The sequence below is a fragment of the Emydura macquarii genome, unplaced genomic scaffold, assembly GCF_026122565.2.
Source record: "Emydura macquarii macquarii isolate MOO-44397 ecotype Brisbane River unplaced genomic scaffold, CSIRO-AGI_Emac_v2 contig_1045, whole genome shotgun sequence".
NCBI classification, from domain to species: Eukaryota; Metazoa; Chordata; order Testudines; family Chelidae; genus Emydura; species Emydura macquarii.
Window position 1 is genome coordinate 4980841 of NW_027131182.1, and position 576716 is coordinate 5557556.

A 576716-nucleotide genomic window follows, 5' to 3' on the forward strand; every position below is an offset into this window, starting at 1 on the left:
TCCTTAGGGTATGTCTACACTTAACACACAACAACAGCACAGCCACTGTAGCGCTTCAGTGTAGATGTATATCCATACTACTAAATATGGAAAGGAGTGAAGTTGCCACTGTTTCTGCCTCTGTATTAGCCAGGGCCACTGCCTCTGGGTATCTGGTAGCAAAGTCAACTACAATATACTCCCCCTGCCATTTTTGGAGGCCTTAGGAAATGGACCAATAATGTCCATGGCAACTTAATGAAATGCTTTTCCACTTACAGGCAATGGTTGCAGTGGGGCTTTTCAGAGACTATTATAATATTTTTCTGTTTTTGGCACAAGTCACAGGACTTTCAGTATTCCTTTTTGTGGAGGTTTATACCAGACCAGTAAAAAATGTCCTTTTTACTCCTATATGTCCAGCAAATGGACAGTCATGGGCTATATGTAGTAATGCTGCCCTGTCCTTTTTGGGCACTAGGAATTGTTTGTCAGGATCCCAGGGGCTCTTGTTCTTTTCCATTGGGGTTTCCCTAAATATTTTACCCTCTTTCATAAAAACCTCCCCCTATTATCCTTTACAGAGGTATTGCTTTGAACTGCTTCTCTAATGCTCTCTGGGGAAGAGTCTATGTCCTGATCCTTAACAAAGCCTGCTTGCCTCTGGCTGAGTTGGAAGGATGCTACAGTGAGAGGAGCTGACACCTCTTCACTCCCCTGTGGGAATATCCCCCTGCACTGCAATGCAGGAAAATTATCTTTTCCTGTTCCCTCTGTCTCATTTTCCCTTGGGTCAGGTAAAGGGGTGCTTTTATTATACTCTATCTACCTTATTGAATTGGGGTGTTTATTCATACATTTAGCACAGTCACAACTATTTGTAAATATAGAAGAGTTCCTATAGTGTGGGTGTTGAAACTGTGCACATTGGTAGAGCCCTATGCGGATACACAAATGTGGATCTGCATCCACCCCAATCAGCTTATTTCTGACCACCATCCACAGTTTAATCAACCACATCCGCAACTCTGGGGCCCTCATTCAGCTGTTTGGAGGCTAGCCCTGCTGCAGCCTCCTCTGCTGATCAGCTGTTTGGGGGCCAAACCCTCCAGGCAGCTGCCCAACAGCTGATTGGCAGCTAGCAGGGAAGCCCTGATGAAGAGTTGATTGGCAGCCCTCAGGGGAGCCCCGTGGAACAGCTGATTGGCTGCCAGCACCAATGCCCATCTCAAAGGCAGGGAAGCAGCCTCAAACGCTATGAGTTGCAGACAGCTGCTTTGCCGCCTTTGAGATCTGTATCCGATCTACCATCCGCAAAAAAAAAAATTCATGGATATAAAGCGGATATCTGCTGATTTGCAGGGCATACCGCGACATGAGCGCGGCACTCCAGGGGGCGCAGGAGCCGACCCGCAGGGGGTTGCTAGGGGCAGAAAAGCTTCCGGAGGCTCGTGCACGGGGCGCGCACTCACCTATGTTGGAATGCATATGAGCAATCACTCGAAGAGAGAACTGGAGATTCTTAAATAATCCAATCCCTCTAATCTATGTCTACAACCCTGGCTTCCACCCACCTACTTACTTCTTGCAGGGTGACCCCACTAGTCCTTCTGGTTCCAAATCCATCTCCCAGATTTCTTAATTACCAGTCAATCGGACTTTCCCCCTCTGGTTCGACACTTCCAGAGGAGTGAAAACTGTTCCCAGTTATCAGTTCATTTTCACACATGCATATTCCACACAACAGAGACAAGGCTGGGATAAAAATAAACAAAAAGAAAACACATACAAGTTATACAATAAGCAGCAAAAAGAGGCAATCTCAGGCTTTACACTTCTATATTAACTTGTATAGAAAAGGGAATTTAGCTATCTATTACCTCTGAACAGTTTCCCAGCATGCACTCTGTCCTAGAGGGGATCCAGTGTTCCACGGACAGCTCACTGCTTAGATGCTGGCCCATAATTTCTGGATAACCTTCACTTTAAAACCCTTCCCTTTTAACAGTTGTTTTTTTTCTCTCTCAAACCGTGGTAATTCATGGTTATGTGTGTGAGACTCCCTTCCACTCCTTAGTTTTCCAAGACTGGTGTTTTCTTAGGCTATGTCTACACTTAAACTGCTATAGCTTCATAGTGCAGTTGTACCGTTGTAGTGCTTCAGTGTAGACATTCACTACAGCAACAGCATGGGTTCTCTCATGGCTGTAGTTAGGTGGTAGCTAGGTTGATGGAAAAATTCTGCAGTCTATGGTGGGCGGCTTCCCAGGCTCCTGGCTGGGACCTGGGGGGGCAGCCTACAGGGAGCCTGGGAGCTCCCATCAGGGACCTGAGAGACGGGGCTCTCAGTTCCCCCCACACTGCCCTTTAGGTCAGTGGAAGTGCTCCTGGTGAGGACCCACTCCAGCCACCCAAGGAGGGCTGTGTGGACATGAGCCACCATGGTAATTACAGCGATGGCTGTAAGTCGATCTATGTTATGTTGACTTACTTTTTTATGTGTAGACAAGGCCTAGGACGATAATATTATTACACCACAAGTCCCATCTGAATGATAATATTCCATTTTGATCTCTGAGTGAATAGAATACAGTAATGAAGCATTATAAGACAGGAATCAGATTTAGTGCTTACAAGCTAAATTAGATCACATTGTTAAACTTCTAACAAGATACAGGTAAAAACAGACATATACACTTAACATCTACCCTTGATTTCTGTCACTGCAAATAAATGAGTTAATGATTGTTGGTTTAGTACATCTCTTTGAAATTCACATACAAATAGATTGTCTTGATTACATTTCAGTGCCTCTTGTTAAGTTATTACGGGTCATATCGAACTTGACCACTCTATCAGTATCACAAGGGACTGTGAAGTTTTCACACCCTTGAGCGATGTAGCTGGGTTGACCTTACCTTTTTAGTGTAGACGGAGGGTGCTTGGGGCTCCCCCAAAAGGGGGGTGTTTTGGTATAACTCCCATCCCGTGCAGGCCCCTAAGAGTTGTGCTGGGCAGTAACACAGCCCTGGAGCCCCTCTGGGCGTGGCAGGGCTCAACAAGCAGCCGTGCTGAGCTACAAAGCAGTCCCGAAGCAAAGATCACTGCAGAGCAGCACTGCAGTCCCAAAGCCCCTCTGGGCGTGTTAGGGACCACACTGCAATGACAAGCAGTACAGCAGTCCTTCTGGCAGGCTGTAGGGGTGAGTCTCGCTCCTCTGTCTATTGTCTCCCTTTTCCCCCCTGAGGCCTTGCTGGGCTTTTAAGCCCCGCTTCCTGCCAGGGAGTGTGCAGCATGCATGATGGGGAGGGGCCTTTCTGGCCACTGAGGAAGCTGAGAGTTCCTCCCCTGGTGGGACGGGCTGGTACTCCCTATCACACCTGGCCTTACAGAGACAAGTTAGGTAGGTAATATCTTTTATTAGACCAACTTCACTGGTGAAAGAGACAAGCTTTCTAGCTACACAGAGCTCTTCTTCAGGTCTGGGAAAGGTACTCAGGGCAAGTTTATACTTAAAATATTTCATTGGCGCAACTGCAGTGCTTTAATGAAGACACTAAACTGATGAGAGAGCTCTCCCTTCAGCTTAATTAACCACCTTCCCAAGAGGTGGTAGCTATGTCTTCTCCCATCAACATAGTGCTGTTTACATGCGTGATTAGGTAGGTATAACTAGGTTGCTTAGGGTTGTGAATTTTTCACACCCTTGAGTGACATACCAGTATAGGTTAGTAGCGTAGACCATACCTCAGCACATCAAAGCTAAATACAAGGTGGAATAGATTGTTCAGCATAAGTAATTCTCATGTTGTAAGAGACCGTTCAAGGTGAAGTAGCCATTTAACACCTCTGCAGTCGTAGGAAAAAAAGGGGGGGATTAGTGATTGCATTTATGGCTTCTTACAACAATCTTTATTAAGCCTATGATTTTTAGTATCTAACAAAGTTATAAATTTAAGCTCCTTGTCTTGTCTTGAAGGTGTTGTGCAGGTTTCCTCTGAGAAAGAGGAATGAGAGGCTAAATATGGAGTGATGGTTTGTGAAAAGTGTTTGTCCACAGCGATACTCTGTTTTTGTCTTTTATCGTTTTTCTGAGAGGTCATTAGTGATTGTTTGGTTTCACCCACATAGTTGCTATATGAGCATGATGTGCAGTGGGGATGAGGTACATCACATGTTGTGAAAGGATCCATGGGGTTTTCTTTTCAGTTTCAATGTCTTTTCATTAACTTTAGGCCTTGTCTACACTAGAAAGTGTTGTCAACATAAGTTACACTGATGATCAAAAAGCACTATAATTACAATGCGTGTGCCTGTCCACACACCACTCATGTTGCTGAAGCACAACCACAGTTGGTGCATAGCATCCACTGTGAGAGAGCAGTGCATTGTGGGCAGCTATCCCACTGTGCAGTTTGCCACCTTGCGCCGCTAAGAATTGTGGGATGAAGATAGGCGCCTAATACCTTTGAAAATCTGGTCCTAAGTCCATACACACATACTGTAGTTGGGACACCTTATGTCACTATAGAAGAGGGGAAAAAAAAGTATTGACTCCCATTGGGCCGGATCCTATCCATAGTCTCCTTTAGTGTGAAGGGTTCTATATGAAGAACCATCACTGTGGTTCTATGGGTTTTAGGTCTTGGCCAAGAGATAGATCCTGGTTTGTGACTCCATAGAACAATGGCCATGTCCCTGTTCCTGTGACTGGGAAGTGCAAGGGTGGCAGCTGCTATTATAGCCTATTGGCTGCCAAGACAGCTGTGCAGCATCTGTTTGCAGATTGGACAGGATGTTTTCCTCCCAACTCTTGCAAAGAGACCCTGTGTAAAGCATGTTTCTTTGTTTTCTGCAACAATTTGGAGGCTGGATCAGACTAGGATTTGGGCCTAGTGGCAAATTATTGCTCCAAATCTGAATATAGGATGACAGTTTTAGCAAGAATGATTCAGAACATGGGGACAAATGAGGATTTTGTTTAACTCCTTTACCTCAAATGGCCTGAATAATTTTTTAAGAATAAGGGAACCTCAGTTTTCAATTCAAAATATTAATCTTTCAGCTGGTCAAGTACTTTGCCAGTATAGTTCAGAGTCCCATTTTCACATGATAAGATGGCAAAGATCTACCTTTTCTTGCGCTCCTTTCAGGAAGGATTTTTGTCTGATAAACTGAGTAATTCGCTATTTGAAAAGCAAATACAATAATCTGGCAAGTACAAAGATTAGGTAAACAGTGTCACTTGTACAGTGATACCCCTCCCAAGGGTTTCCTGCTTTAAAGGTCCAAAGTTGATGATTACATTGTTATCAGCGACATCCTTAAGCCTAATAAGAGTGCTAGTTTGCTGTACTAATGCTTATTTTTCCTGAGGAATATTTATAGAATTTTAGTAGGGAAGAGGTGGGTTTACTACTTACTGCAGTTTAACAGACATTCTTAAAAGAGGCCATTGTAAGCTCTGCTTTCCAGATACTGAAGTTAGTAGTGAAATGGCTCTTGGAAACTGTCAGGGGCTTCACAAGTGAGGATATTGGTGCAAAATATGCAGGTGTGTATTTCCATGTGTTCTAGCTAAGTCTGGAAATTGTTTTCAGTTGTCATGGCTCAGTGTTCCTGAAGTTCTAATAATGGATCATATTTTAATATGCAGATAGTCTCCGACACTCTCTCATGCATGAGCCCAGCACACCCCTACAGCAGCCACGTCAATTGGTTATATAGGAGTCTTATCTGGAAAGTACAGATGTTTTCCATCTGTCTGTAGACTAACGTGTTTTGTCCCTTTGAAAAAAATTTCCTTTTACTCATCATTTCATCTCTCTCTCGTTGGTTCAGTTTCTGTCAGGGAGAAGTGACAGCCATGTTTGATTAGGTACTCTTTCAGGGGTCGACAACCTTAAACGGCCGTGCCCAATCTTCTCCCCCGCCCCTCTCCCCGTGCCAGCAGCAGTGACCTTGGCAAGCATGGAGCAGTGCGGCTCTGGCCAGGGTGCAACGTACCACTCAAAGTCTACACGCATGCCACTTTTGACACGCGTGCCGCAGATTGCTGACCCCTTGAACCATCTGCAAAGCTCCACAGACCACAGTTTGAGAACCTCTGATCTAGTCCCTCCCCCCTTCACTTCACGTAGTCTACCCAGTATTGTTAAATTTGCTGTTACCCATGCATACAGAGTAATTCCGGCTGGGAATGCATTTTTCTTTCTTAATTATACTAAGCCAAATTCTGCTCACACCTACACTTATGCTATCTAATTGGGCCTACCACCACAAATAATAGAAATAACTGAGTGCACAAATGGCTCAATGTTACCTTTCCAGCCAAATTTCTGATAGGAACAATGGTCTGAAGAGAAGAGTAAGGCTGAGTTTTGCAGTGAAAAGTGCAAGGCTGAGAGTCATGAGCCTGGGTTCTATTCCCAGCACTGACGTGAGTGTCTTGGGCAAGTCACTTAATCTCTGTGCTTCGTTTTCTCCCTTTGTTAAAGATGATGATACTTACTTTACAGGGAGGTACTGAGGCTTGGTTCCAGGCAGTTCCAAACGTATGCTTTAGTAGTGTAAAGTAATCAAACCCTATTGAAGTCACTTCCATTAATTTCATTGGGCTTTGGATCAGACCCCTTAGATGCCCATAATCAGAAGTAGAAGTTTTCAGATTGATCATTTTAATGTTTGTAAAGTACTTTGAGATTAAGGGGGAAGCCATTGTTGAAATGCAAAATAATACTACGTTCTCAGTTTTGTTCAAAAAGTCACAATTTAATTTATTCAAAAGTATTTATTTCACAAATTTTTATCCACAGCTGAATATTACAATAACTGTTACAAGCATTTTCCTATAAACAAAGGTGTAGTTTACAGATTTGTTCAAAATGGAAAAATATTTTATCAGCAATAGTATTTCGTCTACACTGTCAGGGTTCACCCCTGAATATCATTCAAACTCCTTCAGAGCAGCTGCACCTTCTGCTTGTTAAGGTACTGAGACTTCACACAAAAAAATAGGAATTGGACTGTTATAGCACATTTTTGATAGTTTGAAAGTATTTTCTAGCATTTGCATTTTTTAAAGAATTCTATACTCTTGATGGGACAAATATTTTCCAAATTGTTTCACTTTAACATGTCCTTCAATATAATTTCAGACATAAAAGAATGTTCAGTTATGATTGTACTATATGTAATTCAATAAGATTGGAAGAGAAGGTTTATGGTGATTCATGCAGTATACTTTAATTATGTTGGCACATTTAGGAAACAGTAATTCTGCAACACTGTCTGCAGCAATATCAGTCTGAGAAGAATGAGTAAGTTTACATAATCAGGTAAAAGAGGCTGAGTGGCAAAGAAAATGTGACCTAATATTACAAGTGCTTTATCGTTGTCACTTAAATCTTGCAATTCACACTTGGGCTGTACAAATTGAGGGTGAAATCTTATGAACACTTACACGTGTGAGTAATTTTACTCATGTGATCAGTCAGATTGGGTTTGATTCTCCACTATCATTATTGGTCTTACAGCTAACAGTGTGGAGAATGGCATCTATTGATTACTCAAAGATATTTATGGGCAATGTCTGCAGGAGCTAGGTATGCAATCTTGCTCACGAGAGAAATTCTCACTTGTGATTAGTCCATAGCATCAGTGAAGTAATTGAGTGAGCAAGGATGTGAGCAAGGATTTTTTTTTCCATGGGTAAGGATTGCACAAATCAGTCTGGAGATTTGATGGCTGATGTTCTTTTCCCCAAGCTCCTAGTGTAAATTTACAGTAGACCTGAAAGATCAGCAGGAGCGACTAAAAAAAATGCAATTGAAAAGAAACTGAAGCCAGTTTCAAACTAAAATAAAACTTTTGGAAGTTATGTCCTGGATGTTGTGGAAGTGTCTCAAACACACGAACTACACAGCACAGAATGTATGCATGAAGTCGAGTGTATTGTTATATTCAGTGTTGATTATTTTTATATTACATATAGTATACATTTCCTTGGAGATTAGAGGCCTAGTCCCAATAATACCCTTAGAAATACAATGCATGGAAAAACGATGTGATGAGCTTCAAAACATTTTTACAAACCTTCTCAGTGTAATGTAATGCTTTATAGGTGAACTTATAAATAAACAGACTTTATGATATGACATTAAAAGTTTCCTCACCGTTTAACACCCCTTTTTCAGAGAAACATTAAGAAGTCACAGTTACCTTAGTAACAGCGAAAGGCACACAATGGGAAAGTGCTCAACTTAGTCATCAATATTAAACACATCTGGAAAGCAAACAGTTTTCTAAAAGCTATGCCTTACATTGAACTTTTTTTGTTTTGTTTAAAGTACATTGCAGATTTTTGAGGAAAAAAGGTCTTTTGAGTGTGGCCATACAACTGAATTAACTTTTAAAAAAACAAAAAAAAAACAACCCCCAGGTATTTCAAAAATTGCTAACAGAAAAGATCATGGATATTAAAGATATTTACTACAGAACCCTTTTCCAAATGCAGCTTAGTGGATAAGTTAAATTATTATATATCAAAACATTAAATACTCAGTTCCTATCTATTTTAATACTAATGGTTTGTAAGAGATATTTTACAATACATATAAATTAAGTTCCTTACAGCTCCCAATGAAATACCATTATCCCTTTGAAGAACATTAACTACACTTTACACCTGTGATTAGTAACAAGATCATTGTGGAAGAGGATTCTGCAGCTCCCTTTAATTTAGTCTGATTGATAAGCATTAAGTTCAGTGAATCCCTTGGGAGTCGTTTAGTGAATAATTCACAACATGAGAAAGAGGTAGAGACCTGAAGAGCCTGAGAGGAAATTGCTGGCAATAAGATGTGTTGTGAAGATAGCATCTGTATAAACATCTCACCAAGACTAAATTTTGCTTTAGATTATTTTTGTTTAATGTAAAGATGAATTCACTCCAGGAGAAACAAAGGATTTAATCGCAAAATAAAATGCAGTGAAAACAAATGCTTTGAAGAAACATTGTAGAGGAAGAGGTAGCTATAATAAAAATACTACTTTCGACAGGCATTTGACACTGAGAAGAGCAAGGAAGTGGGTCTACAGCCCGCAACATGGTAGTGTGATTCCTACTGTATATGGGAGGAAAATGAAGACATTACTGAATACATACAGTAGATGCAAATGGAGTGTAATTGGAGGTAGTGCTGGTACTGTACAGGCAATATATGTTCTGCTTTTCTCTATGGGTACAGGTTCTAGAAAAAGGTGCCTCCTCCATTGTGAATTGGCTTAATTATATCCTTCACTGGTAACAGCTATGCTAAACCATAGTCTAGTTTGAGCACATGTACTTTTACAGTAGACATAGTCCAATATAATTCTTAATAGCACTCATTTCTTGTTTAAAATTTGCTTTTGATAGCAATATACATATACAGTACAGTACATACAGGGGTATTATAGTATGTATATACATAATGTTTAAATCAAGACACACTCTTTGTCTAAAAGGTGACCATAGTATTTTGGTTTTGGGGTGCAATGTATATCTAAGAGATTCTGTTCTTGTGTTCTGGATAACTGGATACCCAATCATAAATTTGCTATTGGAATATGATTTACAGAGCTAAAACTAGTCTGAAAAATGGAGATAGGTTTTTCTAAACAGCACTTTGTCGTCATGGAACTGCTGAGACACTATAAGACCCATAGCAGTAAATGCAAAGAAATTAAGATTTTTCTTAGGCAAGACCATTATGGAGGGGCAAAGGCCTAAATGTTCATGATTCCCAAAAGACTGGTGGGCCTTTGCAAGTGGCAAATGTCCCTGTTGCATTTTGCAAACTGGAAAGTTAGAACTGTAAGTGTTGCAACCTTAAAGTTGCAAAGTCATAATTTGCAGACATGCCCCATCACAAATTAACACATTGCTGCTATGTGGCATTGTCTATTTTACATGCCATTTGCTTCTAGCAAAGATAGCATTTCCTCTGACTACTGAAAATTAAATAGATTCTAGCAAGTACAGTATTGAGAATGATCAATTAATGCTTTGGGAGTAGCAGACCCATTTAAATTCCTGAATAGTGCAGAAGAGGGAAATTTTTATATAAAGGATTTAAAAAAGAATCCTCTTGGGTTACAATTTAAATGGTTCTGTCTGATAACTTGTATTTGACAGTTTTTATTCATTGTTCTGATGGAATTTAAGATTATTGTTCACTTCTATGTACAGTTAATAAGTGCTAGGATATTTGAGTTAGTCATTCAGTTTCTTACCCATTCTCTTTTCCTTTAAAACACTGAAAGAAACAAGTTGTTAGTATTCCTCTTGTTACCTTAGGCCCTGAAGCTGCACCACTGGTCAATAGGAGTATTGCTAATTAATTTAATGCGTAAAATTCTGAACATGTTGAAGTCAATTGGAGTTTTTCCACTGACTTAATTAGGGCTAGGATTTTACCCAGTGTGAACCGGATCAGGAACTTCATTTAACTGGGTTGGATTTACATGAGTTATCCACATGCATGAAAGTTGCCATAACTTATAAAATGGTGTAGGTACAAATTTATTACATGGATTCTGCTACTTGCCCATGGAAACAGCTACTGCCCTTCATAATTATGTAAGGTATTAAAAACCTTTGTCTTTACTTTTCTTTGTCTTTACTGGAGAGGGCAGTACCTTAACTCCTAAAAGCATCGGGTAAAGCCAGGAGTGGGTCTTGGGATGAAAGTTTCCAATACTGTAGTGGGAAGAGACACTATAGCTAGCCCCTTGCCTCCTGGATTGCACCAGAAAGATTTGTGGCCATCACGACCAATTTTGGGGGTGGGAGAAAGTTCAAATGGCCAGCCGTAGGCACCTCTCTACAGCATGCACAGAGATAATGGCTCATCATATGAAGTTTGGAGAACAACAGTGACTTTCAAGAAGCCAGAATTCCTGACAAATAAAATCCACCTGGGTGAAAACAAGCAGTTTTCAGTCTGTCATTTTAACCTGTGTGATGAACACTTATTTGCACATTTTGCAACTTACATTCCTGAACTGATAATTGTGATACAGTGACTAGCAAGAAGAAGAAATTGTATCTGCATAGAGATGCATTAATATGTACAAACCACCTTATCAATGTCATCATTTGTCTGAAGACAGTGTTTTGACTTTGATTTTTATCTGTAGTTTCTTCACAGCCATTTAAGACCAAAATAGCCATCTCCCACTTTCCACTGTGTGCTGTTCATGGCTGTTAGAGACTCTGCTGTAGTCTTTGCACTACTTCAGCATGAAATCAAGCAGTAAAAAACCCCTATGTTTCAAGTTTTCTTATTCTGAATTGCAAGTTAAAAAAAAATCACATACAAGATCAGTTTCTTATTATAATATAAAGTTTAGCACTAACTGATTACTGTGTATTGGTTGTTCCACAATCTTGTTTGGTCCACATTTAAAAAGATTTGCTTGAATTCTCTGAGGAAGGGGGGACCGGTTTGAATACATTTTCTTCAGACTTCATGGAGAAATTCCAAGTTGAGAGAAGCAGGGATGTGAATAGAGTCCATGGTTAGGGAGGATGGGTTGAATGGAAACAAAACTGGGAACATATATTTGTAGTCTAGCAGCAGCTGTGGAGAGTCATTTCGCTCCTGCAAATGTGCCTATGAGGTTTGTGCGGAAAAATAAAAGGTTAGTGGTTTTTTCATATTGATTGTTGCTTTTTTATTTGCATTTGCAACACTTAACACAATAAAAAATCTGAAGAGAGACAGTGTGCGCAGGATCCAAGGATACAGGAAAAAATGTCTTCCAGTTTCATCCCAAAGGGGAAAACTTATTTCCTGAGTACAACATGCTGGACAAATACAAAAAATGAAATGGTCCCTGCTTCAATCAACTTCAATCAATATGAAACTAGGAATATAAAATCTCGAACATTATTAAAAATCTCTCTCTCCATAAGTCTTCTATGAATATTGTGTGTAACTGGGGCCTGACCAAATGGAATTTCTGAATGATGTAGGTACAGAGAGATGACTGAAACTAACCAGCACTTTTTATGATTAAGGGAGAGGGAATGAAGACACCCCAAAATAATTGAAATGTTATGAACAGGTGCCAGGCATAACATTCTGGCCAGTCAAAAGAGCACGGGCAGAAATATGTTCCCTAGTCTAGTTTGTCCACAGCCTCACTAGCAGGTCCCCAAGAGGACCATTCCCATGTCGGGAATTGTGTGGCAGGGGTATTGAATGTATGATCCTGTATACAGCCCTTACGGAAGCTCCCGCTTTGCCAGTATATTTTTGTGCTTCTTGCGGGATAATTATGCCACTTCCCCTACAATGGCCAGATTTTGCCCCATTAGCTTTTCTGTCATCAGAAGTCAGCATTGGCAATACAGAATTTTGTTATCCACCCAGCATTTCTTTCCTGATAATTCCTCCCACTTTCTCTTGCAGCAATTTTCCTTCAAGCGATGAACAGACCTTCCCCCAGAGATGCAGCCGTGATGCTGTATAAGTAGCCAGGAACTTGGCTTCAGAGCAACAAGTTGTAATTTCCCACCTAATGATGGAAAGTGCTGCTCACTCAGCTGAAGGAGTGAGAGACTGGACCTGGACACTGAATATGACACTCTTGTGTAGCAGCACTTACTACCAACAACATGCTTTTGTCCAATACATCACCAGGAAGAATGTTAGAGTATTTAACATTGGCTACTATTTTCCTGCTTCCTCTTTTTGACATTCAAGATGTCATGGCACTCTTCAGAAGAGCAGGGAATTTTCCACAGTCACCTGGCAAAAATTTTCCCACTTTCCCACAAATGCACAGCATGCAGGGGGGCAGATGATTGCTATCTTCCCAACTTAGAAATGACTGCATTTCAGTGATGTCTTACATTTCTGAATTCTACTAGCCTTACTTACAGAACTAGTCCCATTGATATAATAAACACTTGAATGCTCAGATACTGTACCGATAAGTAGAACTGGTCAGTTTTGGTGGGGAGGGAGGGAATAGTAAACCAAAACATTGCAGATTTGATATGAAATTGCTGAACAGTTTCAGCCAAAATCTTTGTTTTCATGACTGAGGTGCTATTCACAAAACAGCTGGATGATGAGATAGTAGAAATGCCTGTCTTGTAAATTTTCGCCCACTGCACTCACCTGAGATATGGAATAGGAGCCAGGCTCAGTTGCCTCCTCTATCTGATCTGGAGAATGGATTTAAAATTTAAACTCTCCGACCCTGCAGGAAAGTTCCCTTACAGAGCTCTGTGCTACTGCATAGTCTGAAGTGGGTCTTTCTCAGTCTCTGCTGCTGAAGTGGTTCCACTTTGTATAAATAGTTAGTCATTGGGTCAAAGAGAATGACTGTTTAACTAGGTGGTTAGGGCACTCTTCTGCAATGAGGGACACCTAAATTCAAAATCACTTCTCTGTATCAGGATTAGGAGGGAACTGAACATCTCTCCCCCACATCCCAGGAGAGTGCCCTAACCATTAGGATAACGCTTGTAAGGGAGGTGGCATCAAAACCACGACTTCATCCTTTTCATGACATCTGGAAACAAAATGTTTCATTCAACCCAAAACAAACTTTTTCAATTCACCAAACTTTTTCAGACTTTCTAAATTCGATCTGACCCAAATGTATTTGTTTGCTTTTTTGGAACTGCCAGTGAAATGATAAATAATAATTCACACAGCTCTACTGATAAGTGCCATGTAAGTACCTACATAGAAGTGAACAGAGTTCAGGTTATAATTTATTAAATGAACTGGGATCCTTTATAATGAAGGGTTCTACATGCATGTAGAAAATTATTACTCATTCTTATCATTACTGTATATTAAAGCAGAATAAAAATGCTTTCTGGCTTTGATGGAGGTTCCTGCTATCTTTTAAGATCATAAAATATGTAAATTTGAAAGAAAGCGAAGCTGAAGGTGTCTTATATCATACATTGCTTTAAGCATAATTTCCTTCTGTTCTTTTGCAACTGCACACTGCGAAACATGTAATTTATTAGAAATAAATTGTGAGGTAAACTGAACTCAAAATTCAGTTTTGGATAATACCATTTTTATAGCATATCTGAATAGAAAATGGAAATCCTATCAATGAAAGCAGTATGAAGGGGCAAGAGCAGCTATTTTATGTACATGTGTTATTTTACCCAAAAAATTAAGACTAAAAAATGAGTTCCATATTGCAGCTGTCACTTATAATATTTTTCTTGTTTCCTGTTGAGGATTTCTATAAAATAACCCAATCTTGTCTTTGTTTTACAATAAAAATAAAGTGTGACTGAATTTGAATAACTATGTCATGCCCTGTTATGTACATGTACAACTAATATGAAACCAATTAAAATAAAATACCAAAATTAAACAACAACAAAAACCTGCTGAGTAATTCTAAGGATTAGATACCGGTTATCCCAGTTCTAGCTGTCTATTAAATGTGAAGTTACTTTGTGTGTCTTGAATCTATGTTAATTTAACTTCACATTTGTATACCGTCTAGCCTTTTGTGGTCAGGAACAATCCCATGGCACAAAGGTAGAAGTGCCAACTGGCTATCCTGGCCAGTTCTGATTAGGCAGCATATATTTACCCCTCGTGAACTGCCTCTTGTTATTTCAGTTAGCTATGATATGCTTCACTTCCCCTTTTAAACTGTTATGTGAGCTTCCTGTGCTAAACAGCGTTGAAAGACTGACACATCCCTCCCCAGAGATGGCCGCATGTTGGTGGTGGTGTGTGTATATGGTAATGCTGACAGTGTCTCTAATAATAAGAGAACTTCTGATTACAAGCACTGACCCTTCATAATCACGTGTTAAAAGCATAGAGAGAAGTGAGATGGAACGTTAATGCTAAATCAATACCACTTTCTCTTTGGATTTTCACACTTGGTCTCCGTTTTACATAAGAACATAAGAATTTTCACTGCTGGTATTTATCTCCATTTTATTTAACTTACCTGAATGTTTCGTATGAAGGTTACCGTCACGCGTTCTTCAAACTCATTAACTGGAGTATAGAGATTTAGGATTTTTACAATCTGTTGGAAACAAAACAACAGAGTTTTAGATGGTCAACAGCAGCTGAACTTCTCCATGGCATGATGCGCTGCTATCTGCTTTCTTGATGTCACTTTTGTAGAATTTTGCACCCGTCTCCATGTAGGAGACAGCTAAGGAGTGTAAACTGAGGAACGCCAGGGTGCTTCTTCATATCATTAGAGAAAGTTGTGGACTAACCAGCTTAATTTAGTGTAAATACTCAGAATCTCAAGAAAGCTGAACAGAATTGAATGAAGACTTGTAGAAAATAGGAGATGTGAACAGGCAGAACATAAAACTGCTTCTTTGAATGTCATTAAAGCACCTGTGGGCGAGCATGACCTAATGGCGCACGCATATTTCTGAATTTCTTGTAATCCCTGGTTCCCTTCCTGGTGCATGTTATGTCCTCACATATCTGTCAAGTCCATCTTTTAGAACAGCGCTTGTCAGCTGGTGGGTTGCAACCTACAGGTGGGTTTGTGAGGGGGACACCTGTAAGGCTGCACCTCCTAGGGTGAGAAAAGCCTGTAGGCATTAGGATTCAGGAAGACTGGACAGGCAACTTGCTCCCTCCCTCCATCCTCCTGCTTTCACTTTGGCTGCACCCTTTCTTGTTTTAGCCCAGTCCTGCTGCAGCTCCTGATCCATGACCCCCAACCCCCTTGCCCACCCACCTATTCCACTCAGCTTCTGTGGAGGACAAGTGTTGATTCAAAACGCTGTACACAGACAGTGGTGGAGGGAGAATTAGATCCCCCAACATCACCCCCCTCACTTCCCCCCTTTGTCAGATAAAAGGATGTACAATTGAATATTGAAAATTAGGGACCTGCTTGTGCTCCACTGAAGTAGTATACAGGAGTTTTGCCATTGATTTAAATGGAAGCCTGATCAGATCCAGTGGGCAACTGGTACATTAAACCAGCTGTTCTAAACAGTTTGTAACCTGAAAAATCTACTCACAAATTCTTATGTTAAGCATAATTTTTTAGGATTGAGTGGGCCCTGATAAGAAGCTGCTTGTGGATGTTGGGTTCATGGCACACAAAGCCTGAGAACCACTGATTTATACCTTAAGCACCTCAGGACCCTGGCTTTCATGGTCTACCGAAGCCCCTAGCAAAAACAGTGGCACTGTGAAAAGATCTATATAATAAGAGTCCAGCATTGTGACTCTGAACATATGAGTCAGTGCAAACCGTTACAAGCATGGCTGAGAATTCCTTTTGTTCAGAATATTGCCAGGCTGAATCATCCCTGGGATTCAGTCGGTTACAGTCCAATTTTCACGTTCTCAGCCATTTCGACTTTACAAATGACACCCATGATCCAGCAAGGCATGGATTCATGCTATGGCATGAGTCCTAGACCATTGTGACATCAGAGGTAATTCAACCAATTGCCATCCTTATTCTACAGCTAGTTTGCATACAATTGTTTCATTGGTTGTACGAGGGAGATTGCTCAGATGATGGATTACTTGACTGAATTGCCACACTTGTATGACAGCACAGGCTTTCAGCTACTAGGACTGAAAAACAATGACATCGTCTGAAAGAGCTCAGCTATAAACATCAGTCCCTGAAAGAATATTCTATATTGTAGCGTGCATCTCAACCTCTACACACTACAGTGAGAGAGACTGGCCTATACACTGAAGGGATGATGTGGGAGATCTCACCTTTTCTCTCTTCCGTTTTGTAATGAGTGCCCCAAAGGCATGGATTTCTGCTCTACTCCTCTTCCCTTCCCATTAAATACACTTCTTTGTAAGGTTCTTGTGAAATTTGGTCCAAAAGAAACACAGAGCTTTTATTCTGGAGGCCTGTAGTACCTACTGGCAAATGGTTTGTTCATTATCTGCCAAAGGCAAAGCTGGAGGGCAGCCCACCGGTCAACAGTAAATCAATTCTGAGGCATGACTGCTAGAGATTTATTACATGAGACAGCCCCACTTGTCAAAATAGCTGGATGGCTTTTTAGTTTCACAGAATACCTATTGCATTTAAAAGAAGAATCAGTGACTATTCAGCAGCACTGTTAGTTACGAGGACTAACCCACAAGTGTTTTCTCCCATAACAATGGCCTGGGTTGCGCATGTTCCTCAAGCTGGCAGAATGGCCCTATCTAAAGCTGGAAGAGGAATAGGTGGCATCACCATCCAGGGAAGTTACAGTTGGGCCTTCCAGCCACTACCAAAGGAGGAAGAGGAATCTGAAGTGGAAGGAGCTGACTAAGGCTACATCTACAATGACAGTGGTAAAGTCGCCACCATCATTTCGACTTATCTGGATCGACTAAGCGGTCAGTGTAGACCTGCTCAGTTGATCCAGAAGTCGAGGTACTAAAACCACCTCCTCAAGTGGCGTACTGCTGCGTCAACGGGAACGCGGTTCCCATGGGCGCACTACAGAGAAGACGGCGTGCAGAAGAGAAGCACAGAAGTCGACAGGAGTTACGCAAGTTCTTTGCATAACTCCGGTCGACTGCCACCGAGGTAAGTGTAGATCAAGCCTAAGATGTGTGCATCACCCACAGCTGACTAACCTGATCCTGCCCTGCACATGGCAATGGTATCCATTCATAGCAAATGTAGAGATTACCTGTCAGGAGAGTTAGAGGGGCTGGGCAGCTGGTTTCTTGGCAGTGTTCCCACATCATAGGCCTCAGTAGCAGCAGGGAGGGCAGGATGTGACTAGGAACTTACTCACAAAGGATATGTCCCACACACCGTGTGACATTCAGGAATATCATGTCCTAAAGCATCCTTACTGCTGTAATGGATGGGAAAGAATTCACACCTGTTTCATAGCAAACATGTCCACCAGTCCCTTACCTGCTGCGTAGTGAGGGATGTACATAAGGAGCAGATAGCCTCAGCATCTTCTGAGGTTTTCTTTTTCAGCTGCAGCAGTTGTGCTGCTTGGATCAACGGCTCCATTGTCTCTACTGCTCCACTCTGTTGCAAATTCTTCCCACGCAACCATTCCTCCAGCTGGCTTATGTTATACCTACACCCACACAAGTAAGATGACAGCTGAATGTTTCCTTCTCAGGGCTCATTTACTAGTTCAAGAAACAGTGCATTGCTGGAACGAGTGGAGTTTTTGATTCAGATATGTGACAGAATCATAGAAGATCAGGGTCGGAAGGGACCTCAGGAGGTCATCTGGTCTAACCCACTGCTAAAAGCAGGACCAACCCCAACTAAATCATCCCAGCCAGAGCTTTGTCAAGCTGCGCCTTAAAAATCTCTAAGGATGGGTATTCCACCACCTCCCTAGGTAACCCATTCCAGTGCTTCACCACCCTCCTAGATTAAGTGGTCTTGATAACCAGCACAACTCCTGGACTCCACAAACCACAGAAGAAAATTTACAAGTTATGGGCTAGATTGTATTTAGCTGTATAGAGGGGGCTCGATGTTTAACAGTATTTAGGTGGTTGGTGTGATTGTGAAAAGTGCCTAAAAGCAAGTTAGTCAGAATTGTTAGGCACAATCCTCTTCTTTCAGATCTTGACATGCAAGCAAAATATCATTAGGTGTTTGTTTTTAAATCACCAATTTTTACCGCAAAAGGCAGTTGGATAGGTTTGTGCCAGGGCAGGTAAATTTTCATTGCTATTTTGTAAGATTGCACTAAATACCCTCTGGAATTCCGATAATCACAGCAAATAAAATATCTGTTAAGATAGATACTAGGCACCTGGGCCCTGATTCTGTAATCATATTCACGTGGACAGATCTTTGAGCCTACGTGGAGCCCTTCTGAAGTCAACAGAGATATGCCCAGGCTAGGTCTGTCTGCATGAACCTAACAGCCTTAAGTACTACTATGGTGGGCACGTTCGAAATGTCTGCGATACTGTACGGATAGTCAGGCACTGCAATGAGCATTTAAATGAGAAACAAAAAGCAAACAGTCTACACGGTTATTATGCAATTGGAATTCACTTTAAATTCTGCTTCTTCTTGCTTTTATTCTTGGACTTTTGTGGTTTCTGAGGCATTTCCTGTTTTATTTCACATATCTTTGCGGGTCCCATACAATTCCCTCCTTATTTCTGCTGGAATATTTAGTTTACTACCTTCCCCAAAATACAAAATTAACCAGTTGCCTGAATAGAAGCAGGTGCTTTCACACCACTGTCTCAGCTAGTGTCCTACCTGAGCTGCATACCAGTGCTCCACGAACAGACATCTTTCCTCAGCAGGAGGTTGTTCAGTGTTACTGCATTGATCATGTAGAAGAGCTGCTTGCAGACTTGCTGAATGATCTCCGGGTCCAGGCCCTGGTCACACATGACACTGTGAAATGTATTCATTTGGCGAATGACTGCGTCTAAGCTGTAAGAGTTGTCACCATCTACCATGCTGGATGATCGTTTCCTGTAACCCATTGGCTTCATGCCGGACAGGCTCTGGATGCTCTCGTTTTCCAACATTGCAGACACTGGGGGGGAAAATTTCAGAAAGGAATGGGGATAAAGCCTACATTTCCCTGTAAACCACCAGGTGCGATTTCTCACATTACCTGTGATCTGTGGTTAATTGTATGTGGTTGGTAATGTGCTGCATTCTACAAAACAATAAAATAATATGGCCTAATGGCATGAGGAAATGACTGGGATCCAGGAATTTAGTTTCTAATCCCAGCTCTGCCACAGATTCCGTCTGTGGCATGGGGAGAGTCACTAACCTTTCTGACATCTGAAAATGGGGTTAGCTGTACTTACTGTACTTATCTCAGTGGTGTACTTCAGTTGGGAAGATTAATTTGTTAATAGCTATAAAGTACTTAGAAGATGAAAAGTCCTATATATTAATGTTAAGGAGAAGAACTCAGTTAACATACTGTGAAAATTACAAATACCTCTGCACAGACCTATAATAAATTGTCCCTATAGTCCCAATCTGCAGCCTTAATAAAGTCTACATTTAAAGTGATTAAGTGGCTTGGGAAATATGAGAAAAGATTAAAAGTAGTAAACCTGTATAAGTTGGCTAAGTAATGATTACTGAAGGAATATAAACATTTTCTACAAAGGAGCAAAATGGTATGAGCAAACTGAGATAGTATGAGTGGTGTGATAACAGTTTTAAAAGAACATAGGATAAACATTTCCTAACAGTGAAATATACTGGACTATGGACTTGTCTCCCAAGGGAAGTGGTGGAAACCTCATAGCTAGAGTATATTGTTGAAGGGAGCAATCCTTCATCGGCAGGAAGATGGACACAGTGACAAAGGTGTTCTCTCTCTCATTATTCTAATGCACCCTTCTTCTAAAGGAGAATAGGGTTTTTTTGCAGACTTCACTTCTCTCATGATTGAGTTTTTTTTGTCCTACTATTGCACACAAACTTCATATCCATGTCAGTGCCTGGAATGGAGGACTGTGGGCTTAGAGGCAACAACGTCACAGCTCCACTTCTTGGCACTACCAGCTCCCAAAAAGGAGGCAGGATATAGACAATTCCATCACTGGAAAAAAAAATCCCATTGACTTTCTCTTCAGTTCAAGCATTGTCTCATTCATGAACTTTATAAATAAAGCCACCAACCATGATGGCCTGCCACAGGGATTATTTCTTGAACTGCATCTGTTTTATGCCACCACAGGCTTTCCTTTGGTGGGGAGAAGTGTTGCTAACGCTGGACAAAGGTGTGATATACACCAGCAGATAATATAAATACCCCAAACATACCTGTCATTGGTTGCAACATGCCTTCTGCTATCTTAAAGAGCTGTTGATAGATCTGAATGGAGAGGTCACTTAATACCTGCCGGTACTCCGTGAGGTCAAAGTTCTTAAGACAGTGATCATTCTGCTTAGCAGTATTTTTTGTCATAAAACCCTAAAAACAAACAAACAAAAAAAAAGAGAGACCAAACTCTCCTGTTCTATTATTCCATCTAACAACAGTCCATTGACATCACTACATAGAGGTCTGTAAAAGTAAAAGAGTGTAATGTTTCTAAGTACATTACCTACTGTGGTTTTTGGACTTCACAGTTGAAGAAAAGATCAAGACTCATAAATCACTTATGATTATTCAATAGCTTATTCCTAAGTTATTAGAATTTTTTAAAATGAAATATCATTAAGTAATCAGCTTCATTTTAATTCCTATTAATTAAAAGATAAAGCATGTTTTCCATTGAATTGAAAATGACTGTTTCAGTTTCCTGTTAAACACTAGGCTACCCATTTGTTATATCAATGAGCACATACTGGTTCAAAGCTACCAGGAGCCAGATATTTTAAATCTCCAGGTTAAAACTTCTTTGCAAGAACTGAAACATTTGCATGATGATAAAATATTTGACCTCTTGGTTAACTTACAAGTCATATGCTAAAAATGATTTTTGCAGGTTTCCCTCAAAGTTTTCAGCTCTGCTTTTAACAACAACTTGAGACTTCTTTAATTGCATACTTTCCCTGCATTTCCACCTAAGGTGCTGATTCTGCAACTGGATTCTGTAGCATGGAGCCCTGCACTCCTGTAGCATCAGTGGGGCATCTGCATAGGCTCAGGGGATCATGATGGCAGATATAAAGGCAGCATGGCCTACGTTTGAAATTAGCATGCTTGATTTTAATGCTTGATTTATACAGTAGTTTTGCCAAGCTAATGTTACAATTCTGGGAACAGGGATTCTTGTTATACGCAGTATTGCTACAGAAACAGCAGAGGGCACAAACCACTATTATTGGCCCATAAAATTCCTTTCATACTATATAAAAATTATTAGCTATCCAGTTGTGATCTCCCACAGTAGAATCTACAGAATATTGACATTGATTCCAATGAAACGTTGGGCCTAAATACATATTCTTGCCTCTATCTTTTGAAGTGTGGACTGCTGGCTATATTTAACAGAAGTTGAGAGTAAATTAGAAGGAAACTACACAAAGCTGTCTGTTCAAAATTTTGTACCGTAGCACATGGCTGTATATACAGTAGTGTCAAAATCCCATTGGGCCGGTGCTATATAAACAGAGATAAGTACCATATAAACATTTTTTTTATATTATCAGAGCTGTGATAATCTGATTTGGTCACAGATGATCAAAGCTGATCAATACTAAACTGAACAAGTGTGAAAACTATATGGAGAAGACTGGTATAAGAGATTACCTCCTCCCTGAAGGAACTTTACATTATGATTAATTGTTTTTGATCTCATACACCTCAGAAGTTCAGAACTAATTGAGCACAACTTGGCAAAAAGCAATAACTTTCAGAAAAAAAAAGATTTAAAACAATTTTTCTCTGTTTAAAAATCATTTTAACGAAGGGCCCAATCCTGCAAACAGACTGCATTGAAATCAAAAGGAGGGCTCTCAGAATTGGACCTAAGGGAAGATTTTTTTCCAATAAAAAAACATGCTAGCATCCTACTTATGAGTTTGACCTTTGAACATTTCTAGAACTAAAGGGAAAAGTTATTTCATTAAACTAATGGCCTGATGTTCCACTGAAATCAGTTTTACACCAGTATTCCTCTATGAACTTCACAGGAGCCACTCCTGAGTTACACCAGTGTCAGTGAGCAGAGACTCAGACCCTTGTCAGAAACTCTCAAAACCTTTTACCATTTCAACATGATTATTGATAGCTTATAACGTCATAGCTTGACCCAAGCTGGGGGCACCTGGAGATGAGCACTTAAGTGGAATGAACAAGAGATTTCAAAACTGGGTGAACATTTTTCTGTTCTTTACATAAACGTCTCACCGTATCCCCGCTGTACTGCTTTAGGCAATGTAAGAGGCGACAGGTGTTAGCCAACCAAAATGATGTCATCTGAAAGTCATCATTGTGTTTCTGTGAAGAGCAAAATTAACACGTGAGATTCCTCTTTGGAATATGAAGCTGGTCTATTTGAACAGAGTGGTTTTAAATTTTCCAGAGATACAAAGCTATAACACTGTGTATACCACATGCAATGGCATGTTATTTTCATTCCTGCATGAGATCTCGGATAACCTCATTATCATGGCTGCCACTAAATTCTGCTCTTAATTACAACAGTGTATATCCAGAGTAATTCCATGTAAGTCACTGAAATTGCTCTGAATTTGCAACAGTGCAGCGCCACTACTGAGAGATGTGGCAAGTGAGTATAAGTTTGATCTGTATCACTACTGTATTATATCTGCTGTGCCCTAGGTCCCCACTCTGAGCGCGAGCAGTCTGTTTAACAAAGAGCTTTCTTAACCTACAGATGAAGCTGAGAGGCACAGCTGTGTGGCCTAGTGGACTGAACACAAGCACAGCCACCAATAGTTTTGAATTCCAATCCTACTTTGACAATGACTCACTGCCTGGCCATAGGCAAGTCACAACCTCTCTGTGCCTCTGGTTTCCCATGCATAAATTGGATATACAACCACCTCCCTTAGGAGGAAGCTGAAATAGCTGTAATGTTAGTACAGCAATTTGGAAAAGCACAACAGAAGTACTGAGCATAATTAATAATTCATTTTTTTGTAATTCTTTACTGTACTGCAACGACACCCTGGAAGATTCTTTAGCTAAGAACTGAAGGTTAATTAGGTTAGTTAGGATGAGATGACCCTGCTTTTGTTGGATCTCTGATGATTCATCCCACTGCAGAAATTTCATTCTTTGTTTTTGCTTGAAATGAAGCAGCGCCTCGTTGAAAGTGATTGGGATAAATGGTCAAAAATCAGAGTCTATTTTGTTCTGGAGTGTCACAGACATTAAAGCTATATGGGACCAGCACATTAAGTTGTAGCACAGGTACATGAAAAAGCCAGCCTCTCCCGTTCTCATTTCAGGCAATTTTAAGATTTTTAAGAAGGAAAGCAAAGCAATGAGTTAGCAGTCAGGAAGCCAAAAGAGAAACTAGTAGCAGAATTAGTTGTATTCTATGAATGGTTCACTCACTGAGCTTCTGTCCTTACTGACTACTAAATGGACCTCTCCATCTGTAGACAATTAATTTGCATCTAACTCTTTGATGATTTTTAAAACCCACATGTACTAGGACAATTTTACTATCTATATTTAATTGACTTTAAAAGAAAATCCCAAAGTAAAACAAACAGCAATAATCAATCATAGTACCATAATGTCAATATTATACTCAGGGTAAGAGTTTGTTGAATATTTGCATGATTACCATTTGAATCTAAAAACGAGTCATCTTACCACACACTTCACCTCATAACTTCAAAGTTATATCAGATGCAACTTCAGAGCTGATTTTAATACAAAGGAGACATACCTTTAATACTTTCTTAATGCCGTTTATGGTGGAGGTGAGTAAGGAGTGCACTTTGAGGTCGTCATTGATGTAGTCTGCATGCCTGATGCACATGTAGAGGATGTAAGCAGGAAGACATGGCACTGTGGCAGAAACGGTCTGTGGTTTGAGGTCTAGAAGTGGAAAAAAAAAAAAAGTTTTCTTACAAACTAATTTTTGTTAGCTGAGCAGGAGAATCAGAAACACTAGAGATGTGTCCAAACGAACATCCCACACATCTGGGAAAGATCAGGTCTGAATTTTGCAATGTAAGTTCAGGAATTTCTCAGAGATGAACTTCTCGGAAATGCTTCATACAAGCTGCCCTGCTACCATATACCGAAACAATCCAGAAATATTATTTACTAAATCTACTCTTCATCAACATGCTGAATCAGGATAGCGCATGGTGGAAGCTACTAAATATTTAATGTAAAAGCATGAGATTTCCTGAACAAGAGGAATTTTTAAAATAACTGCTGTGATCTGGTAGCATTCTTCATTTACTTTTACGAGAGGTTTCATTATTCTCAGCTGTGATAACAGAAATCATAAGCACTAATGCACAGTGAGGCAAGTGTGACAAAAACCTGAATATTGAATGGTGGGGCATGTGCCAGCAGTGGTTCCAACCAAAGTCTTCAGCATAAGTAGTGCTCAAGAAGCTGCATAACTGCAGAGACCTCAGAATGGCTAACATGACAAAATGTTTCTGTTCCACAGGCCTACAAGAAGCTGAAGGTCTGTACTGGAATATCACTTTTCCACATCTACCCATCATGGTGTAAGGTTGACAATTATTGCCCATTTTAGCGTTTTCAATGCATTGTCATCCTTGGGTAAGAATTATATCTAAGAACAACAAAAGAACAAGACAAACTGGAGGTGAATTTATCACTGGTATAACTCCATTGATGTTATTGAATTTCCTATGAAGGCATGAATTCTGTCCATACAGTTTTAGAATACTAAGTAAACAGCACTGAATTTAAAAGCACAATACTAAGTGGGAAAGGAAAACATGAGGATGGCTGCTAATATGAGACAGTTGAATAAAGGAGGTTCTTGATCTGATCTGATCTGATCAAAACTCTCACTACTTTTGTTTATCATCCTCTCTTTTGGGGCTCAGAGCTGCAAGGGACTTTGGACCCTCACAGTTACAGACTAACATATAGTGCTGGGATTAACCTAGAAATAGGTCCAAGATTTCTTGGTTGGAGGAATCAAGTCACATGTCGAAGATGCTAGTTACTATTTGTTGGAAGACTAACAGAAGCATGGCTAATTACCAGTCCCTCAGGGTTTGCTGGGCAATTTGAAAAGACTATTACCCAACACAGAAATAAACCTGATTTAAAAACAAAACAAAAAAACCCTCCAAACCCGTTGTTTTTATAAAATTCTTGAAATAGTTTTAGAGATGCTCCCACAGCCCATTCTCAAATACAATGGAACTCTTCATAAGTGAGGAGCAGCATTTATGTGCTGTCAAACACATTTCTAATATGCTACTATTAACATGGTACCAAAAGTACTAGATGTATGAAAACATAGGGCACAGAGCTGAACAGGTTCAAACAGGGGCAACCAACTCCAAGACACCAGATTTACTTCAATGATTTGGAGAAAAATATCCTCTCTTCTGGAACAATCACTTGGCTTTGAGTCTTTATTATATCCCTAGTTTTGCATTCATAAAATGAAAGTCACAGATGCCCATTTACAAATTACATTGAGAAACTTCAAATTTGTAAATTCAAAGTGGAAGGAACCTCCCTACATCCTTACCTTCTCCCTATCCCCAACTGCTTACAAGGAACCATGCTCACATAAAACCAGTAGTTCCCAGCCTTTTTGGCTCAGGGGCCACAGACATCATTTTTACAACCCTGAAGGGCCACCAATCTCCACCAGCAGCCCTCCTCCCCTTGCAGCCAGACAGAAAGAGTTCAGCAAGGAGGCTGCCTCTTCGCTGATCTCCCGTCCTCTGGCTGCAGCAGGGAAACCACACGTGTCCTGTAGCCCCATGCACGCCACCTGGGTCCCTGGGCAGTGGCTCCTTTCTGCAGCCAGGGGGACGGAAATCAGTGTTCCCCTCCCTCTGGCTTCAGCAGGGACCCCAGCACCTAGGGACCCAGGTGGAGCATTTTGCTCTGCTCTCTGCTACAGCCAGGGGAAGGGGTGTGTTGATCTTCTGTCCCCTTGGCTGCAGCAAGAAGCCTGCACCAGTTTTGTAGCCCCATGGCAACGCGCTCCACCTGAGTCCTTAGGTGGCGGCTCCTTTCTGCAGCCAGCGGGCGGGGAGTGATGGGCCACTTTGAAAGACCCCGCGGGCCACTTTTGGCCCCGGGCCACAGGTTGCAAGCCAGTTAATAAAACTATTTTATATTGGTATCTTATGTTGGTAAGCTATTAATGTAAAATATAAAACCAAGCGAGGACTCAAGGTTGGTTTATTTGCTGCGTAACCTGCCATATATCTGTGCATGTCAGAAATAACTGCTCATTTACCCTAACAAGATACTAAATGAATGAAATGTTCCAGCACTTCTTTTCCAGGAATGATCAGAGAATCAAGTACAAGATCCCTTTACTATTAACCTGTCAACAAATTTTTAAGTCTGAAAAAGCAAGTTATAATCAGTAAAGCACGATTCACTCTTTTCTTTGCAATTATGGACTTCAGACAATTTAACCTAAGGAAAAAAGTCAGAGCTAGCTGAGAATTTATGCCCTGTCAGGGGGTGGCCAAACTGTGGCTCGTGAACCGCATGTGGCTCTTTTATAGTTAAAGTGCAGCTTGCGGAGCCCTCTATGGCCCCCCATTCTTCACCTACCAGACTAGGGTGGGGATCTCGGAGCTTCTACCCTGTGGCAGGGTGGTGGACTAGAGGATTCTGCCCAGTGGGAAAGGGAATCTTGGTGGGTCAGGAAGTTTGGCCACCCTGTGTCTATTTAATAAAGCACATAAGCACATGCTTAACTTGAAACACAAGTTTAAGTCCATTCTTATTCAGCAAAGCACTTAAGCGCATTTTTAAATAGTTTGCTGAATCAAGGTCTTAGCTAGCTATCTGAGTAATACATGCAATTAATACACTCAATTTAGGGAGATTTTACAAATATCAAACTATGTTAAACCTTGAAAAAGAGCGAACAAACTCACTCAAATGGTTAAATACACACACACAAATTCTGGAGTGATACAAAAAGGAATTGCGTTAGTATTTCATGTTTCAATGGTTTAGAAAGAAATGGGAGATGGAAGTGGAAGGAGAGGCAAGTGAGATCCTAACCTGTAATGAGATTTCGAATGAGAAGTGGCTCATCTTCCTTGTAATATTCCAACATTCCCTGGAAATCTTTCTCCTTCCTTGGGACAGTGGCTTGCCTGGTAAGCTCTTGTCGCCTCCTCTCTGTCTGTGCTGTAGCTTGGGTCGCTGTGACGAGAAAAAGGCAACTCTGAAGACAGCTGAATGAATCACCGAGTACAGTATAGTACTTCCATGATAACTATGCATTATGGGTCTGATCCAAAGTCTGTTGAAATCCTTTGAGTCTTTGACTTTAATGGGCTTTGGATCAGGCCTGTGTAAACGTGTGATATGAGTCTGTTATAACATCTACTGTTTTAGATAGACAGATAAAGGACCAGAGCTTTAGCTCCTTATTTAGACAGAACTCTCACTGACAAAGTAAAGGGTGAAAGATTAGACCTAAAAAAACCTACAAACATTAGTTCCTTTAATAAATGTAAGATTCACTGGACAGTATTTAGAAGATGATGATCCTCCTGGAATCTTATGAACGTATTACTATTACTAACAAAAGCCAGGCTTTGGGAAAATATGCATAAGCAACATATCTTGTGGCAGAATGCAAAGCAAAATTAAAAACTACTATGGCATGCTGTTGAGTATTGTACCTACATAACATTTTAATCAAATGGAAAATTATGAAGGCCTAATGCAAGTAAGCTAGTAAATATCAGTCTGATGCATGTCAATGACAGTGACAAAAGCCATCTGCACCAGCTGTGTTACTGTGAAATTCCCAATTTATTCCGTTTAATTTCACTTAATGTCTAGTTTTCTGAAACCAGTTAATCAAATCAGAGCACCATAGTTTATCACTGTATCATGTGAAGATAAAGAGTTTCTATGCCATATAGATATCATGTCCCCAAATTATCTTCCCATCAAGCAAAATCCCTATAGCAGCCACAGACCAGAATTACATAACAGTAGTTGGAGTTTCCTTCTAAAACACTATGTGGGCCACAATGAAGATTGCAATAAAAGAGCAAGGGCCGCTTAGAGTCATTAAAAGGACTGTTTCAAAACCCACGGTGTGTACCAAATATCAGGTAGATGCCTTCTAGTAAGAGCTGGACATCCATTCTCACCTCAATTCTGTGGATGATGTACCAAGTTTAAGATGACCCACATCAACAAATTAAGGGAGGTGGCTAGTCTGTGGATCTTTGAAGGAGATTGACCATAAAGGAAAGATTTCAACATCATAATGGTAACTCACACTAAGGTTCAAGGGTGTCCTAAGCATGGCCTGGGGGAAAAGGGGTGAGAGGAGGGATAAAAACTTGGGACTCAATTCTGTTCTTTCACACCAGTTCAGATCTCAGTCCACTGAACTCAATGAGTTCACCCATATGTAAGCTGGAGTGATGAACAGAATTTAGCCCATGGAGCTGAAGTATAAGTTCTTGTGCACATCCATCTGAAGAGCAAAGCATACATTTCACATGCATCTGGCGGCTGGCATCTGGTCCTGAATACCCATTGATGGACCTATCCTCCATGAATTTATCTAGTTCTTTTTTGAACCCTGTTATAGTCTTGGCCTTCATGACATCCTCTGGCAAGGAGTTCCACAGGTTGATTGTGCATTGTGTGAAGCAATCTTTCCTTTTGTTTGTTTTAAACCTGCTGCCTATTAATTTAATTTAATTGGGTGACCCCCTAGGTTTCTGTGTTATGAGAAGGAGTAAATAAAATTGCCTTTTTTACTTTCTCCACACCAATCATGATTTTATAAACCTCGATCATATCCCTCCTCCCCTTAGTCATCTCTTTTCCAAGCTGAGAAGTCCCAGTCTTATTAATTTCTCCTCATATGGAAGCTTTTCCATACCCCTATTCATTTTAGTTGCCCTTTTCTGTACTTTTTCAAATTCCAATATATCTTTTTTGAGATGGGGCAACCAAATCTGCACACAGTATTCAAGATATGGGCGTACCACTGAGTTATAAAGAGGCAATATGATATTTTCTGTCTTCTTATCTATCCCTTTCCTAATGATTCCCAACATTCAGTTAGCTTTTTTGATTGCCACTGCACATTAAGTGGATGTTTTCAGAGAACTATCCACAATGACTCCAAGATCTCTTTCCTGAGTGGTAACTGCTAAGTTAGACCCTATCATTTTATATGTATAGTTGGGATTATGTTTTCCAATGTGCATTACTTTGCATTTATCAACACTGAATTTCATCCACCATTTCGTTGCACAGTCATCCAGTTTTGTGAGATCTCTTTGTAACTCTTCACAGTGTAACTATCTTGAGTAGACTAACTATCTTGATAGTTTTGTATCATCTGCACACTGTTTCTATAGGAGAGACCTGACAGGCATGTATTGGAAGTGGGAGGAAAAGCTTCAGAAAATGGCAAGTCCATAGTGTGTCCATGGGGCAGCTACACGCTTCTCTGTGGTGTTGGAGGTGGAGACAAAGTCAGAGATCAAAACCCAGAGACCTAGACTGAGCTCAGAGTAATAGAATTCAATTTCCACAGAGAAGGTAACAAAACCAGAATTACCGTCAAAAGCCTGGACCTTCTTCATGTAAATCTTTAGCTGTTTCTTCAACTTCTTCTCATTCTTTTCTAGTAAATCTTTAGCTGTTTCTTCAACTTCTTCTCATTCTTTTCTAGTTTTTCTAGTATCTCTTTGAGATCCTGAAAATTAGGAAAAAGGGTATTTAAAAAAAATATCCCACTGACTAATTAGGACCCAGCCCTCTTGGATATAAAGAGGCTGAGAAGTACATAGATGCTGTATTCAAGCATGTCAAAAGGTGTGTGCACACGCAACACTCTTCAAAGCTTCCCAGAGAGTGATTTACTTCTCACCATTGATAGACATTTGTACAATGATCAGGATCCCTGAAAACGTGCAGCACTTCAGGGTCTATTTCTGCAGCACAGACAAGAAAACATCTGCCTTTCAGACTTGTCCCGTCCATTGCCATCTGCAGAATTCCTCTGGCCAGGAATCTCACAGTAACTAGTGCTTGGAAGGACAATGTCAGAATGGCACCTGTACATCTCTAGCTGCAGAAAGTTGTTTTATTTGGAAGTACTGAAAGATTTAAAATATTAGCTCATCTATGCACATCCATTGTTTTAAAGAACCATACACTGATTTGTCTTTGCAGAGGCCATTTCAGTCAGTGTCAGACCAATCAGTCAAGTAACCTGAGCTCTTTCATTTCATGTACAAGTAGAACAAGCATGCTGTCAAGTTTCTCCTGCATATGGTGAGAAAGAGAGGGAGAAAGTGGCAGCTTTTAAGCAGTTTCCTACATGATGTTATTCTGAAGAACAAGTCATTCTTCTCTCCCTAGCAGTGACCTTCTGATCCAGAATTTATGGAGTTAGGGCCTGATTCTGTGATCTCCTGAGCTCTCTCAATTCCCACTGCATCTAGTGGGAACTAAGAATGCTCAGCACCTTGCATGCTCAGGCCCGCAATGACTGCTTTTTAGAAAGGCTTTTAAAATAATTCTGCCGTGGTATTTAAAGTATGATTCTCCTCTGAATAGTGACTCCATAAAAATGGTATCAGAGAGTCCCATGTTCATTGCCTTTCAGTGACTCCCATGTGAAACCTACTCAGTTTACAGTAAACAGATGGGTTTTTCCTAAGGCTTGGGCTACATACATTTTTTGTGCTGGTATAATTATCTCAGTTAGAGTGTATGCAATTATTTTGGTTAAAAAACATCACAATGGTACAATCCCTAGTCTGGATGCAGTTATACATCATAGAATCATAGAAGATTAGGGTTGGAAGGGACCTCAGGAGGTCATCTAGTCCAACCCCCTGTTCAAAGCAGTGTCAGTAGAAAGGCGCTTTATCGCTGATTCCCCTTCCCATATAGGATTAGCTGTAATGACATACACACCTTTATACCAATATGACTGCATCCACACGAGCAGGGCTGTACTGTTTCAGCTGTACTAGTATAGTTAGAGCAGTACATCTTTTGTGTGTAGACAAGCTCTAATTAACAGGCCTGCAAACTTACCCTAGGACCTGAGAATCATGCTGAGTCCTTCCTGCCTCATATACCATTGCCATAAATAAAGGGTTTGCAGGCCAAATTACGCCTTCAGTTACACCTATGCTGCCTCTCAGGCAGCAAACAGGTCAGAAGTTCACCCTACAACTGGAACTTGGTTATCAATTTTTTTTTTTTATGATTGGTGAGTGAGGCAAGAATCCAGCTCCCTCTCCTAAAGACGTGCTGATTCTGTGGTGGCAGCAGGAGTTAAAGAGCTGTGAAACTAATCTTTGTGACTGAAATGAGCATATAGGATTGTGAACACACAAAGGGCGCAGAAGTACTTAGTAAGGAGATGTCTAGTCACATTTCAGACTGAGTAGATCTGCACTTTAAGTGCTTTATGGAGAAGAGACCCCTCTACCTCTGACTCTTCTTCCTGAACTCTGCATTGTGCTGACTTGGGGCATGTCTACACTACAAAATTAAGCTGACCTAAGTTACATCGACGTACAGCAACCGCAGTAATTAAATCGCTTTTGTCCATACTATGAGCCTTGTTTCGGCGGTGCACCCCTCACCAGGAGCGCTTGCACCAACTGAACGGTCAGGGTGGGGCACTGTGGGACGCCTTCTGAAAAGCAGCAATAGTCAATGTAAGCGACGCAGTGTCTACACTGACACTGCATCGACCTAGCCTCTTGCAGGGTGAAGTTGGTGTAGTGGGCGAATTACATCGGTGAGAGCTACATTTTAGTGTAGACACTTACAGAGTTAGGTGATGTAAGCTGCCTTATGTGGACCTAACTCTGTAGTGTGGACCAGGCCTTTGGCTTTGTTATTCTACATCCTATCTCCCCATACTGTCAGTCATCCCCTCCCTTTGATGGCTAGGTAAACTGTTGTTCACTGCTAAATGACTGATAGGCTCATGGTGGAGGGTTAGGATGGGATGTTTTGTTTTCAAGGAACAAAGCATAGATGCTATAGATAAATTATTTGGTAAATAATGGGCTGGATCCTGCTCCCATTCCAGTCAATGGCAAAAGTTCCACTGACTTCAATGGGACAGGATAAGGACCAAGTTTTTCTCTTATCTCTGGATTTCCTGCTGCTACCGTCATTGCAGGCAAGAGACATGCCTCTGCCAAGGGATTAATAGTGAACACATAGCACAACCAGCAAGAGGTTTTTGTTTTGCTGCATGTTGTACTTTTTCCTAACACAGAGGATTAAGAATTATAAAGAATGTGTTAACAGTTGCCCCCAAATTGGTCTCCTGGGGGGTCTCCTCTCTGAATGATAGCTGAACATCGGTTGAAGAGGAAATCATTCTTCAACCTGTCTACATGTTCACATAAATAAGCCCAGGTTCCCTGGTCCTGACTCCTCCTGGAAGCATTATATGGTAGGTAATGATTTACAGTTTATCACCTCAGGGCTTTATTTCCTGGCTGCCATTCATATTTAAATGATTCTGACATGTCTGTTTGAACATGATAAAGTTCTCCAAACAGATGTTCCTGAGAGAGGCAGCAGCATCTACCCACCCACACAGACTCAGAAAATGCCAATGCTTATAAACCAGGCTACAATTTTGGCATACAGATCTTTAGTAAATTTCACAGCACAGGTGTGGAAAAGAAGGAAAGATCACGGAAAGGTCACCAAATAATTTAGTTTTTGCTACATCAGCATACACAACAACAACAATACTGTGGGAGTGGCTGAAAAGCGAGGCACTGTGGTGGAAAGAAGAGTTGGCAAGCATGTCCACTGTGCACACACCCTGCAGCTGCAGCTCCTATCTCATGGGGCAGAGCCCAACTCCCTGCTCTGGGTGTTGCAACCTGGCACATAGGGGCACAGTGCCTCTCATGTATGGCCCATCCACCCCTCCATAGACGGAGATGGCAGGGTGAATGGGCCAAACCAGAATGCACCAGGTCACAATGCCATTCAGTTTGGGGAGCTAATTACATGCGTTTTTACAGCCATTTCTTAAGATTTCACGGACTTGATACAAATTCATGATTTCTGTGGCCACAGTGATCTCCGTGACAAAACTGTAGCCCTACTTACAAATAATTTTAATAGGTTCAGAGGTTTAAGGCCAGAACAGATAACTACGATCATCCAGTTTGATTTCCTGCATAATCCAGACCATAAAATTTCAACCAGTAATTTCTGCTAGTGGAGGGAATGATTCTTCCCTACTATAAATATTAAAGCGTGTAGGGCCAGACTGTGGCCTTAAGCCATTTTGCTTATGTCTAGGGCAGTGTTTCTCAACCTGGGGGTTTAGAGGGGTCGCAAGTGCAGAGCTGGTATTGGGGGTGGCAAGAAAGGCAATTGCCTGGAGCCACAGGGGCACCATGAAACTAAGTTACATGCCTCAGCCCCGTGGGGGTGGGACTCAGGCTTCAGGGGTACAGTAGTTTGGAAAGGTTAAGAACCACTGGTCTAGGGAAAGGCACAAAGTCACTGGGGTACATCACAAAATATGGCCTTTTACAGCAGGCAACATGAATGCTCCTACTCACCATCTCAGCCTTATAAAAACAATGGGTCAATGTTTTACAACAATTGCCCACTGCAGCAATGCTGGGACACCACTAGAAGAACTTGGGACCACGAGTGCAGAATACTGCATTTTGCTTATGTGAAGAAGAGCTCTGCTGGCTGATTGTGTGTTCATACATAAAGGTGGGTGTGATGGGAGTATTTCCCATCTTACCCCTATCAACCACTGATCTGTTTTTACAACATAGGTCATGAAGGATAGTGGTTTTACATAGTCTCTTACCAGATTTTCATTAGTGAGACGTGTGATTTCTTGCTGGATGCCAAATTCCACCTGGGTCTCTGGTGATAGCTGTAGGGTCTGGAAAAACGCATGTTGCTGTTTCTCCATCTCTTCTCTCAGGGCTTCCATCTGGGTTTTTAGAGTTTCCACCTCCTCTTCATGCTCTCTCCTCTGATCCTGAAGCTGGGCTTCCAGGAGCCTGATAAGAGGAATAATGAAAGGACCATTATGATAATCTATTCTGATCTCCTGTATGACATAGGCTACAGTACCCCAATAATTTCTGCATCAAGCCCATGACTTCTCTTTGACTCCTCTTTTAGAAAGAGAGCCAGTCTTGGGTTAGATGCAAATGATGCGGAATCCATCATTTCTCCAGTATGCAGAGTTCTGATCAGCAAAGGAACTATAGGAGTAAGCTTTACATTATTGTTATTTTGGTCTATTATTTGCTGTACTGGACACTAAAATGTTTAGGGGACATATACACATTCACAATATTATGATGATTATTATTGGTGACCTGGCCTCATGGTTAGAGCATTGGACTGGTAGCTAGGAACATCAAAATTCTAATCCTGCTCTGACAGTGGGTCATTGCAAAATGGGGTAATACTTAAAATGTAGCAGTAACATAAAACTTGCAACTTCAAAGCACTTTGGTACCCAGTAATTATCACAACTTCCTTGTGATGTTATTACCAACAACGATCCTTGTATAGGCCTCATCTTCTACTTTGGTCAAGAATCCATTGGTCCTGGAGTCCTTTGATAGCATGAATGTCTCACATTTCTTAGTGATCATGTAACAGAACTGGCTTTATTTTAGAGGCTAGAGCACAGACATCAGGATTCCTGGGTGTAATTCTCAGCTCTGCCTGTGTTTTATCTGGGCAAGTATTTGCTCTTCTCTCAGTTTACCACTGGGTAAAGTGGACATAGTACCTCTCAAGAAGGTTGCGGGGTTTAATTAATTAGTGTTTGCAAAGTGCTTCTGAGGGGAAAGGTACTATAAAAGTGAAAAGTATTATTCTTTAAAAAAAGTAAAAATTGCCTTATTTCTGTGATCACATTATAAAGTGGATTAAATTTACATTGCCACTTTCCAGATTACAGATGCAGGGCATTAAAACCATTAAAACCAGGCATTTCGTAAGACAGATGTACACACATGGCAACTGCTCCTGGGCTCAGCCATCTTCTAAGCATGAGTCCAGGTATCAGGAGTACAAAAACTGTATGTAACACAAGGTGCTCATTTTGGGTTGAGCACCATGGGTTGCATTCTCTGTTGCTGGAAACTTTAAAAGTCATGGAAATGCACAGAAACAAAAGCAATGGAAACTAGTCCTGCTTTTGAATAATGTATGGATTTGACTTTTCTGCTTAGCAAAAATACATCTATCCTGCATTTAATCTGCATTTAAGGAAACTGTGTATTAAGGAAAGTCTGGGTATCCTGGAACAGATTTTTCACGGCTGACCCCATGAGGAAGCTTTGGCAATGGGAAAATGCTATAAAGGTATGTGTAGTTTTGTGGGGAAGGCTCATTTTGACCCAAAGGCCCTGATCCAGCACTCACTGAAGTTAACTGAGGGACTCCCTTGACTTCAGTGGGTACTGAATCAAGCTCTCAATGTACTACATGAAGTTATACTTCTCCTACAAGCCAATGGTAAGGTGTTTGGTTACTGCACTGTACCCCATCTGCTAAGAAACCAAATATCTAAAGATACTTTATAATAACTAGAAAAAACCCCAGCAAAGTATGAATTAGTTAAAATGTAAGCCTAGATTTAAACAATCCCTAGTGATACTGGGTGTTTTGATTTTTGGATTGCCAATCCAAGAACCTTAAAGCAGCCTGATTTTCAGACAGTGGATGCTAAGCAGTTTCAGGAAATCAGGCTCCTTTAAGATGGCTCCAGCTTTGCACCCAGACACTGATATGCCCCAAACCACTAGTCACTTCTGAAAATGGAGGCTTAGCTTTATAACCCTTTATAATGGAAAACAACACACCAACGCAGATATGGCAGAAAGATTGCAAGAAAGTTCTATTTTACCTTTTAATTTTTTTATTCTTTGCTAAGCCATATTGAAGAATTACAAGTTAAATAAACCCCTCAGAGAGTGCATCAAAGGAAAATTGAAACTGTGGCTTGGGCGGGGTGTCTTTAATCACAAAAGGAGAAGAATTCCACGTGGATGCACAGCATGTAGCTCTGCGTGGCGATAAATTAAAGTACAAACTGTACTTTCAGTAAAATGGACCAACATGAACCATTTTTGTGCATTTCTCTCCTCTTTTCCTCCCACACACCTTCTTTATCCACATGGAAGAATGATTCATCACATAAAGGTCACTGCCCTCCTGAGTGTATCTGCACTGTTGGGTGTACTGATAAACAATGTTTGGCAAAGGTAATTTATATTTAAGGGTACCAATTATAGTGTACCAAATGGAAATCTCCCCCTTAGTCCTTTTAAGTATTCCAATAGGATCAAAACAAGATTAAAAATACCAGGGAAGTGGTTCTAGGAAGATTTAATGGTTTGAATAAGGGACTGAGTTAGGAAGTCCAAAACCTTAGCTCTGCCTCTGCCACTGACTTCCTGTGTTAGTCTTCAGCAAGGTACTTAAGCACATGCCTGACTTCTGTCACGTAAGTCATCCCACTAAAGTAAATGGAACTATGCTTGTGCTCAAATTCAGACATGAGCTTATGTACTTTCCTGAATCAGGGCCTTAATTAGGGCTGATCAAAAAGGTTTTCTATCTAAATTGTGCTTCAACAGAAAACTGGGTTTTCACCAAGACAAAGTTTTTTTTGTGCGCAAAGCGTCTGCTTTCCATGGAAAATTTTGTCTTTTTGATTTTCAGATAAAAACTTCAGTTTTTCAGCAGAGTCCAACACCACACACACACTCTCTCTCTCTCACTTGTATCTGTCAGATGGAGATAATAATGAACCTCACCTCATGGACTTATGGTCAGGAGTTAATATTGTGTTGGGGTTGAAAGGTGCAAAGACACTGTGCTAAAAAGTACAAGTATTTTCATTATGCAGCTTCATATGGGGTAAGGTTAAAGATGAACCAAACACACAAACAAATACAGTCCTCTTGTATTTGCTGTTCTGAGTGTAGATAGCCAATCATCGCAGTCATATTTTTCTCAGAAGAGCTGCTGGCCTCCCTCTGATTGCTCTAAAATTGACACCACTAGAAACTACATTTCAATAAATATTACTATTACTTTCCCCCTGATAGTACTTTTCATCAGATGATCGCACTTCACAAACACTGATGAATGGAGAGGCTCACAAAACCTCTCTGTGAGGCATGTAAGTATTATCCTCTTTGTATTACAGAAGGATAAATTGACATGGTACAAAGATTAACATCTAATTATCAGAAGTTCTGAGCACTCTAAATAGTATCAGAATTTGGAATAGGATATTGGGAGTTGGGACTCCTGGATTGTACCCTTTATTCATCCTCCCAAAAGTTGATTATCTTGGAGAGGTTATTACAGAAGCACTTTCTTGCCCGGGGGGGGGAGGGGGGAGAGAGAGGCACTGAAATTGCAGGAATCACCTACAGTGTGTCCCTCTGATATATTCATCCATAAATCAGGAGTGCACTGGAATGAGCGTCAGAGGTAATCAGCAAGCAGTAATAATTCTCCTTCCGGCACATTTCTAGACATTGGATTAAGTGGAAAGGAGTAATCCAGGTGAATTTGAGATGCAAAGAGGACAAAGAAAATAGTGCATTTAAAAGGGACTCAGCATCCTTTCTTGCATGTTCATGAACAGATAAGAGAAGAGAGCACTTTAATACACTTTTGAATGAGGAGAATTTGCATCTTAGTACAGTCAGAGCTAAAAGGACTATAATTAGACACCTGGGGCGAAACCCTGACTCCATGTAATTCACTGGGAATGATGTCATTGACTTCAGTGGAGCCAGGAGCTCATTCATGAAATACCCTTGTTTCTCCCCACCAAATATAAGTATCGCTAAAGCATATAAGGCCTAATCCAAAAAGGTGCTAAGCACTTGCAGCACCCAGGAATATGTTAGGGTTTCCCAGCCTGATCCTCTGGGGATCAGGTTCATAGATACAGTGTTAGCCTGCTACATAGTGATATATTCTTGCAGTGATGTTGCATCCCAACCCAAACTGCAGTTGGTTGCTGTATTACTGGAGATGGGCATGAGTGCTAAGGTTTTGTTCAGGATCACAATTTCCTGAAAGCTTCGAAAGGTTCCATCTCCCCCCACCCCCAAAGTTACGGGGTTTCAGCTTGGGCTAGCCCTATCTCCAATTCCTATTGTGGAGGACAGTGAGGCAGAGAGAGTACATATGAGTATATGAAAGAGACAGGGGAAAGGAAAGAGAAAGAAGAAAAAAAAAAAGCATTTGACCTGGCAACTTGCTTTAGACCCTGATAGGCCAAGCCGAGCTCTCCATCTTCATTGAGATAGCCCCAGTCCTCAGTCTTGCTAGAAATAAAGGGCAGAGAAAAGGGAAACAAGAGGACAGGAAAGAAAGGCAAAAGGTCAATTGCAACAAAGTGGGGGGAAAGTAAGGAGTCCCCCAACTGTTTAAAAAAGAAAGAACACACTGTCATTAAACTGTCTTTCCTGTGGCATCACTACACCCCATTCTCTATTTCGTAGTCAGAATCCTCCTTCTACCCGTGTAGTATCACAGCCAAGGATGGTTTTGAATATTATTCAGTGGTTGTGCCCTCTTCCATGGTCATGCATCAGTCGCCATCATACTCTGCACTCCTACAGCCCTATCATGGAGGGACCCACAGTTGCCAGTTCACATCGTTTTATCCCACGTTGTGTGATATTTGCAGTTTTACCTCCAGCCCCAGCTTTTGGAGAATCTTAGCTTGTGTTTTTATAAGTGGTTAGCCTACATGGAGAAACACTTGAAAGTTTGAGCCAAATGTACTCAAAAGGCTCAAAAACCAGAAGGCAAATTAAAAGAAGCCAACATTTGTTATCTATTAAAATCTCATGATGGGGGGGCATAACACACCATTTTTTAGTGTTTGGGGTTGGCAATACTGAGATCTCAAAGTGACTTACTAAGGTAAGTAAGCAATATCATCCCTTTTAATGCAGATGGGGAAACTGAGGTACAGAAAAGTGAAGTGACTTGTCCAAATTCACAGACTGAGACAGAGGCAGAGCCAGGAGTAAAACCACCGTCTTCTGACTCCCATACCTGTGTTCAAGCCACTAAACAGTGTTGCCTGTCATGGTATCAACCCTGGTGGTGACAATCACTGTACAACTCAGAGAGGTGAGAACTGTAAAAAGGATAATCTAGTGTCACACAAACATAGAAATTGAGAAGGAGAGTGTGGTAGTTTGCCAAATCCTATATATTTCTAATTTGGATAACTGGGGCTGTCGCTCTCTATGGCAAAGATTTTATTGATTCCTTTTCCTGATGGGCATGGATATGATAGATCTGGAAGCAAAAGGGAGAGGAAAATAATGTCAGATAAACAGTGGAATTATAGAGTTAGGAAAGACTGAAGTGGGACAGAGAGAAAAAGCACAAGTACTGCTGACCAGCTGAGCCACTGCACACTGCTCCTTCAGCAGTGCCCAAAGAGGCAATACTATGCCCAGCTCTCCTACCTGAGGGGGGCGGGTAAGGAAGGTTATTTGTTTTCATAGCAAATGTCCTGGGAAGAAAAGGGAAAACACAATGGAAGGTAAAAACAATCCAAGGAAAGTAATCAGCTGTGGTTTATTGCTAGCCTTTGTCATATCTGGCTTTTGACGCCATTCCACATGACATTCTCATAAGCAAACTATTGAAATGTGGCTTAGATGAAATTACTGGAGGACTGCAGAAGGGCAAGCACAGTACTTATCTTTAAAAAGGGGAACAAAGAGGACCCCAGGAATTACAGCCCAATCAGCCTAACTTTGATACCTGGAAAGATACTGGAACATATTAAACAATCAGATCATAAGCACATAGATGATAATAGATTATAAGGAATTCCTTCCTTTGAGAGGGTTACTGGCCTAGTCGATGGTGGGAAAGCAGTAGACATGATATATCTTGATTTTAGTAAACCTCATCACAATCCTACATGACATTCTCATCGGTAAATGGGGAAATGTGATCTAGATGAAATTACTTTTAGGAGAGTCCACAACTGATTGAAATACTGTACTTAGTAGTTATCAGTAGTTTGCTGCCAAACTGGGAGGGTGTATTTGGGGGGCAAGGGTCAGATACTACCACATGGGTCAGATACTAATCAATATTTTCCTTAAAATCTTGGATAATGGAGTGGCGAGTATGCTTATAAAATTTGCAGATGACACCAAGCTGGGAGGGGATGCAGAGCTAAAGTTTGGAGGACGGGATTAGAATTCAAAAGGACCCTGACAAATTGGAAATTGTGATCTGACTGCAACGAGATGAAAATCAGTAAAGACAAATACAAAATCCTTCACTCAGGAAGGAAAAAATCAAATGCTCCACTACATTTGTGCTGCTGAAAACGATCTGGAGGTTATAGTACATCACAAATTGAATGAGTCAACAGTGTGATGCAGTTGTAAAAACGGCTAATATCTTCCTGGGGTGCATTAACAGTAGTGTCATCTGTAAGATACAGGATACAGGTAACTGTCCCACTCAACTGCGCCCTGGTGATGCCTCACCTGGAGTAGTGTGTCCAGTTTTGGGCACCACACCCTTTAAAAAAAAATGTGGCTAACTTGAAAAGTGTCCAGAGCAGGGAAATAGAATTGAAACAAAGGTTTAGAAAACGTGACCTGTGAGGAAAGGTTAAAAAGCTGGGCATGTGTAGTCTTGAAAAAAAAGACTGAGTGGGGACCTGATAATCTTCAAATATGTGAAGGGCCATTATAAAGAGGATGGTGAGCAATTGTTCTCTCTGTCCACTGAAGGTAGGGCAAGAAGCAATGGGTTTAATCTGCAGGAAGGGAGATTTATGTTAGATATTAGGAAAAACATTTTAACTATAAGGGTTAGTTAAGCGCTGGAACAGGCTTCCAAGGGAGATTGTGGAATCCCCATCATTGAAAGTTTTTAAGAAGAGGTTGGACAAACATCTACCAGGGATGGTTTGCTTGGTCCTGCCTCAGTGCAAGGGGCTGGACTTGATGACTTCTCATGGTTCTTTCCAGCCCCACATTTCTATGATTCACTAACACGCCCTGAAGGTGTGCATGCACACATACTCTAAGTGTCTTCTGTTATATGCATATTAGTTACAGATTTCTTAGGCCTTGTGGTCTTGATTTATCCCCTCACTCACACGAGTTTCACAGTGGTGTAATTATTAACTTCAGTGGAGTTACTCTTGATTTACACCAGTATAAGACTTTGATCCTCTTCCCACAGGAGTCTGGCCTATTACATCAGGGGGAGAAGGGTTACGCCTGTTGTGAGGTTATAATTAGGTCCTGTGTTTCATCAAAGAACAAACAGTTAGTTCACGCTGGTAAACAGCAGCAACGGAAAATGCCCAAGACACTGGTTGTTCACCTTTCTCTGTCTGTACAGGGAAAACATATTGGCTCAGCTGCATTTTTGTTAGTTTACTAATATTGGTCTAAGCTGCAGATCAGAGCAGTAAAAAAATCTAGTCTCTTGGAGCACTGTCTGCTTTGGTGCGATGCCAGCCAGAACCAAAGAAACTTACTACTACTGCAATCGCTTATGTTTTTAGGCCATATCCCTCAATGGGAGTAAATCTACACAGCTGCATTGAGATGAATGGAGCTATGCTGACTTCCTTTAGCAGGTGATCTGGCCCTCTGAATTGGAGAACCTAATCAGTTTCACTTTACTCTTCTGCCCCTTGCGGGCAGTGAAGTTGAAGGGGATCACAAACTCTAAAGCGACATTTCCCATATCTTTTGAAATCTTTAATCTAGTCCGCTTCATTTTCTATCAGCCAGACATTAGACAAAACTGAAGAGAGAACGCCAAGAAAGGGAAGAGAGGCCCAAAGAGCAAGGGGAACAACAATCATAATGAGAGAACACAATACAGATCAAAGGGTAGGGGAGCAGAGGAAATGACTGTGAGAACACTGAAAGCACATTGGAAAGTGTGTTCACTACCACCAAATTAAAAGAATTTTTCCCCAGTGAAAGCGGTTGTATTTTTATTGGAACCTCCCGAAGATCAGTCTTGATCTTTTTTAAAGCACAGTGCAGATATGACCCAACTTTCAGATTTGTTGCACATCCAAATCAATACCTCCACTGGCAAAGCACCGGGAATGGTGTCAGATACATCATTCCCGCTGGTTCTACTGGGCAAAGAGCAGGACTAAATTCTAGTCCCAACTCTAGACCTGGGTTGTAGTTGCAGCTATTGCCACTAGCTCACTGTGTGACCTTGGGCAGTCAACCCTCCATGCCTCAATGTCTCCATTTCTAATATGGGGGACAGTAATTACCCAGCCCTGCACACCTCTTAGATCTTCAAATGAAAAGTGCAATATAAACAAAAAAGATTTTGTCTCCACTAGAAAAGGTTTGCCACCTAGTGGAGATACAGTTTATATTGGCAAAAGAGTTCTTTTACTTAAACCAGTTTCCTGAACAGAATATATTGTACTGGCAAAAGGCTGTTTTGCAGTATAACTGTGCCTACACTGAGGCTTTTGTCGAAATACGTATTTTGGTTATGGGTGCAATTTTTCACACCCCTAACTGACGCAGCTATGCTGACAAGACATGGAAATATAGACCAGGTCTCAATTCTTTCCGATTGTCCAATACATTAGAAATTACTGGTTTTCTGCATGAGATTTCCCCCTTTCTTTAAGTGAAGAAAGCAAGTAGGTGGGACTGTGATTAACTAAACTGGAGCAGGTAAAGACCAGATTGTCCTGTTATGGTGTTTTACATTCTCCCCACTCTTACTTTAAAGGTGTCTTTTTTTCAAATCTGCTGAGATAGAATCAAAGACTCTGAAGTTAGGAAAGGATTATTTAATCTTCCCCCCTCTCTCTACTTATACAGGATTGCTCTCCACAAAATATATTCTTCTCTGCTTTGTTCAGTCTAATTTTAAACAACTCAGTTAATAGCACTTCCACCACTTCTACAGTCTGATAGCTCTCACTATTAGGAACACTCTCGATAACCTAGTTTTCCTTTGCTCAATCTCATCCCTTCTGTGCTCACTTATACCATACAAAACAATTTACCTCCCATCTTTGCACTTACATTCTACCAATTCCTCTACTCCATTATAACAGCCCCTCTTAATCACTAAGACAAGCTTTATGTGCCAAATTCTTTCAATCTCTAAAGCCCCTAAATCTTTTTTGTTAACTTTCTCTATGTTCCCTCTAATTCATCCATATCATTCTGGATAAAAAGGTGCCCATAAAAATCTTGTCTCACTAGTGTTGTAAAAGTTACGCATTAATAGTCTTTTTTTTAATTATTGAAAAAAGAAATCAGTTTTAATGATGAAATGAAAGGAACTTGTCTAACTTTAATGAAGTGTCTGGACATTTTACAAATGAATAAAATGAGATGTTTAATCTGGCCTGGACACATTTGTTATAACCTGATTCATGTCACTTCAGTTCCAAGATGAATATGAAGGTCTTGTGTTTTGGTTTTGTTTAAACAAAAAGAAAATAAAATTCATTTGACAGTTTGACTTTCAAAGAAAAGTGAGCCACTAAAGATATACATTCTGTGCTTTATAAAAAGCTGTAGCAGGAGCCACTCACTTGCAAGGAAAAGCCCTACCATTTAACTGAAAGTGATTTCCTTTCTGTAGGTAACTGTCAAAAGGGACGGCAGGGAAGAGAGCCAGATGTGCCACTCCCAAATGGAAACCACACACAAAGTGTGGTTCTATTCTGCAAAGTGACCCTGTAAAAATGGCATCACGGAGTCCCTTGGTTATCTTCTCTTAATGATTTCCAGATCAATTGTGCTCAGTTTACAAGAAAAATGATTTTTTTTTGACAGCTCTCTACATTCAGCCTTGGATATGACAGTCAAGTGCCTCAATTGCACAGCAGTCATCTAATACATCTGAGCGGAATCAGGTTTCTTGCTGATGAAGCAAGCATATATTAGTAAATAACCTAGCCTGACTTTCAGCACCAGCTTGAATTTGGAAAGATGGCCGAAAAAAATCCAAGTTTGGTTTTTTTTTAAACTTCTGAATTGAACAATTTGAGCTGGAGTCACTGAGAGAACATGCAATCCCAAGATGCCATTTTTACAGATTCACTCTTCAAAGGAGAAACACACGTTAAATCTCTGTGCACATAGAAAATATACCCTTAAAATTGGTGGAGAGCATTAAAATCTATTTATTTCCTTTTAGCCAAGTTGATAAGCCTTAACACAATTACATGAGTACATGACTGTTGACCTGCCACCCCAGTTTACGAGGTATTTCTTGCTGTTGCAATAGCAGTATAGAAGGGTACAAGGCGCAAGAAAGTGAATGTCTACAAAATGCATATTACCATGAATGCTCTTCCACCTCACAGCTAATTCACAATGCTAATGTTTGAGCTCTGAAAATTAAGCACAAGTTAGATACACTGGATAGTGTTCAGAGTTGTTTTTATGTGCTCTGCTTTCAAGCCATACATAGTCAACCTGTGGAAAAATATCAGGACTTCTTCAGGCCTACAGCATATATTTTTCAAACTTGGGTGCCCATAGTTAAGTTTTCTCAATCCATATTTAGGTGCTTAGATAAAAGTGGCTTGATTTTCACTCTCAGATCTATCATCTTCACTGGGAGCCCAGGTCTTCAGCACTGCTAAGCATAGATACCTTTATTTAAGTGCCTAAATATGCATTTAGGACCTTAACTGTGGGCATCTATTAATTTGAAAATTTTGGTCTATATTGTCTTACTGTGGTTTCTTCCAGAGGTGGAGTGGCTAGCTGAGTTATATGGGGAAAGTATATTTGATTGACTTGGGTCAGTTTGCTGTTTTAAGTACTGTTTTGTTATCATTCATGGGGTCAGAGGCTCAGCACTGGGATGTGCATTTAAATACTGATAAATAAATTAATGATTGTCTTCACTGTTTATTATTATTTGCACACTACTAACAGGAGAATTCTGACTGGATGGTGATTTTTCCAAGTTGATCTTCTTGCAAGACAAAAATCCCTCTCTTCCTCCTGTTTTTATTTTTTGCCCATATTAAAATGCATTGTGGTCAATAATGAAATCAACTCAAAGGGGTGCCATTATCTTAAGAGCAAACCACTTTGGGAATGATAGGCAATAAGCATTTAGTCTGGATTCATCAATATGGTATTGACTCAAAACAACTGAGGGTTCCTTCACCCAAAAGTTCAGATTGATTCATTAAAAAAAAAAAAAAAAAAAAAAAAAATCGATAGGACCACTCTTCTTTAATTAATCAGATTGGTTAGTTAATGTTTACCCCACACTCATTTTCCAAAGTGCTATGTAAGCATTGTTATTTTTCCTGAAAAAAATCTAAAAGGAATTTTGAAACATCAAACTTCCAAACCTTAGTTCAGCTCCAACTAGGACCATTTTCAGTGTGTTGATGAAAGGTGCCATACCAACTCCACTAAGCAGTGAAGTTCTCTTCTTGTCCAAATGGTGTATTTAGATAGTTATAATTTGTTTTCTGTGTACTGCACTTTTAAATGGAGAGACATTTGCCTCCCAGATTTTGAATTCTGATGAGAGTGGCTAAGAGGAGATAGACATATTTTGTGCTCTTCTGGAGCTGTTACTTTTGTTCTCTCTTGTTTGGTTGTTCTCTTCACATAAAATAAAGGCCATTCTATCTGGAAATATAAAGCTGATTTTTATAAAATGGGAAACCATAACACTCCATGGAACAGATATATCATGAAGTTGGGAGTGGTGATGTGAAATCAGCTCATCTACCCCACCTGAATGATTCTAGCCTGATGTGGAGGAACCATTCCTGGGAAAAAGCGTTAAATCCATTCTCTCTTTCACCTGTCTGCATGTACTACCAATGGAGCACTAACAGGGCCATGGAAACCTGGCCCTTTGAAGCTTAACATTTATTTTACATAGCTCACTGAAGAGTTATTATACAATAATTCTCAGTTCACTATTGACTTGAGCCAGATTCAGATTACTGACAATCAGACTCTGAGCCATCTGGTCTCCTATAAAAAATATTCTGTAAAGAAACAGTTTAGTATGTGCCCCAGATCCTCCAAAGTCAAAGTGTCCCAAAAACAGGCCCAAAATTAAGCCAAATGGAGAACTACAATCATTTACCTCATTTTACTTACGGTTATTCAAAGGAGCAGAAAGTAAGCTTTAAACTAATCCAATACTTTGACCTGTTAGGGCCTTTAGCCCTCAATGTCTGCTGAATAAAAATTAAGACATTTGGCATCTTCTAAGAGGCTATTTAAGTTATGAACTAAAAGTTCCCTTCAGCTGAGGGTCAGGAAGGGCACTTAAAAAGTGGATTGGAGGAAGAGAAGAGGACTGCAACAAATGCAGGCTGCCCTTGCCTAATTTTCTGTTTACATTATCCTATATTTAAAGTGACCTCCGCAGACAGTGGAGGAATGTGGGACATGCCAGGGAGGTGGCTGAGCCCGCCTTTGTCCTGGGTGTGGGGAGATCTGCACATAGAGGGCCCACTCTGGGTGTAAACATCAGGGGGACGTCCAGTGCCATGGTAGGTGTTACAGAAATGCCCATGGCCATACTGATTCTGGAGAAAATGTGGACAAGATGAATAAAAGTGATACTTGGTCAGTAACGGTCAGAATACACTAGTGTTTATATGAAAGGTACCTTGCTTATGTGCAGTGGGCATTAATCTTTCTGACCTCAAAGCTTTGATATCAGTCCTTACTTTTGGTCCAGTATCACATTATCCTGTTGCCTGCTAGCACAATCAGCATCTCAATAGAACACAAAGGGGGAATCCTAAAAGCTAGATGAGGCTGGAGGGATCTCTAAGAAGAAGAAATGCATTTGCAGGACAGCACCCAACTTGAACATTCAGAGAATCCTTAGCGGTGGGTCTGAGACTCAAAGTTTGGATCTGAATGTTCCTAATAGTCCTGGGGTGTTCCAGCCTAGAGTTTTGGTTCAGTCCCCTCTTTGGAACACGCATTGGGTGTGAGCTGAAGTAGAACTGTACTATGCTGCTATATGAAGTAACTGAATACAGGTTATGATTGCTCTGATTTATGGAAAGACTCCCATTGACTACAATTGCTCTGGATCCAGGCGTAAATGAACTATAGCAAGCTCCGCATTCTGAGTCAGGAGAGCTTTGAGGGATTCAAGCTGTAAAACTGTATCTTGCTTTAGGGCATGCCTACACCTGAAAATGATTTCAGGTTATGGTAGGGTGTAAGTAAGCACAATAACTATTCCAGAACAAGACTGTCTACATAGGAAGAAGCTTTTGTGAGCCTCAGAGGAAGTGAGCTGAGGCTCACGAAAGCTTATGCCTACTGAAATTAAATTTGTTAGTCTTTAAAGTGCTACAAAACTCACGTTGTTTTTGCTGTATACAGACTAACATGGCTACCCCCTGGAACTCTTCTACGTAGGAAGACATTCTAGAATAGTTCAGTTAATTTCCCTTTGTAGACAAGCCCCTTCTATACATTTCGGCCCCAATTACACTTCTCATCTCTGATACCAACACTACCCTCTCATTTAGGAAGAAAGTTAGTTCTCCCTATTCACACTGCCCCTAGTTAACTGATAAGTCACAGCAACATTTGCCAGATCTGAAGCAGTACTTCAGATACCAGGCCTGATCCTGCAAGGTGATGCGTTCCTCCTCTGAGGGTATGTCCACTCTTAAAATGCTACAGCTGCACCGCTGTGGTGCTTCATTGAAGACACCCCCTACACCGACGGGAAGGGCTCTTCAGTTAGCATACATACTCCACCTCTCCAAGAAGCAGTAGCTGGGCTGACAGGAGAATTCTCCTGTTGACCTAGTACTGTGTGCACCGGGGCTTAGGTTGGTTTAACTGAGTCGCTCAGGGATATGGATTTTTCACATCCTTGAGTGATGCAGTTATACCGATCTAATTTCCTAATCAGACCAGGTCTCGCTACAGTAACAGGAGGGGTTCTTCTGTCGCTGTAGTTAATCCACCTCTCCAATAGGTGGTAGCTAGATTGATGGAAGGATTCTTCTGTCAACATACCACTGCCTGCACCAGGAGTCAAGTTGGCATGGCTGTGTCTCTCGGGGCTTGGGGTTTCTCACACCTGAGAGATGTAGCTACGCTGATGTAAGTTCCCAGTGTGGACCAGCCTTGACATGCTGAGTGTCCTCAACTCCCTGTGATGCAGACAGGAGTTGAGGTCACTTGGTACTTCAAAGGACCAGGCCCATGTACCCCCTACACTCACTACAAAGCTTGATGCTTCTGATGGACACATTCATGAGTGTATGTAGCGTAATTGTAGCTGTGTCGGTCCCCACCCTGTCTCACTAATGAGTGCAACCTTTTAACAGGTCATGAAATGCAGGTTTTCCTCCCCCCTTAATAACATTTTAGCTGCAAAGTACTGGGATCTGACAAGGAGATTTTAGTTTCATTATAGTGACTTGTGGGTTATGGAGACTGTAGTTAGGGAATGAGACATCTGAAAGGGTGGAGACGCTTTTTTTTTTGGTGCCAAATGTATTCCACTGCAGCACTGGTTCAGTTCCCCAGTTGTAATAAAAGCTGGGAATGCCTGTGTAGAAAGATCTCCAAAGGTGTGTCTACATTGCAATGAAACACCCATAGCTGGTCTGTGTCAGTGGGCTTGGCAGGCTTTGGAGGTGTTTAATTACTGTGTAGACATTCGGGCTGGGGCTGCAGCGCGAGCTCTGGGACCCTCTCCCAGCATGGGGTCCCAGAGCCCAGGCTCCAGCCCCAGTCCAAATGTCTACACCACAAATAAACAGCCCCATAGCCCGAGCCCAAGTCAGCTGACATGGGTAGGCATGAGTGTTTAATTGCAGTATAAACATATCCCAGATGACCACCAGAGCTTTAAGCACTAACCTTGATCAGGGCACAACACAGTGCTTAAAATGCAGACCACTGCATGCACCTTCTCGGCACAGTCCTCCCACCATTGCTCCTGCTAGTGAAGCACAAGCCACGATAAAATATTTTCTGGTGTAGACAAGACTTGAAAGTGCACAGACACACACAATGCAAGCTCTGAGCCAAATCACATCACTGGATAAAGAACCTAATGCATCTGACTCAAAGCAAGATACATCAGGCCCACCAGGATCTCTGCTGCAGCAACTACCTGCTCTTGGTTCATGCCCTATAGACATTTAAATGGATTGATGAAAGTGAAAAGTGATCTGTTGGGTGTATGATTGAAAGCAATACACCATATCCTGTCCCCAACTTATTAAAATACATACCTATAGAGGCAGACTGTGAAAGGAGATATAATGGGTGTGCCCACAAAAACATATGTATCCACTGCACCCAATATTTTCACCCCCAAACGGGTCTTTGTGTACACAGTCACCACGTATAAAGCCCTGGGGACATCCTCTCTACATTTCTTATGTTTTTGTAACCACCAAAGGAGAGACTGTATCCAAAAGTTACAGACCCCAGTGCATGCTGGGACAGGAATTTGGGAGTTTCATGATCCTGTGTTAATACCCATGTAGTGCAGACATACTCCAGGAAGCTGACTGACTATGAATCTGCACACATAATTGATTTAATAGCCATTTGCAGACATCACTGCATTTTGTGCAGCTGTTTCTTTCTGCACTTTCTTTTGCTGTAGAGCCTTTATAAAATTAAGTCTTTTTTAGACATCAAAATCATGGACCATATTTCCCAAGATTGTATTTAAAATTAAAAACACCCAAACTCTATTTCCTCTCAAGTTTATAGAGGTGTTAATAAAACCTGAACTTAATCATTGGTCATCCCAGCCTGGGTTCCAAAGAGCTTTCATCAGCCAGAGCTTACACACTGGGTAAGTACACTATCTCATTAGATACCATTAGTCAAACTCTGCAACAGTTAGATCTCCTGAATATACTGGGTAAATGAAAATATCTCATGGGGAAAAAAAAACCCTCTATTCCTTCCAGATAACCAGGTAGACACAAGCAAATATTCAATTTCCTTGCAGTAAAATAAACAATTACTTCCCTTATTAACCTGTCTCTTTACAAGATATTATCTCTGTATTTTATGTACTCCTGAATAGTTGCACGAAGGAAATTTCTCAATAACAGTATACATTCTTTATTATTATTATAATGAAGGAAGACACAAATTCAGAGTATGAACTATCGCGATAGAAAATCTATATTCAAAGAGGATTCGTGGCTCAAAGTTTAGATGCAAAAATAGCAAATAATGTGGGTGATGCCAGAAATTACATAGATGTATATATTAGCTCATTTCACTGGAACAGATGTTTTGCCTCTAGGGAAATGGGATAGGAATTCTCCTACCTGACTTCTCAGCATGACATGAAGAGTTTTCTGAAACTAGTAACTCATAATTCTGCTCTAAAATATAAGCTGTATATTCTCTTCTTGCTGCTATATCAGGGCTGGATTTAAGATTTTTGTATTTAAAATCTCTCAGTCTTTCAACATCTGATTTATGGAAGCCCATAAAGTGCACTGCCGTGATTCTGCAGTGTGGAAACTCATGCAGTAGGGGAAGCTTGGTTTAGATGGGCATTTATTTTTCTCTCTCCAACCTCTGGTTGTTCCCATTGCCCACTGCTTCTCCTCCTTCAGTGAGGACAGTGGGAATTCTGGATCCCAATCCTATGATCCTACTCCTAACTTCACAGCTATTTTTCTCTATAACAGGCCCAAACCAGAAACGGAAAGCCAACAGCGCCCCACCATCCAGATCTTACTTCAGATCTGAATCTAAACTTTGTGGCCCAAGCCCACCTCTGCGGAAAGGATGTTGTAAAGACCAATTAAAACACACTTACCGGTTTGTCTGACATACCCCATGGTAGGCCTCAATTGCATCCTCTGGATCGACATGCTTGTCGCTGTTTGGCCAACTGGTATATGTGTTGATGTTCGATTCCTAAAGTTCACATGCAAAACAACAACATGAAATAACTTGGGTCTCATTAAAGTCTTTCAAACTCTGGATGTAAAGAGCATCTTTAACGGCCTTTGCTGGAGGATACCCTTTCTAGCCTATTGCCTTATGCAGACGAGGGAGGAATCTGGGAGGGGTCATGCAGATGAGAGTGGGCCTTAGTAAAGGGGGGGAGGGGCACGCTGTCGGTCTGCAGAGGAGATAGTTTAGGATACCTTGAGAAAATGTAGTGGAAATTTAAAATTCTTAGCCAAATGCCAGCAAGGGTTTTTTGTTTTTGTTTTTTAAATACATAACAGACTCCTTTTAAACAGCAGCAAGAAAAACCCCTCAAATAAATTACATGGGTCAAGTTCCGCTCTCGATTATCCAGGTGTAAATGGAGTTACTCTTGCTTTACACCCATGTGCACAAGAATAGAATCTGGCCTAAAACATTTTTTCCTGTCATCGTCCCCCTTCCAGATGTTACACTATCAGATAACCATCTACTGATACTTTTGCTTTGGTAAATTGTAGGCATCATCTTTCATGAAATCAGACCAGGTAATGAATACTCAGTGACAGGAGAAGAAAGGAAAGGAACAAGATTTCCCCTCTCAATTACCATATTTTTGCCAGTTTCTTTTTGCTGGGCTGACTTTATAATCTGTGTCCTTAGAATAAGCACCTCCTCTTTCCGCACTTCCAGTTCCTCATTGGCTGATTTAAGCTGATTTAATAAGAGGATATAACTGTCCTGGAGATCATCGGATGAGTTGTTTTGGGTTGCCCGGTCTACTATAGCTTTCCTGAGCTCATTCAGTTCATTTTTCAGTTTCTTGTTCTCTGATTCCAATTCTTGTCTCTATAAAATACCAAACATTGTCTATTTCATCCAAAGTGTCCAGCACATTTGTACAACTGACTCATTTATTTCTGTTATGCTTTTAATGTAACAATTACCGATGAACACAGCTGAATGATCAACTAGTGCCTGATATCAGGATTGCTACCAGTCCAGCCATGTGCATTTCAAAAACTATTTTTGCCGCCTCCCTTACCTCAAGTTGTCTCTGATTACAGTCTGGTACCCTTTGTGATTTACCAGTAACCACTACTGTATAATTGACATCCATGGGAACCAGTTAGAACTCTCCCATTTTGCTTGACCAAAGCTTAAAATGTCTTTGGATTTAAAGGGAGTTGCATGAGTAAATGAGGGAAGAACAGATCCCACAAAGTATAATTTCCAACCTGCATGAATATGAAGAATTTCCTCTATGAGAAATCTGAACACAAAATTCAGATATTTCTGCCTTCTCTTGCCTTTTCTTTTTAATTAAGAAATCTGCACCTGAATGCTGGTGATCAAAGTGCCAGGGATAAATGTGAATATTCTGAAAAGCCAGCCTCAGGGGAAAACATTTTCTATCCAAAGTTATGAGCTATAGTTTGGGGTAAAGTCCTCTATTAAATTTTATCTCTCTTTTAAAGAGAGACTGCAATTTCCCTCACCTCCAACAATACCACCTGTCACACTGGTTAGATTGGGGGGGGGAGCATTTGTCATATTCGTTAACATCAGTGTGTCAAAATCATAATAATTCACGCAAGATATGCCATGTCAGCTACTGTTAGAAAGGATGTAATGTGCTGAGTAAGATGACAATACTTATGTTCATGTGTTATATCTGTAATGGAACTTATGGACATATTTGATGTACCTCTGTTTCAAACTATGCTGTGTAAGACACACCTCAGATAGGATGGCGGCAGGACGATAGCCTGATTAATGGCCCATTAAGACAGTCACAGATGCAAGGGGCCCAGGAAGAAACTAAAGGCACACCTGAAGAGTTACCAGGATTGGTCCATGTGAGACTGGACTCCATTTTGGGTCTTGTGACTGTCCGCAGGCCGCATGGCCAGGGACAGAGAGTATATAAGACCAAACCACAGAAACCATTTAGTCTTCTATCCTGAGCTTCAGACACCTACCTACCTCTGGATCAAGTCATCTGCAACTGAAGCTGTGTAACAAAGGACTGAGACCCATCCAAGTACTGGATGTATACCAGAGGAGACTATACAAGCCTGCAACTCCATATTTCTTCTAGAAACCTGATGTATATGGACTTTCAATCATTTGTATGTATCTGATTTGCTTTGACCCTTTAACATTTCTCTTATGGTTTATTTCTTTCTTTTTACAATAAACCTTTAGTTTTAGTTACTAAAGGATTGGTTGGCAGCGTGGTATTTTAGGTAAGATCCAAACTCATATTGATCTGGTACTGTGGCTGACCCTTTGGGGTCAGAGGGAACCTTTGTAGTAAAGAGCATAGAGTTTAAACAACTGATCTCTTTACTGGACCTAGTGCTGATTTGGGAGCCAGAAGCTGAAATGCAGTAAAGGGGGCTGCGTGTATTTGTATACTGGCGTCTGTGGGGATTCAGAAGCACAGTTTGTAGCTGGTTGGGAAGCCTGACTTTCGTGCTGGGAGAATCTGCTCTCCTTTTACAGCCTGCCCTTACCTTGGCATTATCAGGTGGCCGCCCTGGGCACAGGATGGGTCACACCACCCACTTGAAACCAACCAAAAAAACAAAACAGATTCCCCCACTCCCAAGTTTGATGTGCTCGTTATGCACAGTTGCAAGATTCCACCTACGGTGGGAAAACACTCTATTTACACTGCTGCTTCACCATTTTAAATCTCCAGCTGAGTGAGTTACAGCTCTTTGAAGGCACAGAAGAACCTATTAGTCTAATTTGTAGGAGTTGCCTCCACTGTGCTGTTTGCATTTTTCTTCTCTGACTGCTCATCAGTGCACAGCATTTAACAGACAGGGTCATTAATTCACACATTTTACACCTTGAATAATGAGGTGTGTGCCTTTGTTGTACCTATTTTTGCTGAGATGATCACAACACTTAATTTATTTTTGCTAGGCAGGATGGGGATGGGGAAATAGAGGATTAAACTGCAGTTTAACCCGTTTACTAAAGCATCTATTTGCCAAGCTAAGAACCCTCGGAATTAGAAATCCACTAGAGACAGCATTGTCCATTGGTTACAGCAGTAGACTTGTGAGTCAGGACTCTTAGGTTCTAATCTCTACTTTAAGCTTACTCACCATGTGAACGCAGGCAAGTATCTTAACTTCTCTGTGCCTCAGTTTCCTCAGCTGTAAAATTATGTGCATCCCAAGTGACCCCAGTCACGACTAGGTTCCTATCATGCTAGGTTCAAATGCATAGTAGGAAACAATTCCTTCCCTAGAGAGCGCACAATTGAGTTTAAGACAAGGTGCAACAACTGGAATAGGGTGAAAAGAAACACCTCCTTACGTAAACTAGCTTATGTGCCTGATTAGCATAAAATGAGAGAAATATCTACTAGCTACTTCACACTTATCCACCTCCTTTGCTAAGGATAGTACCATAAACATGCTGCAGTGACAGTGCACTGTTTTCAACTTGAAAAAAAATTAATCATCTTGATCTTGCTTTGTAATAGTATGAGCCACAGTTTCTATTCCTTTCCAGTCCTATCAATGTGTGCTTGTATTCACTGCCTGGAGTTCACCTTGAAGCCCTTTTCTCTTTCTTTCTCTCTTGTTCATACAAGCATGAGCTGCCAGCAATGGCTGTATATTAACAGCAGATAAATCAGCTGCTGTGACAACTTTTCGGACCTGATCCAGAGCCCACTGAAGCTGGTGGAGAGACTCCCACAGACACCTCTTTATTCTAGCAAAATAAAAGGCATAAGGAGATCTGATGATTAGAAGCTGAAGCTAGACAAATTCAGATTAGAAGTAAAGTGCACATTTTTAATAGTGAAGATAATTAACCATCAGAACAATTTATCTAGTGATGTGGCTTCTCCATCTCTCCAAGTACAAGTCAAGACTGGGTATCTTTCTCAAAAAATACTCTAGCTCAGACAGAAGTTATGAGCTTGATGCAGGAATTGTTGGGTGAGGGTTTTGGCTGTGTTATGCAGGAGATCAGGCCACGTAATCCTAACTGGCCCATCTGTCCTTAAAATCTATGCAACTATGAACCTGTTATGTCAGTGGTATGTGGGTCAGTCTCTCATATAATAATTTCTATTGTATGTTGGTAAATGCTTGTTTTATGAGTATACATCTGAGAAAGTCAGCTTATTTTGTATGATTTTCTCAGACGTTTTACAAACATTAAGTAACTAATCCATTTGGTGTCTGAACAGACTGCATACTCTTAGCTGAACCAGTGCTATTGTTAGCGGAACACCATCAGGTGCTTTATACCAGGAGTTGATAAAAATAGAGTTGGATCCTGCAATCCATCCATGTGAGTCCCACTGACTTCAGTGGGAGCTCAGAGCGTGAAGGATTTGCAGGAAGAAAGGGCTCTTGAAGAATGCGTGAAATTTACTTTTGTTCAATAAATTCTGTTTCCAATAGGTCTTTCAAAAGTTATAAGGAAAAAAATCTGTACAGAAAGTGAAGGGGTTAATGGATTTGATTTAAATTGGTTAAGGAGAGATTGTTTGGAAACATTTTCACATTTTGCAGAGGGGTTGAATGGGTTTGGGTGTATTTACATGAATGCTAGTTGCATACCACCACTGAGCAATGCCCAGAGAAACTGCTTGTTGATATTAAAACAAATGAAGAATTCCTCTAGCAGCTGCTGGTTACAGCAGGGAATATCGAATGCTGGCCAGGGTCAGTACTTTGAGTCCTTCACTATTACAAGTTGACACAATTAACAACTGGCTCCTTTTGCCTATTTCTGCTCCTGCTCAGAGGTGAATTAAGGGCAGAAAACAGGGTTGGCCCAAACACCACTCAAAACAGCTATCTCCTTGGAAAAGTAGGATTATTTACCAGAGAGAGTTCCTGTTTTCCTTTAATTCACATCGGTCTCTCCCATGCACCTCCAGAGGTTACATGTGCCAAAGATGCTTTGGTCAAGAATAAAAACTGGGATTCCCACACCCATTTCCACCCTACAAGTAATCAGACTGAGCACTGACGGTAAGAGCAAGGTTCAGATGTGTTAGAAAGATGCATAGCTACATTCAAGTTGACTCATTACTTAATGTGTTAGAATTTCTATAGTTTTCTTTCCTAAAGGTTAGTTTTTGAACTGTAAATATGTGCTTGTAAGAGGTGATTTTTGATTTATAAAATGTAACTAAAGAGCAGTGGCCTTTAAACATATGAATTTTGATGTAAATAACATTACCTCCAGAACTACATTGTTCGCAGTACTTAAAACGAAGCAGCAGGAAAGCCTAAGATTGAGTAAGGACGTGTGAGAGACAGAGAAGTTGTCTAAATTACGCATGTGTAGTAACCAGCAGTTTGGGAAGAAAGGCCATATACAGGGAAAAGGTCTCTCTTTCATGTTATCTTTCCATTTCCTTCTTGGTTTACCATAACTACTTTACACATCCAGTGGGTGATCCAGCTTATACATATTGTTCCTCCTGAGTGGTTTCAGGCACAGTATGATCTTCAAGATGACATGAAAATCTCTTTAGATACAAGCAGTACATGTGATTTGAAAAACATCTCTCCTGCCTTTTCTTTCTCTTCTGCATTAATGCCATTGTTGGCGGAACAGTGAGCAGCTTCTAAGACTATTTAGAATTACTACTTCTACCAATAGGTTCAAAGAGCTTTATTAAATTACTTTCGACGTTATGAAAGAGCTGAGGAAACTGAGGCGCAGAGTGGCAAAGTGACTTGTCCACAGTAGCAGAGAGAGTTAGTATCAGAATTTGGGATTAGAATTCAGAGGGAACAGGCTCCTCGATTTGCACTCAAGCAACCTCTGAAGAGACTTAGATGCTTGAGAATCCACCAAAACTACAAATTTGAAACTGTGGGATCCCTCTCTCACATGACAGGAAGCCCTTCCTCCCAACTACATATTCTGATAAAACTATGGATCCATTCAAAGGATTACACTGAGAGATAGAAAACATCCTTTGAATGACTCAATTCTTGCATCAGAACGTGCAATAGGAGCAGGCATTTCTGACCTCTATGTACTGCAGATGCGAACCTGGTACCACACCTAACTGAATAAGTAAAAATAACCCCAAGCCTCTAGAAAGGCATGTCAATAGCAGTCAGGTAAGGTCCAAGCCTGTACAAGTCCTGGAATCCGAAACAGAAGCTAGCACTGGTGGTGGCCAATAATCTGTCCTCTCTTCTATTTCTTATATTTGATAAAAAAAAAAAGAGAAATCCTAAAATGCTCTGTTTAAGTTTTGAGACCCTGACAAGTTCAAGGTACAAAAACATCCCAGCTAATTAAATAGAGGGAAATTATGCACCGTGTTCTGCTAAGAGCACAAAATCACCCCAAGAACTTCTCAGTGCTTCCATTCCTAGTCCAGTTTCCTGGACAGAAGAAGAAATCTAGAAGATTGATAAGTGCCTTTTTATTTTCCCAGTCATGGCGAAGTGGCATTCCGCACATCTGAATCTCTACAGGAAAGTACATGATCAACCCTATGTTTGCTCCATTTTATTTCACCCTGCTGTCTTGCCATCACAATGCCTTGTAGCACATGTTCTGTCAGTGTCTGTACCAAACTCCTTATAAATCTGTTTATTACACAGCATGCATGCCCACTATAAATATGCATTATTTCAATTTGCATTGTGAATCTATCAGATTTTTCTAGGGGTAAGTGCAATAAAACAAAAATAATAATTATCTAAGTTAATATGTTCAAAACACCCTCTGTGGCACACTAGGACTCTGCCCGCTCAACCCCCACATGCTTCAGAAAGAGGCTGAGAGTGAAATTCAGCTCCGTGCAAAGGACCTGCACAAATCCTCTGCATCCTAAGCCTTCAAAATAGACCTTACGTAGGGTTCCCAGGTGTCCAGTCAAAAAGAGAACGTGGCAGTGTCCGGTCAGCAGTGGCAAAGTTCGGTTACCACATGCGGAGGGGAGGCGCTGGGTCATCAACCCACGCCAGGCAGGGGCATAATTTGGGGTGGGGGGCCATTTCGCCTCCGCTGCCCCCCCGATTTCTGTGAATGTGGAGCAGAGCAAGCTCTGCTCAATCTGTGGGGCGGGCTCTGTCCTTCCCACACTGCGCTGATTCACTCAGCCCATTGCCTCTTAGGTCCTAGCGCCCATCATCAGCGCCCTCTTGTGTGTGTGCTGGGTCCTGTTTCCGTACAATGGTGAGTGCCCATGGGGGGCAGGATAAGGGGGTGGGGAGTGGGAGGAAGAGGCAATAGCAAGATGAAGGGGATGAGATAGATTAAGAGGAATGAAGGGGATGGGGGAATGGAGCAGGGGGAGACGGAGGGGGATTTGGGCACGGGACAGTTGGGAGAGAAAAGGATAGAGGCAGGGAAGAGAAGGGAGATGGGGGAAAGGGCAGGGGAAGAGAAGGGAAGTAGGGTTGCCACCCATCTGGGTTTTACCTGGACAGTCTGATTTTGGCTTCTGTAGGGTTGCCAGGTGTCCGGTTTTCAGGAACTGGCACTCTAAATGGCACCTGAATCAAAAGTCCATTTACCATGCAGGCAAAAGTAGGCGCCAGGTCATTAATCCGTGTCAGCTCCTGCTCAACTGGGGCTGCCTCCTTGAGACAATCCAGCGAGCAGGGTGGGAGGAGCGATGGGGAGGGGCCTTGGAGGGGAAGAGGCGGAGCAGGGGCAGGGCCTCTAGGGAAGAGGTGGGGCAGGGGCAGGCCTTGGGAGAAGAGGCGGGACAGGGAGCGGAGCCTCAGGGGTCTGGTCACCAGCATTTAGAAAGGTGGCAACCCTACTTAGGACTTGTGCTGGCTCTTTGCACAGGACTGAATTTACCCAAGTGAACAGACAGGCCTTGTAACATGCCTGAAGATCAACAAATTCAGGCTCTGTTGATGTGAGAGAAAAAGCTAATTCCAGAGTCAGGTCTCTTCCACTGACAACAAACTACACCTATACAAATAACTCTGTCAATAAATCTAGAGACAGTCAAGTTTAAGAAACCCTTCTGATATCAGGAATGAAACCGTCTTTAAATTACACAAGACCTGAACTATAAAGGGCTTTACAGGGTAAAAAAAAAAAAATAATCAACATCGTGCATTGGACCTGGTGGCGAATTAGATGCTAGTGTGAACTCCGGATCACAGGATTGATGTGATCCCTATATGAAATATTACTGAGTAAATAGTGAGCAACAGCATTCTGCACCAGCTTGTTTCCTAGTTTTCTTCTCTGCTGCAGCCCTGTCCAGTTAAAGTGCACTGCAATAATCCAATCCGGAGGTGACCAAATCATGGATAAAGGCTGCAAGAATGTATGCAAGAGGAACGATCATAATCTCTTTAATAAGTGAAAATGAAAAAAAAAAAAAACTCTTGGCTATTGCTGCTATATAGACATCCAGAAACAATCTAGTACCTAACAAGATTGCAAACCTCAAACAGGGAGATATCACCAGTGCCATTTCCTCTGGTTCTCTCTGTCAGTCACCAGCATGACTTCAATCTCATCCACACTGAACCCTCAACCAGACAGCTGCTATCCGTGTCACAATTTCAGCCAGATATTGGGAAAACTGAGTGACTGAGTTGTCAGTCTGACAACACAGATGCAGAGCGGTGTGCCAACAACATACTGATGAATCTGAAACCCAAACTTCTCACTGTTTCCCCTAGCTGTCTCACATTCATCGAACAAAGTGGAGAGAAAAGCTCACAGGATGAGTGAACAGTGGTCCAATGCTACCCTCTGGCTCTACAAGAGACAGAAAAGAATGAAGGCACTCATGTACCACTGCTAACTAACTCTGCCAGGGTCTGCAAATGGGTCAATGAAAGCTCAAAATCAAGGTTATCGAAGGCTGCTGTCAGATCTAAAAAGAAATAGCCCAGACACTGGATCTATGTCCATCAGTAGAAGGAGATGATCAACTAATGAAACCAGCACAATCCCTGTGTCCTACCAAGGGCAAATCTCAGGGTGCAAAGGGTTAGCAGAATACACTGGACTCTAAAAGGTTCCATAGCTGCCTTGTTGCAACCTTCTGAATAATCTTCCCAGCGGAAAGTGACTGGGCAATAACTGTCAAGAAACATGTGATTTATGAACTGGATAGCATAGGACCTAGTAGTGCAGGGTTTAGGAGGACAGGAGAATGGAAAGCACTGTGGTTCTTCCTTACTTTAGTTGGGTTATACAAGTCTGTTTGCCAGAAAATGTTACGGTTATTTCCCCACTTTAGGTTAGCTGTCTGGGAATGTTTGCAAGACAAAAAGTCTCCCCTCCCCTGCTTTATTTTAAATGAGGAGGAGTGAGAAAGAGACACACCTTCAGAGGAGGTGGATACTAAAAATATAGTCCAGGGATTGATTCTGAATGAAACCAGTTTGCCAGTGATGTAATAATGCTAGTCTTTTTTCCATGCTGTGTTGTTGTAGCTGTGTTGGTCCCAGGATATTAGAGACACAAGGTGGGTGAGATAATATCTTTTATTGGACCAACTTTTCATGGTGAAAGAGACAAGCTGTCAAGATTACACTGAAGAGCAGCTCTATGGCACTCAAAAGCTTGTCTCTGTTGCCTACAGAAGTTGGTCCAGTAAAAGATATTACCTCACCCACCTTATCTCTCTAATCTTTTTTCCACTCTTTCTGATATCTGAAAGCGAAATTCCTCCAAGAGATGCACATTAACGATTTATGCAGAGGTTCCAGACACCTCAGGCATTAATCAGAAGTCTAAAAAGGCAAAATCTCCATAATACTAAGACATTTTAAACCTCTTAATGGGCATAAAGGAAAAGTACATCAAATTATGAAATTCTCTTGCAGGAGACTATAAATATTTGAGAAATAAATTAACGGGGGAAAAAACACTAGAGAAGAGAGAAAGAGCATAGCTCTGTTACAACATGGAACCAGCTGCCAAGGGGATGTGCTAGGAGAGTAGCACTCAGAACTAGCTACCAGTAATGCTTTCATTGCAAACTGAGCCTTTTTTAGGCAGAAAAGATGTGTGCTACAAGCAAAGTTGGATAAAATGCCAGTGACCTATATTTTTGTTTCTCCAGCTCCTTTAATTTGGAGCTGGTTGCTCCCAGGATGGCCCGCCTATGGGAATAGCAAGTACTTTTGCTGCTGGAGTTTATGCTTCCTGTCACAATTTTGTATAAAACTGTTGCTTCTTGCTTTTAGCAGGAACTGTAGCCCTTTTTAGACAGAAATGTCACCAATGCGTTAACTGACTGAGATGTTATAAACCTTGACAATGCAGTGCAGAAAAGTTAGACACCAATTATGACTTCATAAAATGGAACGAATGTTTGCTAGTCTTAGGTCAATTCTCAAACTATGGTTCAGAGAATCAGTAGTCCAAGGACTCCTTCCTTATTGGTCTGCACAATACAACATATAAAGAAGCAACAAGCAGGTGATTAGGATGTTGGGAGAGTAGGTGGGTCCAGGAGAGGATTTCTTTTTAAATTAACAGATCCACAGAATGAAAACTTAGAGAACCATTTTCTTAGGTAAAAGTTGCTCCATACAGTTGCAAGCTTAAACTCACATTTCCATATTGCATAAAGGAAAACCACTGTGTGTTTAGTATCTTGAAGAGCAGCTACTGCACAACATCAATACCAAAACAAAGTTCTGAGGAGCTGCATTTTATTCAGAAGTTTGTTTGCCACCCATTTTAGAATAAAACCTTAAGAAAATATTTTGAATTTTTGAAACTAGTGTTACTATCTATTCATACAAACAAAATTGCATTAAAAGAAAGCTATTAAGTTTACAATGGGAAGAAATTCTAAAGTTAGAAATTACCAGAATTAAAGTTGCCCACTGAAACTTGTGCTTGGGTTAAAAATGACAGGAGTCTGCAACCTCATGTTAGTTTTGTGACCCAAAAACAATGTGAAAGATTGACACAGCTTGAATCTGCAAGGTTTGTCCACTCCTAGTTGCAACTTTATTTTGTGATAATAGTTCAAGTGACTTAAAACTCTTGTCGGTGTATTTAACCAACAGGAAGAACTCCAGGGCAGGGATTTGAGGTCCCTGTCATACTTCCATCTTGAACTTTCCAGAGATACTAATAAAGCACAGTAGGTATCTACTGACAACACTCTGTGTCCAGTGAGTGTAACCAAAGCCTTATTACTTTAGACACTGAACATTGGGCTGGATAAAGCACCAGAGAATGATACTGTAGGCAGTTGTGTTTATAGAGGGGATAGCCAGTGGATCTTTTCCATCTCTAATTTCCGATTCTCTGCTTGAACCTGGGGAGATGATGCAAATTGTGCAAATCGGTACTACGCTGTCTCTATGACTTGGCGTGTGACCTTTTATACTTGGTTAATAAATATTTTCTCGGATCTCCTGAGAGCCTTTCCATGTTTGTTCCAGGAGCTAGGGAGAAGTGAAGGAGTCAAAATTAAATTTCTGTACTAAAAGAAGAATTTGTTTTGACACATCTCCCGCAAGCATGAACTAGCTGAGCAGGGTAAGCCAAGGAAGAGTTGTACTGAAAACAAGTTTGCATGACAGTCAATACATGCATAAGTACTGCAACACTAACATAGTCACACAAGAGCAAGAAGATACAAATCTGCTCTACAGGGTCACCCTGAAATCCTTGAGGCTCTGGAGCTTCGAGTCCGTTTGCTCTGAAAACAGCTCTCAGCCTTCAAATGGCAAGTTTTGGATGGTTTGTTGGACTTCTGGGGGGAGGCCCGACATCTGCAACCATGAGTTCTTTCTCATGGCAATCGCCAATGACATTGTCCATATGGCTGAATCCGCCACATCTAGGACAGCCTGTAGAGAAGTCCTTGCTGTAGCCTTGCCCTCTTCAATGATTGCCACAAACTCTGTGTAGAGTCAGCTGGGAGCAACACCTTGAATTTTGACATAGTATCCCAGGAGTTAAAATTGTAGTTGCTCAATATCACTTACTGGTTAGCGATGCGAAGCTGGAGCCCTCCGGTGGAGCAGACCTACCTACTGAATAGGTCCAGCTTCTTTGAGTCCTTTGACTTATAGTATCTTGGTGGTGGCTTGGGTTGTCTTTATTAGGGGCAGAGATACCCGGGAAGGGCCCTCTGGTGCCAGGATATCTACCATAGTGTTACCTGACAGTTCTGTGTTCTTGGGGAACCAGGGCACAAAACCCCCGACTCTCTCTGGCTCATCTGAATCGCCCCCTAGTCCCTGCTTGAACCAGAAACCAAAGCCTGCTTGAACCGGAAACCAAAGACATCTCAATATGAAAGGCAGTGGAAGAAGATTAAGACAATGCCCCTTGCCTCATCTACATCAAAGATGTAAAAAGGAGGCATCTCAATTAGCACATCGAATGGAGAACAGAAGCCTCATCTACATCGAAGATGGAACATGCACTGAACTCTGGGATTGGTAAAGCAGGGACCGCACTGAACTCTGGGACTGGCAAAGCAGGGATGCACTGCATGATGGGAGATCTCTGCTCTTGATGTAAATGAACTCACATCTATACACATACAGCTCTACAGTTATCAGACCATTCTAGTTACTGATATGCAAAACACTGAATCCTGGTTGCATTGTGAGCTCTCTCAAGGAACATTGTCCATAGCCACGAATGATTAACTCCTTTTGTCCAGCATAAAGAAAACCACTCTGGGATACTTCCTTGAGACATTGTTTACCCATAAACAAACCTGGTGCCTACAAAAACCCCTACCCAAGTTCAAACTTTTGTTCTGATGCCTGGATCCAAATTCTACATCAGTTCCACTGGAACTTCCCCTCTTCCTGACTGATCGTATTGGGGACTCTGCCTGTCTCAAGAGCTCCAGACCCTAAGCTGACCAGCCTGTCTCCTGGGAACCTCTGAGCTGCACGGAGTGGTGAAACCCCCCCTCCCCCCATTTCCTCTTCCCCCAACACTCTCTCTCAGTCCAGGTATAACTTTCTACTTTTGTAATCAAACCTGGGATAGCTTTCTCCAAAACCCCAACTGTAATTGTGTAGTATTATAAGGATTTGATTGTTTCTCTCTCCTTGTATGGTATTACTATTAGTATCATAAGTTTTATATACCTAGCAATAAAATAACTGTTATAACCAAGCTGGTTGCCACTCTCTCTCTCTCTCGCTCTCTCTCTCTCCAAACTTTATATTACTCCTTTGTGTTCTTGGCTTCCCTATCTTGCTCTGCAGCCACGCTTCTTTTACCTAAGCCAAAGATCCCAGGAGTGCCCAAAAAGCCTATGGGGTTTGCTCATCAAGGGGGTTACTGCTAGAACAGTTGTAAAGGGGCATATAAAGGAGGCAGCTGAGAAATGCTGCTTTGCCTAGCCTGATGGAGTCCAGGGACAAATAAGGGGAGCAGCTGAAAAGTGGTGTTTGGACCTTGCCCACTCAAGAAGTGTGCTCTATTCTGGTGCGTTACAAAGGGGCATATAAGGGTGGCCGCAGAAAGTGCTGTGTCACCCAGCCTGATGAGCTCAGGGACATATAAGGGATCAGCTGAGAGTGCTGATAGCCCGGTCCGCTCAGACACACTCGGTTAATCTGGAATGTGTGTGTGTGTGTGTGTGTGTGTGTGTGTGTGTGTGTGTGTGTGTATCTGTGGGGGGTTTATTTGAATCTGAGGCTGGAGGAACCCAGCCCTGAAAACCTTAGGTCCTTCAGGGTAACTCCATTGGGAGGGGACTTGTAGCCATATGAACACACAAGTAACACAAGCAATACATTAATAGACTCACACCCCTAGAATCACCCCTCCCCGCAGGAAGGTAACCCTAATAAATGAGTATACCTCAAGGTGACAGGCAAATCTGGTAACAATAGAGTCCTTTGATTTCCGCACCTCCTCTGCTTGGAGTCTCAGGTTTTTGGACATCCCTCTCAGCAGTTCTTGGTGATCCCTATTGTCCACTGGAGGCAGTCCTGTGGATTTCCCTGCCAATGCTTCATCAGGGGAGGACAATGACGAACCCTAAGGAAGCCCCAGGTCTTCTTGACCAACTGGTATACAGGATTCTTCCTGTGCCAGGTCACCAGCCTTGGTGCAAAGGTCCACCGCAGTGCCAGTGTCCATCTTGTAGTCCTCACTCGGCTCAGCGCCGAAATTGGCACCTGCCTCGGTGCCGCGAGGTGATAAATGGACCTTTGGTGGCCGAGGAGGCCTTGCTTGAGAGGCAACTGAATAGGAGAGCCTGGACGTGGACATCTGGGCCTGGTGGTATGCCCACGGAATCCAAAAGGGCCATCGCACAGGCATCTGCCACTGTGCTGGCCAAGGTCCCATGAAGGGGGCTCGTCCCACCTCCTGCCGATAGCGGTGGCCCTGTAACAAGTGCTGGTTATGCCTGAAGGTGTAGAACTCTGCCTCTGAGCCGGAAGGATGCGAGTTGGAGCGCAGGGACCACGGTGGTACCGAGTGGGATGATGCCAGGGAGCAATGCTGGGGGAATGGTAACTAGTGCTGCATCATGGCAGGCTTGCCTTTAGACAGAACTGCACTTCTCTGCGGTGCCAGAAGTCTTGGGTCCTGCTCCTCCACTCTGGCTGAGGACTGCTGTGCTGTCATGGCTAACAGGTCTCTAGCCACCTCAAAGGTGTCCGGGATGGAAGGAGCATGTAGCTCTATCGCTCTACCTTACGGGTGAGTCCATCAGTACTAGACTTAACGGTGCCCTCTGTGGGACCGAAGTCAACAGTACTGGCCCCAGTAGGGAAGGTGTCTCATCGTGGGACACACGTTTATCACCATTCCCCACAGTCTTTGTTGTAGGCGAGCGCCCTCTGTCTGTTTTTTTTTTTCTCTTATGAGACACGGAAGAGTGGGATTGGTGCCGGGGAATGCCGGTGCCGTGGTTCCTTCAGTGCGAGTACTTCTTCTGTGCCATAGCCTCTCTAAGAGAGGCCACTGCATCCATCACTGAGGTATTGGGTGCCAAGTCCGATTGGCCTGAATGAGGGCAGAGAGCTGCCTCTATAAGGAGGTGCTTCTGTCTAATGCTCCTATCTTTTTTTGTCCGAGGATGAAAGCTTCTACAGATCTTGCACGGGTCTGCTTGATGGGTCTCTCCCAGACACTTGAAGCAGGATTCGTGGAGATTGCCTCTGGGCATAGGATTATGGCAGGTCTCGCATGGCTTAAATCCTTGGGACTGAGGCATGCCCCAGTTCCTGGGACCTAATGCTGGTTGAGGGAGTGGGGGGCAAACGGAAGTTTATCTATCTACTAACTATAATCTAATCTAATCTATTGATAGGATCAACGGCTGTTGCCACTAGAGGAAAGCTTGCTGACACAAGAGAAGGCAAGAGCTCCAAAAGCCATCACAGGCGGTAAGAAGGAACTGAAGAGGCGGCGGGTCAGCAGAGCCCTATATAGAGCCACAGAGGTGCCACTCCAGGGGGTACCTGCATCGACCTGACAGGTACCGCTAGGGGAAAAACAGTCCGACGACCGTGCACGCAGCGTGCACACACCTACTTGGAATCAACATGAGCAAGCACTTGAAGAACAACATAAGTTTTGCCTGAAAAAGGCGACCAGACAGCTTGTACAATGGACTCGGATTAACCATCCATCATACAAAACATCTTCACTCTCCTATTACACAGCAAGGACAAAAAGCACTGGTGTCACTCTCCAGTGTAAAGAAGTGCTCTCATTTCTTGCCAGGTTTACTTAATGCATCCTGAGAGCTAAACAAAGAAAAATGTCATCACCATTACAGAAAAGCATTGTGATTCACATGAAAATAGTCGCTTAGATATCAACACAAATGTTCACTACACTGCACTCTCCTGCACAACTTCCACGTGCAAGTTGTAAGCAAAGCTTGATAGCCTTATCTTAGTCTGTATCTGCTAGGGAGAGAACTAGAGCAGGAGGATTGTAGGTGGGTAGGTCAGGATTCGGTGGTGGGGAACAGGCAAGACGATGCTGTAGCTGGGAGAGTCACAGGGAGACTGGGCTAGACCAAAGTTGCTGATGAAGCCCGACTTTGCAGCTGGGTGCAACACTACCAAAGTAATATGTGCCTTAGAAATATGAGAGAGATTGATGCAGAGCTGGGGGGGTAGGTGTGTGGAGTCAGACTGCAGCTGCTGACTGGGGAAGGAGAGACCTTTGTGGATTCACAATTGCTGCTGATCAAGTTACCTCAAAAGCAGTATATTGGTGCATCATGGTACACCCGAAGATCTTCTGATGTGTAAGAGGGGAGCCATGCTGGGAGGCATGTAGGGACAGGAAGGCCCTCCCACCCTTTCCTCTTAACCATGCCTGCATTTGCCACTCAGCTTTGACATAGATAAATCAGCGGCACAGCAGCTGATACATGCCAGTGAGGAAGTATTGCCTAGGAACATCTGCCATCACACTGACTGCTGAAAGCCACAAGTAGTACAGAGTGTAGAGAGCAAGCTGCAGAGTGCCTTCCAACTGCCACTCAATATCGGTCTTTACCGGGCAGAATGAGTTAAGAGAGGCTTTGGTTTATTACCAATGTCAGATGGATTTACTTAGGTTGTTGGAGCCATTCAAAAGGTTATTAGCATTGAACACAAGAAAATAATCTCTTTACCTTCAGACTGTTGTATGCTAGATCTGTATCAGGGTCTGAATCCATTTCATTCTTCATTTCAATTGCCTACATGGATTAAAAGACAAACAGATATTTGACATCTGGATAGAGAAACTGATAAAAAAAGGCTCATTTCCAATTCAGGCAATCAGACTGTCTGCAGTTCTGGGTCACCTCCTATATTTGTTGTTAGCTGGTGTTAAAGTGCCACCAAAGAAAGCAGCTACCTTAAATTGTGTATTGTAAATAGGTAAAGATCAAGGAGGAATGTAATAGGTAAAAATGTACAGGGAAAAAGAAAAAGTGTAAACATCCTTCCTTTCCCCCACCCCAAGACTATTCAGACTAAGACCTTGTCTACACTAGAACTTGTGTATAATTTATTTGTGAATAAGCCACACCCCTGAGCGACATAAATCACACTGACCTAAGCACTGATGTAGACAGCGCTATGTCGGCGGGAGAGCCTCCCATGAGAGACGGAGTAGTTAAGCCAAAGGGAGAACTCTCGTCACCAGAAGCACCACAGCAGCGCAGCTACATCAGTGCAGGGCTTCTAGCGTAGATGTTGCCCCCACGCCATAGGGCTGGGATCTGTACTGGTTTGTGTCTGAAGGATCAGCCCATTTTTGGGTGCTACAATAATATCAAAATAGGTTTAAAAAAATTAAATGATGGAATTTAAATTTGATCCTGGCAACTTCCCCAACTTCTTTTGGAGCTTTTCCCAAAAAACCATTAAATGAGGCGGTACTGAAATCCATTGCATTATGTAAGTCTTGTTGTAAGTAAAGTCTTGTTGTAAGTAAAGTCTTATAGTTCAGAGACTGGGTTTCGGTCATTTATGAAACCAAAACCACATTTTACAGCAAGAATGATGGTTTAGTTTCATTTCCCCACGTGGCTCTGCCAGACAGCCCAACACATCAGGGTCTAAAATACGACACATGGCTTGAAGCAAACAAATGTTATGTTTAAACTTACAATACATTAGAAAATACCATGCACATAAAGCCTAATGTTATTTCCTTTAATTCATCTCACGGTCGACTGAAGGTGATGGAACAGCTGTACATTACTGTAGAACAGGTCTCAACTCTGTAGTGCTCAGACTATCAACTTCCACTCTCCTGCCTTTCCACCGAGGGATGAGTTAGCACTGAAATGCAATTTCTTACAGACGCGCTTGCTCACTGTTCTGTGATTAACACGTAACTAAACCCACAGGACCAAGTCTCAGAGTCTGGGTCAACAGATTTGGGCTCGCGCTGCAAGGCTAAAAATAGTAGTGTAGACATTCAGGCTCGGACTGGAGCCTGGACTCGGAGCCCCTCCCCCCTCTCCAGGTTTCAGAACCTGGGCTCCAGTCTGAACTCAAGCACCTACAATGCTGTTTTTAGCCCTCAGCCCAAGCCCTGAGAGTCAACTGATCCAAGCTCTGAGATTCAGCATCACAGGTATTTCTTTGCAGTGTAAACATACCTATATCTATGATACAAAGATTCAGGTGATCATGAGTTTATTTTTTTAATTACTCACTCTCCTCCCATCCCAGAACAGCCAGAGTTGCTCATCCAGGGGAGTAGGCCCCGATAATCTTTAACTCTTTGAAATGGACAAGGAGCACCTGCCCTGATGGTCCAAGTGCAACGAACAGGTGGGCAGATGTAGAGTGAAGCTGCTACCAACCACAATACACTTGGACATTAACTTTCAAAGAGCCTAATAAAGGAGTAAAAGCTAAGGTCTGTCAGGTGGGTTGGCTGCTTTTAGGTTCTTTAATGGATCAACTTGAGATGCCAGCTGCTGAAAGGACATGGGACTTAAAACTGCTGTAAGGTTCCCTATAACCACTACCTAGCTAACTCACTCTCGGTCCTGACCAAAGTGCAAGCAGGTCAGTAGTGCCAGGACATTCTTGATTTTCTCTTTTCTCCTCCTTTCCTATCTTCATTCTCATGTAAGGGCAAACTATAGATTGCTTGCAACTACAACCAAAAACAGGGCAATCAACTCCCAGAAATGAAATCATCAGTGAACTCCTTGCACCAAACTCATCACTGAAACACTAAATGTCTTTGTGCACTGAGCCAGTTTGATGGCGGAAATGCCCAAATCCCACTGGGATCACTGAGATCTGCAATTCTTGGACATTTTATTCCATGAATGGATGGGGCTGGCTTAATCTTGGTCAAAACATGGGCTGAAAGGAAGATACAAGAGAAGCCCCATTTTCCTATACCTGTCGCACTATGCATGCATTATAGATATCTGAGAGGCAACACAAGCTTCTAGAGACTGGGACATAACATGTAACAATATTGATAGCCAGAAATGTCATTCTGCTGGTTGTTTTCCAGAGAGGATGAGGGACTTTGAATATATTTCAAAGCCAAACATTTCCATCAAGGACCAAGTACACCATTGGCTGAGCTTTCTACTTCTGTAGTGCTACTACGGAATTAAAATTTTAATGCAAAGAGCAGCATCAAAGAACAGGCAACGCTGACAGAAATGCTATTTTTGACTTTCCTTCTTCTGCTGGGCAGTGAGGAACAGTGACAGCTCAGCTCAAATCACATCAATTCCAAACTGAAAATGGATCTGGAATTATTCATGCCCCAGAGCAGAACTGTGTCTGTTGAGGGTTGAACCTTGACAAGGATACTAATCTTAGAAATCTAATTAGAAATGGACAAAATTATGAATGATTCAGAACCAGGTCTAGCTTGAATGAACCCAGTAAAAGTTTATGAGAACTTTTTAGGAGGGGAAAAGGTTCAGGGTTTTGGCACATTTGTAGTTAACTCCTTAAGAGACACAGGTCAGCTTCAGAAAGATTTTAAAATATGAAGGGAGCAATGTATGACCTATTAGCACGAACCAGGGTCTTTAAATCTCATTCTCTGTCAATGAATGGAGATTATTTGTTAGAAGCAGTTGCGCATCTCCTCTGATGCATTCCTCCAGTCACCAGATGGAACAATCTTATTGAAGTTCAATAGGAATATTTGGCTGAAGCGAGTTGGAGATTATTGATGGCACATGAGTTGACTTTAGCACTGCTTTTATAAATGCGCACATGAATCTTCTGCTTAAGAGAAACAACAAATAGATACCTGAAAAACATGCATTAAAACAGATAAAAAAAAAATCTGATTTGTGAAACCAAGAACAGTAATAAAAAACAGTTACTAACCTTTCATAAATGTTGTTCCTTGAGATGTGTTGCTCATGTCCATTCCATGTTAGGTGTGTGCACACCCATGTGTGCAGCTACCAGAGATTTTTGCCTTAGTCGTACCCATAGGACCAGCTCTGGTGCTCTCTGAAGCCCTGCACTCATGCGGCGGTATATGAGGCGCTGCGAGCCTTGCACCCCCTCAGTTCCTTCTTGCCGTCAACTCCGATGGCAGGACGGAGGGTGGGTCATCCAATGGACATAAGCAACACATCTCGAAGAACAGTTACAAAAGGTTAGAAACCCCTGAATAAGATCCTGCTGTTTATTTCATGAGTATAACAAAAGATAATGCCGTGAATAGATAATGGCGTTGGTCCACCACGAACCAGAGGAATCTCCTGTGACCAGGGAAAACAGATGTAGAAGAAAGCATCTCTTAAGTCGATGCTGGTGTACCAGTCCTCTGGATCCAAAAAGGGATGATGGAGGCTAGGGAGACCATGTGGAACTTCAGCCTCTTGAGCTATCTGTTGAGGTGATGCAGATCCAGGATAGGTCTGAGGCCTCCCTTGGCCTTTGGGATAAGAAAGTAATGGGAATAAAACCCCTTTTCCCTCATGTCTTGAGGGACTTCCTCCACGGCCTTCACCCACAGGAGAGTTTCCACCTCCTGGACGAGGAGTTGCTCGTTAGTTGGGTTCCTGAAGAGGGACAGGGAAGGAGAGGGACAGGTGAGAACTGCAGGGTGTAGCCATTTGATATGGTGTTGAAGACTGATGTCTAATGTAACAAACAGTGTTACAACAGTGGGGGGGACACTGGTAGGGCCATGAGGTCCCTGGCCACTTGAAAGGCCTCCGGTGTCGAAGACATGACTGGGTGGAGGGGCACTCCCGGGAGTCGGAAGCAGTTCCCTCAGCGGGCTTGAAGCCCTTGGCAGGGAAGCTAGCTCCTGCCGCTCCAACGCAGGCAACTGGCCCCCAAAAGGTCCTTTTGCCAGACCACACCTTCTTATTCTTTTTGGCGAGGGGGAACGACCTCTGTCCATAAGCTGTATCTTCTGTCATTTTTTCGTACAGGTGAAGACGAACAGTGTTAAGGAGGGCCCGGTGACAGTGGTGTGCTCTGCACCGACGCTGAAATACTTGGCACCAAGTCCGAGCGGGAGAGTTCTGAGGCCGGTTTGAGTGCTGCCTCCATCAACAGGACTTTCAGGTGAATGTCCCTGTCTTCTTTTAGTTCATGGTCTGAAGTCCATTCAGATCTTGCCCTTGTCCCTTCCGTGCATGTCCCCTAAACACTTCCAACAACTATTGTGGGGATCCTTAAGCGGGAAGTGCTTGTGGCAGAAAGAACATGGCTTGAAACCTGGCAAACAGGGCAAGCCTCATCCCAAGGTGGCCATCCCTAATGGGGCCACTAAATCTAACCATCTAACTATTAACTATATGCAAGAAGCTATATTACAACAATCACCAATCATTACAAAACACTTGTGATCATAAGAAAGAGAGTGAGTTCCAGTAACTGTCACGGGTGGAAAGAAGGAACTGAGGGGCCACAAGGCCAGTGGCACCTCATGTACTAGCACGAGTGTGAGACTCTAGAGGGCACCAGAGCCAGCCCTACGGATATCACAAAGGCAAAAAATCTCTGGTAGCCATGCACATCGGCATGCACACATAGAATCATAGAAGATTAGGGTTGGAAGGGACCTCAGGAGGTCATCTAGTCCAACCCCCTACTCAAAGCAGGACCAACCCCAACTAAACCATCCCATCCAGGGCTTTGTCAAGCCGCACCTTAAAACCCTCTAAGGATGGAGGTTCCACCACTTCCCTAGGTAACCCAATCCAGGGCTTCACCATCCTCCTAGTGAAAAAGCTTTTCCTAATATCCAACCTAGACCTCACCCACTGCAACTTGAGACCACTGTTCCTTGTTCTGTCATCTACTACCATTGACAACAGCCTAGATCCATCCTCCCTGGAACCCCCTTTCAGGTAGTTAAAGGCTGCTATCAAATCCCCACTCATTCTTCTCTTTTGCAGACTAAACAAGCCTAGTTCCCTCAGCCTCTCCTCATAAGTCTTGTGCTCCAGCCCCCTAATCATTTTTGTTGCCCTCCGCTGGACTCTCTCCAACTTGTCCACATCCTTTCTCTAGTGGGGGGCCCAAAACGAGACACAATACTTCAAATGTGCACCAGTGCCGAATAGAGGGGAACAATCACTTCCCTCAAACTGCCGGCAATGCTCCTATTAATGCAGCCCAATATGCCATTAACCTTCTTGGCAATAAGGGCACACTGTTGACTCATATCCAGCTTCTTGTCCACTGTAACCCCGAGGTCCTTTTCTGCAGAACTACTGCCTAGTCAGTCGGTCCCCAGTCTGTAGCAATGCATGAAATTCTTCTGTCCTAAGTACAGGACTCGGCACTTGTCCTTGTTGAACCGCATCAGATCTTTTTTGGCCCTATCCTCCAATTTTTCCAGGTCACACTCTATCCTATCCCTACTCTCCAGGGTATCTACCACTCCCACCATCTTAGTGTCATCTGCAAACTTTCTGAGAGCAATCCACCCCATCCTCCAGCTCATTAATGAAGATGTTGAACAAAACTGGCCCCAGCACCGATCCCTGGGGCACTCCGCTTGTTACCAGTTGCCAACTAGACATCAAGCCATTGATCATTACCTGGTGAGCTCGATGATCTAGTCAGCTTTCTATTCATCTTATAGTCCATTCATCCAAACCATACTTCTTTAACTTGCTGATAAGAATACTGTGGGAGACCGTAACAAAAGCTTTGCTAAAGTCAAAGTATATCACGTCCACCGCTTTCCCCACATCCACAGAATCAGTCATTTCATCATAGAAGGCAATCAAGTTTGTCAGGCATGACTTGCCCTTGGTAAATCCATGCTGACTGTTCCAGATCACCTTCCTCTCTTCCAAGTGCCTCAAAATGAATTCCTTGAGGACCTGGCTCCATTATTTTTCCAGGGACTGAAGTGAGACTAACCAGTCTGTAGTTCCCTGGATTCTCTTCTTCCCTTTTTTTTGAAGATGGGCACTATATTTGCCTTTTTCTAATCATCCGGAACCTCCCCCAATTGCCACGAGTTTTCAAAGATAATGGCCAATGGCTCTGCAATCACATGAGCCACACACCTAACATGGGATCGATATGAACAAGCACTCGAAGAAGAACTAGGCATTTCATATTCAGCTGGTGTTGCTGAACACAGTGTATTGTACTATGCAACTGTGTACTGTATGCAGCTATATAATGTACTGTTATTTATAGTATATATTATCTTCTCATAGGAAGAACCACTATAATGCAAACTAAAAATACCACCTAGCATAATGAGCTGTGAAATATCCAATTCAGGAGATCTTAGAGAGGTTACTGCTATCAAAGAAAGGGAAAATATGCAGGTTGCCTTTAAAATTTGACTTATATTAATAGTTATCACAGCGGTATTTATGAAAGCACAACTATTTTCTATTCTCATCAGAAGGACAAACTCTCTGATACCACTGTGTGGATTAGTACTTGTGCTAAATGACCTTTTAGCTGACTATACTAAGAAGGCCCAAAATATAGGAAGATATTTAGTTTTGTAAAGCAATTCAGACATTCTGCACAGTGATGTTGGAGGAATAAACTCTGCTAGTAACTATAACTCTACTGGTATTTTGCAATTTATTATCTGAGTCCTGTTAATAATTAAGACTGACCTAGCTAAGTCTCTCAGGGCTATGAAAAATTTCATGCCCCACGCTCGGTAGTTAGGTGGACCTAACCTCCTGTGTAGATGCGGCTAGGCTGACAGAAGAATTCTTCCACTGACCTAACTATCACACCTCTTGGAGAGATGGATTAAACTATATCCATGGAAAATCCCCTGCTGTCGATGTAGGAAGCATCTATACTATATCACTACAGCGGCACAGCTGCACTATTGTAGCTGTGTCACTGTAGTGGCTATAGTGTAGACATGCCCTAAGGGCTGGCAATGGCTGTAATGCTATATAACTGTTATTAGACTCAGTCTTGAAAACATGGAGATATAAAATACACAGTTTGGGCCACAGGTCTGTCTAATGTCTGTAGAATGCATACCATGCTTGAGGGTATTATGGTCAACATTTCCCCACTTTCATTCCTGAAGTTCAAATCCTAAATCCACATACAGGTACATAAATAAATAGGCTGGTTTCTAAAGGTGTTGCGTATTGAAACCAACAGGCATGAATGACACTTAGCACTTTGAAAATTACGTCACTTACTTATGTGTCTTAAAATATATTTAGCTGCCTGGCTCCAGGTATCCATGTTTGAAAATGGTGGCCCATGTTAGTAACAAGAACAGAGAGTTATAATCTCATGTTTGTAAGACTCATGTATGAATAGACAGTGCCTTGATCTGCCTTCTGCTATTCAGGCTGAATTTTCACTTGCTGGTCTCAGATATTAAAACCAAATTCACAGCTAAAATTTCCCATAGGGTTAGTAAACAGAATCAATGGTATCTTGGATTCACTACACCGCAGGCCAACAGTCATGGTAGGGCCAACTGTCCCTATGGTGGGATAAATCATTCAAACATTGATTTTACATTTCATTGATTTCAAAGCCATTGTTCAGATGGAGGGGGTGGCAATAAAATAAAACAGCATTTTTACTCCTGGCTGAATAGCAGTGATGTATGTATTTACAGAGAATGAATTACTTTGCTGGGTAGACTTTATATTCAGTAAGGAAATGGATGTATCCAAAAGTACAGGGAGCCACCTGTTCTAGGAGACCTAATGGCTCAGCTAGCAGAATTGTCTGAGCCATGGGGAGGCTCTTGCCTCTGGATATTTTTTTTTACTTTGAACCTCTGAATTATACTCTGATTAGAGTAAACTTTGAGGAAGGAACTTTCCTCCTTTTTGCTCAGAGTGGCATTGACACTGGATACGAGCCCTTTTTTAGCTGGAGTGAGGAGATTACGTTCAAGGAAGCTTATAACTACGCAGTAAAAATTCTGTTTATTTATTCAGATGCATTCCAATTTCTCCAAGATTGATAATATTTTTTAACCTCTTAGCTCCTACATACGATCTCATGGAAATGCAAGGCTGAGATGGATCATGAGCTGGGGATATGTGCCTGAGTGGTCTAAACATTGTGTTCTGAACAGGAAGGATGGTCCATTGGTTCAGGTGTTAGCCTGGGACTTGGGGAGCTGGATTCATTTCCCTGCCTCACTAAAGACTTCCTGTGTGACCTTGAGCAAGTCACTTAGTCTCTCCGTGCCTCAGCTCTTCATCTGTAAAATGGGGATACTACTTCACTTCTTCACTGAGGTGTTGTGTGGATGAATACATTAGAGATTGTGTGGCTCTCAGGTACTATGATAATAGTGCCATATAAGTATCTATGACATCTATATGACAGACAGGTATTCTAAATTCTTTGAATTTTTAGAATCACTCGTTTCCATTCCGGCAGGATTAATTCATCTCTTTACCTGCTGAGATAGATAAACTGAGTGCCATGCTTCACTGTGTGAGGACGTATCTGTTGGATGATATCTTAAACTGTGCATGGACAATAAAAGTATTTTCAAAAGAACAGGGATTGCCCAGGTGCTGTTAGCTAAACATTTCACCTTGTTCACTGTTGTAATTGATGTTGTGCAACTGTAATCTACATAGATGTTGCCTTCCCTCGTGGAAGGGATGTTGGCCTCCCTTCCTTTTTGGCCTCCATCCTCCACCTCAGAAGAGGCTGCCTTTCTGTGCTGCTATACGTGGCTATTACTTTGAGGTCCTTTATGATAAAATCAGATATATAGCATCCAATATTGTGACTGTGAATTATACATGTTAGGGTTGGAAAGGATAATTTGGTCATCCAGTACATCTTCCTGTAAGAGGACTGTACATATACATCTTCCCATCAATGCAGTCACTCTTAACTCAAATGCTTCTAATGAGTTTGTTGTAACCACCTCATCAGGCAAAACCATGCTGCTGCCTGATTGTCCTTAAGTGTCAGAAAGGTTTTTCTCTATATTTCAATGATCTATTTGGCCTTTTTAACTGAAGGCCATTGTGCCCAAATCTTAAATCACACACTGCATACCAAAACACACTGAAGGAAATTTAATATGAAATTTAATATTAAGATGAGTGAAAGGGCATCTTTTACCTGGGATTTTTTGCTTTCTTTTTCCTTTTTCTCCAGCTGAGTTTGCAGTTTCTTCCTCTCCTGTTCAAGCTCCCTCACTCGCTTTTGTAGCTTCAGGAAGAGAGTCATATCCATGGCTGCTTTATCCAAACCAACATCCTACATGGAGGAGAGAGAAAGTAATTTAGCATCCCAAAGCATTAGTGACCAGAGTAGGAGCAATAACTTATTTTGTGTTTCATTGGCAACTTCAAAAAGTTTAAAAAATTGTTTTGGGTCTGACCAAAACTAAAAATTTCAAAACTTTTGGCAAATCGAAAAGTCAAAACAAAATTTTAGTTTGGGGCCAAACAAAAATCTTAACAAAATGAAACTTTTTTTTTTTAAATTAAACATTTTAAAAAAATTATAAATGAAAAATTTATTTTCGAACCAAAAAAAATAAAAGCATTTAATTTTTTTCCCCAGAAAATTTGTATGCCTACTGCCTCCAAAATGAAGTTTTGCAAAACTGACACGTATTTGCAAAAAACATTTGGGTGTCACTGAATCTTCATTTTTCTATGGAAAAAATTTTGGTTAAAAAATTTCACCCAGCTCTAGTGGTGAGTGCTCCACTCAATAACAGTACATGGGCTATATACTCCTCTATACATTCACATCACCATCAAATATTTAACACAAGAATTTTATGAAGTTTCCACATTTTGAAAGACCAATATTAATATTTAAGTCACACATTATATTAAGTTTCCAGTCATAAATAGGTAATACAGGATTAATGAATGATTAAAAGGCATTTTAACAGATTAATCAATTATCATCTAGTTCACTGAGTCAATACATTGCTTATAGCCATGGCTTATAGCCATCTATTAAATTCTCTACTGACTGGCTTAAAATCATCAATGAGACATACTAGTGTAGGTCACAGGCTTAAAACATCCATTAATTATTTATGAACCCTTCATATGTTACTTGTAAATGGAGCTTTAATACTGAGGTGTGACCAACACTAAGGTTTTGGTATTGTGTAGAGGCCCCAATCCATTGCATTTGCATAGTGGAGGCTTTCATTGACAGTTCTCCAAAGGCTTAACAGATATTAAAAAGCCTCACCGACAGACAGGAGAGGTAGGTAAGGGAGATAGGGAAGATGGGCATAGAGTGGCAAAGTGACTTGCTCAAAGTCATGGACTAGAAAATGGTACCCTAAGCATCCCAGGCCTTTATTCTAGCAGACTGTATTTTACATTCCATCTTAAATATGAAGTGCACTGTTACGTAATTGGCCTATGCCTCTGTTACCAGAGAGTAAGCAAAATATACTCCCCCCCAATAATTCTTCACTTCCTTGATAAGGTCAGATAATTATCTAGGACATTTCTTCTGTTCATTATGGAGGATGTATTGGCTGGCAAGTATTTGTAAAAAACAAACCAAGAAAACTGTTCGTTAGAGAGTTTATAATGTAATTTGGTATCCCTTGGAATGAAAGATGCTATAGGAGTGTAATATTACAATCAGCATTATTAATAGTCAGTCATAATAACGTTTTGCATGTGTTTCCTTAGGTATTTACCAGGATGCACACTACACATCAATTCATTATGTTTAAGCAGGGCCTGACCCTGCACTGAGTTCTTAGTTGTGCTCAGTGGAGGATCTGGGCCTTAAGATTTCCCTCTCATACAATTAACAAGAATCATTCATTGGATGAAAACAGAGCAATTCTCACTTGTCACATTTCATACTCAAAACTGTACTCTTCTCTATGGGCTCCATTTAGAGTAAGTCACACATCAATTATTCTCTCTTGACTAGCCAGAACCATACATAGCCCATCTAACTTATGGTACCTCCACTTGTTGTATTGCATCCTCTGTGTCTCCTATCTCAGATGTAGAGATTGATGGATAATTGGAATCAGACTCTAGACTGCTCTGGTTAGATGGGTTCCTTCTGTGTCCTGGGGTCTGCTGTCCAAAAAAAGATCATAGAGTGATTTAGTAGAAAAGACAGTACTAAGGATTATATAAACTATGTTTTCGGGACATGGACCTTATCTATTAGGTGTTTGGTAAATCATCATGTACAGTTACAGCACTTTCTACTTAAATAATGTATTCATAATATTCATTGAGTCAAAGCACTATGTCCAGGACTATACAAAACACAGAGGGAGAGAGAGTTTCTTCCCCAAAGCTCACATACAAAAGGAGCTAGACAAAGACAATGCAGATACATAATGAATCTGTTGGTCAAAAGAAAGATTCTTCATGAAGTGGTTTGGTTTAAAGAAAATATTTTTCACTATTAAGATTACTGTGGTAAGAGGGTCTACCTTTTGCTTGTAGTTGGGCTTTGTTTACTGGTTCTTGTGCACTAATACAATATTATTGCTGGTGCTCACATTACCCCATGGGGATGTTCAATCAAAATATAGTTTAAAATAACAAAACACAAACCCAACTTTATTCATACAAAACAAACAGAACAACCATAACCAACAAATTAAAAAATGTCTACACACCAGACATCAATTTTCTCTTTTTTTTGGCAGCCATTTTACTGCATATGATTTGTGAAGTTTGAACACATCTGGGTTTTAAGCCTATTTGTCACAACATCCTTATGGATTTCTTTTAAATGTTCAGCCTTTGAACTGGTTGACAGCATCACTTAATAGCTAATCATCAATAAGGCTATTGGGAAAACTCTAGCAAGGCTTAATCTAAAACTTAGACTTTTATGTTTATGAAGCCACAATGATTTTCTTAGAATTGAACAACACAGAGTATGTGTCGCTGAAATAGAGAAAAGATGAACAGCAAGGCAAAAATCTGTTTATGAGGAATCTGTAAATTCTTGACCAAGAGGATAGAAGAGGCCGTGTAATTCCCAAAGAAGTTGCCGTCGGTATAATTTCAATGCACAACTTCCCCCTCAGAAACATCAACACAAACGAGTTCTATAATAGCATTGTTGTCATCGAATGACCTCAGCTGTATTTTCCAACTACCAATAATACACACAGGAAATCAGAGAGCAGGGGTAATGTAAAAAACCTCTTCCATTACCTTTGTAATAGTCATCTCATCCCTCAAATTGTCATATCTCTGCTCCAGCCTTGAACACTCTTTTACCAGGTTCTGATAACGAGATCTCTCCTCTTCCAGCTCCTTCTTCAACAGGAGATTTTCCTTGACAGTGTTTTGGGCAAATTCATCTTTAAAAGAGATATACTGAACTGTGATACTCAGTTTTGAATTGATTTCTTATAGGCAACTGCAACATGATTTATAGTTGAACAAAATGCTCTCTGCTAAGTGGCTTTTTTGCAATCTTGCACTAATATTCAGTGACTATACTGTAACAAATCTGTGGCCAGCTAGGAATTTAATGGTTGTCACTACAGTGCACAGAACAGCTATTTGGAACTTCATGGATGCAGTTAGAATAGATCTTTAATACTCCTGCTCCAAAAGCAGAGGTCTCTATCATTTGAGTAAAGGATAAACTCCTTTAGCTATTAGAAATACGACTTCTATGATGCACAAATGAGCAGTCTGATTCAACCCAGTACCGGGCAGTGAAGCATATACATACTAGCCATGCCATGTTACTGTCAGGAAATGCCTCATTTACACATCTTGGATGTCAAGTGGGAAATCTATGTAATCAAACCATGATTGGTGACGACAAAGAGGTAACGAGACTAGAGATGATTGATGAGAAAGAAAGAACCCTACATAAATACAGAGCTCTGGGAGTGCAGGATTACGCTATACAAAGCTGTCTTTGCTATTCCATACATTTAAAAAAATCTCTACAGTGATCTTCACTGGCTGCTTCCCATAAGGCATGTTGAATGAACACAAGCACCACTTGCAGAATTGTGTATGTACTTCCAAAAACATTAATCCTTTCCTACTGCATAGAATACTATGGGCATTTTAAAATAGTTCATTTTTATACGTCAATTTATTAATTTGCAAGAACTCTTTTCTGAAACAAATTTCTCTCCCTCCCCCTGTTATTTGAAGGAGAAAAAAATAAAACTGGCAACAGCCAAAATTACCATTTATTTTTATATAGCCAAACATTAAATTAGCATTTAAATAAAAAACAACTAAACTAACTTTTCTCAAGATTTTACATAGTGGAAACATTCACTTGTAGACAGAGAACATTTGTGGCAAGTTTCCCTTTGGAAGGGATTATGGACCTGCTCCTGAAATCAATGGCAGAAGTCTCATTGGACTTCAATGGTGTTGGATAGAGCCTTATATCAAAAACAAGAAGCCTACATTGGAAAAGAGATGGACTGGGTAACCTAACAGAACTTTCCATTTCTACACTATTCATCAGAAAAGAAGGGCGGGATTTTGCGAAGTGCTCAGTGTAAGTCTGCCTCTTCTACTGAAGGCAATAGGCGTGTTCTGATTTACTGCAATGGGAGCTGACCTAAGACTTTCAGCAATTCTTTTTTTTTAATTTTGAAATTTCATCTAAATTTGAAAAACGTCAACCAGCCCTAATGTTTCTAATATTAATGTTACCTCAACACTAAGTGCAGCCATGCTAGCAGAGTTCTATGAGTTCTAGGTTCAAATTTCGGTCTGCTCTAAAGAGGGGACAACATTTTCACATATGGATGTGTCTGAAGTTAAATATTGACCAAGTAGTTCAGGCGCCCAAATAAGTGTATTGATTTTCAAGAGTGCTGAGCACCCAGCAACTCCCATCTACTTCAACAGGAGTTTCTAGGTGTGCATCACTTGAAAACTGAGTGTCTTGTTTAGGTGCCTAAATAGGAACCTCAAAGCTTAATTTTTGAAAATCTAAGTCCTTGGATTGCTGGCAATCCATCAGGACTGAAGTGCCTGGGCAGAGGTCCATTGGGAAGCTTCCACAGAAAGCCTGGCATGCACCATGCCTAATTCTAGCTAGTGCCTGCCAAAAGGCACTAAAAAATTCATCTCCAATGAAGCCAATATATTTTGCTACTTTTGCTTTTTATCCCCTTTATATTGCACCTGGTTATTACAATGAGATTAATGTAATAGATTAATTATATATATCTGCCTCCTATGGCTGTGTATGATACACTTTCTTGGTTGTTTCCTCTGTAGTTCTCTCACACAATCTAAATCTCTGCTTTAAAAAATCATTCCATTCTGTCACATTCAAGACACCCTTTGTCATTGTCCAAATATTACTGTTTGAACATCTCTGCTTCTAAGCTCCCATCTGTCAGCATTAAAGGGTTGTTTCCCCCATCAGAGTCATCCTAATGAAATTCTGAGATGTAATTAATGAAAAAACCCTTTAGGTACTATATTCCATGTTTAATCCCTCACTGATTAAATCAGATTTCTGTCCTGTCATCCCCTGGCAGTACAGAAAGAATAGAACTGTTTGAACAACAACAAACATTGTCAAAGAAATAAAGAATACTGGAAGATTAGCACATTTCAGTTTATGAGCCATTACTGGGGCACATGGGAAAAACTAGTTTTAAGAAAAAATCTTTAATCCCCAGTTTATTGCAAGTGTTATGAAACCATAAACCTTTCTTCTTACCTTCAGATTGACACAGGATTCTGTTGTTAAGATCCTCTTTTTCCTGTTTCAAAAGAGCATTCTCATCTTCTAGGTCTGATACGCGCTAAGGAAGAAACAAGGCAAAGTAAAAGACTAGCTCAAGGTCAGGCTCTCTTCATGGGGATTAAGTTTCACTTGCCTTTTTTTTTTTGGTTGGTTGGCTTTTTGGATTTTTTTGTTTTCCTTTAAACTAAACCGGTTTTTCCACCCTCGCCATTTTGGAGCTATTCTCATTGCATCAAGAGCATGAGTGGTAAAAAAAGATATTAACTGCAACTGAAGGGTGTTTATTTTCAAAGTGAATTGTCCCATGTGCTCAAGTGTTTACTGAAAAACCTCTTAATGCAATAAAGATCGAGTTGGCAAAATGTATCCATTTCATTGAATAGGAACACAATACATACTATTCACAGGGTTCCAACACTTGATTATATCATCCAAATACTGAGAAGCCCATGCTCATAATTAAGTAGATCTATACTTCTCTTTAAAATTACAACACTGACTTTGATACAATATTCTACAGAGGCTCCTCCTATACAGTAACAATTACATAGCAGAATCAAAACATCAGACAAACAGGCATCTGCCAGGTATAGATTTCTATGGCAGCGCAAATGCCAGTTGCAGATGTTACAATTACAGACTTGGAGTATGAAAGAAAACAGCACAATAATATGCTGAGGACATTTGAGGAGAGAAAGTACCAATGCTGCAGTTGTGAAAGGGTTCAGAACAGTGAAGAGGAACAGAGGAGAAAAAGTACACTATTATTCTGAATATTCTAAAAAAATGAAAAAAAGTGATGTACAATATATATAAAACCAGAATGCTAGGCAGTTTTGGATACCCAACTGTCCAAGAAGAGGTGTTACCAGTTATAAGAGCATTTCAGCACACCTACCAATTAACAGAGAATTTAGAGGCAAAATAAAGAGAAAGAAAATGTTCTCAGACAGAAAAGACTACACAGAAGATCATTTAAATATTCCAGATGATGTGTTTGTCTAGGACTAGGTCATTACATTGTGCTTATCACCATGGTATCTAAGTGCCTTACAAACAAAATATGACATATTTCAAACTTTTTTAATTCTGAAATGTTATGTTTATACCCACTGATTGAATTTTATATTAAGATTATAAGCACTGTGGGCTGTAAGAACTGTTTTACTCTATTTTCACAGCACCTAGCACAATAGGTGCCAATCCTGAGCAGGGCCCCTAGATATTACCCTAATACAAAGAGGTAATAAATCAGTAATAATTCATCCTCCTCCTCCTCAAATAGTGGTAATTGACAAATAGTTGATGACTGCACTGACTGAGCACTGAGAACCCCTATTAAACGTGGCAGTTATAAAAAATGCTATTTAAAACATGAGACAAAGTAAAGCTAGATGATCTGTAGGACACGACCACCATTCCTGGAGTCAAACTAGCAGCATTACTCTACCTACTAAATCTATTTGTCATTGGTAATATTTAATATATTCAATAGTATTATTATTTTAGACAAGTCAAAACATCAAAACATTACATTAAGAAATGTGATGTATTGCTCTATTTAAGTTGAACACTTCTACTGCTGACAGGGAGGAGAAGAAAACATCACACAGAATTCCAATATATATGTTATTCTCAAGGTCTACACAGTTGTAGCTCATAGTATGACCATCATAACTTAGAAAATAGCTGCACAGAACATATGAGGATTTTGAGCTGCCTAAGAAAACCAGCTTCATACTATAGCATAATGAAGGTTTTTTCACTGTCTAAGAAAGAATAATGACACAACCCTGTTAAAACTGATGTATCTATAGTGGCAGCCTAATTTATTTCTTCATACTGCATTCCTCAGTTTTCTGGAAAGGCAGAATAAACTGGGTATTTTATAGAAAAAAATAAATATGGTTTACCACAATTATTAGTGGAAGTAAAAGCTTAGAGAACATTCTAATATAATCAGAACTCAACCTACTTCACACCATTTTGTTCAACTATAACTTTAAAATTTGTATAGTGATCTATTCACAAGCTATCACTGAAATTGCTATCCACATACAGCTATCTGCTAATTCCATGTGCACAATAGGTTTGCATCATGGATACTGCTGCAGACTACAGAGAGATACAGAGACGAAGTAAAGCCTTTTTCTATATGATGCAGAATTACTGATTGTCTGAGCTGGGCCAATACATGATTATGCTGTACCAGAAGATGAACTTTAGTTTTATGTATTTAAAATATTTTATTTGAAATCTTTGGATGTATAAAAGGGAATATCATCTAGCAGTAGAGAGATTATTTTACCTTTGTATTTGGCAATGGTGTGACTGCTGCTGGAACAGTGTGTCCAGTTCTGGTGCCCACAATTCAAGAAGGGTGTTTGATGATAAATTGGAAAGGTTCAGAGAAGAGCCATGAGAATGATTAAAGGATTAGATAACATGCCTTACAGAGGTAGACTGAAGGAGCTCAGACTATTTATCTTAACAAAGACAAGGTTAAAGGGTGACTTGATCAGTCTGTAAGTACCTAAATGGGGAACTGGAATTTGTTAATAGAGGAGTATTCAGTCTAGCAGACAAAGGTGTAAAAAGATCCATCAGCTGGAAGTTGAAACATGAATTAGTTCAAACAGGATTAATTCAGGGAAGATGTATGGCCTGTGTTGCGCAGGAGATCAGAGTAGATTACACAAACTCTATTATTCTATGAATTTATGAAAAACTAAATATTTCCACTCAGGGGTGTAGCCAGAACTGATTTTTTTGACAGGGCCTGTAGTTGACACGGGTGGGCCGGCCACAAAACAAGCGTTTCCCGAACTTCCAACTTCAGGTCACAGGACCAGAAGCAAGAAGTTCGGGGAGCAACCGGCCGAGAAACTAAACTGCCCGACACTCCAGTTGCCAAGGGAGCTTAAGCAGAGCGTCGGCAGCAGATTGGGTGTGCCTGCTTTCAAAGTGGATGGGCCATGGCCTCCTATAGCTACGCCACTGTTTCCACTTTGAGAACTGGAGCATGTTTTAGTTTCAACTATACATTTATATGGGAAACTAGTACCCAGTGCCAGACTTGACAAAAGACTCTAATTTATGCTACAGAGCTGATTGTGTGGTAGAGACCTACATTACATACCTTTAAAGCTAACTGAGTAAAAAATATTTCCCAAATGTTAAAGTACAGTGTGTCTATGAAAGTAACTCACAAACACTGGGAATGGAAAATAAAAATTTTGCAGTCTTGGGCCCAACTTCAGTTAGAGAAAGAAAAGTATAGTATATAGATGAGCTACCACAACAGAAACATACTTAGCCAGAAGCTATCTTTTATCCTTGATAAACACTAAATGAAAGCTCTTTTATATCAGACCTAATGGGTCTTTGATTATTGCTTTCTTGTTTCCATATGAAAGAGAAACGGGAACTTAGCAACATTCACGTTTCAGAGAAATGTGATGAGAACAGAAAGGTCCATTTAATGTAGGTGCAGATAAATAGAGCATGTTATACAGCAGCAATGCTGCAGAAATTCATTCTCCAGTTGGAAGTCTCTGCCTACAACACATTTCCTTTTGGGCCAGATTTCAAGAGATCTCAGCTCCCCTTTAGGCACCTAAGTGAAGTGTCTGGATTTTTTGAAGTACTCAGCAACCAGCAGCTCCTGTTGAGAACGGTCTATTTTACTTATTTGCATGGTGGGGGCTGCTGGGTCCTGAGTAGTTTTGAAGATCTGGTCCTTATTTGGGAGCTGTTTTGAAATCTGGCCCCAGGTGCAGGTACTGAGCACTTTTGAGAGGCTGCCCCTTTAGGGTGGAAAAAGATATTAGGATTGTCCTAAAAATCTTTTCTTACAGCTCACCAAACAACTCTGTTGCGTATCTGTTGAAATCTATAAAGAACTGTTTCTCAGTATCCATATCAGAAAAAGGAAAAGGAGATGCTGATCCGATAAATGAGAACTACCCTAAAACTACGAAGATGGCAGAGAAAAAGCTGAAAGAGCAAGACTTAAGAACAAATTTTGCAGTTAAAATGGACTTGGTCATGTCAGTAGCTGTCACAAGTCCAAGAAAGCAAAGGACACTGTCAACTCGATCTAACTGGAAAAAAAATGTTCAAGTGATTTTTGTGCTAAATTCTAAAGAGAACGCATTCCTGCCATGACCACCATGGTGACACATGAGTGCACACACAGTGCACATTGCTATACTAGCTGTGAGAAAATTCCCAATAATTGTTCTCTCTAGAGCCATCTATGGTGACTATATTACACACTCCTCAAATCACTACAGAGCTCTAAAAGGAACTAGAAGCAATGACCCAATTGCTGGAAGGGAGCGGGAGAGGCCATCATTTGTCAACAACTATCAAAGCCCTACTTTACTAACAAATAAATAATACTTTACACCCCTAGAGAGCCTTCCATTCCAGGATCTCAAAGTGCTTCAGAGACATGAAGGTTCATGACACCCTTGTGTGGTAGGGAAATATTAGGGCTGGTCAAAAATCTTCAGTCAAAAATTTTTGCAATGGAAAACTGAGTTTTCAACTAAAAGAGAACTTTTGTAGTATGTCTACTTTCCCCTAAAATGTTTAGTTTTTCTGTTGGGAAAAAAAACAAAAATGAAAAATTTTGGCGGTAACCCTGTATTTTTCCAGTTTTTGCTAGTTTTCAGCTGACAATTTTCATGTGGTATTTAGAGCCCTCCAGTTTACCTACTTTAAAATTCACTAACTCTAGCCATTTCTGCTGCACTCCTGGTAAACGATTGCTGAAATCTTGCATTTCACCACAAATTTTTCTGGCTGGACAGCTCTTCAGTAAAAAGGCCCAGACAACAGAATAAAAAACTCTCTACTTTCCCTTTGGCAGGGAACTGGAGAAAGCAACTGGAAGCTGATTTTCAATGTGAGAGAAAGTGGTGTCGGATATAGTATATACACTGCTTGGCACTGAAGGAAGCAGGGACCACATTTTGAAACTGAACTATTCATTACATGGGTAAGTACCTAATATTTCTGCTGCTGTTGGCATTTATATAACAAGGGAAGGCAACCCCTATGTTTTTGTACCTTCCAAGTGCCTTCCCTGTCTGTTATTAAATGGAGTCTTCTTCTAAATAATCGAAGGGAATTATAATCAAAAACAACAAAGAGAAAGGTTCTTTTCCTAACTCTATTGCCTCCTCAATAAAGCATCCTTTGACGCTCTGAAGGTGTCTGTTGTAGCTAGTTAATGAATTGTCTCCTATGCCGAGAGGTAACCATTAATTTGGCTCTTTGGCAAGCAAACACATTGATTTCTCTCTTTTCATACCTAGGTCAGTACACAAAACAGTGCAGCCACACAGAGAAACAGGAAACAGCATAATAAATGCACCTGTGATTGATTTTGCAAATAAGTTAGACATGAAGAAAGCATGATGGTACTAAGCATCCTTTGGAAAAAAATTTAATGGGTTTAATTGTAAAGCTTTGGCTGTTTGAGTGATTTAATAATGTGGCACTCACAGTAAATCATCAGAACTCTAAGACTAAGGAGTTGTAGATACAGGGAAATGAACAGGAATAGTTATTGCAGAATAAGCTATTGTGTGGACACTCCGTTGAGGAATGAAAATGATAATTATTCTGGAATAAATTTACTTTCATTCCAGAATACTGTGTCCACAAAGAGACCTATTCTGGAATATTTTATTCCAAATAGCTATTCCAGTCAATTTCCTTGTGTCAACAAGCCATATGCTTTTCCCCATAGCAGTATTACAGAAACCACTCCAGGAATTCAGCATCTAGAAGTAAGAGGAGCCACTCTCATTATGTCTGCCCACCTGTTACAAGTATTACTTAGGATTTTGGAGATAAGTTAAACTCCGAGACCTTGGTTCTCCAGTTACCAGAGTGGACTGGGATATGTTGTATGGGAAACTAAATAAAGTGAGAGACTTCTGAGCAGAAGATCATTTCTAGCCCACTGTTAAAACCCTTAGGGTACACTTAAAACACCTGGAATAAAAGACCTCTGGCATACATACGGCTGGCCCATGTCAGCTGTCTCAGGCTGATGGGCCTTGAGCTAAAAATTGCTGTGTAGATGTTCGGGCTTTTGTGGGATCCCAGAGCTCAGGTTCCAGCCAAGGCCTGAATGTCTACACAGCAATTTGACCACCACGAAGCCCGAGCCCAAGTCAGCTGACAGATGTTTGATTGCTGTGTAGACATACCTTTAGAGTCGAGTATCTGCTCGCACTACAGCGCTTTCCTTGGACAACGGCTCAATACTGGCAACATTTTACATAACTCCAATTTCAGGAAAGATGGATTACTCAGGGGTAACGACACAGAGAAGGAGAAAGCAGCTTCTGCCTCTAGCTCAGTATGATTCAAATCCAGCTAAGTTGGTAGTAGTAAGTGGTGTTAGAAACGGCAGGCTGATTGCTTATGGGAAGTGATATGGCAGTCTCAATCCAGTTCCTAATACACAGGTGTCCACAACACAAAACCACCATGATCGGCATCACTAGCAGTCTCAGAATGGCCACATATTGAATGGTAATGGACTACAAACAAACCCTCACTCCCGACAATGGATCAGAACATGGTAGTATCCTTTAAATAGTTCTGTGAGCTCTCTCAGGGTGCTTTCTGTGTTCTGTGTTTTAGAAATCACCAGAAACCAGACAGAGTAGCAGCATGTATGTGGCCAGGCCTTGCATGTTTGTGTACTTAGCAAGCACAGTTATTTAGGACCTGACTGTGCCCAGGTGGTTTCTGTGCAAAGGTTTTCGGTGCAAAATTGAGCCGACACAAACACCTTCCTAACACCATGCCCAGGCCATGGTTAAGGCACACAGGCAGGGAAGCTTGAACTGTCACTTGCTCTCCCCCTCCTGTGGATAAGCAGCAGACTTCAGCTTCAAGAGCTCAACCAGGCGCCTTTCATCTAGTAAAAGGATGAAAAAGCAGGACTTTCAAAAGCACATCAGAGAGTCCAATGCCTCATTCCCACAGAAAGTCCTGTAGGTGTTTTGAAAAACCTCACCCTTTAATTCTTAACAGAAGCATCCAATTCTGATTGTCTGAAAAAAGGCCCCCCTTCCACAGCACCCACACACCACATGGAGGGCATGTGATAAACACAACAGATACCTTTCTGAGTAGATCTTTCTCCTTATCATGGGTGTCTTCAATAACCTTCCTTTCACTGTGGGCTTTCCCGAGCTCCAGCCTGAGGCTCTTGATCTCTTCTTGCAAGTTTACAAGCTGGTTATCATCCCCCTGATTTTGCCGATATTGCTCCAGCTCCTTCTTCAGCTTTTCCACATCAGTGGCATAGGCAGAGGTAAGTGTAGAGAGCTGCTCATTCAGGTGTTTGTATTCTTTCTTCTGCAAGTCGCAAGCCACAACCCAGGAAAAAAGAAAAGAATTACATGAGCAGGACCAATTTCAAAAGCAACAGGTAGAAATACCCTGAATGTGGAAGGTAATAAATTTTAAATAATAAATGTCAGTGTGAACATGCATTCCTCTTTCCTAATGAATAAAGCTGATATAAGCTGAAACCAATTTAAAATGGCAACAAAAAACTTAATAGTAATATTTCTGTAATAATTATACAAGCATTTACCTTATTAAATGAGAAATAAATGCAATAATGTTTGTTACTTCTTGTAATAGAAACAGTAAACTACATTTTTATTACAATTTCAAAACAAGCAACATTTCTTAATGCAATTGGTTTGTAATATTTTACGCTGCAGTTTATCTTTTTCTTCTCAGTACTTATGCCCTCAGGAACCTGCTGTGACAATGAATTGTAATGTAATTGCAGGCTTGAGCAGAAAGCTCTAAACCTCATCTATGGAATGCAGTGGTTCAATAAGGCCTTTTCACTCACTCAGATTTTTTTTAAACCTGCCATCAATTGCTCACTTAAGTAGCTTCCTCTAAAGCTTTTGAGATCTGAAAATTCACCACCCCCTTGGTTGATGCTTGTGGCTCAAATCAAAGTTAATGTGATTCACAGATCATACAATTCCCTTGATTATTATTACAGTCAACCACACAAAAGAATTTCTCTTTCTTCCCCTGAAAATTCACAGTTCACAGCAGCATGTCCTCTTAGGTGAAAAGTCTATCAAATATCTTTACTAGCATTATGGAGCCGTCTCCCTGGGTACAATTGCTTATGATAAATAAGTTTATTTAAAAACTCTTTTCTTTTTGCCTTTTTTCAAGTGACCTGCAAATAATTTTTAAAAAACTGGGCTTATGCCCTTCTTTGCTTCTTTTGCTGTATTAACAAGGCCTGAAAGTTTTTTGGTTTTTTTTTAAACTGTTTTTCTCTGGCTGCATTTTACTTTGGTCTTCCCTAGCTTTGCTGGAGGACATGTTGAGTGATAGGGGGCATCTCAAGATGTACAGTATGAGCTCACACACCTTAACTGAAGCACTTTTGTCAACTCACGCAATTTGGTGTTTTTGTCAAAGCTTCAGCTCCTGGAGCAGGTGATTACAAGAGAATCCCATCTTTAATTTTTGCCAGTTAAAGTTTCTAGCCCACGTGAGAGCAGCGAAAAGCTTGAAAATCTGACGTCTAAAGGCTCAAAAGCCAGAAGGCAAAAACCAAGAAGCCACAAATGTATGATTTTTAAATCGTCATGATTTTGGGGGTCCCTGACTCATTATTATTGAATGCTTGGAGTTGGCAATGATGTGAAAGGGGAAGGGTATTAAATCTTTAACAATTACCTCCTTTTCTAAAATGTTCATTAGTCACTGAAGTTAGATAAGTGTTAACAAAAAAACAAGCATAAAGGGTGCAGAGTCCTGACTACACTGAAGTCAATGGCCATTTCCAAAAAGAGATTCATTTATACGCAAAAGCTTTGCCCTGGTGGTGAAGAACTGCTGTGCATTCTTGCCAGCTCATGAATCTCTGACTCTTCCTCCTTTGTAAAGGCACTTCTGACCACTGTTTACTCTCTTAATACTAAGTAAAGTTTTCTGCATGAGCTCCAAAGATAAGATTTTAGATTTGTCAGGTAACAGACATTTCAATTCACATTAAGAATCAAGGCACTTTTTAGTCTCTCTTTCTTTTAATTGTCAGAAACAAAAGAACATTCACCTTCCCAAACCCAGCAAAGCCACATGAATCTAGGATTGGTTGTCTGAAGCATAAGAGTCACCTGCCATTACCAAACCATAGTCCTCTCAAAACCAATGGGATGGGTGCATGCATGCAAAGCTATGCAGCTTCTCAGCGCACTTCTTAGGTAACAGTCCCAGGCAGCTACTTTATATGTAAGTTTCATCACATTCGGACACAACATGGAAGCATAAATTGCTAAAATAGGCTTGATGTGCTGAAATGAGGGGTAAAGTATGTTGTAACAGACCACCATCAAAACGAAGAAAAGTCAGAACAACTAGAGAGGCACTAGATTAAAATTCTGATAAAAGGCAGCTTGGGAGGTTCAGTAGCACCTCCCAAAACAGTAATAAATGGTGATCGCAGTAAAACTAGTCTTCCCTGAATGGACAGCTAGGAGTGTAGGAATGATTTGCTGGCAAGAAAGCAGTCAGGGTTAGAGGGCAATAATTCTTTCCTCTGAAAATTGCATAAGGTATAGAATCTAACTTCTTCAAAAAGAGAAACTTCAGCAAGAGATTTGGAGGACAGCTGGACCAATAATTGATTTGTCAGTTCACCGGCAGTTCTAAAAAAAAAATTGGTTTTGACCCAAACTGAACTCCCAAAATTTTGGATTTTTTTAGCACATTGACAAAGTCCATTTTGGGTCAAAGAGAACATTTCCTCCTGAAGTGCTAGATTCACAAGGGGACTTTGGCACCGTTCCCAAAACAGACAGAGGCGGAGAAGCCATACCTTTTAACTTTTAGCCCAGTGCTGAGGGGAATTAACCAAGGATGTGGGAAACTCAGGTTCAATTCCCCCCTGTGCCTGATGTGGAGCAGTGATTTGAACTTGGGTCTCCCACCTCCCTGGTGAATGCCCTAGCCACCAGGCTATATGCTATTCTACAGTGGGTTACTCAAGTCTGTCCTGATGAAGCTATTTCGTTCTGTATGAAATACCTGAAAAGTCATCAAGTGAGAAAGAGAATGACAATAGCTTAGCGGTTAGTGAACTCTCTTAGGAGGTGAAAGGACCCAGTCCCTGACCCTGCTCCACTAAATATTTAATTATTCATACTAAATGGAAGAGCTTTAAACAGGAGAGATTGAGAGACCTGCCCCAGAATACCACATTTCCCAGTGATTAGGGTGCTCTCTGGGCAGGTAGGAGACCAAGTTCAAAAACCCTGCTCTATATCGGACAGAGGAAGGAAATGAACCCAGGCCTCTTACATCCCAAGAGAGTACTCTAACTACTGAGCTGAAAGTTTAAAGGGTCACTCACAGAGCAGCATCTTCTCCCTTGGCTCATTTCCATTTTGTAACTAGTGCAAAAGTCCCCATGCATGCGCGCACACAAACACACAAAATTGGCCGACACTATTCAGCAAATTTGCAAATAGTTTTGGGTCAACCAAAACTGCATTTTTCAAACAAGCTATTTGTCTGGAGACAGTTGTCTAGCTCTAATTTGGGGAGCCTGGGACACTGCACTAAGCCAACTATTGCTATGTACCTATAAGCTTCCCAAGCTTTGCTTCCGAGCTGAATGGTAACTCTACACTGCGTGTTACAGTTCATGATCAGCAAAGCCAACATTACCTGGAGAGAATATCTCCTTTATTTTTATCTTTGCACCCTTTTCCTTGCAGCAAATAATGACAAGTGACTGCAGAACAATTAAATGGATATCAGCAGAAAGCCTGGTTTGGCAGGTGCTTTCTTCTACATCATAGTAAATCCTCACACTGGGGATTTGTCTCAAAGAGTTACAATTGTCTTACTTAATTCAGTGTGAACAGAGATCAAATGAGGATAGGCCCATGCTTTTACAGATGAAAACAAGCTTTCGATTTTTTCTGTCCTTCTAGCATGACGTAACCTTCACAAAAGTGTTCTTTCTGCTCTCTGCATGGACTATAGAACTATGAACAGCAGTAAGTGGGCTTATTGTAGGCTAGCTTTTGTTGAGTTTCGATTCTAGTTTTGATTTGTGTGCTGCTATGTAAACTGCAAGTTCAGTAATCAAACTTGGGTGGTTAAGTTAAGGCAACTAATTCTGTAGTTGTGTACTTGGGTCCTTAAATATCAATTTCAGATATCTAGATGTGGATTCAAGTGCCCAAATTGGGCATTCTAAGTCAGGCACCCAAGCTTGAAAATTCGGCTTGATTCACCACTGCCACAAGTGGGTACTACTCATTTGAAGCTGAAAGTGGTGACACTGGCTCATAGTATTAATTACAGATAAATATATTGATCCGAACAATCGAGCTAAGACAGCACATACAAATTTCCTATCCTCTTCAATACTGCAGGCAGCCAACAGGAACTTTTGTGTAGTACAGTCATGAAAGTTTTAAGGCTGAGAGAGAGACTGCTTGTGATACAGAACATTTCCTGACATGCCCCAAACAGAATGACAAAAGGTACTTGTTAATGAATGGGTACCATAAACACCAGTACCTTTTATCATCTGTTTATATGGTAACCAAAATGAGAACTTTATCTGAAAATACACCTTCACTGTAGCCAGAGATTTTTGCTTTAGTTGTCTAAATGGCTAAAAAGAACGTTGAAATAAAGGCTTGCAGAAAAGCCTCAAAAGGGGTGTAAAAAAATCCTGAGATTGATGGATTGAATATTTGGGTAATTGAACAGAGTGATATCAGTATGAGGACACTTTATAACATTTAGAATAATGATTAGTTTTAGGAATAGGATTCTTAGATAAGGATTGGTAAAAAGAAAGATCCAGCAAGTGACAGCTGAGAATGGCAGTTGGAAGGGGGATTCTCTCCTCCTCACTCCCAGCCCCTCTCCTATCCATTTTGATGTTCTTGCTTCTAATGTCATCCCTCCCCTACCTGAAATGGATAGTTATATATATAGCCAACTGCCAGCAGGCAGTTTGTATAGAGTTGAGATCACCTGAGGAGTAGAGAGCTGAACTCACAGAGCTGATACCTAAAGAAGAGAAGATCAAGAGCTGGAAAGAGCTGGTGGCAAAAGAAAGGAGCTCCGTGGCAAGAGCTGAACATCGGGGAGCATCATGAAGCAAAGGTGCGCTTCAGGCTTTGGACAATAGGGCTAACTGAGTCCCCGCTCTGTGTCCAAGCCAAGGTAATCCTTTTGTTAGGAAGCCGCACAGGTGCGTCTGGGCTAACAGGCAACTGGGCTAACTGAGTCCCTGCTCTGAGCCTGAGGTAACTCTCTTAGCAATTTTTGGACAGAGCAGAAGGACCTTCCTTGACGAACAGAGGGATGTTTTAAAGGTTGTGAAAGTAAAAGGCCACCTGAGTCTGCATGTCAATAAAGTTGAATGCTTGTGGTCTGAGTGAGATTCTCCCTCTTTACCCATCCAGCAACCACTTGGCCTAATGCTTGCTGGCTGATATATTACTATAAATCCTTAACAAGTTATGTATAAAGTGTTATGTATTAATGTATAAAATATTGTTACATTAATAGTATCAAGTATTATAGTGATAAGTTATTAGAGTGTTAAGTTATAGTAATAGTATTTCTTGTACCATATAGTTTCTAGTAGTTTAAGTATTATTCTCTGTACTATATATCTTCTAAAAGTTGTATTCTAGTCAATATATATACATATTGAATATATTGTTATATGGTTACAAGTCATGCTTGATTTCTCTCTCTTTCTACTTAATGTAACCATTTACTTCTAAATAAATATTATCTGTTTTCCAAGTATCACAGCTTGTGTATCCTATTTTGAACAGAGGGCTGTATCCGTGTCCTTTCAAGGGAAGGCAGGGTTGTCGCCCTGTTAATTCCAATAGGGCAGAACACCACACCAGCAGGTTTTAGGGGTAATATCTTATTCTAAATTCTCTTGGTAATAACCAATTGGCTTCCCTAATAATCTTCTGGTAACATCATCACTAAGTACAAGTGAACTATAGTGAAGGAGTGAATTAAGGAGACTGTTTATCTGCAAAGGGACAATTGAAGAGGCCACATTAATAGGAATTTTGCCAACACACAACTGAGCCATTTGGATTATTTGCAATGCTTTTGAAATACTTATGTTACATTGCCAAGCCAAGTGGACAATGCAAAAATATTCAATTAGAAAAGCTCACTTGCTTCCTCTGTAGTGAGCAGGGAAAATCCTTTAAACTGAATTCTTCTTGCTAAAAGACCTGTAAACAAGAAGCTATTGTGTAGCCTTCTTATGACAAACAGCACTAGATTAATGACTTCATCTTTTCAAAAAATCACCATACTAAAACTCTCTCAAACAGTCAGGCATCTGTCACCTAAAACTTACCATTTCAGCATGCAATGTATTTGTATTACAAAGATGGCTGGTCAGATTTAAAACAAGCCTATTCAAAAGGCTTTGCAAACTGTTTATCCAATTTATTTGTTACCTTCCAGTTGGTTGCCAAATGAACTGACTTTCATAACATATGGTATGGTGCATTGGAATTCTGGATTTTCAAGCATGTGATTTGAAATTGCCTTGTTTTACATTTCATCTCAATCAAGCTGTCGTGTTTTTCAGAAATATTAGCTACCATCTATGTGACTGACATCTGAATAAACTGAATTCCAGAAGAAGTTCCCAACTTAGTGCAGTAACAAGGATTCTTCAAGATGTGTGTCCTTATGGGTGCTCCAGTGTAGGTGTGCTTGTGTCCCTGTGCTGCTGATCAGAGAACTTCAGAAGCCGTGTCCGTTAGGCCTGCACATGTGTTGTCTCTTGTTGTGCTGCTCCACAAGGGCTAACCCCCCTCAGTTCATTCTCTACCGTGGAATCATTGACAAGAACTCCGAAGTACAGGGGAGGTGGGAAGGTTGTGGAGCATCCATAGTAACACAAATCTCGAAGAACCATAGTTATTGCACAAGGTGAGTAACTTCATCTTCGAGTAGTGTCCCCTACAGGTGCTCAACTGTAGGTGACTCCTGAGCAGTATCCCTTCTGGAGGGCTGGGATTTCTGAGTCAGGTCAGTCACAGTTGACAGCACTGTGGAGCCAAAGATGGCATTGGAGGTGGAGTCTCTAGTGATGGTGTAATGTTCTGTGAAAGTGTGGACTGACGACCATGTCGCCGTCCTACAGATCTCTGAAATAGGGACATTCTTGAAGAAGGCGATGAATGAGGAGATGGATCTTGTGGAGTGTGTACTAATAGTATCTGGAGGGGTTATATTGTGAACTTTGTAACATTGTCTGATGCAGTTGGAGACACACTTGGAGAGTTTTTGGACTGATATTGCTGAGCCCTTTCCGCAATGGAGAGGAAAAGTCTAGGGGACTTCCTGAAAATCTTTGTCCTGGCAAGATAGAAGGCCAGGGCTGTTCTAACATCTAGGGTATATAATATAGCCTCCCTGTTGTCTTGGTGAGGCTTGGGGCAGCAGATTGGAAGGTGAATTAATTGATTTATGTGGACTGGAGAGGTTACCTTGGGGATAAATTTCCAGAAAAAATACTGTGTGGGGGGGATGCGACATCAGAGCTGCTATCTCTCCTATTCTCCTGGCCAAGGTAATCGCTATAGGAAGGCTTTCTTCATTGATAAGTACATCAGTGAACAGGTGGCTACAGGTTTGAAGGGAGGCCTAGTCAGTCCTTTCAGTACCAGGTTTACGTCTCACATGGGGGTAGGAAATCGAGGTTGAGGGATGAGGTTTACTGTGTCCTTGAGGAACCTTTTGGTAATTGGATGGGACTGCATTGAGTACCCCCCTGCAAGTTGGTGAAAAGCTGTTATAGCTCCTAGATGGACCCTAACAGATCTAAGGGATAATCCTGACATTTTAAGCATTAGGGCATAGTCCAGGATATGTGGAAGAGTTGTGGATGTTGGGGAGATTTGTTGGATCATGCACTAAATCTCAAACCTGGACCATTTCTGCAGGTAAGTGTGTCGTGTTGAGGACTTCCTACTGCATAAAAGAACCTCTTGTACCTCCCTCGAACAGGCGTTTTCTAGGCACTGGAATCAAGCAGAAGCCATGCCTTGAGGTGGAGAATCTCCCAGTTGGGACGTAGGGTATGTCCTTTATTCTGAGAGAGGAGGTGCAGAATGGCCAGGAGAGAGATCGGCAGGCATGTCCTGACCTTTGACAGGTAAGGGTACCAGGTCTGTCTTGGCCAAGTCGTAGCAATTAGGATGAGGTGACCTCCATCCCTTCTTATTTTTAGCAGGACTTTTGACAGCAGGGGATACTGAGGAAAGGCATAGAGATGGTCCCAGTCCCAAGAGAGAGGAAAGCATTGCCCAGGGAATGCTGTCCCATCCCTGCTCTGAAGCAGTAGCATAGACATTTCATGTTCAAGTAAGTGGCGAACAGCTCTGTGGACAGTGTCCCCAATCGTCTGAATACATCAGGAAGTAATGTTGGGTCAATCTCCCACTCGTGGTTGTGTGGGAATTTGCAACAGACTGTCCGCTATTGAGTTGTGTGTGCTGGGAAGGTTAAGCTGTGGACAATGTAATGTCATGAGAGATGCACCAATTCCATAATCTCAGTGCTTCCATGCATAAGGAGGGCGACCTGGCTCCCACTTGTCGGTTGATGCAGTACATATAGGCTACGTTGTCTATTAGGATCTTTCTATGTGATACAGTGATCAGAGGGAGGAAGTGGGCACAAGTATTCATGACCACTCTTAGCTCAATGAGTTTGATGTGGAGAGATCTCTCTGTGGATGACCATTTCCCTTGTGTTGAGAGACTGTTTAGATGCGCGCCCCACCCTATGAGTGGTGAGGAGCAACGATGGTGCTGTTTGCAAGAAGGGGACACCTTTGCAAACACTAGCTGGGTCCCTCCCGCAATCTAAGGCATTTTTGATCCTGGTGGGTAGTGATAGGTGTTTATCCAGCCTGCACCTGTTCGGTCTGTAAACTGAGCTGAATCACATTTGGAGGCTCTGCATGTGAAGCCTGGCATGTGGTATCACTGCTGCGCTTGCTGCCATGTGCCCCAAGAGTTGGAGGAAGAGCCTGACTGGTATTTGTGGGCTGCTTTGAATGGTGCCTATGAGTGTGACCAAGGACAGGAACTTGTGTTGAGGTGGTCTGTAATGAACTGATGTCAGCTCCTATGAATTCCAGGTGTTGTACTGGAGTGAGGGTTGACTTCTGGGTATTGATCTATTGGCCCAGTTCTGTAAACAAGTGCATCATAGCTTCAGTGACTTCATCAGAGCTTCAGAGAGAGCGGGCTCTGAGAAGACAATTGTCCAGGTAGAGGTAGATCATTACCTCATGGGAACTTAAGTGAATGACCACCATTCAGAGAACATTGGAAAATACTATTGCAGCCTATGATAGTTTGAAGGAGAACACTTTGTATTGATAGTCGTGTCCCAAAGTGAATCTGAGGAATCATCTGTGAGCTGCTAGGATTGAGATGTGAAAATACATATCCTGGAGGTCGAGGGTGGAAAACCAGTCTCCCTGTTTCAATGCTAGAATGATCGTTGATAAGGTAACCATCTTTAATTTTTGAGCCTTGACAAACTTGTTGAGAGCTCTGAGGTCTAGGATGGGTCTCCAACCTCCTTTCTTCTTGGGTATCAGGAAATAATGAGATTAGAACCCTTTGTCCCTCAGATGTTGAGACACTGGTTCTATGGCTCCTAAGTGGCAAAGGCAATCTATTTCTTGTCGAAGTAAACTATCATGAGAAGTGTTCCTGAAGAGGGACAGAGAAGAGTGTTGTGGCGAGGGTAGGGAGGTAAAATGGATGGAATACCTGGTTCGGACGATCTCTAGGACCCATCAATCCAATGTTGTGTGTTCCCTGGCACTGCGGAATGCTGCCAATTGATGATCAAATGGGTGTGGTGTGATGGTCGGCTGTCGGGAGTCGGGGGAGTGGTTCAACAGAACCAGGACCTGCCCATCAAAAGTGGTGTTTAGACATAGAGGGCTGGGACAAAGATTGTGGGCCAGGTTTGCATTTACAGAATTTCCCTTTCTTTTATAGCAGTTCATAGTGGCATTGAGGTTACTACTGAGACGTGTGCTGTCTATGCTGGGATTGGGGACTAAATAGTGTCTTTTGTCCCGGTGTATAGATACCCAGTGACCAAAGGGTAGCTCTGGAATCCTTCAGAGTGTGAAGTGAGATGTCAATCTTCTTAGCAAAGAGCTTTGTGTCCTCAAAGGGAAGATCCTCCACCATGGACTGCACCTTTTTTAGGAAGCTTGACAAATGGAGCCATGACGCTTGTTGAATCACCAAAGCCATGGATATGGACCTAGCCGCTGTGTCGAAGGCAAACTGAAGCAATGTCTTTTCCACCAATTGGCCTTCTTGGATAACGGCCTTAAAATGAGTTGTGATATGCCTCTGGCATCTTTTCAATGAAGTCATTCAGTTTAGAGTAATTTATATAGTCACACTTCGCCATGAGGACTTGCTAGTTGGTGATATGGAATTGTAGAGTGGCCCAGGAGTATGCTTTTCTGCTGAAAAGATCAAGGCACTTCCAATCACTATTGTGTAGAGTAGCTCTTGACTGGTGTTGTTGGCCACATGAGTTGACTGTGTCCACCATGATGGATTTGGGTGGTTGGTGGGAAAACAGGAACTCCCATTCCTTGGTGGGGACACAATATTTTTTGTCTGCCCACTTGCAGGTTGGCACCACTGATGCTGCGGTTTGCCACATGGTCTTTGCTGGGTCTAAAATGGCCTCATTAATCAGAAGGGTGATATTTGAGGAGGATGAAGAGTGAAGGATGGTGGGTGTCCTTGACTTCCTCCCATGGTATCTGGAGGGTGTCGCCCATCCTCTTTGCCAGCTCATGGAAGAGACAAAAGTCATCTGCCAAAGATGGTGGAGGCGGCACGATGGTGGATTCATCTGGAGATGAGGAGGACATGGTCCTTGGTATTACTTCCTCCTCGGTACCAGTTTCCTGTTCCTCTGTCTTGAGGTGGTTCTGGAGCCCTGGATGCTGTGGCCGAGGGGGTGTGCCTCAAGGGTTTGCAGGTGAGGCTGGAAGCCTCAGAGGCATGCTTGGCAGTGCACCGCCCAAGGATCCCAATGTGGGATGGTGGTGGCATATATCACGGCAGTGGGGTCCATTAGTGGCTATACCAAGTGGTGGAGGTGAGCATCTGTGAGTATATCCTTGGGCTCTGTTGACAGAGAGCACCGTACGGAGCTGGGGAGGAGTACTGTGACACTAACTCTTCTGGCTCACTCTCTGAACATCGCTAGAGAGTGGAGAGACATGGTATAGCAGCCGGGCTATTTCCAAGTTAGAGGCTCAGTACAGCGGTCTCGGTACTGAGAGGTGGGGACTCTGATGCATCTGGCATGCGGAGGCCTCTGAAATGGCAGGATTCCGCCAGTACTTAATGTCCTGGTGGTGGTGCTGGGGGCGGTGGGAGGGGATCTTGTAAACACTAATTGCTCCAGTGCCGGGCAAACTGCTGCTGACTGTACCGAAGTGGACTCGCATACCGGGAATGTCTTTTTTGAGAGTTTATTTTTGTCCCTTGGTACTGATGACTCAGTGCCTGTGTCCATCAGATCCACGGGTCTGTCAGTGGTACCAGTTATTTTTTGTGAGGCGTGTGCACCGCACCAAGATGGTCTCGGTGCCAGTAGTGCCGAAGACATCGAGCGAGATGGTGATCACTTATGGCTATCTTGGGGTTTGTTGAGGGGACTTCCCGCTCTCTTCCTAGATGATTTGCGAGAGGTTTCTACAGACTGTTTCTTCAATCAATAACCCTTAGATGTAAAAGGCTGTGGGGAAGACTGATATCTATCAGGTGACTGAGGCTGGAGAGCTGCCTCCATGAAGATGATTTTCTGGCAGAGCTCTCTGTCTTTACATGATCTTGGTCAGAGTTGTTGGCAAAGACTACACTTTTGTTGTATGTGGCCTTCTCCAAGGCAGCAAATGCACTGAGTGTGCTTACCTGCGATCGGTATTACCGCTCTGCAGATGCGACACTTCTTGAAGCCTGAAGAATTGGGCATATCCCATTGGGGGAAGGGTCCCCGATGGGAGAGAAAAAGGCAGGAAGAAAATAAAGTTTCGTTTTTTTTAAATTTTAAGGATAAAAAAAGGAGAAGCAGAAAAACTACACGTAGAACAATAGTCTGAACGCATTGCTAATGGCTCCATCTCTAGCCAGGGGCAGTTGAGAAGGGACTGAGGATGGTTAGCCCATGCCCACCAACTAGCCTCATGGCGCAGCATGACGAGAGACAGTGCATGTGCTGGCTTAACGGACACTGTTTCTGAAGGTCTCTGATCAGCAGCACAGGGACGCAGACACACATACAGTGGAGCACACATACACTGGGACACTACTTGAAGAAGAATATGATTTCATCATCTTTAATTTTGCCAGCTAACAAAGCTGTGACATGTGGTGACGGCCAGGTTAGTCTTAGTAAATGAATGCAGTGAAACAAGCATTTCCTGTTTTTGTGCTTTTTGTTGATCAGTGAAATCTGCTTCACATTAATCATCAGTGTGCAGGAAATAGCTACAGCTTAAGCAGGAGCATTAACGCCAATGGTTCTTGCTCATTTATGAAGTCTTCTCCTGTATTTATTTAGATTTTTTAAAAGCATAATCAGTAATCTCTTGGCACATGTCAAAATATTAATACCATAATTAAACAAGGAAGTTTAAAGTGGCACAATGCCAACAAAACACTTCCTCAGCCACGGAGTTCAAACCACATCATACCTCAATACCTTTCCTCCAGATCACAGGGGGAGGGGGAAACAACCGCCGCCCCCCAAAAAAAACCAAAAACCAAAAAAAAACCACAGACCTTGCAGCATGTCCTGGCTTTGGTAGATCAAGGGAAGAAAGTGAGTTCATGGAGGACAGATCCATCAATGGCTATTAGCCAAGATGGTCAGGGATGCAATCCCATATCCCTAGTCTCCGATTGCCAGAAGCTGAGTGTGAACATCAGTGGATGGATCACTCAATGATTGCCTGTTCTGTTCATTCCCTCTGAAGCACCTGGCATTGCCCAGTGTTGGAAGACAGCGTGCTGGGCTAGACGGACCATTGGTCTGACCCAGTATGGCCGTTCTTATATTCTTACTTTCCAGAGGACCCTTCATTGAAAATGTCCTGGCAGCAGCTAGCTGGCAGCCATCATGAAATCATTCAAAGAGACTGGTAGTCTCGAAGGTAGACAAGGCACATACTGAAGACAACACAGTATTTCAAAAATCAACACCTTAAACTTCACCTACACATCCATTGGCAGCCAGTGCAAGCCATAACATGCTACTTATGGGAAGTCACATTGAATAAATGATAGCCACAATTGCAGTAGCTGCAATTCTCAAGTATGCTGAAGGTATTGCCCCATGCAGACCACTCGGGAACCATACTTGTTACATCAAGTCTAGGTAGCCACTCATTTATCCACTTCCCAAATTCTGCCTGCATGATGCATGCAAAACAGACACAGAACTCAACTTGCTCCAATATACTCTGGGACTCACCTGATCATCTATCTTCCTCTGAAGCTGAACCACCTTGTTCTCCATGCCAATATTGAGTCTCTTCAAGTGCTCTGCTGACCGTGCCTCAATCTTCAGTGCCTTCAGCTCTTGCCTGGCCTTCATGCGCCTGAAGTAGCATTGGATGACCACAGCTGCACACCTGAAGCGGAGGAATTGCTTACGAGCCAGCCAGGCCCGGGCGTGTTTCTGGATGATGGTAGCTTTGTGCTCCAAAAGGATCTAGAAAACATGCAGAAACAAAAGGCAATCAGGAGAAACAAGGATGTGCTGGAGCATAAAACAAAGCTGCTGTGGGTTAGTAACAACAGCCCAACTGAATTTATTGCACAGCACTGCCCTGGTTGTTCCCCACATGCTTCTCCTCAGCCTAAAAGTGTTTTGAAGTAACATCCCCCCAGATTTACATTATTCTAGTTACAAAACAGTTGCAGGAACAGATGAATGATAACTGAATTATTATTTTAGACTGGGCTTTTCCCCCCATTTTATACTTTCTATCTATCTTCAGTACGGTATGGCCCCTACCACTGTACTATCTGAGCAACCACAGACAATGTATTTACCCTCACAACACCCCTGTGAGGTAGTGAGATGTTTTTGCCACCATTTTACAGATAAGGAACTGAGAGGCTAAGCAACTTTCCCAAAGTCACACAGGAGTCTGCAGAACAGCAAGGAACTGAATCTGGGTCTCTGAGTCCCATGCTAGTGCCTTAGTCAATGGACCTTCTTTCTCTCTGAATCCTTCCTCTTATGAATGCAGGGCTTGATTTAAAGCCCACTGAAGTAAATCAGAGCCTTTCCATTGATTCAGTGAGTTTTGGATCAAGCTCTTGGTGCTCATGAAAGGGGATGGACTGAGAGGCCTGGTGACTGAAGCGCTCCAGTTATCCCCAGAATAGATACAAAATTTGAGGTGGGATGGACTTCCGAACACTGCCCCATCTTACCTGTGCCACATGACCTGGAGCACCAGGCCCCCCTCTTCCCCCAACCCTAACAATGTTACGAGCTGTTAGGAAAGCAATAGATAGTAAGACAGAAAATATCATAATGCTACTATATAAATCTGTGGCACACTCACACCTTGAATATTGCTGCAGTGCTGGTTGCCCCATCTCAAAAGAGATATATTAGAATTGGAAAAGGTACAAAGAAAGGCAACAAAAATGATTAGGGGTATGGAACAGCTTCCATAAGAGACTGACTGTTCAGCTTCAAGAAGGGACAGCTAAGCTGGACTATAATAAAGTTTTATAAAATCAGAAACAGTATGGAGAAAGTGAATAAGTGTTATTTTCCCCTTCACATCACACAAGACCTAGGGGTCACCCAATAAAATTAATAGGCAGCAGGTTTAAAACAAACACAAGGAAGTACTTCTTCACACAAAGCACAGTTAACATGTGAAATTAATTGCCAGTGGATGCTGTAAAGGCCAAAAGTATAACTGGGTTCAGAAAAGAATTAGATAAGTTCATGGCAGATAGGTCCATCAATGGATATTAGCCAAGATGACCAGTGACACAACCCTATGCTCTGAGTATCTCTAAACATCTCAGTCTTTTAGAAACAGAACTGAAACCACTGAACAGCCATCAGATGGTGGTAATTTTTGGCGTCTACCAAGTGGAGCTGGATCTCAACTGACGACTTTGAGATGGCTGATTCCTTATGGCATCTTCTGAACCCAGCAGCCCTTTCCTGTGTCATTTATTATGATCACCAGCATCACTTATTTCCTCTCACTTGGCTTCTGTTACCAATTTAAAGTTAATGAAGAGCATTAAACAAACAGGCAATTGCAGAAATCTGAAAGTGACTAGCCACCTTTCATCTAAGATTGACTAACAGACAGATGTGCTGGTAGCGTGGCTCAGACATGTACATTGCTCCTCAGGTAAGTTTTTCACTGTGTGTTACATCAGGTGACATTTCCTTCATTAAGCTTAACTTCATTAAGCTATTCCTTTGAGTTGCTGCTGCTCAATCATTTCCGTTTGCAGAGCTTTAGTGCTGCAATATTTGCAGTTAATACTTGTGGACTCTAGAAATACAAAAGTTCACAGTTTGGGAAAAAGATCAAAGCATTCTCAATAACTGCATGGTTGAACTGAACTCCTGGTAGATAAATTTAAAGATACATCTCCCCAGTGCCGTGACATTTTGTGAAGTAGTACTACCTTGTGGTAAATTTTCCTAACAAACATGCCCCGAGTGAAGGCCTGAATAGTGATGGTGGCTTTGCGGATCTTCTGGAAAGCGTGAAAGATCCTCAACATTCGATATTGTTTCTGGAAGATGATGGCAGCTCTTGTTTTCCGTAGGTGGTCTGCCAGTCTGTGAAGTGAAGGAAAGAAGGGGTTAATGATGATACTAATTCATTTCCACTATGCCGTCCATACCTATAAACAACATTTTTGCCATAGCTAATATCAAGGTGCATTAGCAAACAATCCTTTGTTCATGAGTTGTTTGACACTATTTGAAAGAGAAAAACAGCAGTAAACTCAATAAGAGAAAAGCTGATGCCATTGCTCCTGTTAAATTAGCAGTGAAGTGCATACATTCATTAAAGGCTACCTGTATCTGGGAATATTTGAAATCTGAACATTATATTTGCTGTTTGTAACTGCTTTTAAGTGCTTCTCTTAAAAAAATTATTTTTCCTCTCTTGCTCTCTCTTTGTTTCTTTTTTTCTGTCTTAAATCCTCAAAATTCTAAACCATCATTGAGGTTAGTCATTCCAGTCCCCTACTACCAAAAATAAGAGCAGTACAGCGTGTTCACCAGCTACAAGTACACTGAGCAAAACATCAGCAAATTGATTTGACATTTAAAGCAATGTGCACTGGTTTGGCAACATTCACAAGCAGGACTCCAAGCGATTCATACAGTGAATAATTTGTGCTGTGGTTTGTACCCTTGTGTGCTGCTGCCATTCTGAGACTATGGGGAAAATTTATAAAGAGATTTAACAATAAATTGTTCATAAATATTCATAAAACCACAGTTTAATTTGATGGTTATCTTGTTTCACTGATTTTATGATGTATTCATTGCCCTCAGCATGAAACATCACACAGGTATTTGCTTCAGTTTTACAAGTTGTGAAACTTTTTTGTCAAAATTAAATTTAAAAAAGCTCTTTGTACTATGTTCCCGTCTTACAGATGCACAATGCTTCACCGCATCCCACAGAACTGGAACCTATGAATAACCAGGGAGGGGAGGAAGAGCAAAAAAGGCTGTTTATCCATCAACACAATTCTTTATGCACCCAGCACGAAGGGACAGATCTCAAAGCAAAATGATCTCAAAGGAAGTAGATGGTTGGGGTAAGGTCAATCAGGATAGAACACGAACATGGAACACCAGCTAGATGTCCCCAACAGCCCTGATATAGATAGGCAGAGGGGTGGGGTTGAATTGGTCTGTGCAATATATGTGTAACCACCAAATTTTGCACAATGTGAATCGACGCAACTGGATGAGATTAGTTAGTGCTACCCAGGTCATCCTCTTTCCCTTCACCCCTATTTGTCACGCTCACTTGTTACGCATCAGCTTCAACTAAACTGTAAGGTCTGCAGGGCAGGGATCACGTGTATGTATTTGTACAATACCAAGCACCGTAGAGTCTTGATTAGGTCACGTGGGTACTACTGTAATAGTAAATAATGGTGAAGCACTTAATGGACATGAGTTGTGGCTACTAGGAAAGATGTCTCTGATGGTTATAAATACAAGCACCCTGCTTCCTGGCTTTGTTCATGATAGCGCTTTCCATCGCCATATTTTCTATGAGGTTGTTACATTTCATACTGCAAACAGAATGAAGTGTATTCAATTCAGACGACTAATATACATCAGCAATATAGCTTGATTTATAGGAAATTAATTACACATTAATTTCCTATAAATCTTTGAAGGAACAGAGATTCTTCAACCTTAGCCATCCAAATTAATTGACAAAAATCAACATTCATTCAGTAAATCAGGAGAAACAAGAAAAGGAAGACTTTGTTTAAGACAAGCCACCTGAAGAGTAATCTTAACTCATCAAGACAGCATCTTGTGTCACCCATGTGAAAACAGAGTTTATTGAGCTGCAGCTTATTTTGCAGCATCTCTGAATGGAAGACATTAACTCAGAGCCACGGAATAGATTACTGCTCAGCAACCCTCTGGCTAGCAGACTAAGATTTCTCTAAATGGAATTCAAATGGGGATAACAACAGAAACATAAAAGGATCAAAAAACCCACTCTGGCACCTGAGATTGCTAATCTGGTAGCAAGGATTTTTAATAAATCTATTCATAGGTAGGACAATACAGCTGGAGAATAGCTAACATTGTATCTATATTTAAAAAAGGGTGGGAAAAAAGGGGATCCAAGCAATTACAGAGCTGTCAGTCTGACCTCAGTAGTATGCAAGGTTTTAGAACATGTTGCTTACTCCTAATAACCTTTTTGAGGTGGTTGTTCATCCATCTGGATCTGGAGCCTTTCCCTACAAGTTTCTTCCCCTTACTTACGATGCAAATTTCAATTAATTTTTATGTAGTTGATCTGAAGAAATTCCAAGCCTTTATTCCTCTCTCTCAAACAGCACATACCCTTCAATTCCACAATCTATCTGTAACCCCTGTAACAGGGGTTCTCAACCACAGGAGGCATGTATAAGAGGTCCGGGGAGGCTAAGCCTCCGCAAAATAAAAAAAGCTGGCCAGGCAGGGGGCAAATGCCGGATGTGGCTTGGATCACCTCCCTTTGAAAATGCACCGGCCCACTGCCTTTGCACCATCCAGGAATGCTGGAAGCTCCCTTGAAGTTGGGGGGAGAGGGAGGAGTACACTGGTGCCTGGACTGTTACCTCGGCCCTGAGATCCCACCCCCACTTTGCCTCTTCCCCTTTCCATGCCCCTGGCACGGCACTCCAGCTCTGCCTACCTTCAGGCACATCCCAGGCTATCCGTGGCGCTGTGCTCAGCCAAGCAAGGAGCCCACGGCAGGCTGGAGCCTGGTACCTCTCGACAGTGGGAACCGAATGCACCACACTGACCTCCGGGCAACAAGGGGAAGTGGCAGCGGCTGTGGAGCCCCTGCTTCACTATGGCCAGCTCTGGCTTAACCCAAGCTCCCCAGGCAGCTGCACCTCTGAGCCCCCCGCCTCCCCCAGCTACAGCATGGGGCTCTCCCTTTCCCCTTGGGGGGGGGGAAGGATGGGACTCTGTGCTGGGAGACATGCTGGGGCAGCAATGAGCCCTGGGGAGGGTTTCGGAGCAGTAAGGAGCCCGGGGAAGGGGGGGCCCCACAGTGAGAAGCCTGGGGGGGGGGGGGTTGGGGCTGGGGGCAGTAAGGAGTCCATGTGGGATGGGGCAGCAGTAAGGAGACCATGGGGGGGTCAAGGAGCCCCATGGCAGAGTGTAAAGCTGAGGCCAGGCAGTGGAGTGAGGGCAAGGCCTTGTGGGGAAGAGATGGAGTGGGGGAGGAGCCTCACAGGGGTGGGCCATAATCCTGGCACCAGTGGCCCCCCCACTTCCAGGGAGGTTCCAGCGCTCCGTAGCCCCCCAAAGGAAAGACTCAAGCACCACCCATCTTCTCAGCCGCCTTCTTTCTGAGGCCCCTCCCCCAACATGCCATAAAAACTCCAGGGCCCACAGGAGTGCCGGGGGTGGAGAAAGGGGGCAGTCAAAGGGGGCTGGGAGCTGAGGCGCAGCCACAGCCCTGGGCACCAGCAGCAGGAGGAGGAGACGGGGGAACGCTGTGACTACCCACTCCATGGCACCAGCCTGAACAGCAGCTGCCCTGCACTGTCCGGCTCCAGCTTCCGGCCTCCAACCCGGCCAGAAAATGGGGTGGGGGGCTGGGGAGAGAAGGAGGTGGGGGGGGGTGGGAGCTGCCCCCAGGACTGCCTTGCTGCTCTGGGTAAGGCACTGCAGTTCGGGGGGGCAACACCCCTCATGTGCCCCCAACTCTGCCACTGGGTTTGAGGCTTCTGCCCCATGAGAATGCTGGGGCTTGTGGCTTCAGTCATGCAGATCCTAGCTTTAGCCCCATGGGGGTAACCAGGGCTCAAGCCCCATGGCGGCACCTGAACGTGAAGCTCCAATATTCAGCCCCGTGAGGGGCACCAGGGCTCAGAGCTATGGGATTCAGCCCTGCGGTTCCCAGGCTTCAGCCCTGTGGTGGTGCTGGGGCACCAGGCTTCAATCACACAGCCCCCAGTCCCTGGCTGAGAACCGCTGCCCTACAAGATCTGATTTGCCCTCCTGTACCAGTAGTTACAGTACCTCCATTTTATTGCCCAGGCTCATTGCCTATGTGTGTGAGCAATTCAGTTGTTTCCCTTGGACCTCATGAGGTTTTCTAGCTTGTGGTGTCCCATTCTCCCTTACTAGATCTTCATTTAGTTGATTTTCCTGCTCCTGAGTATTGAAGCCAGGTGTGGTGATTCCACAAGTCTCTCTCAACCTTCTCCTTTCATCTTCTAATTTAAAGCCCTTCTTATCACTCATGCCAGGCCTGATCTCAGAAGATTAATATCCTAGGCACTCAAGTGGAGTCCCTCAGTTGAATCTCCTTTCTGTAAATGTCTCCACGTGGTCGAAAATCGCAAAACTTTCCTCCTACCACCAAAACTTTGAGCTATCTGTAGATGTTCATTATCAGGTCATGCCTTCACCCTCCTTCTCTAGGACCAGAATTACTCCTCTGAAAGCCACCCGAGCTTCCACTTCTTTAACCATCTTACACAGATCATCTTTAATCCATTCCCGTAGGAATCCAGCAATGTCATTTGTCCCGACATGCAGCACAATCAGTGGATTTTTCCTCCTTCCCATCATGATCCTCTTCAGCCTCACCTCCACATCTCGTGCACTGGGGTCCTGGCAGACAGCACATACTTCTGTTCTCTGGAGCTAGTCTGGTGACATGCCTGTCGATTCGTCTGAGTATGGAGGCCTGCTCCCATAGATCGATCTCTTCCAGGTGTTTGTAAGGATCTGCTTAATATTCTCTTTCACAGTCCCCTGTACATCATCTCCATTCTTGCTTAGGCTTAGGTCCCTGACTATCTCCATCATCTCTTTCTCTCTTCTGCATTATACCTTCAAATCCAAGCCTGAATTCCATGGTCTCCAGCTGCATCTCTATCCGAGAAACTTCTCTGCTATGAGTTCCATCAGATGGCTTTTCAAATCATATTATCACTATTTTACATATATGTATATTATGTGGTCCAGAGAGCAAAACTCTTCTCCCAGTTATGCTGATGCAATGCCAATAAAATAGTGTATTGAAATTAAGGGATAGCGGAATAGGACCAAGAGAATTTAGGCGACCTTCCCAAAAATAACCGGTAGAATTGGGGATAGAACCAAGGCGTTCTGATTCCCATGACCCTATTCTTACAGCTATACCACACTGTCCATGGTATATACACACATAGAATGGGCTTTATTTTCAGAGGGGCAGGACACCTGTAACTCCCGGCAAAGTCAATGGCAACTGCAGATGCCTAGCGCTTCTGAAGATAAGGCAGATCATGCTACTTGTGATATCAAGATCTGTTCTATGAATTATCTTGGGAAAATTCTATAACCTGTGTCAGACTAGATGATCATAATGATTCATTTCGGCCTGGGAATCTATGAACATGCCCAGATTTCATAACACAAATGGTATCAGATGATTGAGTAGTTCCAATAAGAGAGCTGGAACTATTCACCACTCTATAGTTCCCAGCAGGTCATTCTCTGGAGATGATGCTTACCTGCGAGCCAGGTGTCCTCGTGTATACCTCTGGATTGTTATTGCAGCTTCTCTCATCCTTCTGTACTTCACCCTCTGCAGCCAGCCCCGCACCATCTTCTGTATCATGATAGTAGCAGCTCTGAATTTATCTGCCCGCAGTTTCTCCAGATATGCCACCTGGCCTGCACGGAAAAAGATCTTGGTCCGTCCAAACTGGAACTTGTCAGGATCCTTTTCAAAAGCATAAAGGAAATGGAGTTAAGATAAACATTATCCTAAGGGATCTATGCATTTGATCAGCATATAAGGATAACAATAGTGAATAATATTTACCAATTCAATTCCCATATCCCTTCAACTGGGTTAAACAAACTTTATCCCACAATACCAGTTTCTGCATATAACACTGAGCCTCACTTCTTTAATCCTACAGTCCTGATTTTCACATATTTGCACTAACAGCTGGCACAGGCTAAGGATCAAATCCCAGTCCCACGGAAGTCAATGGGAGTTGTGCAATTTATGGGGATTTGTCCTAATTATGAATTAACAGGGATTATGAAGGTTTGCCACCTTGCTCTGGAACACAGATGGTGTTTTCAGACCCAGGGGCACCCCCTCATGTAATATCACAACCACGTGGGGAAGGGCTTGGGCACTGCTGGACCTTGGTCCTTGATGTTTTCAGCTTCTGTATTTCCCTGCTTGCTAGTCAATGAATATGCAAGCTGGATTTAAACACTTCCTTGGCATGTTATCTTCTCTGATAGGGACACACATTTCCCAAAAAAAGGGTGAAAAACAAAAGTTTGTTCTTCATTTTGACAAAGCTTAAGAGATGGACCAGAACCAACATCTCAGATCCAAAGACTCCCAAACCATGTCTGGGAAACGACAATAGTGTCAAAATCTCAACCCAGATCTGTGCCAACATTCTAAAAGTGGCCCCACTTCTTATAAACAGGCTAAGCCAAACCCACAGTCTGAGCGTGTATTCAAAATCTAGACACAAAAGCTGCATTTTGCAACTTTAGAAAAAAAATCAAGTCTGTGATCCTGCAAAGATTTACACACGTGCTTTAATTTACCCACTGCAAGTAGCCCCATTGACTTCAATAGGACTGCTCAGTGAATAAAGTTGAGCCTTTGCAGGACTGGGACCCCAAGCAAACAAACAACCTGTTCTCAGCAACAAAAAAGGACTCGGAAATAAAAATCTAATCAAGGATCCCAAGTGAGCAGAGAGAAATTATTGGAAAATATCCTTAAATTGAAAAATGAACACAAATGGTCCCAATGAGCCTGAGTAATAACAAACTGAACCTCACTCAGCGAGATCTTGTTAATGTTGAAAAAAGAGGACAGAACAAATAAATAACTGGAAAAAAATTCCACTGCCTAGACTGTTCTCATAGTATGTGACCATTAAGAATTTCCTGTGCAGCAGACACATCATGTTTGTTGTATTTTCCCTTCATCATTTGTATGGGAAGGTGATTGATAACTGGCTTTGGGGTATATCTGCAATGAGAGATAGGTCCTTTAGCCACCCTTTCTCTTGACCTTGAGGAGGTTTCCTCCTGCTGTACACAGTGTGAGAAGCTGGGACTCTGATTTTATTCCAATAGCTGCTAGCCAAAAAGAGGGAAACAGAATGGGTTTTGTGGGGATAGTAAATCACCATCCTCTACTGTCCATGAATGAGCTGTGGAATTCAACTGCACAAAAAGGCTTTTTCAGATTGAATGCAATCAATAGATCTCATGCGATGTCTCATTTAGTCTCATTATTCCTTGTGAGATGGCTTGACTGGAAGAATCTCCCAAGTGCCTGAGGCACAATCAGCATTTGCAGTTACAGACGGTACAGACGGGGAGGAAGGAAAAAGGAGGTGAGCTGAGATATTATCAATGTTAAAAGCTTCTATGCTTTAATGATTGTTTCTGAAGCTTCAATCCCAAGCTCACCTTAATGAGGTTTTCCAGCAGTGTTTTACAGATCAGCTTCTTGTCATTTTTAGAGATCTCCCTCTTTTTCATAAGAACTCGATACCTATTGAAAAAGTCATGGTAGGACCACCTGAAAGCGAAGCATAGATAAAATTAAACAGGGCACTGGGTTTCATTTATTCATCCAAGGTTTAGAATTAGAGCTTAACTAAAACCAAACCTTGAATCCAAACCTCTTCACATTTGGAGGAGGAGAGGAGAGGAGAGGAGAGGAGAGAATGGGGTTTTAAATGAGGTCTGAACCCAACCCCATCTGGATCTGGATCGGGTTGGAAGGTGCTCCAGAATACCAGACTTCTGCCTAAACTTGAGAAAACACACTTATTGGCCTGATTCGTATTTACACTAAGGCCACTTTCTACTGCTTTGGCACCATGAAAGAGTCAGAGTAGAAATACATTAAATAAGAGTTTAGAAGTCTGTCCAACTTGGTGCACCCAGAAGTTGATCTATGCTTTTTTTTATATATATATATGCATGCACAAAATCCAAGCAATTCTTTCTATTTTTCCCATCCAATCAAAATGTAACATTCGAGGGCTCAATTTCAAACAAAAAAACACACCAGCTGCACAACACTCATGACCAACCCTCCTGATAAAAAAATATTTTCCCCTAGTGAAATACATTTCAGTATCAAGCTGCCATAGGTGTTTGTAAATCAAAGTAAAAAAAGATTGTGGAAAATGCCTTTAAAGAAAAGTGCTCCTCAATATTGTCTATAATTCTCTGTAATAAAATTTTTCTTTGATAGTGAAAATGTCTACTGCCCACAATAGTTAAACACTGAACTTTCCATTCTAGCCCACCTTTATCGTTAGCCTATTTCTCAAAGAAATTTTGAGATGCAAATTTTCAATGCTCTTTCTCAGGTGATTTGTTACAGAAAGTTTCACAAAATAGACTTAAACATAACAACCGCCATAATGGGTCAGACTAATGGTCCATCTAGCCCAGTATCCTGTCTTTCAACAGTGGCAAATGACAGGTGCTTCATAGGGAATGAAGAGAACAGGTAATCATCAAGTGATCCATCCTATTGGCCATAATCAGCCTCTGGCAAACAGCAATCCCTGCCCATCCTGGCTAATAGCCATTGATGGATCTATCCGCCATGAACTTTAGTCCTTTTTTGAATCCTGTTACAGTCTTGGTCTTCACAACATCCTCTGGCAAGGAGTTCCGCTGGTTGACTGTGTGTTGTGTGAAGAAATTCTTCCTTTTGTTCGTTTTAAACCTGTTGCTTATTAATTTCATTTGGTGATCCCTAGTTTTTGTGTTATGAGAAGGAGTAAACAATGCTTCCTTATTTACTTTCTCCACACCAGTCGTGATGTTGTAGACCTCCATCATATCCCCCCTTCGTCGTTTCTTTTCCAAGCTGAAAAGTCCCAGTTTTATTAATCTCTCCTCATATGGAAGCTTTTCCATACTCCTAATCATTTTAATTGCCCTTTTCTGCATCTTTTCCAATTTCAATATTTTATTTCTTTTTGAGATGGAGTGACCAGATCTCTCAACTTTTGTGTTATTTTGATGTACAAAGAGTTGACTGGGTATAGGCTGAACGTTTTCTTTTCCTAAAGGTTCTTGGCATGGGGAGAGATTGTATATGTGCATCGCTCACAGCAACTTGATAGACCATAACTACCACACAGAAATATGGATAAGCTGCAAACTGTTCTATGGAGACCCTGACACCATACACTATAATGGTTTCTGCCATCTGCTAAGCACAGAGTTTTATTTAAGGGGAGAACCTATAGGAAGTGACAAATGGAGACACTCCAGTGCCATATGATATAATCATTTAAGAGATCCACATCGTTTAACTCAATAAAACACACAAAAGAGGTCAAATAGTAAACTTACTTCAGGAATCATGACCTCTTTGGAACATGTGGGATGCACATTGAATATAATTTTTGCCATGGGTTATTTTAGAAATAGCCCGCTAAGATATAGCTCCTCTTGTTTCGTGTTACCATGCCATAGCACAGCAGATTTGCCTTTCCATAATTGTTAAACCTTCTGATTAGTGCTGCCTGAAATTATCCGTGAATCTAATATCAAGAACTATTCCCTAGAATGTGAGAGTGAAATGTTCACCTGAGAAAGCAAGCAAAAAAGAAAGAATATTTAAAAAAATCCTTTATAAAAGAACAGCAAATAGGGTATTACCTGTAGCCAAATTAATTCACAGATCAGGTTTCTCTAAAGACTCTGCAAAGCAGATAAAGGCATATTATGAAAAATGATTCTGTCTACAGGGATGCCCTTGAAACATTTCAATTATGAATGTTTAATGTCTGTAAAATTTAGCAGCTGTGATGTTACACAAAACTGGTACAAAACTGCAGTATGTAACAGACAGCTCAGATTAACAAAAAAAGCAGGAGTGAAATGTCAGGGATATTTAAGTGATAACCAAAATTGCTTCTGACTAGATAAGGTAATTCACAGAAATTCTAAAGGACTGGTTGATGTGTGTCAGAAGTCACCAATTCTAAACTTTAGGGTTGTTTTTTTGTTTTTTTTTTTTTTTTAAAAACACACATAGAGCCAGCCTTCCTTCATTAACAAATGTATGTATTTTAGTTTAGTTTAGTTTTTTAAAGGAAGGATGGCTCTCTGTATTTCATAGGCCATAAAAGGTGAACATTTAAAATAACCAGTTAGCTCTGGCAACACTAATGACTATTACAACATTGGTGTGAACACTTCTAAAAAACATTCTTGAGAGGATTTTACAATTTTTCCTAGAGGCAATAAGTCCAAGAGGATGAACTTGAGAGTATCTGGACATTTGCAGTTACTGGCCGGAGCTCATGGATGCATCACAGCCTGTCCTAGATGAGGAATTCAATAGCTTAAGTGAATCCTACAATTCCGTCAGAACTGACAGAATTGTGTTAATCCCCAATAAAATGTCTGGGTTTAGTCTAAAATGCCAGACTCACATTAAACTAGACAAACACTATTCATTTTGGTCTGCGATTGTTCAAAATAAATTCACTCGTTCTTGTGTTACATTTCATAGAAGAAGCTCAGTGTAATTTCCCCAGATGAGATAGGAGTTAAACTAATTGAAATCCTTGCCATCAAAACCCCTACATCTCTGACTTTGCTTATTGAAGGGGAAACCTCAAGACAAATTCATGGTGATTAAGGGGGAAAAAATCCTCTTTGACATGTCTGTCACTGGGAATGCAGGGCTTCCACCTGGGTTGGAATGGCTGAGTCGAGGCATGCTGTGTTTAGTAGATCCCTAAAAGTTGAAAACAAATTCTTCTGGCAAATTAAATTTGGAGACGAAAAGTAGTGAGACAAAGGAAGGCAGAGAAAAGCTTTCATGCCGTATTTTCATTGTTGCTGTGAAGCTAACAAGGAATGTTAATACAAACGGAAGTGTCTGGTCCAGACTAGGAGGCAACAGTAAGGATATATGTACACTGCCATTAAAAATCCCACAGCAGACCCATGGCAGCTGACTCAGACTCATAGGGTTTAGGTTAAGGGGCTATTTAATTGTAGTGTAGATGTTCAGGTTTGGGCTGGAGCATGGGGTCTAGGAGCTTGCGAGGTGGGAGGGTCCCAGAGTTTGTGCTGCAGTTGAGCCCGAATGACTACAGCATAATTAAACAGCCATTTAATCCAAACCCCACAAGCCTGAGTCAGCTGGCATGGGCCAGCTGCAAGTGTCTAACTGCAGTGTAGACATAGCATTAGTTGTGGAGATGGGGCTTAGAGTTTGGGGTGAAGGCCAAGTCAGGAGTGGGTGTTCAGATTTGATGGTGCCAAAAATAAAATAGTTCTTGCAAGATTTTGGTCCAAATTATCAGAAATACCACAAATACCTGTCATATTCTGAGCTGGAAAACAGGCCCAATTCCAGTTTTGGAACTGAACTGGGACGAAAGCCTACTAGGACAGGTTTGGAGAGTCAAATACAAATGCCCCATAACCAAAATTTGCAGCAGGCTAAATTAGAGAGCTTCCGCTCATCTCTGAACAAAGGGAACTCTACCTGGGGTAAACAATAAGGAACAAACATTGGAAGTTAATTGTTGCTAATATGTGGCATTTATAGGGCTTGACATGTTCCAAGCACTTGATAAATAATAAATAGTAAGTATTTAATCCTCACAGCACCTCCTGCATGGCAGACAAGTATCATGAGCTCCGTTGTACAGGGAAAGAATATTCCAGAGGTTGGGAAACTGGCCTGAGACTCAGGAGACCCAGGTTCAATTTCCTGTTCTGACACAAACTTTCCATATGACCTTGGGCAAGTCACTTGGCCTGTCTGTGCTGCAATTTTGTACATGTAAAATGGGAATAATAGTACTTCCCTGTCTCACAGGGGTGTTGTGAGCATAACTACATTAAGACTGTGAGGCACTCAGATACTATGACAAATGGGCAAAGAGTAAAGTACCTTTTTGATAGATTATACAGTGTGGAAACTGAACCAGATGGTTGAGAGATGTGCCCAAGAGCCCAGTGTCAGAGCTGTTTTCTAGATCCATGCTTAAATCACTAGACCACACCTCCCTCAGTGCATTCACAGACTGACTGATCATGTACAGAATTCTTGCAAACTGAGCAGTCTGAATCTGCAGGGCCCGTTACTTCATTCAAGCCACCAGTATTAGCCAGGGACTCAGTAATACTCTTAATAAATGGGTGCCATTAATACTTAAATGCTGAGAGGATAAGAGAACAACTATGACAGATAAAGTATCATCTTATAAAGTTCTCAAGTTCAAAGATTCCTGAAAGAGATCTTGTTAGTGTTGATGGAGCAACACATTGCTTTGACTTCTTATTTTCTCTAGATTAATCTTCATTGCAAGCAGCTTCTAAAAAGCAGACAAATGGTTTTATAGTGGAAAGACATGTTCCATACTTTAAACATAAAAGCTGATGATGGATATCCTATTCATTTCTCTAGGACAGCGCATTCATCATAGTGGTTTATGTACATAATAATGTACATATTTCTAAACCACTGTGTAGCACTTCAAATTGGATGATACATTTTCATTTTATATCAAATACTTGCAGAACACAGGTTTCATTAAAATGATAAATACAGCAAAGCATATCCTACATCAAAGATGGGGGAACTGCCAACCTCTTTCTTGTGGTGGAGTTTATTTTCTTCTTTATATTGTCTGAAAAACTGTATTAGATTTTTTAAGAATTGAGTGAAAACTCACCCCACAAATAAAACATTCAGAGTAGTGACTATCGGAGTGCCACAGTGACAAAAGCAAAACATTTAATGTCAAAATATTAGCTATTTCATTCCAGGACATTTCACTCCCAAAAATATCCCTTGTAATGAAATGTTGACAAAAAATGTTCAGGTGTGCATGAAAATGTGAAAATAGCATTTTCTCCTGTTAATGAGAAAATTTCTCTAAGACAAAATTTTTCATTTTGAGAATTGAAATTCTGTCTTGAAAATAGAAGTATTCTATTGTGGAAAACAGCCCAGTTCTGCAAGTGCTAAATGAAATGCAAACATCTTGCAGTTCAAGGATTTAAAATGGTGCATGACTATTTCGAATGGACTTTAGTCCCAATCCTACATGACTAAAGGGTTGTAAGATCAAGTTTCTAGCAGTAACCTCTTCCCTATCATTTATTTCAAAGACAATGTCTGCAATTTGAAATCATGCAATCTACATGAATGATTTCTACATATTGTGATTTTATGCTGTGTTTAAAGTCACGAAAGTGACCATGTGAATCTGAAACCAAAAGAAATAATAAAGATTACATTTCCAGTGGTATCAGATTTTGATTTTAAGTAACGTTTGTCAAATTAGTTCATACAGTCAGTTTAAACGTACAGATTACTCACTACGGAGGATTTTCATTATATATAGAATCTATTAGTCTTGCTTGTCAGTTAATGTGAATACCAATAATCAAGGATAATAAAAAAAAGACTTACAGAACTTGAAGCTACTACCTTGTATATAGCACAGATATACTATTGTATATATTCACCTTCCAGAAATGTTAGGATAGCCACATTAAGAGTAGGTCTACACAGCGTTTTGGAGAAAGTGAGAGCAAGCCTCCCAGCCCGGGTCGACAGACTAGCTACACAGACAAGGCTTTCAAGTTGCAGCTTGAGCTGGAGCTCAGGGTCTGAAGCCTAGCGAGGGGCTCACTCCAAAATGCTGTGCAGACATATTGTCAATGTCCTGAATTTAAAATTGGAGCGGTCACTTGGATGAGGATTGAAAACTGAAGAGCTGTTCAGTTTTGCACCTCTTCAGAGTAAACCAATAGCATCAGACAAGATGAAGACATGGATGCTACCTGTATTAAAAAATTAACAGCCATGGACAGCGTGGGAAAGAGGTGCTCATAACCAAAAGCACAACTGTCCATCCATATGCCCGTGAAGCTGCCCGACCGGGTGCCAGCTCATGCCAAGATCCTCATGTTGCAGTGAAACACTGACAAATGCATCGCTGGAGCCAGTCTGGCTCACCTGTGTGTTAGCATTGTTACAATAGGCATGGGCATTGTAAGAATGCATTTAGATTTTACTGAATGCTTGCGAGTTGCTGCATGTATTAATCTCACTTATAGCATCTGTATCCCATAGTATAAGGTAGTATTTCAGTGCTTGCGCTGTAAGCCTCTGTAACAAAGGCAGGCTAGGAAAAGGATGACTGAGAGCCAGGCCAGGTCAGAGACTGACCAGAGGGATGGGCCAATGAGGACTGAAGGTCTGGCTGAGAGTCACCTCCCACAGCCAGCAGGCGGCAAAAAGGAGATGATGGATAAAATGACTGGGACAAAGAGGGGCCAGGTAGATAAGGAAACCTATGTGGAAGCCAAACAGGCTAAGGAAGGGACCCAGACCCTGGAGGAGAGAGTGCTGGGGGATTCAGTGGGCCAGATAGAAGAGCTACAGGGGAAGCTGGTAGCTACTGAACAAACACTGTGGATCACAATGAAGGAGAAGGAGGATGTGCATCTACGCTTAAAGGATGCTGAGAAGCAGCGAGAGACCATGAAAGGCCATCTCCAGGTAGTGCAGAGCATGAGGCATCCCTACCCCCGAGGCTGTAGGCTCAAGAGGGAGGGTGTGTGATGGGGTGCCTACCCCTCACTGGCCAGGAAAGGCCTAAGAGGGCCCTTAGGGAGGCTGTACAAATGGTAGCCAATGGGAACGGGTTACGTAGCAGCCAATCAGACTCCAGGAGGCTAGTATAAAAGGGAGCTGCAGAACAGAGCAAGGACAGTGACTCCCAGGAGCTCAAAGAGGGAGAACTGACAGCACCCTGGACAGAGCAGTGGCTGGCTGCTGGTACTCAGCAGAGCCAAGCACCCTGAAGTAAGGGTACAGAAAGTACTAGGACTGTGGGAAAGTGGCCCAGAGAAATCCACTGAGGAGTTGGCGGAGAGGCAGTGAAAGGCTGTCACATACAGGGTCCCTGGGCCGGGACCCGAAGTAATGGGAGGGCTTGGTTTCCCTCTGCCCCCCCACCCCCGATCGCCATAGGAGTGTTGGCAGGACTGCGGTCGCCATGGTGGGAAGTGGCTAGAATGGACTGCAGAATCCTCCAGAAGGCGGGGAGGAACACGGATTGTGACTCAGCCGTAGGGCTGAATAACGAGGAGGGTCCAACGGAGACAGGACGGAGGGGGACACTGCAGAGAGGGGCGTCTCCCCAGCCGAGAGCTGATTCCCCAGATAGTCAGTAGAAGGCGCCCAGGCGGTAAGATGAACCATGATAAATGTCTGAAGAGTTTACACTTGATAATTGGTTGGTGAAATCCAAGTATAGAACTCAGCTAATCTGGGGGTTTGTGCCCTGCTTCCTTACAGAATGTCCTGCGTTGGCACTCACTCTTGAGCCACTGCAGGACCGCTTGACATGTGGATAAAGGTTTCTTTGCCTTATGAGTTTTTCAGGGCAGTGGTTGCCTTTATGTACAGTGCCTCTCACAAGGGGGCCCTGATCTCTGTTTGGGCCATTAGGAGCTACTAAAATGTAAACAACTACTTTTAAAAATATCCTTTTCAGTGGATAAATGCATTTTAAAATGCATCTAAAAGACTCGACTAGACTAGACTGCATGGATCAAATGCTGGACACGCAGTGCAAAGCTGGAGAAATCAGGCCTTACACAAGGGATCTCTATGGGAGGTCAATTCTCTCCTTCACTCACTGGGAACAGAGAATGACTGCCTGCAGCTGCTCTGAAGCCACTAAGAGAACCCATGTGCAACCATAAATACAAAGATCCATCTGCTCCAGGTGAGTATTTATGCCAGCTGATCGATGTGGTCGCAAAACCAAGACCCTTCTGCTGTGCTGCAGAACTCTACCGCATGGCTTGCCAGCAGCATGTACTCCCCTCGTGTCCCTCCCCTTCATAAAGAAACCATGGCTGATCCACGATCTTAGTACCTCCCACACATAAGAGGGCAGAGGCAGGATTTGGCCCTTCATAAACATGATTTTAAAGGTGCTTGGCTCATTTTGATCTTTTAATCTTAGAGATCACAGAATTTCAGGCCTCCTCATCTTACCAGTAGCTTATATAGCACCCTTTATGGAAAAGTCTCAGATAATTTAATAGGGTGGACCCAATAGTCAAATAGGTTTGCACAACCTTTTAGAATTCTAGAGAAGGGATGTAATTTTCTATTCAATTCTACAGCATGCTTCTAAAGTCTTATAGAAAGGATGCAATTTTCTTTCAATTTCTATAGGACTTTTCCATAAAGATCCATCTGAGTGAACTAAAGTGGACGGTAGACCTTCCTGTTTTCATTGTTTGTTTGTCCAAATGAATGGCGGGAATTCCTTCTGGATGTCAGAAAACACCATGAAGATTAAATAATCGGCAGTACCACTACTCGAGAGGTCTAATGGCTTTGCTCTATAATAGCTGGCATAAATTCTCAGGACCTATTTCTTGCTGCTTACAGGCATGCAGGGGTTGAGAGGTTGAGAGTGAACTTTAAGGCAGCACATTTCTCCCAAAGGACAGGGACAGGGCGTTCAACATCCTGGTTAACTGACTATTTTGGAAGCATATTTATAACTCCTTTGTTCCATATAAAAAGGCTGATCACTATGCTGATATTAACACAAAACTGCCCAACAATAAAGCAGACCTGATGCATTTTCAAAATTATTTGCCCTTGTCATCTTCAGGCCGGATTTAGAGTTTCAACTTTTGAATTTACTGGGCTTTAAGTTCAAATCTTATCAATGAGAATCAAATTACCTATTACCTTTCTTCTTTTTAAATGCAAAAAGTTTGATGCCTGATATTATATGTGGACTATAACAATGATTTAAAAGATCCATTCCCTCCATGTGTATATACTGAAACAAACAGATCCTTTTTTGGCTGCAATTACTGTTATAGCAGATGTCTGAAGCCTAAGAACAAAGCAATACATGTAGGTCTGTGCATATGCATGGGGATCTTTTCCAGAGTGAGCTTTGGGTGAATGCAAAGGGAATCCTTCCTTATAGGCAACACTAACTTCTGAACAAGAATAACATGTTTAGAACTATAATCAGCCCGAGAGAAAAACTCCATTATTATTTCATGTTATCCATCTCTGTACGGGATCAAATCCAAATTGCTATCAACTTCTCACCAGCCACACAGCGCATTTTTGGAGATTTTATTATTCATGGTTCCTTGCTAATTAACATCACCACATGAAATTATTTCTTAGTGCAGATGGAAAACAAGTGAAATTCTGAGCTCAATAAACTGAACATACTCTATGGTTGGTTTATATTTCACCTCGTGACTTGACAATGAACTTCTCAGAACTGAAGATTCCAGGAGCTGGTGGAATTTTTATAATAAAGAAGGAAAATCCTACTTTGGAAGCAAGCAAAGGCTAATATTAAATCCCATTTATACTGAAAACACTGCCATTCCCCCCCTCCAAGTGCCAAATTCACTGAATAAAGCAGGTGACATAGTATAACACAAGGTGTCTTTGGCAATACAGTACCTGGATGGGTAACCAGCTGCACTGATGCGGATGGTCTCCAACACACCGCAGGCTCTTAACTGCTGGACTGCTCTCTTTGGATCAAATCTGCAATTACATTTTATAATGATACAGATGAGCACAGTTTCCCACTCCATGCATAAAATGAAAATAAATCTAGCGGTAGAGTACCCGGAGGCAGCGACAAGAATATTTACAATGGCAACCTTTCTAATGCAGCTGGGTTTAATTTCCTTACACACACAGCACGTACAGAAAGAAACTCTGTGCCATTTACATTCACCAGCATGTTGGGAGAGCTGAATTTGCTGTAGCCTGGAACCCCTTGATTAGAATTCTTTGAGAAGGTGGATTAACATTTGTCTTGCACAACATTGTTAAAGGTTTTCAGGAGAAAGAGCCAAGTTGCTGGCTAACAGAAAAGATAGACATCGCAGGGCAATTTTTATCCACAATTATTTCTACGCAAATTTCAGTGTAGCCACTCGTTACTACCGCATTCTGATTTGGTGACAGAATGCACAGGTTCCTTGTCCATTTGTATATTTCTGGATGGACATGCTTTTAAAGTGAAATGGTTATCACATTGGAAACAAACACCCACTCAGCCAGCCAGGACTCAAAAAAAGAACAGCAGAATCTGGCATAAAGAATCTCCATGGGCCATATCCTACCTTTCTGGGTAAATCAACACAGAAGTTAAGATGAAAGAGGGATGTGATGACTGCACCACGTCACAATCTAAGATAACAAGCAGCACAGGCTGCTTTTCTGCATAGCCAGAAAACCCATTAATCTGAGGTTGACAAGATGCTACGTTTTATAACAACAGTATAAATAAGGCTGCTCTGTAAAGGGCAATGACATTCTTAGGGAAAGACAAGATCTGCTTCAATATGAAAAAAGTTCTGTACAACTGATACCAAACAAAATAATGATCAGATCCCACTTAACTGGCTGTGGAAACCATACAAATTTAATGTGGTTTAGGAGCCTTAGCAAAATTCCACTGGAACTAAGATTGTCTTAGACTGCACAGGGACATATTCTATTCTGGTTCAGGGCATTGAACCCACTTTGAGATCAGCCAGTGTTCATATAGAGCAAGGAGGGCGGATAGAGTCCATTTTCCTCATCAGGTGCACACAGAGATCCTGATTCTCCACCCTTTGGCACCAGACACCGCATTTCAATGGGGCTGCGCTGCAGTAAAACAGGTGCAGTGGAGCAGAGATTCCTCGATGCCCAGGTCAGAATGCACCATTGTGATCATCTAATCTGATCTCCTGTATAACACAGGCCATAGAACTTCTTCCCCAAACTAATTCCTAGAGCACATCTAGAAAAACATCTAATCTTGATTTTAAAATGGCCCATTAAAGAGAATCCACACAACTCCCAGTAAATTATTCCAGTGTTTAAGTACCCTCAATTGTTTTTTAAAAAAAATTACGTCTTATTTCATGAATAAGTCTGAATATGTCTAGCTTCAACTCCCAGCCATTGGATCATATTATTTATCGTCTGCTAGACTAAAGAGCCCATTATTAAATATTTGTTCCCCATATAGATACTGACAGACGGTAATCAAGTCACCCTTTAACTCTCTCTCTTTGTTAAGCTAAACAGATTGAGCTCCTTGTGTCAATCACTATGAGGCATGTAAGCTTTCTTGTGGTTCTTCTCTGATCCCTCTCCAATTTATCAGTATCCTTCTTGAATTGTGAGCACACAGTATTACAACAGAGGTCGCACCAGTGCCAAATATAGAGATTAAATGACCTCTCTACTGCTTCTCAAGATTCCCGTTTATGCATCCAAGAATTGCATTAGCCCTTTTGGCCACAGAGTCGCCCCGGGAGTTTGCGTTCAGCTGATTATCTATCACAACGTCCAAATCTTTTTCAGAGTCACTGCTTCCGAGGATAGATTCCCGCATCCTGTAAGTATGGCCTACATTCTTTGCTTAAAGATGTATACGTTTACATTTAGCCATATTAAAACATATATTGTTTGCTTGTGCCCAGATAACCAAGCGATTCATATTGTTCTGTATCAGTGACCTGTCCGCTTATTATTTATCAGTCCCCCAATTTTTATGTCATCTGCAAAGTTTATCAGTGATGATTTTATGTTTGCTTCCAGTTAATTGATAAAAATATTAAATAAAGTAGGGCCAAGAACCGATCCCAGTGAGACCCTGCTAGAAACACACCCACTCAGTGATGGCCCCTCATTTACAATTACATTTTGACACCTATCAGTTAGTCAGCTTTTAATCTATTTAATATGTGCCACGTAAATACTATATCATTTTTCTCTTTTAATCAAAATATTGTGTAGTATCAAGTCAAATCCTTATAGAATTCTATTACATCAACGCTGTTACCTTTACCAACCAAACTGCCATCTCATCAACAAAAGATATCAACTTTGTTTGACAGGACCTATTTTTGATAAACCTACATTGATTGGCAATAATTATATTATACTTCTTTAATGTTTTATTGATCAAGTCCTGTAACTGTAGCTCCACTATCTTGCCCGGGATCAATGTCAGACTGAGAGGCCTGCTATTACCCATGTCATCCTGTTTACTCTTTTTAAATATTGACACAACATTAGCTTTCTTCCAGACTTCTAGACCCTCCCCAGAGCTCCAAGACTTATTGAAAATCAACATTAATGGCCCAGTGAGTTCCTAAGCCAGCTCTTTTAAAACTTTTGGATTTTGCGAGTTATTTGGACCTATTGATTTAAAAGCGTCTAATTTTAATAGCTGCTGTTTAACATCTAACAGCCCCATAATTCTCAGTACCATTAGTGCCACAAATTGCCATATTCTGGCCTTGGAAGGTACTTGGATTGGAAACTATCCTTATACTATGGTGATGGGCAACCTTACAGAAATACCTCTGGGTAGCATCTGTTTATTTCAGACACTACCCTAACTGCGTACAGTAAGAATAGATCCCGATACATACGTTGGGATTCTGAATGCCCCTAATGTTTAAGTCTGGAGATCAAGAATTCCTGAACAATTCTTAAATACACTGTGCAAGAGCAGTGTAAGAAATATTTTCTGCATTTTTCAACTCGTCAGTGCTGTCAAGGCCACAGCGAGTGATCCATTATAATACCATGAACAAAAAGGCAAGAAAAAGAGCAGAAGTTTAGCCTGTCACTCACTCCAGACAAGAATCCAAGGGGGTACAATTTTAATAGTAGTAGTAATGGTAGCAACTTTCATCTTGGAGGATCCCAGAGCAATTTATGCTGTATATAAAGAAATTTCTCTGAAATGGAGCTGCCTGCTCTACACCACAGTCACCTTGGGGATGGAACATAACACTCAGTCTTCCCCAGTAACCCTATTCAGCATAGGAAGAGTCAGATAACCTCTCCAACTAAACTATACAGGGAACTTTGGATTGGTAGATTATATTCACTCAAAATAATATTTGGCCAAGTTACTTGGGTTAACTCACTCTTCGCTAGCAAAAAAGTGTTCTGGGGTGTATGACATCTGAGTGATCAAGAACTTGGCTTTTCCATCTCAACATTAAGCAACTTCAGTATAATCTAAGGTACAAGTTACAAACACAACTCCTAGATGTAGCTACTTGGGGCTGTAGTTGTAACCATGCTCTACATTTCACTACACTATAAATAAATAAATAAAATCATCTAGAGTAAAAAAATAAACAATCGCACAGACGGGGGCTGTTATCACCTCTTACCTTAGCTGGGTCAATGACGACTTAATAAAAAAAAATTTCCTCCATTTTTATTATAAAAGCTCACTTTTTTCTTGACTTGGGAGGCAGAAAGGTCTAGTGGATTGAACATAAGTGGCCTGAGCACCCAACAACTTCCACAGAAGTCAACAAGTGTTTCATGGAAGAAGTCATTGGGAGCTTGAAAATGAGGCTACCTATTTAAGTACCTAAATGTGGATTTAGGAAGTTAACTTTAGGCTACTACATTTAAAAATCATAGCCTTAACCTTTCTTTGCCTCAGTTTCCTCATCTATAAATTACACATAAAATTACTTGTCTACCTAACCTGGATGTTGGGAAAAATTAAGTTAATATTTGTACAGCGCTTTGAAAATAGAAAGGACAAGATTTTCAGACTTGAAGCCGATAGGTCTATGGCTGCTCAGCACCTCTGAAATTCAGTCTACGTTTATGTAGGTGCCTAACTAGCAATTTAGAAGGGAAATATTCAAAGGCACAAATAAGAGCTAGATGCCCAACTTCCATTTGTGCCTTTGAAAATCTCCTCCTAAGTGGCCAACGTTAGACACATCAGTTTGAAAATTTTGGCCGAAGTGCTTTGCAAGCCTTATTCTTAAATTTCTGCAGCTTCTTTCGTGCTGGAAATCTGACACCTAAGTGTTTTATTCCTGAACTAATGTTCAATAAACTAGATTTGTAGGGAAAAAAGTTAAAATTCAGATTCTGAATATCTCATTTTAGCAAGAATTAAAATAATTATATATTAATATAAGAAGGTCTAAGGAGATGAAGTTTTTGAATAAAAGGTCCATGTTCTGATATGAACGTTCAACATTACATAACTGTGATATAAGATCACATTTTAGTGGCACTGCACCCCCTCACCCACCAACATTCCATTGAATTGTTTCCTCTTGGCATAGCGCAGCTGAAATGTCTGTGAACTGCAGTATCTTTATCATCTTGTCTGATATGAGCAGGACTTTTTAGAAAACAAATTGGTTTAATTTAAGCGCCACCAAAGACTAAATGTGCTTAAGCGGGTGGTAGTAAGGCTTAATACCAGTGAGGATACCTAGATCACCAGTCCCAGACAAGGATACTGATCACTAGCAAGGGGATAGGGATATGAATAAGGCTGAATCAGTGCTTTCCGATTGACAAACAGGGAGTGCAACGTCAACCATCCTATCCTCGAGCATTTTCCTGTGTTGCCTGTTTTCAGAACATGACGACATAATGTACACAGGAAGCATAAGGACACCTGCACTGGGAACGAGATCCACGTGCACATCAGGCTGGAAGAACAACTCTTGGATCTACTTTGGTTTGCCCTTTGTTTTGAAAACTTGAGTTTGGCAACTGCGCCATTGCTGATTGGGAAGCATTACATCGGCCCCTGCAGCCTAGAGAGAGTATAACAGCCAGTTAGTCACGCTGCTGTGCCTGCAACTTGTTTCCATTTTGCACCTGTAATCATGTGTAGGTACAACTGATGCCCATTGAGAGGATTAGTTACTTGACCACACCTGAAAACTTTTTATAAATGGACATCAGTTGTACTCTGAATACTTGAGGAAAAACTGGAATGCAAAACTGAAGGTGAGAAATTGAATACTCAGTTAAGGCTGGGCTGAAAATTAAACCAAGTGGACAGATGAGTCTCACAGCTACTCAGTTAGAAAGACCAGATCATTTCACCTTGGATGCTACTTAGTTTCTGCTCTCTAGGGTTAGAAAATATTTCCACGCCTCACCCAAAAAACTATCAAGTAAGTACACTTTAAAATGCAGTCACAGGCCTACTTTGTGTTGAATTAGTTAAACTACATCATTGGGCAATGACAAACCCGCACTTCTTTGAACCATTTAGGCCCTGGGTGTCTGTCTTGTACCTGCAAAAATGATGTACAAAAACAGGTGACATAATCTGTCTGACATTTGCAAGGGTAGGTGTGTGGTATGCTATTTTGCAGATGCAAATTAACTACTGGATTTTAAAATTGACTGTCAGTTTTGTTATAATAAAACTGGACCTGTGGAATTACATGTCACATCAGCAAAACGAATGCTGTTTCCTTATCACTGTGGCACTATAGTAGACCTAGAGGTTATTCGTAGGATTGTATAAGAACATAGGACCTACTATATCAGAACAGATCAATGACCATCATGATTTTTTATTATGTCTCCAACAGCAGCCTATACCAGGCCCTTCAAAAGACACCTAAAAAGGTAGGCATATTAGGCTCTTTTAATCAATGGCAAAATTTCACTGACAAATAGAACAGAATTGGGCCCAAATAAATTCTTCCAACTGACAATACAGAAAAGCTGTTAGTGTCAGCTTAATATAATTATTTGTCCATCTTATTTAGTGTACACGGTGTACCCCTCACAACTGCTCAAGGAGATCATGGCATCTTTTCAATCAAAATTCTATCACTCACACAACTGGAATACTGCATCAGCTGATATAAATCAAGTTTTTGGACCTCCATTAAATCAAATACCTAAAAGGAACAAAAATACTTGAGGCACAAAGAAAGTGCTTTCAATGAAAATTTAAGGAAGTAAGCCAGAACAGTTATCTTTTCATTTCTCTCCCTCAGCTAGTATTCATTGTTTATCAGTGTATCTGTGCAATTTAACTTCTAATGTGTTGTGAGCTTCTAAGATACAATTTGATCACAGACACTATTGCAAAAGCAAGTTGTACTGCATCGTACTGTACCATGATATTGTATGTGCTCCATCTGGGTCAATATAGCAGTAGCAGAGTACCTTTGTTAGTGTGGGCTGCATTTTTCTCCGGCAAATGTTCCAGCAACTGTCACAGGCGGAAAGAAGGAACTGAGGGACCGCAGGGTCGGCGGCTCCCTATGTACCATGGTATGAGTATGGTACTCCAGGGGGCGCCTGAGCCGACCCTATGAGGCTTGCTAAGGGGAAAAAAGTTCCGGGAATCTGTGCACAGGGCACGCACACACCTATATTGGAATGGATATGAGCAATCACTCGAAGAGAGAACAAAATAGATGGTGAGGTATGTGACCTCCATAAAGGCTTCAACCAACAGGGGACACTGATTCTGGGACAAGCGTTCTTCGCATTGTAAGAGTTATAGAATTTGAAACTCTTAACTTTAAATAGCCATGCAACAAATTCCAAGTGCTCATACTATGGTGCTGTAATATAAACCCCTATGATAGCTGATCCCAGCAAACTAGTAATAGTCTAAGGATCCAGCAGTTACTGTACACCCTCAACTCCTGTCAAAATCAGTGGGGCTTGAGGGAGATCAAATGTTTAGACCACATTTAAAAAGAACCATTTTATAAAAGGACTTGTCATTTTAAGAGGAATGGAACTCCAAATATTTTAATGTATATAGACTTTTCAGCCATTTTTTACTACGAAATACTGAAGTAGCTAAATATGTTGGTGTATCTTAAAGTTGAACTTACTTGAATGGAAGTTTCTCATCATTTGGCTTGATGCAGCGCACGTAGTGTGGAGTGGTGGCATTCAGGGTCTCCATCAACAAACGCAAGGAGTTTCGGAACTGAAAGAGACCAGAACAACAACAAAATCCACTAGTCTGAGTGGTGGGGGGAGGAGGGGAGAGGAAAGGGGTAGATTTGGAGTGTTGAAACTCTAAATTAGGCCTGAAGATGACAAGGGCAAATCTGAAGTGTTTTCTAAATCAAACACAAAAGACTACTTTGCAAGCAGACATAAATGAGAAGTGGAAGCCTGAACCAGCCTATGGGCATAAAATAATATGAATTTTCATGTAAACTCAGATTGTACTCTAATTCCTGGTTCTACACTACACAAAAGCTACATCAAAATGATGTTGTAGGACAATACCAAGGGACTAGTTTGTTGTTTGAGGCATCATCTCTTCAACTGAGATGTTAAAAGACCCTTCCTACCTATCTTTGGTAGTTCTACAGCTAGAAGTAAAAAAGTATCACTGGCTCTTTAACAGAGAGCAAGGTACACTCAAGGTTTAACACCAGTATTTTCAGTCAATAAAACATGTTCCAGTGAGTCTGCACCAGCCTTTGTGCTCTTTATTCCACACCTCAGTAATGGCCAATCAAGACTACTGACATCAACTCATTTATGGTCTTCCTAAATCCCTACTCTCTAAACTTCAGGGGAAAAGCCGGATTATTCAGTCCACTTTATTAAGCAGGCCCATTTTAAACTCTCCCTTATCTTTCACTCTCAATAGCTTCTCGTAATCTCTGCATCAAATTCAATAATATGTCCTCCTGACTTTCAGAATTCTATATATGGCCTTGGCTTCACCTTACCTCTCCAATCTCACACCCATCTATTCCCTTGCCTGCTCCTTTTGCTCATGTCTTTTTCCTTCCCCTCTATCCAGTTCAACTAGAAGTTGCTTATCTATTTGTGTTGCTTCATCTCTGAAATGCTCCTCCTATCTCTGGCATGTTGAGCCGTTTTCTCTTATTTCTACCAATTTTTTTCTCCTCTGTGTTTTATGGCTGACCCACATGGCAAACAGTTTTGTGACCCAAAATCTGAAAGACATGACAGTACATCGTAACTTTAAATTATCGCTGTAACATCCAAGGCTGTGCATCCACTATTGTTGATCAGATAAATGACTGCTCCACATACTATAGTCACTGCGCTATGTTTTACTTCCTTATTTTGCAAAGGGCTTGGGAAGAATTAGAGCGGGAAAGATTCTATGTAAAAAAATAGTTGTCTTTATAATTCAGTGGTCTTTACCTGGTGCCCCACAGTTTTCTTGTGCTCTTTGTTGGCAGGTTTCACAGATGGTTTGGCAGGACGGACGCTGATTTTGAAGGAGGCTTCCTTTAACGCAGAAGGAGCAGGCACAGAATCCTTTTCATCTTGAAATAAATCAGCTACTATTTGGTACTAAGAGGGAGACAAGACAACCATAAGCATCTATGCCATCTATTATGTTTACCAGTGAAATCACACCCCGAGCCCTATGATAGCCAAGACAATTTGCGGGCATTCTCAACCTAATCTTCTAAAATTGGGCTTGAATTGCAGGTGAGAAAAGGGCAACCAAATAACATGACCAGGATCAAAGGCTAAATAAGAAAAATCTTGAATGTGCATAAACAGTATCAAGAGGACCATCAGGTATTTTGTTATGTAGTTTACCAGATCATTAAATGAGAACTTTGAACAAAAACGAAAGAGTCATCTGAACCGCTGTGGCATTTAAAGTAGAATTACTGTTCAAAGCACAGGGATTAGCGAGAGACAGGACAATGTTCAGTTCATATCACAAACCTCAACTGCATTGTTACTGTACAGTCCCGCTACAAAACAATCCCAGTCACCGATATCTTAAAATATTTCATCAAGCTCTACATTATATAAAACTTGCTCAACATTCTGTTCTCAAAGGGAATGGGAGAGTTCTGCTACTGTTTAAAATGTCTCCTCATCATCAATGTCTATTCTTCCCTTTCAAGAAAGTCATTCAGTTCTTCATGCAGTAGGAAATGCTGTCTGAATAATGTTCCAGCACTATGAGTGACACAAAACATATTCCTTGCCATTTCACGCATTAAAGTAGAGCCTGATATCTAAGACATGACAGACTGAAACTTGTTGGTTCTGGGATTCCAAAGCCAGTCTTGTTTTTCAGCCTGATCAACCCGATTGGCACCCACCACCCCAACTGCTTGAATTTCACAATTTATAAACAGTAACAAAAAAGATGACAGGAAGACCAAGCCCGCCATTCTGCAGATATTGAACCTCCTCTTTCAACTCTCTAGAAGTAAAATTGAGGCTTTGAAAATCTTGTGCCATATAGAAGCAACATCACCGTACAACACAAAAACGGAGCAAAAGTGGAAGTTTTACAAAGCAAGGTAAGATGGGCCAACATCTTCCCATTTAAATTATGTTAAACACCTAAAGGCACGTAAATAAGCCTGGCCGGTTTTTTAGAGGTGCTGCAGTCACACTTGTCTCACTCAAATCCAGTTACATATCAATTTATTCAGCTTTCCCCTTCAAACTAGATCTCTATTTAAATATAGATCATCTATAATGGATGTCGGAATGGAAAAATATATATACAGTCTGTTCTTTACTATGGCCTGATGAGGGGAGTTCTCAAGTAAACTGCCATATGCTTCAACTGTTCAATCAGACATTGGTTAGCAAGGGGATGTAATTCCAACTCAAGTCAAAGGCCCCATGGCAGGGAAGGGGGTCAAGCGCACACATGCTACATGACTAAGTGTGGAATAAGAATCTATATAGAACAGAATAGACTGCAGTCTTGTGATGCCTATGATATGCCATACATGGCAGACAAGTGCTTAGAAATAAAGCACTATGAACAGGGAAGCCCTGAAGAAATCCATGTACTTGTTATGCAGCCCCAAAATGCCTCGTGACAAGGAGTGAGGGCACTACCTGATCCCCCTACAAACAAGGGGTTAATCTGGGCCCAGTTTTTCCTTTCAGCTTGCACAGATGCTCAGTGGATTATAAACTGGCTGTTTGAGAAATAGTGGGAGACTTCCTTAGGACCCATGCCAAGGTCATAGGATTGGTTTAATCCTAGGTTGGAGAGTTTAATATTACTTCTCCTCCTCCCCTCACACTTAGGCTAAACTTTTTATTGGCCTTTCGGAGGAATCTCTTGCTGACTACTTTGGTATTTTGTTTCTGCTGTCTGTCCTCCACATGACATGCCTGGTGGTGAAAGATTATCAGCCTCATTTCTACCAGTAGTCCTTGGCCAGGAACTACAATTCCTAAAGGGGCAGACAGTCCAGTCCTCAATTCCTGTGCCTATAGTAAGATATGATAATTTCCAGCTGCAGTCCTGGATATTTATTTGCCTAGCCTGCTAGCATTGCAGTCTAAATCCCACAAAGGAAATCAATCTGTTTGCATTACATTTTCATTTTGCTTAAGAGACCGCATACAATGGGGATTTGCTTTGTGCTTATTGGTTTTTATTTTAATCTCAGCAGCCCACAGCCCACTCATCTCCTACCTACACTAACATGCCAAATGAAGGCTAGCACCTTCTTCAGCAGAACATCTCCTTCTGTTTCACACAGACATGCTGACAGTTGTTTTCTTTTGACAGAACTGTAATATCTTGTGCGCTTTGACTATTACAAAAATGGGATGTTTGGGTGGCAGGTGCTTGAAGCTGGAAGCCAACCAACAGATTTTGATTTGGTATTTTACCTGACAACGCAACGCAATTCCATACAATCATTTCAAGTTCTAAAATATCTTCATAGCCGCAGCTGTCAGTGTTTTTTCACTGAATCATCTACCTGATTGACATTAACAGCAAAGCAGGCACTCCAATGTTGAGTATGGTTAGTAATAATAATGCATAATAATCTAGGCAGCAGATCCACAGCTGGTGTAAATATTCAGAGCTCCACTGAAATCAATGGAGCTATGAAAGTTTGCATCAGCTGAGGATCTGCCCCTAGGTGTTTTAAGATTGTAAGTTCCTTGAGGCAGGGACAGAGTCTTTCTTTGAGTCTTGTACAGTGCTGAACATGCTGGTGGCACTTAGTAACGATAGTGAATTGTTATGTTCTGTCTTAACAGCATATGCTCAATGCTTTTGATCTATGATAAAATCAGTTCTCTCTGCTTTGAGTCATCTCTTTACTTTGTTTTGCTACTATAAGGCTGCTAAAAACTAATTAGCTGCTTCATGAGGCTTTTACTGTCTGGCTGGTGGTAATAATTGCCTTTTAATGAGTGTAATGCAATTTCAACTTGGTGGGAGTTCTTCTACAAGGATCGGTTTTCTGAAATGGAGATGCAGAAGTCCTCGCGGTGTTCATGTCTGAGGTTTCCCCCCATTCCTAGTACCATATTATGTATACATGCCTGATCCTACCCCATTGAAGTTTGGTTACTGACTTCAGAAAACATCAGATCAGAGCAGAACTTTCTTCTGTACAGAATGCCAATTTTGCTCATATCTGTGTGTTCCTCTCCTGGCTCTCAGAACGGTCTAGATACAATGTTGCTACTGCTAATGGAGATCTTCCTTTGTTTCATTTTGGAGCAGGAGGTCCAGATTGCTATTTCTATTTATGACTGAAGTCCACATGGTGATTATGTGAGAAACAGCTGATAAAAATAAGATTTATGTGGCCACTGAATCAATATCACATGATACTGAAAATGCAGCATTTTGGATGCTTTTAGCAAACTTTGTACTGTATGCAGATGTACATAAATGCATATAAAATAGTTACATACCTCCAAATAAGTTTAAAGAACATTCAGCTACAGGCTGCTGTGGAGCTAACAAGAACGCAAAGTGAAAAATAAATCTCTTTGCATCTCTCCCATAGACTAAGCTGCAGGGTCAGTATAGCTGCAGGATACAGGCAGCTAGTGCTTACTGCTGGTAAAGGGTGTCTTTAGAAAGCCAGTTCAAAGAAAGAAAGGACTTATTTGAATGGTCACCTGAAGCTTCAGGCCGAACCTAACCATGTTCTGAGACTGCAATAAGTTTGGTTGCAAAAGAAGAAGTTTAAAACATTATATACCCCCCTCCTTGCACAGTTCCTTGTGACAGCTGCATCTGCATGGAACAACCATGCTATAGCACCTTAACTAGTAAGTATTGACAAACCTCACATGGAAGAAAATGATCTTCAAGACCAGTTAGGTCTTGATGAGTCTCCACTGAACCTTTGACTTTTTCTGAGACTTGCCTATCATTAGTGACCAAAACTACTACTTAGTTCAAACCCAAAGGAACCTGTTTTTAGGTCCATTGGATCAGGTCCCGAGATCAGGTTCGATTTTTTAAATTAAACTTGACTCCAGCAAAGTAACCCAAACAGAGGAAAGCTGCACTTAGCAGAGCATAAACAAGTAAGATGGCCACACAACAACCTACTCTCTCCAGCCAGATAGAGGAGGGGACCCTGGAGCTACCAGTCCCCTTCCCAGCAGGTGAGAATGTGGGGGAGAAACAGCTAAGCCCCCTACCTTCCTCAATATGAAACAGGTAGTGTAAGAGGAGAAAGAGTCCCTGAGAAAGTCTCTGGGACATCTTACAGTGCAAAGTATCAACCATTCGAGTTGATACCAATGGGATAGCTGGGCAGGAGAAGGGAGTTACTAAGGCCTTGTCTACAGTACAAAGATAAGCCAACCTATTACTTACATTAATTAATGTGGTGGCTGATGTCCAGACTACCCTCCTTGGGTTGATGGTGCGTGTCCTCGCCAGGAGCGCTTCCACTGATCTAAGAGGGCCAGTGTGGGAAGCCCACTCTCTCAGCTCCGCTGGCAGCTCCCTGCCAGTAGCCAGGCTGTCCCCCCAGTTCCCCGCCGCGAGCCAGGGCAAGCCACTCAGTTCTCCAGGGGAGCAGGAGGCAGCTGACTTTTGTCAACAAAATTCTGTCATGTAGACCAGCCCTATTCCTCAGAGGGAATTAAGACCAAATACATGATTTTAGTCTGTGTTAGAGCGTGAAAGATGTGGTGAATGGAAAAAGCAGAGGTGTTTTGTGAAAGGAGGGTCAGATGGGAGGAGGTAGCGAGGAGACCCCAGTGCTGGTCAGTTTAGTGACTGAAAGTTGGAAGTGCTACTGTACTGGTGACATGAGGCCTGGGGGGGATGACGGGGCTGGTAAAGGATATTATTCTTACCTGGCTCCACATGAAAAAGGCACAAATAAGGGCCCAGTTCAGCGGTGAGGTGCAAAGTGTTACAAGACTGTAAGCAGATATAAAACCGAGCAGTGGATGTAAATGGCTGTCACATGCTAAGAGTCTTAATGAGAGAGCTGTCAGAGGAATACAGCTTACAATTAAAGAGCCCCTGCTGCACACTTCATCTTAGGATTTGTGCTCATACTGACTTAGTGCATGGCAAGCTGGGCTATGAATCCGCACCTAAAGTTCTGCAGCGTAGTTCCATCTACTGCATGCGGTAGCAGGGTCCGTGCAGGCAATTAGTGTACAGCATGCTAGTGCACTCTAGATTCACACCACAGAGTTTGCCACATCCTAAGTCCTTATACTTTCTTCCAGCTCCATAGCATGTAAATCACACCAGCTAAATTTCCCTTACATGCACTTGGCTCACCGGTAATTTACAGCACCTTACACATGACCTCTGCCTTTGGCCCTGTGAAATGAAACCGTGAAGAAAGAATTGTGGAGAGGGAAAATACCTTGATAATAAATCCAATCTCTCAGGCTGGCAGTACTAAATGAGTGAATTGTAGGTGACAGAAGTGTATCCATTGTTCAGTGCTGCTCTAATAAGCTATCCCAAATGAATTTCAGTTCCCCTCCCCAACTGCAGTGCAAATCTAAGGGCTGCAGGAAAATCCAACAGAAATCTTTCAGACAGAGTCACCACTGCAGGGTTGCTCATGACAGCATGCAGAGTACTGGCTGAATAATTAATCATGCAGCGTCAATTACCTACAGATTACCTGGAGTTTCTAATAAGTTCTAATCATACAGTTTTTCAAGGTAAATTGTGAAAGCTTCCTGAGGACATGGAGATTTTAATTTTGAACATTATTAAAGCTCACTTTCACAGTCATTAGACCAGAAATTGCCCACGTGGACATGAAAATTGCACATCTCAGCATTTTCATATGAATCTATCATTGAACACCACAGCAAATCACTGACAAAGCTCAATTAATTTCCCATTCAGAAGCTATCTATATTTTTAAAGAAAAAAACTCCTGCTTAAAGTCCCCCCCCCCAAGAAGTGCTTTCACCCTTCCCCCCTCTTGTCATGTTCTTGCTCATCTTTTTTGTTGCTTTAGAGGTCACTGATATCATTGCTAGCTGTTAACCCAAGGGAGAAATGAATGAGAGGGCTCCTGGGAAATAAACCAGACTGAAACTGCCTCACTCCATAGCAAATGGAACATTGAACAGACTGCAGGAAACAGATAACACTGTGTAAATGGCAGGTTAATTTCACTTCATTGAGAGGCTTTAGATGAATGGAAAGAAAGCCAACAGAGACAAAGGGGCCTACAGCTGAACAGGCAACCCAGATGTGTCTTTGCAACGTTCGGAGGGGATCCAAGAGTTTACATGCCCATCATCCCTAAAATGGTTAACAAATGCTTGCTCTGATCTGGGCTTTCCTGGTATGGGATTCTGCAGCATGGCTGCTCTCAAGTGACAGGACATCAATGAGCACTTTCTTGTCAAATGAATACTGTGCCAGCTCTGTGCCTACACAGCACTGGTGCTCAGATTGACTTCAAGGTTTTGTTCTCCAGGACTGCAGACTAGACCTTAATTTTAGGGCTTCCCAGGTCTCAGCTCAATAGCTGTGCTTTGTAGAACTGACGCAAAATGAAAACCAAAACAACAATAGGGCATTTTTAAATTGTAGGATGAGAATAAATAGGATTATGTACTGTCAGGATTAGACCTGTGAAAAAGAATTTTCCAATACCCTCATAGTTATCTCACTTTGTTAAAATCAGGCATTCAAAAAAAAAAAAAAAAAAAGATTGCATCATTTGCATTCTTAATAAAAACCATTTGCAGAGGGGCTTGCGTTCACTGAAAGATCCTAAGAGTGTGATACAAAATTAACAGATGAAATCTTATCAAGAGGTCAGAGCAAGTGAGTGAGATCCAGGACTGGGTTCTATTCCAGGCATTGCCACTGACTACCTGACTGGGCAAGTCATTTAGTTACTTGGTGCCTTAGTTTACTTATCTGTTATTAATTATTTGTCAATTAAATTAGAGGTGACTGAGCTGCAAAGTTTGGATCTAGTTCTGCCAAAATGTGGGTGTTTGGATCTGGGGTTTTGGTTCAGGCCCATCTCTTAATAAATATTTGTACAGTGCTTTGAGATTCTCAGATAAGCAACCTGTAAATGCTAAACTCTATTATTGTCAAACTTGACTTTTTCAGCAGATCTCACTGAGACCTTAAAAACAAATCAAGTTACATTTGAAGAAAATGTAAAATTAATGATTTCTCAAATTTGGTAATTTCATTGATTCACATTAGAGCTTTCCTCTCTATTTTTAACACATTTGCTAAAGATGTGGATACTCCACTCTGTTGGCAAAGCTTGCATGCTCCAGAAGCCAATTTTTTCTGGTTCAAAAAAACCTACCAAACTTACAGCTTGCAAAGCTGATGGAGCGTTTCATCTTCAGAGGCCAAAGATCCCTTTATCAAGGAACTTATTATTCAAAGTCAGGTACTCCATTAGAGTAGCTGGAACTGGGAGCCTGGGAGTTTATAGGATACACAGCACAGAAAGACACAGGGATAGGTACCCTGTTACATAGGTGTGAAATTGTAATACATTGCTGCTTTTCCGCCTCCCTTTCTTTGACTCCCAGGACAGTTTCGTTGGCACACTGATCCGCTTCCCATTTTTGATGGTCACAGTCCTTTATTTAGCCCTTTCCATCCTTTTGGTTCTCTCTCTGAAACCTGTAACAATCTCAGCTGGTTTGAGTTGTGGGGCTGCCTCATTGAGAGCTAGGTCTTTGCCCTTGTTTCCTTTGGCAAATCTACTCATTCTTGCACTTCCTTTTGTTCTTTCCTCACCTGAAATAATCTAATAGAAACTAATAAAACTGTAACCTCTGAAACTTTCCCCAGCACCTTTCCCCTGAGAATCACTTACAACTATTCTTCCAGAGCTTAAAGCGTAAACTGCAGTTCAAATAGCAAACTGGGTGTAAATCTTGTCCGACTACACCAGCGTAACATGCTGCTGGCGATACCCAGAGCTGGGAGCCACAGTGTTACCCCCATAACTCAGCAAGGTTAAGCTTTGCTGGAGATTACACTGTGTCAGCTCCCTGCCACACCGATCTGTCTTCATCAGCAGCAAGCTCCTCCAGCTCAAACCTTGCTAAGCAGATAACAATCAACCAGTGAACTCCAGCCCCCAAGCGTCACAGAAATGTTTCTCTGCAATGCACAGCCCCTATCACTGTTCATTCATGGAAGATATTACGTTTGGGGCTCTTTAAAAGAGAGAGTCAGTACATTGCATCTTATTAACTTAACTGGGGTGAATACACCCTTCTCTTCAAGCACAGCACTGACTGATTTATAGTAAAAATAAAACACGTTTATAACAAAAGGACATTGGTTAAGTGACACTAAATAGCCAGGATAAAGGCAGAAATGGTTACAACCATCTAAAAGTGAAAACATGTATCTAAAAATTAATCTAGCAAGATGCGATCTTTGTTCAAGATGGTTTCTCTCACCCACCAGTCTCATTTCCAGCTTTTACTGGCAAGTCTGGCCAGGACCCATCATAGAGATCAAATTGTTTGATTCCTTTGTCTCCTAAAGTGAAGAATAAAGATGGAGTCTCTCTCTCTCTCCCTTATTTCCCCAAAGGGATTGTCTTTGTTTTACAAGTCAAGAAGCCCTCCTGAAGCTCAGCTTAGCTCTGCTTGCTAAGACACCATGTCAATTGTTCAGTCACCTGTGATTTTACAATGCAAATGCCCTTCCTACAACCTCTGATGGAAACGAACAGTCGATTGTCCATGACTCTGGTCGCACGTGGCTCAGTTTGCCACTGAGCCAGAGACATTTGCCTTCTCCTTTGTCTGGAAAAACCTGTTTTGCCTCCTTTGTCTCTTTACAGTCTCCATAACATAGTACGAGAGAATATCCACAGTTTCTAGTGTTGCTCCAAACATTTCAATGATATTAATAACCAGCCTGTTATTAGTTTTCCAATGACATATTACACAACACCTTTCAGATACAGATACAGTGAGCTGGGGTACACTGAGCAGATCAAAGCAGCTGAAATTCACTGCTTGACACCAGGGAGTCCCTGGCCTTCTGGCATTGGGCTGTTCTTAGTGTCACAGAGATCAAGGAACTTTTTTGTTGTTCAGTGTAAACCTTAACGTATTATTTGTGGAGTAACAAGAAGATACATTTTCATCTAGAAGCATTGCATTTAAGGCTCAGGATAGCATCTAAAAAAATGCTCTGCAATAGCACCGGCAACATATGGGTTTTCTTTTAAACTCTGGACCAGCCAAGGCTAGAGGTACTTCAAAGACTGTGCACATAGTCCCAAGGTGGGAGAAGAGCAAAAAGGGAGAGAGAGAGAAAGAAAGAAAAGAAAGTTTCATGTTGCTGAACAGTGACACTTCTTTGGAATTGAATTCACTCCCATGTAGAGGTCCAGCACAAATCCCATGCATCACTTAAATCCTTAAAATAAGGATTAAGTGGGACTTAAGTGGTGCATACACCTTGTGCTGGCCCTCTATACTGGGTGAACTTCACCCTGGCTGTCTAAGGAATAGGGTCAGCAGGTTCTAAAGAGGTTCCCATCAAATCAAGTTGGATTGAAAAACGGTGGCCATAATTTAGGACCTTGAGCATGGTAGGGGATATAGAGCAGGGAAGAGATTAGGGGTTACATGGATGAAGAGAACATCTGGGATAAATGACAGTTTACATTCACTTTTTACATTTACTTTCAATTTTTGCTGCTGACTGTGTAGACTGTAAGAGCTTTTGCATACACTCCCGGGTGTTTTAAAGTGAGCAAAGATATTGAAACAGTTTAGCAATGTCAGTGTTTGTTTAATGTGGGCTATTTTCCAAACCTTATGCTCTTACCTTGCTGGCCTTCAATATGTTAATTTGTTCTTCATATACAGTGTCCCTATTTTTCTCCAGAAATCCATCACACTGATACTCCACCTACCGCACAGAGCAACGAAGAAACAAAATGGTGGTTAAACCCCTGAGCATACATCTACACCGTGGCTGACCACAGTCAGCTGAGTTGGGCTCATGCAGCTCAGGCTGTGGGGCTATAACACTGTAGTGTAGACATTAAGGCTCAGGCCAGAGCCCAGGTTCTAGGACCCTTCCCTCCCTGGGGTCCCAGAATTCAGGCTCCAGCCCGACCCAAACGTCTACATTGCAATTTTATAGCCCTGCACCCCGAGCCAGCTGACTCTGGCCAGCTGAGGCTGTTTAACTGTAGTATAGACATATCCTCAGATCAATCAGCATATTTCAAGTCTCTTGTTGTAATCTCTCACGGTTTTAGCCATCATCTATATCGCCATACATTTATTTGAAAGGTTGTGCATATGGTTGAATGAATGGAGGCAAAGTGGGAGAAAGGTCACACCAGTTTATCCTATCAATATAAAATATTTGAGTGTAAGGTATAGGGCATTACAACACTTAATTGAAACACTGTCAACTACCTAGTTATTATCTCCGTCAGGATCCAATCCTGTTCCCACTGAAGTCAATGGCAAAACTTCCAGGACTCTACCATTTGTTTGGCACTCTTTGAGGGATTCACTTTGGCATTTCTGATACGCCAGTGAATAACTTCCTATACCTCAGCCTCAAAAAAATCTTTGAGATCACTGTGCTAGATCTCACCCAATTTCTCTTGCGAGTTAAGTTTTCTGGAATTTCTACAGTCAGCTGTTTTTTAGATAACGTGTGACCAAAAAGCACTGGATGAATCTTCAAAAGATTGAGTAAAACCTATTTTTTCATGATTCAAATTCAAGCAAATTACTAACTGCCACAGACAACACACGCAGAATTTAAAATGAGAGCATCTTCTTTTGAAAGATTTGGTGAGAATGTGCTTAAGATCAGGTCTATAATGGAACTCAAACCCCAATCTTAACTGTGAATAGTGCAATTCATTCTCAAGCTAGCATAAGGAACTCACACTTTATTAAGGATACTAGACAGCACTTGGCTGTAGAATGTATGTCACATGACTCCTTTATGCTTACTCAGAACTGCTTTTGATTTCCATTTTAAACACACACACACACACACACACACACACACACACACACACACACACACACACACACACACACACACACACACACACACACAACTACAACCTCTTGACAGATTCTTATCTGCCCTGAGCAATATCTGTCAAACCATGTTTTAAATAAAGCTTGAGAATATTACTGGATGTTACAGGATCAGCCTCTAAGCTTTGGAAAGTCAAAAGTTGGAGTTTTCTCCCTGACAGGAGGGAAAATGATCCCAGTTCCACTCTCATATCGTACAATATCTGAAAAACGCAAGGTTTTTCAATACTCAGGAAAATGTCTTGGTTTCTCTCTTTCCTGGATGTAGCAATCTCTACTAACATTAATTTGATGCAGCTCTCTGAAGGAGATTAGTTTTGTTAAACCAGAAGACTCAAATATTCCTGTTTAAAATTCAGTACAAAGTCTAAGGCTGAGATTTTAAGAACTCACTAAAAGATTTGGATGCCCAATTAAAATAAATGGCAATTTGGCATCCACATCCCTTAGGCAATTCGGAAAGTCCTCACCTAAGTAACTAAATGTGGTTTAAAAAAAATGATATTTCCTAATGCAAACCCCTAGCACCCGAACTATTCATCACAAACTGTCATGTTTAAAGTGCTGCGTGATACCTTATCTGCAAAGTGAACAACAATGAAGGAGGTATTGGACATTCGGGGTTTTTGGAAGTGTTGGCTGCTGGAATGTCTGTCATACAATTTCTGTGCCCAGTTCTCATCCGTTCCTTTAGGAACCTAGAAAACACAGAGGAGAGGAACAAGGTTTACTGTTAGATCACATGAACGCTCACAGACATAGATACCACACACCTTCATGGGTTTCATTACATTACTATTTTATAAACATTTTTAGCCCATGTCTGATAGGTCATAGTTTCTCAACGCAGGCAGGGGTACGCGGCAAAAAATCCAGTGAAGGGAGGCAGGCGGCAGCCTCCCACTTCCCGCCCAGTCCCACCTCTTAGCTGGGAGGTGGATAGCAGCCACCCCAGTCCTGGGAAGCTGGGTGGCAGCCGCTGGCTTCTTAGGACACCAGGCTTGGGCAGCAGCTGCTGGCTTTTCGGGAAGCTGGGTGGTAGCCGCTCATGTCCCACTCGGTCCCAGCTCCCAAGTGGGAGCCCGGCAGCAGCCTCCTGCGCCCTGCAAGCTGGGCTCGCCGCTGGGTGGCTGCCACCTGTGCCCTGGCTCTGAGCCGAGAGACAGCCTCCTGCGCCCTGGCTGAAGATGGGCAGCAGCTGCCTGCCCACATCCCCGGGTCCCAGCCTGCACGGAAGGTCTTTTATCCTTGGTAGACACACCCACTATGGAGACATGGAGCATTCAGACATTATCACATCAATTTTATAAATGTTGCACATCTCTTTCTGGACTCTCTAACAATTGTATTCCTGGCTCAGGGGTTGAGCTAAAGGATTCTTTCTGCAGGAACTGAAGTCACTAGCAGCTAATTAATGCAAACCCCTAATACAGGTTACAAGTGTGCGGAAGTTGCATTCCATGGGGAAAATAGCATAGACTGGTTTGACCTAGTTCAAGAGGAATGAAAAACAGAGAACTGCAAACTATATATAGAGACAGCCCCAATCGGGGAGAAAAGGTCACTCTGACTCAATTCAGGAATTAATGTGAAACTGTGACTGAGAGAGACAGACCCTGCAAAAAGGGCCTGGTGTATTTTAACCCTATCAGGGTCCCCATGGGGAAGATGGGTGATTGCCTGGTAGAGGCTACACATGCACAAAGGGCAAACAGTTTAATCTTATCAAAGATTAATCGATTCCAAGGTCACAAGGGACTATTGTGATAATCTAGTCTGACCTCCTGTGTGACACAGACCTTAGAACATCCCAAAATAATTCCTAGAGCTCGTCTTTTAGAAAAATATCCAATCGGATTTAAAAATTGTCCATGACGGAGAATCCATCATGACCCTGGGGAAGTTGTTTCAATGGGTAGTTGCCCTCACTTAACAATTTACATCTTATATCCAGTCTGAATTTGTCTAGCTTCAACTTCCACCCATTGGATCGAGTTATACCCTTTCTCTGTTAGAACAAAGAGCCCATCATCAAATATTTGTTCCCCATGTATGTACTTATAGATTGAAATCAAGTCACCCCTTAACCTTCTCTTTGTTAAACTAAGGAGCTCAATCACTTATATGAGAAGTTTTCTAATATAATCAATCATTCCAGTGGCTCTTTGAAGTCTCTCCAGTTTATCAACATCCTTCTTGAACTGTGGACACCAGAACTGGACACAGTATTCCAACAGCGGTTGCATCACTGCCAAGTACAGAGGTAAAATAACCTCTTTACTTCTACTCAAGAGTCTCCTGTTTATGCCTCCAAGGATTGCATTAGGCCTTTTGGCCACAGTGTCACATTGGGATCTTGTGTTCAGCTGATTATCCACCATGACCCTCAAATCTTTTTTCAGAGTCACTGCTTCCCTGGATAGAGTTCCCCATGCCTACATTCTTTGTTCCTAGAGATGTACATTTAGCCATGTTAAAATGCAGATTGTATGCTTGCACCCAGCATACCAAGAGATCCAGATTGCTCTGTATCAGTGACCTGTCCTCTTCATTATTACCACTCCTGCAATTTTTGTGTCATGTGCAAAACTTTATCATGATATTTTTTTTCCAGGTCAGTGACAAAAAATATTACATAGCATAGGGTCAAGAACTGATCCTTGCAGGACCCCATTAGAAACACTTGCACTCAATGATAATTACCCATTACATTTTGAGACCTACGAGTTAAATGAATTAAAAACCAGATATGTGCCAGGGCCTCCATGTGGAAGATGGATAACTGCCTGACAAATGAGATCTGCAAATAAGCTGTTTATTGTTTTAAAGATAAGTTTTCTCTGTAATGCTTTGGTTTGGAATAAACAGTACTTTATCTTCTGAGAGCTGGCTCCTCACTGGTTAACCCTTCCACTGCCCCTGAGAGAACAGGACTGCAGGTGCTGAACTAAAGTCAGCTAATTACAGTAAATTGCAGAATTCTGCAGCTAAGGCCCAGGACTAGAAAGTGTGTGTGTCATGGGATTCTGCTTCAGGAGAGGTGACAACTAGATGCCCGAGACCAAAGTGGGGTGCCCTCAAGGAGACCACAAAAGGATCAGAGGTGCAGTTACCTCAGAACTGTGACACTGGGCACCACACAATCTGTAGTCCATTTGTCCTCACAATGCCCCAGTGAGGCAGGGAAGTGCAATCAGCCCATTTTACACAGATTTTACTGTCTTTTGCTGAGATACAAAGATTAAGTGACTTCACCAGGGTCACACAGGAAGGAGCAGAACAAGAAATTGAACACAGGTCTCTTAAGTTCCAGGTGAATGCTCAGGAACTGGGGCATCCTTTCCCGTGGCTGTGAAATTTGTGTGTGGCAGGAAGTCATAGAATCACAGAAGTGTAGGACTTCTAGTCCAGTCCTTTGCACTCAAGGCGGAGTTAAGTATTATCTAGACCATCCCTGACAGGTGTTTGTCTAACCTGCTCTTAAACATTTCCAAGAATGGAAATTTCACAATCTCCTTAGGCAATTTATTCCAGTGCTTAACTACCCTGACAATTAGGAAGTTTTTCCTAATGTCAAACCTAAACTGCCATTGCTGCAATTTAAGCCCATTGCTTCTTGTCCTATCCTTAGAGGTTAACAAGAACAATTTTTCTTCCTCCTTCTTGTAACCACCTTTTATGTACTTGAAAAAAGTTATGTCCCCTCTCAGTCTTCTCATCTCCAGACTAAACAAACCCACTTTTTTCAATCTTTCCTCATAGGTCATGTTTTCTAGACCTTTTCTCATTTTCATTGCTCTTCTCTGGACTTTCTCCAATTTGTCCACATCTTTTCTGAAATGTGACGCCCAGAACTGTACACAGTACTCTAGTTGGGACCTATCAGCATGGAGTAGAGCCGAAGAATTACTTCTCATATCTTGCTTAAAACACTGCTATTACATTGCAGAATGATGGTTACAAAAAAAAAGCAAACATGTTACACTGTTGACTCATATTTAACTTGTGATCCACTATGACCCGCCCCCTCAATCCCTTTCAGCAGTGCTCCTTTCTAGGGAGTCATTTCCCATTTTGTATGTGTGCACCTGATTGTTCCTTCCTAAGTGGAATACTTTGCATTTGTCCTTATTGAATTTCATCCTGTGTACTTGAGGTCATTTCTCCAGTTTGTCCAGATCATTTTGAATTTTAATCTTATCTTCTAAAGCACTTGCAACCCCTCCCAGCTTGGTATCATCTGTATACTTTATAAGTGTACTCTCTATGCCATTATCTATATAATTGATGAAGATATTGAACAGAACAGGCCCCAGGACCAGTCTCTGTGGGATCCCACTCAATATGCCCTTCCAGCTTGACTGAGAACTCTCTGGGAACAGCTTTCCAACCAGTTATGCACCCACCTTATAGTAGCTCCATCTAGGTTGTATTTCTCTAGTTTCTTTATGAGAAGGTCATGCGAGACAGTAACAAAAGCCTTAATAAAGTCAAGATAGACCACATCTACCGTTTCCCCACTATCCACAAGGCTTGTTACCCTGTTCAAGAAAGCTAGTAGGTTGGCTTGACACAATTTGTTCTTGACAAATCCATGCTGATTGTTATTTATCACCTTATCATCTCCTAGGTGTTTGCAAATTGATTGCTTAATTATTCGCTCCATTATCTTTCTGGGTACTGAAGTTAAAGTGACTGGTCTGTAATTCCCCGAGTTGATAGAAGCACTTTACTGTGAGCCATTACTGCATCAAAATGCCATCAGGCTGTTTAAGAGGCATTGAGCAGCTGTGGGTGAATGAGGTATAGAATTAAAATTCCCTGATCATGTGTCTTTATTAAAGATCCCATGGCACTTTACACATAGTAGTGGTGTAAGCCCTGATCTTCAGGACAAATAGCAATTAAGCTGATTTCAGTCTGTCTACATAAATTGCCCCTGTAGTTTTAACTTCACAGGGTATTCTACATTTCTTCTCCTATACTGGTGTGTAGTGTTGCTGTAGGCTCTTCAAACCATTCACGTATTTTTCTATAAGAAAATATAGTTTGTATAACACCCTATATTAGTTCATTAAATGTGTAAAATGCTTTAGGATCCTTCTGGATGAAAGGTTCTATATAAATATAGACTCACTATATTTTTAAAATATATTAAATAAATATATCCTATCCTGTTTGGATAAGCAACTGACCACTTGCTTTGTTACAGTAGATACTGCCGGGGCATTCTCTATAGTCACTCGTAGAAGGTGTTTCCATTTCTGTCCTTTCATTTAAATCTATGCAGCATGTGAAAGTGTAGAGACTCTACCAGACCAAAACCTACGGAAATGAGTTATGTCTCCTCATACAAAGCCCTGGGATCCCATTGCTCAGCAAGATGCACTGAGTGTCACCAGGCCCACCCAAGGCATTTTGAACATGGCTTATTACCTACCACTATCAAAGCATCTCTGTCTCACCTCTCCTGCACAAACTGGCGCAAAAAAAAAAAAAAAAAGTCTCAAGGAGAGCAGTCAAGTGTGATCAAGGTCACTTTTGTTGCTATCTGAGGGCTGAGATGTGCAGCCTAAAGGAAGCAGACGAGTTCCCAGGGCAGTCAGTGAGGACTCTTGAATGAAGGGGATGTTTTATAAAAACTACATGCTTAGCTGTACTTGTGCACCACGTTTTCATACTGTTATGGGAAAGCAATCTCTGAGAGCCACAAACCCAGTCATAGGCATATGCATTCTATGGTGATTATGTAGCAGAGGCAGATTTGTCAACCACGTTAAGGAAGTTTTGCTCTACTAAAATCAATATCCTGAGGCACAGATCAGTTGCTTTCCCCCATTAAAAAGGGTAAATGAAGTACTACTATTCTCAGCTCGTTACCCCCATAAAGGGGTTTGTTTTCATTTGTTTTTTTTTTAAACGGAAAAAAGTGCCATCTATTCAAACACTGGAGCAAAGGACCAGGAACTCTAGGAAATGTCACTAAACACCAGTGGTTTATATTTTCAGACAGCTGTTGTTTAGACTAACATGTCGTCAAGGTGCCTTCAATTGTAATCGGAACCAAATTTGCATTCTGTTGGACTAAAATATGAGTCATGCTGATATTGCTCACTCCTTGATTCTTGTCCTTGATAACAGCTTTGCTAGCAGTGTTAATTTCCCCTGCTGTAACGAGGCCTTCTTGTTACTCCTACCTTACTTCACCTGACCATCAGATTGATGCCAAATGTCACATATAGCACTTAAGTCCACTGTTTCACTGACAGAGGAAATTGAACCCTTTCAACTATTTACAATCCAGTTACATCAAGCACCAACAAAACTGCATCTCAGGTTTCCTCCTATGGGGTAAAATTTGTGTTCGTCAGCAATGAGAGATTGAAAAATTTAAATGCTGACAGAGAAAGATGAAAGGTTCTTTCAACCTGAATAGACATGTATCTTTATCGTCTGTTTCTGATTTTGAATCTATCTTCTTTTTCAAGTTTACTTTATATAGCACACCTTTGGATACCAAAGCACTTTACAAATGATGCATCTAAAGCACAGACACCAATGGGGTGGAGGGCAACAAATAACCAACGTACAGCACAAGTGTGACACTCAAGGGAGAGGAATTTTGGCCACAGACAACAGGTCAAAATTGCAATGCAGCCCTTTATAACGTCGAAGAAAGACTTGGTTTTAAAGTGACACCACCACTGCCAAAAGCCCTCCCATACAGAATAAATTGAAAAGAAATCAGTTTATGTATGGGACATTTTAAAAGCAACCACATTTGGGGACCAAGTTAAATATTCATCATAAAAAAGTGCAAAAAGAAAAACTTTAAAAGAATTATTAAATTTTAAAATAATAGCAATAGTAATTCTGTCACAACTTCCTCCTGGGGAAAGGAAAGAAGAAAAAGTGCCACACAAGACAGATAACCATGTTGCTTAATGCAGTTTTGGGAAGCACCCAGACTCCATGGTGATGGGCACAGTGGAAGAAGCTGAATTGAAAAGAACACTACACTGCAAGCCATCTCTGTAAAGTCGATGCTGTTCTATGATAAGTATTTCCACTACAGAATATTCCTGATACTAGCAACTTCCAGTTAATGGCAACATATTGCCAGGAACCAATCCCAACTAATTAACATCAATGTTAATGGAATTCAATATTGGCAACAGCATGCAGCTTATCAGCACTTTTCCTTTTTAAATAAATAAAAAAAAAAAAAAAAGGTCCCTACCTGCAGGGAGGTTTCAGAGACTGCAGCCAGGGAAGAAAGCACTGAGATGTGCCTTCCCTGCCTACAACCCTACAAACCTGCCTGAGGCCACAGGCCACTACTCAGCCCATCTAGTGCATCCTTCTGGGGCTGCAGCCCAGCACACCTGCCTGCACAAAGGGACCACACAGGATGTAAGGTGCTGCGAGCTGGGAGACCAGGCTGTGGGAATAGGGGCTGCAGCCCAGATGCCAGGGCTGCATAGTCGCTCTCCCTATACTCTGCAGGCTACGCCCTGCTGGGGGACTGCATGCAGGGGAGGAAGCACTGGGATGTGCTGAGCCCCGACCCCAGAGAGTGAAGGGTGAGGTAAGGTGCAGTCCCACAGGTCCTCAGCCTTCCTCCCGGTCCTTGTAGAAAGCCCCAGCATCCAGGCTGCAGCCCCCTGACCCTCCTGCTGCCCCAACCATGGGTAGGTTTGCAGGGCCACATGTTCTGGATCTTCCTTTCCTGGCTGTAGCCTCACAAACCTGCCTTCTGCTTATTACCAACCACTGGATAATAGTAACTTTTTGCTGGTAACCGAGGAGCTGCTATTTTAATAAGCGGAATCCACTGTATTTATAAAAATATTTGTCATTAATAATGAAAGACAACAAGATTGCGAGATCTTTGCAGCATCTCTTTGTTCTGTGTTTGCACAGTGGGTCTTTATCCATCACTAGGGCTCCTAGGCACTACAGCAATAAAATAAAATAAAATAATGATATAGACTCCCCTGTCTCCGGTGCATGGAAATGGTAAGGTCATAGGCTAGCTGGTCTTAAATGATTTGTTTCCAAAGGATCACATCAATCATGAGGATTTCAAACAAGGAGTGATTTAAAAAATGCTGAAAGGATTATTTAGTTTAGAAAAGAATCAGAGGTAATATATTGTAAACGGTATTTAAAATGAAATTGGACAGACTCTAGAAAACATACAGAAGGGATTAATCCACTAGAGCTAGGAGAAGGACTAGATCACCTAACAGGTATTTTAAATAGAGGGTGATGAAGATATATAATATAAAATAATAACAATAATAATACTACCCAGCCCTTATATAGTACTTTGTTAGTGGATCTCAAAGTGTTTTACAAAGAAGGTCAGTATCTTATCCCCATTTGAAGATGAGGAATTGAGGCACAGAGAGGTCAAGTGACTTGCCCAACGTCATCCAGCAAGCCAGTGGCAGAATCAGGGACAGAAATGAGGTTTCCTGAGTCTCAGTCCAGTGTGCTAGCCACAAGACCACACAGAGAATGCCAGTTGGGTGTTCTTATACATTGGGACAAGGTAAATAGGGACAAGGTGGAAACTTAGTAAGATTTAAAGATAAAAATGTAAACAGATAACTGAAATAATTCTATACTGTATACGAAAAGAAGTTGTGGAACTCACTGCAACTGGGTAGTTTGAAAAATATCATGTTAAGTTTAAAAATTGGTTTAGACTCTGATGGCCAGAACCTTAGTGTAAATCAGTGTAGCTCCATTGACTTAAATGAAGCTTCACCCATTTACACGTTCTGAAGGCTGTCCATGTTATTTTTAGCTCTTTTCCACTCTCTTATTGCTCTGACTGAGCAATCGGAGAAGGGGGCTTTAGTCCCTCTGACAGCCAACATTTAACACATATACCATATGTGTATCAAGTAGGTGCTAAGTCACCCACTTCACAGTGGAACCCACTTATTAGAGAGCTGGACTTCACTATAAATATAACGAAATTTCACAGGCTTCATTCCCCTTCCCTCGAAACAAAGTTTCAGTATATTCAAGATCACTATAAATAGCTTCCATTGTGCTAATGCAGAATTGAACAGGTGCATTGTGCAGTGTTTTTCAACTTCCCAAGTAGTACTGACATAGGCCACTATTGGACATGGATTGTTATCTGTACTAGAATAGGAGCCTGTGTCTCCTTATGGCCTTTTAAAGCCTTTAGAGCCAATGATTTGGTCATATAGTACCTAGTCTAAAGAGAATGACCAGGGGCTACTGCAATAGAAGTAACTACTCCACATGCTCAGGATTTTTCAGGATTGGGACCTAAACTGAAGCCATTTTCTTTATGTTGGAAGTGGTGTCAAATAAATAAAATTCTCCCAGGCCTCCAAAGAATCAGCCAGAAATATGCAAAGATCAGGGAGCCATTCAGAGTAAAGGAAACACATTAAGTCCAACCTTAAATCTATTGGGGATGGGGAGGTAATGGGATAACTAAGGAGGCTTTTTCAAAACCACTGAACCAGCAAAAACCAAGAGCAGCCTGGGTACGCCAAAATTCTGGAGCACTCCACAGGAGGTAGGCTGCACCTTCTGTTGCTTCCTCACCATGCGCTAGGTGACGACTCCGTGTACAAGGGGTTATTCTGCCATCTGACTAGAACTGATGAGGTCCAAATCAAGCCTCCAGAGGTTCTCCAACCTCTTCCTAACCTGCATGCAGCAATTCATAAAATAGAAATCCAAGATGAAGTAGCTACCCAGCATTGAAAGATGCCATTTTGTTTTCCAGTGATTTTCTGTAGACCATGCAACTGTCAAATCCAGATAAGGAAAACGCATTTTTCTTAATAGTGAAGTTTACACTGACGTGCAGAGAGATCAGTGGGATTCAAAACCAGCCTGTTAGAAATGACTAGTTTCATTGTTTTGGCACAGGGATGAATAGCAAGTAACTATAATGTGAATCGTAACGGGCACATTTATAGTTTGGACATTAAAGTATTACATAATATAATTACAACCTGTCCTAAGATACACAGAGAAAGAAGCATCCATTACAGGGTTTGGGGATTCCAAATGTTTCTATGTATGGTCAGACAAACCCCTCCAACAATAGGAGGAATTGAAGCTTCCCTCTTCAAGCCCCAGTCTCAACTCAAAACCCATTTGTCTCACTGGTGACTCCCATCTTTCACTCCCTTTTTAACCCTATAGCTATATTCTTGCTGTGCTTTGTAGCCATTTGTATTATTTAGTTCACTAAAGTCCACCGGCGTACACAGATCACATGGAAGAGACTACACAAAAATTAATCGTATATATTTAAAAAATAAGGGAAAAACATTCTGTGAGGCAAGAACTTGGGCGACAAACACTCCACTTCTGCTCTAGTATTTCATTATGTTACCAGGACCCTGAAGGAGTTTCAGTTCCAGAATACATTTATCCACTACATGAGTGGCTTACCCTTGCCAACTGGCTTATTGTACTTCTATACCAACTGCAGCTTATAGCAAAGCAATTCTCTCTCCATGGTGCCACATAACATAAGAGGCTTCGCTATTTTATAACAGCAAGGAGGAATGGAGAGATTCTAAATATACAAGTGCTGCCACTGGGATGTGGGTGTGAGTAGGTTTTATCAATAAAATGGGGCTTTCACTCACCACTCTTCCTGAAAACTTTGTAAGGCTGTGGAGTGTTTGCAGGTTATTATAAAAGGGACCATTATAACTGACTAATTACACCACTCCTAACCTACAGAAAAATACCAAGGAAACTGTAGGAATTGATCTGTGCAGGTACCGTTCCTCTGTTTCAGGTTCTATGTGAAGGAGGTGTGGATGAAATGTAGTACTTGGTTAGAACTGGAGAGAGTTCAGGGTTCAAGTTGTCCCCATTAGGCAGCAGGACCTTGTACAACACCAAAGTAGGGTGCAATTTATTGTGTGTGTGTGTTTAACAAAGCTCTTTCTCTACCTCAGTGTGTCCAGTGCTTCCTACTAGCAGTACGTAAGGGAATTGCTTCACCCCTTAGTGGTTCTTCCACCCTGTAGTTGTGGGGAACAGTAATACAGACTCTCCAAGTTGGCCACTCCCTGCTGGGTCCCAGTCTTCTCTGGTTCTCAGAGGCCCTTGCCTCTTCGCTGGAGCTCTTGCCCCTCCGGTGAATAGCTAGTAGGGGGTGGGGGAAGCCTGCTCCCACCCTTGACTCTAGGGACCCTACAAGTAGCAGCCTCATGCTGTGACTTCAGGAAAGCTGCTAGCTTCCCTGGGTTACTTCCCCATGCCCCTTGACCTAATATCTGGACCCTGCTCGGAAAAGGGCCCTTCCTGGCCTCCTTGCCAGGGGAAGCTATTGACCTCTGACAGCCCCACTGGGTGATTTAGTGCCGAACCAAATGTCCAGTTCTATCTTCCCCTTCTGGCAGGGTTTTTTCTCTCAGGCCTGGGAAAGGTCCTTTGCCCTCTTTGGGTGAGTTTTTCCCTCCCCCAGTCTTTGTACCTATAGAGTTCTCTTCTGATAGCATTCTGCTCCTTCTCCTAAATCTCCTGGTTCGTGTCTTGCCTTGCTCACACACTCCCTGGTAGCTCGCCTCACTCACATAACTCCAGCCACACACTTTCTCTGGAGCAGAGGCTTTTAACAAGTCCTGGGTGGGGCTTTGATTGGCTCCCAGTGTGTTAATTAACCTGGAGTAACCCCTGCTCAGCTACCAGGGGAAAAGGGACTTGGTGAGCCTGGGGCTGATATATTGGCCTTCTAGATGTGAAAGCCTGCGCATCACTACATTCCGAGAGGATTTCACAGTACAGGAATTTTTGGAAGGATTGTACAAAGGTGTATTACAATAAAGAGGCGGTTGCATTAGACAGATGCTTTTATAACTCAGGAGTATACATTTGTTTTGACAGATCACTAGGCGGCGCACCCCAACTTTGGAAAAGTGATGTGACTGTACATACTGTTTAAAATTAAGCCTCTTGTTAATAAAACTGTCTGAAAATGTTAAAAAAAAAAAAAAAAAAAAAAAAAAAAAAAAAAAAGCACTCTCCGGTAGCCACCTAGTCTGGCCCTGTCACAATAGGAATTACCATAATGAATCAGAGCAATAGTGCTTCTAGTCCAGTAGCCTGCTACCCACCGCAGCCAGAACCAGATGCTTTTTGAGTTACAAGGCAGTCTGCCACCGGGGAAATTTTTCTCCTAATAGTTAGAAGTCTTTTTAAGCCCGGTAGAACAAGAGGCTTGACAATGCAGTGGATGTAACAAAATGACACTGAACAACTGAGCTTAGATTCATGACCTACTTCTGAGCCAGCAGCCAACATGACACTCTTAAGTTGTAATTTATTCTCATTTGTTAATTAATTATGATCAGAAACCATAACTGACAAGATAAGATAAGCCAAAAATATGCTAAAAACGGGAAGTCCTCATTTAATTGTTGTTAGGCACATCCTCAGAGCAGCTTCCACTGGCTGGGCGTGGCTGGTGCTTCAGTCACATAACGCTTCTCTCCCAATGAAAACCTTGAGGGATGATAGCCAAGAAGCAACTACAGGGAGAATTTTCCATAGGAAGGATGTAATCAAGTTGGAATTTGGCCAGTACATCCACCTCTACCTTCCCTTACAAGAAAGAAGGTGGGATCTTTAATGACCACAAGCACTTAGATCATTATGTCTCACCCAATCCAAAGCACCTCCATGAACAGAGGTGCCTGGGCATTGGCTCAGCACAGAATCAGAAGGAAGAGTAATACCACGTACACGTGCCATACTCCTCCACGTCTTCTATTTTGTGTCGTTCACACCGTAGCACCTTACCTTGTCATTTCATTAGAATGCACTAGCCAACCAGACCTAAACTAATGAAACCAAGCGGGCATTTCAGTGACTAATGCTCAGTTAAAAAAAAAAAAGGGTCAAGGATACTTAATACTTCATTAAATAAGACCAGATTCACTAAGCCAAGTAAAAAATCTCAGCTCTGATTCACTGCAAACACAGAAACAGAAATCCCTGCTGTAAATATCTTCATCACAAATTATTACAGCCAACCACCAATAGTACAACACCCAGCTACTGGCCGTTGAAGACAATCCAACACAAAATGGGAAAGAAAGTCAATGTGTCACATAAGAAATGGAATGAAGTGAGTGCTCATCTACGTGCTCATCTTTCTCACACAAAGAGGACACACTCCTCATTAAATCCCAACAAGGACAAAGGAATTTAAATAACAAATCTGAAGAGAGTCCCTTTGATGTAACATGACACTTCTGCCTCCTCCTCATCTTGGGCCTATGTTATGCTCATGAATCTCAATGGAGCTAACAAGAGTGATTAGTGTCCTTAAAACACCATGTAACAGGAGAGGCAAGGTGCACTTCACTGACTGAACATGAAGGCTAGCAGTTTATCCTACTGTATATATTCACACAGACCTGGAAGGCCATTTCAACACGTACATAATGCTTCTCGTCACAGGCATACCTGAGTCCTAATACAAACTTTCTTGCCTAATAACGGATGACTAAAACACTGACCTGGTAATCACGCTACAGGGGAAATGGTATGAGGAACAACCTCCAGGAAGTTATGCCTTTGTGTTAAAGAGGAGGTTTTGAGCAGAAAAGTGACTGCAAAAACGGTACCTTCTCATTCAACAGAACCAGCCCCCAGTGTTTAGTCAAAGACATGTCTGCTAAGTTTGCTGACTGCAGTAAGCCCTATCAACTCTTTACCAGCCTGGCAGATCTAACAATCTCTGGATTCTACTGGCTCAAGTTTCATCAACAAAAGTGTTAACTAGGTTCCAGAATTGTTATGGTTGGTGATGGATGAGCAAGGAGGAGTCCAACTCGACTTTTGGATTCTCGTGTGAGCTTGCACTTCTGGCCATTACTGTCTTAATTTATAAGCTGAACAAATTAGATCTGGAGTTGCTGAGAAGCACTAAACATGGAAATCCACAATGCCTCTTCTACAAACTCACTTAAAGGAAGCACTTTAAAATGCACCCAAGCTTCCCAATACCATTTGTTTGACCATTAGTTAAAAGCCACCTGTGACAGGGCACTGGATGAGCCCTGATGGTTAAGCCAGCCCCCTTCCACTGGAGACCTAATTAAAGGGGGGAGTAGAGTCAGCTGAATGAGCCTATGGGGAATGGGCTAACGAGGAGCAGCTGTGAGGCTCATTAGACAGACCCTATAAAGGCTCACAGGAAGGAGTTCAGGGGCTAACCCGAGGCTCACCGAAAAGAGGTAGTAGGAGCAGTAGCCGGAAGGGGCGAGGTATCAGCCTGAAACGGAGAAACCTCTCCACCATCCCCATGAAGGTGGGGAGAAAACCCTGGCAGGGTCTGGTGGATACGGCTTCCGTTTGCTTGCTTGTTCGAGGTGGGCTGGTGAAGCCACAATGGATACTCCTGGGGGAAAAGATAAGCCTGAAATGTATACATGGGGATATGAAGTCCTGCGCGGTGGCCCAAGGAGATGCCCCTGGGCAGATTTGACTGGATGTCGGTTGGGGTAGTAGAGGGCCTACCATACCCAGTAGTACTGGGCACAGACTGGGGCCCCTTCCCTGGAGGGAAAATCAACCGGAGATGGGGAAAAGGGGTAGTTCCCAAAATGAGGGGGGATAGCCTGAGGAGTTGAGGAACCCCACCAATGAAGAACACCCTAGACAGCAGAGCATGGAAGAAAAGGAGACAGGTCGAATGTCTAGCCCAGGCCCCATGGAAAAGGGAGGAGGGCCAGCAGTGCCTCTACCAGTGCAACCCGAGTGGACAGCCCAGGCCACCCAGGGTGGGCCCAAGAAGCCTGAGACCCTGGTGAAGGTCAGGACCCACTCAGAGATGAGGGGCAAAAGGAGGGGGGCGGCCCCAGGTGTCCAACTGGTGTGACGACCTGCGTGTGGCTGCAGAGCTGTGGGGCTACCTGGCCCCCATGGAGTGCACTTTCTGGGGCTGCCGGGGTGAAAGAACCAAAAAAGGTGACCCCTGCGAGTCACCCCATAGAGGGGGTGGCCCTTCCCCGCTCGAATCCTCCAGGGAGAGGACGGAGGTGGGGGGACGAATGAACCTGGCGGTTCATAAGGGGGGAGGTGTGTGATAGGGTGCTGGCAGAACACTGAGGGTTAAGCCAGCCCCCTGCCACTGGAGCTCTAATTAAAGGGGGAATGGAGTCAGATGAGTGAGCCTGCAGGGACTGGGCTAACGAGGAGCAGCTGTGAGGTTCATTAGACAGGCCTTATAAACGCTCCCAGGAAGGAGCTCAAGGGGACTGACCTGGGGCTCACCGAAGGGAGGTCGTAAGAATAGTAGCCGGATAGGGCGAGGGGTCAGCCTGAAAGGGAGAAACCTCAGTTGGAGGTGAGCTGCCCTGACCTGGTGGCTGAGACTGAGTGGTCCCTGGCCTGAGACTGTACTTGAAAATAGCTGGTGGTGGGAAGAAAAGTCTGTAAATAAAGAGACCTAGTGACAGCACGAAGCTGCATCTATATGTGATTTGTGGGGGAAGCCGCCCAGAGCAGCAAGTGGGCAAGGACGGACCCTTTACACCACCTCTGCCAGGTGGACTGATTTTTGCTAGTCCCGGAGACAAAATCTCAATGTATGAATGCTGAAACAGTTACCACATAGAAAAAAGCATACAAATGACAGACTGTACAAGCACAAGGATGTCTCAGAGGCTTCTGCTCCTTTGGTATAGAATCAGCATGGCTAGGGCATCTGATTTCAGCACTCTGGACAACTTGGATGAAATCCTAGCCACACTGAAGTCAATGGAAGTACTGCCATTGACTTCAATAAACCAAGGATTTCACTTTTTGTATACATTTGATCCCTTATCATCATGATTTATTATTGGTATTACTGTAGAACTTAGGAGCCATAGTCATGGACCAGGACCCCATTGTGCTAGGCATTGTGCAAACAGAATAAAAAGATGATCCCTGCCCAAAAATCTATCCCTTCATTAATGCAACTAGTTGCTTGTGATTGCATCATTGGCTTTATTAATAAACTTCTTAAAAACTACCAAATTAAAAGTCCTTTGATTGTGCTCAGAAATTTACCATAATCTAGATCCAGTAGCCGACCCACCAAGGGGAGTGACTTCCAAAAAGTGGAGATCCAGATGGAGAAAGCCCTACCACCACCCAAAAAGATTTTATCCCATGAACCACAAGGAAAAAGCAGCCAGTTACATCTGTAACAACCACCCGTGTAGAAATGAGAGCACTGATGTTGTGTGTCAATTTAGGAGTGCCCAATTTGTGTGCCCAATTTAGGAGGTGGGTAGCAACCTTCTGCATCAGGTTATGTTTACTCTTGGTTTTCAACTGTGGACAGAAGTAAAGCAGATTGCAATAGCCTAGCCTAGAGATCACAAAGAAGGGATGACTCCTGCAAGCTCTGCATCTGAGAGGAGTGGTCATATCCTCCTAGTCAGATTAATGCAATAAGAAATATAAGCTACCGCCACTAGAACCCAGGATCAGTGACGAATTCAACAGGTCCCTCAGACTGCAGTTCATTTTGAACAAAGGCTGTTTTATTGGCCCCTCCTGCTCCTGAAGAGTGCTGGTGGCTGAGCTTTGGGACCCATCATGCTCAACCCAGCAGCCGTTGAGTGACTAGCCTGTTCAAGTTACTTTGAGAATGATAAAAATGCCAGTGAGGATGTCAGTGTTTTTCTTTACCTTACATTCTTCATCCAGTAGGTCCAAGATACCAAGTTTGGCTTCTATAAGGTCTATGCAGGGCTGGTTGTCATAAAAATCTATAAGAGTCCAAGGGATTTCTTCCTTCATATACTCTTCTTGCTCCAGCTTAAATACATGCTGTGATCAGAAAAGACAGTAAAGTTTTACTGAACTGTTACCTTTTTAATTAAACGTCACTCATCCCACTTACCTATTGTAATTACTCGATGTGTAGAGTTTTCCTGTACATGGCTAAGAAGCCCTAGAATTTTCAGCTGCAGATAGTGTGCAATGTAACTAAAAACTCTGCCATTTGTTGGTCCCACGTACAGATTAAGGATCTCAAAATCTACTACTGTAAAGCACCTGGTTAGGATATTTTCTTCATATATAGCACTGGAAAACTATACAAATGGTCCCTGCAGGTAAGTGAGAGTGGTATCCTAGCAAGGGAGCAAAATGTAGCTTATGGAGTACTCAAGATCTCTGCCTCCTCTTCATTTTCATATGCCCTGATGGGTAAGTTATACAGTGAATTAGAATATCATATCATATATCTATCTATGTACTTATAGTGATGCACATCACCAAGTGTCTGAGCACACTTCCACAGAAGTGGAAGCTGGGGAGTTGATTTTTTATTTTTCTAGACGAGTTATCAATATCATAGCTGTGATTCAGAAGACATTTTCATTATAGATTCCTATTTTCATACACAACTTTCTGGAAAAATTTCCCCCACTGGCTGAAGTTTCTCAGACTGATTTCCAAGAGATTAAATTCCTTTGATCATTTTGAAGACATTCTAATCACGAGAAAAAAGATCTGGCTCACCAAAGAAGATTTTTCAGATGCATTTTTTTCCTCCAAGGGTGGCTTTTAAAATCTCTTCAAACATGTCATCACTGAATTTGAATTCATTTGCTTTAGAAGTAATAGTTGTACATATTAAAATAGTGGTGTACTGTGCAAATAAAAACCCTCTTAATTTCTTAAAGCACTGATATATGGTATGATGATTTACACATATTGCAACTGTGCATCACTATATGTACAGTACAGTTTTAAAGTACCAGGATTGCCCTGCAGAAATTAGCTCCTCAAATTTAACCATTCTTTTGTTGACACACTTTACCCAAAATTAGGGTCAAACCTTGCTCCTATTGAAGTCAATAGTAAAATTCCCATGGACTTCAATGAAACTGGAATAAGACCCTTAATTGTGTCAAGTTTCATGTTTATATTTACTCAATGTAGATATCGCACTCCATCTATCTGGTCATATCCCAAGACAAACACTGTACATTGCGTTAGAATGCATGTGACACAGACATACAATGTGAAGTAGTTTCAGTTCTCAATAGGTTAGGTCAGCTTCCCAGAGCTTTCCACTCCTGAGTTCTCTTTAAATCCTGAATCAAAGATTCAGTGCAAACAGCAGGTTTAGCTTGGTTTAGGGTTGAAAGTGATGCAAAAACCAGTGTTTTCCTCAATGGTTTCACATACAAACCACCCAGAAACATTAGTGGGCCTCCTCCTGAAGTTCTGACTGCACTTCTCCCCTCACCTTCTGATCTATGCACACCCCATCCATGGCCCCACAAAGTCACAGAACCTCCTCGTCAACCTTCTCCTCACCTTGGCCAAGGTGGCCATCTATAACACCAGAGAGAGGATGTTGGCTGAGGAGGTGCTCTGCGACTGTGGGGCCTATTTCCATTCCTCCGTCCTATCATGTATCCGGGCAGAGTACCTGCGCTGTGTCTGTTGACTCTTTAGCTACTTTTGAGGAGCAGCGAGCTCTGTCTGGGGTTCTCTGCCAACTGTCCCCTTCAGGTTCCCTCCATTTAGACCTCTGACCTTCACACCTGTTCCTGTTTTCTCATTTGTTGTTCCCCGAAATTAGTTGAGTCCCGGGACCAATAGTTCCTCCCCTTAGGATGGGGAAGGGGCTTTTAGCAGAGGGCAGGCTTGCATCTGCCCACATCCCAGAACCCAAACAGTAAAAGCATTAGTGGATTCAGACTGGAATGAATTGCTTGCAAACCTGCAAAGAGATTCAGATTTATAACAAAACCCAAACCAAGTAAAATTCACCTCTAGCAATGACTATATGGTACAGTTCTAGTGCATGATTGCTGCCCAGTGGTGATTTTACTATAACTGCCGAATTCATGTCAAGAGTGCGACTCGGCCAGAGTGGAGACAAGTTTGTCTAAGTGGAAGTCGGGCACAGGACATGTGCCCAGTCTCTTTATCCAACGTTTTCTATTAATCTTATGAAACATTTTCAAGCTGACCTTACCGAGTTGAACTGCTGTTGAAGTTTTTCGTTGGCATAGTTGATACAAAACTGTTCAAAGCTATTCACTTCAAAAGTTTCAAACCTGCAGAACAATGAATAAACCAGTGTAAGTGTTGCTTCCTCTGAAATCTACTGAACTCTGTAATGTCGTCGTCATCCACATGCTAGAAAACATCAGTTATCCATCAGAATCCCCAAATTCCTTTTCCCAACTCCACATTTGTTAGTTCATAAGACCTGCCTCTTTGCAAACCAGAACTCAAGGGACTGGAATGCATTCTCTCATTAGGCACTATTCGATGTTCAATACCAGTATAGCTTGTAACACTCGTACAGTGCTATTATATCTGCATCTGAGCCAGGAAGGCTAATAATCTCTCTTGGGGACTCAAAAGCATTAAATACTAAGGCTACACAACTTGTGAAGAAGACTGGTCAAATATCTGTTACTGAAGAATTATGATAAAATACATCTATTTGTGAATTGAATTTGGAAGGGATTATTATATCTTCGTTCTAATTTTCACTGTAGTCCTGACAGCATTCAAGCTAAATAATAGTGTATTTTTTTCATTATTTACCTTTTAAATTGGCAGGAATAAATGGGTATTTTTACAACAATAAGAGATAAAGCTTAAACCTAAATCGAGAGGTCTGATTCAACCTCCCCATGGCCCAAAAACAGAGACTGATTTTGATCTCACTTATACTTGTTTAACCCCAGTGACTTCAATTACTCCTTTTGCAGAAAGCCTCCTTTGCCTTCAGATTTAAGCTGGTAATTTACAGGCCAACCCATTATCTAAGCCAAAGTTACAAAGGGTCTAAAAAGTAAGGGTTTATAATTGAAGATAATGCCTCTCCACAATACTGCAGTTGCAGCAGGATGGGCTCTAAAGTCTTGTAGGTCTTTTTCATCCCTATCATTAGATTCAGATGGAAAAATGCTGCTCCAAGTCAAAAAAACAATACTCAAGGGACATTACATAGTACATCCCTCTTTTAAGCACAAATCCAGAACCCAGCAACCTCAGCTTGAATATTCAAGCCAGGAACTATCAGATGCACCGGTGAGGAGGAGGAAGTATTTCTTGCAAAGTCTGAGTGGCAGCCTTACCGACGCTAACCCAATTCAATACCTGGAGTAGCCTCTCTAGGTCCTTACACAGGGTCCATCTGGGTGAGGGGATAAAATCTCCATAGCTATGGATTCTGAAGCTCTGCTCCTCCATAAACCCTGCAGAAGGAGCTCATTCACAGTGAGAATCCACACAGGAGGCGTGCACCTCTTACACTGTCTCCCCATATTCTGCTCTGCTTCCTTTGCCTGAGAGCTCTCCCCAGCAGATAAGCTGCATACTAAAGACTAGCATCAGAGTCTGATCCTACTCCTCTGGAAGCCAATGGAAATTTTGCCACTGACTTCAGTGGAAGCAGAACAGAGCCCACTATGATGACAACATTGGGTTAAATTCTGCTGGCATAACTCCACTGATTTCAATGGAGCGATGCAAACATAGAGTCTGTTCCATTCACTATAACTTAAATTGCAATAAACCCATTACAAATCACTGAAACAAGCCAGAAGTTCCGTCCAGTTTCTTTACAAGTGGAATTTCTCTTCCTAAGCTCCCTATATGCCAGTTGCCCTATACTGTAGACATTTTTATATATTCCACAGGGTACCACCTGGTGTTAATGATATAAGTATTTATAATGCAAAATTTAGGGGAAAGAAGACTGACGTCTGCAGATAATTTAAATTATTCTTCGGAGGGAAGAAACAAGTGGCAGTGCCTACTATTTAAATTTAATTAATGGGTCTGCTGTAAAGAAAAGGGCACAACAAAACAATTGGTCAGATAATGAGAACTGTGTTCATTGGCAGAATGTTCTTACTTCACCATAAAGAAAACGGGTTTAAGTATCTTCTGTCATTTTTTATCGCTTACATGTGTCATATTCCACTCTCTAGAGTCTCATTATTTGATATAGCCCAAAATTAGTTCATAATTTCCCAATTTCTTGAATATTATCAGATAATTCTCATATCAAATGTAATGACTTACCTCCAGTCATCTGAAAATGAATGAGGGGTTAGATATGCTGTAGATTTTATATTTTGTAACAGAATTGCCTTTAAGGAAATCCAACATTCTTGGGCTGATTATGAAGCAATTTAATATATTCGTCAGCATTCTTCTCATCAAATATAGTTACCAGGGTTATAAGGTTTGCTCCCTCACCCCGCAAACAATGGATCAGTGATATTATTATTCATGACAGAAGTCAGCACAGCAGTTTCTAAACAGAGGAATTCAATTCCTCATGCTATATCTGTGAAATCAATCTCTGAAATATTTGGTTCAGCAAATGTACTAGGCGCTTGGAACTGAAAGATGTTTACATGTTATGTCAAATAGTCAGCTATATTTTAAATAATTCTCAGGAGGACCTTGTGGACAAGAGGAAACAGCGAAACGCATAGAGCAGGTGGTGAACCCAGGGAAAGAGAAACGCATCTGCCACGGAACCCGGGCTGTGCCCTCAGTAGGCGCAAAACTGGTGGCACTTCCTGTTGGACTGTGTCGCAAATTGGTCCACTTGGGGAAACCCCACTTTTGGAAAATAGTTCTCACGATATCCACGCAGAGAGACCACTTGTGGGTGTTGAAGGAGCGGTTGAGATGATCTGCCAGCTCGTTCTGGGCGCCGGGGTGGTAGGACGCTTCCAAGTTTATGGAGTGGGCGATGCAAAAGTCCCAGAGTTTGATGGCTTCCCAGCACAGTGGAGAGGAATGTGCTCCCCCGTCTGTTCATGTAGAACATCGCCATGGTGTTGTCTGTCAATACTGACACCTCTTTGCCTGGCAGGCCAATCTGACCGCCCGTAGCTCTCTGACTTTATGTGGAGCAATAACTCCTCTGGAGACTCCCTTGGGTCCTCCGTTCGCCGAGGCGCGCTCTCCACCCCAAGGCCAAAGCGTCCTTCACCAGCACCAGCGATGTTTGTAGCCTGGCAAATGGGACCCCTTGGCACACATGATAGGGACTGAGCCACCACTGAAGGGACTCTACAATCTGTGGTGGGAGGGAGACCACTCTGTCCAGACTGTCTCTGTGAGGCCGCTAGACCGATGCCAGCCACAACTGGAGAAGTCAGAGTCGCAGCCTCGCATGCTGGACCACATATGTGCAGCAGGCCATGTGGCCTAGAAGCATCAGGCAGCTTCAAGCTCTGGTAGTAGGAAAGTTGCTGAGGGTCCATATTATGGAGCCCATAGTCTGGAAATGAGACTCTGGCAGCAGAGCTGTGGCTTTGAACTGAATCCAGGACTCCCCCTATAAGTTCTATTTTTTGCATGGGCACTAGAATTGACTTAATCATGTTTAGCCGCAGATTCAGGTTGAGGAATGGCACCCGTATCAGAGCGACGTGTGCTTCCACCTGCTCCTTGGAACGGCCCTTGACTAGCCAATCATCCAGATATGGGTATACCTGGACATTGTCTCCCCTCAGGAATGCAGCGACCATGGCCATGCATTTGGTAAAGACTCTGGGAGCCACCAATAGGCCGAACGGGAGGACAGAAAACTGGTAGTGTTTGTGTCCTACTATGGACCTGAGAAACCTCCTGTGGGAGGGTATTATTGAGATATGGATATGGAAGTAAGCATTTTTTAGGTCAAGGGGGGCATACCATCCCGCGGACCCCGAGAGGGAATGATTGAGGCTAGGGAGATCCTGTAGAATTTCAGCTTCCTTACGAACTTGTTGAGATTCCGCAGATCGAGAATAGGCCTGAGCTCCCCTTTTGCCTTCGGGATTAGGAAATATCTGGAGTAAAACTCCTTTCCCCTTAGCGCCTAAGGGATCTCTTCTACCGCTCCAGCGTGAAGCAGTTCCTACACCTCTCCTATAAGAAGTTGCTCGTAAGAGGGGTCCCTGAAGAGGGACTGGCAAGGGAGGTGGCAAGGTGGGGTAGAATACAATTGGAGGGACTATCCCATTTCTACCGTGCGCAACACCCATCTGTCCGATGTTCTTCGGACCCAGGCAGAGTAGAAATGGGAGAATCTGTTGCAGGAAAGGGGGGGTAGGATTCGATAACTGTCCTGGAGTGTCGCCCTCGGGCGCACCTTCAGAAGTTTTGTTTTGTCCCTGGCAGATGCTTCCCTGCTCCTTTGCCAGGGTTGGGCGGCTGGGGCATCCTGTACCTATTACTCCTGCCCCTTCTCCTGGAGAAGTCCTGCTGACAATGTTATGGATAAAACCTTTGCCCAGATTGGGGCTTAAAGTGCTTCCTCTGCACGGAGGGCGTATGCAGCCCCAAGCATTTCAGGGTCGCCCTAGAATCCTTGATGCTGTGGAGCTTGGAGTCGTAGACTTATGTGTAGTGCTGGGGAGGACCTGGGGGTCGCAGTACAAGTAGGTACTAATGACATGGGTAAGGATAGGAGAGAAGTCCTGGAGGCGACATCTAGGCTGTTAGATAAGAGACTGACGTCCAGGACCTTCATGGTAGCATTCTCTGATATGCTTCCATTTCCCCGCGCAGGATGATGGTGTAGAAAGGGAGGAGCTCCCTGTTACGTCCAACAGTTGTATGCGGGTGGGCCGGCGGCCTTCTACCTGGTCCACTCCTCCACATCCTCAGCGTGGGGATGGCTGATTAGCTTGCTGACCCCTGCCAGCTCTTCAGGGGTTTGCTGGCAGCCCCACCGTTCCCCTCTATTTGTTTAGGCTGTAGCTACAGGGATGGCAATGGAAAGGCCCACACTCCGCTAAGGTCCACTGCTCCACATCTTGTGGGGACCTGGAAGGCTGCCCAGCTTTTGTTCTGCAGCAGTAAGTGTCAAGATAATCAAGTTCCTACTACAGCCACTCTGTGGCTGGCCCTTTAACACAGGCGATGAAAGTTGCTCCAGACTGCACTGAGATTAAGGGAATTCCCATCTTCATCCAGAAGTGTGATATTGTATGATTAAAATATGAGCATGCATATCATTGTTGCTACCACTGTTATGTAATTATACAGAATATGGGTAACGGCTGCTCCTATGACTCATCAAAGCATGTAAGCATATGTGACCCTGGACTCCATCTTGTGCCTGTAATTTTCCACAAACTGAGATGGAAAGCATCCCCTCCACATGACAGAAGGTATATAAGGCCCTGGAAGCATCTTCATTTTGCTTCTTTCCTGCTCTCTCTCTGGATGGTGGATTTACATTAAAAGGAGCATATTGACTATGAACTGAGGACCTTCCAATCATTTGAACGTTACAAGCCAGCACTCTGTAACATCACTGCTAGAAACCTGATCCAAGAACTTTGCAATGATTGTATGTATATGATATCTTTGGCCATTTTAACTCTCTCTTCCTTTTTTCTCTTATAAATAAACTTTTAGATATTAGATACTAAAGGATTGGCAGCAGCGTGATTATTGGGTAAGATCTGAGTTATATAATGGCCTGGCTGTGTCGCTGACCTCTTGGGATCAGAAGAACCCCTTGTTTGATGAAATTGGTTTTAAATAACCACTCATCATAAAGTCTAGCGTCTGGGTGGTGAAACAAGGGCTGGGATCCTAGGGAGACTGCATTTCTGACTTCTTGTTAACCAGTGTGGTGAGACAGTTTACTTTTGTTACTGGCTTGGTGACCACCAGTCTGGGGTGGGTCTGCAGTATTTCTCAGCAGTTTGTCATGAATCTGGTACCCTCAGCTGTGACCTACTGAGGCACAGAGACAATGAGCTTTTGGAAAAACTGGACCCAAGTTCTAAGGTTCCCCAACAAGTAGATGACCCCATTTCCAATCTGGCTGCAGAAGATCTGCCTGTTTCATTAGCAATATTAATATGAATATTTACATAGCACCATCCCCACTTCTCTTCCAGGATTTTTCAGACTCCACTCATCATCTCTCCATCTGTTTTACTTTGCAACGTTTTAACTAAAACTTTCTATTTCTCCGACTCTTTCATGTCTCTTTTACATTAGTGTTTATATCCCAGGGCGATAAGCACTTTACCCTCCTTTGGAACAGTGTGGTATAAATCAAGTGGCACATCCGTCTTTCCAAACCACAGGACTTGGCCCTGTGCCATACAACAGCATGTTGTATGTAGCACTTCCCTGGACGTTTTCAAAGCATTTTAAAAACCATCTTGGTTCACAACACCCTTGTCACACAGATATTACTGTTTGGAGATAAGCAAACCAAGGCACAGAGTGACTTGCTTGAAAGTCACCCAGTAAGTCAATGGCAGAGATAGGAAAAGAACCCAGCTCTTTGACCTCCAGTCTTGTACCTTGGTCACAAGATCATCCGTTAGTCTAAGTGGAGGATTGCTCTAATAGAGACAGTATATGCACAATGGAATCCAATGAAAGCAGTCAGGCTTTTAATATACACAAGGACCCTTCTCCCTCCTCCTTCACTGGAAACTCTATGGAATAGAGATGGACCCTGACCAAAATCCAACATCTGCAAAAGAGCAGAAGGGAAGGTTTTGGAATCTGAAGCAGAATTCAAATTTTGTAATACAGACAACACACCATGCTCTGTGCTTGTTCTCTTTCCACTGTACCAGCTTGTACCCTCATACTATAAGCTCTTCGGGTGTAAGGACTTTGTTACTTGTTTAGCACAGGTCACCAACTGGAGCACACTATTTCATCCTCCTATGCGGGAGCCCATAGGAAGGAGAACTCATGGTGTCTGTGCATGGACCACACACAGACTGGGTATTCTAAATAAGTCATCATAATTCTATTTCATTGCAAACAGCGTTGCACTGCATCTGAGTTTCCGGCAAGCCTGATCCATTGTCTTTATTGTTTTAGAGGGGGAAAGTAATAAGGGCATGAGCCTCCAAGCTGCTGGGCACTTTAGGGAAGGCAGTGGGTGACACCAGTGCTCATGGAGCTTAGCACTTTACAGGATCAAGTTACAAGTCATCCTGCTTAATACAACTTCTAACATTCAATGTACTGCGAATACACTCATCTCTAGTTCTAGCAACCCTTTCCGGAATAGATTTTGCATGGATCAGATTTCTAAAAACTCATTTTTAACTGAAGTGGAACATGGCAAGCTAAAGGAATAAGAGCAACAGACTGGCGAATGAAAGTCAAAGCGATAGAGGCCTTTCCTACCCGTAGATATCCAGAACCCCAATGAATGAGTGCTGTTTGATGGTGGTATGCAGGGCTTTGTTGATGTGCTCCACGATCCAGTTAAACAGCTGGGCATATATGTGCTTAGCCAGCGCGTTCTTGGCATTCATGACTTGCTGCATAGACATGGGCTTGATGTACGTCTCAACTGTTGTGACAAGCTTCCGATGGCACAGCCAGTGCTCCATCTGGCTGTGCTCCACTCCAAGCAATCTGCAAAAATTATTTAGGTGTTTGTCCTGTTTCTAGGATATAAAGAGAGAAATATCAATTCAGCAGGAACCCAACGCGCTGTAGCTGGAAGACAAGAAAACCTCCACATATCTAAGCTGTCTAGTATTTAGGGGTGCCTAGTAGTGTGATTGGAAGCTGGGGAGGAGGAAAAAACAGAACAAAACAGCTTTAGCCCTCAGGAATAAGGCCCATTTCTGAAACTGTTGCTTCAGCTTTATGCATCAGTTTGTGCTGCACAAATACTATACAGAAGCTGTGTCCCGGACACCAGTCATTACTACAGTCAATGCGTAATTCAGGATTTTAACCAAGCTCAGATTTGCCTCATCATTTCCTACTCAGTCATTGCGGATAACTAATTTTATTTACTTGATTGAATAGCTACAGAATGAGACAATCTCTTGAAATAATGTTATCCACTGAAGAGATGAATGATCCGGTGGTAGATTCCTCGAGAGAAGTTTGATTCATAATGGAATTTTAATTCTAGATTTCCAGTATCAGAATCAAAACACGAAATCAGCACTTGGTTTCTATCTGAGACTCTTATCTTGTTTAACTTTGGTTGACAGAGATGACAAAAGTGAGAGCGTTTAACTGAACCTCTCTAGACTTTGGGCAGATAGATAAAATGGAGGCCAGATCCACACAACACTATTTTGCAATAACAGAACCACACCCTGCATGGCTTCTCTATGCACTGGGCATCTTAAGTGACACAACCTTAATAAAAAAGGAGGAGATTTCTATGGTTACTATAACAGTGAATGATGGTTTAGTTTTGTTCCTTTTACAACGCTCACAGTATGCAACAACTAACATTTAACCAACTCTCTAAAGACGCTATCCTGCGAGTTGCTGAGTACCCACCCTCACTCCCACTAAATCATTGAGAGCCAGTGGTACTCTAGATGCACTTCACTTGTGTTATGATAAGCCCCTAAATATACCACAATTGGTCCAATACTACTTCAACTTTTTTGAGAACTCCTTGTCTGGCGATGCTACGGATGTCTTCTTCTACAAGTGAAATCTTGGATTCCTTTTACCTTTAAGGGCCTAACCCAAGACCCATGGAAGTGAATGCAAAAATCCCAGCTTTCACTTCAACAGGCTTTGGATCTGGCTCTAAATGATTAGCTTGGCACTCACAACTGTATTATTAAATTACAGCATGCCTTTTACAAAGCACCCTTGGGATTTCTTGGTATAATTAGGCCCCCAATGTATATGAGATTAAGTGGTGGTTGTTGATCTATTTTCCACTAGTTATTTTTTTTTTAAAAACCCTGTCGTTAGTTAAGAGTCTTAAGTTCACATTTGTTTTTAGTGACAAAAACCAACAAAGCCCTGGCCAGTTGCTGAGTTTCATATAGCACAGGTGAGTGAGTCTGCACACAGACACTTTTTTGTAAGACAGTGGGAGATTGTTCAGTCTTTTGTTAACATTACATCATGCTGCAAAAGAAAGTAAAACAAAAATATCCAGCTAGATCATTTTGTGGGGAGTAAAAATGCCTTTTAAAATCCTCGAGCATGATTTTTTGCTCTGCCGCATTTTTCTGATCACTGATTAAAAGTAGTAACCAGGACAGAGTTAATATCATACAGTCACATTTAAACTTAATTAAATAATGCTAAATCCATTATGGAATTCAGCATTGTGGGAGCAGATTAGTTTTATGCACCCATATTGCCAAATATCTAAAACAAATTGCCCCCAGTGTCCAACTAACTGCACACTGCAGCATCTCCAGGGTAACACCAGCAATATATGCACACATTCTTAAATTTTAATTAAGAATAAATTACCCAGTATGGGACCTGGTGATAACTGGTAGGACAACACTTTCCATATTTTAATTTAGTCTGAATAAACGCACAAACAATGGAGGGATCGCTGTTAATGCATCTTTTATTTTTAGTATTCTTTTACTAAATTAACGTGGTACTCAGCAGCTGTGTGTTGCTTCCTGTGGCATTCTCCTGCACATACTGGATGGCTACATTTCAATGACAAATAAATGGCAGCCTCATTTCTCAAAGCTCTGAATTCTAGCAACCAAAACCAGATCATTTAATAAGATGCATAATAGGACCATTTCTTTATTCCAGCATTTAACACTCATGCCTACAGACAAACATTTCCAAGAGTGATTTTAGGAGCACTGATTTCCAGATCCAGTTGGAAATCCCTTAAAGGGGCCTGACTATAAGAGGGCACTTTCAGCCCTTTTAAAAAGGTATTTCAAGTTAAGCAACCCAAAAATAAATATATAAACAACAGCACCCAAAATCACTACCATTTCTGAAAGCCTAAACTACAATATGCATCCCAAATCTAACCCAGAAACCAAAAGGTATAAGAACGTGGGAAAATGGGCCAGAGTCCTGATACCAACAACATTACTTATTATTCCCTTTCAGACAGAAAATCACTAGTCAAAGGGGAAAAGGTGTTCCGATTCCATTCTTCTTGAAATCCTCTGAGTATTTGTGAGATACAAGGACAGACAACATTCTGTCCCTGGGAGAAATCAAAAGTCATTCAACTGAAGTCAATGGAGTTACTCTAGATTTACAGAGGCGGCACTGGCCCATTGTTTTGGGATCTTATTCACCAGCAGCTACTGATTCAGCACTAGCAATGCCCAAAGGCCATGTGTGTTCCCAAATACTATTCTACGGACAGCACTATTGAGTCTGACACATGGGTTGCCTTTAAAGACTTACGAATTTTGTCTTGAGTAGGGGGTAATCATCACAGTATTTGTTCTTCTGTATTGTTTCCTCAGTATTTGCAATACTTTCCCTATTTCCCTGATATTTACTCCAGGGAATGCTGAGAACACCAAAGGAACACTAAATTGGTTAGTTGGGGCAACTGGTCAGTTTTTAAGGGCGACAACCAATGTACTTTAAAAACCAAGGAAGTAAGCAAAAAGTCATGTTACTTTACAAGTACGCTAGAAAAACAAGTGAGATTGCATTATTTCCCACATGGAAAGAAACAAACTCATCAGGGGAATAAGATTTACTGACAAGTTGCCTACAAAAGCAATAAAACAAGAGAAAATAAATAGAAATTAAGTTATTAATGAAACATACTGGATAGTATCCTTTGAAGCAAGAGACAGGCAATTTGGCTGCATTTATGAATACACTAAATTGCACACACAGTATCTTCTGTGTATGCTAGAACTTACTGATATACTACAAGATTCTCCATCTCGTTCCGCGTGAATTTCCAGATTTCCTAGGTGCAGGATGGAAGCAATTATCTTAAAAATGTTCATCTGATGGGACTCTTTCACTCCTGAAAGAAACAATTGACATCCAATTTCCACAACATAAATGTGTTTTACTTTCTTTTAAAATATTTATGCGGTTTGATTTCCTTTCTGGACGAATGATTTCAAACCAGTCAGAATGCCCTCAATAAACAATCATCATTCAAGGTGACAGCTGAGATTGCAAGAGAAGCTTCTCATATGAACTGTTAAATCTTCACACCCTAAACAGTCTTATCAAGGCAATTTTATCACAGATGGGTCGGATACTATTTTAAACTTGCATGAAAGCTAAGAAACTACTCTATGCTGATCATTTAAACTCATTTTGGATTTCAATTCAACTAAGTGCAGGGAGACTGTATCAGACCTTGGTTTGTTTTTTATAGCACAAAAAGGAAAAGCTGCTGATCTGTAATAACTATAAGATCATACCAACTGTGGCACACACCATTTCAGGCTAATACCAAAGAAATCACGGTAAACTAGGCTACTACTGTAAGCCACTATTAAAAATTGTTACTGGGTATAAATAGTGCCAAGGAAGAGCACATTACTCAAATAGTCCCATTGGAATCGCTTGTATGAGTGAGAGCTCACCAACATGAAAGAGCTGTACAATATAGCCCTTAAACTTCCTAGCTACATGGCCAACTGCCCAGTTTGCACAGCCAACTCCCATTTGGCACCGGCAGTTTAAAGTTTTGGGACACGCAAAAAAGTGCTCATCCAAAATCACATGCCCAAAAACTCGTACCACAGATGCAAATGCAAGTATGGTGCGTTTTTTATGGCCTTCTATTGCTGGTGCAAGACTTTCCCTTCTCAAGTGTTTTCTGACAGATTCTTGTTAGCTTCCCCAGCAGGAATATCACTCCCAGAAATCTGAATATTGTTCCCCTGCCAAATCTCACTTCAAATCTCAGCAGATTTCTGCTCCTCTTTAAATGTTCACTGCCTGCTCCCCCACCCCAACTTGATCTACAGATTTATGACTTCCTCTGGATGTTCTCAGTCTCTCAAGCTCGTCTTTACCTCTACAGGGATTCTTTTTTACCATCAACAGTGATGGAAAAAATAATGTATGGTTAAAGCAATAATACTTCACTGTTCTATGGCATTGTCTATCAGACATAAATGTGGACAGGGTACGGGACTTGTAGATGTGCACAGGGAGTTTGCATCATGTGTAGATGGCTAAGTAGAAGAAGGCATGGTGGTGATTTTATGAGAAGCTGACACATGCACATAGGGTTGGAGCACTAACAGAGTGGAGGGGCTGGAGGAGACACAAAGCCAGTGAAGGAATTTGAAGAGCATGCATGATGTAATCAAACTGACAGATAAGAAAGGTGACTTGAGTCCACACAAAATGCTTACACTGGGGGCAGGGAGCAGCGTCCATGGAAGGTCATAGGAGGACATTGCAGTAATCAAAGCAGGATTTAAGGAGGACTTGAACAATAGATCTAGCTCTGGGGTGAAAGGAAACAAACATTTGGACCTTGAACATGTTAAGAAGAGATTTGGATGCAGCCTTGGATGGGATGGGGGAGGAGACAAAAATAATTCAGATTACCAGCCTGAATGATGGGGAGGATGGTGATGGGTTTATAGTGATAACAAGGGGTGGGAAGTGGAGAAGGTTTGAAAGGGAAAAATGAGCAGCTCAGTTTTGGCCATGTTCTGTTTCAGTTCATGAAAAGACATACCAAAGTGGACTGTCACAGAGACATGAAAAGACACGGGATTGGACAGAAGGAGATCAGTGGTGAAGAGAACTTTGTGAGTCATCAGCATAGAGATGAAAATGTAAACTATGTAAGCACTTGCAGCTATCCAGAGACAGAGTGACGTGAAAAGAGTAGGGGGAACAGAGATGGAACCTGAGGACACCCTCAGACTGACATAAAAAGGGAGGAGGAGGAGGAGCCAGCCGCCACCAAAAACAGACACACCAAATCGTTCGACGGACAGGAGAACCAAGAGAGGACAGTGTCTCAAAGGCCTACCATCAGCAAGATGCAAAAAGGAGAGGATAACTGATAGCGTCACAAGCAGCAGAGGCCAAAGAGGATAAAGATAGAATAGAACCCTGAGACTGGGCCACGAAAAATATGTATATCTGAAATTTAAGTGTAATCCAGAGTCCAAACCTGGAGGGGTAAATGAAGGAACCATCTATAACAGGGCATATGGTAATCCCCTGTGACCTGTGCAACTACCTTGTCCCTCAACAAGCGGCAGACACTGTTCCAAGAACTCTTCTTCACAAATAGGAAGAAATAAAATGAAATGCCGAGAGGAACCAAGAATTATGTTTCAAACATCAGGCATAGCTAAAGAACATGAATAAACCCCTGAAAATCTATATAATTCTGAGAGAGTCAATTATTTTTCCTCTATTAAAAGTAATTTTCCTTATAAGTAATCAGTACTGCTGTCAGGTCATCTAGGTGGCAGGTGGCGGAACTGAGCTTTACAGGAATGATGCATATGGTGGTTAATATTGTGACACTCTGCCACTGGCTGGATGTGCATAGCTTCCATTGACTACGAAGTGAGCTGTGTTTGCAGAGTCCAGAGTCCAATTTGGCCTATTATTTCTATTGTTCTGAAACTTGGCAATGATAGTATGATGCTGTATGCAATGACACACATCACCTCGTGCATAGCCAGGCTCAATAGGAATTAAGTTAGAAAGAAAAGGTATTTTTGCGCTTCCTGGAAACAAACTAACAAGAAACAAATTGAGACTAAATCAAAGCTGCCACGTTGCTTTAAACCTAAAATGTTCTATTTGGGATAATCTCTCATCGGTCATTCTCCCAATTCCCCCATCTATTTCATTAGCATGTTGATGTAAGTGTCAGAAACTTGGTGTATTCCTCCCACATTCCCTATCCAGAAAATGGATTTATGCCTCTCAGGGTTATACCATCACATTAGAGCTTGTGCAAAATATTCAAAGCCTTTGCAAAAGACTGTCTTCCAAATGTTCTACTAGGAAGCTTTTTCAACTGGACCCTTTCAAATAAATCCTTACCAAGCAAGGTGAAAGCATGTCTGGTTTTCTCAAAATCATCAGCATCATTAACTCCATCAATAGTTGTGTCGCCTCCCAGAGAAGTGTAGAAAAAGTCTTCAGCACAGGCTAGGAGAAGAGCGAACACAGAATGTATCAGCAAATGAGAGGTACATAACATGCTGCTTACATTAATTGTACTTACGTTAGAACACTTCCCTTGTAGTCACCCCAAGCTACCCATCTCTGGAAGGCAGATGATCTCCTTAAAATGAAGCTCTGCTCTAAAATATGACTATGTAAAAATAGTCTGTGCACACATAACCAGATCTGCTTGCTTTAGCAATAAAAACATTCTGCTTTCTATTCCAGATATCTCTTTATTGCCAACAAATTTGAGAGGAGGAGGAGCTGGATTCTGTTCTTTCATCAACAGAATTGTTCTCTAAGTTCCAATTAGTTGCACCTGTGCAAACCCACGGAGGAATTCACACGGGTGTCACTGAAGGCCGAGTTTCTGCGGAACATTTCCGCCACAAATGGTCATGAGAAGGAAAGACCCCAAAGTTTATGAGTTTGAGTATATGTCTGGCAGTTAGGGGGAAAAGTTTTTGCTTGTAAACAGTTTGCATTTGGTACAGCAATTAATGGGATCCAAACATAGAACTCCATGTTGCCTGTTTTGAAGAGTCATTTTTCAGCATAAACCTAATTCCACTGTTACTGAAGTGTGAACAGTTTTCTACAATCTAGCATGGATTTACTGTCTGTTCATGGGAGAAAATATCAATTACATTGCACAGAATTTCCATGAACCTACATAACCTACATAATGTGTATATTTAAAGCTTCCTATCCCTACGATTAGCTCAGCTCTTCTGCTTGATTAACTATTCATTTGACAAGCTCATCTTTGGGACAATGAGCAGGAACTCAGGGTTTTTAAGTGAGATCACTTTATTTTAAACATGAGTCAGCATTTTAACACTTTTCCTACACTGTGCTTCTTGATGTCTTATTGGCTGTATACTGAACTGTAAGGGCAACGAAGCAAATGTTGGTAAAGGCAATCACACTATTCAGTAAAGTGAACTTTGAAGAACTGTCTATATTTTAATGCAACTTTGCCAAGCCTCCATGTGCAGGATTCTATTGCTATCTGTGGGAGTTCAACACATTGATGAATAAAATGACTGGGACAGAGATAACTAGATCAGTGTAAAATTTAACAGAACTCCAAACAAAGTGCAACTTACTTGAATTTTATTACAGGAGTAAAACTAAAGCTAGGTATAACTAAGTAGTTTGCTGAGGTTTGCCCCATTTTTTTTCCAGCTGAAGTGGAGTTTTTAGCAAACTCAGAACTGAATTTTGGGTGGAAACCATGTAAGAAATGTGCTGGTTTCATAGCATTTTGACTTAAGACCAGGCAAGTCTTGGCTAGTTTCATAATGAGGGTTTGAATTGTTCCAAACGCAAAAGCAACGTAAACCCACATAAGCCGAAAGCAGAAGGTGGTTCTCATGAACCCAGGCAATCTGAAGCTGTGGAATTTAAAAGCAGTTCCAAAGGAAGCACTATCCCATGAAGACACAGATCCCCAAAAAGTTAAAGCTTGCGGGCAATGGCAAATCTCCCGCAGATTTCAGTGGCAACAGAAAAGACTGCTGTATCATTGCTCAATATAAACATTTATAACGAACTAGAAGAATTCAATGCACAGACAAAAAGCCATAAATGCACTTTATTAATTTCTCTAAGTGAGCCAAGCCTTGCTAGGAAATTAAAGCTAAAAGGGAAACTCTTGTGCAGTCACATCTTTCGAGACTCTTAAACGCTGTTGGGTAACAGTATAGAAAGAACTGCCCGGCTGGCTAGTTAGCCTTCCAATTTTCAACGTGATGAGGGGCTCGCCATGCAGAGCTGGTAAAGATATTAAACATGTAAATATATTACTGCAGTATTACGAAATAATGGAGGAAAGCAGCCTACTGTTCAGAGAGGGCTACAATTCCATTTTGGGCTGCCAGTGATATTGAAAAACTCCTCAATAATGCCACCAGAATGTCTCCATTCATTCATAACCTTACCATATACATTTGGGTCAGGTGTACTTTCAAGTTGAGAGTATAGACACCATTAACATTTCTTAAGCATATATTCCACTGGGATCCATAGGTATCACTAAGCATACTTACAGCTCTGTGGTCTAACAATGGAAACACCTAGTTGGAGTTAGTCCGTCAATCCCCCTGCCAGGTCAAGGTTGCTCCCTACAATACATTATTGATAGTTTGTCCAGCCTAGCTTTCAATGTCTCAAACAACTGGGTGTCCAAGAACGTCCTTTGGGGGAGGGATACCACAATTTAACAGATCTCACTTAGTTAAAAGGTTATTGTATTTTTATTTTAACCAAATTTTTCCTTTCCTAAATTCCATCCCATTACTCAGATATAGAACTATATATATAATAAGGAACAGAGACACCATTTCTTTTCTGAAATCCTGATGGAGGAAAAATGTCCACTGGAAAAAACAAGGCCAGTTCTTTGATCTCCCATTATAAGACTTTATTCTACAGGTGTTACAGCAGGAATCCATTTTACCCTGGAGTGTAATCCTAGTAGCATCAATGAAATGACATCAGAGATTAATCTGGACCATTATGCCCAACTAATAATTTGATCGAGTACCTGTTTCACTTGGTCATTTGGCCAAATAGCTAGAACTGCCAGGTATTTAGTCGGGTAAGTGAAATTATGAACATTGAAAATTATTTATTGCATACAAAACATCACACAGCTGCATGGTGCTCACAGACAATACAAGTAACAGCTCTGTACTCCAATGAGTCTAGCTAGCCATGATAGAACACAGCAAAAGGTGTCTAAGAAGAAGGCATCCTCTAGGAACTTGAATACAGAGGCACACTACACGTGCTGAGTCATCTTATATCTATGAATGTGCAGCCTAGTAACTGCTGAGTCACACAGCAGATTGATTTATTTAGGCTTGATGCTTAAACTGAGAAGGAGATCAAACCTCTTCAAGGCAACACATTTGAAACATACCACTGCATTAAAAGGCACTGTTTTTCATCTTCTTTTTAAGATCTGCAGGCTGACACTTGCATTTTTAAAAATAAACCTCTTGATGAAGCCACTTTGATACTCATTTAAAACATGCCCAATGATTTTAACAATTGTGGAATCCTCTGATTCACTCTTATGTTACTGCTGTGTGCTGTGTATGAGCGTCATTAATTAGACATGATTTTCAGGAAGCACAGTGTGAAGCACTTGGGAACGTTCCAGTTTAGATAGAAACTGAAGCAATTCTAGCCTTAATTGATGTATTTCCTTTTCCAGATAAAATGAAACACTTAAACCCAAATCCTGCACTTGCTCCACGTGCAGAATTATCACAGATTTCAATGGGAATTAAAGTGGGTGAGGAATGGGTCCCTTAATTGTTCACCTCTGAAGTCCTACAATTGGCTCAAAGCTGGTTAAGTCACAGATGGAAATAAGTTAACTGTCTTATCCCATGGACATTGTGCCTATTGGCACAACTGGCAGCAGGTAACGCAGCACAGGAATAAAATTCCCAGAGTACTGCAAGTCAGCATGAGACTCCCAAACAGGGCTGTGTGGGAAGGACTGCCTGGCTATACCTATAATTAGGGCTAATAAAAACAATTAAAAATTCAGACAAAATTTGTGAAAAAGACGGGTGATTTTCAACGAGCTAATAGAATGGCTGAAATGTTCTGAAAATTCAAAGTTTTGGCACAAAATTTAAAAAAAAGGTTTGCATTTTTTGACCATTGCTGTTAGTGCCGTGTCAGAAGTACCAGCTCCTCTCCCCTCCAACTAAAGACCAATATGAAATGTATTACATACTCGTTTTCTTTACTTCTTTTCTGGGATTAAATAAAGTTCCAGGTTCCTTTTGTTTTTAATATTTGTCATAAAACACAGTAGATTCCATTTAATAACAATCCTGATAATGGCAACATCCAGTTAATGGAAACATACTGCCAGGAACCAGTCCTGTCCCATTAACACCAATGTTGATGGGATTCAGATATTAGCAATAGGCACGCCACTTCACAATTACTTTTGTAGAGGGAGGTCCCCTGAGAATGCACAGCTGAGTGCTTCCACTGTATGCCGTGGCTTCCAAATGAGTGGATCTCACACTTGCTGTTCTATTTCAGGTCCTGGATGCCCTATGTGAGCCTGGAGCGAAGTGAGAGTAGCCAGGAGGTTTGGGGTCTCAAAGTTTGGCACATTCAGAAGAACAGCCATTTTACAGGAGCATAGGAACAGCACAAACTGAGGCTGCAAGCGCCAACATGACAGAAAGGAGGCAGATGCTGGTGAAACCCTGTGGCTCTGGTTTCAGCATAGGATTGGGCAAGGTGCTAGACTCTCCCGGCCAATACTGTAACACGAAGTGAGTTGGCTGGTGGCCGAGCAGGGGAAGGACTTTACCTCAACAGATGGCTGGCTCAGTCGGTGGAAAGCCCAGCACAACATGGTTCAGTGTAAGGAGAATGGCAAGAAACAAGATGCTGACCTATTGGCCGCTACTGAATGCTGGGCAGACACCCTACCCAACGATCTAGAGCAGTGCTGCAGAACTGTGTTCTGCTTTACAGTACTTCTGGTGCACATAGCAAGTTCAAATTTCCTAAGTTTGCTCTAAGCACTGTGATACACCATACCATGTATCCATTAGTGTATGTCATGTTTGGTTTTCTTTAATACTGAACGTTCACAAACAGTTTCACAACTACTGTTCTGTACAACGTATCATTGTTCCACGCTCCTTTTTCTATGTATCCCCCTGAAAACAGTGCCTTGGGCTTATTGGCATCTTCTACTTAATATCTTTTTAGTGTGAAAAATTGCAACACTACTTTTGGTAAAAAATTTCCACTCGTGAATTATGAAAAAGCTTAGATGAGGTGTGCTAATGTCATCTCTAAGAGAGAGACCTTAATCTTCACTTATCTCCTACAGGTGAATGTGGACATATTCTCTGTATTTTCATATTTTGCTTATGTATTGTACAGATGGGCAGAAACAGACCCAGACAAGATAAGTAAAGTGATTTATTACTTCAATGGAAGGGCATGAATGTACCAGATAAGTCAGTGTCAAAACCCAAGTCATCTGCTGTGTGATCTTGGGCCAGCTGTTTAACTTCTCTGAGCCTCACATTCCTTATCTGTGAAAGGGTGGCAATCCTATTTGGCTGTTTTAGAGACATAACTAAAGTGTACACAAAGAAGGATTGGAGGATGGCATTCTTGAGGCCTATCACTGGGAGATGTGGAAACAGAATTTAGGACCTTCCCGTTCCCCTTCCTGTGCTTGATTCATTCGCTTTTGGGCTTTGCCGTCCAACTCAGCCACGTTTCTAAATACTCCAAAAATGTGTTGTAGTGCTCCTTGTAGAAAACATGAAAGACGTGTTTGTAGGAAGATAGGTAGGAGAGAATCTAAAACTAGTATTTCTAAAGATTTTGAGTAAAATTTCTTCTTTTCAGTCTGTTTGGCAGATCTAGACTTTGTTGTTTTGCTTTCCCTCCCAACATGAAACAATCAACAAGACTTGTGGACATGTACTGTATGGAAAGTGGGCTATAGCATCGATCCGCCAAAGAAATCAGAGGGATGAATCTTGGCCTTTACCTCGATCATCATCTCATAGGTCACTGCCATTAATAATACATACTACACCCTGCATTTAGCTAAACTTTCCTTCATGTTCCGCCAGACAAGGTGGAAATTTAGACCAGGGAGACTCCTTCTTGAGCATATCCATTGATAGCTAACAGCAGTGCTTTCACTTAGGAAGAGAGATGGTGTCTCAGGTCAGCAAATCACGAATCATTTAGAGCTTTAGATGTCAAAGTGAGCACCTCAGAGTCAACCCAGAAGTTAACAGGCATCTAGAGGAAGCCACAAAGCCACTGTGTAATGATCTTTCTGCATGTTGCACCATATAACCAGTGCGTAGAAGTGTTTTGCCCCAATATCAACTTCTCTCTAGGTTGTTATGTGGCCCTAGTCACCATAGCATCTCATCACCTCCGGTGTATCTGAACTTCAAGACTTTCAAGCATATTACTAGTCTTGTCTGGGGAGTGACAAAAGTGGACACGGTCCACACTGGAGAGGAAGGGTGGCATTCTTCTTGGCACATTGAGGGGAGATGTGTTTTTGGTCACAGCTGCTTCCTGATTATCCTGGAGCAGCCAAGGGTCTCAGAGGATCTCTTCCAAGTTGCGCACACATGAAGCAAGCAATGGGCTCCATCCGTTAGTGAAAAGTGCTGATATAATAATATATTGTGTTTGTAGGACTTTGTGCCAGCCAGTGCGCATGTTCTGTTTTCAAACTGTGCGGTGCTAAATAACGCCTGCTATTCTGTTAGAAAATTAAAATTAAGTAATAAATTAGCTCAGTCCTAACTGGGTGACTGGAAAGTCATGCAAGGCTACTGGATACCATCCTACACTGGTTGGCATTCCCTTTGTGTGAAATATGTGGAGAACAATGGAAATTAAAAAGTATTTTTAAACAATGCTCCTAAAAATGCAATGTCTGTTCATAATATCTGGGAGCACTGAAGGATGAAAGATTTTTTCCCCAGGCAAATCAGAGAAGGCGTCTTTACACTGCTATGACAGTGACTTTCAACTTCTAGGTCTGGAGGGAGAATCCTTAATAGAAACAGCCAACGCAAGATAGGGCTATTGGCTGGTGTGTGACTGGAAGGTTAGCCCACCAGGTATTTAATTATAGGGGAAATCTTTCTGGTTTTGTTTCTGCTTAAAGCTTTAGGAAGAAAGAGTGTGTTTGGTCACCAGCTGTGTTTCTGCCTTGCTTGTGTTTCAGTGTTAATTACATCACTGCATGTTTTAAGATCCATAGAGACTGCTTCTAGCCTGACAATGAATTCTAGTGCTTTGACTAAAATGTAATTAAAAAAGGAGAGAGAGAGATTCTCTCTCAAGTAAAACTTGTCTTTTTCATTTTTCCTCTGTTGCAGCCTTGCCATAGCTCAGATTTTGAAAATCTTCCTCTGAAAATCTTTACAGATTGTGGAATTTATGTTCTGTGCCACAGTGCCACCTCCTTATGTACACTTTGGGTGTTAGCATGTGAAGCTGAACAGTGAGCATTTGTCTACACTATAGCAGCACAGCTACAGTGCTGTAGCTGCGCCTCTGTAGTGTAGACGCTTCCTCTATTGACAGAAGGGGTTTTTCCACCAATGTAGGTCATCCACCTCTCCAAGAGGCAGCAGCTACTTCGATTGAAGAATTCCTCTGCTGACCTACCTGCATCTACAGTGGGGGTTAAGTTGATCTAGCTACATCACACAGGGCAAGAAATTTTTCACAGCTCAGAGTGATGTAGCGAGGTTGAACTAAGTTTCAGGCATAGACCAGGCTTTAGTGCCTGGCAAGTCCAATGTCTGATGGAATTGGGAGCAGGACTGCTTTGAACTGGAGACGGGGCCTCCTGAGCACTCATCTACTCTATTCCAGGTCGAATCCAGCTCTGCCACTGGCTTGCTGTGTCTAGCCTTGGGTAATTCTCTTAACCTCCCTGGCTTTGCCTTCTCTTCCTCACCCCCTCCCACCAATGAAAAGTGTGTCTTTTGCATGGAGACAGCTACCTCAATGTAAAGTCCTAGTGGAGACAAAACTCAGGTATGTTTTACTTCAGGAAAGCTAGCCGACGTAAATTTCACCAGAGGCGGGGGACGGGGGAGGGAGGAAGGCAGGATTATCTACACTGAAATCAAAATTACCTGTCCCTTATCTGCACTAGGATTTTAAATTGAAATAGCTTTCCCAATAAAATAAATCTTTTTGCAGTGAGAACACAGCCTCTTTCTGTTTCCCCATTTGTGAAGTGGAAATTTGCGCCTCTCATAGGGGTACTGCGGATTGACTGAGCGTAGTTGGTGCCATTCTTCGCAAGTGCTAAGCATCATTATTATTCTGCAGTGGATTCAATGCTAAATCAGTACATTTTACTGTCATGTTATGCTCATTCACATGATGGTAACACGACGCAGTACACACATGCACATCCCCCTTTGGCTTTGTCTTGACTAGACTAAAGAGAAGGATTTATTTTTTTAAAATATGTTAGCTAGCATACTCCAAATCTATTGCAGACAAGGCAAGCTGTACGTTAGCTGGAGCTAAATGGATACTTTGAAGCATAAGCTTCCCTCTGGGCTTCAAACAGTAGCGTGCCCAAGAATAAAAATGTGACCCCATTTGGAAAGCACATTCCATGCCTGTGGCCCCGGGGCTGGAGAACTTGCTTTCCGCCCTGCAGCCCTTGGGTCAGAGGAGCTCTGTGCCCCAGCGATTATTGGGGGAGGGAGGCCAGGCATGTGTCCCTGCTTGCCTTCCCTTCTGTACGCCACTGGCTTCAAATCTGAAGTACAATTAGTCTGATGTATCCTGGAGTTTTAGAAAGTGTGTGTTAGAACGTGCGAGCTAGCGTATTCTTAAACGCCTTTCACTTTAGGCTACCCAAACCCTTCCAGGTCAGGGGTGACCAGAGATTGCTGAGTCAAGCTGACTAGTGAAGTTATAACAGCTGTGCGTTACTGAGGCTACGTCTTCACTGATGGCAGCAAATCGATTTCTCTGGATCGACTGAGCCATCAGTGAAGATCTGCTCCGTCGATCCAGAAATCGACGTATTAAGACCACCTTTTCAAGTGGTGTAGCGCTGTGTCGACAGGAACACGGTTCCTGTTGGCGCAGTGCAGTGAAGACGGCACGCAGAACAGAACCACAGACGTCGACGGGAGTTACACAAGTTGTTTGCATAGCTGGCGTAACTCCGGTTGACTGCTGCCAAATCTCGGAGACAAGCCCTGAGAGTTAGATTTGGGTATTCACGCATGGGAGCACATCTCATCTCTAATAATCGATACACACTTAGACTTTACTGCCACCATGCATTAAGGATTAATGCCATGTGTGCAGATGACTGATGCTTGAAGCAAGTCATCTTTTCTCAACTTAGTCATGGTTAGGGGATCCACGGGGGACAGAAGAAATGTTACACGGACACCCTAAAATACATCTTAGGAAAAGCGGCATTGACCCCACGAATTGGGAAGAGCTGGCTGGCAAGAGATTGCAATGGGGTTTTGAAGTGAATCACTTTGCTCAAGAGGCTGAGAAACGGCAGAGGAGGAAGGAAGCGTACAGCATCCCAGCCAGCAGTTGTGCTCTCTCCAAGCAACCACTTGTCATGCATGTGGAAAAATCTGCAAAGCATGAATTGGACTCCTCAGACATCTTAAGTCTCATCAATGACTTTCCCCCTGGCAGATATCACCCTCGTATCAAGGGATAGCCAATAACGATGGTGATGATGATGAATGCTTGCAGGCACCATGGAAATTTAACAATTATATTATAAGACAACTTCATAGTTGGGTCACAAGAGTCAATTAAGGACTTGTCCATGATCTCTAGGATCAAAGCTAGTGTTAGAGGAAACGTGTCCTTTCAGACCCACATCGCTGATCTCTATTCTGAGAGTCTCCCTCCCTATCTGCCAAATGAATAGAGCTCCGGAAAGGCTTTTAACCTCAGACTCTCACTCAGTTGACTGGCTGATGAACTGAGGTACCTAGTCAACAATATTCTGACTTCTCATATGCTAAGGCTCTTGCAGGTGATGCCATGTTCCCAGCAATTCTTGGAAAATGGAAAAGCTTCTTGTTTCTCTTTACCTTGGTTTCCACAATCTATTGCTTATTGAACAGCACAGAAACAAAATAAGAGAAGATGGTGCCAGGAACGGCATTCATATTTCCTGTCAGTCTTCTATGCAAGTGATTCATTCTTCTTTCCGGAGTAAAGAGTACTTTTTTGTTCATCTCTCTGCTTTTCTGTATGCCCAAATGTGGGCGTCAAATAATTACATGTCTGATCAGGCTGGCTCAGAGATCAATGCTGACCCTGCTTATGGTGAACAAAATGCAGTTTCATTGCTCAAAACAAGCTTTCCATCTCTAGGGTTCATTGTTTGCATTTTACAAACAATACTTGTATATTGCTCAGAGCTCTTGAAAAAAAATATAAAAGGCAAAGCATTGAAAGAAATAATACCCATTGTTCAGCACAGCAGGCTGCAAGTGCTCATGGTAAGAAGAAATTCTCAACATATGTGAAGTGTGAAATAAATTGGAAAATATGTTCCTAGTTACAATAGAAATTTGAGCTTGAAGTTAGTGGCCACCATTTTGTTGGGAAGTGACATTTCTGACAATAAATAATAAACCATAATTAATAATAAAACAACTGATAATAGTTGGTGTTTTTAAAGAATCTTTCAGCCAAGGATCTCAAAACACTTTGTACACTTTTATTAGTCACCACAACAGATTTATGAGCCAAGGTATTGTTATGTCTAATTTATAGAGGGTTAAACTGAAGCACAAAGATATTAAATGGACTTGCCCAAGGCCAAGGGAATCACTACCAAAGTGAGACGTTGAACCCAGGAATTTTAGCTTTCAGTCATCTGCCCTATCCACAGGGAAACACTAACTCCAGAAGTCTGAGAGCCCTACCTAAAATTTTTAAGTTTCCATGCTGGGGACATATTTTCAATACTAGCTTCCCTTTCTCGGTGAGAGCAAATAATGAAACTCACAGATAATTACATCTCCATTTCTGTGCCCACAATTAATTGTGAGCACAAGTCACACTATTTAAATGCCTAAAACATTGATTTTACCTCCACATGCTGTTCTTAAATATCTGAACACAGGATTTATGCCAGCAGTTAATTGTGGACACAAATTTGATAGCCCAATTAATTACAAACAACATTTTTCCTGTAAAAGGGAATTCAAATCAGAACTTCTTAAAAAAATCAGACCCTTAATATTTTAAATAAAATAAATGCTGTCATCTGGTGCTAAACAAAGATATACACTAATTTACAAATACCAGCTAGTCTCCACAATTCCGGTGTCACAACCAGTCTCACTTTTAACAAACAGCTTCTATAAAACATCATTTTACTCAGGTTCATCATGAATAACCTCTAATAACGGTTTGTCATTTATTCCCATTTTAAACTTTGGATAATAGAGTTTGCAAAAGTGAGCTTGCTGACATAAGCTGGAGCACCACATAAGATTCCTTCACACCTCTGCAATGAGCCTCAGTCTGAACCTGCAGCAGCTCAGCTATTGCACCTTTGAGATTTAATCTGACTGATATGCACCACACTGTCTGATGATGGGATGGGGGAGGGGGAACGCACTTTATCTACAATAACAAGCCTTCCAAACTTATTTTCCTTTAAACCTTTTTGATAAGGTTTCCAGTTCTGTAGCTGGCACACACAGAATCTAACCAATGAGATTCTGTAGGACTGCATTTATAATAATACTGTACCGGCTTGTTGCTATTGCAAAGCACAGGCTGCATGTAGCAAATGCCTCAGAGATCCCAACAGGCTGAGAGAGTACGGTACTTACTTAGTGCTAGGTCTTTAAATTCTGGAAGACTGGCAGAGGCACACAGCTGATAGAAGATATGATAGTTTCGTTCATCTTCTGCCTAAAGAACAAACACATGGAGTTACTTTAGAGCAGCGAAGCTCAACCAGAGGTATGTGTACCCCTGAGGGTATGCAGGGGTCTTCCAGGTTGATATATCAACTTATCTAGATATTTGTCTAATTTTAGAACAGGCTACATTAAAAAGCACTAGCAAAGTCAGTACAAACTAAAATTTCATTCAGACAATGACTTGTTTATACTGCTCTACGTACACTTAAATGTTAATACTTATATTCCAATTGGTTTATTTTATAATTATATGGTAAAAATGAGAAAGTAAGCAATTTCTCAGTAATAGTGTGCTGTGACACTTCTGTATTGTTATGTCTGATTTTGTAAGCAAGTAGTTTTTAAGTGAGGTGAAACTTGGGGGTACGCAAGACAAATCAAACTCCTGAAAGGGGTACAGTAGTCTGGAAAGGTTGAGAGCCACTGCTTTTGAGACAATGACTTAAGGACAGTCAGCAACCTTCCTTTCTCTGCCACTCACAGCAGGGTCTTCCATGCCCCTGTGAAAGCCACATGGTTCATCCCAACACACACAACTTCACATTACGGCCACGCTAACCACACAAAAGGTGACTACAGAGGCAGTTTTAAGCAATACAAGTTTTTCTTTCTTTTCAGGGGCATGTTGCCTTCATGGCACTCTTAAGGACAGATTTACCAAGGCATTTAGGTACCCAAAGATACAGGTAGTTGCCTAAATCAGGTTCTTGTGTAACTACTTCTAGGCACCTGTCTGCATCTTTGGGCACCTAAATACCTTTGTAAATGCGGCCCTTAATCAGGAACTACTCCTCTGTCATTAAAGACAATATAAGCACATTACATGTGTGAATATAAAACAGCCACATTGAATGCAGTAGAATATATAATTAACACTGAAAGAACATGAACCATTTTACTTTCACTGTAATATTAAACCAAGATTTTCAGATTTAGAGAGAAAGTGTCCGATAAGATTTAGCTAGGTCCTCCTAAATCACTGGACAGCTATCTTTGCTTTAGATCACACCCAAATCACTAGAGCACTTCTACCCCATTCTCACCTCCTACTCAATGGTTGTCATTTAGCCTCAAGTACCTGGCTTTTATCCACCTATCCCACTGTTATCTATGCCCTTGGATATGCATATGTTACCTCTTATATATGTTTCCTATTTGCTATATCATTTTTACCAACTGCATCTGAGGAAGTGAGCTGAAGCTCACGAAAGCTTATGCCTGCTGAAATTAAATTTGTTAGTCTTTAAAGTGCTACAGAATTCTCGTTGTTTCTTCTTATGATTATGCCTCTTCTCCACAGCCATTGCACAGGACCTGCCAATTACTTGAGTTGCTAGGTAAAGATATATATACCCCTATATAGTGGGGGGGAAAGGTGCTGTAAGGCTATGGACTAATCTGCAGTTAATGAAGTCAAGTATCAAAGCCTCTAACACACATCAAAAGCCTTAAAACTTTACGGCTCAGCCAACACTCCACACTATAACAGAAACCTTGATGTTTAAGAATGAAGAGAGCCTGAGCTAATTGAAGATTTTGTTAACTACAGGTAAAAATATTGAAGCTTGAGGATGCTTCAAGATCAAAGATGATATGTAAATGCAAAACAATATTATTTGTGAATCATGCTCTGAGCTGTGAAAACCTGTTTGGCAAGGTACAAATGATAGAAGACAGCAAATTCCCTGCCTGAGGCTCCAATTCAACAAAGCACAGAAGCACATGCTTACGTTCTTTGTTGAATCAGGTGCAGTCAACAAAGTAAGATACAGAAAGCACACAGACTGAACCTAACAATGCACATTTAGACATAAAACAAATGGTGCATCTCATATGATCCTGACCATCCTGACACCAGATGCACATTCACACATTCTATGGCCTGATTTGGCAAGATATTAAGCACATGCCCAAAATTTAAGCTAATGAGTAGTTCCATTAGAAAGACCGCTCAACATGCAAAAAGTTAGGGATACGTATGTGTATGCACGCACGCACGCGCTCTGTTATGGAGAGGTCTTACCGAATCATTTATACAGAGAGATGTGCATTTGAAAAGCGAGGTTGCAGATAAGGAAAGGAGTCATTAAAACATTATGAGGTGAATTACTTGAAGAAAATTGCTCCCCAAACAATTTTTTTTTAAACACACACAAATGAACAGTCTTCCCAATGTTCAACCTTTACTCCAGTACACACCCGCCATTAAATCTCTGCTGAGAAGTGGGGGCCCAGACTGTTCTTTTTGGTGTGCTAGTCATCGCATCTGCAGATCAGCAAGGTTCTAACACACACCCAACACAAGTCTTGTGACTTTCCAAAGAGCTTTTTTTTTTAATTTTTATTTTAACCTTAACTTAGAATTCTTTGGCTTTCACTTTTTAAAGTAACTACAAAATTATAATACATTTATTTCCTAGATTAATATATTTACACCCATAATTCTACTTTACTACTTTTTAGCCACATGTAACAAGATCCCAAATGCAGTATAGATTTATCCTGTGATCTTTGTTTCTGAAATCCCAATTAAGTTAATTTATTTTATTTGTTTGATTTTTAAAAAATAATACAAAGAATGATAAATGAGCTCTAAGCACCCTACCAGCTATTACATTTGCAATCAAAAGCATAAAAAAATCACGGTATGTTTCACTAGCATATCTACAATGCAGCTGTGAAATGAGTAAGGCAAGAATGCAACCCCATGCTCTGGGTTTCCCTAAACTTCTGACTACCAAAATCAGGAACTGGATGACAGGGGATGAATCAGTTGATGATTGCCTTGTTCTGCTCATTCCTCTGAAGCATCTGGCACTGGCCACTACCGGAAGACAGGATATTGGGCTAGATGGACCATCGGTCTGACCCCACATGGCCATTCTTTTGTTCTTAATATTTCAATATTTCAAAATCAGGACCACTGCCCTATGACTTCACACTGTAACCCAGAACAACAGTCATGAGAGTGGTACAATGCACACTTCAGAAAGAGAATAAGATCACCTGTATCCCTCTTTCCAAGTCACAACCCTCTCAGGGAAAACTAAGAATTGGGCTATTTAGCTCATCTGTGTAAAAACTGCACAGAAACCTGAAACCACCACTAAAACACCTAGGCTTGGCAGCTCTCAAAATCTGCAGCTGAGACCAGGTTCATGAAGAGGTTGGTTCAGGTTCGTTACCTTTTAAGGATGCTGAGCCCAGCTTCTAGAGAATTTTACAGTATCACACCGAAAATACACAGTTCTGACTGAGTTTCATCTCAAGATTAATTTAAGGAAGTGTTTCCCTGAACCCTGCACAGCAAAGCTGCTCAGCACCATTCAGCAGAGCAGTCAGGACCTCCACCTAACTGTTTGTTCTTCCTTTTCTTTAATTTCACCTCCAGAAATTAAAGACACTTTCACATATAATTTACTGTACTAATTCTTAACTGTTTAGGAAGGTTGGTAAAATTCTCCTCAGCTGCTTTTGAGATACACCACAGTGCAGGGGGAGAAGTGTGGAAAATAACTCCTTGGGCCACAAAAACTAGAGTAAGAACATTGGAAAACCAGGTCAGGATGGGAAGACAGTGGTGGCCTCTCTGCTGTTCCAGAATGCCGGCAGATGCACAGAGCGACACACAAAGCATATGAGAGTGGATGTGGGTGGGTTTGTTGCGAAAAGGGTGTGAGAAAAAACACACAGGTGCCTAAAATAAGGACACAAAAGAAATCAACATCCAAGGCAGCCTTCAGAAATGCTAGGGGCACCAAGAGAGCATTAATCCTCCAAAGACTGAACCTCCTCCTCCCCGCCCCATGGCAGAATTGAAAACATGAGCACTTGAGAGTTTGGACCATTAGAGGAAGATCAGGAAATCTATAATCTGACCCAGAGTTTCAGAGATGCAGGGTCTTGCCACGGGCTCTGCACACTACAGGATTAGTCCATGTATGCTCTAAAAATTTCAGTTCAATGAGTAACGCTGTAGCAGACCAGCTTGCAACTCTATCTGTACTTTTGTCCATTTGAATCATGGGAACCATTGTGTCACATGTGTAACAGGGTCAGATTGGATGGCTACCGGAGAGTGCTAGAAGGCTGATATATCAGCCCCAGGATTAGTAAATCCCTTTTCTCCAGTAACTGAGCAAGGGTTACTTAATACAGCTGGAGCCAATCAAGGCCCCACCCAGGACACGTTAAAAAGCCTCCCCGCCAGAGAAAGGGTGTGGCTGGAGTTGTGGGAGTGAGATGAGCTACCAGAGAGTGTGTGAGCAGGCAAGAAGCTGTCAAGAGCCAGGAGGGTTTAGGAGAAGGAGCAGAATGCTGGCAGGAGAGGACTCTGCAGGTACAAAGACTGAGGGAGGAAGAAACCCTGCCAGAAGGCAAAGCTTGAACTGGACATTTGGTTTGGGCACTACCACGCCAGAGGGGCTGTCAGAGGTCAAGAATCTTCTCTGGCAAGGAGGCCAGGAAGGGATCCTGTCCAAGCAGGATATGGACATTAAGCAAGGGGTACAGGGATGTAACCTAGGGAAGCCAGCAGCTTTCCTGAAGCCACTGCATTAGGCTGCTGCTTGTAGGGTCCCTGGGGTGGGGCCCAGAGTTGAGGGTGGGATCGCCCCCCCATCTTCCACCAGCTATTTATTTGAGGGGCAAGAACCCCACCAAAGAGGCAAGGGCCTAAGAGAACCAGAGGCAGAACTGGGAGCCAGCAGGGAGCAGCCATCTTAGAGCGTCTGCATTACCCTCACCCACCACTAGAGGGTGGAAGAAACACTAAGGGGTGAAGCAATTCCTTGACCTACTGCTAGAAGGAAGCACTGGACCCACCAAGGTTGAGGAAGAGATTTGTCACACATGATACAAATGTATGTGTTTTCACTGTGTATATTTCTTTTGGTTTTAGCTGTTTGGATTGTTGGATTTTTTTTTTTTAAGTTATCTGTATCAGAAGTAAAAGTTGAGGCAAAAAGAGACGTAACTAATTCATCCCGTAGCCTCCGAATACAGGTAGAATAAAAGAATTTGGAATAATGGATTGACTTCTCAGAGGTTTCTGACCTGGCAGATATCTGTAAAAGTAGAGTTCAGACAACTTTGCATCTTTCAGAAGGATCTGTAGGAAATATTGAATACCTAAACAAATGGCTAGAAAAATTAATGAATACCAAAACAAATGGCTAGAAAAATAAATAGTAAGATAGTTTAAAACCACTGTCTTGATATTCTGTTAAAATTTGTTAGACTAGTCTCCATAGGCACCATCTGCCAAAAGTCTGACTTATAAAAAGAAAGTTTTTCTATATATCTATCTTTAAGAAAAAATACAAGTTCATTAAAAGAATTAAGGACACCAAAGGAAAATGTTGCATAACTCACCTGGAACACAACTCTTGATTTTTCTAACAGATACGTCCTCATGTTGGCACCAATGATATGGTATCTTTTATCAAAGCCAATCTGAATGTATTTTCCAAAGCGACTGCTATTGTCATTCCTGGTTGTTTTTGCATTTCCAATTGCCTGTATGAAACAGAATACAACATTAAAACAAAGACCCTTTTTGTAAGTTTGCACATTATCTCAGGAAGACAGTTTTTCCTCTCCGAAGCCTAGAAATAAATAAACTTAGTACATAAATAATCAAGTAAGGATTGGAGAGAGCACTCCGAAACGGAGGTAGATAGAGAATTCAAAGTGAAGTGTTGATGAAGGCAGAGTAGCTGTGTCATCTTTGATATGATCAAGTTCACTGTATCAACATTCAGTTTTAGTTTCAAGTACTTTTACTGGGGAAGACTACTGGAAACTGAATGAACAATGTTATAACATTCTCACTTATGAGAGAGAGCATGTTACTGACATTCCATGGCCACAACGGTCCCCTGACTTGCCTTCTAAAACCTCCTTAAGCCTTCACACACCTACATCTAAAGGTGTGTCTACACTGGAGCTGTTTGTGTAATTTCCTGCATGGGTAGACATACTCATGCTAGCTCTAACTGAACAAGTGCACCAAAAATAGAAGTGTAGCTGCTGTGCTGTGAGCAGCAAGACAGGCTAGCTATCCCAAATAGGATCCCGTCCAAGACCCTAGGTACATACTTGGGTGGCTAGCCCCTCTCACTGCTTTCATCACCATGGTACACATCTATTTTCGGCATGCGAGCTTGACTGCAGCTAGCATGGGTGTCTACCTGAGCTGGAAATGACACAAACAGCTCCACTGTAGACATAGGCGTAATCTATTGCTTTTACATCCCCACTTCAGTATTTTCAAGGCATTTAGGCTCGGATTTTGAGAAGGGCCTAAGAAAGTTAGGCACCTAACTCCCATTGATTTTCATGGATAAAGTATCAGTATTGGGAACTCAGGAAAAGAGACAAAGGGTATGTCTTCATTGATGGTGGCAGAGTCAGCGCTGCCAGATCAATTCTTCCGGATCGATTGAGCAGAACTGGAGACCCACTCAATCTATCAGGAAGTCGATTGAATAAATCCACCCCTGCAAAAAGATTAATGCTGCATCGATGGGAAAGCATCTCCTATCGACACAGCGTAGTGGGGACGCCACGCTAACTAGACTTTAGGAAGTCGACAGGAGATACGCAAGCTACTCTGTATGTATGCAATGATTTCTATCCACTCATAAAATCATAGGGATAGAAGGGACCGCAAGGGTCATCTAGTCTAACTCCCGGCCAATAAGCAAGATTTGTTGTGTTTAAACCATCCAAGACAGATGGCTATCCAGCCTCCTTTTCAAAACTTCCAGTGAAGGAGCTTTCACAACCTCCTGAGGCTGTCTGTTCCATTATCCTACTGTTCTTACAGTTAGGAAGTTTTTCCTGAGAATTAATCTAAATCTGCTATGCTGTACTTCGAACCCATTGCCTCTTGTCCTGCCCTCTGTGGCAAGAGAGAACAACTTTACTCCATCTTTTTTATGGCAGCCTTTCAAGTATTTGGAGACCACTATCAAATCCCCCCTTAATCTCCTCTTTTCCAAATTAAACAAATACAGTTCCTTCAGCCTTTGCTCACAGGGCTTGCATTCCATCCCTTTCATCATCTTTGTCGCTCACCTCCGGATCCTTTCCAGTTTCTCTCTTTCTATACTTTGGTGACCAAACTGTACACATTACTCCAGCTGAGGCCTAACCAGCACCAAGTAGAGAGGTACTATCACCTCCCATGACTTGCATGCTATGCCTCTGTTAATGCAACTTAAATAGCATTGGCTTTTTTTTTTTTTTTTTTTTTTGCGCGCAACAGCATCACGTTGCTGACTCATGTTGAGGTTGTGATCAACCACAACTCCCAGATTCTTTTCAGCAGCTCTGTTGCCAAGCCAGTTATCTCCTGTTCTGTATTTATGCTTTTGGTTTTTCTTCCCTAAGTGTAGCACTTTACTTTTGTCTTTGTTGAATTTCATTTTGTTGTCTATAGCCCAGTTCTTCAATTTATCAAGATCCCTCTGAATTTTAATTCCATCAATCAAAGTATTGGCAACCCCCCTAGAGTTGTGTCATCAGCAAACTTGATCAGTATGCTCTCTATACCTACATCCAGGTCATTAATAAAGTTGTTAAACACCATCAGACCCAGAACAGATCACTATGGAACCCCACTCGAGACCTCCCTTCAAGCCAACATCATTCCATTAATAGTTACTCTTTGTTTGAGATTCTTTAACCAATTACATATCTATTTAATAGTAATTCTGCCAAGCCCTTATTTCTCCAGATTACTTATCAGAATGTAAAGTGGGACTATGTCAAAAGCCTTCCTGAAGTCCAGGTATTTCATGTCCACCAGATTCCCCCTATCCACCAAATCGGTCACCCTGTCAAAGAAGAAGATAGAGCTGGTTTGGCATGATTTGTTCTTGATAAATCCATGCTGGCTGTTAGTGATTACCCCTCCATATTCCAGGTATTTGCAAATTGAATGTTTTATACATTGCTCTAGTAGCTTCCCAGTCAGGATGACTGGTCTATAGTTCCTTGGCTCCTCTGTTTCCCGCTTTTTAAAGATGGGCACTACATTAGCCCTTCTCCAGCCTTCCGGGATCTGTCCTGTCATTCACAAGTTTGTAAATATTATTGCCAGCGATGCCAAGATTTCTTCACCTAATTCCTTCAATACCCTTGGGGTGAATAGCATCCAGCCCCACTGATCTGAATTAATTCCAATTGGTCAAAGGATCTCTAACGTATTCTCTACTTACCCGATCTCCATCCCTTCCCCTTTATTGGCTATGGGTAACTTCGCTAGCCATCCGGTCACACATTATTTTTTGTGTGAAGACTGAAGCAAAATAGGCTCTGAGCAACTCTGCCTTCCTATCACCTTCCTTGACCTTTCTTTTTTGTCTGACATATTTGAAGAACCCCATCTTCCACGTTATATGAATAGCTTAACAACAAACCTTCAATGCTGAAGAAAGAGCTGTTTTGATGCAAAGGGTGACAGGTATATTCCAGAATAAACTTATTACCTAAGATATTTACTTTATTCCAGCAGGATTCTCTTACAGTCACACACAACACACCACTACCCCTCAAAATTCTGCATTATCCCCAGCAACTGGCCATTTTGATACGACACCGTCTTGGAGGGACATAGATGGTGCAGATCATGAACTTCTTACATCGAGAAAATAGGAGCTGGGTTGATGGGGTGTTTTTCCTCAATAAACAACTTGGGACAGCTTCTAAAATTAACTTCATATCGGACTTTATTGGAAATGTTAGGGCTGTGGGTGCTACTGCACCTTAGGGTTCCAGAGTGATCACAGAATGGCTCTGCAGCTGCTGCTCTGCTTGGGGAGGGGTGGGAAAAATAATTATTCTCCCCTTCTCCCTCCCCCTGCACATCTCCATGGCACCATCTAAGGTTCCAAGCTCCTTCTCCTGCGTGCTCAGCTGAGGATTTGCCTCTGTGTTTGAGCTATGATAAAGGGTTTACTAATTCCATCCTCTCATCAAAGCCCTCTAAATTAAAAATCTGTCATTAAAACAGGGATCCCAGCTTCAGACAATGTTGTATAAAGTCTCCATTACAGGCATTAGGATTTGATTGACTAAGCAGGAATGGAGAAATAATTACATGGTCGATATTGATGGCTCTGCAGGAGATAACTCCATCACAGAGCACAGTGGAAAAAAAAATGAAAAAAACAACTACAATCAATCAGTCCCTTGAGTATCACATCTTTAATTCAAATAGTTTTTAATATGGCCCTCCCAGAAGTCTTCTAAACCAAGCTGGATGCTCAGAGATTCCAGACAGAATTGAACTTTACTATTTTTTTACTAAAATGTATTATTTATATCATGATATCTCTACAATCAAAGCCTTCTAAAAAGACCAGGGCACCTCTGAGTGAGGCACTGTACAAACACACAGGGCGATATAATCCCTGTCCTGAAGAGATTACAATCTAAAGCAGATTTAAACAAACAGTAGAATGGGATGATGAGAACTCCTACACCTCTTGTAACAAATTAAAACATAACAGTGCGTGACATCTATTATCATATTTTCCTTAATGAGTCTCTCTCCAACCGTCCAACCTTCACCTGGATATTACTGCAGTCTACCTCTCTGACATTACAATTTGTTGGTAAATGCTGGGGAACGTAACTCCTTGCAGAGCACACCAAGCAGCTAAGATTGGTGAAGGATCAGTATATTACTTATAGCTAAAGCTGGTAGCACCACCTATTATTAAGGGTGCTCAACACTTTACATAAGATCTGTTTTCAATTGCCTATAATACTGTCAAATGTTAATAGTTTCAGCTGAAAATTTTCCAAGCCAGGTATCTACCTCAGTCTGAAATATTGTGGAAAAAAGTTCAGCCAAAATGATGCAGCTATTTCAAAGAACAAGGTTAGAGAAAAGTAAATTGTTTGACCCATGTTAACAAGTCGGGCCATGTGAAAAACTCTAGCACCCGCATCTGTTGAAGCAAGGACAGATAGGGGTGTAGTCTTTGTATCAAGAATGTACCTTTTGCTATCTCCATGAAAATCAGCCCAAATTTAAGATATAATTTAAGATAAAAGCCAGTGGGAAAAAAAAATCCCAGTTCACACAAGCTCGGGAGACTAGTTAGAGCTTTGCAGATAAAATCTCGGACGATTCCGTCTGCACTGAGCATGTTCTAGCCAGCGGCTCTGAACATTTCCAGACTACTGTACCCCTTTCAGGAGTCTGTCTTGCATACCCCAAGTTTCACCTCACTTAAAAACTGCTTACTTACAAAAATCAGACACAAAAATACAAAGGTCACAGCAATTTATTGCTGAAAAATTGCTTATTTTCTCGTTTTTACCATATACTTATGAAATAAATCAACTGGAATATAAATATTGTACTGACATTTCAGCGTGTAGTATACAGAGCAGTATAGACAAATCATTGTCTGTATGAAATTAGCTTGTACTGACTTCACTAGTGTTTTTTATGTAGCCTGTTGTAAAACTAGGCAACAATCTAGATGAGTTGATGCACCCCCTGGAAGACCTCTGCATACCCCCAGTGGTTCTTGTATCCCTGGTTGAGAACTACTGCTCTAATCTAAGGCTGAACAAACCTTGCTTTGAAATTGTGGACCTGGGCTGCTGCAGGCTGGGTTGGACTCAGAACCAGACATGTGAATGGAGAGCAGGGAGCTTCTCTCTTGTACTTCTCCTGGGAACAGGGATTGCGGAGGAGGAAACAGCCTACTTTATTTGCAGGGGGCACAGGCTGAACTCCTTCCCTCTGGCTGCAGAAGGGAAGGAGGGGGGCTACTGGCGGAGATTGGTGGCCCTTCGGGGTTGTAAAAAATAATATTTGTGGCCCTCAAGCCAAAAGGGTTGGGAAGCACTGAGTTCAAGTGGCAGAGGTCTGCGTGGGTGAAGTACAGATTCCAACCCTACTGATGAACTCTGTGGGTGTCAATAAGAAACCATACAACAGAATTTTTCAGTTTGCTTTTTTAAAAATGTAGGCAAGTGCACACAAAAATGCCCTCTGTTCAAAGATTAAAGTTGCAAAGTCAAACCCTCAACATTTAGGAAATGTCAGAATTAAGGTTACTGGTACTATTCAGTTCCCCCACAGGACCCTGCCTCATCCCGTGCACAAGATGGACTATGATCATGTAACAAGCAGCTATTAAATATTTTGTTCTCTCTTCATTTTTCAGTCTTTTGCCCATGCCTTATTTACTGCACACTATTCAAGCAGTGCTCTGAAGACAGAATTATTAGTTTCCTCATGGGCTTTTCTGTGGCCCTCACTACTATAGGCAGAACTTCTGATTTTAGGTTTAAATGAACACCCATAAAATACCTGATGTATTTTTAAAAAAAAATTTAAATCAGTGTTTATCCAAGATACACCAAAAAGCTCCCGGACATGGTTACTTGTCTATAAGGGCCTGTGTACCCAGAGCAGCAATGTGGACTATGGAGGTGTGATTTCTGAACCGCATTAACCGGCTGTGCATTAATTGGTCCATGTAGACCCTGCTGGTGCTCACTAAAGGTTCCCTAGTGAGCAGTAACGCAGCACTGTTTGAAACAACGTTATGTTAAAACCCACCAGAGAACAGTACAAAAGACTACTCATTACTGCAATACACTTAGTTCAGTTCTTCGGGGCTTATTTTTAGCAAATTTTGCATTTTGTATAGCTGTCAAAAAAAATCAGGTTACCGGGGGGGCCTCTTCCTTTGCATATACTGTAGTGCAGGGGTGTCAAACATACGGCCTGTGGGCCGGATATGGCCCGCCAACCTTTTCGGTCCAGTCCCTGGGCGGCAGTGCGCGCTGCCACAACATCTCACAGCGTTGTGCTCTCTGGTGGCGTTGCGCGCTGCTGCCAGAGGGTACAATGCTGCCAGAGAGTAGGCGCCGCACGCTGCCATGAGATTGGTGTACTCTGGAGGCAGCCCGTGGAGCGCTGTGTGCACGAGACACAGCGCTCCTAAAGGCGGGAGAGAGACAGTGTGGTCTTGGGCCTGATATCTAGCAAATAAAATATAAGACTACATAAAAATGGTTGTGTCTAGTATTTCAATTTATGGTATGTATGGCCCACCTGAAGTACATTTAATTCAAATCTGGCCCACCGTAGCAAATGAGTTTGACACCCTGCTGTAGTGAGCTGCACTCATTACAGATACTGTCCATTACTCATTACAGTATATACAAAGAAAACCTCACAGATTTTTGGACATCTATATAAAACTCAAAAATTGCTAAAAAATAAACCCAAAGAATAAAATTAATAAAACCCCCACATCAGAAGCCCTAACTACAGTGCGCGTGCGCAGGCACGCACACACACAAACTTTTATGAATTTATTTTCACAAAAACTCTGATATGAGTGGGTATTCTCATCATCCTTATTTTATAGATGGACAACTGAGGCACAGGGAGCATTATGGTCAAAACATCCACTGAAGATTTGGTGCCCAATTTGTGATACTCTGAAAAACCAGGCCCTAGGTATTAAGCATTATATAGCACTTATATGTTCAAAGCACAGCCCCCCACTGACTTCAGTTGCAGATGTGAATGCTTAGTACTTCCAGAGGTCTGATTTGCAAGTCTTGCTGTGTACCCAGAAAATGGGCCCTCAATCAGACACAAAATAGCATGTGATCCTGTAATTAAAAATGATATCATTATGACTACTCACAGGTTGCATAGGCAACCTAAATTCTGCCATTTACTAACTTTTGAGGGGTTGGCATTGAAACCTTAATGTTCTTTTAAATCGTGTGTGTGCACGCGTGCGTGGGAGTGATTACTTATAGCACCATAAACATTCTTAGCCCTTTATACTACTAGACCTAAGGACCAATTTCCTGCCCCCAAAGTGCTCAAGTATTTACAATCTAAACCAAGAGGACAGCACAAGATGGAGAAAGCAAAAGAGAAGAACAACAACAATAAAATTATGGGGTCACTCAGGAGGGGTGTACCTGTGTTCTGAAAGTAATGAAATATTCTTTATTAATATTTTACCATGGTTTTGTATTTAAGTGTGAGAAATGCTATCATTTACCTAAGCCTTCTCCAAGTGGATGTTGGGAAGAGATTTCAAAGAGGTGAGAAATGAGACATGGCAGATGGGGTCAGGAAGGGAGTTGTAGGCATAGGGGCGACATGAAGGACTATGCCGTATCTGGACATAGGCATGCATTTTATTAATTTTCTGTCATCATTTTGGAATTAGATTGAGCTGTAGAGTGGTTATATCAAGTAACACACATACTCTGTGTATATTTGGTGTGCTGGTATAGCTTGTTAAAGAAAATTTATAAATTCTCATTATTGTATGCTGTGTGGTTGTAGCCATGTTGATCCCAGGATATTAGAGATGCAAGGTGGATGAGGTAATATCTTTTATTTCACCAACAGAAGTTAGCCCAGTAAAAGATATTACCTCACCCACCTTATCTCACTAAAAATTCCCATTGGCAATCTTTGTGAAAACGTGGTTGGTAAGTTATACAAAGTACCCAAGTAGCAGTTAGATACCACTGTGATGGGCACCCTAAAAATAGATTAGATCCAATATCCAAGATATGAAACACTAAATAATGGAGCTTACAAGAAAAAAAATCCTGAAGCTTAACTATAGCAGCACTCAGAGGTTTAATTTAGTTTTATTTAATGAGAGCCCCACTGTGATAACTAGGTGTCATGAACACTAGTACCTGAACTATGAGGCCCAGAAGCTATAAACACTAATGCATGTGCTTTACTCACATAAACAGTCCCATTGACTGGCTTAACTTTGTTCATGCAGGCGCTTTCAAATCAAAGCACTACTTATTCAGGGGCCTACTCTTCGTAGGATCAGGGCCCAAAATTGCTCATTTCTGGACAATCTTGGATTGTGTGTCTAGCAGCCACACTTTGCCTTTTCCTACATAATTCATTTACTTTTGTAAAATTATTTTTAAAGAATGGATTGAACCTAACACGTTTCACCAAACGAGGGAAATTAAATCCCTCTGGTAACTGAAATATATAGATTTCGAGTTAAGTTTTCAAAAGTGCCTAAGTCCCACTTTCAAAAGGGATTTGGGCACTTTAAAAGTCAATGGTATTTGGGCTCCTAAATCACTTCTGAAAATGGGACTTAGATGCTCTTGAAAATTTTACCCTTAATCATTGTATCTGCAACACACGAACACAACCTCTTTTTCCTTCTCTTAAATTGGTAGTGGGAGGACAAAGAGAATCTTTCTATTTCATATCATTTGCTGTCTATTGTCTACAGGACTTTAGTGCTCACGGCTTAGGGTCAGACCTCAATATACAGGTCAGGTCAAAGTAGTCAGGCCAGAGTTCTCCAGCTGCAGCTCAGACTTGAGAAAGTGTATTTCTTTTTAATGGAATGAGAGACCACTTGCTGGCAGAATAGCAGAATCCTAATACATTTTGTCATATACACAACAATTAATTCTCTTAGCCATACAAATTGAAATTAGAGTTGGCAGAGAGTACAGATTTCTTTTCAGCACATGTGAAGGAAGGAGCCTTCAGAGAAGAATACTGAAAAATGGATGCTGATAATAAAGCAAGTGCTCTCAGCGCTTGAGGAAAAAGAACCCTATATTGAAGGCAGCTTATCGGGCTGCACCAGAGAAAAACCAGGACTGGAACAGTCCCAGGATTGGAAGAACAGAAAGGTGGCTTTGAGCCACTAATTCCCCCCACACATTTTCCCATGACCCCAGTACCAAATGTATCTTGGCCACCTCTGATGATCTCCAGTGTCTATATTTTACCAATGGGTGCTGGATAGGGTCCTGGTAACAGTGAAAAGCTGCCCTGTTCTCTGTAGAATGGTGAGGAGATGCAGTATTCTAGTCACCTACAGTTTTATGAAGATCCAAGTTACAATCCCACATTAGCAGGCAGAGGGACTAGATGACCTACGAAAGTCTTCCCCATCTCTAAGCTCTACGACTGCTGCAGCAGAACTCCACAGTAAAATAGATCCAAAGAATTTGCCATGCCTGAAAACTGCTGAGTTGCCCAGTATTAATTGGAATGGATTATTTGTCTTCCTTTAATGTGTGGAGGTTGCTAAATCATTCGGAACAGTGCTAAGAGTAAAAGGAAAGAAAGCCACGACACACTGAAAATAGATGGATGAGACACAGGGGCACCATTGCCTAAGAAATGGGAAGGAGCAAGGGTTGACAAGTTTAAATCAGGGATATTTACAGGACAAAGAGCTTCTTTGGAAAGGATATTGTTTCCATTCCAGAACACCCTTCATACAGTCCAAGTTTCAAAAACCCACAATTGGTGTAAGAGCTGACACTTCATTTAAAATGGAATGGTGCTGACACACACTCACTGAAAACCCTCTATGATCAATTACAAACTCAAAGTAACACACCAATTCCCATTATCATCCAGCTTTAGGAAAGCTTAGTCCAAGTCAGTTACTTTGGGTTTTTAATACAAGTGAACTTTGTGGATCACTTGATGATTACCTGTTCTGTTCATTCCCTCTGAAGCACTTGGCATTGGCCATTGTCAGAAGACAGGACACTGGGCTAGATGGACCATTGGTCTGACCCAGTATGACCATTCTTATGTGCTGGTGAGAGCTGCCAGATTGACATTCCTGGGATTTCAAACCCTCTCTTTTTCCATGAGACAGCTACAGCCTGGGAGGGCAGCAGTGTCAATGTTCCCCACACTGCCAGAGTGTGCCTCAACCCTTACTCCTTCAGGGGTTAGAGGATAGTTTTAGTCGCCATGCTCACTGAATCATTTAGTTTTATTTAGTACTCATATAGCACCCACAGTGTGCTGGAATTTTGCAGACGTGTAGGAGGACGTGGTCCCTGCCTCAGGGAGCATATGATCAAGGTCAACAACTTACCAGTGCAATGAAATACCTCTCGGATGAGACTGCCAAACAAGAATGCTGATTAATAACAGTTTGTGATGTGGACTGGTCCACACTTAGTCCACTAGGAATTGGACACATAGCCACGTCAATGTAATATACTGTGGGGCCGCGGCTCTGAAAACATCGTCCACTTTGCATAAAAAGCTTAGAAGGAGATTTGGTAACCTTGTGGGCAGTCTGAGCAATGAGACTGACTGAACGAGCTGGAGACTGAACTTCCTTCCCATCTCTAATAACGGTCCCTCCTCGCTCATGCTGAAACACCTTTTTGGGGCACTGTGAGGGAAGCTCACACTGTTGTAACTGATATCCCTAGAAAGTGAAGTCCTCCATCACAGAACGGGCAATTCGGGGAATTTCTAAATTCACAACAAGAATAATACATTCATTTAATTGTTATAGCGATACAGGCCTTTCCCATTTTGGGTGGCAGATGCCCCCATGATCAGGGTCCCGATAAGGGGGGTGGGGGGAAGGGTACACTTTACTGGGGCCTGGAGCCCCTGGGGGGCCCGGCCCAGGCTGCAACCCCCATAGGTATGTGTGTGGGAGGGGGTCCGTGTTACAAGTTTGTACTGGGCCTGAAAAAATTATGCTTGGGCCCTGCCCATGATGCCCCTCCCAGAGCATCATGGGGGTATCCACCACCCAAAATGGGAAAGGTCTGTCATCCCAGATAAGTTATTGGGTAACTGTGGCAGCCCTCTAGACCCAACATAGGCACTATGTGCTGGGCCTATAATATATTCAGCCATTCATATTAGGGATGTAAAAATTAGTTTAGTTTAAAATCAGTTTAAACATTCTATTTTTAGAATGTTTAAACGGTTAAACGCTGGCGGAGGGGCGAGTGTGCTGGGCAGCTCTCACCAGTGGAGAGCTGAGCCGAGCCAAGCCCAGCTGCTGCTCACTTCCCCCGCCCCCGCGCTGGGCTCCCCGCCGCTCCTCAGGAGCCAATCCCAGCTGCATCTACCCCTGACCCTGGGATCTGTGCTTCCCCACCAGCGAGAGCTGCCCAGCTGCTGCTCCCCTCCGCCCGCAGTTCACACGGTAATCAGCTGTTTAAAACGTTTACATCCCTAACCTTTTACATCCCCAGTTGATATAGATTTCTTCAGTCACTTTGGAAAGGCTAAAAGACAGCTGCAGTCCAGATGCATTCAACATTTGTACGCAAGAATCCCTACAGCCAGTAAGGCAATGCTCCCACAAGCAAACCATCTGCCTCTCCAAAACCTAAATCCACTGGCAATGCCTCAGTGCACCAGGGTAAGAGTTCAGCCCTGATTTCAGATTATGATCAACAAAGTCCCGAATTTCTCAGTCCTGAGTTACATATGGGTACATCTACACAGCAAAATAAAGACCCTCAGCAGTAGATATGTCTACACTGCAATTTAAGCCTGAGCTCAAGGAGAGTGACCAGATACCAAGTGAAAACAACTGGGACATTTTTTCTGGGGAGAAGGAGGTTATTGTTGCATATATAAATCAAAGTCCCTAATACTGGGACATCTGGCCATCCGCGGCTCAAGCCAAACCCACCCTTCCCTGTCCACACTGCAAGGGTGCTAACCTAAGGCTCAGACCTAGGGTCCCAGGACCCTGCAGGCCTGGCGGGTCTGAGCCCGTGTTAAACTGAGACCTAGAATCAGAGCCTTATTGGTTTCCTTTGTGCACGCACTCCCAGCTTAACTCGGGTCCCGGAAGCCCTCTGGATGTACCCCAGAGTTCCTGGCAGCAGAGGAGCAGTGCTGCAGACAGCGAGCGCAGCAGCCGGAAATGCCGTTACTGTCTGGCCAAGTGCACTCCCCCTTCCTGCTCCTCCCACAGAGCTCCCAGCTACTGGGATGTTGGGGGTCATCCCTCCCCTGGCCATGCTGAGCCAAGAGCCCTGCTGCTTTCCCTCCCTGCAAAGCAGCCCTTGGTCCCGCTCTGCTCTCTGGTTCCTGGGTGCCCCCGCTGCCTGTCCTCCCTGGGGCTGCATGTGCAGGGTACCCAGGCAGCGTGCACTGTGAGGATGGCGAGTGGAAGCTAGCCCCAAAACTTCCTCACAGCCTCCCGGGGATCCCTTATCCCTGCCTCCAGGGTGCAGCAGGGGCAGCGATAAGGGATCTCCAGGGGGTCAGGCGCACACTGTACACCAAGCCCCAAGGAAGCACTTTACCGCTCTGCAGCAGCTTGACTGGGGCACGCGTATGTTTTTCCCCTGCAACCCACATTTTATGTCAAACTTCAAGACAAACAGACAAGAATAAATTAAAAAAAACAAACATTCATTGAACATCCCATTTTAAAAATTAAGAATTGCCAAGTTTCATTGTAATCGTTTGACAGCCCTGGAAACTGACGTCCTGATTATCCCCAAAACAGGTGCACATGGGCATTTCCTGCACCTAGAGCTGGAGAGCCCAGTTCTCAGATTATAGCCTCCTCCAACTGCGCTCATTCTACGGAGCCAGCCACCAAGGGAGCGCAGTATGTGGTTTATGTACTCATGTGCTCTTTAAGGGTCAGAAAATTCTTAACCTAGCGTTCAAATGCCAGGTAGACGCTCAAGCCCAGGGTTCCCTGACACAGGTCAAGTGACTTGAGTCCCATGAACCCTAGGCTTACATTACTGTGTGGACATAGCCAGGGAGTCTCAGAGACCAGGTCAACTAACTCTGGTGTTCCCTGCAGAGCTAAAAATGGCACTGGAGACATTCAGGCTCTGGCTGGAGCTCAGGTCCTGAAACCCTCTGACGGGGGTCTCAGAGCCCAGGCTCCAGCCCAAGTCTAAACATCTACACTGCTATTTTTAGCCCCACAGAGCAAACCCAACTCAGCTGACCCAAGCTCAGCAACTCGCTGCCTAGGCCCACCCTAACACAGCAACTAGACACCCGGGCTGGCCTGTGCCAAACTCGGGCTCACGGGACATGGGCTGCAAGTCCCTTTCATTGCTGTGTAGACGTAGAGTGGGAGTCCGGGCTCCAGGACCTTGTGAGGTGGGTGTCTAGTTACCACGTAGACATAGCCTCAGAGACATTCCTCCCTGTCTGTTCCACCACACCACCTGCATTTGTCACAAAACTTAAATTACGTGTCCTCAGTATGAAGCTGGCAGGAACTAGACCACCAGGTGCCCCATGGAACTGAAATATGTTTAGTGGCAAACCTGGCCACCGATAGGATTAGTGTGAATTACTGATCTGTGTTAAGCATCGCTAACGTGCTTGTCGGCAGTGTGTCGTGCACCTGTTGGTCCAGACTTTTCACTGAATTTTAGACTCACTGGTTAGGCCTCCCTCAGTCTATATCCTTTAAAATCATGCTGATGCTGGGGGTTGCAGAATATTTACTTTTAACATCAATAAACAAGACTAAGTTGTTTTTGGGGCAGGGACTATATTTTTAAACCACGACAATTCAAGCCATGTAAATTCCACAGTGATGGGTGCCCAATAAATGCCTTATTAATAAAGACGAGAAAAAAACCCAATAGATTAGTTCACAGCAAAGAGATCTCCATGTGCCTAGCCAGCAGGTGCTATTATTACTAGTAACTGCTAATAAGAATATGAAAAAAGTAGCTGTATGTTGATTCAATCTATAGCTTCAACAGACAAACCTCTCTCTCTCTCTCGAATTAATAAGGCATACTACAAGAACACAAAAGAGGAGAAGGAAAGGAAAGATGATAGATTATTAATGACATAGATAAGGCCACACACAGTTCATGTCTGCAGTGGCATCAGAATTCCGCTACCTGCAACCTTCTTTAAACCCAGCAATTATCTGCACCGTTCCAGGAACACTGAGATAGGCCAAAGAGGCGGTTCAAACTCTCTCCTGAGACAGCCAACAAGTGGGCCAGTCATGGTGGGCTCCCCCCTAGCTCCAACTCCATGAAAAGAACTAGACAGAGACCCCACGGCATATTTCACATATGATGAATCACTGAACAGAGAAATTGTAACTGTTTATAGTCACTATCAACCTGTAGTGGATTTTAAACCAGTGACCTACACACAAAATGTAGCTTGAACTAGTCAATCCCAATGGTTTTTTAAAAATTAAATATCTTTATTAATTATATAAAAATCTAAATTAAAATAGCTATATTTTCCTATTTCTAACGTATGGCTCTCATTTCTGAGACTGAGATAGGTCCTGGACATAAACAGAATGACAGACATTCCCATCTACAAGACAGAGGGACGATCCCAATCCTGAAGCACCGCACCCTACGTTGGTGCAGTTTGCTAGTGCTACAAATAAATGCACACAGATTGCCCAAAGTAGAATAAAAAAATCTATGTAACTTCTGCTGTGCCAGCTTTACCTCCATGATTGGACTGGATGCAAGGACTTTCTCTTCAATGTTGGTCTCACTGGCAGAACCACCAACGGATGCAAAGAAGCGCATGGCATATTTGGCAGAGACTGTCTTTCCAGCGCCAGATTCTCCACTTACGATAATGGACTGATTCTTCTCATCCCTGTGTGTCAGAAGAGAAAGGCTTTTTATAAACTCAGCTGCTTTTAAAGTTCAGGGTTGTCTCTCCCACCTTTAATGAATCTTGCTTTGTGTTTTTGCATCTTCATACACGTCTCCGTGTGTTTTAAGTTTTCCTTACATGCCATAGATTTTAGAATGAATTAACTTTTCATACGATTGAAAAAAGCATTACCGACACAGTGCAAGTTTGATACATTTCATAATCGGAAACTTTAAAAAGTTAATGCTTCTGAGCATCTTAAAGCAGAGTTCCTTTAATCTTACCACCCACTGCCACGATTACAAAGCACCATTGTCTCTTATTGCCTGGAACCAGTATCCTGCCATTTACCACCCTGATCTCTACAGCACTCCGATAACAATAATCCTGCTGTTTAAGACTCCATCTATCGTAACTCAACAGGATTTTGCTGAATATCAGCTAGTGACTACTGTGCTCTTGGTCTCTCCCCACCCTTCGTTCCTTTTAAAATAGAAACTGAGGTTTCATCTGAGCTTTCCAGCAGAGAACTGGAGCCACAAGTATGGTAATATGTCCTTTTCTGTGGAACTCACTGCTGTAGGATACTACTGAGATATAACTTAGTACATTAGAGAGAGAGATTAAACATTTGTCCTGTTTATCCAAAACCCTATTATCTAAACCTCTGCATTATCTGAATCACCTTCCTTGTCCCCCAGCATGAGATACACGCTGCAGAGGGCATATATCTCATGCTGGGGACAAGGAAGGAATTTGTATATAATGCAAAGGTTCAGATAAGAGAGCAGAGAGCCCTAGCTAGAAATGCGAAGAGGAAGTGGAGGAGGACAAGCCGTCAGATGCGGGGGAGGCCTCCTTGCTGCTGAATGGCTCCTGCAGCAGTGGAGGGAGCCCTCTGCAGCCCCACTGTCACAGGAGTAAGTGAGCAGGACTATGACAGCAGAGCTGTAGAAAGCTGACACAGGGCTGGTGACACCGGATCCCTGCAGGAACAAGCTGCAGGGAAGGCTGTGCTTCCAGGAAGGCACAGCAGAGTCCTGGCTGGGGATCTCTATTCCGCCCCACCAGGACCACAGCCTCCCGAGCTCCCACCGGCAGGGACTGAGTTTCAGCACCTCTAGAGCAGCATAGGGGGTCCTCTACAGAGCTCTGCTGCTATGGGAATGAGTGAGTGGAACAGAGCAGAGATCTTCAACCACGACTGCGAATTGGAGGACAAGCCCCTGGCCATGGGGATGGCCACTCTGAAGCTGAATGGCTCCTGCCCTCTCAATTATCTGAATGAAATCAAATACCCCCACGCTATTCACATAATCAGGAGTACGCGATATATAAATTACACTGTCCTCAAAAAAGGATAACATTTAAAAACACTACATTTGCAAAGACAAGCACTCAGAATTTAGGAAATGCCAAAATAAAGCCACATCCCTGACATGAGGGTGAGACTGCCACACCTGACTACATTTCAAGCCCCTGCTCCAAGCATGGAGGTGCTATACAGCTTCTCAATGAAACAGCTGTAGGAATTGTTTTTAACGTGAGTTAAACAGCATTATTTCACCTAACCTCATTCTTAAAAGTAACGAGGCCATTTTATCATAAACTTTAAAACAAAACCAAGAAAAGCCTGACGCAGGCATCCAGCAAGAAAAATTTCACTCGAAGTTCAGGGTTGCAGTCAGAGTTTGGCAAACTGATATGCAACTGAAAAAAGGGCTATATAATGGAAAGCGTCAGGTAACCTTAACTGTAAGTTTTGATATTAGCTCTCCTTATAAACAAGATGACATGTATATGAACATCATGGTTCACGGCATAACAAACAAAGCAAACAAATACGCATGCGCTTTTATGGACATTTTCATTCATATAGAGACCAAAGAGTTGTGTCAACTGTGGGAAGTATTCTCTCTATTTTATAGATAGGGAAACTGAGGCACAGAGTGGTGAAGTAGCCACGCCTCTGTTCTCTACACCCATTATTCTACTAGACAGCACTGATAACACACTGGGGTACACAGTGGACTAGAATATGGAAAGGTTCTACGCTACAGCATCGGGCTTGCTGCACTGTCTCAGACACCACGGCACTAGACGGGCATAGATGCCAAAGATTTCCTCGGCCCTCACTAATAATTTTCAAATTTTAGCACTATTATAAAAGGTGTAAAAATAACAAATTATAAATGGAAAAGACCTATTAGAACATCATTCTATTGCCAGTGCAAGATATAGTGCCTGGGGAAAGGACACACTCTGCTATTAAAATGTAACTCCTATTTAAGACCAAAATCAGAGAAAAGACATCAGGTCTCTGCAAGCCCAGGTCCAGACCAATTCCTTCATTCCAAGCAGAGGGCCTGATCCTCCCACTCTGATCTCAAAAATCAACATGACTGTTCATGGAACCAAGTGCTATTCAGCTTGAGGAAGGGTGATGGAATCAAGATCATCACATGAAATCCCGGCCCCACTGGGAGTTTTGCCATTGGATTGCAACAGCAGGGTCAGGATTTCACCACCACAGCATTTTATACAAGCCCAGAAACATCCAAGCTATTTTTGGAAGCCACGGGAACATCACATGCCAAAGGTTAAAGGCTATTTTTGTATAACATTACATTTACTACACAGGACACAGAAAACACCCTCACCTGATTTGGAGGTTCAATTTTTATTAAATGCAAAAAACAAAAACAAAAACAAAAGCAACCCACCCCCTCCCTATGTTAATGCAATGTTCAGGTAGCACAATCAAGCACTCAGGCAGCAGGCAATGCCTAAGTAATATTTGTGCACATGGCTTTAACTATATCCCTTTTGTGTGTATGCATTTCCATCTGGGAGAAGATTCTTACGCCAAATTTACACCAGTGTAACTGGTATCAGAATCTGGGCCACAATCCTTTCTTCCATGATAACATGCCAATACAGGAATACTACTACACACTAGTAGATCATACCACTTTCCTGGTTAAGAATGCTTCTCCACCCCCCACCCTCCCGCTACCCTTTTTTTATACTTTTTCTAAACTCAAAGAAGCTGGATGGAATTTGCTAAATATTTTTTGTAAAGGTCTTTGAACAGAGATCAAGCATAGAAAACTTTAGCACAAAAAGCAACTTTTAGGAAGTCTGAGCCCCTGAAAACAGAGGTACTGTCATGGAAATTATTTTGCAACTAACTCTAGTGGCTACTACCTGACACCACTATGCTTTACAAAGAGGACTCTCAATAAACTCTTTATCCAGCTCGCTTAAAGAATGTTAGCCAGTGTGAATTCCAGGACACATCTCCATGGTCTCAATCTGTGGCACAACTAATTAAGTAGGGCAAAGTACAGTGTATGGAAACATAGGAGCCATCTCAGCCAAGCAGCCAACAATACAGAAAATCAGCGTCCCAATGCCTTCCCAAGGAAGGAACAGGTTTCATATCTTAATTATGAATTGCTGGTGCATAGGTATCTATCTGCTCTCCAGACTTCTTGCTGAGTCAACTCCATGCCCCTCCTGTAAATATGAATGGCTCACAAGGACAGGATGAGAGGCTCTCAGATAATATCCTGACCTCTCACTTCTGGATTCCTACAGGGGTCTGACATGCTGCAAAATGAGCACTGACTTGAGAGTGGGCCAGCAAGTAACAGCAATACCACATCAGACACACAGTAGAGGGAACTGGTAACTCTTGCTAGCACAGAGAAGAGGTACCCAATAAATATGACAAGCACGGCTTTCAACTAAATAGTTCTAATAGTGGTAACCCTGCAGCAGACTGAGAAAGTGATTTAAGGCAATATAAACTAGTGAAAAGTTCCATGAGGGTTGTTTGCTAATCTTGCTGAAGACCTATTTGCTGGGTTTCCTGTAGAGAGTAATTTGCCACATACAGCATGAAATCAATGAAATCAGCAAATATATGTGGAAAGCTTATTCTCAGATGCAAAACGGAAAGACAGAAAGCAAAAGGCTTTGGGATTTGCCTCAAAGTGCAGATGAACAGATTATCCCTTGATGGCTGAGGACAAAGAAATGGAAGAAAGGGGTCACATACATTACACAGCTGTCTGCGTGGCTTCTCCGGGACTTTTCCCCTCTTAATGGAAAAGTGTCTCCCTCTGTCAATAAATTAACAAGTAAAGACAGACAAGAATGATTCATAGTCTTTAAAGCCAGAAGGAACAATCATGATCATCCAGTCTGACCTCCTGCACATTGCAGGTCACAGAACGTGGCTCACTCAGTCCTGTAACAGACCCAGAACCTCTAACTGAGTTTCTGAAGTCCTCAAATCATGATTTAAAGTCTTCAAGTTACAGAGAATCCACCATTTACTCTAGTTAATCTGCAAGTGACCCATGCCCCATGCTTCAGAAAAAAGCGAAAAACCCTCAGGGTCTCTGCCAATCTGATCAGAGGAAAATTCCTTCCTAATCCCAAATTTGGCGATCAGTTAGACCCTGAGCATGAAGGCAAGACCCAGCAGCCAGACACCTGGAAAAGAATTCTCTGTAGTAACTCAGCGCCCTCCCCATCTAGTGTCCCATCACCGGCTGTTGGGGATATTTGCTATCAGTCGTAGATCTGTCAGGAAAATCAGGCCACATCAGTTTAGTGTAGCCTAAACAGATGACATAAAAATCATGTTCACAGTAGCCTGACTGAAGATAAACAATAATTTAACTTATGAGGATGAATGCAGCTCACAAATCCCCACGCCATTCTGAATATCCTGTTGCATCTGCAATGACTGTCACATAAGATGTGGCGCATCTTTTCTTCCACTGTGTATTTTACTGTACTCATTTTGCAAACACACAAGTTTGCAAGCCCAGGATAAAAGCAGCCTAGGACGTTATTTCTGATGGCACAGCCTACTGCTACTTTTCATCCTGCACTCTTAATGCACAATAATGAAACATGGCAATGGTCATTAAACGAGGCCCTCCACAATCACAAATAGCTGTTAGCAGCTGAAAGTGTGCTTTTATTGTGTAGTTTGCAATCAGTTATTGCAGTCTAGGATGCACACTACATCTTTCTGTTTTAGGACTAGTTCTAGCCAGATGCATTTACAACCTCTGAGTGAAATCCTGACACCACCACAGTCAATGGAAGATTGGCCATTGATTTCAATGGGACCAAGACGTCACCCATTCTTTCTAATTGGAGAAAAGAGACTATGGCAGAGACCTTATGGAAGAAAACCATGGAGGTCTCTGCAGTGTTGAATATTTTCAATGTTACCTTAGATGCCCCAAAATTGTGTTTATCAGTTGATTAGAGGTGACAAATTAACTGTATGTTTATCATTTTAATAGGCTTATGTAAATAAGTTTTCGAGAGTGGTGTAGTCTTATTTTCAGAACCTGTTAGGGTTCCTAAAATTTAAAGCTGACTTACTTGAGATTTGTGCTTGCTTACAAGTTGCTAGAGGATTATGGTTTCTTATCACCTACCTACTCCTAGTGTCTCTCACACACAATATCTATTCCATCACAAAAACATTTGTTTTGTTTCAGCTTGCTGTCTTTTTAACAAAGCCAATAAAGCATTACTGAACAGAAGGAATTATAACTGATTTAAAGTCCCCAGTGATGATCTATTACAGCTTGAAAGGAACGGCATTCACCCCTGGAAAGATGAAGCCTTGATTTTTCCAATGGTATCCAGCATTAAAGTTTAAATTTCTAGCTTTGACAAAGCCCAGTTCTGATCCTCATAATTTTGGACCTCAAAGTGTCTCCCACCGCTAACTTCCTCAATTCTGACATGGAGTTTAGCAGCTGCTCTCCTAGAGAGGTGAATGCTTCTGAAGGTGAAATACAGAGATATCGAGCTGTATACAGCATGAGTTTCTAGCTCTTGTTCTCAGGACAGAATTTACATTCTTGGCTGCTATCTGAATTATAGAGGGGCTGGAGAGGGGTGGGGTGGAAGGGATTTTATTGTCTACTGTCCTGTGATCTGCCAGCATTAGAAATGCTTCAGTGGACCTATAGCTGTGCTTTCCATAAGTGTTCCCAACCACTCTAACTGGACTGACATCAATGACCCTGGTGTCTCACACACCCATTGCTACTTATCTAGATACTTTTACGGGCACCCATCATCATGGTATTCATTCGCCTCTCATGTAGCATGAGGTACAGTTCCGAAAGTTCACCTTCTCCCATGCAATATGATGGAGAAGTGAGATCCCCATTTAGGAAGCCTATGTTGCATTTCTTGTAGACAGAAAGTGCCCACTTATATCAATGGGAGTTTTAGGTGCGTCAGAAAAGCAGAATGAGCCCAAAGCTTTCAAACAGACAGCATACTATAAGAGGCCTGGCATGGGCAGAGATTTTTTTTTTTTTTTTTTTTAATTTAGAAGCAGAGGATTCTGCCTGTAAGAATCTGATTACAGGGTATGATGAATGCAGCTCCATTGTGGGTCAGATCAATGGTCCAGCTAGCCCAGTATCCTGTCTTCTGACAGTGGCCAATGTCACTTTTTCCTTTGGTTTTTTTCCTTTGGTATTTCTCCTAATGTTTTGCCTAGTCTACTTTTAAGTCTCCCACCGAATGGGGAATTCAATCAATAAATTTCAGGAGTCTGTTCCACAAGCTCTGGGGTCAGGCACTAACAATAGGATTCAAGTTTGTCTATGAATGGCCATTTCTGTGATATTTTGTGTTCTGTTTGCTATTCCTTCTGTCCTTTCTTTTTTTTAAATGTACTGCTGTTCACCCACACATACTTATCCCAGAGGGTAATAGTGTGATAAAAAAAGACAGAGCAAACACAATCAGCCTGCCAGGTCACTTTTTTCTGAAGTTTCATAAGGATTTGCCTTAACTACTGACCCATTGCTGGTCAGAATGAGCCAGCTGGGTTCTCCAGGTCTGTTGGAGGTTTTCTATTTTTTTTTATTATTATTTGAAATGCTGGTTACTAAAAATAACTGTGTGATCAACTGGATCAAATGGTTTTTATCTTTCTAGTTAAACCCTGGATTACAAAAGAATGACTAAAGTCATAGTTTCTACAAAAGAAAATGTCTTTGCTCTAAAACTGTCAATATTTTAGAATGTACTGATTTTTGTTTTCCCTCTCTGTGGCAGCAATCACTCCATCCCCCACCCCAAAGACTGATTCTTCTTGACAGATGCTATTTAAAATGCAGACAATTCTTTACATCTAAAACAGGAAAAGAATCTCCATGCCACAGGGTGTAGGGTAATCAATAGTTGGGGTCTGGAGGGAAAAGGATTTAGGCATCAGTGGGGACAGTTTGATGGAAAAAACACCTGCTCAAGGATTAGAAGTGGGGGTGGAGAGCAACAGGAGGGAGGGAAGAGAGCAAACAACGTGCAGTTGTATTCAAACCATAATAGGCGAAGCATTCTAAAACCACATGTCTGACTGCAAGCTGGGGGTGTAATTCCTAACTCAAGAAGACACACCCGCTCTAGCTCTGACCAAGCTCGTGTGCTCAAAATGGAGTGTAGCGAGGGTGGCAGGAGAGGCAAGCCACTCCAAGTATACACTTAGAGTCGCAGATGGGTGAATGCTTGGGATAGCTACGCTCCATTGGGTGTTTGAGCTATGTCTCCTCAAGCTCCAAGCATGGACATATCCGCAGTGACTTGCCCAAAACGACAGAGGAAGTTTGTGGCAGAGTAGGAACCTAACCACTGAACCATCAACCTAGCGCAGGCAGTGGCAGAGCAAGCTTTCCCCTGCTGCACCCCAAAGATATTTCTGATGGATTCCCTCTAGAGGGGAGAGGCAAGCTCAGTCTGTCTGTCTGCTTAAACTGCTAGCCAGGAGAGGTGGGCTCAAGCCACAGCCCCCAAATATGGGTGTTAGGTCTCAGCCCGTTATAAAGAGAGGGATCATTTGAAAAATGGTCAAACCAAACCAAACCCTCAGATATGATCTCTACTAGCAAGGTTGATAGCTGAGATGGTCTTTTAAATTTTTGGTTCCAATTGAAACTGGAACAGGCACCAATCTCCACTCACACAGGTCGTCAAAGAGCCATTGGATGGTAACTGTTTTTTACTTGCTATCGACCAGGGTGGAATTGGAATCACAGAGTGAGGTGAAAACCTTCTCTATTCCAATGCCAGTTCCTTGAGGCATCCAGTACCCTTCATGTGTTCATGTTTAATTCATCACTACAGAGCATGGAGAGGTTAATGACAAAGGGTTGATGGAAATTCTTTGTAGCCCTCGTTTATCATTACGATTATTTCAGTCATGCACAGGGCAATAGCCATTGGTGCTGCAGCCTTTAATGCAGAGTTTTTTTAAAATCTCTGTTTAAGCTGCAAATGGTCTATGATACATTAAATGTCTATGGTACATTATGCAAAGAGGACTGTAAATCCAAAGGCTGCAGATAAATACTTGCTCTATTTAATCTGAGTGTCACTTTATCCTGTTTAATAAACACCCTCTTAGAGTTAAGTGGAGCACAATACAGGTAACTAATTCTGAACTCCCTCTTCTTACCAGCCCTGTTTCTGCATCATATATACAATGACATTCTCTCCTGGGTTAAAAGTTTATTCTGTCTCCTACGCTGCTTTCTCTACTTTGGATAAACATTGACATATGATGACCCGTGTATGACTGAGAAATGGATCAGAACGATTGTCTGAGGGGTAGGGAAGAGCTCAAGTGTAAGGTAAACATTTTACAGCCGCAGGCTTACAGAGCTTAGGAGATGTCACAAGAAAAAAAAAACCTGCGCATTTGCCTAAATATTCTAAAAGTTATGAAACACCTAGAAGGCTGCAAAGTTATGTTTTTTCTTCTGAAAGGTTGGTCAAAGCCAGAAATTCTGTTATCCGTACTGACATCTTGAATGGGTGATTCTCAGCGACAAGGCACCACAGCCACAACCTGAACCCACAGAATTTCATTGTGTTACTTTCCTTTCAACTAAGTGGAAATGGAATCCTTAATTATAAAACTTCTGGAAAAAATAAACAGTCACATTCATAGCACGCACGCACAAAAAACAAGAGGTACATATATTTACTCTCAGGGAAAAAAAACATGATATCTTTGAAATCCATCCAAGAGCAGATAGGACCTTGGTTTTAAAGGAAAGCTTTCAACTTCCAAATCATGACCAGAATTTGTATTTGTTTGTTGGTTGTTAATGGGTGTGGATTTTTGTGTGTTTTTAAGTTGCTAGTAATTGAGGGTGCCTCAACTTTAAAGGTGCCAAGGATGAGATGGCTTAAAGGGGCCCAGTTTTCAGAAAATTCAAAACACCCACCCACCAGTTCCTATAAAATATTTAGCCCATATATGGTAAGTAAAGTCTATCTACATCACACTAATGGCTATTCTGTTTATTAAAAGGGAGAAATCTAAAAATCTATTTTACTTCTCTCTGCTTGATGCCATTTGTGTATTTTTCTGTGTTTGTCTCAGCAAGGACAATAAGAATCAGTGAAGTCACTTTCAGGTTCTCATTTCTGCAAATTTACACTCAAACACCTCAGTAGAGAGTATGTAATTCTTCAACAAATGGCTCCAATTGGGTTGGGTATTTTTTGTTTTGTTTTGAAACTGATAGAAACACCTTTATCGGCCTTCAGTCTTGTAGAAGCATTTGCTGGGAGCTACAGCACATCTGAGAAAAAAAAAAAAATCAGGCCATTTTTTTTTTTTTTTTTTTTTAGAAAATCTAAGTTGTTTTCCAGTTTTGATCTGACAGTGTCCCTTTAAGGTCTCCTTTACAGATCTACACACACAGCAAACTGCGTGGATCTCAGTTTATCTACCTCAGAAGGGTGAACAGCTAAGTCAACCTTGGGAGGAGGAGTCTAAAGACTTCAAAATACAGTTAAATCCACTTAGCTAAAAAGGCTTCCCCTGTCCCAATTTAGAGCTGGAGGGGGACAGCTAATAGCACAATTGCTATACAACATTTCAGTGTAATTCCCCTCTCCCCCTCCCCCCACACAAAATCCTAGATACCAAAATACTGAAATAAAAATTCCCATAACTATGAGAGCACTCATTTCTACAGTGAAGAATCAAAGGTATCATGAATGCCATTTCTGACATGGTGTGAAAGAAACTGGGAGCACAACTTCCCTGATTATTAACAGGAGTTAATACTCCAAGTAATTCTCGCTACTGAAATACACCACATATACTGTAGTCTAATACCCATTCTTCCCCATCTGGACAGAGTACTTTGGTGACTAGAAGGAGGAAGATCTGGTTAAATAGCTATAGAACTAGATGGGAAGCCAGGACTCCTGGTTTCTATTTACAGTTCTGACAGTGCCTCGGGCAAGTCAAACTCTATGCCTCAGTTTCCCTATCTGTAAAATGGGGGTAACAATATTTACAGGTATGTACACCAAGAGGGTATTGAGGCTTAATGTTTTTAATATCACTCAAATCAAAGCACTGATATTCATATATAAAAATACAAAGTACTATAATTATTAAGACCACAGGCCAAAGGAAGAATGAAAGTAACAAATTTTCTCCATTCATTTTTTGAAGCCACCTGTCCAGTGATCTAAATTTCTATAGACATAATGGCAGAAAAATGCAAAAAGATTTCAGTGTCCAAATGTGGTGAAGAAAGTAAAGTCCAAGATTTAGGGAAGTGTAACAAGTGAGGAAAGGACCCCTCACACCCAGCTGCTGGTTCTAAACGGGTAATTGCTAATAACTCTACCCTGCATTAATGAAACATGTTCCCCATTAGTTTAACAATCTTTAATCTGCTTCAATACAAAGAAAATACAGCTCAACAATTCTAACACCTCCCGGGTTTCTCTGAAAGGGACACAGAGTTCAAACTATAAGCATACATAATTGGATCTACATTTCTGATGGCAACCGCATTAAGGATTGGATATGCATTCTGAGGAAACCCTAGCATTGAGAAAACTAGGGAGTTTTGATGCTTCCTTAATCTTTCTTTTATCTACACCTTTAAAAGAGTCAAGTTCTAACTAAAGCCTTTCTACCTTCATTTTCACTCTGGGACCAGTCCTGGCAGTAGGGACCTCCATCTGCTGCGATAAACTGACTCAGTGGCAGCTCAGCTCTAAAACAAGACATTTGATTAGAATCGGAGAACAATTCAAGCATTGTTGACAATTTTTAACTCAGGAACGTTTTCTTTAGTACACCCTGCAGGTGGGAACAATACAGGTATTGTCACGGGTGGCACAACTGTGACAGTGATGTGGAGTAGACGAGATAGGAGGCGAGACAGGGCGTGAGTTCTTTCCAGGCAGCATGCAAAGAAAACAGGTCTTGAATTCGAGCCCTAAAATGCTTTAATTTTCCTAATATTTACAACAATAAAAAAGGTGTAATTTTTCTTCACACATCAGAAAACTGGCGGGAGGACAGGCGTTGCAGCGTTTTCATCTCAGCTGTTACAGTTTCCCTTTTTAGACAAGTACATTCCTGGGTTCAACCTCCAGGATTAGTATCCTCTGACAATTGACAGTTGCTCTTCAAGCTACTCACAGGCAAGCCAGTGGTGTGTAATTTACTCTTACATGCATTCACATTTGTACTGTGAGCAAGAGGGGCACTCTAAAAATCAATAAACAGTCATCATAATGTTTGTGTATGAAAGCAATGCTCCAAGAGGGGGGCCTAGCAAGTGTAAGATTGTAAGAACACTCTGGGCACAGCAGCTGTTCAAATCTTTGCAAATTACGTATTTGATACACCACATCCTCAGCAGAGAACATTTAGAGTCTTTTTGTCTAGAGGGTGAGGAAGACTATGCTGTTCTTGCAAGCTCACCTCAACATGGCTTGTTCAGTTAGATGCTACTGCTACCACCATATGCTGTATCTGCTATGCTAACTGTGAGCCTTTTGTATGTACATCTGCAGTAGACCTAAGCTGGTTGGTGGACCCAACAGTCACACAATTATGCAAACAGTTACTTAGTTTTGGAGTCATAAAGGGCGTTCCTATTTCAATAAGCTGAAATAGGACAAGCAGGTAGAGGAAGGGAAAAGATAGTTTGGAGAGGCACCCTATGGGGACCTTTGTTAGCAACAGATACAAGTGGGGGTGTTTTATAAGCTCATCAGAAGCAAGGAAATTGTAATGTCTGCTACAAGGAGAAAAGTTGTAAGAGGCAGCAAACAAATAAGGTCAAGACGATTAATAGCTACTGGGCTTCAGTCTTTTCTAAAAGGGATACCACTAACAAGAAGTTAACACAAAAGTTAACAAGCTGAGCCAGAGGTCATGAGGCAGAATTAACAGAAAAGGGACAAGTAAGAGAATACCTCGAATGTACTGAAATCATCAATGTCTGACGGAAGTCATTCTGAATCGCAGAAAACACTGGCAGAAGTAGTATCAGAAACACTAAGAATTCAAGGAGGGCAAGAAAGGGCTGAAAACTAGAGTGCTTTTTTATTTTTAAGGAGGGGAAAAAGGAGATGCAGGGAGTCCCAGACCAATAAAGTTAAATTAAATGCATAATAAATTGCTAGGCAAATTAATAAAGTTGTTGACTGGTGACATTTTAGAGGAAAAAGCAGCAATAAACAGTAACTCATGTGCAACTAGTTTATCAAGGACAAGTTATGGCAAACAATTAGTAACAACTTTATTGGATAAAGGAAATTCAGGGAGCATCAAGTTCATCTTAACTTTACCAAAGCATTTGATGTAGCTGCACATGTCACTTACAGGCAAACTAGGACGGTACTTACAGAATGTATTGAAGACATTCAGTTTTGGAGCAAGCAAGTGCAATGTGATTGAAAGGAATGGGGTTAACATCAAGAATGAATTGGGACCAGAGAATATTTAAGATCAAGGAGAGGCAAGGAGGAAGAAATATGCACTGGGAGGGATCTCCAAAGACTTTGGTGAATATTAATAAAATAGAACAAGATCCTGAAAAACAAGATTAAATGAGATTACATTGAAAGTGGTAATAATCAAAATGCATAAAAACACGGTTGAGTAAGGGACTACTGAATAGGTATTAGTACCACAGGGTAGATTCTGGGAGAAATAGCAGAAGATAAATTGAATGAGTCAACAATGATGTCATAAAAATAGGCAGATGCTAGGATTGTATTAATAGGATGACATGTAAAGCAAAGAAAATTAATTAGTCCTTCTACTCAGCACTGGTTAGGCCTTCACAGGAAATGCTGAATTTTATCTATCACACATTTTAATAAGAGACAGGAAAAAAAAGATAAAGTCAAATGGAGAAACTTCAGAAGGGGGGTGACAAATGAGACATGCAAAGAGATATTTAGATATCTGGATGCATTCAGTCTGGGGGAAAAAGGATGAGAAAACCAAGACAAAACAATGTTCAAACATAGGATATTAGAAAAAGTCATGAACCGTTATTCATCAAGGACAGAACAAGTAGCATTAAGGGTTCAGCTGCAACAAGGAAGATTTCAGATAAGAGTTAAAAACACTATTAGAGCAGATAAGCAATGGAACAACCTGCCTAAGGAGGCTGGAGACTCAAGTCAGGACGCATCCATCTGGGTTGGTTTAGTGATACACAAAAAAGCCAAATCACACCACAATAGGGGAGGAAGGACAAAGTGAACCAGTACAGATCTCTTCCACCATGCAGTCTATGCAGACAGTGGAGAACAGCAACATACAGCCATTTCACCAGCACATGGAGACACACAGGAATCCCAGCATCAATGGCCACATCCAATCAGTCCTGCTTACAAGTGTTAAGACAGTGTTAGAGACACCATGTGGTGGAACAATCCTTGAAAGAAAACTCAGGTGATCCCTGCCCAGTTTTCCTACTCACCACCAGCATGTGAAAAGCTTAGATGAAAGGGAAAGGGAATTTTGCCTCCATATCCTTGTCCTTTCCCTCATACACCTGCAGGGTCCCTCTGTACTGCAAGGCTCCAACATCCCCCTTGTTCCCAAGCTCTGTGGGCTGCCTTGTGCCAAATCAAAGATCCTCACTACAGCACAACAAATGCCTTCAGTGAACTTTTAAACTCCCAAAGCATGAGCTGGGGAGTGGATTTGTTGAGTTAGCACAGGGAATGCACCCAAATTAGTCAATACAAAAAACAGCCTGACTAACATACTGTGATTACATTAATTTCATATATTACGAATAATACTGTAAAGGGGGGAGGAGTTCTCCTAACCAAAAAGAAAAAAGGCTATTACACTATTGATTAGGAGATGGACTTTGAACTGCAGAATTACCATTCATGCCAATATTAAACAGCTAAATGGAGTATGTTTAAACATTTTTATTCAGATGTGTGTTGGGGTGTGGGTAGGGTATCATTTGTGGCTTGGCTTTGCTCTCCCAGCTCAAATTCTATAATGAAAGCCTTCAAAAAATACGGAAAGAACACAACATTGTTCATGCTTTTATATGCCACGCTCTTTTGTTAACTGCTAAGAGTTAAAGAACTCAACTTAGCTGGTTAGAGAAGAGAAACATTTTTCCCTGAGGTTTCCATCTTAATGAGGTCCAATGTCTACAAACACGGTCATGGGATTAATGTGATGGAAAGAAACACAAAGGAAAAAAGGTCAAGTTACATTTAGTATAAAACCCACCTAAGGAAACGTTTGAATATGAAAAGATCTGCCTGGGACAAACACTGGAGCTCTTATTCCATCCCCTCCCATGTCGTGATTCCTCAGCAGGACAGTGCTCTATACCACTCACCCTCTTCCTGGTAATTTTCAGCTTGCTTACTAACTCGTGAGTATAGCTTCATAGTTTGCATCCCCAGGCTAACTCAAACCTCCCAATCATGTCTTGATAAGACAGACTGCTAGGCTGGGCAGTGAAGCAAGCAGGCCATCATTCCATCTGTTACGCATAGCTGGAAGGCTAACTTTATAAAAAAAAAAAAGAGAGAGAAAAAGCAGCAGTTTAACATGCCCCCACTAGAGCAGTTCAGTCAACTCTTGCAATAACAGACATGGGTCAAGAACAAATCCACTGCTTTGCCACTAACACTAAGGAGTGCTATATATTCAGGATAGCCATCATTATATGGTTTCTCACAACATGACGATATTGGCCTCCAACTTGAAGCAAGCCCTTCTCCAAGGCTTAACTATAATGAGAAAAATTCTCAGCCTTTAGGAACACCCATTTTTAACACGTATTTACGAATCATTGGTTTGAAAACTATATTATATAATGCATCGTATCTACATTTGCACTCAGTTCTGAATTTTAAAATTAGACCCACATAGCTTGTCCCCATCTGAAGTCACTGAGACCAGTTTTGTTACAGTACAGAGTTCTACCAGACTCAGCAAGACTTCTCCCAATGTTAGTATTATCTGTGTTCACTGCCTGCTTTTCCTGAGGTTCAAAGGTTAGCTCTCTCAGTGCCTTTTCACACATCACCATCATGATGGGTTTGCTCTGAAAGTTTATTTTGCATCATCTTGATAATCAGGCCAGGAAATGATGGTGCACAGAAAGTTTCCCTGGACTAATATCCCAGCAAGAAAGTGGCTCAGAACAGTTAAATGTCAGGTAAAGTTTTGGTTCAAAGCTGCAAACACCTTTCTGGATGCAGAAGGCAGACAAGACTAATACATTGTAGGTGTGGATATTCCCAGCACAGTGGTCAAAATCTGAAGTTATTCCTGAAGGGTGAGGAAGGCAGTGTTGAGAGTGTTCCCTCATTAGCACTGAGCCAGCTCCAGTTATTGGATTCCTAGATGGCACTGAAGCTTTACATTAGCTACCCAGCCATTCATAACCACGGGCTGTAATAAGTGGCCATGGTGAGAGAAGAAAAACTGTTAAGTACAACAAAAGTAAATGGTTAAAAAGAACAAAGTCCAAATCGAAGATACAGCAGCATACAGGCATGCGTATATATTATTTATGTGTACATATTCCCATTTTAAGATAACAGCCCCTTTGCAACAATAAAACATTTCCCACATTTGTCAAGACGAATAAAAACAAGGCTTCAGTAGGGAGTGAATGTCTTTGTTTAAGGATGATTAATAGCGTCTCTTCTTGAAGAGACTCCGAGGCCATGAATCATTTACATGCATTTGAGTGGAATAATTAGAATTTAGAGCACTCATGCTGCTAGACTGGTTTTAAATGTGGGTTTTGCTTTTAAACCTCCCTCTGTCCACTTTTTAAAATCCATACTTATTTTAGCATTTGACCACCTATACCACAATCCACTTTTGGCAAATGAACTAAATGCTAAGAAAGGCACCACAGGCAATAATGCCATCCCACTTTCAAAAAAATAGGTTCGGCATAAAACATAAAAGTTTGAAAATCCCAATCATTCTGATCAAATGATGAAATAGGTCCTGTCAATTCACAGGTTAATACTTTAAGATACAATTGTCAAAACGCAGCCATATTTAGCAATGTAATCACAAGAAGGACAAGTACTAAGCATTTATCTAGACTAGAGCCTTCTGCCCAAACATCTTTGAGAACATTCATGAATTAACCCACACACCACCTGTATTGTAGGTAAGTATTATAGTCCCTTTTCATACCCTTTGCATTTTAGAGAGAGAGAGAGAGAGTAGAGGGAAGTTAAGGGACTCGTCCATGGCAGAGTGGGCAATGGAAGATCTATCTTTGACATCCAGCTGTGTTTTAGCCACGGGAGTGCCCCTCCTTATCCTGAGATTTATTTCCAGCATGATCACCTAGTTTACAATCGCTGGCATCCTCCAATCCGGGGAAAACTCAACACGAAGTAATGTTATGCTCTACAGCCAACTCATTGTCTTCTAAAGGAGTGAAGGACAGCAAATCTGACAACCAGAATTAGAGAGAAAAGTCACCACCTCTGTATTACACAGGAAACACAAGCTGCAATTCCAAGAGTTAATGCTTTTTTTCAGAGGCATGTTGATATCACCTATCCTCCTGAGGGCGTGGTGGGGATTGGTGTTTATAAAGCACTTTGAAGAAGAAAATTGTTAAGTAAGTGTAAGATAGAAAACAAGGTTACTTCCCAGTAACTGATGTTCTTCGAGATGTGTTGCTCATGTCCATTCCATTATAGGTGAGTGCACGCCTCCATGCACAGTTCCTGGAACTTTTTTCCCCTTAGCAGACTCTGTAGGGCCGACTCCGGTGCCCCCTGGAGTCCTGCACACATGCTGCGGTATATGAGGCACTGTCGGCCCTACGCCGCCTCAGTCCCTTCTTTCTGCCAACTCCGGCAGCGGGGACAGGGGGTGGGTTGTGGAATGGACATGAGCGACACATGCTCAAAGAACATCAGTTACTGGTAAGTAATCTTGTTTTCTTCTTCAAGTGATTGCTCATGTCCATTCCATTATAGGCGACTAACGAGCAATACGTTGGAGGTGGGTAGGAGTTACCGGTGAGCTGCCATCAGCACAGCTCTGCCAAATCCCACGTCCTCTGTCGCCTGCTGGACGATGGCGCTTGAGCTCTGGTTGTGCGCTATAATGGAATGGACATGAGCAATCACTCAAAGAAGAATGCTGCTTAGCACGTCCTCCTTGGGGGCAGAAGGCTTGATGGAATCTCTCCTACTTTCTTCCCTCCCTATCTCGAAGTTTCCAAATTGCAGTGACACAGAAGCAGCTCTCTCCATAGCACACATCACTTCAGTCAGCCAAAAGGCAGAGAAAGGGAGTCAATTCGAGAGCAATGCTACAGTAAGCGCTCCCTACCCTGAAGGGCTGGGCATGCTGCCTTCTGCCCCAAAGAGCTCAAGGGAGAGGTCAGAAGCCAAACTCTGAACCACAGTGTGGCAGTAGTGCACTGGCTCTAGACTACTGACACTGGCTTGGTTGATCATACCCATTGTCACTGAAATGATCAGCCCAGCTCTGGGAACTTTTTACAGCTGCATTAAGCACAATAAATGCTGGTCTCCAACAGCTAATAAAATGGTTTTAGCAGGTCCCTTTATGTGAGAGGAGGGACCAATCCCCACTCTATTGTATGAAATACTGTAACACTTTACACTTCTTACAACTGAAATGTATTAGTATCTGCACTGGAGGATGTTACTTACGTATCTTTCACATGAAAAGTATTCCAAAAGGATTCAGAGCCAAATGCAGCTGATTAGACTGACTGATATTTCAGGTATGACCAGTCATTTGTTCGTGTGGGCAGGTAAAAGTGATCACGTAAAATACCTGTCTATGGTCAGATCAGTACAAGGAAACGCATGGATTCTTAGCACTGCTCCACCTTAATCAAGGCTGTTCCATGCAATGTCTCAGAAAACCTATATAAATCTCAGTGCAAACTACTAAAATTAACATCTAAGGAGACTCGCTGCCTACTGCGTCCTTTCATGGCCTTTGTAAAGGCTAGATTTTCTGAACGCATCAAAGCCTAGCTCTCAAATGGGGGGATTAGCATGGAAGAGTCAGAATTAAAACCATCTAGCGCAGCATGTTAAGAGCACGTCCACTTTCACACACAACTGGCTTCCAAAGGGCGCGCCTACACGTAAAAGGCTGCAGCAGTGCAGTAAAGACACAGCCTACACCGATGTGATGGCAGAAGCCCTCCATGTAGGTAATTCACTTCCCTCAGAGGTGGTAGCCCTCCCATTAACACAGCACTGTCTACACCGGGAGTTAATTCTGTATAACTGCATCACTCAAGGGTCTGGATTTTCCACACCCCTAAGCGATGCTGTCCTACCAACGTGAGTTGCAAGTTCCTCCTAACTGGGACCCAAGTGCTGCAATCAATGGAATTAATCTGATTTAACTGAGACCACAGTCCTGGGATTCCTTTCCAGCTAAATGCTCTAAGTGCAGATCTGACCCTAAACGTAGGCACCGATTGGAGGAGCTCTGTACAGCTGATGAGAGCACTGAGTTACACCTAATATCTGTGCAGTGACATGATTTGACAGCTCCCTGGAACACCCATAACTTGCTTTATGCAACTGCAGCTGCCTACAGACTTACTCATGGCTCAGAACCAGCTGATGAGCAGGCAGGGCATGCTCATGTTCTTATGTGCCCTCCAGCAAGGGAGGGCGAGTGCAACAAGTTCACACCCCCTGTGAAGCCTAACTCCAAATGCAGCACCTGAGATGTTTTCAGGATCCCTCACATTAAGGGCTGGTCTACCCTGGAGTTTTGTCGACAAAACAGTGGAGGCGTACACACTGAAATGCTCCCGCCACCGATGTAACTCCCCTGCTATGCCTGACACAATAAAACCACCTCAACGAGAGATGTAGGGCTTATGTCGGCTTACTTAGGGTGGCGTGGTGACAATGTATCCATTACATCCCTGCCTCCTTTACATCACCTGTGGGGCTGTCATTTCTGTCAATTTCAAGTGCCCGGGAGAGCTGAGCAGCTGGTCTCTGGGGCAAGAAACCTGGGGGTTCTCCACCTGCTCCTCCCACTGACCGGGGCCAGGCCTTGTCAATTTCACCGCTGAGTCATGGGAAAGCGGGGAAGGGAGAAGGCCCCTGTGGCTGCCCCTGGTGGGGAACAACTAGGGGAGAAGCTTCAGTAGCCTTCTCCCGGCAGGAGCGGGAAGAGGATAAGCCCTGGTCTGCTTCTTCGCCTGCTCCCCACCAGGACCTGGGACAGCCTTGTCAATTTCATGGCTTAGCTGCCATGACAAGGCTGCCCAGCTCCTGGATGAGGAGAGGGCAGAGGGGCGGGCCAGAAGCTGGGGCAGCTGGACCCCATAACCCAGAAGCCGCGGGCAGCTTCCCCTGGGAATGGGGGAAGCCCCGGGGCGTCTTCCCCCGGCTCCCAGCAGCAAATGGGGGGGAGGGGAGGTCAGTGGGAGCCCGGGCGCCTGCAGGGCTCCCGGCAGGGAGCAGGGAGACCAGGCTCTCAGCACCCCGCACTGCCCGTCTTAGGTCGGTGGACATGCTCCTGGTGAGGACATGCACCACTGACCCAAGAAGGGTACTGTGGACATCAGCCACCGCAATAACAACTGCAGTGTCTGTAAGTCGACTTACTTTTCTAGTCAAGACAAGGCCTACGATGCACAGTCAACTGGAAGAGAGGGGGGCAGGGGGAATGGTGTCTTCCTCTGATAAAGGAGAATTTTATTTCTTTTGACCAATGGAGTTACTCGGCTTGTTCCCAGAGCAACAAGAGGATAAAAGTCAATTTAGCCAAACCTCCTTTCTTGTAAAAATTAAAAGAATGTATATATACAGCCCCGTGCTGGTGAGTCAGGCAGAGTTGGACGTTGAAAAGGAATTAAAACCAACAGTAAAAAGTTCTATAGCCATATAAATAAAAAGAAAACAAGGAAAGAAGAAGTGGGACTACTAAGCACTGAGGATGGGGTGGAAATTAAAGATTGGCCAGGCATAGGTTAACACCTAAATGAAAACTTGCCTCAGTTTTTAATAAGAGTAAAGTGGAGCTTAGGGGTAGTGGCAGGGTAGCTAATGGAAATGGGGATATGGAAGCAGAAATTACTACATCCGAGGTGGAAGTCAAACTTGAACAAGTTTAATGAGACCAAATTGGGGATGCCCAGATAATCTCCATCCAAGAATATTTAAGGAAACTGGCACATGAAGTTGCATGCCCAATAACACGGATTTTTAATTAATCCGTAACCCTGGGAGTCATACCATATGACTGGAGAATTGCTAATATAGCTCCTATTTTTAGGAAAGGGGGGAAAAGTGGTCCAGGAAATTGCAGACGTAATTAGTTTGACCTCAATTGTATGCAAGGTCCGAGAACAAATTTTGAAAGAGAAAGTAGTTGAGGACAAAGGTAAAAAAGGTAATTAGAGTAAACTACACCATGGTTTTATAAAAGGTAAATCATGCCTAAGGTTAAGATTCCCTCCCAGGTATTTTTAGTAAAAGTCAGGGACCGGTCACAGGCAATACACAAAAATTCATGGAAGCTGTGACCGGTCTCTGACTTTTACTAAAAATACCTAGGAGACAGGAGGACAGACAGCACTGCCGGGGCTTGTAGCTGCTCCAGTCCCACCGCTGCTCTTGCGGCAGGGGCTGACCACAGTTGCTCCAGTCCCAGGGGGCTGACCCAAGCTGGCTGCTGTTCTGGTGGGCTGGGCCAGCTGTTCCGGGGGGCTGGCCGCCGGTCAGCTGTTCCAGAGGCCGCTACTTTGGCAGCCCCGAGACTGACAGCTGCTACAGCCCTGCTCCAGAAGAAGTAACAGAGGTCCCAGAAAGTTACAGAATCCGTGACCTCTGTGATAGGATCGTATCCTTAAACATGCCAGACCCACCTGATCTCTTTCTTTCAGAAGATAGCTGATTTTCAAGTTAAAGGAAACACAGAAGATTTAATCTACCTAGATTTCAGTAATGTATTTGAAACAGTTCTACATGGGAAATTATTACCTAAACTGGAGAAGATGGGGATTAATATGAAAATTGAAAGGTGGATAAGGAACTGTTTTAAAAGGGGAGACTACAGTGGTTCATACTGGAAGGTAAGCTGTCAGGCTGGAGTGAGGTTACTAGTGGAGTTCCTCATGATCTTAGCACAAAAAGTGCGTGTGTGCTAATAAAATTTGCAGATGACACAAAGTTGAGAAGCACTGTCCATATGGAGGAGGACCAGAATGTCATACAAGAAGATCTGGACAACCTTGAAAACTGGAGTAATAAAATGGGATGAAGTTTAATAATGCAAAGTCATGCACTTGAAGACTAACAACATGATACTTTGCTACAAGATGGGTATATATCAGTTGGAAGTGATGGAGGAGGAGAAAGACTGGGGTGTATCGGCTGATCACAGGATGACTATGAGTTGCCAATGTGATGTGACCATGAAAAAAGGCTAATCCAATCCTAGGATGCATCAGGCGAGATATTTCCAGTAGAGATAAGGAAGTGTTATTGCCATTACACAAGTCACTGAGGAGACCTCATCTGGAACAGTGTGCGCAATTCTCATCTGCCATGTTTAAGAAAGATGAATGCAAACTGGAGCAGGTTCAGAGAAGAGCTACGAGAATGATCAGAGGAATGGAAAACTTACCTTGCAAGAGAAGACTCAAGGAGCTTGGTTTGTTTAGCTGAGAGGACATATATTTGCTCTCTATAAACACATCAGAGGAATAAATACCCACGAGAGACAGGAATTATTTAAATTAAGCACCAACGTTGACACAAGAACAAATGGATATAAAACTGGCCAGCAACAAGTTTAGGCTTCAAATTAGGTGAAGTTTTCTAACCATCAGAGGAATGAAGTACTGGAAAAGCCTTCCAAGGGGAGCAGTAGGGGCTAAAAAAACCTAACTGACTGCAAGAATGAGCTTCGTAAGTTTGAGATTGCCTACAACGGAGCCCCATCTGTGACTGCTAGTAGTAAATATCCCAATGGATGGAGATGGGGAGGGCTCTGAGTTACTACAGATAATTCTTTCCCAGGTGTCTGGCTAGTAGACCTTGCCCACATGATCAGGGTCTAACTGGTCACTATATTTGGAGTCAGGAAGGAATTTTCCCCCAGGTCAGATTGGCAGAGACCCTGGGGGTTATTCACCTCCCCCTGCAGCATGGGGCACGGGTCACTTGCTGGTTTAAACTAGAGGAAATGGTGGATCCTCTAACTTGAAGCCTTTAAATCATGATTTGAGGACTTCAGTAACTCAGCCACAGGTTACGGGTCTATTAGAAGAAGGGGTGTGTGAGGTTCTGTGAGCTGCAATGTGCAAGAAGTCAGACTAGGATGATCACAATGGTACCTTCTGGCCTTAAAGTTTGAATCAGATGTACGTTGCCCCTACACCAGAAGGGAAGTTTGTTAGCAGTAAAGAGTGCTGTAAAAACAAGCCCTCTTGTCAAAGTATTTTAAAATCATTCATGTCCGCTTCTTTGCTGCTGCTAATTTGGCAACAGGCTTTAAACTGCATTCACCTTTTTAACCATTCAAGCCTTTTACAATTAAATCTAATCTTTTCCATTCAACAATGAGGTGGGCAGACAGCCCCTTCCCGCTACTATAAAAAAAAACAGGTTTTCTTGACCAAATATAAATGAAGGGTTGGGGTTTTTTTTTACCCACTGGCAAAGCAAAGGACAACATAAATTTAATGCTGAGACTGAATCCAAAGGGACCAAGTTCATGCAGTCCAGCTAGTGTTTTGCTCTCACCTGATAAGATGCAGCATCCTCATTTCTGAGGGTGATTTGCCTGCACCACAGGCAGAGGGCCAGCACAAAGCCTATGGAACATTTAATTTGAGAACTCATAAGTGACTTGAGTGATAGACTTTTTGCAGCCCTCTGCAGAAGGGTTAGTTCAACCGTACTTATGTGGAACTATGCACTTAACTCCACAGGCATTAAAGGGGAAATAGACCCTCACAGCTAGAGAAAATAAACTGTTGTCCTTGAAAAGGGTTCGGACTGTCTGCTTGACTTAGAGAGTTTGCTATAGATCTCTTGTGATGTCTAGGGTACTGCATGCAAGTCACATTGGCTGTAATGACCTGTCCTTCCATCCTTATCCAATAGTATTGATAGGCAGGTAGTGGTCCCTCAGCAAAGTGATGTCTGGGACCCAATTTGAAAATATGGGGCCTGCTCCTGCTCCTCTTGTAGTCAATGAGAGCAGGAGCAGGCCCCATATTCACACAGTACAAGTTAACGGGCAATGAATGAGGAAGGACAAGTTCAGAAGTCATTACACTTACCCAGTTGTGCCAAATAAGAGCTTAGCTAGCAGAATGGTAACTTTACATCTTCTCAAGTCACAACACAAAAGGAACTGTGCTGTTTCTAATTTTGTCCAGTGCTACACCTTGAACACATGCACAGTTCCATGCAAAAACGATGCATGTCTTTTCTTGGTGTTCTTATTCCTTTGACAGCACATATACCAAGATTATAATCCACCATGGTGCAATTAAAATGTCACTGCAAAGATCAAAGCATTTTCATATGAAGTTCTGGCAGATCAGTTACCCTTCCTGCCAAAGCCACGGAAATCCTACTATATGGAGCTAATTAATTAATTAAGGTACCTATCTTTGTGCAGCCAGATGGAAACCCACCTTTAATCATGATGCAATCCTGCTTATTCAATGTTTTTAATCAGTGGATTTATGTGAACAATTGACCTGTGTCCATCCTTTTCAAGGATCCCTTAAAGCATCATAAAGCAATGACCTTATTGCCCTGGATTTATGCTATACTGAATACATTAAGATGTGCAACACAGCTCTGCCGCTACAACGAAACATGATCAGCAATTCCTGTGTGCTGTCTCAAGGGGAAGCAAAATACACACCACACTGATTTTACCTGCTCACTGCCACCTAGATGTCAGTTTCCACAACAGAATCACAATACAAACTGCACCAGCTGTGTTCCAAACCCCTACTCAAACAGACTGCTGAGTGTTACAATAATAATTATATATAGGATTCCTTATGTCATGCAAGAGCTCCCACTCCACACCACAGAACAAGAATGTAAAGGGGCTATCATTAACACCTGGCTCTTGTTCTAGATGCCTGTGTGATGCTGCAGTTTCTGTATTTGCCAATAATCCAAGTTGCTTCCTACCCCACTCCCCTCACCCAGTGGAATAATTACAGTCCAAGAACCAAGATCTTTATTACAAACTTTATCATCCCGGCCCATGTAGTGCTCAGTGATGCTTGCAAACTCCTATTAATAAGAGCCAATACATACTAAGAAAGCCCGGGAAAAAATTATTTAAGAAATCAATAGGATCATCGATTTCTGGGCACATGCTCAGAGTTCTTCATCTTGTTGAAGTTTCTAGACAATTCAATTAGGAGTAAATGGTGGTGGTGGGGTGAGGGTCATAAATCTGAACTCTAGTGTGATCATGCTGCTTGTAAACCTAATTTCAAATATATGTAATTATATTTTTGTTAGGGATACCATACTTCACAACACTCCCCTAGCTCCCAGTTCAATATACTGCAAATGTTTGTATTACTAGTAGGATTTATGCCCTTATATGAAGAACTGCCGTTACTATTTGCACAGTTACGAGTAAGATATAAAACCCACCACACTATTGTTGCTGTAGAATTATCACTGCATAAAACATTCTGCTTCAAAATCTGAGTTTCCTCACTGTACTATGAAAGCCAGTTACTGCCCAACAGCTATAGGTCCAAAACTAAATTTACTTAGCGTGTTTCTTGTATACTGGGTATCAAGGTTGTGCAAAGATTGCCCAAAGGACGTTCTTCTCAATATCAGTTCAAGAAATTTTGCAGTAGCATTTACAATATGAAACAAGCAAAATTTCTTTTTTTGCAGCATGACTCAGAGACCTTCATTGATCAGTAGAAAGGGCTCTCTTTGCTAACACACTGGAGTGCCCCAAATTTTAAGCGTTGGTTGGTGGGGTGATGGTTCGTTATGGACTTGTCTGTCTGTGAAAATGGTGACAGTTGCTCAGCTCTTCAGCAAGTTATACATCAATTTTGGTCTCTCGCATTCCCAAACCCATTATCTCTTCTGTTCACCAACAGTTCTAGGATTACTAATATTTGTTTTTTATATTCCAAAATTGCCTAGATGCCTTCGTTGGCATTGCTGCAATGCTTTAGTTGGCTGTAGCTATTTACCCTAATTGTGGGATCAAGTGTGAAAAGTGAATATAAGTCCATAAAGTATCACAATAATCTATAACATAAATATGGATGATGGAACTGCAAAAGGGAAACAAAGACAATTAGTCTGAACTAAAGGCCTAGCGCTATAAAACTCAAGGACTGTGCTAAGATCATGTCTAGTAAACAACAGAAGGCTGGGAACGAAAAATCAGAGATTCCAAGGCCAGAAGAGACTTGTGATCATCTAGTCTGACCTCTGGCAGAACTTCTCCAAAATAATTCCTAGAGCAGATTTTTGGGGGGGGGAAAAAAAAAAAAAAAAAAAATTCCAATCTTGATTTTAAAACAATCAGTGACAGAGAATCCATCATGATCTTTGGTAAGTCGTTCCAACAGTTAATTACTCTCATTGTTAAAATTTGCACCTTATTTCCCATCTGAATTTGTCTAGCTTCAACTTCCAGCCATTGGAACAGGTTGTAGCTTTCTTTGCTAGACTGAAGAGCCTATTATTAAATATTTGCTCCCCAGTAGGTATTACAGACTAGTCAAGTCACCCCTAAATCTTCTCCTTGTTACGCTGAAGAGACTGAGCTCCTTGAGTCTAAATAAGGGTGTGTCTACACTGCATGCTTCTCTTGGCAGCATGCGGAGTACATACCTGTGTAACCCCCTAGCATGGGTATAGCTAACAGTGTAGAGAGTGAAGCATGGCTTAGGTAAGTAAACACATGCCTTGAAGAGCTCAAGTGCATAGCCTACATGGCTCTCTACCCGTCCAAGCCATGCCACCCCACTTACACTGCTATTTTTAGCACTTTAATGTCTGGCAGTGCAGAAAGGCTCTGGCAGGAAGAAAGCAGCGGGGAAAAGTTCTGGCAACTCCTAGCTGCCTGAGCCATTCCCTATGCAGGGAAAATCTCCAGCAGCAGGGAGAGACTCTGGCAGAGGGAAAGGCAAAGCCTTTCCCTACTGCCTCCCCCCTGCCAGACCCTTTCACTGGCAAGTGAAGCTACACGCCACAGTATGGATGCAGTGTGCTTTTCACTGGGCTGTGAAGCTACAGGTACACTGCACACTACCGTCAGTGATGTGTAATGTAGTGTAGGCATGGCCATAGTCATGTTTTCTAAATCTATCATCCTCCTTGCCAATCTATCAACAGCAGTCACAGCAGGGCCAAATATACAGGTAAAAATCACTATTCCTACTCAAGGTTCCCCTGTTAATGCATCCAAGGATTGCATTAGTCCTTCTGGCCACAACAGTGCACTGGGAAATATACAGTATGCCACTCAACCAGAAAGGGTAACATTTTGCATATTAATTTGGGGGGGGCGGGGTGCAGAGGAGGGGGAGAGAAAGGTGCTATAAATAAATGGAAAATGTAGTCAAAAGAAGAATTTGTATGTGATCTGTTTGTACATGCACCAAGGGCCAAATTTCACTGGGGCCAAAACTACTTTTTGTGAATAGTTCAATTAGCAATGGTGTACATCAGATATACTGAAAACAAATTCCTTCCTACTGACAAAACCTGCCTCTAAATTAGTTAAAGAGCTTTTCAAGGTCAAAGCACCAGTTACCTTAAGTCCTCTATGCTATTTTAGTAACATCATAAACATTTCACCTAGTTTTTTGTGATTAATTTTTTATTGATTTTCATAGAGAAACTGACAATGGGAAGTAAGGACAAGAAAAATGACTGACAGCTTGTATGTGTTTCCAAATACCACACGCTTCACGGGATCTCTAATAGAATTAAGTAGTTTTATAACTTGTCAAAGAAGCAAGGCCAGACAATACAAAACCAGGCAATACTACACAGACAGAACATGTTAGGGTGGGGGTAAGAGTAGTAAAAACAGAAGAGAGTTATTCACATTAGTCTATAGCCCTAATCTTTCAGCCAGCTGTGCCAAACTCAGTACCACTCTGTCCTGGGTTGTCATTCTTCTTCCCTAATGCATTTTATGAGATGCACAGGCTATTCTTTTCCTTTTCGGACACCTCTGTTCTCCTTTTTTATGGTGCAAGAAGCTTCATCTGATACTGATGTCTTGGAAGAAACTGTATCAGCACCAGAGTCTTGGTCATCCTTTAAAATGCTTAAAGCCTACCTCCACCTGGCTCTGTTTACCTTTCAAAGTATTTACCATTTAGCAGCGATTTCTAACTGAAGCTACTCTTCGTTAGTTGCCTTTAATATTCTGGCTCACTCTCTCTCATCTGAAGCTGGATATTCCAATTAAAAAAAAAAAAAAAAGTGACTTTTTCTTTCCCATTCACCTTCAACAACCTGATTCAAAGTTTTTTTTTTCTTGGCTAGGACAAAAAGTTGCCATTGCTGCTGTTCAAAAAATACACAGACTTCCCTTTGTTGCATACTTCTTCCTCTTTATCTATCTTCATCATTAGACCAATTGACAGATTCCTTTTAACTCATGTGTAATATCTGACATGCTTATTTGACAACTGCCTTTCTTAAAAAAGCAGGAATGGACAAAGCTGTGAGTTGGTTTGGGTTTTGCAAAATCTCAGGTTTTGTTTGTTTTACTTTATAAACACCAAGGCCAAGGAGCCAGGTCTCATTAGATACAAAATCCACCAAAAACAAGTTTCCAGGGTCAGGGACAGCTGACAAATCGCCGAAGTTCAGATCCCTCTTTACAGTAAAGCTTGGGTTTTAAAGAAACTCCACTGTAATGTTAAAGAATGACCTCTCTCATGACTCCTATAAGGGTAAGAATTTTGCAAAAGTCCCAAGTTAATTCAAATGCCCGGCAACAGAATGAGACTAGCAATTTTCAATGGATCAACTGGCAATGAACACCAGCAAAAAATATCAGGCTTTTAAAGGAAAAATCTCAACAGCAAAAGCAACAGCACAGCCTGTAAACTTTGTATGCAGTACACATCTTTGCTTACTTCTTTACTAATGCACACTGGCGAAATTTATCTACCTATTTTCTGGCAAATCTAAAATATTTCTCCACCTTTCATATATGATCATTGTATTTATTGTATCAATTTTATTCCTCTTGCATTTCTGCCTGGGGTTAATCTTCCTGCCAATTCTTACCCTCTCTTTCATTGCACAGTTTTAATCCTCCATCGTGTAATGCCTCAGATGTGAAGCTCTGTCAAAGAACAGAAGCTTTTTCTGATTCACTGTTCTCATATTACAAATAAATAAATGTGGTGAATTAACTTTTTTCCTTTAGGCCCCAATCAAGCATCAGATAGCATGGAGAGGGACAGCTGTACCCATGCACAAACATGGTGCCTTCAGTGCCATAATCTTGGATAATCCTATATTCACTCAATATTGTAGTATCAGGGACTCACAACTGGTAACACTCATATCCAAGATGACTTGGGTTTGTAGCCAGAGCTGCCTGCCTCAGTCATTTTTGCTCATCTTGATTCCTCTCCGCATGGAAACTAATGAGCCTACACGGCAGCATGGGGATTACGCTGGTACCCAGCCAAAATCTTACCTCCAAAATATCCCAGCGCATCCACTGCTGAGAGAGCTATTTTTGAGCAGGAATGGCCACTCCATTTGCTTGTCAGCTGCACTATGAGAACTTGTTACTTTGTATGAGGTTTCAAGATACTCCATGTTTGAAAGGAATAATGTGAAACCAGATTCATTTTCTCCTGTCCACCAAGCAGTAAAACATTCTTTGTTTGGAGATTATCCTTATTAACAAATAGCCAAAGCGAAGAGTTCTGTTCTGCTAGGATCAGGTACATTATATAGGCTGGTAATATGAATCCCAGGAAGATACTTTTGATGTTATTTACTATCTGGGGTGCAGTTATTTCCTATAGTAACAGAACATGACAGATTTTAAAGCACAATTTCAGGTCCCAGTGCTTTTTAGTTGCTAGTGTCAGGAACAAAGTCCAAAATCAGCTCCCCTCACCCTTTAGTACAGTCTAATAGGATGTAAGTTATTTCCCTCCAGCTTCCAAGTTCACAAACCGACCATAGGTATGACTGACAGTTGGGTGTTTGTCTTTCATTGCATATTTTGTGATAACTACCATCACCACTGACTAGACTGCAGATCAATGCTGGAGTTTAACTTGTAAAATTACTTTCCATTTGAATCATGTTAGCAAACTCCTCTTTTTGCATTTCTAATTTCTATTTCTTCTATAGTAAATAGGCACTGGAAGTAAGGCTATGAAGAGATCCTTAATATACTGGATTGTACTTTCACAGGAGGTAAGCAAGCCTGAAGGGCAAACCAATAATTAATTCTCTTTTCACTGTCATTTCAATAACTCCCACAACTATACGTAACCATGGATTGTATGCTACTTCAAATGCCAATTATAGCCACTTTTTGTCCTGTGTATAATTTTTTCTCTGAAGTATGTTTATTGGGACCCATGAATATGAGACGCTAAAAAGCATTTCATTCTATATAGATCAGGAGTGAAACCACAGTATACTTTTGAGTTTGCAAGATTGTACATTCACAATTTCTTCTCATTTACTTCTACTTCTTACGTGAGGGAGGATTTTGTTGCAGATTTAAAAACAGAATCACTTTAGTCCATGTTTTCTTAACCAGATGTTCCTGCTGTATAATCCAAATAATCTGGAGAGAGCACTATCTGGTGGTGGTTAGACCATGGATCTGGGAGTAAGGGGAACTAGTTCTAATTCTGGGTCTGCCATTGAGACCCTCTATGCCTTTTGGTAAGTCCCTTAACCTCTTTGTCCCTGTATTTTTCCATCTGTAAAAATACTTGCCCATCACAGAGGTGTCACATGTCTCAGAGGTTAGTGTTTATAAAGCAATTTGAGATCCTTGGATGAAAGACTATAGAAATGGAAAGTGTTTTTTCTACCATTAGTTTGAGATTTATATGGCCCAATTCATTTTTATTTTAACATAGAATCATAGAATCATAGAATATTAGAGTTGGAAGGGACCTCAGGAGGTCATCTAGTCCAACCCCCTGCTCAAAGCAGGACTAACCTCAGCTATATCATCCCAACCAGGGCTTTGTCAAGCCTCAGCTTAAAAACCTGTAAGGATGGAGATTCCACCACCTCCCTAGGTAACCCATTCCAATGCTTCACCACCCTCCTAGTAAAAAACTTTTTCCTAATGTCCAACCTAGACCTCCCCCCCTGCAACTTGAGACCGTTGCTCCTTGTTCTGTCATCTGCCACCACCGAGAACAGCCTAGCCCCATCCTCCCTGGAACCCCCTTTCAGATAGTTAAAAGCCGCTATCAAATCCCCCCTCACTCTTCTCTTTTGCAGACTAAACAAGCCCAGTTCCCTCAGCCTCTCCTCATAAGTCCTGTGCTCCAGCCCCCTAATCATTTTGGTTGCCCTCCGCTGCACTCTCTCCAAATTGTCCACATCTTTTTTGTAGTGGGGGGCCCAAAACTGGACACAGTATTCTAAATGCGGCCTCACCAATGCCGAATAGAGGGGAATAATCAATTCCCGTGACCTGCTGGCAATGCCCCTCCTAATACAGCCCAATATTCCATTAGCCTTCTTGACAACCAGGGCACACTGCTGACTCATATCCAGCTTTTTATCCACCGTTACCCCCAGGTCCTTTTCTGCAGAGCTGCTGCCCAGCTCGTCGGTCCCCAGTCTATAGCTGTGCATGGGATTCTTCCTTCCTAAGTGGAGGACTCTGCACTTGTCCTTGTTGAACCTCATTAGATTTCTTTTGGCCCAATCCTCCAGTTTGTTTAGGTCACTCTGTATCCTATCCCTACCCTCCAGGGTATCTACCACTCCCCCCAGCTTAGTGTCGTCCGCAAACTTGCTGAGGGTGCAATCTACCCCATCCTCCAGATCATTAATAAAGATGTTGAACAAAACCGGCCCCAGGACAGACCCCTGGGGAACTCCACTTGTGACCGGTTGCCAGCTAGACATGGAGCCATTGATCACTACACGTTGAGCCCTATGCTCTAGCCAGTTCTCTATCCATTTTATAGTCCATTCATCCAACCCATACTTCCTTATCAGCAAGTTAAAAATACTGTGCGAGACAGTATCAAAAGCTTTGCTAAAGTCAAGGTATATCACATCCACTGCCTTCCCTACATCCACAGAGCCAGTCACCTCATCATAGAAAGCAATCAGGTTGGTCAGGCATGACTTTCCCTTGGTGAATCCGTGTTGACTGTTCCTGATCACCTTCCTCTCCTCCAAGTGCCTTAAAATGGATTCCTTAAGGACCTGCTCCATGATTTTTCCAGGGATTGAGGTGAGGCTGACCGGTCTGTAGTTCCCCGGATCCTCTTTCCTCCCTTTTTTGAAGATGGGCACTATATTTGCTTTTTTCCAGTCCTCAGGGACCTCCCCCTGTTGCCACGAGCTTTCAAAGATAATAGCCAATGGCTCTGAAATCACCTCAGCCAACTCCCTCAGCACCCTCGGGTGCATTGCATCCGGCCCCATGGACTTGTGTATGTCCAATCCTTCTAAATAGTCTTGGACCCGTTCCTTCAGCACTGTGGGATGTTTGCCTCCTTCCCATTCTGTGCCACCCAGTACAGCAGTCTGGGAGCTGATCTTGTCTGTGAAGACAGAGGCAAAAAAGGCATTGAGTACCTCAGCTTTCTCCACATCCTCCGTCACTAGGTCGCCCCCTCATTCTTTAAGGGGCCCACTCTTTCCCGAATCTTCCTCTTGTTGGCAACATGCCTGTAGAAACCCTTCTTGTTCCCCTTCACGTCCCTTGCTAGCTGCAACTCCAATTGCGCTTTGGCCTTCCTGATTTCATTCCTGCACGTTCGAGCAGTGTTTATATAATCCTCCCTAGTCATCTGACCAAGCTTCCACTTCTTGTAAGCTTCTTTTTTGCGTTTAAGTTCGCCAAGGACATCTTTGTTAAGCCAAGCTGGACGCCTACCATATTTGCTATTCTTTCCGCACATCGGGATGGTTTGCTCTTGTGCCCTCAATAAGGTCTCTTTAAAAAACAGCCAGCTCTCTTGGGTTCCTTTCCCCTCATATTAGCCTCCCAGGGAATCCTGCCCATCAGTTCCCTGAGGGAGTCAAAGTCCGCTTTTCTGAAGTCCATGGTCCGTATCCTGCTGCTCTCCTTCCTTCCTTTCGTCAGGATCCTGAACTCGACCATCTCATGGTCACTGCTGCCTAGGTTGCCACCCACTTCTACTTCCCCTACCAATATGCAATACATGCAACATGCAATACAGCTTTTAAAAAAGTCTTGCATCTATCCGCAATATTATTCATGTGTATTACTCTAGCACCCAGAAGCCCTAGTCAGGCGACCAGGACCCCATTAAACAAGGCTTTATGCAAACAACAAAAATATGGTTCCTGCCTAAAGATCTTACAATCTAAGAAAACAGACTAATACAGACAGATGCGGGGGGAAGCACAAGGAAACAACGAGACGGTATCTTTCTGCATGACAGGCAGTGGTATCAGCACACCAGTTGCCTATCAGCTTCATGTGCATGCTACAAAATAAAGAGCATAATATTTAGCCTTTCAATGACTTCTAAAGGCTTTATTTGCATATTCTAATAGCATTACCTGTTACTAGTCTGCTCCTTGTACTTAAATAAAAATGAATGATGTTTATTGTATTTATTTTGGGCATATTTTACACACACACACACACACACACACACACACACACACACACACACACACACACACACACACACACACACACACCATTTTGCACATATTGTAGCATAGCACATTGAGAGCCTTTTATCTATACACACTATATTGTTGCATTTCCTACACGATTCGGCTATTCCAATCCGGGAATGCATCAGTGGATACCCCTCTAGATGAGGTTTTGCTTTTACTACATTTTATTTCCTGTTGAGTTCATTGCTCTGAAGAAGCCCAACTAAAAATCTTTTATGAGTCAGGTGTAGCAGTTCTGTAGGACCTTATTCTCCCACTCTAATGAGTAAGACACAAACTGCAGTGGAAGCGAGAGATCTGTTCCAAGAAATAAGAGTAAGCTGCTCCAGAGAATGTTGCCCGTGACATTCCATTATATCTGGTAGTTTAGATGCCTCCAGCACTGAATACTACTCAATTTTGAATCTTATTAAGCATAACACACAGAAATTACATACATTTTTAAAAGGCAATGAGAAATTTTGTATCCTTATTGGTGAATACCTATTTACAAACCGTTAGGGGAACATGGGAGTCACTGATTCATTGGAGCAATATGGGATTAATCCCTAATACGGTCTTCACATTTTACTGTGCAAAAACTGCCATATGCAGCTTCTAACCTGAAGATTCTGTACCCCGGTTTTGTTGCTTTATGGCAGGAGAAGGAGAACCTGCTTTGCATAATTGCCACATACTGGGGCAAATATTTTATATATATATATATATATATATATATATATTCTAAATATTAATTATTTTAATCAAAATACAGCGATAAGCACTTATTTTCTATGCAAAGTATCATTTATTTTGGGAGGCAGTGTGGTCTTGAGAATAGAACACTAGATGGGGACTCAAGATCAATGACCCTGCCCCACACACAATAATCCTACCCTGCACCTCCCATGGGGCAAAGCAAATTTCAAGACAATTCAACTAAGCATGTGGATTTTAGAGACCTTAAAATAGGCAACCCTTAAAAAGAAAGTGACATTCAACCTTCTACCATAGCAGGGCTGCCTCTCTGCTACAACATCTGACCAAGGAGGATGTCCCATACTGTATGAGAAAAAGTGAAGAACCACTTGTGGGAGAAGACAACCAGTCAAAATAACCAATTAAGGTAAACTGAACTAGCAGAACCTAGGGTGCAAGCAGGGAAGTAAGGGGCATGTAACAATGAGGGGTGATATCTTGTCCCTTGGAACTCAATTGGAATTTTGCTATTGACTTCCATAGGGCCTGGATTTCACCCAAGGAGACAATGTGATACAGAAGATGATCAAGACTGGTAAGTCTTAAAATATGTTAAGGGCTATTATAAAGAGGACAATGATCAATTATTCTCCATGTTTACTGAAGTTAGGAAAAGGTGTAATGGGCTTTATCCACAGCAAAGAGATTTAGTTTATATATTAGAAAAAACTTTCTAATGATAAAGGTAGTTAAAAATTCTGGAATAGGCTTCGAAGGCAGGTTATGGAATCTCCATCACTGGAGATTTTTAAGAACAGGTTAGACAAACACCTCTCAGAGGTGTTCTAGGTTTACTTGGTCCTGCCTCAATGCAGGGGGTTAGACTTGATGACTTCTTAAGGTCCCTTGTCGCCTAGGATGACCAGATGTCCCAATTTTATAGGGACAGTGCCAATATTCGGGGCTTTTTCTTACCCTCCCATTATCTCATAGAATCATAGAGTTGGAAGGGACCTCAGGAGGTCATCTAGTCCAACCCCCTGCTCAAAGCAGGACTAACCTCAGCTAAATAATCCCAGCTTAAAAACCTCTCAGGATGGAGATTCCACCACCTCCCTAGGTAACCCATTCCAGTGCTTCACCACCCTCCTAGTGAAAAACTTTTTCCTAATGTCCAACCTAGACCTCCCCCACTGCAACCTGAGACCGTTGCTCCTTGTTCTGTCATCTGCCACCACTGAGAACAGCCTAGCTCCATCCTCCCTGGCACCCCCTTTCAGGTAGTTAAATCTATCCAATTTTTCACACTTGCTACCTGGTCACCCTACTGCCACCATACATTTTTATATAAGAGCCAATACAGGGACTCAAGAGGTGGGGAAGAGTGATAGTCAAACCCGGGGATGCCTTTATCAGCAACATGCTGGGATACAGTGTTAAGAAACAGAGTATCTCCCATGTGTATAGTACATAACAGTGCATACAAGTTTTATGAACATTAATGGGAGTTCCATGCATGCATCATATGAACAAGCTTTGAAATCATAATGCAAGTAGCTTTCTTAATGTAGGAAATTCCACCCCTCTTCACATTTCCTAAACCAGACAAGAAACAGCAAACTTTCCCTGTGACGTGTGAATAAAAAGCTGAAACACTGGAATTTTCCACATGCATTTGTTCTCCCAAGGGGAAAAAATGCAATTCAAACAATTTTCATGTGGGTATGTAGCATATACAAAGCAGTTTTCATTTGCCCAGTGACTGATGCTTAGGGAACAAAAGATGTGTCACACCGAATTAGACTGCTGAGTTATCTAAACTTGCATTGTGTTGCCAAAAGGGGCAAATGTCTGATGCTTCAGCAGAAGACGAAGAGACCAAGCCCTAATTTATCTAGCCAAGTTAGCAATGCTCCATATAGAAGAGGGTGGAGTTAGAGGATGGGAGAAGAGAAACTTCTTGACCTGCAGACAATTAACTTGTATCCTAAAGCGTTAATCGGTTATGGGATTATTTTAGGACTGATGAGCTATAGTTATTAGTAATGATTATAAAATCAGCCATATACAACCAGCGACAGCACCTGACTCCATGCCTTCCATTAGCAACAAATCCCACAGTAACAAATGCTGTGTATTTGTCTTAAATTAACATGCTTTATACTAACTGAGTATTCCCTTATCCTCACTGCATCCATAAACATTTCTAAGGAACCCATCACCATTATATTACGGGGCTCTTACATGTTTGTGTTTTCTCCCAAGAAGGATTCAAATCCTCTGCCCTTTTCTTGTTCTAGCTTGTTATTAAGCTGTTTTTCTAGGTGAATGTTGTCAGGCTCTTCTGCTCCATCATCTGGTGAAGCCATTCACGTAGTGATGAGTTTTGTAACATGCCCTGAAAGTGGCAAGATTTAGGTGCCTTCTCATCTGTTTTGTCCTGACTCTTGGCTATTTACAAGGCCACTTCCCAGTTCATACTCCTGACAACAGACCCCTGCACACTCCTGTTGATAGGTCCTAGATTTCAACTAAGTTTGTAAAGGCAGGGCATTCTCCATGGAAGGCCCTAGACTTCAGAAAAAACAGTTACTAACCTTCCGTTACTGCTGTTCTTAGAGATGTGTTGCTCAGGTACATTTCATGTTAGGTGTGTCTGCGTGCACCCTTGTGCACGTCCATCAGAGATTTATTTTTGCTTTAGTGGTATCCGTAGGGCCAGCTCTGGTGGTCCTCTGGAGCCCTGCACTCATGCAGTGGTATACGAGGTGCCACCAGCCTTGCGTCTCCTTAGTTCCTTGCCATCAACTTCAACGGTGGGGAAGGAGGGTGAGTCATGGAATGGTCATGAGCAACACATTTCAAAGAACAACAGTTACGGAAGGTTAGTAACCTTTTTATCTCGAGTGCTTGCTCATGTCGATTCCATGTTAGGTGACTCAGAAGCAGTATCCCTAAGGTGGGCTTAGAGTTCATGTATGTGCTGCTTGCAACACTGCTCTACCAAAGCTGGCATCATCCTGGGCCTGCTGGGTGATAGCGTAATGGGACGCGAAAGTACAAACTGAAGACCATGTAGCAGCTCTGCAGATGTCTTGGATCGGCACCTGCACCTGGAAGGCTGGTGATGAGGCTTGCACCCTGTTCAAGTGAGCTGTTCCAATCTGCGGAGACACTTTTGCTTATTCATAGCAGAATCTGATGCAGGTGGTTATCCATGAAGAGATCCTCTGGGAAGAGGCCGACAGACCACTCATCCTTTTTGCCACTGTGACAAAGAGCTGCGTCGACCTTCAGAAGAGTTTAACCCTTTCAATGTAGAAGGCCAAGGCCCATCTAACATCTAGGGCGTGCAACCTACACTCCTCACTAGATCTCTGGTTTCAGGAAGAACACACGCCGGAATATATTCTGGTTATTGTGGAACTATGACACCACCTTTGGTAAGAAGGCTGGGTGGAGTTTTAGCTTGTCTTTCTCTTTATAAAACACAGTGTAAGGTGGTTCTAAGATGAGAGCTTTGATCTTGGGAACCCTTCATGTTGAGGTGATCACCACCAGGAAGGAAACCTTCCAAGAGAGGAGCAGCAGAGAGCGGGACACTAATGGCTTGAAGGGGTGGGGGGCCCATGAGCTTTGAAAGGACTAGATTCAGGTCCCAGGGAGGGACAGGATCTCTGACTTGTGGCTAAAGTCTCTCCAGGCCTTTTAAGAACCTGATTGTCATGTCATGTGGATGATATCGAGTGAGGAGAAAGGTTTTCCTATTGTGCCTCAGACTGGAACCTCTGCCATTTGGCCAGGTATGTTGCTCTGGTAGAAGGCTTTCTGCTGTCCATGAAAACTTGCTGAATGTGTGCTGAGTAAGCCTGCTCTTCTGCATTTAGCCACGCAGCAGCCACGCAGTCAGGTGCAGGGATATTAGGTCCAGATGCAACAGGGGGCTGTGGTCCTGCAAGAGAAGATCCGGCCAGAGTGGCAGCTCCAGTGGGGTAGCTGTTGAGAGCTCCAGCAGGGTGCTGAAACAGTGCTGTTGCAGCCGGACTGGGGCTATCAGTATCATGTTCGCCTTGTCTTGCTTGATCTTCAACAGGGCCCTGTGGACCAGTGGTACCAGTAGGAAGGCATACAGCAGCATCCCTGCCCAGAGAGCAGGAAGGCATCAGACAGAGGCTCTGGAGAGCCCGTGGATAGAGCAGAACTGGTGGCACTTTCTGTTCTGTCTAGACACCAACAGATCCACTTGGGGGAAGTCTCCCGCCTTTGGAAAAATCATGCTAGCAACTTCTGGGTGGAGTGCCCACTCACGACAAAATTAAAAGGACCTGCTGAGGGGTCCACTAGCACATTCCGTGCCCAGGAGATGTGAAGCTACAATGTGGATGGCTTTCTGCATGCAGAAGTCCCATAAGTGGATAGTCTCTTGGCACAGGGGTGATGACTGAGCACCGCCTTTGCTTGTTGATGTAAAACGTAGCGGCGGTGTTTGGACTACCTTGTCAGCCAGGTAGGGAAGGAATGCCTGGCAAGTCAAACGTAGTGCCCTGAGTTTCCTGACATTCATGGGGAGGGAGCGATCCTCCCAAATCCAGAGTCACCGTGTGCTGCGGTCTAATTGCCTCCAACTCTTCTCACTTACAGGCTACATAATACCATCTTTTGCAGTCTCTCAAAATCCTGTCATCCATTGAGCCACCTTCAATGACCTTCACTAGAACTTCCCAATCTCCATTGTACCTCCTAAAGTGAGGCAACCCAAGGAAAACTGGACCCTCTCTTCAGCTGTACACTCAGCAGGCTTCTTTATCAGTCTCTCTATCAAAGACTCCTAAGTGTTTGCTCTCAGAGAATCCTCCAAGTTTAGAATCCATCAGCATAAAATATGTTTGCGCTGTTTTTGCCTAAGTGCTTTATGTTACATTTATTTAGGTTCAATTTAATATCTTCCGCCCTGCTGGTAAATTGCCTCAATATATTTAAATCCTCAAGAGTTCTCACTAACCAGCATAGTTTTTACTAAGCAAATCAACTCGTGTTAAATGCAAATTTCTCCAACTCGCTCTCCATTTCTTTCTCAGTATGGCTAGTATACATCATAGTCTCACTGCTTGAAGTAGCAGATGTCAGGCCTGTAATGGTCAGCATCTGATTGGAGAATAAATCAATGACAATTGAATACATTCTTGTTTTATTTGCACATATGCACCAGTCCTCAAACAGAAATGGTTATGAGCAGCCCTCAAGAAATACCCTTTTTCAAAGATCTTCACCCAAAACCAATGCTTGTTTCCCAGGAAGCATCAAGAATTGACTTTAGTTAGAAAGATTAAGGTAAAAAGTAAACTTCCTTGCTGCTTGCCACAGCTCTCCCACAGAAACTGCAATAGAAAAAACAAACAAAAACAAAACCAAACCAAACATCACATTTCCCCCAGATTAAAAACTTGCTCACACACCAACTTGTAGGATAGGTAACAGTACCATAAGGTGGCCTCTGCAACAACAGAAATTCATAACACTGTTCCCAATATTTGTCCACTGCTAACACCTTTGCACTCCGAGGGCCATCTGATCACTACCACTGTTTCCTATCACTTCACCAGTTTTTAACCTAGAAGAAAACTTTGCCACACACCATTTATTTCTTTTACCCTCCAGAGAGATCCCGTATCAAAAAGTCTGTTGGAAATCCAAGTGCATGTCCTTTACCTTCTAATTTACTAACTAGAGCTGGTAAAAAAAAAAGTTGAGAATTTTGCTTTAAAAAACACCAAAAAACCAGGAAAGTTTCCATAGAGCTTATTGAAAATTTTCAAAAATTCAAAATTTCTATTTATAAAAATCCAATATGATAGAGAGAGAATGTTATAATCACTGACTCTCAAGCACCCACTCCTGACCTACTCCTTCCCAGCCAAGGTATGATTCAGGCTCCTCTCTTCCAGACTTTGCCTTTTTATTTTCTCCCTCAGAGTGATTAGATACAGAACACCCTTCAACCCACCTGGGCTTCGTACAAGTTTATGTTATGCCTTTACAATAAAGGCTTTCACCCTACCTGCGCTCACTGCAGTGTTATCCAGGATTCCTCGTCTTTCACTCCAGTTCTTGCCCCTTTTCAGGGGAACCATTGTGGGATTGTTCTCTAACTGTGTAGTTCCTTCTTCTCCAGCCCATCCTGTGCTCCTGACAGAATCCTTCCAGCCTTTAACAGCTTTTTCTCATTCGCTCTCCATGGAGCTTCCCCATTGGACTTTTCTAGGGGCCAGCTATCCCTCATTACATCTGACAAGGTGGTGGTTAGTCACAGATGGGCTCTGGACCATTCTCTCCCTTAAAGAAGCCAGGCCCACCTATGACACAACATTTTCTCTTGCAGATGTTGTGCAGGTTTGATCACCTCAGGTAAATGACTGTCTGAGGCTACATCTACCCTACGAGCTTAGCCAGATCTCACACAAACTCACGCTTGCTCAACGACAGTAGCACAAGCCACTGACCCTTGCAGGTATGAACTTAAAATGGCTAAGTCATCCCACTGCTGACGCTGCCGTGGTGACACCACCCTTTATACTTGTGTTAGTATAGTTACTTAGTATAGTTAGTTAGCTTAGTGCAAGTACACGTACTTGAGTAGGGAATCACCCCAAGCTCATAGTGTAGACATAGCTTACATGTTGTACCAGGCTATGGCTACATGAGTAGCTGCATTAGTGCAGCTACACTGCTATAGTGCTGCTGGCGCAGACGCTTTAAGCAGACAGGAAAGAACTCGCCCATCAATTGAATTACTCCAACCCCCTCAAGCGGCGGTAGCAGCTCTCCCACTGACCTAGAGCTGTCCACACCTGCATTTAGGTCACTGTAACCTACACCACTCAGGAGGTAGGCTTATTCACACCCCTGAGAAACATAGCTTATGCCAACAGAAGTTGTGTGTACATAGCTCTAGTCTACTCTTAATTTAAATTTCCATCTATGGCACGCTTTTGACAAGTTAAGCATTTTATACCCATGGCATCAAAAGAATAGCAGCTTATTCAAAAATAGACAAGAGTATAATACATGTTCAGGCCCCCCTTCTACAAGCTGATCCACCTGAGTAGACCCCTGCACTCACACAAGACCCACCAGACTTCAAGAGGGCTCCACAATGGCATGGTATCTGCCTGACTGGTTCATCTGACTGCTGCAGGCCCCAACACAATAGATTCCCTATCCCATCAAATGTGCAACCATAACAAGTACACTTGTTATAGAACTCCATCACTGACCTTATGCTGCTACTCGGGAAGGGTGGCAGTGGGAGGGAAAGAACACTGCCCAGGTTCAAACTTTTGTGAACATTAAGTACATCCAAAAGCTTTTGAGATTAAAATATAAGTAGGTACATTTTAAAGAACCACAATGCATTTACTCCCAGGGATGTTTCAATCAAAGAACCAGCTTGACTCCAAAAACACACGTTAAAATTGCAGCACAGCACCATTTAAAGTCCCTCTCCTCTGTTTCCAAGTCTGCAATTACTGCAATATCAGCCCAAGACAAAGAACATAAAACTAGCTCCAATTCGAGGATATCATTTTTAGATTTTTGAAGGCAGTTATTCTGATGTCCCTGTGCAAAGAGAAAATTTCATAGCTTACAGAGTTTAGGCAGTACAAAATTATAGGGGCAGCAGTCAAAGACAATATACCTAAGCTTGGAAAGCAGGTTTCTAGTGGTTAGATTCAGGCCTCCTGGCTTCTCTGTCTATCACACTTTCTATAGTCAATCATTGGCTAGTACAGTGCTGATTAGAGGTATACGGAAAAATAACATCTTGAAACCACTGAGTTTCTCAGCTGAGACATGCTATAGAATAGGGGACAAAATTTTCAGAATGACTAGTGATTTTGGCTTCCTCAGTTGTCGGTGTCCAATCTGAAATAACTTAATAAGGGCCCGATTTTCAAAGGTGCTGAGCCTCCACCCTTTGCTCCCTTTAATTAACCAAACTAAGTTTTTACTATTTTTACAATAGTTTTGCAGTGCAAAACACCACAGCTCTAGGAGACTGAGTTGGATTCTATTTTCACTGTGGCATCATCAACAGTATTGATAGCCACGTTCCAACTCTTCAAACTTGGCTCTTGATAATAGATGATCCAAGAACTACCTAGCCAGAAAACAACTAGACCCCTTGTTGTGTTTGCAGAACTGAGCAAATCTGAAATAATCACCTTTTACTTCTCCACTGAGTGGATATGAAGTGAGTAAGATGCAAAACGGTGAAATTCATGCTTCCATGTTTACATCATCGTTTTTCTAATTTAGAATCTTTCTTTTAAAAAAAAGACAAAACTAAATTAAATCTAGCATCCCAACATGCATAAACATAATCAAAACAGCAGAGCAGCACTGTAGATATGACAGCATAAAAATAAAATTCTGCCTCAGGTTAGAGCATATGCAGCAGCTGGGCAAAATTTCACACATTTTAAAAATGATGTCTCAGGTAAATCCACAGACCCTGTCTAAAACGGCAAGGAAAACTCTTAGCAGCTTTTGAGTAAACTATATTTAAGCACAGTTCTCCAGAACAATGCGACTGGCTGGAAAACAAGAATTCCTTTTTGTGAAAAATGCCAACGCTTTGAAGTTTGGTTTTGTTCCAATGCAGAACTGCGAAAAAACAAGACCAGCCAATAAACTAGTGATCAAGTCATTCACTTGGGATGTGGAAGACTCAGGTTCAAGTCCCAGATCAGACAGAGCAAGACTCGAACGTGGCTCTCACATTCCAAGTTTGTGCAATTGGCTATTCTGGGGTCCCTCCACCTTCACCCCCTCTTCCAGAAATTCCATCCTGGACCTGAGGAACCGTTTTAACAGGACTTCCATTGACACGCATACAATTCTGCAAAACATTTCAATGTCAAAAAAGACAACATTTCGGTATGAAAAATGCTAACAAGGTTTCCCTGGCCCTCAGAAAGAGCCACATTTCCCAGTAAGCAAAGATGCTCATATTCACTTACATGGATGCTTGCATTGAAGCTGTAGTGCCTGTATAATCCACTGTTCAGTACGAGTGCGGGACATTCACTAAAGCTGTCCTCATTCCATTGATATGACTGGCTCAGCAGTTTGTGGCTGAAGCAACAAGTCGGCCTGGATTTGTTTAATGAATAGAAATACTTACTTTTTGTGTTTGTTTCCCACAAGTTTTTAAACTCTTCTCCAAAGAGTTCCTCAGGACATAAGCTAATAGTATCAATATTTTCCATACAAATCATTAGGACTTGGGCATTGCAACAAATAAAGATGTGCAAAATTAGCACTGCCATGACTGCCTTTCAATTCTCTTTAGTTTGCCACAGCACTGTAGTGTTTTATCTTAACAGCTGGTCATTTAAAAAAAAAAAATCATTAAACTTTGTGCCTGATTCTAATACCAGATGTGGCGCTTCCACATAACTGGAACAATCTTTGTTTGGGACTGGCCAGGCTACTTATAGTGACTACTTACTTATACATGGCAATGAAAACCTGAGTGTCAGGGCGCCAGTTTAGCTTGTTTATTCATCTAGACCTGGATTCTGCAAAGCATGTCAACACATGCTTAATTTTAAGTACATGCATCCTTGGTGCACTGAATAGAGATGCACTTAAACACAGGCTTAAGCATATATTTATGCTCTGCTGAATTCAGGTGCTCTATAGTACCAAATACGTGCTAGACTCTGTACAGACAGAATGAACCAGAGGGCTTACCATCTCCATCTCTTCCAAACAAGTCCCTTCTCTCTTCTGTCTACAGACAAGATCAACCACAGAGCCCGTCCCCCCACCCCTGAAAATTCACACACCATGTAAGTTTCCAGAAGTCCACTCTTTCTCCTCTGCCAAGGACCAGAATGTCTGATCTGGTTTAAAAACAAAAATAAAAACTACTACAACCACCTGCTGTCAGTGACTGAATCAAACCTAATCAACAAGAATGGACCTGGAAACCTCAACGCAACAACAAGAATCTTTTCAAGTGGAGGAACAGATATCTCTCAATGGGGGGACACAACTTTAGATATTTAACAATTCACTTTTCCACAGCCCTAAGATATTCCCCAGTCCAGAAGGTCAGCCTGCTCAGGCAGACAGAGACAGTCACAACTCAGCTAAGTCACAAGCAGAAAAATGAACACTCCATACCGTCAGTATTATAGGGAGACAAAGCGTTTTTGATGATCTGAATCCAGTACATAGAACCACAGACAACGTGTTGGCGTGCAAACAACCCTTAATACACTGTACAGATCCAGATAAACTACTGTAAAAGGATTCCCCACTACAGCAAGCTCAGCTTCCTCTCTTATCCTTTGCTGTTAGATCACAGCTCTTCACATCCGTGACTCTGCACGAATAGGGGATAGGCTCAGTTTACCTTGAAGAGCAAAGCACGGCAATTTGCCGGGCATTCTTCTTGAAAAGGACTAATAAATGATAACTCCAAATAGATTTGAACATCACACAAACATGATCAGTTTGACAGACAGCTTATCAGCTTATTGTGACTCACTCCTACAGCCAGATTCTTCAGGAAACCTGTTGAAAGGACACTGCCAGCCAGAGCATTGTATGGTGAAGATTATCACTCCTCAGCGGCAGGTTTCTTCCTTGATGGCGAAAATGGACAGTAAAATTTGTGCTCAGCTCTCTAAGCTTTTCTCTCATAGGTTTGTATTTTACCAGTTTAAAGCTGTCAATGTGAAATCTAGCCACTCTCAAAATAAACAGGCATTCAGTGTGTATTCAAGTGCTTCACATACCTCTGAGCCACCCTGCCAATGCTTGTGGTTTCAAAGAGGAAGGCTGGTCCAGTGGCTTGGGTGGTAGCCTGAGACTCAGCGGACCTGGTTCACTGCTCTACCACAGACTTCCTATGTGACCTTTGACAAGTCACTCAGCCTCACAGGCTATGGTAGAGGGGATTCATGCCCGCATACCTGTCCAACTCCACATACAAAGCCTCATGTCTGTGGCATCAGGGCCCGGAAGGGAGTGGGGCAGGATGTCGCAGATGGAGGGTCCTCCTGAGCCATGCTCCCCAGGAAGATTTGCTGGGATGAGGCAACAGCCCTGGGAGGAGAAGTGGATCTTGAGACCCCACGTCCAGTGGCACGAGGGTCAGCAAGGCGGTGAGGCAGGCCCCACCTGCGCATGGATGCACGCATTAAGTGATGCTGTGATAAGCTCCTCCAAGTCTGTGAGAGCCAATGGACTGGAGCAGGGAGCCAAGGCCCAGCCCTACGGGACAGGAGGAGCCACTGCTGCAGGGTGAACGCGGGGCAGGCTCAGCCCCCCGCAAAGAATATTTTCCATCAGCTGCTTATGCTTAGCCTCTCTGTGCCTCAGTTCCCCACCTGTAAAATGGGGAGAATAGCAGGTGTTGTGAGGCTAGAGATTATGAGGTTGCCATATACTAACAGGGGACATAGAGATAAAATATCTAATCTATGTGGGTCTTTTACATAGTGATCGTGATTCTAACTGAAAATTACTAAAATGACAGTACACCAAATAGTTTCAGATATCCAAAGGAAAAAAAAACCTGAAAAAGGCAGGGGGAAAAAACATGGTTGCCTACTCCCATTGCACTTGGAAGGTGCCCAGGGAGTGAATAATGGCAGAAGTCTGTTCCTTTACCATGTCCCATAAGGGACTAACCCCTATTTTGAGTAATTGCCATGAAGCGTCTCTGATAACCTTGCCAGAAGAGCTCATGGCAATCACAAGATCAGGTTGGTGTATCATTGCTGCTGCTGAGCATTTCTATATGGCTCCTCCCGTCCACAGTACTTTACAAGCACTCAGCCTCACACATCTCCGTTGAGAGTCAGTGACGTGTTTGGCACTATTTGGAAAAACGGTCCCTGTGCTTCATGTAGGAAGGGATTGAGGACTAGAGCATCTGGATATTACCATACACCAAGAACACTCTTGCAGATCACAGCTACACCATAGTGCATGGGAAGTTTGGCTCTGAGCACACACGGAAATGTGGTGAATTGCTTTTGCAGCAAGGACAGAGGGTTCTCAGATGAAAGTGTACGTAACAGATGGGTGAGTGTGCATGTTATGTGTCCCTCTGTGTGTTGATCCACAGAGAATACGAGTTGCTACAGAGTCTTGACTCCTTTTAGCTCAGGCTGTAGTAGCTCATGCTTTTGGCTCTGCAGGTCTCCAGTTAAAAACAGTACCAAGTTTTCCCTACTATTTGAAGCTAAGTATAGTACATATTTTTCTCTCCTTGGTCATTACAACATTATGGCTTATGGCCTTATAATATACAGATTCCCACTGAAGACAATGGAATGGCAAAGGCAGTGAGGCAGCAAATAAGTCTGGGATGGCTTTTCCCCTCTGTATGCTCAGTATCTTCCCACTTATAGATTGTTATTGTGGCTGAATTCGTAATAGGACTCCAGCCTTGACAGGGAAACAGCATTTTCTTTGCAGATTATGACACCGGCAGCATTTTTATTCTCCAGAGTACCACATACAAGGTCCAAAAAAGCCATTACTATATAATGGTAGCCACAGAGTCACTCAGTCTAAGCCATGGGGAGCACAGAAGTGCTATATTCCAACATGATGACAAATAAGAGCTGCTGTTAACTGCAATACCATTGTACAGCACAGCCCACCAGAGTCATAAATAGAGTGTCTTTCAAGTTTGACATAACATTGCATTTTTCACCCTTTGGTCCCATAACTTTCCTGTAAAGCCGCTCAGGATAAAAACTTGACCATCTCATCTAGTGAGAAAAATCATGACCAGAATTGGTTTAAAATCTTTCAGAATTACAACCGGCAGACAAAACACCTGCAATTTCAGATGCTTTCTGGGAGATCTTAAAACGGCATCAAGTTAAAACAAGATCACTCACTGGTGAACTCACTCACGAGAAGAATGGCAGTAGGATATGGAAACATTCCACGTCCAGATAACTAGTTCAAATCCCACCCAGCCTGCTAGCAACCAACATGAACCTTCCAGTGGGAATTATTTGGTAGCCTCTTAGAAATGGCTTGAAGCTCGCATTTCTGTTCGTGGAGGAGAAGTGCCACAACTAGCACATTAGCTGTGTTAAAAGTCACAACAGAGGTAGCCAGAATTCTATGGATATGGAGACTGAACCATTTCTCACCTCCAGAAATGGTGCACTCATAGCACATTTGAAACACATTGCCAGGGTAGTACGAGGAAGCTCGCATGGCTGCCACCCATGTTGTATATGTTCAGTGCATAGAGAAAAATTCATTTTTCTCTGTTGACCACCTACCATCTTCCATTAGCACAGATTCCTCCCCATATAAAGGATGGTCTAGTAGTTAATTCTCAATATCAAATACTTCTCTCTGTCATAAGACATTTTGTGTGGTCACTTTAATACATATTTGCTGCAAAAATGAAAACTGTCACACAGATTACAAGGCACGTTATTGTCTGAAGTACGTGAACTCCCAACATCAAGATCAAAACTGTCAGGGACTTTTATGCGCTGAAGTCAATTTGTTGGCATAACGTTAATTAAATTTAGTGTATTTAGAGTAATCCCTGCAAGAGGGTTTACAGTAGGGCTCCATAGAGAAGTTGCTATTCTATCAATTGGAGGTATTAAAAAAATCTCTTCTACACTCCATTATGTCAACTATCTGCAAGTAATGGCAATGAAAACTTTTACACTGCTAATGAGGGACTCAACAGAACAATTATACATGGATAAAAACTTATGCTCTGTTTCAGTGAAATATTTCCTTCTTTTATTTAAAGAAATAAAACTAATAAAAGTGTATGATACAGAGAAAGCACTAAAATGTGATGAGTTACACTCAGCAAATTCCACAAGGAAAACTGCAAAATATTGCAAGTCATCTTTTTCTGTTCTCAGCAACATCTAGAAACAAAAGATATTATCCACCCTGGGTCTGGATCCTGAAGTGTGCTGAGCACTATCCTCAACTCACATCAGTGTCAATAGCATCCACGGGTGCTCAGTACCTATCAATGTTTTAGCTCATTGTCCTGTTTTTATGGATTTAGGTCAGGCTTTTAATGGTGTAAGTGTAGTGTGATATTTTGCATTAGTGCTCCACTAGGGACCAAAAGGTTTAACTAAGGAACAATCAAACTATAGAAATGTAGGACTGGAAGGGACCTCAAAAAAGTCACCACATCCAGCCTCCTGAACGGACACAGGACCAAGTAAACCTAGAAAATCCCTGCCAGGTGTTTGTCCAACTTGTTCTTAAAAACCTCCAATGATGGGGATTCTACAACCTCTCTTGGAAGTCTATACCCTTGGAAGCTTAACTACCCTTATAGTCAGAAAATTTTTCCTAATATCTAACCTAATTCTCCCTTGCTGAAGATTAAGTCCATTACTTCTTGTCCTATAGCTAGTGGACATGGAAAACAAATTGATCACTGTCCTCTCTAACAGCCCTTCACATGTTTGAAGACTTATTAGGTTCCCCCAGGCTTCTTTTCTCATGACTAAATATGCGCAGTTTTTTAAATCCTTCCTCATAGAACAGGATTGCTAAACCTTTTATCATTTTTGTTGCTCTCCTCTGGACTCTCTCCAATTTATCCACATCTTTCCTAAAATCTGTCACAATTGGACACAGTGCTCCAGCTATTACCTTACCAGTGCCGAGGAGAGTAGGACAACCACCTCCCCATCTTACCTACAACACTCCTGATAATAAACTCCAGAAAGTTAGCCTTTTTAGCAACAGCATCGCATTGTTGATTCATTCAGTTTATCATCCATTATAGATCCCAGATCCTTTTCAGCAGTACTAGCCTAGCCAGTTACTTCCCATTTTGTAGTTGTACATTTCATTTTCCTTTTTAAGTGTAGTTCTTTGCACTTGTCTTTATTTAATTTCATCTTTGTTATTTCAGACCAATTCTTCAATTCCCAAGGACATTTTGTATTCTAATCCTGTTCCCTTCCAGCTTGGTGTCATCTGCAAACCTTATAGGCACACTCTCCACTCCATTATCCCAAGTCCAAGGAGTGACCCCTGCAGGACCCCACTACATACTTCCTCCCAGTTTGACAGCAGATCATTGATAACTACTCTGAGTATAGTTTTTCAACCAGTTGTGCACCCACCTTACAGTAATTTCATTTAGATCACATTTTCCTGTTTACTTGTGAGAATGTTGTGGGACAGTGCAGTAGCCTTACTAAAAATCAAGACATATCATGTCTATTCGTCCCCCCCATCCACTAGATCTGACAGAGAAAGAAATTCCTTATAACCCTATTATCCACTGGGTGCTTACAAACGGTTCATTTCTTAATTTGTTCCAGTATCTTTCCAGGTATCAAAGTAAGGATGACTGGTCTATGATTCCCCAGGTCTTCTTTGTTTCCTTTTTTAAAAATAGATACTATATTTGCCCTTCTGCAGTCTTCTGGGACTTCACCAGTCCTTCATGTGTTCTCGAAAGTAATTGCTAGCAGTTTTGAGATTGCTTCAACTAGTTCCTTAAATACCCTAGGACGGATTTCATCAGGCCCTGCCAACTCAAATAATCCAATTTACCTAGATATTCTTTACCCTATTCTCTCTCTCTTTTGGCTTGTTCTCCTTCTCCCCTTGTTGTTAATGTTCATTGTATTAAATATCTGGTCACCATTAACCATTTTAGTAAAGACCAAAGCAAAACGGACATAGATGGATGTCATCTACAGAGTCAGCAAAGCTTATTTAAAAAAGTATCCTGGGGTTCTTTTTTCTTGGCACTGCCACAACCACTAAAAGCTGTTGTATCACAATCTGTAGTGGTGTCAAGCAAACAACCAGATCTAATATCCTGGTTCCTGTGGCAGCATCCTGAAGAGCTGGAATCCTCAAAGCACAAAGAACTGCTGGGGAGATTTGGGGGCAGAAAAAGTGTAGTATACTTTCAATTCGGGGAGCATAAAGCCCCAGGGTAAGTTTTCCCTTTTTGTTGGGTTTATGAAAAATAAAAGGCCCAGATATTGCGTAGGATTTTCTTCCTAGCTGAGATGCAAAATTTTACCTTGTCCACCATGAAGTTACACTCAATATTTTCATTTTTGTGAACTGAAATTATATTATTTTGATCACCACCAAGAGAACACAGCCATGGTTTTGAGTGTGAGCCTCTTAACCAACATTCCACCCACCTCGCCATTTGCTTGTAGGCCTCTTCTGCCACTGCAAAGATGTGAGGATCCATGTCCCCCATGTTTTGGCCACTATATGCATAGATGACATCTTGTTCATAGATTGGCAGCTGCTCATATGGGTTAATGGCCACAAGCACAATACCTAAATAGAACAGACAAACCCTGCAGACATTAGAATTAAAACAAAGTCAATGGTTTACGCTTTTTTTTTTTTTTTTTTTTAAATATAAGGAGACAAAAAAAAAGTGGGTCCAGATTCTTATATCAGCATCTCTTTGAATCTTGTAGAAATGACTGATGCACTGCTGGAGACAACAGTTCACATTCAGCTACAGAAGAGGAGCATTAAAGATGTGAGATGAATGTAAGCTCATCATGTGAAGTCACATCCAGTTAATTGAAATTCTCCTGGACCCAAAATAATTTCAGGGATTTTATTACGACTTCTGGACTTCAGGTAAAAATGCAAAACCATAAGATTAAGGGAAATTAAAGGCACAAATCACATTAAAGGAACATGAAAGATCTGAATTAAAAAAAACCAAACAAACGCACGCCTTTAAAATTTCCTCTCTCCCTTCCCATAGAAAATCCAGATTGCTCACTTCATCATGAAGTCAGGCTGTTGGGCTTAGGAATCGCAGTCATCCAAAAACCATGTGCCCCACCCCCATGCTGTAATCTTATCCATACAGGAGTGGGGGGAGGAAAATCCATGGGACTCCCCATGGATTTGGGAGGGTTTTTTTCATGGATAAAGGTATGTGTGCTGCAATAGCCATTGACAACAGCATGAGAGAAGGATAGAATCAGAAACCTTACTCTAAATATTTTCTGGGTTTGGGGGCTTAAAATTTGACACTAATGTTATTTTAACCTGCTACATAAGGGGTGCAGTCTGGTGGATACAGAAAGAGACAGGAGGACAGCATAACATTAATTGGCACCATGTAAAATTCAAGGTTAAGTTGTTAAAGCTAAGAATGCAATAAACCAAACTTAGTTTTCAGATTCAAGCCTCTAGGTCTATTACAGACAATTTTAATTAAATAGAGGAACCTGGATGGCACTTTGAATGATAGAACCGGTATTTAAGAGAAAATGTATTAATTAAGCAAACAGGCATACAATTACCTTTTACACAGGTACTACAATTATATTCACTTTCAAAGATAGAAGGGTGTATCAATTGGTGATCAGTCCACTGGCAACAGTGGAAGTATAGTTTATAATTCTGTAACCTAACAATATCCTTTTGGTATTAATTGGGTTTGGATCTCTCTTGCAATTTAGCAAAGCTACTCCTTTTATAGTATTAAATAAAATTAAAGATACCCATTAACATATTCATCACCTCTTTACAATACACATTTAAATTAGCATCTGTACCGATGTACTCATGCTTTCAATATACATAGCATTTTAATAAAACTTTCCAAATTCTATTTAAAAAACCCGCATAAAACCCACCATTAAAATCAGTTATAACAAAACACAGCAACAAAACCCAGAGTTACTTCCTTGCTAATGTCAGTTTTCTCCAACTTCTCTCTCACACTAACAAGCTCAATTTCCCACGTTCCTCTATAAGTAGAGTAATTTAGGCCAAAACCTAATTTCTATTTATTTCTTCACCTAACACCGTTTATAGGCTGCAACAGGACACCTGGGTTCTACTTCTGCTACTGACCCACTGTGATCTCTGACCTCTCTGTACCTCAATCACTCTAATCTTTAAACCAGGCATTACATTATCCGCTCTACAGGAGGCATTGTGTGGCTTAATTAATGAATACATGGTAAAATCCACAGATAAAAGGAGCTATGTAAATATGAAATTGTTATAAAAAGATCAGTGTTAGCACATAAGAAATTAATATTAAACAGTTTTAAAAAAAATCCCCAAGCCCTGATGCAGATACATTGTAATACTCACCACAGTAGGTATAGATGTGATTCGATTCCAAGAATCTGACTTTTAAATTATGTAGGACAGCAGGCTCATGGAGATAACTTAGAGCGGTCAGGTCATTTTCACCTACCAGAATATCTGGATTACGCAAGAAGGGTAGTTGATTGGCTTTGAGATCAACTGGATATTCGGAGATCTGAAGTAATATAAATTGCAGACAAAAAATTATTAAGTAAGAAAGAACCGTCCAGCTCCCTTATATTTATTTTTTTTAAACTCATCTAGGAATAATTCTGCCCTCAAAAGATTATTTGTATTACATTAGGACCAAGAGGCCCCAACTGGAATCCAGGCTTCGTTGACCTAGATGGTGCACAGATATATAGAATGTGCGCATATTGCCTACTGAAGCGAATGGGAGTTGTATGCACCCACAATACTCACCCTTTAAAAAATATTTTCAATTATTTTTTGGATAGATAAACAGTATTGTTTTTTGTATTTGCTGTATTCCCTAGGGATTTCCCAGTACTAAATACACTGCACAAAGGCTAAAATTCACCGCTGAGGGGTGAATTTCACCCTTACTGAATAAATGTATCACTCTAATCTCATTGTCTACATCAAAACTGGGAAGTGACCAAGAAAGGAGAGGACACAAACCACATCTAAATGTTAGTAACACACAGTACTGTATACAAACAACATTAAAACATAGATAAATCGGACATGTGTGTCCGTAATTATCCTCCTCCAAGGTCATTCAGATTCACAGAATCCAAAGTCCTTCCCTTTGACAAAGTTATTTGTTGACCATTTTTTATTCAAGTCATTTCAAATGCATTATGCTCTATACTCCTTTCAATCTCTTCTGACAACGGGGAAAGGAAACACAGGAGCACTGTAGACTTACGTGAGAAACATGGTAATGGTATTAAAACATATGCCTGGCCATATGCTGAAGCAGTGGTTCCCAACCCATGGGGTCCTTCAAAGTGGCCCACTGTTCCCCTCCCACTGGCTGCAGAAGGAAAAGGATCTGCTAAGGTCCTAAGCTCCTAGGCAGAGCACCTTTCTGCGGGGCTACAAGACCAGTGCAGGCTCCTTGCTGAAGCCAAGGGGATGGGAGATCAGAGGTCCCTTTCCCCTGGCTGTAGCAGGGAGCACAGCTAAGTGCTCCACCTGGGTCCCTAGGTGCTGGAGTCCCTGCTGGAGCCAGAGGGAGGGGAGCACTGATCTCCCGTCCCCCCTGGCTGCAGAAGGGAGCCACTGCCTAGGGACCCATGTGGAGCACACAGGGCTACAGAATGTGTGCGGTTTCCTGGCTGCAGCCGGGGGACGGGAGATCAGCGAGGACTCCTTCCGTCTGGCTACATGGGGGAGGGAAAGGACAGGGGCCTGCTGACAGAGACTAGTGGTCCTTCATGGTTGTAAAAATGATAACTGTGGCCCTCAGTCCAAAAAGATTGGGAACCACTGTGCTCAAGAGTTTTGGCTCTCTCACAACTGAACAGCAGAGCCACTGATTAGAATCAAGAATATGATTTTTTTTCCTTTATCTGTAAATACCTTTGTTCCGTGAACATTTTCACTTTCAGACACTGGAGACGTCTTGGGAAGTTTCTCTTTTAGTACTTAACAGATACATTTCGTATTTGTTTATACTTTGGATGAGTTATGCTCCTACCTCCTGAAAACTCTGATAGCAAGTTCCTACAGAAATAGTAGGCAAACTTGTGAAAGTAGGAAGAGGCTGATGAGAACTCCCATAGGAATGACCATCCTGGGTCAGACCAATAGTCTGCCTAGCCCAGCATCTTGTCTTCCAACAGTGGCCAATGCCAAGTGCTTCAGAGGGAATGAACAGAACAGGTACTCATCAAGTGATCCATCTCATTGGCCATTCCCAGCCTCTGGCAAACAGCAAACCCTGCCTATCTTGGTTAATAGACATTGATGGACCTATCCTCCATGAAATTATCTGGTTCTTTTTTGATCCCCATTGTACTCTTGGCCTTCACAACATCCTCTGACAAGCAGTTCCACAGGTTGACTGTGCGTTGTGTGAAGAAATACTTCCTTTTGTTAGCTTTAAACCTGCTGCCTATTCATTTCATTTGGTGACCCCCTAGGTTCTATGTTATGAGAAGGAGTAAATAACAGTTCCTTATTTACTTTCTCCGCACCAGTCATAATTTTATAGACCTCAATCATATCTCCCCTTAGTCATCTCTTTGCAAAACTGAGAAGTTCCATTTTATTAATCTCTCCTCATGTGAAAGCTTTTTCATACCCCTAATCATTTTAATTGCCCTAAATCATTTTATCATTTAGCCATTAATTTAATCCAACAGGCTGTTTGATTTAGTCAGAGGGGCATGCACTGGAATGAGCAGATACATTTGGCACAACAGATAATGCTTACAGTAGAGGGGACGCAGGCCGGAGATCTGTGGGTGATATGTGCAGGAACATTAGGTGGGGAAAAGCATACCACGGCCATTCACAGCCAACTGTGTCAAGTACGTTCCGCTCATTTGCCTCTTGGACAGCCTAGCAAACAGCTCCAATTAATATTCTGACAGCTAATGGACATTTATGGAGGAGGAGTTAATTTTTTACTCCACGTTGGCACTGCCATGTTTCAGGAGTTCAGTTCCTCAGGCAATCGCATGGAAATTTTAGCAGAGATTCTCTTGAAGTGATGTGACAAACTGAAGCCTCCATGTTGCCACTGCCTTGACACCTCATCTACTGAAGTCTTTAACCCCCTTGCATGCCCCCCATCTTGATGACTGCAAACAGCCTCCTCCAGGGATTCCCTAATTCCTACCTCCCCAGATTCCTGCACTTGCAGATGCCACCATCAGATTTAATACATGGCCATTATCATTCCCACAGTCACAACTACCATCAAAGATCAGGGCCCCAATGTGCTAAGCACCATACAGACATGTAACGAAGACAATGGTCCTTGCTGTCAGGGACCACAATTTAAATGGGAGATAGGATCGAAGAGGAGGACCAAACAGACAAATAGGATGGGAGAATGAAGTAACCAAAAAATCCCAACTTCATCACTCATTTTAGGTTCCAATTCAGAATTGCTCTCTCAAACTCAAAGGAACTGTTCCATCCCACTTCAGCCTTTGCTCCTCTTCTCTTCCCATCAATTAACACCTGCTTCCTCTGTCCTTCCCAACCATCTTGCCATTGCTGGTGCAAGACTCTTATCCTCGGCAGTGTCTGCCTCTGGAACATCTTCCTCCTGGTTCTCGCCACCTCCCCAATTTATTCTCCACAAGTTCTTCCTCGGTTACAGCTTGCTATTATTATTTCATTTCTGTAATGATGTCACAGTGTGTAAAGCTTAAGACCTTTTTGTATGAAATGTACTATGGAACAAAGCTGTTCAGAGTTACTATTCCAACTGCCAGCATAAACAAAGCTACACCAGAGATGACACAACACTCAGATTTGGCCAACCTGGTGCCATAAGCAAAGGAAACATCACTAAAGAGTTTGACACCTTGACTCCCACAACCCACCAAGAGATCCCAACCGAGATTGGAATCTCATTATGCTAAGCTAAAAGAGAATTCCTGCCCCCAAAGAGTTTACTAGCTAAATAGACAGAAAGGTGGGAAGAAAAACAGAAGAGATGAAGTAATTTGCCCAAAATGACACAGAAGGTCAGCAGTAGAGCTGGGAACAGAATCAAGGTCTCCCAAGCCCCAACCTATTATCCTATCCACTAGGCAACACTGTCTCGAGGGTGTGTAGGAGCAGCACACCCATGCAACATGCAGACTGAGCTCCTCCACTCCTAAGAGAATCTCAGTGAAGCTTGACTTTACAAAAATCTTTACTACCACAACTGAGTTCCACAAGATTATCCCTACAGTGCTGCATTAGGATTGCTAAGACTCTAGGATTCCCATGGAATATGTAACACTGAGCTCACCATTTCAAGAAGAGATTCATGATATACACATAGTAGCCAGGAACAGGCCTGCTAGAACCATAAATCCACAAAAATTCACTTAAATTAAAAAAAGATAAAAAAAACCCTTGTTATCCAGCCATGTAAATCTATCTTTTTTAAAATGAACAGACTTTATTCAATTTATGAGATAGACTTGGCTGTGTAGCTGTTGCTCTGAAGGATATGACAGACACGTCAATAACTGAAAAACCTACAGTAAACTGAATGCTCAGAAAACGGTCAGAAAATAGCCAAAAGGATGGATTTCCACTTAACATAAAATAACTGTCAGATAAAAACCACAAGCCTTCATTCAGCTCTAACAAACTACTTCAGCTGGGCACAGGTGGCCCTGATCTGAACTTTTATCATGCCGTATTTCAGTTATGGACAGTTCATCCTACTCCATTTAAGAGGCCTGTACCAGTACGAAACAGCCATCAAAACCTGTTCAGAGCAGATGCCATACTTCCAGAATTTAACCTGTCTTCTCTAAAGGAAGAGGAGTTAATTGCAAAGCAGCATAACAGGGAAAACACACTAAATCTGACACCGTGAAACCAAAGATGAATGTGTCCATTCAACAAACACTTAAGGCATCTTAAATGGTTTATATAAAATATTAACTCTTTCACAATATTGAAATAACGTATTCCTTTACTTAATGGCAACAGCAGTTAAGCAGTTTCTGCAACACACAACAGCTGCTTCCCTCCTGAATGCCACCCCCAACCACAGATCCAGAGCCCACAACTGGCGAGACTCGTCCTGGCCATTTCTATCCGGTGTTCACCTGAATACTGAAGGTTCTGAGGTATTAAGCTGCTGGAGACGCCCTCAAATCCAAGAGGGGGAAATAACTACATAGAATTTGAAACAGTGATAAAAGTTACCAGGCAGCTAGCATGGGAGACTTCACATGCAGCAGAGGTTGCTGCAATGCAAGCTTCAGAAACACAGCCCCATTCCCTGATCTAGACCAAGAACTCCAAGAGGTAAAAGGACAGCCAGCCAAGCATCCATCTTTATCCAGTCAAGCCAATGGTGAGATGGGCAACAGGAACTGAGCTGAGACTGTAAGCTCATTTCACACCTGTCACCAAAATTCCTTGCTAGGATATGAGCTTTATCCTGAATTACTGGGCTCACTAGTCCTTCAGGGAATCCTTGTTCAATTGTTTCAGAAGCAGAAGAGAGGTAACTGGTTATGGAAATAAAAAGAATCCACAGCTGGCAGCAAAGCAGAAAGAAAGGTTTCCTGCTCATTCCCTCTACTAGTACAATATAAGGGTAGGCAGCAATGTGGGATGATCGGGGAGAGGAATGCAGGTGTACAGTTGGAGAGGGCACAGGCACTAGACCACTATTTTAAGGACACTTCATTTCTAGAGAGGAGAAAGTGGAGTTCCAACAAGCTGTTTATTTGCAGATAAACGAGTAGACTGGCAAACCTGGACCCCATTTATACTAGAGAAACACCTCTGATTGGCACATGCATATTAATCACATCATTGGATTTCATTAGTAAGTAGCAGTGGGAGAGAAGAGTGGGAGAGTCCAACAGCTGGTCAGGCTGGCAGCTCCACATTCTGGAGCCCTGCTGAGAATAAGACATTAGGGAGTGGGGGAAGGCTCAGGCAGATGTCCATAACCCCAGTAGCACATCAAGGAGTGGGAGGCTGGCAGGGATGCTTGTTACTAGACGAATATAGGAAGGTTTTCACTAAGGGAAGGGGAGATCAGAGTACTTGTCACTGTTGGGGAAGTCAGAAGGGTTTCTTCATCCAGTGGGGGCAGCAGTGTGGTTTAGATAACTGGGTAATGTGGAGGGGAGGGTTAGGCTGCTAACTGGATGGGGTAGGGCAGCAAAGAATGTGAGGAGGCCCTGTGGAGTGGCACATGTACCACGTATCTATGGATGGCCCTGGGCATATTAACAACCACAGGAGAAGACTATCAAGCTGCGCAAATGAACATTTCCTCAATCTCATCACGCAATGCTAAGGTGAGTTGTGTTGCTTTCCCAGTGACACTGGCACCCTGACATACTACTACTGGCCACACAGTGCATACTGGATCAAAAAGATGAATTGTTTTCCTAACAATCTAATCAAGCATCACTCATTCCTGCTCCCCAGCCTCCTTTTCAGTAACAGGGTATCACACCATGTGCCAGTGTGAAACTGGTTCATTGGCAGAGCTGTGAATTATTCAAAGAGTCCTTGGAGCATTTTCAGTTTGGGGGAAGCGGCATCTGTTAACTGGTTTAACAACATAGCAGATCATCCCCTGGACAATAAAAAAAATTGCCTGCTCAATAAAAAAAAAGCCAATTTAGATGAAGCTGTTCATGAAAAATATATTTCCTGTTACCATTACACCATTCAAGCAGATCACAGGCCGTGAAGCTCTGCTAAAACATGGTGCTGAAAGCAGTAAAATCAAGTGGTCTGTCAGGGAATTGAGTTCTTTTAATGTTACCTCAACAGAACGTTGATCTAACCGGAGTGCACCTGGTGCTTTCATTAGCACTTGGGCTTTGTATCAAAAAAGTGTGTCAGTGACCCTTGGCGTTCAAAGATGACAAGTGGGTGAAATTCCAGTTTGTATATAAAGCCAAGAGGAAGCTTGGTGCACCTTGAATGCTCAAGTTGGGACGTAAGCAATGCACAGACCTATGTTGGCCCTCTACACCCAATAAGATGATGTCTCCTCTGTCCTTCTTTAAGAAACTACCCACCTATCAAAGCAACTGATAGCACCAGGGCTGGGAATGTCCTGAGCAGAGCAGTCCAGGTTCTCAGACTATAAATCTGTGGAGAGCGGGAAGCTCCATTCACTTCAGGAGCTGAGAGAGTTAGAGATTTGATTGCCCCCTCCCACTGCTTTTCATGATGATCCAAAATTTGATGCAGTGAAATCATAAAGAAGGTCCTGAAGTAAATTCCAGAGCCAACTAAACCCTCACGATATGGTAGTGTTTCATCACCACCATGTTGGTGTTGCCATGTGCTAATGCAATGTGATGTTCCTGCAGAACAAGTTCATACTCAGCTGAAAATGGCAACGTTAACAGACCACTCTTCTCCCTCCATTCTTCCCCAAGTATGAATCCTCAGCTCAACACTAGGAAGGTGGTCAAGGGACTCAATCATTGACCCCTCTTACTTTTCAAATGACCTAGCTACAGATCATTGGTCTACAGAGCTCATTTATCTTTATCATTTATTCCCAACATTGCCATCAACATGACATTTATAAGAACTGGATATAAAAATAAGGGTTTTTCCTAAACTAGTCCAGCAAAGACTCTACTCAGTTGTTACTGATGCTTCATTTGGGTTTTTTAATGTTCTCTATCATTATGAGCAGCAGTTGCCCCTGGATTAGGATACCAGGTTGATTTCAGCCTGCATGACAATAGACAGAGTCTTTTCAAAAACTCTTTGGCCAGGTCTACACATGGAGCATTTGCTGGTACATTATATTGACAAGCCATTCCTACTGGGGACACAGCTTATACTGGAATAACTATGCTTTTAACAATATAGCTTAGCTCAGTTCTCCTCTCCTTCTCCCTCCTCCCACAAGCAAAATAAGCAATACTGGCAAAACCACCGTTCTGTGTTATAAGCCACTTCTATGCTGGGGCTTTTGCTGGCACAGCTACATCAGTCACAATTCATCTGCCCTGACGGACACAGCCAACAAAAGTTTGTTGTGTAGATGTGGCCTTTGGCAAGTAGTTCCATTAAAAACAGGGCCCTCCAGTCAAAATGTTTCACACTAGGCTCCATCAACTGCATTTTCCTCACTAAATGCCACTCTCTCAATGGGTTGTGGTTGGAAAAGTGGTACCCAAGCTAGCCAGGTCCCACCCCATTAGTGGGTTTAAAGATTAGGGCCAGAATTTCTAATGCAATAAGTGTATGCATGCTGGAGAGGGAAAGCACCAGTCAGTTTCTAAGGAATAAAGTGGCATTACTTTTTCTGACAAGTTCATTTAAAGATTGTAGAGCAACAATGGGTGACAAACAGAAAATTCCGTACCAAAAAAAGACAGCACTGAAATGAAGTGAGGGTTTTATACTGGAATAAGATTTAAAAAAGTTACACATACATAGAAAAGAGTGTTACTCAGCCAGTTATTTTCTGTATTCTGCTGGCTTTTATTTCTGATATATATGGGTTTGAATAAGCAATACGAACCATTTACTCTTTCCAATTCATCTCCCAGCAAAATTATAATCTGGTGTTTGTGACAGTCTGAGGCTTTGAAAATTACTTGGCTATCACACACAGACTATAACTTCACCAGAGGATCAAGCTAAAGACGACTGGTTGTGAGGCAGGAAACCTTTGATTTGAACACCAATATATACCTTTGAGAATCTGAGACCGTGGCAAGGCGATGTATGACAGACTTTTTAAAAAATATACCAAGAACATGTAATGATTCAGGCTCATTCAGAGGATTATTTGAAGCTTAGATCTACCACTGAAAAGGGCAATACATATGTTAATTAACTTACAGTATCATCTTCAAATTTCAGGTGTAAGCTTTTATCTCCTTCCTTGTAATCCTTGATAATTTCCGCTGATTGCCACACTTCATCAGGGTCAGGAATCCAAACCCTGGTGTACTGAAAAGAAAAATACAATATACCAGTTAGGTCAGAAATGTACTTATTCATCATTGATACAATCCTGCTCCCATTGCAAAGTCAATGGAAGTTTTAGTCCTTAGCGCCAATGGAAGCAAGATCAGGGCCCACCTGAATGTAGAGCACTAGATTACAGTCATGAATCAGACTGCCTCTTGGCTAGACTGGTTTACTTGCTTTTAACAGTATGATATACAACTACGTTCTACCTTGTGAAGTGATCTCTGAATTTGATTTCACTATTTTGCCTGTCATTGTAGGTCTTAAAAATAGTGGAATAATTCTTAGATGATTTTTTAAAAGCAAATGCTTCTTTTTTAATAGAATGACAGGATGGTAAACACAAAACATGCTTTCTGAGGCACAGAAACATATACATAAACTATAAAAGCTTAAATAGGCGAAGTACAAACATTTAAAATGTTACCACAAAAAACAGCTTCTCATTAATTCATTAATGGCTTCATTATTAAAGCAAATACAACACCTGTAAATATGTCAGATAAAAACTGATGCCTAAAAATGTTTACGGGAATTAAAAGTTCATTCAAAGAGTTGCAATGATTATTCACACATGTCCCTCAAAGGTAAGTTGATATACTTTTGATTTCTCCAAATGTCTCAAACATACAATTACACCTGTAAACTTGCAAAGACCACAGTGTGGAACACTGTGTCAGAGACCAAAAAGGAGGGACACCAAAAAATGTGTACATTTTATATATAAAAATACATACATGCTATATTACACAATACACACAAAACTATGTTTAAAGAACATTATTAAGGTTGCATAGTCAAAACATTGCAGAATTAAGGTTGCCTGTGCCATCTGCATTATGATAATCTTTAATTACATGACCCCATACTATTTTTTGACCACAAGAAACCTGCTTCATTCAGAGCACAGGTAATGAGCAACTACTCAATATTTTGTTTGATCCTTGTTCAATACAAGTCCCCAGACTTCATTTACTGCAAACTATTCAAAGCCTGCTCTGAAGACAATAAATTTCCCCATGGGCTTTTCTAGGTCACTTGTCACTATAGTATAGGAATGCTTCACCAACACTATCTTCACAAAAACCCAGTGAGGGGAAGGGGTGGTATGATACCCACACAACAGATGGAGAACTGAGGAACAGAGACATTAAGGTCAAAAGTATCAACTAATTTTGAGTGCCCAATCTGAGGTGTCTAGGACTTGGTTTTATAAAGTAAGTCGCATTATATAGCGCTTCATATATTCAAGGTACAGCTTCCACTGACTTAAACTGCAGTTGTGAGCACCCAACACTTCTGCAAATCAGATCCCCTGGGTTCCAGTTGAGCACCCAAAAAATGAAGAACACAGTTACTAATATCCTGGTGAAATGTTGGCTTGAAGTGACTTGCCCAGGATCACACAGGAACTCTGCGGTAGATGCAGAAATAGAATGCAAGTCTGCAGAGAAGCATTCAATTGACTGTACCCTGAGACCATCCTCTCTCTTCCTGCAATAACCTGTCTCATTCATTTCCTACTTTCCAGCTTCTGTAACAAATGCAGAACAGTCTCCTATTTTACATAACCCTAGTTTATTCCCAGAGCAGGATGTGCACTGAATGAGACGAGTCAGATGGGGAAAAACAAAAGAGTAGGTGATCACATAATTAAAGACTGTACCTGTGCACAGTCAGGCTCCAATTAAGATTGCACAGGCAACCTTAATTCCATCGTTTCCAAACTTTTGAGCGCTTAAGACACAAGACCTACAAAACTGAGGGCTCTATGCTCCGTCAAGGTGAGGACACTATTAGTATGGACATACACTGCCATACAGGAATAAGCTATACTGTCATAATACACCTTTATACCACTATAACTGCATCCACATTGACAGCAAGTTATATCACTAACTACACCATTGTAGCAAGTGGCACAACGTCTATGTGTAGTCAAGTCCTACATGAGTCTGCAGAGAGCCTGGAACAATAGCTCTGACATGTGGGAACTGCATCCATTTATTTAAGGGAGATGCTAGCCCAAAGGCCCACTCATTATTGAGATGTCAACATCATCATCTATTTCTCCCTTCTCCTTTTTCGCAAGAGGATTGATCCCAGATCTGTACAACTTACCGAGTGATGGCATTTTAGTGCCAAAAGTAGGTGGCATTTGGACCAAGCCACCACTGCTCTCTCCCCTCACAACCAAGAAAGATTAAGTCCAAGGAGCCTAAAAAAGCCCATTTGCATATTCAAACCTCAAAGACAGGGAGTCAAGAGATGTCTGAATTCTTCAAAATCCAGTCACCCTAGGAAAGGTAAACACTCATTGTGAGGTCATAGACGCAGGCTGGGTTTTACTAGGCTTTGCTAAAAAAAATGCCTACCAAGCATGATCAGGTTTGGACTACACTAGGAACTTACATTGTTATAACAATGTTGCTCCTGGGAAATTCATTAACGATCTGGAAGATGGGCTGGATTGTACCCTCAGCAAGTTTGCAAATGACACTAAACTGTGGGGAATGGTAGATATGCTGGAGACTAGGGATAGGGTACAGAGTGACCTAGACAAATTGGAGGATTGGGAGCCAAAATAAATCTGATGAGGTTCAACAAGGACAAGTGCAGAGTTCTGCACTTAGCACGGAAGAATCTCATGCACTGCTACAGACTGGGGACTGACTGGCTAGACAGCAGTTCTGCAGAAAAAGACCTGGGGGTTACAGTAGACAAGAAGCCGAATGAGAGTCAACAGTGTTCCCTTATTGCCAAGAAGACTAACGGCATAGTAGGAACTCTGGCTCCTTTATAAACGCATAAAGACACTGCAGCTACATAAAGGGGTCCTACAAGTCCCATAACCAGCGCAAACACGGCAGACATATCTGTAAGGCTGTCTCTGGGACCTGCTCAGAAGTCCTGGTGTGGGGGCATGACTGGGGCAAGGCTGAGATGGGAGGAGTATGTTAGGCATGGGGGCCACACGACTGCACAGATTTTAGGCGGCACAACAGCCCATAGGGCAGACTTGGGAAGCTGCAGTGTTCTGTACTAACTGCAGTTCCCTAAGTGCTGATGGCTTCGCACTCAGGTACATGGTATTGCTGTAGGCTAAACAGTGGGTGATAGGTATAACTGAGTTAAGGTCATTGTTCTAGGATAGTCCTAGCCAACTGAAAAGGATAGAAAGCACTTCTCACCGATGCTCGCCAGGCCCCAGAGCACCTCAGGTTGAGTTAGACACCTTAACCACCTCCTACCACCACCACCAGTGTGCTCTATGAGGCACAGCACAGAATCTCAGTCTAGACCTCCTGACTCACAATCCAGTGCACTTCCTCACCTGTAGAGTGCTATTGCTTTGTTTATAAATAAAACCTCATGCAACTATCATCAAGCAGCAGTTTTAAAACTGGCCTGGGTACCAAGTCAAAAACCAAGCAGCACAGCTTCTGGGCAGGGAAGGGAGAGATTCAGACTGAAGGAACTGGCTGTGAAGAGGGCTTAGAATGAGAAAAGAAATGGGCATGTGTACAGTACAGTCGTACAATACAACGGCGGAAAGACAGGTTTCAATGAGGGTGAAATTCTAAAAGCAAACGAGGAGAAAAAAAAAAAAAATAGACCCAGGGCCAAAATAATTTCCAGGCCCAAGAGAATCTCACTGGGGAATCAAGGCTAAATCTGCTGCTGGGGAAGAATCTGCAGGTAGAGGTACCTGGAAACTTGGAACATTCTCAGAACATTTTAAGATTTTAGAAATATTTTAGATTTTTATAGCACATTTCATCCTGAAGAATTTACCAAGCTCTTCACAAACGTCACTCAGAAAACCAGTGGAATGCAGCCTGGTCTAGAACGGAGATCCCCACAAGGAGGATGGAGGGAAAGACACTAATGTGCAGATTGCCCACGGCAAGCTAAGGAGGAATGAGAAGAGCCCCCAACACACATCTACCTTGACACTTTTGTAGGTCTTTTCCCCACACTACCTGAACATCCACAGGTTTCTAATAAGAAATCCCAAAGGCAGGCCTGTCAGGAAGATTTAAACATACAAGTCTAACCTAAGCACCCCCTGCATGGCTAATAGGAAATAAATCTGGAAAAAGGAGCAGAACTGTTCACACATAACAAGATTATGTTACTTAGCATCATAGCATCATGCCCTAATGAGGTTTAATTTGTTTATATGGCAGTCTATTAGCTCTTGGGTGATATCATGCAATGAAATAAATACCCACGTTAGCCTATTTAAAAGCACCCTCCTGTGCTAAGTGAAGTAGTTAGGTAGGTCAATACACTGCATTTGCTGCACTAGAACCTGGTTCTACAAATATTTCACAAGCACAGCACATAGCACTGGGAGCAATTCCAATAGATTGGTGGACTCAATAAGAAGCAACATCAGCACCAGTAAATATGTGCACTGCAGGACTGCGCCCACGGATATTTCCATACACACCAGGCATCTTCATTGTAAGAGAAGTGTCAGTTTCTCACAACAAGAAAACAATGCACAAGGGTTGAATGAATACTGAAAATTCAATATAGTGAGTCTCGCTTCTGCTGACGTCAAGTTGGGAAGCTATGTTTGCAATGCAATAATACAAATATCTAATTGCATATTGCATGCACTGTGAAACAACCTATAGTGCATACCGTGGCCATCTTCCAATTAGCATAGATCAGCTTTTCAGAGTGTGACACCAGTAGGGTGACCAGATGTCCCGATTTTATAAGGACAGTCTCAATATTCAGGGCTTTTTCTTATATGGCTGCCTATTACCCCTCACCCCCGTCCTGATTTTTCACACTTACTATCTGGTCACCATAGAAACCAGGACCTTGCCACAGCAGGCACAGAGAGGACGGGCTTAGGAGGCACTAGGGAACCCTGCCTGGGGCAGTACTAGCCACTGGGAAGTGAGTGGAGAAAGAAAGTGGTAAGCCTGTTGGAAGGGACTGGTCCAAGTCCAATACGTATTCAACCAATATGCTACCAGTTTCATCAAGTCAGCTGACCATTTGTCTGCAGAGGCACAGGCCACAAAAACTGGAACAGCACCCAAAAAACAGGATAGTGTTTTCAGGAACACATGATCACCCTAATTTGGACTAAAAAACCTTCAATGTTGCCTAAATCCTTTAGCCTGCTGGACAGGATAAACAGTGTAAATTATAAAGCAGGAAACAGAAATATCAAAGGAATTTTGAACCAACAAAGGACTGCATTTGCTTTTGTTAGTAAAACACAAAGAAGTCCTACATATTTAAATAAGACATATAACCTCTCTCTCTCTCACACGCAAAAACACACAGAGGACAAATTATTCCTGATATCAATACAGTTACATCAAGGATGAACTTGGTCCTTTCCCTTTGAAAGCAAAACCTGCTGTGCACTACTTAGGCACAATTTTTAAAACCCCCTCAAGAGTTAGAGAAACAACATTTGTAAAAATAATTTGCTCTGCAGCTGAACAGCAATGCATTTTTTATATGTATAAAATGTAAGTATTTTTTGGGTTGCTCAATAGCTAAAGCAGCAGGATCCTTAATGTGCTATACAAATATAATCAGCGTTTTACTAGTGAAAAGAAAAAAAAAATAAAAGCACACCTTTCTCCGTGGCACTGCACCTTATTTTGTGACTCCCAACCCCGCCTCAGTGCACACTAAGTTTCTATCCTTAATGGTAACTTGCATTTAGATAGAAGTGGTGCCATTAAAATCTTGGCATTTACAGCTTGCAGTAGTTAAAATTACTACAGAATTATTGCAAATACAGTGAAGGGCAGTAAAGATAAAGATTCCAATCGTACCTACTGTAACACCTTTCACGCCAAAGCATTCTAAAGTGCTTCACATTCTATTGAAGACTCATTTCACCCACTACTGAAATGCAGCCACCTGTGGGGTGAAAGACAGCAGCCAGATAGAGCACTTGCACTTTGCACACTAAAAGCAGTGGACCAAAGTTTTCCCTCTGCCAAAAGACACAAAAGTAAGTCCTGTTCCTATAAGTAGTATCACAGAACCTCTAACATCCATGCAGAGCGTATAGGACCTTTGTTTTGGACATTTTGTCCAACCCCTTCCCCACACCCATACAATTCAATTATCTACCTGCGGAATATGAAGAGCCATACCAGCCAGCTGAGATCCAAAGAGCAGAGGTATTTCAAAGCTTCTACTAGAAAGATGCAACCTCCACACACAAGGAATTGCAAATGTTCTTATTCTTTATCCAAACCACCAGAATGTTTGGAAAATAGTATGGGTTTTAGTTCAAGTACATTATAGTGACAAATTAAAACAGAATAGACATTGTATGTAAGTTCCTCATTATTAAAAAAACTGTATTGCCACGTCCCTATCATAAAGTTTCAAAACAGATATTGCATGTATGTGTTTAACACAGGTGTAGACATGCCAGAGTTGAGAAAGACAGTAGGAAGAAAATATGCATTGCATAGGACAGAAATTATGATGTCCTAATAGCCAACTTTTCAATCTATTTTTACATAACATGCTACAGGAACATCCATTAGGACAACCTCAACATCTCAACCTTTTTGATACCGGGGACCGGCTTGCTGCCTCCTTCCTAAGCTGTGTGTAAACTGTGTCAGGGAGATCTCAGGGACCAGCACCGGTCCATGGACGCGTCATTGAGAAACAGTGAATGAGGAAACTTATAGTTAGAAGTGATTTGCATTTCCATTACAAATCCCATTTCTATAGGTTTATTACCTCAGCCTCGAAACTTCACTCCAGGCTGTAAAAAAACCCCTAAAACCTAGCCTGTGAAATAGCACCTCAGCCTGGGTCTTTGGCAGACACACACTTTTAACATGTAGTGTTGTTGGCACTGTGTCGGTCCCAGGATATTATCTTACTGGCACAATTTCTGTTGGGGAGAGACAAGCTTTAGAACTTACACACAGCTCTTCTTCAGGTCTGGGAAACGCACTGAGAGGGTCACAGCTAAATACAAGATGGAACAGACTGTTTAGCACCAGTGGTTAACGCATATTTCAAATGACCATTCAAGGGTAAGTGGCCTGTTCACACCCCTCCAGTCATAGGGAGGAAAGCCAGGAAGGGGGGGGAAGCAATTGGTGGGCAGGGGTGGTGTTAGCAGGTTGCAGATGAGTGTAGTAAGCCATAAATCCAGTGTCTCTATTCAGTCCATGATTTTTAGTGTCTAGCAATAAGTTATGAATTTAAGATCCCAAGCTAGTCTTTTGAAAGTGTTGTGCAGGTTTCCTTTGAGGTCAGCTACAGAGCGATCGCTTTGTGAAAAGTGCTCACCCACAGGTGATATGGCGTGAGTCTTTTTTTTTTTTATCATTTTCCTGTGTGTTTTCATTCAGAAGTGTAGTGACTGTCTGGTTTCACCAACATAGTTTCTATCAGGGCACTATTAGCGCACCGGATCAGGCACATCACACGTGTAGGAGCCATGGATCTTGAAAGGTGTGATGATCATTGTAGCAGTGAAGCTATGCTGGCAGGTTTTGCATCCGCTGATCTGGCAGGGTCTGGTGCTACTTTGAGACGGTGTAGCAGTGACTAGGACACATGTGACAAAATATTTAATTCCCACAGCCAGCCAGTACATAAACCTATAGTTTTAATAATAATAAAAACTAATTTTCCAATTCACCAAGATTAAATAGAAGACCCCATAAACACGACATGATTCAATGGTTTGAGGGAAAATGGAATTTTTACAAAATATTTGTTAGGATAATAAGAAGAGATGCATTGCATTACCACAGTTGTAATCAAAATGTAATGCAGTAAAAGCTATGGCCATGACATCCTTTACTTCAAACAAGATTCAGTATCGAGCATTCTAAAGGCTATTCAATTCTAAAACAAAATGTACAAAAACCACTTACAGCTCTTGCAAGCATGGTAGATTACAAAAATAAATGTTAAATCAGCATCTCTAAGTTCAAAGCAAAAACTTCCCAGTGTGGTGTCTCAGAAGCTGATTCTGCACAGTAGCAAGTATTCTCAGTTTCCGTGGGTGTCAATGGGGGATGAAGGTGCACAGCATCACACAGGAGGTGCTCAGTACATTGCAGGATTGAGCCTTCAGATCCCAGCTTCTCCTATTCCTGCTGGAATCAGCATTACTGTTTTCATGAAGTAAAGATGTTCAAGGAATATTTATTTATTGAGTCAGAAATGTTGGGTGTGTCCAAGCATGCAGAAGGAAATTCCCATTCTTAGGTCAAGTGACTATCAGACTTCCTGAGAGAATCTGAATTATCACAGCTCCAAGACATGGGACCATAGAATTCAACAGTTGTTTTGGGAATAGTGTTTACATCTCAATCTGCATGTCCATATAGACCTTTCCTCCTCCTCCCCCCTGCCACCTTTATTTATAAAAACATGTGTTTATAATTCTAGGTGTAAGTTTTCAAAAGTAACTAGCAATTTTGGATGTCATCTGACACACCTTAAAGTGCTAAGCACTCTTTTTTTAAAGAGGTCTCAGGTTGGTTTCACAAAAGTTGAGGCACCCAAAATCACTATCCGTTTTGGCAATATAGGCCCTGGCTTTTTAATTCACTTGAGACTTTAAACTTGCTATTCGGCTTCCTCTCAGTATAGTTCTTAGAAGGGCCCACAAAGGCTGGTTGATCTGAAGTTAAACCTATCAGCTCAATTCTGCTTGTATGATCCATTCTTGCGATCATGCAGGACTGTCAAAATATGTGAGACTTGTGATACAATCATTCTGCACTTGAGAGACTGTTGTATATTGTTATTCCCTAACTTGTTCACAGGAAGAGAACGGACCGTGGAGCAATAGTTCATATGCTTAGGACACAGGGACATACCTAGAAATCCAGTTCCTTGAAATTGTATTAAGGGTCACCCATAGTAATTCCTCTCCATTCTGAGTGCTTTGCACCCTTTAGATACTAGCCTGTGATGATCCCATCATTTCAACAAGCTACTTCTCTCTTCTAATCTATTCCCATAGGACATGCAGTCCTTTAAACTAGAAACTGATCACTGCTTACGTTTCACCCCCTTTTCCCAGGACTGGTCCAAGCCATTCTTGCACCCCGGGCAGACTTTTTGAATTTCCAGCCACATCTTACCCTCTGCCAAAAAATGCTTTGGATGGGGCGCCCAATTTCACTTTTCCCGTCCCCGCTTTCCCCTGCGGGTGGGATAAGCGAAACTTACAGGCTGCTGCCAAAATTGACGGATCAGCACGATTTATTGGTGCTGAATGTCTAATTTGGGCACCCCATCCAAAACATTTTGGCGCCCAAGCCAATCAGGCGCCCCGGGCCCCGGTTACACCATAGTTCGGGCCAGCCCTGCCTTTTCCCATCTCCCCTCTCTTTTTCACTGTTTTAGAGTCTAACGTCTTCAGGGCAAGGACATCAATGTTTGTATATCACCTAGAACAATGAAGCCCTGTTAGTAAAACACAAAACCCAGAACGTACTATATCAATTGCATAGCAGTAAGGTAAAATACTTAGCCCATAGAGCTCAATGTTTGAGTAATGGGTATAACAAGGCCAGATCCCATTTCACCTATGGTGAAACTAAGGTTCACAGTGGAGAGGTGACCTGCCCAGCTCACGTGCAAGAAATAGAACCCAAGAGCATGTCTACACTGCAACTAGCCGCCTGGGCCTACACACTTCCAATGGCAGGTCTCAAGCTAGCACTCTAAAATAGATATGCAGACATCGTGGCATGGGCTGGAGCTTTTGGATTCTGAAGCCCGGGATGTCTGAGTGCCAGCCCAAAACGCATCATCAAAGGAACGTCTACACAGCTATTTTTAGAGTGCTAACACAAGTCTGTGAACCCAGGCTGAGAGACTCACTCATGCCCCAAGTCTTCAGACTCCCAATCTAGGCACCATTAATCCACACTGCTTCCCTGCCGGATAGTTTATGCGACCTCTCTGTAGGCAGAAATGTTGGAATCCATTTCACAGGAAATAAGGAAGCTGATTAAATTAACATAGGCAAATTCAGAATGAAAAAGAACACCAAGCCCTTTTGCTTGTATTAACCAATGTGATTTTGAACCATTTGCACATGTACTACCTAATGCAACCCTGCCTATGTTTCTGAAGCATCTGTGGTTAATTCAAAGTGCCTCCGCAGGCTGGGAATAGTGGAGCGGTTTGAACACAAACACTGAGAAGAGAAAGGGGGAGAAAACGCCTACATGAAGCAGAGATCTCACTAATTAAGGCCTAACATGTCGTACAGATTCTTAGGAAAGTAATTGCTGACTGATGGAGTGTAATTCACCTGGTGAGTATTGTAACAACAGCTCTAAAGCAGCGGAGGTGCTTTTACTGAAAAACAGATTAGTTGAGCATCTACTATAAGAGAAGGATTATTGGGCTCTGATTTGCTCCCTTAAAGCCTCCCCACCATCCCCTGCCACTAGTCTCTCTTTTCTTCTTAGCAAGCCCTTGGACACAGTGTCCTCTCCTCACCCAGCTCCTTCTTTGAGAAGTAAACCTTTGATCATTTCAAGTCTGCATTCCGCCCTTTCGCCAAATGGACCTTCTATGGCAGGCTGTCTGTCCATCTCCTTGGATTTCACACTCTCCATTTTTCACACCAAATTTGCATGTCACTGTCAACCATGCACCCGTATTGAAGGCCTGGCAGCATGCAGAGAGCTGTAGTGTGCCTTGCTCTCCTTGAATCCATTTAACTGTTTTATTGTGATTAGCAGCAGAGTGGCCTCTCCCATCTCAATACCTCTTCATTATGGTGGGCTCACGGTTCCATCCAAGCCATCTCAGCAGCTGGGACCCTTCTGAACCTGTCCTTGGTTTCACCTTCTATCTGGACAATTCTCAAATCGATAGCCTCACTTCACTTTTTCAGACCTTTCTTCACTTTCTGCCTAACCCACCCATCACTGTTACTCCAAAATATCTTTCTATCAAGTATCAAAAACTCCCCAGTATACATCCAGTAAGGAGGACACCATGATTAAGGCTTTGCCCATCATACCCCCTCATTATCTGGAGACAAATGATGTTGGTAGTTAAAGAACAAAGTCATTAGTCAAAGACTTGAGTTATAATCCCAGCTCTGCCATAGATTTGGCAGATAAACACTGGGCAAGCCACATTCTCCCAGCACATCAATTTCACCATCTGCATAACAGGCTTCTCCATTTTTGTAGAATACTTTGACACCTGATATTAGTATTAATCTGAAACAGCTTTTCCATACCCATTTGACTCCTTGACTCTTCAAATCCCATCTCAAGGCCTCATTACCTCCAAACAAAAACAACCAAATCCTCCCCCAAGTATCCCAAGTCACCCCTTATATTCAGACCATTTCTCCTACCTTAGCATTATTAGAATCTATGCCTGCCTTACATAGGCTGCTGAATTATACATTGTAACTAGCCTATGTGACTGACTTCCATAGCTCAACTAATTGTTTGCAACATGTTCTGAAGCACTGTTATATCACTTATGCGTTAAGAAATTTGCTCTATTGTACAAAGATGAACCATCTGTCATTTTGAAGAACTCCCACATTAATACTACAGTTGGCCTCCAGGAAATAAACAGACTTGTACTAGGACTTTGTTCACTTTCAAGTATTCGGTTTCTAATGTCAAAAATAGTCTCTATAGATCTCACGGTAAAAAACTGTCACCCTATTTAAAATCATTATTACATTAAGACCTTTAAATGTGAGTGTCCAACTCCAACCACAGCTCAAAAAAAATTCAAGAGAACAGGCAATATCAACAACTTACAGACAATCATTCTCTGGAAAGAATTTAAATCTACTCTTACTAACAAATGGAGTTCCCTGACTGCTGGAGTGAATCCTCAGACTATCATGTTAGGCTATCCAACCTCTGTTTCACAGTCCTAAAGCTGTAATGGATAGTTAAGGCAGAGCCTGTCTCCACACTGGGAACAGCATGAATCTCTTTTTCAACAGACCTGTCTGACTCTGTGCAGCCAAGAAAGCTGCTGTGTGGAACACAGGAAATGTCATTCCAGGTCAGACAAGTTTTCCATCTAGTCCAGTATCTGGTCTCTGATGGGGCCAGTACCAGCTGCCTTAGAGGAAGATGCAAGAAACCCTGCAGTAATAGCTACATAAGAACAACTCAATTTGGTGTAACAGGTGCTCTCTTACATAAATCATGCTGAACCTGGCTATGAGGCACTCATTTGGGAATATCACGATCTGTTTCAAGGGTTGGATTGCTTGCAGGGTGAACATACAGTCCAGATAAACAAGCAGGTCCCTCCCAGTTATCCATCCATGTAGAAAGGAGCCATTTGCACTCTGTGAAACTCAAGGCTGAGCTTGCAAGGAAGGAAGCAATGCAAGTAATACAAAAAATTGAGGAGCCAATAGAACGGATGAGCTCCCTAGTTACTGTGGAGAAAAGTAATGGCCTGCTATAAATATTCTTAGGACTGAGACCTCAACAAGTCTAAAAAAAGAGAACATATCAAACTACCCATTATGGCTCAATTTGCAAATGCACAATATTTCAGTAAAGTGGATGCATCCTCAAGTTTTTGGCAGCTAAAATTAATCGAAGAAAGTTAAAACTATGCACATTTAATACCCCATTTGGAAGATACAGATTCTTACACTTACCTTTCGGCATAGCTTCAGCACCAGAAGTGTACCACAAAACCATACATATGATCTATGAACATATTAACAGTGTTGACATCTCAATGGATCATCATCATCTGGGGCTCTCAAAACGAGGAACATGATTATAGGCTTCAGGAAGTCCTGGATGCAACTAGAGCTACAAACCTTAAACTAAAAAGGGAGAAACGTGTTTTAAGGGTTACAGACCTGACTTTTGTTCAGGACATGATTTCCAAAGAAGGTGTAAACCTGATAAGAGGAAGATTTCAGCCATTGAAATGGTGCCACATTCCTAGTCCATATCCTAGAAGGATATCCAACTGTTCCTGGGAATGGTAAATAACCTTGGAAAATTCATACCTAATCTACCTACCAAAGCAGCAGCTTTGAGAAAACTCCTAGAGAATAAAAATGAATGGTGTTGGGGTGCAGAACAGGAGGAGGTTTAAAATTGATACAAGAGCCAGTGTGAAGTTCTATGCACCAGGAAGGCCTATTAAAATTTCAGCAGACGCTTCCCAGTCAGGGTTAGGGGCAGTGATGTTACAACAGAAGCATGAAACTTGTTGGCAACCAGTGGCATATGCATCCAAATCACTAACCGAGGCAGAAACCAGATACACACAGATTGAGAAGGAGCTTTTAGGAATATTGTTTGCCTTTGCGAGATTCAATTAATATATTTATGGCGAGACAGTTGAAGTTGAAACAGACCACAAGCCCTGATAGCATTATTTAGCAAAAACTGTTAAATGACTGCCTTAAGGATTCACAGAATGATGGTAACACTGCAAAAGTATGATTTGGTTGTGACTACACACCCAATAAATTCACATTCACTGCAGATGCACTTTCCAGAGTAGTGACTCACACTACGAAACCAGGCAAGACTTTGGAGATAAAGATGCAAGCCAGTGTAAATTTGATTGTAAAGTAAATTCCTGTAATTAACAGGAAACTGCACCCAGTAAGAGGGGAAAACAGAAAGATGAATTGTTGGGAATCCTTAAAAGAAGTGATAATTAAAGGGTGGCATGAAGAAATAAACAGTTGCTGTCCAAGTATAAGAGACTACTGAAACTGCAGACGTGAACTTACTGTGATAGATGAGATGATTTTCAAGGGCAGTAAGGTTGTAATTCCAATGAGTCTCAAAAAAAAAAAAAAAAAAAAGAAAAAAAGCTACATAAGATCCACAAGGGACATTTGAGAAGTGCAAACAATGAGCATGAGAGGTGCTGTATTGGCCATGGATCAATCACAACATTACTAATGTAGTAGGAAACTGCTTTTAATGCTTGAAATACATGCTATGGCAACAGGCAGAGCCACTGAGACCTCATCCAGTTCCACGAGGGCCTTATGAGAAAGTAGTCATTGACTTATTTACCTGGCAATCAAAGGATTATTGAATAGTCACAGATTATTATTCTCTATATCCAGAAACTTGCACACTACACAGTACTAATAAGAAGTCAGTTATAGCCTGCATGAAGGGAATCTTCTCTCAACATGGAATTCCAGATGAAATCTTTAGTGATAATGGGCTGCAATTTTCTGGTGCAGATTTTAGGCAATTTACCATAGATTGGGATTTTCATCACAAAACATCAAGTCCAAATTATCCCCCATCAAACGGATTTGTGGAAAGGCCTTTACAGACATAAGTTTATGAAAAAGACTTTTGACTGAGGGAGTGATTTGTATGAAGTTTGATTGGTTTACCAAAGTGCACCTGTCAAGAATGGCTTTTCTCCAGATCAGCTGTTCTTGGGAAGAAGGATCAGATATAATTTACCAATCACAAAACTTGCTGAAATCTCCTATAATGAAACCATACAGAAGATGAAAGAAAATCAGAAGTGGAAGCTGAATTATTATTTTGACAAAAGGGCCCATGATCTCCCATCTCTTGACCCAGGGGATTAAGTGTGCTTGAGGAATCACACCTCTAATATTTGGGGCCAAAGGGGCACTATTAAGAAAACTTCATCCAAGGTTTTGTGTAGTCCAGACTGACTTGGGGGGGGGGGGGGGGGGGGGGGGGAAGAGGGACACGACCACGACACGACGATGACGGACACACATTTTGATGTAATCGAAGGGATCGAAGAGTAATCCCAGAAAGTTCCAAAACACTGATAGTCGAAGTGGACTCTGGCATTTTCCAACAGATAGATCATTTATCAACAGATACAGAACTGTCAAGGAACAACAGAACTACTCAGACTCTAATGAAAGGCTGATATGGGGAAGATCAGAGAGGGAGATTAAGCATCCTGAAAGACTCAGACTTGCTAACCTGCCTGGAGAAGGGGTATTTGAGGAAAGTGAGTGGTAAAGACTCACTCCAGAGTGATGTGCTGGCAATCTCCCCTCTCTAGGTAGACGACACATTGGGTTGATGGACATGTACTAGTTGGGTTGAGAATTCAATGTCTGTGATTAGATAGCTGTTCGCTGTTTATAGATGTACATAAAAGCTCATTGTTTTTTTAAGAGGAAAGATGTGGAGATATGTTTGTGAAAGATTATAATTTAGAGACGCTCCGTCATGGGGGACAGTGTTATGAACGCAGGATTTTAGAGCTATGCTCTGCAAGCTGGGATTGAGAACACAGTGTAGTTATGTACAGCAGTTCACCACAGAAGTTCTCTATTTTATTAAAAGCTTTATTCCTTTCTCATTCACTGGTTTGTTTAATGAACCCCATGACCATTACACCCTGGTATTACCATGTCCCACTGATTATCGTCGTTCTGTGATGCCTATTGTATCAATATCCCTCATTCAATACCAGGCACTCAAGTTCACCCATCTTAGTATTTAGACTTCTAGCATTTGTATACAAACACTTATAAAGTTTGTCAATATTCAGTTGTCTGCCTTCATGTGATGAAATTGAAACAGACTTTTTCATTGGTCTGGTTCTATTCAGTTCCCACCTATACTTTATCATCAGCTTCTACCCTCTCCTCTTTACTAGGGCATAGAGAATCCCCATTAATAGATCCTCCCCTAAGGGATGTTTCTGTCCAACCTGTGTGCTCCTCCACACCCGTCAGCTTTCCCCCAGCCTTTACTTTAAAAACTTCTGTACCACTTTTGGAATTTTACACACCAGCAATCTGGTTCAGTTTTGGTTTAGGTGAGCCCATCCTTCCTGCATAGGCTCCTCCTTTCCCAAAAAGTTCGCTGGTTCCTAACAAACCTAAATCTCTCCTCCCAACACCATCATCTCATCCATGCATTGAGACCCTGCAGTTCTGCCAAACTGGCCCTGTGCAGGGAACTGAAAGCATTTCAGAGAACGCTACCACGGAGGTCCTGGACTTTAATCTCTTACCTAACACGCTAAATTTGGCCTCTAGGACCTCTCTCCTACCACTCCCTAGATCACTGATACCTGCATGTATTGTGACCCTGGGCTGTTTCCCAGCACCACACATAAACCTGTAGATGTCTCAAGAGGTCCCGAAACTTTGTAGCCAGCAGGCAATTCACCATGCAGTCATCCAACTATGTACATTGCTAATTGATAGGACGACCTTCGCTGTAGGCAGGCTACATGAGAGCTAGGCAGGCTAGTTTCTCTTTAGAAAGTCTAAGATCACAGAAGAGTTAGGGGATGGGGGGGGAGGGGGGTGTAACAGTAAAGTCTAGCCCAGCCACACCCATCACATGCCTTGCCTAAATTATGGTTTGACATATAAATTGAAATGGAAAAAGCTGCGCCCATTTTGCCCAATCTACAGTTTCCACAGGGAAGGGAATGTCTGTCCCCATGAATCAAACTATGAAATATACAATACATATTTAATTACAAACTGGTATTTCCAAGCACCGGGGTGGAGGCAGCCATCTCACTGAGCAGTAATGCGAGCAATGCAGAAAACTTGCTGAAGGGAGATGGCAAACGACCCTCCCACCGGCATTAGCCTGGGGGTGGCATTAGGTCAGTAAAAATGAGAAAGGCCATTTGCACAATATTTATACCTAGGACCAGAATGGTGGGGGGAGGAGAGAAGGGGGAAATCACAGGAGATTTCCTGCACCAATTCTGGGAACTACAGAGTTTTGGATGAGTATTCGAACTCTGGAATGTTTATCCAAAAAGGAACCCAAACTACTTGAGGATCACCCAACTGATTAATAAAGTGCTCCTGTGCGGAGTATCATATTGACTGTCACTGAATCCATTATGTACATTGCTATACCTTCTTGCATGAACATCCTTCAGAAGAACACGAAAGCTTTTTTAAGATTGTAATGGAGCTGTACATAGCCAAAGGAGTTGTGGGGGAGGGAAGAGCTGAGAGGAGTTCACTTCAGTCACTGAAAGTGCTAATCCTCCAGGTCAGCCTCTGTTCTGGAGAAGCAGCATTACTTGGATGCTTGAACATTCTGCTGCAATCATATGGAATGCAGAAATGCAGCCAACTCTAGAGTGGAACACAGCTTAACAGTTCATGACAAGAATTCACAACAGTTCAGGAAAAGAAGAGAAGGCTTCCATTTCCGAATAGTAACGTACCAGCTACGCAAGGGAAAGTAACATCTTGCTATTGTAATAAGCGCCACAGATTCCTTAAATGACCATAAGTAGTCAAGAAGTTGGTTTTATGTCTCAGTCAAAAGACCACTCAACATGTTGAGGCACCAGTTTAACGGTTGCTGAGGAAAAGTGGCCCCCTGCTAAAAATCCTAAAACCACTTCCCACAGAAAGTGAAGGTCGTTTGGTGGTCTCCCATCTGGCACTAACGAGATCCAAGCCTGCATAGCTTGGGAGAGCCAGTTAAATTCCAAGATGTGTTCATCTTCCTATAAAAATTTACAATCCAGAAATAACTAGGTTTCTTTTTAAGGACCATTTATACGCTCCCATCATGTTCCATTATTTACCATTTAAAAGCTTAAAAATAACTGTTAAAAAGAGTTAAGAGTGGAATGCTCAAAAGGATTCAGGCTCTTAGCTTCCATTTAGGCTTCTACCTCATCTTGAGACTTTCCTCCTAGATAACCAGCATTACAATAAACAAACTCCACCTCCTAATTTGACAATGATCCTGGTTGCTACTCAGTGGCACATAACAATAATCTTGGAGTCCAGCCATCTACATAATTCTCTTTGTACAAACCCAGGAGACTAAGAAAGGCAGCTACTCTGAAGATATCAGATGTCAGTAAATATGACCCAAAGAAAAAACAGTCCCCGTTAGGCTCTACCTGACAAGAACTGACCTTCTTATCACACAGAGAGGTCAGGTGTTGCAATGGATTGTAGTTTATAGTCTTTCGAAGACCAAGACTTATTCATTGAGCAATCTGAATCATGAGAGAAATTCCATTGCACTACATTGCTGTGCTACTATCCCGCCTATGGATAAACATCCTCAAATTCAACATTAGTCAAATGAACTCTCTTTACAGAGAAGGAGCTGCTGTCACAGTGCTTTTATGCCAGGCCCCAAGACCCTAATGTTTATTCCATTCTTTCCCCCTTTTACTTGGTCCAAAATAGCCAGAATTGGTTGTTCCTTAGAACATAATGTGAAGTCCATCTCTTTTCCCAGCCTTTGGGGAAGGGGGAGTGTGGTTCCACATTTTTCTGGCTCCAGGAAAATGGCTGTATGTTTGTGTTGCTTAATGGCTAGTTTACATGTTTAAATGGATGTTATTTGTATGACAGTAACACCCTGTGGTCCCAATCAGGGCTCAGAGGTTTTGTTGCTCTGGGCACTGTACAAACGTACAATGGAAACAAAGAAATCCGTGCTCCTAAGTGCTTAGAGCCTTTGAAGAGTGGTCTGTTCAGGTCTCCTTAAGAAACAACTAAAATAAATTAATAGCATAAGCAGAAAAAGAAAAGTTTACACCAGATTCACAAAAGCAAACCATTTGGTGCTTTCAAATCGAGGTACATTTTTCTATCCAGGAGAAGGGCAGTTTTCCCATGAGTGAATATTACCTCGTGTTTCTCTCTTGCATATTATGTTTTGTTTAGTGACTTATATAGATTTTATATTAAAAAGTTTGATTATTGTAGGTGATTTACACACATTAAAACCATGGCATTCAATTAAAAAAATAAAGAACTTATTATTCTAAAATTAACACCACCTGCCAAGTAATTACAAAACTATAGCGGGATTTTCAAAATAATGCAGCATTGGCCTAATAAAATTCCAGCCTAAACAACCTCTTAATTTCCAGCTAAGCATCTCAGTCAGTCGCCCCCACACCCCAAACTGCCCATGATCAAATGCGACCTTTACAATATGCCTAGAAAGTTAATAAACCCAGATTGTCAAAGACTGGAGATGGGAGAGCGTAGATAAGATGTGAAGGAACACCTTCCAAAGCTGAGAGACTTTCACAGAAAACCCCCAAAACAGCCCTCCCATCTGATTTAAACAAAGCGAACCAGTTCAAGCACTTCTGTTGATCCTAACTGGGACAGCATGGCATGCACTCTTCCTCCTCAGGTAACCAGGCCCGACTCCACTTCAGGAAACCTGCCACAACTAATACTATCTAGATGTGTTACGGACAGAGCGATATTCTTAACTTTGAATGTCCTACATTTTATTGGGGGGAGAGAGGAGAGGGTGTCAGAGTTGAGAATTATGCCTATTAATTTTGGCAGACGATGCACAGGGTGAGGGGAAAGACTGCAACCTGAGGTTGAAATATGTATTTAAAATTAAAATGAGAAGGCAAAACTATTTAAGCCATAATATAACTACTGAATATTTAATTAGTGTGGATTGTGAGTGCAATCAAGGTAAACCTGGAAGATATAGATCAAAGGAACTTTGCCAATCCATGGTTGTTACTTTAAGAGGAGTCTGGAAATATAACCAGTTTTGCCATAGGTAAGGGAAACCCACTGCATTTTCCTAAAACATGAGAGAGAAACTGTCAAATTGGAAAAAACACTAAGCTTTTTTTTTTTTTTTTTTTCCTGTGCAGAACACAATCAGACAGATACAAACCTTTAGCAACCTAAAAGCCAATGTTCTGGGAGAAAGGTAATCTTTCCATTGGTCTCACTGCAGAAAGTCTCAGTTATAAGTGACTGAAAGGCACACCACATAGCAAACTGGAAACCCGCACGTACATTTATAAGCTTTAATGTCTCCTGATCAAGCATCAGTTTGGTTAGTTTAACATCAGTTATTATGAAGTCAAGAAATCAACTCAGGAAGCTGACACTGAGCGCCAGGTAAAACTGTGCTGGCTAAGTTTCATGATGCTCTTGTACTCGTTTTATTTAATTGTTGCAATTGTTTATTCAGATCACCATATATAGTTTAAATCTTGAGTCAAAATAAAGTGCCTTCCAAGGCCACATATCAGAGAAGCAGGTGCATCAGGTACAGGACTGAATGGGAGGGTCTCCCTCACGTATACGCACACACATCCTCATTCAAAATAGTCACTACCATCTTGTAGACCAGCCACTACCCTCTACACAGTGAAACTTGTAAGTAAATCAAGAGGCAATCCAGAGGCTAAAAAAGAATTCTAAAAGCCAGTTGCCCAGCTTCCACCTATAGGTGCAAACAAAACAATTGGAGTTGGCAGCCAGCAAACCCAATATATAGCTCTGGTAACACCGGAGGTCTGCAGTTTCTCATTTCCCAGCTCACCTGCCCAGGCTGGCAGAGGAGTACCATCAAAGAAGTTCACTGGTCCTCTCCAAATATTTTATTTGTAACACTACAACACTAGATGGGTCACGAGAAGCAAGTGTTGAAATCAGGACCTTTGTTCTAAAAGCTTGAACCTCTACAACCTGAGCCAAAAGACCATCTCTGTTAAAAAAGGTAAACAGGCTTATCAACCTCTGTATACGGGATTCAACCACTATTCTGCTGTGGAGTGGTAGGGTGGGTGGGGGGGAGGGGGAAAGAAGAGAGACCCACTACACTGAGTGGTATGGGTTACGTATTGGAAATCTGAACCCATTACTTCCTGTCTGTGGACCCGATGGGAGTTGGATTGGGCTCTATGTAAAGCAAGGGGCAAATAGTTTTCCTTGAGAATTTGTTTAGGTTGTCTGTTTAGCTTCTACAGTGGATGGCAACATAAGTTACTGAACGCCCATTTTCACCCTTCCTACCCATTCTGTTAGTTCTGCCGAAAACTATTTGTCTGTTCCTACAAACACAGGGCTATTGGATGTGGTCAATGTACCAGTAAGGACTGCTGTAGCTCAGAGACTGGGGACACACTCAAATGGCATAGAATGTAGAGGCCAGGAATTAGCAGACTGCGATGGCTACTACTCAAGGTCAGGACACTGTGAAAAATGAAAATGTGGACTGTGGGTAGCCAAATCACAATACAGTGATACACTAGGCATACAAAGGCCAGGTGATCATTTTTGCTTCTGCAATACGAGTTATGCAAAGTAGAATTTTAACAGCTGCTAGATATCAGAAATACCAATAATTTGTATCATCATCCATCTTTTGACTTAATTCACACATGGCTTAAACAGTTTGGGGGAAAAAAAAAACAAAAACAAGAAGCCCCACCTGCCTTGCTGAAAACAAATACAAGCTACTAGCAACTTAAGTTAGCTGGTATGTTGCAAATCCATCACATCAGTGACACAGGTACATTGATACAGAAAGTGTGAGAAGTCAGAAGTGATTGTGAAATGTGAATAAAGCTTCAGGACACTGATTCTACAAACTCAACTCAAGCCCCCTGTGAGGGTAGGGCCAACAATGGTATAAGTAGTTTTAGGTATGTCTACACCAGTGGTTCTCAACCTTTCCAGATTGCTGTACCCCTTTCAGGAGTCTGATTTGTCTTGCGTACCTCACGTTTCACCTCACTTAAAAAGACTTGCTTACAAATTCAGACATAAAAATACAAAAAAGTGTCACAGCACACTATTGCTGAACAATTGCTTACTTTCTCATTTTTACCATTTAAAAATAAATCAATTGAAATATAAATACTGTACTTACATTTCAGTGTACAGTATATAAAGCAATATAAATAAGTCACTGTCTGTATGAAATTTTAGTTTCTACTGACTTCGCTAGTGCTTTTTATGCAGTCTGTTGTAAAACTAGGCAAATATCTAGATAAATTGATGTACCCCCTGGAAGACCTCTGCATACCCCCTGGGGTACATGTACCCCTGGTTGAGACCCACTGGTCTACACTACAACAAGAAGTATAGATATGCTAACTCTGCTCTAACTAATGTGCTAAAAATAGCAGCTGCTAGCCACCTGTGTATGAACCCACCCAAACCTGTGGGTCATATTCAGGTTGCTAGCCCATGCCACTAACTACGCTGCAACATCCACACTGCTATTTTTAGTGCTCTAGCTCGAGCAGAGCTTGCACATCTGCCGACCTATGCTGGAAAGCACACGCTCAGGTGCAGAGTAGACACACCCTTCGTGTTTCCAGACAGCTGCCTCTAGTTCATGTAAGTAGCTAGTGACAACTTCACATTTCTGTAACTTTTCACATGCTCACTAAATCTCTGCTTCATGCTTCTGGACTGTTCTTATCCACCTCACCCCGTTCTCAAGGAAATTACCCTCAGAGTTTCACTGCTGCAGGATGAAAGATTTATATGCCCCAGCAGTGGGGAAGAGAACAAGAAAACTCTTCAAGGACTATGCCGCCTTATGAAAAATAACCATTTTGTGAAAACTGAGGAATCAGTGATACATCTCCTGATGTAATTCTTAGATACCATGGTAATGTGGCCCATAGAAAGGACTCAAGAAAAGGAAATCAAATAGCAATGTGAAGGTTTTTAATTCCAAAGCAAAGAGCAGGAAGCCAGTTTACTCCTCTTTTTTCCATTCTGGCAGTGTCTGTCAACTCCCTGTATTATTTATTTGAACTGAAGGTTATGTTGGATCCAGTGCCTAGAGCACTTTAACCCAGACCAAAATATACAACATCAGATAGAAAATAATATAATATGAGCGCCTTCATTTCTGGTTTTCTTGAAATTTTCTATACATACCATACCCAAAAAATCCGACTTTTAAAAGTAGCACAAAGTCAAAATGAATAGCCTTCAACTATCACATTTCATCTATTATTAAAATGAAAAAAGTTATCAAAATCCAACTTGAATGCATTTGCCTAATTTTAGTGGCACCCAAACACCCAGTGACCAATCAAAAAGCCACAGAAAAACGGACAAAAAAAGCGAGTGAGCAATTATGGCATACAGCACAATTTGGTTTATGAAAAAAAAATACAAAAATAAATTAAACAGGTCCCCATAGCACTAGAAGTGTTACTGGAATAAGAAATCATGTAGTCTAAAATGATATCTTTACAGGTTTTTTGAGGACACTACCACCACTACCTGCTTCCCAACTATACTCCCTCAGCACCTGACTTCATGTGAACTTTCCTCTGCCAAGTGTCTCTGAATTCAGAGCCCTGCTTGTTAGCAAACAGCATTCTAGCACACTGCCCTATTTCTTCTGTCTATTTCCTCTACTTTAATCTCTTGTATGCCGCATGTATCTGTAACCTCTAGATCCTCACTGACCCGGAATAATCCTTCCACACACACCACATCTGTTGATTTAAAAAAGGAAATTAGAACACTTGAAAAACCAAATACATACCAGAATCATCATGTCCCAGTAGCCTGCAAACCACAATTTTGTTGGGTGTAATTTTGTTGGTGTGTTGGGTGCAGAAGCAACCAGAGGCTCCTACTAAGACCGGACCCTACTGTGCTAGAAATAAAGGACACAGCCACTGTCTCAAGGAGTTTACAGTCTGGGAAAACGAATAAGATGAAGAGTTTACTCTACCACTGACAATTGTCAGTTAATAATAATCCTGGTATTTGCCATCCAGTAAGACACACAACTCAGCCCACAGTGAAGTAATAGAAAAAAATTAAGAACATGAAGAAAAACATGTCTAAGCACCTCAAGAATAATGGAACTGTTAGCAATATGGACAATAGGTTTATACACAAGTCACTCTAAAATCTTGATTGCTTTTTTAATTAATCAAATTGCAAAATTAGACGAAGAGAAATCAGTGGGTATGGGCAATATATATAGACAAACAAAACATCTGAACGAATGCCTCGGTAAATCTTACGTGAAGAGATTTCAGTTTGGCTTGGATAGCGGGGTTGTGACATGGATTGAAAACGGAAGCACATCGGGGTGAGGGAAAGTACACACCGATCATCATTTGAAGCAACACCGATACAGAGTAAGTTTTTTCAGAACTAATTCAATTTATGCCACAGGAACACAGCCCTTTGAGACGCTCAGATGAGTGGTTCTATATACTATAGCCTATAAACATACTTCACACACCCTGCACTACCGGAGGCTATGATTTTCCCAGCTCTCACACTCTAAGACAGACTAACCTTTCATTTACCTGGGTGTACAGTGCGCCTAGCACACTGGAGTCCTGGCCTATGAGTTGGGATCTCAGGTGGTACTGCAATACAAACAAACAACAATGGTTATTTTCAGTCCTTGCACAGAAAAGCTCCCCAAGTAAAACCTGGGTGCTATTGGAATGACACTGGCGGTTCAATGGAGATAAGAGTGCCACTTAAGTCAACAGGGAATCAATCCCTATACTTGGTGTAAATTGGTCACTTATTGCCAGTGAGATATAAAACTGAGGCCCTGAACCCTTCAACTCGTTGAAGATCCCTTCCCATAGCACTTTTAGTAAGAGTTTTACTGGATGGAGAATACTATGCCATCTTTCAACCTTTGAAAAGATGACAAACAGAGGTTCTGATTATTCCACAGGAAACTATCCATCAATTTTTCCCTTGTGTGGATTTCAATGGACTCTGAACACGGCTCAGAGTCCACCAATCACAAAACTGAAGTGTGTGATCATCTGAGAGGCAGTCTGGCCAAAGGAAAGTGCACTGGACTGGGGCTCCACAGACCCGGATTCTATTCCCAGTTCTGCCATTAGCCTGCTGTGTGACCCTGAGCAAAAACACTTCCTCTCCCTGTGCCTCAACTTCTCCATCTGTTGAATGGGAATGATGATATTGACCTCCCTTTATAAACCACTTTAAGAGCAACTGATGAAAAGCATTATGTAATAGCTAGCTATCATCATATTCCACATCTGCCAACAAAGCTCCTGGGCAAACTCATTGGCAAAACTCCCATTGGATTTCAGTAGGACCAGGATTTCACCCCACGCATGTCTGAGCCTACAGACAGGAGAGGGGGAAATTCAAAAGCTCCAAGTCCTACTATTGAATTATGAAGATTCAGATCACAAATGGTGAATATTTTAATGGTGACTCTGCCAGAACTATCATATTTTACCTCATTTAAGTAGAGTGACGGTTTTATAAGGACAGGTGCTTCCATTTCATTCATTCAACTACTTACTGGACAAAATGTGAGCGAAGCTCATGTTAAAAACCAATAGTTACAGAACCAGGGACAGCTGACAGAATTCACACCATTAGCAGTAAGGTGGGGAAGGCAGGCACCTGTTGCTTTAAAAATCTCTCTGCTCCACTTGACAATCACTCAACAGAAAGCTGCATCACCCAGCCAGATAGCTCAGCCCTTTAACAGAACTGGTAAAAGAAACTGGTGAAGACACATGTAAGGTGCATCAGGAGTGTGATGGCAAAGAATTTCCATAGAGATACTTGCATCTCGTTTTAAGGGGTTTTATTTTTGTTGGTTTTTTAAGGCAGGGCAGATGAGAAGTTGCAATCCTCTCTCTCTCTCCCATCCCCTCATAACAGCCCTGGAGGCTGCAATGGCATTCCTGGATTTTCATTCCAGGAGCGATTTTTCCCCTCGTTTGAGGGATTAACAAAGCCTGTATTTAGGTCAATCCCCTCACCAGCTGCAGCGCAGTGTGACTCCAAGACTGGCTGACCCTTGTCATCTCATCTCTGGTTAAATGATCTCTGCATTTGCTCTCAGACTTTACCATAGCACTGACTGACAGGCCCCTGCAAATATTGCAGGAGCATGCATGAGTAGCATCTTGCTTTCAGTTCCATCAGTGGTTTTCAAATGTTTTAGGCTGCATACCCCTGTCCAGATAATGCAGTCTACCGCATACCCCCATCTGGAAATGGGCAGGGGTGATGTGGGTGGGGGGCATGTGGGGTCACATCCACCCCCCTCCCCCCCACTTCAGCAGGCCATGCAGCCTGTCTGGCTGGGGAGGGGGGCACACAATCAAACACTGAAACTCAAAGGGGGGGCTCAGCTCAAAAAGTGTGAAAGGTTGGGTGGCCAACTGAGGGGAGTCAGGAGGTGGAAGGGGCGCTCCCTCCCCGAATCTGGCCACGCAGGGGTGACCCATGCCACCTGGCATCTCCCCCCACTCCCTCTCCGAAGGCGCCCCACAGTTTGAAAACCTCTGATTCCAAGTCGCACAGCCGAAAGGAAACCCACACCAATGCGGCTGCAGTTTTAATTGAAAGATTAAAAGTTGATTAAGATTGCCAAATCTTGCTAAATTAAACGCATAGTCCGCCATTACGGGATTTTTCTTGTGTACCCCCAAGGGTACGTGTATCCCAGTTTGAAAACCACCACATTACATTATGGCTAAGTTGATAGGAATAGGGAAGCCTGCCTTGATATTGTCTGAAAGGCAACACTTATTTAAAACAGACTTTCTTCAGGTGGATGGAGTGAATGATTTGGGCTTTCATGAGCTGCCTAGGCTGAAGTGTCCAAACTGGTCATAAAGCCCAACATTTTCTGACACGGTGCCTATGTTTAAGCACCAAAATAAGTGGTTTGATTTTCAGAGGCATTGAACACAGACTTCAATAGGAGCTGGTGCTCAGCTCCTGTGAAAATGTAGGTGTCTAAATATGGATTTAGAAGTCTAATTTTAGGCCTTGGATATACTAGTAAGTTGTAGCTTTTACAATACCAGGATAGATAAAGTATCAAAAACCACTAGTGTACATGCAGTTACAATTTGCAGGAGAACTTGCACTGGCATAAGTTACTTTGATTCAGCCAAGCTCCTTATAAAACTGCGTCTATACTACGTTGTATAACTGCCAGGCAAAAACAAAAAAATTACACCACTTGTCAACACAGTTACACCATGGTGAAAGGTTCAACACAGTTACACCAGCAAAACTTCATGGAGTTCAGGCCTTAGTCATGTAACTCTGAACATTTGGGCTTAAAATTACAGAGTCATCTCTCTTTTGCCTGCCGCTACTGACAAGTGGTGAAAATGAAGTTCATCAGGAAACTCCCTCTGATATGTTCAATAAAATACTTATTTATCAATCAAAAAGGAAGCTGGAGAGAGATTAGGTTGGTTTTAAGGATCATCAGGCACAGTCTGACAGTCCTTTGGTACGTCAGACCCTCCCCTCCAGCAACTACTGCCAATGTAATTAGAAATGAAACTGCAGAAGTGGGTCAAATGTCATTTAAACCAACCTGTCCTCAACTCAAGCGGACTGCATCTGCAAAGTGCAAGAAGTACTACAGAGCTGGGTGGCGGCAAAGCAGCTGTCACCTCTGGCCGTGGCACCATCGTCCAGTCTACTTCTGTGTTGAGTATAGTGAGTTTACTGAACTCAGCTAAACTCACCACACTTTAGGGTTGCTCACACAACACCAAGCCTATAGATCAGAGAGCTTCAGCGACTGCACCACTAATCCCTTAAGCTTCAGCACTGTAGTACTCTGAAAGGGTTAAAATCCACAACAGCAAAAGCAAAAGAGATTTTTAACTTCCACAGAAAAGAAACCATTCCTGAATGATTTCTAGCTCAAACAGGAATTGAGAAAAGTTCTATGGTCTCTGCTATGCAGGAGGTCGGGTTAGACTAAACCATCACAGTCATCCTTCCTGGCCTTATCTATGAATCCATTGGTTGTTCCATTGTTTTCGAAGGATGCTGACTTCTTTCTTTCTCCCTTTATGCTCTCAAGTTCCAAGCCTTCAAAACAGTAGCTAGGAGTCAGGAAGCTTTGAGAGTAAGGGGCAGAGGGGATCAGCCTGCATAGGCAGCAAGAGAGTAGTGGGTATACTACCAGTGGCATTTATTCCGGGTGGCCAGACCAGGCAGGGGATTCTAGTCCATTTAATAACATTACAATATTTAAATATCACCTTGTGTTCCAAATACAGTGGTATATTTCCTGTTCAGGACCCAAGTGCTTGAGAAATTGTTAAATTTCCAAAACACTTTTGCCTAAAGGCAAATCAGAAATATTAAAACCCAGTTATAATGTTTAAGAAGATTGTTTGAAGTGTTGTATAACTAGAATGACTTGGCATGTGACTACTTGTAAGCAGGAAGATACTTTGCATTTCAGAAAAAGTAAGGCTGAGTTGCTTTTTAAAATTATAATGTTGAGTAAAACGCGTGGTTGTAGCAGTGTGGCTTCCCCCCCTCCCCCCTCCCCCTTTTCGGGCAGCTAAATAACCTCGGCTTAACGCTTGCAATTCCGAATAGAATATTCCGAACGGCAATATGCAAGGCCTTTGAGAATTTGTGATCGTGCTGTCAAGAAAAACTTTGTCCATTATGGATTAGATCTTGCAACCATGTGTTTGCAGGAGAGACTAACAACAACTTTCACCTTCCCAACACTGGGGACTGTTTGTGCTTCACCTTGACTGCCCCATTGTTAACTTCCACTGTCCACTGAAACGGCTACAAAAATGTAACACGGCTTAGTGTGTTTGTTTTGTTTCATTAAATGCTGAAATTATGGCAGTGCTGCAGATCCTACTTGTTTAGCCACTGAGGGAGGACTCTCGTATCTATCTCTAAGACTATCCTTAAGGATGACCTGTTGTCCTGAGAGCATTAAAAATTCTTCCTGTCTGGCAGAGTAAACCCTGCAAAACACAGAGTTACAGTTGTGGAATGGGGACTGGGGGGATGTGGAGGAGACTCATGACAGGTGGGATTTCAAAGCTCTGGGACAGTTAGAGAAGTGCTCAAGGGAGCATGAGCCAGCCCTGCTGGACTGAAAGATATATTGCCAAAAATGGAATAGACATTGAAGGCTCAATTGTATCATTAAGACATTGCCACATGTTTTGGGGAGAGGGGAGTCAGAGCATGACACATGAACCAGAAGTAGAACAGGTAGAAATGGTTTTGATTTGAAAAATGGGGTTTTGATAATGTATTTTCACAGAAAAAATGTTACTGTCAGAATCCTGTTATCTGTAACCTGCAGAATGAGATTAATTTTGTTTTCTCCACTTCCACAGTTCAAGATATGACAAAGAGCTGCCCTGGATGGTTTGCAGGAAGTTTCGTTGGCTCTTAGATTACTTTTGACACCTCCTAGAAAAGAATGGCTTATTACCATGCAAATAAAGGAGGCTTCTTTTTTTCCATGCTGTTGTCTACACATGATTTTGTTCTGCAAGACCACAGAAATAAATCCTGAATCAGGTAAGGTGTAAATTTAAGGCAGAGTAAGTGTTCCTAATTAGCTGCACATTTGGACGCACTTATTCGGGAATAAGAGCATTTAGACATGGAGCCATAAGGTAGGTCTACTTTAGAAACGTTGCCACTATGTAATTAAATAAATGTAAAATTAATCTAGTTACACTGGTGTACAATCTTTCAATCTAAAGGGCTTGTCTAAATGGGGATGCTCAGGCTATACCTGCACTGCTCTGCAATTCAGACTGTGAGGTGTGAATATCGAAGCGCACCAAAGTGTGTGCTGTAACTCCCCCATTTGGATGCTGCATGGGTGAATTTTCTGTTTCTACAGATTGATTTTTAACCGAGAAGGTTACACACAAACTTCGTTAAAGAATATTAAGGCTGCCAAGTCAACCACTCAAAAGTTTGGAAAGACCAGAGGTAAGGTTCGCTGTGCAATCTTAATTCAGTCCTCTTGTGCACATGTTATGAAACAGTCTTTAATTACATGACCACATATGTTTTCCACAGGACCACTGCCTCATTCAGTGTCTAAAATGAACTTGATGGGTCTGTAAGATCTCTGCCTCATTTCTTGCAAAAGCTGGAAGGTGTCTAGCAAACGAGGCAGGGTATTGCAGGAAGAGAAAGGAAGGTCTTATGGTTAAGGCAATTCAATGCTAGCCTGGAGAACAGGATTCTGTCCCTGCCTCTTTGTGGTGCTGGCCACTTAATCTAAACTTTTTGCAGATGGTCACTAATTGTGTTCCTCATTTTCTAGGTGCCCAAATTGAGACCCTGCGGTTTGATTTGCAGAAGTGCTGACCACTCAGCTCCAACTGAAGTCAATGGAAGCTATATTTTGAACATAGTAAGTGCTCTATAATGCTAAAATACTCCCCCCAAAATAATCAGGTCCTAGGCATCTCAAACTGGGCACCCAAAATTAGCAGGTACTTTTTACCTTCATTTCTCTGTGCCCCAGTTTCCCCATCTGTAGAAGTGGAAGAATACCACAGATCTCACAAAGATGTTGTGAAGAATAATTAAAGTTTGCAAAGCGATGCTATAGTGAAGAGGGCCAAAGAAAAACCCATGAGGAAATTAAAAATTCTGTCTTCAGAGCAAGGATTGAATAGTGTGCAGTAAAAAAGACATGGGGACACACACTGGACAAATAGCAAAAACAAAATACTGACTAGCAATTTCTCATTAACTGAGCAATTAATTTTGCTTGGTGAATGAGGCAGGGCAAAAATAGTATGTGACCATGTAATTAAAAACTATGCATTCACCCAAAGGGGTCACGACACGACACAAATAACTAAAAGCTGGACCTGCAAGCACAATGTCAATTCATGAAACTTAAATGATTATTTCCCCACATCCTGAACTTGAATAACCATTTGAGTGACAGTCAGAAAAAGGACTCTCTAAAATTGACATTGTGAGGCTTTGTACAGATTCTTGCCCTAATTCACCAGCAAACTTGCTCAAGTTACAAGTAAGAGGCTTATTTTCTAACTGTGAGCAGTGGAATATCATCCTGCATGGCGAAAAAACAAGCTGTGTGTGGTGTTTTTGGTTAGCACGTCACTAGAAGTACAGTTCTGCAATCTGGATTTAGCAATTCTGTATGATGCATAATAGCTGCCAGCGCACTCTTCCAGGACTGTAGTGCATATGCACTAATAAAGGCCAAAAAAACAAAAACAAAAAAACCCTGTTTTTGTCAGTAAAGCAGCAAAACTTCCTAGAAGCTGGGAGATGTGAGGAGCAGAATCTGCTATGATGGCCCTATTTGGACAATACTATCTGAATCTAAGTTATTTTTGTTGCTCAGGGTATGCCAACACTGCAATAAGACCGTGGTACAGCTGTAACTGGTTCAGGTCAGCTGGCTCAGGCTTCCAGGGCTATAAAAATTTACACTCTACCCATTGGGGCTGAGAAGGAAGCCCCACCTTTTCCCTTAGACTCATGGACTTTAAGGTCAGAAGGGACCATTATGATCATCTAGTCTGACCTCCTGCACAATGCAGGCCACAGAACCTCACCCACCCAACTCCTGTAATAGACCCCTAAGCTATCATTGAGTTATTGAAGTCCTCAAATAATGGTTGTGGGGTTTCAGAGCCCAGGCTCCAGCCCAAGCAGCCATGCTGCAATTCTATAACCCTGCAGCCCAAGCATGCAAGGCCCAGTCAGCTGATCCAAGCTGAGGCCTGGTCTACACTGCCGGCCTCGTTGACGGGAGATACGCAAGCTACGTACTGAAACTTGAGCGTCTCCTATTGACTTACTAACCTTCCCTTACCGCCGCGTCTCCGCTGTGCTGCATCAACAGGAAACACCCTCCGGTTGATGCAGTGTTACTCTTTGGAGGTTGGATTTACTGCATCGGCCATAGAACACTTCCGGAATAGATTGTTTAGGTCTCCACTGCCCCCTCAATCGATCCCACTACATCCATCTGTGGAGCCTGATGCAGCACCCACAGTGTAGACATACCCTCAGACTAAGTGCCCCAGGTTTTTTAATCACAGTGTCAACACACCCTCAGCTACTACAGTTATGAACATCTCAGACGCTTGAGGAAGGTGTAAACTAGTAACAGGAAAGAAGTGGACCGAACAAGAAGGTGCAAATTATTATGTAGTTACTTTCGAACAACTAAAAAAAAGCCTTCTTGTAAAAAGAAAAGGTTCCTTCTTTCAGTAGCCTGGTCTACATTAGAAGTTAACCAATCGCTGACAGCATGTCAAAGACAGATGCAGTTGAACCAATGCTGGAAACAGTTGAAATGATAGTGTTGAAAGGACCAAACTGCGTTCAGCTGCACCTGCTGATGACACCAATTGTCAGCCACTGGTAAAAAGCCAAGTTCGCACTAGGAAAGGCATATTACATACATTAATTCATAGGGGCAGCATTATTTCTCATGTGTTTTTTATTATTTGTGTTAGAACAACCGTGTTAATTTTTGCATTTTATGTCCAAGCTAAAAGAGTCATCCAAGTAGCTATAAAAAAACAAAAAACATCTATAATTCACTCAGTTGAGATACAGCATCAGTTGCACCTTTGAGTCACAGAATCATAGAAATAGAGGAGTGGAAGGGACCTCTAGAGGGCATCAAGTTCAGCTCCCTGACCTGAGGCAAGATCAAGTAAACCAAGACCATCCCTGACAGGTGTTTATCCAACCAGTTTTGAAAACCTCCTATAGTGGGAATTCCACAACCTCCTCTGGAAGCCTATTCCAGAGCTTAACTACCCTTCTAGATAGAAATGTTTTCCTAAGAGCTAACCTAAATCTCCCTTGCTAGAGATTAAGCCCAATACTTCTTTTCCTACCTTCAGTTGATATGAAGAACGCTTAAGCACATCTTCTTCATAATATCCCTTAATACATTTGAAGACTTATCAAGTTCCCCCATGCTCAATCTATTTTTTACCTCAAGACTAAACATGCCCAGTTTTTTTTTGTTAAAAACAAAACAGAACAAAAACATTTCCTCATATGTCAGGTTTTCTAAGCCTTTTATTATTTTCATTGTTCTCCTCTGGACTCTCTCCAAAGTGCGGCACCCAGAATTGGACACCAGTGCTAAGCTAAGCAGGACAATTACCTCCCATGTCTTAAATACAACATTCCTGTTAATACACCCCAAAACAATCCTAGCTTTTTGTGCAATGCATTGCATTGCTGACTCATTCCATTTGTGATCCACTATAACTCCTAGATCCCCTCAGCCCAACTCTCCCATTTGTCATGCTTGTTTTAAATTCTAATCCTACCCTCTAAAGTGCCTGCAAAACCTGTTAGTTTGGGGTCATCCACAGATTTTCAAGCACACTCTCCACTCCATTATCCAAATCATTAATTAAAATATTGACTAGTACTGGATCCAGAACTGACCCCAGCAGACCCCACTAGATATGCCCTCCTACCTTGACAACAAAACATTGGTAACTACTCTGAGTATGGTCTTTCAACCAGTTGTTCATCCACCTTATTAGTAATTTCATCTAGACTACATTTACCCTTTGTTTATGAGAATGTCATGTGGGACTATGTCAAAAGCCTTACCACAATCAAGATGTATCACATTTATTACTCCCTTTCCAACAGGCCCAATAACTGTGTCAAAAAACAAAATTAGTTTGGGTTAGCCTGATTTCCTCTTGACAAATCCATGCCGGCTATTCCTTATACCCTATTATCCTTCAGGTGCTTACAAACTGATTGTTTAATAATTCGTTCTAGTAATTTTCCAGATACCAAAGTTAGGCTAACTGGTTTATAATTCCCTGGTGTCATCTTTTTCCTCACTTTTAAAGATGGGCAAACACAGCACCTTTCTCCAGTCCCCTGGGAATTATTTGCTCCTCTGTGAGTTCTCAAAGATAACTGCTAACGTTCCCAGATTACTTCACCTAGTTCCTAAAGTATCCCAGGCTGAATTTCATTGGGCACTGATTATCTGAATACATCTAATGTATCTAAACATTCTTTAACCTGTTCTTTTCCTATTTTGGCTTGTGTTTCTTCCCCCTTGTTGTTAATATTTATTGTGCTGAATAACAGGTCACCATGAACATAAACACCTCAGCCTTCTTGATGTCATCCATGACTAGCCCTCCTTCCCTGCTAAGTGGAGGGTCTACACTTTCCTTCATCTTTTTCTTGCTTCTATTGTATTTATAGACCCTTTTCTTATTGCTTTTTATGTATCTTGCTAAGTTTAACTCATTTTGTGCCTTAGCCTTTCAGATTTTGTCCCTACCTGCTTGTGCTATTCTTTTGTACTCCTCCTTAGTAATTTGTCCATTTCCACTTTTCATAGGATTTCTTTTTGATTTTTAGGTCATTAAAGATGATGCAGCCATATTGGTCTCTTACTACTATTCTTATCTTTCCTTCACATCAGAATAGTTAGCCATCATGCTTTTCGTATAGGCTTCTTGAGAAACTGCCAGCTTTCCTGAACTCATTTATCCCTTAAGGCCCAATGAGAAGAAAACCTATCTGGATTTGTTAAAGTCTGCTTCTTTTCAAAGTCCATTGTTCTTATTCTGCTGCTCTCACTCCTTCCTTTCCTCCATGTTGGTTTGGTTCAACATCTATACTAGTCTTTAAACAGCAGTCATATAACACAGGCCAGTTCTCCAATGATGGAGGAGACAAGAGCTTATGAGGCGCCTTGGCTGATGGCATGATTTGTTCAGTGGACAGTTGGAAGGCTTGTATTTAAAAGCTGGCTGACAATCAACAGTGAAAATCTGCACAGCAGGCCTATAGATAAACAATGCATTATTGTCAGATGCGATAAAAAACATGGTGACCATCTATGTGCAGAACACTTTAAAATGAAGGTTTGTCAGTTTTAACCCTAACAATGAAGTTCTCAACACAGTGAAGCATGTATTTTTGCTAGAGGGGAGTGGGCAGTCAGAGGCAACCCCTCTTCTCCCTTTACAGCACAGATTCAGAAAAGCATTGAAGCCGATCTGTCTTCAGGGAAAAAAAAAACAACATGAAGACACGCATAGGTGCTTTGCTGAAAAGGAGCCTCAGTTAGCAGCTTAGACAGAGCACATATTGAACTCAAGAACCTGCCCATAAGAGATTTCAGCTTTCACAGTTGGTTGGCAAGGCTCCCTGCATGGAACAGAGAATGATCCAACTGATAAACACTCTATATATTCATAACTGCATTATCCCAAATAAATCAGAAAAATAAGCCTAATAAAAATGATTTGTGTCAGTCTACCACCATTTTTCTAAAATGCTCTAGAGTTTATCAGAAGTAATCCTAGAGCTTATGGCTTCATTTTCCTCTCATCCTGAATGTTATTACAATAAAACTGCCTCATCATGAACCCATTTCCGGACACCATGGTTATCTGCTTTGAGGCAGAATTGCCAGAGTCACGCAAGAATGAAGAAAATCTCTGTTTTCCCAATCAAAAAGTGAGAAATTTTGAACTTGCAGCAAGATCAATTCAAAACATTTCTAATATATATATGAAGTAACTTTGACTTGTATGATTATATGAGATTTAAAGCAATCTATATAAGTAGAAATAGTGCACCATGAATTAGCCCACAACAGCACAGGCTCCTTTTAATTAAGGGTTTCAAAGAAAAATATAAGAGTTCTAGGGAAAGTTTCTTACTCCGATGGGCACTTACCTAATCTGATAGACGTTGAAGTGGCTAGGAGAACACGGAAATGGGAGAGATCAGCAGGATTACCCTCTGCTCACTGGGGGCCAGGTGGTGTAAATCCCTGGGGAAATCAGAAAGAGCAGGGATACCAAGTACCCTCTTCCTGCTTTTAGCAACACTGTGCTCCTTCTTGGAAAGTCCTTTGTGCTGTCTTACTGTGGGACAGCTAGTGTATGAGCCTGACTTCTAGTTATTCGCATACTCCCTCCTTTTTCAGGGGAAGGGGATATTGTTTTATCAACACCACCAGCTTGGGAATGAGAGAATGGATCCAGGAATAGACCAGGCTACAGCACATGATAGGTGCGATGTGACTGCAGATTATAAACCGTGCTTGCTACAAATGCAGTACAGAAAGAGAGACCCAGCATCAGGAAAGGACCAGAGAGGGGACTGCCATAGAAGCCAGAAGGGCTACCAAGCTGGGGAAGGATGGGTCCTCTCAGCATTGCAGATAGCAGAAAGGAACAGTCCCTTTCCCACTATGTGCTTTGTGTCATTTTCAGCCATGGCATCTTCTGGGGATTAATAAACCAGCACTGAGGAGAGGGACATGGACCTGAACTTGAGTGTTCAGGCTTTATTTTGACTGCATTGGCTCCCCAACAGCATACAATTCACCTGTGCAGAGACAAGCAACAACATGGTGGTCAGCCAGAGATTTTATGTTTGTATGGAGAAAGACTCTATAAATTGCTGTGGGCCAGAGTAATAACCAAGCTACTCCTTTTGCTTATGCAGTAGGACAGCTCCCTGGAAAGCCAACATCTCATTCCAACACGTGATAGACATAGGGGTACATAAAGCACCATAGAAGCCAGAGGACTTCCAGAGGGTAAGACTTAAGGTAAACACTTCACTAATAATCTGCCCTCTGAACTTTGTTGAATTATTGGTTATAGAGTTTATAGCTAGTGCGAGTAGCAATGATGAGTGTTCTATACTGAAGAATTAAAGTACAAAGCACTCATTCTAAAGAAATCCACGTTTAACTTTTACTGAACAGCGAAAGGAATTGTGACAAGTGACAGATAAAACATCTATCTAATCAGCCTACACTCTTGGCATTGTTCACTCTAGTTTTTATACTGAACAAACAACTCTCAACTTGCTCATTTCCATAACTCTCTCTCTAAACTAGCTAAACAGGTGGATGTTAAATACTAATAGCAAGGTCACATCTGTTGTCTGCTGCCAGGCACTACTAGACAACAGAAAGCCAACACGCCAAAAAGGACCCAAAGGTTAACCCTCTACTTACTGGTTTAAAATGACCTGGATACAATGTATATATCAAGAAGCTGAAATTATGTAGAAAGAGGGTTATATTATCCAGATAATAAGGCAGTTATCAAAAGGAAGCAACTTTAAAACTAGTACCCTTTCTAGCCATCATCATTTAGCTTCTATTTCATTTCTCTCTCTAGGTAACTAGCATCTTTTCGTTTCTGTTATGTAAATCTAACTTATTTTTTCCCTTTGAAAGAAGACCAAATTTAGCAATCACAGAGAAAACCAATCTATGTTCCAATGACTTCATGTGTTTAAAAACTCCAAACCAAACATGCCCTCCCCATGCAAATTAAACCGGACATTCAGAAAATAAATACAGCAAAAGCAACAAACAGAAAGGGAGAGAGGGGGAAAGTACCTGCCAAACAACCAGCTGCAGTTTACCTCTTCAAGCTCACCATAACAAAAACGACAGACAGGCCGCTCTGTGCTGTGCGTGTGAAGGTAGAATTCAAGGGTAAGTACACACATTTCATTGCAAAACGTTATGTATTCCATGCAGAGATCAGACTTCTTAAAAATTAAACACACAGTCAGTGTGCACCCACCAACAATCCTTGCAATAGATGCTAAAACATCTTGCCAGAGGCTGGGAATGGCCAATGGGCTGGATCACTTGATGATTACCTGTTCTGTTCATTCCCTCTGAAGCACCTGGCATTGTGATCATTATCAGAAGACAGGATACGGGGTTAGATGGACCACTGGTCTGATCCAGTATGGCCATTCTTATGTTATGTTCTTATGTAACAGAGTGGAGCGAAGACATGAGAGGTTTCAGAGTATGCCAAGTGTCTTCAAGCTAATGAACCTCATCTTAACTCAGGCAGTAGAAGCTCATGTTTTCAGATCCAGGTTCTGTCCCTGCAGGCAACCCAACTCAGGGCATCCTTTCATCCAGTATAACAGCATTAACTCCACCTCTTACATAACACTTTTCATCAGAGGATCTCAAAGTGCCTTCACAGAGGGAGAAAACTGTGGCACAGGAAAAATGTAATGACTTGCCCACGGTCACCCAGTAAGTCAATGGCAGGGTTGGGAATAAAACCCAGATCTCGACTCCTAGTCCACTGCTCTATCCACTAGACCACATGGTCTCTCCCTATAGATAAGCACCTTCATTTTTTGCGAAGGCTCCTATTTCACACTATGTTTTCAGAATCAGGGGGCTGTTTATGTCATCAGTTGTGAGTGCTTCCATTTTATGCCATAAGTAAGATTTAGTCATGGATATTTTTAGTAAAAGTCATGAACTGGTCATGGGCAATAAACAAAAAATCATGGCCAGTGACTGGTCCATGACTTTTGCTATAAATATCCCGGACTAAATATTAGCTGCTCCCTGGGTGCTGCTGTTCTGGCGGGTCCCGGGGGCCTAACGGGTGTCAAAGGCATGCCTGTTTGTTTGCTTTTTGCTGACCTAATGTGCCCCTTTTCTAGTCTGCCTACTCCCTAAAAAATTTATATTTTGTATTTAATTGTTTCAATCCCTAATTAACACTCAACCCTTCCCCATATCTCATTTCCCCACCCCGAGCACCTTCTCAGGTTAATCAAGTTAGCAGGTCAATTTAAGTCATGGCATTCTCCTGACTTGCTCCCCCTGCCATGATGTTGCTGCTTCTGCACTGTCCCAGTTTCTCTACCTGGGGGAACAGGGGCTTTATAAGGACAGGAAGATGGTGTGTTTCTACCTACTTGTTCTGTGGTGAGTTGAGAGAATTTGCCACCACTTACCATGCTGCCCACCTATTGCAGAACAGACATCCTTTGTAAGGCTGGGGCTTCCATGCAGTCATATTTACACTTGCACCCCCTATGTGCATATTGGGCTGCATTAGTAGGAGCATTGCCAGCAGATCACGGGAAATGATTATTCCCCTCTATTCGGCATTGGTGAGGCCTCATTTGGAGTATTGTGTCCAGTTTTGGGGCCCCCCCCCACTACAAAAAGGATGTGGAGAAGTTGGAGAGAGTCCAGCGGAGGGCAACAAAAATGATTAGGGGGCTGGTGCATAAGACTTATGAGGAGAGGCTGAGGGAACTAGGCTTGTTTAGCCTGCAGAAGAGAAGAATGAGCGGGGATTTGATAGCAGCCTTTAACTACCTGTAAGGGGGTTCCAGGGAGGACGGAGCTAGGCTGTTCTCAGTGGTGGCAGACGACAGAACAAGGAGCAAAGGTCTCAAGTTGCAGGGCGGGAGGTCTAGGTTGGACATTAGGAAAAACTTTTTCACTAGGAGGATGGTGAGGCACTGGAATGGGTTACCTAGGGAGGTGATGGAATCTCCATCTTTAGAGGTTTTTAAGCTGCAGCTGACAGAACCCTCGCTAGGATTATTTAGCTGAGGTTAGTCCTGCTTTGAGCAGGGGGTTGGACTAGATGACCTCCTGAGGTCCCTTCCAACTCTATGAGGCTCATGGGGTTAAGTTTTAATACGGTAGCACTAGGGAAACTTACCTGCATAGCGTGGATAGGGATTTCCCCCCCCCATGACTCATTCTAGCAAGACCATTGTATAGACTACCTAAGGGGCAGTCTATTGCAAAGTCGGAAAACATTTCTAACAGCATTCAGACCAAAAAAAAAAAAAAAAAGTCTTCTCTGATCAAAGGGGCAGGCAGCAGTCAGGCTGGGTAATCATAGTGGTCTTTTTTTTTGCCTCCAAATCTATGCATTCATTATTAATAGCTGAATCCTGTGTGCATTACCTTCATTGGAAAAGAAATGTTGTGGTGTATTTCATACTCCTGGAATTGCAGTTAACCAAGAGCAGGGCTGCACAGGGTGCTTCACGCAGCCACACCAAATGCATTTGTCAGTCAATCCTGACCTGAAAAAACCCCACTTTGCCATTCTCAGGCCTTTCAAGCTCAGACTAGCAAACAAACAGTGTCTTTTGTGCACAAACTTGGAGTATGATGAGACCAAACTTGTGTTTTCATAAGAATTGCACCCTAGTCTCTAGAGTGAAGTCTGCATCATCTAGTCCTCAAGGTATTTGTCTTCTGAACTAGGATTTGAGAAATGTTTTAAGTACCATGGTAATTAATCTTTGAAGTACTAGTTAATTTTACAGCACAAAGGGTGTAAATGTTGATGCCGGGACCTTGTAGCGAGACACGTTACTACAAGCCAACAGCAGCTGCCAAGTTAACGGGTTGTGGAAAAAAGAATACCATCAAAATCAGTCACTCAACAGCAGCACAATTAACATGTCATTTGCAGCCATCTAACTGCAGTGCTATATTATCTATATATTGTTTGCTGCAGAGCTACACAGTTATGGTAGGCTTGAATGTAACTTGGCCAACATTTTCAAAACATGGGTGCTTGATGTTGAACACCTAAATAAGGGACTGGATTTTCAGAGATGAGCATGCCAGATTCCATCCAAGTCTGAGAGTTGTGGGTGACTCATCCCTCTAGAATACAGGCCCTTCATTAAGGTGCCTAAATTTCACTTCGGGCACCCATGTTTGAAAGTGACAGGCCTTGTAAGTTGAGGCACCCCTTAAATTAATGTCTATAAGGATGGAAGCGGGGGGGAAGGATATTTAGCTATGTAACAGCTTATAATGGGGAAAGACTCGTTACAACCAACCCACAATATTTCTGGAGTACATTCTTACCAGGCAGCTGAAAAGAAAGATTTCCTCAACCCACACTTGAAAAGATTAAGAAAATATGGTTTCAAATTCTGAATTCTGGGGGACTTAAGACTCTATTGGACTTCCATAGGAGTTAGAATCAAGTCTTAAAATATAACCCAAAACATGACCTTAAGAGGTGTCCCTACCTCAAAACAGTAAACCAGGAGATCACTTGAAAGCAACTTTTAATTGATGAGTGTGGCACATGGCATTGCATTGGCTCCCATACATATGAAGCCTCTGCAATTACATCATTAGTGTTCAGAGAAGTTCAGTAAGGCCCTTGCAGTGTGACAACAGCATCTGAACCTGAACACTTTTATGAATATTACAGACTCATTTCACATAGGCCAGTAGAGGAGCTCTTTATATGTACTAACTACACATTATCCAGGAAAATGATTTTTTTTTTTTTTTTAAAGAGAGAGAGAGAGAGAGAGAGCTTCCTACACACTAGTTCTGTTAAGATTGAGAGTATCTATCAATTGTATCATATAGTAAAAAGGTAGCAGTTGTATAGTCATTAGCCCTTCAAATGAACATCACTGTCTATACATGCTTCTGCTTTGAATAAACTGGAGATTAATACAACCGAAGCAGACTGTTTATTTTAGCAAGAGACACATTGGAGAAACCAATGCAAACCCATACACACAAAAACCAACATTAAACCTGCAGTTTCATTTAATTAAAGCTGCATTGATTCAGAGTGACTGTGTATGAATAATGCAGGGTTAGAGTACTCTCTTCCATGTCTGTCAATAAGGATTAATAGCCACTTACATGGCTACTTTCAAATGATCAAGAACACGAACGTAGCTGGAATATCCTGCAAATATCTCCCTCTTCTAAACAGCCTTCCATTCCAAACCACAAGAAGATGCAGCACCTTTTTAAGAATGCCCTTCAGTCCTAAGAGAAACAAAAAAAAATTTCTGCTCTGTCTCTTTTTGGATCTCCAAAAGCCACTGCAAGTGGCACTCAGATTTTCCAAAACTTCCTTTCAATGCTTCTGCAACCCACTTGGCCATAGAGCTGGGTGCACTCATCACAGACCTGGATCTTCTAGCTCAGGCAATAGATGTTTATGCTTGAAGACCTAGAGGTCCCAGGTTCAATCCCCACAATCCATAACATATGCTGAGGTTTGGTATTCCACTTACATGCTAAACTAGGTACAACATGGTGTTTTGAAAATGTGCATTACACTAAAGATCCAGGATAACTGTAGGCATAAGAAAAGCACTCCTCTCTCACCAATAGAATTATCCAATTGTGTGAGAGAAGCAAATTTATATTCTTTAGAACAAAACATCCAAGATGGCAAACTTCAATCATCAAATATAGATCCACTCATTTCTCTCACATGAACAAGAGACTGGAGGAAAATGTAAAATTACAGCATCAACAGGCTGTAACCCATGCACGGAATGGAGAAACAATATTTAGTGTACAGACTCGCGTGTCACACATAGAGATGCCTTTTAAAGGCAACACCACAAAACAGTTTAAGTACCACTGCATGACCAGACCAACTTGGTCTAATTTACATCCTTCTGCAGATGGTAAGGAATTTTAAATGGAATTTCAGATTAAAGAGCTTATATAAAACTTGTTTTATGAAGTTCAAAAAGTGTACTCTATAAAATGAAGAGAGGAGAACAGGGTGCAAGATCTGAAGTAAACATCTAACTCAGTTCACTGATCTGCAGTTAAACGTGGGATAATAAGGAGGTTATCCTCCTCCTGACATTTTTCAAAGAAGCCATATATTTTTGTATCCCTGTCCTACTTACAAGAGTATTTATAGAAGTGCAGTTGAGACATCTACAGCTAATGCAAGTGCCTCAATTGTCCCTTACCACCATCTATAATACACTTTAACCAGGTCAGGAAAAACACAGCCCAGCTTGAGGTTGGCAACCCAAGTTTGCAGTTAGAGCATCTTTCGACTTGTGAGATAAGCATATTTGATGTAGTGTCACAGAGAGAAACACCAAACCCCAGGATGCTAGTTCGAGAGAGTCATTTTTAAAACCAGAATCACACGCTGTAGTGTACCACTAATTAATAATCTCGCTAATAAATCCAGTTACTATTCAGACTATAATCCATGCACACACTCTTACCCTACCATTGCTCTTCTATTTAAATAAAGAGAATAACCATTTAACCTTTACCAACCCCTCGGAAGCCTCTGGCAATGGCCACTGTCAAAAGAAAGGATACTGGGACAGAGGACCATTGGTCTGATCCAATATGGCCATTCTTATGTTCTGTGTTTATTTACCAAATAAACAGTCAGCTAGTTCAGGTTTGGGGGGCAATGTTATTTTGATACTTTCAATAAAGGATTTTAATGAGCTCTAGGAGATTAACACAGCATCCCAACTTTTCATTTTATTCACTTAGTCATCAAATAAATACACCTTTGGTCACATAGGGAGCTCTGTACTATCACCAACATCATCAATGTACCTTTAAAACTATTTCAGCTCCACATTTTATGGTAATGGTAATTGGAGACCTTTGGCATGAATCTCTCAGCATGCCTCTTCCCTCACATTTGATAACTAACAAGCCTGATCTCTCCCTAGCTGTCAATGAAACTTACCCTTGTCAGAACACATTTCCAACCACTGTCATCATAGAACGTGGGCCTAAGAATCGTTTTTCCGATCTACAAGTGAGAGAAGTCTTTTTTCTGCATCAGCAGGACAATGAGAAGAGAAACATCTTGGTTTCCGCCAGAGTTGTTATAATTGAATGAGAAAACACCACTTACACTTCAGAGAGTGTTTCAGAAGCAACAGTGCAAACATTTGATTCCCCTCCTCTTCCAGTATGTCCAAATTGCAAAGGGAGACAAAATGCTAAAAGACCAGGTCCTGCAAGGTGCAAGCATCTTCAAACTTCCACCAAAGTTAATGGGAGTTGAGAGAGTACAGTATGTTCCAGTACTGGGCCCTAATTCTGTTTCTTATAAACATGCCAGCACACTCTCCACCCAACCAAAACTAGATTTTTGTCTCCAGTAACAAGGCTGAACTGGACACTTAAACCTTAGACACAAAAACGCCAGGCAGGTTTACAAGAAGCACAGACAAAGGTTAACTAATCAAACAAAAACTCCTCCTTCGCCACTCGGAGGCTGAGCAGTCAAGCTGAAAAACAAATTCAAGCATATTCAAAGCATCTGTCTGTCTCAGCCTGAGGGTAAAGGCTCCCAGCAAATTTGAGGAAGCAACAGGAAAAGCTATTCTGAAATTTTAAATAATCATCTTCTGTGATTAATAATTTAAATCAGAGGTCTCCAGGCTACACAGAAAGGATAAAACTGCCTCCTCCAGGGGAAAGCTGGGAAAATCAGAGGGCAGTTATAAAAATGAATTTTACATGTGAGCCTAAAAATATCCCAGATAAAAAACTTTAGACACAGTAATACTTAAGAACAATTTTAAAAGGTGCAAGGGTCTCCCATTCTCTCCAAGATCTGTTACAGACAGCACATTTTCAGACATTTATATGCATAATGCACATTTATGTACATGTAAAAAAAATACATAATATCAAGCCGCTACTCTGCACCCACTCTTTTCAAACAAATATACATTTGGAAAAAAACCATCTATGGATCAGTTCTAGAGAGTTACAGACTGAGGGAGGAGTAAATGCATCATTAATGCAACTGGACAAAATGTTTACAAGGAATCCTGAAAACCATTAGCCTACTCCGGTGTATCCAGCTATTATACCATCGAGGAATTCACATGGCCTATATCTCCATAATATTGATGTGCCTCCTGAAAACCTTTACTCACATGAGTACCCCTTACTGATCCACATAGGGCCATTTCAGATTTTGGCCCTATCTCCACAATACATGTATTTTAAAAAGACATGCCTAGGACTATAGTAGCTAGGTGTGCCCACATATGCACACAAGACCACCACACACAACACTCACACTGTTTGGGGTTTTGTTACAAACTTTAAACAGAATGTTGTTTTAAAATTTCACAACACGTTACAAAATTCATAAGCAAGTCTGTGCCCAGCTTCAAACGATCCTGGTCCAATTTGCACCTGGTACCAAAATAATTTAGGATTCATGGGTTTCCACTGTCTTGGGACAAAACCAGGTAAAGCATATTTTTGATTTGCCACTCTGAGTTTTGCTCTGAGATGGAGTGTCGTTCTTCAAACCCTGAAGCTAATGAACGCACGGGGTGAAAATCCACACTCGCTGAGCCCAACAGAAGTGTTTGCACAAAGCCCCGCTAAACAAAGCAACCAAATTCTCAACTGTTCTTCTCATCATTCCTTTTTCAGATATTGCCCCCAAACCAAAAATTAAACCATGCCCTGAAACTGACTGCTTTGCCAGACAGTTTCAATCATTCCCTGAAAAAGTGGCTCCAAACAGACAGATGTTTTTACAAACCATTTTTTAATTAAAAAAAGTTAACGCACGAGAACAGTTTTCTCGGGATAGTTCATCTTGTTTGCACAAATATCCTAAGGACAGCAGCCTATGCAGCTGAGTGCAGAGCTATTTGCATAGCTTAAAATTCACATGTGAATTGATTTTTTTGAATGGAGGCACACACATAGGGAGACTGGATTTCCCTGGGCCAGGTCTATGCAGATTCATTGGAATGTCTCTGCAACCCGAAAAGGCAAGCGGGGTTAAAAAAAGATATTCTTCACAACAGCCCGGTAGCAGAAGCAGGGACCAAGTGCTTCATAAAACATAGCCATCAGTTATCATAGCAAATTATTTTATACCAACACTTATGTCTCACAGATAAAGGGGGTTCCTTATGTAATCAATTCATATTTGAAGTGCACTGTGTTGCTTTCCATCTATAGTACTTATATGGCCCCCACCACCATAGCATCTGAACACCTCACAACCTTTTGGTGCATTTATCCTCAGACCACCACTGTGAGGCAGAGAAATGCTATCATCCCTATTTCCATGAGGAGAACTGAGGCAAACAGAGATTAACTGACTTGCCCAAGGTCACATAAGAAGTCTGCTGCACAGCAAGGAATTGAACGTGGGTCTCCCATGTCCTAGGCTAATGCCCTAACCACAAGATCATCCTTCCTCACCTTCAAAAACCTACACTATAAAGATACAAAAGCAGATCAAGGTTTTTATGTTGGTATTTATGGTATTTATGTTGTGTGATTTCAGAATTATTTTAGGGCCCGTATAATACTTGTCATTTGAAAGATACTGGGGCTGGTTCCTCTCACTTACTCTGGTGTAAAGTGTGAGAGAAGAGGAGAATGAGGCCCAGTACCTCTGTCACTCACACATACACAAAATACCTCACGTTTTAGCCCCACTGAAATATGTAGTATAGTTTAGTAGAAAAATGGCAAATATTTTGCTAAGAAAATACAGTCACTGTTCCTTTTAAAGGAGCATAGTTAGCACGCAAGACATGTTCATCAGTAACCCTGCATAAAGCAAAAGGATAACAGTTCTTCAGGTAAAAGCCACTTCTCCTTCCTGCCCAGCAATGCTATTCAAGTCAGAAAAGTGATTATGTAAAATGTCATCTTTCTCAGCCAATCTACTCCTTGTGTGTATTCAGTCATAGCTGCTTATTTGAAAACGGTTTTTGTCGCTACTCTTGTTAACATTACAGAGCCAGCACAGAAATTCGAGAGTGTCAGTTGAATTCTACTGTGGTTAATGCATCAACATAACTGTTCAGTTCTGCTCAACTGAAGATCCAAAGTCCTGCCATGTGACTGTACAAAGGCTCCTAAAGATGGAATTTGGTCTTTAAAATCTTTGTTTCCAATATTGATGGAGCACAAGCAGGAAAGAACACAGCTCAACTTTCCACACACATTAAGTTTTTGCAATGGGTTTTTTACTTGTAACCTGAATACATTTGATCTACAGTCACTGTGATACAAACACAAAACCCCGGAGTACTGGTTTTGCAAAGACTTTTCTGAGCAGAACAGTTTAACCTGTTTAAAGATATTTCCATCTAGTCTCAACGATTTTCCCCCCTGCTAATTAGGAATAGGCTCTTTCAAAAGGTTGGGTTGGATTTGAAAAAACCACCAAACTTTGGGATGTTCATCTGAACCTATGTGACCTGAAAAATAAGACTGGAAAATTCAAATGGGCTTTCTTGGTCTTTAGCATCTCTGGTTCTGCTTAGACTTTGAAAAGATATAAAACCATCACCACCTCTCTGATTAATCCTACTTACTGGGAGACCTGCTACAAATGTACCGAATATTGTTAGCGAGAGAACAAACCAACCAACCAACCAAAGACTAGACGAACACCTGTCAGAATGGTCTGGATATATGTGGTCCTGCCTAGTGCAGGGGGCTGGGAAGGATGATCTCCTTCCAGCCTTCCATTTCTATGATTTTATGAATAGGATAAAACGATAATACATAATTGGTGTGCTCTGTTAGTTCATCTGCCCTGGGTAGTTCAGTTTTTAAGTTATTAATACACAGTTCACTGATGCAGTAAACACAAAATGTATAATGCCGTGAAGTAACAGTAGTAAATCTCTGTAACATGAGACCTTTCTACAGCAACTATTATCAATTTCACGAAGAAGAAAGAAAAGGCCACACAGCTTACGCAGACAGAAAGCATACACAGGTTAGTGAAGTGCAAATTATTTCTTCATCATCAAAGGTATGTGTGAGAGATTGTCCAGCATTAGACCCCTGCAGAGAGATGTAGAGCCGTTCTGCTGACAATTCCTGCAACTATATTAGATGGGTCTAATTGGCATCAACTCAGAAGTATGAAGGGGTACTGTCTACATTGCAGTGAGTACCCGCATATTGGCTTGCGTGCCTTACCCAAGACCACCTCGGTGTGTCAACATTGTAGAGCTGCACACACCCCACACACTCATGTCTACACTAGCACTGCAGTTACACATTTGGCATTAGGGTTTCTAAGGTTATCCCAAGGTTCTTTACACCTTGCCAACTAGAGCCACTCTAGGCATTGGTTCACAGTGTATCATGGATATTTATTCTGGTGCACCTACTGAAGTCATGATCCCTGGCATACCCACACTAGAGGTTAACAAGAACCCTGGGACACTCCCTCTGGCAAGCTAGCAGCATACTGAGTATTCTGTACGTTTTTAGCAGAGCTGGACTGAGCGGTGTAGAAACTGGAGCCCGCCACATGGAAATGAAGGGTTTAACACCGAGCAAGGATACATCAACTGGTAGGTAGCTTTCAGTGCACAAAAGGCAAGTAAGTAGGAAGGGCCAGAAGATACAAGCACAGGGAACTATGGGAATGCCATTGGAGGACTAACTAAACATGGAGGCTAGCTGCCCACACTTTTGCTGCCTCCACACCGCGAAGTGGGCAGGTAGGTGGGGCAGGCCAAAGCTCAACATGCTTTCTGCCCCAGGTCCCCAGCAAAGAATAACAGCTCAGGTTCAATGCTTCCCTATCCATGCATTTAAGGGCATGGCGTGTGGATGGTGCGGGGGTTGTGTAACAACACATGGCAAACAGTGCAGACATACCTTAAGGGAAGAAACCCTAGGAATTGCCAAACTCAGGTTGAGATTTATGTTTGTTGTTAATTAACTAAGGAAACTGCAGGAAGGAGGTATTTTGGACAAGAGCCAAACCAGACAGCATGTGAGTGTGCATATTCTGTTAGGGCCAGGAGAAACATTACCTGCCTAGAGCATGCTTAGCTCTTGAGAAAAATCTAAACACACAAGGTCCTCCCCAAGGGAGTTTACAGTCTGTGCTAAACAATTGCAAGATTTTATGATAATTTTTTAATCTACAAAGTGCTCTTGCCCCAACAGTTTATAAGCAATACAAGTCACAGCTAATGACACTGAAAACATGAAATATTTGAGAAGATTTTAAACAAAAATCCACACAAGCGATGCAGATGGGGAAGGAAAAGATAGGATATCTAACCACTTTCTAATGTTTAAAAAGTTTCTGTTCAATTCTAATAGCCAATCAAGGCTCCAAGTTCTGACGTCCTTCATTCATCTCTTAGATTAGGGACAGTGAGTCAAATCAGCCTCTCTGTACAAGAGTGAAAAACCCCCATGGCAGCCAAGGTTCTTGGAAGGTATTGGGGACAGTTATTTGCTTCAGAGAGTGGAGGGAAGAACTCTAAAATGGCTTTCTCCCTGCTTGATTCTGACCAACAGGGAGAAATAGCTTGTGAATCTGAAGGTGGAATGCAATTTGTGTGAAAGAGGTCATGAAACGGTTGATTTAATGAATCTAAGGAGAAGAGGTGAGACGAGCAGAAGAATAGTGGATTCCAAAAGAGCAGACTTTCACCAACTCAGAAATGATAGGTATGAACCCAATTCTGGTTGCCACGCTTAAGGAAAGATGTGGAGAAACTGGAGAGAGTCCAGAGGAAAGTAGCAAAAATGATAAAAGGTTTGAAATCCTGACCCATGAGGAAAGGTTATAAAAACTGGGCATGTTTAGTCTTGAGAAAATATGACTGAGGAGGAACCTGATAATCCTAGAATCATAGGACTGGGAGAGATTTCAAGAGGTCATTCAGCATTTCTGCCATTTCCACGTTATCTGTTACTGTCTCCCCCCAATTGCGTAATGGACCTATCCTGTCCTTGATCTTCCTCTTGCTTCCAGTGTGTTTGTAGAATGTTTTCTTGTTACCCTTCATGTCTCTAACTAGTTTAATCTCATTTTGTGCCATGGCCTTTCTAATTTTGTCCCTACATACTTGTGTTGTTTGTTTATATTCATCCTTTGTAATTTGACCTAGTTTTCACTTTTTGGAGGACTCTTTTTTGAGTTTCAGATCATTGAAGATCGCCCTGGTTAAGACAGGGTCATCTCTTGCCATACTTCCTATCTTTCCGATGCAAGGAATGGTTTGCTCTTGTATCTTTAATAACATGTCTGAAAAAGTGCCAACTCTCTTGAACTGTGTTTTTCCTGTTAGACTTGCTTCCCATGGGATCTTACCTACCAACTCTGACTTTGCTGAAGTCAACCTTCTTGAAACACATTCTCTTTATTCTCATTTTCCCTCCTACCATTCCTTAGAATCATGAACTCTACCATTTCATGATCACTTTCACCAAACTTTCAAATTCTCAACCATTTCCTCCCCATTTGTCAAAAATGAAATCTAGAACAGCCGCTCCCCTAGTAGCTTTCTCCGTCTTCTGAAATAAAAAAATTTCCCCAATACATTCCAAGAACTCGTTGGATAATCTGTGCCCTGCTGTGTTATTCTCCCCACTGACGACACCACTGACTCCATCCCTCAGCACCCAGTCTGGGAAACTCTCGCCAACCCACCAACACCTGAGGAGGTTCATAAAGCAATTAAGCAAATAAAGAACAATAAAGCATTAGGTCCTGATGGCATGCCAGCTGAAATACTGAAAGCCGGGAGAGAAACACTGACAAACAAGCTCCATTTGCTGTTTCTCAAAATCTGGCACACTGAAGAAATCCCTCCTGATTTACGCAATGCATCTTTTTTTTTTTTTTTAAAAAAGGATATAGTAGCCACAGTCGGCCCTATCGAGGCATTGCCCTCCTCTCCATCACTAGAATCTTATCAAATCGTCTGCTCTCTCTAGCAGATGAAGTACTCCCAGAATCCCAATGTGGTTCCAGACCATTACAGGGAACCACTGACATGATCTTTGCAGCTAGGCAGATCCAGGAAAAAATGTCAACACCACCACCAGGAGCTTTATATTGCCTTCACTGATTTGTCCAAAGCCTTCGACTGTCAACTGCAAGGCTCTGTGGAAAAATCATGACAAAGTTTGGTTACTCAAGCAAATTTACCACCATTGTCAGACTCTGACATGATCAGATGACCTCCACCATCCTGTGCAGTGGCTCTACCTCCGAGCCCTTTGCCATCCAAACTGGTGTAAAGCAAGGTTGTGTATTGGCACCTGCTCTCTTCTCCATTTTCTTAGCAGCTATGGCAATGCTAATCCAAAACCATCTGCCACAGGGCACTGGCTTCCAATATCGGACTGACAGCAACGTCTTCAACCTCTCTCACCTCCGTGCTAGAACTAAAGTAACTGGGCAACAATAACTGAACTCCAGTATGCTGATGATTGTGCTGTAGTTGCACATCACCCTCAACTACAACACACCCTCAACTGCTTCTCAGAAGCTTACAAAAGCTTAGGGCTACCGTGAACATCGGCAAAACATAAGTTCTCCATCAGTCTGCTCCCGATCAATCATCAGATGCAGCAAGGAAGATCTACATTGACAGAGAAGAACTGGAAAATGTAGAACACTTTTCCTACCTTGGCAGCCATTTTTCACAAAGAGCAAACAGCTGTCGAGATTCAGCACAGAATCCGCTGTCCTAGCCTTGCCTTCGCCAGACTATCCCACTGAGTGTTCAACCACCATGATTTCAGAACACACACTAGACTTTTAGGTTATAAAGCGGTGGTAATCCCAACTCTCCTATACGGCTGTGAGACTGGGGTGACCTCCAGAAAACACCTGAGGCTATGTTTACACTGGCGGCAGCAAAATCGCCGCCTCCAGATCGATCTTTCATGATCGATTGAGCGGTCAGTGTGACCCGCTCAATCGATGAGGGAGTCGACTTAAGTCCACCTCCTCAACTAGCGTAGCCCTGAGCCAACGGGAACGCTTTTCCCGCCGGCTCAGCGCAATGTGAACAGTGCGCAGAAGCAGTCAACAGGAGTTACGCAAACTACTCTGTGTAGTTTGCGTAACTCCCGTCAACTGCCGCCGAATTTCCGGGTAAGTGTGAACAAGCCCTTAGAAACCTGCAACGCCAGCCCCAGCACTTTCTCTGGAAGATCCTCAACATAAAGTGGGAGGATTGCCGTACTAACGTCAGTGTCCTCATGGAGGGCAACATCTTCAGTCTTGAGGCTCTGATTATCCAGCACCAGCTGAGGTGGAGCAGACATTGCACGTGCACGCCTGATGCACACCTACCAAAAACAATTGCTGTATGCCCAATTCACCAAAGGAGAAAGGAAACAGGGAGGCCAAAAGAAACACTTCAAAGATCTCCACAAGACAAACAAAGAGATGTGACATAACATCACACACTGAGAGACAGTAGTCCAAGATAGGGCTAAATTAGCGAAGACTTGTCAGAGAAGGAATGACCGCTTGAGGAAAATCGTCTCGCCTTGGTCTCAGAAAAACGCCAGAAAAGAAAGGACAGACAACTGTCATGCAGTAATTGTGGCCCAACCCTGCTTTCCAACACTACCTGCAACATCTGACAACCCGTCTGTGGCTCAAGGATCAGACTCCTCAGTCACCAAAGGACCTATATAAAATAAAACCCGTGGAAGAGATCATGCTCGACTCGAGGGATGGCAGACGATTTTCCCCAACAGATGTCTGGATAATTGAAGTCCCCCATCACCACCAAGTCCTGTGCTTTGGATGATTTTGTTACTTGTTTAAAATAAATAAATAAAATAAAATTTAAAAAAAAGCCTCATCCACCTTCTTCCTGGTTAGGTGGTCTGTAGTAGACCCCTATCATGACATCACCCTTCTTTTTATTCTTACCCAGAGACTTTCAACTAGTCTGGCTTCTATTTTCATCTCAACCTCAGTCCAAGTGTATACGTTATTAATATATAATCTCCAAATACATTTAAGGGCTGATATAAAGAGGACAGTAATCAATCATTTTCCATGCCCACTGAAAGTAGGGAGATTTAGCAATTTTTTCCTAATATCTAACCCAACTATGAGGGTAGTTAAGCTCAGGAATAGGTTTCTAAGTGAGGTTTGGGAAACCCCATCATTGTCTAACCTGATCTTAAAAAAAAGAAACCTTCAAACCTCCTATCAGAGATGGTTGAGGTTTACTTAGTCCTGCCTCAGTGCAGGGGGGCTGGACTGGACTTCTCAATCTCCGTTCCAGCCCTACATTTCTATGATTCTAATAATCTTATTTTGCCCAGAGAATTATTTTTAAACATAGTACAAAAAATAAAATAAAAACATCCTAACTTTTGAGTCTAAAGTTATTAAAATTAAGATGAGAATTCTAACCCCAAAAGAACTACCGTGACAAGTGCTCACCTCCGTCAGTGATCCGCTTGAAGTTAAAATTGTACATGATCAGTCTGCAGGCTCAGACTTCAATCCAGTAAAATAGGCCCTGAATCCAGTACAGACTCCAATGGACTTTGCAGAGGTAAAATGAGCTACACAAAAGCGTTCTACCCTCATTCTCCTCTATTCATCAATGACATTTGCCAGAACACATCTTTCATCTCCCTTTCAGATATTTCATACTTTAGGAAATAGAGGATTTCTTGGCTTGCGTATGTACTGAACAAAAAAGGTATGACAAGAATTGTATTCATTATACTGGTCTTCAGAAGCTGTATTTAAGCCTGCCATGTTTAATATGAGGCAGAAGAATTAAAAAAGGGAATAGATCCAACTATGAAATACGTTCACCACTGACAATGAAAATTGCCTTTTTATTACCTGCCTTGGTGTACTACACGCAATGCAATCAAGGAAATGTTTATCAAATGAATTAGGCTCAGTGGGATACTATAACCTTCTCTCTCTACAACTTGATTACCTGAGCCCAAGAAACGACTTCTTACCTCTTGCCTTTGAGTCTCGAGTCTCTGTTGTGACCTTTATACAAAGTCTGAGAGTACATCTACAACGCAGCTGGGGGAGACACATGGTTAGTTCTGCTGAAACAAGCAGTGTAAACGGCAGCCTAAGTACATTCGCGGGGGTCTGGGTGGGTTTGTACACGGGCAGCTAGCCTGAGCCACTGCCCCTGCTAGCCCCAGCTACACTGCTTGTGCATGTGCTAGCTCGAAGAAAGCTAGCATGTCTGTCTACCTGAGCTGGGAAGCACATTCTCCACTGCAGTGTAAACATACCCTAAAGAAGAGTGAAAACGGCTATTGCTCCCTTTGCCTGCTTCCTTAATAGAGACGTCTTATTAAATATTAGATTCATTAGCTTTGCTTTTCATTTACTTCTCCATCTACTGCTGGTTTTTTCCTAAAGTGATTTTCAGGTTCAGCATTATACCACGTGCCTTTTACAAAAGGCAAAGTTTCCTTGTGCTGCTAGCAGCTTAGATTGTTAAAAACTAAAGGCTTTTTAAAATCCGGTTTACTGCTTACTCAGCTACTTGTTTGCTTTTGGTATTTCTCAAATTGGACAGTGACGCTTCCTAATCATCTTCACTTCGGTTTCTCGGCCAGATCACTTTCTGGTTCCCTTGCACATGGCAGCGATGTTTGGTTGCAAACTTTGCAGGGTAATAGTTAAAAAAAACAAAAACAAAAAAAAATTATTTTTGCATTGTTTTTTTACATCATGGAGACATTTCTATTGATCATACTGCAGCTTTTATTTAAAAAAAGTACGTTTTTACAATACTTACAATCTGAGAACAAATTTGACCAGAACTGTCCCTTTCAACTTACTTCACTGGAAGATACTTCCAAGCACTGAGTGATACTGAGAGATTAAGGGGTGCTCAAATTTCTGGATTAAAAGGAGTCTGGTTGCTTATCATTGTTATTTATAATAGCCCTGATTCAGCAAAGTACATCATTTTAAGCAGGTGAGTGGAGCCATTGACTTCAATAGACTCCTGTGCTTAATGTTAGGCTTATGCAACTCCCTGAATCGGGGTCACAGATGGTAGACATTTGGCTGAATTGCGCATTTGGAGTCAGTTGCACCTTTTTATTTATTAAAAAATATTAGCAGTATACACAAGCTACCCAAGGGGAAAAATACGTATGTAGATTTCTAGAGTACTCAGTCTGTTAGGGCTCCCCATCTGGTTACTGTGGGTTAGTGCTCTTCTCCCAAGGCGAAACCCTACCCCCACTGAAGTCAGTAGCAAAACTAACTTCAGTGAAGCCAGGATTTCACCCCAAGTGCCTCTGCAAAATCGATATTACACATTTAAAGGAAAAACTCATTTGTTTTCTCTTGTGCATTATTGCAAATATATTCACCAACCTACCATTATTTAGGGATGATTCTGTATTCACTAATGACCTTTAGAACATGTACATGATTGCTGCTGATCACTATACCTAGCACTGGCCAAAACGCATATGGAACCATGCCAAATGAATCTAACAATACTGGAAAGAGGGAGGCAATTCTTGGAATCCTTCTCTGGTGCTTCCCCTCCCCCTCATCAGATCATGCGCTCTAGTCTACTGTATTCAATGGGAAGTTGGCTTTAATATATATGCTATGTTACCCTTTGCGTATTTGCCTTTAAAGCAGGTATGGTCTGAAGTGGGTGTGGTCGGTCAGATTCTAGGTGGTTGAGATTTGGTCCCATTTTATCTATTCTATTAGCTCTGTTCTTTTTCAACATCCTTTCTGAAATTTGTCACTGAAAGAGGACAATATTCCTGTAAAAAGAGACTCCATTGGCTGTTAGCAGGATGGGGTCCGTAACAGTTGACAGCACTGATTAGATCCAGCAGAAGGCAGTGACACAAATGCGCGCATACCTCTCATTGCAGTGTGCGCCAGGTGGCCACAACAAAAAACATAAGCAGAGATAGACTGTTAGTAACTAAGGGGGAAAGAGGGGGCTTTGATGGAGGAGAGACTCATCTGTATGCATGGCCTGTATATTGTAGCTTACCAAATGCCCCTCTCGTTATAGACTACAATCCATTTAAAATTCTGGAATATAAAGGAATAGATTTCTGTAAAACGTGTTCCATTTAACTAGAGGGTTGGATACTTCACAGCTTCTGTACACTGAGTTTATTGCAAATACTCAGGGGCTCCTTGCATCCGTCCCACCACCACCCCAAGCTCCTTCTGTGTCACCCTCCTATCCCCCTCTATTTCAGGGACTCTGTGCAACTCCCTCATCCCTCCCTCATGGCAGGGGTCTGCGAGCTCCCTATTTGCTCCTCTTCCTTTCCTTTCCCTTCCCCCTCCCATGCCAGAGGCTCTGTCTGTCATCTTTTTTTCTTCCTTCTTTCCCTCCTTGCCCCCAGATTGGAAGGGATGGTCAGATAGCTGGTGCCCTCTCTCCCACACCTCCATCATGGAATAGCACGCTGCCTCCCCAAAGCCAAGGAGAGAGGAAGGAATCAAGTCTCCTTCACTCTCCTCTTCGTCAGGTTCCCCATCCATCCCACAGCTATTAGGTGGCTCTCAGCAAGGAACAGCTTTAGGTTCAGATTGCTTTTCCAGTTTTCACCTGAAAAATCAATTGGGTTTTCTACCCGATCATATCTAGAACACACTGACATTTTGCAACTGTCCAGATGCGGTGTTTAGACGTTCCTGCATTACGTCCAAACAAATGCCATCAAGTTAAGTGAAGGCCCTCATTTCATTTAGCCAACACGTACAGTTGTAGGGTACAATTTTCCAGAGTGCTCAGGATTGCCCTAACGCAGAGCTCAGGATACCAAGAGCATTTTTTAAAAGCCAACTTGTAGAACCCCACACACCTCCGGGTTGTGCCAGGATTGTTTGCTGTCGAATCTAAGGAAAGGAAAGGGAACTCGTATGATAAGGTGGAAGTTCAGAGGAAGAACTCACAGCACATCCAAGACAATCATGTCCAAGTCAGTTACACACAGAACAGCAGAAAAGGAAGGCTGAGTTCTCTCAGTACTTCAGCCAGTGTCACAGCTATCCTGCCTAAGCTAGAAACGGCAGTGTTTCTGTTAGCGCAGCCGAAAGGAAGCCTGTGAATGTTCCTAAGAACTAAACAAAGGCTTTAGGAGGACAAACCTCAAGAGGATATGCTAGCAGCAGTCACTCTTTTAGGAAGCTTGTTTAGGGGATATATTCCAAGTGATTACCCTATGGTCTACCTTTAAACTGAGTGAAGAAGCAGTATTACCTATTGGACTAGGAGTCGAGGTCTGCGCTCTATTCCCAGCTCTGTCATTGACCAGCTAGCTGCACAGCATTGGGCAAGTCACTTCACCTATCTGTGCCTTTTTTGGCTTTGCCACATTTTCTCAGTTCCGTTTCCTTGGACTGTATGTGGGGGCGGCGGGGAGGCTGCACAGCTAGGATTGCCTCGTACACTCCCCATTGTACAGTCCTGCCCCAATTTCATGTGAGGCCTTTAGATGCTACTGTAATCTGAAAATAGAAAGTCTGTTCCCTATGCAGGAACACAGAACAGACCACTCCTTCCAGTTACAGCCCTGGAAGGGGGAGATCTGCTGGGCTAACAGTTAGACCTGCTGGGGGAATTATTAAAGACCTTGTTCACAGCTGCCAGCTTTTCCCCTTAACAGAGACCTCATCAGGATTTTCGGTATATTACGCATAACCCTCAAGGTGACACTGAGATTTTACTCCACACTCCATCTGTATGTGTGGGTAGAGATGATAATGAGGATACTCAAGATACATGGGACAGTTTTGCCACACAACCCAAATGCTGCATATGCCGTTCCAAAGAAGTCACACAAAAAGCCTCTGCAATGGCTGGCTGCAAGACAACCCCATACCTTTGAACCTTCTTTTTGGATTAGTCTCTTCCCCCCTTCAACAGATATGCACTCATCTTCACCGTCTCTTGCTGGGCCATGTGCTACGACAGCAGTTTCACCCTGTTTACTATTAAAGTGGTGCTTTTACACAACTACTAAATAGAAAACAGGGTGGAGCTGCTTTCACAGCAAACTACTCTGCAGAGACTGAGCGAAGATGAGAGCTGGACACCTGCGAACATCTGAAAGCGACAGTAACATTTGTGAAAGAGGTAAAAAAAGAGACAAAGCTTGTAATGCTATTAAAATACATAGACTTAGGAGAACTGTGTGGAGGGACAGTATAAATGCTACACACACACACACGCACGCACGCGCTAAATCACTGAAGTTAATGCCTCCCTTAAATGCAGGGACAAACAAGATAACAGACAATATTTGGTCAATCAAAGCATACTGAGCAAGATTGGTAATCTTGAGAAATAAATAGCTATAGAAGAACAGTCACTTTATTGTTAAGAGTGGGACTGAAAATGGTATAGCTTTTCAGCTGATACTCGAAGAAAAGAAATGACTGCTTCATTTTGGAAAGAGGCCTTAAGCATGCCAACTATTTTCTTGCCAAGATGTATGCAAAGAAGAGGTAGCTAAAGATGCAGTAAGCTCAAAGCATATTGAAAGCCTTATTTTACAGCATACAAGTGCATGATCTGTCATAGTCTGCACTGTGAACATTGAGTATTGCAAAGTTCCTGTGTGTGATGAGCACTGTATCATTGGCAAAAAGAGATTCTTTTGTCAGCAGGTGTTGGATTTTACTTTTTGGTCTTGCTCAGTATGCCAAAACAAAGCTGTTGCCCATGCATTAACATCACCACCATAAAAAGACCAAGGGAGGTGTCTCCAATTCACTATGAATTTCAGGGAAGCGGTGTCATCGATTGAATCTCCTCTGAACGCTTATGGAGCATGTAATACTCTCAGGACAAATATCCATATAACTGCAACCTTAGCTTTTGGGGGGGAAAAGAGACTGTACAAGGTAAGACTGTTTTACTCTGAAGAAATGCTTCGAGTTATTGAAACAAAACTGCACAGCATATCTCCACCATAACATGAACCACTCTCCTGAGTCATGTGCTAACCTCAGACTGGCCTACAGCTCATTGCAACAAACAGCAATGCACTGTGCTCAATCATATTAACTCAGTTTGCATCAGAAGATAGAAATGTCCTTTGTGAACGGAGATCCAAGAGGTATGCATGGTGAAATCAAGGAAGCAATCAGTCCTTCAGCCAAGAAGACTTCCCCACTCAAATCTCTTAATGGAGACTCCATCACTGACAGAAGCAAACAGACGAAACACTGGTTATCACAGACTCTATTCACATGACACCACTGTTTCTGAAGCTGCACTAAGTGTAATCCGCAGGCTTCAAGTTATCCAAGAACTTGATAGAAAACCATCTATAAATAAGCATGAAAGGGCAATCAATCACCTCCCTAGCACAGGGAAAGATTACAGGAAAAGATGTAATTCCAGGTGAAGGACTGAAACTAGGAGGACAGTTTGTGCTTAAACATCTGCACAACGTCTTGCTTGCCTGCTGGAATGAAAGAGTACCACCACAAGACAAGAAGGATGACGTAACACTGTATAAATACAAAGAAAACCGGACTAACTGCAACAACCACAGCAATGAAAACTTTCGGAGGGGTAGCCATGTTAGTCTGTATACAGCAAAAACAACAAAAGTCCTGTAGCACCTGAAAGACTAACATTTCTGCAGGCATAAGCTTTCATGGGCTGCATCTGATGAAGTGGGCTGCAGCCTACGAAAGCTTATGCCCACAGAAATTTGTTAGTCTTTCGGTGCTACATACAGGCTCTGGTTGTTTTAACTACAGCAGTGTTGTTGACAAGGCATTTGCACAGGTCATTCTCAAAAGACTGCAAATTCTTGTTGAACTAGTATAACCAGAGTAAGTGCAGCTTTCATGCTGGTAGATCAACTATCAACATGGGTCTTGACACTTTTTTTTGCAGTTGCCTGTGCGCTAAAAACAAGGAAAACCTCTTTATCCAGTCTTCACAGATCTTACAAAGGCTTTAGACCTAGTCAGCAGGAAGGGCCTTTTCCAATTGCTAGAGAGAATTAATTGTCCCCGAATACTTCTGAGTCTGATTCAATGCATCCATGATGGCATGAAAGCTACAGTGCAGTATGATGTTGATCAATCCAATAGTTCTGAAATCCACAGTGGTGTCTCTTTGGTATATACTTCTCCGCTGCTTCAGGGTGTACATCTCCACACAAGATCACATGGAAAACTTCAACAATGTACATCCAAGACCAAAAAATAAAATCCATCACCTGCTGACAAAAGAACCTCTTTTTGCCAACGATGCAGTGCTCATCACACACAGGAACTTTGCAATAGATTTGCACTGGCTTCTAATAAATGCAGACTAACCCTCAGTCTAAAGAAGATAAATGATTGTGGCACAAGATATATTGCCTGCACCCAAAGTTATAGTAGCTAGCATCGCTCTAGAAGTTGTACATCAATTCTACTATTTAGGACCAATTGCATTGGATAACTTGTCTTTTGATGAAGAGCTTAATTCTTGCATCAGAAAGACCGTCATCATATTCGGACAACTGACCGAGCACATGTGGACTGACAGAAAACTGAGACTGAACACTAAGATATGGGTTTACCAGACATGTGTTTTGAGCATGCGGCTGCATGGTGACAAGACCTAGACTCAGGCCCACAGACAGGAATTCCAGGCCCCAGGGCAGAACAGTCCCGCTCCACCTCTTCGGCCTGCGTCCTCGTCCACAGTCCGCCCCAGGCCCCACCCCATCTCCAGCTTGGCCCATTCACCGCCACATCCCTCTCCCCTTCCTCTCTTCCACAATCTCCCCTCCCCTAGGCAGTGAGTGACAGCTGGGGGGGGCTGAGCGTGGAGGGGGCAGGAGGGATGCGACGAGCGGGGAAGATGAGGAGGGACGCACGTACTGAGAGACGGCGGAGGGGTTGAGTGTGGATGGGGAATGTGGCTGCGAGGAGGCCAAGCAAGGAAAGAGGGGGTGAGAGAGAGAGGAGGGTGGCCAAGCAGGGAGGTGGGCTGATGCAGAGGGACGCAGTGGCAAGCAGGCCAAGAATGAAGCCTGGGGCCAAGCAGGGGTGGACTGTGGGTGGGGGCCATGGGTGGAACAGGTGGGCAGGGAGCTAGCCTTCCCGAGGGGAAGCTTTCATTAAAACCACAGGGTCCCTGGGCAACTGCCTCCTTTGCCCCCAGCCCCCGGCAGCAGGCTTGCCTGGACTTGCTACAGAAGGCACGAGAGAAGGCTCAAAACACCTTCCACACCCATTGTCTTGACCATATCCTAAATATCAAGTAGGAAATCAAAGTTCCTGACACTGCAGTACTTCAGAAAGCAAAATTTCCAAGTCTAATGACTATTCTCAAGCACAGTCATCTGCACTGGATCGATGCTGGCTATATTTCAAAGGTTTTCCTACATGGAGGACTTGTGATGCGCCAAGGCCACTGGGCCAATCTAGGCCCAGGTTCAAGGCACTTGCAAGAGAGACTCAAGAACTTTCAGCATCGACACCACAAGCTGTGACGATGCTGCTAGCGACAGGCTACCCCGGAAGGGTGCATTGCACCAGGCAGCCAAAAAGGCTGCAGAGAGATCACTGAGACAGGAGAGAGCAAAAAGGAAAGTGCAGCAGGCCTCAAAACACCAGCAGTGCACCAGATTCATCTTCTGGCCCTGCACTTTCCACCCATGTTATCTGGGGCAAGGATTGTCACTCGAAAAATTGGACTTTTTAGCTACTTGCAGTGCAGTAGCATGATTCATGATACCTGAACTGCTTTGGCACTTACACTATCACCTTTTGATACAGACACTTGCCATTCATTCATTCTGTAACATCACAGAGTTTGGCCCTACACGGTCAAGGACAAGGATTCAGTCTTTCAGGGGGGCTTTTTGGTATTGATTATCTTTGACTTACATTGATTTTTGACTTTTTATTTAAGATTGTGTGTGTGTATGGAAACGTTTCTGTACTATTAAGTCAGCAATACACACACACACACACACACTCTTAACAGAGGCAGGAAAAGATGGTGATATTATGCCTACAGTTCAATATATTTCTCTCCCACCCACACACACACTTTATAATTGCTGCATCATGTGCCTCATTCAGTTAAATCCTTAAACACCATTTTGAAACATTCATAGACTACACAAAAATGAGAGTCCTGTAGCACTTTAAAGACTAACAAATTTAATTTCTGCAGGCATAAGCTTTCGTGGGCTGTAACCCACTTCATCAGATGTAAGAAATAGAAATCAGATAGGAGGTATATATATACATCCAAGGGTAAGGAACAACAATGGGGAAGGTAGGTATAAGCAAAGTCCATTCAGTTAGGGTAGTTGAGACCTATTCACAACCATTGATTAGAAGGTGAGAATGTGTGAACAGTGACAATTACTTCTTGTAATGAGAGAACCATTCCAAGTCCCTATTTAGACCCAGTCTGATTGTGTCAAGTTTGCAGATGAGTTCCAGTTCTGCAGTTTCTCTCTGAAGTCTGTTTTTGAAGTTTTTTTTGTAGAAGTATGGCAACTTTCAAATCAGCTACAGTGTGTCCTGGGAGATTGAAGTGCTCTCCAACTGGTTTATGGATGTTACCATTTTTTGTGTCTGATTTGTGTCCATTTATTCTTTTGCGTAGTGACAGTCCGGTTTGGCCAATGTACATGGCAGAGGGGCAGTGCTGGCACATGATGGCATATGTTACATTAGTAGACGTGCAGGTGAATGAGCTCCTTATGGTGTGGCTGATGTGGTTAAGACCTGTGATGGTGTCACTAGATTTGATGTGTGGGGAGCTGGCAATGGAGTTTGTTGCAGGGGTATGTACCTGAGTTAGTGTTCTTCTTGTATGGTGTATGGTTGCTGGTGAGTATTTGCTTCAGGTTGGAGGGCTGTCTGTAAGCAAGGACAGTGGTATTCTGTTGTTTTCTTTGTTGGGTTTGTCCTGTAGTAGGTGACTTCTGGGTACCTGTCTGGCTCTGTCAATTTGTTTCTTTACTTCTCCTGGTGGGTATTGTAGTTTTAAGACTGTTTTATGGAGACCCTGTAGGTGTATGTCTCTGTCTGAAGGATCGGAGCAAATCCGGTTGTATCTTAAGGCTTGGCTGTAGACAATGGATCGTGTAACGTATCCAGGGTGGAAGCTGGAGTCATGAAGATACGTATTGCGGTCAGTTGGTTTTCGGTATAGGGTGGTATTAATGGGACTATCCTTTTTTTGTATTGTAGTGTCCAGGAAGTGGATTTCTTGTAAATCTATTACCTCAGTTAACCCAGATGCAAGGAAGAAGAGAGGGCATGTGTACATATAAAGACCTTACTGAAAAATGGCTGTTCTTGCAGCCAATTTCTCTTAATAAACTGCCACCAGACAAGGATTTCACAGGAATGGTTCTGAAGGATGGGTAATTCAGAACTCAAACCCTACACAGGAAAGCTGGAAGTATGTTCTTTGGCAAGCATAAACCCAAATAGCTGCCTTAATTCAAGGAATTGTTACCAACATGATACTATCAAAACCAGCTACTGTCTCGCTATTTTAATTGGAAATCTTGGAATGAAAGAAATTCATGGAACAGAGATTCTAAAATGCAATATTTGCCCAGAGAATCAAGGGGAGGAGGGGAAAGGGGGGCAAAACCAAAACCATTCATTAAAGGATTATCTGGCACTGAGAATCTCAAAGCGTTCTCTGCACATCCACTGCTGAAACAAACAGCTTCCAGCTTAAATTTCTCCATGTACTAAAAAGCATACATATTTCTGGATTTTCTGTCATCTCTTAGCATGTCAGACTCCTCGAAGATTGTCATTGCGATGCAAGTTCAGTCCTTCGGGTTTACTGAAAATATATTTTTCATACCAAAAAACCTACATTAAAATGAATGCTAAAGTTGCAAAGCAAAGCACTCAGAAATCACGAAGTGTGAAGGTTGTTTGTGCAACCTGAATGCCACATGTTCTCGTGAGAATGTACAATGACAACATTACATGATCACCTACTGTTTTCCACAGAACTGCTTTCTCAGTCAGTACACAAAGCAGCTGTTCAGCATTTCTTTACATTCTCATCATTTAGCATGTAGCCTTATGCCTTATTTACTGCACACCTTGCACCAAGTATTTCCCATCCTACTCATCATTGTAACATCTGAGCATCTCACAAACCAGGAGGCACTACAGCTATTTAAATACAAATAGCACTTTTAAAAAAAAAATAAAGAAAGAAAATAGAAACAGTTAACCCAGTTTTCATCAAACTTTCCAAAAAGTTTAATCCTAAACTGCCGAATTTCAGTCCAAAGAGGGAAAGAAAGCTGTAAGCAGCTGAAATGAAGACAAAAATTGAACAACATTAAGTCTGTGCCTTTGATATCCAAGGCCCTGTCTACACAAATTGTACAACTCGTTGTACAAATATAGTTACAACACCCATAGTTGGGACACAGTTATATCAGTATAAATGTTCTTTACATCGGTATTCCTGTTCAGGAAGAGGAATAAGCTATACTGGTATAAAGCATCATTATACCACTACAACTGCATCCACACTAGTGGTTGTACCACTATAGCTATTTTGGATTAAAATAAATGGATATCAATCACACACTCCCCAACAAGAGTGGTTCTACTGATACAAAACTCTTCTAGATTGGCATTACACAAGGCATAAAGGCCCCATCTGTGCTGCATGGACAAATATGCCATAGAACACAGTTGCAACACTGACTTGTTCAAGTCTTTAGCTATGTTCCAGGACAAAACTGATGTCCCATCCACACTACAAAACACAGTCATGCTTCAGATGTCAGGGAACAGCCAAGTCATAACTTGAGCCGCCTTCTTACCCCCCCAACTTTGTGATCAAAGTCTGACATACATGAGCGCTGCTATGCAACTGAACTTCAGTAACTGCATAGTAAGAAATACTACATTTAATCTGTGTTGGAGGAAGGGAAACCCACTGATCATAGCAGAAATATCGGAGAAGAACAATCTGAAAAGGCAGCAATGGATAGTTCCAGGTAAAACATTCTAACAGCATCTACAGCAGTTCTATAACCATCTTCATAGAATGGATTATTGCAGCCACTGTTATGTTACTTAGGCTTCATTCATGCCTCACTAATGCTGCAGTTATACAATTTCCCAAGTTGCAGTCCTGATCACATTACTCATGGTAGTAGAAATCTAAGAAATACCTGCTCCAACAAACAGGACATTTGTGCAGTGTACTTTGAGAGATCACTTTCTTTTTTGTGAAACCAATCTTCAGTCATTTGGTTAGACAATCTTTGCCCTAGAGAGTTTTTTTTAATTGAATTCAATGAAAGAAAGGGTTCTGAATTTGAGGAAGGAGACTTAACATAACGAAAATCACCAAAAAATTAAACATTTATCCTCTGAATGTTTTGCTATACAGTGCAACCTTCATTATCAGAACCTCATTTATCTGATACTGGGTCATGTCTCCTGAGGTCTATTAATTCTGTTTAAAAATTTCCCTTGATTAGCCAAACAATACCCTGTGACATTTGAATGATCAACGTTGCTGTGTAATGCAATTTCTTTTTTTTTGCCAAGTAATTCAGATAAGAATAATTGTGTATATCTAAAAGATGATGTGCCAGATGAACAAACAGTTACTACTGGATAATTTAGAAATGTCATAGATCAAAAGAAAGCAGGGGGAGCCTTCCGCTAAATGTTCAGAGATTAGGATTAATTAAGGTTAAAAAACAGTTTATTGTGCAGTTTCTATGTTTTTCACTATGGTAGCATCAATTCATGCATGCACAGCTGCTTAAGACGGCCAATTCACAAAATGGTACACAGTGTTGTAGCTGTGTCGAGCCCAAGATATTACAGAGACAACGTGGGTGACCTGAAGTGGAGCACTGTGCAAGTTTAAAAGTTTGTGTCTCTGACCAACAGAAGTTGGTCCAATAAAAGATATTACCTCATCCACACCCACCGGGTCTTTCTAATTCACTAAATTATGAAGGAATATTTTAAAATGAAAGTAGCATGTAATTACAATTTAGAAAGTCAGGAAATCCCTATTAACATCAGCTGTGGAATTTCTGCACATCAGCAGTTACCCTATTCCTAAATAGTTCATCATTTCTTTGTGCCAAGAGAACTTTCTGCTGGCGAGGTGAAGCTTTCAGATTAAAATCAAGTTACTGGTGTTTCTTCCAATCCCTCCCATTTGATTAGGAGGAGGAGATGCCAGAAAATAAAATTTCTCACAATGCTATGAAGTGTCAGAACAGAGACATCTGGACTAGAAAGGGCGAGCAGCATGTCATTGGCATAAAGCCAGCGCTTTTGATGAATCCTATTAAAATCCACCTTTTGAACATTTGCATCTCAAGTCTTTACCTTCAGAGGTTCTTGTTGCCATAATGAACAGGAATGGGGAAAGGGCCTCATGCTTAGTACTTTTGTACCATTAATTATCACACAAACCACAGTTCTGTTGGACGAGCCATACCTACCACATTCATTGCTTGCCCCAAACCAAGGCCTAACATAGAATTAAAAAACAAGTATTATCAAATGCTTTTCCAATGTGACAGTGTGTCTGATTCTTGATCAGCAAAGCCATTAAGCAGCCTTATTAAATCCCTCTGCAGAGAAACAGTTCTTAAAGAGCTCTAATAAGTAATGGTTGTAAATATCATTACCCCTCCCACTTTTACAGACACAAGAAAGCCAGGCTCAGATAGGCTAGAGGGCATGCCAGTCTGTGTCAGAACTGGTTACAGATCATACAACATCTATTCATTCTAAACTGTTGTGATGCACTGGGGAGAAGTGAATTTAATGGATTAGTAAAAGTAAGAGAGAGGTTCAAATTAAGTCACACACTTTAAAAAAAAAAAAAAAAAAAAAAAAAAAGAAAAAGAGATACTACATTCCAAATCAATCAATTTATCCAGTACACAGAGATCATGATTTGTCTCATCTCTCTCTATGAGAAGTTCCACGGGGCATACACCAGGCATTCCAGCAACACTTAATAAAAAAAAGAACAGCATCCATGTAAAGAAAGCAAACCCCAAACTTTCTGAAAGGTCACCCCTTTCACCTAACAATGGGAGCAGAAGTAGGCTGTAAACCACATCACAGGAAGGTTCTGCTCATATAGGAATACCCGAATCAATCCCTAACAGTAGTAGATTGTGGTGCTACTATGTTATGACCACACTGTGCTAGGTGCTGTAAAAATATAGGAAAGAGAATCTCTACCCTAAAGAGGGCTTAATACTGGTTAGGTAGGTTGGTTTTGTTTTTAATTAGATGTCACTGAACTGAAGGAGATGGGGTGGAGAGAAGACAGGTCTGGTAACATCTCCAGTATAGAGCCAGCTAATCAAACAGACCTGACAAAGGAAGCCTGATTGGGGAAGGTTGTAGAGAGGAAATCACTTCCCACCTGGTAGGCTCCTGCACTAATCTCACCATTTGTCACGGCAACAGGAGGCAGCGATTTGACATTTCACAACATGGGAAAAGCAGGACGAAAGCTGTTCCTGGCCCGTGTGCTGCCTATTCCCCGTGTGTGATCCATGAATCACGGTAGAATTATTCCACAGTCAAAATACCAGACTGGTAAACAGAAAAAGAGAAATCCCACTTTTGTGAAGGCATGTGATGCTCTTCCCCCCCCCCTCCTCCGCCCCCTCCATCCTCCCACTCCGTGCATTTTCTTAGCAATGAGAAATGGCTTTGATTGAACCCCAATCCTGTGTTCCTGCCCTTCTCTGAATTCAGGAGGGGCCCAAGATTAGACTGGATTGAACCTGCAAGATGCACAGGCGGGGGATGCCTCGCTTTCTCTACTGGGTGTGAACAGAGTGCTTCTGCTTTTAAATGGTCCCACCTGAAATGCAGATTTTTCATATTACAGTTCAAAGAGACAAGTTTCCCTAGAGTTGGCTCTCAGGAAATGGAAATGTTCTGTTCTCATCACAACATTGCAGGAGTTTAGGCCTTTAAATCCCTGTGCAGTAAGATGAGAAGAGCGCTCTTAGGGGAAAAAAACGAAAGCCTGCTTTACATTTCTGTGCCAAGCCCCGGAAGAGAGAAAGGCAGTAAGAATATAGGGTTACTATTCAGTTCATCTTTTTATTACAAAGCACAAAAAATCCTAAAGGAGGCAAATTTCATGTATCTTATAGCTAACGATAGAATCTCAAAGACACAAATTCTGTAGTGGGGCTATAGCTAATATTTGGGTTTATTTCTCACCCACCCCAAACTGATAAGAGTGATTGAGTTTTTTCAAAGCAGTGTTAGGGATTTAGACATACACCATCCATTCGTTTTAATGGAATTTGTGTGACTAAGTCCCCTTTGACAGTCTCAAACCCCTTCCTCATTTATATTGTAAGGTCTTTGGGGCAGGGACCATCTTTTTGCTGTGATCGTACACACACAGCACACAGGGGTCCTGGTGCATGACTAGGGCTCCTAGACACTACTGTGATACAAATAATAATACGTATCCCTTGGACATTAGCTCCACTGAACTTATTGCTTCTGAAGCCCCTGGCAAATTGCAAGACTACCAGTTGAAATTACAACAGCAAGCGATGGACCACTGCTTCTCAGTAACGCTTCTCATAACTAAGAATGTTTTGCACTTACATAGCACCTTTCATCCGAGGTCATCCAAGCACTTAAAACATACACATCACTTTCTATGATCTTTTAGAAAGTTGTTCATTCAAATCAAACTGTTTGTAATAAAATAAAATGGCTTTGTGCTCGCTGTTTATATTTCACATGTCTTTCTTAAGAAGAGTTGTTACATTTTACACAGTTCTCTTAAAAGCCAGCTCATATGCTTTGTGTGCATCCAGACAGCCATCTTAAAATACAGGTCAGGCCCAATGCTGCAACAGGGCTACCATATAAAGAGTGTGTTTGCCAAAAAACTAAAGGCTGTCCCATATGCTGCCTTGAAAGGTGAAGAGAACAAAAGGAAGAGCTTCTGTAATGATAAATACTGTACAAAGGCACCATTCAGTCACCACTGCCCGAGTTTGAGTGCAACAAAAGAATTCCATTGGGGAAGAAAAAAACCAAGTGAGGGAAAGATTATTTCTATGGCAGCAGAAGCACTACTGAGATTGTTCGCACTATATAAAAGTGCAAGGTGCTTCACAAGCAGGAATTAACAATGTCTCACACCAACCGGGAGAAGGACGGCAGGCAAGTATTTACTCATTTCACATGCTGGTACACTGAGGTATGGGGAGGAGTAGTGCAGAGATAAGTTTTTCCATCCCAGAGGGAAAGGAAAGACCGCAAAAGGAGCTGTGGGAGGCACGGAAGTACTGGCAAAATCACCGTTCAGAATTCCTGCCAAATTATCCCTAGCGTGTGGAGTCGGGTGGAGGGGGGAGAGGAAAGGAGAAACACATTTTCAGCTATGTGGAGCTGAGCGGGAGCGCGGTTTTACAAGTTGCAGCATGAAGGTCAGGGAGGATATCAGGTCTCAGTCCTGCCAATTCAAGAGAGAGCCACGTGGCCAGATGGCTCCTCCTCACTGCCCACCCCCAAACACTGTGGCCTCCTGCACCTGCTCTGTGGCTTTCCCCCCACCTTTTACAAGCTAAGCAGTCATAGGTTCCCTCACTGCACAACCCGCTGTCCTCTCTGCGGAGGTCAGGACCAACGAAAGGTCTGCACAGCATTAACTCTGGCATGGCTTTCCTCACAGCCGGGCAGACCCCACTGCTCCCCAAACCCATGAAATCCCAATCAGGTGGTGGTAGCACAAAGGGGCTTCAGCAGCTGCCGGGAGAGGGAGACCTGCAGTGTATCTGCTCCTTTCGTCTGTACCACGTGTGCCCATTGGTGGAGCTCCCCTGGTCTTTCCCATGCCACCGAGGGGTGAATCTGGCCTAGAGAACATCCATCTGAAGACTGTGCAAATTTGGATGCTCCGCCTGAGGCACATAGTGTCTGAATTTCCCCGAGAAGCTGAGCACCCACAAACCCCACTGGAATCAGTGGGAGCTGCAGGCACTCAGCACTTCTGGGGAAAAAAAGGGGAAAATAAATCAAGGCACTTATTTATGTTAGATATAGATTTTAGATGCGTACATTTAGGCACACAATTTTTAAAATGTAGAATCCTGACTTCCTGTTCCCAACTTCCCTGCAAGGAAGGACTAACACAGCTTATGAAATAGTAGATGCTTTATTTGCTGTGCTTTCCAAGGTTAGCCTCGCTCCGAATACGAAAGTGTAAGCATTAAATCTTGCCAATATGCATAGAAAGGAAAAGGTTAGCCCCTTAATCTTTTCCATGGTGTGAGCAAAAATATTTAGCCCAGACAGAAAAGATGAGCGGAAAGAAAGTTCTAAATGTCCAAATGCAGGTCTGGAGATTAAACCAGAGATTTCAAGCCTCCAGTATTTCTGGGATCACCACTGATTTTGGTTTGGGTTGTTGTAGTTCAGTATTTTTCCATTCCAAAAGGAATTCCCCTAAAAATATAATCAGCATTTTATTGTTTTCAGTACAGAAAAGTGGAAATAGACTGCATCAGTTGATTAACAGTAATGCTCTCCTGCAGCAAGCACAAAGGCAGAGCAGAAAAGCAGTTTGCAATTACGCCTCTGAAGTCACTAAAGAAATCCTTGCAGGGCAACACTCCCTAATTCACTCATGACACATTGGCATCTGCCAGGCTGTTAGGGAACCGTGACAGCCAAATCACTAAGTAGAGTCAATTATCACCAGTCACGTGCAATATGTAAAATCAGTTGGATGTGGCCACACTTGTAACTAGCCTGGCTGTTCTTAAATTGAAGACGGACTCCCTTACTCCACAGTGCAGGAGAGGTTTTATTTTAGCGTAACTGCTAACCACCCTGGTCAAGGCACTAGCGTGAGTTAGAATAAATTTCAGAAGTGAGACAATTTATTCTGCATCCCAAGCATGGTAGGCACTTCACAAACCACATAGGCAAACAGGTGCCAAGCCTGTAAAGCTTACAGCCCAAATAGAGTAAAGAAACAAATGAAGGAGAGTAGAAAGGGATGCAGCACACAGAATAACCAGAGGTGATGTCACCTATGCATTTTGTTAGTACTATTTTCAAGGAAGAGGGGGGAGGGGAGGTTTTTTTAAATCTCATTTGCCCAGGGTCCTTGGACTGTTTGACTTCACCTGCCCTGAGAAGCGTTATTTTAGTACAGTACAGAAGCACAAGAATATCACTCTAAGAGAGGAAGGATGGTCCAGTAGTTAGGGTGCTAGCCAGCGACATAGAAAGTCTGTAGCAGAGCATGGAATTGAACTCAGGTCTCCCATGTGACCTCGGGCAAGTCACTTAATCTCTTTGTGCCCCAGATCTGTAAAATGAGGATGACAGTACTGCCCTCCCTCCCAGAGGTATTGGGAGGATAAATATATAAAAGATTGTGAGGTGCTCAGACACAACAGAGGCAAGGGCCCCTTAGATGCTCCAGGTTCACTTGTACATGCATGCTTATTTCCCATGCCTTGAAACTTAAAAAAGATTAAGAACAAAAATCCTAGAAGCCAGACAGACAGTCTCTTGGATTAGCTTGAGCTGGACCTGTATATATTTACTGTACATCAAATTTCCTGCATGAACTGCTTACAATCGCATTATGCCAGAGGAGGATGGCTGGCATGCTGCTGTGTTTCTTTCTCAACTGCAATACAACCACTAAATAATTCATACTGTAGATGGATAAATTAAAGTACGGAGAAATGGAAAGACTTGCCCAAGGTCATATAGTAAATCAGTAGCAGAGTGCAGTAAGACCTACGAGTCCTTACTAGAGCCGTGCAAGGCTTTTATAATGAGCAACCAAGAACTATAATAAAATCTCACCCTTACCCTGCCTGCCATGCTCTCCAAATCCTTCTATGAGGATAGGATCAATGGTAGGATAGTAAATCATCACAGCAATCCCCAAAGGGGCACAGACTCCTCGTGGACTTAGTGCTACCCCTATTGATCTCTAGCTAGGTTCTTAAAAACAGTCTGGCCAGCTGTTCAACTAGTACAGTCCCAGTGGTTATTAATGAAATATGATCACTTTAACAGGGTGACTGAAGGGAGTTACATTTTTGACTCAGGCTGACTAATAACATGCCCAAGGAAACAGAGGGGTGCATTAGGAAAAGAGGCATCTGAACAGTAATCACTCTCAGGCAATAAGAGGTGTTTGTTTGCAACCACACTCGGGGAGAATGGGAAGACCCCAGACAACACCTAGGCATAGTTTGACAGATCAAATCAGAAGACGGTGAGCGAACAAACAAGTAAAACAGTCATCTGGCCATTACTAATGAGAAGGAGCCTCCTTCAGTTTGAATACCGGAAAACTTAAGTTACCAGTGTGACCAGGGCAAATCCTCCTCCGGACAGCAGGCTGACATTGTGCCCCAATAGTGATGAGGGTATCATCTAAACTTTGAGGGCCCTGGTCCAACTTCTCAAACTCAATGGGAGTCTTTCAGATGCCTTTAGCTGGAGTTGGATCCACCCCAAAAGATTATTTAGAGTATAAACAAGGGGCCACAAGTCAGACGAAGATGAACAGTAGGGGAAAGCCTTTGCTAACACAGAGGTGTGCTACACTAAAGCGGAGATGCCATGAAAACCAACAAAAAGTCCATCAGCTAGAACACTGGCCAAACAAGATGTCAGATGTAAACCACATTCCTGCTTAAAATCAAAAGACTAAGGGTATGTCTACACTACAGGACTACACTGGCACAGACGCAGCCTGGTCAGTGTAGGAATGCTACCTTTCCAAACAACAGCAGCTAAATCAACAGAAGCATTCTTCCATTCCTCCGACCTCCCACAGGCCAGCACCCAGGGGCCTGGCCCTCCTCATCGGTATGCCACTGGGTAGGCTTAGCTACGGAGCTCAGTGTGGATTTTTCACATCCCTGTACAATGCAGCCATGTTAAACTTAATTTTAAGTGGAGGCTAGGCCTAATTATGAGAGTCGACCCACCTACACGAGGTTGTTCATAGCCTTGCTCCAGGCCTGCTGTCTCTTCCATCTCTTTTAGCTCACCCTTTAAGTTTCTCAATTAAAAAAGCCTCATTTTATTTAAGACAATGACTTATTGGGGGCAAGTTCAACAAGCCATTGCCAGAGAAAGGGGTTTAAACCCTCTCAGGAATAGCATCAGAGGGACCAAGAATGGAAGCATCCTACCCCTTAAAACCCTCATCAGCTTATTAGGCTGAGTGGGGAAGCGTGTCCAACACGGGTCCGGGTCCTCAAACCACCCGTCAGACGCAGAGAGTCAAACCACGCAGGATCACTGGCAAAGTCATATTCCATGCAATGCTACAAGTGGTGAGCCTTCAGGCAGCTCAGCAGCACCACTACCCTAGGGCAGCTACAGATGCCCGGGTATCTCATCCCTCCTGCACCAGTGGTGAGTACTGGATTCTGACAGGCACAAGGGATAAAAGGAGGACAGAGTGAATGAGTGAAGGGGAGAACTAGGGATGGATACATAGAGGAACAAACACAAGTTAGAGAAAGGGAGGGAAAAGGAGATCATTTAAGGACAAAAGTCTCAAAAGGAGGAAGAGAGAGTATAGCGAGAAAGAAAATAAGAGAAAGAAATACAGCAGAACTCAGAGCAGAGATCCAAAGAGAGCTGGGCCTGCTCACCCAGGGCAGAAGATGAAGGAGGGAAAATATGGCTCTCTTCCATGTCTCCCTTTACCATAATTCCTTCAGAATGAACCCTGAAGCGTGAGGATGGTGATGGAAGGAGAATAGAGGGGTCCCCATTGCTCCATCCCCATCCACTACCCAAAACCCACCACCAAGACAGCTCTATTTCTATCCCCACCCTGCGGCAAGTGATCTGGTTTACACAGGCACATGCACGACTGCATGGGAGGGAGGGGGGATGCAGTGGTCTGATCTCCAAAAGTTGTTCCTCTAGGGGCCAAGAAAGCCACTCCTCCTTTCTCCCCCCAAAAACAGCAGATCAGTCAGGCCAACAGCTCTTTCCCACACCACCAAAGCCAGGAGAGAGCAAAGATAAAGACAGAGGCCCAGATTGTCAAAAGCAATTTTGGGAGCCTTATCCAGATTTGAGGAACTTTGTAGGGATCTAGTTTTCAGAGAGCAGCTGCTCAGCAAGTTCTGAAAAAGCAGGCCCCTTTCTCAGGAGTCTCAAACTGGACCCCCGGACACCAAGGCATCCAGAATCACCAATCACTTTCGAAAATCTTGACACCGAGCCAGGCTCTTTTGAGGACTGCAGTGGAATCCTGGCTCCATGTGAAAACCCTCAGGAAGTCCAGTGTTGCACCAGAGACTCACTTTGATGTTTGAATTTAAAAACAAACAAAAAACCCTACCTCCTCAATGTGCTCAGACCAAAAATCCAAACTCAATGAGGGATGTCAAACTGTCATGGCCAAAAGAATGTTTGCATGAACAAACCCACCAACGTTTCACACCACATTAGCCCCAACTCCTAGACCCTACTCTAGCCCCCGAACGGTACTGCTCAGAGCTCCATTCAACTCTTGGGCACCTTTAGCGAGGATCTCACAGGCTAGCAGTGCTGGTTAATACAAATATTTCTGTAACCCCCAAAAATCTTATACTCCGCTTTCTCCACATAATTTATTAGGGATATTTACAACATTTGGGACCTCATTATTTGTTCTGTGTACTACGCATTGCATGATATTACACATACTCACACCATGCCGGGAAGTCCACATATGTAACCTGGAAGTAGCCATGCAATAGGTCTGCAGTCACATTGTCATTCCTCAGTCCAGCCCTTCCCTACTGTGTCACCTAGGGTCACGTCTAGATTGTCAACTGTCAGCTCCTTGAAGCAGGGACCCTGGATGAAATCCTGGCCCCACTGAAGTCAACAGGCATTTTGCCACTGATGTCTGTGGGGCCAGGATTTCACCCTATGTTTTTCTGTTTGCTCTGTGAAGTGCCTAGAAGCCCATGGGGGCTGTACAAATAAACGTATAAAACAACTAATAAAAGGCCAATTTATTTAAAACATTTTTTGAAGGCTGTGGTCTACATTGACTGATATATTTGATCTTATTGTTGAATCACAAAGCAAAGACTGCAACTTCCATTAAAAAAAAAGATCAAGTTTTTCCTGAGCGAGATAGCAGGAACCGTTTTTGTTTTGTTTTGAAAGAGAGCTCTCTTTGCCTTTGGGGGGTTAGTCCCCATCTGTACAGTCAGACCGGACACTCCAATCAATGCAGCCTGTGGTTTTTAAAAGAGGTCTTTAAATTTATTACCACTCTCTCTTTCTAAAAAATGCCGCTCACCAGGACAGATTCATGCAACATGTCATTTTGATAAGCAACAGGGAGGGATTCATACATAATACATATCGCTTCCAGCAAGCTTGCATATCCACATCACAGCAACTCAATACTATTTACATCTTAAATACAAAAATAAAGTTTCATGAGGTTCTTAGCTAATCAATCATTGTGAGAGTAAAACTTTGCTTACCTTCGTTTTTAAATGCATCATCTCCCCCAAGGCATGCAATCTTCCCACCTTTGTACTAGAGTTAAGGAAAGCATTTTATTGACTAGACAGTACTGAAGGATGGGACCTGTCAGCCTAATGGGATTTTTCTCCTCATTTGAATTACTTTCAGTCTTTCCTAATTATGACTGTTTGATAACCTATTGTAACACAACAATCATCCACCACAACCTAAATTAGAGAGAGAGGGAAAAGAAGTGCGTTTCTGGGTATTTCTAAACAGCTGAGTCTCTCTTTTAGATATCTTTTATAAAAGGAACTTGAAAAGCAGCACTGGTGTCTACTTAAGACAAACGTTAGTGAGGAACAGGAAGGGACTACACAAGTTAGTGTTAAGATGAGTGAGTTTGGCCTGACAAACAAGGGAGCTGCACAAATCAGACAATCTGCCACTTAACTAAGAAGCTAAGGGAAGGACACATGGCAACGTGGGGGGAAGGGGGGAAGAGGAGCTATGTAAAAAGGGAGGAATTTCCCAAGAATTTTTATAAACCTCATAGTACCTCAGCCTGTGTATAGACAGCACCACGTATCTTATGAAGGAGAACCCTGCAGTCCTAAGGATTTAAGGGGCATGCGCACCTATACCTTGTAGACACCCAAGAGCAACAAAACTAGAACACTTTGCGCTTCTACACAGTGTCTTACCAGAAGATCTCTAAACACTTTACAAACATTAACTGAGCTTCACACTCCTGTGTGACGTAAGGGACGTCACTTCTTCACTTCATCCATCATTGAAGCACAGCCAACCTTCAGGGTGGAATGTGGCAGTTAATCACTAGCACCTAGCAATACTACGCCACAATAAGTGAAGGAGACCATATTCACTGGATATTGCAGGAGGAATGTAAGCAGGTAGAGAATGCCATTATCCAAACTGGAACTGATCCAGGACACCAGAGTTATCACCTTTTCTCTTGCAGCAAGCCATAGGAGTCTTAATGGCCAAACTGGTCAGGATCTCAGATTTAAGTGGCTATGAAAATGAAGCACCATCCAGCTGCACAACTCCCTCGATTATCTTCCTGAAGTCTTGACTCAGAGGGAAGTTCCGTCTACTGAATCACCAAACAAAACTTCCTTCCTACAGCACCTTCTTGTTCCATTTGCATCTCCCATTCAAGTACACCACCCTTAAAAGGTCTGACGGTATCACAACACTGCAACGCATGATGCAGCCTACAAGAAGTTTCAAAACATGGATTTGGGGTTAAAGCAGTGTGACATGAAAAGGGTTAAATAAGCTTTAGTTAATACCATACAACATACTTAAGACTATATCACTAGCCAGAAAGCGAGAAAAAAAGTGTTTGAAAAGTTTCTGGAGCATCCAAGTCAGAAGAATAAGAAAAAAGGAAGAATGGACAACAGAGCAAGTTTTGTCTTCCATGGATCCATATAATCACCAAAAAGGTACATTTATAACCCGGAAACTGGATTTCTCTATGGCAACTCTAGAAATACCTTGACAGATGTAACCAGCAGAAACACCATGCCTCTGTGCCAGCTAATTCTAGAGATAGTGCAAGAAAGGTGAAGAGTGGAAACATATAAATCCTAATGCCCTCATTAGCTTACTAGGATGGATGCCCAGAATAGTGGATCAGACAAACAAAAAGGAAGTGTTCAAATGCCTCCCCAGTATAGAATCCATCTCTAAACGTATTTTATTTCATTGCAAGTGAACAAAATAAGGCAGTAACAAGTCTAATAAAACACACACAAGGAAGTCCATTGCAGGGACTCAAAAACTGGTTGAGCTGCCTGTTTTCCTACCCAAATGAGGCTCCACTATTGAAGCAAATAATGGATTATTCTCACTACTGGACCAAGGAATCCCCTTCTATTGAAGGGTTTCAAAATACTTCAAAACACACCTCTGCAACACAGACAAGTTGAAAATACTTTCCTGTTTCACCTTTTTCTGACCCTGAATTCCCAGCACCTGCTAATATTCCCTTCTAGTCCCCAGGCAGCGCTTATATTCACTGAAAAGGTTAAAGAGCAGATGCAGCATGCAAGTAAACACTTTAGAGTTTTGCACAGCTACCTTAGCATGTATTGTATATGCTAATTTAACACCAGAGGTTCAAAGTCTGTCTTTGTACTAAAGAGTCATCTCCTGCTGATTGCTGTGATATCCTTCTCCCTAGATAACTGTTACAACTCTGCGCTGCACTACAATTACAGTGTTTTGTTCTCATGCATCTGTGAAAGCTAGAGACTCACAGGATAATATCACTAGGGTAATGTGCAAGTTGAGGCTAAGTCCACCATAGTACTGCACTATGCTATAATGACAGAGAGAGATTAAAAAAGGGGGGGAGGGGAGACGTAACCCTTTTAAATTCATTTCTGCCTTGATGATCAGTAGTGACTACAGGTGTATGCGGCTATGGAAGGAAGCTTTGACTTATACTATTACTCCATTGTTATCATTACTAGCAGCATTTCTTCATGAAGCTCAAGCCTCTGATCTCTTCCAAAACTCTCTGCATTACAACCCTGCCTGAATCTGCCCTCATTTTAATACACACACTCTCTCTCTCTCCCCCGCCCCCCCTTGAGTTCTCCTCGGACGGTCCGTTTGCCTCCTTCATCTGCTCTCACACCTTGTACCTTCCTGTACCTACCTACACTCATCCTTGTGCTTGGAACGGCCTCCATACTAATGTACGTCAAGCTCATCTCTTCAAGAAGTTTCCAGCCTCCCTCTGTCTATAGATCCAGTCATAGAATCATAGAATATTAGAGTTGGAAGGGACCTCAGGAGGTCATCTAGTCCAACCCCCTGCTCAAAGCAGGACTAACCTCTGCTATATCATCCCAACCAGGGCTTTGTCAAGCCGCAGCTTAAAAACCTCTAAGGATGGAGATTCCACCACCTCCCTAGGTAACCCATTCCAGTGCTTCACCACCCTCCTAGTAAAAAACTTTTTCCTAATGTCCAACCTAGACCTCCCTCCCTGCAACTTGAGACCGTTGCTCCTTGTTCTGTCATCTGCCACCACCGAGAACAGCCTAGCCCCATCCTCCGTGGAACCCCCTTTCAGGTAGTTAAAGGCCGCTATCAAATCCCCCCTCACTCTTCTCTTTTGCAGACTAAACAAGCCCAGTTCCCTCAGCCTCTCCTCATAAGTCCTGTGCTCCAGCCCCCTAATCATTTTTGTTGCCCTCCGCTGGACTCTCTCCAACTTGTCCACATCCTTTTTGTATTGGGGGGCCCAAAACTGGACACAATATTCTAAATGCGGCCTCACCAATGCCGAATAGAGGGGAATAATCACTTCCCGTGACCTGCTAGCAATGCCCCTCCTAATGCAGCCCAATATGCCATTGGCCTTCTTGCCAACCAGGGCACACTGCTGACTCATATCCAGCTTTTTATCCACCGTTACCCCCAGGTCCTTTTCTGCAGAGCTGCTGCCCAGCTCGTCGGTCCCCAGTCTATAGCTGTGCATGGGATTCTTTCTTCCTAAGTGGAGGACTCTGCACTTTTCTTTGTTGAACCTCATTAGATTTCTTTTGGCCCAATCCTCCAGTTTGTTTAGGTCACTCTGTATCCTATCCCTACCTTGCAGGGTATCTACCACTCCCCCCAGCTTAGTGTCGTCCGCAAACTTGCTGAGGGTGCAATCTACCCCATCCTCCAGATCATTAATAAAGATGTTGAACAAAACCGGCCCCAGGACCGACCCCTGGGGAACTCCGCTTGTGACCGGTTGCCAGCTAGACATGGAGCCATTGATCACTACTCGTTGAACCCTATGCTCTAGCCAGTTCACTATCCATTTTATAGTCCTTTCATCCAACCCATACTTCTTTAACTTGCTGATAAGAATACTGTGAGAAACCGTATCAAAAGCTTTGCTAAAGTCAAGGTATATCACATCCACCGCCTTCCCTACATCCACAGAGCCAGTCACCTCATCATAGAAAGCAATCAGGTTGGTCAGGCATGACTTTCCCTTGGTGAATCCGTGTTGACTGTTCCTGATCACCTTCCTCTCTTCCAAGTGCCTTAAAATGGATTCCTTAAGGACCTGCTCCATGATCTTTCCAGGGATTGAGGTGAGGCTGACCGGTCTGTAGTTCCCCGGATCCTCTTTCCTCCCTTTTTGAAGATGGGCACTATATTTGCTTTTTTCCAGTCCTCAGGGACCTCCCCCTGTTGCCATGAGCTTTCAAAGATAATAGCCAATGGCTCTGAAATCACCTCAGCCAACTCCCTCAGCACCCTCGGGTGCATTGCATCCGGCCCCATGGACTTGTGAATGTCCAATCCTTCTAAATAGTCTTGAACCTGTTCCTTCAGCACTGCGGGATGTTCGCCTCCTTCCCATTCTGTGCCACCCAGTACAGCAGTCTGGGAGCTGATCTTGTCTGTGAAGACAGAGGCAAAAAAGGCATTGAGTACCTCAGCTTTCTCCACATCCTCCGTCACTAGGTCGCCTCCCTCTTTCTTTAAGGGGCCTACACTTTCCCGAATCTTCCTCTTGTTGGCAACATGCCTGTAGAAACCCTTTTTGTTCCCCTTCACGTCCCTTGCTAGCTGCAACTCCAATTGTGCTTTGGCCTTCCTGATTTCATTCCTGCACGTTCGAGCAGTGTTTATATAATCCTCCCTAGTCATCTGACCAAGCTTCCACTTCTTGTAAGCTTCTTTTTTGCGTTTAAGTTCGCCAACGACTTCTTTGTTAAGCCAAGCTGGACGCCTACCATATTTGCTATTCTTTCTGCACATCGGGATGGTTTGCTCTTGTGCCCTCAATAAGGTCTCCTTAAAATACAGCCAGCTCTCTTGGGTTCCTTTCCCCCTCATATTAGCCTCCCAGGGAATCCTGCCCATCAGTTCCCTGAGGGAATCAAAGTCCGCTTTTCTGAAGTCCATGGTCCGTATCCTGCTGTTCCCCTTTCTTCCTTTCATCAGGATCCTGAACTCGACCATCTCATGGTCACTGCTGCCTAGGTTGCCACCCACTTCTACTTCCCCTACCAAATCTTCCCTGTTTGTGAGCAGCAGGTCAAGAGAAGTCATTCCACAACGCATCACAATATTCGGAGAACCATACACTTCCAGGTATTTGTCCTGTACTTACTTCTGCCTTGAAACTGAGCACTCTGACCCTGGTCCAGCAAACTACTTAAGCACGAGTAGCCCCTTCAATTTCAGCGGAGCTACTCATGTACTTGACGTTAAGCATACGTTTCAATGCTTTGCTGGATCAGTGTCAGAGTGCTAAGCATCCTGCAAGACCGAAGCCTCAGAGAGAAGGGCCCAGATCCTAAAAAAGGTATTTAAGAACCTAAATCCCACTGATTTCAATAGGAGTTAGGAGCCTAAATATCTTTGAAGATCTGTGCCTAAGCTCGTTCAGGCAAGGTCTCCCTTGTCACTTCACTCCCAGTGGAGTGCCTCAGTATTAGAGTACTGGCCACCGCCCAAAGAGACAGTAAAGAACTCTAGACCTTTGAGCCCCCCTCTTTTTGTTTTTTCCTGGACCTGTGTGTCACTTTAAGTAAGTTTTCTTCCTCGTACACAAAGTCGCCTGGTTCTCCTTGGAAGTCGTCGGGGGAGAAAAAAGTTGACTCCAGTGCCAGTTCATCATTAATTTAAAAGGCAGATTCTCAAAACCTCACCCCATTGGATTTTTTTACAGCAATATGTTTTGGCCCTTACCCCTCCACTCCTTAAGCTCTGTGCATCATAGATGTCTGCAAGATCAGCTCAGACTAACTGAGCCAAGAGCAAACAACGGAAGCAAAGGGAGGCCTCCTTCTGCAGTAGGCTTTTAAGGTGTTCGGATCAATGCTTCCAATTTAATCCTAACAGAAATGTTTTTAAAGCTGTAATTGAAATGAAGAATTGTGTAAATAAAGAAATTTGCAAAGGAACAATAAATACACACAATCCCCTCAAGCTCATGATTCACTCACTAAGGACCAATTCATTACATTGCAGTTGGATTTATGGGCTCTATCACAGGACAGCCTGCAGAATACGAGTCATGTTTATTTAAATAAAAAAATCCACGCCTCTCTGCAGGGTGTGATAGATATGAGCTACACTGCCTACTGATACAGCATGCAATTTAATAAAACACGTGCCCAATAACTTTTTCTATTGACCAGGCATGCTGAAGACTACCCGAGCTCGTCCTGTTTTATAATAGCTGTCAGACACAGAGTTAATTCTAAGAAACAAGAGGAGTTGTGTCCTTATCCTGTAACAACTTCAGAGACAAATCAGTTACTTAAATTACATTTTAGCAAGGAGAATTGTGAATATAGCAACACGCCCCATTTTCATCACTGCATGACCATGTAGTTTCTCTGCACAAAGTTACATCATTGTGCTTATTCAACAACATGCCAATATCATCTACAGATACTTGTTCCATCAAAACAAGCCATGGAGAAATTGGGAAAGGGTGAAGAGATAAGAATTGTACACTTGAACTGTTTATTTGCACTATATACTATGCCCACCCCCTTTAAATCAGCACTACAACCTATATACGTACAAATTGCCCTACCAGATCCATATTCCATTTAGCCAGGTGCAACACATGCTTCAGAGGAAGATGCAAGAAACCCATATTGCACACCTATGGAATAACCTGCCTATAAAGGAAAATTCTTCCTAATCTCAGACACTTACTGGTTGGTTTATGAGCTGAAACATGAGGGTCTGTAGCAACCTCTAAATTTTATCCTAACTGAGGATGTTATCCACAGACTTTTTTTTTGGCTCCTATTGAACTACTTATCTCACCGATCACCTGTGGAACTCATTGCCTCAAGATAATCATGCATTGTATATATCAGTATCTCCTTTTATCAGTTTTAAATGTCCATTTCATTGATTGTTCCCTTTCTTTTGTATTACGAGAAGATAAATAGGAGCACCTTAGAGTTTACATTCTCTATCCCATTTATTATTTTCCACACCTGTTATGTTCCCTTTTATTTGTCTCTTCTCTGTACTAACAGCCCCAATCTTTTCATGCCTAATCTTTTTCACTGCCCATCTCTGTACCCCTATTTCCGCCTCCACCCCCATTTTTTTTTTTTAAAGATGGGTCTATGAGAGATAAACACAGTATTCCAGGTCGGGGCAATTTATTTATTAACAATGTTTTTAGTTATTTTCTATTCCATTCTTATGCACTCCAACATTTTAGCTTTGTGTTATGTTAAACCAAGCAAACAAAAAAACCTTGCCGTTGGTTGAAAACTGCTACATTTGCAGCTCAACTGTGGTCAACTATATCAAAAGGACAAAACATGGTCTGCAGTGGTATTTAAAATTTTCTCCTTACCATTCAACTTTGTAGCATTTTGCACCCATTTTGTTCGGGTGTAAGTGACTAACAAGTCAAGGCAGAGGGCTGAGGGAGCACAGAATTATGCCATTGCATTCTTTGGTTGCATTCTTTGTTTAGTCCCATCACTTTCTTTCATTCCCCCCACACAATCTCATCCTGGCCTTTCAGTGAACTGCAGTTGCTGCATAAGAGTAAACAAAATGCACTTTGCACTAGCTTTTGGTAACAAAACAAAACAGCTCTGTTTCGGATTCTACAGAACCAAGGGACAATATAGGGCCAGGGCAAGTTATTCCAGTGGCATAATTGAAGCTGCCAAAAGATATGACTCAGGGAATTAATTGGCAGATGGCAGCCAGAGAGGATGAGTGGCCTCAAACAGATTGTTAAACTGGTTTTATAATTTGGTTTGTGTTTTGTAAAAATAGGTGGGTTGAAAGCACCCCTGCTTGCATGGAAATGCAGCTACGCCTACTGCACGTCATGGAGGATGAAAGGACCTAGCCAGAGACTTTTCCATGTATAACATTCAAAGCTGAACAGATATGAGCTTCACAGGTAATCCTCCTGCCTCTTTTGTGTGCATCAGGTCATTTGTAATTCAGTAGCATTTAATACGGGATACAGAGGAAATTCATTATTAATCACTGGTCACATTCTGCCCTTAGTTACACCTGTGCAAGCTCATTAACACCAGTGGGCTTAACAAATAGAATTTGGCCCTACTTTACCTTTTCTGTTCCATTTTTAAGCAGGGCTCTAGCTTTATCAGCACCATCTACTGCAGCAGGAATGATGTGCCCTTGGCACAGACTGGTTTATGATGAGCTAGTTAAAACAAACAATAATATTTTACATTTCAGTGATTTTTCACTTCAGTGCTCACGCAACTGCAGCTAGTAACAAAAGATTATTTGGTGGGAGCCAATCATCATCAGCATCTCTCTGGAGCGAGTAACTACAATGGCTGTCAGCCTCCAAGATGCAGATGAATAAAGACATCACACAGCCGGCTATTTCAATGAGAAGTGCTAATCTTTGAACAACAACAACAACAAGAAGCAGAGAAACAAGTTCAGAATGTTTCCTGCTCTTTGCTTTTATGTAAACCAGCTACCTGTACTTGAGTTATTTCCAGCTGTCACTTTCCTGACACAAGGGAATCCTGAGAAGCAATTCAATTCAGAAGCAGTGCATCAAACCCCCTGAGTGTCAAATACCCACACTGCCTGTTTCTCATGTCATAGCATATTTCATTACTGTGATACAAGCTGGTAACGTATTCTCCCTGGGTACCGGGCAATCTTTTGATATAGCGGTTATGGCCCTATCGTGGCTATTTCCTATAGTCTCCTCAAAATTGCTATAAAAGAACAGCATACTAAAAACAGTTATTGAAAACCAAACAAAAAGGACTACAGTACAGGCAGCCCTGTACAAGAGAGCTCTTAGAAAGATGGGAATGGTTAAGAATTTTTCAGAGAGCCCTGTGCTGTTCTGACTGAACTCGGCATTAACACTCACATTGACTTCAATTGCACAGGAGTGAACCGAACGACGTTTTTGTATTTTATAAACCGGTGAGACTAAACATGAAAAGGTGTTAACCCATTGTTAATGACGCACAACTGCAAGAGAGGAAAAGGTTTAAAAACAAAAAAAGAATCAGGCTTCCAGCAGCATTACTATCTCAGCTGTGTTGCATGTGCTGTGCATTTCACAGCACACATTTAATGGAATATTAGAGCCATTACAGAAAATGGGAACTAAAGACACAGACTGTAAAGTTTTGACATAGGGACCCTCTTTGTTGTATGTTTGCACGGTGCTTAGCACAAGGGGACTCTAGATATGACCCAGTGTAAAAGGAATGACGTGCAGTAAAGCCAAGTTTTCAAATATGGGCACTTCCGCACACACTTGATTTGCATGCTCAAGTAGGTCCTAGAGGGATTGTTTTTATTAGTTGTAAAAGTAAACACCTCCAGAAGCATTGTTAGCAGAGCTTGCAAATTCCCTGGACCAAAGGGGAAGTGCAGAACTGCAGATCACTTAAGCTCAGTGGAATGGACATTAAATGTCAGGTTTTGAAAAGCACACACACGGGCAGCAGGTCTCTTCAGAAGCATGCACCTGTACACGATGAAGTTGTCCTGCTCATTATGCACTTTTCAAATGATAACTTCTGAGGACAAAAAAACCCTCTCTTTTCCAAATGTAGCAAAGGCATTAGCCTTCATAGGTTAGGGTTGGAAGGGGCCTCAGGAGGTGTCTACTCCAGCCCACTGCTCAAATCAGGACAAATCCCAACTAAATCATCCCAGCCAGGGCTTTGTCAAGCCGCACCTTAAAAACCTCTCAGGATGGAGATTCCACCACCTCCCTAGGTAACCCATTCCAGTGCTTCACCACCCTCCTAGTGAAAAACTTTTTCCTAATATCCAACCTAGACCTCCCCCACTGCAACGTGAGACCATTACTCCTTGTTCTCAGTGGTGGCAGATGACAGAACAGCCCAGCTCCATCCTTCCTGGAATCCCCTTTCAGGTAGTTGAAGGCTGCTATCAAATCTGCCCTCACTCTTCTCTTCTGAAGGCTAAACAAGCCTAGTTCCTTCAGCCTCTCCTCATAAGTCTTGTGCTCCAGCCCCAATCATTTTCATTGCCCTCTGCTGGACTCTCTCCAATTTGTCCACATTCTTTCTGTAGCGGGGGGGCCCAAAACTGGATACAATACTCCAAATGCGGCCTCACCAATGCCGAATAGAGGGGAATAATCACTTCCCTCGATCTTCTGGCAATGTTCCTACTAACGCAGCCCAATATGCTATTAGCCTTCTTGGCAACAAGGGCACGCTATTGACTTATATCCAGCTTCTTGTCCACTGTAACCCCCCAGGTCCTTTTCTGCAGAACTGTTGCCTAGTCAGTTGGTGCCCAGTCTGTAGCAGTGCAAAGGATTCTTCTGTCCTAAGTGCAGGTCTCCGCACTTCTCTTTGTTGAACCTCATCAGATTTCTTTTGGCCCAATCTTCCAATTTGTCTAAGTCACTCTGTACCCTATCCCTGCCCTTCAGCATATCTACCACTCCCCCTAGCTTTGTGTCATCTACAAACTTGCTGAGGGCACAATCCACCCCATCCTCCAGATTAATGAAGATGATGAACAAAACCAGTCCCAACACTGACCCCTGGGGCACTCTGCTTGTTACCAGCTGATAACTAGACAGAGCCGTTGATCACTACCCATTGAGCCTGATAATCTAGCCAGCTTTCTTATAGTCCATTCATCCAACCCATACTTCTGTAACTTGCTGATAAGAATACTGTGGGAGACCATACCAAAAGCTTTGCTAAAGTCAAGGTATATCACGTTCACCGCTTTTCCCACATCCACAGAGCCAACTTATCATAGAAGGCAATCAGGTTGGTCAGACATGACTTGCCCTTGGTGAATCCATGCTGACTGTTCCCGATCACCTTCCTCTCTTCCAAGTGCCTCAAAATGGATTCCTTGAGGACCTGCTCTATGATTTTTCTAGGGACTGAGGTGAGGCTGACCAGTCTGCCCCACAATTTTCACCATTTTATAACTTTCTGAAAACAACAGGATAGAAAAGCAGTAGGTTTAAAAAAAAAAAAAAAACACAAACCACCTTACAAAAGGAAAAGATAGGCTTCTGCACATTTTTGCTCGTTTATAATGAACAGAGAAGGCTGAAAAGCTGTCTTGCCACCCTGCGTCAGTAACCAGTTTTTATTATTTTTCTTGAAGGACTCCTTAGGGGACTGGAGATCAGGCGTCAGAATCCCTGCATGTGGCTGAAGGAGGAATGATAGTGATTCTTTCCCAAGAGCTGTCCTTTCAAGCCTGTGTCAGGGGGTTGAGTTAAATAGGTGTTAGCAACCGCACTTCCTCAGAGAGTCTTAATCTGACTAAAAACACTTCCTGTGAGGAGAAGCTTAAATTTAGAGTTCTTGGGTCTCCACTCACCAGAGTGGACCGGGATATGTCGTACAAGGAACTTAAAAAAAAAAAAAAGAGAGAGACTTACAGATGGGAGGTCACTTCTAGATCTCTGCCTAAGAACGTGGAATTGGGGGTCTCTGCTCACACTGCAATTCCCCTCTCAACTGCTAATTTTTCAGTCTCTTGTGATGTCATGAGGCCACTAATATGCCAGTTCTCTGTCAAGTATATAAGGATGTAAAGATCAGGGGCCAGAGTCTGATCTCAGTTACACCCATGGAAAACCAAAATAACTCCATTGGCTTAATTGGGAACACTCCCAGATTGGCATTGGTGAGATCACAATCTCATGTCTGATGTTCATAATGTAAACACATAGGGGAGGGGAGGAAGAAACAAAAAAACTGATTTGGCCTTTTTTATGTATCAGAGAACCCACCACCCCCTCCCCACCCCCAAAAAGATGACCAGGAAGATTTCTCTTGGCCTTACTGATAATTTCAACAATTAAAGGTGATGAGAGTGAAACTGCTTAAGTATCAGGTGTACTACTGCCTGTCTGCTTACTTCAAAGTACATCTGGTCCTTGACTGAATGCACCTTTTCGCCATGTTCTCACTCATACATTTTTTTATTTTTTTTAAGTGAGGTAAAACAAGATCATATATACTGGGTTCAATACAGCTAACTATGCTTGGGAAAATGTCCCCTTTTCAGTGGAGTTTAGCAAACCAACATTTTGTCAACACACAACAGTATCCATTTTGGGAACAGTGGCCCATAAAGGGCCAAGTTAAGTGGCATTCAGTCCAACAAAAAAGCCATCTTCCCTTCAGTGAGTGGAACTGTGTTGGCTGATATGCCAGCTTTGATAATACCATTATTAGCAGAGCTGCCAAGAACAGCCAGAGGCTGGGAGGAGATTTCTATGGTGCTGGAGAGTAGAAAACAGATTGCTGGTGCCATCAATTCTTTAGGGTAAGAAAACAGAGCATAAACGATCAAAGTGTAATGTAAGCAAAATCCTAAATTTTATACAATATGCAAAATGATTTGCCATTTAAAAGACAGTCATGCAGAGACTAAATTTGCCTCCTTCCCCAACCCTGAAAAAGGCTTCTGCATAACTGCATCTTCCAAAAGGGTCAACGAGGATAGTTCAAAATAAAGCACACTGAATAACCCTGGCTAACATTCTCATACAGCCACAGTGTCTAACGCTGTTCCCACCCATGCTTCACAAGCCTCATCTAAGCTAGCTTTTCTTTTCCCTAGAGGTCTCTCATCATTACACTGTAGTTGATGCAGATCTACTAGGGGTGTTGTAATGGTGAGAGCACTAGTACAGACCTACTCCTAGGTGACCCTGAAGTTTAACTCCAGCAGTGGAAAGGAAATCACAACATTCTACAGAAAAATTAATGCACAACAGCTCCCCCAACACTCCCCATTTTCACACTCAGTTTCATCAAGGAGACAGAAAAAGATCACAGCACTTCTGACCTGATTCAGGACAGCACTTAAGCATGTGATCAACTTTAAGTGCACTTAAGTAATGTTCTGAATCAAAGTCCTAGAGCCTCTCACATAATCAAAGCTGTGGCCATCGCTATTTGCTCTCACACAGCACATGCAGAACGTTATTTGCACAGACCTTACATAAAGCGCTGCACAGGCTGGTTGTTCTTGAGTCCATTTTCTGTTTTGCAAGGAGTAGGCGGTTTTCATTAGATTAATTATTTCAAGCAATATAAACTGGCTTTAGGCCTATTCATATTGGTGTAACTGTGTCCACCCTTAGCAAGGATTGTACTGCTGTTATTTCTGTTTCAAAAGAGAAAACTAATGCTGCATAAGTTGTGTGTGTAGATAAGCCCCAACCCTTAAGTTTTCCATGTGGTGCACTGGGGACAGAGAATGGACCTTGAATGATTCCTGTTAAACTTGGGCTCCAGTTTTAAACATTGTATTAACTTTAAGTACACAAAACAGTCCGACTGATGTTTAAGTACCTTGCTGAACTGGGATCTTTTACAGGAGTGGTATTCTTTAGTCCAATTTACAACCCCCTCAAGCATAGGTAGAAGCTCTTATTCTTACATTTCCTACAAGTGTAAAGTTAGGAAAATAAAAGGAAATACCAACATGATTTTGAATTGCTGAGATATGATAGAGAAGTCTCTTTATTGTCTTTTTTTTTTTAAACCCATTGTTTTATGCCTGCAATTTTGTATGTGACATTTCTTATGATTACCAGTGCCCTGTGGTCATTTTGCAGCTATTGGCAGGATTATAGTATTTTCTTATCCCCCTACATTGGGGAGAAAGCACTGACTTTGAATTGTCACCAAACAACAGGGATGAGGAGAAAGTTCTGGCACAACAACAAAACTAGAATAAAGAATGAACTCCAGGGTACTCAATCTTTCCCACCTGCCTGCAATTTCTTGCTATCAGCAAAGGTAAAGAGACAACCAATGAAAAATAAGTATAGTGGAAACCTCATATAAAGAAGTCATTTCTCTCACACCGAGCCAAATGCAGGACTGATATGAGGTCCTGGATACAGAGTCCAGCATTCCATGTGACGCTGTAGGTGCAAGGCAGAGAATTTGGGGGCGGGCAGGCAGGCATATGGTGAGCGAGTTATCCTGAGGGGAATTCATGCAGAATTTATGTCCCCTGCAGAGTTCTTTGCTTCCCACAGAAAATGACTTCTGGTCATGCACCCCTCCCTGGCAGCGTGGACGCCTCATTTTGGGCACCCAAGAGCAGCCAGCAGAGACGTAAATCACCACTGAGGGGGGCATGTGAGCGAGACTCTCTATCGCTATCGCAGTGCACCTGGAGCCGAGGAGGGGCAGGGCTGGGGACACTTCAGCCAGTCCAGTTGTTAGTCCCAGCTAGATTGGGGAGAGAGGGGAGACGCAGAGGAAATAATTGGGGCTACTACTTCCCCTTCATGGGCTGCTCCCAGGGCTTGGTCAGACCCACCTCTGGGAACCTCCCCCAGTGGCAGGAAGCTCCACACCTGCTCTGCTTTCTGTCCTATTGTTCCCCAGCCACTGAGGGAGGAATCACTGTATGGGGAGCTGCACCTATCCCCCCACATCGACCTCCCACTGCTGAGCCACCCTCCCACATCCGGACTCCCCGATGAGCCCCATCCCCCTGCATCCAGGCCCTCTGCACCCGGATTCCCACCCGACCGAGCCTCACACCCCCCAACACCCAGACCCCTGTGCTGAGCCCCAATCACCTTCACCTCCCCAAGTCCCACACCCTCTGCACCCAGAACCCCCTAATGAGCCCCGTGCATCCAGACCCCCAAACACACCCAAACACCCCACTGAACTGCGCACACTGGGATCCCCCCCACACTTGGACCCTGCAGAGCCTGCTTACCCCACATGTGAATCAGGATCAGAGCCAGGCGTGCGTGTGAGACTCTGTCCCCCTCACTTGCTGTCATAGTGCCCCCAGCACAGAGGTTCAGGGGTCCGGGGTCTTTCTGTTTTATTGCTGGGGCCCAGGCTCTAGGACTCTGCAGGCCGAGAGGGTCCCCGTGCTCCAGCTCTAGTCGGAACCCAGAAGTCTGCACAGCAACGAAACAGCCTAGTCTGAGGCCTGCGCGGCCGATTCAGACGGCACGAGCCAGTGACGTTTCTCCTTGCTGTGTAGACAAGCCCTTAAAACCTTCTGTGCTCGACATACATCAAAATATTAGTATTGCCATCTGCTCTGCGGAGCCATACAGATGTGCTAATAGGTCTAGTCAGGAATCTATTGGTCAAGAAACATTTCCTGACTCTCTTTGTTGTCTGTATTGTTGCAGACATACTTGATGACGGGTAATTTTTAAATAAATTACCAAAATAATTTAAAATGGCATCATTATATTGTGTTGTGTTCTTTTGATTAATAAAATATGCAGAATGTAAAAGTATTGTGTACAGAGTTTTAATTTTTAGTTGCAGAATTCCCTCAGGGGTAGCCAGTGCACCAACTATGCAGCCAAAACTCACATCAGGCCCATTTACGGTGTTGCCTGGTGCTTCTTACCCTGACTGAAGGATGAAATACGGGCTGTTCCATCCCTCACAATCCTCTCAGAGGGTCTTGTGGGAGATTCCATCAGCATTTGTCCTCCCCCCCCCCCAGCAACGGCGGCTCAGTATATCAGAGTTCACCCTACCGGTCTTGCACGCTAGGCCATGCATGCAGCTAGCTAGGATCCATGTTCCATTTGCGGCATATGGCACATGTGTTACATATACTCATGATCCTGGCTGAACTAGCATTACAACTCCATCAGACGCAGACACCCAACTCAAAAGGCATGAGCCAGAAACAAATGAGTTCACATTTGTTACACACTTAAATTTTCACGTTGAAGGCAGATCGATTCTGGCATTTCTGGGAACTGTATAGGCTCCTTTCCAGTTTCAAAAGCTATTCAAAGAAGTGCTGGGATCTGGGCTGAACATTTTATCACCCCAGAATTTAACCGAGAAAGCAACTGAATACATTAATACTGAACCAATGCTGCTGTTATTGCAGGCAAGTTAGACACGCATGTGCAGTTACAAACACTTCCACTAGCGACTAGAATATTACTCTTCTCTAATATTTCTTCCAAGGCCATCATTAAAACAAGCTTCTTCAAAAGACAAACCATAAATCTCTTAAATAAAGGGTGACCTAAGCAAGACTGAGAGACCCCAATGTTGTGCAAGAACAACTACATTTCTAAAAATTAAGGCGTCCCATTCTAACTGTGTAATAATACCAAGTATTTCTACTGTCATCAACACACCTCAAAGCAACATCTGTAGGAGAAATATAAAATTAGAGAATTAAAGTTCCCTTAAGTTTGTTTAAAAAAAGACCCCAATTAGCAAGTAAAAGAAAGGCCTTGAAAGTAAGGAGTTACAAGAAGGAAGAAAGTAGGGAGGGCATGTCTGGTTCAAAGAGTAATGAAATAAGGGGAAATTTCTAAAAAGGCAGCCTGTGACTAATAGGAGTGACTTTAAATAGGTGATTTTACATAAAACCAAGAGAATCCATCTTGAAAAGGAGCCAACATGAACTTTCCCACCCCACATACCAGCATTCTCTTAAAAGTAAAGCCTATGTGAACCCCAGGTGCAACCAGAAAAAAACTGTTCAACAAGGAGGAGGAGGGGAGGAAAGGCTTTGGAGAAATGTGGTTGTAAATCTTATCTGGATTCAGGCTGGAAATAAGGGTGAACTGTCTCAAATTGAAATAGTCAATAGTTGGCAATGACATCACTTGTTTGTTAAAGAGTATAAGAGTAAACTCTTAGAGGGTCATTGCTAATATCTGCCTGACCACATTGGAGTTGACCAATATAGGGCTAAGCATCTCTGGATTTAGCCCATTTGCAAATATCTTGAGCAAATGCTTATAAATGCTGTGTTACTTTTCGGAAGTAGTAAATTACTTATTATTTAGGCATATTTAGAAATTTATGGTTAAATTAGGCAAGTGATAATATCCTGCATAAATAATAATTCCAAAAGCACCACAAATAGTGATGGAGAATAAATGACAGAGCTGTTCTCATAGCGGCTTAGGCTGAAGTATGCCAGCAACTAGATGCCTTATCGTGGAAAAATTATTTTAATCAAGTAGAGCTAATCAGAGGTGCGAATCAAAAAGAAAAGTCACCTGAATGTTATTCACATGAAAGCCAACACCGGTATTTATTGTCCATTTAATGGGAACTTAGAGTCCCCTTCTGCCGTCCTGATCTTGCATGTTGATTAATTCACAGACTAAGCCCTCTTCTGCTCCCACTCCCACTGAAGCCAGGGTAACTCTTGCCCTTGACTTCAACTTGAGTGGGGGAAGGCCCATTATTTGGCAGCCAAATCCAAGTGCACTTTCCCTACCCTTTATCTTGTGTAGTAGCTTGCCCTGGATTGATGAGCTGGTTCTGTGGATTACCGAGGGGGAGACTGGCTCTTGCATCCTGAATTCATGGGCTTGAGGTATCTAAGAGGCAATAAAGTTGGGTACTAGAGTCAGCTGCCATTGCGTCTACAAGAATTGACCGCTGATGAGATGACCAGTCTGGATCCCAGACTAGACTGGCTGTCTGCACTCCATGCCCCAGAAGAGACAAAGCGACAGCAGCCATGAAGGGGGAAGTTGGAGCAGAGGGTACAAAACAGAGCCATTAACAGGGACTTCCATCAGCCTTTACACTGAAAAACTGGGTGAGGATGAGGCACCGCTGAGCAACACAGCAAACAAGACTGGCTTTGTATTTTCTCCATCACGTTTGTTTTTTTTAATTCATTTAATTTTCCTTTCATCTGCCACTGTTTCTTCAATGCCATTTTATAGACCTAGACTATAAAATGCTACAAAGCCCTGCTGCCTCAGCAGCCTGTGCGGCTCTTGAACATGTGTGTTACTTCTCTGTTCTTTACCACCGCTCATTATGGGCCTGATCCTCCAGAGGTGCTGAACATCCCACAAACGCCTTGTTAAGGAGACTAAGGGGGTTTTCCTTTGCTTTAGTAAATCCTCCCCCTTGAGAGCTGGTAACTAGGGCCACAGAAGAATGCGTCCATTGACTTAGCAAACTCCTATCAGAAATTTTGGAAGTCTCACTCTTGCAAGTTTCCTTTGCCCTGGGCAAGGAAAGGCTCCAGGGGAGATAATGGTGTGATTGTGTTAGTGCAATACAGCACATCAAATCAGCAGAGCTTTTAGCAAGACACTTGTATTGATTTTTAGCAACTAGCGCTGTCCAACTTCCTTACACCCAGAGACAGTCATTTCTTTCCAGCAGAAGAGATTACCAGTATGGCCCTACTGATGCTGTACTTTGCCATTTGGACGTTAAGCAAAGAATCACCTCTTTCGCTGTAGTAACCTGCTGCAGTGCATTGCTTTGCCCATAGGCCCAGTTTGATTTCTATATTGGGGGGGGAGAGGGGAGGGGGCAGGGGGCTTAATACTAATAATAGGTATCGGTCTAACTTCCAGACTGACCAGTTGTAAGGCCCCGTGCATTTAAATGGCTGCCGTTATTGCTAGGGGATGCGCTGCAGCCCGACACAAGCACATGGGGAGGGGCAGGGCTGGAATTTAGCCGGTGGAAGCACCTTTATCCCAAAACCACGGGCTCAACTCACCTTGCTGGCTGCTGTTGCAGAGCCAGGGGCACCCTTGCAGCAGCCCAGGCTCTGGGCTGGGGGCTGCCTGTTCCGCTGGGTGGAAAGCCCCATTTCAGCAGCTTGTAGCAGCCCCTGAAGGAAGCTGGAGGGAGTGGGGGGGGGTCTCCTAGCAAGCGCTCCTGCCCCCCCCCCCCAGGCCCTGGGAAATACCAGGTGTGCTGCTGCGGGGCTGAGAGACAGCGGGGAGGAGGGGTGAACCTGCCCAGGTGGCCAGAGCCCCCATGCACCCTCCACAGATGGCCCCTGCCCCAGAACTGCAACACCTCCACCCCCTTCAGATCCTGGGAGAGGGAGGGTGTCATTTGTCTATTGCAATCAGTTCTGCTGCCAAGATCCAGCCCATCCTCCCCTCCCTTGTTGCCATCCCAATGCCAAAAGGCCACTTGACAGAAGGGGGGGGTCCAGCAAAGGCCCCCTGCTATTGCCCAGGTTTGTAACACGGCAGCCCCTAGCCAGGCAGCAGCATCTCCCTCCTGGCTAGGGCCCATCCCATCCTCTGTCCCAGCGCTGCAGCGAGCGCATGTCGGCTCTTGTCCTCCAGCCTGGGCTTGGCGGCCTCCATGTTTTTGGCACCTCCCTGGGGCAGGCTGTGTGGCGCTGGGGTTGGTGGCTGCTCCTGGCAGGGAGCAGGCTGGAGCCATATGCCACCATCACTGCAGGGGAGGTAAGAGCCCCGGTAGAGCAGGCAGCCAGGGGCTGTACAGGGCGCAGAGCCTGGTCCGAGGCTGCAGCTGATGGGGAACCCTTTAGAGCCAGGCCCGCAACTCTGCCACAGCTTTATGGGACACGGTCCAGGGCCAGTTTTTTCTTTTCTCCTGAGCATGGTTTTAGCTGTTTTCCCACTATCCACATATACAGTTTGTGGGGGCAACACCTACCCCATAACCCCCTCCAATCTCCACCCAGGGCTCTGCCCCATCATTTGCTGCAGAAACAATGCCGACAGCTTTTAGAAGCCAATGTTCAATAGTTCTTCGAACGAAGCTTTGGCTCCCCCACCCCCCTGCTAAACAAAACTGAGGACTGTATTCATGTAAGAGAGAGTTAAGTACCAGTTGTCGCTTCGGCTGTTAACGCAGACGGTACTCACACACCTGAAACTCATATGGATCAATTGTGGCCAAGCACCGTGGACACACTAGTCTTAGTTTAGCAAGTTGCTGGCTGCCTTGTTCATACTACTGGGCCCTACAGTTAGGATGCTACAGAGACCTGCTCTGACTATTGTGGTTCCTTAGGGTATGTCTGCACAGCAGCTGGGAGATGCAATTCCCAGGTTGGGTAAACGCACATGTGCTAGTTCAAGCAGCGAGCTAGAAATTACACCTCCCAGATTCTGTGCGGACATAACTTAAGATGAAGGCAAACTTAGCATGAATCACCACAGAAAAAGCAGAGGTAACATATGTTCCCAAAAACCTCCTTACTGTATATCATTTAACCACAGAACAAACAACCTGGCATGAAGGTACACAGTTGTAATATTTATAACAATAGACTGGACACCAGCAGAACTACATTCTCTTTCCATCTGTCAGTGGTTCCATATATGGCCATAGGAAAGTCAATGAATTTCTGGGTCTCATTTTACCCATTTGCAGGGCTCAAGCAGAATTTTTTCGGGCCCAGTACAAACTTGTAACACGGGCCCCCTCCCACATACATACCACAATCACTCATCCCATACGTACAATCTCAAGAGCAATGAAAAACTTTTTCCTCATAGTAATGGGGGGTTGCAGCTAGGGCCTCCGGGTCCCCCAGCCAGGGCCCCCGGGGTCCCGGTAAAGTGTACTCTTCCCCCCCCCACCCATGTGGGGGCCCTGCCCATTTGTACTTACCAACCCTTACAAGACTATTTGCAGACTTCAACAAACATTAAAGTCCTTTCAGATCTTCATGCGCTATATGTAATGTAAGCGTAAAACATGACTACAGGCCACGTGACAGACTCAGACTCTAAGGTCAGAAGGAACCAATATGATCATCTAGTCTGACCACCTGCACAGTGCAGGCCACAGAATCTCACCCATCCACTCCTGTAATAGATCTCTGTCCTATGACTGAGTTATTCAAGTCCTCAAATCATAGTTTAGAGACTTTAAGGTACAGAGAATCCACCAGCAAGTGACATCTGACATGCCATCATACAATTACCTCCACATGGGTGTAAACAAACACTAACTGTTCTGAGATGTTTTAATTCAAAGGAGAACACAGTTTGGGACAGCAATGCATTCATTTCAAGGCTATTATCATGGCACCACACTTGTGATTTTTTCAATGTTCTTGGCATGTTAATAAGTAAAAATCTTCTTGGCTTAAAAAAACCCAAAAATCTAATAACGTCGAGTAAGTTATGTGAAGCATTTTCCTATTGATTCATTGCAAAGAATCAACAGGAATGACTTGCTGAGTAGATCTTTGTATTGCTCTGCATGGGTCAATCCTGAACTCCTTAATCCAGCCAATTCAATAGGCCAAGTATTGCCCGATAAGTAGCGTAGGACAAAGCATCATAGGAGGCTTTCACTACCTGGTATTATGATCCATAACTCCAATCCCTACTGTAACACTTGGATTAAGATGTTTTTGTGCGACTGCGGGGTCAGTAGCTGGCCTCATTCCTTTTGTGGGTTAAAGGGAGGCATCAGATAGGAGACTTTTCAATAGTGAGTCATAAGAACAACTTCCCGTTAAAAATAGCTTAGGATGGGTCCACCAATAAAACAGGTTTGGGCTCCATTATATACCCACTGAATCTGAATTACTGGATTTTCTTCTTTCATGTTACAGATGGACCTAAGATACAAAGTTCAGATTCAGAACAGAACTTCCTCAACAAACATCTAGGGCTGGGGTTCACACCCATCTCTATCTGATATACAAGGTTGTCTTGCACATCAAGAACCTTGATGTGCATATTTGGAGCCCAATTTATTCCAGTATCAATCAGTGCAACTACAAAGTTAACTGTGACAACGGAATCAGGCCCTTGGTTTTTCTACTGGTGAATCTTTATAAACTCAGAGATGCTTATTTAAAAAAACATTTGTGCTTAGACAATTATTTGTAGGGTGTATCCATTAGAACTAAGTCAGTAGAGTAGTTACCAGTTCTGAATTGCTCATTGTCATTAGGATTCTGTAGTTTTATAACAGTTAATAGCACACTGACTTTTACTACAAACCCAATCACTTCAGAAAGGCCCCATTAAACCAGAGAAGTGATTTCCCCATGTCAGTGCCATCATCAGCATCTTTAACAGGATAATAGTAATTTATTAGCAACATTATAGAAGACCTCTTAACCCATTTTACATTAGTTCAGAAGCCTAAAACTTGATTGTTATTTAGGACTTCATCTCCAATCAGAGATACAGGCACTTTTAAAAGGAAAAATGTTAGTTTTCTAAAAAGTCAATGACGACATTATCTCACGGCCAGGTCTTTTACATGTGATAAAGCTATTTGTACATTAGGCTTACTGTCCTCTACTGTCAGGGAACTTGCTATTATTCTTTTTTGGTCTGTTCAAGCTGTCAAGTCATGCCTTCAGGCTCCAGTAACTGCACTTTTGTGCACTTCTTACAATAATCAAAACATTCAAGAAAAATAAATTGTGTTTTTCGTTGGACTTTTCACACTTGACATGTGGAATAAGCAACCCAACAGGTCTTTCACAGCTCTTGGGACTCGATTCTGATAATCCTTACTCCCACAAGTTAGACATGATCGCACAAACAATGCAACAGTCCAAGGAAATGCATAAAATTCACAGGATTGGCCCTTACAGTTCATGATTCCTCCTGGATCCACTTAATGTCGACAGCCAAAAAAGCTCTCTCTGAAGTATGGTCCAACATGCCTCCATAACCTTGAAACAATATAGCAACACTGCACGGAATTAGTCTGCACAACTAATTCTTGAAAAATCACTACTCAAGAGCCTGCAAGACGTTAAGAACTATGCATGAGCAAGACAACTGGAATAGTTTCCTTAAAAGAATTAGTTCCAGTCTTGTGAGTGCTGAACCACCACCCTGACAATGATCCAAGCAAAATCTTAAAAATCCAATTGTTGAAAATGCCAGCACCTTTATACCTTTCCAGCAAACGTTATTTGTAGGCCAGCTACATGCAGCTTTTCACGTGCCCACATCCGACAATATTTAGAGAATTCCCCAACTCTTTACTCATTGAAATATTATTATTGTTTATTAAGCACCATAAACATCACAGCACAGAGACAGGGTTCTCTGCATGAAAGCAAGTAATCAATATTCATAACACACAATCAGCACCTTTCCTCGTTTAAAAAAAATTACAAAGTTTATGTTCACCTCTTAAAAAGGATAGAAATACCTATGTTCCTGAGAGGTGCACAGCACATAAAACATTCAAGTGCATCTCAGCTCATCTCTCCATCAGGCCCTTTGAAAACATCTGGCGAGGAAAAGGAATTCCTGACACATCCCTTCAAACATGGAAGAGTATTTTCACTCTAGGGAAGGACTTCTCGAAGCTCTTCTTCAGGACTCTGACTTCTTCAAAGCAGGGGCTGTAGCTTCATACCACACCTAGCTATGCGGAGCCCCGATCCCAACTGTACACTTTGGGCACTACCACACAGCAAATATTAGTAAGTATTTCCTATTTAAAATGGGAAGCAAATGTATACAACAAGCACAAAACATCCAGGAGAAATAAAGATCTGGATTGCTGCCAATTACGTCTTTGCTCAGCAGCACTATCCTTCTGAGAACTCCAGACACTTCATTACACTGATTCTTTCACCCATCAAGCCCATATCACTAATGAAACATGAGCCGGAAAAAGTCCTCATTATTTTCCCTGTATTCCTTTTGCTGCAATATGCTCTGTCATGACAATTAGCTGACAAACAATGTTTGTTGTTCTGATGTTGTTCCTACACCGAGTCACTACTTTTTTCAAAAGCAAAGAACTATATAAAAACTTTGCACACATTATAGATCAGCATGTATCACAACTGTAGTTAACAGTCAGCTTTTCTAGCCTGACAATGAACGCAGTTTTACAGTCCTCACTAGGAGGAAAATTTTATTGATCTTCATCTAGCAAACATTAGTTTACTTCTCTCCTCTCCTATCATACATATAGGATAATGAGATTTATTTACGGCCAGATTCTGCCACCGATACTAAGGCTGAATAGTATCTCTCCAGTAGGTGCACTGTAATCAACAGGACTAAGGTGCAAAGACTTAAATCAAGGAATAAAGTGCAAAGCGGCAGAATCTGGCTATTAACTAGTCTAGCGTTTATTACATCTTGTTTAGTTAGCTACTCCCCTCAGTAATTCTAATAGTTTAAATAGTTGGAGCAGCAGACATTTTCCCATCAAGTGATTGCATGTGAGGAAATAATCCTGCAAAAGATGGAACAATTAATTGTTTATGTACCTATTTTCTTTTTGCACAATGGGCCCATAGTATACAGAGTGAACAGCAATCAGCTTTCTGCATAACCAGGTGCTTTTAATCCAACTGTACAGTAGATGTTAGATATCTGTCAGCATCTAGGCATGATAGTCTCAACACCACATATAGGAATGTCACTTAGAAGTTATTTTCCTTTCATTGCAAAGTAAGAATTAGAGGTGAGTTTCAATAATACTGCTAATGAATTTTCTTGCATAGGCCTTAAGTATCAGAAAACAAAATGCCTGTTAGAAATACTTAAGTTGCCTCTAACAGATCATTAAATGATAGATTTTAGGAATATCAGGATCTAGAAAACTATTTTGGCTCATATTTTTAAACAATTACTGTACCGTTAGCATGTTTAGTACGTTTAATGCAGAATTTCTATTTAAAAAAGACATAGTTGCAATCTCAGCAAGATAGACAGTGTTTGTACTATATATTCATCCACCGACAAAGAAGTCAACTGTATGAATCTCAGACAAGACAACAAAAACCATATTTGGTTAACAAATTAGATAAAGACTTTCACAGGTGATCATCACGCAGACTATAAGACTACAGTACAGTGCATCAAACCCAGGTCCAATGTTACCTGTAAAGAAAGCGTGGAATTCACCCCAGTACAGAAAGTCCATGCAAGGCCCTCTATATCACATCCTCATTTATTCCTTTAGGCCAAGATATAGCCCAAAGTGCAGTGCTAGCAAAAGGCTTATGCACCACTTATCTTAAGCAGAAGGTCAATTACGCAGTAATTCTTGTACCCACCCTGTGCTCAGCCATAGTGAGCATGTTGGTGTAACAAGCAATTGGTAGACTGTGGAATCACAGTACTTTGCATAAATAACTTGCTAACCCTTGCAATTCAAGTGATTTAGTTAAAAATGTAAATGGATGGCTCTCCTAAAGAAAGAAGTTTGGCATACGGTAAAAAAATGTAAATAGCTGAAAAAGGGTAGGACGAGAACAAAAAACCAACAAACTACTCCTATGTATCAGCATATTTACAGTTTTCCAGACTTTCCCTGCAAAACTCTCTCCTAGACCAATGTACTCCAAGAATGTTAAAACGGGGATGCATTTTCCTCTCCAAATATCTCCCATTGCTAGCATGCTAATATTGGCAAGTCTGCTTCAAGAACATAAGAGATCGTCAGAGAGGCAAACTATTTTTATGGGGTAGTCTATCATCTATATGGGAAAATTTGCATAAGGGACAAGAAACTCCATTAGAGCCCATTCACAAAAGTTTCCAGCAAATCATCTTATCTTGGACATCCATCAAAGGTCAGAACCATCCAGGACCTTCTACTTTTTCCTAGTCCCCAGACATATTTCAGTCCCTATAACACTCCCTGCTGGCTGCAACCCTAACCCTGTCTCAGAAGGGAATAGAAGAATGGGCAGGGAAAGTTTACATAGTGAAGGAACAAAACAAGATCATGCTGATTGGGTCATACACTTCCCTTGGGTAATACCTGCAGGTTTCTGGGAAGGGACAGCATGGGTAGGGAGTGGCCATCTCCCTAGTCCTGTTCCTCCTGACTCAGAGTCCAACCCTGCAGCCCATCTATAAAGATAGAGGAACTTCACTGGAATCAGGGAGGGAGAATGTCATAGACCCAGCACTCCCCTGGGCTTGCAGAAGAGATGACTCCTCTGCTTGCACAAGTGAAAAAGTATCCAGTCAAATAGGTTGTTTTAAGCCCACTAGAACACCATCTCTGAGGGTGAATATATTCCTGTTTACATCTCTCCTTGAGCAGCTAGCAAATAAACATTAAGAAAACGACAACCAAACAGCAATGTCTGCAAAAACTTCCCCTTTACACTTCCTTCCCCCACATCACAGTGCATCTACTATGTTCAGTGTTGGCTCTCACACAGAGTTTATATAGGATAGATACGTATCAATATTGATACTGGCTGTGAAACCGATAGACAACCACTCACTCCAAAACGTACTTTTTTTTTTTTTTTAAAGGCAGGATTTGTTAACTTTCTTTCTTTTTAATAGAATTTGCACCATATACTATAGGGTTAACAGCAGCATTCAATGGATTTTAATAATATTACTTTATGTTGTTCAGCCTAGTTTTACCATTTCTAGAATTTATAAATGGGGGGGGGGTGTTTTTTCATTTTGCTTAGAGGTTGTTAATGAAACCTGTTGGGTATACAAGCCATAAAATTTCTATGTTACTACTAATGCTGATATACACCAAAGCTAAAGTGTTTTGCTCATGTCTGGTCTCATGAGAGACATCTTATTTCTGAGTATCCCATGGAGGGCATACAACAATTCATGTACAATTTCACTCCAAGAGGCAGCACAGACAATATAAGGCTAAAGATCTGAACTAGACAACATCATTAAGCTGTCACCACTTTTGTTCGTTTTATATTGACAAGGTTTCTTTAAAAAAGAAATTTGATTTTTAAAAAACCTTATGTGGGTGCCTGATGCAATAAAAACAAAATGGGAATGATGGATCTCTCCCCGCCTGATCTGTGCTACAGGAAAGGAGGATACCAGCTAGTTTTTTGAAAATTATGAGAATTTTCAAAAGTCCCTGACTTGGTTCCTCACTCCAAAATGCCACCTAAGGCTCTTCCTTGTGGTTGTTTCAGTGAGACTCTGTCCTTCCCCCAGTGCAAACAATAGTTAGCCTGCTACAGGTTTCCCAGGCAGACTCACTGACACACACACACACCCCCACCTGTACAGTAAGGAACGCCCTCTGTGCCAGGCAAGGGACTGTCCACATTTCCTACACGATCCAACAATCCGAGGAGAGGAGCATGGCCCAGCCTGCTTCACTCAGCCAGCCGAAGAAGGCACAGGGGCATTTTTTGCTTTAGAGCCAGCAAAGCAAATAGCCAGCACATTCCATTAAAAGGCTGTCACCAACACATCCATACTGTCTGCCACTGTTTGGAAAGTGTCACCAGTCCCTAACTTTTGATGTGCCAACTGCAGCAACAACTCTGAAATTTCCGTTTCTCTGTACACCTGTTCCAGGCTCTTCCCCCTCCTCCTGCTGACAAGCCCAACCTTTCTTAGCTACACAATCCTACCAAATTCAGCAGCAACCTACTAGCCTTTTCCATCTAAACTTCTCCTACCTCCTTCCAACCCCTCCCCCACATATTAGAAATCACCTGTCAGATCATAAATTCACACCCCACTTTATAGAAAAAATGACTGATTCATGGCAACTTGGCTTTTATGCAGATTAATACTCCCAGCCACTCAATAACTTGCAGCTGCGTCCCCTGACAAAAATCATCAGCCTTTTAGAGGAAATAAATTGCCAGCCATACACAGTGTCACCATGATGGTCCTGCAGCTATGGCCTGGAGGGGACATCGGAGAACACAAGGGAAGAAGAAGGGACAGCAAAGAGAGGGCTAGCCAGGCAGTGCACGGAGAGATGACCCTGCAGAATGAGGGGAAGAGCTGCAGGGGTCTTGTTTTGTGTCGAGAGGGGCAATAAAGTGGATGAGTCGGTGGAAATGGCAGGGTGGGTATTACAGGCTGGGGGCAATGGTACAGCACACGGGGAGGAAGGACCTGTCCTGCAGACAGTGCGCGTGAAGGAGGTGGCCCTGCCGCAGAGAAGGAGCAGGGGCAGGTTTCTCTAGGGGGGTTGCACGGCGGGGGGCAGCCCAGGGGGAAGGTCAACAACGCAGGGGCCGGGAGCTGGGCGCACCACGTTAGCCTGGCACCAGGCAGCAGCGCCAGGGGGAGGCCGAGAGGGCCGGTGGCAGCGGCGGAGAGGCAGGCAGGTGCGGGGCCGCTGCCCTCTCGTCTCATGGGCGCGAAACTTCGGACCACCTTTCAAACACGGCCCCCCCTCCCCAGGGAAGGCAGAAAACCAACCCCCCGCTCCAAGGCGCCGCGAGCCGCCCCAAAGCGCGCACGGGCGGCGGGGCCGGAGGGTCCCCGGGGGAAGTTCCAGCCCAGGACTCGCCCCGCCCCGCCCTGCTCACCTTGGTGTAGAGCTCGGACACCGACATGTCCTCGGCGGGGCGCGGCCGGGGATGGAGAGCGCGGGGAGGCGGGAGGGCTCAGCCCCCCGGGGCGCCCACCCCAGCCGCGCAGCTGCTGGAGCCGAGGGTCCCGGCTCACACGGGACCGGGCGACATGGCTCCCGGCCACGGGCAACCCGAGAGCGTCCGCCTCGCTCCGCCGGCCGGACACGACCTTTGCACCCAACCCCGGGCGGCTGAAGTTATTTATCAATCAGAGGAGGCGGCTGGCAGGACGGAAACGGCAGGTCCAGCTCCAGCTCCAGCCCCGCCTCGCGCGCCGCTCCCAGCGCAGGTATGGGGAGGTGCGCGCAGCCCGCAGCCTGCCGGCCCGGCTCGGCCAGCCGCGCGCCCAGCTCCGCTCCGCTCCGCTCCCTCTTCGCAGCAGGTGCCGCCGCGGCTGGAGCCGGGCTGGGATCAGCTGCGGCGCCCACCGCTCTGTCCTGGGCGCGCGCTCTCCGCGCAGGGCAGCCACCGAGGCAGGGGCCGCCCCCTGCTGGCCGTAGCACAGCCCCCTCTTCCCTCCCTAGAGGGCAGGGAGCCCCGCCCAGGCACAGGCACTCACGGCCCTGCGATGTGTGGCAGTCCCCTCCTATCTCCATCGATCCTCCCGAGGGAGGCAGCGATGCGGGGAAGTGGCTTGAAATAATGGGCGGGGGGGAGGTTCGTTTCTTTGCCACGTGAAGAGTTTTCCATCATTCCCCCCCGGTTCGCGGGTCGAGGGGAGGTTTTGGTGGAGGAGGTTCAAGTGGGAGAGGTTGGAAGGAGCTTCCCTCGCCTTCAGCAGGGACTGTCCCAGCCCAACTCTGCCCACTGCTGACAGGGGCCTGCCAAGTCCTACCTGGCCGCTCAGCCAGGCTGTGTGTGGGGGGGCTTGGTGGTTGGGGAGGAGATGGGGTTGTAGGTCCGGTGAATGTTCCTGGGAAGGGTTTTCGTTTGTTTGTTTTTTCGTTCAGGTTTGGGTTTTTCCCATATCATGCAGCGGCATGGTAAATAGCTGGAAATGGACAGATTTCCTGCCTGGTCTAGCAAATCTTGCAAAGTTGTGCTAAACAATCTCTGCCTAGAGTGGCTTTTACCACTGCTTCCAAAGTCTAGTTCAGGAGACAAAAAGCCTGATCCTGTTCTCTCTTACATGGGTGTAAACAAACCAGGATTAACTCCACTAAAATCAGTCCTCTCTCACAATAGCTTTATGCTATTGTAGCATCAATCAGGGGCCTGCTCTTTGGAAGGCACCAAATTACATGAAATGGCATGTTGTTTTCAAAACATTTCCTGTGTGGGAAGGATGATACCTGCCAGGTGTCCTCTAAATGAACTTTATACCCCCAACCGCCCCCACAAATTATTCAGTTGAATGATACTGATGTCAGTTTTTTATAGTAATAAACAGGGAAGTAATGTAGATAGCTAGCTAACTAGCTACCTATTTATAGCACAGTCTTTATCTTGGTAAATTTGTATTTAAAATGAGTGTTCCTCTGCTGGGTCCAATAAGGTGTATTTTGAGGGCTCTAGTATCATTCTCTTCTATTTTCTCCTTCTATCTTATTTGGAATTTCCTTTGTTTTCCCCTGATCACCAACAATTCTAAAAGCAATATAGGCCCACTGACAACTGCCTCTTGGCTTCTATATTGAGCCAGTGCTTTTAGGGAAAATTACTTTCCTATCATTCTCTTTCTTGAAATTACAAGTAAGTAATAAAAGTCATTGCCTGGAAATCTCCTTATTTGAAGACACCCTCTCACATAGTTCTTACTCTTGGGTTTCATGCTTCTACCACAAGACATGGATGACCTCTCCTAGCTCTGCCTCAGAGGGTGAAAAGGCTTAATTATTAGTGGAGTTCTGCCCTCTCTCAAAGTGGGAGCATGAGAGCAGAGACTGAGAACACTGAGATGGCAGTCTCTTTAAAGAAATATTGTAATTCCTCCAATATAGCACACAAATAGTTAAGCAGAAACTGCATGGGGCCTCTGCCCACTCCAGTGTTGCTGGGCAGTGCTCCAGGGTTGATCTCAAGAGGCTCAAGGATGCACCTGTTTTACTCACAGTGGGAGGTGAGAGTAAAAGAAAGTGGGCCTTCCTTATTCTGGAAGGTGAATGTCAACAGCAGTGCTGGTGTCAGCCTTCAGATGGCATCCTAAAGGGAATGGAAGGTACTGTAAAACGAGAGAGGCTCTCAATGAAAATGCAAAGATCTTCCACCCTCCTCCCTCATGAGAGGCCTGACTGGCATTATCTTAGGGAGTATGGTCTAGTGGTTAAAAGCAGACTAGGACTGAGAAGATTTCGGTGTGCATCCCAGCTCTCCTATTGACTCACTATGTGACCTTAATAATACCTGACTTTTATCTACCACTTCTCATCAGTAGATCTCAAAGCACTTTACATGAGAGATCAGTATCATTACCCCCCTGTAACAGGGGAAACTGAGGTGCAGAGCAGGGATGTAACTTGCCCAAGGTCACCCAGCAGAGACAAGAAGAGAACCCACATCTTCCAAGTCTCAGTTCAGCACTCTATCAATGAGGCCACAGACAAGTAACTGTTTTTCTGTGCCTCAGTTTCCCCACCTGTAAAATACAGATACCTTTGTAAAGTGCTTTGAGTTCCTCAAATGACAGGCACTAGTGAAATGCAACTATTAGAATTTACTATTATTTCCTCAGGAAGGGAGCATAGGCTACTGGATGAACAAAAATACCAGGAGTCAAGAGTTTGTGGTGCTGCTGCCCATTCGTCCACTGACTTGCTGGGTGACCCAGTACAAGTGACTTAGCGTTTCTATGCTTCAATTTCTTCCTCTGTAGAATGGGAATAATAAATTGCACCTTGCAGGAGTGTTGTAAGGCTTAATTAATGGGTGTCAAATGTTTTGAGATCATGGAAAGGAAGATGCTATAGCAAGTGCAAAGTATTAATTATTATTATTTATTTTCATTTCAGGAACTTTGCAAGTAGGGCAAAGAATGTGCTTATCGGGGCTTGTGCTTCCACCACAGTTGTTTACTCCTTCACTAACTGCAGGGAATTTTCTTTACATCACTGTAGATTATGTGGTTTGCTGCATTTCCACAGCATATTGTGCCTTAAATTAATCCAGTATTGACAATATCTCACCACAGTGAACATTGTAGTTTACTGTCTTCTCCTTTAGCTCCTCATCCCTTGATGCAATGTAAATTCCTTTCTTTTCCTTAGCATCAACACAGCATCCCGTTCTTTAATCCTGCCCTTCACACAATTGCTGCATCTCAGTGGTATGTGGAGAGCCTTCACAGCATGTCTTGATATTTCAGCAAGGGTGACAACTGGGAAGGGGCAGAGTTCAGCTGGGTAATGGGGGGGACAAATGGTGACTCCACCACCACATCACCCTGGTGTTATGCCCTGGATCAGTCTAAATAAAAGAGCAGGTGCTAGGCTAGCTCCTTGTTGCACAGGCTCCAATATAGGCAGCTGGCAGTGGGAAAGGGTGGGAAATAGCAGGAAAATGTCATCCTCAGAGAGCTAAATTCAAAGCTTTTTTCCCCACTGAACTGAGAAGTTGGTGGCTGGCTAATAAACTGAGAGCACAATATCGTTGCTGTGAATAAAGTAATACGGGAACTGCCCATCTGAAATGCATTCCATCTGGAGCTTTTCTGTGCCCTCTTCTGGGCTGCCTCAGTGTCTGCAGCTCTCTTTATTTGGTTGCACCTTTTGAAAGAGATGTGGTGGTGGATGGTGCTCCTTTGTCCTTCAGCCTTTTGTATTATCCCACAGGCCTCAGCTGTGGGGAGAACTGGCCGCATACCAAGGCGAAGCGTGTTTTGGGAACTATGAATTTACATGCCAAATAAAGGACCTGCAACACCACACCTCTGGCTCACAGGGTTAGATTTAGGACCCTAGGGACCAGATCCAACCATCTGGTGCTACTGAGGGCCACAGCACCCTGCAGGATTCATCCCAAGGGACGCAGAGGCTATGTTTCTGAGGGGGCTCTGCCAGCAGGGGTCTGCTTTAGTTCCACCAAGGGGCTCCCTGCAGCCTGAAGCTGAATGTACTACATCACTCCCACTCCCAGTTGCCTTGGCCATGTCCCCTACCTGGCTAGCACCACCTACATTCATGGCTGTGCTAGCTACATGCAGGTTCCCCCTGGTGGAGGAGAGATTGTGGGTACTTTTTGCTTACAGCACATCTCCCCAAAGATGTTCTGCTACCAGGGTCTATGTAGCACTCTTTGTCCTTCAGTCCTTTCTATTATCCCGCAGGTCTCAGCTGCAAAGAGAAGTGGCCACTTAATGAGGCAAAACGAGTTTTGGGAACTATGAATTTACATTCAGCTAATTAAGCTGCAGTGTTCTTCCTTCCAAATAAGGGACCCTCAGAACCACACCTCTGACTCATAGGGTAGGATTTAAGATCGAAGAGACCAGATCCAACCATCCAGTGCTACTGAGAGCTGTGGCCCATTATTATAGCCTGAGCAGAGAGCAGGGTGTTGGGATGTCTGAGTTCTAGACTTTCTGCGCCATTGAAGGCACGACTACATTGGGTTTTTTGACCACTACGCTAATGTGGCTGCAGCAGTACAGCAAAACCCTGCTGTAAATATATTGCAGCAATGTAGGTAGATGAGCTGCCCCAACCTGGCTTACTCCGGGCATTAAGCCAGGCAATATATTTAACTCATGCCCTGTATTTTTTTTTGTATATAATGCATTTTGAGATTCCCAGAGAAATCCAGACTACCATGCATCATCCTATTTGAAACTCTGCCTTAGATGAATTTGACTAAATTGCAGATGTACTACTACATGCCCTCTCTAATGTAAACCCCAGTTACTTCTGCTCCTTTATTAAATCAAATATGAAAAAGAAATATGAAATACAAGCATAATTAGGAACAAGAATTAAAATGAAGATAAAGAGTGGACAGAGATAATGTCCCAGATGCAAAAAACAGCTAGTCACATGAAATATAGATTTGTGCAATATATAATTTTCAATTGAATTTATTATACGCCTCTAACACTTTCATTAAAAGTGGGGGGAAAAATCAGAGATTTGTCACAAGTGCTGACTTGCAGGCAATTGTTTTCTCTATCTGATCTGGGAAGATAATTTCTTTCCACTCTGGAATCAAACCTTTATGCTTGTTTTGAGGGTGCCTGATGTGAACATAGGGAGTCTAACCCTTAAATAGCATCTGAGGTACCATCTCTTGAACACTGGTGAAGGAAAAAGTAGAGTCATTTTGGGACCACACCTGAGCACCCTCAGCTTCCAATGGAGCCAAGTTAAAAGGTGATCTGCAGCTCAAAACATCAGGCCTTTGGTTTGCTGGTGATAATTACTGTGGCTCAGATCTTCCCCCTTAGCTCTGTGGGGCTTAAGAGGGGGGTTACGCACATACATCTGTCTCCCCCCGCCTGTGCAAAAGGAGGCTCAGCTGCCTGCATGACACCATCCCCTGTCCTTTAAGCACTACAGAAGGAGCCATATGGTCTGGGCTCCTCACAGGAGTTGGAATGGAAACCAGGCTGGCAAGGAGGAGGGTAGGCCATGGGAGCAGCTGGAATAGATGTTGTTTCCCCTCCAGCTCCCACGCAAGATAATACGGCCCATTGTTGTGTTATCTGTTCCACAGAGCCCCGTCCTATGGGTAGCAGGGGCAGCCACAGCAGGGGCAATCATTGGTATCACAGCATCAATACAGGGAGCTGTGGGAAGATGTCAGGGGCCAGAGACACAGAGCCTTTCTTGCATCAATCTGGTTTCCAGCAGTTCCCCCTGAATCTACTAGATTTGGGACCAGGCCTTTTTCTGCAGGGAACCAACCCTCTCCTAAAGTGGAATAGTGTGAGAAGATCTCACCTTTGTGGCTTGGAAGTAATAACTAGGGACCCATGTGTTCCATGACTCTGTGGAAGTGACAACAGAATCCACCCCTGGCATGGAACCACACTCCATAATCTAAATTTTCATTTTTATAAAATTCCCTTTTTACCTCATATGCCTCTGCAGAAAACCTTGGAGTTGTGACCCGGCTGGAAGTGAGGCAGTGGTGTCATCCTTTATTTTCAGTTTCAGGTGGTGTTTTTATTAGATCACTATTCTTACTGCATGTGCCTTATTTTTATTGTTGTAGCACACTGTCGGTTCTTTTGCAGACAAGGAATTTTATAAATAAAGTGCTTATTGTTCTACAGAACTCATTTCTTTCACCCATTGCCAACATGCAGGCCCTCTTAGGTTGACCAGCACTGCACTTTACTAAAAGTGGGGGTGTTCATAGTGGCATGCCCTGTTTACCAATCAAGCTGCTGCATTCTGCCCTGGCTGGTCTTTGTTTCCCAACAGTGTTAAGGGACAGCTGCAAGTATGAGTGCATTACACTAGTCCAGTCTTGAGGTGACAGGGACATTAAAGTGTGGTGAGCAAGTCCACATTAGAAGGAAACTGTTGCACTGCTTTAGCTGGATGAATAAAGCTGCCTTGGCTAGTACTGACAGGCTTTGTGGTGTCTTGAAAACTGTGTTCAAATTATAAACTATCACTTTAAATTCTCAGGGGGTTTCCTGATCCTGCTTGCATGCCTGGGGGACTCTGTAGGGAAGAGTGTGTTTTGGGATTGTCAGCACGCAGTCTGCCAAGAGCCAGCCTAGAGCGAGGTGGGGTGAGTTGTGCCTTGCTGCCTTGGAGAGCAGCCTGCTTTCTCTCTCTCTCTCTCCGTTGGTTATTTTGTGTTAAGATTCTGGATTTTAAGAAATAAAAGTGGTGTTACATTGCAACCTTCCAGAAAGAGTATTATGTTTTATCTGTGTGTGTGTGTGTGTGTGTGCGCCATGAACCTGATGTCTATGAGCAAAGCTAGCGAAGTGCGGCAGCCGCCTTGATAAGTGGAGCATCACGTCACCAGCCTAGTCAATCAGTGCTTCATAATCTACACTAGCTGCCTGGGGAGCTCCAGGGGGTGTTTAAATTGCTGACAGTGGCCTTTAAAGTCCTAAATGAGCTGAGTCCTGCCTACTTGAGAGAAAGCCTCTTTTGTTGCACCATCCTGCTTCAGTGGGGGTTACTCAGTCAAGACCCTCCCCCTTGGTAAAAATGAGAGCATGCTCCCGGAGGGCCCCTCACCTGTTCCAAAATAGCCCAGCTCTGTTGACCTTCAGAGGATGGCGCAAGGCTCAGTTTTTCACAGGAGCTTCTGGCGAAGGCAATGCTGTCTGAGGAGGGGGGTATTGATGTCTTGATTGGATGTGTGCTCTGTGACTGACTTGGGCAGTTATACATTGTTGGGTTACTGCAGCTGTCTTGTGCCTGTGTAGGTGTGCCTTTAACAGGCTGTCAGAGTTTGGTTCTATGACTCTACAGAAATAGATTTTCAAAATCACTGAACTGCCCGGTTGCTGTATTAGCAAGGTAAGCTACACCTTTTATACCACCACCCTGCCCACCTTTAAAACATTGACCGCAGTGTCTAGAGTGGCCTGATATGCAAAGTAAAGTCAATGTAACAAAGCGCAACCTGCACAGCCATATTGCGTATATCAGTAGCTGCTTGAATTCTAAACATGCACCGTGCCCAGCACTGGATTAAGTCACTGGTAGAGTGAAAGCAATAGCAGTAGCAATACGCAGGTTGTGTACTGTTTGGTAACATTCCCATTGTCTTCACTGCGGGCAGAGTTAAGTCTGCATCTGTTACTTTACAAAGAGACACTTACGCACTATGCAAAAACATGAATCCAAAGCATGTCGAGACCAAAGAGCCTGACCTGGCACCTTGAGATGAATAGCAGCAGCTGATGAATGTACACCAGAAACCTTTCTGGTTTTTTGTCAGGATTGGTGGGTAGTAAGTTAAGGTATATTAAGAATCTGACGTGAACATCAAAGTTAATGTTAGGATCTGTCCCATTCCCCGCACCTCTCACACACATGCACTGGTTGTGGCTGTGTTCTAATTCTTGATCAGGACTTTGGGAAAATCAAAGAAGGATCCTGAAGAATCCATCAAGGATACTTCATTGGGCCCAGGGCAAGCTTTAGAAAGTCTCTAGGGAGTTAGATAGCATGGCTGTGTAGACAGGTTTAGCAAGGGTGATAGATATCGAATCTTTGTGATTTAATTCAAGAAGCTCTCACTAACCTATGTGTATAGAGGTGTTTTACCTCCCGTACATGCTGTTTGGAATTAAACTCTGCATATATATATATGCCAAAGTGTGTGCAAAATGGGGGCCGCAAAAGCAGGGCCTATAAAACTAGAAGAGGGCATAGTGCTTTACAAAGGAGTTAAGATTGAGTCCATGTCCTGAAGATCCTACAGTATGATCTAAGTACAGTTCGGAATGTGAACACAGGTTTGCTCCCAAAACTTGAGCCAAATCCTTGCAGAGGTTCAAACTAGATTAATTTCCTCTAGCTATTTCACAGCTATAAGCTCTGCCTGCTTCCAGTTTTATACCTTTGACTATTTTCTTCCTGGGATAACAAATTCAACTTGAGCAGCTTTCTCTATATAGGAGCATAATAAAAAAGTGAGAATTAAACAAAGGTTGTTTTAGTTATTCCTTCTGGGTCTTACATGACTGCATTGATGCCACCTCTGCTGATGTTTCTGACATTCTGTTGGAAAACTTGCAGCACAAGTTCCTATCATGACTCAACACCCTGAGTTTTAGCATCACATCTAATTTAGGGATTATGAATTTATGAACACCCATGACTGAACTCCTCCCCAGACTTTTAGGAGTTTGGAAGTCATGCCACATGTCACCGGCAACTTTTAGGAAAAGTTTTTTTACTAGGAGGGTGGTGAAGCATTGGAATGGAAGTCATAGCTGAGGTTAGTCCCTTTGAGCAGGGGTTGGACTAGATGATGTCTAATATTCTATGATTCTATGATTCTATGAATAGGATTTCGAGTCAGAAATTTGGATTTGCTCTCCTACATCTAGGATATGTCCTGTGACCTGAAAGAGTCAGAATGTCACACCTCCTCATCCAGCAGGAGAAGCTTGTGTCATGTATCATTAGAATAGATTTCTCCTAGACTTGCTATAATGTCTTGGGTTTGATCCTATGGCTGTGACATAATAGACTGGTCTTTGTTAAATTGCCCATTACTCCAACATTTTGGAACTTCCACTAGTGTTAAAATAATCAATGATTGTCTCAAGAAGATACCTCAGAGTTTCAGCAGGAAACTACCATCTCAGGTGATCTCCTTGGGGCCTATACATCTGAGATTGGATGACACGCAACGCCCCACCCCCGCTTCTTCTTTGCAGGAAAATGGCTGCAATGTAGGCTAACCCATGTAAGCATTTGCAGAGTTTCTTCTTGGTCTTTCAAGGGGTGCAGCGTTTCCCTACGTGGTGGGGAGGAATTACAGCATCCTCCCAAATGGACCTCTCTCTAAAACCCACATGGGTCTCTGGAGCTCCATGGAGGCCAGAATCATCTGTATTGGGTCCTTATAGCTCCACACATCCTCTCAATTCCCCTCACTTTTCTTCTTCAAGGGCTCCCAACTGGCTGCTGCCCTGGTACTTCCTCACAGACTTTCCATAACATGATAAGGAAACCCAAGTAAACCAGTGTATTATCACTAGAGCCCTGCAAATCCCTGGATATCCACGGACCATTTTTTGCGGATCATGGATCAAATGCGGATGGTCATGGAGGTCACCAATTCCATGACTTTCCAGGATCCCTGTGAGTTCTGGAGCAGGGCTAGAACAGTTGTCAGGCCTGGACCCCCACCTAACAGCTGATTGGGTGGCAGATCCCAGGACCTCCACGTCCTGGGACCGCCGTGGAGCAGCAGATGGGCGGGTGGCCCCAAGTCCACTGTGGCCAGGCAGAACAGCTGATTAGCAGTGGGGGGGCTGGCTTCCAAACAGCTGATTGGCATCATGGGGCTGCTGCTGCTGAGGGTGACGGTATGGATGCAGAGAGAGATAAAATCCAGAGTGTGGATTGCGGGTCCCATATAAATTTATTCTGGCGGATGCAGATCCACATTTTTCTATCTGCGCAGGGCTCTAATCATCACCATTAACTGATAAAAGACCACTGTTGGGGGAGGAGGGGGTTAGGCTGGGCTTGCCCATGATGGAAGGAAGGAAAAAGACCTTAGCTTGCTTGCTCCCTCCTCCTTCGTTCCCTTAGATCTGTGGTGTTTTCATCCCTTGTCTGCAGAGCTGGAGGGGATGACATGGCCCAAAGACAGGTGGGGATTTGCTTCCATCTCATTTTAGTGGCCCACACCTCTTATCCAGCGGACCAGAAGGTTATATTCAGACCCAGAGCCACAGCAACCATCACACTGGTCAACAAAACACAGACACTGAGAGGAGGACCATGTAGCAAACCTCACTGTCCCAGAGCACCCACTCATAACATAGTGGGGTATTGCAGCAGCTTTGCCTCAGTTTCCCCTTGGTCTTCCATAATTCCATCCAGCCACCAATGCTTTCTAGGCTGCTTCCAGCTAAGTCACACTTAGTCCCACCCCTTCTACAATACAAAGTCCAGAGGCCTTACACTTAGGCCTATAAATGCTTCTTCCTTCTCTAAATCAGGGCACATTACATACCTGCTTCCCCTTGACTCAGGGGTCCTCTCCAGACCCCTCACTATGTTCTGTGAACAGACTTCTTCACTCCCTGCTTTCCTCCAGCAGTCCACAAAAGACCTAGGCAAATTCTGGCCCTCTCACCGGCCTCTGCCCTAGGTTCATCCAGTTTCCTGCCCCAGGTTCTTGCCAAATGAGACCTTACGGCTGTTTTTCCTCATGCCTTCCAGTAGAGAGACTCCCTGCTCTCCTCTGGATCTTTTCCTTAGCTAGTCCTCTAGAAAGGGCTCTAGCCCTCTGGAAGAAACAGTCAGTCTATACACTTGCCCAGGCACCCCTTATTGCTGGGCTTTCTTCCCTATAAATCCCAAACCCCGCCTAGGTGTGGCAGGGTGGGACTACCTGAATAGGGTTGGCTTAAAGAGCAGGCCACTCTGTCACAGAGGGAAAAATAACCAAACTCACTAAGATTTGTGCAGCTACTTTCTCAGCCGATCCTCACCTTCAGCGCTTTAAACCCTTTCTTGGGTTTTGATATAAAATTCCATCCATCAAAATAAAACCAATACACAAAATTCAAACACAATTCGAACCAGATGGAAAACACACAGCGAGGTCTTCAACAATCCATCACCATCAGTGCTGTCAGGGGGAAAACAGGAAAAAAATCCCAGCTGCACCGTTTCTCCCTTTCATACTGAAAATTCTGGTGTTCTACAGTGAGGACCCCAACAGCTGTCAATTGTTACTGCTGTGCATGGGGATATGGATGAGCAAGCTGACAGCAGTGGCCTTTCAGCTGCACAGGCCTGTGAGTTTAACTGGCTGCCGCCCAGGATGTTTTGAGTGGGTTTCATTTCAAAGACCATCCTTTGGACTAGAATTTCCTGTCATGCTGGAATATTTGCCTACATGGCCAACTGCCACTCAGCACTACAAACAAAATGCTGAACACAATAGCAGCAGGGGCTCAGCAAGGGTCATCTGCCACTGACTGAATCACTGATCTAGTCAGTGATCTGATTCACAATGCAGGGTTTTTTTGGCAGGCAGTTAAACAAAGATGCTCTTTTCTGTAAATAAAACTAATTCTGTTCAACAGTATTGGCATATTTAGTTGGGACTTTTATATGCTCAGTTTTGCTAAACAATAAACTTCTTTAATGTGTTAAATTCAAATGCAGCCTTTATCCTTTGCTTTATCAAAGGATTTCCTGTAATATACACTTTCGCCTTATCTCATGGGCATAAAGACTAGAACTAGGGCTCTCTGCTGCCTTCTCTAAAATATCTATTTCTATTCCTGTTAAAGTCAATAGACCTTTTTTCCCCTCCTTTACTGCAATAGGAGCAGGAGCTGGCTTTTCTGTTTTCCATTAGTTGTACAAATATTTGGAACTACTCCTTGCAGCTCCTACCAGCCGTGTATACATATTTTGGGTCCTTCAGGATGATACCACTGAGCAGAAAGCGAGATTCTGTTCTATTCTCCTAAGATACTGTGCTCATCATCACTATAGTATCTGAGCACCTCACAGTAGTGCATTAAGCATTGCGACTAACATCTCTGTTGTTTGCTCTCTCATCTTCTCCCCAGGGGGGGAGAGGCATATGCAGCGGAGTGTCTTATTTTGATAGGTATTGGTGTTTTGGTTTGTTTTAAATACACATTGCTATGTATTTGTGTTAGAGAAGGCAGAGCAAAGAAATGCACCTTGAAGCGGAAGGAGGTGATAGTCCTTAGTTGCAGTGGGAGTTCTTTCCACTGTGTCAGACCAGCACCCAAGTAAGTTCTGTCTTCTGCACAAGTAAGTGTCACCCTTATTGTAGAGAGTTCTACTATGTCAGATGAGCGTAGTTGTTGACCACAATCTTCATCCCAGAGTTCTATGTGATCTTTTGGATATCCTAGAGCATCTTGAAGATGGGGCCAAGACCTTGAACTTGAGTCAATATTCTATGGGAAAACAGTGTAGAGAGCAGAATTTATCTGACCAGTTCATCTAGTGACTGCATGTAGATGTTGAAAAAGACCAGAGAGAATTGTGTTCCTTGTGGGACTCTACAAGTAAGGAATCTAATTGTGGAAGTGCAGTTTTCCATCACTAATCATTGGGTGCATTCCTCCAGGAAAGACTCAGACAGAACCCTGCCATCTCTCTCAGGTCAGACAGCAATATCTCATGGTCAACAGTGTTGAATGCTGCAGAGAGGTCCAGGAGGATGAGAATGGATGTTTATCTTCTATCCATTGCCAGGAGGAGCTCATTCATCAGTTACACTAAAGCAGTTTCAATTCCATCTCCTGGCTTATTGAGATTGTGCTGGGTTCTATTATATTAGCTTCAATCAGATGAGCTACTTGTTAGCCAATGCATAAATGTTAGGCATAGTATATGCTACATTAATGGGTATTATGTGCATGGTATTAATATAACATACATTATATATATAAATTGTTGGGAAGTTACGTTAATTGAAAGCATTATGCTCTCCCCTCAATTCTGTTCACCCATGTCAAGTATCCCACAACTCTATGCAAAGCTGAAGTCAGCTTTGGCATTAGAAAATAGGAAACTTGTCAAAGCAAAGATACATGAATACTTTGTACCAAGTATAGTTAGGGAGTCCTGTCATGGCTCATCAATGCTTGGAAGGTAGTATTCAGAACAAGATATGAGAAGTACCAAGGACAAAGCTGGGACAAACTAGTGGGTTAAACATCAGTGATGTGTAAAGGTAAAATTCAGTGTTCTGTAACTTGTAAACTCATACTATAAATACTATTAGCTGAAATGTGTATCTTTGAAGCACACGTTCTGTGTTTCCCAAAAGAAGGGTATGTATGTCTCCCTTTAGTATTGTACTGGTTTGTCGTTAGACAATCAATCTGGCTAAGTTCAGTCATTTGGCCTCTTGAACATGTCTGAGAATGAACCATGAGTGTAGTGAAACAACTGGCTACACCTGTTAGTCGGTAGAGTAGCTGAACTTTCACGAACAGGCAGATAAATGAATTTCTGAAAAATCCTAAGGGAGATGTTTCAGCTCCGATGCAGCATAAGGCCATTCTTGGATGCATTTTCAAAAGTAATACATGGAGTTCTCAGTGCACAACTACTATTGACTTTAAGGGAACTTGCATGTTTAAAATGCTATACACCACTTTGATCATTCATTCCACTCAGTGTATGTAAGACACCTACATACAGGTTAGTGAGCGAGTGGAAGAGGAACAGCTCTGTAGGACTTAGACCTTGTCTACACTACTGGTTACTTCAATATAACTTATGTCACTCAGGGGTGTGAATAATCCACACCCCTGAGCGACGTAAATTATCCCAGCCCAAGGTTATATCTACACTACCACTTAAGTCGGCAAAACTTAAGTTGTTCAAGGGTGTGAATAGTCCAGTGACTAAGTTTCAGTGACATGAGGGCCAATGTGGACAGCGCTAGGTTGGCAGGAGAGCTTCTCCTGCTGACATAGCTACCACCGCTCGTTGGGGGTGGATTAATTATGTCAACGAGAGAGCTCTCTCCCGTCGGCATAAAGTGGCACACGAGATCTTACAGCGGGGCAGCTGCATGGGTATAGCTGCGCCAATGTAAGCCTTCTAGTGTAGACATAGCCTAAGTGCTGGTAGAGACAGAGCTATGTTACTGAGAGAGCTTTTCCTGCCAACATAGCTACCACCTCTCGCAGGAGGTGGAATAATTAAGCTGACGGGAGAGCTCTCTTCATCAACATAGAGTGTCCCCACCAGAAGTGCTACAACAGCACAGCTGTGCTGCTATGGCACTTCTAGTGTCACTGTAGCCTTAGAGATCTCCTTAAGAGTCTTATAGTCTTGTGATTCAGACACTGGTATGAGACTTAGGAAATCTAGGAAATTATGTTCCTGGCTCTGCCGCAGACTTCCTGTGTGACATTGGGCAAGTAATTTACCCTCTTTGTGCCTCACTTGCCCATCTGTAAAAAGGATAATAATACTTCCCAACCTCAGAGGAGTGTTGTGATAATCATTAACGTATGTGAGATGTCCAATTATTACAAAAATGAAGGCAATAGAAATGTGTATATTTAAATGCTGCAATACACACACAACAGCTGAAGACTGCATAAACAGTCTTCAAACACCTGCGTTCTAAACGATCCAACTTCCTCTTGGGACTATTGATAATGTGTTCCAAGGAGTGGCTATGCAGTAACACAGGTAGATTACAACTACACTAATTGGTATCAATACTAAATGCTTAGTTTGAAAGAATCTTCATTCAACAATTTCCTAACTACAAAGAGGAGAATAAAACAGTTGCCAAACAGGGGTGACCTGAGGATTAGTGAGGTAATGATGTCTTTAAGGAGCTATGGAGACTATATCAGCCTAACCCATAGATGCAGCTCACACCAACGGAAGGGGTTTTTCTGTCAGTGTAGGACCATCTCCCTGAGCAACCATAGCTAGGTGGATGGAAGCATTTTTCCATCGACATACTTGCGTCAATCAGGGGCCGGCCTACCTATGGCTGTCAGCCACCCAAGAACAAACCCACCCAACTTTTTGGATCTCCACTTGGGTGGCTAGCCCCAGATGCCACAATGTTCACATTGCTTAGCATGCTAGCTTGAGCAGAGCTAGCATGTGTCTGTCAACCTGGGCTGGGAGGCATGCCCCCAGCTGCAGTGCAGACATACCCTTAGAAGTCTGCTATTCGGGATGAGACTAAGCCAGTCTGTGGTGATACCCTCTCTCAGCTCTTCTCTAGTGGTCCAGTGGTTTCCACAGAAGCTAAGCATTTACATTCAAAACAAGAGAAAGTTTCTAGCCCTTTCTAGCCCCAAAAATTCTAAATGTAACCCAGTACTGCAGAAACAACAGTTCTCGCCATCCGAATGGAAGTCTCTGGACACAGTAGAACTGCTGTAGCTTCTCTACATGGAGCAGTGGAAGGGTAGGCTGCAAAGGGTAACTTCATATGGAGGAGGGACTTAAGCGGCTACCCTATAGATCCACAGGTCTTATTTTCACCAGTAGGGAATGCACAGGGAACCCAGCTGCTCCTACAGCTATTAAGGATGATAGCAGTCATGGTTACAAAGCTATTCCACACCATCCTTCCTGGTTGTGGGGGTAGACATCTCTATCAGCCATTTTCCCCAGGCTGTGTGTGAAAGGAGAAAGGCAGCACTTCATTCTAAAACAGGTGTTAACTGCACCAGTCATCTCAATGGGATTTTACCTGTGAAGACTGTAATACTTAACTAGATCGCTCTTTTGGTTGATTCTACTAAAACAAGTACCAACTTGTGGGCTGTGAATGAATTTTGAGCAGAATGCTACTACTTTTTCCCCCTCCAATCTGAACCCTGGTTAGGAGCCCAACTTTTCATCCATCTCCTTCCAGCCAAATAGGTCTTCCTTCTCTGTTTTCAGACTCTGTTTTGGGGGGGAGAAGGATGGCAGAAGGGAGGACAAAGCATATAAGATAAATCTTTTCTATCTTTCCTGCCCAAGTTCTGCCCTTCTCATTGATTTAATCTTTCATCAGCAATGAATGGCTCAAGAACTCACTGGGTCTGCTTTTGTGATGCAAAAATTTTCATAGCCCATTTAAAGTTTCTTGAAATTCTTCTACAAATATATCTTTCTGCAGATTTTGAGGAGCGCTTGCATGCAGTTCACTTCATAGCTGTTGTTCATGCACAGTGTTGTTTTATTTAAAATGTAAATATTTCAGAATCTAAACAAAGGAAAAGTTATTGTTTCAAAGATAATACAAATGGGAAAAAATAACCCTTTGAAAGGATTCTAATTCTTATATTTACTCTTTAAAATAATTTGCATACAAAAACAGGGAAAGTGGAACCAGATATATTAATTGGTATGAAAAGTAAAAATTCTTATAGACTGTTTTAAATACAGTCTAAAGTGAGCTGAAGTGTGTTGTATACATCACAATAAGCAAATACTATACTTGCAGATTAGACATTAGTTTTCTTCTCAAGGGATGGATTTCTGCAAGCTTCATATAGGGTCTTGATAGAATGTCTTTCATCTTTTCTTGGTAAACTCTCTCTGCTGCTAGTCCTGATTCATATTCTCGCTGCTTCTCTTCTTCCTCAGCAATACGGGCCTGCTGCTGATAGGTAATTTGAGCCTGCAGCTGCTCCCGGTATTCCTTTGCCTCCTGCATTTGTCTGCAAATGACATGACAAATGTCTCATTTAGAAGATAAAGATAGAAAATTAACAGCTCAGATTTCTTGAAGTATCAATCTGATGTAAAAATACTGCTTAAAACTCCTATTTGTTATCATTAACTACTATTCTACTAAATTACTAAATTTTAATAAACTGTTAACTGTTTGGGGCACAAATTGTCTTTACTGGCTGATAAATCACAGAATACAATGTCAGTGCTTAACAAGCAATGTTCAATGAATAAACAATCATTTATCAAATGACAAGTTTTGTGCTTTTCTCCCACAAAATCTGCATAACTTTTTATCTGTCTGTTATTGTGATGATGAGATAACAGAATTATACAGAATATACTTGAATGTTAGGTCTAAGTCTTTATCGGGCTATGGTTAACTCCTGTAACACCCCATGTGACATGCTGTACCCGTGTACACCCTTACAGTGTGATCCGTATATCATTCATGTTCACCCTTACAGTGTAACTGTGTATTATCTGATGCAAAGTATGCATGTAAGGTGTTTTTGGAACGCTCATTACATACTGAACATTATTGTTATGGTAGCATGTTTCCTGCAATGTACATATATGAAACTCTGCTGTGTGATATCCCCAAATATGTGTCTCACATTGAATAGATGCAGACAAACACAAAGCTGTGTTTCCACACCCCACAGAGGAATGCATATAGGAACAATGGACTGGCCTAAGCACCTGGGAGCACTTTGACTCAAGCAGGAGAAATCATGCCCATTGCCGGACAGGGTCAACCACCTGACCCCAGGGGGGCGTTGGAGAAACTTGTTAAAAGCTGAGGCGTCTTAGTCTCTTGGCTCTCCTCTGGAATCCATCTTCTAAGCAACACCAAAGACTGAGAATTACCCACGGGGGGGCGGCTGGTTGCAAGAGGCATCGCAACTAGCCTGTGTGGTAAACTGAATACAGACTGACATATTAGTCTTAGGTTAAGATGCGAGTTATCTTTTAGTTAATTGTGATTAACCCCTTGACTTATTAATAATCTGACTTAGATTCACTTAAAATCTTGCTGTAGTCAATAAACTTATTTGTTTGCATTATCTAGAACAGTGCATGTGAATTGAGTGTGTGCAGAGACCTCACTTAGAGTGACAGAGCTGGTGCATATCAATTTCTGTGATAAATTGACGGACAAGTGTAAATGAGCTTGTAGGGTGCAGTGTGCAGCACTGAATCCTGCAAGACGGCAGTTCCCGGGGTTGCTTCTGTGACTGGGAGTGTTTGCTGGGAGACTATCCCATGAATGGCTGGCCGGAGCGCTCCTTCATTAGGTGAGGGATGCAGGATGCTGGGTGTGGGCCAACCCAGGAGTGAGTGGTTCACACAGCAAAACGGGGTAAGTTGGGGCCCAAGAGTGAAGAATTGGGGTGACACAGCTACACGCCAGTCCAGATTGCAGGGGGGTACGTCACACCCCAATATCCAATTTTCCCTCTCTCTCTTTTTTTTTTTTTAAGATAACTATATTATTGTACTTCCAACTAAGAAGATGGCCAGAGATTCCTGCCATGGTCTTATGCTAACATTACTCTGAGAAATGGCTTGGGAGAAGAAAGTGTGTTCTACTGCGAGACCTACACATTACCTTTGCCATCCTCTGGACTGCGGTTTGAACAGCCCACCTACCTATCTCAGGTATTTCTAAAGCACCTGTCACTATGGTACAAAATCAGTGAGTTAATGAGGTGCTGTGTGAGCCATGTGGCAACACTCTGCTTCCTGACACTGAGTGTCATCTTTGGCAAGCACTTCTTCCTCCATAAAGTGTGACTGCCACCATACTCAAGAGATAGCCTGAGAACTTTTCTGTTAACAATAAAGTTGTTGCCAAAACATCATGGAATGAAACAGATATTGGCTCTGGAAGGTTTACTCAATTACTTTCTCCAAATAAGCATCACAGTGAGCAATAGCATGAAAAAGGAATCAAGTGGGTAAAACATTATCAATAATAAAATGAAACTGTAAAGGAAGGCCAGTGTACATGATATCCAGAAGAGGTGTAGTTCAGGTAGTACTAAGTCCCAGTATTCTTTCCTCAGGCAATGATAAGCTAGTGAGAATTTGTTCTGATGGTGTGATCTTGTGTTTCAATGGCTGAATGCAACTGTCACTCAATATTCTTCAAGGATGGACAGAGTTTTGGAATAAGATAGAACATTCCAACTCTCATGCATACGTATGGATTAATTTCTCTAAAAAGTCAGCTAGTTTTATAACTCTTAATAACTTTTATTAACAGAAGTTAAAGAATACACCTCTTAAATCACAATGTATGGATATGTACTTGCTAAAAACAACCAGTAATCCCAAAACAATTCACTTGGTGGAATACAACTATGTATAAGGAAGATCAGGTTTGGGTGGTTGTGCAAGGCCAGTTTCAGTATAACATGGCTACTATTGAATAGTCAATAGCAAACTGGCTACATAATACTGCACCTGCAGAGAACATTTGTGCAAAATAAAGCTCATTGCTATTACATTACTACTTCAAAGAATTATTCAATCTTGAAGAGTTCAAGACTCTACTTTATTGCAAACTTACTTACAGCATAAGGAGAAAATACCTTAAATATTTTTCTTCTTCTATACAATTGAGCTCTTTAATGGCTTCAGCTAATAGTTCCTTGTCCTGAGCAAGTTCTTCCTGCTGCTTTGCATTCCTCTCCACTGCAAAAGGAAAAATAAATGCACTGCTAACCTTGGAAGGATGTCAACTTAATCCCAAATAGCTAATTCTAAAAGGCTGCCTTGCTGCTTCTGGAACGGCACAAAAGCAACAGGAGTGATGTTGTTGGCATTTTTCCACCCACATCAGTCACTAAGAAGATTGGATTTCACATATACAATTTCAGAATGTTCTGAAATAAGGGCCTGCTCCTACAATCCTTATTTGATTAGTCTTTGTTTCATTCATGTCAATTGGATAACTAGCATGAATAAGGACGCAGGATTGGGGCTCTAATGCAATAGCATTGTCGTATCTGCTGTAATAGTGTCCATGCAATATGTGCCCCCAATTCCTTTGTGTGCCCCCTAATGCCCCATACCTGGGTCCCCATTCTTCCCCCACATGCACATGGGACCAAATTCTGCTTTCAGGGAAAGTGTGTGCCACCTCAATTGACTATGACAAGACTTGCATTCACTTAACCAAGGGCAGTACTTGGTCAACAGACTAATTGTGCTGAAATTTCTTACACTTCTCCTCAATCTGTAGTCGTCTTGTATCCAGGACATCTTTCATTAGCCGTTTCCTAGCTTCTTTTTCCAATCTCATTTGCTCAGCCTTCTTGGCCCAAGACTTCTCCATCTCTTCCTCCAGCAGCTTGTCCATTTCTTTCTCCCGACGCTTCTCCTCTTCCAATTGTTGAGCCAGATATTCCCGGTACATCTGCTGCTCCTTGAACAGCACTTGCTACAAAATGTGGACAGTATATAGACTTTCAATAAACTGGTTCAAAAAGGCATTTCAAAAGGCATTTTATTCATGGAAAGTGCCTGGCGGTGGATTGGAAAAAAAACTGGGGGCATATCTATTCTCCATCTGATAGCAAGCCTCCCAGCCTGGGTCCACAGACTTGCGCTAGTGCTCTAAAAATAGCTGTGTAGACATTGTGGCTCAGGCTCGAGCTCAGGTTCTCAAGCCACCCCTATATGATTAAAGCCCAAGCACCCAGCCCAAGGCACACTGTCTACACAGCTGTTTTTAGAATACTAGTGTGAACCCCACCAGCATAAGTCAATGAGCCAGTGCTGGGGGCTTGCTCCAGATGCAGCATAAACATGCCCTTGGCATCTTTCCTAAACTCTGCCACATCTCATTGTCACTTAATCACTTTGTGCTGCAGTTTACTCATCAAACATGCCTTTTGGAAAAGCTTTGAGAACCTTGGATGAAGAGTACTGTCATCCTGATTCTACTCTCATTGGTGCCAGTTTTACACTGGTCCTTCCACTGAGTCCAAAAGGAGTTATGCTGGATTTACACTGATGTGAGAAGAGAATCACGCCCTATCACTGAAAAGAATCATTACTAGAGAGTTGTGCACTTCATAGCATTCTCACACCTATGTAACTCCACTGAGGTCAATGGAATTAGTCCAGATCAGACATTGTCCCACAATTTGAAAAAGATCAAATGCCCTTTGCTCTTACTTTTTTTTGCTTTTTCCCCTCTGTGTCGTCCTGGGATTCATGGAAAAGTCGTTCTAGGATCTTCATGTCTAGAGCAAGTTCCTCTTGTTTTTCTCGAGTAAGACGCTTCATCTTTGCTCGAGCTGAGTTGATCAACATGTCCCTGTATTCCTTCTGTTTCTGTAATTTCTCCATCTGAACTCGCTCATCTTCTAGTTTAAACAGCTGCTTTTCTTCTTCCTGAAATAATAAAAGAAGAGTAGCCAACTTTCAAGATCACTGTATAACTTCAAAAAAAAAAAAAGATGGCAGGGATTGATTTAATTGGAACATAAGAGAGGGAAGATAAATATTGAATATTTTGCTTGCTGATGTTAGGGGATTTCAGATTTACTACTGTTATCTAGTACAGTTGTTAGAGCATGAACATTTTAGTACATTCTTCATTAGAATTCAAGATTTTCTTTTTAATTATCATGTATGTTTCATTGCCAAATTACTGGAGAAACTGGTGCTCTTTAAATACTTGTGATGGGCAATGATTCATATGTTGTTGCAAATCAAAAGTAGCAAGAATTCATTATTTGTATCCAAAGACTTTCAAATTTTCACACAAAGAATGTTGTATAGTAAATATTAACTATAGTCATTTATAATAATGGAGCCAACTTCTGCTTCCTGTTACACCAGTGTAAATTCAGACTACTGTAGATCTTCAGAATTATGAACACCAGAGTACCTAATTTGGAACTGTAAGTACGGATCAAGCAGCAGCAGAGACAAAAAAAATAGCAAATACAGTACAGTACTGTGTTAAACGTAAACTACTAAAAAATTAAGGGGAAAGTTTAAAAAAAAGCTTTGATAAGGTGTAAGGAAACTCTTTCTGTGCTTGTTTCATTTAAATTAAGATGGTAAAAAGCAGCATTTTTCTTTTGCATAGTAAAGTTTCCAAGTTATGTTATGTAACGGTTCAGTTGTAAACTTTTGAAAAAAACAACCATAAGGTTTTGTTCAGAGTTATGAACATTTCAGAGTTACGAACAACCTCCATTCCCGAGGTGCTCGTAACTCTGAAGTTCTACTGTATCTCCACTCGGGACAGGAATAATTCCAGTGGAGTTGCACAGAATGTGTAATGGCATAGCTACATATCCATTTGCACATATAGTTACCAATTTTTCATGTGCAAATGCCAGTTTTGCATGTTCATTTTCTATCCAAAGCTAAACCACACCATTTTATATTTGACAGAGTAAAAGTGGAGACAGTAAAGCTCTGGGATTTAAGGAGAGAGATAATGAAACATGTAGGACTGTAATCTGACACATATGTGTTCAGGATTATTTAACCAAACCCATTTCTGAGAAATCAGAGTAACAAAGTCATAGGCTAAGTGACAATTCCTGTACATACCAATATAAAAGAATTTATAAGCCCAGCTGCATCCAAAGACTGTAACACAGTTTGCATCCACAATTAACATGCTTTGTAACCATGTTCAGAATCAATGCCAAAACTGTCTTGGTGGTCAGCTATAACATGGTTTTAAGTAAAATAAATAAATAAATAAATAAATAAATAAAAGTTATTCCTAATGTAAATAAAGGCTCTAAACTGTGTAAGCAGAACTGTTACAATTGGTCCTCTCAATTTTCCCCATGTAGAAGAATAAGCTCCATTTTTACTAAAATAACTGGATACAATCTGGGACATAAACTGTGCACTGAACCTGCAATCCTGTTTCAAAATTACTGATGGCATTTTAAGCTCCCCAGGGTAGGGATGGAGTCTTTTTATCTGAACTGGGCAGAGCCCAGCATACTTTTGAACACTGTAAAAATAATACAAATTTCAGAAGTCACTATATCTGAGTCACTCCACATATGATCAAGAATATGTTGAACAGTAAAGGAGAGAAGAATGATAGAGAAGAATGGCAAGTTATTAGGGGAGGAGGAAATTTATACAGGTATTGGCCAAATTCTGACTTCAGTGGAATTGTATGAATATGAGGGTGGAATTTGAGGCAGTGTGTTTATTCTATTTATGTTTGTATAATTGTGGTACTGAAACCCAGTAAATATGTTAAAAAACTGACAGTCTTATAGCAAGTGAAGACTGAAGTGGAATGGCAGAGCTCTGCAGGAAAACTTGTGTGCGCTTGTCTGACTCCAGCCCAGAATAGTACGATCACTACCACCTTCAGGTACACATCTATCTTTAAAATAGGGGCGATGGGAAAAAGGAAGATAATATGGATAAATAATAAGGACTAATACAACAGTGCCTAGTGATATCTGGTTAGCTCAGCTTTTGGGTGCCCAACCTGAGACATCTTAAAGAGGCCTTAGCATCTCTCAAATGAGGCCCCTTTAAGATGTCTCAGGTTGGCCACCCAGAAACAATCACTCGTCTCTTTTGAAAATGTTGGTCTATGTGGGTATGTTCATGTTTGCAATACCATCTTCAGAGGATGCTGCAGAGAAAAAACCCCACAAGCATTATATGTCACCACTCAGTGGAAAGAGCAGCTGAGCCCTCAGCTTCAGAGAGCAATAAGTCAAATTCCAAAAAGATTTCACAGGGAACCACTGTCAGACATCAGAAAAATCAAGAATTAATGACAGATTCATAGTTTATGCATCATAAAACCAGAAGGGACCATGGCGATCATCAGCATATGATGGATATAGAGGATGTCAGAGAAATCATTTGAAAAGTGACAACAAAGGAATAAAGATCCAGGGTGGGACAGGGGATGAGGAATGAATTAGGAAATACATCTCTAGTAACAACTGTAAAATTTGCCAACACATGATGGGGATGCTAAAAGCCAGGATTATTTACCCCATTCTCCAAGATTCCTTAACAGCAGCAAACAAATTATCTGTGTAGACATTTATCACAGACTCATCCCTGTAGCATATGAGTGCCTGAGCCCAAAACATAAATGTTTGTTACATTTGTGCAACATCAGCCAAAGCCATACCAGTCATCCCACTGACTGATGTCCCAGCTGCCAACACCAAGTAAGTGTGCTAATGTACAACGCCTTTTGTTTAGGGGAATCCTCCACAAAGCAGATGCAGGTTGCAGATAGATTAGTTTGCCAGCAACCGTCTCTCAGACCTCTAAAGACTAGACTGTATTTGCTACACAGAATACACAACGCTGTACTACCAAAACAATCCTATGAAACAGAGCAGAGCTGTACAATAGTAACAATGCTGGAGCAGCTACTACACAGGGTATTTAACCTCCCTGCTCTCAGTTGACTTCTCCAGCTAGAAGCAGTCTGATGTTTATGAATGGCAAAAAACTGAGCAGTAGCAGCTGTGATAAAGGACTGATCTGCATCCATGTTGGATACTGTCTGCAATGCGCTGCATCCACTGTACAATGGTGTGGCATCAGCACAAAACTCTCACAGTGTTCATCCTCTGGAAGATATGGACATAGTTTTAACAGGATTGAATGTGGAAGCTCCAGAAGGGCTGAAGCATATTTTCTGCAAAACATAACTCTGTACTATGCATATGTTAAACCATGTTAAACAGAACAGCACTTAGCAACCATTTTCTAAGAGCTACAAGTAGCGCTCTTTGGTGCTGTAAGATGGACAGGGTGAAAGACTGCAAAGATAAAATTCTTTTTCTCCCTAAATAATCCATTTCCATTGCAATGCTAGTAGAAACCAGTTTAGTATTTATCAATGCTGCCAATGTGTTTCTGAACATTAGAAGTGTTTAATACAAGAAGCAAAATTTTCTTTAAAGCAATAATATACTATAATATTATTGTGTATAGAGAAAACAGGTTTCAAATAATTTATGCTAGGTCTTCACATCAAATGTTAATAAAACAAGGATACAAAGACATACTTTGCTGTCCATTGTCTGTGCTTAATCCAAATAAAACCTCTCATCAGTAGTAGCTGCAGACACAGCATTGAAATATTTGTAACGTTGCCATCTGCCACATCTTCTTTCACAGAGAAAGGGATTATGCCACATTTTCAATGACTGGCAGGGCAGGTTGCAAAGCCTATCTGTTTTAATAAATATTTTTTTCCTGAAGGAGCAGCTGAAAAAGAAGTGATTTTAGTCTGGCTGGTTGTGCCCTGAAAGTCACCCTGGAGCAAACAGAAGTTTTCATATGTATGGTTTTAAATGACTGAAATGGTACACGGACTGTTTACTGTTATATGGCAGAGATTTTCAAACAGACCAAACAGTTTGGATGCTTAATTCCCATTATTTAAGTGCCATTTGTGATTTATAATACACACCTCATATTATCGTGTGCTCAATATTATTTATATTATAGCAGTGCTTTAGGCCATACCCAAGTTCACCGTGCCAGATGCTACAGAAATATAGGCTATTTTCAAAGCAACCTGATGGAGCTGGATGTCCAATTTCCATTTTCTCTTTGAAAATCACAGCTATATACTAGTATACAGTCCCTTTGCCAAAGCGAGGCTCTGAGCATTTCAGTCACACATAAGAATGTTCTATTCACTCCAGGGTCAATTTTCAACCACTCCCAGCCCAGTCAGATTAAAATCATTTATCCTTTGGCCTGTTCCTTCAGAAAAATTTTATTAACACAGGTGAGCTTTGTAGCCTGCCTTGAAAGTCAGCAGAAGATGCAAGTAAGGTGCACGCTAATAATGCAAGGTAAACCTTTAATTATGACCCTGCATTGAGAATGATATCAAATTACCAGTAATCGAGCCTCTTCTTCTTTCAGTCGCTTTGCCTCCTCTTTTTGAGCATCCAGTGCTGCTATCTGGGCATTAAGCACATTCAGCATTTCTTGATTCTGTTCGGATTTTTTCTGGGAGTTCTCTGTCCCTCGTTTTTCCTTGGCCAATCGGTCCTTTTCCCAAAGCTCTGCAAATATCTGTTCCTCTCTCTTCTCTTGCTTCTTCAATTCTTCCTTAAGGGCCAGTTGAGGCAGTCGGTCTGAACACACCTCCTTCTGATGTCTCTGACTCCACTGTAAACGAACCTCCTCACACTGTTCTCTGAACAGGTATATAAAGACAAAAATGTCAAAAGATAATAGGCAAGCTAGTCTGGTGACTTTTGATGGAGACAGAGAAAAAAAAGTGGATATTTCAAGAGCCCTTCTGCTTCCATTTTTATAAGTGAACTCTTATTAATATTAACATACGCTGTCAACCTAAATTTAATGTGAACTATATGCAAGCATTTTAATTCACTCTACAAACAGGTTGTGCAGTTTCATTGTTCACCATCAACATAAAATGAAAACAAAAAGGAAGGTAACAGATAACGGTGAATATTTATCAGCATGAAGAATTATCATCCCCAAGAGCTTGCAGCCATGTATTAACTAAAATATCCCACATTATTTAATGCTCATAGAAAACGATCTTCAACAGATTATTGCAGTGCTTACTTAGGAATTAATTATGATCATCAATATAGATAGATCATTTGCTGTATTTCAGGAACTACTGTAGGACAACTAACTGGTAGTTATTTGTATAATGTGCAATAATTATTATTTTATACAATGACCATTTAGTTTAATAATTTTATATAGCAAAAATTATTAAATATTCATCAAACAACTGTCTTGTAGTATTGCAATTGTCAGGATAAGATATTTAATTGTCCTAACTGCAATAATGGAACAAATACCATTACTTAGAATTTTTTCTCACCTAAAAAGATTAAATTAAAATTTTGTTTGTCAGCCCTGAGGACCTGTCTATAATGAAACATTGCCCCTTCTGAACCTATTGTCTGCTAAGCACCAACAGTGTGCATGGTGCTGTATAAGATACAAAGAAAAACAGTTTCTGCTCTTAGGAGGCTACAGTCGAATAAACAGAACCGTACAAGTCAGACACAAAATGCACCAAGCACCTCAAAAGATGATTATGCCTTAGGCTTTACTCCTGCAACAGGATTCACATACACAAACCCTTACTCTCACCCTAATTCTCATCAACTTCAGTGGAACTCTGCATGCACATCCCTCTCTATCCCTATCAAGGGAGGATAGGAGTTAGAGCCACAAACTACAGCAAGAAGCTCTTTAGCTGAAGCTGTAGGCTCTCATGCTTTTAGCTCTGGAAGTCTTGGGTTCAATCCCTTGTGTGTCAGCCAAAATGACTGCTGTCACACAAGAAACTGATCATACATACTTCTGAGGATCACTGCCTCAGAAGTATAAAACTGATTTATATTGTAGGTTTTTTTCCTTAACTGTACTGGTTGGTGGTAACATTTTTAATTACAGGGGTAGTACTCATGGGGTTGATGAGAGAAGTGAGTTTTAAAGAAGGATCTATCTATATGAACAGAAGGTGGAACACGTGGTGCACAGGGATAGGAACTGAAGTGTCAGATGCAGGAGGCAGTATGGAAGAAGGCATGAAGGTGAGGGTAGGAAAACAATCTGAAAGGATTGGTGAGGCATCTAGGCTATTAGGGAGAACTGATAGCCTCTCATCTAAGCCAATAGAATTGGGAATCTTCTGTATGCACTCTAGGCATTTCAGAAGCTACAAGTAACCATGTTCTTGATATTACTTATGATAAATTAAATGCATAGACAATTGAGGCCTTGCAGTACCATGAATTCCAGGAACTGAGTAGCATAACATCTTGCAGTTTAAGAGCTTGGACAGGATCGAACAAATAAAACTTTTAGACATTGCACACCTGGCTGCCCACATTGATGTTGCTTTGTGCTGGCATTTCATATTAGTAGCAGTGCTCAGTACCTTTCCAACCTGTTGGATGTTTTGGTTAACATGCCTTACAACAACATTTTAGTTCCGGTGCTTTTTTTCACAAGTCATTTTTTTGCTTTGCATATAGCTCAGCATGGCTTGTGGGTCAACTGAAAGGAGACTGAACAAGATGCAAATTCTATGATTATGCAGAAGTTCTGAGTGTTGCATAGAGAAGTATCTGCTGATACATCACTTTCTAGGAATTACACTTTTGATTGTGGGCAACATTTGAGTAGCTGGTATAATATCCAGTTCTGTGAACTAGAATCACATCTCCTTTTCAATGGAAAATATTGGGTTTTAGACATTTAAATTGTGACTTAAAAAGGAACACACAGTTGCCATAGAAACATACAGAAGAACCAAACTATTTATTTCATATCCTGATTTTTTTTTAAAAATAAATGTCCACAGATGCCTTGGATTGTGTTTAGTTATCTCTGGCAAGCCAATTGATGTCCCTACCTTAATACAGCTAACATGCCATCATCTGCTATTATCACATCTAGGGAGACAGCATGATGCTGGGGATAGGACTTTGGACACTACTCTGACCTAAGTTTATTTCCTCCTCTGTAATAAAGAGGATAATAATAGTTCCCTTTTTCATATGCTGTCCTGAGGATTAGTTCAGTCCTATAAAATGCTCTGAAGATATGAAATTCATGGTAAGTGCTAAGAATTATAATTTGACTCACTGGGATGTTGCTGCATGTATGAAGCATCAAACAAATATAAAATGCTGTTTCCAGTTCTCTTGCATTTTAGTTATAGTTAACAACCTGCATTTTAACTTTTGGGTAGAATTTAGTGACTAGACATTAAAACAATCAGTGTTTATGAGAAAATGTACCGTTTCCATAGTATTCCAAAGGAAATGTATAGTTCTTGAGATCTAAAAGATATTACCCTAACGAAAACTATACTCCCTCAATACAAAGGGTTTAAAGCAGTGAAGGGATTAAAAATTTATTATTCTGCTTCATGCAACCTGATTTTAGTAGTTTCATGCAACCTGAATTTAGTAGAATTCTCAAGGGGAAAAAGGAGTTAAATAAAAGTTTGATATAGTTGGAATTTTAATATAAAATAACTCTATAATTGCTTGATTCCATCAAAATAATTACTTCAAAGCAGCTTTTACAGTAACCTATGAACATCTGCTCCCACAGATGGCTGTTTTACCTCTTCACTTTCCTGTCCTAAGCCTCTTAACATTAAAATTGCAGACTGTATATAGCAATTTCCAGAAGACAGAGCCAAATTTACTTCCCTCAGAGTGATTTATCCATTTAATGGATCTGAGACAAAATTGCTATGATAACAGCTTTCCCTCTGAGATGCTTGTGGTGTTATCACAAGAAAGAGGGAATAGTATCTTTTAATGAAAATTATGGCATTGTAATTTTCTCTAAAATATATCAATAAGGAAAGTTCTCTATGACTGAAACTGATAGGCTAGTGGGGTGGGGAAGATGGAATGACACAAAAAATAAAGGTGCCTGTGATTTATTTTAAATAGTTATAAGACCACATTTTAACAAATAACCAGACCCAACGCAGCAGAGATTAGCACCACCCTTTAAGTAACAAGAATCTTCCAAAGCTAGATGGAGGGTGATGTTACACTGTTGGCCAGTTCTTCAAAATGTTTCCCTCTTTCTACAAAAGTCACCTCCATCTTTCCCAGGTTTAACTTCAGCAAGATGTCCTTCATTCAAGTTCCAATCTTATTTAGGCATCAGGATAGCTAGGATATAACGATCCCAAAGATAGATGTGATAGAAATAGAACCTGTTGTCCACATTATTGATCGCTCACATTTGAGTCCATAACTTCTCACCATCAGCCCCTGTGGTTTTGTAAACGAGGTGGGATAGAAGATGGTGCTTTGCAGAACTGCACCTGTGAGAATTATTATGGCTGAGGTACAACTGGCTACTACAAGCTTCTGAGAGTAGCCCAAGTAAAAGAACAGGAGTCTATCTCTACCCTGGCCATTGCACTGGCTCCCCAGAGAATCCAAGATTAAACTCAAGGCTGTGTTCTTCCTCTCCAAAGCTTTCAAATATCTGAGCCCAAAATATCTCAAGAATAACCTCTCTCCCATGACCCAAGCCCCACTTCAACCAACAAGATAATCTGAAACGATGGAAATGTTGCTTGTGAGTACAAGGGACAAAGCTTTAACTCATAGTGATAGAATACCATAGATTAGAGTCACATCAGCCCTTGGAGTCTTCAGGAGGAAGAGACCCTTTCTCCCCATATACCATGACACTAACCACCTCCACTCACTGGGGAAAAGAAAGGGTAAAGAAAAAGAATTAAAAAATACTAAGCAAATGCATGAAGCTGGAAGACAGAAGGAAGACACCTCTTTTAGGAAGGAGATCAAAAGACAATTCAATTTGTTGACACTTTGTGCTGGCTATATTACATTTTTTAAGGCACTCAAATAAAATTGACAGTTGAGAGAGATGGGAATTTACTGCTGAGCTGTACTTCCTTGTGCCAGCATAGCCAGTGCAAAGGGTTACATGCAGTCAGGGGAGGATGGTTCCATGTGCAAAAGGTCCTCCCCCAAAGAATATACGCCCCCCCCCCCAGGAGATATAGCACATAGGGCACGATGGGAGAAGGAGGGAACTGGCCAGAGTGTTCTTATGTTCCAGTGAGTCTGTATCCCTATAATGATCCATAGAGGCCACTGCAACAGAGATGCAAATTAGGACAGCCCTGGTAGGCTGCTCTAGTTTGTACTGGGAGCCACACTGGCCCCAGGTTCACCAAAAACAAGGAGGAGGCTAGATGCTTTTCTTAGTGCTAATACAAGGATTAATTGACAGAAAACTTGACAATGTTGATGTGCAGAGGCCACTTCCTACCATGCTGACCAATACCCTCCTTCCCCTCAGTTGAAGTTCGGGCAAGAAGGAACTGAGAGGGATGGGGGCCAGTGGTGCCCTATATATGGGCGCATATGTGCGCCATTGCAAAGGGCACTAGAGCCGGCCCTATGGGTACCATTAGGGGAAAAATTTCCAGCACTGATGCATGTGGTGCATATACACGTCATTGGGAATGGACATGAGCAAGCACTCAAAGAAGAACAGAAGAGGTACCAAGAGTGGGATGGGAGGGAGAGAGAGGTAATGTTGAAGTCCTATGAAAGGCTGTGTCTGAGAGAGAAACATCACAAGAGCAGATGCAGGGAAATGATAAATTGCCCGTCCTACTGCCTCAGGTGCTATCAGGATCCTCTCCATCACATTACAACTTCGTAGGTTACACTTGCCTTTTTGGTATTTTATACATAAGCTCAGTAAATTCTGAGCAACAGTTCAAATGTGCTAACACAATACGGTCACTGCAAACCATGAATTGACTAATGAAAATGCTTATACAGCACTGCAAGAGCTGTGGTACAGTCAGAAAAATGCCCAAAGCCCATGTTCCAGGATAAACTATTTTTGAATAAATCATTATTTGTGTTTAGAAATGTTTGTTATTGAATAAAAAGTCATTTTTTCACTTAACTATTTTGTCTTTCAAAGTGAAAAGGGATGATTTGGGGGATGACTGTCTTCTCTGATCACACACTGCAAAGACATGCCGTAATTGATTCAATCATCGCTCATAGACAAAGCTTATTCTTTTAATTCAGCTTTGATAGCATTTTATATTCCATTGTTCAAAAACTAGTCCAATTCCAATTGTCTTAGCTTTATGTTACTAACTCCAATGCTAGATGAATGGCAACTTTGTAAACCTAATTTCCAAAGGCCTTCCAAAAACTCTGCATCCACTCTTCTGACACACACAATTTGAACAGTTCAGCATGCAATTGCTTAACTGGTGTGTGAATATGGTTGCATGTGCAAATTACTGAGGCAGTCAGGAAATGTGATCTTGGAACAAGTTTAAGATCAAAGTGAGTTTTAACAGCTTGAATTAGGAGCAGAAGGAGAGGATGTATATAGTGTAAGTTGCAAGGGCCACATTTTTGAGTCAGCATCTAAATTTGCATCTGCATATGTTGCATGAGCACCTATCCCAGCCCAAAAGACCCTTATCTGAGACAGTAAAAGGACATTTGTTTGTGTGAATCGGGTACTTGGTGTTTAAACAGAGGGCATCATGCTCAAGCATTCCACCTTTCATTTTCCTCTCCAGCGTCTATATGTTGGAGAGTAGGAGCTAAAGATTCCCCAACATTGGAAGCTTGAGGGGGGTCTTTCAGAAAGATTATAATTAAACTACATTTGACTTATTTCCATCTCTTTCCCAGAAAACTAAAGATTTCAAATAACTGAGCTAGTTAGATGTATTGTGCCAACGCTTCAGGAGTGATGAGCATCTATAACATCCACTGACTCAAAGGAAGGTGCAGGGCTCAGCACCCATGAAGATTTGACCCAGAATGTCAGATTGCTCCGTATGAGAAGGAAAAAAGTTAGATACTTAGCTCAAAATTGCCAGTTATGTCACTTCTAAAAAGTTATGCAATAAATTTAAACGCTTCTTTTTTGGGTAGTTTGAAAGCGTTCTCATTGAAACTCATGAAAAAATATGTTCAACTGAGCTCTACAAACCTGTTTTTAGGCCACATCCTCTTCAGGGCATCTCAATGCTATGTGTACCAAACTAAAATACAACTTTACACTCAAATGAGGAACTACAAAAGTGCCTGATTTTGCAGCATAAAGCACTGAGACATTTGAAATGATTTTCGGTCTTTACATATGGAAGAAACTTTCATTGTTTCTGAGTGTTTGAATTAAGAGGTGGTCAAAGTACAGCTCAATGTGGCCTGCTGCCAAGTTCGATTTTTAAAAAATGTGTAGCTTACACACAATACAGAGTATTGTTTGCTAGGACTTATCTTGATCTGGACCAGCATTGCAAGCTTGGACCGCTTGTCATCACAAGCTGCACCTCTTTATTGAAAGTGAAAGGGACTACAACCTGCGCCACTGTTTCAAGTTAGATGAGGTCCTTCAGGTAAGTAGCGAGTGTGGCCATCAACTGGAAAAAGTTTAGACACCTCTGCCATAAATCATGTTAAACTTAAATACATCACTATTTAGTTATATTTATCTTTCCCTCTTTAATTTACAGTCTCTATTCCTGTCAAATTATTTACTTATCACTTTCAGTTAGAGAAGTTTTTTTCCCTGAGTTACCTGAACTGTTGCTCTCGCTTTTCAGCAACCAATTTTTGCCTTTCTTCCTCTCTCTTCTCTCTCAGCACTTTTGCTCGCTCTCTCATTTTTGCTTGTCTTTCCAGCATAGTTTCTTCCATTGACTCCATCTCAGTGAAATAGCTATTTTCTTCTGCTTCCAGAAGTGCCCGAAGCCTGAAAAGGAGAAAATATTTTAACAAAAGCTAAACAATCCTGTCTGTCTGATGCTGCAGCTTTAGTATATTTACTATGAGATTATCAGATCGAAACTGTTTTAAATGAATCTTGTCTAACAGAATCTATGCTCAGAAGTGTGTGTGTTTGTGTATGTGTGTGAGGGGAATCTATTATGCACAATCCATGAGAGACAAGTAGCTGCCTGAATGATTATTTTCTCATTTGATGACATGTCAGGTTAGCAGACTGACAAAAGGGCCCACTCAAGCACTGGTGTAAAATGTAGTTACACCATCAAACTTCTGATATCACCTGAGAATGGACCTCTGTGCATCTCTGCCAGGACTTTTGCTCTAAAAGATAAAGCAATTAAACTACACTGGCACTTTCAAAAAAAAAAAAAAGAAAAAAAAAGTCAGGACATTGTTCAGAGATGAAATCCTTCATTTGTCGAGGCAATGAGGCTTGGAATTTAATTTATTTTTAAACATTACAGTATGTGAAAAGGACATGGTCAAATATGACAGTTAGACCAAAATATGACATATTTCAGAAGTGCTGTAATTCACTCTGGAATCACTGGATCTTAGAGATGTGGGGAGCAAGTCTACTGCCTTCTTGTGGAACCCATCAATAGCAAAAACCAATGCTAAAGTAGACAAAAGACAAAATTGGAGCTCACGTTCTCATTGTGAAAAGTGAAAGACACATACAGCCCAAAGGAGTCATTCTCTAATGGGGTCCCTTTCAGGGCTAGCATCACAAACGCTAGCACTGGGGTCAGCTCAAAGTGCTGCACATCTATATCGAGGGAAGTTCAGTGGCCAGGAGGGATATCCTCTTCCAGTGGGCTGTAGAACACAAAGCACACATCATCTTGCTTCAGGAAACATATTCTTTCACTGATTCTTGACTTGTGTCATTGTGTCTCACCTGCAATACAAGCAATATGAGATGCCATTCTATATCAGGCAGCAGCTCCAGTCTAATCATCAGGTCCAAATGATGTCACTGAATGGCAGGTTATAAAAGTGAAGGACCTGATTCTTATCCATGTCTACAAACCTCCATCTGCCAACTGGCCAACTTCTGTGTTATCCATCTTCTCATCCATCTGTTGTCTACTGTGATGCTTTTAACTCACATCAGTCCCACTGGGGATACATCAATGGTTAATCTGCAGCTTTTATATGATCCTAAACTGCCACTCACTTTTCATAGCAAAGAGTGGACCTCAGATTCTTTCCTGACCTCACACTTTTTTTTTAAAAAACAGCTGATCGGTACTCTCTGGTAGCCATAGAGCATAAAATGCTTGATATGTTTCCTTGATCCTAGCATCAGCCTGATCACAACAGGCACACAAATTCCAACTATAATTTGGAACCCTCAATGGAATACCAGAAAGCAAAGTGGGATCTGTTTCAATCTGAGTTCAAGCTCTATCAGTCCTTACCCATATATCAGATATTTGGAATAACATCAGTGCAGTCTCCCAAGTTAATGTGATAAAGTTCTGGCTGATGTAAAGAAATATATACCCCAATCCACTCCTCCAGGATTCTGTCAACAATTCATTCCTGGATGGTCATCTGATGCAATCAGACTACACCAGGAATTTAAATCCACTAAGAATGAATGTGACAAATGTAGAGACCTTCTTTGTCTTCTCGCTCCTGATCTAAATATAATTCACAATGAGTTTGTCTCTCACTTTGGGTCAATCAGCAAAAACTGTCTGCTTCGAAGTCTGAATTATTGTACTGAGAATTGCAGTATTTCAAAAGCCTGGTGCACAGTAGAGGTCATAGCTATTCCCAAAACAGAAAAACCACTGACAGATCCAGAGAACTATTGACCGAATTCTCTGCTGTGTGTTACCTAAAAGATGATGAAGAGACTAATCCCGATGAGATTAATGAGGTAGTCAATCTTCTGCTGCCTCATTTTCAGGCTACATTCAGGAGGGGACGATGCACCCAAGATCAGGTTCTTTGGCTGACTTGTGATATAGAAAATGCATGTGAGTCTGGAGAGAAAGTGTCCCTATTGATATCACAACAGCCTGTGGCACCGTGTGGCATGTCAGGCTGACTGCCAAGCTGCTGCAAGTTATTTTTTGTAGACTGATGGTGCGATTCACCTGAGAAATGATTCACAGCTGAAACTTCCTTCTGTAAGTTGGGGAGAAAAATCAGTCACATAAATGTCCCCATAATGGCCTTCAACAGGAGTCAGTTTTGCCTCCCATTTTGTCCAATATATACACATCCAAGCTCCCTGAAACACAAGCTGAGAAGTATGTGAATGCTGAGGACATCTGTATTGCTGACACTGGAAATTACTTCCACAGAATCAAAGGGAATCTTAGCCAAAGTGGATATTCTGACAACTTACTTCCAGCAATGGAGACTAATCCTCAGTGAAAACAAGACAGTGGCAACTACTTTCATCTAAAAAACAATCATTTTGCCAATTGACCTATCTCAATCCGTGTCCAAGGATGACTACTGATTTTCCATCCAGTTGTCACATACTTGGGAGTAAAACTTAACCATAGCCTAACATACTAGTCTGTAGGAAGGCGCTGTGGCCTTCCTCAGAGCCTGGGCCTGAGGAAGGGTCATGACACCCCTGCTGGGCAGAACAGGGCCCTACAGGCCAAACTGCCCCGAAACAGAGGGGTGGAACCAAGGCAGGGAGGGGAACTATAAAAGGCAGGCCTAGCAGCTCAGTAAGGGGAAAGCTGCTGCCGGATGTGGATGTGTCTTCCCGGAGGCTGCAGCCTAGGTTTGACCCAGGCCCAGCGGCTGTTTGGAGCCACTGCCCCACCAAGTGGGGCTTCCAAAGCTTGTCTGGACTGCCGAGCCCTAGTGATTGGGTAGGGCCGTCAGGCCCTAGTACCTGGGATGAGCCACCTGGGACAACTGGATGGGAAATACCCCCTGAGGCTGGCCCTGACCTGGAGGAGCTACCTGATGCCGGGGACCCCCTGGAGCTGAGTGAACCTGGTGGACTGGAGAAACCCCTGGAACCTTGTTACCTGGAGGAGCTGCCCTCTGCTGACAAGTCAGAGGAGTTTCCAGACCTGCCGCCGGTCAATGGTGAGAGACTTGTGGGACTGCCGCTTGCCTTCTACCCCAGTGACCCAGAGGGAGATTGCTACCTACAGTTACCTGGATACAGGGTGGGAGGAAGTGGCCCAGGAACAGCCAACTAGCAAGTGGCTGAGTCGGGGCTAAATGCCCGTCAGTGTGTTACGGTTGGATCCCTGCTGACTCAGTGGCAAACAGCTTTGCCACTGATAAGGCCCTGGGCTGGGATGCAATGGAGTTGGGTGGGCCTACATCCCTCCCCACTCCCCTTCCCTAGCCATGCCGGGAGTGCTTGACACCCTCTGAGTTTGGGAGACAGAGGATACCAAGCTCTACCTGCCCTGCCTGCAAGGCTGGGGGCTCCAGACTATTTTACTAGCCCCGCCTGTGGGAAGGCTGGAGGCTATTGATTGCCCAATCAGCCCTGCCTGGCTTGTGGGCCAGGGACTGTAAACTGCTTGCCTGAGGGCCAGGGGCACCAGACTGCTGTACTAGCCCCGCCTGTGGGAAGGCCGGGTGCTATGGACTGCTTGCCTGCCCCGCCTGCCTAGGGAACGGGGGGCACCAGACTGCTTGCTAGCCCACCTGTTGGAAGGTCGGGACTACAGACCCCGTATCAGCCCTGCCCTACGGGAGGGCCGGAGGGCTACAGACTACAAAGGAAGTCCACCCCGCTGGGGGACAGGGCTAAAGACTTGTAACTGGCACCATTTATTCCTCTAAAGGAAGGCGCTGTGGCCTTCCTCAGAGCCTGGGCCCGAGGAAGGGTTGCGACGCCCCAGCCGGATCATGCCACCGGCTTACACAGTCCCACTTGGAATACCTGCAAATGAAGATTTCTTCCTGTACCACCTTTATATGAAAACTATCAGTAGTCTCCTGAGGAGCAGACCATTCAGTCCTTCATTCAACTGCATTGGCCTTTGTGCTTGCTCCAACTGAATGCTACTTTGCAGTTTGGGGGCACAGGTGGTTTAATGGCCTTCTTACACCCATGAAGGTGCCACATGCCAGAAAACACATCCTATGGAAATAAAGAGAGCTGACATGAAGACTTCATTTCCCTACTGTTTGGACTCTTATAAGGGCTGGAGCTAAGAAACAAAACACAGATCCCATAAGTGCAAACAGAGTACCACATCTGTCACTTTTTAGAACCACAGACTGAACTCATTTTTGTTTGTGTTGCCTGCTTTAACCTGTAAATAGCTCTCTTTTCCTTTTTCTAGTTAATAAACCTTTCGTTAATTATAGGACTGGCTACAGGCATTGTCTTTGGTGCGAGACTTACCCCAGATCAATTTGTACCTTAAGTGACTGGTCTCTTGGGACTGGAAGCAACCTGAATATTTTGTAATTTTTGGTGTAAGTGACCATTTATCACTAAATCCAGTTTGCCTGATTGGCAAGATAGACAGTGTTCTTGGACGCTTCAGTCTGTGACTGCTTGGTAAGACTGTTGCAGTGATCCAGGAGTTCACATTTGTTACTGGGTTGGTGAAATCTAATTATAGAACACATTACCAGTTTGGGGTGTCTGCCCTGCTTTTGACAGTCTGCCCTGAGGTTGGCAGTCATGGTTGTGAACCACTCCACACAGCATGACAGCCCTGTAACTGGAAGTTTTAATAATTGTGTTGATGCATGAGCCAGAATGCAGTTCACTCTCCCTTAGCCCTAGAGAGTCAATACAGCTAACTGGAGTGAAGAGTGCTAAAAATTATTTTTATCATTGAATTCAGCAGATATGACCCAACACACTGATTTAGAGTGTTACCATTTCTGTCTCTAGGGTTTGGCCCAATAACTCTACCGTCTTCTATTTAACTGGCAGATAAATTAGTTCTCTTTTAGTTCAAGCAGTCATGCTTTTGCCCTGGGGTCACCAATGAAAACAGCATTGCCATATACATGGCCACAGTTCATTACACACAGAGATCTGTAGAGTGATTTTGTTTTGGCAGTCACCATATAGAACATACTTTAGAGTTTAAGTTACTAAGGCACATGTTTCTTTAGTTCCCATCAATATTATTTTAAATCAGTTTTGCTTCCTTTTAAGCATGGGAATGAGAAGAATTTTAAATCCATTTATCAGTTAGCTTCAGCTTTTTGATTTGTTACCTCTCTCTCCTGTCCTCAGTTCCTGCCAGGTACTCCTGCATTGTCTCATCAACCTTCTTCTGTACAATACTGTGAAGCCTTCTGCGTTCATTGTGATTCTCCCAGTGAATGACCTGGAGACCTTTGTGGTGAACCTTTGTGAAATCCAGGTATTCAAGACGTTCTTTTTCTTTCCGTCTGCATTCCAAGACGAAACATTCAGACTTATCGCATTTAGGAAACTTGGCCCTCTGTAAAAGAAAACACGTCTTCAACAATGGAAACACAAGACCAATGTCTCTCGTTTAATTTATCATCATCTCAAGTAGGTAACAACCAATCATGGAATAAATATTAAGAGGAATCCAAATTTATATTAAATGTAAAATTCAAAAATGACACTTTTCAGTAAGTGCACGCCACCATTCTAGAAAGGACTAAATAGCTCAAGGGGTAGGCAATAGGATTAGGACCCATTCACCTCTGGGCCCCTGATTTAGTTTTTTCCGGTAGTGGTAATAGACCACTGTTTACTGTGCTGACTAATACTGACTCTCTGCTTATTTGTACTCTACTTTACTTTTCTGTCTGTATCCATTCGTGTCACTCGCTATGTACTTAGACTGTCAGCTCCTTGGAGCTGGGACCTTCTTTTATCCATGTGTGGAGGGAGCCTGGTCCATGACCAAGGCTCCTAGTCGGTACATTAATACAGACTAATAATGATACCGATAATAAGCAGCAGTTGCTCTCCTCTGGCAGCAGGGTTGTGGCCCGTCGCCCGCAGCACAGTAAGCGCGGGAGAGCCCGGCGGGCACCCCTGGTACTTCAGCCCAGGGTGCAGAGTCCCACTGCCCTTCACCGGAATACAGGGGGCCGGGCTGTCCCTGCCCCACACCGATCTGGCCAGGCGGCGTTGCCATGTTCCCGGCTCCGCAGCCCTCCGCTTCGCGCTACTCTCCGCCGGCTTCCGCGGCGCCTGCGCCCGCTCCCGCCCCTGAGCCCTCTCTCTGCGCCGCAGCCCCAGGGTCTCACCAGCGCCACCGAGTGCGGCGTGGGGCCCGTCACCTCCCGGGGTCGCCGGCTCCACTGGCCCAGCATCATTCCCCCGGCAGCCGCTGGCTGGAGCCGCGGGGAGACGAGCCTCCACCGGCCCTTCCGGGACGCGCTACCCGTTGCTACGGCAACCGGCGAAGGAGAACAGCGGAAATGACCTCAGGAGAGCGCGCTCTGTAAGCGGACCGGGAGGACTGGTCGACTCGTCAGCAAGTGCGTATGGCGCATGCGCACGAACGGAAGGGGCGAAGGATAGGTAGATAGGGCGGCGGGGAAGAGACGCAAATGAAGCAGTGCGCATGTGCATATCGCGCCTTCTGATGACGTGATGGCATTCGTGGCTGGGCGCGCCTCGGGAGCGTGGCGTCCGCACTTCGCCGTTGTCAAGGGAGGGGATGGGGGGGACGCAACCTCTGTCTGAGCACTAGGGCCTTCTCCACCACCGGTAGCCTCCATAGGCCAGCGTGCCAAGGGCTCTGCTGCTCCTCGCACAGTCTGCCTCGCCCCTTTCTACGGGGCCGCTGAGAACAGGACAGGGCCGTGCCTCACCTGCCTCCCTCCCTCCACACAGCACGTCCCCGGCGCAGGGCCCTGCCCCCCAACCAGCCAACACAGCACTCCCTCAGCACGGCCCTGCCCCTGCAACCAGCCAACATAGCACCTCCCAGCACAGGACTCTGCCCCCTCCCGCAGCAAACACAGCGCACACAAACCCCACCAAGCCCAGGGCCCTGTTCCTTGAGCCTGCTGTTCTCCCACCAGCGCACACAGCACTGCCCCTGAACACAGGGCCCTGATACCTCACACAGCACCGCCCCCCTGAGCACAGGGCCCTGCCCCCACCAGCCACCGCACGACCACCACTACCATTGGGATAACTCAGTCCAGGTTGGCGTTACCATCATACTCCCGGCAGCTCGCACTGCCACAATAGATGGGACCGGAGCACAGCGTCCTGCTACTACCATGAGCTCGCAGATCACGTGGTCCCATGGCACATAGGGCTCCACCACTGCTCAACTCACTATGAATATGTAGGTTTATGTGACTTGCCTACAGTTATACAGTGAGTCAGTAGTAGAGTTGGGAACAGAACTTCGATGTCCTCTGGAATAGGTTTTACAAGGAATGTAATTTTTAAAATGCTGTGGCTATTATACATACATTTTTAGAGCTACCATCTAGGTGCATTTTACTGTTATAAAATGCTTAGAATATATCATTCTTAATTTAGGTCCTGTTTCTCTGTAGATAATTTTAATCTCAGCTCTTGTGTCATTTTCATGCTTAAACCAAGGTCTTATGTACAGCACAATTCTTGTTGACTATTTTCAGTTCAATTAAACTCCTTCTGTGATGCGTTAGTGACATCTGGTGGCCATTTGGTTCATTATGATTGTGCAGTCATTGGAAATGCACTGGATGATACCGTATAAGAGGCAGTATCATGGCACAGGATTGTAGAAATTACAAGATTAACAATAAAAACCTATTTACTCTCCCATTGCAAGGGCAGGATATAGTGTCCCTAATAGAGAATGTCTCAGATATTAAACTGATATACTGCACTTCATCTTAGCTGAAGAGAGGCAAACATTTACTTCACTGAAATGCTTCCAGGTGCAGGGCCAGAAAGACAGGAAGAACTGCAGAGTCTCAATGCGCAGATGAGACTATGGTATAGTGAGAAGGGTTTGGGGTTTATTATGTTGATAAATTGTTTAGTCAATTGTTGGACCACACTTTCATTTGTAATGAAATATACTCAAGAGACCAAATAACTGTCAGGTTTATTAATATGGTACAGTATGTGACAACTGGATGGAAAGTCAGTAGTCATCCTTGGACATGTATTGAGATAGGTCAATTGGCAAAATGATTGTTTTTTAGATGAAAGTAGTTGCCACTGTCTTGTTTTCTCTGAGGATTAATCTCATTGCTGGAAGTAAATTGTCAGAATATCCACTTTGGCTAAGATTCCCTTTGATTCTGTGGAAGTAATTTCCAGTGTCAGCAATACAGATGTCCTCAGCATTCACATACTTCTCAGCTTGTGTTTCAGGGAGCTTCGATGTGTATATATTGGACAAAATGGGAGGCAAAACTGACTCCTGTTGAAGGCTATTATGGGGACATTTATGTGACTGATTTTTCTCCCCAATTTACAGAAGGAAGTTTCAGCTGTGAATCATTTCTCAGGTGAACCACACCATCAGTCTACAAGAAATAACTTGCAGCAGCTTGGCAGTCAGCCTGACATGCCACACAGTGCCACAGGCTGTTGTGATATCAATAGGGACACTTTCTTTCTAGACTCATAGCATTTTCTATATCACAAGTCAGCCAAAGAACCTGATCTTGGGTGCATTGTTCCCTCCTGAATCTAGCCTGAAAATGAGGCAGCAGAAGATTGACTACCTCATTAATCTCATCGGGATTAGTATCTTCATCATCTTTTAGGTAACAGACAGCAGAGAATTTGGTCAATAGTTCTCTGGGTCTGTCAATGGTTTTTCTGTCTTGGGAATAGCTATGACCTCTACTCTGCACCAGGAGAGCCATCAGGTTTATATCCACTCCCTGTATCTGCCATTTCTCAGGACCACCATTTTAACTGTGTGGCTGAAAGCTGTGTCTTGATTAGGAGCTGTGCTGCTGGCAACCAGCTGGGATGTGGTGGAGTCTGCTGTAGCTGGATATTCCTTCTTGACCAGCCTAGAATCTCCATCAGCCTCTTAATAATGTGCTAGACTTTGCAATGGGAATGTATACGTTTGAGAACCACTGCTCTAGAGTAATTAATTGCCGTTGCAGTAACCCCAGGGCTGGCTTTACTGCTGTTTCCCAGTCCTCTGTCACACAGTGCCTTGTGACTTAGTGGCTAGCTGACTGGAAAATAAGACAGATAATAAGAAAGATTAAGATGCTTGATTTTATCAAATCACACTCTATCTCATTTTGAAGGAACGCTTTGTCCCTCTTCTACATGCACAAGCGGTATCTTCCTGTGTGTCCTCCATTCCAGAGGAAGGGAAGCTCTCCAGACCACTTACACCTTGGAGCTCCAATCTAGGGCCCAGGAATAGAGTAGTAGTTTGAGTTTTCCTTCCAAGAGTTCCTGCTCTGCATTTGGTCACCATGTTCCCTAAGAAAGACCACAGAGTACAGGTAAGCTTTCAACAATTTGGAACAGTCCCGGTTCCTTGATTCTACCCCCTTATGAAAGACACTAAAGCCTCCACGGGACAGAAATTAACTGTGCTTCCTGGATCCTCTCCCTTTAAGGAGGAATTCAAAACGTTCACAAGCAACAGTATATGGCTCCTTTTTGCTTCAGAGGAGAATCCAGAAACAGGATCTGATTCCCCACTGCTTTGCACCTTGTATAGTTATTTACAACTGTGCAAGTTACAAAATCAAGCTAATTGTGTTTTACACTCATTTTTCATAGGTGTAAATAAATACAGAAAGTTCAGAACAACAGATTTTTGCAGAGCAAATCAGTTTCCTGGTTTATACTCCATCTATAAAGCCCTTTTTGGTCATAAAAGAAAAACCAAACAAGGTCTGTAGATGCTCTCAGCTCCAGGAGGAAGCAGACAGGGCCAATTCCCTAGCTGATGTAATCAATTAAATTAATTGAGTTACACTGAGTTACACCAGCTGAAGATTTGGCCAGCAATCTTTCTTTTCTATCTATAACCCCTTTCTTGCTGCAGAACAGAGATTTCACTTCTTCCTCCAGAAGAGAAAAAAAAGTCTTCTAAATTAGAACCAACCTTCTCCCCCACCAAAAACACATCTATTGTTGGTTCTCATGTCCTTTGTGTGATAGCATGGCTTTTAATCCAATCCCAGCAGCTCTAGCATCTGACTTTTTCCCCTTTCCAATAAGGGTTCCAGGCTGAGTTTTTAAGATGCTAACAAGTCCAAGCTGATTTTCTCACCCACTCACACCTCTAATGGTCCCAGGCCTCTGACCGATAGTATATTTCCATCATGCTCCCACTGGGTTTGCAATACCTGTGGTTGCAGGAAATTGTTTGAATGTACACTTGAGGAAATAATGCCTCCTGGATTCTTATGTGTCTCATGAGATTTTTTTGTTTTTTGGTGTGATTGGCAGAGTTCCTCACTGCTGTGTGATCAGATCCACATGACAGGCTGAAAGGTCAGACATTTTGATAAGACCAATTATGTAAGCATTTATCTATGGGCATATACTATGTGTGTAGTAGTGATTTAAACTTTTCATAGCTCGTGGTTTGGCCGTAAGAAAATAAAGGCTTTCCTTCCACTCATTTGATATAGTTAATGCTTGCGGACCAGAAATATGCCATTCTGGGTCTCAGCTGAAGTTGTACAAAAGGCCATACACACCCATATACAGAGGCACAAGTCCATCCATGGAGGGGTGTGTGCTATTTCTAGTGATTAAGTCCCCTCTCAGGGCTTGATTCTACTTTCATGGAGTTATACTCAGTTTATGCTGGTGTAAGTGAGGTGTTGATATGCATTTGAAGAATTAATGATAATAGTGTGTCACTGCTTCTGACCATAGCGTTTACTATCAGTTTTACTTCTGATTATCTTTATTAAAGTAGTTACTTCTGTTGGACTCACACGTGTCTTTCTGTGCTCAGTTCTCTTGTTTGTGGCCTCATAACATGACAAGTGAGAGGCAAATCAAGTCCTCAGTATTTGGACCACCAGCTGGATGGTGTAGTAGAGAATGTAGGGATAACTAGTTCTCCAATGTTTAATCAACTTAGTGCTCATACAAATCTTAAAGGAGCTGTTGTAAGAAGCAATAGGCATCTAAAGCAGCTGGCCGAGCATCAAATGTTAATTGCAGAGGTGGTTTTGGGATCTGTGAAATTGCTGACTTGGAAGAAATTGTTGATTGGGTAAAATGTGGGGCAATGAATGGAAAAGTTCTAAATTTAACATGGGATGACGGGTCTGCTGCAGTCTGAGTGCACTGATTGGCAGTCTGGTATTAGTGCCTAGTTTAAGGCAGCACAAGATCAATTGGCTTTGCTGGCATGCTCTGGGAAAAGTCCTATCAGACAGGATCTCTCTCTTACTGTGACCATCACAGTGGTGAGGAAGATCAGCTGCCCCTCCCGCCCCCCAGCAGATGGAAGAGTTACCATTCTCATCTCTCTCTCTCTCTCTCTCTCAACCATGGAGGGACAAAGAGTAATTAAAGGAAAGGGAATGAAGAGGAAAGGAGGAAGGAAGGAATAATCCCAACAATTTAATAATGACCTGCATTAAATCATAAATACACTATGATGTGTCTTAATACACATCACAGCCACATGTGTTTGGAAGGTACAATGACCTAGTATGACTTAGCTGGTAGTAATCTCGCATCTGTGTTAGGGATGTTAAAGTCCCACATTAGGACTTGGATTAGCATCTTATCCCATGCTTTTATTTCAATGCAGAACTATGAAGACGCTGTAAATTAGAAATGTTGTCTTGTAAATAAGACATTAAGCTAGGTTCTTCTTGCTCATCCCTGGTTGCCATCTCTCTGGAGGTTTAAAGATAGCACTTTTAGGAACAAGCAAGGCATAAGGTTTGTGCCTTGGCCCAAATTCCCCCTCACAACAAATCAGGGTTGAATGGTTAAAGCTGTGTGTGAGCTGTTGCAGAAAGCATAATTATAGTGGCTATTGGGTTTGTCTGCACAGTGTATTAATAGTATCTGGTAGCTCTGTAAATGAATACTTTAGAATGTTTGGCTGCAAAAGATGCTATAGGAAACAAAATTCTATATTTAGTGAGCTGACGACCTTTGAAATGCAAACCAACATACATGAATGCACTAATGAATGCAAATGCTCTGATGTTGCAGTTTAGTGTTTTATAAAGACTTCATACCTGCCAGTATGCAGAGTCCTTGGGTTATTACTTAAATACACTATTTCAATAATTTGGTTATTTTAGAAATGAGAATAAAGAAAAAAATCATTGCTGAGAAAACACTTATATTTTCAGTACTGGGACATGAGTCAATGAATCTGTGAAACCAGATGGAAAACTTAAACAGAACTGAAAGAAATCTATAAGAAACACTTCTGCATTTGAGCTTTTCATCTTCATTTAGAGAGGAACATGTGCTAAGTCAATGTCCAATAGGCAATTACCATCACAAGAGATCACTTTAGAATACTGACCAGTGTTTCCAGTACAGTTTTGTTTGTAGTTAAAATGCCACTTCTACCTCCAGTAATTCCATTTTGGCTAATTCCTTGGGTGGGTGCTTAAAACAGGTTTTATTGTCTATAACTTTAGTCTTTGAAATAAGATCATTATAATATATCTGACAATGATGCAATATTTATGAAGTCTTGGCAGCATGCTTAGCTCTTCCTCTTTGTAGTAGCAGAAGGATTTGATATGGAAAGATTTGAATGAACAGAGAGGATGATAACTGTAGGAGAAGACTGAAACTATTTTAAAGTTGCTTGCGGTCATTGGGCTGGATTCAGAAGAATGATGCTGGGTAGATTTTGTCTGGGTTTTATTTGTAACTGTGTTTTTTAATATTGTAGCACTAGCATCTAATTTCCAGGTAAGGGACACTATTACAAATGATACAAATGATAGTAAATGTAATTAATACATAAATAGCTACTCATCTACTTTCTGATTTTAAAGTGAATTTACTACTAGGGAAAGGTGCTGGGCTAACAGCCCTGGTGCACATTGAAGACCACAAGTAAAGCATAAGTGCAAGTATTCCCCCATTGCTCCATCAATCTGCCTTAACTTCAAGACTCATCTACAGGGACCACCTCTACGGGGTGATAAGGTTTTCAGGTGCTATAACTATTCAGTCCTCAGCTTCTCTACTGACACTGCCATCCATGAGTTAATGAATGCACGTTGTGGGTTTGGTGATGTGGACACCAGTTCAATGGGAACTGGTCTGAGGCCAAAAGGCAGTTTTCAGTAACTCAGGGACTCCCATGCAAGGCCAGATGTCCTCGACTCAAGTCTCTATAACACAGAAGGCTAATAACCAGGTATAAATTGGTATATCCCTTTAAAGTCAATGCAGCTACGCCAGTTTATATCCGCTGAGGACTTGGCCCAAGGAGTAAGAGAAAAGCACTTTTTAAAAATTGCTTTTCCCTCTTGCTGAGCTATTAAGTTCCTAGTAGACAAATTTTACTGAGTCATGTCTTCCCTTTTCTTAAACAGGAAAACCATTTATTACAGTTCCATTTGCTGGACACCACATAAGTTTTCTGAGTCACCAAACAGTTTTCCTTTTTTGCCTTGGATTTTGAGAAAATCTGACCCTGAAATGTCCACGGAACATTCCTAGTTTGAGCTGCAGCTCAGATATTCAGACACAAAGTACCAGGAAACTTGTAAAGTTAATGGTTTTTTTGTTTGTTTGTTTTTTATTTACAATCTTTTGTTTCCAAACAAAATAGGCAGTAGCAAAGCTAATACTATGGATAAAAGGCAAGATTATTTTTTTCATTTTAAATATAAGAAACTCTTTTTCAGCTAGTGGCGTGTAAAACATTTTCACACTTTTATTAACATTAAAATATTCCCCCCTTCCTCCCGCCTTACACTGCATAATGGTAGCTGTTACTGTCAGATCAATTAGCCCCTATGTACTTTTAGATCCTTCTTTGGCACCTCTCTAATGCAAAGATCAGTTTTCTACATGATAGTCAGTACTCAGGCTGTCACATACACCCATGTTTTCTGCCTCTTTGTAGAGAGTTGGAATTTTATACGTAAAGAACAAAAGTAAAATCTCTGGTTGAGAGCACTGGGTGTGTCTCATTTGTACAATTTGAACATAATATGGCTGACAGTGTCACAGAAAAACCTTTGAAGAATTAATTAAGATGCAGTTAACACAGAACCTTAACAATGACATAGCTATGTTCATTTCCAGAATTTGATCTTTACACATTTCACAAAAGTAAATGTTAGTCTAATATGTCCTTTTCCTTGCTCCATTCCAAACTGGTTTACTAGATGCCAAAAAGCTGCAATCAAGAAAGAAAGCTGTGCTGGTTAGAAAACAGCCTGTTTTAGAGGGGAAGTATAAGCAACTGTAAAAAATAACCAGTGGAAGAAAGGGGAAGTTGATAGTAATGAATATAAATAAGACTTGTAGAAAATTGAGAAGGGACGGCAAGGGATGCAAGGTGATATCTATGGCTAGCAGTTAAGGACAACAAGAAGGAGTTTTTAAAATATATTACAAACAAAAAGAATTCTGAAAATAGTATTCATCTGTTACTAATATGGTCTGGATATGATAGAATTAATAGTGCAGAAAAGATAGAAGTGTTCAATAAATATTTCTATTCTGTATTTGGGGGAAAAATAGATGATGCAGTTTTGTCCTGTGGTGATAACATTCTTTCCATTCCACTAGTATCTCTGGAGGATGTTAAACAGAAACTACTAAAGTTAGACATTTTTAAGGCAGGAAATCCAGATAAGCTGTCCAAAAGCTTTAAAAGATCTGGCTGAGGAACTTGCTGGACCATAAATGTTAATTTTCAATAAGTCTTGGAACATGGGGGAAGTTCCAGAAGACTGGAAGAAAGTTAATATTGTACCAATATTTAAAAAAGTAAATGGGATCACATGGGTAATTATAGGCCTGTCAACCTGAGATTGATCCCAGGCAAGACAATGGAGCTGCTGGCACGAGACTCGATTTATAAAGAACCAAAGGAGGGTAATGTAATTAATTCAAATCTACGTGCGTTTATGGAAAATAGATCCTGTCAAACTAACTTGATATTTTTATGAGTACCTTTATCAATCAAACTTGTAATATTAACATAATAGACTTCTCTAAATTGTTTGACTTGGTACCACACAACAGTTTGACAAAAAACATAGAATGGTATAAAATTAACATGGCACACCTTAAATGCATTAAAAACTGGCTAACTAATAGGTCTCAAAATATAAGTGTAAACCAGGAATCGTCATTGAGCTGGTCAGTTTCCAGTAGAGCCCCACAGGGACTGGTTCTTGGCTTTATGCTATTTAACATTTTTGTCAATGATCTGGAAGAAAACCTAAAATCATCACTGATAAAGTTTGCAGATTACACAAAAATTGGGGCAATGGTAAATAATGAAGAGGAAAGGTCACTGATCTGCATTGCTCGGCAAACTCGGCGCAAACAAACAATATGCGCATTAATACAGCAAAATGTACATGTATACATCTGAAAACAAAGAATGTAGGCCATACTTACAGGATGGGGGACTCTATCCTGGGAAGCAGTGACTCTGAAAAAGATTTGAGGGTCATGGTGGATAATCAGCTGGACATGAGCTCCCAGTGTGATGCTATGCCAAAAGAGCTAATGTGATCCTGGAATGCATAAAAATCTTGAGTAGGAATAGAGGTTATTTTACTTCTGTCTTTGGCAGTGATGCGACTGCTGTTGGAATACTTTGTCCAGTTCTGGTGCCCACAATTCAAGAAGGATGTTGATGAATTGGAGAGGGTTTGGAGAAGAGCCACAGAATGAATAAAGGTTTAGAAAACACTCCTTATAGTGATAGACTCAATCTATTTAGTTTAACAAAGAGAAGGTTAAGGGGTACTTGACTGTAGCTTAGAAGTACCTGTGTGAGGAACAAATATTTAATATTGGGCTCTTCAGTCTAGCAGAGAAATGTATGACACGATCCAATAGCTAGAAGTTGAACCTAGGCAAATTCAGACTTAAAATTGTAATGGTGAGAATAATTAACCATTGGAACAATTTACCAAGGGTCGTGGTGGATTCTTTATCACTGACAACTTTTAAATCCAGATGAGATATTTTTCTAAGAGATGTGGTCTAGGAATTCTTTTGGGGAAGTTCTATGGCCTGTGATGTACAGCAGGTCAGACTAGATGATCATGATGGTACCTTCTAGCCTTAGAATCTATGGAACAAGCCTATTTACATATTTTCAACTAACTATTCTTTTTTACTGCTCTCCAAATCCATATAGCACTTTCCCAGATAAAGTTCCATTAACATACAAGAGAAAAGCTCACATTAGATGGGTCATTTGTGCAATAAAGAGAGCAGTTCTTAGTTTAACAAATAGTAGGGAATACACAGTTAACAATCCTAGGTACAGCTAATCCAAGTTAGACTTTATTTATAATACACCAATAGGTCAAAGATGGGCTGTCCATTTACTGCATTGAATGCAGCACATATGATTACCTGTCTTGTGGGCAGGTGGCGTATGTGTGCATTCTGTTCAAGGAGATCATGGCCTTCAGCGACTGAGTACAGGCTCTTGAGACCAGACTCGCTGAACTGAGAAGAGCAAAGGGAAACAGAGAGGTACATAGATGAGACTTTCCGGGAAACAGTGGAGCAGTCCCATCCCTGGCTGACAGCCTCTGTGCTTTTGAGGAGGATGAAAGTTTCAGGGAGCTTGGTGGAACGATGATAATCAATGGGACACGGTAATACCAGGGTACAAAATATATAGGATTGATAGAGTAGGTTGTGCTTGAGGAGGATTGGCACCATATGTGAAAGAAAGTGTAGAGTGAAATATAGTAAAAATCTTAAATGAATCAAACTGTACCATAGTGTCTCTCTGGATAAAAATTTTATGCTTATATAATAAGAGCATAGCAGTAGGATTATCTACTGACTATCTGAGCAGGATGGTGATGTTGACTGTGAAATGCTCAGGGAGATTAGAGAGGCTATAAAAACAGAAAACTCAATAATAATGAAGGACTTCAACTATCCCCATATTGACTGGGTACGTCACCTCAGGATGGGATACAGAGATAAAATTTCTAGACACCATTAATGACTTCTTGGAGTAGCTAATCCTGGAACCCACAAGGGGAGAGGCAATTCTTGATTCACTCCTAAGTGGAGCACAGAATCTGGTCCAAGAGGTGAATATAGTTGAACTGCTTGGTAATAGTGACCATAATATAATTAAATTTCACATCCTTTTGTGGGGCAAAATACCAGAGAAGCCCATCACAGTAGTATTTAACTTCAGAAAAGCTAACTTCCACAAAAATGAGGAAGCTAGTTAAAAGGAAATTAAAAGGAACAGTCACAAGAGTGAAATGCTTGCAAGCTGCAGGGAAGCTTTTTAAAAACACCATAATAGAGACTCAAACTAAAAGTATACCCCACATGAAAAAGAATAGTAAGAGGACCAAAAAATGCCATCATGGTTAAATAGCAGAGTAAAAAAGGTGACTAGAGGCAAAAAAGGCATCCTTTAAAGATTGGTAGTCAAATCCTACCAAGAAAAAAAGAAAAGAGCATTAACTATAGCAAGTCATGTGTAAAAGTAAAGTTAGGCAGGCCAAAAAAGAATTTGAAGAGGTACTAGCAAAAGGCACAACAACTAATGCAATTTTTTGAAGTACATCAGAAGCAAAAAGCCTGTCAAACAATCCGCAGGCCCACTGGACAAACAAGGTGCTAAAGGAGCACACAACAGCACATTGTTGACATCATTGCTCCTAGTTCTGTCATCTACTACCATTTAGAACAGCCTAGCTCCATCCTCTCTGGAACCCCCTTTTAGGTAGTTAAAGGTTGCTATCAAATCCCCCCTCATTCTTCTCTTCTGCAGACTAAACAAGCCTAGTTCCCACAGCCGCTCCTCATAAGTCTTGTGCTCTAGCCCCCTAATCATCTTTGTTACCCTCCGCTGGACTCTTTCCAATTTGTCCACATCCATTCTGTAGTTGGGGGCCCAAAACTGGACACAATACTCCAAATGAGGTCTCAGCAGTGCCGAATAGAGGGGAATAATCACTTCCCTCGATCTGCTGGCAATGCTCCTACTAATGCAGCCCAATATGCTATTAGCCTTCTTGGCAATAAGGGCTCACTGTTGACTCATATCCAGCTTCTTGTCCATTGTAACCCCCAGCTCCTTTTCTGCGGAACTGCTGCCTAGCCCGTCGGTCCCCAATCTGTAGCAGTGCATGGGATTCTTCCATCCTAAGTGCAGGACTCTGCACATGTCCTTATTGAACCTCATCAGATTTCTTTTGGCCCAATCCTCTAATTTGTCTACGTCACTCTGTATCCTATCCCTGGGTTGGAACCTGGTGGAACAGGGAGGGCCAGGGTTCCCCTTGTCATGCTGTCTGGAGTGGCTCACGACTATGAGTACCTACCTCAGGGCAGACAAACTGGTGGTTGGTATGTTCTATAATTAGATTTCACTAACCCAGTAACAAATGTGATCTCCTGGATCACTGTAAGAGTCTCACCAGTCCTCTTTGGCTCTCCTGTCCATCTTGCCACTTGAGCAAGCTGGACCTAGTGATAAATGGTCACTTACACCAAAAATCACAAAATATTCAGATTGCTCCCAGCCTCAAGACACCAATTACTCCTGGGGTAATTCTGTGCAAATGCAGGATTAATGTCCCCCACGGATTCCCCCTGCACCCTACCACAGAATAATTGATTCTGATGGGGAGGCGAAGGGAAGCTACAGTTACACCTTTTGCTCATGAGGGACCGATATCGCGCCAGAAGAGAAGGCAGTGGGCTCAAAGGCCGGAGAAGCCAGCCACAAGAGGGTGGGGGCAGAGGTAGCTTTCCTCACAGCACCCTGCCTGTGCAGCCAGGTGAGGATGTCTGGGATAGGGGCTGGGGGGACAAAAGAGCGGGACACAGAGCTGCTGGGGGAGTCACAGACTGGGGTTCAGAAAGGCTAGTGGGGGGGACTGACTGAGGCGGGGCCACAGGACCTAGTGGGATGACAATACTGTGCCAAGGGCTGAAAGGGAGTTGGGGTGCAGGGACACATGGGGACAGGGGCAGACGTGGCTGACTGAATGGGAGAGGCTAGGGATCAGCCAGGGTCTGCATGGGGGAGGTTTCCCAACTCCCTAACAATCCTTCCCTCCAAAAAACCTGTTCCATTCTTCTCCCACCCACACTCAACAACCCTCCTTGTTCACTCCCAGATTCCTTCCCAGCAATTACTTCCTTCTACCTGTGCTCCTCAGTTACCCTTGACTCCCCCAAGTCTTTACACTGCTTCTGAGGGGTGCGGGAATACCCTTCCGTATTTTAAATGAAGTCTAAATGAGTTTTAATTACACTCCATGCAAATGGTGCAGGGATGCTGTGGCTAGTTGCTATTTCAGCCATAGACCTTTATATGGATGACTTGAATGTCACCTGCTGTGATTTCAATATGAGCTTTTCTTTGTAAAACCACCTTTAGGTTACAGTGTTATATAATTGTAATTTTGATTTGGCCTGTATTGATGTGTAGACCTGATTGAAAATTTTCAGCCGGAATGTTTTTCCTTTGGAAAATACTGATTCATTGAAACTGAAATGTTCCACAGAACACAGAAGTGTTCCACAGAAAATGTCCATTTTGATTAAATGTCTTTTAGAAATGTATTTGATTTTATATTTACATTTTCTATAAAATAAAATTAAAATAATGCAAATTAAAAATATAAAATAAAACCCAAATAAAAAAAAATCAAAATGTAAATGTTTCAATTGACCCCAAATTATTTTTTTTTAAATTTTAGTTTACATAGATTTTCAAAATTGACATTTTTATTCTACTTTGGAACACTTCCCCCCCCCCCCCCCCCCCCAAAATTATGGAATTTCCCATGAAACAGAAATTCTGGTTCCTAAACAGCTCCATTAATTTCCTTTCTTTTCCAATATTTCAACCTGCTGCATTGCAAGGAAAAGTGAAATAGTTGGAATGATTTTTCTTATTAATAAAATAATAATGACTATATACATTATTAAAAATAATCACTTTCAGAGCTAAGGCTTCCAGGCAGTGACTGGCCTGAACCAAAACCCAGAATCCGAACAACAATGCACTTTGGAAACATTAGTATCCAGATCTGAGTTTGGTTGCTTGGGTTTACCCCTACTTACAGCAAAAAGTTTCTTTTTTGCAATAAGCCTTATTCCTGACCTCCCTCTCTAGGTTATTCATGTCTCTTTAATTATTCTGAAAAAGCTGATGCGCCTAGCATGAGAAAGCAGTCAAGTGTAAACTTGGAGGGATCTGCTTACCTTAAGGGAGACTGGAAAATCTGCATGGGACAAGAGTGCTAGGTACCCAGGGGCAATGCCCTGATTATCTCTGAGGGACATGTCACATGGTCATGGTCAGATTTCGTTATGGACAAAATCCAGTTCTATGTACAGTATCCAGGCTTTATTTCTTCAGAAGCTAATTTAAAAGTCAGATGGAGAAGAGGTGCCCAATCCATAGAATATGTATGATATCCAGTGATTACGAGTGCTGCGGTTACAGGGCTAGCTGTAGCTCTGCCCTTTTCTGGTCTCTCTGAGTGTACCCCCCTCAAGTGTCAGGCCTCAGGTCTTTACCTATCTTGGGGAGAAATTCTGCAGTTCTCCCACTCTTAGACCAGGCCCTGGCCTACAATATTCCGTGTATCAACCATGCTTACCCAGCAGATCCAAGTGAGTTTGAGCACCTGTGATTCTTCCTTTCATGAATCTGTGACCAGTGGTGAACAGAGTGATCAGATGGCTTTCTTAAACCAAAGCACTATTTATTTTAACAGTATGAGCAAAGCATTTAGAGAAAAAGGATTTTAAAACAATAAACAGTCTGCATGCAATGTCTGTCTTACTTAAAGTCTTACTGTCTCCTGATGATCACCTAGGCAGGCCTAACTTCTTCAGACATCACAGCAGGCCCCTGTGTCTCAGCCTGGGTCTGTCCAGTAACTAGCCCCCTCTCTTGAAAGAGTGTTTGTTATAAACCTGCTGGAGTTATTGTGATCTCTTGTGCTCCTTTTCCTGTCTTGGTATTGTCTTTTAATTCTGATGTGTTTGCTGAGAAGTGACTTATCTTGATCCACTCTTTCCCTTCCTGCTTATTTTTCCTGACAACTCCCTATGGAACTAAACCATATATTCATACAGTAAACATCCCAGTAGCCAGGTCAACATGCAGTATTCATGAATTTATTTCAGAGCAGTTCCAAATCCATCACAACTGGATGCAACTAATTCTACATCTCAGTTCACACCACTGAAGTCTAGCTTCCTGACACCTTGGAGATGTCTGCAATTATACACAAAGAGTTATGGGGTGGACCTGATATAATCAGCATGATGAGGTAATTTCACCCCTTTACAGTGATTATAATTAACAGATTATAAAGCCAGAAGGGACTGCTTTCTGATCATCTATTCTGACCACCTGCATAACACAGCCCGTTGAAATAATTCCTGTTTGAACTAGAGCATATCTTTTAGAAAAACATCCCATCTTGATTTTAAAATTGTCATTGATGGAGAATCCACCACAATAAAGTACAGTGGAAATGTCCCGACAGAAGGCACTGGATATGATTAAATATACGCTCTTAAGCAAAGCAATGCTGAAGTCAACTGATGTGATATGGGGTGATCTTAAAATCTTTTGTCCAAGTCTTTTGTCATGGAAAGGGGCTTCTTTGACTGAAACACAGCCCTGGCTGCAGAAGAGGGTGTTTTTTGCCTGGTGGTGGATCCGACTCAGGTTTCTTCGCTCTGACCCTAGATGAAATTCATCCTAGGATACTTAAGGAACTAGCTGAAGCAATCTTGGAACTGTTAGCTGTTATCTTCGAGAACTTCTGGAGGATGGAGCGAGGTCGCAGAAGACTGGAAAGGGGTAAATATAGTGCCTATCTTTAAAAAGAAGAACAAAGAGGACCAGGGGAATTATAGATCAGTCATCCAACTTTGATACCTGGAAATACATTGGAACAAATTATTAAAAAATCAGTTGGCAAGGACTTAGAGGATAATAGGGTTATGAGGAAGAGCCAACATGGATTTGTCGTGAACAAATAATGCCAAACTAACCTAATTTCCTTCTTTGGCAGTATTATTGGCCTAGAGTACAGGAGGAAAGCAGTAGATCTGCTATATCTTGATTTCAATAAGCCTTTTCACACAGTCTCACATGACATTCTCATAAGCAAACTAGGGAAATGTGATCTAAATAAAATTACTATAAGATGGGTGCAGAACTTATTGAAAGACCGTACTCAAAGACTAGTTATCAATGGTTGGCTGTCAGACTGGGAGGGTGGATGTATCTAGCAGGGTCTCGCAGGAATCAGTCCTTGGTCGGATACCATTCAATATTTTCATTAATGGATTGGGGAGTATGCTTACAAAATTTGTGGATGACATCAAGCTGGAAGGGCTTGCAAGCACTTTGGAGGACAGGATTAGAATTCAAAACGACTTTGACAAATAGGAGAAGTGCTTGAAAATCAACAATATGAAATTCAATAAAGGCAAGTGCAAAGTACTACACTTAGGAAGGAAAAAAATCAAATGTACCTCTATAAAATCCATCACTTGGGGATGCAATACTGTAAAATGCAATACTGTAAAATGCAGTGAATAACTGGCTAGGCAGTAGTACTGCTGAAAAGAATCTGGGGGTTAAATTGGATCACAAATTGAATATGAGTCCATAATGCGATGCAGTTGTGAAAAAGGCTAATGTCATTCTAGGATGTATTAATAGGAGTGTTGTATGTAAGACATGGGAGATGATTGTCCTGCTCTACTTGGCACTGGTGAAGCCTCAGCTGGAGTACTGAGTCCAGTTCTGGGCATCACACTTTAGGAAAGATAGATATGATTAAACTGGAGAGAATCCAGAGGACAACAACAAAAATGATAAAAGGTTTAGAAAATCTGACCTTTTGAGGAAAGGTTAAAGAAACCTGGGCATGTTTAGTCTTGAGAAAAGAAGACTGATGGGGGACTTGATAACGATCTCCAGATATGTTAAAGGGCCATTACCGAGGACAGCGATCAATTGTTCTCCATGTCCACTGAAGGTAGGAGAAGAAGTAATGGGCTAAATCCACATCAAAAGAGATTTAGTTAGGTGTTAGGAAAAGCTTTGCTAACCATAAGGGTAGTTAAATTGTGGAATAGGCTTTTATTAAAGGTTTTTAAGAACCGGGTGGACAAACACCTGTGAGGGAAGGTCTATCTAGGTTTACTTGGTCCTGCCTCAGCACCGGGGACTGAACTTGATGATCTTTCGACGTCTCTTCCAGTCCTACATTTTTATGATTCTATGTGGAAAGAGGACTTTTGACTCTCTCAGGACTTTGCTGGAGGGATTGGAATGGAATGGGGAGAGGAATGGATGGAAAAGGAAGAAGATGTGCTATAAAATGAGGAGAGAGAGAGGGTGGGGAGGAAAACATGGTAAGAGTAAATGAAGGAGATGGCTGAATTAGGAAATGATTGAGAGAGAGCAGAAAAGAAACCTAACAAAGGTATGAGAAATAAATACATGGGGTGAGGGAGGGATGCACAGAGAGAAAAGACTAAAAGAGGTGTTTTGTCTTTTGCTTTTTATATAATAATGTTATAGTGATGTTGGTCCCAGATATATCTGGGTCCCAAATAACTGTGTTTGCTACACACAAGCATGCATGACTTAGTTAATAGATACTGCTACTCTGACTGGTTTCTGGCAACTTGTAAAACATACAGGGCAGTGAACACCACTTGAGGAATCACAAACTACTTAAAGGGATATTACCTGTCACAGGTGACTGGCCCCTTTAAGAGGGAAGGGATGCAGCTCCACCTGTGCCTCACACAGGAAGATCAAAGTCTCAAGAGTGGGTGAAAGACAAGAATCCATGTGTTACATTTGGGCCTTGTTTAGCTTTGATTCCCCCCTGCAAGTATAGTAATGCAGGCAAGGGTTATGTTGGGGTGGGACTGCTATTAGTGTCTATATGGTAAACCACTTTGCAGAGCTAATTTAGCGAGTTTACGGTAATCTCTGCTGGACAGTCAGACTACAGAATAAAAAAGAATGGGAACCTGATGGGAGACTACAGTAGGATGTTTTGCTCTGTACATTAACGAGCATGTGACTGGTTCAGCCAGTTGCAAATCATGTGATGGCTGAGCAGGCTCAGACAAGAACCTGAGAGGCGTGGGAGAGAAGAGTACAGAAATCTGACACACACAACCTCTGCTGACTAGGCAACAGCAACCACCAGATCTTTCTGCACGCAGCTCGACTGCCGGGCCAACAGGACTCATGGATTGTGGCGTGATCACCTCTAAGACAGTTCTGCTGCTGCTCAGCTTCATTTTTTGGGTAATTTGATAGATGGGAACCTCTGGTTGATAACTTTCCCTGACCATTCTCTGGCTGCTGCTACTGTTAGCTTCCTGTGACAGTCCTCACTCCTTCTTCTCTTCACTGCACTGATTTAATTGCAGATGTTTTCAGATATTCAGGGCCTGGTCCTGCAGTCCTTACTCAGGCAAAACTCTCCAGCTGATGGGGAGATTTGTCTGAGAAGGCACTGTAGGATTGGGATCAGTATATTGTAAGAAACATAGTATGCTAGGTGCTCTGTAAACAACGATAATTATTATGAGTGATTACTTATTATTACTGCCTATGACAGTGCTAATGCTAATATGATCAACTGTCTGTTTTTACCAGGCAAGTTAAGGAAAGATCAGAGAGCAGTTGAGTAAATGTCAGCACAAAGCAGATGTACTTTAAAGAGGAACTGAAGAGAGATTTGTCATAGAAATGCACATTTTATTCCATTGATCTACTTTTGTCTCACAGAAAGGAAGCAAAACTGCTAATGTAATTTTGTGCACATAACTTTTTTTTCCAACTAAACTTTTAAAAGTAGTTTTATTAATGAAGCCAAGTGTAAGAGGCTATGTAAAAACTGAATGAAAATGCTAACTGAAGAAGGGGATTTCTGTTTCTGCCTAGAACCAGTCATTCCAGGGTAGTAAACTGAGATTCCACATCAGAGTTATCGATAAAGAAGTGAGATTTTATGAAAGACAGAAAGTGAGGACACCAGAGAGTTAGGGGGCTAGATCTCCATCTGGTGTAAAGCAGCATAGCTCCAGCTGAGAGTCGGGTCCAGAGTGCTGAATATTCTGTGATATTAGAGGCTGGAAGTGAACTGCCAGGTGGGAGGCAGACTTTCCTCCATGGGATGTTGGCATAGATAGGGCTTTCTCCAATTAATGCTTGTTGTACCGTACTATGGTGTAACTCCATTAGTGTTAGCTACACTGTATTTATTTCAGTGTAAGGGAGATCAGAATTGGGCCCAAAGTTTCTTATTCTCTTGAAATCTTTAGATCAGTAACGGGTTTCAATCCTTGAAAAATTATATTTTTTGTTCATGACTTTATCTGAACTGTAGTTAACACATTTATTAATCTCTTGCTTTAAACACTATCACAGAGCTTTTCTTTAAAATGAACTTTTGATTGGTGAGCATTTGTAAAATGGCTGTTTTTTAATAGAAAACAAAACCCTTTGCTTATTTATGTAATTCAGATCAATATAATTGTTTTAATTCATTCTGAACTCAAAGAAGAAAGATTTTGACTAACAAGTTTTAAAGAAACATTTAAACGATAAGGATATTATAATTTTGTATATGTTATTTTATCCCTTAGTGTTACTATGACATTGGTATCCATACACATTAGCCATTTCATTATGTTCTTCTCTACTGGCCGGAGTGAGAACTGATCTGCTGTGCCATAGGTCCTATTATAATGCTAAAAGTTAATGGAAATTGCGAGGAGAAGAATTAGATGCAAAGTATACACGGTTTTCAAACTGTAATCTATAAACTCCTTTCTGGAGGTCTGCAAAATGAAATATTTTGAGAACCAAGCAATAATGGGATGATGGAAGGGAAAGCAGGTTCATAAGAGGATTTCATTCTTGTAAAGTGGTGAATGGAATGAAATGGCTGGAAAACCCCTGCAGCATACTCTGCAACCTAGGGAAAGCAGACAAAAATCTTCATATGCTACTTTGTGGTTCTGACTGCTGCACTTCATTTCTGCTCTAGCAGTGAAGCTGTTCAGATGTGTTAGTGCTGGAAGCACTTCAGTGTAAAAACTCAAATTTCGCTGTTCACTGGGCATTGATTTTTGGACTCTGCTGAACCTGGAGTATGTCTAGCACTATAGCTGACACAGCTTGTTGTATACATTGATTTTGGGCTTTCTTAATTTAGTTTCGATATGAAACTTAGAGGCTTGAATGTAGCACACTTGATCGTTTCTGTGTTTCATACAAAAATGGTTATTTTCTGGAGACAGGCCTGAACCAAAAGCCCAGATCTGCATGCAAAGTTCAGATCTAGATCCAAATGTTACATCCCAGGCATACTACTGGTGATTTTTGACTTTGCATGGAGAAATTTAGTTCCTGAACCTCAGGAAATTGCATGGTATTATAAAGAACAAATTTAGTGTTTAAGTCACTTTCTGAAGTGTGTGAACCTGCTCAAACAGAAACAGTGCATTGGCAGCTTCCTTACTGGTGCAGCTCTTAAATGATTAATGGACACATGTAAATGAATTGTGCAGATTGCAACATCAAAACTATTTGACTAAATGGAGGTTTGGCTGAATGAGAAAGCAATGGATGATTCACATTGTGTTAGGGGACATGATCACGTTTCGGTTAACCAGGACTTTCAGCCAACCGGTTAAAGAAACATTTGGTTGGTTAACCAGGGTGTGGTTAAATATGTTGTATTTATGTACAAATTTCTTGCTGAAGTGCTTTCATAGAGGAGTATGATTTAGTGATATATTTGCTAAGTTTCTGAGGAAAAATTTTAGTTTCAGAATCATTATAGTTTCAGAATCATTTGTCTTTAGTGTTTCTGCAGGCAGAATTTCTGTTAAAAACTAAGAAGTAAAAGTACAGTTGGATTTGTTATACAGTTGGTCTCATGGCAGCTGGAGGACTGGACTCCTCTGTGGGTATACCGGTTTCAGGAGCTCTTCACCCCTCATTTTCCATAAGAATTTTCAGGCTTATAATTTTCTTATCATGTACAAAGATCTTTGAACAGCCAGAGTACAGCTGCCAATGTTTGCCTTACAAATGCTACATGACATTTTTGTGAAAGTATTAGTCAGGAAAATAACAGGTTGTGGGGGAGGGAAACAGTTCAGGTTGTATGAACGTGAGATAAGAAGACCTTGGTGTAGAACTTGTGACAAGCATATCTTTTCAGATCACTTCACTGTTAACAGTGACCAACAAGTCCAAAGGGGAGAGACTACAGCTTTCAGTCATGATTGTCTGCTATTTTTAGGGATCAGACTGGTGAGTGTGACTGTAGCAATTTAATTTAATGGCAATAAAGATTCCATTCAGTATTTTGGGACTTTCCTGCCATGTGGGAAAGATTGAGTAATTTAGTAATAGACTGAAAGAAATGAACCTGACAGATCACTTCATTCGCAGAAATAAACCATTTGTGGTGAGATGTGCTCAGGGGTTGAAATGCGGTAAAACCAGAAAAAACACAATTCCCCTTGTTATAATGAAATAATCTGTCAATGAATATACATGAGGGGAGGACAGAAGAGATGGAGAATTCTCCTTCTTGAGTCCTTAACATTCATATCCTTGTTGTGATCATCATTGAAAACCAAAGCTTGAATTTCACAGGCCAAAGCGTGTCCCTCAGAGGCATGCATGAAACCCACTGACTGACTTCAAGTCATCAGCATTTCTATGGATATTTCTGCATTGTCCACAGCGGGACTGGTGTGCAAATATCAGAGGAAGGGCAGAATTAAGCATGATGTGTGTTAATGGGACTGACTCTCTTGAAATATCAAATGTTTACTAAAGATTTCAGAATATACAAAAGAAAGAATCCTGACTGAGAATGATCCAACAAGCAGTTAAGCACTTGAAAGAAAGGAGGTCAAAAGCCATGAAATCTGGTGTCTGGTTTTAGGGCCTTGTTTTCATACAGTGCAAAAAGTAGGACCTATTGAAGTGTTGGCATTTACTGATTTGCTGTACAGTTAATTGTGATTGCTGTGTGCAGTTTCTTATTTGAAACATAGGGAAATGCTGCAAGTACCTCATTGTAAGCAGATGTGAAATAACATATGCTTTGAGAGGCATTACACACTATATATAGCTGAAATTTACCCTTTAATGGGTGTTTGTCTTTACTGGAACTCAAATCACCACCACCAGCATAAACTTCAGTCTAATTTTGGCTGTTCCTACTGTTTCCTTGCAATAGATGCAGGTTTTCAGCACATCATCTTACAGTACCTCAAAGCATAGTTTCTCAACCTGTGGTACATGTACCCCTGAGGGTATGCGAGACACAGGCAGAGGGTACGCGGCAAAAAGTCCAGTAAAGGGAGGCAGGCGGCAGCTGCCAACTTCTGGAGAAGGCGGGCGGCAGCCACCCGCTTCCCGCCCAGTCCCATCTCCTAGCTGGAAGGTAGACGGCAGCAACCCCAGTCCTGGGACGTGGGGCATCAGCTGCTGGCTTTTCGGGAAGCTGGGTGTCAGCTGCCTACGTCCCGCCCAGTCCCAGCTCCCAAGTGGGAGCCTGGCGGCTGCCTCCTGCACCCTGCGAGCTGGGCTCGCCGCTGGGCGGCTGTCACCCATGCCCCGGCTCTGAGCTGAAAGACAGCCTCCCGCGCCCTAGCTTGAAGATGGGCAGCAGCTGCCTGCCGCCTGCCCACATCCCTGGGCCCCAGCCTGCGCGGAAGCCTCCTCCACTCCAGCTTGGAACAGGTGGCAGTTGCCCACCTCTCACGCTGGCAGCCAGGCGGCTGCCACCTGCAAGTTGCCCAGGTGGCACCTCCCCTCCCTGGCTCAAAGCCTGGTGACCAGGAAGCCAGATGGAGAGCCCAGTGGCTTGCCCACTCCTGGAGCCGGGCTCTACCAGCAGACTTATTTGTCAATTTCACTGCTCTAGCTGAGCAGTGAAATTGAGAACTCTGACAGCCCCAGATTTTACCAGTATAAAAATCTTAAGAGGGGGCCCACACAGTGTGATTTGCCCCAGGCTCGCACCTCCCTGGGGATGGCCATGGGGAGTGCTGCTATCCACTCTGGTGGGCCGCTACTGCCTGCTCGTACCTCACAAGTTCCCGCCTGTGTGAGGAGAACACCAAGTGACCCCATCATCAGGCCATAGTGATTGGCTGGCATTGACCTTTGCTCCTATATGGAGGAAGGAGGGAAGAAACAGTAGGGGGTTTTATGATCTGCCAGAGCCACACAGCATTGCAGAACTCAGAACTCTCCTGCTTTACGAGAAATACTGTCGTCCAGTGGTAAAGGGGAAAAAGCTTGTATTTCTCAGAGTGGAAAATTGAGTGTTGGGGTACTTATTACAATTTTCAGAAGTTAGGGGGTACTTGCTACTTAAAAGGTGAGAAACACTGCCCCAGAGAAGCCCTCCATTCCTAGGCCCTGCCTTTGAACATGACCACCGTGTTGCATTTGGTTACCAGGGTGGGGTAACTTGTTAGCATGCTAGCTTGTTAATGATAACCATTACATGTGTTAGTGACTTCAGCTCCTGCGGGGGAAATGCAGAACCCTGAATTCAGGTTTTGGCAGGTAGGTGAAAGAGGAACTGATTTTTCATCTTTTAGAATATGTTTATTTGTGATAGTTTGGTCTTTACATATATTTTTGATAATGATCTAAAAATTGATAAGGATTTACTGGGATTTTTAAACAGGATTTCAATGTACCTCTAAGCAATAGCTCTTGGCCAAGCACTGTAAAACTGGAAATCTTACCCAGCTTGAAAATGATTGTGGGAAATAGTTCACCTTACGCCTACATAATAGAGGCTGCAGTTACCGTGCATTGGTAGGAATTATTGCTTAGAGGTGAACTGAAATGCTTTCTAAAAAATGCAGTAAACCCTGTATGAGATCCCAGGTCATTATCGTAATGCCTGTGTAGATGTGACTATTGCAAATAAAGAGATGACAAATCTGTTTCTCTTTTACTTACCTGCCAAAAATATAGCATTTAATATAGCATTAAGTGACTCTCTGGCAGCAGTTGCTGATGTCATAACATGAACAGGTATTGTTACCAATTATCGTTATCAATTATTGTGCATTATTCGTGAGGCTGCTAGCACAGCCTATTATTAAGGTTGCCTAACACTTCCCCTTATCGGACGGTATTTTCAGTTGTTTATAACTTTGACTCTTCAGGCTAAAATAGAGTAGATTTCAATAACCTGTGTCGGTAGTAAAGTATGTCTTTCCCAAGAAGGAAATATCCATTTCTGGTGTCCTAGCCTCCTTGTTCATAATGACAATAGCTCTTTAAATTTATTTCCTTGTTTCTACACCAGCATAGGGAATTATAACAGTGTAACTGGGGACAGCGTTTAACTGCTGCTGCAGGGGATTTTTAATTATTTTGTTGGCCCTGAAAAATATTGGTCATTTTTGCTCCGTGGCAGACAGGTGGATTTTAAGAAATCAGTATTTAGTATTCAGAGGACATTCTGCACTACATTAAAGCATCACTGTTTTATTTATATTCCTGTATCACCCAAAAGCCCCGAACAAGAGTGAGGCACAATTGTTCTGAACACACATACACTTAGAATATGTCAACACTGCAGCGGGGGTGTATGATTGAAACACTTATAGATATACCTGCGCTAGTTGGGGTACCAACAGGAGTGAAGCTATGGAAGCATGGGCTTCAGTGTGGGCTCACCATCCGAGTACATACCAAGGGTCCCGAAGGACTCGTTTGCTACTATTGGTACCCATGCTAGCTAGATTAAAACTAGCTTGGTCATAACATCATATGCTACAGTCACAACCCTGATTGCAGTGTAGACATACCCTTAGGGACAGTACTTGCCCCAAAGAGTTTACAATCCAAGAGCATGTAGTGGGAAGATTTGGTAGGTTCCTTCCTCCTCTGTCACTTCCTGGGAGTGTGGGGAGAGGTTGGCATAGTTTTTCTTGCCTCTCAGTCCATGTAGCTCCAGCCCTTCTCCCCAACATGGAGAGAGGACATGATAGGAGATTCGTAACTCCTCAGAGGCTCTCTAGGGGTGGGAGCAGAGGCTAAGCCTAATTTTCTTGACAGAGAGTCTCTTCTAATTTTTCACTACGAGGGATTATTTGGGATAATAAGAAAAGCTTCCAAAATGTTGGTTCACCCTTAGGGCCTACTTAAAGTGCTACTAGGGTCTGACTGCAAAAATGACACCTTTGTGCTCTGCTTTCTGTGTGGACACTTTAACCCATTTGACTTTGAATGGTTATAACCAGCTGGGTAGTTTATGAATGGGTCAGCTCTTTTTGTGGAGCTGCCCTGGGAATCTGAGTCGTAGCTACCTTCTTTAAAGACAAAAACCTGTTTTTACTCTTCTTTGCACCAAGGGCCCAATGGGGAGCAAAGCGGTCAACGAAAACCCAACCGCAGAATTCCTGGGCCAGAATTTGGCTCCTTATTATTAGTGGTGCTGCAAGAGGCAGAAAGAACACAGCTAGATTTCCAGAGCAAATGAGACTTGCAAGTCAGTCAGAATGCCATTTTCATGGAGTCAGTTTTCAGAATACAGCACGTGGCAGCTGAGTGGGGCCTGGAAGACCCAGAAAGGAGGAATCCAATCCTACTGGTGCCGTTTCAGGCAGGTGGGGATTTGCTAATTAGCCATCGTAAGTCACATGTTTTCTGGGGCGGAGGAAGGCTTGTCTTTCTTTTCTGCACTAACCCCCAGCCTTTCTATTTTTGGAGGTGGTAGCATTTGGGATGCACAGGAAGTTCCAGCATAGTTTATCTGCTCAATTTTGGCTTAATCCATTGCTCTTTGTCCTTTGTAGTTTCAAGACTTTAGGAAGTAGCAGGCTGTTTGTTTTTCACTTGTTGCCTACTCTAAGATGTTTGCTGGCAGGCTGGTCAGTACCCTAGGAAAGGCTATGAGAACATACACCGAGTTACAAATTGTTTTTAATAATGGTGCGGTTGAGGAGCTTCATTTGTGAAAAGCTCCCCTGCCCACATGATTGGTTTCGAGAAATGTTTAAAAGGTCTCAAAGCCCTTCTGTCATCTTGGCATTACTGAATTTCAAACCAGAGTTGAGAAAGTGCTTTGCATTTTACTCTTGATAAATCCAACATATTTCTGCATGGGGGAGCTGAACTATTTTTGCTAAGAGGATTTGTGTCCTGCATCCCTTTAGAGTTTGACCCTGCATTCTTTGTACACCCTAAAATTTCCACCAAAATCAAGAAGAGGTTTGGATGTGTGAGCAATGCAGGATCGACTAAAGTTTACTCTAAAGCCTCACTCCAAGAAATCACAAGGAGTCTCAAAAAAATCCTCCAGATAAGATTGAGATAAAAAATTGAGTGAACAGCAAGGATGGTGCAGGAGACTTTTGCTGGTGGGAATTGAATTTGTTTTTGGGTACATAGCACTTACGTTGGTGTAACTTGTATCGTTCAGGAGGGTGGTTTATTTACACCCCTGAGCGACATAAATTATGCCAACATAAGCTGTCATGTAGACATAGCCTTAGTGTGTGTCTCTAAGCAAATCATTATTCCTTTTTGCCTCTCTTTCTTCATCTGTAAAATTGGGGATAAATGATTTTCCTACCTTTTTAAAGCCTTTTTGAGATCCTTGGCTGAAAAGCACAAGAGATGTGTACAGTGGTACTAACTGTTATGATACAAAATGTGCACTTTGTCTCATAGAAATAATACTAACTAGTTACAAGTCTTGCCCTATTCCTGTTGAAGTCAACAGTAGAGGAAATGCTACCTGCTTAACAAAGGATGCGGTTCTTAAAAATAGAACTCTAGAAATGTAGGGCTGGAAGGAACCTCCTCGAGAGATCATCTAGTTCAGTGCCCTGCACTCAGGCAGGACCAAATAAACTTAGACCATCCCTAACAGGTGTTTGTCCAACCTATTCTTAAAAACTTTCAGAGATGGGGGTTCCACAGCCTCCCTTAGAAGCCTATTCCAGAACATAACTACCCTTATAGTTAGCAAATGTTTCCTAATATCTAACCTAAATCTCTCTTGTTGCAGACTAAGCCCATTACAAAGTCCTATCTTCAGGGGACACGGAGAACAATTGATCACAGTCATCTTTATAACAGCCCTTAACATATTGGAAGACTGTTATCAAGCCTTTCCTCAGCCTCCTTTTCTCAAGACTAAACATGCCCAGTTTTTTAGGGGTTTTTTTAGCCTTTCCTTATAGGTCAGGTGTTCCAGATATTTTTCTCACTTTTGTTGCTCTCACCTGGCCTCTCTCAAATTTATTCACATCTACCTTAAAGTGTGGTGCCCAGAATTGGACATAGTACTCCAGCTGAGGCCTCATACGTGCTGAGTAGAGTGGGACAATTACCTTCCGTGTCTTACATACAACAGTCCTGTTAGTGCACCCCAAAACGAAAGTAGCCATTTTCACAACTGCATCACACTGTTGACTCATATGCAACTTGTGATCCGCTATAACCCACAGATCCTTTTCAGCAGTATCACCACCTAGTCAGTTATTCCCCATTTTACAGATGTGCATTTGATTTTTCCTTCCGAAGTGTAGTACTTTATACTTGTCTTTATTGAATTTTGTGTTGATTTCAAGTTGTCAAAGTTGTTTTAAATTCTTGCAGGCCTTCCCAGTCTAGTGTCATCTGGAAATATTTTAAGCGTATTCTCCACTCCATTATCCAAGTCGTTATTGAAAATATTGAATGGTATCAGACCCAGGACTGACCCCTGTGGGACCCCAGTAGATACGCCCTCCTTGTGCACCCACTTTTTAATACTTTAATCTAGACCACATTTCCCCTATCTGCTTATGAGAATGTCATGTGGGACTGTGTCAAAAGCCTTACTAAAATGAAGATATATCACATCTATTGCTTCTCCCCATCCACTAGGCCAGTAACCTTCTCAAAGAAATAAATTAGGTTGGCTTGGCATGATTTTTTATTGACAAATCCATGATGGCTATTCCTTATAATCCCGTTATCCTGTATGTGCTTACAAATGGATTGTTTAATACTTTACTCCTGTGTCTTTCCAGATGTCAAAGTTAGGCTGACTGAGCTATAATTCCCTGAGTCATCGTTGTTCCTCTTTTTAAAGATAGGTGCTACGTTTGTCCTTCTCCAGTTTTCATACATACCAGTAAATCAAAAGAGTAAGAAGAATATGGAACAAATGGTGAATGAGTGTGACAAGTTCCCTGTGACAGGTTGAGTGATGTTAATTCTTTGCTGTCCTGATTTTAACACTGGCTGCTGGAGTTGTCTCCATTAAATACCATTGACCTTTTCAGGGTTCGTATATGAAACATGTGAGAACTTTATCTAAAAAAATGTATCAGTAAAACAGTGATAAGATTTTTTTTTCCCCTTTCAGTTGCACAGTAACAATGTTCCTTTCACTCATGTCTGCCTGAGATCAAAAAGTGTTTTGTGTACCTTAGGAGCAGGCGTGGTTGGGTAAATGTTCTGTAGGGATATGCAAACTGTTCCTGTGAAACATCTTAAAATCTTGACTTGGAGTGGCCATCTCTAACTAAGGGCACTCGGGAGGTTGATTGCACTTAATTTTAGACATCTGTGGGTGCTCTGTGGCTTAGCCAAGAGGCTGCTAAAGCTAGAGAGGCAGTGGTGTGGTGGATAGTCTGCGCTAGTGAGAAGGGCATTGGACTGGAGTCAAAAGACCAGGATTTTATTCCCAGTTCTGCGATAGATTCACTGCATGGCTTTCTGCAAGTCACTTAAAGTCAGGCTGGCTACTGAATTTGAGTGCCACTAGCTTTGTTTGGATGCCTAACATGAAATGCCTGGGGCTTAATTTCTGAAATGGTGAGTATCTGCAGCTCCACCTGAAGTAAAAGTTGATGCAGGAGTTCAGTATTTCTGTAAATGAGGCCCAAGATGCCTCAAGTTGGCCACCAAAGAAACAGGAACTCCCATAATCAATGGCCACTTTTGCACAGTTTGGTGCACACTTCTATGCGCCTCATTTTTTCTATCAATGAAATAAGTTGATGGTGCCTTTGTAAAGTGCTTCGAGTCCCTGGACTAAAATGTACGTGTCAACATTGCTACTTTGCTTTGTGGGAAATTAAGAATTTGAAATAAACAAGGAGCAAAACATAGCGGACTTTTAGGGAGGGGTAGTTAGCAGGACTTAACAGTGGTGCCTGTAATTTGTATTATAAGGCTACTGATTTCACAATGAACAAACCGCCCTTATGATATGATCAGAAAAGGAGGTCTTGTGCTGATGGTGCTATGCAGGCAGCTTGATATCCTTAGCTCTCTCCAGCATGCTCCTGTGGAGCAAAACACTCTACATATCCAATCATATACCAAAATCCTGATCCAAAGATCATTGAAGTCAATGGAAAGGCTCCCATTGAGTCAGTGGGCTTTGGATCAGGCCCTAACTGAAGTACAGTCACTTTATACATGCTGTAATTTACAGCACTCAGATGCTCTATGTTTGCTGTCGAAGTACCTAAGATAGATAGGTTGCTCCTCATGTTAAGCTGTGTTTGGCAAAGATTTTTTTCTGTTAACCCACTGCAAGAGGCTCAAACCTGGAGGACAGTTTCATGCAGGTCACTTTGTAGATCTTTCCTGTCATTGCTCATGAACTGTACATTTCTTTCCCAGGCAGAGGTTTCACGTCTCAGCACATACCACTGCTAAGTTTTGATGGGATTGCTTTACTATGGAGGTTAGTAAAAGGAGTTTATTTGCAGGATAGTTGCACAACAGTGGACTCGTATCCTTACTGCCCCTGACGCGAAGAATTGCACGCCACCACGCATAGTATCATTTTAAAACTTGGCCACGCTAATGCCCATGTTCCTGACGTTACAGCTGATTTCAGTTACAGCGAGTACTAAGCTCTCCAATTCTAAGACAAGACTTCATTAACGCAGAGCTTCAGACCTCATAGTGAGGTCAAGAGATCTGCACGTGGTCCGTTGCCAGTACAGCAATGAATGGATGTACAGCAATGAATGAAGCCTGCTTCCACAGTGCTTGAGATTGATTCCTACTTTTTGTGGGTGGACTTCTTTGCTTGAGTATCCAACTTCTCTAGGAAAAATGGCACCTTTACCTAGATTGTTACAAGACAGACTGGAATAGAACCATGAATGACTAGCCCATCATAGTGAGGCTGAAGGAAGGCTTTTGTGTGGGTCTGGGTGGCTCAGAAGAGAAATAATAGATTAAAGAGCTTTTTGTGTTTAGGTGAACAATTCTACCCAGGTTAGTAGTGACTAATGGTTGTTTGGTGGTTTATGGGAAATGAGTTGGTGGTTTCAGCTGAGTGCCAAGGGGAGTGTGTCTTCAGCTAAACCCCTACAAGCTGTACCGTTATTTGCAGTCTTAGAAAGGAAGTTGAAGATTAAGTGGGGATGGGAAGTGAGGCACTTCTCATTCCTAGAAATGGTTCGTCTAGCTCACGGGGATGAAGTGTGCTGATGAGGAAGCTTTTCTTGCTTCTATTGGCTTGTCCTGTGAATAAATGTCTCCTGAACTATCGATTACCACCTTTCATGAGATTGTGTTAAAGAAAAGCAACCTACAGACTGTTATTTATACCCTTTAATAACGGGAAAGCATATCTTTCTTTTGCAATGTTATCCTGTGCATTGGCAACATACCAAATCCATCCTACTGAGCTGGAAAGGACATTTGGACTGTTAGAACTCTGAGAAACTCTGTTGTGCCAGGATTATTCGCCTGATTCTTCAAAGTTCTAGGGCCAGTCCTGTAGTCTGTTGTCTCATGAGAGGTGTAACAAGACCTCTGATGATCTCACCACTTTGCTTTTAACTTTTGAATGTACTTAATGGTTTTTAGTGAATTTAGGGCCTAGTGTTTCTAGTATTATGCTCGTCTAAATACCGCTGACAACAGAGTTACAAAATAATGAAAACACCTGATAAAACCCCAACTGGGTTGGGTTTGTTCCTGAAAAAACTGGATTTCTCACAACCCTGTGGCCATGACTTGTTGCTCTTGAGGAAGACAAGGGAAAAGAAAAACAGCCTCCTAGTACACCTGCTCAGTTGTGGAAGGGTATATTTTCCAGGCCAATTGAAACGTGTGCTTTCTTTGCACAGAATGACTGATAAATTAAGAAATGTGCTTTGAACCTTTGAAGAGTCCTTCATGCTTTTGTACAAATAGGCTCAAGAAAAAAAAATTCAGGTACTTTCCTACTGTACATTTTAAATGAGGGGACTGTGGTTTAATGAAGGCTTTGGCAGCGTTTGATCTTGGTTGGTTATTTGCATGACATCAAAGGTAAATCTCTGCTGAAATTGCCAGTGCAAAATAAGGAGTGCTGATTAGGACGCTATAACTTTGATCCCTACTGCCCAAACCAACCATTGCTAAATGTCCAAGCTTAATATCGCTCATTTTACACACCCTAATTTCTTTTTCTCCCCATACAGAAAGTTGTGGGAAAACTAAATTAGATTCATGGGCCCTGATGATCCCAAACTGTGGAAAAACCAAAGGAAAAGTTCATGGAAAAAAGCTGGAGCCATGTGCTTTTCATAGCCTGCATACTTTATGAATCCTAAGGAACTGCAGGGAAAGCAGAGTAAAAGTCATGTGACTCCTGGGCAAACCCCTGGGATTGCCTTCTCCATGCTGTTCTCTGAGGCTCCCCTCGCCCTGAAAGCTGCACTGTCATGAGCTGCTCCCTCCACCCCTTGCCCATCTCTCCAAGGGGGTTGGAAGCCATGTTAAAACAGTAAGCAGCGGTAACCCGGCATGGCTGTTTGATTGACGCATTAAAGGCACACAAGCTTGTACTTCCAGCAGGTCAGGACTCAAATCACTTGCAGGGTGTATGGTGGGTCACACCCCACCTTGGAGGATGCTGAGTTCAGCGATTGGGAAGGAATGCCTTAGATGTGGCAAGGACAAGCATTTTATGGCACCATGCCCATCCCACATGACAGAATTTGAATTCAAGACTGGAAAAGCGAAAGCAACCTGCTGTGTACAAGGAGGATGTACAGCCAAGATGTGAGAGAGTCACCGCAGGACCATTTGGCAATCGGAGAGAGTAACACTGACTCAGAGAAAGCTAGTCACATCTACCTGATGTGAGGGGAACTTCTATCTTATCAGGACTGGTGTGCTGTGGAAGAGGAAAACAGAGTGGTCTGTGACGTGGGTGGAAAAATATGCCCCAAAAGTGATGCTCCAAAGAAGGAACGGGCAGCTGAAAATGAAGAAACTGGAAGGCATTATGACACAACAGAATCAGTTCTTCAGACAGCCACAGACTGCAAAGAAATTGCTTGAAGAAAAAACTCAAGAAGGCACAGGAAAAAATGGATGGATTTTTAAACACGAGTAAAAAGATGTTAAAATAGGCAGAGAATCAGAATGAGATTTTCAAAAGTACAGAATGCATGCCTAGCTCTGCTTCCATTGACTTCAGTCATAGAATCATAGAAGTGTAGGACTGGAAGAGACCTCAAGAGGTCTAGTCCAGTCCCCTGCACTCAAGTCAGGACTGAGTTTTATCTAGACCATCCCTGACAAGTGTTTATCTAACCTACTCCTAAAAATCTCCAATGACGGAGATTCCACAACCTCCCTAGGCAATTTATTCCAGTGCTTAACTACTCTGACAGTTAAGAAGTTTTTCCTAATGTCCAACCTAAACTGCCCTTGCTGCAGTTTAAGCCCATTGCTTCTTGTTTTGTCCTCAGAGGTTAAAGAGAACAATTTTTCTCCCTCCTCCTTATGTACTTGAAAACTGTTATCATGTGTCGTGTCGTTCTGTCTCCCCCCACACACACACACAACACACACACACACACACACAGTCTTCTCTTCTGCAGACTAAACAAACCTAATTTTTTTCAATCTTCCCTCATAGGTCATGTTTTCTAGACCTATAATCATTTTAGTTGCTCTCCTCTGGACTTTCTTCAATGTTGAGGTCTAATCAGCATGGAGTAGCGTGGAAGAATTACTTCTCCTGTCTTGCTTAGAACACTCCTGCTAATACATCCCAGAAGCATCTGCAAAGATGTCACAGCCTCAAGAGTGCGTGAGCTGCTAAAGTGAGGGTACAGTTAGCCCCAGGCCTTTAACATGTTCCCTCTGCCCCTTCTGGCAGGAGGTGCTGGGAAGGTAGGGAATACATGATATTCTTTTTCAAAGGAGCAGTAAGGTAAACAACAGGGCCCGCTGTTCCCAGAACCATCTTAGTCAGCACCAGCAGGTGAGCTCAGGGACCCTCCACTCAGCTGGCCCTGCTCTATTTTTTCCCCATCCACCTCTCAGCGTGGCTCTGTGTGCAGGATTTATTATCTGTGTTGCTATCCATAATGTGCATAATGGGGTTATAGAGGGACTCTGCTTAGACTGTTTTGGAGGGAACAGGTAATAGTTCCATTTCATCATTGCCCTCCATCTTACGCAGTCATTCATGCCATATCAGAATGGCAGCATTTTACCCCCACTTTACATTAGTGCAAATGTCTGTATGACTACACAAGGTTCAGGGCACTGGCGAGTTGGGCCCAATGAGTCAGACTACACTGTGCCTCACTCATCAGTCTAGACAGAGGTTTCAACATTTTTTCATTTGTGGACCCCTAACAATTTTTGAATGTAGGTGCAGACCCCTTTGGAAATTGTAGACATAGTCTGCAGACCCCTAGGGTCCATGGACCACAGGTTGAAAACCACTGGTTTAGGAAAATTAGGTTACCATTGCTTCATCCTCTCTTAGCTCCATTTTCTCCATGCCAAATAATGTAAAATCTCTCCTTTCAATCAGACTAATGCAGGCACAGGGTAAGAAAAATAAATCCTTCTGGCTTTAGCTGTGTGAACAATCCAAGCCATTATGGCTGAGGAAGCAGCAATAATCACAGCTTTGTTGTCTCTCAGCTCAGCTGTGAAAAAAAGGCTTCTGACACAGAAATTTCGTCTGCCCATCTCTTTAGCTTCTTTTGTGGGAATGGTCATTCAGGGCTATGTTCTCTTCAAGTCTGAAAGAAGTATGAAGGAATTAGATGAAGAAATCTCAAAGCTTCAAACAATAATATTAGCAAACTCATGGATGACAGGAGAAGGCCCAGATGAAAACTGTAGAAGGGCTAACGTAATGCCCATCTTTAAAAAGGGGGAAAAGGAGGAGCAGGGGAACTATAGTCCAGTCAGCTTGACCTTGATATCTGGTAAGCTACTAGAGCAATGTATAAAACATTCAATTTGCGAATAGCTGGAGGATGAAGAGATGATCACTAGCAGCCAGCATGGATTTACTAACAACAAATCATGTCAAACCAGCTTGATTTCCTTCTTTGATAAGGTAACTGGTTAGGTGGATAGGCGGAATGCAGTGTACGTAATATATCTGGACTTTAGGAAGGCTTTTGACACAGTTCCACATGACATTCTGATAAGTAATGTGGAGAAATGCAGGCTTGGTGGATAAGTGGATACATAATTGGTTAAACAACCACAAACAAAGAGTAACTTAATGGAATTATGTCATATTGGAGGGAGGTCTCAAGTGGGGTTCCATAGGGAGCTGTTTTGGCTCCAGTGTTATTTAACATCTTTATTAATGAACTGGATGTAGGTATAGAGAGCATACTGATCAAGTTTGCAGATTACACAAAACTGGGGGAGTTGCAAACACTTTGGAAGATAGAGCTAAAATTCAAAGAAATGTTGACAAATTGGAGAACTGGACAAAATGAAATTCAACAAAGACAAATGTAAGGGGCTATGCTTAGGGAAGAAAAACCAAAAGCACAAATACAGAATGTGAGATAACTAACTTGGCAGCAGCACTGCTAAGAAGGATCTGGGAGTTGTGGTAGATCACAACCTCAACACGAGTTAGCAATGTGATGCTGTTGTAAAAAAGATAAAGGGGGGAGATGATAATGATCTTCAAATACTTGAAAGGCTGCCATAAAAGGCTTTTAAGGAGCGGTTTGACAAAGCCCTGGCTGGGATGATTTAATTAGGGTTGGTTCTGGTTTGAGCATGGGGTTGGACTAGATGACCTCTTGAGGTCTCTTCCAACCCTAATTTCTATAATTCTATGAAAAAAGATGGAGAAAAGTTGTTCTCTCTTGCCACAGAGGGCAGGACAAGAGGAAAGGGGTTCAAACTATAGCATAGCAGATTTAGATTACATCTCAGGAAAAACTTCCTAACTGTAAGAACAGTCGCTGCCCAGAAGCTCCCACTCTGCCTCTCTGCCTCAGGAGTGGGGTCTGTGGCGGAGCAGGGGTGGAACGTGGACAGGGCCTGAGGGAGGGGGCGAAGCAGGGGCCAGAGCCACAGTCCAAGCGCTGGTGCCCCCACCCCGCAGCGTCCCCAAAAGCAGGAGTTACGTACCGCCCAGGGAACAAATCCTGCATCTTGGCAGGGGGGTAGACTAAATGACCGTTGTGGTCCCTTCTAACTCTATGGTTCTATGATTCTGTGTTTCATGAGGGAACCCTAGCAAGTGATCAAGGGAATGAAAATCAGACTATGGAGTGTAGCAGGGGAGCTGGGGAAGTGTTATGTTGTCATATCTTCCAAAATCCAGTTAGCCAGTGATGCCTCTTCGTATTGCTCCAATGGCATTAAGTGGATCAGAACAACAAAAAAAAAATCAAGTCACGAAATAATCCTGTTTTGATCAGCGAAAAGTTCTCTTTTACCAGCTACATCCAGCTTCACTTCATTCCTAGGCCTTGTCTACACTTGGGATTTCAGCCATCGGTGGTCAGTTACTGGTGTAACTGCACCAGTGCAAACCCATAGTGTAGACAAACAAAGCTGCTATAATTGGGATTTGGACTATTGTTTTAACTTTGCTTTCAGCCTTGTCACCCTTTACTCTGGGGCTCCAAAATATTTACTTAATGACTTTAAAACCATGTATTCACCCATTTTTTCATTTTCAAGTATCACTACACTTCCCATTTTTGTCTAGAAACAGAATTGCAGAAATTCCAAGAGAACAATTCAGCTGCCTGCATTTCCAGCATGACCAAAAGCAAAACATACTTGAAATCTCATAAGAAAGCTTGTTCTTTTGAGATTTTTCTGCCCAGATTTGGATATCATTCTCCTCCAATGTCAACCAAACCTCCAGGCCAACTAAGGTTTCCCCATCACTTCCTGGTTCCTTGGTGGGTAGTCAGTTATGCAATTTTTAGTTGCTGTATGAACTCTTTAATCAGTATGAGGAGTTCTATCCGCTTTCTTGTTCCCTTTCATCATTTATAAATTTCCTCCTAGGGTATGTGGCCTAGCAGAGCAGGAAACCGGGAGTCGAGACTCAAGTTTTATTTGCAGTTCTTCCATGTGACCTTTGGCAAATCAATTTACTTCTCAATGCCTCAGTTTTCCCATTTGTACAATGGAAGTAAGAATTCTTATCTACCTGCTGGTGTATTGGGTGGATTTTCTCATGCTCAGAGAGCTGCAGATGAAGGGCATTATAGAAATGCAAAATTATTACAGGTCACCACAAGATCTCCTCTCTTTACCCTTTTTTCATATAGCTTAGTTCCTGTTATTGCTGCAAGAGGCTAATGAAAATCTTCTGAGAGTTGGATTGCTTGTGGTTGTCATTAATTATCAACAAAGCTTGGCTTGTTTTTTCATTACTGAATGTTTTTCATATTTAAGATTTTTTCATTACTTCCTCTGGATGCAATAGCATTCATGTACAGACAGCGTGCTCTGTCCATCTTTTTCTGTTGTGATGTAGTCTGAAATACACAGCTCGAGAAGGAACTGCAAATGATGGCCATATAAGCACAAAAGGCAAACGGAGGACACCTCTATCACCTTAAATCACTTCTTTCTTCTAGCAGAATTGTAACAGAAGCATTAGGGGGTTGATTGATGTTTTCATGTGTTAAGCATCTCTTAGGAAGATTAATTTATAAAGCAGAGGAATTTGGCCCTGTGGTCTTGTCTCCTAAACTAGAGCACAGAACTATTTCTAAGTGCTGGAATTTCTAAGACAATTGTATGAAGGAGGAAGGTTTTAAATCCTCAGGACTTACAAATTAATTGTGTTAACTAAATCATGTGACTCCACCTCATTTCTTTCATATGTTGACGTAAGACATTGCTTCAGCATTTGTCTTGTTTCATATTTATGCCAGAAACTCAAGTTTATACCATAATGCACTGGTGAGTGTGTCAGCCTTTCATTGCTCTCTTATGGCTAGAATCAGAGCTGCCCAATTGTTAGGAGTGAGAATTCAGTCTTGTAGGCAATTTCTGCTGAGATTGCAGACAACATTGCTATGTAGTGCTAGCTGTGGCAGCTGTCTTGTGATGAGGACATTTTTAACCCTGAGAACTGATGTGAGCTTCCACAAAACTCTTTCCGTGTAGGCTACCAAACACCCAATAGTAACAATTTTGAGTCACTCACTACCGAGACTGGATTTGAACCAGTGACTTAGAACTGCCAGTGTGTGTTTTGAATAGTGGTTTACTTAGTGCTGCTCAGAATAGGATTCATTTTTAGCTCCTAGGGTGGATGAAGTACCTGAAGTACCACTCTCACTGGCCATACTATATCTGTTGTTGCTAGAAGATTTCTCTCTTCAGGGCTATCAACCAAGACCTTTTTTCAATTGATATGTACTGACAAATCAAAACATACCTCCTTGGACTTTCCCAGAAAAGACTTAAACACACAATCTCAAGGAGTTTGAGAGAGCAAACAAGTCTCTTTTACCAGTTCCCAGACAACTCAGAAGCCAGCATCCTGTTGCTCTGCAGGCACACCCAGATTTAATTACAGTAAGCTGCAGACCACAGTTTCCTATAGTGTTGCCCTTTCAGACTGTTCTGAGTCACTTCTGACCAATACGAATACATAGAAAGTTAAGCGTGCTACATTCCAAAGGAGAAGTAGGAAGTTACCAGTATGGGAGTAACTATGCCAATACCTGTGTTATACCTCTGACCATGCCATGCATGAACTACTGGGGGTGGAAGCAGGGGGCAAGGATTTTCCAGAGTGTGCTGAATGAGCCTAACTTTATTCCTGTGGACAGGGCCCAAGCATAATTTTTTCAGGCCCAGTACAAACTTGTAACACAGGCCCGCTCCCACACACACCCCGCAATCCCTCATCCCATACATACAATCTCATGAGCCATGAAAAAAGTTTGAATTCTGAAATTACTGTTACATATTCTACATTTCTGAAAAATGCCTTCCCCTTTGCTATTTTTATTTAACAGAACACCCAGCCTGAAAGTCCTATAAGTTTATTGACTATTTTGTAACTTTTTGGTCATTATAAAGGTATTATATATATCCTGTCAATGTCTTGATTTTTTTATTCTAATGGACCAGTGTAACTGCAAACATTTTATAATTAGGTCAATTAACTTTAAAGCTTTATTTTTCTGGCCTTTTTCACTGCAAAATCATGAATTAGCCCCCCCAAACCTATAATCTCAAGAGTTCCAAGACAGTTACCATTGTGTGGGTCACCTATCAGATTATTATCTCCTTGGAATGCTAAACCTCATGAAGCAAGAAATAAGGTGACATCCAACAATCTTTCCAATATTTCTTTCCATTTTGTAGCTTCTATTAATATTTGTTTTTGAATCTCACTGTCCGCTCCATGTCCACCTGACAGTGACTGCTGTAATTGCTTCCACTAGTAGTAGCAAGTTTTATGTTCTATGCTCTTTTCATGTTCAGGAAATTTAGTATATAGTTTACACCATTTTTTCACAATTGATGAATACCCTTCATTTTTTGCCAGCATACTGCGTTGTTTAAGCCTCCCTTCTGGAAACAGCCAACATGGAAAACAATACAGTACTTGGTTGGTAGCACTCCAAACAAGCCAGTCTCTTGGTATCTTTTCTTTCCTGTTGGAAGTCTTACATTTGAGAAGAAATTTGGGAAAATTATGCCCATCAACATCTTTTGGCATTGACTTTGCTAGCTTCTAAAGTCAAAAGTCAGGACACCAGATAGAACAATTTTTTGATGGATAGAATCTGTTCTGTTTTCAGGCCACAAGTCTGATCTTTGAAAAGACAAGAATCAGGTAGGGTAGCACTACTCTCTCCTGCTTTTTGTAAACCTTCTGAATGCGGTGGTGCTAATGGTGATACTACCTGACTATCTTCAAGCATTAGATTGGAGCCACATGATGCATGTTCTGGCAGCTTTTCTTTGTCATCGATTGCTAGTGCCACAGACATAGTCTCTATATTGAAATCATTTTCATCTTGATTTTGTTCATCTGCTTTCCTAGTTAGTATATTGCCTGACTGCAGAAAGGCCTTGTCTGATTTGAAAAACTGGAGGATAGATTGGTGTCCTTTAGCTTCTTTTAGTTCCCTTTCTTTTACCTCCTTACGTTTCTGGCTGCCTGATTCGTATTTATAACCACCACCAGACATGGCAGTCTGGGGTGTATGTGTGACTGTGAGTGATTTAGACACTTACTCACATATATTTTTGGCCTGCGAATCCAACCAGAAGAAGCAGCACTGGCTCCCACTGTCTTATGGTGCTTTGCTTTGCCCCTCCCACCAGCTGTCCTCCTTCCTACCTATGCACAAGGAACTCTGGGACTGGTAATTCTTGATCTTGATATGATAGACCATGTCACAGAGAGGAGCACAAATCTCTCAGTCTCAAACAACCAGTCCTAGTTTAACTGCACAAGCACACACTCTCTAGTCTAGAGAAGGGCCTGGGCTGGGCCAGCTGGCCCAGCAACTCCCTGTTCAGAACGTTGCTTGAGACTGCTCGAACATTGCTTCTGATTGGCGCCAGCAAATCTCACAAGCTCTGGACAATAGATACATAGATACAGGGAAATAAGTTTCTATAAATATGCTCAGGCGTGATCTACAATTTAGCCTCAGTTTTTTTTCTCATGGTAATGGGGGTTGCAGCTTCCAGGCCTGGTAAAATTTACCCTCCCCCCCTGTGGGGGCTCTGCCTCTGGAAGTTGATGGGTGTTTCACCATTACTTCAGTGGGAGCAGAGAGAGGCCAATTCTGAGCACTTTTGAAAATGCCAGCCTCCATGTTTATAGAGTCAGATTGAGATAAGTGATTGGGTAGTTAACAAAAAACTGCTTCACCTTCTCTCCTGACTCTTGCCTATTGATTAAGCATTAGGCAGTTCAGAATTAATTAAGTGTAATAATTAAATTCTGGATTATAATTGTCACGCTGGCTGGATGGGGGGGACGGGACATTTATTATATTATTTAACATAAGTATGTCAAAATCATAATAATTCATATAAGATATGCCATGTCAGGTACTGTTAGAAAGGCTATAATGTTAAGTAAGATGATGGTGTTTATATTCTTGTGTTATATGTGTAATGGAAGTTATGGATATGTTTGATATATCTGTATTTCAAATTGTGCTGTGTCTGTGTGACACCCCAGACAGGATGGCTGCAGGACTAGCCTGCTTAATGGCCCATTAAGAAATTCACAGGTACAGGGAGCCCCAGGAGAGAAGCTAGGGATATACCTGATGAGTCACCAGTCACTCATGTGACCCTGAACTCCATCTTATTCCTGTAAAATTCCACAAGCAGCATGGCAAAGACCAAAGGACATAAAAGGCAGCTGCCCGAGATTCATTTTGTCTTTAGTCTGTCTCCATCCTTCAGCCAGCCACCTACCTCTGGATCAACTCATCTACAACTGACCTGAAGCTGTGAAACAAAGGACTGAGACCCATCCAGGTACTGGATGTACACCAGAGGAACAATAGAAACCTGCAAACTCCACAATTCTTCTAGAAACCTGATATATATGGACTTTCAAATCAATTGTATGTGTCTGATTGCTTTAATCCTTTAACATTTCTCTTATAGTTTGTTTCTTTTTATAATAAACCTTTAGATTTAGTTACTAAAGGATTGGCTGGCAGCGTGGTATTTTGGGTAAGATCCAAACTTATACTGATCTGGTGCTGTGGCTGACCCTTTGGGGTCAGGAGAAACCTTTTTGGTAAAGAGCATAGAGTTTTAAATAACTGATCTCTTTACTGGACCTAGTGGCTGATTGGGAGCCAGAGACTGAAATGCAGTGAAGGGGGCTGTGTATATTTTTATTTTGGCTTCTTGATAACCAGTGTGGGGAATCAGAAGCACTGTTTGTGGCTGGTTGGGAAGTCTGACTTCAGTGTCACCCACCAATGCTGGGAGAATCTGCTCTGCTTTTGCAGCTTGCCCTGACCTTGGCATTTTCAGGTGGCTACCCTACGTACAGACGGGTCACAATAATATTGTAAAAGAACTATAAAACAGCAAGCACCAAATTCACATACAGTTGTGGTTTTGTTTGTTTTTTAAAGAGAAATTAGGCAGAAGTTGAGTTAAAATCTTCCACACACCACTCCCCTTCTCCCTTCCTCCCAAAAAACTCTCATGCCTTTTTGCCCCAACTCACCCTAGCAGGCATGGTCTCCATAACTTAAGCAGTATCTCAGTGTGCTGTTGTTACCAATGTGGTTGTGGTTTGTCATATCTATTGCTGCAAAAGTTTTAGTGAAGAGAGTGGAAAAGTACAATTTCCCTGAAGGCTTTTCAGTTTCTGAATCTGCAATTTGCTTTGTACCCTTCACCTACCTGCAAGTGAATTAGAAGATCTTAGATTTTGCTCAATCTGACATGTTCAAGGACACACAATGCTGGAAATTCTTAAAGGAATTATTTCACTTGGATGAATCACTGTCTGGATGGCTTTTAACTTTCCTGTACACTGAGCTTTTGACATCTTTCTCCAATGAAGTCAAGTTCTAGTATAACAATTGGAGAATGAGGTTTTTCTCTCTTCCTGACTAGAAACATTGAAATGAAAAATCTGATTTTTTTAAAAAAATAAACCTGAAATTGGATTTTTTTAAAAACAACTGTCTAATACACGAAAGTTTTACATTCAATCTTGATCAGATCTCCTACCAGTGTTTAGGGCCTGATCCAAAGCCCCTTGAAGTCAATGAGAGAATTTACATTGACTTCAGTGGATTTGGGACCAAGCTTTGAGGGCTTAACCTGTAAGCCGCAAATGTATAGCACTGGCTTTTTGTACCTTGCGTGTTACTTGATTGTCCCAGAAAACATTAGTAATAAAAATGTATGCTAAAGACTCAAACAAAACACCAAGCATCAAATTCTGACTCATTGCTTCCTCTCCACAAAATGGGTGCCCTGCTGAGCCTATATTCTGTATTAGTCCAGGTGAACCTGCACAGCTCCCTTCATGGATTCCTGTGCACGTTTCTCATGCCAGAACCATAATTATTCCAGGAAGGGAGAGTAGGTAATTGCCACAAATGGAGCTAGAGGCATATGCTAGAATTGCAGACATCCTCTGTTAACCCTTGATCCTCAAACTTTGCCTTGTGACTTAGTGGACCAGGAATCTTGGAATGACATGGGAGCAATATCCTTAATATACATAAGGTTTAGTTTAATCCCAGTTTAATGCTCAACATATTTGATCTCAGTAATGTATAGGTATGAGCAATGTGATATAGCATCAGAGTTGTGTGGGATGAAAGTAGCTTTAGGTCTAAAATGAGTGATGTACGTTGCACTTGAAAATGAAGGAGTGACATGCAGCAGACTTAGGGAAAGGGGGCTAACATATGGTGGAAACTATCAACACGTTAGCACTAAGTTTCAAGGACATTACTTTAAATTAAACAATACAATACTGGCAAACCTAATGGACCAGGGCATAGTCTTTCATCTCTAGGTTGCACAGTCAAATCCAGGTGTGGCCTATGTGAAATGAACATGGTGGTTTTCATCCAGTTTCCAAGCATAGGTGCCAGCAACACAGAAACCATTGACACTCTGTCAGTGGGCTCAGCAGAGATACCAATGATTGAATAGAGGCATGGAGAATGAAATGTCACCTTAACCTGAGAGATGGTCTCTGCACATCAATGCTGAGACATTAGCAGGGCTTTGCGGGGAAGCTTTTGTGTTATCCCCTGTGGATAAAGGGGTTCAATCTCCAGGGTTGCTAATCTAGTATCTTTCATCAGCACTGAATTTACATACATTTATTTCATTTTTCTTTACGAGCACAATTTTATGTGGAAGGATGCACCAATCTTCTTCCTTCTGAAAAGTAAATGCCATATTTCATTGGGCTGAGAGTCAGTTCGTGTATGAGAGTGAGGGTGATGATGGCTTTTAAAGACAGCTGAGCTCTTCTGATGAATGGGTCTTAGATTGGCTTTAACTCGTGCAAATTTCCTAGGGGGAATTACTCTCCAGAAAGATTTCTTCAGAAGTTTGAAAAATTGCATGAGAATCAGCTTTTCCCTTTTCAGAAAAAGAATGAGATAATCTGTGAAGCTCCTATACGGTAAATAATAGAGCAATTCCGGAAGAAAAGCAGTCATCTTTAAAAATAATGCACAACTCCATTGTGGTGGTTAAGCACAACGCAGGCTTTCAGAACTCTCCCACAGTGAAGTGAAATAATGGTGGGGGAGTGGAAGGGATGAAATTATTGTTTCTTAGACAACAGCATCCCTCTGACGGTGAATGTCTCCTTAAAACTGAATTCTTCTGAGTGCATTTAAAATGAATGTATGTCATCAAGAGTAGGAAGTGTACGGTCCTATTAAAAAAATGTTAACAGCTGCTGGTGCACTGTTAAACTTATAATTCACCTCTGCAGAGGCTGCCTTTCACTGAGAGGTGAGTGATCCCTGGGTTTAGGCTGCCCATATGCTCTCTACAGGCCTAGGGTTGTTCCCAGTGAAATTAATAACAGAGCTCTTGCTGGGACGTCAGTGAGAGCAGCTCTGAACCAAAGGGCCCAGTTCTGTGGTGTGATGAGTTCTTTGTACGAGGCCCTGAACACACTTTACTCCCATTGAACTCCGTGGGCCCAATCCTGTACCCGTTGAGATCAAGAGTAAAACTCCCATTGACTTTTATGTGGGCAGCATAGCGCCCAGTCAAAGTTGTGGGCACTCAGCAGGAACAGGCCCAGCCTCTGTGAAGTGCTTTGGACTCATCTGTGATGAGGGAAGCACTGTGTACACTTATAACACTGTGTAACACCACTGATAAATGTTAGCACACAGTAGAAGATGGGACCGCCGACACAACACAAGGCTCTTTAAGCTTATAAAGGATTCACTGGACTGAGTCTTTATGCAACAAACCATGGAGAAATATCCCCATGATCATTGGAGTCAGCTGTGGTTACAGAATAAGGAAATATCAGTTTTTTAAAATTTATTCTAGCCCTTAAGCTCCTCAAGTCACCTATTATTTACTTGAAAGTCACCATGTTGACTTGGGGCCAATCGTGCAGATTGCTGAACAGTTCCTGCCGGTGCTAAGCCCCCTCAATCCCCATTGACAGTAGTATCTCATACCCCTGTAGCATTATACATATATATGTAGAGGATTCATTTATTAAAATCGATGGAAGTTGAGACAGCGCAGCACTCTGTATGACTGGACCCTATGTCTGCATAGCAATTATCAAGTAAATAATAAATGCCTTGAGGAGCTTAAGGTCTAGATTAAATCAAACACATGACAAAGATGACGCTTCCCATTCTCAAACTGCTTTCTCGTAGATAAAAATGTAAGAAACCAGCTTGAGAATGGGCGGTGTCATCTTTGTCATGTTTTTAATTTAATCTAGACCTGAAGCTCCTGGAGGCACTTAACTATCTGAAAATTGTTTTCTGTGTGTATGCAGTGTTGTTGGGTTTTTCTTTGTTTAACATGATAGCTAAACCTCTGGAATGCCCTGAACTCTGATACCACCGAACAATAATGTTGTATCCTGAAAATGCTAGGACGACAAACATAACTAATAAACAAAAAAGTTCAGAAATTCTTACATATTTCCAAGAAGTAGCAGATCTGCATATCCTAACTGATTTTACTGGTTCCAGAGACTTATTTGAGGCAAGAAGTTATTATTTATTATTATTATGTTAGTTTAAAAAAAAATACAGACAATTGAAATAGGTGAGTCCCTATGGAAGACGCCCAAGACTTTTTATACTTGTTTATCGTGCTACTCTTCAAAGATCCTCCTGAAAATTTGATCTAATGCCTCTATAGCAAATTCAGCCCTGATACAAGAAGGTATAGCTCCCACTGATACTAGCTGTTGCATCTGCTGACACTAGAACTGAATTTAACCTTCTCCCTATGAGAGTTTGGTTTAGTTGAGACCTTCAGACCCCTATGTTTTTCCAGCTCTTTTCATCGCATAGTGACTGCAGTGAAAAGGCCAATATTTTATTCATTTATTATCCCAGGAAGACATTTAACAATTTGATTTTTGCATTTCAGGCTGCAGCAGCTGGTCTTAGCTACGTTGGGGGATATGTTATTAACACCTACAAGAATTATGACAGCTTCCTGCAGGACAAGTACACCATGCTGCCAGCAGTGATCATCATTTGTGTTGCCGTAGTGATGTTTATCATTGGGCTGATTGGCTGCTGTGCCACCATCCGGGAGTCACGTGTTGGGCTGGGCCTTGTAAGTATTGTGCATTCAGCCATGATCCCTTTCATGCAATGTCCCTGAAGCTGGCTAAATGAGTTGCTGGGCAGAGTCAAGCTCCACTGCAATGCATTGGTTCTACTGTTGACAGTGGAGCACGTCATTAAGCAGCCTTAGACAGGTACTGCAATGTTGGGACTCTGTAAAATCTAAATAGACTGAGAGCCGCTTTTCAGGCACAGAAAGAAAATTTGGAACAGGGTAAGTTGGAGGTGCTGTGAGCAGTGCTGCGTGGAGTAGGGCTGTTTTTTCTCACAGAGATTTGGTTTCAATCCATTTGCTCTGCTCCAAACTGGTCCCAGCTTTGAAGACCCTAATTTTTGGCCAGGTCTATATTTAAAACTTTTGCTAATTTATTATATTGATCAGGGTTGTAATTTTTAATGACATTTTTACACCAGCAAAAATCTTCGCATAGACGTTGTTATACCAGCACGAGTCCGTTTGCCAGTATTGCTTCTTTTGATTGATTGCTTATTTAAGCTATACTGGTAAAAGCACTCTTTGGATAGGGTAGGGTAGTAATAGTTTGTTGGTATAACTATACCAGCAAACTTTCTCTAGTGTAGACTAGGCCTTTGTTTTGAGCATGTAATAAAACCTGGAACCAGGCACGTTTTACGTGGTTTGGAGTTTCCGTGTAAACAGCTTCCAAAAGTCTAGTGCAAATTTCTGAAGCTGAGCACCAAGCCAAAGTCATAAATACATGCTGCATCACTAAAGACTCTTCGGGGATATAGGGATCTGCACAGTAGCAGAGATGAGGGATTGGTTAATTTTGGCCAAAGGCACAGAGGACAAACCCCTTTTCTTGTAAAAAGTGCAATGACATCTTCATTCTCCACACAGCATAGAGAAAGACCTTGTGGGGTTTTTTTAAAAGCATCATCAAAGAGATTCTCAGAGTAATCTACATGGAATTCAGTTCTGCTTCAGAAAAAATGGAGGATTGAAAGAACCCTATTAGAATCTGAACCTCTGGTTTGCAATAGCTTCAGATATTTAAGTCCTGTGGGATAGGCCACTAACCCAGCTGTGTAGTCCAGTCTCTGTGACATCACAAAGCAGTACAACTTCTGCGTTGTCTTGCCACATTAATGCATCACAAGGTATTGATAGTCTGTCTAATATAGCAAATCTCAGGTTCATTAAGCACTTGGTAATCTTGGTATGGAAGACAAGGGACAGACCCACAGAAATTGGGGCTGTCTTGAAGACTGGGGGTTGAGAGGCAACTCTATTATTAGCTTTCAAAACTGGGTCAGCGCACAAACTTTCATGGTGGTTGTGTAGGGAGGGCCTATAGGTAGCCTACTTCCTGAAGGTGGTCTCTCTGCCTGCAATTCCATGCCTCATTCTTGAGGAGTAGGCATAAATTGAGCATCATCTTATAACTGACAGTTATGGTAAAAGGTATTGCTTTAGTTCACAATCTTTCCACCATCCTGCCACTCTGCTCATCATTTGTGTAGGGTGCACTAGTAATGATGCCGCTTTTCTTCAGTAGGTCCCAAAGCACTTTGCAAAAGTGCCTACATATTATTGTCTCCCTGTTTACAAATGGGGATATGGAAGCCCAGAGTGGTGAGGTGACTTTTCCAAAGTGACACAGCAAATCAATAGCAGAGCTAGGCATAGGATGTACATCTTCTGACCCTCTCAGCCCCCAGTTCAGTGCCCTGACTAGTGGACCATTCTGGCGGTCATGTAACAAAGGAGAGGATCTGATCACCAAGAAGTGCCAGGTTTCTTTTTTGCCTTGTGGACTCTTTATTGAAAAGCTTTTCCTGTGTTAGTGAAAACAAAACGGTCTCAATTTAAGCACCTGGGCGGCACTCTCAATGTGGCCATCGGTTAGAATAAGTGGCTTGCGGTGGGCATCTGGAGAGTTTTGCTTCCTTAAAATAGAGGGACCAACTGAAGTTAGGGAACATGAGCTGTGGTGTCTGATTAGCTTGGAAGGTACACATTTAAAGAGGAAATTGTAACGCTTACAGAGCTTTCAGTTCCTCAGTAACAAGTACAGTGTTCTTGCAAAACTGACAAGTCTTAGATACTAGCACCAGAAGATTTGACACATGGGATCAGAGCAGTGTTCATTAAGTCCATTGTTTTTACCTCTGGCAGTGACCGACCAATACTTGTTGATTGAGAGGAAGTGAACCTGTTAGTAGCTACAGATAAACCAGCCATCCTAATCTGTTCTGTTGTCTTGCTTCTCCTCAGGCCATTGCAAATGGCTCTTTGCATTAGGCTACAGCTAACGATTAATAAAAAAAGGTAGCTGCCTGACCCACAGTTTATCAGTTAGATCTGCTGCTCTCTGGTACAAAATAAACAGGAACAATATAGCTGCTGTTTTCTTAGACAGCTCCACCTGATACTTGACACCTGGAAATATAGCAGCTGATCAGCTATTTCAATTAACTTTCCCGCCCTTCTGTCCAAAAGGAGCTTTGCACATCCAGGACCAGCTCCCCAGTTGGTGTAAATCATCACAATGCCTTGATTTCAAGGGAATTACACCAGTTTTGACCAGCTGAGGATCTGGCCCTTGGTTTTGAAAATCAAGATCCTTTTGGCACTGTCTGCAGGGGGAGAGTGATCTGTGTTAACAGAAGTTAGCCACAGGCCCCTCTTGGTCCCCTCAAAGGGAGAAAAGGTTTCTTGCGTAGTATAACTAGGAATCCTTTTCAACATCTATTGCAGAAAGCATGCCAGACTCCTCTTTCCAAAGTCTTGGGTGTTCAGAGACCAGACTCTTTCCACAAGTGGTGGAGCCTGCTTTTTAGAATGGGTGCTGCTGAAAACAGGTTAATGCTGTCTACCCTGTTGGCCAAACTGCTTTCAACTCCGGGAAGAGCCAAGGGCTCTGTCACCGTCCTTGAGGACCTCCTTGTGCTGTGCATGGCACAGCATTTCAGCAACTCTGCCTCTCTCCGCTCCTGTAGCTCTTCTCACAGTTCTCCCTCTGCATGGTTCTTATCAGACACTTTCCACAGAGGGGGACTCCACACCAACTCTCTCCTAGATCCCTCCTCTCTCAGCTGCACTGGGCTCTTTTCTTTTATTCCTCCTGGAGCTTAACACATCCTTTAACAGGGTGGGGCTAATAGAGCTGTCAGGCACTAGTTAACTCCTCATTGGCCACTGTGGAGTTGATACATCCTGTCACAGTAACCCTTGGTTGACACATATTCTGCATGTAAATATACTTTTTATGGTGTACTTATTCTTTGAAATAAGTCTTTGAGATCCCATGAAACGCTGATTATTAACCCGTTCAGCTGTGATATTCTGCTCCTGTTTCATAGAAGTTTCTGGAGCTCTTTCTGTTTGGAGAGACAACTGTGGATAATGACAACACACTTTAAACCTGACTTATTGAGCACTGTAAATCAATGTGGTGATAAATTTGCATTTTGATCCAAACATTCGGTCCATCCTCCTTACCTTTCCTCTCTTCTGATTTCAGTTCCTGGTCATTATCCTGATTATCTTTATTGCAGAAGTGGCAGCTTTTGTTCTGGGATTCATTTACAGAGAAAAGGTAAGCTAGTAGCACATCTATTCTAATGCTGAAGAAAAAGAAGGGATCTCTGGGACAATCAGGGTCCTGAGACCTCAGGGTGAGAACAGGGGTTCTGGACCCCAAAGAAAAAGCAATTGAATCAAGTGATTGCATTCAACTTTATTGTACTATAAAAGTGTATCAAGTAAGGTATCATATAAAAACTGGTGACACACAGTGGTCATGAATATCATTGTGTGATGAATGTATGGAGGATGTGTAAAAAGTTATGTATGTGTGCTGGAAATGTGTTCTTCAAATGTGTTTGGGAGGCAGTGCATACATTGAGCCTGTCCTAGACAAAGTAATTTGAATTCCCCTGCCTGACTGGCTTGATTACAGGCAGAGGACAATGGAAACACATTTACATATAAGGTAAACAAAGCAAACTAAGTAGCAAGCAATGGAGGAAGATGCTTAGTGAGCTCACTGGTAGAGTCTGCACCTCTGGAAGCCCTCCTGGCTCTTGAGGCAGAGACAACGGGTAATAAAATGGGAGCAAAAAGACATTTTATTTATGCATCTCTTACGGGACATGGGATACAGCACACTCTGAGCCTGTAGAATTTGGATCCCCTAGCGTGGAGGGCTAGAGATGCTGGTAACTTGATGTAAGTAAGAAAACAGCTAGGCAAAGATTGTAACTTGCTAAAATTAAGAAAGTGTGTTTTGTTTTGTTTGTAACCATACCTGTCTCTTTTTCTTTTGCTTAGTTTGACTTAAATCTCTGTTCTTTGTTAATAAACTTATTCTTAATTTTACTATAAACCATCTCAGTGCTGTTAGAGTGAGGTAAGTGTGAGTCCTTAATTAAACTAACAGGCTGGTGTGTACACTCTCTCTTTGGAAGCAGCAAAATTAATTTTTTGAGTGTAACAGTGACGGGGACTAGACACAGCAGAGAGATATCTCTGGGGGAACTCAGGAACTGGGGTTCACTGATTATTACCTGCATAGCAAGGTTGAGACTGGTTGAGTCTTGAGGAATTTGAGGTAGACTCGAGGTAAACAGACTAGCGTGGCAGGGAGCTGACAACACAGTTTAAGGCCAGGTCTACTCTACAGTTAGATTGACGTAAGGCAGTTTATGTTGACCTAACTATGTAAGGTTATGTCTATACTGGCAGCAGCAAAGTCGCTGCCATCAGATCGATCTTTTTGGATAGACCGAGCGGTCAGTGAAGACCCGCTCAATCGATCAGGAAGTCAATGCTGGTAATCCACCCCCTCAAGTGGTGCAGTGCAATGAAGACGGCGTGCAGAAGGGAAGCACAGCAGTCGACGGGAGTTACGCAAGCTACTCTGCATGGCTTGCGTAACTCCTGTCGACTGCCGCCGAATTTCCAGGTAAGTGTAGACCAGGGCTTAGAGAATACACTACAGTGTTCCCTCCTGCTGCTGTAACCTGTCTGCTATGCTGACCAAATAAAACTACGTCGGCAAGAGGCGTAAAACTTAGGTCGACATAGTTCGGCCATGCATTACTTGCATTACCTATTGGCTGTCAGTCGGCTGTGAAACTGACATTCTTGTCAATTTCACTGCAGGTAAGGTCCCTGGTTTGAAATTGAGTCCCAAGGGTTGGATGGTGGTGTTCCAGCAGTGAGCCCCACAGTGCTGACAGCTGGAGCCTCGCTGCTGGTGCTGAGAGCACGGTGTGTAGGCTCCACACACAGCTCACAGCTGGAGCCTCGCTGCTTGACACTGAGAGCCTGGACTCTCAGTTCCCTGTGGAGCGCCCAGCTGGGAGCCCAGGCTGTCAGCTCCCGCCACTGCCCCTCTTAACTCGGTGGAAATGCTCCTGGTGAGGACGCGCACCACTGGCAGGAGGGTAGTGTGGACGTTAAAAACCGCAGTAATTACTTCGGTGGCTGTAAGTGTAGTGTAGTAGTTGTAATTGTGTAGTGTAGACAAGGCTAAAGTTCCAGTAAAGCTCACTCTTGCTGAGGCAGAGAGATAACACAGTAGTGTACAACTCTGAGTGTCCTGAGCAGAATGTCACTCCTTCTGTGAATTCCTTTTCTCCCACCCATTTTTTCACATCTGATCCTTTATTCTCAACACCAGTATAGAAGGGTGTAGTGTGAGTGCAGAAGAGGGTTGTACTCACATATGCACTGTGCAGGATTAAACCCTAGGTAATTTGTGGATTTGTCTGGAAGAAGATAGAAGCAGGTAGGTATCAGAGCAACCTTCTAATCAGCTTGCTGTCATGAATGTTCACAGAAGAGTGTTCTTCAAGTCAATAGAATGATTTACGTCCAAGAATGCCAGCAAGTTAAGTGGCACCAGTATTTTACCAAAAGCATTATTTGACTTTTCATTGCAACTTGATTTTGCTGGATCTAGGAATCTTTCAGAGTTTCCATTTTAGAAATTTCTGAGCTGCTATCCTGATACAGAATATGCACTGTTTTCTCATTTCAGGTCAAAACAGATGTGCAAGACACAATGCATATAGTTTTCCAGAAATATGATGGGAAAAGTCCAGAGTCTGGGGTTGTGGATTACATGCAAGAACAGGTAGGAAAACTTCTGTTCTGCTGCTGAGAATTGTTTAAAAATATCTAGTAGACATTAAACAATGCATGCAGCTTTTTGGGGGAAAATCAGTCTGTTACTTTCTAAAACCTGTTCTACAAAATGCTCAGCACTATCAGTTCTTATTCACTTCAATGGCAATTGAGGGTGCTCAGCTCCTTGCAGCTTTCGACCATAGGCCCTGATCAAAAGTCCATTTAAGTGAATGGACTTAAGAAAGACTCCTATTGACTTAAATGGGCTTTAGATCAGGCCCTAAATGACTATACTTAAATGGTCATCCATATTAATTTCTCCTGCTTTCTTCTATCTTTGGTCCTATGCTGCTACATATCACCATAATATCTGAACTTTCATAATGAATACATATTAAGAGTTTTTATTGTAGTGTGGAAATTTGGTCTACTGATAGCTTCCTGAAGTACTGAAATTTTTGTATAAATCTGTGCTCCATCTTGATTGTAGCCACACAAATAATATTACTAACAAAAGACAAGGATGAATTTCTGATCTTGTTTTTGTTTCATCTGTAGTTCACATGCTGATGAAGCAACTTCCCTTTTCCTCCTTCCATTATTTTTAGACTGTACAGTCTAAAATAGCAGCAGAAGAAAAGTGCTTCATGGGCCAAATTCTGTGTGGGGCTGAGAGCTCTAAATACTGATTTCAGTGGGACTTGAGGGCATTCGCTTTTAAAAACCAAACCAAACTCACTACTGTAGTGATCTAATTCACTACATTTTACATCAGTGTGATCGCGGTGTTTAGATAGGTTACTTTAGTGTACTGTAGTTGTTTTATTAGTCAGCATCTTGCAGAGACTTACCCTGCATGACATTTCTAAGAATGCTAGAACTTAACTCTGTTTGCATTAATTTAATTACTTTTTGTTTCACAGCTTCAATGCTGTGGAGTAACTAACTATACCGACTGGGCAACCACCCAGTGGTTTAATACCACTGGAAATAACAGTGTTCCTCTGAGCTGCTGCAAACAAGATATTAAGAACTGCACAGGACATCTGAATGAACCACAGGATCTCAATACAAAGGTGAGGATAAATTACCCTGGAACTGGAAACTGCCACCAGGGGCTGTGATTGCATTAGATTCCTCTGAGCCAGCCAGAGACTGAAGCTGGCAGAGCAGCTGCAGAAAGCAGTCCAACCAGGGCCCCACAGACACTGAGGATCTCGTCAGTCTATTTTCTGTAATTTTTACTCTGAACATTCTTTTTCCTGTGCTGATTGGCCCTTTGCTCCAAACCCCTTCTGACCCCTCCCTTCCTTTGTCTTTCCATCTAGCTAATCTCCCCTTTAAGCCTGGTCTATGCTACAAAGTGAGGTTGATGTAAGCTGCCTTGCATTGACCTAGTTGTGTATGTCTAAACTTCAATTTGTCTCCCACTGATGTAAGCACCCTGTTACAGCTACTCAGTAGCATTGTCTGCCCAAGTGGGGTTGAGCCAGGGATGTCCTGAGATAGTTGCAATACAAGTGTAAATTCCATAAGACCTATGTTGATCCTAACAGTCCTCCAGCAGCTGTCACACAATACCTAGCACTGACCGCTCTGGGCAAAGTTGTGAACTCCACTGCCCAGGGGTCATGGAGAATGAAAGGCCCGCCCTCTGCAAATTTTGAAATGCCTTTTCCTGATTGTCCTGCTTGGTGAGCACGCCTAGCAGCTCTCCACTCTTGTGTGTAACTGCCCAGCTAACCATGATACATACTCCAACTTGGAGTAGACAGGAGATACTGGATCTCCTGGGCCTGTGGGAAGAGGATACTGTGCAAGCACAGGTACGGACCAGCCATAGAAACGTGGACATCTACAAGCAGATTACACAGGGGATGCAGGAGAAGTGGTACCACAGGGACCAACAGCGGTGCGGTGTGAAAGCGAAGGAACTGCATCAGGCATATCAGAAGGCCAGGGAAGCATCCAGTTGATTTGAGGCTGAGCCACAGACCTGCTGCTTTTACAAAGAGCTGCATGCCGTACTTGGTGGAGACACCAAGTGGATACCTCCAAGGAGCCCAAACCACTGACCCCTGCCAGGAACAGCAAGGACGAGGAGAATGGGAGACTTGTGAGTGAGGGTGTCCAGATATGCTGCGAGCCAGGACCTGTTTGAGGCTCCACCGTAGTCCACTCAGTCCCAGCAGTGGAGCATGGGCGAGCCCAATGCGGGGGATGGAACCTCTGGTAAGTGTGTAATTGTATTTCCCATTGCAATGTACTGATGGCACTCCCAACTTCACAGGACACAGCTATTGACCTTAATTAGTGTATTTGTACTAGAACAGGTAGTGGTACAACTGTGACATAGCCAGGCTACAATCTAGACAAGTGAGTAGCTGTTTCACACCTGCCCTCTAACGTAGGATGTCCTTTACACTGCTTTGTTTGTTTTGCCTCCCCTTCTGGACTGCTCACAAACAGCTTCTAGCATGTAAATCACTCCCAGCTATGTCTGTGTGCATTTGCAACCTGCCAGTCGCACTCAGACTTTTACCAGGCTGAATTATACCCAACGCACGCCCAGTCCTAGACTTTTCCCCAGAAATGTACATCTTGTCCTGCCCAGCTCTCTCCTGGATGATACAAACTCATAAAATCCATCATTTTATTAGTAGAAATGATACGCACAAATCCTTTGATCCCAAATGGAGTTTCCCAGACACTTCAGTTCAAACACACTGGATTAGATAAAACAATAAAAAATCTGAGATCGGATTTTAAGTGAATACAAGTAATGAAGCATAAAAGCCAGAAATGGTTAGAAGAGAAATAAAGATAAAATGCAACTAAAGCCTAATTTAACAATCCATGTTAAATTCAAAGCAAAGTTTCTCTCATCACACTCTCAATCGTCTTACAGGCTGAACTTCTAGGCCAGTACCCATTCTTCTGTGTAATTGCTGCTTCCTTTGTTCCTTCTGGTGCAGTGAATCAATGGAGTGAGAGAGGAGGAGGAGAAGGAGAGGTGCCTTGGAGTTTGTGTCCCTCGTTTTCATAGTGTCAGTCCCCCTCTTCCAGCTGAATTTCAGGAGGCAAAAAGTCTACAGTGGAGATATCTCCTGCTGGTTTTCTGTCTTGCGCTTGCTGACTCTGTTTACTGCTTAAATGCAAATTAAGCAGAGCACACATTCTTTTGTTTGAGACAGACCTATTTGCCAACTTCTGTTTGGGCAGGGCTGTGGTTTGGAACATGGGTTAATAACACCATACAGTGGAATCCTATAACTTCACATACCGTGTTGCCACACATACTTTATCAGGACAATATTGACCAGCAAACTGAGTTTTTAAATGATACCACACAAGGCATACCTCATACAAAGATTACAATAGTGTGCAAGGGGTGTGCTGGAGGTACAGACTGTCATGATAGCAAAGAGAGGTAGCATTGTTATCTGCTTTTTCACTCCCCTCCAGAGTACTGGAGGTGGGGCATGTAGCACAGTTTGTTTATGTACACAGGGGTGTCCTTTGAATCTTCCAGAGAGATCTCAATGAAACTTACATGGAGATACTTCGCAATCTTCTCCTGAAGGGTTCAAGGGACGGCAGCCTTATTTCTTCCTTGGCAGTAGGACACTTTCCCATGCCAGTCAGCAATAACCTTGGCAGGCACCATTGCATTACACAGGCTAGCAGCATATGGGCCCAGGTGGCTTTGGGATGCCAGCAGCAGCTGTGCTCTTGTCACCCTCAGGAGCGAGAGATCCGTTAAAATCACCACTTCCTGTGGAAAATGGAGCTAGTGGTCAGTGCCATTGCCCTATATTCATTTTCATGCAACCGAGCAATTCCTTCCTCCTTCCCCTCACCCCCGGGCCATCCTCACCATGGCTAGAGCTGTGAGTGGTGCCGTGCACAAGCTCTCCAAAGCAGAAGTGTCAATAAGCATCTCTTGTTTAAAACTTTAAGGGAGAAAGGGAAGGGAGCTCTGAATCTCAGTGTTCGCTTTCCGTTGTGACCGTATTGACAATGGTACCTCTGTGTGTTTTATCTGTAGCTGCTGCCCTTGCAGCCCTGAAGGGTTCCTCTTCCACACCCGCAGAACGCCTGAGCGAGATAAGGAGGACAAAGAAGAGGACTCGGGATGACATATTCAATGAGATCCTGCAAGCTAGTCTGATCAGACTGTGAGCAGAGGGCCTGGAGGATGAATGTTACGGACTATATGGAGATGGAAGCACCGCAAAATTAAGTTGCATTGACAGTGTTATGTTCATAGATACACACCAAGCACCACACAATTCCTAACAAGCCCCAAAACAGCAGGCCCAGGTAGACAACAGTACACCACAACAACCTACCGTGGCTCACCGTTAAAGTGCTCTTTCCAAGCCTCCTTGAGCCATGCTGAGCTCTTCCAATAGCCCACGTGTCTGACTGTTCGAACCCAGCAGACAGCCGCTCCACCTCTGCCCTTCACTCCAGCAGCAACTTTTTCTCCCTTGCTTCACAGATATATGCAGGACACAGCAGGCAGCTCAAACCATTAGGATTTTTTTCACTGAGATCCAAACTTGTGAATAAACAATGCCAGCATCCCTTCAATCTACCCAAAGCACATTCAGCAGTCATTCCGCACCTGCTGAACCAGTAGTTGAATCTTTCCTTGGTGCTGTCACCAATGGTAATCTGCCGGTTCCTGAACAGTGCTGGGGTCTTACAGATGCGAGCATCATACGCTTTCCCTCACCAGCCAACAGGGATGTTGGTGAAGCATGCCTGGTGATCCACCAACGCTTACATAACCATAGAAAAGAAGCTCTTTCAGTTGATGTACTCGGTGGCAAGATGGGCTGGTGCCAAAATAGGGATATGCATGCCGTTATTACTCCACCACAGTTTGGAACCCATTGCTGCAGATCCATCCACTGTGTCCTGAACATTGCGGAGGGTCACTGACTGTGTAGCGGGCAATAATGAATGGTCCTGTACACTTGCATCACAATGGCCCCAACAGTGGATTTTCCAACTATGAAGTTATTTCCAACTTGACTGGTAGCAATCTGGTGTTGCAAGTTTCCACAGTGCAATTCCCACTCCACTTCTCCACTGTCAGTGCAGCTCTCATTCTCATGCCACTGCGCTGGAGGGCTGGAGCGAGCTCCCCACACAGATGCAGGAATGTGGTCTCATGCATCCGAATGTTCTGCAGCCACTGCTCGTCATCCCAAGCCTGCGTTATGATGTGATCCCACCAGTCGGTGCTCATTTCTCAGGCCCCACAGTGGTGCTCCACTGTCTGCAGCTATTCCATGAACACCATCAAAAACCTTGAATTGGTTTTCACTATGTCCCACAGCAAACTGACCTTGATGAAATCGTCATGTTCCCCACTCATTCTGTTCTGCTTGTGGCTCTGCAAATACCAGAGGATCGTGCTCCTTTGCGTGCAACACTTATGGCAATAGACCAGAATTGTACAGGCTCCATGCTTCTGCCAGAGATGATGGAGAGTGAAGAGGGCCCAACCATTCATGGGATTTTTAAAAAAGGCATAACAATTAGGGAATATAGATGACATTAGGGGATGGAGACAATTACATGCTGGGAAGTTGACCCCTTGTTCCCACTCATCCCTATGTAACTCATTTCTGCCCCATGATGCATTGCCAACACTTCCTAAAAGACAGTGCTCTGAATAGTGGTGGGTTGCATACTGGGATACCTACCCATGGTGGATTGCACTGCTTGCACTATACAAGCACTTCTGGTGAGTACGTGCAGCACCACCGCAAGGAGCCAAGTATGCATGTGCACAAGCACTATACTAACTGCGGTCGCTTTATGCTGATGTAACTTGTGTCAGCAAAAGCTTGTAGTGTAGACATGGCCCTTACATAACGCCACTGAAAGGATTTAAATAATAAAAGAAAAGCACTAAAAAATCATGGAAGTTGACATTTGTAGCCATCACGTTCTCACATATACACCTCCAAAGCAAATTGCCAGAAGCTGGGACAGGACAACAGGATCACTCAGAATTGCCCTGTTCTGTTCATTCCCTCTGAAGCATCCTGGCATTGGCCACTGTCAGAAGACAGGATACTGGGCTAGTTGGACCATTGGTCTGACTCAGTGTGGCCGTTCTTATGTTCACTCTGTGTATTATATCCCTTTCCTCTACTCTTTGTCTGTCTTGTCTCTCCTTGTGTTTTTACTGTGCCTAGCATCATGGGGCCTCATTCTTGGCTGGCCCTTAGCCACTACCATGAGATGAGTAGTAATAACTTCATAATCTGTGCCTGGTCAGTACTGGATAGGAGACAACCAAGGGAAACCCAGCTGTGGTGGGAAGCGTGTTGGGGATTTGGTAGATGATCCTCCTACCTCACCACTGAATCAATCCTTCAGGTTGGGAGCACTATGCTAGCTCCCCAAGCTTTTAAATCAAATTCTGGAATAAATTATGACATTCATTCAATATTCATAGGGCTTAATTCAGAAAAAAAAATTGCACCCGTCTTCCTCACTTTGGGATCCCACAAACCCTTATGTTACCTTGTGGACCTCATCACAGCCCTCATGACTCTGTATGTGGCAACTTCCTTTATACAGTAACTGAACTGAACCTCATAGAAACTATAGGTGGCAGAGTTATTAGGTTGTCTCGTACATCTCCCGAGCAGTGCAAGAGCAGTAGCTTTTTTCAAGGCCATCAGTGCTGCTACAGTTGGCCACATGGGTCACAAGGTCCTGCCTCCATGAGACTGTGTGCAAAATCTGCCCCATTGTAGTGTATTTGATGGTTAGTTCTCAGTTTAGTAGTGTAATCACAGGGCAGCTAAAACTTCTTTTTCTCCATCCCCGCAGGGCTGTGCAGAGAAAGTGGAATATGGGCTGCAGAATGTATTGAGTTATGCTATGCTCGTAGTCCTAGGATTTGCCATCATAAAGGTATGTAATTATAACGAGATATATTTCTTTCCCCATAGAAAATAATGCCATTTTCTTCTCCTTGTTGCTCTATTGGGGTTCTCATTCCTACAGTCCCTTAAGTTAACTTTGCTGCAATTGGTTGCTTTACATGACACCCCTTTCCAGAGGAGCAAAAGCTGAAGCCAGGGAGGGAGTGGGGCGGGGCGGGAAGATAATACTGCTTCTAACAGCAACTTTCCTAAGGACTTCTACTTGGAAATTGTTTGGGATAACAAAGGAGACTGTAATGGAAAAGGCTTGTTCCTTGGTTCCAACCCTCAGGAAAACAAACCAAATCCACTGCATTCCAGCTGCATGGTCTTTGAATGAAGGGGCTTCCACAGGCTGAGGAGGAGAAAGAGGGAGCATGCCAATGAGCTGCTGCATCCTTACTTCTAACCTTGTGCCCCATTTTTATTTTTGCACCAGATTTCTCTTTTCTGCCTGCATGAGGGAACGGGAGGATCCTGCCCAAAGCTAGAAAAAGACTTGATGGGAATAAGTGGAAGGCTGAACTGTATTAGTCATTTGATAAAATATATAATTTTTAAAAACATTTTAAAGAGGGATGTTATGGCCTAGATGTAGCTTTTAAAAATACAATATTTTCCACAGTTTAAGACCAAATATCTCCATAGAATTAAAAAAAAATCCAGCTAATATTTTGTTTTAAAAAACAAATATAGTCCTTTGTGTGAGAACCTGAGAATGAAACTGACTGCAAATTAAAGGCAAGCAAGCATGAAACTGACTAGCCTGTTTTTATTATTCCAACTGAGAGAAATGGAAAAAAAGGAATCAAATTGCATAGCGTGAAAATTAGATTTTTATAACCCTGGCATTAAACTTTCTGTAATTATGAAAATTTGGTCCCTGAATTTTAATCTGATAGTTTCTCCTTTGTCATTGTCATTTTTATCATTTCCCCCTGATATTCCTATCTTCTTCCCCTTTGACTGGGGAGGATATGTAAAAAAACAATGGCAGGAAAATGTTCTCCTCTTAAATATATACATGCTATAAAAAGTCCTATCAAAGTAACTGTTGTTACTATTTAATGCCCGAGTCCTACACCTGGATTAATGTGGGAGCAAGGGTCCATTGATGCAGATGTAGATGTGAATGTAGGAGGGGGACCTGATTTGGTAATAAAGTCAAAAATTTTCTTTTCCTAGTCCACTGTCAGATCAAGATTAGCATCTAAAGAATATTTCCTAGCATTTTTTTTTCCCAGTCTAGTCTTAAATTACTTTGGTGATGGGGCTTCCACCACTTGCTTTTGATTACTCCACAATGATAAATTTTACCTTCTCATCACTATTGTTTCTTTGTTATTGACTGTGGTCATTTCTTCCATCAGTCACCACTTCTGCTCTCTTCTGATTGCCATAGCATATTATGGTTTTGTCTTTTATTGGATACCTATATATACTTAAACATATTACAGCTTTATTATAAATCCATCACAGTCATACTCACAGCAGATGCTGCCAAGGAATTAATGTTTCTGGGGTAAATTCATGGGAAAACAGTGGGAGAAAATCCAGAGTTTATATTGCTATTTAAAAGTGACCTTTAAAGACATCTTTAAAAAATCTATACACTTTTCTCAATTGTTATGTTATGTTTCTGTTATGTCATACGTTTAGAGCACTGTTAACATACAGTGCACTTTACAAATATCTAGAAGGCAATGTACAGAGTGGTTAAATATAATTTAAGCATAGATAACACATCTGATAAATTCAGCCTCCAAAATGTATAGGAAAGCTAAAGATCTCTTTTTTCTTTTTCAGTTCTTTGGGATGCTGAGTGTCTGTGTGCTCACATGCAAGAGGGAAGACAATGGCTACCAACCCTTGTACTCAGGGGTATTCGCTTGATAAGAAGCTGGAAAGATCATTTTTCATCTGCTCCTTGATGATAAAAAGGATTTGTATAGGTGCCCCAAATGGACAATGTATTACCCTTTTGTTAAATACTGTATTTTATTTACGTTAGCAGAAAGAACAGTTGGATTTGCAAAGGCTTAATGTATCATGTCAGCTTCAGGGTACAGTATTCCCTAGTAACAACCTGATTTCACATACCTTGACTTTCTTTAGGGCTGTTTCAGACTCAGGTGTGTGACGTTCCCTGAAACAACAGCAGATGGTGTGATAGACTCTAGGAAGAAACCCTATTCCTGCAATTTTTACATGTCAGACCTATTTGTAACCTTAAACTCATAGAAGAAATTGTGTTTTTAATCATTAAACTGATAATGTAGCCATGGTGCACTCTAGCCTCCTTTCAGTATTTCCAACAAATCACTCCCATGACAAATGTTCAAGCAGCAAAAGAAGTGTGCAAATAGAAGGTTTGAATATTCCTGTTTATAAGCAGTTATTTAAGGGTACACCTGGCAATGTTTTTTTTTTCTCCAATTTGTAACTGCTGTAATTCAGTTTGCTTTAAAGATGAGCCTGAATCACATTCACAGACTAAGACACCGCTGAACTTAGGGTAAATTTAAAATCCAGATCTGAGGTTTGCAGCTGTCTCTTTTGTCTACCAATAGGCGGAAGCAACCCCTCAGATCTGAATATCTCCAAACTCTGGGGAAGTCTGAATTAGAAGTTTATCACTTAGGCCGATCTCTGGTTCTTTTAATTTGAAATCAAGAATTTATGGGGCTAGGCACTTAATTTTTCCCATTTTGATACCACGTTCTAAAATGTTATCATTACTGATGTTTTTGTATTTGTCTCACAATTAATTTTGAAGCCAATGGGACTATTCACATGAATGGCTGCAGGATTGGTTCCACTGGATGCTTGGGGATACATTAAAGTGGTCATTTAAAGGGTGGCCTAATGGAAGTGGCTGTACAGAGGATCTAAACTGCACAGAGGATTTCTTACTGTCCGATTATGTATATGTTCTCCATGCTTTTATGAGTGACCAAACAATTTCAAGAATCTATTACATTATGGCAGAAAATTCTGTATAGTAGTACCCTTTTTGAGCCATTAGTTTTTGTTGATGTTGGTTTGTTTTTTAAAGATCTGCTGAATGTGATCACCTTTTGGGTCACATACCACAACCAAAATCCCTCTTAACAGCTTTAAATGTCAACCATGAAATTATTCAATTCCTTGTGTTTCTTTTCAAACCAGGATCAGGGATTAGACTGGATGATACAGAATGTTAGAAAAGAAGCAGCAGAAATTCTCTTGAGGCACGCATTTGCTATAGAAATAGAGTAGAGCATTTTTCTCTAAAGCTATGTCGAAAAGGAGTATGGGATGAATGTGAGCTTTTAGTCTATCTTTTTCGCAAGAGATGGAAAGAGGAACTGATGACTTTACAAGTGGTGTGAAGTATATGCCTGTGTGGATGTGTGTGTTAGGAATTGTTGGGGGGTTTTTGTTCTTTTTTTGTTGTTTTTTATTTAAAACATTCAGGTATCATGCGCTTTCTCTTATGTTAATGTCAAAACAAAAACCCCCTCTCGAATATATTTTAACCAATTAAGAAATGCCACTGGTTACTACATTTCATTCCTTTTTAAAAATTATCTATGAGACGTATGACCCATCCATGCCCGGGGCAGCCACCTGAAAATGCCAAAATCAGGGCAGGCTGCAAAAGGAGAGCAGATTCTCCCAACACTGGTGGGTGACACTGAAGTCAGACTTCCCAACCCACCACAAACTGCTTCTGATTCCCCAGACAGGTTATCAAGAAGCCAAAATACAAATATACACAGCCCCTTTCACTACATTTTAGTCTCCGGCTCCCAATCAGCTACTAGGTCCAGTAAAGAGATCAGTTATTTAAAACTCTATGCTCTTTACCCAAAAGGTTCCTCCTGACCCCAAAGGGTCAGCCACAGTACCAGATCAATATAAGTTTGGATCTTACCCAAAATACCACGCTGCCAGCCAATCCTTTAGTGACTAAAACTAAAGGTTTATTATAAAAAGAAAGGAACAAACAATAAGAGAAATGTTAAAAGATTAAAGCAATCAGATACATACAAATGATTTGAAAGTCCATATATATCAGGTTTCTAGAATTGTGGAGTTTGCAGGCTTATATAGTTCCTCTGGTATACATCCAGTACCTGGATGGGTCTCAGTCCTTTGTTTCACAGCTTCAGTTGTAGATGACTTGATCCAGAGGTAGATAGGTGGCTGAAGGCTGAACCTGACTGAAGACAAAATGGATCCCGGGCCCCTGCCTTTTATGTCCTCTGGCCCTTGCCATGCTGCTTGTGGAATTTCACAGGAACCAAAATGGAGTCCAGAGTCACATGAGCAAGTCCTGGTGACTTATCAGGTATATCCCTGGCTTCTCCTCCTGGGCCCCTTACACCTGTGAATGTCTTAATGGCCCATTAAGCAGGCCAACCCTGCAGCCATCCTGTCTGGGGCGTTACCCAGACACAGCACAATTTGAAATACAAATATATCAACCATATCCATAACACATATAACACATGAACATAAACATTATCATCTTACTTAGCACATTATAGCCTTTCTATCAGTACCTGACATGGCATATCTCACATGAATTATTATGATTTTGACATACTGAGATCAAATAATATCATAAATGCCCGCGGCCCCCAATCCAGCCAGCGTGACATGAAGATGTAAGCCAGGACATTTCCAATGAGAGAAAACATTTCCTTTCCAAAAGTACCTGGGCTAGGGCAATGAAAAAAGCAGTCATGTCCTACTCTCTGCTCAGTGAAAGAAGCCTATGAGTGCTTTGCAAATCAGTGTGCGTGACTGTCCAGTGTGCACATGTAGGGGGTGTGTGTGAATGTGACCGGCTGGGGGTGTGGCCGTAACAGGCAGTAGTGATGGTAGTGTGCAGGTATGAGCGGTGCAGAACGTGTGTGGTGTTCAGGGACACCTGACTGGGGCTGCAGGTGTGTCTGGCTGGGGTGTGCGTGGGGTGGGGTTGGTGCAGGTGTGTCTGTCTGCAAGAGATGTAATGTGTGGCTATGAGTGTGGGGTCTGTGGGGTATCGGGTGAGGGATACAGGTGTGCCTATCTGGAGTGTGTGCTTCTGGGGCATTGGTCCCCAACCTTTTTGGCTTGAGGGCCACAAATATAATTTTGACAACCCTGATAGGGCCCCTAGTCTATCAATTAATAAAAAATGTACCAACATATACACCATTAAGGACTACAAATCACTACTTATTTAAAGCAAACATTTTGATGCTACTGTGCTCATTTTTACATTCACTATTTTACACCTAAAATTATTCACAGTATGTCACACACTCACAGACAAAGCAGTAGTGTAGATGAGTGTCACTACATACTGAAGCATGTGACCTGGCAGCTAAGTCATGGTGGGCGGCCTGCTAAGTGCAGGACAAACCGGAAGACACTGATTTTGAGTCCTGCCTCTCCTCAGTCATGGTGGGTCCTGGCTGCTCCACCAGCAGGTTCCCCCCCTCAATAACCCACCACAGCCAGGCAGAAGGAGTTCAGCAAGGAGGCTGCCTCCTCGCTAAATTCCTGTCCCCCAGCTGCATCAGGGAAACCGCACGTCCTGTAGCCCCATGCGCTCCACCTCAGTACCTAGGCAGTGGTTCCCTTCTGCAGCTAGAGGGATGGGAGATCAGTGCTCCCCTCCCTCTGGCTCCAGCAGTGACCCCAGTGCCTAGGGACCCAGGTGGAGTGCTTTGCCATGCTTCCTGCTACAGCCAGGGGGAGGAGAGTGCTGATCTCCCATCCCCTTGGCTGCAGCAAGGGTCTTGCACCCGTCTTGTAGCCCCACGGTAACATGCTCCGCCTGGGTCCTTAGGCAGCGGCTCCTTTCTGCAGTCAGCAGGAGGGGAGCGGTGGGCCACGGATTGGGAACCACTGTTCTGGAGTGCAGCTGTACAGGGGTGCAGGTGTGTCTGGCTGGGGTGCAGGTGTGTTTGGGGTGTCAAGCTGGGAGTGTAGTGTGGGGGGTGCAGGTGCATAGCTAACAGAATGTGGGTGGATGGGGGAGGGAGGCTGGGATGCCTGGTGACAGGGTGTAATGTATGAGGACACTGCTGCCTAGCTGTGGGGAATGGGTGTATGAGGGGAGGAAGGCTGGGGGTGTCAAGTGTAGGGAGTGTGGGTGGGTCTGGGTGGGGGGTGCGAGTGTATGGGGGAGTCTCATGGGGCATTGTAGTGTGTGGTGGGCTACAGCTGTCTCGCTAGGGGTGCGATAGATGGGGGGCCAGGTGTGTCTGGCTGAGGTGAGGTGTAGCGTGCACAGATGTGTCTGGATGGGAGCAGGCCTGGGTCCCTGACAACAGGAGTAGAGGAGTGCTAGCCATAGGGAGCTAGGACCGGCCTGGCATGTGTGCTAGCTCAGATGCCAGGTCTCAGGTCAGGAGGGAGACTCTGGGCTGGGGTCTGGCCAGAACGGGCTCTATGAAGTTCTGTAGCTGTGGACATGACTCAACACTCCTTCCGGGGCGGGGTGATGGGTGGTGACTGCGAGTCAAGCCTGAGTGACAGTGCCAGAAACCAATGGGAGCTCCGCATGACTAATCTGTAAAGGGACTAAAGCAGGGTTGGGGAAGTGTGGCAGGGTAGGGCATGGCCTCAGAAACCAGAGCCAGTCTGAGGAAGAAATTTTTTGAATGGGGGCAGTGTCAGAGTGAGGCAGGGCAATCTGGAAAGGCTTCTTAAACAGGAGTGAGATGATCTGGGACCACAATGCAAAGGCTAGAAAAAAAGTGGGGGCTTGTGCATCAGCCTGGCTAATCAGCAGGTGAATCAGGGTAGGTCTCTGGCCAATCATAATTGGAGAGGGCAGGGCTTGGTCCCATTATGGGCAGGAGGGGCTCTGGGCAGGAAACAGGGAGGGCTGTGGTGATGGCTGTAAGGGTGTGGTCTAGGAGGAGTGGGGTAGAGGCTGGCCTGACCCACCTGGCACCAAGCAGAAATGCATTGTGGTGTGGGAACTCTGAGGCAAGGGGTTAATGCAGACTGCAGAGGTTCCTTGGAGGGGCAGGCAGGACCCTAAGCACAAGAAGTGACTCCCACCCAGCTGTGATACCAGGAAGCCTCATTCTGTCTACACAGCCATCCCCCCCCCAGAGGGGTCTGAGAGGGACTCCCCATCCACTTCCCTCACAAGGGGTGTCTGCGAAGGGATCCCACAAAGATCCTGGTTGTGAGGAGGAGGGACTAATTCACATATAGAGGGAGTTTGTTGGCATGCATCCCCCAACATACAAGGGGCTCTAGGTGGGCACCCAGCATTGCTAAGCTGAGGTGTTTGAAACTCATGAATCAGGCGCCTCCACACTCAGGGGTTTGCTTTAAAAACAAAAATTTAAAATAAATAAAAAATTGGGATCCTTAAAAAAAACCTGCTGGTTTTTTGAGCCTTCAAGCTTAATTCCTCTTCTTTGGCCATGAGCAGGATTATGCCATCCTTAATTGCATGGCTGCATGCTATTTTTTTTCTCACAGGTCACCCGCCTCATTCCATGCATGGGACAGCTAGTGTTCCCTGAATGAAGTTAGTCACTATTTTCTTGTCATGTGATGTGTCCCCCAGGCCTTGTTTATACCACACACTGATCAACCCTGCTCTGAAGAAGGACTAATTCATTTCTTCATGGGCTTTTTTACAGTGCTCATCACTGTAGTATTGAAGGCCCAGATCCTCAAAGCTATTTAGACACTTAACTTCCACTGAAATCAGTGGGAGTTAATTTGTCTTTGGGGAATCTAGGCCTGAGTGCTTCACAAACATCAGAAAATAAATATATTAAAGTGCTATTATCCCCCTTTTACAGATGGGGAACTCCGGCATAATGGAATTAAGTTTCAAAAGTATCTACTGATTTTGGGTGCCCTGTTTGAAAAATATAGGACCTGATTTTTCAGAGTACTTAGCATTACACAGTAGCACTTTATATGCTCAAAGCACAGCTCCCAGTGATTTCAGTTGCTACTGTGAATGCTCAGCACTCCTGCAAATCAGGCCTTGCAGTCTTAAATTGGGTACCCAGAAAATGAAGGACACAATGAGTGACTACTTCTGAAAAGTTCGGTTGAAGTGAGTTGACCAGCATCACATAGGAACGCTGAGGCCACACGGAACACAGAACGAACTGCACATGATGCCTACTGCCCTGAGGTGTGGAAGAAGTCAGCAGACAACGCCTGGAACCGCTCTGCCTAGACACTACTCTGCCTCGCTGTGTGCTCAGACAAGGGAATGGAGAAAGGCCTCACATTTGCAAGTATCCTCCCACCCAGCTTCCTCCTCCTGAACTGATGCGTGGCCACTGCCAGGACTCTGGGAGGAGGTGGAGTAGGGGGTCTCAGAGAAACTGCTCATCTCCATCCGGCCCCGGCCCCTCTGCTCCCTCCACAGGATCTCACCTCCTGAAGCCCAGCCTCAAGAGCCCCGGCTCCTGCCCCAGGGTCCTTCTCCTCTGCCACCCACCCAGCTCCGGGGACCCTTCCCGTTCCTCCCCCTCAAGCCCCGCTCTAGGGAGGCTCCTAGTCCTTCCCTCACCCCCTCAAACCCACCTCCCTGCTGGGACCCTTCCTGCCCCCCCAAACAGACCCCATCTGTTTCCCCCCAAAACCCAGCTCGGGGGGCGCTGCCTCTTCCTCCCCGAAACCCACCTGCAGGGATCCTCTGCTGCCCCCTAGAGGGCTCCTCCTGCTCTTCTCCCCACTTGGGTGCCGCCGACCCCTTCCCCCAACTCAGCCTCAGCACATCCCTGCCCTGCCTCTCCTGCGGGTCCGGTCCGGTCCGCCTGGACGGGCAGTCTCAGGCGAGGACTCACGTCACAGTCCGTCACAGAGACGCGCGCGAGAGCGAGGCACAACCGAGACGGAGGCCCTGGCAGCGCAGCGGCTTCACTCTTGCCAGTGCGCATGCTCACCTTTTCCGGCTCGGGTCTGCCCACACAGTCGCGCGGCGACCAAGTTCTCGCGTTAGTTGCCGCCGCCGAGCGCGGGTGATTTGAATGGTCGTTTTTGGGCGCTACGCGCGCTCCCGAGTTCTGCCGTCTGAGACGGGCTCTGGCCGCTCCTGCGGTGAGTCTGAGGGGAGGGGCCTGAATTGGGGGTGGGGGGATGAGAAAGAAGGGCCCGGTGAGGGGGGCGCCCCCAGCATGGCTGCGTGGGGGAGGGGAGTGGTTTGGTGAGGGGGCGCCCCCAGCTTGGCTGTGGCGGTGGATGTGCCGTGGCGGTGGCGGGGGCGGGGGAAGGGGTGGCCCCCATCCACCCAGCAGCCTGGCTACGTGTTGAGGGGCTGCATTCCCCCTCTGCTCCCCTACGGCCTAGGGAGGGGCACAAGGCAACGGATCCCCCCACTCTGCCCGGCACGGCCCCGTGCCACTGTGCCAGCTGTGTTGTACACCCCCTCCCCCACCACCCCCCACGCCTGACCTGGGCCTTCCTGCAGACCAGACCCGAGGAGGATCCCTGACCACCGGTCCCGCAAGCCAGCTGTGGGCATGGAGAGCAGGAGGGGGGTGGACCTGCCTCGCAGCAGCAGTGACCCAGGATCCGTCTCAGTGTCACACACTGGTGTCTACGTTGGTGTAATAAAAGGGGTTGGAGAAGGTTTAATGTAAAGAAGGAGAAGGGTGTGCTGCTCACAGTTTAACACCAGCCCACCCCCTCGCTTTCCCAGCCATTCAAGCTGCACTTCTGGCCCCTCTGTTTTTAATCCCTCCTGCTTTCCACCCACTCATTGAGCTGTAATTTGCACATCACCCCGAATTTGGCACACAGATCTAAGATGTTAATATGCTTATGTCAGGGGCTGCAGGTTATGTATATAGAACACAATATACCTATATGATGTATATTATAATAGGAGCCTGGCAGCATCCATGGTATATAAGAATGGCCTTACTGGGTCAGACCAATGATCTGTCTAGCCCAGTATCCTGTCTTCTGACAGTGGCCAATGCCAGGTGCTTCAGAGGGAATGAACGGAACAGGTAATCATCAAGTGATCTATCCCCTGGTGCCCATTCCCAGCTTCTGACAAACAGAGGCTAGGGACACTTAAGTGCATGGATTTGCATCCCTTCCCTTCCTGGGTAACAGACATGGACTATCCTCCATGAATTTATCTAATTCTTTTTTGAACCCTGTTATAGTCTTGGCCTTCACAACATCCTCTGGCAAGGAGTTCCACAAGTTGACTGTGCGTTATGTGAAGAAATACTTCCTTTTGTTCGTTTTAAACCTGCTGCCTACTAATTTCATATGGTGACCCCCTAGTTCTTGTGTTATGAGAAGGAGTAAATAACATTGCCTTATTTACTTTCTCCACACCATGCATGATTTTATAGACCTCTATCATATCTCTGCTTAATCGTCTCTTTTCCAAGCTGAAAAGTCCCAGTTTTATTAATCTCCCCTCATATGAAAGCTGTTCCATACTCCTAATCGTTTTAGTTGCCCATTTCTGTACCTTTTCCAGTTCCAGTACATCTTTTTCAAGATGGGGAGACTAGATCTGCACACAGTATCAAGATGTGGGCATACCATAGATTTATAAAGAGGCAATATGACATTTTCTGTCTTCTTATCTATCCCTTTCCTAATGATTCCCAACATTTGGTTAGCTTTTTTGACCGCTGTTGCACTTTGAGTGAATGTTTTCAGACAACTATCCAGTAACTCCAAGATCTCTTTCTGGAGTGGTAACAGCTAATTTAGACCACATCATTTTATATGTATAGTTAGGATTATTTTTTCTAATATGCATTACTTTGTATTTATCAACACTGAATTTCATCTGCCATTTTCTTGCCCAGTCACCCAGTTTTGTGAGATCCCTTTGCAACTCTTCACAGTCTGCTTTGGACTTAACTATCTTGAGTAGTTTTGCATCATCTGCAAATTTTGCCGTCTCACACTTTACCCCTTTTTCCAGATAATTTATGAATACGTTGAACAGAACTATTCCCTGGGGGACACCACTATTTACCTCTCTTCGTTCTGAAAACTGACCGTTTATTCTTACCCTTTGTGTCCTATCTTTTAACCAGTTACTGATCCAGAATAGGACCTTCCCTCTTATCTCATGAGAGCTTAATTTGCTTAAGAACCTTTGGTGAGGGGCCTTGTGAAAGGCTTTCTGAATATCTGCATCCACTGGATTACTCTTGTCAATATGCTCGTTGACCCCCTTAAAGAATTATAGTAGATTGGTGAGGCAGGATTTCCTTTTACAAAAACCATGTTGACTCTTCCCCAACAAATTGTATTTATATATGTATCTCATAATTCTGTTGTTTACTGTAGTCTCAACCAATTTGCCTGATACTGAAGTTAGGTTTACCAGCCTGTAATTGCCGGGATCATCTTTGGAGCCTTTTTTAAAAACTGGCGTTACATTAGCTATCCTCCAGTCATCTGCTACAGAAACCGATTTAAATGATAGGTTACATACCACAGTTAGTAGTTCTGTAATTTCACATTTGAATTCCTTCAGAACTCTTGGGTGGATACCATCTGATCTTGGTGACTTATTACTGTTTAATTTATCAATTTGTTCCAAAACCTCCTCTAATGACAACTCCATCTGGGACAGTTCCTCAGATTTGTCCCTGAAAACTAATGGCTCAGGTTTGGGAATCTCCCTCACATCCTCAGTCATGAAGACTGATGCAAAGAATTAATTTAGTTTCTCCATAATGGCTGTATATTCCTTGAGTGCTCCTTTAGCACCTCAATTGTCCAGTGACCCCACTGGTTGTTTAGCACATAGTTTCTCAACTTGTGGTACGTGTACCCCTGGGGATACGTGAGACACAGGCAGGGGGTATGCAACAAAAAAAACAGTGAAGGGAGGCAGGCGGCAGCCGCCAACTTCTGGAGGAGTTGGGTGGCAGCCGCCTGCTTCCTGCCCAGTCCCACCTCCTAGCTGGGAGGTAGACGGTAGCAACCCCAGTCCTGGGAAGCTGGGCGGCAGACGCTGGCTTTTTGGGAAGCTGGGTGGCAGCTGCCCACGTCCCGCCCGGTCCCAGCTCCCAGGTGGGAGCCTGGTGGCAGCCTCCTGCACCCTGCAAGCTGGGCTTGCTGCTGGGTGGCTGCCGCCCTGGCTCAGAGCCGAAAGACAACCTCCCAGGTCCTAGCTTGAAGATGGGCAGCAGCTGTTTGCCGCCTGCCCACATCCCTGGGTTCCAGGTTGCGCAGAAGCCTCCTCCACCCCAGCTCGGAGCAGGTGGCAGTCGCCCACCTCTTGAGCTGGCAGCCAGGCAGCAGCCACCTGCAACTTGCCCAGGTGGCAGCTCCCCTCCCTGGCTCAAAGCCCGGTGACCAGGAAGCCAGGCGGAGAGTCCAGCGGTTTGCCCAGTCCTGGAGCCCAGCTCTAACTGAGCAGTGAAATTGACAACTCTGACAGCCCCAGATTTTACCAGTATAAAAATCTTAAGAGGGGCCCACACAGTGTGATTTGCCCCAGGCCCACACCCATCTGGGGACGGCCATGGGGAGCGCTACTGTCCACTCTGGTGGGCCGCTACTGCCTGCTTGTACCTCAAAAGTTCCCGCCTGTGTGAGGAGAACAGCAGGTGACCCCGCCATCAGGCCATAAGTGATTGGCTGGCGTTGACCTTTGCTCCTATATGGAGGAAGGAGGGAAGAAACAGCAGGGGGGTTTGTGATCTGCCACAGCCATACAGCATTGCAGAACTCAGAACTCTCCTGTTTTACGAGCAGTACAGTCATCCAGTGGTAAAGGGGAAAAAGCTTGTATTTCTCAGAGTGGAAAATGTTGGGGTACTTATTAAAATGTTCAGAAGTTAGGGGATACTTGCTACTTAAAAGGTTGAGAAACACTAGTTTAGCAGCTTCCTGCTTCCGATGTACTTGAAATATTTTTGCTGTTTCTTTTCGAGTCCTTGGCTAGCTGTTCTTCAAATTCTTTTTTGGCCTTCCTAGTTATATTTTTATATTTTACTTGCCAGAACTTATGCTCCTTTCTATTTTCCTCCCAGAGATTTAACTTCCACTTTTTAAATCATGCCTTTTTGCCTCTAACTGCTTCTTTTACTTTGTTGTTTAGTCATGGTGGCACTTTCTTGGTTCTCTTACTATGTTTTTTAATTTGGGGTATACATTTAAATTGAGTCTCGATTATGGTGTCTTTAAAAAGTTTCCATGCAGCTTGCAGGGATTTCACTTTTGGCACTGCACCTTTTAATTTCTGTTTAACTAACTTCCTCATTTTTGTTCAGTCCTCCTTTCTGAAATTAAATGTTACCATGGTGGGCTGCTTTGGTGGTCCTCCTCTCCCCCCTGGATCTTAAATTTTATTATGTTATGGTCACTATTACCAAATGATTCAGCTATATTCACTTTTAGACCAGATCCTGTGCTCCACTTATTTCTAAATAAAGAATTGTCCCTCCTCTTGTGGGTTCCAGGACTAGCTGCTCCAAAAAGCAGTCATTTAAGGTATCAAGAAACTTTATATCTGCATCCCGTCCTGAGGTGACATGTACCCAGTCAAGATGGGGATAGTTGATATCTCCCATTATTATTGAGTTTTTTATTTTTATAGCCCCTCTAATCTCCCTGAGTATTTCACAGTCACTATCACCATCTTGGTTAGTAGTATATTCCTACTGTTATATTTTTATTCAAGTTAGTGGAAGTTACACCAGAACTGTCGTTATATTCCTTTATTTCCTTATGTTCCTAGGTTTCTGGGAAACAGTCCCCTTTGAGGATGAAATTGTCTTTGCCAGGTATCACCCAGAGAATTTTTTTTTTTCTTTTGGAGATGTGAAAGTTTGAGCAAAATCCTTCCAGCCATTCTTGAGTTAATTAGAGATGGTCTACTAGTGCGAACCCCTGTTAGTAGAATAATTTAATTAGCAATGTTGAGGGGGCACTGACCCCCATTGTATCACAAATCCCCTGACTTCCTAGCTGCCAAGGTTTGCCCAGCTCCAAAATATCCTCCATCTTTCCCCCAAACATCCCTCATATCCCCTCCCCAAGGCTCCACCACTGAGCCTGTGTTTGCCCCCAAGCTCTGGTCCTGTAGCTCCCCTCACCCCATGTGCAGTCAGCTGGGTGGGGAGTGCTGAGCCTTGTTGCACTAAACAGCCTCAAACTGTTTCCTCCTCCTGATCTTCCTCCCTTTTTCCAGGTGAGGGCTGAAAACTGGTGTGGAAACAGTGTTTCTCTCTTCCCCTTCTTCCCCCCTCCCCCTCCCCCAATTTCTCTAGGGCTGGAAGTTGTGGCTGTGATACTGCTCCCTTTTCCTTTAAAATGCTCAAGACATCTGTGGTCCTGCATTCCCATTTACTTCTGTGCCCCTGATGGCATTTCAGGATTGGGTTCTTAGCCCTGATTCTGCAGTCAGATCCTTGTGAGGCGAGGGGAAGAGGGGAACTCTTGTTGTTAGTGGAGCTCCCTGTGGATCCAATTACAGGATTGAGGCGTAAGTTAATATGTGAGGCCATGATCTTGCAAACATGCACATATTTAACTTTACATATGTGAAGAAGTACCATTGAGTTCAGTAAGTCTGCCTGCATGTCAGTTTGAGCTGATATTCATAAGGGAGGTATTTTATGTAGAAAATATCAGTAAGGGGATTTTAATGTAGAAACAGGTTCTATATTGCGATCTATATTTTTGCAGAGCTGCTAATTGATGCGAAAGGAAATTGTTAGGTCTCTGAGTTCTACTGGCAAAACCCAGGGGAGCTCGTAAACTATACAACCCCAAGCGGTGAGGTTCAAGGAGCATCCAAACTCCTCTAGTAAAGCTTGTAAGCTCCTTTATACTTAAAGTGACACCATCAATTTATATTTCAGGTGCCAATGTGACTTTTTTTTCTTACTGTTGTTAAAATTAACACCTAAGGCCCTGATTTTCCAAACACTATGCATCTGAATAGTCCCACTGAACCCAGTTAGGCTTCTTCACATGCATAAGTGTTTGCATAATCAAAGCCAAAGGCCTGGTCTGTGGTGCAAAGTTAGGTCAACATAAGTTGGCTTGGGCCTACCTATTTGTAAGTGTTAGTGTAAGTGTACTTAAATTTGTCTCTGGATGATACAATCTACCAGTTACGGTGATGCAGTAAAACCACTCCCTGAGCGGTGTGGAGCTGTGGTCAATCTGAGGTTGATGCAGTGCAAGTGTAGACACTTTATGACCTGTGTTGACCCTAACAGTCCTGCAATGCCCCATTCCCTGCAACAGTCATTGCTCTGGTCATAATTGTGAACTCCACTGCCCAGGGGTCCTGGAGACCGGAAAGCATCCCCAATGCATTTTTGAAATGCCTTTCCTGATTGCCCAGGTTGGCAAGCACACCTTGCAGTGTTCCCTTGTTGTGTGCAATTAACTATGCCAGCTCCACACACTAGACACATACCTGTCTGGAGCAGGCAAGAAATATTGGATCTCCTGGGCCTTTGGGGAGACGAGGCTGTGCAAACACAGCTGTGGACCAGCAGCAGAAATGTGGATATCTAATAACAGCTTGCACAGGAGATGCAGGTATGACAGGTAGCAGCAGCAGTGCTGCGTGTAAGTGAAGAAATTGCACCAGACATACCACAAAGCCAATGAGTGCAAAATCGATCTGGGGCTGAGCCACAGACATGCCCCTTTTCCAGTGAGTTGTATGCCGTACTTAGTGGAGACCCCACCAGCACACTGCAGACTGCCATGGATACCTTGGAGGAGACAGACAGAGACCCGCTTCTGTGAACAGTGAGGAGGAAAAGAATGGGGGGGAAGACACAGCAGGGAGCTCAAGCCATGCTATGAGCCAGAATCTGTTTGAGAACTTGCCACAGCCAAGCACGGATAAGCCTGATGTAGGGGAAGGGACCTTGGGTAAGTGTATGCATGCATTTTTCTTTACATTTAAATTTAAAGATGGTGCCTGGGCCATCCCAAATTTAACAAGACACAGGTATGGAATTTTCACTGTTTTACTCTTACAAGAGGAGGTAGCAGTTCAACAAACAGAGGTTGAGTTGGCATCTGCTTTTCATTCCCCTGTTGGGTTAGGCAGGGGAGAAGGGTTCAGAGCAGTTTGTTTATGAACATAGAGATGTTTCTTGTATCCTCCTGAGAGGTCTTCATGGAACTTTCATGAAGATGCTCTGTAGTTCTCTCTCAAAAGTTTCTAGCTATGGCTGCCTTATTTCTTCCTTCATAGTAGGATGCTTTCCCCTGCTATTCTGCAATGAGTTCATGTGGCACCATTGCAGTAAACAGGCTAGCAGCATATGGATCTGAACAGGTTTGGGACACCAGTAGCAGCTGTGCTATCTGTGCCTTTGTTACCCTCAGGAATGACATATCAGCTAAAACCACCATAACCTGCAGAATATGGTGCCAATATTCAGTGTCATTGCCCAATGCCCAGGGAAAGGGACCAAACTTTTACTGTTCCATGCAACTGAGATTTCTTGGCCCTGGACAGCCATAATCATCATGGCTTGGGCTGGAGAGCAGTGCTGTGCAGAGGTGCTCCAGAATTGAACTGTCAGTATGTCTTATTAAAAGTTTTTGTGGGAATAAGATAAGGGAGTTTTTGAAACTTCCATTTCCATTGGACTGTAAATCCAATGATACATCTGTCTGGTTTTATCAGCAGCTGCTGCTGTTGCAGCCTTGAGGGGTGCTCTCTCCACACCTGCAGAACGCCTGACCCTGATGAGGAAGACTAAGGAGGACATGTTCAGTGAGATCCCACAAACAAGTGCTTCATTGGACCATGAACAAAGGGCATGGCCAAGAGGCAGATGATATGGAGAAGTAAAGGATAGACAAGAGTCAGGAACAGAAAAAGAGAGAAGCTGCACCAGGACATAACAGATCTTCTCAGGCAGCAAACACAAATGTAGACCCTGGTTGACCTACAGGTCCAAAAGTCCCAGACTCCCCAATCTTTGCCATCTTTGGAGAACTCCATAGTCACTGATTCCTATCCTGCCCACCTCCCTGCCATCCCATGTGGCATCAAGGGCTGCATCCTTACCCTATCAGTTCACCCCAAGTTTGTATTGAATTGCCTGTTGTTTTTTGCACATTTCTTTTGCAGTGTTCTTGCCATTCAATAAATTTCTATTTTTGGAGAATAAAACTATCTTTAGTTCACAATGCATATTGCAGAATGCATAGCAGTGCTCACAGGACACAGGACTTGTAAATGCACAGCAAGCACCACGTAACTCATAGGTTCATGAACACACACAGTTGTATTTATAAATGTACTGCAAGCATTACACAATTCCTAGCAGCATCCAAAGCTCCAGGACCAGAGAATAACACAGCACAGAACACTACTCTGGCCGACCATTCAAGTGTTCTTTCAGAGCTTCTGTCAACCACATAACTTCACACTGAGCTCTTGTAATGGCCTCTATGTCTGGCTGGTCATAGTCAGCAGACAGCCGCTCCACCTGCACCCTCTACCCTGGGGGCAGCTTTTTTCCCCTTTGCCTCACGGATGTTTTGCAGAACACACCAGGCAGTATAACCACGGGGATATTTTTCTCATTGAGATCCAGTTTAATGAGTAAACACCACCAGCATCCTTTCAGTTTATCAAAAGTACATTCAACCGTCATTCTACACCTGCTGAGCAGGTAGCTGAATCTTTCCTTGGTGTTGTCAAGATGACTAGTGTATGGTTCTATGAGCCAGCAGAGCAGGGGTTAGTCTGGGTCCCCCGGAATTTTTGGGTGCATTTCCATATCAGTAGTGCTAATCTGCCAGTTGAGAAAGAACATCCTGCTTGCAGCTTTCTGAACGGTTTTGTTGTCTTTAAGATGTGAGTGTCACTCACCTTCCCTGACCAGCCCACACTGATGTCAGTGAAGTGTCTAAGGTGATCCACCAACACTTGCATGACCATAGAAATGTAGCCTTTTGTTGATGTACTCTAGCAAGGCGATCTAAAGCCAGGAGCCACAAGGCTAAATCCGGGAACCCCTAGCCCTGGTGCCCCCATGAGGCTAAATCCCCGAGCCCTGGTACTCTTGTGGGGCTACTGTGGGGCTAAAGACTACAGTCCCAGCGACCCCTATGGGGCTGAAGCCAAGAGTAAAGCCGCAGGGCTGAAGCCATGAGTCCCAGCACCCCCTGTGGGGCTGGAGCTGGCAGTGGTGCTGCAGGGTTAAAACCCCAAGACCTGGCGCCCACCCAATGGGTCTAAAGCCCCGAGACCTGGCAAGCCTATGGGTGGAGTTGGGGCATGGGGACATTGCTTCCCCAAACTGCAGTGCTTACCCAGAGTGGGGCAGTCCCAGGGGTAGCTCCACCCCCACTTCTCTTCTGTTTGCCCCCGCCTGAGGTCCCATCCCCTGGCCAGGTTGGAGGTGGGAATGTGGAGTGGGGCAGTGCAGTGCAGGGCGGCTGCTGCTCTGGCTGGTGCTATAGAGCGGGCAGCTACAGTTATCCACTGTCTCCTGCTGCTGGTGCCTGGGATTGTGGCTACTCAGCTTCTAGCTCACTTTGCCTGGTTGCACAGCTGGTAAGAGCTGCCCGGATGGGGGGGACCCAGCTTCAGGGCCAGCAGAGCCCTTTGGGAGCAGTGACTATGGGGGGGGGCGCCTCCCCAGCACCCAGTCTCTAGTTACCCCTGTCCCTGCACCCTCAGCTATTCTGCTGCCTGCACAGAGCCCTTGGCGGTCTCCTGCCTGCACACAGCTCCTAGCTACCCTCTCTCCGCATCTTTAGCTACCCGCTCTGCCTTTACACAGTTCCTAGCTATTGCCTGCCTGCACAGCCCTTAGCTACTCCCTCCCTACATCCTGAGCTACCCCGTGCCTGCACACAGGCCTTAGCTACCCCTTCCCTGCATCTTGAGCTACCCATCCTGCCTGTACACAGCCCCTAGCTATCCCCTCCCTGCACCCTGTTTTTTCAAACCCTGTAGTTTTCAAACTTTTGGAGCTGAGCCTCCCCTGCTTGAGTTATCATTTTGGTTGCCGCTCCCTCCCCCCTCACAACCTCAGTAGGCTGGGTGAACTACTGAGGTGAGTTGGGGTGGAGGTGGTGCTCCGTCCCTGGGCCCTGCCATGCAGAGCTGGCTTGAGCCCTGCTGTGCCCTTCCCCCCGCCCCAAATTGAAGTCAAACTACCTCTATGCCTGAGGAGAGTTCCCCCCCAGAGTTTTTATAGCATGTTGGGGGCTCCTCAGCAAGAAAAAGGTTGAGAACTTGTGTGAACCAAGTCTGTAGTTTAGACCTGCCTACGATCACTATAAACTGAAAGACAAACGTGTTAGATGATCTTCATCCTGCCTCTGCACAGGGGGATGAAGAAGATGACCCATTGAAATCCCTTCCAGCCCTACATTTCTATGATCCAGGAAAGAAGTTAGAGGGGGAAATATATTTTTTTCTTTTTTTAACTTTTTTACTTCATAGATTCAAAAGCTCTTTGTGCAAAATCAGCTTTACTCTGTAGATATCTGCTGATTTCCCTGTTGTTTGTGTGGGCCACTCACACAGCCACAAGGGAAAGGAAAACATAATATTAGGAAAATGGGGTTGTAAAACCACAAAAGCTGGCAGAGATTCTCAGTTTGATGTGGCACCTCAAACTACTTTAAATTCATGTTTTGAAGTTTACACTCTCACTTGGACAGTGTCCTTTTAATAGCTTCATATTTTTTCATAGGGCATGGAAAAGGTAAATTCAGATACAAAAAATTAAGCGAATGTAATGTTAAGATTAAGAACAGAAAATGGAGTTTCTGGTAGTAAACTGAATCACCATGTTGCACATGTTCTGTTTTGTATTGCTGTGTTCGTTTTTAGATGTGTGCATTCCTGCTGAGAAATAACCATAGGGTTGGGCGTTGGCAATTCCTGAGTTCTAATGCAAGCACTGCTATATAGCTGGCCCATGAGTCTGCAGCTGGTTATATGTGAGGAGGGCCCCAGTGCAGCTCAACATAGATGCAGGGTCCACTGATGCAGATCCAACATCTGGGCCTTGGTTATTTTGGGTACGCTTGCCTCTCTGCTTTGATATTTCCCCCTGAAAAATGCAGATATTACCCAGTTCACAGGAGGTTTGTGATGATGAATTAGTTTTGGTAAAGTGCTTTGAATGTGTAAAGTACTATATAAATGCTAAGTGGTATTGAGTTAATGATAACTGTTTATATTCAGGTCTATGCTTTCACTTTTATTTTCTTTTGGCTTTTGCCCTCCAGGGACTGTGAAAGACATTGTCATTCCCATTACAAAGTGGGAATGGAAATAGCATCTGGGTGCTGTGTGGAATGTTAAGATTATCATCAACAAGCTTTAGGGAATGTTGTTCTGGTTTTACACATCTCCTGCTACACCACAAAGCTGTTAACAGAGAATACGTAACCAGATTTTCTTTGTGTACAACTATATTTTAGATTGCATTACAATACTCATTGTTTTCCCGTGTTCTCAGTGATCTTTGTTTAAAATTATTCTTGCAATTCAAGTTCTTTAAAATGTCATATATTTAAAAGTTTAATGTACTCTTGATGTTAAGAAAAAACTTGCTTTGTATCCCTAACTAGAGCTTGAGTCAAATGGACAGATAAAGTGAAACAAAGCTCATTATATAAATCAGATAGATAAAAAAATGTAAATCTGTATGACAAAATAGTCATGCTACTTTCCTACAGGTGGTATATTGGCAAAGGAAATGTACTAACTTAGGAAAGCATTTAGCTATTTAAGTAACAAGGTCTACTTAAGAATTACTTTGATTATCTAAAACTCAGAGCTCTGGGGTAGGTTGAGAAAGTAGGATATAGCCCTAACTGTCTTGACTACAGTAGACATTAAAATGGCAACCTTTTAAAAAAATATGACTATTGGCACAGTGTGATGTCAATGGGTTCAACACTATTAGATCTGGGAGCAAGTGTGGGACATTGATAGAGCAGCCAGGTGCATTCTGCATAGTATTGGTAATATCGTCGTAGTAAGTCTAGGTGTGCAAAATCAATCTTGGATCACTCCCAAATATAATTTTTATTTAAGACCCCAGTGTGCCTTCAGTGGAAGTTTAGCCTGAGTAAATACTGTGTGATTTGGCCCTCATCTTAATTCACAAACACCCAAGTGAAAAGTTGGCCCTTTTGACCTTGGAATATGAAAGGCATATGGGATTTGAGGCAGAATAAATCAGAATTCATTAAGTATATACTCTAGGAATGATGGAATATTCAGTGTCAGCAAGAATGAATGTACAGTAAAAGATTTTGTAAGAAAATGGGAAGCAAATCCAATAGGAATAAACACCATAGATGTAATTAGTAGTACACTTCCGATACCTACGTGTAGAGATTTAGTTGGAGTAACTATTGTATATTCTGCTTAGTCTCTGTATATCTGTAATAAATCAGTTACTCTCTCTCCTAATTCAGTTCTGAATATATTTGCAGTGTTTTAATCCTTTCAGCATTCTACATACTTTTATGTATTTAGATATATAGAATGCATTTACTAAAAAATTGCCTACCCACAGCTCTAGGTGCCTTTGCCATAAATTAAAAGTGCAAATACTAACACAAATGAAAATGAATCCCAAGATCATCTCTAGTACTAGGAGAGAAAACAAAAAGCACTTCAACCACAATGCTAGCTTTTGAGACACATCCCAGTCCTCAGCACACCATTCCGTACCTAAAAGCCGGGGGGCAGACAATGAGCATAATGGCATGCCCTGAAGATGAATTGGGCTGTTTTGGATTAAGAGGAAATGTGAATTCCAAAGTTCAGGACCCCTCATTGTAAATACTCTGACAGCTGCGTCTTCCCTTTTAAATCGGGTATTGTGTCAGAATCAAATAGACTGAACATAAGACTGTGAACCAGTAAATACTCAATACTAAGGCCATGTCTACACTAAAGATTTCCTGCCACTTTCACCAATTTCCTTTGTTTCATAACCAAGGCATGGTCATAACTAATCTACCTGCAATTTGGAGTTTGATCTTGTGGCAGGATAGATTTTTCTCCCCTCCCCCCGGAAAGTTTGAGGCAAATTGGGCAGTGTGTTTGAGAGATGTGGGTTCAAAAACATGAATGTGTTTGGAGAAATTATTTTTTGACTTGTAATATACAAAATAGTTTAGCCTAGAAACTCCAAATGTGTGTGTGTGTGTTATCATTCTTGGTGAGGAGTAGTAACTTTGGCTAGTTGTGGGGTAAGTAAGGGAATTCTGTACTTATTAAATGAGGTTGATATGTGCATTTAAAAATTGCAGAGTTCCAAGGTGTGCATACTACCCATTCTGCTTTAGGAACCACCCCTCACACAATGAATTCTAGCTTTCAAACATTTGTGTTTTTTAAACCCCAAAGGATTTTATTAATTTTTTTCCCTTATACATATTTACAAGTTTGACTTCTATTTAAGTTTTTTGACTGGGAATCTATATTTGGAATCTAGATTTTCTCATCTGGATTTTCCTAAATAAGCTCTCTAACATGATTATGACATTTTACCAGTTCTGTGGCAGTGTGTGAAAGCTTCTCAAATGTGTGAGCATAAATTGAGTAGTTATACAGCTTTGCCAAACATCATACATATTTGGCCAACCTATATACTAGTTTGTGGATTATAAAACCAACCACAATAAAATCCTTAGTTTTCAGGTGCAAGTTAACCACCAGAGGGAGCCAATACAGGCCCATAAATCTAAGGACTAATACTAATAATTTATCTGTAGAGTTCAAGCACATAGATTTCTCTAGTTTACCACCTATCTTGTATGCTCCCTCCCCTGCTTTCAATTTGCTAAACTAAATAGCATTTACTATGTCTGTTGCTTCAGGAAAAGCTAGGTGAAATTCCCCTTTGCTTTTCTCAAAGCAATTTACATTTTAAATTCTGTTTGCACAACTAGTACTGATGATGGAGTTCATGTTGATGTTGACGTATGAGGATTCGGCAAATGCCATCGGTCAACCATAATGCCATATGTGAGGTCAGACCAATGCGAGAACTGGAAACATGGTTATATGTGGGACAGACAAGACTGTCTATGACCGTTGCAGGCTGAAGCATCTTTGTTTTGTGCTGTTCACATTTTTCACATAAGGTGTTAATGCACCTTGCATCAAAGCAGTTAATGGCAACATGACAATCTGCCATCTTGCTCTGTCGTGGGGCTTCCTAGTTGCTCGGGTCAACCTGACATGCTTTCAAGTTTGTCTTCAGTGTGTTTTTATATTGTTTGTACTGGCCACCATGAGAATGGGTACCTTGCTTTAGCTGACCATAGATATGGCCTTGGGTATGCTCGAATCAACCGCATGAACGAGATGCCTGGACCAACATAGCTAAGCTTTTATAAGCATGCTTTGCATGCCAGACATCCAACAAAAATTAAGGATTTCGATATTGGAAAACTTGTCCCACATTTGACCCGGCAAACAGACCAAAGACAGCACATATGAAACTGATTACGATATGTTCTAACACCTCACAGCCATATAGAAGTACTGTAAGTATGACTCCCTGATAGAAATTTAGCTTAGTGCTTATTTTGACACCCATATAATTCCAGAGGTGGTGTGGCAGCATTCTAAATGTGGGGCTGGCTTTAGCTATGTGGTGGGTAATCTCATAATCAATTGTGGTATTCTATGACAGCATATTTTCTTGGTAGCAAAACTTCTCCATGAACTTAAGTGGAGCTTTGTTGATCTTAATAATAGAGTAGGCATGAGCATCCCCCTGGCACAGGTTGGCACAGTAGTTTTCTTTAGGCTGATTGTGAAACCAAAACGATTGACTGCTCAAGCAAAATGATCAGTTAAAAATTTATCAATTGAGTGAGCAATCAGTGCACAGTCATCGGCAAATAAAAGCTCCTTAATGAGTAAATATGTCATTGTCATGAGAGCATGGAAGCACTGCAGATTGAACAGCTTCCCCTCAGTGTGGAACTGAATAAGTATCCCTCTGTTAATGTCATGAAATACATCCATAGGCATAGTGAAAAAAACAATGGAAAAGAATATGAAGCCAGCATGCAACCTTGTTTGGTGCCATGAGGACTGGGAAGAGGTTTGATATCTTACCATTTTCTACATGTCCGACCATCATCCCATGATGGAAGGACCAAATGACAGAAATAAATTTTGCAAGATATCCAAAGATGAACAGAAGTTACCAGAGTGTCTCAAAATTTACAGAGTCAAAAGCTTTAGCTAAGTCGATGAACTCCATATAAAGGCCACAGTTCTGCTCCCTAAAGCCGAGGGCTTGTGAAGATCATGTCTACAGTGCTCTTTTCAGACTGAAATCCATGAAACTCAGGGAGGATGGTTTTCACAAGATAGGTGTTAAGTCTATTCAATATGACCTGTGCAAGAATAGTTCCAGCAACAGAGAGTTGGGCAATGTTGTAGTGATTATCACAGGTGATCCTATCAGCTTACGTTTAAAGAGGTAGACAATGTTGGCGTCCTATGGCACTGACACTTGCTCCCAGATAATGCGGAAGAGCCATGTGAGGTGCCTGGTAGTATGGTAACCACACTGCTTATAGATCTCTGCTGGAATGCCATCTACTCCAGATGTTTTTCCTTGTGATATTTGCTTGATTGCTGTAATGGTCTCATATAAGGTCGGGGCTAGTGCAAATTCTTTTAATGGATGTTGTGGAAGAGCATTCATTGCTTCCTCAGAAATACTGGAAGGGTGATTAGGAAGTGAACTGAAATGTTCCATCCATCAGTCAAGTATAACCTTTTTGTCATTTAAGAGTCAATTGCCATCCATTGTCATTGTGCAGATGGGTTATTCAGTTGCATCTGAGGCCATACATAGCACGAAGGCCAGCAAAAAAGCTAGTACTTATTATGTGGATCTCTTAAATGTATCATGGGTTTTTTTCTGTTTGTAGAAATGGCCTCTTCAGATTTGGAAGATTTATGCTCTCACATCAACACAAAGATTTCAACTATCAAAAAGACTCTTCAGTTAAGAAACATGGGTAAGAGAGCTCAGTACGTGTTTTTATATTCAGGGGAGTGTATCTGGGTGGATTATGTTTAGTAAAGGATTTTCCAACAAGAATTGGAGATCTAAATGCTCATCTCAAGATGCTATTTTACTGTTACTTATGTAAAACTATAGGATACTTTTTTGTTCATGCTTATCTTCTTTCCATAGCTGTATCCTCTTTTAGAAAGGTACTCTGTAATTTTGAGAAAACCAACTTTGAATTTAGTGTTTATGAAATATGCCCGTCTATTTTACCTACCTGAAGGAGCTGGGGCTCTCTGAGTAGAGAGGAGGAGCTACATAGATATAGAGGCGAGCAAAATATGGAGGGTAACCAGAAAAAGGCAGGGATGAGATGTGGGATCAAAGGAACAGTAACGGAACTAGAAGGGATAGCAAACAGAACCTGGGCAAGTGAATGTTTCTTGTCTGAAAGCCTTTTAGACTGATGGTTTATCCAGAGAACAAATGCAGCATGGCTAGTGGTACAGTAAGTTTTTCCATGCCACCCCTGCTAAAATGCATCTACTCTAATCCCAAAGGGATCACCTGTAGGGGTAAAAGAGTAAGTAATTGTCTATGCATGATAAGTCCTTGGTTTCTCTGTCCAATTTCTAATAAAAGGGGTAATTCTAGAGCTGTTTTTTTTTTTTAAATGTTGACACTGCATATGGTTACAGAAAGCAAAAAAGCCCAATATCCTTAAACAGTACAGGTAGATGGATAGAAATCTGACCCCTCTCTGTCAGACTAGTTTTTCCACCATTGTAGATATTAGATATTGTTGATAGGTGAAATGTGGCCATGAAGTGATCATTGGAAACTGTAGTGAAAGCAGTTTCAGTGGAGTGGAGACATCAGAAGCCAAATGCAAGAGAGTCTAGGATGGAGTTTGAAGAGAGGAGTTCAAGGCAGGAGTTGTAAACAGCACATTCTCTGAATTTAGAGACGAAGAGAAGATAGTCTGGGCAACATCTGGAGAGGTAGGAAGGATCCAGGATGCATTATTTTTTAGAAGGGGAAGACCTTAGCTTGCCTATAAATATGAAGAGAAGGAACCTGTGAAGAATTAGAGGCTGAGGAGAAAGGTGAGGGAGTGCTGAATAGTGGGGACAAGGGAAGTCCCACATAGAACTTTATTTTTAGCATAAGAAAGTCCAACACTTAATTCTTTTGTACTGTAGAATTGGCAGTAGGTTGAAGTTCAGCAGAATTCTTTATACCTCCAAGCTGGAACAGAAAGGCCTTGAAATATGTTCTTCAATAAGAAAGGATAATGCATCTAGCCCCCCCCTTTTTTTTTGTAATCTAGGCAAAATCTACCAAAATAAGCAGCTATATTTAGGAATATCAGCCAGACATTAATTGACACATTGATATCTTGCTGTTTGGCTTTTTTCTTTATGAAAATGGTTACATTATAGATCGGACTGCTAGTACTGCCTATTATTAAGGTTGCCTGAGACTTTCCATAGTAAGACCCTGTTTTCAGCTGCGTTTAACTCTGTGAAACTTTAACTGGGCTGAAATTTTCCACGTGGGATGTCTGCCTCAAGCTGAAAATTTGAGGACAATTTCAGCCAAAACAGTTCAACCATATCTGAGAACGAGGCTAAGGGAAAATATGTAGTTTTTCCCATGTTCAAAGATTCTTGAGACTAACTTTAACAGTTTAAGTGCCCCCATGCTCTGGAGCAGTGGCAAAGATGCCTTTGTGGCAAAGATGTGCCTTTTGCCATTCACATGAAAATATGCCCAAATTTGGCCAAATTCTAAGCCTTTTATAAATCGCAGTTTGCCTATGCTCAGTGGTGACTTCTTCAGTTGTAGCAGTTAGATCTCTAAAGAAGCAGTCTTCACTGAATATGCTCAGGCCTCCCACAGCTCCGAGTACTGACCAGACTACACATGTGCCATCCCCACAGAGCAAGTGAACGTGCTTCATTCCCTCACAGCTCCTACATGAGACCAAAATGTATGTGCCAGCCCCACAGAGCAGCTGAGCATGCTCTAGGCCACGGCTGCAGTGGCAAAGCTAAACTTTCCCTGTAATGGCTGGGGTGGGCCTGGGCATTAAAAGTGAGAACAGGGAGCATGTCTTTCTTGTGTTCTCAAGGACTGCTTTGCTGGCACACAGCAAGCAAGTGGAGGAGGGAGTGGTCTGATTCAAATGCACAGGGGACAAACGCCAGACTAGAGTAGACTGAAAAGAGTAGATTGAGATAGGGAAGTGAGACTGGGACTGGAGGGAGGGGGATGACTGGGACCCAGAGTGAGGCAGGGATGCTGGAATTGTGGGAGGTGGTGGAAAGTTAGGGCTGGTTGGGCTGGGACTAAGAAGCAGTGTTGGGGTGGACAGGAGATTGAGCTGACAAGGAACTGAGATGTGATAGGAGAAATGCGACTGACCAGGCAAAGAGCTTGGATCAATGAGCCAGGGAGGGGAGAGACTGGGATAAACAGCTAGGGAGAGGATGGGGAAAAGAGACGGAGAGTGGATGAGGATCCTGATGAGGTAGATTTGAACTGGGAGTCAGTAGTGGAAAGGGGAGAGGCAGATTGGATGGGGAGTCAGGAAGACTGAATGGGCAAGGAGACTGGGGCAAGCTTCCTGTACCACACAGTCTGGATTGGTCCCCAGAGCAGGTCCATCCTGTATGCTGAATAAGGCAGCGGTCCTGTGGGAAAAATAGTATGTGATTTTAGACTGGACTATAACGGACATTCACAAGGTTGCTCAGGCAACCTTAATTTTGGCATTTCCTAACTTTTGAAGTTTGATTTTGCAACTTTAATAGTGTTCTTTTAACGCAGGAGTTTATATGAGCGTGTGAGATATAGACTTAGTTTGGCTGATTTACAGAGCTTTTTACTGTCTTGCTGAGGCCTAATGCAGATTAACATTCTATTTCCAGCTCTCAGCCCCCTTTGCTAGGATGGCACTGAGCACTTTAGGCCACAGAATAATAACTCCTGTTCAAAGAGGACTGTGCCTTCCACTCTCTGCCAGAAGGTTGGGGACTGTGATGTGGAGTTTCAGAGAGTGGGAAAGGAATGCAGAAAATTTTTGATGGTGGAGAGGGGAGATGTGTGTAGATGAACCAGGCACTTGTGGTTTTGTTTTTTTTTAATTTTTGCACTCTCTTTTGGGCAGGTCAGGAGCCATCCTTGAAATCTGTGCTCTGTAAAATAGGGCATGAGATGTTTCTCGTAAATGATCTCCTAAATAAAATGGAAATAGAAGTTCAGCATCAAGAAAAACTAAAGAATTCACTCAAGGTAATCTTATTTTGTTGTGCTTGTAGCATCCTAATATAAAAACGGAAAACTTTAAAGGAATCTTTCAGACCATTCCAGAATTGGGTCCTTAAGTGGCATGTCTATGAGTTATGAGGACGTTATAGCAAGTAAGTTCAGCAGAGAAGTATAATGCATTCATTGGAACAACAAAATATTGATCATTGTTGTTTGTGCATTTCGGGACTGAGCCACGGCGCTTTGGATCAGGTTTTTCTTCCCCCATCAGATTGAAAACATCGCCTAAGAAATGGGCTCTTCCTTCCTTCCTGACACAACTAGCCCCATGTCATCTTATTCTCCTACAGAAGAAATCTGCTCCTGAGCTTTAGTGTGTTGACGTGTGTCCATAATTGTCCATCTTACCTGCTCAAACCGTTACCAAAGCCAGGATTTCTGAAGCCAATGGGGCAAGTTGTGTGCTCATTTGTATGTCATTGCCCGTAATATTCTTATGTTTTACAGCTGTTTTCTAGCACTGTCATCAGGACCCTAACAATAAAATGATTTGTATACACTCTGTGTCCTACAATTCATACAAGAGTATTCACTTGTATATGACTACTCCTGTGGCCTTTTCAATGTATTGTTCTTAGGATCACAGAAGATTAGGGATGGAAGGGATTTTAGGATGTCATCTAGTCGAACCCACTACTCAAAGCAGGACCATCCCCAACTAAATCATCCCAGCCAGAGCTTTGTCAAGCCATGCCTTAAAAACCTCTAAGGATGGAGTTTCCACCATCTCCCTAGGTAACCCATTCCAGTGCTTCACCACCCTCCTAGTGAAAAACTTTTTCCTAATATCCAACCTAGACCTCCTTCACTGCAACTTGAGATCATTGCTCCTTGTTCTGTCATCTGCCACCACTGAGAACAGTCTAGCTCCATCCTCCCTGGAATCCCCTTCAGGTAGTTAAACACTGCTATCAAATCCCCCCTTATTCTTCTCTTCTGCAAACTAAACAAACCTAGTTCCCTTAGCCTCTCCTCATAAGTCATGTGCTCCAGCCGCCTAATAATTTTTGTTGCCCTCCGCTGGACTGTCCAATTTGTCCACATCCTTCCTGTATTGGGGGCCCAAAACTGGACACAGTACTTCAAATGTGGCCTCGCCAGTGCCAAATAAAGGGAAATAATCACTTCCCTCGTTCTGCTGGCAATGCTCCTACTAATGCAGCCCAATATTCCGTTAACCCTCCTGTGTTGGCAACAAGGGCACACTGATGTTTGCCCCAGGACTGACCTCTTCGGCACTCCTCTTGATGCCGACTGCCAACTAGATATTGAGCCGTTGATCACTATCCATTGAGCCCGATGATCTAGTCAGCTTTTTATCCACATTATAGTCCATTAATCCAACTCATACTTCTGTAACTTGCTGGCAAGAATACAGTGGGAGACCGAATCAAAAGCTTTGCTAAAGTCAAGGTATATCGCGTTCACTGCTTTCCTCACATCCACAGAGCCAGTCATCTCATCGTAGAAGACAGTTGGATTGGTCAGGCATGACTTACCTTGGTGAAGCCATGTTGACTGTTCCCAATCACCTTCCTCTCCTGCAAGTGCTTCAAAACGGATTCCTCGAGGACCTACTCCATGATTTTTCCAGGGACTGAGGGACTGGTCTGTAGTACCCTGGATCCTCCTCCTTCCCTTTTTTTAAAGATGGGCACTATATTTCCCTTTTTCCAATTATCCGGGACCTCCCCCGATCGCCATGAGTTTTCAAAGATCTTATTACATATCTCTTCTAATGAGTATAGTTCTATTAGGAAACTACTGTCACATTCTGTTTTTCTTCAATTTCAGTTATAGTCAAGTTTAATTACAGGAGAATTACAAGGAAATGGTGAAATCATGCAAGGAAAAAATTTTAAGATGTGAAGTGACTATGGCAGCCTGACACCACTTCAGAACTGGACAGTAATGTAAAATAGATCCATTGTGTAAAAATTTTGTACTTTCCTGTCATTCTTCCCCATGCCCTGAAATTGGTTTAGTAAGTCTGGCCAATCTTGGGTATCCTGTCACATCAATCAAATTATTGAAACTGAAATCTTATTTATAAGAGAGTTGCTGGCATTGTTGGTAGGAATATGATTCTCTAAAAGCAATTAGTTGCTGTGGAAATAATCATGTCACACAAGATTATAACTTCAGGTTGAGGGATAAACAGCAGGAAGACACAGAGTCTTCAGAAACAAAGCTCCTGTTTGCATAAAACTGTCTCAGTAATAAAAAGTCAGGAACAACAAAGAAATTATAACAAACAAGCAGAATTGATTCTAAATATTCAGAGGTCTCAGTCTTGGGGTGTGGCCACACTGGTGACCTCAACCTCAGAAATTTGGCTTCTTTTGCATGCTGATGTAAAGTCTTTGGAACTCCTTCCTCGACTCTTAATTGCAGCCAGCTTTATTCTTCCTGTGTTCTCCCTCTGGCTAATGGCAAGCAGAGTTTTATTTTCTGCAGTGGCCATCTTCTTTTTAGGTTTTTCCCCCTCTGTAACTGGCTCACTCTTAGCTTCTCTGGCTCAAGTTATTTAGAATGAAAAGCAGTTGAATTTCTAGACTTCACTGATTGCTCCTGGTGAGTTAGGAGTGAGGGTCTGCAGTGGAGAAACAACAAAGTTCATTAATAACATTAAGGAATATTTGTTAAGGGTCATGCTTGCATCATCTAATCAATAAATGGAACCATCTCCATTGCACAATTTTCAGTAACTTCAGATGACTGAAAGAGTCCAATATTCTTCATTTCAGGAGATCCAGGAGTCTATTGAGAGGGACTATAATGAAGCACAGCACCTCCGTGAAAATATTCCTCCCCATCTACCCAAAACAATCCCAAAGTGGTACGTACTACTCGCCTAGGCAGGTTCCTGCTGCCACTGGCACTGTAAAAAGCACTGCACATCTTTGCTCCTAGTACTGCAACTAGTACTGCAACTCTTTGGGACTCAGGCAAGTGCTGTATATTAGTAGCATTCCTGTTAGCTCTAGAGTACTAATGTTTCTTACCAGATATTGTATTTGTGCAGTGCTCAGAGCATTTCAGTTGAGGGGAGTGGTCAAAGCAAAGGGCATGATGGAAGGAATGTTGGAGGAAGTGCAGCAGTGTCCAAACAGTGATGGGGAAGTCTGAGCAGTTAAGAATGGTCAATGTAGGGGATTGTTACCACAATGCAAGGAAAAGTGGAGTTGCAAGGAAGGAGTAAGAGCCCTTCCCTTCTAAAAATGTCTGCACTGATTTGGTATAGGTCTTATCACTGTTCCTGTGTCCTCGCTCCAATTCCTCAGCCTGTGGGTCCCATGCTGACGTCCATCTCTCCATGGAGAGAAAGTCTGAAAAGGGAGAATACGGCTGTGCTGGGTAGGAATAGAGATGTGAGACAAGATGATGCAGGAACGGTGGAGGGTTCACATTCTGTTGCCAGTGTAATCATTAACAAGGAGCTAGAGGCAGCGGTGGGGAAGAGCTGGGCTGTGGTACATGGGGATGCTGAGAAATTATTATTTTTTTTTTTAAATCAAGGAAAAGAAATGCCTCAAAACTTTGTTACCACAGAGTTAAAGTTGCCCAGTACTGCCTCGTGCCCTTCCAGAACATGAAGAGTGGCTAAATTTAAACCTCTGAAAACCAGGAAATAAATAGTTAAGGTGCACATCACCCCTGAAATGCAACCTTAACTCTGTCCTTTTTAAGAGATGCCCCAACACACTAATAGCAGAAATACTAGCGCTCTACCCTAACAGATGCTAGAGAACACTTTGGAGGCAGAGCATACGAGCAATGTAGGGCAGAGTCTTAACATCTCTGTGCTCAGGCAAAACTCAGGTTTACGTCAGATGTAGTAAACAGGAGCTACATACAACCCCTGAACCTGCTCCACATAAATTACCCAGACTTGCTAAACGTTTCCACCTCGCCAGCCTTGCCCAGAAGATTCCAGCTAAGACATTGCCTTCACTTACTCTCACTAAGCTTCAAAGACCACTGTCATGTATGCCACCAGACTGCTGAAAATCCCCATGGCAAGAACACGTCCTCGTGCACTTCTACTGACATGACCTAGAAAATCCAGCACTAAAATGGGGCATACTTAATCCCACAAGTTGCACATACATATCTCATCATGTCATGGTCACAGCTCTGTGAAGCTGCTCCAGCGAATCACTTCACCACTCAATAAAGTTACATCCAGTGAAGCTGGAGTCCATGCAGACAAATGTTGCAATTCAAATCTGAGGAACATCAGTGCAAACAATGGCATGTTCTTTTAGTCCATCATATCTACTTATGATAGATTTAAAGGCTAGAAGGGATCATTAGATCACCTCTCTGATGGTATAACACAGTTCATAGAATTTCATTCAATTATTCCTGTATTGAGCCTGTGTTTGACTAAACCATATCTTCTAGAAAAGCATCCAATCCTGATCTGAACACCTCAAGAGGTGGAGAATCCACCAGTTCCCTTGGTAGTTTAATCTTTGCACCATTCTTATTGAACCATTCCCAGTGGCTATTGCCAGCCCCAGGAGGTAGAATTAAAATTGCGTTGCCTTAACTTTGTATTTCCTTGTTTCCAGAGGCTTAAGTTTAGCCACTGTCCACATTCTGGACGGGCAAAAGGCAGAGCTGGGCAAACTTAATTCTGTGTAAACAATGTTTTTGGGCATTTAATTGGTAATTCAGCAGGTGACTCTAATCTTCCTCGGTCAATGCTGAACTAATACTCCATCAGGTTATCTTTGTGGTGGGTGCTGCGCTGGTGGAGGTGCCTTCTTTTAAATGAGACATCAAACCCAGGTCATCAGGGGCACTGATATTGCACTCCTGTGCTATCATCGGGACATAATTATAGAGTGCTGTGACCTACCCTCCATCTCATAGTGTTAGCCTCTGAGACCTGGCAGTAAGCAAGGCTCTCGCTCTTTTTTGTGGCAGTGTACTACGTGATAGGCCAAAGTTGCAAGTCAGATCTTCCATTATGTAACATTTCAACTTTATTTTAATGATTTTTTACATTTACATGGTGCCTTCCATCCCACAGAACACCATAGTGCTTAGCAAATGATACATAAATCAAAGAAACACCTCCTTCTTTCATTTTGCTCTCCGTAGAAAAGAGGGTGGCAGCCTACTGGACAACTGGCATGCAGTACAACATTGGGGAGAAAGGAAACAGATTTTGCCTAGGGATATTAATCTGAGGAGTTTACGGGGCAGATTTTTAAAAAAGTACCATGGGATTGGTAATGTTCACTCAGAGTAGAAAGGACTGTGGCTTTTCTGATACCATCCAAGTGAACTACACAGCATGCTGCATGAGGTTCAATTTATTTGCCTCAAAGGATAAACAGATGAGTCAGTCTTACCAGGATTTGAATCTGGGTTCCAGGGCGGTCAGAGGTATTGCATATCTGATCAATAAATGCATAATCTGGCTCATGTTTTTGAGCCAAGAGCAAAAGGTGAAAAGTAAGGCCTCTCATATCCTGTGGAATATAGTGATATGTTGAACTTGTAACTGAGCATGGCAACAGCCTCTCTAACTGAAAAATGAAGATGTATAATGAGCAGTCAATTCAAGTATATATTATTGCAAACACAGTAATTTTCTCCTGACAATCAGTGGGAGAAGGGGAATTGTAGATTTGTGTGAGCAAAGATTTGGTAACTTGTTGGTAGTTTCATAACTACTAATTATCAGCTATTTTTATACTTAATTTTCACTCATTTTACAGCACTGTGGGACCAATCATGAAGGCTGAAGAACAAAGTAAAGTTGCAGAACCTGAATGTGCAAAGAAACCCACAAAAGAGCCGAAGTTTATTAAAAAAGCCCCCTTAATAACGGCACAGGAATTTGAAGGTGTTCCTGCGTAAGTAAGCAAGGGTTTTCCTAGATGCTGTCAGGTAAAAATGGGAGCCAAATTTAGGTTTTGGAAAAATGAGGTTTTACAAAACCAATGACTGACAGGAATGCTTCATGAAATGTTTACGATTCCAGTGGAAATGATGTTTACCCCAACCAGCAGAATGCTGCAGTGTTTGAGAACCATAAATGAAATTGACTAGTAAGTAGAATTGGTCAAAACTTTTCACACAATTTCTTTGCTTAAAAAAAGTATTTTTTTCCAAAAATGAGACTGAGTAATGTCAGCAATTTTTCATAAAAAATTCTGTTTTTGTGAAATATTCCATCACACTTTTAATCTAAAATGTTATCAAAATTGTCGTGCAGCAAGCTGGGATGTAAATCTACAGCATGCTAGTGTACCACACGCTAGCTGTCCATGTGAACCTGATACCGTGAAACTAACAGTTCATTAATGTGCTTTGATCTTCTCTGCTTTGAAACGGGAGTAGGTCAGTGAGCACTAGCAACTGTTAGTGCACAGTAGCAGGGTTCACTTGGACAGCTAGTGCATGGCATGCTAGTGCAGCACTGTAGATTTACACCCCAGCTTGCCACACACTAACTGTTTGACTTGGCAATCCCTTGTTCCTTAAAAAACACAGTTTCAATAAGAAAACTCAGTTCATTTTTGAGTGTCTTGGGGGTTTCAAGCAGCCTGGACTGTGAGCTTTCAGAATCTTCTGGTGATCAGTGTCAGTTGGGGCCACTCACTTTATAGAGGGTTCCAAAGGTATAAAAAGGGAATAGCCTTTCAGTTCCTTCTAGGCACCAAAGATGCAGTGAGTGTAGATCACATTAGGTATCCTCATCTCTTACATGGTTGTTTTTCCTTCCGTCCATTGGAGGCTATTTTTGTTTTATTGTTAGATTGTCAATTAATCAGCTTTTCTGAAGACAGAGAAGAGAAAGATGCCCATACAGCATGGGCATAATCTGGTGCTGGATAGGTCGGAAGGTCACTTCACACCCCTGGTCTCAGTGGAAGCTCTTAAGACTTGGTCGCAGGAGTCTAGCACTGTAAATTCAGATTCTGCTGGACATAAGTGGCAATGAAGTCCCTACATAAGTCCTGATTGATCAAGTTTGGTTTGTTCAAGAAAGTCAAGAAAACTCCAGAGAACCTCTTGCCAAAGTGATCCTAGCTCTCAGGTCCACTTGGGTTCATGGGAGTCTAGTACTGAGGCCCTAGCACCAAGGACTCTGGAGAACTGCTTGCCCAAAGTGGTTCTGTGTCCACCATGTGCTACACTGATGTCCCTGGATCCATCTGGGTCAACTGAATTTGGTAACAGGATCCAGCACTGTCATCTCTAAAGATCCAACTTGGTTCTGTGACCAACATGAGCAGCATGAAAGTTCCTGGATCTGTCAGTTCAACCAAGGCCACTGCTGAGGGTCAGATCAGTCTAAGTGGTATTGAGATCTCCAGATCCACCTGAGCTGACCAAGTCCAGCACTGAGGACTTGGCATCATTGACTCTGTGCTTAGTACAAACATCACTGTGGTTCCTGGATTCCTCTGTTGGGTAGGGTCTTGTACCTTTTAAGAACCATCTGCTAAAGTGGTTCTGTGGCACTGGTATAAGTCTATACGTTTTTGGTAAATCATTTTTTTATAATGATTTTTAAGAAAATGAAAAATTTCTATTAAAAAGCTCTGTGAAAAGTTTTGCAAAAAAGAGTGCATTTCAAACCATACAAAACAGAAACAACTCTGAAACTTTTTTGAAACAGTTTTTCTGATTTTCAACCCTTTTCTAGTGGAATTTATTACAAAACAAAAGGGAAACTGATTATTTAGGTTTTGTTGTCCCAGATGAAAGAAATTAATCTGATGAAAATTCTATAGGTATCACAACTGTCTTCTCTCTAGTACCCATATAGAAGCTTTTTTAGTAGCCCTATTTTTACTGGACTGTAAGTATTAATCCTTTCTTTGGCAAATGAAAATTTGTTTTGGTCATGAGGCTTGGTTCCAGTGACTGCAAAGCTTCCCTGATTTTTCTAAAGCATCTTTCAAAGTAACACAGCCTGATGCTTTGCTGTCATGGAGGGATACTGCTGGGGAGCTGCAGGATTATTTTCACATCTGAACTCTGGAATGTAGCCCAGTCCACATTCTGAATAGTCTCTGGCAGGCTTTTTCCACTCATCTGCATCCAAAAGACAATGTCCTGAACTTGGAACCATTTTTCTGTTAAATTCAAGAAAGGCTATTCATGGAGTGTTATTGCTGAGATATTTTCCCCCATTAACTGACCGTGCAGTAGTACCTCCGGTATTCTGAGAACTGTTTGCTGTTTTTCTGAATCTTTTCTTCAGATATTACTCTTGATTACCCATGTAGCTTCTGCTTAAGATGTATCATTCTCTTGTTTCTGGTTTTTGGTCTTGGTAATTAAATACCAGGTTACTAGACAAGTGGCCTAAGCCTAGGACTGGGAATCAAAACCTCCTGAGTTACAAGCCCATCTCTGACACACACATCTTCTGTGGCCTTGGGCGAAAGATCTAAAGGTAATGAGTGCAGAGAGGGAAAATACTGTTTGTGTCTCCCCTCCCTTCCCCACTCCCCCATGATGCATAAAGAAAGCTAGAAAGTTTATTTGCTTGTCCTTATGTTTACATTTCAGTTACCTTAAGTCTGGTGTTCCTGTCTTTTGCTGCAGGATTTTTGGGCGGCCTCAGATTTGTGGATTGTGAGTTGCTCAACCCTAAATTGAAGGAGCAGAGGTGCTGAATTATTAAGAAAGGTCTTTTTCAAGACATTATTATTAAAAATAAAAAAAAAGGCACAGACCCACTATTTTTCCTTGGCAGGTCACCACTAACCTCTGAGGTGGTTTCCCTCCTCTGTAAAATGGGGATAATAAATCTCTACCTCATTGAGGGGGTGAAGATTAATTAGATGAAGATGATTGTAAAGTGTTTTGAAGATGGAAAGAGCTAAAGAAGTTCAGTTCTGTTCACCATTGGTCAGAACAGAGAGTGTTTATGTACGTTTCTACTAAAGGACCATATGCATTTATAGTGCAATATAAATGTGATAATATTAATAGAATTTTTGTTATCAATAGGCTTGGTAGAATTCAATTTTTATGATCATTTTGATGAAAAATATCAATCTTTATTTTAAGCTTTTTTTTCTATTTATCAATTAAAATTTTCAGGTGTGCAAAATTATGGGTTTTAAGCATTTTTAAATTTTTTTTATTGATTTCAATTTTCACCATTTCAAGAAATTATGGATGGGGAAGACAATTATTTAATGACAGTAGACATTGAGATTCAAAAAGTTAAAGATAGTAACAGTTAAAACATAACATTACATGTCAAAATATGTAAAGTAAATAACTTTAAATCAAACTTTAAGTTCTCAAGCAGCATTTTTCTTTCTTTGCCTGGCTGTACATTTTTATTATTATCGATGTAAATATTTTTATGTCAGTTTGTGTGTGTACGGTGAAATCGATGTTTACCAACATTTACCAATGCAAATCTAACCTTTCCAAGCCTATTTATAGAGTACAGTTGATGTGTGACAGTTCATGGGAACTCTTTTGGGTCACTGTAAACAGTTCCTGTTAATACAAAACATTCTTCTCTGTTTGTGGTTTTGTAATGTGAAACTGGGGAAATCACCAAATTAATTATTTCACTTGGTACCTAATGGTTTGGACAGTGATCTCAGATGAGAGCTGTGTCCACTGAGCACTCCCCTGCCCACATGGCTTTATAAATACATGGTCACCTTTGAATTGGAAGTTCCTGGTATGTCCTAACACTTTGCAATATCAATGTGCATATCAGGCTTTCCTGTGTCAAGCCCTGCTGTTCTCAAACAGTACTTCAAAGGGTCATAGATCAAATTAAATGCCTCAGATTAATTTAAGCAGAATTTAAGTTAAGTCTGCTCATGTGGTGGTGGTAAGAAATTTATAGAAGCTAATCTGATACTGCAGCTTTATAGAATTTTAATGGATAACTTTTCTGTGAAACTCTAGTAGATATCGAAGTGATTTAGGGTTCAAAGTCACATCACATCTTTCACTTGGGATAAAGTTTCCACTGTTTCGGTAGAAAATTAGTGATCTGGAAAGAATACGATTGTATTATGGTAATGATGCTGTAGTTACAGCTGAGATAGTATTTTCATTTCAAATATGTATTTGATTATTGTAACTTTCTCAGACTATTAACTCTTGGTCTGAAATGTATTATGCTTGGTCTCAGCTCAGAGGGGTGCACATGTGGATATGTGTTTATTAGTGGTAGATGTGTTAGGATGAGACGCCTAAATGTAGATATGTGTTTCATTTCCAGATAAAAATACACTGTGACCTCTCTGTAAAGAATACTCTCAGGGAAGGGGGGGGGAGAGAGAAGACATGGCTTTAATGCTGTATAACCCAGTGTCAATGTCTGTTATAGTGAAACCAGACCATTCATTTATCAGGGAGAGGACATGTTTCTGACTGCTGTGTAGTGACCAGGAGTGATCACATATATACAAACATCAACCCTTTGAATAGGGAATCTTTAATTGTGCCAGAAATTTACCAGCACCAAGACTCCAGAGGCCAGCTCTGTAGAGTTGTCCAGTGTTATGCAGTTTTATATGCAAGTGACTGCTGCCATACTATACAAGAAATTGTGTGGAAGAACAAAACATTTATTGAACCTTGCTGAAATCAGCACACTTGCTACCTCTCTACTCTGCCCTGAATCCCTCTAGTCTTCTCTTTATCTCCTTAAAGGAAGGTATGATGTTTCAAGGGTCATATGCTGAGGTTACTTCACTCCTTCATCTGAGGTCAGGGGGCACTCTCAGTGCTCAGTACATTTGAAATGAGGCCATTTATTCAGGTGCTCAGTATGGATGTAGGCTCAGCCTTAGCATACAACATTATTGTCAACTTATTTTAAGTATATATATATATACACACACACATAATTCAGAATGTTCAAATGTAAGGAGGGCTAAACCAGACTTTGCTCTTCTTCTCGGTGTGGATAATACAGCATGCGTTCATTACAAGATCACACAGCTTGGGAAGTAAATTATAAAATACGTACTGTGAAATCCGTATGAAGCAACCACTCAGATGACTGCCGACTGTAGATGGGTCTGGGTACAAGTTTCACCTGTAATGAAAAAAAGCTGACTTTTTACTGTACCACTTCTCCAGCAAGACAACATAACTAAATAGAATGTTTGTACTGTTGTGCTGAAATTGCATGTTTTCTGTACAGCCTTAAATGAATATGCAAAATTCTGTGCATATGTTGTGGGATCATGGAATGAAAGATCCAGTTGTATATTCAGGGGGCAGACTTCAGGTTTATGATTCCTGTGCAGTTAAAATTTCAACTTTATATTACAGTTAATGTAAAAAGAAAAAATGTTTGTATATTCCTTTAAAGCTGTTTGACTATTTTTAAGTTAGGGTCTCACAGAAGAAAACCATCATTATTAAAATACGTGTGACAGACACCTTAGCTAGAATGCCAGTTAAACTGAACTCTCAAATTGTTAGTGACATTCTGTGAATTAGTGTTGGGACACAGTATATCCTAACATTATAGGTTTAGAAATATATTATAAAAATTAAATTAAAGCCCGAATGCTTTCTTTCACTGAGATACCCTCAGCATGGAAGTGAGGGAATAGGCATATTTACATGAAAGCTTAGTTTGGAGCAAACTGGGTTGAAAATCTACCTTGCGTTAGTCTGCCATGCTCCAAGTGCCTGTGTGGGCCCTGCTGCTGCATGTTGAAAGTTCTCTAGAGTGCATTGATCTACTCCCATTTCAAAGCAGGGTAGAACAAACCACACTAGCAAACTTTCAGTGTGCAGTAGGAGGGCCCATGTGGACATTTCTGGCTTGCCTATACTGCCCTGCAGTTAAGACTGTGGGAGTGTGAATAGTAGTGCGCACTTAAGTGTTGCATTGTAACTCCCCTGTGTGGACACTGCAGGTGTGAAGTAAAAGTTCCTAGTTCATGCTGATGTAGTTCTTGTCAAACTGGTGTATATTAATGTGAACTAGAAACCTTTTTATTCATGCCTGCAGCATCCACACAGGGGAGTTACAGCACAGCACCATGCGCACTGCTATTCATATCTTTGTAGTCTGAACTGCAGGCCAGTGTAGAGATAGCCCTAGTGTTTGGCTTGTGCAAGGTAGGTTTATACCTACGCTTGCCACAAATTAAGTGTCCATATAGGCAAGCACTCAGAGGGCTAGTTAAAGGCCCCTGATTCTCTTAGCCGATCTGGCCCAGTTTTGATGTATGATAGAGCAGTTTAGTATTTGCTCTAATATACACCAGCTGGAATGGTCCCCAGAGACTATGCCAGTAGAGGATTGCTGGTTTTGTGGCAGCTGAGCTCCCCCAGGCTGTAGGAATTTTCAGCTGACAAGGTCAAGCTGCTTTTCCAACCCTGTTATGCACTCTTGTGCAGGAGATATTTTTAGGGAGCTAACTGTCAGTTTAATCTGCACCACCTTGATATTTTTAGAGCAGCAGATATCTAATTAAGGTATGCAATTCATTTAGGCACAGATCTAAAAGAACCTGGATCAGTTAGAATATCTTTCAATGAGAAATGTACATATAACGTTAAAACTTCTGGAATAGACTTGAAAACTAGGTCAGGATACTTTTTAGTGAAAGTAAAATGTCTCAATAGACTTTACATTCAAGACAGATTAAGTGGTTCCTTGACTTCTTTCTCAAGCTTCTTTGGGTTTGTGACATTTTTAGGTTCTTGGTATACATTATAAGTCCCAATTTTCAAAGCTTGTTAACCAAAGAAGAAATATTTTACACTCAAAACTGGTTTTTGGTGACTTATTTTTGGAAGGATTTGTTCTTCTGGTATAAATGATAGATTAATTTTCTTTGAGGAAAGTAGTGCTGTGGGGTTTTTTTTGTTGTTTGTGATAAATTGTGGATTAAAGGAAAAATGCAGTTGTAATAAGTAAATGGCTCTTTTGTTTTTAAATGAGACTGTTAAACCTGATGCTTTCCTGGTGTTAAAAGGGAGCTAATTAGGTATAATGTAATACTGTATATATGACCACTTTTGTTGGATTCTGGTTAGGTCTGAGGTTTAACTTTATTAAAGTCAGTGGAAGAATTTCAATTAATCTGATCTTAAAAATATAATAGTTACCTTGATTCATTTAGGTCCCTGCTGTGTCTGGATTTTAGCAATGGTCAGATGGGAACATGAGAGGATTAGGGGTAGCTTGTTCCCACGTACAATTGGGAGGCTCAAGCAGAGAAAAACTCCACAGAGTTACTCTTGTAACTTGAAAAATTCCTCCCTTACAAGTAAAGAGAAAAAGCAAATAGGATGTATAGTAATAAAGATACAGTTGATGAACATAAGCAAAGTATTGTTTACAATCATATAACAGAAAAAGTCTATTTAAATACAGAGTAGGTAATCTTCCCACAACTGTGCTCTGTGCTATAGGTTGTTTGCACACCTCTGCACCAAATGTGGTTGCATTGTTATACAAGATAGCATCTATAATTTTTATAGAGCACATTGTATTTTAAGCATTTCCTTATTTATTGGTATATTATCTCATCACCATAAGCTCGTGGTTTGTGTCTGGTTTTGTTTTTTTTTTCCCTGTAACCTCAATGGCATTGATTGATGCATCACTGGTTGTGAGTAAATTAGGGACAAGGTAATTTGGAATCAGAGTATCTGTCCTGATTCTGGAAACTTGACACATAACAGAGATCGATCCCTTTAACAGAATAATTTGGACTTTTTTTTTGTTGATTTTGTTGTCTGTCATTTTTTTTTCAGGTGTGATGTATGGTAATACTATTTCACACTTCTGTGTCATTAATTTCAAAATCCTGATTGATTTGCCTTTGCTCTCTTTTAACAATGTTCTATTCTGTTGATGTTTGCTATTTTTTCTCTTTAAAAGCAACGTGTACCTAATCTTTTAAAGATTTAATTTCTGTAGTCAGATTAAATTGATGGAGTACAGCTTCTTTTCCAGCATTTATTTCATTTTTAATCTGCTTATTCTACAGTCCTTCAGTGTGCTAATGCACTGACTGTAATAAAAGCTCTTCAAAACTAGTTTGTAACTTCTCACAAAGTATGTAATTTTTTCTACATCCTCCTAAAACGTACTGAACAGAATTAAAAGTTAATCCAGTAAAGTTTCAAAGTCCTCTGTGTGAGGAACACTGTGGAAGGAAATATGACTCATAAGGACATAGTAATTAATTAAATGGAATTAACAGGGGCTACTGCTAAAACAGCATGTCTGTTGCTTCTCATCTCATTTCGCTGTGCATGTCTTACTACCTTCTGATTAGTCTAGAGTGTTCCACAGCCAAAAATCCTAGCTATTATACTGTTTAAAATAGAAAGCTTGTCAATGTTTCCACTGCCTAAAACAAAAGGGGGGGGGGAGTCATTTTTATTTACCTTACCTTTTTTCTCAGGCTTCTGGCTTTCAAGGCCTTGGATGTTATCTACTGGTAGTTGTTCTTGAAAGTTCACTTAATGCAGAGGAAAAGAACATGCTCATTCAATACTCGTCATCTGCCTGGAAAACTGGGTGAGAATCTCACCCCCACTTCAGACTCTTTTACACTGGGCAAAGGGGCCAGAGCAGCATAAAGAAGCTCTAAAAGCCCCAGACTTGGCTGGGGGAGAATTCCGTTGGCACTGGGATTGAAGCAGACAGCTGCACACTGTTCTCTGGGAACCCCTTTGCAAGGTCAGGCACTGAGGGTGCAGCTGGGGGCTGGAAGGGCATGTTTTGGTTAAGGTCGCAGCAGGTAGTTCTGTAAAGATCCTGAGGAGGCTGCCATAACTTAGAGCGGGGTAATCAATTATTTTTTGTCAAAGTCCAAATTTCTTGGTCAAGATATAGTCAAGGTCCAGACTCCAGAGAAAATAATAATAAAAAAATAACAATAATGACAATAATAAAGTTTAAAAAAAAAAAAAAAAAAAAGATTTTGGAGTCTGTTCAAAAGCATCTGGTGGTCCAGATTTGGCCTGTGGTCCACCTATTGACTACTCTTGAGTTAGTCTGAATAATGCTGGGGGATGGTCCAGAGCTGCTCTGGATAGCCCCAAACCAGTAGGGTGTAAGACTGATTTAAATCTACCTTAATCTCTGCCTCCCTCTGGATTGTGCGTTCTGTGTTGTGCCTCTAAAATGCACAGCACAGAATTTCACTTCTTGTCTTTAATGTCTGTCTAGGCAATCAAGATGCTAGGAACAAGTTTCACTTGGTCCTCTGCACAGCTATGCAAAACTTTGCTATTTTAGTAACAATTTTAGAACATTCCTGTTGGTACTAGATTTGAATCATGTTTAGTATCATAACAGCCCCTTGAAGTCAAGCATTTTAAATTATAAACATATATTTACATCAGCCATTAGTGAAAATTGTAATTTGGGTTGGAATACCTTTGTATTCAATGTTCATAAATCTATTGACAGGGAACATATACACAGTAGCTGAAATAGTGTTGGGGGGGAGGGGAATGCAGGTATTGCATAGCTGTGCTATGCCATTTCAACTTGTGAAAATGAGTAGTCAGCATTTTACAACTTGTGAATGGTTTATGGCGGATCATGCTTTTGTGAAATATAGCATATATTATGCTGTCCACTACAGAGGATAGTGAATGTGAAGTAATGTGTACCAGCTTTTAAAATATAAAACAAATGGGACAGTACTTAGTTTTTGAACTGTGTTTAGTGAGTGGAAATGGAATTGCACTTTTTGTTTTTATGGTTAATGGGTTAAAATAGTGTTTGTAAGTTGCTGGGGAAGGAGTTATCTTTGAGATATGAGTTTTGAAAGAACTTGCACGTCAGCTGATGGATGACATTATGGAACCACACATCCAACAGCAGAAAAGTTAAGGACTCAATCCTCCTTTGATTGACGGTAGTAGTAACAGGATTGGATTTTTAGTACATAGTTTAGGTCTAGTTGAAAGCAGCTGAATCAATTTGCACAGTTCTGGAGAATTAATTTGTAATTACAAAGAGGGCAGAAGTGAGTGCTGCTGTCAAATAGTAGCTTTATTTTTCTGAACTTGCAAAACTGCAGGTAAATATGAAAATATTTAATGTTTGAGCGGCAAGTTACATTGATGTCCACCATTTTCATGGACTTGTACGTTATTTTTACAATTAATTTATTCGTAACTGTAATTCAGAACTGAAGGAGAGTGAATGACAGTTTTTCAAAATAGGCTCATGCAAAAGTTATGGCAGGGCAGCTTCAGAACACACATCATTTCAAAATTGGCAATAACAGCTGAAAAATCACCCACATAAATTGTATGTATTTATATATATTTTCTGAATTTAGCATTGGCTTTTATTGCAATAGCTTTCCAGTATAACTTGTATTAAGTTGGCTGTCAATCAGCTCAGGTCTGTCTTGGATTCACTGGTTTTCCTATAACTGTTTCCCGGTTTGTATCAGTGCTGTTTATTTCCTCTCCCTGGATGTATGACTTTATGAATACTGAATAGATTCTGGTTGCAGGCAGGGTTTTCAATATTACTTTGTTTCTGTCTTCCTGTGTTTCCTATACCTCTAGCCTGTTGTCAGCCAATCTCATCATGGTTGATAGCAGTTTTAGAAAATATTTTAAAATTTCAGAAGGGAGAACTCTACATCCAGTTCTAAAGCTAGGTAGCCAGCATGATCAAAAACAACCGTGACTTAAAAGCACAAATAAAATAACTAGCCCTAGCAGATGAGAGGAAGAGATTCTGTGGTCTCCAAATTGCAAACCATTACCTTTTAAAGTAAATGAAGTATTCTAGTTTAATTATTCTTGCCTTGTTTTTAAGAATATATGCTTGATTTTGCTTCTGTAGCTCCATGAGCTAGGTGTGCAATAACCACAACCTTTTCATTTTCAGTCTTTAGGTGCTGGATATTTTTCATTTCTTAATTTGACATTTTTTTTAATTTTGTGTGTACTTTCCCCTTTTGGGTTATGCCAATTTTTTTCAACATGGCTATTCAAGGGATCAAAGAAATTGATCAAAACTAACTACTTTATGCATGTATAAACACAAAAGTGACAGGAAATTCTTAATTGGGTATAGCTATGGAATTAGGGCTCAAAGGAGAGAAAGAAAGGGAAATAGACCTTTGATGCTCCAAGTCTGTCATTTCATCGTTACCAGTTTTTAATTATTTTTTCCAGGTACATGCGGGGTCGTTTAACGTATGATCAAATTAATGGAGTTGTTCAAGATTTGAACAAGGCAGTGGTTAGCAAGTACAAGATCTTGCATCAGCCAATGAAATCTATGAGCTCTGCTGTCAGAAATCTCTACCACAGATACCTGGAAGAAGAAACCAAAGATACTAAAGGTATTGTATTTATGAAACTTTCGTTTTCAAAGCATCTGGACATTGTCACAGAAATGTACAATAAATAGACAATATTTTCTTAATGATTTTTGGGTGCCTTTGTTTTTTGGTTGTCCAACCTGAGACACCTTAAAGGGGCCTTATTTTCAGAAGGTGGCTGCTTAGTGCTTTCCAATAATTAGACCATTCTAAGAACTTTCAGTTTGACTGCCCAAAAACTGAGGCATTCAAAATCTGTAGTCACTTTTGAAACTCTTAGACAACAGATGGTGACTGTGCAAATTAATAAATTGCAGGTATACCAAGGTGGATAATATTCTGTGCAGTCACTAAACCTGGGCTTAGGGGAGCTCAGCTGACAATGCCCTTCTGGCACACTCAGGCACTATCTATATAAGAAAACCATCAAATCTTACTTGTTACAATGGGACTTGGGTAAAAAGGGGATTTCTCAGATAACTGGGTCCTAGACCATTAAGGATTCTTAATTTGTAATCAGCATATATTACATCCAGAAGCGAATAGGCAGTCAGCATAGAACCAAATTATTGTGATGTGACTCAGGGACCTGTTGGTGCCAACGGGCAGAGGGCACGGTGGGTGCATATGATTTTATAGGGATCCTCTGTGTCAGAAATATGCGTAATAGTTCACCGAAGGGAGGAATGTGAAGTCTCTACTTAGAGCCCATAGCCCACTGGTTGTCAGAATCATTACAAAGTATATGTATGGTTAATATTTAAGGAGTTATGTATCCATACTAAAAATTATGTTCTTAAGGTCTTGTAGATAAGGCATGCCACCAGGAGGTGACATACGTTGGAAGTGCTCCTTTCAGACAGGAGATAACAGGCACCTATCTCCCTCTTTAGGCATTTGGATATTGTGTATTGTATGCCTCACACTGTATGCCTATTTGCATACTGAGCCACAGGTGAAATAAGAGATTGTGAAAGCTACAAGAAAGGAAATCTACAAGAGGAAACAAACAGCAGGGGCGTCCGGTTTATGAATAAAGACAAAGGGTGGGACTGGTATTACTTGGGGGGGGCAAAGAAACCACTGAATACTTTGTCTAGGACAGTGGCTCTCAACCTTTCTAGACTACTGTACCTCTTTCAGAAGTCTGATTTGTCTTGCATACCCCCAAGTTTCACCTCACTTAAAAACTACTTGCTTACAAAATCAGACATCATAATACAAAAGTGCCACAACACACTATTACTGAAAAATTGCTTACTTTCTCATTTTTACCATATAATTATACAGTTATAAATCAATTGAAATATAAGTATTGTAATTACATTTCAATGTATCATATATAGAGCAGCATAAACAAGTCATCGTCTGTATGAAATATTAGGTTATATGGACTTCACTAGTGCTTTTTAAGTAGCCTGTTGTAAAACTAGGGAAATATCTAGGTAAACTGATGTACACCCTGGAAGACTTCTGTGTACCCCAGGGATACGCATACCCTTGGTTGAGAACCATTAACCTAGAAGACAAGCTGATAGCGTATCTGTCTCATGAAAGGAGAGTCCCAGCCAATCTGGCTGTAAAAATGCTGCAAGGATTTTGGGTGAGCATTACTCTATAAGACATGAGAGTACCTAGTTAATAAAATCTAGTTAATAAAATAAAAAAATGAGTGTTATGATTTTGTTTTATATGTAAAATAAATGGTTGCTTCCAATACTTCTGCTCACTATTAGATTCATAGATATGTAGGCCTGAAAGGGACCTTGATAGTCATCTAGTCCAGTCACCTGCACTGTAACAGGACTTAGTATTATCTAGACCATCCCTCAGAGGTGTTTTTCAAAACCTCCAATGATGGAGATTCCACGACCTCCCTAGGTAATTTGTTCCAGTGCTCAATTACCCTTATAGTTAGGAAGCTTTTAATAATATCTAACCTAAATCTGCCTTGCTGCAATTTAAGCCCATTGCTTCTTGTCCTGTCCTCTACTTATACTTGATTTCATGATAAACCTATCTAAGTACTGTGGGTTAAGGGAAGTGGTGATCTCAGGTGGAAGTGGGTAAGCTGGGGTCTTTGGAAACAGCAAATTTGATAATACTGAAAGTGTCCAGAGACCAGGGGCTGGATGCTCCAGGGTGATGTTCAGAGGGCTGGGGGATTAGTGTATGCCTGTCGCTAACCTGTAGAAAGACAGCAGGGCTTGCAAGGCCTAGAGGGGAGAGCTTGTATTGCCTGTGGCTAGGGGAGTTTAAGCTGGCCCCGGCAGGCAGAGAAAAGGGCTTCCTCGTGCTAGGGGCAGGTGGTAGCGAGATGTATCACAGCCCTGGGTAATCCTGGGAAGCATCACACATCTTCCTACCAGCCCTCCAGTCTTTACCAGCTGAAGCTCCAGAGACCACAAGGGAGGTGACAAAGGTATAGATGACAGTGGTGAGGTCTGCTTCTGAGGAGACAGGGCATCATTCCCTGGATAACCTTAAATGAAAACAGGCCTCTAGCCACTGCAGCTCCAGTATCTGGGCATCCAGACATGGACATGGATTGCATGTTGGCTGCAGTGCCTACCAGCAGTGACTCAGACACTTGTATTGTTTCATTGTTTTTGTTTTTAAAAAATACCTAATCAAACAATAGGCCTTCGGTCCCAGCATGCTGTTTTTTGCTGAGTAACCAGGTAATCTCATTGTGTTAACCCTTGACCTTTCTTACTCCTTTGTTGCATCATGGCATCAATTTAGTCCAATCTGGCAAATACATTCAATGCCACTGTGGATGTAGTTGCAGAATTGGGTCTTTAGACTATAAACTCTTCTGGATTGGGGCCACGTAATCCTGTATTGGGCACTGCCTGGTGGATTTCTTTATCTAGCATCCAGAAGTATAATTTAAGATAAAAGATTTGTCGTCTAGCTGAACAGTTTCACATTTCAATTTCCCCAAAGCCAGCTTCCAGTGCTAACAGGTATAGCAACAGATATTCTTCATCTTCATGTTGTGCTAAAGAAATAAATCATCTTGCTGGATTCTGCAATCTAACTTAGAATTTGATGTATAAACTGAATTTGAATTTGTGACTATAAATAGCTTTTAAGACTGAAGTAACATTATTTAACTTCTGTCCTCAGTCTATAAAAAAGCTGATTTAAGACAGGATGAGCTTGAATCACAAAACTCAGATCTGGGTCTGAAGTTAGGGAATGTCTGTGGCCAGAATGTAATGGCTTTATAGAAGGGGTTGGGCTGCCATGTGAACCTTATAAAATACACCCTTCTATTCTATCGAGCTCGGTATAGGGCTAAAATGAAGCAAAACGTCTGCATGTCTTGGTTTACAGCAGTGTTTCTCAACCTTTTAAGTAGCAAGTACCCCCTAACTTCTGAAAATTTTAATAAGTACCCCAACACTCAATTTTCCATGGGATTTTATATTTACTGACTAATGTGAGGCATATGTTGGAAGAAGGGCTGAGTATATAAGGCTGTGATATGACAGATGTCAGATCCTTAGTGTGAGTAGGGTTACTACTTTTACACCAGGGGTGCACAACTCAAGTATGTACCTGGGCTAGAGGTGATGTTGGCCAAAGCTAGGAGGCTTTGAGCAGCATGCCAATGCTGGGGAATATAAAGCGCCGTGCCAAATGTTTTGCCATAGATTTGAGAGGAGGAAGGTGTCAGAGAGAGACAGGGAAAGAGGGAGGGAGAGAGAGACAGGAAAAGAGGGTAACTGGTGAAATCTAGGGCTGTCATAGTTGTCAATTTCACTGCTCAGCTAGAGCAATGAAATTGACAAGTTTTCTGGGCACTAGGCTTTGAGGCAGGGAGGGGAGCTGCCACCTGGGCAAGTTGCAGGCGGCTGCCGCCTAGCTGCCAGCCCGGGAGGTGGGCAACTGCCACCCAATCCGAGCTGAGGCAGAGGAGGCTTCCACGCCGGCTGTGACCCAGGGATGTGGGCAGGCAGCTGCTGCCCGACTTCAAGCCGGCGCGCTGGAGGCAGTCCCTGGGCTTGGAGCTGGGACGTGGGTGGCTGCCACCCAGCTGCTAGTCCAGCTCGCGAGATGCAGGAGGCTGCCACCGGGCTCCCACCTGGGAGCTGAGACCCGGCGGGAAGCAGGGGGCTGCTACCCGCCTCCCCCAGAAGCTAGCGGCTGCCGCCTGCATCCCAGCTGGGAGCTGTGACCGGGCGGGAAATGGGGGGCTACCGCCCGCCTCCCAGCTCAGAGCTGGGACCTGGTAGGAAGCGGGCGGCTGCCGCGCACCTTCCCCAAAAGCCAGCGGCTGCCACCTCCTCCCAGCTGGGACCAGGCGGGAAGCAGGCGGCTGCAGCCTGGCTTCCCGGGACTAGCAGCTGCTGCTCGCCTCCCAGCTGGGAGCTGTGACAGGGCGGGAAGCGCCCGCCTTCCCAAGAAGCCAGGGGCTGTCACACGCCTCCTAGCTGGGAGCTGGGACCGGGTGGGAAATGGGCTGCTGCCACCTGGCTTCCGCAGAAGTCAGCAGCTGCAGCCCACCTCCCCTTCACTCTGTTTTTCCCCGGGTACACCTTGCCTGTGTCTCACGTACCCCAAGGGGTAGGCATACCACAGGTTGAGAAACTATGGTTTACAATATGGCTTTCATTGTAGTCACAGATTTTTCAAGACATGTGGCATTGTGCATCTCTAATTAAAATCTAGTTTAGTGTTTGACAAATCATTTCAAACAGTGGCAGCTGTACAGTTTCAGTGGCAGAAAGTCATGTTTATATCCGGCGTTTAATTTTAGAAAATGGTCAGGAACAGAATTCTTGTGACAAAAAGTGACGCCAGTGCACCACTTGGCAGCTGCCTGAATATATATTTCATCACCAGGGTGACGTGACGGTGGAAAACAATTGGGGTGTTACATTCTGAAATGTTAAATGAATTCTATAAAATCATTGTTTCCATCTCAACGTATGTTTGTTCTCTAGGTGAATTTTTTATCGTGGAGGCTGATATAAAAGAGTTCACACAACTGAAGGTGGATAAGCGCTTTCACAGTATTTTGAACATCCTCCGGCATTGCCAGAGAGTGCGGGAAGTCCGTGGTGCACGACTCGTCCGTTACGTTATCTGCTAATACGGTTTTGGACTTGATTTTGCCCAGGGTGAAGGGCATAAATATTTTGATAGGCATAAGGATTTGGTTGCCTTCAGAAAGTCGGAAGACACTGCATATTGAAATTCCCTACTCAGCTCATTTATTTTCTAAATGACAATACTGATGAACAGATACCTACGTCCACTTTGAATTATTATAAGTCTGCTTTCATGTTCATTTGTTCTCCAGCATTAGAAACATCTGAAGGTCTTGAAATGTTTTACGTTGTTTTGATTTGAATTGTTGAGTTAGGCTACTGTCATTTGATTCTGGTGTCTTGTGCTGGACTTTACTCCCATTATAAATAACCAATCCAAGGTAGAAATGAATGTAATTGACACACCTGTGGTTGCAGCGGTCTCATGAGGTTGTCAGGCAGATGTTTTCACCACCCTGCAAGTGGTGGTCTGAAAAGCTGCATTCTCGGCAGTGTAATACTGCTTTGTTCTTTATAAAATGGAGATTTATTAAAACTGGGTAATTGTTTGGGGGTATGCATTTAATTTTGTTAATGCATCAAATTGATTTCCACCCTTCCTCTTTTTGTACAATCTTTTTCTTCTAACCCTAAAGTTTCTTTTGAGGTTTTCAAAATGAGCCAGGCATGCAGCTCTGCGGTTGTTAAATGCTTCCAAACTCAATGATGATGGTTCCATAATCTGTATATTTTTCACATTTCATCAGTCAAATTTCTTCAGTCCAACCCATTTAATCAAACAAATACTAGAACCATGATAACGTAACTGAAAACTTTGGCTTCCATTTTGAAAATATTTAACATTGACAGCTCTTATTATAGAACATTGCTTACCCACTAGCTACTATATAACCAATCTTAGAATAGAATTATTTGTTGTTGCAATAAATTCCAATGGTGCAGGCAGTTAAAGATATTTTTGTTTGACAAAAGTTTTGACAAAGGTTTTTTTCCTTCCTTGGGCCTGCACCTTTTGTTATACTAACCAAGTAGTCTAAAATAGCTTTCATTGTAAGTTGGCAAAAATAATACAACAATTTAATGAGCAGAAGATCCTGACTGAAACTTGAACTATTGAAAGGTCAATAAAGAAGGCTGGGTAAGTGCTGAGTAGGTCTGGATTTGTTTTAGGCTTTTACTGTCTGACATTCTGATACTGAAGTATGATGAGAAGCTGTAGTCTCCATTCTGCATAATACTTGAATGAATGTTGTGTGTTGTTCGGCACAAATGCCATAAGTGGAAAAAGTGCACAATCTGAATTCCAGTTTGAGTAGCTGTCAAATGGGTCCATTTGTTGTCTTCTGAAATGTCTTCTGAAAAGTTTATTGTACATCAAGTGAATAAGGGAGAATAAGTGAATAAGGCTTCATGAATCATTGGCTTAATTCTTACTGGTTTTCAAAAGCTTTAATAATTTTCTCTCTGAATTTCTAGTATCTTCTGAATTTTTGGTAAACTTTAGTGTCTGCACTTGAGAATTTGTAGTCATTGCCACATTATTTGGCTAGCCTAGATACAGTTCCTTGGGTGCTAGCAATGGTGGAAATGATAGTGTAGGCTGGGTGTAGGCTTGATCTGCTCAGAGTAAACCGGGACTGTTTCACTCTTCTGTATAGTACTATGTCCAGTGGGTCTCATCACAGGCTATGCTCTCATCTGCTTTACACTGCTCTACAGGCACAAAGCAGCCCTAAACCCAGCAGCTTGCCCCTGGACAATGTCCTCAGTGTAGGAGGTAGTTCTCTAGGTTATCAGAGAGCTCCTATAGTGACTTCTACTTCACCCTAATTTTTGGCTGATGGCATAGCTGATATGCTAAAGAAGGGCACGTGGGCAGAGCTATTTTGTGCCCTAGGGTTCTGTTAGCAGCTTGTGCAGGTTAGAATGCCCTAAAGAAGTCACTCTAGTCCATGTCAGCAGACCTGATAGTTTAATCCTAGACAGATGGGGTAGTGTCTTCGGAGTAAGCCTATAATCAGAGGGATTTTTTAAAATTTGAATGAATGTTTAACATGTAGCTCCCAGCCCTTAGAAGTCACCTGCTCTTTAGTTGTGCAGAAGCAACGTGCACAGCACTGTGCAGAACACGGTGTCTCTATCCTGGGCCCTACCTTAAGGAGCTTGCAGTCTAAGACATGTCTGTACAAGGGTTACCCACACAACAATGAGGGATCACACAGAGGGCTCATAGCTCTGAGCACTGTTCAGAGGGATGGGAGAACACTGTCTTACTATGGACGTAGGGATTGGAAGTGGAAAGTTGGGGAGGGGCACATAATGGAATGAGGAGCAAGGGAGTGAGGTGCCAGGCCAGCTGTGTCTGAAGAGTGAGGCAGGAGAGGGCGGGAGAGCCCTTCCTTGCTCTCAGCTTTTGGCAGCACTCTCAGGCTAGGATTGCTAACTGCTTCCTGCCAGCAGTCATTGCATGCTGTCTTCAGCCTTCCCTACTCTCCATCCTGCCTGTACCTCTGAGGGGTTGCAGAGGAATGGGGGTGTAGAAAAGCATGCGGTATGCCCTTTGTATTCTCAGGAATGTGTCAGAGGACAGATGAAGGGCTTATTGCCCTGAATGTACCATAAAAATAAATCACCTGCAATATACAAGTCCATTGGCGCCCTGTTCATTTCATGCCTTCTATTTTCAAAATCTCACTCCATGGACTCACTCCAGCCTATCTGGCAGACTAATTTTCTACCTTCTCCCTCCGCTTGTCTTGGATCATCTTTGCTTCTGCCCTCTTCTCACCAATCCACACTAGAGAAACTGCTCAGTGCTGAAAAAGTGTGTGCGTGTGCAGCCGGACGCTGGTGAGATGGATTTGGAGCTGCTCTGTAACAATTGATGAATACTGTATGTTGACCTGGTTAGTGAGATGTTGGTTTAGTGTACTAGGGGCTGGCAGGAAAAACAAGGAGGAAGGGGAAAAAATGGCTCAAGATAAACCACTTCTCAGCAAATATTTGAGTTGTTAATAGACAATGGGAGAGCAGGAAAAAGCCCCAGGAACATAGGAGATTCAAAGAACAGGGTCACATTTTAAAAGGAACACTCTCTATCCAGGGAAGGGTTGTTTACGGAATTTAGGGTCTACCTCCCATCAGAGAAAGGCAAGATAGAGATGCATGTAGATTGTTTGTTTTAAAATCCTTTTTCTCTTAAATGTTTGTTCCTACTGTTAAATCAAACAGTAACTTGGTTTCAAGAGGTTGTCTGGTCACTCTATTCCCCACTGCTCACAGGCTTTCCAAAGGAAGAACCATTGGTGCTCAAACTCCATCAGACCTGCTGGGTAAGCATGGTTGATCCACAGGATGCTGTAGCCCCGGCCTCATCTAGGAACAGGTGAATTGTGGAATTCCATCCTCGAAGAGGTGAAGGTGCAAAGTGTAAAACCTGAGGGGTGAACTCAGAGACCAGGAAGGGGACAGAGGTGCTGCCTCTAAGACACACTGGTTTAGCTGGGAGCATAGACCAAGATTAACCTCTGTTTCTAAAATAGGACTGAGCATAGCTTTTTGTTTGCTTGCAGCTTGACCATGTTCACCACTGGTTCAGCTGCAACTGTTGCTGATAGCAGTAGGTCATTTTTCTCATATAGACCAGGTCTGTGATCTATATCTAGTCTTCTGTTGGTCTCGCAAAGGAAAGCATTTTGGGAGACAGATCTAATGGAGACAATATACAAAATTAAGTTACATTTTCTTTGCCTATTCACGTTTCTTAACCTTAATATTCCTGCCAAAGTTTGTTCTGAGAGACAAGGTGGGTGAGATAATATCTTTATTGGACCAACTTCTGTTGGTTAAAGAGACAGGCTTTCGAACTTATACAGAAAGCTCAAAAACTTGGCTTTCTCACCAACTTCTATTGGTCTAATAAAAGATATTACCTCACCCATCTGGTTGCTAAGATCCTGGGACCAGCATGGCTACTACACTGCATACAAAGTTTGTTCTGTTCAGTCATCACTTTGGCTGCATTACCTGTTTATAAAATTGATTTTGAACTGAGTGAGCTTGGTTACCTTGCTGTACTAGCTTTTTTCCTACCTCTAATCTTTTTAACAGTCTTATTCTGGGGAATGCATGCCTTCTGTAATTAATAGGATATTAGTGAGCAGCCTTCATTCTCTTACTCTGGGTTTTTAATTTCCTGAATTATTTTCCCTGAAGCTGATTTTAACCAATTTCCTCATTATTTTAAAATCCACTTTCCTGAAGTTGAGTGCTTCAGTGCTAGCTCTTTAGATTCCTTTTCTTTTACCTCTCAGGAGGAAATCCAACTACTGTTTCATAGTCACTTTACTCTATGGTAAAACCAAGGTAATGTTCTTCTCTAGGCAGTTCACACTGCAGGTTGCATCCAGGAAATTAGTGCACCAATCTTGTGTCTTCACCTTCTCACAATTTCTTGTTTCCACACTCAAATTACTCTTCTTACTATGTTACATGGGGATGTTATCTGGAGGCACTCTTGAAGTACAAACACCAGCTTACATTTATTTACCCCTTTCTTTCTTGGCCAGCACACACCATATGTTTCCTCTTCTTTCCATCCATTTGGCAGCAACACTATATATTACAGAACCTTTGTACAGCAATCCTAATAGATAGCACAGTATAATTCACTGCCCAAAAACTTCATTAATGCAGAGTTAAGGTTGCCTGGTGCTAACTGGTGCTTTTCCAGAATGTCAAGTTCACTGATGCTAAGCCATCTGAAAACGAGGATAAAACACAGTTGAGGTAACACAAACTTAAATCCCTGCACTGGGAAGCAGAGTTACAATACACACCAGCCCAACACCACAACCTTATCTCTGTCTTCTCTGAGTGACAACCAGCCCACCCTGACTTACTTGATAGCACTCTACCATTTCAGACAACATGGAGCACTGTGGGGACAGAGCAAAGGTTAAAACACCCTATACTCTTAGAGCAATGTTGCTTTCTTGTGGCTGACCCACACAAAATAAGGTACCTAATGTTTGAGGTTCTCAGATACTGCAATTAATACCTTTGAAAAATCTGTAAACAAACTATTTTCTGCTGTTAAGAAAGAGGATTCTTTCAGAAAGCAAAAGATCTAATCCCACTGCCTGTGTGAGATTCATGATTGTCTGTCTGCATCAGATGGTTCCTTTACTGTAGGATTCCATATAAGGGCATCAAGACAGATTGAGGATCAGAATCCTGCAAAAGCTGAAGAGTGACATCTCCTAAATGCTGTGCATAAATGGCTCTCTAATGATCTATCCAGCTTCATACTACTATTGGTTTAAAAGAGCACAGACACCCACACGCTGTGGGCTTTAGATCTTGTTTTGTTAACACAAGCAAACATCTAAGAACTTGAGAGACAAAGTGAACCAGTCAAACAAGAGAAGAAAAATCCTATTCAGTTTGCCATTCTGTTGCTGGTAAAAATGATCTTGATTAAACAGAAGGCTTTGATGGCAGGTGAATGTTGGAAGTTTTCTTGTATTTCATTCAACATGCAGCCTCCTGTTACTTTGGGAGCTTGTGGGAAGTAGCAACTTGCATAGTAGACTGCACCTATTTATTTTGCAGGGGACAGTGGGAGGCAATAAGGCAAGTATTTAATTTGCATTAACACTGGGTATCATAAAGCCCATATTATTAATACCAGTAAGTAAATATAGAAACCTATGATAGGCTGTAAGTGAGAGACCTATCCCCACCTTTTCTGAGTTAAGGGTAAAGATCTTTGCTCTCACTTTTAACAAACAAGTGATCCCTTGAAGTAGAGTTTTTAATGATGCAGAGGACTTCATGCTATGCAGCTCACTGCAGGATTAGCCCTGAAATAATATCTCACATTGGACTACGCACACTGGGTAGTACATGTGAGTGTTTGCAGGATCATGCCCTCAGTTAGCTTAATAAAGGCTTGAAGCTACAATTTTTTCCAGAAAGTTTTTCCCTATGCCCCCTCTCCCAGAAAAGGCATGTATGCTTTTATTTATTTTTTAAACCAAAGTACAAAACCATTCAGCCATATAAAGATCAATTCTGCCCTGAGAGCCACACCCACTTGGCAGCATGAACCCTAACTTTCAAGAATCCCCAGGTTTTTCTGACTATTGATCTTTTTGCTCAGTTTACACTAGACTTTTTCTTAAATTCCCATCACCTATGTCGCTTCATAGGGAATAGCAACACTGGAAGCTGTGGATATTCATCAAGCTCCTACTTTTTAGAAATGCCTTGCTCTATCAGTAGGGGATCGTATGGCTCTTGGACTGGTAATGGAATGTAGACCCTTTTAACCTTACCTTACCAGTTCAAATCCATCTCAGGTCGATGGTGAAAAAAAATGTGTTACTGTTTGGTGGACTATGTGAAACGAGTTTGGAAATCTCAGCTCAGTATCCAGAAGATAGGTGTCCGCATCACAAAATAGTGTCAATTTCAGTGGCACATCTCACACCCTTGCTGACATTCTTGAGAGGCTGAGTGTCAGGAATTGGCGTGCAGCAAAGTCAGCCTGGAAGTAGGGCCTGCACTAGAGCCAGTCTCTGGGATACCTAATGAGCACAACTGGCCTGATTGGCTGCACCGTCTGACTGGCTGGAAGAGTAAGCAGACTGGCTTTTACGCCCCACAGCAGTTCAATGGTTGCTCAAAGCATTCACCCAGTTGTGATAGCTCCTGTGTCTGCATATTCCAAGCTCCAATTCCTGGCTACCTACTCCTGCTCCAACCACTGAGCCTGATCGCCCATGTCTTGGTCACTGACACTGAGGTCTGAATAGCAGAGACTGGAACTTCTATTAATTGTAATAATAATTTTTTAAAAGCCTTCCTGTTTTTCCTCCTCTGTTTTCCAGTGTGTCCCGTCCTGCTCATGCCTACTGTTTCCACCGTAAGCTCTGTGGAGCCAGGGCAGCTTTTGCTTTATTTTGCTTGTCCAGCACTGAGCCAGTTAGTGATGCATAACAAATAACCTTAATGGCTGCATTGAAAACCCAGATTTAAACAGATGTAGTGATGTCTTCCTCAGTCTGCTGAGAGCTTTAGTGATTCACCAGGATACTGAACATATACATGAATAAGTAATAACTGAAAGTTCACTAACTGTAAAAGCCAGATTCTACCCTTGATCTTTATTCAAATCCCCCTTGACCTCAGTGGGAATTGTGTTGTGGATTGAGGGGGATATGAAGTCCTAAATTTGTACTGCAGCCCACGGAACATAATTAAAACAGAATTTGGCCCTTTCCACTGAGTGTGTTAGCAGCCCCTGCTTTAGTCACTCCTGTGATTCACTATGTAGTTCTGAGATAATTGAGGTAGTTGACCTTGGGTGTGGAGAAGAGGGAAGACCTATAACAATTACTTTCGAGTGAGGGTTGGGAGACAGAGACTATTTTGTCTCTTGAAGCTGGAATGGGTTTAGGTCACCGAGACTATCCTGCTAATACCTGAAGAAACCGTTTCTGTGTTCAGTAGAACCCCTTGTGAATTGATCAACATTTGAGTTTAATTTTGTTTCGTAATTAATAAAATCCCCTAATATCCCAACAGTGAAGGGGCAACATGATTACAGTTTATCTGTTTACACTGGCTATCTCAGCCTGGCTCATCATTTCTGGTGAAGTGTCTCTCACTGTGTGTTGAACAGCTGCATTTCAATTACAGACTGATATTTTTTATTTGATATCTGTGCAGCAACTGAGAGACCTAAATAATTAAATTTCCCTGTGGTCTAAACAGAACAAGTAGGTGTCTGATGGGCTGCTTTGTAAACATGAGCTGTTCCAGTTTAGAAGATTGGTTGGCATAGCGGTTGCTAGCTGTGCACCATTTCCATAATAGAAACCACAGTGCTAATCATTAATAGTTTAGCTGGGACTCAGCAAATCAGATTAACCTTTGGAAATGCACTGACTTTTTTATCCTACAAAGCCTTTCGTCTCAAAGGAGTGAAATGACACTAAGCTGCTGATACTAGTGAAACAGACCTATGTATTTCATGTTAGGTGGCACTTTTAAAGGGACACGGTCATGTTTAAGCATGATTTTAAAATAAATTTCTTTACTAGTGTTACTAATCATCTTAGATCATGAAAACAAAAATCTGTTTTACTTTTCACTGCCAGCAGTAAGTGGAAAGCAGAGAGTAAACCCTCATTTCTGGACAATGAAAATAAGCTAGTCAGTTTCATTTTCTGGCTCTTCTGCCCCAGCACAATACTTCAATGTTTCGGTTCCAAACGCTGCAGGGGGTAATGTTCAAATCCAGACAGGCTGTCTGCAGCTTGACCAACGTACCTCGAGACCTGCAGAGATTATTGCTAGGCATGAGGGGGGCGTTTAGTTTCTGTGTCTGTGACCCAGAGACCCTTTGCTGCTCACTGACAGAGGGCATAAAGAGTGCACAGGGGTTTATAGGGACCCCCTGGGTCTGATGTCTACATAGTAGTGCACCAAAGGCTGGCATGTGAGGTCTTTACCAACTGCCAGTAATGCTTTGGTTGTCCTAATCAGTGCAAGATGTATTACGGATGATATTTAAGGAGTTCTGTATCTATACTAGAAGCTATATTCTTAAGGTATTTAAATTAAGACAGGTCACTAGAAGGTGATAAACGGGTTTTGTTCTGGCTGGGGGTAGGAGACACTTGTCTCCCTGGCTGACTATGGTGTACTCTGTGTCTTATTATGTAAGTCTATTTTAATACAGAGCTACCAGCTAAGGAAGATTGTGAAGTTGACAAGAGATCACAAAATCTTCAGGAGGAAACACACAGTGGGGGGAGGAGGGGAAGAGGGGCGGGGTGCGTGCGTGCGTGCCCTGTTTATGACTAGGACCAAAAAACTAGTCTGGTATCTCAGGAGAATGTCAGCGGACACACGGTATCCTTCACCTAGACCAGTGTTTCTCAACCTTTTAAGTAGCAAGTACCCCCTAACTTCTGAACATTTTAATAAGTACCCCAACACTCAATTTTCCACTCTGAGAAATACAAGCTTTTTCCCCTTTACTGCTGGATGATTGTATTTCTCGTAAAGCAGGAGAGTTCTGAGTTCTGCAATGCTGTGTGGCTCTGGCAGATCACAAAACCCCCTGCTGTTTCTTCCCACCTTCCTCCATATAGGAGCAAAGGTCAACACCAGCCAATCATTATGGCCTGATGATGGGGTCACCTGCTGTTCTCCTCACACAGGCGGGAACCTGTGAGGTACAAGCAGGCAGTAGTGGCCCACCAGAGTGGATAGCAGCGCTCCCCAGGGCCGTCCCTAGGGGGGTGTGGGCCTGGGGCAAATCACACTGTGTGGGCCCCCTCTTAAGATTTTTATACTGGTAAAATCTGGGGCTGTCATAGTTGTCAATTTCACAGTTCAATAGATAGTGCTTCCTTATAGCTGCTGTCTGACTGTACCTTGCATGTGGATGTCCAATTTCTAGTGCTGTTATATTTAACTTCCAAAAGTCCTCCTCCTCTCCGCCCCAAGAGTGGTCCCAAAATCACAGCCAAGAAGATATCCCTTTGGCTTTCTGCCTCTCCATCTCTGTAGGATCCTGTTGGTGAGTGTTGTGGCTGTGATAAATACCATTATTCAGATGAGTAGACGGCTATAAGACAAATGTTGAATTAAGATCCATTCGTTGGGAACTAATCTTCCTGCTGGAAAGGATGTGGTCAGCTTTGTAGTCCCAGGAACCTGGCAGAACATGCCCTGATTCTATAACCATTTGAAAAACTATCGTAATACAAGAATGAAAGAAACATGATCTTCCACCCGCAAACTGCACCACTGGCTCCTCCACTGAGTCAGCATCCAGTACAAAATTGCCCTTTTAGGCTACAGCTACACCACAGTTTAGGTCAATATAACTTACATTGCTCAGGGGTGTGAATAAGCCACCCCCCTGAGTGATGTCAGTTACACTGATCTAAGCGCTATGTCAGCAGGGGAGCTTTTCTCCCCAGCACAGCTACCGCCACTCATTGGGGGGTGGATCAATTAAGCTGACGAGAGCTAGCTCTCTCCCATCAGCTTAGAGCATCTGCATTAGCAGCATTGCTGAAAACTCTCTGTGTAGCCATAGCCTTGGTTTTCAAAGCCCTTCCTGGACTAACGCCACCCTCCTCTCCTGGACCCCGATCCTGCCCCACTGAAATCACTGACAAAACTCTCATCAACTGCAGCGGTGCAAGAATGAGGCCATAGATTTGTCTCTCTCTCTCCCCTGTTCCCTGGAGGTGGAGAGGGCACTGAACTAGCACTCGAGACACCTGGATTCAATACCTGGCTCTGCCGTGGACCTTGCCTTTCTACTGGGTAAGTCACTTTACCTTTCTGAGCCTTCGTTTGCCCCCCGTCCCTTGGTTGTCTTATCTAGTTAGCCTGTGTCCTGAAGAGCTTACAGTATATCTCCTGTTCTGTGTGCACACGCTGCCTCGCACAATGGGGCCCTGATTTCCTTCTTCCATGCTTCCTAAGTGTTGTTGATGCAAGAGTCCTTCTCCTTTGCAGCCCCTGCCATGTGGAACAGCCTTCCTGTATCTCATTGCGGCTCCACCTTTCATTTGTTCAACTGCAGACACATTTCTCCTTTTGCTTTTTGCTTAAAAACATCTCCCTCTTCCCCCCCACCCCATTAACCTTGTAACTGTAAACTATTTAATTCCCCCCAAGAGTTCAGGAATAGAACGTGTACGAAAGATACACTACGAACTACAGTTGTATTGGGTGTAAATAGGCGGTACGACACCGTGTGCAAGTTTTTCAGACTACTGAGCCAACGAAGCTCATTAGTATGTTGGGTGTAATTCAAGTCTGCTTGCTTGGGGATTTTTGCAGATGGTCTTTTGCGTGGTGGCAGCTGCAATCTTATTGATAAATGAAATGGGGTGAGTAAAAAAAACCCAGTGAAAGCTGCATCTATGCTAGGTTGGAAATATACACGGCTGGAGGGTGGTGCTTGCTCACGTCCTTCATCTGTACAGGGGCCAGTGCTGCATGGTTGGCAGCAAATGAGCAATCTGTTCGCTGTTAGAGTTCCCCAGTCTAGTTCAGCAGCCAGAACTCGGTTCAGGGAGTGACGCTGTCTGGATTCGGGGTGACCATTTATAATATTGTTGATACGAATATCGCAAAACGACAGTGATTCATATGGGATATGCCATGTCAGGTGCCATTGGAAAGGTTATAATTCGCTAAGATTGATAAGCACGTTTTTATGTATCTGTCAATTTTGTGTTATAAATTCTAACTATGTATGGCATATTTGTATTTCATCTTGTGCTGTGTTTCTGGGTGACACCCCGAGACAAGAGGGCAGCAGCACTAAACCTGCTTAATGGCCCATCAAGGGAACTCACAGGTACAATGAATCCAGTGAGAGAACCCAGGGGCTATACCTTATGAGTCACCAGGACATGTAAGAACATGCCAATGGACACCGGACAGGCGACTCTCAGGCTTTTCCATGCCATGTGCTGCGTGGCTGTGTTTGAGGCATGTCACATGGCGAAGGGACATAAAAGACAGCTGCACCATCCCCATCTTGTCTTCATTCCTGCTTCCTATCTCTGGATCAACTCATCTGCAACTGAAGCTGTGAAACAAAGGACTGAGACCCATCCAGGTACTGGATGTATACCAGAGGGACTGTACAAGCCTGCAAACTCCACAATTCTGCTGAGAATCTGATATATATGGACTTTACAGTCATTTGTATGTATCTGATTGCTTTGACCATTTCAGATTTCTCTTATCGTCTGTTCCTTTCCTTTTATAATAAACCTTTAGTTTTAGTCACTAAAGAATTGGGTGGCAGCGTGGTGTTTCGGGTAAGATCCAAACTCATATTGATGTGGCAATGTGGCTGACCCTTTGGGGATCAGGTGAACAGTGTTGGTAAAGGGAATGTAGTTTTAATAACTTATCTCTTTGCTGGACCCAATTGCTGACTGGGAGCCAGAGACTGAAATGCAATAAGAGGGGCTGTGTATTTCTTCTTGTAGCTTCTTGATACCTAGTGTGGGAGGTCAGGAGCACAGTTTGTGTCCGATTGGTGAATCTAACTGCAACGTTAGCCACCAGTTTGGGAGAATCTGCTTTCCTTTTTTGCAGCCTGCCCTGACCTTGGAAGTTTCAGGTGGGCCACACTATGCACGGACGGGTCACAGAGTTTTTCAGGAAGCGTTACTTAAACATTCCCCTCCCAACCCCCTTCAAACACTAGAAAGGGGATAGAAGGGGAAGGGAAAAGTTACACGAATGGAAAAAAACCCCACCCAGGCTACTAACTCCTTTCAGCCTGGTGTGCTCATTGGCTGGTCACCTCACTTCCACTTCTTAGCAACGGCCTTTATTTAAACTCCTGCTTTTTGGTTAGGGCCACTTCGAGCCTGGCAGAGCTCAAAGGCAGGAGTTCTGCCTCATTTCCTCGAAGCAGGCAGGTTGAACACAGTTGCTCTCTGTCTGCCAGATTTGTCAGAGCCTGTTGCTGTTACCAGGTCATTTTGAACAGCAGTGATGGGCCTGAAGCACTCTACACTCTATTGAGATCTGTGTTAAAATACACATCCTGGGGTGTTTAGGTGATGACAATACAGGATCGGTTTTTGCAGTCTGTGTGTTCCCTTTAGGCAGTGTTGCCTTAAGGATAGAGCACAAGATTGGGACTCAGAAGACCTGGATGCTATTCCCGGTTCTGCCCCTGACCTACTGGGTGACCTTAGACAAGCCACCTCTTGCTCTGTGCCTCAGTTTCCTCACCTGTAAAAGGGAATGATGATGATCCCGACCTCCTTGGTAGAGCACTTTGAGATCTACTGATGAGAAGCACTATAGAAGACCTAGGTGTTACTTTTTCCCTTCTAGCTATTTGAATAGAGATGGGACTGGGACTTGGAATATAAATCCTCAGCTATGTCCTTTTCATTTCAGTCATTTCCCCCTGATGCCCATCAAATCCAGCCCAGTGCGGTCATGATAGTGTTGGCTGGCTATGTATGTTGTCTAGTAGCCTAGTGTGCTGGTAGGCAGCCTATGGCTGATATTGTGTGCTCAGTTCAGTTTCTAATTAACAGGATTTTAGATCACCACTGTAGTTTCCTTTGGTTTGCTGTGAGCCTCAGCAACCAGGACTGAATGGGCAGTATAGCTTCCAAAGTATCTTCTACTCCCTACCCGTGGTCCCTTTGGGTCAGTGTTGAGATAGGCTACTGGGGGAGCCTGCAGAAAGACTTGGTAAATGCAGTGCAAGCTACGTACAATACACTGTATCAGCACTGCATCACAGTTATTTGCTGGGAGGAAAACTCTTTTCCGGTTGCCTCCATCAGAATTTTATATCACAGGATAATAGCAAAACAGGAGGGTAGAATTACTGTTCATGCATTTCACTCCAAATCCCTTTGAGATTCACTCAAATGTTACATGCTATTCATCCCAAAGCTAAGGGGTGACTTGATCACAGTCTCTGAGTATCTACATGGAGAACAAATATTTAATAATGTGCTCTTCAACCTAGCGGAGAAAGGTACAACATGATCCAATGACTGGAAGAGGAAGCTAGACAAAATCAGACTGGAAATAAGGTGTACATTTTTAACAGTGAGAATAATTAACCATTGGAACAACTTACCAAGGGCCACCATGGTGGATCCTCCATCACGGCAATGATTTAAATCAAGATGGGATCTTTTCCTAAAAGATCTGCTCTAGGAGTTATTTTGGGGAAGGTCTATGGCTTGTGCTATGCAGGAGGTCAGACTAGATGATCACAGTGGCCCCTTCTGGACTTGGAATCTATGAATCTCAAAGCAAACTTCAGAGGTGGATCACTTATAAGTTCCACCTTTTGGCAATGAGCAATAATGATTTGCACTCATCCATAGACCTCAAAGTTCAAGACAAAGTTGATATGCATTGTCGCCATCGTACAGAGGGAGTAAGGCATAAAGAGGCTAATGGGCTTTTCCATGGACACAGAGCAAATCACTAGCAGAATTGTGAAAAGCCAGGTCTACTGACTCCAGCCTCAGTCCACTAGACTATCTGTTCCAATTACAGGTAAGCACACGTCCCTCCAGGCAACATCAACCCAGACAACCTCAGCCACAGATATCTGTGCTGTGTAATAGATGGCTTTTCCTTTCCTTATAATAAGGTAAGAAATGCAGGTTATGAAACCAACAGAAGAGGAAAGCAATGGGGTTATTAATTCAAACTTGAATAGTTACCTTGTCTTCAGAGCTTTTATAAACTCATTCCCTTGTGTCCTATGCATCTTTGAGAAATAGAATGAATAAGGATGGATATTAAATTTAATCACATACATGAAGCCATAATACATATTTTCATTCTAACATTACGTAGCATCAGATATAATCAAAATCAAATTGTTTTTATAATTTGTTACTCAGTTTTCTAGATTTACAATGTGCAATACTTCATTTTCTCTCTCTTGCTCTCTCCCTCTCCAGTAGATTTATTGCAGAGGCTAGTTATTAAACATTTCTGAGTAAATAGGCTGTAGATTGTGAAATTGTTCAGTCTGCAGGATAATTAAATGCCATGAATGTATCTAGATTGCTTGGGGACCCCGTAATCTGGCTTCATGGGAGGAGTATCATAAAGAAATATTAATCCTATCATTACTTTTAATTGATCTCGGTGTCTGGGACAGAATTTGTTTGTTGGATTATAGTAGTTGCTGCAAGTATAAACTGCTTAAGCAATTTAAATATTCCCCCTGTCCCTGGGAAATTGTAGTGATTTTAATAAGGTTTTTAAATTAAATAATATGCTGAGTCTATTACAAGTTGGAAATATATTTATTGTCGTGTGGTTAGTTTCTCTCGCTCTAGCATGGTTTTCTTCTGTTCTAGCATGGTTGCCCCGTTCCCTTCACCCCACAACTACTCTAAGAGAAAATGGGTTTAAGGAGTAAACTCCTTCACACTCCCATTATTCAATACCATAATATTTGGGCACTGTGACTGGACTGTAAAGCTGTCTTATTACATGCCAGGAAAATTGCTATTTATCCGTTTTGTAGAATGCATTAACCCTTAAAAGACTGCACAGCTGGACTTACGTTAATGAAATTAAACAACTGGCTTTTTAGATGGAGGGTTGCAAAAATAGTTCCAGTAAAAATATTTTCAAACTCTCTTAAACACTCCTAAAATAGAATCTCTGTAAAATATGTGGCATGGACAGACTATCATGTGGGGTAGCATGGCATGGTTTTATGGGTGCTCTGGGATGGGATGTGAGAGTTATGTGGGCATCTCAACACTTTTGGGGAGCATTCAGGACTGATTTGGCCCTCAGATAAATAACATTTAACCCCACCTAGTTCTTATAAGTGGTAGAGCTCAAAATGCTTTACAAAGGAGCTGAGCATCAATAGCACCATTTTACACATGGGGAAACTGAGGCACAGAATGGTGAAGTGACTCGCCCAAGGTCACCTAGTGGCCAAGTGGGAAATAGAACCCAGCGCTCCTGAGTCCCAAATTCAGTGCTCTATCCACTAGGCTGCACTGCCTGTCTGCCTTTGGCCTCTGTTCCCCATCACCTCATCCACTCAAGCCCTATTGGCAACACCAATTCAATTTTCATGTTCCTATTAACTAGAAAATATTGCAGCAAAAATGTTTGCGTGTTGCACAACAGCATCGTTATTGCAATGGAGCAAATCCTCTTGCACTTAAAGAGCACACTGGGCCTGTGATGGGGTGGACTAGGTCCGGAGGCCCCTGCCGGCTGCCTTGTGGACCTGCCTCACCCTGCCTCTGAAAAGAGCAGAGAAGTCCTCCAGGCAGCCTGGAGTGCTGTAGTGGAGCAGCCAATCAGAGGAGCTGCTGGAGTGACCAGTCAGGCCAGAAGGGACATATAAAAGGAAGCAGCAGAAGCAGAGCAATCAGTTGCTGCCTGGAGCTTGAAAAGGGAGGACCAGATGCCTGGCTGGCGGGAAGAGCAGCGGGCCCATGGACACAGGTCAGTGTGGGTAGGCTGAGCCCAGGGGACAGAACCGAGAAACTAGTCAGACAAGGCGAGGGTACCGGGATGGGCCCTGCTGGTCTGGTTGAAGACAGCCCAGGCTGCCAGAAGGACACCAATGGAAGGTACTGAGATGAGCCCTGGCTGGGCTGTTAAAGAAGGTGGTGCTTCTGGGATGGAAGCCTTGGTGCTACGGCCCCATACCAGCGCCCTGGGAAAGAACTAGAGACTGTATACCCCAGAAGGGCGACAGTGTGTGTGTGACTTGGCTGGAGGGCTGAGTTGCTGAAAAGCTACAAAAGAACCATTGGCTGTGGGGAGGGGCACTTGTGAGAGGCAGATCCAACTGTGCTGTAAGAACTGAAAGAAAAGCAGGTTCATGCCCAACCAGAAGGGGGTACTGGCAAGAGACAGGTGCCAATGCTGTTACATGCCCTCAGGCAGGTTAGATTGCAGCATGTGTGCTAAACTTCCAGAGCGGGGGGCGAGAGTGCAAAATATCCACCGCACATGACAGAGAGACTTGTCAAAAGGTATGCGTGTTCCCTACATCTTTCAACAAATTAACACTCTTCTCTGCGTTTGCTTTCTCCTAGTCAGGGAAAATTCAGGAATCACGAGACGCTTTTCAAGATTTCCTCTCCCAGCTCGAAAAGTGGATAATAAATTAGAAGAATAGTGATGTCACAGAGTCATTAAGATCCCATCAGTGAAAAAATATGCCCTTTTTCCCCCTTGATAAATGTGGACTATTAACTGGTGCTTTTGTTCCGTTATTTCAAGTGTGAATTATATGCTAGTTAAATACTGGTCCTTTGGGGCTGACAGTTATGCAGACCTGCTAGTGGCAGCTGAACTGCTGATAGACTCCTTCTGAAGGTAACTGTTCTTTCTTACTGAAGAGAGACCATGGCAACCCCTCACTCAGGAGTTGTGTGTATAAATAGACTCTAAAATTGAAACTGGTTCCTGAGCTAAGAGCCAGCAGCACCACCGAGCTGGGGCGTCCAGGCTGATGCTGGAGATTGCAGAGGGGCCTGCAGCAGATCAATCAGGTATAAGAAAGAGCTGTTCATGGCTCAGGGAGCGCGAGGACTCTGCTAACCTTACGGTGCATCATAGGAGCAGAAGTGGGAGCCACTCTTTTAACAAGCAGGGATGAGTCCTGGAAACTGGCTGAAATGCTCCTGAAAGCTGAATGAACTATAAATGTGTTCACGGATGACATGAATGAAAAGATCCCACTCAGAGCTGGGTAAAGTGGAAGCGAAGGCACCTGCTGCACTTGATATTTAGTGCCAAAAGGATGCGTGGAGTTTGCATTCCTTTGGCTTAAACCATGTAACAGCTTAGGGATCCCTGTGTTCCTTTGCCACCCCAGTTCCCATCATGGTGCATTCATAGTTCAAGTGATGTGGATCATGACCCAGAGCACATTGTTCTTGTCTTTCTTTGGAGGGGAGAAGGCTTGTTACCCTAAAAAGTGAATTTTGGGATGCTGCTATAATAACCTGCCTCCTGAGTTTGTTTTTCCCAAGGTAGCGTTCCTGGAGTTGTTAAGGAAACACTAACAGGACAAGGATCTAACCTTCCAATAAAGTAATTGACACAGGCAGTATTCTTTCCAAAACAAAGTATCTTTTTATTCATGTAACTAATAATCCCTACTACAATATGATCTAAAAATCCTATGTAAGGCACAAAATCCCTGAGACACAAATCTTCTAGGGAAAGTTAAAGAGCACTTAAACTACAATAGCATATAGAATAAATGCAAAGCAATTTGTTGCAGGCGGCCAGTTTGCAAAAAATTGCTGACAGCAGATCTTAGAGTGCTTTAAAGTTTATATAGGTAATATGTCACAATTAATAACAGAATTTTATACATTCCTATCAACACACACGCTAACGTTTTATACTCCCCACTACTATACTTATACTAAACTATAATTAAAAGAATATTTAGCTCACTCTATAAGTCTGTTGCTGTTTCCTTTTAAAAATCACTGCTGCTGCTGTTCAGTTCTGGGTCAGGCTACTTTATGCTTCTCTGACACCTCTTCAAAGAGCGCAAAGCATTTTGCAATCATTAATTAAGCCTCACACTATCTTTTTGGAGGCTTACATTTATTATATGGCAAGAGGAAGATGGTTGGTCCACTGGTTAGGGCACTAGCCTCAGTCTAAGGATACTGGGATTCAAGTCCTTTCTCTGCCTTAGACTTTCTGTGTGGCCTTTGGCAAGTCACTGAGCCTCTCTGTTCCCCATGTGTAAATGGGGATAACAGCACTATTCTACCTCACAGGGGTGCTGTGAGGATAAATACAATGAGAATTCGGAAGTGCTCAGATTCTGTGGTAGTGGGGCCACATACATATTTCAGACTATAAGATCCTTGGCGAAAGAGTCATGCTATGCTTTGTACAGGGCTGAGCACTCTGTCAGTGCTTAACTGTTTACAGCTAGTCACAGCCCAGAAACATCAAACAGTACCACAAGTGAACTTGAAGTTATTAATAATACTTGACACGTCTGCAGCAGCCACCTAATCTAGCTAGGGTCTTAGAAGGAGCCTGTCTTTGCGCTATTTTAATGTGACGATTTCAAACTGTTTTATAAAGGTGGGTAATTGTTGTTATCCCCATTTTACAGACCAGGTTACATTACTTGCCTCTCACCACCCAGAGAGTTAGTGGCCGAACTGGCAATAGAAACCATGTAACCTGAGAGTGACAGCCAGTCCTGTGCTCTAGCCGTTAGACAGACTGCCTCCAAAATGTGTTCATGCTGACAAAGCTGCATTTGCTCACATGAGCCATTGCCTCCAAATGAATGTTTCTGCCCGGGTTGAGAGGTTTCTGCTGTGACATTTTGGTCCTGCATTCCCCATCACAGCTCTCCTTTTCCTCACCAAACCACTCTCTCCAGCAGGTACTCACTTTTAGAATCCCCCCCAGCTCTGCCCTCCGATAAGGACAGTGATGAAAAGCAGCAGCCCCAAATCCTCCTGACATCACGGATTGACTTTCCTTTCATATTGCTGCATAACAGGAATACTGTCCCTTGCATGATTCATAATGTTGGCTTTCTCTGTATAGTTAACCAACCTCACCACCTTCCTTTCCAAATGCAAGGAGCATGTCTTTGACCTGCCTTCTCTAACACAAAGAAGCATATACATTTTTTAAAAAAACAACTCCCCCCCCCCCCCCCCAAAAAAAAACCCTACCAAAACCCTCCACTGCACACACAAGTCTCACTCTGGGGAAGGGTGAACCACATGTGATAGGTGTCAGTTGCTTTCCTTAACGTTATGTAGGAAGGCACTCAGCTATTGTAGTGATGAGGTTGGGATAAAAACTTCTATAGAATAGAACTATTGCACTTGGGAACCTTCCTTCTTTAAAACATGGTGATGTAAAGCTTTAGCTTGAAAGAGATCCAAAAAACGACACTTTTCAACTCCTCAATTCCACTTCTGCTTTCAAATCATTTTACTGTTGCTGCAAAAGTTTTCTCCTCTGTAGCTCCTCTCATCTTGAACAGGCACAAACACATCTTGTCTCCCTAGCCTGCCTTTTTTAATGTCTCCCCACTGCTCCACTGTTAGTTCTTATTTCAGCTCTGTAACCACATTATTTATTAACTTTATAAGGAACAAAAGCACATTCTGGAATACTGTTTGCATGAAATTGCTCTGCAACATGAAGCTATGTTTACTGGGGGAACTATAAAAGGGTATGATTGTTAGCACTGTAGAGCCAATACAGCTACGGAGGAGCAAGCTGGATTTAACTCTGCCTTGTGCATCAACAAAACAAGTCAGCTAAAATCTGGATTGCAGGATCTTTATTACCAGTGAATGGGGTAAGAGGCAGAAAGAACTCTGCTAGATTTTTCAGATCATAGGTAGAGTTTGGAGCCGTCAGAGTTAGAAAAAAATCACTTTTTGGCTTATAAACTGAGCAAATTTGATCCAAAATCATTGAGAGAATGCAAATATGTCCCATCCAGAGAGCCCCTTTTCAGAATAGATTAAAGTAAAATGAATGGAGTACTTGGGAAAAGTGTAGGTTGGATAGCCAAGTACATGAAAGGGCTTTGTTTGTTCCTTGGACAAGTACAGTAAAGGCGGTAGAAGCAGTATCCGTCTCTACACGTTGCCCTCCCCTTGTCATCCACCTTTAGTTGTGAGGGTTTTGTTTGTTTCCCTCACCACAACCAAGGTGGAGATGTCTGCCTTTCTGATGCACGGAGGTACTGATTCCCTCTCAAGAGACATTTTAGGTTGGTTTGGGTCAAAAAGAAGAGTTAAAATGGTGGGAGTGGACAATTGCCCCTTTATTTCTTTGATGGTTTGTGAGGACTTTTTTTTTTTTTAATTTTAAAAATACCACTCAAAGGCAACAGTAGGGAGGGATGGGGGGGTAGGGAGGAGAGAGAGGTGACCAAGTGAGGGAGGGTAGCATCACTAATCAGGCTTGTGTGTGCTTCGTCCTTCTCTTGCCAAGGGCTTTATCTTGGGGATTTTGGTGTTTCTTTACATAATTCAGAAACATTTTTTTAAACAAATCTACCAACTGTTCATTTTAATCCTACTGGCAGAGGAAGGAAAATGGGCAGATTGTTTCGTTCCTTCTCTTTTAAAGCTGGGGAGGTGTTCAGATGGGATGCTATGGTGACAAACACCTCAGTAGATATTGTGTCTTACATGTGGACAGATTGCTTATTTTGAACAATGACTAATTGTGATGTTATGGTCACTGAATTGTCATTGTTACAGGAGCTAGTGATCTCCCCTCCCCCTTCTCCAGCCCTTTTACACCAGGTAGAAGGGTCACAATGGCAGAAAGAGGCCCTGAAAATCCCAGTTCTGGCTCAAGGAGGAACGGGTGCAGGCAGGGTGAAGACCTGGGGGTAACAGTGGATAAAAAGCTGGATATGAGCCAGCAGTGTGCCCTGGTTGCCAAGAAGGCTAATAGCATATTGGGCTGCATTAGTAGGAGCATTGTCAGCAGATCGCGGGAAGTGATTATTCCCCTCTATTCGGCATTGGTGAGGCCACATTTGGAGTATTGTGTACAGTTACAAAAAGGATGTGGACAAGTTGGAGAGAGTCCAGTGGAGGGCAACCAAAATGATTAGGGGGCTGGAGCACAAGACTTATGAGGAGAGGCTGAGGGAACTAGGCTTGTTTAGTCTGCAGAAGAGAAGAATGAGGGGGGATTTGATAGCAGCCTTTAACTACCTGAAAGGGGGTTCCAGGGAGGATGGGGCTAGGCTGTTCTCAGTGGTGGCAGACGACAGAACAAGGAGCAATGGTCTCAAGTTGCAGGGGGGGAGGTCTAGGTTGGACATTAGGAAAAAGTTTTTCATGAGGAGGGTGGTGAAGCACTGGAATGGGTTACCTAGGGAGGTGGTGGAATCTCCACCTTTAGAGGTTTTTAAGCTGCGGCTTGACAAAACCCTGGCTGGGATGATTTAGCTGAGGTTAGTCCTGCTTTGAGCAGGGGGTTGGACTAGATGACCTCCTGAGGTCCCTTCCAACTCTATGATTCTATGACATCCGTATGGCTGGCTTTCAAGGATCTCCCCTCCCTCCCCCCCCTTGCTAGCCCTGGTGTAGGGCATGTGCAGAGGCGGGTGTGTGGTGCAGGCTGCAGCCTACAGCACTGTGGAGATTCTGGACTATGCTGCAGCACACGGGGCAGCCCGGCAGGCCACTGTAATATAAACAGGCCTCTCAGGTCTAAGTCATGTCAGAGGCTTCTCCACCCCTCAGGATGAGGAAGGCACAGAGGTAGTTGAAAGTCACCTGAGCCCCTCTTCCTTGGCGCTGAGAGTTCTTCGAGGCCCAGCACAGAATTTTATCCTAGTGATTTACTCATTTCAAAGGTGCGACCCCAGTTTACACCATTTGAGGCTCTGGCTCACAGCCTTTATATGAGGGAGAATGCAAAGGCTGCAGGATCACGCCCATTAAGTCTGGCTCAGATCAGAGCTTTTCATCCCATACATTTACAAGCACTGAATTCATTTAACAGGTGAGGGGAAGGAGATGTCACTGTTCAAAGCTGACCTAATTAGGAAGTTTTCTTTCTCCCATTTTCTCTATTTTTAAGCATTAATATCACGAGACTAACCTTTGAAATAAAAGCCGTCTGTTTTAGAAAGAGAGAAGCCATTACATGTATGGAGAAAGCACTTATCGCCCTGAAGGGGGATTAGGTTTGCTGGTTTGATGCTACCGCTCCAGTGAGGATGCGGACTGTGGCTGCATAGCACAAAGGAGCTTCTTACAAAGGAACTTCTTAGCTGGTGAGTCGTAACTTATTCAAGTTTTCTGAACGGGGACACAGCCATCCGAGGCCCCAAAGGGCCAGAGCGCGGCGCGGTGCTTAAAAGTCTATCCTTCAATTTGCAGGAAAGCATTTTTAGTGCAGCCTGATTCTAAAAACTGTTGGCGGCGGCAAAGGTCTTGGACTTTGGCATTTCTTCAGTACCACGCCATGAAGTTTGTTTAGATATTCATAGGCTGGGCTCGTTGGTAGCACGTTGACTCACTGCACCAAACTGTCACTGACAGAGTGCTGGTTCAAATCACAACTGAAATTGCTTTTTTTCAGTCTGATGTACAGATCTGCTCCTCTCAGTGCCATCGTACAATGTGTGGTGGCATGGCCTAGTGGGATCAGGCAGTAGACTGGGATTTCGCTGAGAAGGGTTTTAGTCCCAGTACCCTCTGAACTTGGGCAATTTGGGCAACTAGTTTGTCTTTTCTATTTGCACTGTCAGCTCTTTGGGACCGAGACTGTCTCAGTACGTGTGTGTACGGCACCTGGCACAATGGTGCTCTGTCTTGGATGAGGTTGATAATATATATAGAGACAATAATGCTTCTTCTCCCTAGAGGTTAAATACAGGGTTAAATAGACTCAGCTGAGAGACTCTTCTTTCTCCCAGTGATCACTGCTGTGGAAGTCACTAATAGTTGGTCTAGGGGCATTGCTGGGGTGAAGACAGTGTTGTGGAGATACAAAACAGAGGGCAGTGAATTAGAGTTGTAGTCCCTACGAGTAGGGCAGGTAATCCTGGAATTGCAGGATGGTACCAGACAGGCTGATCTTTGAGTGATGCAGCAGCAAGGTACCCCCTGCCCATCAGTCCTAGGGCTATGACTATTATAGCTGCGCAAGGCGGTCCAGTTGTGGCTCTATGTGACGGGAGTGGTGAGATGAGAGAGGCATCAGCACAGTCAGAGGCATTGTGGCTGGCAGCAGCAAGAGGTGGCATTGCAACTGGAGGTGGCGGCACAGTGATAGGAGGGGCGATGCTAGAATAATGTAGCTCAGGGAAGCGAAGACCATTCTTGGGAAAGCAAAGATTTTGCTACATTATAGAATGGGGCTAAGTAATGTCAGTGACAATTTATTGACCTTATTGAAACTGGTTACTCCTATTGCTGTGAGCAGCAGCAAATCTGTCGACCACCGTCTTCAGATCAAGAGACTTCAACAACTTTTCTTCAATAGCCATGACAGCCACGTCCCTTAACCAGTCACTTGCCATGCAGTTCCTGAGGTGCTCTTTCACCCGTTGAAGGCAAGGGACAGTTCTTGTACACGCAGCACTTGATGGAGGAATACTCACAACCATCACGCATGATTTATGCAGTTTGTAGGAGGCAAGTTTGTCTTTATAAAAAAAAATTAGCCGCTGCAGCAAACTGTCAGTCTTGGATTTCTTCTGTTCTCCATAGTGTTCAATTACTTTTGGCAAACGTTTTACCTCGGTCTCCACACTGTCTATGTTGCAGCCATCATTTTAGAAATTCAAGGACATTCTCATACTTTGGGTTAAGGCAATTGACACCAACAAGAACAGATTTATTTTCAGAAAATCTTTGAAATTCTCCAGTTGTTTGATCAAGCACTAACAAAAAGGCATGTTTCCCAAAGTCTCCTTTATCTAAACGGACATGTTCTTCACTTGACACTTCTTCAGTCAAAATGCATTCCTGATGGGGTTTTTTGGCCACCTTTGTACACGACTGTGTACTCCCCAATCTTCAGGCCACTTCAAATCATTTTCAGATGCTATGATAACAGCTTCACATCAAAGTTCATCAAACACCTCTTCTGAATCTCTCATATTCAGAAATTCAGTGTCCACAGATAAGCATGCCTGAGACAAGTCAGACTCAACTGCTTGCCAAATAGTCAGATATAAGTTGAAGAAAGTCGAAGAATTTTTGTGAACATGCAAAAGAGGACAATAAAGTCAAACTCTTAAGTCAGTATTGGACCTCATCACCACTGCCCGGTCACCGCTTGACATATCTTGAAGTAGTACAGCAAATGTCACAAGAATGGATGAAATTATTTTTCACAGCATTACAAGCAGATACTTGGCATGTCCATCAAGTGTCACAGAGCTTCTTCAATTCCAAGACTTTATTTTTGGGTTGTAATTCCTTTTGAATTTAGTGTGTAGATCCAGAGAGAAAACTGTACAGTTTTCTCACGATAGTGGAAAAAAATGAGTGCATGTTTTTTTTAAATTTTCATACATCAATAATAACTAAATTGAGCCTGTGGTTGAAACAGCAGGTGTACAATGCTTGAGTTACTTCTTCCTGTAAGAGAACTTGCATGCTATTAAGATTTCCACTCATAACATTGGCATCATCATTGTCTGGGCAATACTGTAAATCAATGCCACACCGTGACAATGTGTTCTTCATGTACTGAAAGACTTTGCCTTAAGTGACTCAGCAGGATGGAAACCAAGAAATCTTTCATATACCGCGCCATGCTGCTAATATCTCAACATAACTGGCATTTGTTCTACTTTGCTAATGTCTTTAGTTTCATCAACCATTACAGAGAAAACGTTAGCCTCTCGCACCTCTTGGCTTATGCATTCAAGTGCCATTTCTGACGTAATGTGAATTATTTCATTTTGTATGGACAAATGGGTGTATTTTGCATTGCGTGGTCCACCTTCACATGTCTTTCTTACCTCATTGTTGTACTTGATATTCATGTGGTTCTCTTGCAGGTCTGACCTGACTGGGAGCGGCCTCCCTCCCAGCTACCTGTTCCTGCTTGCTGGGGTTGGGTGAAGAAGAGAGTGAGTGTGGGTGTGTCTGTATGTGAATCACAGCTTCATAGCCTTGGGAGATATTCCCCAAGCAAACGGGGACACAGGACGGTCCTCAGTTTGCATCTCACTTCTGCTAGTGCGGGTCCTGTGGGTTGCGCAGTTCAGCAGCAACCTCCCGGCTCTCTGATGTAAAGGGACTACCTGCTTGTCTTTCATTGATCACTTCCACAGTCACAGTATTGCCAGCTTCAAGAGATCAAAAATAATGAGTTGGAGCCCCCAAAATCATGAGATTTAAAAAAAAGATTATATTGTGAGGGGTTTTTTTAGATCAGTCTCTTGGTTTTTGAATTCCCTCTGCCCATCTCCAGAGTGTGTGCATGTGACAATTAGTATTGCCCATTTTCTCACGTATTAGATAAGGTGATTTTTGTCCCCTGCTGCAGGAGCTCTCACCCCCACATCTGCCTGTCTCCTACCAAGCAATTAATCCTGTCCCCCAGTCCTCCATCAGTTCTCTTCCACCCAAGCCCCACTCAGTTCAGTCCCCCATCCCTCATCATCACCACCAGTTCAGGCCCCCTACCCCATTGATCCCCACCACCCTAATTTCACCCTCCCAGCACTCACCCCATCTGCTCAGAACACGCCATAATACAGCCCCCAACCCCATCAGCTCCCACCCTCCTCACTTCAGCTCCCCTGAAGTCCCCAGGCCATAGTTCAGCCCTCCAGCCTCACCTCTGCTTCTCTTAGGGTCCTTCACCCTCCCCAGGCTTGGGGGCTGCAGTGGAATCTCCTGTCCCAGTTCCTAGGCTGGAGCCCCTGCCACCGCGAGGAGAAGCTCCCAATGTCAGCTCCCCCCATGAGGAAGGGCTCCTGTCGTCAGACTCAGGTGGCTGTGGCTGTCGGGTGGACTGACAGTGGGAGTGATTGCTAAGTAAAATTAATCCTGACTCATGATCTGGGGATAGAACTCTCAGATGTTTGAGAGTTCTACCATGAGTCAGGCTTAATTTTGCTTAGAAATTGCATCACTCACAATTAATTTGCCAGAGTTGGCATGTCTGCAGTCACAGCTCACACACTATAGTCAGGGAATATACCTCCAATGCTTCTATTCTACTTCTCCAATCAGCTACAGTAGCAGAAGGGGCAGCGGGAAATAGCCGGGGGAGGGAAAGGGCGCCCACTACCCCTTGGCATAAGAGGCAGCAAAGTGTCAGCAGTGAGATGGGAGACTGGGAGCAAGGCATCTCTTCCAAGGAGCACTGTAAATTGGGTGCAGCAGAAGGAAGGGAGAAGTGGCATGTTGAAGGGATAGTTGTCCATTAGACTTTCGCACTACGAGCTGGGGAAACTGAGGCAAAGGACTACTGCCCAAGACAGTATGGAGTCTGTTTTACTTGTTTGCATACATTTGAGTCATTGCTGTGTTTTCCCAAATCAATGCTGTGTTCCCTCTCCCCTTAATAAAAGTTTTCTTTGTGTTTACACACAGACTCGGTGCTTTGCAAGTGGGGAAGTATTGCCTGTTGCCCAGGACAGGTTTTTCATTGTCCCAGGTTTCCGGGTTGAGTCTCAAGCTGGTTTTGTCTTGTAATTTTAAGAGGAACCTTTGGATATTGAACCCCGCCCTTGTTGCTGCCAGCAACACCGGCAGAAAGGCTGCATTTCCTAACTCTGCTCCAGTGCCTGGCTACAACTTAGCCAACACCATTTTTTAAACTCAAGAGCAGAATTTTAGTGCAAAATAAAAACTTGCAGTGCATGCTACTGTTTTTTATTAGATGCTATAGGGCAACAGAACCTGGCTCATAAAATTGTCTCTTTATGTTGTTGTGTTTTAGCCTGCACTAATAGAGATGGATGTTGGTTTCGCTCCACCTAACAGTCTGTTCGGGAAGTGATATACAATGGAGCAAAACCATTTAGATGAACAGATTTCCATCATCGTCAGCTAGCAGCAAGGACTGTATTTGGTCAGCGTATTTATCTTCCCTCGGAGGTGCCGTTGTTATTGTTAGACTTATTAAGTGGCTCACAGCTCAAGGTGCAGAGCAGAAGGTGGAATTAATATTTTGCCCATTAGCCAATTTATGAAGGACTAAGGATCATTTTTCTTTGAAAACCAATTACTGTAGAAAGAAGATTCTATTTTGTCTACACCTGCCCCAATTAAATTGACTAGCTGATGTGTGAGTCACAAGTTGATGAAGTCTAGATTCTCCAGCACTATGACTATGCCTGAAATGACTGTTGTTCTTTTTATGTTTTTTGTGTCAGTCTCTCCTCCCCGTCAAGTGTTACTGATTTATCTCCAGTTTAGGCCAAGTGGTGAAGAACTTTACCTCTCCTCTGAAAGATCTTCCTCAGGACCTAGGGCAAAAAGGAAATAGTTTAGTGACTCCTTGCTAACTCTGCAGGCTCCTTATAAAACATATGAGCCTAGCATTAGCATTGCTAGCCTGTAAATATCGAGGACCTCGTACTCAGAACTCAGGGCCATGTGCACAAATCAGCCTGCTCTCGAGAGACTTGCAGCCTAGTTTTGCAAACTCAAGGGGCTGCAATAGCAGACATAAGATGCAGATGAGCTCAGTACACTAGAGTGTTAGTTGGCGATGGGTGAACCAGCTGGGATAAGAGACCCTGAGATGTATTGGCTAAGGTACCAATCTATGGCCTATTAAAATCAGTGGGAATCTCCCAATGATTTAATGAGATGGACTGAGTCTTCCTGAGATGGCCTGTGAGTGCATCACTGTACTGCAGAGCTGTTCCAGCCTGCGTGGTGATCATGTCGTTCTCTAGAGGCTGGCCAAGGAAAAAGGATGCAAAGCCTTAATACAGACAGCTAATGGAGAGTCTTCCTTAGCTCTAATGACATAGGCTGGGCTTTTAGAGCTAAAGAACCCACGTTCTGCCCCATAAGTGTGTTAGCTGGTGACCATGCTGTTAATTGTTTGCAGCCCTTTCCTCACAGACCTTTGCCCTCTCTCAAGAAATGTATTTGAACCAAACATGTTGCAGAGGCTCTGCGTGGGTTGGGTAAGTTTGTTTCTCAGATGCAGAAGGAATCCCTCTAGTCTGGAGAAGACAAATTGGGGCAAGTTTAAATTGGCTGTTTTGTCTCAGCTCTCCAGCTGAGCTTGAAATAGGAAATGCCAGAAACTTCCTCCAGAATTTTGCAGATTCAAGAAAATCAGAGAGTTCAAACCAGCTTTGGAAAGACCTCCAGACTCTGGAATGATTCTCTGAACCTGGGTCATTGTTTGTCTTGGATTCATATGAAAGTGCCCACCCAGGGCTGTGGGTGCTTTCACCCCAATTAAACACACACTGTGTCACATCGCCATTTGAACTACTGAACAGTGTAATGGGCAATCTGCAGTAAAAACACCTACCGGTTAAAAAACATTGTGATAAGATCAAATAGCGCTTCTCTTTAATCAAGGGGCGAAGTAAAAGGAAGTGTGTTTGTATAGGGTGAGAAGGGTGTGGGGAAGGCTAAATGCACAAGGAAATGCCCTCTGCTCTCCATGGCTTAGGAAATTGCTCCACTCCCCCCACAACTCCCTCTCCTATTGGCTGCTGCAGCGAAAACTCTGCCTGCTATTTCAGTCTACTTTAGCCATGGCCTTCAATCCACCCAACCCAGATACCTGGGTGGAGGTGGGGGGGGATGGGGAGAGCTTTGTAGTATATCTGAAAGATCTCTAAGTCCTAGGTTGTGGCAGAGTCAAGGGATGTTAAAGGAAAATGCCCGGCCAGCTGCCCTGTCCCATTTCAGCCAAGGGAGTCCTAGCATCTCCTCTGCACCTGTGGGAGCGTCGTGGGAAGAGAGGAGATCTCTTTTCACTAGTCCCAAGGCAGTGTTCTTGCTGGTTGCTTTGGCAGTGTCCAGTGACAGTGTACAGGGCAACTACACCTTATTCCCCCTCCGTGGTCCAGCAAGGGCAATGCTTAATTTGTGCCAGGGCTGAGCTCTGGCATGTCTAGGCTCGGCAGTTCATAGCCATGGCACTCTGGGCTTGCTGCATCAGTTATGAATGTCAAAAAATTGCTTGAGCCCCGGCATCTCTTTCATTACAAATTAAGCACGGAGGAAGGGCACCTCTTGGCTCCTCAGCCATCACGTCTATTAGGAAGAGACCTGCCTTTCTCTCCCGCCTGAACGGGCATTTTCCAGGCTGCACAGTTCCCTGCCTGCACTGTGAATTCCCCAGCAAGTCAGACTGCCAAAACAGGCCAGTGCCTGCGCTTTGCTTTCTCCTCAGAGGCTGTGTAATTGCCTACCTGTAATAAGTTACCACACGACTCTTTCTAAGCAAGCACATTTTTTCTTAAGGTGAAAGCATTACAGGGAACACATATTACAGCAATAAAAGAACCTACATGCATGCCAATAAGCTTACCAGAGATCAACAAGGACGCTGACAAGTCTTTCAAAACCCACCTAGGGGTTGTTCTGTGGTTACAAGTTCAGAACAGTAATTAGCTCAGAACAAGCATTTACATGAATCATTCATTCTTTCCGTTATATAGTCTGGGCCTTTGGTCCTGTCCTCATGTAACAGGTAAGCAGCAGACCAAGGTCTATGGTGCAGGCAAAGCTTCAAAAGGCTTGGGTTCTTGCAGAACTGGAGAGGGTACATTTGGATGCACGTCCCCATAGAGATTTCCTGGGAAGCCCACGTAACTCTGTGTGTCCCATACATTCATTCTTGTCTGGAACATTGTTTCAGGTAGTCCTTTGAAGCTCATAACGCTTCCCAGAGTTTACATTGGGCTCATCTCCCTCTATAAAAGTTGCACACATTTCCAGAATAATATATAAACTTTGTATTTTTCATACAATGGACTAGGAGGCTCTTTAAACTTAATTGAATAAGATGTTCTAAAGATATTGCAGGAAATTGCCATACCTGTCACATGCCCTGGTACAGCTGTTTGAATGAATATAAGGTTGTTGGTCACTAATTGTTGTGGGCACCAATGATACTGCCAAGAATGACCTTGAGCAGCTCTTTACAGACTACAGGGCTCTGGGAAGAAGGATAAAAGAGTTTGGGGTGCAAGAGGTGTTTTTGCCCATCCTTCCTGTTGAAGGAAAAGGAAGGCAGGCCCAGGCAGGGATCATCGAATTGCGGAAGCAAATGTTGGCTATGCAGGTGATGTCTGCGAGAGGGCTTTTGCTTCTTCAGCAATGAGCTGTTGTTCCAGGAAAGAGGATGACTATGCTGGAATGGGCTCCATCTATCAAATATTAGGAAGAGCATCTTTAGACATTGTCCAGCTAATCTGATAAGGAGAGCTTTAAACTAGGATTTATGGGGAATGGTGATAAAAATATGGCCAATCTACATCTAGGCTTAAGTAATGAAGACAAAGGAAAGGGGCTAAATTCTGGAGAAGAGACTAGAAACCACAACTGCATTAAAGAGACAAGAAGGAAAACAACAGGGCAGTTTGCAAAATATCTTTAATAGCTATATATCAGAGCAAGAAGTATGGGGAACAAACAGGGTGAACTGGAAGTTGTGGCAAATGTTTTAATTGGCATTACAGAGACTTGATGGGACAACTCCCATGATTGGAGTACCAGCATTGCAAGATATATCTTGTTCTGGAAGGATAGGTATGGAAAAAAGGAGAAAGCGTTGCTCTGTACAGAATGCATACACTTGCTCTGAGGTCTACGAGAAAGTGAGCGGCAGACCAACTGAGAGCATCAGATGAAGAAGGGAAAAGAAAAGTAGTGATGTGATGGTCAGGATCTATTATAGACCACTAAATCAAGAAGAGGAAGTGGATGAATCATTCTTCAAGAAGGTAACAAGATGAGTTAACACACATTAGCTAGTATTAATGGGGGATTTTAACTTCCTTGATATCTGTTGGAAGACTAATACAGCAAAGCATAATATGTCCTGCAAGTTCTTAGCATGTGTACAGACAGCTTTCTGATTCAAAAAGTTGAGGAAACAACTAGGGAGTCATCCATTTTGGATCTGGTTTTGACCAACAGAGATGAATTAGATGCGAACCTGAAGGTGGTCAGAAACTTGGGAGGAAGTGATCGTGATTTGATAGAATTCAGGATCCTGAGGACATGAGTACAGCAAAAAAAAAAAAAAAAAAAAAAAAAAAAAAAAAAAAAAGGACACTGGTCTTCAAAAAAGGCAGACTTCAACCAACTCAGAGAAATAGTAGACAAAGTCCCACGGAGAGCTCAATTAGGAAGAAAAGGAGTTGAAGGGGCTGGCAGTTCCTAAAAGATGTTACATTCTAGAGGCTCAACATCAAGCTATTCCGATGCAGAGGAAAGATAAGAGCTACAGGAGACCAATGTGGATGCACAAGGTGCTTTTTGGCTATCAAAAAACCAAAAGGGATACATACAGGAAATGGAAGGAGGAGCATGTCACTAAGGAAGTATACAAATGAGTAGCACAACATGTAGGGAGAAAATCAGGGAAAGTCAAGGCAAGGAATGAGTTACAGCTGGCAAGAAATGTTAGAGACATCAGACAAAAAAGAAAGCTCAGGGATGATGTGGGTCTGTTGCTCAATGGAGATGGTGAGCTGGTAATGGAAGATGGTAAGAAGGTGGAGCTGCTCAGTGTCTACTTTACTTCAGTCTTCGCACAAAAAATAACATGACCTGACAGCTAGTGAAGTTACCATAGCCAATAAAATGGAAGGGATGCAGTTCAGGATAAGTATAGAACCTGTTAGAGATCCTCTGACTTATTTGAATAAATTCAAGGCTCCTGGGCCTGATGCTATTCACCTCAGGATGCTGAAGGAATTAGCTGAAGAAATCTCAGCGCCACTGGCAATAATATTTACAAACACACGGATGACAGGAGAAGTCCCAGAAGACTGGAGAAGGGCTCGTGTAGTGCCCATTTTTAAAAAGGAGGAGCCAGGGAACTATAGACCAGTCAGCCTGACCTCGATACCTGGGAAGTTACTAGAGCAATGTATAAAACATTCAGTTTGCAAATACCTGGAGAAGGAAGGGGTAATCACTAGCAGCCAGCATGGATTTACTAAGAACATCATGTCATGGCCTGATTTGCTTCTTTGACAAGCTAACTGGTTTGGTGGTTAGGAGGAAAGTGGTGGACATAATATACCTGCACTTCAGCAAGGCTTTTGGCACAGCCCCACTTGACATTCTGGTAAGTAAGGTGGAGAAATGTGGGGTTGACAGAACTACCATTAAATGGATACATAATTGGTTAAACAACCACAAGCAAAGAGTAACTATTAATGGAGTGACATCAGATTGGAGGAGGTCTCAAGTGTGGTTTGACAGGGATCTGTTCTGGATCTCGTATTGTTTAGCATCTTTATTAATGAACTGGATGTAGGAATAGAGAGCATACTGATCAAATTTGCATTTGACACAAAGCTAGTAGGGCTGCAAACACTTTGGAGGATAGAGCTAACATTCAAAGGGAAGTTGATAAATTGGAGAACTGGGCTATAGTACAGACAACGAAATGAAATTCAACAAAGACAAAAATAAGATGCTACACTTAGGGAAGAAAAAACAAATGCACAAATACAGAAAGGGGGAAAACTGGCATGGCAGCAGTGCTGCTGAGAAGTATCTGGGAGTTGTGGTAGATCACAATCTCAACATGAATCAGCAATGTGATGCTATTGCAAAAAAAGCAAATGCAATTTTAGGTTGCATTAACAGAGGCATAGCATGCAAGTCATGGGAGGTGATAATACCACTCTTATCGGTGCTGGTTAGGCCTCAGCTGGAGTACTGTGTCCAATTTGGTCACAAATGCATAGAGAGGATGTCAAGAAACTGGAAAGGATCCAGAGGTGAGAAACAAAGAAGATCGAAGGGATGGAATGCAAGCCATATGAGCAAAAGCTGAAGAAACTGGGTATGTTTAGTTTGGAAAAGATGAGATTAAGGGGGAACATGATAGTGGTCTCCAAATACTTGAAAGGCTGCCATAAAAAAGATGGAATAAAGTTGTTCTCTCTTGCCACAGAGGGCAGGACAAGAGGCAATGGGTTCAAACTACAGCATAGCAGATTTAGATTAAATCTCAGGAAAAACTTCCTAACTGTAAGAACAGTAGGACAATGGAACAGACAGGCTCGGAGGTTGTGGAATCTCCTTCGCTGGAGGTTTTGAAAAGGAGGCTGGATAGCCATCTGTCTTGGATGGTTTAGACAAAACAAATCCTGCCTCTCCAGTGGACTCCAGTGCCTTTAATCATCTGTGTGCAGACTGCTGCTCTGCTCTGAGTGGGCACTACCATTTAGAGAGGCGCAAGTGCCACATACTGATGATTCTCCAACATAGTTTAATCTTAAAGCACAGTGAATCTTATTTCACCTGATGAAATGTATAGAGACGGGTCTATCTGAGCCACCCAGCTCCAACCAGAAGTAGCAGATACTTGTATGTGAGCAAAGCCAGGCACTGTTCATTCATCTTCCTTGTTAGAGGCCCGAACCTGTGAGGTGCTGAGTGCCCACAACTCCTGTTGACTATACTAGGAATTCAGGATGCTCAGCATCTTACAAGAGGCATTCAGCCCCTCACCTGATCCGGCACTTTGAGAGTTTCGCACTGGACGTCCATTGTGCAGCTATCTGCATACGGGGATTTCCTGCCTAGAAAGTCATGGGTATAAAAAAAAACCTGCTATCCCTTGACTTTTATCAATAGAATTATCAATAGACTCTGAAAAGGAGTGAGGCAGGGTGGTTGGAAAGGGCCTGATGCTGCAGGAGGAAACGTACGCTCAGTGGTGTACTATGGATCTCCAGCTCCTGGGGGCCAAGCCTGTATTTGCACCCCCCCAGGCCTCACGTGCCCCCCTCACAGGGCAGGAGGGGTCCCTGGCTCCCACCAGATGGCACTGCCACTCAGCTGCCCCGGGAGGGAGGGAGGGCTGTACCTGTGGGGGGGACACGCCGCTTACCTCCTCCTGCGCAGGGGACTTTTCTGGCACTCATTGTGGTGGCTGCACCCCCCTCCCGCACTTACCTGCCGTTCGGTGCCTGCCTCTCCTGCTCCAGCGGTGTTGCTGTTTGGGACTGCACAGCTATGGTAAGATTTCCGTTCCTGGGCAGACCCATACAGCTGGGAGGAAGCACTAGACTCTGATTCTACATTCCCTTACACCAGGTTTACACTACTGTAGGCCCGGGTTCTATTCTTTGCTCCGCCACTGACCTGCTGCGTGACCTTTTGCAAGTTTTTCCCGTTTGTTTTCCCTCCCAGCCTTTGCCTGTCATGTCTGTTTAGATTGTAAGTGTGACAGATATGGCAGCAATTTCCTTGGCAGATCTTACTGAATTAAGTTTAAGTATCTTTGGGGTTCATTGAATTAAATGCATGGTTTATGTATTATTGTGAGCCAGGATTGTATGTAACCTCTCTCCATGGGGGAGATGGGATGTGAACCCTGGGCGGTGTTATGGAGTTCAAAGGACTATACTGACCAATGTGCCAGACAAGTATGGAGTTCTGGGTCAAAAAGTGTCAAGTGGTTTATTGGAGCATTTCTAGGAGGACGTTAATGGAAATTCCCCACCTCCAGTTATGCAAAAATCCAGCCTTTTGAAGTGATGTCCTGAGGCGAGAACCGTTATCTGCTGATGACATGTTCTCAGGCTAGGTATGCACTACCTCCTATGTCGGTATAAATTATGTCGCTCAGAGGTGCGAATAAGCCACCCCCATGAGCGACATAAATTACACTGATCCAAGCGCCTGTGTGGGCAGTGCTGTGTCAGCGGAAGAGCTCTCTCCCGTCGGCTTACAGTGGTTCCCAACCTTTTTGAGTGAAAGCCCCACTAGTTAAAATACGTGCTCCCCCACCAGCCATAAACACATATAATGATAATAAGAATAACACTGAATTGCATAATAATAACGTTACTCTTATCTGAGGAAGAAGCTAAGCCTACCCTGGCGCAGCCGCCACTGCATGCACCATGTAGCCCTGCCTCTTCCTGTCCCTCATGGACTGAGGATAATAGAGGCAAGCTCTGGTGGGTTGGCCGGGGCAATTGCAGGCCCCCACTAGCATAGGGTTGCTCCTTTCTGGCCAGGCACCCAGCCAGTGCAGGATTGGGGTGGGGAGCTGCTCCTCTGCTCTGGCTGGAGCAGAATTTGGGGCTGCTGCTCCACTCCACATGGAGTCGGGGAGGGAGGGCTGCTCTTCCGCTCCAGCCGGCACGGAGCTCGAGGCTGCTGCGCCCGGCACGGAGCTCGAGGGGGGCTAAATGTCCTCAATATTCCTGTCAGAACTCTTGATGGGTGTACCTGTTCTGAGCAAAGGCTGTTGTGAGCTTGTAACCGCTACCAAATGGAAAATCCTGCCTACGTTTGAAATTCACAGTGCCTCCTGCTCCCTACAGAAAAGGTCTAACACATTTTATGGAGGGATTAACCCCCAAGAATGATTTTTACAGGGGAGGTGGTATTATGCAGTGGTAACTCTAAGAATTATGGATGCTTTTGTAAATCATGTCCAATCGTCCTCACAAAACGTCTTGGAAAAGTCAAAGTAATGACTCTGCTTTAACGTGTATAATTATACATTGATTTCATCCTATATTGATTTCATTATGGCAAATTGCCTTTACAAATCTTCTCTGCTTGTTGTTTTGTGTAATTTATAATCCTCTTCCACAATGTAATTTATAAAAACAATTTTAGGGGATGGGCCCAACACGCCGCAGCTCTGGCTCCTGTGGCTCCCCCCCTATCCCTGCAGGGCTGGGCCCGGCACCCTGCAGTGACGGTTCCTGTGTCCCACAAGGCTGGGCCCCACACTCCACAGCTGTGGTTCCTGTGTCTTGTAGAGCTGGGCCTGGCAGCAAACACTCATTCTGCAGCAGCAGCTCTTGCGACTCCTGTGGAACCAGAAGTGGGTTCTTGTCCTGACTCTGCCATTGGTTTGTTGCGCGACCTTGGACACGTTGCTTCACCTCTCCATCAAAGGAGGAAAAGTTGCCTGCTTTTCTAAAACCCTTAGTGTTCCCCAGCTAAAGACACCTCATCAGTGCTATCAACATCCCGGGGGCTGCGGATTTGTCATGGCATTTTTCATAAAAAATCATGGAGCAGGCCCGGTAAATTTAGTGAATGTCAGGGGTTATTAAACTTACCATGACTGCTCCTGGGTTTATGGTTAAAAAGCACCCTCCTCCTCCGCACCGACTACCCACAACTGCAATCTCCACCCCCCACACCAGAACCTTAATCCCAGCCCAGTGTGGAGGGGCGGTGGCTGGAACTAAGCACTACTAAGTCACCTGCAGGGTGTCCCAGATAAAGGGAATTATTGAAAAACTGGAGTTAGCTTTTAATGGTGCATTTAAAAATGGAAACGGGGATTGGCCATGTGGCTGCACTCGGATGATATTTCTTCTGCTGCGCTGACTGGCTGCACCGACCCCAAGCGCTGAGGAGGCTCAACAAAAACCATTTTGAGGGAGAGATTTCATTTTAAATGTTCTCTGTAGACAGCAAAAAAAAATACCTACCTAGTATTTCTGTTGTTTCCCCAGCGGCCTAGGCCCTGGGCTTCCCCTAATAATCCCTTACAGATATTTATCTTCCCTAAATCACAGAATCATAGAGATGCAGGCCTTGAAGGAACCTTGAAAGGTCACCTAGTCTAGTCCCCTGCGCCAAGTATTTAGTAATTAGTATTTAGACCACCCCAACAGGTGTTTGTCTAACCTGTTCTTAAAAACCTCCAGGGACAGAGATCCCACAGCCTCCCTAGGTAATTTGTTCCAGCGCTTAACTACCCTGACAATTAGGAAGTTTTTCTGAATGTCTAATCTATATCTCCCTTGCTGCATTTTAAGCCCATTACTTCTTGTTCGGTCCTCAGTGAATAAGGAGAACAATTTATCACCCTCCTCTTTACAACAACCTTTAACGTTCTTGAAGATTGCTATCATGTACCCCCTTCGGTCTTCTCTTCTTCAGACTAAACAAATCCAGTTTTTTCAATCTTTCCTTGGAAGTCATGTTTTCTAGACCTTTATTCGTTTTTGTTGCTCTCTTCTGGACTTTCTCCAGTTAGTCTACATCTTTCTTGAAATGTGGTATCCAGAACTGGTCACATTACTCCAGCTGAGGCCTTATCAGGCCTGGGTAGAATGATAGAATTCCTTCTCGTGTCTTGCTTACAACACTCCTGCTAATACATCCCAGATGTTTGCATTTTTTGCAACTGTATTACATTGTTGACACATATTTAGTTTGTGATCCACTATAACTCCCAGGTCCCTTTCTGCAGTACTCCTTCCTAGGGAATCATTTCCCATTTTGAACTTGTGCAATTGATTATTTCTTCCTAAGTGTAGTACTTTGCATTTGTTCTTGTTGGATTTCATCCTATTTATTCAGACCATTTCTTCAATCTGTCGAGATTATTTTGAATTCTAATCCTGCCCTCCAAAGCACTTGCAACCCCTCCCAGCTTCTTATCTTCTGCAAATTTTATAAGTGTACTCTTCCTGACATTATCCAAGTCATTTATGAAGATATTGAATAGAATCAGACCCAAGACAGAGCCCTACTGGAACCCACTCGAGATGTCCTTCCAGCTTGACTGTGAACCATTGATAACTACTCTCTAATTATGATTTTTCTAACCAGTTGCACAGCCACCTTATAGTAGGTTTGTCTGGGTATATTTCACTACTTTGCTTATGAGACGGTCATGCGAGACAATATCAAATGCTTTATTAAAATCAAGATGTATCACATCTACTGTTTCCCACTATCTACAAGGCTTGTTACCTTGTCAAAGAGGGTATGGGGTTGGTTTGCCATGATTTGTTCCTGACAAATCCATGTTGACTTTTCCATATCACCTTATTATCTTTTAAGTACTTACAAATTTATTGTTTGATTAATTACTCCATTATCTTTCTGGGTACCCAAGTTAAGATGACTGGTCTATAATTCCCTGGGTTGCCCTTTTGTTAGTATACAGCATATAGTTAGGTACTATATTTGTCGTTTACCAGTCCTTTGGGATCGCTCCCATCCTCCATGAGTTCTCAAAGACAATCTCGAATAGCTCAGAGATCTCTTCAGCCAGTTCCTTAAGTATTCTGTGCGCTGGAGGTAGCTCCAGGAAGTCGCTCTGTCCTGCTCCCATCAGGCCTGTGCCAAAACTGCTGCAGGGAGGTATACAACAGCTGTTCTCTCTGGTTTGTGAGGAAGTCAACTTCAGGTAGGGGCGATGCTGGGTGGCACTGGTGGTGGCGAAGGCATGTTGGCAGAGGGAGATTGTGAAGGTAACAAGAGTTAGGGAGCTGGATGGGGAGGCCTGTGATGCTTGGCTGTGAGTGCAGGTCAGACTCAGTGATACTCTGGGTATGTGTTTATAGCAGTAGGATCCTGGCTGATATGGAGACTAGAGGATCTTTACCTGTGCTGCTTATATGTATCACATCTGTCTGGCCCCTAAATTCCAGTGTACATATCCCAAATGCCATGTTGCTTAATAGAATGCTAGTAAAAACAGCTGGCTCGCACGTTAGTGCCAGTGTCGCTGCAGAGAGCTGGGTGGGTGAGACACCTCTGGCAGGATGACACCTATCACCTAATTCCTGCAAGAAATTAGGAAAGAGGTGCCATGTGGACTCATCTTTTGTGAAAAAGAAGAGAGTGTATTGCAGCTCCCTCTGTTTCACAGTCACTCTGGGGTCAGGGGAATCAGCATCCCCTGTTGAGTTAATTTTTTGTCTCCCTCTTGTTTATTACCAGAGCAATAAAACAAGCAGGGTGTATTTCACTTATGTGTCCTGCCATAAAACTCCTTCTTTTTCTTCAAATCCATTTGTTAAAGCCTGGGTTAGGTGAGCCAGCGTTTTCACAGTAACACTAGGCAGCGTGAGTGTATCCTTTGGAGGGAGACATTACAGGGCAATGCTCAGACATATGTCTGCAGAATTGAACATCCTCATCTATTAATGACACCATGATGAGGGGAAGCTGGAAATAAATTCAAGTCTTGCCTTGACTGTCTGTAGTGCTCTTTGCTGAATGAAGATAGACTGAATTTCCTCTTTTATTATTTAAATAAAAGGCTTTGTTCATGATTGAGGCATGTGTGAGTGTGGTATTGGTCTCGCATGAGGGGCGAAAGACTGCCATTTCCCCAAGTTTTCCAGATACTTGCATGGCTTTTTATTTCCTTTCATCAGTTATCTTGTGTCCTGTTGTGAAACTGAGATTTCTGTTACACAGCAGAAGCTGAAAGCAGTGAATTCCATGCAGGCATATTTGAGGCACTTGTGTGGGATGAGAAAAGGTGGTAGACAGCTGGTGAAAGACAAGAACATTATGAAAAAATGCATGAAATGAATGGATTATTACAGTCTGAGCTCTGCAGGCCCATCCTTCCCAAGCAGATTTTTGATCTTTCCATCCCAGAGCTGGACTGACAGAAATCATCTGCAATGTACAGCTCACACAACCCCTCGTCCCTCAAGGACTCCTTCCTCAAGATGTGTAAATATTAATGTCCATATTTCTGTTTCTCTGATTTCTGTCATTTGCACTCAGCTAGCGGAGACAGGATTCTGAGATTAAGGCAGCTCAATTTACATTTGAGTCTCTGCAGAGGAGGGGAAGAAATATTTCAAGTGCCCTTGCCCGAGCAATAGCACTCTGCATGAATTTCAAAGCACAAGACAGGGTTCATGGGAACCCAGGAGTTTGCTTGAAGTTCCAGGTTTGCATGAACCCATAAACACAAATGAATCCCAGTGAAACTCACTGGCTTCATGTGGCAGGACTGACTTGATTCTGTCTACTTCCTAGCCCACAAATGGCTCAGAGACCTTCTGGTAAAACACCTTGTGTGGCTTATTTACAGAGTTCTTTCCTACCACCCTTACAGACTATGCAGCAGCATGTCAACTCTACCAGGCAGCCTGCAACTCGTGAGTCAAAGGGAGAGATCTTACTCAACTCTACTCTACCCCCCGCCACCACACACACTTGCACTGCCTTCCTCTGCCTTTTGTACCCTCTAGCTACTGAGTTAATTAGCCGTTTAAATCAATTGGGCACAGTTCCCATAGTCAGATATGCTCCGGGGCAGCTCATTGGAGTTGCAGTGGTTCGAGTGCCGGCTCCGCCGCTGTTGCCCAGCACTCTGTCACGCTTCATGATGATGCTGGGAAAGGGAGAAACTTGCCCACGCCCCCAGCAGCCATGAACGAGTCCCCTCTTGTATTTAGCTGTCTCTGAGGGGGGGCAGTGATCGCCTCCCTCTCCAGACATCTGGGGATGGGTAGTCGCCTTATTACCCTTCGTCTTCCTGCTTCTGCCCGAGGCCTGCTCTCCCAGAAATCCCAATGTAGGGTGGCCTGCCTGCTCCTGAGCCTCTATCCTCCAGCGGCAGCTCTGCTGCTGTTGTTGTTCCACGAGGTCTTGCCTCTCTTGGGTGCTGAGGGAAGCTGCAGGATGCACCGTGGCATTAATGAATACCTGATTTCTGGAGGCATTTGCTAGCTGGCTTGCTCCCTGCTTCCATTTCTTCAGGGAGCAGCTGTTAGGCCGGAACCCCCAGGTGTTATTTCAATGTCTGTGAAGGAGCCTGAGGAATTAAGGGGAGGGTCAAGTAGGACACTCGCTCCCCCAAGGACCCTTAACAGTAGGCTTTTGGGCTCTGCGGGTCCACTAGATGATACCTTGAATAGCCGTGCAGGGAGAGGAGAGCAACTGGACACTCTCTGAAGGCTTCTGGAATGGGGGGTGCAGGTAGGAGGCCACCAGATTATGGATTTAAGATGAGGGGGGCTGTTTCGGTGGGCTAGGGTCCTCAATTATCCTGCCCTAACCTAAAGTCTGTTCCGGGTTTGGATTTCAGGGCAAAAGGCTCATTCACACACTTGTAGCTACAGTCCATGACACAAATTACCTGGCATTTGTAGAGTGCCATATGGTAGCAGACAACCTATCTGACTTGTCAAAACAAACTCATGCTCATTTTATCATTATTACTTTGTCAGCAGCAAAATGTTCTGTGCCGCCGGTGAACCGGAATGTATTCCCATGTGCATAACGGAGTGCAGAGTCCCCCACATTACGGGTGAGCTGAAAGAAACGCTGTTAAGAAAGGGAAGGTACAAGTCAAAGCACATGGCAGACGCAGGGGCAGTTCAAGGGCAGCCAGCTGACCAGAGGTGCTGGATGCTAGCCTCTACAAGAATTTAGGATGGCTGGGATTTAGGATGGCTGAATGCAGAGCCAGCTACACAGTATTAATCCCTAATGGAGCGGAGCACTGATTTCTATGAAATGAAAAAATAACAACATATGCTCAGACCCTTGTTCTGCCAGATCGTACAAAACAAACATGTTAAATCAGTAATTACATAGGAAACCTGCAAGGAACTTCTAGGTGTTACAGGAAGTGGTGCTGATGACTCATCAGGGGGCTTGTTTCCTCTGACCAAGGACTGAAATAAATACCTTACCATGGTGTTAGCAAGCTCTGTGCTGCGGGGTGCACCTCTGCATGATATTATCTCCGGTAATTACTTAAGGCTAAATCTGTTCTTGGTGACACCAATGTAACAGTACCACTCTAGAGTAACTCTACTGCTTTCAGTGACACATGGAGCAGAATTTCCTAACTAAGTCAGTATTGTAAACCCTAAATGATCAAAAATCATGAGGCAGGCCGCAAGAAATCCTGAGATTTAAAATAATAATACATGTTGGTTCTTTTCATTTGCCTTCTGATCTCTGAGCCATTAAGGACTACGATGCCAAATCCAAGTTTCCCTCACTTCTTTTGCTGGATGATGGCAATCCTAACCTTTAAGTCTTCTTCTAAATCAGAATCACCATCTAGTGAAAGGCAACTGACTCTACTACCAACAGTGGCTGAGAAAGCAATTATGTGTCATTCCCGCTCGCTGTCCAGTGCTGTAGACAGGAACACTGCAGAGTTTGTATAAAAACTCATTTGTCATGTGGTGTGGCTTCCAAAACCTTGCATCCATGGCTTCATGGGACTCCATGCTGTGTTTCTTGCAGGCTAGTCCTCTTCATGGCATTGTTTTATGGAGTTGTGAGCACAGTAATATGTGATCTCAAGAAAGCTGAGGCAGAAGAGAAGCCATATTTTCATCATCTTCCCAGGTAGGTGGACCAGCAACCAACTATTCATTTACCAATGCTTATCGCAGTATATTGGTTTTGCTCTGCTGAGCTCCAAACTAAGATACATTAAGGCACCACCAGAAGATACACAGCACTACCAATTAAAGCCTTTTGTAAGGGAAAAGACTACTTTGGGTCAGGACTATTGCATGAGCTCCCAGAGCTCCAGATTCATTCCATCTGCCACTCTGAACACAGTGCATGTTCTGGGGAGCACGGCTGAAATCTGATGACTTTAAACACTTCTGTTGTTTGTCTCACTGGATGAATTTTCTTATGATAGCAAGTGGCTGCAAAGTATTACCGAAGTAGCAAGTAAAATCTGTCAGTACTTGGACAGTCTGCCACACTCTGCCGAAATCATGTTCCAGCTATTGTAAGTAAGTCAGATGCCCAAGCATTACTTCAGCAAAATGATCTACCTGCTTGGACTTCCTGCCATAGGTTTGGGAGCACAAAAAGCTGTAGGTTGGCATGACTGATGTACCTGAATATGGGGTGGGGGAGATGAGCAGCAGGACTGGATTCTCAAGGTGACTGGTTATAGAGGGTGGAATCTTTTACCTCAAATCAAACCCAGGAATATGAGATTGGCACAGACAATTGAACATGACAATAGGCTTCCTTAGCATATTTCTTCAGAAAGTGATTTCAGTTTCACAGGCCAGGAACTGGCAGTCTGAGACTTGAGTTCTATGGCCTGTGATGTGCAGGAGGTCAGACTTAGATAATCACAGAGGTCCCTTCTGGCCTTGGAATCTATGACTTAATGGTTGCCAGCCAAAAAGGAGGCTGCTCTTAGTCTTATTTTTCTTTTCAGCTCCGTGACAGCTATCAGGGCACATAGAAATCTGTCACATAGAATCATAGAAGGTTAGTGTTGGAAGGGACCTCAGGAGGTCATCTAGTACAACCCCATACTCAAAGAAGGCCCAACCCCAACTAAATCATCCCAGCCAGGGCTTCGTCAAGCCACACCTTAAAAACCTCTAAAGATGGGGATTCCACCACCTCCCTAGGTAACCCATTCCAGTGCTTCACCACCCTCCTGGTGAAAAAGCTTTTCCTAATATCCAACCTAGACCTCCCCCATTGCAACTTGAGACCATTGCTCCTAGTTCTGTCATTTACTACCATTGAGAACAGCCTAGCTCCATCCTTCCTGGAACCCCCTTTCAGGTAGTTAAAGGCTGCTATCAAATCCCTCCTCAGTCTTCTTTTCTGCAGACAAACTATCACAGCATTAGCCACCAGCCCTGCTTTCTCTCTCCCACCCCATAGGAGAAATAATTTCACTCCTGGGAAATGACCCTGGGAAGTAAAAGGCACCTGATTACAGTGCACCCAGTGTTCCTTCTGTATTTCTTATTAGCCTGACAGCGGCCTCATTTCCAGCTCCTATTACTCCAACGGAATGAGATCACCCACAAAATTAGTTTTAGCAGGTTGAGTCTCTGCAGGCGGATGTCATGTGCTGTGGTTTCCAGGGAACTTAGATCAGCAGCTTCACATGACCTCATGCTGGTTCGGTTTCCGTAAGATGCCATATTTAAACAATAAGGTTTTTAAAATAAAAGAGGTATAAAAATTGGGGAGAAGAACTTATCAGAACTGCAGGATGTTGGGTCACTCTGTTTTGATAACTTCATCTGCCCTTTTTTTTTTTTTTTAAATGCGGCCTAAATGAAGAACGGGAGGAAACACCCCAAAATTAAAGGTTGGCGGACTTAACATGCCATTCCACATTGAAACAAATCCTTTCCTATCCTGTCTGTCTCAGGCATTGTTTCTCATTCACCCCTCCCTGCAGGACTTAGCCATTGCCAGTAAAAGGGCACCAGACTGGGAGGTTTTGCTTCAGAGTGACTGATGCAAATGTTTTCTTCCATTTTGAGCCACTTGGGTTCACAGTTTCTGAGTTTTGATTTCAATTATACGTTCAAATGACAGAACATTCAAAGCCAAGCTCAGTCAAGCTGCTGAGTTCCGCCTGGTTTTACTGCATCATGGCATCTAAAACAGGAATGAGTAGGGATGTAAGATTTGCCATAGTATATCAGACCGGGGTCCATCTAGTCCAGTATTCTGTCTCTGACAGTGGCCAGTACCAGACAAAGGTACAAACACTCTGTAGTTATGGGATAATCTATCCCAGGCAAAGTTTCTTCCTAGCCCCGTTAGTTAGAGGTTGTCTTATGCCCTGAACCAAGATGATTTGTATCTCCTCCAAAATTCTCTTCTCTTCATTCTTGAGAAGAATATTAGAATTATAATGGTATTCCATGTAAATTTTCAGTCCCTTATAAAAAATCCTGCTAAGCTCTTGGCCTCAATGCTATCTTGTGGTAACAAGTTCCACAGGTTACCTCTGTGTATGCATGCATGAAAATAAGGGAATGGATAGGACTTGAGTTTTACACCTCCTCTGAGAGTGACCCTTTCCCGTAGCTGACATGACAGCACTCTGATACTACGGTGCTGAGGACCATTTAAGAACTTAAATAGCTCGGTAGCCCTGTGACAGAAGTGGGGATTTTCTGCAATATTATTATGAATAATATGCATAGCAGTGTAAAGCACGAAGGATTCTTTCTCCAAGAATCAGGCAGCACAGACAATACTGAAGAGGTTTATTCACGATACCGGGAAGTCTGATTAATCAGCTTCAACTTCATGGTGTTACAGTGGTCAATTATATACCCTTTCTTATCGGTTACATAGTGCGTTTTAAATTCTTTATCTATTCACTTACAAATACAGACGTTGTCCCATCCGGAGAGAACAGTGATAATGGTCGTTACATACATGCAAAGACACTTTTAATCACTTTACTTACATCAAGGATGCTAGGGTTACACTCGGTGGGGGGTAGGGTGGAGGAAGAAGGGGGGATCCTTACAGATAGGTGGCAGACAGACAAATTCTAAAAGCAAATGTGCTGTTCTCATTGGAATTAGAATCACTAAGAGGACATCTGGCTTCCTGAGCCATTGGATGTTTACACTAACCATTGTCCTTGAGGATCAGGTATGCTCGTTAGCCATTTACATGAGGTTCGATTTACAACTTGTTAGCTGAAAACAATCTCTTAGCCTTATAGCAGTGATCCCTTTGGCTTAGTATTGCTCCCCAGCAGGTGCAGAAGGGGAATGCTTCTTCTGGAGCAGAACAGGAGGCATGAACTGTTTGTTTCATGTAGCCTTCTGGGGTAATATGAATAATCCATTAAGGGGCTAAATAGAATCAACACATCAATGGAGGAACTGAGGAAGACAATGGGAATCCCGATGACCGAACAATTGACACTTAACAGGAGGAACAGGTCGGCTGGACATGTGAACTCAGCATAGTTTTTCAGGAGAAGGAAAATAGACTGGAGGTGACAGGAAACTGATCAGAAGTGGGGTCACAGAGACACAGCAGCTCTCGGTTAGGACTGATGTAAGTAGGGGAATGGTCCCACTATTGTGGGGAACTTTCTTGATTTATACATTATCCCGGTGGAATTGGCTAACAAAAGGATCTGAGGCTTCGCTCCACCTCCCTTTACCTGGAGGCCTGCCTGACCACGAGGACCCCCCCTTCCATTCTCCTCTGTGGCAGAGTCCTTGTAACCCCAACAAAGCTGGGCCCAAGATTCCTGGGAGGCTCAACCCCCCTCATTCTTATCGTGGTCACTTAAGATAGGGGCTAAGGTGTCCCCACTCCAGGATACTCTCTTTGCAGCAGACGCTTCTCTGACCTCACTGATCATTACATATAGTTCAAAGCAAATACTAAACAACTAATAAAAGAAAAAATGGTAATCATAGAATCATAGGGTAAAAAGGGACCTAGGGACATCTAGTCTAATTCCCTGCCAAGATGTGGATTTGTTGTGTCTAAAGCATCCAAGACAGATGGCTATCCATCCTCTTTTTGAAAACATATAGTGAAGAAGCTTCCACAACCTCCCGAGGCTGTCTGTTTCATAGTCCTACTGTTCTTACAGTTAGGAAGCTTTTCCTGAGATTTAATCCCAATCTGCTATGCTGTGGTTTGAACCCATTGCCTCTTGTCTTATCCTCTGTGGCAAAAGAAAAGCTTTTCTCTATCTTTTTTTATGGCAGCCTTTAAAGTATCTGAAGCCCACTATCATATTCCCCTTTTAATCTCCTCTTTTCCAAAGAAGACATATCCAGTTACTTCAGCCTTTGCTCATATGGCTTGCATTCCATCCCTTCGATCTTCTTTGTTTCTCACCTCTGGATCCTTTCCAGTTTCTTGACATCCTCTCTATGCATTTGTGACCAAATTGGACACAGTACTCCAGCTGAGGCCTAACCAGCACCGAGTAGAGTGGTACTGTCACTTCTCGTGACTCGCATGCTATGTCTCTGTTAATGCAACCTAAAATTGCATTTGTTTTTTTTGCAACCCCATCACATTGCTGATTCATGTTGAGGGTGTGATCCACCACAACTCCCAGATCCTTTTCAGCAGTGCTGCTGCCATGCCAGTTTCCCCCCATTCTGTATTTGTGCATTTGGGTTTTTTCCTGGAAATATTCAGGGAAAAGAAAATGTGGTAGCAGATACACTGTCCAGACAAGAAGGCCCTGAGCTGATGCCTATAGATCAGTCAGTAGCTGATCCTACTGTGTTACTGTAGGAGGGGAGGTATGACCCAGGGACTCCTTGATGCCAACTGGCAGGGAGCATAAGGAGTACGTAGGGGGTTTACAGAGAGCCCCTGGGTCTGGTATACTCATTATAATTCACCAAAGGGTGGCACGTAAGCGTTCTACCGAGAGCTAGTAGCTTACTGGTCATCGCAGTCATTGGGAAATGTATGTATGGGAAATATTTAAGAATTTATATATCTCTACTGGAAATGTTATGTTCTTAAAGCCTTGAAGTTAAAAGCATGTCACAGGGCCTTGGACAGGTTCTGTTCAGGCAGGGGATAGGAGACACTCACCTCTGTCTGTCTGGTCAGGCGTGTATTATACATTGTATATGTCACAGTGGAGGCATATTTGCATTACTGAGCCTGATGCTAATAAAGATATTGGGAATTCACATGAGAAAAGATCTCCAAGAAAAAGCAAAAAACAGGAAGCGGAAGGGAGACCTGCTTATGAGTAAACACAATGGATTTTGGGCTAGAACTGGGACCGCTGAAGCACACCTGGGATCCTTCACTTAGAAGACAAGCTAAGAGCATGGCTTGTTCCATGAAAAAAGGATCACAGCCTACCTGGATGAAACCCACTGGTGAGCAATAGTACAAGCAATGACAGTAACTAGTTAAGGAAGTCCAGGCTCTAGAATGTGCATTACGATTTTATTTTATATGTAACCATTTGTTTCCAATAGTTCTACTTGCTGTCATTTAAATCTCTTCTCTTTGGTTAAATAGACTTTTAATTGTTTTCACTACCAACATATCTAAATGCTGTGTGTTAAGTAGAGTGGTGATCTGAAGGAAACTGGTAAGCAGGTGTGTACGGCTTCTTTGGGAGCAGCAGATCTGTGAATTCTGTGAGTGCCCAGTGGACCAGGGGCTGAATGCTTCAGGGGAACGTTCAGAGGCCTCGAGGTTTGGAGTGCGCCTGTTGCTAACCTGCAGAGAAACAGCAGGGCCTGCATAGGCCTGGAGGGGAGGCTTGTGTTGCTGTTGGCCAGGGGGCATTGGAGCTGGCTCCTGGTAGGCCCAGACCAGGCGTCCTCATGCTATGGATAGGTGGTAGCTGGGTGCCCCACAACCCTGGGAAGCGTCACATTGACTGATGTCCTGGAGCCAGGGCCAGAGGGTTGAAGGCCGGGGAGTAGAAGCAGGAGTTGCCTGTGGGCTGAAAGCCAGAGAGCTGGAGATGGAGCCGAGGGCTGAAGGCAGGGGGAGTAGTGGAAGGGCTCACCCGTGGACATCTCTGGAGAGCTGGACCTAGGGGAACAATGAAAGGGTCTGGGGGAGTGAGGGCTGATTCCTTAGTGAGGATGGTATCCCAGCAGAGACGCCGTGGGGGTTCCTACTGGGAAAAGTGGGAATCCACTCCCTCTGGAAGGGCTGAGGTGGCTGGCCTGGTAGAGGGACAGAGGAGGACTGACAGAGTCCAAATGTGGTGGAAGACGCTGGAATGTGGTATGTGTTATATCAATGGCTCAGAGGAGGTCTGATTTTAAGGACTCCTTGCACCGGAGTGATAAATGGACTGGGTTTTGGGACTTAGTTTTGGACTATTTGAACTATGTTTATGTAATAAACCAGCCCAGGAGGAGCGTTACTGGGGCAAGAGAGTCTGGTGTAGAGTTACTGGGGACTCAGAAGGAGGGAAACTGAGGCAGAGGTGCCTGTTGTGTTGTGGCCTGCTGCAGGTGAAGCTGCCCTATGACACTGGGGCACAGCATAGATCCTGTCAATCCATACCTGGCCCCTACCCCTCTGCTGGAGCATTGATTCAACTATGATGGAAAAGTCACCTAGTGAACCCCCAACACACCATTCTGCAAAACTTACAACTTCCTTGGTGGTTTCCCCGCCCCCATGCTGCTTAGCTTGTAAGGGCTGACAGCCCCCCAGCTCAAGGTAGCATGGAGACACATCATGAAGCTGAGTGCCCCAAACAACTGTCTCGTTATTACCCACAAAGCCCCCTGTCCTCACCTACGCCTTCAAAGATACATTAAGGCTGGTACATCCGGCTTAGTAAGATCCTTAAGGAAACTGCTCCCATTCTGAAGCAGCCCAGGGTATGTTATGCTTCGACTAATGAATAAAATAATCTATTAAAAAAGGAGAGAACTACATATTTCTTCCCCCTGGATTTTCCATGCATCTCCAATGTAATTTAGAGCAACGGATCTAAATGGCCAGGAAAACAACACAATCCCGTTTTCTCTGAGGGGCTTGAGCCCTCTCACCCTGATTTAGCAAAGTACTTAACTTTAAGGATGTGAGTAGCCATTTTTACTTTCCTGGGGCTATTTGCATACTTAAAGCTAAGCATGTGCTTAGTGCTTTGCAGGATCAGGACCAGAATATTCAGCACTTTGCAGGACCAAATCCATAATCATGAGCCCAGATATATTTTTTGAAACCAGATAGGTGCAAGAAGGCACAGTTGCAAAAGAAACATCTCTCTTTTGCCAATATAACTTCAGCCTGGACTGTAAAATACCAGTTTTAAAAGACTCCTATTGATTTGTCTTCCTATGGCTGGATTTTTTATTATTGATATGATTGCTTGGAGTAATCCATACTGTATCTGACACAAGAGTTTGGCTTCTAAAATCCTCTTCTTCCAACTCTTCTATCCCATATGCTTTTTCTCTCATTCTCCTCTCTTCCTCCCTGTTCTTGTGTTGCAAACATATGATTAAATAAATAGGCCCTGTCAAGTAAGATTGTATTGAAAACCGGTTTAAGGAATAGAAGAAAAGGAACATTTAAAATAGTAATATTGTTTGCTACAGAGAGGTATGCAGCAAGATATCAGAGATTGGCGTTTAGCCTTGGTTCTATTTAAAATCTTTATTAATGAACAGGAAGCAGGGATAAGCAGCACGTCTACTACAGAAGCAACTGATGGTAAATTAGGAAGTGTTGTGGTTGATGGTGAGGGCAGTGAAATAATCTCAAGGAAACTAGAGAGGGTAGAAATTTCTTCAGGAAACCAAATGAGTTTTGATCTGGACAAATGCAGCCTCATATATCTGTGAGAAGCAGAAGCCTGCAGTTCAGAGAAAGGCCTATGGGTGAAAATGGGCAGCAAATTGGATAAAATCTTGCAGAGCAATATAACAGCATTAAAATAATGCTGTTTGGATAGCTACACTGACGCATCATAGTATGGACCAAGTCTGTGATAAGACCCTCTTAATAGGATTCTAGTAAGACCACACCTACAGCATTGTGATCGTTTCTGGGCACTTCAATGCCAGAAAGTGGGTGACAAATTGGAGGGAATTCAGACAAAGGTAAGAAAAATTATTTTAAAAAAATGGTTGAGGAATTGATCCATGAGGAAAGGTCATTAGAACTAACTCTGTATAACTTTCCTAAACAACTAAAGTGAGGATATGGCAATGGTCCACAGGTATTTGACGGTACCGATATTAGTGGCAACAATATTTTGTCTCATTGTAGGATACTTTAACCAATAGAAACACAACTCCTCACATTAATTCCGACTTGAGCCATGTGCATACACCATCAGAGAGCTAACTTTCTGTTACTGGATTAATACACTTTACAAAACCCAAATGTAACACTTTCACATCTCAAACTCCTATGGAAAAAGTAGCATATGCAGCATGGCTTTTTCTCTGCTTAGTCTCTCTACTTTCTGGATCATGAAGCTATTAATTTGTACTGCAGTGTAAAGCTAATTGAAACTAATGTGAGTCTTTCCATTGACTTCAGTGTGGTTTGAACAAGGCACTAATGACTTGCCCAAGATCACACAGGAAGTCTGTGGACCTAGAACTGAGTCCCAATCCAGTGCCTTAAACATGCTTTCTCCCTACTAGCTCTTCTCAGTTGGTAATTTTTGTAGGCATCATGATAGATGTGAATCTGGCAGAGAGATTTATGTGAGTTTTTAAAAAAAGAAACTAATTCTGAAAAACTTTTCAGCCATGTCCTTCTTATATGTTTCCGCTTGTTCGAAGCTGGAAGCATGAAAGGCTCCCCAAAGCCTGCCTGTACCTGGCAATTGCCAAACAATCTGATTCTGTAATGGCAGCTGACAAAACTGACGCACCACAGCAAAAATCCCTGCATAATAAGACACTTGCCTTTTGGTGTCTCTCCGAGTTGCCTAGAGATGTGGTCTGAAGCAGAAAACAGCTGTTCTGTTGGTGGTGGTGGTGGTTTTCTCTTTCATGTGTGCACACATAAATCCACACTAATGTGTAAGATTCATGATCTTAAAGGCCAGTTACAGAATATTTAAAAAACAATATCAGCATCTGGAAAATGATTATAATCTAATCATACAATAGTGATTGCTCCAGGGTGGCAAACGCCCTCTGGGTAAATTATGATTCTCATGGACTTGCAAAGATGCGTAAAATGTAAGGTTTTGCGAAGTCTGTGAAAATGTAGTTTCTAGACTATGGTAGACGGAAAGCTTTTTTGCTTTGGCAGTTTTAGGTCAGTTTAACAAGGGAAAGAAGTCTCATAAGGACGTTGATGCCAAGGCGTTGACAGCTTTGGAAATCAAAGCCTTTCTGGGACCTGCTTCTTTCAAATTAATTTTTACTTTGAATTGGGAAAAAAATCTATAGATCTCTAAATGCCACTGGATCCTGTAAAGGTCACAGTGCTTCTGCTCTTTGCACCTACTTGGGTGCTTATGATCATTAGTTAATTACTTCGGCATCAGCATTAAATTGAAATAGGAGGCAAGAAGGAACGACAAAAATAAACAACCCCACCAAAACGTGCACATTGGAGACTGGTGGTGAGGCTACTCATTTATTATTTGTATTGCAGTAGTGTCTACGCCAGGTCATGAAACAGGTCCCCATTGTGCTAGATGCTGTACAAAAACAGAACAACAAGACAGTCCCTGCCTCAAAGACCTTACAATCTAAGTACAAGACAAGAGACAACAGGTAGCCACAGACAGAAGGGGGAGCACAAGGAAGCAATGAGACAATAATGGTCAGCATGATAGACAACAATCTCAGCACACCAGCTACCTAACCACTGCCAAGTTTGTAGCCATCATGACAAAGGGATATTACTATTTTCGGCATTCTTGCTGCTGCCTTTAATTGTTGTTTGATGGATGGGAAGCACATCTGAAAAGTATTGCTACTCTCTCTGGCATTGCTGCGTTTTGGTTGAAATTGTCCATCAGGTCCATCATGCATCCTTGATCCAGTGTGTTCCTTTGGGGTACCAGCTCTAGCACAGTCTAGTTAACACCCCGCATTCTGCTGTTCTCCTTTCTTTGTTATTTAATGTATACTTTCTGATCAATTCAAGCTCATTCAGCTCAAGCTTTCCATTTCTTATATAGAAATAGCGGGCTCGCTGGATTGAATTCCCTTCTCTCTGTTTTGTTTTCATGAGTAAAAATGAAGGGATGTAGGTGAATATCTATTAACTTCCAAGTTGTTCTGTGGATGCAGAGTTGCATTTCCCCACTGAAGGGTAGGGTTCACATAAGGTTCAGAACTTGCTGGTACTTCCATAATGTTGGTCCTTTTCAATATCGGGGAGTGAGTTGTTCACCTGGCTTCTTTCTTGCTTTCTTATCCACTCGTGTGGATTTTGCGGAGCTTAGTTAATCATATGTATTTGAGGTAAATCCTGCCCTCTTCGGCAATGAGGTGAAAACTCTGACACAGAGTGTGCCATCATCATGATTCCACTGCCTGGGCTGGGAATAGGAGACAAGTTGACGGCAGGTGTTGCGGCTCTGCTTTCTCATTGGCAGAGAAGGTGCATGGCCAGTCAGTTTGCAAACTATAGGTGAGATCCTCACCCCCACTCCAGTCCCTTTACTCAGGGTAAAGACCCCACAGGGCTAGAAGTCAGGCCTGCACAGATGCTAGGTAGCTGACAGCTCTGTGCTGCCACCCAGTAGCAGCTATAACTCGCTCTTGCACTAGTACCCATGACCCACTGTGGACACGGACCATGGGAAGTCCTGCCTCCAGGGGTCTGACAGGCAGCAGCCTCAGGGCTCCTGATTGGCTCCCCACCCTATATAAACCTAAGAGTCGCTCCAGAAAGTGTCCAGGTAACAGTGTGGACTTCCGATCGCTGCAATGACTGCCCCTTGTCCTGACTTGATTTGGACTTTGCCTCCTGACTTGGGCCCTGAAACCTGACTCAGACTCTGGCCCTTGGTATTCATCCCGGCCTGGAACCTGACTACATACTCCTCTGCTACTCCCAGCCTCAGGTTTGCCCCTGCTCTGACCCTTGGTCCTGACTACCCTTGTTGGGATCCTGACACTAAAAGCCAACCAAGACAGGATTCCACCAGGTGGGCACTGCGGAAGGTAGCCATAAGGTTGCCTTCTGAAGACCTTATAAACCTTGACATGTGCTGAGGGCAGGACTAGGGGTGGAAGGGGAGCATCAGGCAGGGCTGCAGCTTGATGGAGATTCCAGGCAGGTCTGTGACCGGTAGGATGGCCTAGAGAGGCTACTCTAATTTAGACTGGCCTCCCAGGGCTGCCTAAGTTACACCAGGGGCCTCTCTAACTCTTAGAGTGGCCCAGGACTGGGAGAGCACAAAGGTGTCTTAAGGCCACCATAGCACCTTCTCCCCCTGGGCGGCAAGTTCTGTATTTCATGTACTTCATTCATGAGTAACGTGAAAGGACGCTATGCGTGTAAAACTAAACTGCCTCTTTATTAAGAGAACTATTTGCAGAGATGCTGCAACTGCAGCTAACATTCTAACCCTGCGCACACGGACTTCCAGGTGCTTCCTCTAAACTCCCGTCCTGCCACCTGTGCTCCTGTCTCCACATTCCATTCACGTTGCAATTGGTACACGTAGCTACACGGTACGGCACCTCTTGGAAGCACGGGACAGCATCTCAGCCTGGTATGTGTCCACTTACTCTTTGCATAGGGTGTCACTGACCAATAACCACAGTGGAGTGGCTGCACAGTTGTTCTGAGCCCCCTCCGTGTGGGCTGGGGAAAGAGGATTATAATAGGTTCTCTGTGCAAAGCCCACTTGGCTCAGGCTTTGTGCAGGGAATGAGTATGTGCCTCTTTATTTGTAATGGGATCATATATAAAATGAATGGATTGTGCAGCTGACACCAATTTCCTTGCATTTACTCATTCCTGTGAGCTTAACTTCCAGGTGCCACCTCTATTTAGATCCTCAATTATTCTTTGAGTCAATTGCCTTTATCACATTATCTAGTCCTAGATTCACTATAGCTCCTAGATATCTCAGACCCTTCTTTATCCATTTAATTTTCCATTCTTTAAAGAGCATTGAGGGACGTAGCATAGATGGTGGTAATAGATTTTATATCATGACACTTTTCACCTTGAATCATTTAAATTTAGAAGAGACGGTATGCTTTGGATCTTTAGGTAAGAGCAGGATATGATTTCCATATGGTTATATTTGGTCTTTCTCACCTATTCTTCTTCTGATGTCCTCTTGACAGTCTTGCAGTGTTATAGAAAGAAGTTATATTACAATTATGACAGATAAATGTACTAAATACACACTGGGAACTATATACAGATATAATTACACTAATACCTGCATGTAAATAAAGATAAAAAGGTTCTGAGAATGGATTGCATCATATAGAGGACTGAAAACACAGCTATGCTTGCTTCTTTTTTTTTTTTCTTTTTTCTTTCCCAGCATCCAAAACTACGAAAGAAATAGGCATGGTCCCTGTTCCAATCAGCTCACATTGTAAATTTTAGACATGATACCATGAATGTAGTAGGAAGAAACTAGGTTGGGAAGAACAAAGGTTAGAGTAATATGATCGTGTGATTGGTTAAACAATTATTTTGTCTGTGTGAAACAATCATGACATGCATGTGCTTACACTGCACAAAGACACAATTTGCACATGATGATGTTGTAGTAGAATCAGAGCAGTTTTTTCCATTCATGCTCAAAACCTTTGAAAAGTAACTATTCACGTGGAGGACCTGGTTACCTAACAGAGCATGGCAATGAGAAGAAAGCGGACTACTCTCAAGGGCTACCTGATAAGTTCATCTCCTCTGAGAGACGTCTCTGTAGTAGATGCAGGGTCACTGTCGATAAGCTTTAATGCTATGCTAGATGCACAACTGCTTTATGTAACAGCCCATATATACTATATCCATTATTTAGTGCCAACAATGTGCTCAGCTCTGTAAAAGACACATAATAACCGTCCCTGGCCAGATTAGCTTGAAATCTAAAAGACAAATACATAGAACATAGGCTACACTGGGAATTCACCGACCCGCACGGCCTGAGTCTTTTCTTGATAACACCAGTGCAAACTGAAAGGAAGTCAGTGATTTAATACCAGTGTAAATGCCATCAGATTGAGGCCTTGAGTGGTGAGTTATATCATCATTTATGTCACTGCTGAATTGGGTCCAAAGAATTGCCTTGGACTCACACCCTCTGACATTTGACTGGAGTTTGGCCTATTATCTACAATAAATCATAATTAATCAAAGAAGAATGAAATGGATTCCTCCTACTCTGTGCTACATACCATCACATGGAACCTGGGGAGTTCCTGTGCACAGCTGAATCCCATTCAAAATCCAGCTCTTAGCCTAAGACACCCCAGAAACAGATGCTAAAAATTTCAAGTGTTGCTACACTTGTCTTGCTGCACTTTCACTCTTTTGCAGAAAATATCGTGTCTAATCTGATGAATTTGAATGGCTTTGTCTCTCATTTCACTTCCCTGGTTTAGGTGAACGTCTTTAATAAATGAGTCTCCTAGGCAGTGCACTTTCCAATAATAAAAAAGAATACGCTTTATTAAACAGCATGTTTTTTCCCCATGCCAAATCAATGTGTGCTATACAGTATCCAGAAATATAAATTAACCATTACAAATTTAGTTAGAATAGGAAATGTGGACTGTGGCAATAGTCCTGGATTAATCACAATCAGTTTTGTTAGTTTTTAAAAAGTATTTATTTTTCTTTAAGAAAGATTAGGAACTCAAGGTGATCTTTAAATATTTAATGCTATTTCTTTCTTTCCAAGCCTTGATTTAGATAACCAGTTATTTGGCAAATTAAAAGCAAATGGGAGACTTTTTTTTTAAAGTGGAATAGTTAAGGCTAGTAGAATACATTGATCTCTGTGCAACTCTCTGCATGGAATGTCAGCCGGGCATGAACCTACTGGTTGGTTAGAGTATGCTCTCTCCAGTTCTATGTGCTTGATTGCACTATGCCCCTTTGCTCAGGTTTTGTGAGTAGTACAGGTATGCAAACATCAGCCTTGTATAGCTGATATAGAACTACTAAAATATCAAGAAGCTAGCTTGTGACCACACTCTAGTTACCCTGTGGGGTTGCCACGGAGGGAGAGGAATTGTTTAGGGTAGTGAAAGTGATTTAACTAGGAGTGACAAATGAAACCAACAGGAAAAGTGCAGGTGATTATCAGGGCAATCATCCTGATGGTTCCATCTATTGGGTACTAGACTAGTCTCTGAAGGGAAACTCCATAATTTGGAACATCCGAATCCAGCCTTTACGACACACTCAGAAACAAACATCAGGGAGCCAACCTTCACTGGCAGGAGAATGGAACCACAGATCAAGGGTTTTCAGACTTCTGGGGGCTATATCTTTATGAATAGTTGTGTGGGCCACTTCCCCTTCCACTTTTGATCTCATGGACCAAATCTCTCCTGCACCCATTTTTGATCACATAATACCCCTATGGCAGCTGCAGTGGTTACGTACGTGGAAAAGCATTCTAGGAAGGTAAAGAGATATTGTTAGCTGTCTGCAATGGGATAAGTGTTGAAACCTTTCTGTAAAAAGT

General features: G+C 42.5%; 4 protein-coding genes across 9 annotated transcripts; 2 read left to right on the forward strand and 2 right to left on the reverse strand.

The window, feature by feature from the left end:
- Positions 1-6729: 6729 nt before the first annotated feature.
- MYO5B (myosin VB) lies at positions 6730-371528 on the reverse strand. 2 transcript variants are annotated; one of them, XM_067545400.1, is made up of 40 exons: positions 371266-371528; positions 268672-268782; positions 260179-260350; positions 258240-258384; positions 207933-208089; positions 193038-193181; positions 187572-187653; positions 176038-176145; positions 172908-173017; positions 169447-169712; positions 162281-162362; positions 159973-160113; positions 143838-143960; positions 142016-142099; positions 132124-132276; positions 130821-130918; positions 123613-123699; positions 113547-113658; positions 111599-111810; positions 106001-106157; positions 103797-104036; positions 90315-90551; positions 83136-83220; positions 80630-80778; positions 79409-79528; positions 77571-77708; positions 68174-68239; positions 52204-52443; positions 51479-51579; positions 34452-34650; positions 30249-30317; positions 30180-30204; positions 27638-27781; positions 24321-24472; positions 22805-22894; positions 20770-20920; positions 19228-19513; positions 17896-18070; positions 14974-15054; positions 6730-11636 (listed from the first exon to the last, which is right to left on the reverse strand). In XM_067545400.1, exons 1-40 carry the CDS (start codon positions 371290-371292, stop codon positions 11484-11486), a joined length of 5472 nt encoding a protein of 1823 aa, XP_067401501.1. In that variant the 5' UTR covers positions 371293-371528; the 3' UTR covers positions 6730-11483. The 2 variants fall into 2 exon arrangements, with proteins under 2 accessions (XP_067401501.1, XP_067401502.1); XM_067545401.1 differs by lacking the exons at positions 258240-258384; positions 371266-371528 and having other exon boundaries at positions 260285-260350; positions 268672-268784.
- Positions 371529-387503: 15975 nt separating this feature from the next.
- Positions 387504-410874, reverse strand: CFAP53 (cilia and flagella associated protein 53). 2 transcript variants are annotated; one of them, XM_067545646.1, is made up of 8 exons: positions 410645-410874; positions 409631-409860; positions 404235-404408; positions 396999-397302; positions 392292-392510; positions 391335-391551; positions 390701-390803; positions 387504-388090 (listed from the first exon to the last, which is right to left on the reverse strand). In XM_067545646.1, exons 1-8 carry the CDS (start codon positions 410711-410713, stop codon positions 387862-387864), a joined length of 1545 nt encoding a protein of 514 aa, XP_067401747.1. In that variant the 5' UTR covers positions 410714-410874; the 3' UTR covers positions 387504-387861. The 2 variants fall into 2 exon arrangements, with proteins under 2 accessions (XP_067401747.1, XP_067401746.1); XM_067545645.1 differs by having other exon boundaries at positions 409631-409878.
- Positions 410875-413644: 2770 nt separating this feature from the next.
- LOC137151276 (tetraspanin-36-like) lies at positions 413645-471486 on the forward strand. Of its 3 annotated transcripts, none has more exons than XM_067545649.1 (7): positions 413645-413833; positions 455941-456132; positions 459632-459706; positions 462155-462250; positions 463167-463319; positions 469105-469188; positions 471006-471486. In XM_067545649.1, exons 1-7 carry the CDS (start codon positions 413804-413806, stop codon positions 471090-471092), a joined length of 717 nt encoding a protein of 238 aa, XP_067401750.1. In that variant the 5' UTR covers positions 413645-413803; the 3' UTR covers positions 471093-471486. The 3 variants fall into 3 exon arrangements, with proteins under 3 accessions (XP_067401750.1, XP_067401751.1, XP_067401749.1); XM_067545650.1 differs by lacking the exon at positions 413645-413833 and adding an exon at positions 414717-414836; XM_067545648.1 differs by lacking the exon at positions 413645-413833 and adding an exon at positions 428560-428844.
- Positions 471487-478183: 6697 nt separating this feature from the next.
- SKA1 (spindle and kinetochore associated complex subunit 1) lies at positions 478184-521008 on the forward strand. 2 transcript variants are annotated; one of them, XM_067545652.1, is made up of 8 exons: positions 478232-478265; positions 482899-482944; positions 494091-494180; positions 497346-497470; positions 500254-500345; positions 503242-503379; positions 514655-514824; positions 519759-521008. In XM_067545652.1, exons 2-8 carry the CDS (start codon positions 482926-482928, stop codon positions 519905-519907), a joined length of 783 nt encoding a protein of 260 aa, XP_067401753.1. In that variant the 5' UTR covers positions 478232-478265; positions 482899-482925; the 3' UTR covers positions 519908-521008. The 2 variants fall into 2 exon arrangements, with proteins under 2 accessions (XP_067401752.1, XP_067401753.1); XM_067545651.1 differs by lacking the exon at positions 482899-482944 and having other exon boundaries at positions 478184-478265.
- Positions 521009-576716: the final 55708 nt, after the last annotated feature.

Coding starts and splice junctions, on each gene's coding strand:
- SKA1 (XM_067545651.1), top strand. CDS start 478,196: ATGGTCGTTTTTGGGCGCTACGCGCGCTCCCGAGTTCTGCCGTCTGAG. Junction 494,181..497,345: donor TCTTCAGTTAAGAAACATGG/GTAAGAGAGCTC, acceptor TCTTTTGGGCAG/GTCAGGAGCCATCCTTGAAA. Junction 514,825..519,758: donor AGAAACCAAAGATACTAAAG/GTATTGTATTTA, acceptor TTTGTTCTCTAG/GTGAATTTTTTATCGTGGAG.
- LOC137151276 (XM_067545648.1), top strand. CDS start 428,785: ATGGATTGTGGCGTGATCACCTCTAAGACAGTTCTGCTGCTGCTCAGC. Junction 459,707..462,154: donor GATTCATTTACAGAGAAAAG/GTAAGCTAGTAG, acceptor TTCTCATTTCAG/GTCAAAACAGATGTGCAAGA. Junction 462,251..463,166: donor TGGATTACATGCAAGAACAG/GTAGGAAAACTT, acceptor TTTGTTTCACAG/CTTCAATGCTGTGGAGTAAC.
- MYO5B (XM_067545400.1), bottom strand. CDS start 371,292: ATGTCGGTGTCCGAGCTCTACACCAAG. Junction 52,444..68,173: donor TAGCATACAACAGTCTGAAG/GTAAAGAGATTA, acceptor GGTATTTTATAG/AGACAAGAATTGGAATCAGA. Junction 22,895..24,320: donor GCATTAAGAAAGTATTAAAG/GTATGTCTCCTT, acceptor TGCTCTTCACAG/AAACACAATGATGACTTTCA.
- CFAP53 (XM_067545645.1), bottom strand. CDS start 410,713: ATGATGCTGGGCCAGTGGAGCCGGCGACCCCGGGAGGTGACGGGCCCC. Junction 392,511..396,998: donor AAGAAGAGGCTCGATTACTG/GTAATTTGATAT, acceptor TTATTATTTCAG/GAAGAAGAAAAGCAGCTGTT. Junction 390,804..391,334: donor ACTACAGATTGAGGAGAAGT/GTAAGAAATTTC, acceptor TTCCTTTTGCAG/TGGAGAGGAATGCAAAGCAG.